This window comes from Schistocerca americana, chromosome 6, assembly GCF_021461395.2.
Source record: "Schistocerca americana isolate TAMUIC-IGC-003095 chromosome 6, iqSchAmer2.1, whole genome shotgun sequence".
Classification (NCBI taxonomy): Eukaryota; Metazoa; Arthropoda; class Insecta; order Orthoptera; family Acrididae; genus Schistocerca; species Schistocerca americana.
Window position 1 is genome coordinate 478,810,417 of NC_060124.1, and position 576,716 is coordinate 479,387,132.

Below are 576,716 nucleotides of genomic sequence, written 5' to 3' on the forward strand. Positions count from 1 at the left end.
AAGTCCATGGAGAAGAAATAAAAACGTTGAGGTTCGCCGATGACATTGTAATTCTGTCAGAGACAGCAAAAGACTTGGAAGAGCAGTTGAACAGAATGGACAGTGTCTTAAAAGGAGGATATAAGATGAACACCAACAAAAGCAAAACGAGGATAATGGAATGTAGTCGAATTAAGTCGAGTGATTCTGAGGGAATTAGATTAGGAAATGAGACACTTAAAGTAGTAAAGGGATTTTGCTATTTGGGGAGCAAAACAACTGATGATGGTCGAAGTAGAGAGGACGTAAAATGTAGACTGGCAATGGCAAGGAAATCGTTTCTGAAGAAGAGAAATTTGTTAACATCGAGTATAGATTTAAGGGTCAGGAAGTCGTTTCTGAAAGTATTTATATGGAGTGTAGCCATGTATGGAAGTGAAACATGGACGATAAATAGTTTGGACAAGAAGAGAATAGAAGCCTTCGAAATGTGGCGCTATAGAAGAATGCTGAAGATTAGATGGGTAGATCACATAACTAATGAGGAGGTATTGAATAGAATTGGGGAGAAGAGGAGTTTGTGGCACAACTTGACAAGAAGAAGGGACCGGTTGGTAGGACATGTTCTGAGGCATCAAGGGATCACAAATTTAGCATTGGAGGGCAGCGTGGAGGGTAAAAATCGTAGAGGGAGAGCAAGAGATGAATACACTAAGCAGATTCAGAAGGATGTAGGTTGCAGTAGGTACTGGAAGATGAAGAAGCTTGCACAGGATAGAGTGGCATGGAGAGCTGCATCAAACCAGTCTCAGGACTGAAGACCACAACAACAACAACATGAGATAATGTGTCTGATATTGGAAAGAGTGCAAACAGTGGGAGCAATGAAAGGAAAAAAATCTGAGGAACTGACAAAAGATTTAATATTTAGGGCAGATTGTGGAATGCATGTCCTCTGTATGTAGAGATTATCACATCCGTACAAGTAAGAGGAAGAGGAGCATGATAACATTTGAACAGTAGTTACTCAAAAAAAAAAAAATTTCTACAAATTACCTTTAAGCGAGAGACAGAGGACATTTAATCAAAACGACATTAAACCGTAGTAACCCCTACTTGCTTACTTCCTTCGATTCCTTTACGATAGTTATACTTTACAAGCTATTCCCAGTCGATGTGGACGATATTTAAATTTTTTCCTTCAGTAAGATGTCGACTGAAATTATAAGTAGTGTGTCAGTTGCCAAGCAAACTGTATAAACATTAACTTGAAAGCACAAGGGAAGAATTAAAATATATTTTGCTCAGATTTAACACAAAGATTTTGATAAATAGGGTTTTAAATTTCGTACGTTACGATCATCCAGTTATATATAGAAGAAATACGTTTCTCCAATAAGACCATACTTGATTATCAGTTACCAACACTCTTCCCACGGTGTAAATAAATTATGAAGAGATGCTTCCAAGATTCACCGTTAAAACTATAGTACACAAATAAGCATCAGTTAAATTTCGTATACAACTGAGATATATCTTTGCTGCCGTGTACTATGCAACAACAATAAAACAGTAGATTAAATTTAGAATGGTCATGGATAATAATGTTTTCAATATTTCCAACATAGCACACACATTTCCTTCATTTATTTCACAGATAACTTTCATTTCTTTTCATCTACAACAACATTTCATTGCTATGGTATAAACAACGGAAATAGCTGACAACGGAAAATGACACAGAACGTCGCTCTGCGGAAGGAAAATGCAACTCGGAATTGATTGGCAACAAATTTTGGCGACCACGTGTATCTAATAATTGTTTGGTCCTCTGACATACGGGCATCCCTGTCCAACTGCATTTTTAACATTTTGTTTCATTTCGGATATATATGAAGTGGCGAAGTTAGGTGGGACACCGGTATATAAGTGAACCGTGAATTTACGTTCAGAAACCTTTTCTTAAGAATTTACTTTATTTACTAGCGATTCATCAAGAACATTAACACATTTAATCACACTCTGTGAGCGTGTAAGTAGTTGCCAATGGGTAACTGATGACACAATTTTTTTTCACATATATGAAAATTTTATTCCTAAAAGCCGTCCCTTTTTTTTTTTTAACAGATTTAAAATTATAATGAGAAAGCAACACAAACACATAAACAATGCACCCCGTAAGAAGGATGGAAATGGTACAAAACACTCACACTACAAATTATTTGCCACCGAAAGTTCAACTTGTTTTTAAAGAACTCTTATGGTGGAAGGGTGGCAACTTTATATACTAAAACGACCATTTAAATAAAATTCATGAAATGCAGTTTTACATAAAATGTACCAACATGCTCTACATTACACATATACCGCCTCTCAAGATGAAAGTCAAGATAAAAACATATTTCAGGAATTCGGCCTTTACACGTTAAGCAATAAATTCGTTAACACCGAATCCGATAAACATGACAGAGGCAGCTATTGACGTACGGCAGACCGACAGACAGACACTAACTGCCTAACGAACAGATAGACGAGCAAGCTGCGGACGGGAGACTGACCAAGAAAACAAGTAGAATTTAACAAGTAAATGAAACAACATATCACAAATCACTTAACTCCTAATAACTACGATGTCTGGCGAAGACCTGGCGCAGCAACCCCAACGCTCACCCGAACCATCCGCTGCCGGCCGCTTCAACGGACGCAGGAAGGGGCGCCGATCTCCCGTCTCAAGGCGTCGCAGCTCGCACCAGCCAGCCCGATGTCGTGGTTTGACTCCTGTTGCTCTCGTGTCGACCGCGAAGCCACTACCCCTTTCTATACGGCGCGGCCCACTGGACTCACGTGGGGACCTCACATGCGCCAACGCTCAAGGTGGACCAGTCATCTTGTGTCTCAAGTGTGCGACCGACCAATCGACCGATCCAACCGCCAATAACCGTGGCCCAAGCAACTCGAGCAGACTGACGGTCTAACGCGCAGACTCAGATACAGGAACACAGCCCCGACCGGGCGACCACTAGCTGAGTTCTGTTACTGGCGGAGTGGCAAGAGTCTCATTTTCTGGCTTTAAAGTTTGATCCAAACGACAGCCATACTAGTACTCCGACGAAAGACAAACACTCACTGCCGCACATATGCGAACGAGACTGACGTGGCGACCTCACATGCTCCGACGCTCAAGACGGACAAGTCATCTTGAGTCCCAGTGCGAGGCCGACCAACCGATCGATCCAACCGCCAATGACCATTGCCTGCACAAACTCGAGCAGACTGGCGGCCTAACACATACTAGCACTCCGGACGACATACAGACACTGACTGCCCCACACTGACCCGGCTGACCAACTGACCAGACTCGCCCCAGACTGCAGAGACTCAGACTGAGCAACTGCAGAGCTCATAGCGCCCCTTAAATGCACGTGAACAGTTAACCTTTCCCCTTTCCCACCAGAGGGAGACACCAAAGCTGCGATTGCCACAGTGGCGCCACCGCCAGAAACGGAGGGCGTCTGCTTCACACTACGCGCTGCGGCGCGCTGTTCAAAACAGCAATTTTTACCACGGCTCAATAAGTACACTTTGCTCGTGGGCTATTTAAAAGACGTCAGCATCCAGCTTAAACTGTAAGTTGCTATGGATCTCGTCCTCAAGTGGAACCAGCTCACCTCGAAAACTGGGTCGTAATTTTGTATTTTTATTTTGCATAAAGAACTTACATGTGTAAACGACGCGGTCATCCAACATTAAATTATAAGTTGCTGTGGATGTCGTCCTGGAACCAGCCCGGTTCGAAAACGGTTCGTAATTTTGTGTTTTCATATTACTTTAAGAATTTATCTTTTACTTTAAACTATCATCATTGTTCCGTTGTGAAGTATACAATTCTGTTAACTTGGCACTGTATGGTGTTCGTCATTTTGTGTTTTATTTGACATTAAGACTGTACGTCGAACTCTCATTGCTGTTCCACTGCGAATTTTCGGAGCTGTCAACATGGTACTGTTGTGACTACTGCTGGGTGTTAAGCCCATAGCTGTTCAAAGCCATAATAAATAAAGAAAAATGTCTGACATGTCACAACTGCAAAGGATACTGTAAATACCCCTCTTACGCAGACCAGATCATCTTTCGTAGCCTCTAAAACGACCCTAATAGCAGATGGTGGTGGAAAAGACACTTCACACCCTGTTTCCGCAGAATATGTAGTTCACTGTAGGAAATGCTACGTGCGTTAGGCAAATTTCATTACTAAATGTGCGCACACGTTAAGGTATGAATAAGGACTCGATAATATTCGCAACAAAGCAGCATGTCTCAAACATCTAGTAAACAACATTGGTGTAGTTACGGAAATGGAAAGTATTGCACCAGTCACACATTTATCAAACATCGTGGAGATATTCCTCTTATTACGGGCACCAAATGATTAAGCACTCAATCATTTCGGGGTCGCGACATAACCCAGGGCGTTGAATGACACGGAATGTGTCAGAGGCCGCTCGTAGCAGCCCATCTAAATTGAGGCCGCCGAATGCCACACCGGGACAGGCGGTGTTCAAAGCCTAACATCCAGGTTCGGCTGACCCCGAAGACATATGACCGCTATACAATGATCAGCTAGTGTGGGAGCCTTCAGAAACCGGTATACAACGAAAACAGAGACGTTGTCACTGCCAGCCTCGGCTCCAACGTGGGTCCCAAGACGTGGTCGCAAGCAGAAGGTAGGGCGAGCTGTGCGAAAGGGTCCAAGTCCTCGGCATTTTCTTTCGTACGTCACGAGAAGGTGCTACTTCTTCGTCGGTACGTGGATTGTATCTGTGATGGTGACTGGAGCTGCTACGCGAGTTGTTCGTGAAACATCCCTGTCAGAAATAGTTCTTTATTCATTTATGGACAGAAACTGGATTAAAGTAGGTGAGAGGTTGCTGCTCCTTAATGACGTCGGTGGCAGCCGGCACGGCGAGTGTTGGGACCAGCAGCTACACTACTGGCCATTAAAATTGCTACACCACGAAGATGCCGTGCTACAGACGCCAAATTTAGCCGACAGGAAGGAGATGTTGAGATACGCAAATGATTAGCTTTTCAGAGCATTCACACAAGGATGGCGCCGGTGGTGACACCTACAACGTGCTGACATGAGGAAAGTTTCCAACCTGCCAGCCGGAGTGGCCAAGCGGTTCTAGGTGCTTCAGTCTGGAACCGCGCGACCGCTACGGTCGCAGGTTCGAATCCTGCCTCGGGTATGGATGTGTGTGATGTCCTCTAAGTTCTAGGGGACTGATGACCTCAGAAGTTAAGTCCCATAGTGCTCCGAGCTATTTGAACATTTTTTTTCCAACCGATTTCTCATACACGAACAGCTGTTGACCGGCGTTCCCTGGTGAAACGTTTTTGTCATGCCTCGTGTAACGAGGAGAAATGCGTACCATCACGCTTCCGACTTTGATAAACGTCGGATTGTATCCTGTCGCGATTGCGGTTCATCGTATCGCGACATTGCTGCTCGCGTTGGTCGAGACCCAATGACTGCTGGCAGAATATGGAATCAGTGGGTTAAGGAGGGTAATACGGAACGCCGTGCTGGATCCCAAAGGCCTCGTATCACTAGCAGTCGAGATGACAGGCATCTTATCCGCATGGCTGTAACGCATCGTGCAGCCACGTCTCGATCCCTGAGTCAACAGATGGGGACGTTTGCAAGACAACAACTATCTGTACGATCAGTTCGACGACGTTTGCAGCAGCATGGACTTTCAGCTCGGAGACCGGAGACCGTGGCTGCGGTTACCCTTGACGCTGCATCACAGACAGGACCGCCTGCGATGGTGTACTCAACGACGAACCTGGGTGCACGAATGGCAAATCTCATTTTTTCTGATGAATCCAGGTTTTGTTTACAGCATCATGATGGTCGCATCCGTGTTTGGAGACATCGCGGTGAACTCACATTGGAAGCGTGTATTCGCCATCTCTATACTGGCGTATCACCCGGCGTGATGGTGGGGTGCTATTGGTGACACGTCTCGGTCACCTCTTGTTCACACTGACGGCACTTTGAACAGTGGACGTTACATTTCAGATGTGTTACGACCCGTGGCTCTACCCTTCATTCGATCCCTGCGAAACCCTATATTTCAGCAGGATAATGCACGACCGCATAATTCACGGGCCTTTCTGGATACAGAAAAATGTTAGACTGCTGCCCTGGCCGGCACATTCTCCAGATCTCTCACCAATTGAAAACGTCTGGTCAATGGTGGCCGGGCAACTGGCTCGTCACAATACGCCAGTCACTACTCTTGATGAACTGTGGTATCGTGTTGAAGCTGCATGGGCAGCTGTACCTGTACACGCCATCCAAGCTCTGTTTGACTCAATGCCCAGGCGTATAAAGGCCGTTATTACGGTCAGAGGTGGTTGTTCTGGGTACTGATTTCTCAGGACCTATGCACCCAAATTGGGTGAACATGTAATCACACGTCAGTTCTAGTGTAATATATTTGTCCAATGAATACCCGTTTATCATCTGCGTTTCTTCTTGGTGTAGCAATTTTATATGGCCAGTAGTGTATTTGTCCAATGAATATGCGTTTATCATCATCTTGGTGTAGCAATCTTCATGGCCAGTAGTGTAGTTCTTTATTCATTTAGAGACAGAAACTGGATAAAAGTAGGTGAGAGGCTGCTGCTCCTTAATGACGTCGGCGGCAGCCGGCACGGTGAGTGTTGGGGCAGCAGCTATATGCGCGGGAGCCACAGCAGCACTTGATAGCGGCGACAGGTAGTGACGTCAGCGAAGTTGCACACGGAATGTCACACGTCGCTGGTAGCAGTTCATCTAAATCGAGGGCGCCGACTGCCACACCGAATTAGACTGTGTTCAAAGCCTGTCACCCAACATGCCCGATTTCGATGATGTATGCCCGCTATGTGCGGTGAACAGCGACTGTGGAAGCGTTTTGAAACCGGTGTACAGCGAAACCAGCTGCGAGTACGAAAGCGCCAAGTCCTCGGCATTTTCTTTTTTTGATGCGGCTCGCCACGAATTCCTCTCCTGTGGCAACCTCTTCATCTCCGAGTAGCACTTGCAAGCCACGTCCTCAATTATCTGCTGGATGTATTCCGATCTCTGTTCCCCTATATAGTTTTTGCCCTCTACAGCTCCCTCTAGTACCATGGAAGTCATCCTCTGATATCTTAACAGATGTGCTATCACCCTCAACCCTCTCCTCGTCAGTATTTTCCACATTTTCCTTTCCTCTCCCGTTTTACGTAAAACCTCCTCATTCCTTACTCTATCAGTCCCCCTAGTTTTTATAATCGTCCAAACTGCACAGAAGTTCTCCTGCAACCATTGCGGGACTGGCACTCCTGGAGGAAAGGACACAGCGGAGATGTGGTTTAGCTACAGCCTGAGGTTTGGCAGGTAGGAGACGAATTAAAGCTGTGAGGGCGGGTTCTGAGTCTTTACCGTCACCGCTGTTAATTTTAGTTTTACTTTCTATGTTTAATTTTAATTCAATTAATGCAGAACTCAACTGGCACGTAAAATACCATTGCATGCTATTTACTTCAATTGTGGCAACGACAAACGTAGTAATTGGGGCTCAAAAATTATCTTTGACTTACACACTGAATAAAATTAGTAAATTATTGAAAAATTTGAAGCATTTCTTTATTATTACTTCCCCAATCACAGCCGCGCGGGATTAGCCGAGCAGTCTGAGGCCCTGCAATCATGGACTGTGTGGCTGGTCCCGGCGGAGGTTCGAGTCCTCCCTCAGGCATGGATGTGTTGTCCTTAGGATAATTTAGGTTACTTAGTGTGTAAGCTTAGGGACTGATGACCTTAGCAGTTAAGTCCCATAAGATTTCACACACATTTGAACATTTTTTTCCCGAATCACAATGTGAAACGTCCCCTTAGAAAAATTATAAATGATTGTGCTTAAACTGACACTATTTTTAGCGCAACGCAGTCTGACTTAGAATAATCCCTACAAAAGAATGGCCCTGACTTACAATAAGCGCAACGCAGTCAGACTTTTAATAATCCCTACAAAAGAATGGCCCTGACTTACAATAACCAATACCTTTCATGAATCACTTTACTGTCTCTGACGGACACGCGTCCAGATCATCCGCTCTCAAAACTCCGCCATCTCTCTCCCCACATCCACCACTGCTAGCGGCTCACCTCCAACTGCGCAACGCTAAGCGCTGTTAACAGCCAACTGCCCAACACTACAATAGCGACTATTTCAACAATGCCCACCAGCCACAGACTGCACACAGCACAGCCAGTGATTTACATACAGAGTGCTAGGTGACGTTACAAACATAAAAACCTAAACAACTTACAAATGGCCCACAGTTTGCCTGGAAATAATTCGTTTGGTTTAATTCTCTGGTGTAATACAGTGTTTAACTGTTTGAATCTTAACATTCGAAAAGACGATCAGATACCTGGAAAAATGACAGCGATTGTATAGTCTATCATATTTAATAAATGAAAATTTATACTGCCGGAATTGGCAACTGGAATTAAACACTTCACGCAAAGGAAAAGCTTCTGTATTTAATTATACTACGTTTTGTAGTGGTTCTATACTTCCATCTTTAAATAACTGGAAAGGAAATTTCGAAGGACAAAATCCTGTTAAAATTAAACTCTTTCACATTAATTGTTCCACACAACTATCTACAAGAAACAGTGCGACAACTCATGTTAAATATCATCAGATCAGCGAATGCGAATGAAAATGGAACGGCCGATTTCGCCGTTGTTTGTTCCTTTTACAACAGAGTACACGTGAGTATCTTTGTCCTTGTTCTTTTATATTATTGATCGTAGTACGACGACAGTCGATCCTTTTTATAGGTGGTGGTGGTGGTTAGTGTTTAACGTCCCGTCGACAACGAGGTCATTAGAGACGGAGCGCAAGCTCGGATGAGGGAAGGATGGGGAAGGAAATCGGCCGTGCCCTGTCAAAGGAACCATCCCGGCATTTGCCTGAAGCGATTTAGGGAAATCACGGAAAACCCAAATCAGGATGGCCGGAGACGGGATTGAACCGTCGTCCTCCCGAATGCGAGTCCAGTGTGCTAACCACTGCGCCACCTCGCTCGGTGATCCTTTTTATACAAACAATAAATATTTCACATATTAATTATTATTTAACTTCATTTTAGATACAGTATTGAGGACTTTGAATAAAAAGAAAGGGGGAAATGTCTTTAAACATGTGACGCCATAATGTACTTGGATAGGTCATCTGCGGAGCACCTGCCGGCGAAAGCGAAACGCCCAGCTTGGGTTCCCCGTCCGGCACACACTCTGAATCTGCCTGGAAGTTTCAAATCAGCGCACACTCCGCTGCAGAGCGAAAATTCATTGTGGAACCAGCTGATTCTTTGGCAGGTTTACGTTGGAAATAGCATGAGTGTTGTAAACACACTGTAGCTGCAACTTCCTGGAACACTCCTCCGTCCGTAATTACCAATTCTTTTCTGAGAGGCTTTGAAGGAACATGAAAGATCGAATTTTATCATCCTGCCTTTTCGTCAGAGACGTAAAACTGAAAATTATGGGTATTGAACTTACCCGTTGCTTAAGGATCTATCAGGGCAGTCATCTTATGGGATTTCGGGAAACCAGTTAAAGTTCCCGGTTCCGAAAAAGAACTTTTTCGGCTTCGGAAACGTCGCAGAAGGGGAAGTTCCAAAAGGGCGGGGCCGAACGCACGCATCGATTTACTCCCACAGGCGCCGAATGAAGATGTGTTAACGGGGGTGACGCAAGCAGCAGGTGGTGATCTGCGTGACGACGGAGGTCTGCAACACTTACATGCCTTACTGTATACTTCGCCCTTGGCTCTTATCATTCCTCCAAAATTCTGTGATTACCTTCCATTTATTGTAAGGGGCAGTCGAACGAAACGAGACGGATGAAAAAGTAAGTAAACTGTTTATCGTAAAGAGGGATCCAAAAATTTCCACTTGAAGCGCTACAATCCAGAATCGGTACGCCAATCAGGCAAAATCACCGTCAGCGTTGAAGCAGTCATCCCATTGACACGACTCACCAAGATGAAGATACCCTTTTACAAAAACGATTGCACTTGTGGTCTGGAGGCAGTGTCTTCGATTACCAATCACGACGACCTCGGTCCCGCGTTCGAACCCCGCCATCACTTACATGTTGAATAAAAATAATCAGCAATGGCGATCGAAGACTTACAGCATAAGAAATCACCCTAATTCTCCCAATTGCCTTGTCAAAGACGGCGTAGGAGTGGACAGAGGTTCAGGGCACTCTTTCTCCGTTGGCATGGGAAACTGCCCCTAAAGGAGGAAGAATCAGCAATGATCGACAGGACATGTAACCTGTAACTGAAAAAAAGGCATGATGATATCTTCACTGACAAAAAATTCCAGACTTATCCTGCATCCTGATCTCCAGCGGGGGCTGCCAAGGGGGAGATGACCATTAGAAAAAGACTGAATATCGAACGAAAAGATAACGTTCTAAGAGTCGGGGCGTGGAATGTCAGAAGTTTGAACTTGGAGGGGAACGCTAAGGCTCAATGTAGATGTAGTGGGCGCCAGTGAAATGAAATGGAAAGAAAACAAGAATTTCTGGTCACATGACCATAGGGTAATATCAACAGCAGCAGAAAATGGTATAATGGGAGTAGGATTCGTTATGAATAGGGAAGTAAGGCAGAAATTGAGTTACTGTGAATAGTTCAGTGACAGGGTTGTTCTCATCAGACTCGACAGAAAACCAACACCTACGACAATACTGAAGTATACACGCCGACGTCGAATGCCGAAGATGAAGAGATAGTTAAAGTATACGAGGATATTCAGCGGGTAATTCAGTGCGTAAAAGGAGATTGGAATACGGTTATGGGGGAAGGAGCAAAAGAGAGGGTTATTGGAGAATGTGGGCTTGGTATTTGGAATGAGAAAAAAAACTAATTGAGTTTTCAATAAATTTCAGCTATTAATATTCTACTCACGAATCACAAGAAGAGGAGTTATACTTGGAAAGTCCCTGGAGACACGGGAACATTTCAGTTATATTACATCATAGTTATAGATCCCGAAATCATAAAACCATGGGTAACACAAGAGATAAATGGTTCAAATGACTCTGAGCACTATGCGACTTAACTTCTCAGGTCATCAGTCGCCTAGAACTTAGAACTAATTAAACCTAACTAACCTAAGGACATCACACACATCCATATCCGAGGCAGGATTCGAACCTGCGACCGTAGCGGTCGCTCGGCTCCAGACTGTAGCGCCTAGAACAGCACGGCCACTCCGGCCGGCCACAAGAGATACTTCAGTTGATCGATGAAAGAAGGAAGTATAAGTTCCGGGAAAATCAGGAATACAGAAATGCAAGTCGCTGAGGAATGAAATAAATAGGAAGTGCAGGGAATCTAAGACGAAATGACAGCAGGAAACTGCAAAGAAATCAAAAAAGAAAATACGATCGTCTAAAGCACTCCTCAGCGTATAGAAAAGTCAAAGCAACCTTCCGTAAAATGAAAACCAAGGGCGGTAGCATTAAGAGTGCAATGGCAATTCCACTGTTAAATGCAGAAGGTAGAGGGGATAGGTGAAAAAAGTAAACTGAAGGCCTATATGAGAGACAATTTGTCTGATGTGGTAGCAAAAGAAACAGTAGTCGACATACAAGAGATAGGGGATCCAGTACTAGAGTCAGAACTTACAAGAGCTTTGAAAGACTTACGATCGAATAAGAGAGCAGGGACAGATAACACTCCATTAGAATTCTAAAATCATTGGCAGAAGTGGAAACAAAAACAAATGAATGTTACTTTGCTCATCTTGTAATTTAGTTTTGCACTCAGGATTAGTTTTACTGCTTTCTGTTCCAGTGGAAACCTTGTGGGCGTTATTGTTTAAATTTTATATACACGAGTCATCTGTTACAGAACTAGCTTGAGTAATTTGGATTCAACTTAAAGAGGACACAGTAAACCAGACTCAAAACCGATAGACGGGAATTACTGTGACATACACAGCTGTATGTATATTTAGAATGTAAGTTAGCCAAATCGCAATACCCGGAGGAATTATCTATACGAAAATCGATAGATGCACATGTACAGACAAATGATTACAATTGCATAAAAACTGGATGATTTATTCAAGAGAAAGAACTTCGCAAGTCAATAAAGCGATGACCCTTATACCCTTATGCAAGCAGTTCTTTGCCTTGGCATTGATTGATAGTGTTGTACGTCCTTCTAAGGGATATTGCGCTAAATTCTGTCCAGATGTTGCGTTAGCTAGTCGAAATTCCGAGCTAGTTGGAGGGCCCTGCCCTTAATGTACCAAATATTCTAATTTGGAGAGAGTTTCAGCGACCTTTGGCAAGTACGAAGACAAGCAGTAGAATCTCTCGCCGTCTGTGGAAAGGCATTATCTTGCTGAAATGTAAGCTCAGGATGGCTTGCCATGAAGAGCGACAAAACGGAGCGTAGAACATCGTCGACGGTCCGCTGCGCTGTAAAGGTGCCGCGGAAGACAACCAAACAGGCACTGCTATAAAAAGCGTGGGAACCCATAACCATCACTTCTGGTTGTGGAGCTACATGACGCGCGACAGTCCGTTTGGTATTCGAATGGTGTCCCACGCGTCTCCAAACACATCTTCGCCGTCATCCGGGCTCAGTTCGAAGCGGGACTCATCGCTGAGGACAATTTTACTCAGGTCAGTGAGATTGAAGGACTAAGATGGATCCAGGACACAGTAAAAAATACAGAAAAGATTTCAGTTTACTCATGTTCCGAAGAAAAATGCATCAATCATCATTAACATTTGGCCAGCACGTCACGCCCAATAAATCGAAACAACAAATGGACAATTACAAGGTAATGTGAAATATGAGACTCAGAGAGTACAGAATTTAATAAGTTTCCTTTAATTTCCGTCTATTGTCACAAACTTTTTGTTAACAGATTACCAGTTTCTGTCTATAATGACTATCATCAGATCTGTTTTATAAAACAAAGTCCTAATGTACTTTGTTTTTATAAAACAGATCTGATGATGGTCATTATAGACCGAAACCTTTAATCTGTTAACAAAAAGTCCTAACGTACTTTGTTTTTATAAAACAGATCTGATGATGGTCATTATAGACCGAAACCGGTAATCTGTTAACAAAAAGTTTTTGACCATAGACGCAAATTAAAGGAAACTTATTATATATTCGGGTCACTGTTTTACTCGCGACAATGTCGCAGCTTGGACACAATTTAAGTTATATCTAGATGACTCATGCTAGTTCTATAAAAATTTATAAATGAAATTTAAACAAAAACACCCACAAGGTTTCCGCTGAAACAGCAAGCAGTAAAAGTAAACATGAATGCAAAAATAAATTACAAAAGGCGAGCACAAGTAACATTCATAAACTGTAAAACGGGCTGAAGCCGATAGACAGGAATTACTGTGCCATACAAAGACAGAAATGTTTAAAATGTAAGACTGCAGAGTTGGAACCGGTAATCTCTTTGAATATAAACGAGCTTAGCTCAAATCTAAAACGTAATACACTGAAGCGCCAAAGGAACTGGTATAGGCATGCGTACTCAAACACAGAGATGTGTAAACAGGCAGAATACGGCGCTGCACTCGGCAACGCCTATGTAAGACAAATGTTTGGAGCAGTTGTTAGATCGGTTAGTGCTGCTACAATGGCAAGTTATCAAGATTTAAGTGAGTTTGAACGAGGTGTTAAAGCCAGCGCATGAGCTATGGGACTCAGGATCTCCGAGGTAGCGATGAAGTGGGGATTTTTCCGTACGACCATTTCACGACTGTACCGTAAATATCAGGAATCCGATAAAACACAAGTCTCCGACATCGCTGCAGCCGGAAAAAGAACCTGCAAGGACGGGACCAACGACGACTGAAGAGAATCATTCAACATGACAGAAGTGCAACCCTTCCGCAAATTGTTGCAGATTTCAATACTAGGCCATCAACAAGTGTCAGCGTGCGAACCAGTCAACGAAACATCATCGATACGGACTTTCGAAGCCGAAGGCCTGCTCGTGTACTCTTGATGGCTGCACGACACAAGGCTTTACGCCGCACCTGGGCCCGTCAACACTGACATTGGACTGTTGATGACTGGAAACATGTTGCCTGCATGCCAGCAGGTGGAGGCTCTGTAAAGGTGTGAGGCTTGTGCAGTTGGAGTGATATGGGACCCTGATACGTTTAGATACGTCTCTGACAGGTGACACATACGTAAACATCCTGTATGATCACCATCCATTCATGTCCATTGTGCATTCCGACGGACTTTGGCAATTCCAGCAGGACAATGCGACACCACATACGTCCAAAATTGCTACAAAGTGGCTCCAGCAACACTCTTCTGAGTTTAAACACTTCCGCTAGCCACCAAACTCCTCAGACATGAACATCGTTGAGCATATCTGGGATGCTTTGAAAAGTGCTGTTTAGAAGAGATCTCCACAACCTTGTACCCTCACGGATTTACAGACAGCCCTGCACGATTCATCATGTCAGTTCCCTCCAACACTACTGGAGACATTAGTCGAGTCCACGCCACGTCGTGTTGCGGCACTTCCGCGTGCTCACGTGGGCCCTACACGGTATTAGGCAGTTGTACCAGTTTCTTTGCCTCTTCAGTGTATAAAGATCCCTGTAGCACAGTGGATAAGTTCAAATAACTGTTCACACAGTCTATGCATTATATGCTCTCCAAATAACTAGCGCCAATTCCGTGACTTCTGTAGCAACAAACAGCAGATCAAGTTCCAGGGCAGTCTTCCTCCAAGTCCGAGAGACGTACTTCTCAAGTATGCAACTTAGTACAATAATCACGCAGCCACTCCAAATGATATTCAGTCTTCGCTAATGCTCACAAAGGTCTGGGTCTCAGAAAACTTCCAGCACTTGCCCGTGGATGGCCAAAATTTGTGCTTGGTATTGAGACGGATTTTTACGTGCGTGCGTGTAATGCACCAATTGCGACGGATTTTACGTTGCTGCCCCAATGCAATTTCTTTTATAATTTTTGTTCACCTACCTCTTTGCAGCGGTAGATCCTCGCACGTAAACTCCTGATTGCAGCTACTTACGAGATCACAGAAAAGCAGTGCTGAGGAAACTGTAACCTCATAGCTACACGCCGGAACCCGCTATAAGTAAAATTTGCTGAAATTTTTTTTATGTACTTTAAAGAAATTATTCGGAAAGGGGATGTCACTCGTACTTTAAACATGAAGTTCAAATTTAAACCTTCAATAGATCTTCATTGCCGTTAAGCAAGATCATCAGCCCACATTTACGAAAATTACTAAAGTTTCTGCTCACAGTTATCACCATACCTAAAACAGCCAGAACTTTTACCTTCCCAAATTCCGAAACCAATTACTTGTAGCACAGTCAATTATCGGCCAATTACTTCTGCACACGATATTCAGTGGTTGTCTTTAGTAAAAGTTTATGCTCGCCATAAATTACTCAGTAAGAATATACTCAGTACCGCCACGCTATATAAATCAAAGTTCACTCGCGATTTTCGTCGGAACGAATTATCACAACACTCTAAAGTTTTCATAAGCAGTTTCTGGTCACTACCACATACCATTAACACTGGACCATAACGCGGAAGGCATCCCAAGACTTCATCTCACACATAATGCGAAAAGTCACATCCAGCATAGCCGCCTCCAATCAAAGCTAGCTCGCGACTCTCCTCTCTCTTATCTCCTCGCTAGGCGGCCAACCGTCTCGCTTCTCATTGGCTGTCAGCACTTACGACCAATGAGAACTCACTTCTAGGGCGCGGCTCGCGCCAAAATCTAGCAAGCACCAACCACTTCTCTAGGCTCATTGACGTCATCAACTTAAGTAACATCAAAATCTCTAATTAAATAAACAAAACAAAATGAACTATAAGCTTTACTCTATATCTGGAAATTTATTATGTAGTTGCGAATGTTCTGGCTGTCTTATACATAAGCATACATACTTGGACATCTGACATTCACTAGTAGGGGAACCACTAGTGGATTCGTTCCCACGTTACAGAGTTGGAACACTTGCCAGTTCCTGTACAGAATTACAAGAATGATTTTTAATAATGCCGAACGTCCCACATACTCTCACGCACGCATTCTCATTCACACGCACCCTAACACACAATGCACATATTTACTTAGAATTCTTGAAATTATTATTATAGAAAAGTCACAGAGGTTTTCTGAAACTAAAAACTTTCCAAATTTATATATGAACACTGAAAGTGTTATCAGATCATCGTACATAGTCACTGAAGGTGAACTATTAGATCACTGTTATTTATTTAAATTCTTGACTGTCGGAAAATTACGTTTTTTATGGAATTTTACTAACTTCCAAAATACCACTATTTTTGATCTCAGACTTTGACATATTGTTTGTTTTCACAACAGGTTATTCCTCAGGTTATTCCTTTATTAGTTATTAATATTTTTAGTTTCGTATAATGTAAGTGGCCTGCCAGCGCTACTCCACTGCTTTGACACGCGCAGCTGCAACAGATGGTCGTAATGTCAGTCTGCAGGACACAACTCGTCCGTTACTGACCGTATAATACTCTACCGGCTTACATTGCAGCCCACATACATTCTGAAGTAAAGCTTTTAATAGACAAATGGGCGATCGCGCACTAGTTGCGACGCCACAGTATTTTCTTTACTGTGAGACCCTACAGAACATACTTGAAGGATAACAATGTGTTTACAAACATCGTAACATGAAATAAAATAAAATAATGATTATTTTATTGGATTCTTTACTACTTAGCTAAAATGCTATATATTATTGAGATGACGCCTCCAAGTAGTGCTTATCTGAGTAGTCTGTTTCTATTGGGGAGTCCTCCTCTTCATCATTTTCAAAGTGAGGGACCTACCTAAGCCGTCCATCGCTTGAGAGCTGTAAATGTATTGTTTCTTTTAAAAAAAGCTTTACTAGTTTACTTTGCCGTCGGTCTCATATTTGTTAGATGTCACTATTAGCCTGTTTGTCATGACCTGATTGAATTCTTTACGTGAGAATTTCCTCTCGAAAGTTTGTCTGTGCAGATGAAAATGCTTATTACGTGCCTCAACTACTTCTTCTGATAAATTGAATATGGGTAAGAGGGCATGGTCAATGACAGTTTGGCCATACAAAAATCTTGTGTACAGTGGGAGACATAGGCTGTCATGGGTATAAGTTAACATATAGTCTTGCTATTTCCCCATTACAAGCAGAAAATTTGATTATGACTATCTTATGTCCACTGGAATCAGCTTCTAGAATACCCCTGAACCTGTTGGTGAGTTGCAAATCTACGCCTGTTATTTCTGCTGGTGTTTCAGAGTCTCAAAAAAATCGTCTATTGGTATTTCCATCATTGCTATTTCCATAGCGTTGTTTGGAAACATCTACAATTAATCCCAATCAATTTCTAACCATTTCTTGTGTGACTTTTTTCCTGTCTTGAACAAGATTGTTTTCTCTTTTGGACGGATTCACGAATTCTCGATGTTTATTTTGTAGGACAAACGCAACAAAACTTCGAAAACTGTAGTTCGAGCATGGACTACAGACAGGCCAAAGTGAAGAGGTTCTGTATCTACTACATAGGTTTCTGAAAGTCACTGGAGTCTCTCGAGGCGGCCTAGCAAATATAGCATCTCATTGTCAATGCTGTCTCTGTTGCTGCACTGCAGACCTTTGCCTCTACCAGTCATCAGCAACGTGCGTTTCATGGAAAAATCGCCCTCTTTTCGTGCAACTTCTGTTTCTTGTAATGTTTCAATTTGTCTGTTGATATAACCAATTTCTTCATTAATAGCATCAGCTGTTTTATGAATAAATTTAATTCTTATTGCTGTGCAATAGCAGAGAGATGATTGTGTAGGATTTTTTCAAACATTACGTCTTTATTTGTGCGACAAAAAGTTGGAGAGGCACTAAAGATAACTGAAATTTGTGGCATCAGGATCACGGTTGTTCCAAATTTTTGTGTAAACTGAATGTACTGTGAACTATCATAAGCCCATTTATAGATAAGTTCCAATGCATTTATGCTGTCGTCATTTATGCTTTCATTTGTAAGACCACTTAACACGTCTTCCCATATAGTATTAATCGTTTACATGTGTGGTTAAGCAAGCCTTTAAATTGAATCTATACACATTGTAATGTACCTACATAATGTGAACTGACGGTTCTAAGGTGAATAGTAATGTGATTACGTTAACTGCGTCGTGCTTATTATGCGAAGTGAATGGGTTGCTCCCTTGTAGGAGATGAAGTAATATCTTGAACCACTTTGGAAGCTTCAACATTTCTCGGAGCTTCATTTGACTGACATACGTTAATTCTGCGGCTCCCAAATTGCTTCTCAATGGATGTGTCTTATGCCTTTTACTGCGTTCTTTTAACTCTAAGAACGCCGATGATGACCTGCCAACTCGAGTTTTGTAACACGGAATTTCAGTAGTACCTTGCAGCCTATTATGATTATTTTTTAAGCTTTGTGTGGAGCAAACTACTGTTACATTAACTGTGATTTTGTATAAGACAGTTTGTGTTTGAAACTTTTTTTCCTTCAGGGAACGTAGGATCCGATAACATATAATTTTCCACAACGTTCAACGTTCATTTTTAGAAAATGCCTTCATAAGCTCATGCAAGCCTTTTCTTGTCGTAATTTTGACTTTCGAAGGAACTAGGATAAAAACAAAATGCTCCCAGAACTCATTTCGGAGATGATATTTTTTGTAGCTGACAACTCATTAATGTAAAACAATCGTACAAAATCAGACTGCGGTATTCAGAAGTTACTTTTTAAATTTCCAGTAGAGGAATGTTTTTTTTATCATACTGTTTTAACAAATGTGTAGGGAAACTCACTGAATTATACCAAAAAGAATGATTACTAAGAAAACTAAAAAATAATGTGAATGAAACTAATTGTAAACAATGATACATGCCCAGATCTTCGGAATCTATATTGCTTTTCACCACACTTCAAGGACAAAACACACTTTAGCACACTTAGAAAAGCAGAGTGATTTCAAGCCAGTAGAGTAGTTTCAGAGGCGCTGCAGGTGAGACGTAAATACAGACTAGCCCCACAGCGTATCAGAGCACAATAAGCAAATAACACTCTGCCCCAGAAATGTCCCAACTATCAGACTATCGCAGGAACTACTGCATTCCGGGAATTACTCGCATTTGAAAAGTGGATTTTTTGGCCACCTTTTAAGGCAAAATACCCCTTTGAGCGCCGTTACATCAGCGCGGTAAAGAGCCGCATACCCCCTGGCGGAAAGCGAAAGAGGCGTTGCTTGCATTTAGCTACACAGGCAAAGAGATTACACCACGCCTTCCATACCATACATATCATATCGAAGCACCGCAGGGGTCAATCTTGAAAAAGAAAGAAATGCTAATGGGATTATAAAAATGGAAATTAATATGAATTAAGAAGAGTGTAATCCACAGTTGTAGATTATCATAAGGATTACCTAGGTTTTAATCGAGAAGTATATGAACAAAAGTGTGAGAAGAGAAATAAGGGTCTAAGAGAAATACACACCGCTGTTAAAGTTCGTAAATAAAAAACCAGTGTAAGAGGGACAGTAAAGAAAAGCCAAATGAAATTGACATTAGTATATGCACAAAATTTGGATAAAGAATTCACTGGAACAAACAAGTTAAAGCGAAACGCATTTTGGAGACGAACCGAGCAGGTAGTTAATGGCATCAGAAAACCCCACATAAAATGAGAATGGCGAGCTTCAGCACAGAAAGGGATAACACCAGAACAATACATAATTCCTTTTAACGTAAATGCGGCCGGGACCGAGGGTAAGTGGCTGCATGGAATTAACAGGGCTAGGCCGCGACCCAGCAAGAAAAATAAAATTCACCTCAAGCGAGACGGCGATTGGCTGAAGCCATACTGGGTGACGCAGACGCAACACAGTCGGAAGATCCCCATTATATAAAAGCATTTTGAGAACTCTCCCATCTTGTGAAGGACCACACAAGTGTGTAGAAAATAACGAGGGTGTTGAGAGCTTTGCTTTTCCGAAGCTTCATGTATCATGGTGACAAATAGCAAAGAGGTAGTTAATTGTTCCTGGAGGAATTTTTGCAGGCAAAGAAATTGTGCACATTGCTCCAACCCTTAACAAGTGTGCAATAGCCATCATTTCGACTAGGGAAAGATTAACATTCTACGGAACACAGGAAAGTTGAGACTGAGTGAATTCAGTCAAGGCCAGAATAGGGAATTAGCGTTTCAGATGCAACGCAGAAACAATGCCATTGCAGATGCCACTTGGTAAAGTACCATTGTTCATTAGGCCACAGTAAATGTTCAGTCGAGATTTTGCTCACTCCAACTTGCGTACGCTTTGACCATTGAATATCAACAGTTTGGATACTTACCTACCCTCACACTGAGCACATGAGAGTTTTTCATTGGTTCAAAAAGTAAATTGATTCTCCACCAACTCAGTGGATTGACCAGCTACGACATTGTACATGTAAATGAGCTGATGAAGATTTTTATCATTCTTTCCTGTGATACAATTTTGTCATATGTAGGGATAACGATTTATAATTGTCAGTTCAATATGTCCAAGAGTTTTTTTTATTTCGTTACTGAGTGTCAAAAGTAACCGAACACGATTGATGTGTATCACTTGACCGTTGAAATCACAGTTTATAAATTACATGTAGAATAAAAAAGGCAATAGCTGTTTTATCTTTCTAGAATAGATCCCAAACTTTCACTTTTATTAATTCATGCATTCTAGTTAAGTGACAGCAGAATTTCTAATGATTTTTGTTACGATCCGCACCTAACATTAGCTCCCTTACAGGACCAGGTTCATATTTATTAGAATGTCGGTTTAACACCTTGGTCTTGAGAAGACAGTTAAGATGTTTTGTCCATTTGCACGCTAAGTGGTAAGCTAAGTTTGCACTCATTCATATGCTCACTGTGCAGACACAAAAGGGCGGCGCTGATAAATTTAACTCGTGTTTGTAACTTTGTGTTTCGTCTCTGAATGGTTACACCTTAGAGTGTCTGTTCTTCCCATTGTCCGTTTCATTTTCAGGTTTTGGCGTTGTACACATTCTACCCCTTCACGATGATACAACATACCAGTCCATGCCAACGATGGTTCTCTTCTATCCTTAGACTCCGTTGTACTATCTTAAACCACTTTCTCGGGCAGCAGGTGTGCTGTGTTGTTGTCAAGTCTTCAACATACACACTCCACAAAAGTATGTTTGCATGTAGATTGTATGGGTTCGATGTTCATCTTGAGTTGTAACTTGAGGCTTGACTGTTTGTGCATCCGTTTTAGAATGCACTTCCTGCCAGGATAGTGGTTGCTCCTTCAGCAAGGTCCGGACAGGCAGGTGGGGGTAGGGGTTTGTTAGTTATTGGGAGCTCCAATGTTAGGCGGGTCTTGGAGCCCCTCAGCAGCATAGCAGCTAGGGCGGGCAAGAAGTCCAGCGTTCACTCGGTGTGCTTGCCCGGGGGGGGGGGGGGGGGGGGGTCTTGTCCAGGATGTGGAAGAGGCTCTTCCGGTGGCTATCGAGCGTGCGGGGTGCAGCCAGCTGCAGATTGTTGCGCATGTCGGCACCAACGATGTCTGTCGTCGGGGTTCCGAGGAAGTCCTTGGGTCCTTTCGACGGCTGGCTAAAGTGGTGAAGGCGACCTCCATCTCTCGAGGAGTGGAAGACAAGCTGATGATCTGCAGCATCCTACCCAGGGTGGACCGGGGTCCTCTGGTTTGGAGTCGAGTGGAGAATCTAAACCAGAGGATACGTCGACTCTGTGGCGAAAATGGTTGTAGATTTCTCGACCTACGCTATGGGGTGGAAGGTTGTAGGACGCCCCTCGATAGATCATGGGTGCACTACACACAGGAAGCAGCTACATGGGTAGCACAGTACTTGTGGCGTGCACATCGGGTTTTTTTAGATTAGGTTCCTCCCCATGGGAAACAAACCGCTGGCCCGAAAAATTACAAGTTCATGACACTGATGTGGGTGTGCCAACTGTAAAAATTGTTAGTTCGCCTAAACACGTCATTCCAAAGGATTTAAATATGCTTAACCTCATGTTAGTAAATTGTCGAAGTGTCTGTAGCAAGATCCCCGAGTTAATCTCCGAAATAAACAGTAGTAATGCCAATATTGTATTAGGTACCGAAAATTGGTTGAAACCAGACATAAAAAGCAGTGAAATTTTGAACTCTGATTAGACAATGTTTAGGAAGGACTGATGCTATAGGAGGTGGTATGTTCATTGCAGTTAAAAGCTATTTAAACGCAGTTGAGATCGATACTGCGTTGGACTGTGAAATAGTCTGCATAAAGCTGTCAATCAGACAAGGATTGACCATTGTATTAGGATGTTTTTATAGACCACCAGCATCCACAACAAACGTCGCAGAACGTTTCAGGGAAAGTCTTGAGTACATCGGAAGTAAATATCCAAATTATCCATTAGTTATGGGTGGAGACTTTAATCTAGCATCCATTGACTGGGAAAATTACAAATTTATCACAGGGGGCAGAAGCAAAGATTCGTGTGAATTTATTCTAGGAGCTCTCTCAACATACAACCTTGAGCAATTGGTTAGAAAACCAACTTGAGATGGGAACATAGTAGATATCTTGGCGAGAAACAGACCTGATCTTTTTGAGGAAGTTAATCTAGAAGAAGGTATTAGCGACCATAATATCATTGTGGCTTCTATGTCAGTGGAAGTCGCAAGGAAAAGAAAGAAACAGCGTAGAGTTTTCTTGTTTGGGAAAGCCAATGAAAGTGTCATTAATGAATACCTTCATAGTCAACAACAAGCATTCACTGCGGGACACAAAGATATTGAGCATCTTTGGTCGGAATTTGAAGGTATTGTTCACCACGTGCTAGAGAAGTATGTGCCTAGCAAAAGTATAGGGGAGGGGAAGGATCGACCTTGGCACGCCGGCCGGTGTGGCCGAGCGGTTCTAGGCACTTCAGACTGGAACCGCGCTACCGCTACGGTCGCAGGTTCGAATCCTGCCTCGGGCATGGATGTGTGTGATGTCCTTAGGTTAGTTAGGTTTAAGTAGTTCTAAGTTCTAGGGGACTGATGACCTCAGATGTTAAGTCCCATAGTGCTCAGAGCCATTTGAAACATTTTTTGACCTTGGCACAACAAACATATTAGGAAGTTGCTGAGAAAGCAGTGAATTTTGCAGTCGTTTAAAACGTAGTCACTGCCCAACTGACAAACAGAAATTGTGCGAAATGAAAGCAGCTGTCAGAAGGACAATGAGAGACTCTTTTAACGAATTTCAAAGCAATATTTTATCTGCAGATTCTAGAAATAACCCCAAAAAATTTTGGTTGTACGTAAAATCTATGAACGCTACAAATAATTCAATACCTTATCTTGCTGACAGCACGGGTAATGTAACTGATAATGATAAACAGAAGGCCGAAATAGATAGAGGACTGCAGCACCATTCCCCCTTTCAATTATCGAACAAAGGAAAGGATGACTGACATAGTGTTTAGTGTATCTGGGACTGTAAAACAGTTAAGATCCTTAGAAGCCAGAAAGGCATCTGGCCCAGACGGTATCCCCGTAAGATTTTATGTCGACTATGCTACAAATATAGCACCATTCTTACCCGTCATCTATCAGAGATCATTGGAGCGGCGGAAAGTTCCACGGGTCTGGAAGAAGGCCCAGGTCATAGTAATCTATAAAAAGGGGAGAAAATCGGATGCACATAATTACCGGCCAATTTCACTGACATCGATTTGTTGTAGAATCATGGAACATATTTTGTGTTCGGACATAATGACCTTTCTAGACTCTGAGAAGCTCCTCTGCAGAAACCAGCACGGTTTCAGGAAACAGTGGTCATGCGAGACACAGCTGGCCCTCTATGTGCATGATATACAACAGGCTCTAGATACCGGCTCCCAGGCTGATGCCATATTTCTTGACTTTCGAAAGGCGTTCGACTCAGTTCCGCACTGTCGCTTGCTACAAAAAGTGCGCGCTTACGGTCTATGTGTAGTATCATTGCCACAGATGGTACTACAACGCCGCGTCAACACAAGGGTTGGCAGCCCGTCGTCTGCCGAGCAAAGCGCACTCTAGCGGGCTGTGCAGCTCGACGGAACTGGAGTGTGCTTCGTTCACTACTTAGCTAGATTTCAAACTAGGCAGACGCACTTTCATAATCGGCACTCCTACAGTTCTGTAATGTTTGCATTGATTCTCTGAGGAGGGCTCATCTGGCTTAGTCCCTGAGAATATGTTGTATTATTTCATGGTATTCCATGTTACGAGATTGTCAGTTCATAGTCGCAGCTGCCGTCCTACAAACCACTGAAGATTAGTAATTTCATTGTACTATGTGTTTCTTGAATAATAATCCTTCTCTCTAACAGTGTGCCGTACCGCATAATATTGCAACCTGGACTCCTTCTGCTCCTATCAACTCGGCCTCTTACTTATTTGCATTTAGTAACGAGCTGAAAACTCCCACGCGTTTTGTGCCTCTAAACAGTGAGACACAATACTAGCCAATGACACATGCGGTTAGACAGAAAGTTTTCTAACAGACAGGGAGCAGTTTGTCGTCCTGAAGCGGATAACTTCAACGGAAACAAGAGTAACTTCAGGTGTGCCCCAGGGCAGCGTAATAGGTCCTCTGCTTTCTACGATTTACATAAACGATCTGGTTGATGGTATTGGCAGCGGCCTTAGACTGTTTGCCGATGATGCTGTAGTCTACAGGCAAGTAGTACCACACGAAAGTTGTGAACAAATCAATGAGGATTTGCAGAAAATAAATGCGTCATGTAATGACTGGCAGTTATCTCTCAATATTAGTAAGTGTAATCCACTGCGTATAACAAGGCGAAAATCCCCATTAATGTACGAGTACAAAATAAATGACCAGTCTTTGGAAGCGGTAACATCAGTCAAGTATCAGGGTGTGACTATTCCAAATGATCTCAAATGGAATGATCAGATTACACAAATAACGGGTAAGGCGGGCTCTAGATTGCGGTTTATTGGTAGAATCCTGAAGCGATGCAGTCCTTCAACAAAGGAAATAGCTTACAGCACTTTAGTTCGCCCAGTCTTAGAGTATAGTTCGTCTGTATGGGACCCTTACTAGATGGGTCTGATTCAAGAGATTGAGAAGGTCCAAAGAAGAGCGGCAAGATTCGTGACTGGTACATTTAGCCATCGCGAGAACGTTACAAATCTCATAGAAAGTTTAAAGTGGGACACACTTGCAGATAGACGACGCGCTAAACAGAAGGGGCTGCTCTCTAAATTCCGAAATCCAATCTTCACCGAGGATGTAGAGCACATATTATTACCACCAACTTTCAAATCGAGTAATGATCATCATTCAAAGACAAGGGAAATAAGAGCTCGTACTGAGGCGTTCAGACAGTCGTTTTTCCCTCGTGCGATCCGCGAGTGGAACAGAGGGGGGTGGGGAATATGACTTTGACGCGAATTGTGCCCTCCGCCACACACCGCTTGGTGGGTAGCGGAGTATATATGTAGATGTAGATGTGAATCCAGATACTGATGGTTCCAGTTATACATGCTTCAATGTATCTGATTCTAGGCGAGTAAATGCTTGTTCTGTGGCAATTGTTGGTATGGCCAACTGTGTAGCGTGATTATTTTATTTACTCTGTACCTGTTTCACCACTGGCGTGTTGCAATTAAGTCGGCGTATCTTACTTACCTTACGATCGTACATTTCATGGCACAGGGGACGATTTCATTTTGAAGTGTTACGTGACAATGGTGTTATTGTAGAGGGGTTACAGTATTTTTACCGATGTCGCTTACCTACTGGTTTTATTGTGAATAGTGTCGAGAATAGCACATATCTTACGATAGTACACTTCTCTTCACAGGGATGTTTTATTTGGAAACGTTCACGTGATAATGACGATTGTGTAGTTTCTGTCAAAAGGATTTGTGTCAAAGCTGAGAAATTAAAGTTAAGTCATCTTTGTCCTCTTCTACTTTTTTGGTGTAAGTCGTAGATTTTGTCATCGTTTAATGATCGTTTACTTTTGATGATTTGATTTCAGTAATAGTTCGGCAACAATAGCGTTTCTTTCATTGCGTACATGGACTACTATAGTATGGTGTGGTTTAGAAATACGGGACACTATTTTGAAGAGTACCTGACCTGAGATCTAGTGGGTTGTCGCATGGCTTTTTACATTTGTTGGTAAACATACGACCTAACCTTGTTAGATTACAGAGTGTTTTCGTCCTTCCTATGATAGGTCTGTAGGTCGGGTGTTCATACCAATAGTCTAAGGGTACTTTGTTTTACGCAGGAGCTTGTTATTTAATAGCTCTCGTTGACTGAATTAACTTTTGACAGTGCGCTGCAGTTTTTACTGTTTTGTTATTCTGTTGTGTTTCTTTGATCATATGTTTTATCGTGGCTTACCTGTATTTGTGTACTTTCTTTTTGACTCGGATTCTGCTGTCTTTGACCAATGTGTTCCCCATATTCTACGCTTTTTTTCTATCTGTAGTTTTCTTGTCTTTGATTCTTAGCAAGCATATGTTATGTTACTCATGCACTGGTTTGTCTGGCTGTGACGTATGGTAGATGGCCTTGTTATGCGTACTGGAATCTCTTATAGACCTTTGATGTCTCTGCAACTCTCCGAATCTCGTTTTATAACGCTCCATACTACTAGTATGTAGCACGTTTTCATTATTGACCATGTTTTGGTCTTTTGTAAGCTTATACGCATCTAAGTTGGGATTTTCCTTGTGACAGTGATGTCTCTTATGAGATTTAGGACGGCGAGGTGGTTGCTGTTACCCTACAATTTGATTTGTAGTAAACAGTTCGTTCGCATACCATATAGCATTTTTAGTCAGTCACATTTTTAGACCCAAATTGACATATTCCACAGGTCACATGTGGGGTATTCGGTGTTTCTTGACTGCATCTCTTGAGTGGCGTATTAGTTGCTTTAGCATAGCTGTAGCTTTGTGACCTTTACTTCACCATAAACGTTATGGAGAATTTAATGATGTTCTTAACACATACGTGAATTTAACGATTTTTAAGGACCTGATGATAGCTGTGAGTTTTGAGTACGTTATGTGCTACTGTTGTGGGTCACAAGTTTCGCGGTGTGGCTCTAGACTCCTGGCAATTGTAGGCTTGTGCTACTACACTGCTTGTTTTATCGATTTGGTTTTCCTCATTACTTAGAAGGCTTTGATTTGTTGTTGCATACAATTCCATGATTGGTTTCGAGTATGAGCTCATTTCATTACTCCTTTCTCGCTCACAAATGTTGCTCCATTTTGCGCCAGAGTGTTCCTTAATTAGCGGTCTTATCCTTTGATGTCTTGTTGGGTTTTGCTCGTTACCTTTTGCGATGCACCTTGCTATTGTCAGTTTTCCTATTTGGGTTCGTTTCGTCATTTTATAAATAGGCAGTAGCACGATACCTTATACTCCCTGCGGAATAATAATCACACAGTCAACTGATATTCTCAGAGGACTCCCATGGTTAACATTGTATCTGAAATCCTTTTATATTGCACCCTAGTATCTGTCGCCGATTAATTAATGTTTAAGGGGCACGAAGCCATGTCTTTTTATTTTTTGATTTGGTACATAACATTATGTCCTCCAGGTATTTTATAAGTATTCCTCGCAAATTCTTTGCTGACCGTTTTCACTTAGTAATTTTTCAGCCGTTGGGTTTTGCCTCTGGTTGCGTTTTCTGATGCTGCGGTTACTGCTTCTGATATATCACTAATGGTGATAATATTTAGGCGATGTATATGCACACTATTATGTACGCCATAGGTTATATCGCGACGTATTAATTTAAATGAGGATAGGTTTTCCTAAGAGCTAGGGTGTTTCTCACCTACAAGAATTATGAAGGGTTTTTTTAAATAAAAATAAAAATATACGTCTAAAAAATGAAAAGAAAGAAATAAAAAGGAAAGAAAAAGGAAAAATAGTAGAGAAGCTTTATTCGTTGTGCTTCCGAATTTATATAACGTCTATTTTTTTGTTTTTTGTATGGTTTCGTATGTTCTGTTGTAAATATGTGATGTCAAAAAAAGTTGGCTTCGATGCTAACCAGTATATTACATATTCTGATTCGTTGTGCTTTATGTGCACAGGTACTCTTTTTAACGCTGCGAATCACATTTTTCAATTCTGAAGGACTTTTGTTACTAATATTCATTTTTTATAATCTCTGCTTTGGTATACCTTTACATATACCACATGTATACTCGATTTTAACACGCAGGGGCTTGAAGATGGCATTAATGAGTTGCCAAAACTGGTTGTCTAAACAAAATAACTTCTAAAAATAAACGGCTGACGAGTTTTCTTAAGCAAAGATAAGGATTTCAGCGTTTTTGCTACGGTATGTGATACCTGTCCTATACATGGGATTCTACACCATTTCCTGCAATCACTGGAGGGAACAATAGAGGAAGCTTAGATTAGGGGAGATTCTTTTTTCTTTTTTCCTATGCAGAATGTAGTCAGCCCAGACGACGTTGTGACCCTTGATTGAGGCAAATTTTTTTTTTTATTTAGTGTTATTTTTCTAGTTAGCTCCATTTATAATTATTTACTGGTTAACTTTTAACTTTTTAATTAGACTACTGCTACATTGTCGATGTTATTTACTCTGTGCACGTCCTCACTCTTGAGGCATAACATCGTTTTCAGTGTTGTTCACAAGAATTGTACCTTCTTTGATGATGATACACTCCTGGAAATGGAAAAAAGAACACATTGACACCGGTGTGTCAGACCCACCATACTTGCTCCGGACACTGCGAGAGGGCTGTACAAGCAATGATCACACGCACGGCACAGCGGACACACCAGGAACCGTGGTGTTGGCCGTCGAATGGCGCTAGCTGCGCAGCATTTGTGCACCGCCGCCGTCAGTGTCAGCCAGTTTGCCGTGGCATACGGAGCTCCATCGCAGTCTTTAACACTGGTAGCATGCCGCGACAGCGTGGACGTGAACCGTATGTGCAGTTGACGGACTTTGAGCGAGGGCGTATAGTGGGCATGCGGGAGGCCGGGTGGACGTACCGCCGAATTGCTCAACACGTGGGGCGTGAGGTCTCCACAGTACATCGATGTTGTCGCCAGTGGCCGGCGGAAGGTGCACGTGCCCGTCGACCTGGGACCGGACCGCAGCGACGCACGGATGCACGCCAAGACCGTAGGATCCTACTCAGTGCCGTAGGGGACCGCACCGCCACTTCCCAGCAAATTAGGGACACTGTTGCTCCTGGGGTATCGGCGAGGACCATTCGCAACCGTCTCCATGAAGCTGGGCTACGGTCCCGCACACCGTTAGGCCGTCTTCCGCTCACGCCCCAACATCGTGCAGCCCGCCTCCAGTGGTGTCGCGACAGGCGTGAATGGAGGGACGAATGGAGACGTGTCGTCTTCAGCGATGAGAGTCGCTTCTGCCTTGGTGCCAATGATGGTCGTATGCGTGTTTGGCGCCGTGCAGGTGCGCGACACAGTCAGGACTGCATACGACCGAGGCACACAGGGCCAACACCCGGCATCATGGTTTGGGGAGTGATCTCCTACACTGGCCGTACACCACTGGTGATCGTCGAGGGGACACTGAATAGTGCACGGTACATCCAAACCGTCATCGAACCCATCGTTCTACCATTCCTAGACCGGCAAGGGAACTTGCTGTTCCAACAGGACAATGCACGTCCGCATGTATCCCGTGCCACCCAACGTGCTCTAGAAGGTGTAAGTCAACTACCCTGGCCAGCAAGATCTCCGGATCTGTCCCCCATTGAGCATGTTTGGGACTGGATGAAGCGTCGTCTCACGCGGTCTGCACGTCCAGCACTTACGCTGGTCCAACTGAGGCGCCAGGTGGAAATGGCATGGCAAGCCGTTCCACAGGACTACATCCAGCATCTCTACGATCGTCTCCATGGGAGAATAGCAGCCTGCATTGCTGCGAAAGGTGGATATACACTGTACTAGTGCCGACATTGTGCATGCTCTGTTGCCTGTGTCTATGTGCCTGTGGTTCTGTCAGTGTGATCATGTGATGTATCTGACCCCAGGAATGTGTCAATAAAGTTTCCCCTTCCTGGGATAATGAATTCACGGTGTTCTTATTTCAATTTCCAGGAGTGTATATACCACATGTATACTCGATTTTAACACGCAGGGGCTTGAAGATGGCATTAATGAGTTGCCAAAACTGGTTGTCTAAACAAAATAACTTCTAAAAATAAACGGCTGACGAGTTTTCTTTAGCAAAGATAAGGATTTCAGCGTTTTTGCTACGGTATGTGATACCTGTCATATACATGGGATTCTACACCATTTCCTGCAAACACTGGAGGGAACAATAGAGGAAGCGTAGATTAGGGGAGATTCTTTTTTCTTTTTTCCTATGCAGAATGTAGTCAGCCCAGACTACGTTGTGACCCTTGATTGAGGCAATATTTTTTTTTTATTTAGTGTTATTTTTCTAGTTAGCTCCATTTATAATTATTTACTGGTTAACTTTTAACTTTTTAATTAGACTACTGCTACATTGTCGATGTTATTTACTCTGTGCACGTCCTCACTCTTGAGGCATAACATCGTTTTCAGTGTTGTTCACAAGTATTGTACCTTCTTTGATGATGATAGTTAAAGTCTGATAATGGCCTTGTAAGTCAAAAACCGGTTAACAAAATAAATTAATTGGACTGAAGTGTGGTCGCAATTTTTGCTCTGTAAACGGCGTGGAACCACCAAGGACAATTCAGAACCATTCAACGAAATCTGAAAATGGTCTGTAGCAGAAACTGAGTTTATTATTTGTCGTCTCCCTTTTTTTTACTCTTCTGTGATCTGTGCACAGGGTGGGTGCGAAGGATCACTCCAAGACCCAATCAGCTGGGCAACATTGTCGGTGTCAACCACGAATCTTTGTTGGACTCAAGAACGTCCTTGTACAGACACACTCATTCACTGATTCCTATGCGTAAGCGAGACAGGCAACCCTTTCGACACCCTTTAGATTACGCTTGTGGCCAGCAAGCTGTAGTGCAACGATGTAGGGACACCCAGCTGTATCGTTTTGTAGTACAATCAAATAATTCTGCAGACAACTTTCGCACGGTATGGAGCGTTTTCTTTTTCTTTTTTTTTCCCTTCCAAGCTATCGCTATTCAAAAAGTGTTCAAATGTGTGTGAATTCCTAAGAGACCAAACTGCTGAGGTCATCGGTCCCTACACTTACACACTACTTAAACTAACTTATGCTAAGAACAACACACATACATCCATGCCCGTGGGAGGGCTCGAACCTCCGGCGGGAGGGGCCACCCAATCCGTGACATGGCGCCTCAAAGCGATTGTGTTCAGTGTAAGCCTCCGTGCATAACAACGTGTGTATTAATCTCTGGCTCATCTCAGCAAGAGGAATGGAAAGTTTGTTTTGTTTTACAGAACTGGTATGGAGACCACCGTCTTCCACTGAGGTTAACCAAGTTGTTGCTCTTTGTGGAGCTGAGAGATCACAACATTACATTCCACACGTGCTAGGCGTGTCACAAACTGTGGTAGGAAGGGTGCTGCAATGAAATTGATAGATAGGCTTTACTGTGGGACGCTAGGTCAGGGCCGTCCTTGTTGCACCATACTGCGAGAGGATAGAGCTATTTGATGCCAGGCTGTCCAAGATGGCCGCTATTTCTACTTGTCAAGTGGCGTCGTTGCTGACAGTTCGGCGATGGTTCCAAGATCTGCCATTTATCTGCACCAGTCAGTGACAGTGTCCAAATTGACAAGTGCACATCTCATGGGCGTCTTACAGCTTGACTGGCAGCACTGGCAGTGGTGTTGGAGCATTGGCATCAAGTTCTCTTTGCAGATGAGTCAAGGTTCTCCAGGCAGGGCTATGACGACAGTATCCATGAGTCTGGTGTTGCGATGTTCAGGTGAGGAATTATGTTGGCGTCACCTGCCTGCAGATCAAATTCGGGGTGGATCTTCTTCGATTTGGAGAGGCATCAGGCTAATCAGGAAAGAGCACCACTTAGTCATGCCAACATTAAACACCCATCGCTACCACGATGACGTAACGGAGGCATACGTATTTCAGGAGGCTACACCAATTGGACCACGCTTCACAATGATGCAGGTCAACGCTCGACCTGACATCGCTCAGGTCATCTGAGATGATTTGAATGCAGCCGGTAGTCCAGTGACGGAACAGCCTGCCAACAACACTGACCGAAACCGAACTGAACATGCATGGGATTTCAAGGGCCTGGGGTCCGCCCCTAAAGGTGAAAGTATCAGCAATGATCAACTGCATGAGGAGGCAGAAGGCAGTGGAAACCACTGCGTTAATGACACATAATGTGTATCCACAGGAAATGTGGCCTACAATTGAAAAAGTGGCATGATGATCTCCACATTCGCAAAATATTCCGGACTTATTCCTCATTCGGATCTGTGGGAGGGGACTGTCAAGCAAGAGGTGACTATGAGGAAAACTTGAATAATCAATTAACGTTTAGCGTTCTATGAATCGGGGCGTGGAATGTCAGATGTTTGAACTTGGAGGGAAAGCTAGAAAAACTGAAAAGGGAATTAAAAGCGTCAATCTAGATATAGTGGGGGCCAGTGAAGTGAAATGTAAAGAGGACAAGGATTCCTGGTCACGTAACTGCAGGGAAGTATCAACAACAGCAGAAAATGGTATGACGGGAGTAGAACTCTTTGTGAATGGGAATGTAGGACTGAGAGTTAGTGTAAACATTTCAGTGATATTGTTGTTCTCATCAGAATCGACAGCAAACCAGCACTGACAGCGACAGTTCAGGTGTACATGTCAACGATGCAAGCAGAAGATGAAGACATACAGGAAGTATATGAGGATACTGAACGAGTCTTTCAGCATGTAAAGAGATGAAAATCTAATGCTCATGGGGGATTGGAATACGCCTGTAGGGTAACGAGCAGAAGAAAGGATTACAGGAGAATATGGACTTTGTAGCAGGAATGAGTCAGGAGAAATATTAACTGATTTATGAAAGAAATTTCAGATGGTAACGGAGAATACTCCGTTCAACAGTCACAAGAGGAGGAGGTATACTTGGAACAGGCCGGGAGATGCAGGAAGATTTCAGTTACATTACATCATGTCAGGCAGAGATTCCGAAATCAGATATTGGATTGTAAGGTGCTCCCAGCGCCAGATATAGATTCAGATCACAATTTGGCAACGATGAAGGGTAGTTTGAAGTTTAAGAGGCTAGTAAGGAAGCGTCAATGCACAAAGAAGTTGGATACAGAAGTACTAATCAATTAAGAAATACGTTTGAAGTTCCTAAGGCTATAGACACTGTGTTGTGGTTTGGCAAGAGGGCCAACCCTCTAATGTAAGAGGAAGCCGAAAGGCCCGCGTTTTAGCTCACGCAGTCTGGCGTGAGGTCTGGAACAGGACAAGGAAGTTAGACTAGAAAAAAAGGATGTAGCTGGTGGAATACTTAACTTTAATCCATTAATGTTGAACGTAGCTCTTGTCTGTACATTATTTACAATATCAATAGCAACTGATAATGGCGCCTTGCTAGGTCGTAGCAAATGACGCAGCTGAAGGCTATGCTAACTATCGTCTCGGCAAATGAGAGCGTATTTTGTCAGTGAACCATCGCTAGCAAAGTCGGTTGTACAACTGGGGCGAGTGCTAGGAAGTCTCTCTAGACCTGCCGTGTGGCGGCGCTCGGTCTGCAATCACTGATAGTGGCGACACGCGGGTCCGACGTATACTAACGGACCGCGGCCGATTTAAAGGCTACCACCCAGCAAGTGTGGTGTCTGGCGGTGACACCACACAATGTGATAATGAATATCTCAGTAGGCAGTTCAGATGAAGAAGAATATCTCTAAAAAGGGCAATTATAGACGATTCAGAGGAAAGCGTAGGTACAAGGAATGCAACTGCGAAGAAACCTTGGGAAACACGAGATATGCTTCAGTTGACCGACGAAAGAAGGAAGTACAAATACGCCCAAGGAAATTCAGAAATACAAGAATACAAGTCCCTTTGGAATGAAATAAATAGGAAGTGCAGGAAGCTACGGTGAAATAACAACATGAGAATTATAAAGAAATCGAAAAAAATTACTGTTTGAAGGACTAAGTCAGTACACAGAAAAATAAAAACAACCTTCGGTGAAATTAAAAACAAAGGTGGAAACATTAAGAGATCAATGGGAACTCCACGTGTTCAATGCAGAGGAGAAAGTGGATAAGTGGAAAGAGTACGTTGATGGCGTCTGTGAGGCGGAAGACTTGTCTAATGACGTGATAGGAGAAGAAGCAGTAGGCGACATGCGAGAGTTAGGGAATCCACTATCAGAATTTAAAAGAGATTTCGAAGATTTGCTATCGAATAAGGCAGAAGGGTTGGATTTCATGGGAATTTCCTAAATCATTAGTGGAGTTGGCAACAAAACGATTATTCACGATGGTGTATAGAATGCATGAAACTTGCGATATACCATCAGACTGTCGGAAAAACATCATCCACACAATTTCGAAGACTGCAAGAGCCGATAAGTGCGAAAATTATAGAACAATCAGCTTCCAAGTTGCTGACAAGACTAATATACAGAAGAATGGAAAATAAAACTGAGGATGTGTTAGATGACGATCAGTTTGGCTTTAGGAAAGGTAAAGGTACCAGAGTTCTGAAGTAGCGGTTGATAATGGAAGCAAGACTAAAGAAAAATCAAGGTACGTTCGTAGAATATGTCGTATTGGAGAGAGCGTACGACAGAGTAAAAAGGTTCAAGATGTTCGAAATCCTGAGAAAAATATGGGTAAGCTATAGGGAAAATGAAGAAGAATTACAGGATCTGCTGAATGGAATGAATACACAATATGAATATGAATACAGAATATGGACTGAGAGTAAATCGAAGAGCCGAAAGGAATGAAAAGTAGCAGAAATGTCAACAGCGATAAACTTAACATCATAATTGGTGTTTAAGATGTAGATATAGTTAAGGAATTCTGCTACCTAGGAAGCAAAATAACCCATGACAGATGAAGCAAGAGAATATATAAAACACAATAGCACTAGTAAAAAGTGGATTTCTGGCCAAGAGATATCTACTAGTATGAAATATAGGCCTTATTTAAGGAAGAAATTTCTGAGAATGTACATTTGGAGCATAGCATTGTATGGCAGTGAAACATGGACTGTGGGAAAAGCGGAGCAGGAGAGAATCGAAGCATTTCAGATGTGGTGCTACAGCCGAATGATGAAAATTAGGTGGAGTTAGGAGGTTCCCCGAAAAACCGAGAGGAAAGGAATATATGGAAAACACTGAGAAGAAGAATGGATAGGGCAGCAGGACATCTGTTAAGAAACCACAGAATAACCTCCATGATACTAGAGGAAGCTGTAGAGGGAAAAAGCTTTCAGTGGAAGGCAGGGATTGAACTACATCCAGCAAATAATTGAGGACGTACGTTGCCAGTATTACGACATGAAAGCAGGAGAGGAATTTGTGGTGAACCGGATCAAACCACACAGAAAGCTGATGACACAAAAAGGCAATAACAGAGAAAAATATTAATAAGACAATGAACAGCGCTCGGATTAAAAAAGGATATGAGACAAAGATACAGTCATCCGCTTCCCTGATCAGTGAAGAAAAACTGTGGGAAGTATTCAACTGAATATACAGTCTAATGAGTAGAGGATATGGATTGAAAGTCAATCGAAGAAATAACGAAAGTAAAATGGAGGATCGGAAATGAGATTAGCGATAAACTTAGTATTAGATAGGGAAACAGGTTGTGTTGCAAAGTTGTTTATTTCAACAACGAATTTCATCCTCCTGGGGTATCGTCAGATTGTCTATAGAACAATAAAACAATCCATTAAGAACAGGATGGAAGAAAATGGTCCTATTTTGCACAACCAAGCGAATAAATGAACTGAAATATATATTAGAATTTACGTAATAGTAACTGGATATAAACTCATCCGTCACAGAGCGCCACAGAACGAGAAGTAGACCTAATAAAAAGAAAGGAAGTACGAAAGTAATCCATCCCGTACATGAACGAGACGGAAAGACTTTTACAAAAAAAGAGCTTATATTGCCTTAACCACACCAGCAAACTTCGCCATATCAGCACAGCGTTGGACCACGTTTACAGAACTATAAATGCCGTTTCAGTTGCGCGCGGCAGAACAAGTCCGTTTAGCGCTCACATAGATGTGGCAAAAGATAACCAGGTGGCGCATAGAATCAGTTGTTAAGACAAATAGAATAAAATGTGTTTATGGAAATCACAAGAAACAAATAAAATAAGAGAAGCATACAAAATCACGTAAAACCAAATATATATTAAGTTGCCTGTACATGAAGAAACCAGTAAAGTGATGTTAACTTCACCAATAGCAAGGCAAGTATGCCATAAAGGTCCAGTAATGCGCGGCACATTGGCTGAAATTTAAATTGCCATCGTGATAAAATTTGCGGATCACAAACGATGACCTACCCTAAGCAGGTAACGCTGCGTACCATTGTACCAACATTCTACAAACTTAGTCGTAACAGATCTGATTTTTACTGATGCTTGTCAACATGCAGGTGCTTAACAATCTCCAACTCCTCAAGCATATTCAGTTTTCCCCTTCTGAACACAGTGTGGGAGACTCATCCCTGCTTGACTTATGATGCTCGGCCAAAGCGAAGTGCTTTAAAAGCCTGGCCTTTCTTGGTGAACAAAAGCTCACTAAACCTCATCTTTAACATTGTGCCAGTCCGGCCTGTATCAGCCATTTCGCAATCACTGCATTCCAATTCGCGCACACCAGCTCATGCATACCTACCTCTGCAGCGGAGCTCTTTATGAATATAAATCTGAATTTTACTACCGGTAGTAAAATTAAAACGCATATCCCGTTTTTTGAAGAACTTAGCCAGCTCGCAGGAGAGATTCCAGTAAATGGGACCCTCACAAATTTGGATTTCGAAAACGACGAGGTCGGGAAGCCTTTACGCTCAGTTGTTGATGTTTTTTGTTTATACTTTATCAACTATTTCAGGACTGTGTAAGAGGTCCATGACTAAGGAATTTGTTGCTAGCGCACTCGAGCAGCTGTAATTTCGATGGATTGATCAAGCGCTGCCTGCGATATGTAAGCTATAAGAGAATCTCTGACCAGAGAGCAGTGCTGACTGCAGTACGAACTGTGTAGCAGTAGGAGTAAGTAGTAGCCGGCAGTCTGGTGTATCGAGTTGGCTGGGCCAGTCATGGGGAGCGATGGCGGTGCCTGAGCGATGTAGTATAAGGTAGAAGCAGCCTCGCGCATATGTACTATTGTTATATCAAGTCCCATCTAAACGTTTTTAAAAAATCTCTTAATAATAAACTTTCTTACAAAAATTAACTTTTGACAATCATTTATCTCAATTTTAAGAATTTACTAATTTCTCCAATCCATGGTCATCCCGATTATTGTAAAGAAAAAAATCTGTTGTTCTTTTTATACATGACAAATCTATCGGCCAGCATTGCACTGGGCTGTGCCAGAAAAATTTCTTATAGGAGCAGATATATACGCGTTATCCGGCGACCTTATTGAGGTAAGAATTTTCAATTTATTCAGAATGATCTTTCAGGTCCATGACGCAGCACTGCTGACGTTCAAATTTACCACTTTAGATTCATAGTCAGTTAAGTATTGAAAGATTATAAGTAAGCCACAATTTTATTGAGAGGTTAGTCACGTTATTATTCTGAGGTTACGGAATAATAAACTGTTGGTAGGTTACGAAATTTATCTGTGGGGAGATTACACTGAATGCGAATCTATACATAAATAAATGTTTTTCTGTTGGGAGGTTACAACTGCAAGCATTGTTTACAGCGATGCGTTTCAGATTCCCTAATTCTTTTTCTGTGGAAGAGAGGATGAGCGGAATCTCACTAATGCGGTTTACCACAGATATGAAAAAGCTCAATTTGTACGGGTAAGAATGGCAGGAGGAGGCATGAATTATAGAGTCGCTAGTGGTAGTTTCACGACAGGTGTCAAAGCGAATTCCACCACGCCGAAGCTGCAAGTCTAAATAGTTACGCTCCCTGTTACAGTCCTTCGCTTTGTGAGGAAATATGTCTGGGTGTATGATCTATGTGAGACAGGACCGATGAAGGTAATAATGATATCATCTACATAAAGGCGGTAGAAGAGGACCTGATGCGAACGACTAGCGTTCTGCCTAAAATAGCTACACTTTTAATGACTGACAAAAATGTCCGCGAGACATCCTGTTAGGCAGTTGCCCATGACCAAACCATTCTTCTGCTTACAATACTGATCTTTGAACGAGAAGTAATGGCAAGATGTAAGTAACATCAGTAAGATGGCCTACTATTTCATCGAAGCTCAGCTGACGATACTCAAAGAAATTTTCTTGTATAATAAGGGCCGTCTCATCCAAAGGAAAAGTTTTGTTACAGATTTTTAATATCCAGAGAGAGCAAACTATGTAAGTTAGGAAAGTTTTATCATTTAAAAGTTGAACCAACTCCTTTCTATTAGAAACTGCAACATTACTTCTAAGAAGTTAAGAATATGTTTTGGAGGCAGTTTCACCTGGGTTCCCAATAAGATTAACTATCGGACATGTCGGAAAGCTATCCGTATGAGTCTCAATTTAGGTACGAAGTGTTAGTGTTCTAGGGTTCATCACTTTCAATTTCGGTACGAGGTCAGGACAAAAAATACTGCAGCAGCCGTCTATATGGGTTTTCAGACCATTCGTGTACATTTCAGTTCACCAGTATCATATTCCATTTCTTGGCTGTTATTCTGCTCAAAAAATCGCAAGGGCTTAGCTTTATAACCTTTCCTACAAATGACGACTGATGTAAGCCCATGTCAGCACGAACAATTAATGCTTCATCAGATCTCAACCTATTATTAATAAAATTTAGAAGCACCTGGCCTTTATTACTGGATTTTTATGGGTAGCCTTTTCAGTAAGATCACTACATACCGTCTTGACTTTTTCGACTTGATGCAAGTGGTAGAGCATTTTTTTAAATCTGTCATCAAAGCCATAACCATCCTTTCATCAAGTCGAGGTTGAATGTTATACTTGAACCTTTTATTTAGTAAGTCACATTCCTGAGTACTGAAATCTGTTTCCTTAAAATTTAATATACTACGGGATGGCTTATTGTCGTACTTTATTCATTTTAATTAAGTCCACTTCTCATTCTGTAGGACCCTATGACGGATGGGTTTTATGTCGACTTACTTTTAAGTAAGTTCTAGTATATATTCCAGCTCATTTAATCGCGTAGTTGTGCAAGATAGGACCACACCCTTCTCCCTATTTTTTCTTAATGGGCTATTTTCATGTTATAGACAATCTGATCATGCTCCAAACAGGTGAAATGCATTACTGAAATAAATAACTTTGCAGTTTTAAATAGTTCAGAAGTGTTGGTGTGACAGCCAGTCAAAATGGAATGGAGTAAGTTCTGCTTAGCATCAAAATTGGGAACCACGAATTAGACGAAGTGCAGGAATTCTCCTAACCAAGAAGCAAACTAACCCATGGCGGACAAAGCAGGCAAGACATACAACGCAGATTAGTACAGGCAGAAAGAGCACTGCTGGTCGGTTAAAGTCTACCAGTAACAAACACCGGTCTTAATCTGAGGAGTAAATTTCTGTGAAAGTGGAGCCCAGCATTGTACGGCAGTGAATCATGGACAGTGCGAAAACCGGCACAGGAGAGGATCGAAGAGTTTGAGATTTAGTGCAGCAGGTGGACGTTGAACATAGAAGGATTGATAGGATAAGAAATGAGAATGTTTTACGCAGAATCGGCGAAGAAAGGAACATATGGAGAAGACTAACCACAAGAAGAGACAGGATGACAAGACATCCGTTCAGGCATCAGGCAACAACATTCGTGGTGCTAGAGAAAGCTGTAGACAGTAAAAGTAATAGGGAAAGAAAGAGACTGGAACATATCCAACAAATAATTAAGGAAACAGGGTGCTAGTGCTATTCTGAGATGAAGAGATTGATTACAAGAGAACAATTCGTAGCCGTCCGCTTACCAAAACAGTCAAAAGACTGATGACTCAAAAATAGAAAAGAAAACAAAATAGCAGGTAGTGTCCTACACGGTTCTTCTTCTGATATCGTTACGTAGCTGTTCGTTCCAGGCAGAGGCAGTCTCCATAGGTCTTTCTTATAAAAGAAAAAAAAATTGTGATAAATACTCATTAAACCCTTGACCAGACGTAAAAAGAATAGAAAGGAATATTCCTCTAACAATTATGTGCATTTACTGCACGTGAAGTATCAGTATACTCAAATAGTTACAATTAAAATCAGTCTTGATCACAAATTTCTTTATTCTGGTAACCAGTTTCGACCACCCCTGTGGTCATCTTCAGACCAAAATGCTGTATGAGCAGGAGCCTCCTTCTGGTGGAGCAGTGATTTACCAGCAGAAGGAGGCTCCTGCTCATACAGCATTTTGGTCTGAAGATGACCACAGTGTAATATTTCTGGGTTAGTCAGCCATCATATTAGGCTCCAAGAAGCTGTTCCCAGAGCAGTGGAGATGCAAGAAGTATATAGATGACGAAATGTGGTGTGAGGTACCTGTGACAGATGTTACATTCGGTACAATTCCCGTGAGAAAGACCGCCTGCATAATGCTACTGCTCTGTGATTGGCTGCTGTGTTCGGAGCAAGGGCGCCAAAACGTTAAAGTGTAGTTATTATTATTATTTGAACTACTACGTATTGGAATGACTTCACTTTTTAATATAAATATCTCTCAACAGCTGACTATCAATCAGTCATTTTAGAATTATTAAAAACAATTTAAAATAGAAACAGAAGACTGACGAAATTGCGTCTTCGGAAGCGTTCGGGTCCCGCCTTTTCTGGTATTCGTCACTCTGGATTAGGCAGTATAACGACTCCTTTTCTTACTAGGCTAATTACTGTTTAGCTCTACAGGGCCATTATACTGAAATGTTTCCCCACACCACCTAGTATTGTCTTTCTATTTGTGTGAGTAACTGTATGTTCACTGTTGTGAGTAAATACATACAGCGTACACAGGGCGGTGTGTGAAACTGATGGCGATGTAGAGCTAAACAGTAATTAGCCTAGTAAGAAAAGGAGTCGTTATAAAATGGCGACCGTGACAGGACACAATCCTGATACAACACTCATAGTGAACCTGCAATATAAATATGTTAGTAATTTAGTAAGTAATGTTTCATTGTGTGTATATATGTCTAGTCTTATAGAGTAACTACATTATGGTCCTTCGTATGTTTCATGGTAACGCCAACGTGCGGGAGTATCTTGTGAAGAGAACGAGTGCGCCGTCCCAGCAGCCGAGCAGAAACTTCAAAAAGGCCAGAACATTTGAAGTACTAGCTTTCTTGAGCATTTATGCATTGTAGTGACCCTTCATGTAGAAATAGAGTTGCTATATTACTTTTACTAGAATTCCAGTATTTCAGTAGATATAGTAAGACAACATTTTATGTGTTATCTATGCACTGTTTTTGTGTCACATTGTAAAGTGTACATTAACAGCATTAGGACATTAACGTTTTTGCGTGTGTAAAAGTTTAATAGTCACTTTTGTAGGACTTATTTAGAGGAGAAACTGTCAATTGCTCATTTACATGGTGATAACGAGATCTATGTTCAAAGCCAATAAGCAAGCACGCATCACAATGCCACAAAATGAATTAAATAGTGTGAATGCATCGTCAACTAGTGCCACAGAATTTAATACCGCCGTAGTTAGCGATATGTCGATTACGGCTGAGCAACCAGCAATAATTAATGCGCTCATGCCGTCGACACAAACGGTTGCTAGTTCCGACATTCATATGTCGAAAGAAGTCCAGAGAAATATGCAGCAACCAACAAACAACATGAATTTCACCTCTGACACAGACGCGTGCGAAAACGAAATGACTGTACCGAAAATTGTGTCGGTACAATCCTCATTAAGCCCAGTGCAATCGCCAATTGCTGAGAATACCGATTTGTTGTCCCAGCTGATGTCAAGTTTGACTGTCATAACACAAGGGATTAAAGCATTGGAAACCACGCAATCCACGTTTACAAATGACATGAATCGTAGATTCCAGGCATTGGAAACCACGCAATCTAATCTTGCAGCGTCACAATCCACGTTTGCAAACGACATGAATCGTAGATTCCAGGCATTGGAAACCACGCAATCTAATCTTGCAGCGTCACAATCCACGTTTGCAAACGACATGAATCGTAGATTCCAGGCATTGGAGAGTGCGCAATTTAATTTGGCCCAGGAGCAATCTAATAAACTAAAAGAAATAAATGATAAGATTACTGAAAAATTCCAGAGTTTGGAAACAAAGCAGAGTCACTTGATTACCAGTCAGGCACAACTCATAGTTACACAAGAACAACAGTATCAGTTACTCACACTAATAGAAAGACAATACTAGGTGGTGTGGGGAAACATTTCAGTATAATGGTCCTGTAGAGCTAAACAGTAATTAGCCTAGTAAGAAAAGGAGTCGTTATAGCAGCCGAGAAGAAGAGACATGTTGTCTGTCGTAGGATGTGTTTCCAATATTTATTTAAGTTCCTGTTCGTCACTCTGCATTAGGCAGTCGAGAAGAACAGTCATGTTGTCTGTGGCAGGATGTGTTTGCCAGTATTCAGTATTAAAAGATTCACTCCGCTAGCCATGAGGCACAGACACGTGCCACAAATAGTGTAAAGATACATTTTCGTAAATATTGTGTTTGATCATGTACTTTGCTGTATCATAAGGTGTTGTATAAAGATCATGTAGTCTTCTCGTGTGGCTATATTAAAATACGCGAGTGGCATCCCAAAGAAGTGATACATTGTTTCAGAACAGGACCTCTGCCTCAAGATACAGAACCTACGACCTGCGTGCTGTTTTCTGCGCTGGGGACATAAACTGGAAGACAGCAGGTTAGTGAACTATAACAGAACCTTCGTATTCCACACAGTGCAGTGGAAACAACTAGGTGCCTCGCGTGTACAGCATGCACAGAACGAATGTGCTCAGCGACACGTCATCTGCAGTAATACAGAGGAGGTAAAGGAGGATGATCGTTATTAACACCAACAATCAATTCATTCTTCCTTTCTTGCCGTAACAGGCGTGGTCGAAACCGGTTACCAGAATAAATAAATTTGTGATAAAGACTGATTTTAATAGTAACTAATTGTAATAACATTGATCACTGTCTGCTCCCACGATATATTCAAAAGTAAATCAGTATACTCGTATGTCGAAAAGTCCAACTAAATTGGCGAAAATAAATTGATGGTTTAGAAAGAAGACATGAATATTAAACTCGTAAAATTTAACAGCAATATAGGTTGTTTTTATGTATTTGTTTATTGTTTTTAGAGAACCTGGCCTCCTGTGGGTTTAAGGCAGGTCGTACAATACCTTTAATTTAATTATTTTCTACAATATAATGGGTCTTTCTTATTCTTAACTGTAATAATGCGGTACATATGAGAGCAATTTATGCAGCATAACTTAACAACAAATATACAAAATAATCATTAATTAGAAATAATTTGAATTGAAAATAACTAAAGAAAAATATACGGAGGTCAATTCTTTTTATTTCTTTATTGTACCCACCAGATACAGCTGCTGAAAGAAAAGAAATGGGAAAGCAAAGATTTTGTTTATTATAAAATAACTTCGACAGCTGTCAGACACTTGCAATACGGAAACATAACTTTTAATGTGAGCTGTCATCTGTGTAAGTGACGTATAATATCTGAGAGTGTATGCATAAGAGGACGACGAAAAATACTAAACACACCAGCAGCCTCTCACACATCGCGAACATTACGTCTGAAAATATCATTATAGACCAATAATACACTTGGTAATAGGAACTACTTCACAAAACACGACGTTCAGGAAGTAAATAAAGGATATTTGTGACTGGAAGCAGCAGTCGTTCTTTTACAACAAACAAAATCATTTCTTTTATTGTCGAACGCTCTCACCAACCATATCCGATGGATAAAACAAAAAATAAGAAACATTCACCTCGGTTTTCGCTTCGTTAGATCATCTCGTTTCAAATTCTTCCTAATTAATAAGGATTATTTTAAGTTACATTACAAATAATTGCATTAAATTGCTTTCCATGTTCCGAACTACGAGGATTTCTTTAAACGTCTTTTCGTTTGCGATTATCTTGAAAAGTCGCGAATTTTGCTTAGGATTAGCGGTTATAGCTGAAACAACCGGTTTACGGTTACACTGATTCTTTTCGTCTACAGCTTAACCTGGCTGTTAAAAATGCTCAGAATTACAGGGTTATGTCAAAACCGATTTTCGGTTTTTTATTGCTATTACGTCCAGCAATAAAAGTAGACCTCGAACAAAGATTGAAACATTATAATCAAAGTGAGGGAGCAGGAGGTCACGATCGGTATTGGTTTGAGACTGCAGCAGAAATAGATCCCATTTTCTCCAGGAACGGTCGCGAAAGTGAAGAAGGTCGCAGCGACTGCAAGAGGGAAAGGTCACACGTTAACGACTTCCCTGTATCGTCACTTTTGGCCGGTATCAATTTTTCACCCTCAAGCAACCACAAAATTAAGTCATCTCAAGTTTACAGCACGTCAATAAAATTATAGGTATTGACACATAGTCAACATGGGTTTAGAAAACGTCGTTCCTGTGAAACACAACTAACTCTTTATTCACATGACGTGCTGAGTGCTATTGACAAGGGATTTCAGATCGATTCCGTATTCTTGGATTTTCGGAAGGCCTTTGACACTGTACCACACAAGTGGCTCGTAGTGAAATTGCGTGTTTATGGAATATCGTCTCAGTTATGTGACTGGATTCGCGATTTCCTGTCAGAGAGGTCACAGTTCGTAGTAATTGACGGAAAGTCAACGAGTAAAACACAAGTGATTTCTGACGCTCCCCAAGGTAGTGTTATAGGCCCTTTGCTGTTCGTTATCTATATAAACGGTTTGGGAGACAATCTGAGCAGCCATCTTCTGTTGTTCGCAGATGACGCTGTCGTTTATCGACTAATAAAGTCATCAGAAGATGAAAACAAACTGCAAAACGATTTAGAAGAAATATCGGAATGGTGCTAAAAGTCTCAGTTGACTTTAAATAACGAAAAGTGTGAAGTCGTCCATATGAGTGTTAAAAGAAACTCGTTAAACTTCGGTTACACGATAAATCGGTCTAATCTAAAAGCCGTAAATTCAACTAAATACCTAAGTATTACAATTGCGAACAACTTAAATTGGAAGGAACACACAGAAAATGTTGTGGAGAAGTCTAACCAAAGACTGCGATTTATTGGCAGGACACTTAGAAAATGTAACAGACCTACTAAGGGGACTGCCTACACTACGCTTGTCCGTCCTCCTTTAGAATATTGTTGCGCGGTGTGGGATCCTTACCAGATAGGACTGACTGTGTACATCGAAAAAGTTCAAAAAAGGCAGCACGTTTTGTATTATCGCGAAATATGGGAGAGAGTGTCACAGAAATGATACAGGATTTGGGTTGGAAATCGTTAAAAGAAAGGCGTTTTTCGTTGCGACGGAATCTTCTCACGAAATTCCAATCACCAACTTTCTCCTCCATATGCGAAAATATTTTGTTGACACCGACCCACATAGGGCGGAACGATCACCACGATAAAATAAGGGAAATCAGAGCTCGTACGGCAAGATATAGGTGTTCATTCTTTCCGCGCGCTATACGGGATTGGAATAATAGAGAATTGTGAAGGTGGTTCAATGAACCCTCTGCCTGGCACTTAAATATGATTTGCAGAGTATCCATGTAGATTTAGATGTAGATGTAGATGTCAACCAAATTTACGCTTATTTCCAAGGAAACAGGTGGATGTTTTCTCCTTGTATGATACCGCATGTCTGTTGTGGCTCTTCCCCTTTTTAATCTTTTACAGCAACTGGAGTATTCAACGTCACTGCTACCGCACTTCGTAAAATACTTCCGAACTAGGGTAGCGTCCTGTATAGACTAGATAGGAACATGTCTTACATGCGTACCGCCTAATAGGCCAATCCAGACAGCACCAGGTACAGTACTGTCTCTACAATTCTATACCGACCTTTAATTCATGTTTATATTAAAAATGAGGAAATTCCTCCAGCTGTATTTAAGGTGTCGATTTTATTTTGACAACTAGTTTCAACGTTATAACAATGTCATCTTCCGGCCCATACACTTGTTGACGTCAACTGCGTGCGGCTGATACTAGAAGTCAGTGGTGAGATACGGACGTGCTCCGTGCTGAAGGTATCAGCCGCACGCAGCTGACGTCAACAAGTGTATGGGCCTGAAGATGACGTTGTTACAACGTTGGAAGTAGTCGCCAAAATAAAATCGACACCTTAAATACAGCTGGAGGAATTTCTTCATTTTTAATATAAATTTCTACCAGCTGACGTCTCACTGCCCTCCATTTCAACTATGGATGTACGAAGATCTTAATTCATGCGTTTGTTGCTGGTTTCTAACTACAGGTGTTGTTATTAATATAGTGCTGATTGCTTTTCCCACTTTCTATGACGATCCAATATTTCAAATCAATGGTTCAAAAATGTTCAAATGTGTCTGAAATCTTATGGGACTTACCTGCCAAGGTCATCAGTCCCTAAGCTTACACACTACTTAACCTAAATTATCCTAAGGACAAACACACACACCCATGCCCGAGGGAGGACTCGAACCTCCGCCGGGAACAGCCGCACAGTCCATGACTGCAGCGCCTTAGACCGCTCGGCTAAACCCACGCGGCAAATCAATGGTAATTTTACGAATAATCATTACTCATTTCTTTAAAAAAAGTGGTATATAAAACCAAAAATTGTAGTACTTTTGCTACAGTAAATTGCCATGCTGCTTTTCTTACCCGGTTATTAGTAAAAAACTAGAAAGAAAAAACCTGTCATAAGATAGACTAAACAAATACCGAAACATAAGGATTATTCAGAGCTAAAATGCTGGTTTCAGTTTTAGCCCTGATTTTGCTTGCAGCGGATGGAAAACTTCACTGCCTTGATGCGTGTGGCTAATGGAAATCAAAGCAAACTTAGCGAGACCAAGGGTAGTGAGGAACACAATGTGTGAGCACTTGCGCCGCCCCACTCGGTGTGCCTACTTGTGGATGGGTACAGTAAACAGAAGTACAGGGAGGTTCCGGGCCGCTCCGCGCGGCGCGGCAGCGCCACGGTCGCGCAGTCTCCGTGCAGTATAGCCCGGCGCGGCGGCTATCGACCGTAGCAGAAAGTAAGCAACGGGTTCTGTCGGCCTGGAAGGGGCAGGGTGGAGGGGAGGGGCAGCGAGGGGAGGGGCTCGGATGCGCTGCACTCGAGCCCGCGGCGCGGCCCACGTGACTGGCGCGTTCGGGGCGCGGCCGCGTCTGCCCCAGCTGCAGTCGAGTCGCGAGTGCACAGTGTTCGGGCGCGGGCGCGGAGAGCCGTCGCAGACGTCAACAAACCGGCAGCTGTCGCCCGCGCGGCCCAGTGGAACATGCTGCGCTCGCCGTCGCACGAGTCCGTCACCACGGACCTGTCGCTCTTCTCCGTGTCGTCTCTGGCGTCCGAGGCCGGGACGGGGCGGCGCCTCGTCACCTTCAAGTCTTACAGCGAGGCGCAGCTGGCGGCGGCGGCGGGCGGCGTCGCGGGGGCTGGGGGCGCCCCTGGAGGCAGTGCGGCCAGGGGGCCCAGCCCCAACCCCGACACCAGGCACTCCAGGTGAGCCGGCCGCTCGTGGCGAACACAGCATATGGCACCGCCACTACCGCAGGGGTCCATCCTACGACCATCATTACTGATTGTTACGATCTTAACAGACGACAGCAATAGAAGGTTGTTTGATTACAGGATTTCACGTGGAATACGCTATTTTGAATCACCTTATAGCAAACCGAGTGCACCACAAATTTTTGGACCACTGCTGCTACTGAACCGTAACTCTACCACCCAAGCAGGAGCTGGGCAAGGTACACACCCCACGGAATGCCTTAGTGCTGTGGCATCAAAGGTGTATTGTCGTGATCACGACAGGAATTCGTCTTTTGTTGTTGTGGTCTTCAGTCCTGAGGCTGGTTTGAAGCAGCTCTCCATGTTACTCTGTCCTGTCCAAGCCTCTTCATCTCCCAGTACCTAATGCAGTCTACATCCTTCTGACTCTGCTTAGTGTATTCATCTCTTGGTCTCCCTCTACGATTTTTACCCACGACGCTGCCCTCCAGTACTAAATTGGTGATCCCTTGATGCCTCAAAACATGTCCTACCAACCGATCCCTTCTAGTCAATTTGTGCCACAAACTCCTCTTCTCCCCAGTTCTATTCAATACCGCCTCATTAGTTATGTGATCTACCAATCTAATCTTCAGCATTCTTCTGTAGCACCACATTTCGAAACCTTCTATTCTCTTCTTGTCCAAACTATGTATTGTCCATGTTTCACTTCCATACATGGCTACACTCCATACAAATACTTCCAGAAACGACTTCCTGACACTTAAATCTAGACTCGACCTCAACAAATTTCTCTTCTTCAGAAACGCTTTCCTTCCCATTGCCAGTCTACATTTTATATCTTCTCTACTTCGACCATCATCAATTATTTTGCTCCCCAAATAGCAAAACTCCTTTACTACTTTAAGTGTCTCATTTCCTAATCTAATTCCCTCAGTATCACCCAACTTAATTCGACTACATTCCATTATCCTCGTTTTGCTGTTCTTGATGTTCATCTTCTATCCTCATTTCAAGACACTGTCCATTCCATTCAACTCCTCTTCCAAGTCCTTTGCTGTCTCTGACAGAATTACAATGTCATCGGCGAACCTCAAAGTTTTTGTTTCTTCTCCATGGATTTTAATACCTAATCCGAATTTTTCTTTTGTTTACTTTACTGCTTGCTCAATATACAGATTGAATAACATTGGGGATAGGCTACAACCCTGTCTCACTCCCTTCCCAACCACTGCTTCTTTTTCATGCCCCTCGACTCATAATTGCCATCTGGTTTCTGTACAAATTGTAAATAGCCTTTCGCTCCCTGTATTTTACCCCTGCCACCTTCAGGATTTCAAAGAGAGCATTCCAGTCAACATTGTCAAAAAGCTTTCTCTAAGTCTACAAATGCTAGAAATGTAATTTCACTTTCCTTAATTTTTCTTCTAAGATAAGTCGTAGGGTCAGTATTTCCACACGTGTTCCAATATTTCTACGGAATCCAAACTGATCTTCCCCAAGGTCGGCTTCTATAAGTTTTTCCATTCGTCTGTAAAGAATTCGCGTTAGTATTTTGCAGCTGTGACTTATTAAACTGATAGTTCGGTAATTTTCACATCTGTCAACACCTGCTTTCTTTGGGATTGGAATTATTATATTCTTCTTGAAGTCTGAGGGAATTTCGCCTGTCTCATACATCTTGCTCACCAGATGGTAGAGTTTTGTCAGGACTGGCTCTCCCAAGGCTTTCAGTAGTTCTAATGGAATGCTGTCTACTCCCGGGACCTTGTTTCGACTCAGGTCTTTCAGTGCTCTGTCAAACTCTTCACGCAGTATCGTATCTCCCATTGCATCTTCATCTAAATCCTCTTCCGTTTCCATAATATTGTCCTCAAGTGCATCGCCTTTGTATAGACCCTCTATATACTCCTTCCACCTTTCTGCTTTCCCTTCTTTGCTTAGAACTGGGTTTCTATCTGAGCTCTTGATGTTCATACAAGTGGTTCTATTTTCGCCAAAGATCTCTTTAATTTTCCCTTAGGCAGTATCTATCTTACCCCTAGTGAGATAAGCCTCTACATGCTTACATTAGCCATCCCTGCTTAGCCATTTTGCACTTCCTGTCGATTCGTCGAAGAATCACTTTTTTGCTTATTATTACGATCTAATGATACAAGGCACTCCAACTGAGCTACCAATGATGACAATGATGTGCACACGCTTTACTATGGTGCGTCTCACTTCTACTGTCGCTCAGTAAGGTAGTTCGCATTTTTGCACATGGTCTGAACCGAGCATTGTCAACAGCACCACAACGATGTATCTTAGGACCACTACTGCTGCATATTGTTACGATCCAAACAGACAGAAGTTTTGGGAGGTCGTTTGATTACAGGATTTCAGTTGGACTGTGTTATTTTGAATATCCTAACGCATAGTTCCAAAAGTAGCACAAATATTTGGACCGCTTCTGCACTGCAGTTCAACTACCCAGCCATAAGGAGTTGAGCGATGTGCACACCAGTTCCTACGAAACGTCCTACATTAGAGCTACAGTCAGCGAGTAAGGCAGTTTTATAGCTTCCCATAAGGCATGAACCGTGCATTGTCGTGACCACAACAGGAATTCGTCTTAGGGTCACTACTGTTACTTGTTTTACGATCTGATGCACAAGATACTCCAAATGATCTCCTAACGAAACAGTGATGTGCACACGCTTTTGTGTGATGCAGATCATTACTGTTGTCGCAGAGCAAGATAGTTCGTCTTTTCGCACATTGAATGAACCTTGCACCGTCAACAGTACCACAAGAATGTGTCTTAGGACCATTATTGCTGCCTATTGTTGCGATCCGAGGGGACCACAGCAATGGTGGGTTGTTTTATTACAGGGTTTAGATCGACTGTGTTATTTTGAATAACCTTATGGTATAGTCCCGACACTACCATAAATATTTGAACCACTGTTGCTACTGCACTGTGGATCTACCACCCAGCTTGCAGGAGTTGGGCAAGGTGCACACCAGTTCCTACAAAACGTCTTAGTGCAACAAAAAATGGTTCAAACGGCTCTAAGCACTATGGGACTTACCATCTGAGGTCATCAGTCCCCTAGACTTAGATCTACTTAAACCTAACTAACCCAAGGACATCTCACACATCCATGCCCGAGGCAGGATTCGAACCTGCGACCGTAGCAGCAGTGCGGTTCCGGACTGAAGTGCCTAGAACCGCTCGGCCACAGCGGCCGGCCTTAGTGCAACAGTCGCCGAAGACAGTTTCATAGCTCCCCATATGGAGGTCGTCGTGAGTGCTACATGAAGTCGTCTTAGGACCACTGTTGTTGCTTATTGTTTCGATCTAATGACACGACTCACCCCAGATGGCGACAGTGATGTGCACCCTCTTTCGTATGATGCGTCTCGCTATTACTGTCGTTGAAAACGACAGTTCTGCATTGTCGCTCATGGCATGAACCGTGGACTGTCAAGAGTACCACACGGATGTGCCTTAGGACAACTTATTGCTGCTCATGTTACCATTCGAGCAGACGTCAGGATTTCATGTGGACTGCATTACTTTGAATATTCTTATGTTATAGTATGACAGTGCTACAAATGAAGGGGACATATTTTGGATTGTTAGGCTGCGTCATATTTCTTCTACGAAATCGACGTTTCGATCCCTCTGCTGGGATTTTTCAGGACCTTTGTCGTCCACAGCTGCCTGAACACACTGCTACAAATACTCGTTCTAGGACCACTGTCGCTACTGAACTGTAGCTCTACCACCAAGCTTTCAAGAGTTGGGCCGCGAGCGTAACATTTCATACGAAATGTCTTATTGCTACAGTCACCTAGTAAATTTCATAGTTCGTCAAGTGTCATGAAACCTGCATTGTCGTGAGCACCACAGGAATTCGTCCTAGGTCCACTGCCGGGTTTAGGCGCTTCGGTCCGGAACCACGCGGCTACTATGGTCGCTGGTTCGTATCCTGCCTCGGGCATGGGCGTGTGTGATGTCCTTAGGTTGGTTAGGTTTAAGTAGTTCTAAATCTAGGGGACTGATGACCTCAGACATCGGCGACAGTGTCTCGTAGACGCTTTTGTATGATGCATCTCACCACTGCTGTCACTGAGCAACATAGTTTCGCATTTTTGTACGTGGAACGAACCGTGTGGTGTCAAGAATACCACAAGGGTGTGTCTCAGGATCACTATTACTGTTTATTTTTACAATGCAAGCAGGCAACAGCAGTGGGAGCTTGTTTTACTACAAGATTTCAGGTAGACCGTAATTATTTTCAATATTGTTGTGATATAGTGCCGATAGTGCTGCAAATATCCGTACTACGGCCACTTTTGCTACTGCACCGTAACTCAGCCATTCAGTTTGCATAGTTGGGTAACGTGTATACCAGTTTTTATAAAATATCTTAATGCTACAGTCACCAGGTAACACAGTTTGGTAATTTCTAATATTTCATGAACCGTGCATTGCCATACGTTCCACGCGAATTCGCCTAAGGATCATGACTGCTGCTTACTGTTACGATCTATTGGCACACGGCACTCCTCATGAGCAGCTATGAGCGACAGGGACTCACATACCTATTGTATGATGCATCTCACTGCTACTGCCACTGAGCAAGATAGTTTTTCATTTTTTCACATGGCATGAACTGTGTGCTGTCAATAGTACCACAAGGATCTGTATTAGCACCACCATTGCTGTTTATTGTTACGATCCGCACAAAGGGCAGCAGTGAGAAGTTATTGTATTACAGGATTTCAGACAGATTGAGTTACCTATAATGTCCCTATCGCACAGTGCCGACAGCACCACAAATATCCGTTCTGGGACCACTGTCGCTACCGCATTATGTATAAACCATCCAGCTTGCAGGAGTTGGACGACGTGCGTACCAGCTCGTAAGAAATGTATTACTGTTACAGTAAGACAATTTCGTAATTTCCTATGTGGTATTAATCGTACATTGTTGTTAGCACCACAGGGATTCATGTTTGGACCACTATCACCGCTTATTGTTACGAATCAAGCAGGCCATACCAACTGGCAGTTGTCAGGTTCCAGGATTTTAAGTCGTCTGTGTGCTTTTGGAAAATATTTGTGGCATAATGCGAACAGTACCATTGAGATACGTTCTAGTGCCATTGTTGCTACTGCAATGTAGCTCTAACGTCCAGTTGCCAGGTGTTGGGCTATGTGCACACCAGAAACAGTTTCACAGCTTCGCATTGTCGTAACTGCTTCAGCACTTTGTATTAGGATGATTATTACTGCTTATTGTTATAATCTTAGGAGAAAACAGGAGCAGAATTTTGTCCTATTCCAGTTGTTTGGTACAGTGCTGTCAGTACCACAAACAGACCTACTTGGAGAGCTATTGCTACTGTACTGTAACTGAAGTTTGGTTATGTGCACACTAGCTCCTGGGAAACATCTTACTGGTACAGTCATCAATCATACTGCATAAGCCACACACTATCGTAACCCCAGAATTTATCTTTTGACAAATACTGCTGTGTATTGTTACGTTGCAATCAGGAGCTAGCTATGGACAGTTGTTCTGTTACAAGTTTTTATGTGGACTGTGTTATTTTTAATATCCTTACGGCATAGTGCCTGCAGTACCACAGAGGTCTGTCCGAGGACCAAAATTACTACTTCACTGTAGTTCTACGTTCAGCTTTCAGATGAATACATTTCATATGAAATGTATTACTGCTACATCTACCGAGAAAGACAGTTCCGTAGTTTGCCTACAGTATGAACCTTGAATTTTCATGAGGACCAGAAATATCCCTCTTTGGACCATTAGTCCTGCAAATTGTTGTTGTCCAAGCAGATCGTAGCAATGGTCAATATTCCTACTCCTGGTTTTTAAGTGGATCGTGTTGTTTTGAATGTCTTTGTGGCACAGTACCGATAATATCAAAAGATCTGTTATTGGACCACTATTGCTTCTGCACAGTAGCTTTACCTTCCAGCTTTCAAGTGTTACTCCACATTGCTGTAATGTGAGTTTGCCCTGGCTGATTGCAGGGTAATTCGACTGTCTGTTGCTCTTAATTTCCATCATTACAACATTGCAGAAGTAAAGATTTGATAAAACATGGAGTGACGATAGCACAAAAAGAAACATGTTAATATCGAACATAAATTTACGAATTTCTTTCTCGGATATTCTTTTTAGTGCAGTCTTACGTGGAAGTGAAATGTGTAACAAAAAGGAAGCATACATATTGGTAGACACCACATTTGACCAGTCATGACAGCAGACGGTACGGTAACTAACACACCGGGGAAAAAGAATACGCACTCCAAGATATATTTCAGTTTTTATATAGATCAAGAGATTGACTGGAATCACTGACAGTCCACAAAGTCAGTCCAGGTATCAAGAAAACGGCATCTTTGGATAACGTTTTAAAGTAAATTTTTAAAGTTGGAGGAAAACTACTGCGAGGGGAACTTGTAAAATTATTAACAAAAGGTCTGCAAAGGAAAATAGTACCACAAAATTGGAACAATACTATAACTGTTCAATTTCAAAAGAAAAGAGTCAGACAAGACGTTAAAAAGACCTATCAGCCTCCTCTCCGTAATGTACGAAATGCTCATTAAAATTATCACAAACTGCGCAGAAAAAAAAATTGATTTTAATCACGTAAAGGACCAAGCTGGTTCTACAAGTGGAGAATTTGCAAATCGGAAACGAAATTATATAATTGAACAAAGCATATGAAGTATTACTTTGTCTCGACAGATTTTCTGAAAGCTTTCGAATTACTTTCAACAAAATCTATCCTAACAGACACTGAGAAACTTGGCATCGATTCAATGTATGTTAGTACAGCCAGGGATAAAAACAGTTTAATGCTACGGTTTTTTTTAACTCGATGAAGATACCCATAAATTTAGAATCAACGGAGGAATACATAAAGGGATTCCATCTTCCTAAAACTATTCTCATAAGTCAGAGATGAATTCTACACATTCGCAAACTGAGAAACGGAGAAATAATACTGATTAATGGATTATATCTACACCGTGACGTGTTTTTTTCTAATAATATTGTACTTAATGCACTTAGTGCAGATGAGCCTCAACAGTGAATCCAAGATGTGAATAGAACATGTTTTGGAAAGCGACTTGAAAACCAGTTATAGCGAGATTAAAACCATGTAAGTCACGCATGGAAAAATGGGTAGTAGCTATGAAGTTGAACGTAGCAATAGAGCTAAATACACTACCTGACAAAACGAGTGAAGCACCCAGAAGGGGAAGATGAAACACCACAGGTTGAGAAGGTATGTTATGTTATTATAGTGATTACAGTTTTGAGTCAAATTTGCAAAGTGCGCGGCAGTAAGAGCCCACTTATCAGTAGGACGGTGCGACCCGTCTGTCTTGGATGAATGCACTGATTCGGTTAGGGAAGGTGGCACAAACTCTTTGTATTCTCTCCTGAGGGAAGCTGGGCCGCAAATGTTAGTAACTGGTCCTTTATATTCTGGATACTGACTAACACTGGGACAGAGTTGACGTTCCAGAAGGTCCCAGAAATGTTCTATCAGGGATGCAACTGGGGCGTCTTTCTGGCCATGAGAGTATCTCAACATCGCGGTGACAGTTCATAGAGACACGTACCATGTGTGGTCGAGCTTTGTCATGTTGGAAGTTGGCACCACGATACTGTCACTAGATAGATAACAGTGACAACTAATGTATCTTTCTAGACAGCATCTGTCTTGAGCTGTTTTATATGTTAACTCTTTTCATAAGTGCTCAACTGACTGTAAAAGAGGCGCATTCGGAAGGTAGTTTTTACTTCGAACCACTGACACAACCTATAACAGTGCGTCTTAACAACTCCGTTTTAAACAGAAGCGCCAATCAAAACTGATTTTATTAAAGACGCTCCACTTCAATAGCGCCTGTCAAATGTCGATATCAAATAAACACACCACGTCACAACCACAGTAAAGACTGGCGACCGATCAGTCTGGCCTACATAGAATGTTTACGGACATAAATCTGCAATAAAACATTCGTGACCGATGGAGTGCTTGCTGTAATCTTGAACAAGCAGTATTCTTGAAAATTACGTATGTCTGACGCGCCCGAACGGGTTGTGGTAGGAATGCGCTCCAAGTTCTCTGTAGATAAAACCACGCGTGTAGTACCCGAACTCCCACACGTATGGTATCACAAGCGTCATGTTTTCCGTGAGATAAGGAAATCGCTGAACGGTATCGACATGAAGTTGTCAGGCGATAGTGAATGGAGCGTCATTCGGTCGTAGATAGCATAATCGAACGAACTTAACGTTCCAGTATGCTGTAACGTGTGTTGATGACCGTGCCGGGTCGAAGTATTTTACGGCACCTATAATTTGTAAAGGAAATGTTCATATGTGGTGTACAGAGACTGCTCCACAACTTCTCTGACAAGCATTCAAAGGTGTTAATATGGAAATAATGAATAGAAAGAGCAGGGAAACTAAGGCGAAATGGCTGCATGAAAATTGTGTAGAAATCGAAAAAGAAATGATTGTCAGAAGGTCTGACTCAACATACAGAAAAGTCAAAACAACCTCCGGTCAAGTTAAAAGAAAGGGCACTGATGTTAAGAGTGCAGTGGGAATTGCACTATTAAATGCAGTGAAGAGAGCGGACAGGTGTAAAGAGTACATTGAAGGCCTCTATGACCGGTGCGACATGTTTGATGATGTGTTGGAAGAAGAAACAGGAATCGACAGGGAAGAGTGAGAGGAAGTATTAGAATCAGAACTTAACAGAGCTTTGAACAAGATCAAGTAAGCCAGCAGATAATATTTCATCGCAATTTCTAAAATCATTGCGGAAAGTCACAACAAAACAGCTGTTCAGGCTTGGTATGTAGAATGTATGAGTCCGGCGATACACCATCGGACATTCGAAACCATCATACACACAATTCCGAAGATTGAAACAGCAGAAAAGCGCGAGAACTACCGCAGAGCTCATGCATCCATGTTGCTGACAAGAAAAATGTACAGTAGACTGCAAACGAAAATTGAGGCTCTGTTAGATGACAATCACATTGACTTTAGTGAAGTTAAAGTCACCAGTCAGGCAGTACTGACCTTGTGGTTGATAATGGGGCGGAGACTGAAGGAAATCAAGGCTGGTTCATAGGATCTGTCGACCGGCGAAAAGCGTTCGGCAGTGTAAAATGTCGCAAGATGTTCTAAATTTTGAGAAAAATGGGGGTAAGCTATAGTGAAAGACGGGTAATATATAGTATGTTACAAGAACCAAGAGCGAACAGTAAGACTAGAATACCAAGAACGAAGTGCTTGGATTAAAAAGGGTTTAAGACAGGCATGCAGACTTTCGTCTCTATTTTTCAATCTGCATATCGAAGAAGCAGTAACGGAAACAAAAAAAAGACTAAAACTGAAGGTAAAAGGACGTCAATTGTAAGAGTTGCTGATGTCATTGCTGTCTTCAGTGAGAATGAAGAATTACAGGATCTGTTGAATGGAAAGAACAATATAATGAATACAGAATATGAATTGAGAGTAAAAAGAAGGGAAACGAAAGTAATGAGGAGTAGCAGAAATAAGAACAGTGAGAAACGTTAGAACTGGGGCTCACGAAGTAGGCGAAGAAAGGAATTCTGCTATCTAGGCAGAAAAGTGACCCATGATGGACGGAGCAAGGAGGAAATAAAAAAGCAGAGTAGCACTGGGAAAAAAGGCATTCCTTGCCACGAGAAGTCTACTAGTGCCAAAATAGGCCTTAATTCGCGGAAGACATTTCTAAAAATGTACGTTTGGAGCACAGCATTGCACAGTATTGAAACATGGACCTTGGGAAAACCAGAACAGAGGAGAATCGAAGCATTTGAAATATGGTGCTACGGAAGAATTTTGAAAGTTAAGTGAACTGGTAAGGTAAGGAATGGGGAGATTCACCGCAGAATCGTCGAGGAAAGAAATAGATGGAAAAAAACTGACAAGAACAAGGGACGGGATGGTAGGACCTGTATTAAGACGTCAGGGATTAACTTCCATGGTCCTAGAGGCAGCTGTACATGGTAAAAACTGTAGGGAAAGACAGATATTGGAATACATCCAGCAAATAATTTAGGAGGTAGGTTGCAACTGCTACTCTGAGATGGAAAATTTGTCACAAAAGAGGATTTAGTGGGGGCCGCATCAAACCAGTCAAAAGACTGACGACTCAGAAAAAGAAAGTATGGACGAAAACTAGAAAAAAGTCTAGGAAGTATGGGGTCAAAAACAAATCTCTTAACAAAAATGGCTCTGAGCGCTATGGGACTTAACATATTAGGTCATCAGTCCCCTAGAACTTATAACTACTTAAACCTAACTAACCTAAGGACATCACACACATCCATGCCCGAGGCAGGATTCGAACCTGCGACCGTAGCGGTCGTGCGGTTCCAGACTGTAGCGCCTTTAACCGCGCGCCCACTCCGGCCGGCCGACCGTAGCAGTCTCGCGGTTCCGGACTGCAGCGGCTAGTATCGCACGGCCACCGCGGCCGGCTTCGACAAGTTCTTCACTTCAAAACCACGTGATTTCTACAGTCGCGGAATCGAAAAGTTACCCCAGCTTTGGTAGTGTGGTAGATTGTTGTGAATGGTGGAGGAGAATATATTGTTGATGACGAAAGTCTCTGTTATGTGTAAATTTGTGTTTATTAAACTTACAGAAAAACGTTACGAAATTAGCCTTCAGCAGCGCACTCATGGCGCGCAAATTACCCGGACTCCGTATCTGAGAACTGAAACACTCCTTACAAAATAATGAAAGCAAAAAAAGTTAAACACTTACTACGTTTTCGCTGTGGATACAGTAAAACTATAGTGTCAGCCTTGACATTTGTATTTATTACTGCTTCACTACTAAAGCAGTTCGCAATATAATTTTCAGACAATATCCACATAGACCACTGAATGTACCTGACAAATTATATCTTTGTACGCTACACAGTTCAGGAGATATTAAGTGATAAACTAGCTTTTCTTAAAGAGGAGCGCAAATCTTCTAGAGTGTACTCATCCATTGTTTGAGAGTCAGAACAACACTTGGCGACTTCCAACAAACTTTACATATAATTTCAAATCTTTTCTGAAAATTCTAAACTTTTCCTCTCTGTTAAGGTTGTCAAACATTATACAAATTAACTCATTTGCAAGATACTCAGACGTTTGAAGCCGTTTTGTACACGAGAGTTCGACACTTGCATCCGCTAACGTCTGAAGTGAGATATGCAAATTGAGTGTAAACAGTCTGTAAATAGAATAGTGTTACGTGAGCCCGACAAATCAGTTTTCAGCGTTATTACACTCACTAAGCAAATAACACGAGGAGGTGAGTGCTTTTGTCCTGCACTCCTGAAGGACGTATCAGCCTGCTCACGCATGCGTACCTCACTCAGGCCTCTTATCACAGCCTTATCAGTCCACTTCCGCGTGGACTCGGCGCAAACGCGCCGGGCTTAGCCTGCGCTAAACTCGCAGTCTTTTGTTTCGAGTACTTTGCGCTTCACGCTCAACGAAAGACGTCATTGCATCGTGGATTTGTGTAATCAACGTGTTAAACAGCCAATACTTTTCAAGCTAAGCGCAAGTACGCCAAAGCAAGATAGGAACAAAAAGAATGAAAAATACACACACAACTCTTACGTCAACCAAGCTGTTCTATTTCACACCTTTTCTTCTGCAGCCATTGGTATGCGCGGCAGGATGAATTGCATTATACCATCGGGTAACGGGGTGAAGTGGCAACTTTCTTGACTCGTCCTGAAACGCCCGCTCTCAGGATTTTAAAACTTTTCAAGTTGTTTACTTGTCTGACGCTCTCGTTTTCGATAAGTAAACTCTTGACGAGTCCTGCGCTTATTTAATTTCTCTCTCTCAATCGCTCTCTCTCCTCTCTCTCTCTCTCTCTCTCTCTCTCTCTCTCTCTCTCTCTCTCTCTCTCTCTCTGTGGCGTTCGCTGTGGTCAAGTTGCTAAAGAACTCCAAGTTAACGTTGTGTTAAAGTGTTGTCTGTAAGTTGTGTAAGTGTCACTAAACCACAGTTCATACAACAGATTCTATACATCTATTGATTATGATGGAAACAGTTATCTTCAGCAAAATTATCATTAAAACCACCGAATATCAGCCGCGCAAAACACTGGCGTATGTTACCTGACACAATATTCTTCGCAACTCGTGCGTAATTAATTTCGGCTCCATACATCAGCAAGAAAAGTTTGTTATATGGATAATGCTATGAGCACTGTTTTTAAAGAACCAATCTGATTCGAATTATTTTCATTAAAATGAGTTCGGGACCACCGGTGCACATTTATTTTTACACATTTTTATTACCTTCGGCATTTATGTCTGCAGAGTTGCGTAATTTGAATTTCCCGCTGAGATAATTGTTAAGATAGCAGCAGACAATTGATAGAGACTTTCTATTGTTAGAGCAAATAGGATAAGTATTTGAAATGCTTATTAAACTTTACTTTCGTATTGTGCACTATTTAGACTACTTCTCATCAAGCAAACCTTTGATTTTTTCGTAAGGAAAACAGATAAAAACGCAATACAAATCGCTATCATCAATGGCTGCGCTCCTTGCAGCGGAAAGAAATAATTAACACAGATAATGCTTATTGAGAGAGGAATTAAAGTGACAAATAATTATTCACTCATATTTATAATAATAATGCACTCTATTCTCAAGTAATAATTAACAAATAATTACAATTTCTTTACAGACCTCAGTTTGATATGCGTCTTGCGTGCGCAACCTAAGAAAGCTAACCAACAAAAGGTAAAAACGAAGGAAGACAAACGCAGATCATAAAAGGAATTTACAATTATCATTGTCTTTGTATGATACACATCGATATGTCCAATTACATATTTATCACCGTTTTCACTGTTTTTTTTTCATATATCGAATAGATAATGTTTATAACTGTTAGAGGCATAATTTCCTCTCGTCGCACTGTAGCTAAAATTTATCTCGTGGATGTTACATCTCTCTCTCTCTCTCTCTCTCTCTCTCTCTCTCTCTCACTCACTCACTCACATATGTCTACCTACCTGTCTATCTCGCTTCTGCTAATTCAAGCTAATAAAAAGAAGAAGGCCCAAGAACAATACGGACAAGAGTTTGTGACGTCCTGTTTCATGGTTAGTCACCTTTCTTTAGGTCCCTTCTGCTGAACGAAGGCGCAGCAACTGTGCCGTCCTGAAAATTAGATTTCAGTCGTACTTCTATCTTGAATCGCTCTAGACGAATATCCTTACAAAATTTACTATTTTTAGTTATTGCATTGATTGATTTGCGATCGATATCGGCGCTGTTCGTCAATGTACGTATGTCGTATAACAGCCAGTTTGCACCAGTCGTTGATAATCTGCACGTCTTCCTGCATTTTGCAACAGCTTTATACTGCTGTGACTTCCCAATACGTGAATGCATCGTCTGTGAACTTTGACCAACAGCTGCAGACATTATCTGACGGTCCACTTCTACAGCGTGTTTCCGCAATAGTTGTGTTAAACCTCGCCTGTACACCGCCCCCGTTAACAATTGGCACACAATGAAGGTGATGCCATATTGTGCGGCCTTGGAAAGATCTGATTCGATCCTATTTGCACGTGTTAGTCAGTCAATGACTGTGAACACTGACTAATCGAAGATATGCATGTAGGTGAACAGGAAGACAGTGATAACAATGGAAAGAGCCCAAGTTCTACACCTTAACTGCGATATATTGTGCACTCAGGATTTTCGAAGCGACAGAAAACTAATGTTAAGCGCGTGGCGCAGGAAACGGCTGGCTGGGGGTTGTGCAGGTGCAGGCGAAATCTTTAACAATTATTAAAAATGACCATTAATCAGACTCAGTAGTTCTGGGCGCATGCATAACGTTACGTAAGGAAAACTACCAAAGCTTAATATCTAACACATAGGACACGCAGTAAAATAATTGGCCAGTTCGCATTTATTCAACTTTATAATGAAAGGGACACCAACAATACACCATCAGTAACAGAAAACAGTAAAACAAAGACAAAAAGATAAGCAATAATCAAATCTTGGCCCAGCACGCAATATTCTAAAACACAACCTATCAAAAGCCGACACCTTAACTAATACTATACGATCAGCTACAAGAGAACAAAATACAATATTAGAACACACCAACCCCTTGTTAACAGCTGCTGACCTCAGCCGCTATAAATGAAAATAGGAAACCAGGATATGCCAGTCGTATGGACAGATCAAACAATTTTGATGAACATACAACTTTATAACATGGGGAGCCACGACCGTTGTAATTCATGGTAAATTGTACTTGATTAAAACCGCAAACAGCTGTCAGTTCATGATTTATTCACGTCCGGTTTCGCTGCGTTAAAGAGCATCTTCAGGTGGTCAGTAGCGTCATATGGATTAGCGCACGGAGACGCTCCCAACGTTCGTTGTCACAGAATCCAACAACGTGAAGAGAGGAAGTGGTCAACAATAATAGGGTACAGGTGTATCCGCACGACAACCAACTGCAAGGTTTGCCACTATAACTGGGATCTCCTATAATCTGAAGTTCACTCTCGATTGCGGTTAGTTTTTGTGCCTCAGCCGCTGCACTATTCGCCCCAATGCTCTGCTGGTTACTATTTGTTGACCACTTCCCCTCCTCATGTTGTTGGATTCTGTGACTACGAACAATGGGAGCGTTTCCGTGCACTAATCTGTGTGACAACTGAAGATGTTGCATTAACGCAGTAAAACCGGTCGTGAATGAAACTGTTTGCGGTTTTATTGAAGTTCAATTTACTACAAATTCACTGAACACCTGAACTCTACAAACGATAAAACACAGGTTCTCAGCTTTAATATAGTACGCCCTGCAGCGACCTCTGAGTAGCCACAGTGTGACCACTTGTACAGTACAAACCAGACAAGTCGTCTGGACTCCAAAAGTTTGCAGCTGATCACGATCAACACAATCTCCTTTAACCAACGTGGGCAAAACAAACCGCAGATAACACAAATTGCATTCTAGGCGCAGTATCCTCCCTAGATGCGCAAAGATAACCATCGACCACTCCTCCAGACCGGACTCAATGCCCCACGTTGACAGCAAGCCATCGAGAGCCCGGACTACTGCTGCACGCACTTTCTCCTTCACCTCATCAAGCCGGCTGCCGTCTTAGGAAGTGGCTAGCTGTGTTGACTTGTTTCTGACCCACTTGATAATGCACGCGGGTCTGCGGCTCCCACTGTTGAAGACAGCGGCCGCCCCATCTTCCATCTACATGGGGCGGCTATCACTGGCCAACTCCCACCCACAGGGGAAGTAAATAAGACCGGCAGACGCGCCGTGCTTGGCCTGCTGCTGTACACAGAATCTTGTCCACAAATGTCTACGGGCTCCGGCGCTGGTTCTAAGTTGATGCTGTTTCAGGTGCGACGCAAGCCCCATTGTCACACATGGTCACACCTCACCTCGGCGTAAGGCTGCAATTAGCAGACACCCGTGCACCCTGGCGCTTCAGGAAGACATAAACAGCACTGGCGCCAGCTGTAACATGTGGCAGGAAGTCAACTGTACCGAGAATTTCTAGCTCACAGGACAAGCAGTCAAATAGGGCGGATAGGGTGCACTAGTGTTCAGTATCAAGTTCTCGTCAAGCATCGCCGGCTGGTGTGGCCAAGCGGTTAAAGGCGCTACAGTCTGGAACCGCGTGACCGCAACGGTCGCAGGTTCGAATCCTGCCTCGGGCATGGATGTGTGTGATGTCCTTAGGTTAGTTAGGTTTAAGTAGTTCTAAGTTCTAGGGGACTGTTGACCTTAGAAGTTAAGTCCCATAGTGCTCAGAGCCATTTCGTCAAGCATAATTTGTAACACACGGTAACACGGATTCTGTGGCATGTGATTTATTAATCAATTTCAGGTAATTTTGCTCTGCTAAATATGAAAATTATTATATTTTTGTTGAAGTGACTCTACTTTTTGAGATAAAGTCAATCTATTTATACTGAAAATTACATTATACAAAAGAGGAGAGTATTTTTTAAAACCTTAAAGTTATCAGATGACTTTAAGCAAAGTGCTATAAATTGTACAAAAGTAAGAAAATTAGTCATAATAACAAAAAAGATCAATAATAATTAAGAAACATGTTTTGTATGGGATTTTTACCTTTTTTTTTGTGTCTGAACAATCTCTCTGCAAGTTCCAGCAGTAGTCACATATGGCGATCCCAACGGCCTTGTTATCTTTCCTTCATATTCTTAATGTTCTGGTGAAACCGTTCCCCTTGTTCTTTGCTGTAATCGCCAAATTGTCAGGATATTTATCTAAATGAATGTGTAGAAATTGCAACTTGACACTCATATTAGCTTTGTCTACTGTTTCGGAACACTCTTCAGCTTTATAGTTACCCAAAAAAATTTAAGAACTGATACAAAGCTTGTCCATGCTCCCAATTCAACTTAAGTCATGCGGTTTGTGAAATAGTCGTTGTTTAAAAAGAGTACGGATTTGTGGCGCATCAAAATTTCCTGTTTTTAACTTTTCCTTATTGAGACCAGGAATTGACTAACAAATATATTTGAAGCAATCGGTATTCCTAACTAAGACATTAACGAACTGTTTTATAAGCCCAAATTTAATATGTAACAGCGGAAGAATGATTTTTTGCAAACTGACCAACGGTCGATAAACGATATTATCTTTTCCTGTAGTCAGGTTCATTCCCGGCGGCCAGACTTTCCTGCTCCGATGTCCATTTTTTGCTTTCTTGACATATTTACCACGTATATAGCAGAAATGGTCGGAGGTATTAATACAAGACTTTCGTGAAGAACTCACACTTCCAATTAAAAAAAAAGAAATCCCAAACAAGACAGTTGCATAAAGTAACTGACACAGTATCACGTTTGTAGAAGAACTGTAGCGAATAAGTAACGCAGGAAGCTTACCTACACAAAATAATAACAACTGAATGGCAAATAACAAAAGCTCATCTGCGAAATGACTGATAGTCATAGCGCTCCCTATGAGAAGCGGAGGTAGTTAACGTGGTTTGCCAAATGCGCAAAAGGTGCCTTCTGTCGGATTCCTGTAATAGTTACCAAATAAGGCACTAGGCTATATTGAGTCACAGTCCTTCGAGAAAACACGTTAATGAGGATAGATTAGTAGAAAACCTGTATTTTTTATAGAACGGTTTATCATGACAACCAGAGTCTATTCAAACAAAATAATTTATAGGCTGGGTACTTCATCATCACGAGTATCTAAACAGTGGCGGCTCATGAGTATACATTCAGCGTATTCACAGATTTTTAGATTCAGATAAATTTGGCAGTGCGAAATTAATAGCATCTGCTGCATAAAAGTTGTGCTTATCAACAAGTTTATACAACTACAGCCACTGCCAATATTAATACTAACAATAATAATAGCAATAAGAAGAAGCAGAAGAAGAATAACAACAATAATAAGATGCATAACTTATCTGACAACAGAAAGAACTGTTTTTGTGGAATTTTGTTGTTTTGTACATAATTAAGTACAGTTTAGGGCAATAACGAAATAATGTGTAGGCTTCCGCAACTCTCTGTTTCACATTTTTGTGTAATTGGGAGTTTTCGTGCTTTTCCATTTTTTCGGACAAATGTACAAGATCGATAACAGATGTATTAGTTAACGAATTTATTTCCGGGCTGAAAATTAGGTAGTCTTACGCTGCACCCACACAACAATTTGTGCTAACTGTACACTTCCTTGTTGAATGTTTGCTTGTAGTGACGCTTATTTGATTTCGTCACTCTCTCAATCAAAGGATCTGTTCTTGGAGGCCTTAGTTCCTTTGCAGCTAACTTTTCCTGAGAATTTATTTTTATGTTCCCAGAATATTTTCACTCTGCAGCGGAGTGTGCTCTAATATGAAAGTACCTGGCATGTTAAAGTTGTGTGCCAGACCGACACTCGAACTCGAGACCTTTGCCTTTTGCGGGCAAGTGCTCTACTGTCTGAGGTACCCAAGCACGACTCGCGACATGTCCTAATAGCTTTACTTTACTGTTAGTGTTTAAAATAGATTCAACATAGTTCATTTTTACACTGCTCACGAAAGCCGATTCACGCACAGTAAACAACCAACTCCTAACATAAACTGTCGCTTGTGAAAATGATTAAACTCAAGTAGTAATGTCTACCGACATCGTCACTTGACTAGAATACAAATGAGGCACTGGATCCATAAGGGCCTAAAGTACACCGCTGTCGACCCCACATTTAAGTGAATATCGGAGAAACCAGTGATGCAGCTTCTCGTGAATCATTATGTATACAATGTGGGCCTACAGCACAGATACACCTGACTCATCAAAGATGAACGGATCTCAGAAGCATGAATAAATGCTACAGTCTCACAATCGACAGTGATACGCTTTAGGCCCTTGTGATTCTCACTGCCTCAGATGGATTATTGTACGATAAAATTCATAACTTAATATTCTGTAACTCATTCAGAAATCCACAAAATAGGTTTACTGTCAGTACAACTTTAGCATACACTGACGTCCGATCTAATTTTACTATATAGTAAATTAATTAGCGTATCTGAGGACTGTGCTATTATCTAGCAAGATTTATGCCGAGTGAACGGGGATAAAGTTTGCCATAGTGTGCTACCACCTGGTGGCCCTGGCGTAAACTTCTAGTGGGTTGGCAAGGGCTAGCTGTGCACGTCTTGAACCGTGCACGTTGTTTATCCAATCGGCGGTAAGTGTTTGGCCTTTAAGTCAATTACGTCACGCGACTTGCGCATGCGCAAAAGCTCCTTAAAAGGTGCACAACTGAAAGTGTGCTCGCGACCCTGATGCCAAGTGGAATCTAGAGGAGCAGTAGACCGGTAGATTTAAGTGCCGTATCTTTCAGATTGCGGCATCTATGTTAGTTTAACATTACCAATGATGTGAGAAATACAACGAATGAGTGCAAGAGACTGGGCTCTTAAACAATATTACAATTCGTTTTATAATACGCAACGAATCAGCGAGTGAATGCCATAAGCAGCACGAAATCCCTACATTGATACGTAACGTAGCTTCTCTGGATTGCAGCTGCTCAAGGCAACGATATCGCTACCGTGTCAACTACTCACTCGTACTTTTTAAAAATAAATTTTAAAGCATACGGTTACATGATATACTACATTGTGCCACCATAAGGGAAACACCGTATATGGGTTCCGAATTGTCATGGTTTCATTACTTATGCTTGTGACTGTGTATTGCCAGTGATTACGACTTATTGGATTCTGTTTGCAAGGAAGTCTTTCCTCTAATTTTATATTTAGCGTGACGTGCTGTAAATGATAATCTCTAAGTTGGGTGGCAGTGTAGAGTTCACCTGAAGGCTTTTAGGAAAACTGCTAGGGAAACTGGTAAAATAAGCACTATAACTTTAAATGCGAACATTTTAGGTTAGGCTTTGCCGTGACTGTTATTGACATTAACCGTTTTATTTATTTCCACGACGCGTTTCAAAGGCTTAAATCCCCATCATTGGCTGGATTTACATTAGTTAGTATGACATTTGTATGTGTGTTGTGTTATGATTTTTTGGAGGAACCTGTGGCGCTGTCTAGTAGAGAAACAAGACACTATTTCAGAACATGGTTTTGGGTTTCTTCTGACAAAAAGTGAACTGATATCTAACGCTAAACATAAAACAAGTAAAATAGAGTACCTCTAGTGGTCACAGGTTCCTTTCGCTGTCGTAACACATCACATGTATACTGTCATATTTGTAAACAAATATGGCGTCTGGAATCTGCTGACTGGTAATAGTAAATTTGTTTCATTTAAATACTATAATTTCATAATAGCTGCAAGTGGCAGCAATTTCTAAGTGCAACGCCAGGAAACTGAAACAATGGCTCACAGCACGTCAAAAAAGACGTACACATAGAAGTATCCAACACAAAGGAGGGTTAACAAACATGAATGGAACGCTCCCTTTTCTGATGACAAATACAAAATTGATATGGACTACCATAGTCATTACTGGTAACTTTTCCATAGAAACTGATAAAGACCTATCGTAGTTATTATTAAGTAATTTCTTTCACAGAATTTGGGGATTTTACTATTACAAATAACACGTGATATGCGGTATTATGTGGAGTAACGTGCGTTACATGCAGACAATGGTGAAAAATCCTTCTCGCGGGAACCGACAAGCTATAACTCTCCGTTACTCGTTCCTTTTTTACTGGCTAATGGGTGGTAATGAAACTGTGGCAGAACGTTCAATTACTCACATGGAATTAACGGCCGGGGGAACATTTATGTGTGTCGTCGAAGGCAGCCGAGAACCGTTAATAGAACCTATGGCAGCCCAGTGCGATGTACTCTCACGTGAGGGTGCGAACACTCAGTCCGAGAGCGTTGATGACTTACTGTAGCCAGGGAGAGTACCACGAAGAAAGACAGAGTAAGGTTGTTTATCGCGGTGTGGACGTTATGCTGAGGGTTGATGCGATACAAGAAATTATTTTGAGCTACACTGATGTCCAAAAGTTATGCATAACTGAAGAAAGAGGATGGAAAAAGTCAAATTTACCAGTTGCTGCCAGTGCCCTTTCAGATACCCCGACAGACAGGCGTTATAGGCGGTGGTGACAAAAGTGGTGGGATAGCGATATGTGCATATACAGATGGCTATAGTATTGTGTACATAAGGTATAAAGGGCACTGCATTAGCGGAACTGTCACATGTACTCAGGTGAGTCATGTGAAAAGATTTCCGACGTGACAATGGCAACTCGTTGGTAATTAAGAGATTTTGACCGCGGAGTGGTAGTTGGAACTAGATGATGATGAAGTCCCATTCTCCTTCACAGAGCGGCAGACACGCGCCGCCGTACTAGGCAAGGTCCTAGTGGAGGTGGTTTGCCATTGCCTTCGTCCGACCGTAATGGGGATGAATGACGATGATGAAGACAACAACAACACCCAGTCATCTCGAAGCAGGTGAAAATCCCTGACCCCGCCGGGAATCGAACCCGGGACCCCGTGCTCGGGAAGCGAGAACGCTATAGCGAGACCACAAGCTGCGGACTTGGAGCTAGAGGCATGGGACATTCCATTTCGGAAATCGCTAGGGAACTCAATATTCCGAGATCCACGGTGTCAAGCCAAATTTCAGGCATTATCTCTCACCATGAACAGCGCAGTGGTCGACGGCATTCACTCAACAATAGGAAGCAGCGGCGTTTGCGAAGAGTTGTCATTTCTAACAGACAAGCAACACTGCATGAAATAACCGCAGCTATGAATGTGGGACGTTCGTCGAACGAATCCGTTAGGGCAATGCGGCGAAATATGGCGTTAATGGGCTATGGCAGCAGACGACCGACGAAATGTCTTGACTAACAGGACGACGTCTCCTGCAGCGCCTCTTCTGGACGCGTGGCCATATTGGTTCGACCCTAAAAGAGACCCTAGACGATTGGAAAACCTTGCCCTGGTCACATGAGTACCGATTTCAGATTTTAGTAGTTCAACTCTAAACGAGACCCTAGACGATAGTAAAACCTTGGCTTGGTCAGATGAGTCCCGATTTCAGATTCTAGTAGGGTTCGAGTGAGGCACAGAGCCCACGAAGCTATGGATCCTGGTTGTCTACAAGGCACTAGTTGGGCTCTGTTTACACGAACTGGACTGGCTGCTCTGGTTCACGTGAATCGATCACTGACTGGAGGTCAGCTACTTGGAGACCAGTCGAAGAACGTTCTGGACAGGTCGAGTGAGTCATTTGGCCTTCTAGGTCTCCCGAAATCAATCCTATCGATCATTTATGGTACACAATCGAGAGGTCAGTTCGTGCACAAAATCCTGCACCGGCGATAGTTTCACCTTATGGATGGCTATAGATGCATCATCGCTCAGTATTTCTGTAGGGGGCTTCGAACGATTTGTTACGTCCATTCCACGTCGAGCTGCTGCCCTACGCCGCGAAAAAAGAGGTCCGACAGGATGTTAAGACGTATGACATTAGTTTTGTCACCTCAGTCGATGTGTATGGAAATACACTACTGGCCATTAAAATTGCTACGCCAAGAAGAAATGCAAATGATAAACGGGTATTCATTGGACAAATATATTATACTATAACTGACATGTGATCACATTTTCACGCAAATTGGGTGCATAGATCCTGAGAAATCAGTACCCAGAACAATCACCTCTGGCCGTAATAACCGCCTTCATACGACCGGGCATTGAGTCAAACAGAGCTTGGATGGCGTGTACAGGTACAGCTGCCCATGCAGCTTCAATACGATACCACAGTTCATCAAGAGTAGTGACAGGAGTATTGTGACGAGCCAGTTGCTCGGCCACCATTGACCAAACGTTTTCAAATGGTGAGAGATCTGGAGAATGTGCTGGCTAGGGCAGCAGTCAAACATTTTCTGTATCCAGAAAGGCCCGTACAGGACCTGCAACATGCGGTCGTGCATTATCCTGCTGAAATGTAGGGTTTCGCAGGGATCGAATGAAGGGTAGAGCCACGGGTCGTAACACAACTGAAATGTAACGTCCACAGTTCAAAGCGCCGCCAATGCGAACAAGAGGTGACTGAGACGTGTGACGAATGGCAGCCCATAACATCACGCCGGCTGATACGCCAGTATGGCGATGACGAATACACGCTTCCAATGTGCGTTCACCGCGATGTCGCCAAACACGGATGCGACCATCGTGATGCTGTAAATAGAACCTGGATTCATCCGAAAAAATGACGTTTTGCCATTCGTGCACCCACGTTCGTCGTTAGTACACCATCGCAGGCGCTCCTGTCTGTGATGCAGCGTCAAGGGTAACCGCTACCACGGTCTCCGAGCTGATAGTCCATGCTGCTGCAAACGTCGTCGAACTGTTCGTGCAGATCGTTGTTGTCTTGCAAACGTCCCCATCTGTTGACTCAGGGATCGAGATGTGGCTGCACGATCCGTTACAGCCATGCGGATAAGATGCCTGTCATCTCGACTGCTAGTGATTCGAGGCCGTTGGGATCCAGCACGGCGTTCCGTATTACCCTCTTGAACCCACCAATTCGATATTCTACTAACAGTCATTGGATCTCGACCGACGCGAGCAGCAGGGTCGCGATACGATATACCGCAGTCGTGATACTGTACAATCCGACCTTTATCAAAGTTGGAAACGTGATGGTACGCATTTCTCCTCCTTACACGAGGCATCACAACGTTTCAGCAGGCAACGCCGGTCAAATGCTGTTTGTGTATGAGAAATCGGTTGGAACCTTTCCTCATGTCAGCACGTTGTTGGTGTCGCCACCGGCGCCAACCTTGTGTGAATACTCTGAAAAGCTAATCATTTGCATATCACGATTAAATTTCGAGTCTGTAGCACGTCATCTTCGTGGTGTAGCAATTTTAATGGCCAGTGGCGTCAATGATGAGCCGAAACATGATGATACCCTTCTTAATAATGTACGGGTCCACCTCTGATGAGTACAGCAGTGATTCTTCGTGGCATGGATTCCACAAGTCCTTCCTACGTTTCCGGAGGTATGTGGTACCAGATGTATAAGTACAGGTCACGCAGTTTACGTAAATTTCGGACGGTGGTTTGCGGGGCGCTGAGTTGGCGCCTGGTAGCGTCCCAGAGGTATTCCATCGGGTTCACATCAGGCGAATTAAATGGTCAACAAGTCCCCGTGAGCTCACTCTCGTCTTCCGCAAACGACTGTAGCACAATTCAAGATCAGTGACACGGACAATTGTCCTGCTGGAAAATTAAGTTGCCTTCGGGGAAGACATCAAGCTTGGAGGGATGCAGGTGGTTCGCCGTAGTGTTCATGTAGTCCACAACTGTCATGGTGCTTCTAATTGCTACCACAAGTCCCATGCAAGTCCACGTGAATGTCCCCCATAGCGTAATGCTACCCCCATTGGCTTGCATCCGAGGCGCCGCATGTTACGAGCAGCCTTTCTCGTGGATAACGGCGTATCCAAATGCGATCATCGATCTAGCTGTAACAAGAAAAGTAATTTATCACACCAAGCGAACATACGCTACTGGCCATTAAAATTGCTACACCACGAAGATGACGGGCTACAGACGCGAAATTTAACCGACAGGAAGAAGATGCTGTGGTATGCAAATGATTAGCTTTTCAGAGCATTCACACAAGGTTGGCGCCGGTGGCGACACCTACAACGTGCTGACATGAGGAAAGGTTCCAACCGATTTCTCATACACAAACAGCAGTTGACCGGCAGTGCCTGGTGAAACGTTGTTGTGATGCCTCGTGTAAGGAGGAGAAATGGGTACCATCACGTTTCCGACTTTGATGAAGGTCGGATTGTAGCCTATCGCGATTGCGGTTTATGGTATCGCGACATTGCTGCTCGCGTTGGTCGAGCTCCAATGACTGTTAGCAGAATATGGAATCGGTGGGTTCAGGAGGGTAATGCGGAACGCCGTGCTGGATCCCAGCGGCTTCGTATCACTAGCAGTCGAGATGACAGGCATCTTATCCGCATGGCTGTAAAGGATCGTGCAGCCACATTAAACCCTGAGTCAACAGATGGGGACGTTTGCAAGACAACAACGAACTGCACGAACAGTTCGGCGACGTTTGCAGCAGCATGGACTATCAGCTCGGAGACCACGGCTGCGGTTACCCTTGACGCTGCATCACAGACAGGAGCGCCTGCGATGGTGTACTCAACGACGAACCTCGGTGCACGAATGGCAACACGTCATTCTTACGGATGAATCCAGGTTCTGTTTACAGCATCGTAATGATCGCATCCATGTTTGGCGACATCACGGTGAAACGCGTATTCGTCATCGACATACTGGCGTATCACCCGGCCTGATGGTAAGGGGTGCCATTGGCTACACGTCTCGCTCACCTCTTGTTCGCATTGACGGCACTTTGAATAGTGGACGTTACATTTCAGATGTGTTACGACCCGTGGCTCTACCCTTCATTCGATCCCTGCGAAGCCCCACATTTCAGCAGGATAATGCACGACCGTACGGTGTAGGTCCTGTATGGGCTTTTCTGGATACAGAAAATGGTTGACTGCTGCCCTGGCCAGCACATTCTCCAGGTATCTCACCAACTGAAAACATCTGGTCAATGGTGGCCGAGCAACTGGCTCGTCACAATACGCCAGTCACTACTCTTGATGAACTGTGGTATCGTGTAGAAGCTGCATGGGCAGCTGTACCTGTACACGCCATCCAAGCTGTGCTTGCCTCAATGCCCAGGCGCATCAAGGCCGTTATTACGGCCAGAGGTGGTTGTTCTGGGTGCTGATTTCTCAGGATCTATGCACCAAATTGCGTGAAAATGGAATGACATGTCAATTCTAGTATACTACATTTGTCCAATGAAGACCCGTTTATCATCTGCATTTCTTCTTGGTGTAGTAATTTTAGTGGCCAGTAGTGTATTTTCATTGTTCGTGATGATGCCGTACTGGCTGCAATCGTAACAATAGTCTGCATTTTAAAACTTTTTGTCAGATGGTTTGTCAGAAGTAGGTAATCTAGAATCAATTTTTATGCTGATTCTAGAAATAATTACCGTTTTGGTCTATCACGTCAGGTTTTTACACAAAAGAAGTCATATTTTGACCATTCTCATTTCTGAGTCTACAAATATATTCTAACACCATCTTACACAAGGTGAGTTCTTAATCAAAACACATTTAAAAAATAAAATACTGTTAAAATACTCCTCAGAACTCCCCTAATTTGTTTCTTGACTACCTTGTATAAAAACAAGAAGTCAACAGTGTTCCATAAAATTTCAAACTTTCTCCTCTGTGACTTTCTTGTAGATCCTTGTATATGATGATTGTATGACTGTCTCTCTTCAACATCCAACAGTAGTCGGCCAAATAGCTCCTGTCCAGTGCCGCTGGTACCTCCTCTTAATATCTCGGCGAGAACGTTTACTTTGCTCTTCAGTATAACGTCTCTAATTTGCGGAAAGCAGTTGATATGCGAGTGTAGAATGTGGACTCTTACACTCATTTAACAACCCATCTTCCTGAAATCTTGCAGCTTTTTTCAACAATAGACTTGTAATTAGGATATTTGTTATTCAATAGAATGTTCTCAGTTACTGATCAGAAGACGGTCATCCACCTTTTCCTCTTTTGTTCATTGTCTTCTCAGAATCTTCATCCTTCGTCAGTTTATTTATTTGAGGACTAGAAAAAATTCCACCTTTCAATTTGTCTCGTGTGGTGAAGGGAAATTTCTTGGAAAGGTATTTGATGCAGCGTCCATCCCTTCTTTTGTCCATAATCTTAACTTTTCCACACAATAGCAACAAACTGTCTCTGGCGCCCATCCCTCGTGCTGGTCACCAAATTTCGTTTAAAAATAAGCATGATAAGCTTTTCGCACAAACTGTGTTTAGCCACTGTATAATTCCCAAAACGTAACAGAAAATATCGAGGTTCTTCACACACTTGCATGTTAACACAGAAGGAACTGTCAACAGTAGAAGAGGTGTAGAAAAACATCCGTTATTGTGACTGGTAGCGGCTGTTTTTTTACACCCTATAAAGGAACAGTCACGGAGTTCGACAGCATCCACTATGGATAAAATTCATAGTAGGAGAAGTGTTTTATAAATACTGTCGTAAATACATAGAATAATCACAATACAGCACTGGTAATTCCAACGCGTGAGACAAGCAACACTTTCAGAGTAACACAACAACAACCAGCATCAACAGGTGTAGCAGCCTAAAAGTATACAGGGCTGTAGTGATAAATTTCCCTCCAACAATACGCATAACCTACTGGCACAACAAAATATATCTTTGAAGTTAAACTGCGACGAAACTACGTGATAGGAAAGAGCTGAAAACAGTATCACATATTAGACGTGCTAAGATATCTCAATAATTTTATTTTTACATGAAAGCCTGTACCTTAATCTACGCACTGACGCCATTACGGTCTGATTCTTCCTTGTTTACGTTGTGTACTGAGTGTTTAAGGAGCCTCCGAAAATCGTGACACCCGCCGACTGAGAAGTACGTTCTGTTAAAAGATTTCTTAGTGCTAAAGGCCTACAAGCGATTGATATTCATCGTGAGATCTGTGCAGTTTACGGAGAAAACATTATGAGTGATGGAATTATAAGAAAGCGGGTGAGAGCATTTAAAGATGGCCGCAGAAATGTCGATGATGAACAACGGAGTGGGCGTCCTTAGGTCGTTAATGAAAGTATGGTGCAGGAAGTGGACAATAAGGTGAGAGAAGACAGACGCTTTACGATTTCCTCCTTGCGGGATGACTTTCCTAATGTTTCTCGTAGTGTTTTGTATGGCATTGTGACCGAGCACTTGAATTACCGAAAATTGTGCGTACGTTGGGTACCGAAAATGTTGACGGGTGTGCACAAAACCAAACGTTTAGACAGTGCATTGACTTTCCTGGAGCGGTACCACAACGACGGTGATGATTTCTTAATCCAAATTGTTACGGGCGATGAAACATGGGCGGCCTACGTCATACCAGAATCAAAGCGACAGTCCAGGGAAGTTGAGCAAGGGCATCGTTTTGCTGCAAGACAATGCCCATGTGGCGAATCAGACCAAAGATATCATCACATCTTTTCGATAGGAAACTCTACATCATCCTCCGCACAGCCCCGATCTTGCGCCCAGTGACTACCATCTGTTCCTGCACTTGAAGAGACACCTGGGCGGTCAGCGTCTTCAAGACGATGACGAGGTCAAAACAGTGGTGATGCAATGGTTAACAAGTCAGGCGGTAGGCTTCTATGAGGAGAGTATGCAATAACTGGTACAACATTATTACAAGTGCCTCAATATTGACGGAAATTATATAGAAAAGTAGATTAAGGTACAGGCTTTCATGCAAAAATAAAATTATTGAGATATCTTAGCACGTCTTTTTTTAAATTTCAAAACGGTACTTCTAAAAAAAAACACGCCTCGTATGTTCACGGAATCGATATTGATTTCTACACAGAAGATTTTCGTTATCTAGAAAGCGTCAGTTTATTACGCAGTTATTCACATCGATATCTGACCATAAATGAATGGAGTAACATGCACGTCATAGATTAATCTAGCTCTTTTTTCATACATAGTTCCCATTGCAGTTTACTGTGGAAAGATAATATACGAGGCCTGTTCAGAAAGTAAGCTCCGATTGATTGCCAAATTGAAACCACAGTGAACATCAGAAATGTTTTACTTGTAACAATGTAACAATTAGCTACACCTTTCAGCTACTTCTCTACGTAGTCGCCGTTCTGACTGAGACTTTTGTCATAGCGTTGTACCAACTTTTCAATAGCCTCATCATAGAAGGCAGCCGCCAGTGCTTTCCGCCAATTCTCCACGCTGGCCTACACCTCGTTGTCTGTGTCAAAATGTTGTCTTCAAAGACAGCAGTTCATGTGACCAGAGATGAAACTCAGGGGGAGACAATTGCGGACTGTATTGTGGGTAATCTCACATTTCCATTTGAAAACGATGCAGGAGCATCTTCATTGCCCCTGCAGAATGCGGCTGAGAATTGTCTTGAAGAAGAAACAGCACGACAGTTAGCTGCATAGCTTCAGGCGAAATTTCTCACCAGGCCCTCGTACTTGGCGGCAGACACTATTTTCTAGACATCTTTACGCACTCACTGCGAGCTCAGAAATGAGAAGAGCGACGTGATGCTAACTGGGGTTATACTAGAGACACTACCCAACACATCTGTGCAAAGCTTTATCGGATTTTCATAGTCGTTTCCATTTCGCGACCGATCGGAGCTTACTTTCTGAACGCCCCTCGTAGTTCCTACTATAAGACGAATATCGCATAAAGATTCATTTATAAACAAACTCATTCCTCTTTTGCTACAGTATTGGCATTTAAACATAAATAGTGGATGTGGAATCGATATATCGAAAATCACCTTGGTGTACGGCTGTATGGAGCTTCGTATCTACCTTGGAGTTACGACAGTGCTAGGGAAATCATACACTACAGCCACATATCCGTCATTTCAGAGTTTTTCTTGGTCCAGACTCCCTCTTCATTGACGGTAATGCCTGTCTACGTTGAACTGTTCTGGCGGATAAATTTCATGGAGCACTATGGAGACAAATGGCAGGTCACACGTCCAATTGTAGGCTTTTCCAGACGGCAGCAAACTACATTCTCAGTAATGGAATCAACAGTCAACAGAATTCTAGGCCTTCTTGTAATGACGTTACTCATTGTTGCTGGGAAACAGGCTTTAATATAACGGAAGTTACTGGAACGAAAGTCGAATGGTGTTCAACTATTTTGCCCGAGTCGAAGTCAGAGTTGTGGTCGTATTTGCGTATTTACCATTTCTGAATAATATCAGCACTGTGTACAAATGTCAGTTAATTTATTTATGTAAAGAAATAAGTTTACGGTGAAATACATAATATTTAAAGATTACAAGATATAATGCAAAAACCTATATCGAAAATATGAGAAAAACTAATAATTTGAGAAACAAATTGCATTAATCGTTAAATTCCGAGGTTTCCATGGTCATTTTTTTAAAATTCCTTATTCTTCAACATATATAATACTTGAACAACCCACCACCTTACACAATTAGTAGGTCCTAATTGATACGATACAATTATTATTACTACAACATATTTCTAGGAATGTTACTTCTTCTACTCATGCACTATGGGTACTACTGCTGTCTTAGGTTACCAGTGTTTGATTATTTACTACTTATGCTAATCTACTTTACCTGCAGCGTTACAGGTGTGCCAGCGTTTATATAAACCTGCATTGTTGGCCGTGTTCACCGAGCTAATGCCGGTCAACATGCCCCTGACACCGGGCTGGCCCGAAGTGGTTCATCGCTGCAGTGCTAGACTAGTTTTGCTATCCTAGCTTGTCCTACATCTATCCTAATATTTAATCTTATGTCAAATCCGGTGAGTATCAGAATCGGTAAGAAAGGTGCACCCTCCCCCTAATCCCAGACGTGGCGGATTCCAGCCCTTGAAGCGGCTGGCCAAGTCCACGCCTCGGCGGAACGGGACAAGTGCACGAAGTCAGGTCGGTATCAAATGTGAGATCTTAGTTGTTGTTCCGCAGGAATTCCTTTAGGACTTTGTGTGAAATTTCATTTGCTAATTTATTCGAGATTGGGAAGTGATCCTCATGCCTGAGCAGGTGATATGTTTCATAGTTGGGTAACTGTTGACGTACTTGTGCCGCTACGTCGTCGAAGAGGTGGCACTCATACACCACATGTTCTGGGGTGCCTGGTGCGCCCCCAGAGTCACACGTTGGTGTAGCCCGTTTCCCGAACCGGCATAAGTATTGCGGGTAGGGTCCATGTCCCGTAAGGAAGTGCAGCAGTCCTCTTGAAGGCCTGAAATGTTTTAATTGTAGTCGCTCCCTGATGTTGAGCAGTAGTTCGTGTGTTCTGCGACCGGTTTCTTCATTCTCCCACTGTTCTTGCCAAAGCTCCTTCCCCCTACGTCTGATTTCTGGTTTGTTCCCCACGTGAATCCCCATTAGTTCAATTATTTTGTCCCTGTTTCCCTTTTTGACCCAGTACCATGCTGCTTGTTCTCAAATCTTTATGTCGAGTGGACAAAGCCCCATTAGCGCTCCCCCCGGAGTTGTATTCTGTACGCCCCTACTGATCTCAGGAGCATATTTCGCTGCACTCTTCTTACAGCCATGGCAGGCATGACCCTCGAGAGCCTGTGAGCCCACACTCCTGACCCGTATCCTACAACTGATGTCAAAATACTGTTGTGATATAGTTTTATTAGTCCTGGTGGCAGGTGGAATCGTTTGTGTCCAATCGCTATTAGATTGTTGAGTGTTTCTAAAGATCTTTGCGTTACGGTGTCAATGTGTGATGTATAACTCCACCCCTCATCGACGGCTACACCCAAGTATCGTGCCTCGTGGCGCCGAAGAACTGATGAGCTGTCTATTCTCACGGTCGAATTTCTAGCTAGTTGTCCCTTCAGTAGTAAGTATTTGGACTTACTTGGTGAGATCTTCATTTTGGCCGTGTGGCACCCTGTACTCAAGATTGATATGGCCCTCTCAATTTTTGGTTCTAGGTCTTCGCGGCTACGACCGTCAACCAGCTGGAGGAGGTCGTCTGCGTAGGCTATGCCCTCTAGCACATCATCGGTGTTCTGCAGGTTGTCCAAAAGGGGTTCCATGTCGATATCCCAGAACAGTGGCCCCAGGACAGATCCCTGTGGACACCCCTTGGTAATCTTTTTACTTATTCTCCCGCTAGGGGACGATTCTTCAACATGTCCTACTTTTGAGTCCTCATCAAAGATTTTTTTTAAAGTTTCACCTATTTCTTAGTTTTTTGTAGTGCGGCTGATGGGTCGTGAAGTGCAGGGTCTTTCATGTTAGCTTCTTGCGTCCTTCATATTCAGCAATGTGTAAAGAACGTGATATTTGGGTCGGCTTCACGACGTTAACATCAAAACACACCTCTTACCCTACATTGCGATTATTTTTCTTGGTTAGGAGAGCCGGATAAACGCAAACCGCTTCACACATGGAGTTGCTCTACACCACATTAAAGACTAGACTTAGTACATACAGGGTGTTTCAAAAATTACCGGTATATTTGAAACGGCAATACAAACTAAACGAGCAGCGATAGAAATACACCGTTTGTTGCAATATGCTTGGGACAACAGTACATTTTCAGGCAGACAAACTTTCGAAATTAGAGTAGTTACAATTGTCAACAACAGATGGCGCTGCGGTCTGGGAAACTCTATAGTACGATATTTTCCACATATCCACCATGCGTAGCAATAATATGGCGTAGTCTCTGAATGAAATTACCCGAAACCTTTGACAACGTGTCTGGCGGAATGGCTTCACATGCAGATGAGATGTACTGCTTCAGCTGTTCAATTGTTTCTGGATTCTGGCGGTACACCTGGTCTTTCAAGTGTCCCCACAGAAAGAAGTCACAGGGGTTCATGTCTGGCGAATAGGGAGGCCAATCCACGCCGCCTCCTGTATGTTTCGGATAGCCCAAAGCAATCACACGATCATCGAAATATTCATTCAGGAAATTAAAGACGTCGGCCGTGCGATGTGGCCGGGCACCATCTGGCATAAACCACGAGGTGTTCGCAGTGTCGTCTAAGGCAGTTTGTACCGCCACAAATTCACGAAGAATGTCCAGATAGCGTGATGCAGTAATCGTTTCGGATCTGAAAAATGGGCCAATGATTCCTTTGGAAGAAATGGCGGCCCAGACCAGTACTTTTTGAGGATGCAGGGACGATGGGACTGCAACATGGGGCTTTTCGGTTCCCCATATGCGCCAGTTCTGTTCATTGACGAAGCCATCCAGCTAAAAATAAGCTTCGTCAGTAAACCAAATGCTGCCCACATGCATATCGCCGTCATCAATCCTGTGCACTATATCGTTAGCGAATGTCTCTCGTGCAGCAATGGTAGCGGCGCTGAGGGGTTGCCGCGTTTGAATTTTGTATGGATAGGAGTGTAAACTCTGGCGCATGAGACGATACGTGGACGTTGGCGTCATTTGGACCGCAGCTGCAACACAGCAAACGGAAACCCGAGGCCGCTGTTGGATCACCTGCTGCACTAGCTGCGCGTTGCCCTCTGTGGTTGCCGTACGCGGTCGCCCTACCTTTCCAGCACGTTCATCCGTCAGGTTCCTAGTCCGTTGAAATTTGTCAAACAGATCCTTTATTGTATCGCTTTTCGGTCCTTTGGTTACATTAAACCTCCGTTGAAAACTTCGTCTTGTTGCAACAACACTGTGTTCTAGGCGGTGGAATTCCAACACCAGGAAAATCCTCTGTTCTAAGGAATAAACCATGTTTTCCACAGCACACTTGCACGTTGTGAACAGCACACGCTTACAGCAGAAAGACGACGTACAGAATGGCGCACCCACAGACTGCGTTGTCTTCTTTATCTTTCACATCACTTGCAGCGCCATCTGTTGTTGAAAATTGTAACTACTGTAATTTCGAAAGTTTGTCCGCCTGAAAATGTACTGTTGTCCCAAGCATATTGCAACAAACGGTGTATTTCTATCGCTGCTCGTTTAGTTTTTATTGCCGTTTCAAATATACCGGTCATTTTTGAAACACCCTGTATTATCTGCATACTGAATACCCTTCTCTATGGCATAAAGTTCTTAGGAAACTGCACTAAGCCTCCTCACAGTGGACGTCTTGAGAAGATGTTGAAACATCGGCATTGCTTTGTGGTGCGTTCTTGCAGGTAGGGAAAAATAACGTACCTCGAACTGCCGGTGCATAATGCTGTAAACTTTGGTGCTACTGTTCGACGTTTTGAATTCTGACAATTAATGTTCACACTTACAGCCTACATCTTCGGTAAAACATTCGTTTCGGAACAATCGGGGCCAGTATTTCAATTTCAGTGCGAATTCTCGACGTTTTGAAGAAGGAGGCGAGACGTATTTTACTTCTGAGTACTTGTCTATGAGGTCAGTGGACAGTCTGAGTCGATGACATAAAATGTAACTATCATCCTGTACATTAAAATATGGAATTAGTCGTTTCAACCTCTTTAAGCCAAAAGCGCTACTGTTTAACAATCATCACGCTCATAATTGAACCCCTGCTGGTTCTCAAGTGAACATGAGCTCCTTACTGAACTGTTGTACCTACGTAAAAGCATCCACGCTGCGGATATTGCACTACGTGGCACAAACAGCCTTTTTGCCCGTGCGTAGTTGTAGAACAACACCTCATTAAGGACAGAACTAAACCGACTATAAAATGTGGCGGTTGCCCTGTTCTCGCCGCAGTGCGGCAGAGGGAAATGTCAGAATAAGAGGACACAGGTATGTTAAATGCATTCCTCTCAGAGAGCGGTGAAAGGTACAGGTAACATTATTTCAGTTGCCAAGAGAGAGAGAGAGAGAGAGAGAGAGTCTATTGGTTTACATCTATCTACTTCTACATTTGTACTCTGAAGATCACACTAAAGTGAATGGCAGGAGATAGTTTTATATATGTAGGTTTCATCGTGGCAATGACTCCTTATACAAAGTATGCATCTCAGCAAACTTTTATTAGTTTCATTTCATCTTCATTGGCTTTACGAGCTTGGCATATAAGAGGCTGGAAGTCAGTTTTTCTAAATTCGTTTTGCAGCAGGTCTGTCACACTCGCCTGCAAACGAAAAAGACGTGTAAAAATATTCTCACTAGTGTAGTTTCGACAACTTCTTTTCACCCACTCCATATGAATTCTACTTACTTAAATAATATTTTGCTGAAGGTTATGATTTTGTTAACAACCTCTTTGTCAGGCATAAAATGCGTTTCTAAATGTACTTACACTGAACAAATGCTCGTCATTAATCTACGAGCGAACCAACGAAATCGTTCAACGTCAGACACCCGTGGATTGTTATGCATCTACGTATGTACTCCGAAAGACACTCTAAAGCGCACGACAGAGAGTGCTTTGTACCAACATTATCGATTTTACGTTTCATTGTATTCGCACTCTGAGCAACGGGAAAAAAACTGTGTGTTTCTGTACGCGTCCTAATGTTACTTATCGTTTTCTCATAAATTCTACGCGAGACACACGATCGTGACAGTTTAATGGCCACATGGATTCTAGAATACAGATTCTCTAAATATACCAAAAAGGATTTTGATGCAACTACGTAGTCTTTCTTCCAAGGATTCCCATATAAGTACATTACACTATCGTATGGGATATACAGTCCTGTCACGAGCCTAACAGTGCTTATCTGAATTCGGTCGATCTCTGTTATCACGCTACTTGATAAGTGTGCCAGTCACTGAAACAGTACTCTAGGATTCGTAGCAAGTGTCTTTGTGCAATTTCCTCCACCGATGCACCGCACATGTCCACACTTATCGAACAAGGAGACGGCACGACCGTGGGGGGTCGGGGATTTGTCCGCAATTTTGCGTGGTGAAAGAGGACCCCTAACACCTCACGTGGGTAAAATATTAGGAGGCACTATTCGGAAAATTCCGGGAAAAATCGATCCAAAGTTTCTTAGGTGCCTTATGAGTATAAAATGTTAGTACACTGCCGAGCCGCCGTCTGGCCTAGGTGTTTAGGGCTTGGAGTCTTACGCCATGTTCGATTCCTCCTCTGACAATTTTTTTTCCCTTCTGTTTCATTTTCTTTGGTTATTCGACCAACTATTCAGAAAGTTTAAAAAACCTACATTATCTTTAACAATTGGATTGAATAAAAATTATTTTCTTTTTGTCCAACAACACAATTCATGGCGGTGGGGTTTTCCATTTTTCATTGTAAAGTATACGAGGAGAAACAGTGCCTTTTTAATCAGAATAACAAAGTCGATTGGAAAACATTCAATTTTTATACATATAATAATTATAAACAAGAACCGCAGTGGTAATTATCGTTAAAACAAACAAAGCAATAATTTTTGCAACATCTTGCGCAACATATAAAGGCGGATTTTTTACAATCACAGGGCGTTTGTAATAAATCTGTACAAAAACATGCCCCATTAACATTTACGAAAATGTTTCGAGTTTCTGACAGTCTTGAGGCAAACCAGGCATATTGAATAATGCCTCGGAATACTGGTGACGATAATTGATGGTGAATTATAGAATGAATTTTTATACAAACTTCCCGGAAATTAATTTCACGATTCTCCTGTAACAATGCGCTGCAATTTTGCAAGCAATAGAAGAAAAAAAAAAAGTTCCAGAGGAGGAATCTAACCCGAGACCTTTGGCGTAAGGGTCCGACCGCTAACCATGTAGGCCAGACGGCGGCTCGGCAAGGGACTAACTTTTTATATTCATAAGTCACCTAAGAAACTTTGGATCGATTTTTCTCGGGATTTTCCGAGTAGTGCCTCCTAATATTTTAACCACGTGAGGTGTTAAGGGTCCTCTTTCACCACACAAAATTGCGAACAAATCCCCGACCCCATGGTCGTGCCGTCTCCTTGTAAGACTTTTATTCGCCTTCCCTAATACTGTTTTTATGTGGTCGTCCCATTTCAAATCGCTTATTAGTGATACCCCTGAATACTAATGTGACGTGGCGTGCTCAACATGTTGACCACTGGTCTAGTAATGCAATAGTCTCGGGTTTTTTTCTTTGTTATAAATGTTTATCCTCATTGGAAGAGAGCTTTCATTCACTACACCAACTGTAAATTTTGTCCAAGACTTGGCGCTTTTTCCTTTAGATCGCTTGATGGTGTTTCCCTGAAGTCAGTGACAGCGCCAGCGAATGACGCTACAGAGATGCTGATCCTATCTGACAAATCGTTAATGTATACTGAGCAAACGTTATATTATACTTCGGCACACCGAAGTTGTATACCACGTCGCTGACTATATTTCTGACTTCTTACTCTCGTAGTAGAGCCTAATACAGAGATGAGACAGAAAAAAGTATGGAAACACCACACACATTACACATTACCGTGCCTAATACGGTGTAGGATAACCCTTGTTATTCAAAAAACTTCCAGTTGTCTCGGAACGAATAACTACGGTTACCTTATGGTTTTAAAGACAATATTATACCATTGTAAGTGAGTTGTACAGAACTGCAACCAGTCACGTTTTTGAATAATTATGTTTTATTCCACAAACTCATTTTCGAACCTTTTCAGGTTCATCTTCAGATGGTTTCAGGAAGTTACATCATTACTGCTAGCATAATGCTGGGTGCTGGCTCTATGACAAAAAGATGGGTCACACTTTAATGTATCGCCGTGATTATAGCTTATCTGCCGATATGTATGTAAATTTAGTTTTTTACTTACTGCGACAGTGTAGGTGGCTTTTTTCGGTTAGTGTCCATCTGTCTGCCTCCATTTTGATGTCCAGTAGTTATATCAGTACACACACTTGCACACAAACTATATTAATTTACACTCTGACAGCGAGACTTTTCCAGCAACCACCATGCGCTTTATAACTGTTCCTTGTAACAATGATCTTGACAGAAAGATATGGCATAGGCCTACTTTGTACAGAGATGTAATATGTTGTTCTTTACATGTATTAAAGTCGACATAAGGGCAAGTATTTTAATCAGAATGGCGATAACATGAGAGCACGAGATAAATAAATAAATTACTAAAAAAACAAACTTCAGGTGATCTGATATCTTATTTCTACTTGTATATTACAGGCAATTTATAGAATTTTTTTTTTTATCATGATTGGCATTAACATGAATACCCAGGAGTCAATAATACAGAGTTATTGTATCTGCAGTGAAATGCAGCTGTCCGTATGACTAGGACCTTTATATTTAAATTAATAACAAATCTTCAGATGAACTGTTGACGTATTTCTGTTGTTATGTTAACATGATCTGGGGTATCATCAAGAGTAGATTCTGTTTATTTTAGCTAAAGGTATATGTATAAAAGTTATAGTGATTGTAATGGACTAAAGCTGTTTGTATGGCTGTACACTTTATGTTTACAAAATCACGAACATAAGTTCTTTAACTGTTGACTTAATTTTATTCTTACATTATTAGAGTGATCTGGAATATTGGTAAAGGCAGCTACTGTTTGTTCCATCTAGAATTAATACATATAAAAGTACTGATTTATGGTAGCAGTAGAAGGCTTTAACATTTAGAAATATAGTACAGGTTTTATTCTGTGGTAGGATATTACATTGACACCAGTATAGTTTGTAGTTAGGATGTAAGGAGAGGGAGGGGGGGAGGTCGTTGGAAGGGGGGGGGAGGGAAGGGGAGCCGGTGTTCGTTGAGTGGTTACTTCAAAGTTCTGAAGGAAAATTTGTTTCTCAGTTCAATTTGATCATTGAGTAGGTAGTCAGGTGCTGTATTTTAGATAAATACACAACTGGACATTAAAATTGCTACACCACGAAGATGACGTGCTACAGACGCGAAATTTAACCGACAGGAAGAAGATGCTGTGATATGCAAATGATTAGCTTTTCAGAGCATTCACACAAGGTTGGCGACGGTGGCGACATCTACAACGTGCTGACACGAGGAACGTTTCCAACCGATTTCTCATACACAAACAGCAGTTGACCGGCGTTGCCTGCTGAAACGTTTTTGTGATGCCTCGTGTAAGGAGGAGAAATGCGTACCATCACGTTTCCGACTTTGATAAAGGTCGGATTGTAGCCTATCGCGATTGCGGTTTATCGTATCGCGACATTGCTGCTCGCGTTGGTCGAGACCCAATGACTGTTAGCAGAATATGGAATCGGTGGGTTCAGGAGGGTAATACGGAATGCCATGCTGTTTCCTAACGGCCTCGTATCACTAGCAGTCGAGATGACAGGCATCTTATCCGCATGGCTGTAACGGATCCTGCAGCCACGTCTCGATCTCTGAGTCAGCAGATGGGGACGTTTGCAAGACAACAACCATCTGCACGAACAGTTCGACGACGTTTGCAGCAGCATGGACTCGGAGACCGTGGCTGCGGTTACCATTGAGGCTACATCACAGACAGGAGCGCCTGCGATGGTGTACTCGACGACGAACCTGGGTGCACGAATGGCAGAACGTCATTTTTTCGGATGAATCCAGGTTCTGTTTACAGCATTGCGATGATAGCATCCGTGTTTAGCGACATCGCGGTGAACGCACATTGGAAGCGAGTATTCACCACTGGCGTATCACCCGACGTGATGGTATGGGGTGCCATTGGTTACACGTCTCGGTCACCTCTTGTTCGCATTGACGATACTTTGAACAGTGGACGTTACATTTCAGATGTGTTACGACCCGTGGCCCTACCCTTCATTCGATCCCTGCGAAACCCTACATTTCAGCAAGATAATGCACGACCGCATGTTGCAGGTCCTGCTCAGGCCTTTCTGGATACAGAAAATGTTCGACTGCTGCCCTGGCCAGCACATTCTCCAGATGTCTCACCAATTGAAAACGTCTGGTCAATGATGGCCGAGCAACTGGCTCGTCACAATTCGCCAGTCACTACTCTTGGCCGGCCGTGGTGGCCGAGCGGTTCTAGGCACTTCAGTCCGTAACCGCGCGACTGCTACGGTAGCAGGTTCGAATCCTGCCTCGGGCATGGATGTGTGTGATGTCCTTAGGTTAGTTAGGTTTAAGTAGTTCCAAGTTCTACGGGACTGATGACCTCAGATGTTAAGTCCCATAGTGCTCAGAGCCATTTGAACCGTTTGAACTACTCTTGATGAACTGTGGTATTGTGTTGACGCTGCATGGGCATGTATACCTGTACACGCCATCCAAGCTCTGTTTGACTCAATGCCCAGGCGTATCAAGGCCGCTATAACGGCCAGAGGCGGTTGTTCTGGGTACTGATTTTTCAGGATCTAGTCACCCAAATTGCGTGAAAATGTAATCACATATCAGTTCTAGTACAATATATTTGTCCAATGAATACCCGTTTATCATCTGCATTTCTTCTTGGTGAAGCATTTTAATGGCCAGTAGTGTAGAATGTCTGAAAAGAGAAACGCTGAGGCTCAATCTAGAAATTGTGGGGGTCAGTGAAGCGAAATGTAAAGAAGACAAGGATTTCTGGTCAGATGAGTTTAGCGTAATATCAACAGCTGTAGAAAATGGTATAACGGTAGTAGGATTCGTTATGAATAGGGAGGTAGGACAGAGTATGTGTTACTGTGAACGGTTCAGTGATAGGATTGTTTTCATCAGAATCGACAGCAAAAGCAACACCAACAAGGATAGTTCAGGTATTCTTGCCGACGTCACAAGCTGACGATGAAGAGAGAGAAAAAAGAACTGAAATGCGGTTATAGGGGAAGGAGTAGAAGAAAGTGTTAGCGGAGAATATGGGCTTGGGACAAGGAATGAGAGAGGAGAAAGACTAACTAAGTTCTGTAATAAATTTCAGGTAGTAATAGCGAATGCTCTGCTCAAGAAACACAAGAGGGGGAGATATACTGGGAAAAGGGCAGGTGATATGGGATGATTTGAGTTAGACATAGATTTCGAAAACACGTACTGGATTGCAAGGCGCACCCAGAAGAACATATAGACTCAGATCACAATGCAGTAGTAACGAAGAGTAGGCTGAGGTTTAAGAGATTAGTCAGGGAGAATCAATACGCAAAGAAATGAGATACAGAAGTAGAAGAGGCACGCTTGAACTTCTCTAAGGCTGTTGATACTGCAATAAGGAATAACTCAATAGGCAGACAGTTGAAGAGGAATCGATATCTCTATAAAGGGCAACTATAGAAGTTAGAAGGAAAACCACATGTGCAAAGAAGGTAACTGCGAAGAAACCATGGGTAACAGGAGAAACACTTCAGCTGGTCGATGAAAAAAGGAAGAACAAAAAACGTTCAGGGAAATTCAAGAACACAAGGCGCTGAGAAATGAAATAAACAGGAAGTGCAGGGAGGCTAAGACTAAATGGCTGCATGAAAAATGTGAAGAAATAGAAAAAGAAATGATTGTTGGGAGGTCTAAGTCACTATATAGGAAAGTCAAAACAACCTCCGGTGAAATTGAAAGCAGGAGTGGTAACATTAAGAGTGCAACGGGAATTCCAGTGTTAAATGAAGAGGAGAGAGCGTATAGGTGGAAAGAGCACATTAAAGACCTCTATGAGGGAGAAGGTTTGTCTGATAGGATAGAACAAGAAACCGGTCTCGATTTAGAAGAGATACGGGATCCAGTATTAGAATCGTAATTTAAAACAACTCTGGTAGTCTTAAGATCAAATAAGGCAGAAGGGATGGATAACACTACGTCAGAATTTCTAAAGTAATTGAAGGAAGTGGTAACAATTGTGTATAATGTTTGAGTCTGGCGATATTTCGGACGGTTCTAGGCGCTTCAGTCTGGAACCGCGTGACCGCTACGGTCGCAGGTTCGAATCCTGCCTCGGGCATGGATGTGTGTGATGTCCTTAGGTTAGTTAGGTTTAAGTAGTTCTAAGTTCTAGGGGACTGATGACCACAGATGTTAAGTCCCATAGTACTCAGAGCCATTTGAACCATTTGATATTTCGGAAAAATATCATCCACACAATTCCGAAGACTGCAAGAGCTGAGAAGTGTGCAAATTATCGTACTATCAGTATAACACATCATGCATGCAAGCTGCTGACAAGTATAACATTTAGAAGAATGGAAAAGAGAACTGGGGATATGTAATGTGACGATCACTTCGGCTTTAGGACAGGTAAAGCCACCAGAGAGACAAATCTGACGTTGGACTGATAATGAAATCAAGACTAAAGAATAATCAAGACATGACATTGAAAAAGCGTTCGACAACGTCAAATGGTGCAAGATGTTCAAAATTCTTAGGAAAATAGGGATAAGCTATAGGGAGAGACTGGTAATGTACAACATGTACGAGAGCCAAGAGGGAATAATAAGAGTGGGAGACCAACGACGAAGTGCTCGGATTAAAAAGGGCGTAAGACAGAGATTTAGTGTCTCGCCACTACTGTTCAATCCATACATCGAAGAAGCAATGATGGAAATAAAAGAAATGTACAAGGGTGCGATTAGAATTCAAGGTGAAGGGACAACAGTGGTATGATTCGCTGATATCGCTATCCTCAGTGAAAGTGAAGAAGAATTACATTATCTGGCGAATGGAATGAACAGTCCAATGAGCACAGAATGTGGATTGAGAGTGAATCGAAGAAGGAAGTGATGAGAAGTAGCAGAAATGAAATCAGCGAGAAAATTAACATCAGGATTGGTGGTCAAGCAGTAGATGAATTTAGGGAATTGTACAATCTAGGCAGCAAATTAACCAATGTCGGAAGGAGCAAGGAGGATATCAAAAGCAGAGCAGCACTAGAAAAAAGGGTATTCCTGGGCAAGAGAAGTCTACTAGAATCAGAGGTAGGCCTTAATTTGAGGAAGAAATTTCTGAGAATGTACGTCTGGAGCACAGCATTGTATGATTGGTGAAACATGGACTGTGGGAAAAGCCGGAACAGAAGAGAATCAAAGCATTTGACAGGTGGTGCTTCAGACGAATGTCTAAAATTTGTTGGCATGATGAGGTAACGAATGAAGAGGTTGTGCGCGGAATCGGAAAGGAATAAATCCAAAACACTGACAAATTGAAGGGAATAGGATGATAGGACATGTGTTAAGACGTATTGGAATAACTTCCATGGTACCAGAGGGGGCTGTAAATGGTAATGGATTGGATTGTTTAGGGGAAGAGACCAAACAGCAAGGTCATCGGTCTCATCGGATTAGGGAAGGATGGGGAAGGAAGTCGGCCGTGCCCTTTCAAAGGAACCATCCCGGCATTTGCCTGGAGTGATTTAGGGAAATCACGGAAAACCTAAATCAGGATGGCCACACGCGGGATTGAACCGTCGTCCTTCCGAATGCGAGTCCAGCGTGCTAACCACTGCGCCACCTCGCTCGCTGTAAATGGTAAGAGCTGCAGAGGAGTACAGAGATTGGAAGACATCCAGCAAATAACTGAGGACGTAAGTTGCAAGCGCTACCCTGAGATGAAGAGGTTGGCACAGGAGAGGAATTCGTGACGGACCGCATGAAACGAGTCAAGAAGACTTATGACTCAGAAATAAATAAATAAAGTGCCTCTTTCCAGTTGGGCTATGTGGGGTACAGAAGCACCCACTATTCGAGCACCAACAATTTCCCCCATTTTGAATTCACTTGGCTCCCACATAATGCACTCGTAACTACACAGAAGACTGATCTGACCAAGACTGATACTTGCAATCTATTGAGGACTTTGCATAGGTGCTGTCTGTGGTCAGATACAGTAGCGCGGCCAGTATGCTTGAACAGCATTTGTATTTATGTTCAGATGATTGACTTATTTATCTGCATTTATGTTCAAGCATGCATTTCTCGCCGTGCTTACATATCCTTTTCCAATCTCTGTATTTAGGTGCTATGAAGATCGGAATATGGAATTTCTACACGTTAAACGGTGTTTTCCATAATTCCCCGGAACAGAATGGGTAGAGATAAAAATGCGCCGAGACGCTTATCCCAAGGATGAGAGTGACGCATCTGCAGTAATTGGTCTGAGACTCTGTTCCCTACATCTGGGCAACTACTCGCCTGAATTAATATGACCGCCGCTCGCCTCCAATGTCTCACAAGCAGACTAGGGAGTTGTTTACTCGCATTTCGTCGTCCATCCTTTGCTGGTTCCTTGCTGTTTACTCTTTTATTGAGCTCTCCCCTTTTTTCCTTTATTATTAAACTGAGTGAATTTCATAATGGTATAATGGGAGTAGGATTCGATATGAATAGGAAGGTAGGACAGAGCACGTGTTACTGTGAACAGTTCACTGATAGGATTGTTTTCGTCAGAATCAACAGCAAATCAACACCAACAACAATAGTTCAGGTATTTATGCCGGCGTCGCAAGTTGAAGAGATAGAGAAAGGGACTGGAATGCGGCTAAGGGAAAGGTTCAAATGGTTCTGAGCACTATGGGACATAACATCTGAGGTCATCTGTCCACTAGAACTTGGAACTACTTAAACCGAACTAACCTAAGGACATCACACACATCCATGCCCGAGGCAGGATTCGAACCTGCGACCGTAGCGGTCGCGCGGTTCCAGTCTGAAGCGTCTAGAGCCACTCGGCCACACGGGCCGGCCAAAATTCTACAACTGATCGACGTTATAGATATAGGTCCATAGTTCTGCACATCTGTTTGACGTCCCTTCTTGAAAACGGGGATGACCTGTGCCCTTTTCCAATCTTTTAAAATGCTACGCTCTTCTAGAGACCTGCGGTACACCGCTGCAGGAAGTGGGGCGCGTACTCTGCGTAAAATCGAACTGGTATCCCAAAAGGTCCAGCGGCCTTTGATATCCTCCCTCATAATGCAATTATCATCTCTGAAGCTTATTGTACTACACTCAGGAAACTGAAGAAACGACTTCAGCGCGTTTTTTCTCACAAAAATGTAAACGAACTTCTCCCTCTCCGTGACAACGCAAGACCTCACACAAGTCTGCACACCCGAGAGGAGCCCACAAAACTTCACTGGACTTTTCTTCCTCATCCACTCTACACCACGGAGTTAGCACCTCCCGACCTAATGAAGACTGCACTCCCCGGGACGCAGTATGTTGTGGATGACGCGGAGGCTACTGACGTAGCAAGACGATGGCTCCGACATCGACCAGTAGAATGGTACCATGCGGGCATACAAGATCCTCCCAGTACAGTGTCGGAAGGCCGTCACATTGAACGGAGATCATGTTTAATACATAGGGTTTTGTAGCCGAAAGAGTGGTTAGTAATAAACGTATTGCGTTACTTATTTAAAGCTCTCATACTACAATATGTCATATTGGAATGAAATGGTGTCCTTTCCAGGAATTCACATTCCAAAATCATAAATTCGCAGCCTGAATAGCCTTGTCGTCTGCTGCTCTAACGTGCACACTTTATCCAACTTTCGGTGGATTTGCAGGTAGGATGAATCTTGCAATTCGCCACATTCACAGCGTTCATTAGTGTAGCCCCATTTCGTGATAATTTTCTTTACAAGGGGATACACCAGTCCGTAGGTGATTCAGCACTTTCCAAATGGTATACCGGAGTTCGAAAAAAGCACTCCATCTTCAGGCCACGAGTGGCCTACCGGTACCATCCGACCGCCGTGTCATCCTCAGTGGAGAATGCGGATAGGAGGGGCGTGGAGTTAGCACCCCGCTCTCCCGGTCGTTATGATGGTATTCTTGTCCGAAGCCGCTACTAATCGGTCGAGTAGCTCCTCAATTGGCATCAGGAGGCTGAGTGCACCCCGAAAAATGGCAACAGCGCATGGCGGCCTGGATGGTCACCCATCCAAGTGCCGACCACGCCCGACAGCGCGTAACTTCGGTGATCTCACGGGAACCGGTGTATCCACTGCGGCAAGGCCGTTGCCTCGGAGTTCGAAACGTACAGAAAAATTCCTGCTTTGGATTATTATGTGGATCTGTTGGAGACGAGTTCCGCCGCAGTGTTACTCAGCGTCTATCGGATGATTCTGGGGTTGATGTCAGAGGCTGAGGAATGTGTCCAAACACAGGGTGATTCAAAAAGAATACCACAGCTTTAAAAATGTGTATTTAATGAAAGAAACATAATATAATCTTCTGTTATACATCATTACAAAGAGTATTTAAAAAGGTTTTTTTTCACTCAAAAACAAGTTCAAAAACAAGTTCAGGCGTAACAGTTTGGATAGCTGCTGTTATTTCTCGTTTCAAATCATCAATGGTGGCTGGGAGAGGTGGCCGAAACACCATATCCTTAACATACTCCCATAAGAAAAACCGCAGGCTGTAAGATCAGGGCTTCTTGGAGACCAGTGATGAAGTGCTCTGTCACGGGCTGCCTCGGGTAGTTTGGTTTTCAGCCTAGTCAACAGCGCCTCAAGCGAACAAATGTACAACTAAATGAAACTTTATAGCTCCCTTAATTCGCCGATAGATAGTGCTTAGCTCTGCCTTTTGTCGTTGCAGAGTTTTAAATTCCTAAATTTGTGGTATTCTTTTTGAATCACCCTGTATATTGTGTATAAGATCTGCCTCTTGCTTTTCTTTTTCGATCTCTGCAGCCGTTCTCCTTCCTTCTGGACAAGCTACAGTCATAAGTTGGTAGATTTTCCTCAGGTATGACGAAAACATACCGTACTGATACATCCTTTCTCATCCAGGGCTACATCTGCTTATTTTTTATGAGCAGTGTTTCTCCGGACTGAGGATACATACTGGAGTGTGAAAAAACACAAAGACAAAGCACACGTACAAAGAACTGTGGGTTATGGTCCCCATCTACTTTTGGACAGCTTTTGTAATATGTGCATAATTCCTTTTTTTCCCCCTCTCACAGTGTTGCATATTCGTAAGTGTGCGGTCAAGTTTCACTCCCTAATATTTCAGGTTAGCACGTTTTGAAAAGTTATATCCATTCCATCTATATCTATGTGTATACTAATAGTAAAAATGTAAAACCGGCAGATCCGAACATTGAAAATATTTGCCAAAAACTGATTGCAGCAGAATACAATAAGACTGTGTCTCTGTTTGAAAACGCTAATCTCCAAAAGTACTAGACCAATTTTCATGGGGGTTTCACAGGTAACTTGAGTGTAGCTTTGGCTAACAAATAGGCTTTATTTTATCAAAATCGCGTAATGGAAAAAGCAAGTATATTAATTTAAAGTTTTAGGAGTCTGCTCAGCTTAGCAGTTCTGATGTTTCCCTCTGTGACATGATCATCATGGCATACTACATTAAAGAACCAATAGAAGTCGCAGTTAGTTTCATAGAACACCAAAGAACCAATAGACGGTACTGTTGTTTTTTTTTTTTTTACCTCGGTGACAGAAATATTTTCGGAAGTTCACGTCAGTGATGGAACTAAGTGCCGCAATCTTATCTTTAAGAAACATAAACTAGCACTGAATTTACTTGGCTAGGATATATGGATATACCGATTTCGCTTTCTGAATTAAAAGCTTAACGAAATCACTTTGCTTCTTCCGATAGGTTTCATCTGTATTTGACTTCTTCGCTAGGAGAAACGAATTTGTTGTGTTGGCTTTGTGATCTAGGCGCCAACTTATTACATTTTGATTTCGTTTTGTCTGTGAATAAAAATGCCTAGAAAATGGTCGACTCCTTCTCAAAGACTAGAACAGTTAAAGGACTGAAGACGATATGCATTCAAGAATCCAGTGGAGGTCCTTCTGAAAGCCAGGTGTGCCTTAACCCTGATCGAGAGCGTCATGCATTATCTCGCTCCTCAGTACATTTTATAATGAACTCGTCCTGCTATAGACACTCGGTGCTACCTGTGCGAATCTGGTGCAGGTCGCTACTGTTACATAAATTTCTCTTTTTGCCTCTCTGCTGCGCAAATGGAAGGTGCGGACTTATGCTTTTTCAGCTAAATTGTTTGTAAGAATTTTTCGTGACAAAACTGTCTCATAAGTTTGTAATTTCTGATACTATCTAGTATCTACACTGTTAGGCGCACATTATACACACCACAACCGCTTGAAGTTCATGGGACGGCAGATTAATTAGCGTTACTGTTCGAAACGGTCTATTCACTTACGCAGCCGCCTGAGAAATAACGCTGTGAAATCTTCAGTGCTAGCAGCGTATCTCATTTTGTAAAGCCCCTTCGTGAAAGATATACAAGCTCTAAATGGATGTTCACCAAGTGGGGTCGTGGTGCAATGTTCTGCACGTAACACTATCAATCAGCGACGCGAAAACGCACACACACACACACACACACACACACACACATACACATACACATACACATACACGAAGGATGGAGTCCATACACGCCGTACGCCGACAGCATGGGTGGGGGTGTAGGGGGGGAGGGGTGGTGACGCAGGAAGGGGGGAAGGAGCAAGGGTGGGGGCCGGCGAATGAGTCGCTGTGCTAATGAACGGGCGGTGTTTCACGTCACGTCCATTCTGCTAATCCACTAATTGGAAACTGAAATCCCACACACTGCCGCGTCTCTACCAAGCTCTTTCATTTATCAACGTGTGAGTCGTAACCGAGAGTTCAGGAATATTTTCTGCCGACTCTGATCTTGCCGGCCTCTCAATCCAATAGACTCTGCTTATGATATTTCGCGTAATTTCTTTTTGCAGAGCTTGAAACAGGCGGAAATCTAAAGCCGTTTTCGTGTACGACTTGCCATAATTCTCAGTTCGTTGCAAAATTGCTACCCGATTCCTGGTAGCGAAAGGCAGAGAACTACAAGATGAAATCGATAATTTTTACATGACCGAGACACGTGTAACAGAAAAACATACATCACAACGCCAGAAAAAAATATCAGACCACCATCACATCATCTCCGACATAACTTGTCTATCGTAGTGCTCAAATATTTATCCACACCAGGTCCTTATCATGTACAGCGCCGACATTGTTACGTGGCAGTTCGCGGCATATTGTTTAAGATTGGAAGAATTTTGAGGAGTTTAACATCAAGGGTGTGCTCCGTCCACCTTCCAAGATTAGGGCACTACTCGGCTCTGTGAAAGATGATTCTGGGCTTAGGAAGCCTGGCATATATAAAATTCCGTAGCGACATCTCAGTTTTTGTAAAATAAGACTGACATTAATTTTACAAAAGCTGAGATGTCGCTACTGGAGAAAGGCTTAAAGTATAATGTCATGCCTCAGGTATCCAGGTATCTTGTTGATTTAAAATCAGGCCTAGACAGTGTAAAAATAGACAGTTCCCGTCAGACTAGAGTAGCACGTGATGTTTGCAATATTGTCAGCAAAAACCTAAACAATTCTCGTAATATTGTTAATTCTGGTAACAAACTAATTAAAACTATAAATACCAAGCTTGTAGAAGAAGACGCTTTGGTAACGAAGACAGATAAGGGTAATACCATTGTCATTGCTAGCAAACAAGAATATGTTGCAAAACTTCTACAGTTCTTTCAGGGAAACGTTATTTCCAAGCTACGTTAGGACCCCACACCAACTTTGCAGAAAGAAGTCAGAACCACTATTATCGATGCCAAAGCTGTTCTTAAACCTTTCCATAAAAAGCAGTTAATCAACATGAATCCGCTACCGCCTAAGTTACGAGCTTAGTTTAAAGTCCATAAAAAAAGGCCATCCGATCCGCCCAATTTCCAATAGTACGAACAGTGGATATCACAACTTAGCCAAATTCTTGCAAGATATATTGAAAAAATCTTTCGTTTTCCATAGCAATTTTTCTGTTTCTAATAGTCAAGATTTAGTTAGTAAAATTAAAGACGTTCACTGTGATAGAAATACGAAATTAATTTCATTTGACATTAAAAATCTTTACACAAATGTGCGAGTACTTGAAGCCTTCGGCATAGTAGAAAATAATTTACGTTCTTTCAAAAAATATTTATCTGATGGACAAATCACCGACTTTATGAACTTACTTCGTATTATAGTAAAATACAATTATTTTGAATTTAATTGGAAAATATATCAGCAATTAGACGGCGTTTCAAAGAGGAACACCTTAGCAGGAATCATTGCAGATGTGTTCATTAATTCTTTAGAAATAAAATTTTTCAGTAATTTTTCAGCGTCAGCTGTAGGCATTCTTTCATGCGCTAGATACGTAGATGATGTGAGCTTCAACATCTTCCGCAAAGAAACGACTTCTGATCAAATTATTCCACTCACGTCAGTACACCCGCATTCTCATATGATGGCCTTTTTTCATTCAGCTATTCACAGAGCCATTTCCACACCCCTTTATTCTGAAAATCTCGATTCTGAAACCAATCTGATTAAAACTGTGGCTACCAATAATGGCTACGATCCTTCTAAAGTAGATAATATTTTTAGTAGGAAAACCAATAAGAGAATCACTACCCAAGGCCTTTCTAATGACGAACCTAATGAAAAGAAAAATAATTTTCTCCATACCATTTCTGGGTCCAATTTCTTACAGACTACAGTGTTTACATCAAAATAAATATAACTGTAGAGCAGCCTTCTCCACGAATAATTCTTTAAAAAGTAATATCATACATAACTTGAAACCTTCGCTTTCTCCTCTGCACAATTCTGGTGTCTATAAAATTATTTGCGGCAGTTGTCCTGCCTATTACATAGGCCAAACAGATCGAGTTATTGCGACGAGATTCAAGGAACACCTTCTCGGCAAAAAAGAAACCAATATTCACAGTTCAAATTTCGCTGACCATTTGTTAATCACAGGGCATAATCGTAAAGATGTAAAAGGCGTCCAGATCTTGCACTCGGAGAAAAAAGGTTTGAAGCTTAACATCCTAGAAGAGCTAGAGATTTTTAAGCACCTATCTCTGAGAGACGGTCTCATTCTAAACGAACAGCTGCAATTACACAACAAAAACATTTTTCAAGGTATAGAGCCGCTAATTAAAAATGGTCTGAATGGCGATACTCTCCTCAATGTAGACTCTTAAACGTCGTTTTCCTTTCCAGTTGCACATTTTTATGTACATTTGAGCTATATATCATTTAAAAAATAAGACCGTTACGGTGTGCTGTAATTTTCATGCACTGATTCCTGTTATTGCCTGTAATGTTAAATTGTCTATACAGTGCCTCAGTTGCTTTTGTCTGTAATTCCATCACTTCTTGCTAGATGGCGCGAATCTGTTTTCGTGTCCAACTCGTGGCTGCCTTTGCCTGTTAGCCGTCTAGTCTGACAGGAGCGGCGGTTTGATGCAGTTGTTTGGCTTGTTTGGCTCTAGGCGACCTTGTGACTGCCATTGTATTTCGCTGGAACATTTTGTTTAAATTGACAAACATATTACATTTTTACAGTTTAATTTTTATTCTTGCGATTATTTCAATTTGACAAGAGCTTTTTTGCTCAGACGTTTTTCACCTATGTGTGATTACATGTTAAGTAGACTGCTTGTACAGTATTAATCCTATTAATTATATTGTATTATTGAGCCACGTCATTATATTTTCTAGGTAATCCTATGTAATTTTTATTCTAATGAAGACCGCCTTACAGCTGTCGAAACCATGGTCAATTTGTCAACAATTTTATGCAGCCGAGGTGGCTGTACGTACATTCTGTAATTACGTTAACGTACGGTTGCTGGACTTCAGCCTATAACAATGTTTAAAATTTCAAGAGCCATTAATGTTCGACTAAGGTATTGACGATAGGTAACTGGTAGTAGTAACAACCGTAAAATACGCAGCACAGACCTTCCGGAGCGACCTAAAGTGCAACGACCACATAAAACCAGGCTGAGATTCATTGAGTAAATGGTCAGTTATTTTTGAAAAATGAGTGGTAGCTAGTTTTCTGAATATTACTGCAGGCCGTTGGAGTTTTAAATTATCAAGGAACCCTGATCTGAATTAAGCGGAACGGAAATGCTCCCTTTGATCGAAACTGACTACACATGGGGATGGTTTGGATTATCTGAACATAAAACCGTTTTACAACCTCTTCTGTTAGTCTTTTCATGAGGAGCCACTGTTTGAAGGCGGAGATGAAGTGACTAGAGGTAGAACTGTTCTTGCCAAAAGGATTTTATGAATTGGCAAAATTTATTGTTGGGCACGACATAACACTTTGTATGAACAATGTAACACATAATAAGATCACAGTCCCTCATTGAGACAAATTACTGGAAGGAAATTAATTGCAAAGGAGGAACAAGCTTATGAGAGGACGAGGAAGACGGTGGTCAGATAAGGGGGAAGCGGAAGACAATCTTGCATTAATATTTTGTCTGATTCACACACGACTCAAAACAGGCAAGAGACGTTATATTCCCCTAGCATAGGAACTACATGAGTGGACAGGGGAGCCCACCAGTTCCGAAGCTTCGATATGTGGCAGTGAAACTGCACGTGTAACGGTGCTTCAGGTATAAAATACACTCCCATGATGCACAAGTTAAATCGCACAATAGTAGCTTTTACATTCAATTGCCTGCTGAGAGCAATGTGTTGGTGTGGCACATTCATGTAATTTATGTAATGAATGTGCCACAAGTGGTCCACAGGCACGAATTTAAGATTATTCAGAGACACTGAAAATGAATCCAATCGAGATGGCACTTCTAGCAGAATTAACATAATACACTGCTAACTGCACACGACCACCTCAACCGCGAAAAAAGCCAACAGTTTTTCCACATGTTTCTCTCGTAAATTAATTTCATCGATTCTCTACAACGAAATTCTCCTATTACGGAACACTTGACCGCACTAAGAGAATTATAACACCTTAATCTCTGTTCCAGAGGAACAACAGGTCTTACCATTTTAGCGCCAGGATCCCTCGTGTTATGACGTTTTTTTAAAAATTTCTTCACAGGATTTGGGGCCCCATACACCAACTGTTAAAGAAGCGGGAAGGGCACTGATCTGTCAAGAAGAGAATTTGCTCGAATGTTCTAGAGAGAGCTACCAATGTCACAAAGTGAGAAACGCTCTGATTCATGGGTAAGAAAAAAATTAGGAGACTCCTTTGGAAAAGCTAACATATTTGACATTACAGCACAGACTACCTAAGACAACCTTTGTTTCCCTCTCTAGTCAGTTTCAGGCGCACAAGTTTGCAGACATTAACTAACCAGAGATTATCTGTGGGACTGGACAGCAGCGGAATGGAAGCTGCTCGATACATGAAATACTGTACATAGCCAATCACATACTGCGCATTCCCTTCACGGTACGTAAAAACACGAAAAAAAATCATTTGTGGTGTTTACATATAAACCACTAAATATAGATATAAACCATTTCGATTGTAAGCGGCTTTTAATTTTTCAATATCACGACCGGTTTTGCGCTAATGGACCCCCATCGTCAGGTGCAGTATTAATGAAAACAAAAAACAAATGACACTACGAATTTTTATTCAAATGGTTCAAATGGCTCTGAGCACTCTGGGACTTAACTTCTGAGGTCATCAGTCCCGTAGAATTTAGAACTACTTAAACCTAACTATCCTAAGGACATCACACACATCCATGCCCGAGGCAAGATTCGAACCTGCGACCGTAGCGGTCGCGTGGTTCCAGACTGTAGCGCCTAGAACCGCTCGGTCACTCCGGCCGGCGAATTTTTATTACAAATGCTTACAAGCATAAGGAAGTAGGTACTAACAAGAACTATCTTAGCTAAAATTCTATCTGCGGTCGGACTAGTTGCCGTGAAAAATATAAGAAGCGCCGCAAAACAGTGACGATTGGGGAACCAAGAACTAAAATAGAGCCTGTATAGATGGAAAGGCATAATACTGAATAACAGATTGAAACTTACATGTTGCTACCCCGAATACGAATCAGCCTTTCAGTTGTAAGAATCTTAAAGAAATATAAGTCATCCACTCTTTGGCTTATAAAAGACTCGCTCGATTAAATTTGAGTATTACTTATCAGTGCGAAGTCTGATCAAGAGAAGACACAGAGATCGAATGAAGAGCGGCGCGTTTCGTCGCTTTAATAGTTTAGCAGGCTTGAGAGGTTTATGAAGATGTCCAGAAAACTCCAGTGACAGTCGCTAAGGGAGAGGCGTGTATCACGTAGTGTGTTACTGTTGAAATTCCGAGAGCGTACGTTCGAAGAAGAGGAGACAGCGACGAAAAAATTAGAGAAATTAGAGCTCATAAAGAAAGTTATCAACGGTCGCCCTTCCCACACGACTTCTCGAGTAGATCAGGAAATGGGGAAAATGATGCTAGTACCAGAATTACTCTCTGCCACACCTCGTTAAGGTGAAATACAGATAAAGATGTACAGGTCTATCTCAAAAAATCATTTTCCAAAGAGTTACTGTTAGCGTCAGTCTCGGTAAGCATATCCACTACAGACTGTACCGAGGTTTGTCCATCGGCTTTAGTTACTGAAGAACTAGAAATAAAGACATGGATTCTGAGGTAAGATTTTGTGCACTGTCGATCGTGGCATTTCCTTTCCTTTGGCCACAATAAGCAGCGATTTCCTCTGTCTCGTCTGTCATAACTTTGGAGTCTTAAACAGATGGACGACCCGTCCCCTGTTTATGAAGTCCAGTACCCGTTTCCGCAAAGGAAGTGTGCCAAGTCCAAATGATTGATAGGGATCGTGTTTCCCTTCTATACCGTTTGATAAGTTTTCCTTGCACTTGGGTGTCAGATAAAGTTTTCTCCCGTGGCGTTCACATTTTCATCACATCGGTGGCACCTGTATATTTTTGAAGTTGTTAGTACAAAGTTCAACTGATGCACACCCTATATTTCTATTCAAACCAGTGTAAAACAACTGCTGCAAAGTCAGTTGGCACTATAACGACATCAATCTCATGGACAGTTAACTGTCAGTAACATAGTTAATTAAGTGCACTACTTTTGAATCTTGGTTCTGTCGTATAAGGCCTGTTCCTTGATGTTTATGACCCTGTAATTCACAGTTTTATTTCCGCAACGATTTTAATTTTTGGTTCATCTGATTTGACTAAATGTGTCTTGATTCGCCTTCTACACTTAAAGATAAGGTTTCCAGAGCATGCCAATAATGTGCAATGTTTCACCTTCAAGATGGAGACGAACCCCAGTTGAATTGTCGCTCCTTGTGGGAAAATGGTTAAATGAAAGAAGACGCCCAAAAGCTAGTTCTGATACATCACTTGGGTTAATCAAGTCAGACACATTGGCAAATACAACTGTTTCATTATTTTACTTGCCGTAATTGCGTCTTCTTGCACCCTCGATATTCTGTCCCAAATTTTCTTTTCTCAATGTTTCGCACACACTCCCACAACGTCATTCGTCGACCCCTTCAACACTACCACCGTTTGACCCACACTAAGTTGGCGTCGCTTCGCTTGGCTGCGTCCACCAGCGTCGTAAGCAGTAGTCGCGTGAAGAGCCCGCAGACGTCGACAGTAGCAAAGCAACAAATCTCACACCTTTCACGTGAGCGTAATACTCTGGAAAATTTGTTTTCCTTACGGTACTTTTATAATAAACGACTGCATCAAAAGGGCACTGAGTTCAGGAGCAAACTTATTTATACAAGGTGATTCAAAAGTTATTGTACACGCGTTTTGCGAGTAACGTATGGATTCTAAAAAGAGTTCAATGTTAAGTAAAGATTTGTCTGAAAAAAGTTTTGTCATTTGTGGTAGGCATGACATCATGTTCCAGTACAGGTTTTTAGCGTGTCGTGTTCGCCTGCATATCGACTGATTGCTGTTGCTTTGTACACGTCTTCACGCTGCTCCGCTGATTCTGGCACAAAATGACTTTGTTCAATAGACTCCGGTGTGACCTGTTACACTCTATGGCGCTGTTGTAGTGTAGCGGCACCAGTCGTAATACTTACATTCATTCTGTGGGTAGTTCATAGACTGCAGTCGTTGTGTACGGTACGATGGCCTACTCGAACGATGAATACGCGGACATCCACCTCCTTTACGGAGCAGGAGAAGGTACCGCACGAACACCAAGACGACGGTATACGGAAATGTTTCCAAACAGAAGAATACCAAATCAGGAGACTTCCACAGCTGTGGATGGGCATGCAACGGATTAGGTCAGCCTCAAATGGATGGTGTGGGTGTTGAGAAGATCATGGAAATAGTACATCAACATCCGACCATAAGCACCCGCCAACTGCTCCGGAGACAGCAATTCCACCCACTTTCCCTGTAGATGGTGCAGAAGCTGACAGCCGTAGACTACCCTAGACGTCACGGTTTCTGTCTATGGTTACTCAAGCCCCATGCTGCTGACCCGCTGTCAGGTGATGAGAGCTTCTTTACCCATGCGGGTATCGTCAAGCTCAATACATCCATGCGTGAGCGCGCGGAATTCCTCGCGTAATTACAGACGAGGATATCAAAATCGCTTCGCAGTTCATCTGGTGTGGTATATTGAACAATCAGTTACTCGGACCGCATGTTATTCCACAGCGCCATAGTGGCTCAGTGTATCGACAGTTTTTGGAACATGAATTGGATGCTCTGCTTCATGATATCCCACTCGCTACACGAACCAACTTACGATTTATGAAAGACAGTGCCGCTGCACATTTCACTTGGGAGGCAAGAGTTTATCTCGGCGTTCCGCATCCTGGTAACTTGATAGGTCGTGCAGGACCAGTTGGTTGGCCCATCAGATCTCTGGATCTTAACCCCATGTACTTCTACCTTTGGGGCCGCCTCAAGGAGATCGTGTATGGTGACTCGTGTATAGTGTTACAACTGAGAATGTAGCACAACTACACCAGAGAATGGAAAACGGCTGTTCAAATGTGTAGAATAGGATGAATGGAACCGAGAGTGGTAAGTTGTTGAGGACGTCCCTATCGTCGTCTATGTGAATATCATTTTGAACATGCTCTGTGGTAAACTTACAGTATGCAGTTGTGTTGAATTTTGAGTCCCTTATCATGTCGTTGCTTTCTGAGCAGAATTGATTTTCGTTCCCAGAATGAGATTTTCACTCTGCAGCGTAGTGTGCGCTGATATGAAACTTCCTGGCAGATTAAAACTGTGTGCCGTACCGAGACTCGAACTCGGGACCTTCGCCTTTCGCGAGTCGTCTGTCGTGCTTGGGTAGCTCAGTTGGTAGAGCACTTGCCCGCGAAAGGCAAAGGTCCCGAGTTCGAGTCTCGGTCCGGCACACAGTTTTAATCTGCGAGGAAGTCTCATATCAGCGCACACTCCGCTACAAAGTGAAAATCTTATTCTCGAAACATCCCCCAGGCTGTGGATAAGCAATGTCTCCGCAATATCCTTTCTTCCAGGAATGCTAGTTCTGCGAGGTATGCAGGAGAGCTTCTGTGAAGTTTGCAAGGTAGGAGACGAAGTACTGGCGGAATTAAAGTTTCAATTTTTATTGCTTGTGTCGCACTAATATATTGAGTAACTCAGAAATAAAGCAATTTCGCACAATTCTTTATTTAACACTAACGCTTATTTTGATGCATATGTTACATCCGTGAAGTATGTACAGTTACTTTTAATTCACCCTGCCTAAAGATTTTAATCATTTACGCGTTAATGAAAAGGAAGGGTGACATCTGAGGTTTCCGAGTACATGGTCACCTTCCACCAGCTGAGGCGACAACTCCTCTCGAAACCCGGCACTAAGCATTGGGTTCGTGCGGAGATGCGCCTGAGCTTGCTGACCTGCGACCGTTTCTCTTCATCCTGTCGAGGTAACTTGTAACACCTCCCCTCTTTGTGGTACAGCGAGCTAGATGCACGCGCTGTTTTGTGGCTTCGCTGCATGATCGGGCCTGGCATTGCGCCGCTTGCGTCACTGCTCCAGTATTACCGGTAAGTGCAGAGATTGGACAAAAATATGGAAACACTAAAAACACTACACATTACTGTGGTGTCCCCGCCAGACACCACACTTGCTAGGTGGTAGCCTTTAAATCGGCCGCGGTCCATTAGTATACGCCGGACCCGCGTGTCGCCACTGTCAGTGATAGCAGACCGAGCGCCACCACACGGCAGGTCTAGAGAGACTTCCTAGCACTCGCCCCAGTTGTACAGACGACTTTGCCAGGAGGGGATCACTGACAATTACGCTCTCAATTGCCGAGACGATAGTTAGCCTAGCCTTCAGCTATATTTGCTACGACCTAGCAAGGCGCCGTATTCAATTGCTAATTAATATTATGAAGCATGTATCATCAAGAGCGATGTTCTACAATTATGGATTAAAGTTAAGTATTCCAGAAGCTACGTACTTTTCTTTATAGCATTCATTACGTGTCCTGTTTCAGACCTCACGCCAGCCTGCGTGAGTTTAAGCGCGTGCCTTTCGGCTTCCTCCCATTGTGTCTAGGCTGTCTTGCCTAGACACAACAATTACAGTGCCTAGTCAGGTTCAGGAAACCCGTCGACGTTCAAAACAGCTTCAACTCGTCTCAGAATGGGCAAATACAAGTTTTCAAGTGACTCTTGTACCCTTCTTCTTGCAAAATAGCGCTAAGTTCAGGTAACGATAATAGAGGTGAATAGGGACCACTAATTTCTGTCTCCAAAGTAGACCCCAAAGGCTCAATAGTATTCAGATCTGGTGACGGTGTTGGCCGGGGAAGATGAGACAGTTCATCCCAGTGTTTATGTAAACAGGTCTGGACGGCTCGGAATGTGTGAACAGGGCCCCTCTCATCTTGGAGCACATCGCCCTTGCAGAACATACAGTGTGTCATGAGATGGACTCGATCAGCCATAATTGTCACATATTCCTTGAACAGTAGTACACCTTGCCTAAATCGTCGCCGCACTCCCCCTCATGCTTCACTTTTGGAACGTAAACACGCCCGGGTGTTGGAAACAATATGAAATGAGACTCATCCGGCCAACTGAGTCTCTTCCATTGCTCCATGGCTTTGGCACCGTGTTTTCCTGTTAAGGGCATTCGCACCATTGATGAGAGGTTTAGGAATTCCACCTCGCCCGGCAGTTCCGTGGTTACGGAACTCCGTCCGTATTGTTTTGGTGCTGACTGGGTTCGAGAATGAGACATTGAAACTTCCCCTCTGAATGAAAAGAATGACTGTGCTGGTAAACTTGTACGTTATTTGATACTGAAACAGCTGAGTAAAACTGAACGTACTCAGACAGTTTTCTCTTTGCTTATTCTGATCATTACTAAACTGACACACAATATTTTAGCGCAACGCAATCTCACTTTCAATAATCCCTACAAAAAAACAGCCCTGACTAACAATAACCTGTACCCATCATGATTCATTTACCTCGCAAAAATCTTCATTACTCGAACTACTGCAATACAGCGAACGCCAATACTGCCAGCTAAATAAAAGATTCTAAATGCTGAAGGCACTAACAACTGATAGGCATGTAGTTAGCAAATGAAAGATTTAGACAGAGAACAAACAATGTATTTACCCTAATAGTGTTCAAAAGTCATTATATATATATATATACTTAGAGAAAGCTTTTGACAATGTTGACTGGAATACTCTCAAATTCTGAAGGTGGCAGGGGTAAAACACAGGGAGCGAAAGGCTATTTACAATTTGTACAGAAAGCAGATGGCAGTTATAAGAGTCGAGGGACATGAAAGGGAAGCAGTGGTTGGGAAGGGAGTGAGACAGGGTTGTAGCCTCTCCCCGATGTTATTCAATCTGTATATTGATCAAGCAGTAAACGAAACAAAAGAAAAATTCGGAGTAGGTATTAAAACCCATGGAGAAGAAATAAAAACTTTAAGGCTCGCCGATGACATTGTAATTCTGTTCAAATGGTACAAATGGCTCTGAGCACTATGGGACTCAACTGCTGAGGTCATCAGTCCCCTAGAACTTAACTCCGTAAACCTAACTAACCTAAGGACATCACAAACATCCATGCCCGAGGCAGGATTCGAACCTGCGACCGTAGCGGTCTTGCGGTTCCAGACTGCAGCGCCTTTAACCGCACGGCCACTTCGGCCGGCTGTAATTCTGTCACAGACAGCAAAAGACTTAGGAAGAGCAGTTGAACGGAATGGACAGTGTCTTGAAAGGAGGATATAAGAAGAACTTCAACAAAAGCAAAACGAGGATAATGGAATGTAGTCGAATTAAACCGGGTGATGCTGCCGGAATTAGATTAGGAAATGAGACACTTAAAGTAGTAAAGGAGTTTTGCTGTTTAGGGAGAAAAATAACTGATGATGGTTGAAATAGAGAGGATATGAAATGTAGACTGGCAATGGCAAGGAAAGCGTTTCTGAAGAAGAGAAATTTGTTAACATCGAGTATAGATTTAAGTGTCAGGAATTCCTTTCTGAAAGTATTTGTATGGAGTGTAGCCATGTATGGAAGTGAAACATGGACGATAAATAGTTGGGACCAGAAGAGAATAGAAGCTTGTGGTGCTACAGAAGAATGCTGAAGATTAGATGGGTAGATTACATAACTAATGAAAAGGTATTGACTAGAATTGGGGAGAAGAGGAGTTTGTGGCACAACTTGACTAGAAGAAGGGATCGGTTGGTAGGACATGTTCTGAGGCATCAAGGGATCACCAGTTTATTATTCGAGGGCAGCGTGGAGGATAAAAATCGTAGAGGGAGACCAAGAAATGAATACACTAAGGAGATTCAGAAGGATGTAGGGTGCAGTAGGTACTGGGAGATGAAGCAGCTTGCACAGGATAGAGTAGCATGGAGAGCTGCATCAAACCAGTCTCAGGACTGAAGACCACAACAACAACATATACATAAATTCGTGACATCCAGTTTAACAAATTTCCTTTTTCTGTCGAACAGATGTCCAGATCGCTCCCTCATATTAACATCTCAGAACTCCGTCATCTCTCTCTCCACATCCACCACTGCTGGCGGCTCACCTCCAACTGCCCAACGCTACGGGCTGTTCACATCCAACTGCTCAACACTAGACTGGCGAATAACTTCGAACAACGAGTCCAACCAGCCACAGACTGCACACAGCGCAGTCAGCGATTTTAATACAGAGCGCAACGTGGCGTTACCAACATAAAACCTAAACATCCTACTTACAACGTTAACTTCTGCCGTGACTTTTTCAGCTGTTATCCTCTTATTTTTCGCCACAATCCTCTCCAATGACCGTTTGTCATGATCACTCAACATACACCTTCGTCCTCATTGTGGCTTAGCGGATGGTGTTTTTCCGCTTTCCCTGCAGGCAGTATAAATATTTGATGCCTCTTGAAACAGCAGACAGTTCGTTTCCCTTTGTTACGGAAGCACCCTCCATACTGTCAGCAACAGTTTGCGAACTTCGAATTCACTTAGCTGCGACGCAATGCATCCACAACTACGCAGAGCACTTTTCTGACCACGACTGACAATTAAAACGTGTTGAGTGACATCGCACAGTTGGCATTCGTGGTCAAATACAACAGCCCAAGCCGCAGGCTTGGCCAGCATCCGCATTCATATTCAGGCACGCGTTTCTTGTGGTGTTTCCGTACTTCTGTCTAACCCTTGGAGAAGGCCTGCGTGGGTGACACTGGGTTACACCACAGGCATAACCTAAAAACAAGTGATGGCATGTGACGGAATGGCAAACCCGTCGTCTTTCGGCGTATGCTGATGCATTAGCTCCATACTTAACAATCATATACAACCGTTCGCTCGACGAAAGATCCGTACCCAAAGATTGGAAAGTTGCACAGGTCACACCAATATTCAAGAAAGGTAGTATGAGTAACCCCTAAATTACAGGCCCATATCGTTAACGTCGATATGTAGCAGGATTTTGGAACATATGTTGTGTTCGAACATTACGAATTACCTCGAAGAAAACTGTCTATTCACACACAGTCAACATAGGTTTAGAAAACATCGTCCCTGTGAAACACAACCAGCTCTTTATTCACATGAACTGTTGAGTGCTACTGACAAGGGATTTCACATCGATTCCGTATTTCTGGACTTCCGGAAGGCTTTTGACACTGTACCACACACGCGGCTTGTACTGAAACTGCGTGCTTATGGAATATCGTCTCAGTTATGTGACTGGATTTGTGATTTCATGTCGGAGAGGTCACAGTTCATAGTAATCGACGGAAAGTCATCGTGTAAAACAGAAGTGATTTATGGCGTTCCCCAAGGTAGTGTTATAGGCCCTTTGCTGTTGCTTATGTATATAAACGATTTGGGACACAATCTGAGCAGCCGTCTTCGGTTGTTTGCAGATGACGATGCCGTTTATCGACTAATAAAGTCATCAGAAGATCAAAACAAACTGCAAAACGATATGGAATATCTTAATGGTGTGAAAAGTGGCACTAGACGCTGAATAACGAAAAGTGTGAGGTCATCCACATGAGTGCTAGAAGGAACTCGTTAAACTTCGGTAAGACGATAAATCAGTCTAATCTAAAAGCGGTAAATTCAACTAAATACCTAGGATTACAATTACGAACAACTTAAACTGGAAGGAACACACAGAAAATGTTGTGGGGAAGGTTAACCAAAGACTACGTTTTGTTGGCAGGACAATTCGAAAATGTAAAAGACCTACTAAGGAGACTGCCTCCACTACGCTTGTTCGTCCTCTTTCAGAATACTGCTGCGCGGTATGGGATCCTTACCAGATAGGACTGACGGAGTACATCGAAAAAGTTCAAAGAAAGGCAGTACGTTTTGTATTATTGCGAAATTTGGGCTGGAAATCATTAAAACAAATGCGTTTTTCGTTGCGACGGAATCTTCTCACGAAATTCCAATCACCAACTTTCTCCTCCGAATGCGAAAATACAGGGTGATTCAAAAAGAATACCACAACTTTAAAAATGTGTATTTAATGAAAGAAACATAATATAACCTTCTGTTATACATCATTACAAAGAGTATTTAAAAAGGTTTTTTTTTTTCACTCAAAAATAAGTTCAGAGATGTTCAATATGGCCCCCTCCAGACGCTCGAGCAATATCAACCCGATACTCCAACTCGTTCCACACTCTCTGTAGCATATCAGGCGTAACAGTTTGGATAGCTGCTGTTATTTCTCGTTTCAAATCATCAGTGGTGGCTGGGAGAGGTGGCCGAAACACCATATCCTTAACATACCCCCATAAGAAAAAATCGCAGGGGGTAAGATCAGGGCTTCTTGGAGGCCAGTGATGAAGTGCTCTGTCACGGGCTGCCTGGCGGCCGATCCATCGCCTCGGGTAGTTGACGTTCAGGTTTCATAACTAACCTTTTTCGTAGGACTCTCCATACAGTTGATTGTGGAATTTGCAGCTCTCTGCTAGCTCTGCGAGTCGATTTTCCTGGGCTGCGAACAAATGCTTGCTGGATGCGTGCTACATTTTCATCACTCGTTCTCGGCCGTCCAGAACTTTTCCCTTTGCACAAACACCCATTCTCTGTAAACTGTTTATACCAACGTTTAATGCACCACCTATCAGGAGGTTTAACACCATACTTCGTTCGAAATGCACGCTGAACAACTGTCGTCGATTCACTTCTGCCGTACTCAATAACACAAAAAGTTTTATGTTGTGAGGTCGCCATCTTAGCATCAACTGACGCTGACGCCTAGTCAACAGCGCCTCAAGCGAACAAATGTACAACTAAATGAAACTTTATAGCTCCCTTAATTCGCCAACAGATAGTGCTTAGCTCTGCCTTTTGTCGTTGCAGAGTTTTAAATTCCTAAAGTTGTGGTATTCTTTTTGAATCACCCTGTATTTTGTTGACACCGACCTACATAGGGAGGAATGATCACCACGATAGAATAAGGGAAATCAGAGCTCGTACGGAAAGACATAGGTGTTAATTCTTTCCGCGCGCTATACAACATTGGAATAATAGAGAATTTTGCAGGTGGTTCGATGAACCATATGCCAGGCACGTAAATGTGATTTGCAGAGTATCCATGTAGATGTAGATGTAGATTCTACAACTGTACTCTGCAAAAGCACAGCGAAGTGCATGCGAGACGGTAGTTCACAAAGTATCAGTTATTAGGGCTCCTTCGCGTTCAGTTGACGTATGGATGGAGATCGGATAGAATGATTGCTTAACACACCTCTGCGCACTCTGTACGTGGTGTAATCTTGTCTCTTTGCGATCACTACTGGACGATATACGGCGTGTTCGGAAATTAGCGATACAAAAGGAACAGGAACCCACGTCCGGAAAAGTACCGTTTTCGTTTACAACCCTTTGAAATCATGTTGATAACGCGACCACTTTTACAAGTAATTGATTAGGCGCGACCAAGTACATCACTTGGCCTTCAATTGCACTCATTAATAACCAAAGAAATTACTCGTGTACTAGTTGACGGCTTCTCTTCAGCATGATGCACTACAGCCTCTTCCACTTCGAGTATTCGGTCGCCTTCGTGGAGCGCCACAGCCACGGTTGCTGGCGATGAAGGTATCTCTTTTTCGAAGTCGATGCGTAATTGTGGTGAAAAGGGTATGCGATGGTGTCATGCGTTGTGGATAACGATCGTGACAAAGGGTACGAGCAGCTCTTCCTAAACCGTGAGCTTCGCCACCCGGAAGGATCATGTCGGTGTATTCTGCGAATGTGCACTCAACCATGTTTTTCTGACGCTCAGAGACATGTGAATGAGGCTCGAACAAGGTTAGAGAGGTAGGACCGATTTCGACTGACATCAGCCAGTCTGACGTAAGCGCCCCCGCCCCCCGCCTTTCATGACCATCCTGTTGCATTCCTACCTAGCAAACATGTTTTCAAGTAGCTGTAACACGGAGACGGTATTTTCCACTCAATACAAATCCTAGAAATTTGTAACGAGAGGGGAGAGGGGGCTGGTGGGGCAGCCGAGGACATTTGAAAACCACTAACCTAACCCAGGAATGAAATTACTTTGCCGTGTTAAAAAAAAGTGTCCTACCTTGCAATCTCCACCGAAATGTAATAGTTGTAATTTACCCTACTCACAAGGGGAGGCCGCGAATTGTGAAATTCAGATTCGATTCATACTGCGCATAATAAAAGCTCATGACCAGAGGTGTAATGTGGCAAAGCACCAAGATGCACTTCTCAGCCGTTGTCGAGAAAATCGACAGTTAAAACAAACCGTTACGGTGAAATACTCTGTACGATTAACGATTTTCTACAGCGTCGTGGCGCAGCGGTAAGCGCTCGGGTTCGTAATCCGAAGGTCGCCGGATCGAATCTCGCGCCATGCAATTTTTTTATTATTAGTTTTTTGTAATTCAAATATATATATATATATATATATATATATATATATATATATATATATATATATATATATATATTAATGAATTGCTTATGCATGTTGGTGAAGGCGGATCGCTCTCCAATTGTTCCGCCTCCATTTTTCCGTTTTTTTTTTAGCTGGGTGTACCAAAGCTCTCCCGTCTGCACTGATTTTCGACGATGTTATAAGTTGCGCTAGGGACCGCATCTACCTTCTTTCGAAGTTAGCAGGCAACTACGCTGTTATGCGGCGGCTCGTTTCGGCCCATTCAACATCTGTCCTCCAAGTGTAACGAGCGAGTAACGGAGTTTATATTTCATACCTGCCACAGCAAATTTGTGTTCGTGGGGTCTCTATTCTAATTCGATCGTTTGACTTACGCTATACGTATTCGTTTCGGAATATCGTTTCTACGTCTTCCGTTAACTATACGTGGTTAACATTATGAAGACAATTAATAACATTTGTGAAATATATATATATATATATATATATATATATATATATATATATATATATATATATTTGAATTACAGAAAACAAATACTAAAAAATTAAAAGGTTGCATGGCGCGAGATTCGATCCGGCGACCTTCGGATTACGAACCCGAGCGCTTACCGGTGCTCCACGACGCTGTAGAAAATCGTTAATCGTAGAGAGTATTTCACCGCAACGGTTTCTTTTAACTCGATTTTCTCGACAACGGCTGAGAAGTGCATCTTGGTGCTTTGCCACATTACACCTCTGGCCATGGGCTTTTATTATGCGCAGTATGAATCGGATCTGAGTTTCACAATTGGCGGCCTCCCCTTGTCAGTCTCTTCCTGCGACTATTGGATTGGTGCGTAAGTTCGTAGTGCTTTCCCATAAGTTTAGTAAACGCAACAGATACACGTAACACAGACTTCTACAACAGTCTGCCGACGCTGGGTAGCTTTTCGATTCCGCAACTGTAGAAATCACACGGTTTTGTGGCGAAGAACTCGTCGAACCATGTTCGGAGTGCATTTTCGTCGTGAAAAGAAGTTCGTTGACGGTTGCTCCACAGACAGTGGAAAATGTGAAAAACTGAGGGCGCAAGATCAGGTGAATAAGGTGCGCGCGGAATAACCTCCCGACCCAACTCCTGTCTTAGCGTTTTCCTATCAGACTAGCAGAACGTGGGTGGGTATTATCGTGGAGTAGCATTACTTCATGCGGTCTTCCTGGTCGTTGTTCTTGGACTGTGTCTGCAAAGTGTCTCAGCTGTTGACAGCAAACGTCAGCAGTGGTGGTTATACCTGAGGAAAGCAATTCGCCGCACACCTCCACCAGATGCATAAAATTATCTTTTGTGGATGCGCGCAGATCTTCGTGTGAGGAGTTGCTGGTTTGTTCATGCTCAAACATTCCTTGCTTTTCCGTATGCTAGTAAAGGCACCTTTTCTCGTCGCCAGTAACGATACAGGATGGGAATGGTCGGTCTTATTCAGGAGTCAATTGGAGACGAGGAAGCAGAGGTGCACACACGTGGATCAGTGCATTTAAATGGCCTTCATCAAGCTTTAAGGGGCTCAAAATCATGAAAAGTTCAATTTTTACTTTTTTGCGTTTTCTGAATCTGCAGACTATTACCTTTTAATAGATATATAATTTATTCAATTCCGAAGACTACAACTATTTTTAATTTTTTTTTTTAAATGTGTTCTACATGGGCGTGACCCACTGTGGCGCTGTTAAACTGCTGTCAAATGGTGTTATTATTAACGTCCGTGTTCATCAGGTACATTTTAGTGATGTGAGATAAAGTATGTGTTGTGGCTAACCTGTGATGGTTCAATATATATCGCTGGTGTGATTGTCGATTGTTTCGTGTTTATTTACTCTGTCGTTATCTCGAAAATATTCGTAATTAATTCTGTTTCTTGAGTCTCTGTTTTGTTGAAGTATAATAATGAGTAAAAATAAAGTTATTAGAAATCCTCTGAAGGCTTTTAAGAAAAGGAGAAATGTTGGAAAGCCAAAGGTATGTGTTATTACTGTAAACAATAAAGGCGATAACCAAGTGAGTGAACCTAACCTCTCAAGTACACCTGCCCATAGCAGTCAAAGTGGGAAAGAAAATACTTCACAGAAGAAGCTTGGTTCAATGAGTGAAAACTATGAATGTTTTATGGGCGAATCGAATGTGAATGAAATATTTGATAAGTCGGTTCTCAAAGGAATTTTTTCAAACCGTGTAAGATGTATTCATTGTAGTGAAGTTGGTCTGGAACTCTCCATAATAAAGCACGTAGGACTTGCTAGTGAAATGCAACTGAAATGTGATAAGTGTTCATACATGACCACCTTTTGGAACAGTGTTGCAGTAACTGCAACTGAAGAAAATGGTAGCAAAATCTACGAACACAACAACGAGCGATGCTTGCTTTAGACAAGGAACGCCTTCGGGCTGCAGACAGAGCTGTAAAGAGTCTAGAAATACAAGCAAGAGTAAACAGGAGGAGGAACAAGAGGAAGCTGGAGGAGAAGTTTGCAGAGGATGAAGATAATCCATACTATGGACCTGGAATGCACTAAAAAGTTAATCCAATCTTTGTCGCTCGATTCCCAAATCTTTAATTTTCTCATACGAATTACATGTTTTCTAAGGATCTTCCAAACATATTTGTTTCAAACTTTCAGTAAATGTTACACAGTACCTTCTGCATAATTTAACACAGCCTTTTTCCAAAAAACTGTATATTTTTGAATATATAAAGAAAAAATTGCAAAAAAATGTTGTGAATTTTCATTACAATTGAAAAAAAATCATCTTTAATAACTGAACTAAAATTTTGTAAAATCCCTGTGTTAAGTTTTAGCCCATATTCCAATAAATAATCTGTAAAAAGTTCAACTTCCTACCTCAAATACTTTGTGAGGAAAGATGTAATTTATAAGCGTTATTTTAACATTGCAAGTATAGGGCGTTCCGGAGCCCCTTAAGCGATGCTCATCAAACCGCGAAGGTTTTTCTGAACGTGGAGAATCACTGACTTCAAAATGGTCCTCCATAAAACGAAAGACTCCTTTTCTTGCCTTGCTCTTTCCAATCACATTATCCACATGCACGCCGCAAATGTTTCTGGCTGCCTGCGCTACTGTCACCCATCTGTCCAACTCAAACAGATGAATATGTCGGAAACTTTCCTATTTCTCCATTTGCCACTCCCTTTTCTTGCGTCCACAGCTCCAGTCTCTAAAGGTCAACACGTAGACTCAATTAGCGACTGTGTACTACAAATAAAAACTGACAACATGCAAATATCAACATGAAGAATAAAAACGCTACGAATTTACGCACCAACCTAATATAATGCGAAACCTCCTCCCAAAAAATAGGAAATTACTGTTCACAACAACACACCTGTCCATCGAAGCAATCCTCCTCTAACCCTGGAGATATGATTCGCTTTGAGACAACTGTCTTCCAGATTATCCACATTGTTCAGCAACCCCGTATCCTGCAACACCGCTGGTTGCTCTTTCCGTACTTCACCTGAATCCGACTGCCACAATCTAGATTATATTAGATTAGATCAGTTTTTCGTTCCATATATCCGTGCTGAGGAGATCCTCGTGGATGTGGAACATGTCAATTTTTTTTCTTGTTTCTTTTTTTTTAAAAAGCTGAAATAACAACACTAATAGTATGAATATATACAATACATCATTTGTTTCTATGAAAAAATTCGTCAATGGAGTAGAAGGAGATGGCCACTAGTAAGTCTTTCAGGCTCCTTTTAAACTGATCTTTATTTGTAATTAAATTTTTTATGTTTGCTGGCAAATTATTGAAGATGAGTGTTCCTGTGTAGTGGACCCATTTTTGAACTAAAGTAAGTGCTTTTAAGTCCTTGTGCAGATCATTTTTGTTCCTGGTATTGTATGTACGAACTGAGCTGTTTGTTGGAAAAAGAGATATATTATTTAGGACAAATTTCATTAAGGAGTAAATATACTGAGAGGCAGTAGTTAGTATACCCAGTTCTTTGAAGACGTTTCTACATGACGTCCGTGAATTTACTCCACAAATAATACGTATTACACGCTTTTGGACTCTGAAAACTTTAGTTTGACTTGAAGAGTTACCCCAAAATATTATAACATATGACATTATGCAATGAAAGTAGGCAAAGTATGCAAGCTTTCCCATTTTTATGTCGCCTATGTCAGCTAACACTCGAACTGCAAATACAGATTTGTTAAGGCGTTTCTGCAGTTCTGTGTTGTGCTCCTCCCTCTCATAGAACTAGTCCCGTTTCACTTTCTCCCGCAGATATCTTTGTTTAGTTATAGAACGCGTACCTTCTAACGCTACTACTCGCAGTACCCAACATCACACAGCCAAATCCAGTTCTTTTATTCCAATCCTCGGACCAACACTTCACATGCTAATTTATTTCACCCTCAATGACAGCTCCTACCTCTATCTCATTTCCTCTTTCATTCTTACAACCCAGGTGCATCCACCTGCCAAACAGGAAGCTGTCAGTAGGCCTCTCAACATCATACACACCAATACACACAAGCACTAACGTCTCTATCCAGCATAATAACGACGCACAATGTCCATGGAAATCATTATCGCCACATCGAAGCTACTTTACTAGAAATATCATCTGTAGGTCTTTCAATTTTCAGGGATTGTTTTTAACCACAATGCATCCTAAAAACCTGAAGAGCATTCACATTCTCTCCGCCACCCACAAGAGAAGGTGTGGTTGGTAAAGAAATACCGCGGTTCGATTGCGTCCGCATTGTTACTTTGTGCCAAGAAGGGCTCTCAACAAGGGAAGTGTCCAGGCGTCTCGGAGTGAACCAAAGCGATGTTGTTCGGAGATAGAGGAGATAGAGGAGATACAGAGAGACAGGGACTGTCGATGACATACCTCGCTCAGGTCGCCCAAGGGCCGACCGCTACCTACGGATTATGGTGCGGAGGAACACTGACAGCATCGCCACCATGTTGACTAATGCTTTTCGTGCAGCAAAATGGTTCAAATGGTTCTGAGCACAATGGGACTTAACATCTGAGGTCATCAGTCCCCTAGAACTTAGAACTACTTAAACCTAACTAACCTAAGGACATCACACACATCCATGCCCGAGGCAGGATTCGAACCTGCGACCGTACAGTTGCGCGGTTCCGGACTGAAACGCGTAGAACCGCTCGGTCACAGCGGCCGGCCCCTCGTGCAGCCACAGGATGTTGTGTTACGACTAAAACCCTACGCAATAGGCTGCATGATGGGCAAAAAAATGGTTAAATGGCTCTGAGCACTATGGGACTTAAAATCTGTGGCCATCAGCCCCCTAGAACTTAGAACTACTTAAACCTAACTAACCTAAGGACGTCACACACATCCATGCCCGAGGCAGGATTCGAACCTGCGACTGTAGCAGTCGCGCGGTTCCGGACTGAGCGCCTAGAAGCTCTAGACCACCGCGGCCGGCGATGATGGGCAACTTCACTCCCGACGTCCATGGCGAGGTTCATCTTTGCAACTACGACGCCATGCAGCGCGGTACAGATGGGTCCAACAAAATGCCGAATGGACTGCTCAGGACTGGCATCACGTTCTCTTCACCGATGAGTGTCGCATATGCCTTCAACCAGAAAATCATCGGAGACCTTTTTGGAGGCAATCTGTTAGTTACTTAGTATGTTTTGGAAGGATAAATCATTATTGTTATAGACACAAAATGTTTTTGCACGTGGTCTGCGTTATAAGTGTTTAAAGGTTACACACTCTTTAAGATCAGAAAGTTTAATACCTCGTCTATAAACGTGAAAGTAATTGCGTGAGTTCTTGTTGGTACACTTTTTTATTACACGAAGGCCACAGAAATAATATCTATCCACTTTTGTACTCAGTATTTTATACACTGAAAGTAATTGGAACTTAAGACTTTAAAAGTAATCCGGTACAAGTGCAAATAATAAGGTTGTTCATGCAAAAATAACAATCTCGCAACATTAAGCGGCTGTATCTACGTGCGCATAAGTATGAATTAGACACCACAAAAGCGCAGTTTCAATACCACAAAATATCCCCCTTGAATCAGTAATGTTGTTACGGCTTTCACTTTTACAACAGCATAAGCAGAGAATTCATTATTTTACCTTAAGCCTTGAGACCCACTACTATCGATTCTGGACCTTTTACTTACATCACCTCTATACCTTATTCAGAAAAATATCTGTGATAGATCTCAGAACTCCTGTGGAATGTCTGTGCGCTTTAAACTGCGCTATTTCATAAACAATTACTGAAAATTAAAATTTCCCCGTAATGGCGGACAACAAGGAGATCAGAGATGTTACGTTCGTCTCTGCAGCAGCGTGTGCTATAAATGAAGAAAACTCCAGAATGTGGCAAATGGGAATTACATTTCTATAAATGAAAAATGTAAACACATTTACTGCTATGTCTCTGCTTCCGCATAAAGCAAGTTAAACAGAATAACATACCTGAGTACAGCAATTCACTGTTACTCATTTCGATTAATTAGATCAATAGCATGCGAACAAGAAGACCAGACAATAGCAAGGAACAGAATCCAGAGCGATCCTATTGCACGATTACATACATTAAATGATAGCATGTTGGCTTCTTCTATACATATTCTTGTCATAGTCTTCAGCAATCATAAACGAAATACACTGAAGAGTCAAAGAAACTGGTAGACCTGCAAAATATCGTGTAGGGCCACCGCGAGCACGCAGAACTGTCGCAACACGACGTGGCATGGACTCGAATAATGTCTGAAGTGGTGCTGGAGGGAACTGACACCATGAATCTTGAAGGGCTGTCCGTAAATCCGTAAGACTACGAGGGGGTCGAGATCTCTTATGAACACACGTTGCGAGGCATCCCGAATATGTTCATGTCTGGGGAGTTTGGTGGCCAGCGGAAATGTTTAAACTCAGAACAGTGTTCCTGGAGCCACTCTGTAGCAATTCTGCACGTGTGGGGTGTCGCATTGTCCTGCTGGAATTGGCCAAGTCCGTCGCAATGCACAGTGGACATGAATGGATACAGGTGACCAGACAGGGTGCCTACGTACGTGTCACCTGTCAGAGTCGTATCTAGACGTATCAGGGGTCCCATATCACTCCAACTGCAAACGCCCCACACCATTACAGAGCCTACACCAGCTTGAACATTCCCCTGCTGACACGTAGGGTCCATGGATTCATGAAGTTGTCTCCATATCCGTACACGTCCATCCGCTCGAAGCAATTTGAAACGAGACTTGTCCGTTCAGGCAACATATTTCGAGACATCAACAGTCCAATGTTCAAGGGTACACGAGTGAGCCTTCGGCTCCGAAAGCCCATATCGATGGTGTTATATTGTTCGCACGCTGACACGAGGTGATGGCCCACCATTGAAATCTGCAGCAGTTTGCGGAAGGGTTGCACTTCTGTCATGTTGAACGATTCTCCTCAGTCGTCGTTGGTCGCGTTCTTGTAGGATCTTTTGCCGGCCGCTGCGATGTCGGAGATTTGATGTTTTACCGGATTCCTGATATTCACGGTACACCCATGAAATGGTCAGAAGGGAAAATCCGCACTTCATCGCTACCTCGGATATGCTGTGTCCCATCGCTCGTGCACCGACTATAACACCACGTTCAGACTCACTTAAATCTTGATAACCGGCCATTGCAACAGCAGTAACCGATCCAGCAACTGCACCAGACACTTTTTGTCTTATATAGGCGTCGCCGACCGCAGCGCCGTATTCTGCCTGTTTACGTATCTCTGTATTTGAATACGCATGCCTATACCAGTTTCTTTGGCGCTTCGGTGTATTTACTAAATGTACATAATTACAGATTTCATCACTGTTTCTACTAGCAGAATAATATTTCACTTTTATTTTAACAAAAATCCTTATTGTTTGAATGTTTTATATTTAGTTGTCAAGAGTATCCATGGGGACGCTATACCTGCATTGCTAGTAGCAGTTTGGAACTCATGAGTGATTCCTTCCGCTGATTTCATTCGGATTTTTTACAACAACCTTCCTCCGTCAGTCCACAATGCGTGTACCGTACGTGGTGTTGGTTTAACTGTGGTTGATCCTTCACGTTTCCACTTCACAATCCACAGTCGACTTGGGCAGCCTGAGAAAGGTTGAGATGACCCTGTTGAAACTGTTACTCAGGTATCATTTGCTCCACGTTCGAAGTCACTGAGTTCTTATGACCGGCCCATTCCGCTATTGCTGTTTCTCTAATGACAACAGAATATTCCCTTCTTCCTTCAGTAGTGGTGGGTTCGTCACTGGTGACATCCGTTGGTCAATTCCGCTTTACACTGTATGTGACTACTTGACCTTTCCTTTGTGATGAAACTGGTCTCTGTTTTAATCTATGAAATTTTATTAGCTGAGCCAATGGGTTGTTTAACTTGTAGTTTTTTCTTAATGGCTCTGAGCACTATGGGACTTAACATCTGTGGTCATCAGTCCCCTAGAACTTAGAACTACTTAAACCTAACTAACCTAAGGACATCACACACATCCATGCCCGAGGCAGGATTCGAACCTGCGACCGTATCAGTCGCGCGGTTCCGGACTGAGCGCCTAGAACCGCTAGACCACTTGTAGTTTTGCAGGCATTCCCTTGTGTTGATGTTCTTAACATACAGGGGGAAAAATTGGCTACTGTTAAAATTAAATAAAATGTTATTTAACGTGTACCAGCACCTTAGCGCTCCCAACCCAACCGCTGCCCTAACGTGTCAAGTGGATATCAGATTCATAGTGTTCGTTCAAGGTGCTCATGGGGTGAGTTTCCATTCCCGTCAACGAAAAGGAGTAGAGCCATGTCGACAAATTTTCCATGCGTTGTGTCCATACAAAATGTCTGTATGAAAAACTATCTTCTTCAAAATCTATTTCAGTAAGCTAATTACCAAGAATAGAGTACTGTAAAAATTTCTTAAAAGACATCACAGTCACCGTTGACTGTATTAAATATTTATTATTACGATTGCAATTTCGGCCTTAGGGCCATTTTCAAATAACACTGCAAAAGTTACCTAACAAACAAAACAAAAATACAAAAATGAAGCACAGGATATACATACATAATGAAGCAAACATTTCATTAAAATAGTAGCGTAATTATAAAAACTGGTGAGAAATGTACACAACTTAGATTCTGTCAGAATATAAGACTATCTGACATGAGTACACGTCGTCGTCAAAATGCAGCCTTTTTACTGTGAGAGACCCACAAAATCCGATGAGTACGACACTTATTACATCGTAAAATGTTGTTAAATATGTACTGAACTGTCAATATTACTATCGTTCTAATAATCTATCACACACACATACAATCTCAGGTGCACTGACAACAAGCTACGGTCGCAGGTTCGAATCCTGCCTCGGGCATGGATGTGTGTGATGTTCTTAGGTTAGTTAGGTTTAAGTAGTTCTACGTTCTAGGGGACTGATGACCTTAGAAGTTAAGTCCCATAGTGCTCAGAGCCATTTGAACCATTTTTGCACTGACAACATGAGGAGCGAAAATATATTTACTAAAGATACTGCCTGTGCACCTAGCAAAGATAGCGCATACCAAGGATACAACTTATAAGCTTTATATCGTCAAGTCTTTTGATCTGTCGACATCATACAGCTTTCTAAATAGTGCTATGATTGTAGGGGCAATAGGATAGGATGGGAATACTTATTCATAACATAATAGAGGATAATACATGTGTTACCTGTTAATAAATACAGGATGCATACTTCAACCAGGTTCTATTACAGCAAACACGGCTAAATAAATACGTATACTGTTCCATCGAAATTGCTTAAAACGTTTTCGGCAAGTGTCCAAAATAACTGTACAGTTCTATGAATCACTTTTGAAGTAGATTGATACAATAAATCACATTCTTCGGATACAATGAAATGTCAAGGCTACTTTTCATTTATATTTGCTTAATTATGTATATATACCCTGTGCTTCATTTTTGTATTTTTTTGTGTTTAGATAACTTTTGCAGTTTGCCCTAAGGCCGAAAATGCAATCGTAATAATAAATATTTTATGCAGTCAAAGGCGACTATGCTGTCTTTTCAGAAATATTATATGACTGCGAATCCCAACCATGAGAAGTTAATCTATTGTAAAAATATTCTAACGAATGACAGTGCCGGTTGAAGATCGTTTTCTATTATGCTTTTACATTATCCTCCTTTGTACCGCGGTAATCCTTTTACCCTAGAGCTTATACCGCGTCTCGAAAATGTCATAATGGCCGGCATCTCCGTTTCAGCCAGACGGTGGAGATGAGTTCCCCTACATTTCTTCCCCTTCATCCTCTTTCCTCATTTAGCGAAGAGGTGAACCCTGCCGCCGTTTACCGACACGTCTCAGTGCAGGGCTTTTACAGGGAAAGGGCTCCTGTGCATTAATCCCTGCTTCCGGACGGCTCGAAAAACAATCAGCGAAGCGATCTCCGGTGGCGGAGCCTTCTCGACATCCGAGGAGCGCTGGAACAATGGCGGCAGGAGGCGAGGGGGCGGAAGAGGCGCCGTGCCGTCTGCTAAGCCTTTCTGGAGCGGAACCCGGCCGGAAAACCGGCTCAGAAAATCTTTGCGATGTCACGAGCCCCCGGTCCTCGAAGACGAGAGCACCTCCAATTTACGTCTTTTCATAAACCTAAAATGGGCTTTGTAATCGATTTTCTGCAACGTTAACTTCAAAATTTTCCTGTGCTGCAATCCACTTGCAAGACGACAAGTAAACATGGTTTAGCTTACGCTCCTCTATGAAATTCTCTAATTGAGGCTTGACCACGAATTTACTTTCAAAACCTTTTCTTAAGAACTTACTTTAATCACACTGTGTGAGCGTGGAAGTAGTTGCCAGGGAGTAACTGATGAAATCAAAATGAAATTGCTTTTAACAAATGGGAATTTTATTTCTAAAGGCTTTTTTTAAGAAACAGATTTATAATTATAAGTAGAAAACAAACTCTAAATATCAAATTAAAATTTATTCAGAGGTAGAAAGCAACAAATTTTTGAGTGTATGAGCTTTCGGGCTGAGAACCTTGCCGCTCCCTTTTGACACGGCCGTAGTCACGACCGCTCACAACAACCTCTGTAAGATAAGACTACACAGGTGCAAATCTGCAACACACCAGATGACCTTAAAGTAGAAGCTTTAACAATTGACACAAGCACACAAACTACGCACCCCGTAGGAGGGATGGAAATGGTGCAAACACTAAAATTAAAAGATTAACTTCTAAGAAAAGTGTTACGGTGGAAGGGTGGCAACCTTATATACTAAAATGACCATTTAAATAAAAGCCCATGAAATGCAATCTCACATAAAATTATACAAGGTTGGCCAAACGTGCTCTACATTACACATATACCGCCTCTCAAGATGATAGGCAAGATAAAAACATATTTCACGAATTAGGCCGTTACACTCCAAGCAATAAATTCGTTAACACACCAAATCCGATAAACCTGACAAAGGCAGCTATTAACGTATTGATAGGGCGATTACCGAACAACCCGAACTGCAGGTTGCTCTAACCCGCCCCTACTCACAAGGGAAAACCGGACCACCCAATTCATAAATAACCACCTTCCTGCGGGTGGGCAAACGGAAAAGAATGGTGGGACGACCCCAAAACAAAGCGGCTGGTGACCTCACCAAGAAAACAAGTAGAATTTAACAAGTAAATGAAACAACATATCACCAATCACTTAACTTCTAATAAACAGCGATTTCTGGCGAAGACCTGGCGCAGCACCCCCAAAACGCTCTCCCGAACCGTCCGCTGCCAGCCGCTTCAACGGACGCAGGAAGGCGCGCCGATCTCCCGTCTCACGGCGTCGCAGCTCGCACCGGCCAGACCGATGTCGTCGGTTTACTCCTGTTGCTCTCGTGTTGGCCGCGAAGCCACTACGCCTCGCTATATGGCGCGGCCCACTGGACTCAAGTGGCGACCTCACATGCGCCGACGCTCAAGGCGGACAAGTCATCTTGTGTCTCAGTGCGCGACCGACCAACCCACCGATCCAACCTCCAACCCGCGACCGGGCGCGAGTTCTCTCACTGCGCCACAAATTCGGACGAGAGACAGACTAGCAAGCTGGGGACGAGAGACTGACCCCCGACTGACTCCAGACTCACCCAGTCTGACCAACTGGCGAGCTCATAGCGCCCCTTAAATGCACGTGAGCAGACAACCTTTCCCCTTTCCCAGCAGAGGGAGGCACCAAAGCTGCGATTGCCACAGCGTCGCCACCGCCAGAAACGGAGGGCGACTGCTTCACATTACGCGCTGCGGCGCGCTCTTCAAAACAGCAATCTTTACCACGGTTCAGAGGCGCCGAGATATTCTTCCTGTGTAACGCTCCCAAAAAATCTCGCAGTCGCGTAGGTGCAGGCAAAACAAATTGCTGTCCTGTAAAGGAATCGTCAGAAAAATCTCATTTCAGTGGTTCGCATGCGGAGTAGGGGTGTATTTATTCAGGTACTTTCAGAAAATCTGCTCCCTTAACCACAAGAGCAACTCGAGCTAGGTCAAAAATTACATTACACTGAAGGTGAAATGACGGTCATAGCAACAGGCCACAATGGTCAGCACACGAGGCTGTGGAATGAGAGGGTTATCCCAGAAACAGCAACATCCTTCACAGTTTACTTGATGGCAATTTATTAGTACAAGATTAGCCAGTGAGTGCACGGACACAGTCAAGCAAATTTCTCCCTGTATGAAATACTCGAATGAAATGGTGATTACACACTAAACGATACGTAGTTAAGAAAAATACGTCACAACACTCAGTAAAACAGATGTCCGTAAGAATTTAAATAAATTTTCGGTTTTAGAGAATATGTACCTAGTGCTTACTAAACTATCTGTCAATAAGAATTTATCTTTTCAAAACAATTTGAATAATATTTGCAATATCAGAAAAATGCGCTCCTGGAACTTCTCTGTTAATAACCTGTCATTTGACAACTTGTAATGCCACTTCCTCGGACGAAAAATGAAAAAAGAAAAAATAGCAACCAATACCCCAAGAATTTCCCCAAAACAAGTTCAAAATTTCATAGAAAGTGAACAAGTAACCAAAGTTCCATTTAACACTATTATTTGGACAATAACCAGTAACTGAAACAAGAACCTTATACTTAGTAGTTTATCAACTTACAAAAGAAAGATAGAATCTCAGTAAACTCAAACTCAAAATCATAGTAAATCGCAAAATCATTATAATTAAAATTAGCAAGGTAGAACCAACGGTCTCAAAGAATACTTTGTGTGAGTACTCTTTGAGAATCGTGAGTAATGGCTAAGGAAGATTTGATCCATTGTCACTACGTTACGAGAGTTAGCCGAAGCTGGTCAGACTTGTTTGAATACTCGTACATGTAGGCGCGGTTAGATTGTTTTTCGAGGATTGATAATTGCAGTCTACTATGACGCAGTGAAACGAAGCATTGACTTCAACTATAACATCGTTTAGAATTCAGATAGAGGACTACCTTATATTAGACTGAAGTGAACATTTTAATTAGATAACTCGAACTCAACTCTAGTTAGCCATTGAACAGTGATAGACAATTAACTGCATTCGTAAATGCAAATAGACTCTGGAACTTGGCAATAGTTTTAAAGCAGATAATTTATAAATTCCCCCCCCCCCCCCACCACTTCCTTGTTAGGAAGTGGTTGTTATTGTGAAATAAACCACCTTTTGGTGCCAATTTACGCATTTGTGATTCCAAATTACAAAATTGTTTAGAGACATAACTGTGATCTTTTGCGTGCAGCGATAATATTTGACTGAAGCCCTCGGCGCATATAGAGAAACTCTTTGACGTTAGGAAGCAATCGCATTGTTACGACTTATTAGAGATTTGAAATTACAACCAAACTATGGGGAAGTTGGTGTCGGTGGAACTGAATTGAATTGAATTTATCATTAATATTTTTAATAGCAACTGTTAAACCATCGAATATAAACTAGTTAATTACGACGAGTAGCGTAATATTGGTCACAACTGGTGAAGTAAATATCACGCACACGTCGAGAGTTCAGTTCAGCACTGTTTTTTGTATCGTCGTCATCGCTCTGCCGACTATCGCCGAGTTTTAGCCAGGGCGGATCAATACTAATCTATCAACTATCAACTAGAAAAACCGGTGACGTTACAAACTGTAATTAAAAAACATGAACCATTGCGCTTACTAAGTCTTTAACTGATAGCAGTTCACATTACATTAAGATCAAAACGGGCCACGGTGCTCGACAGAGGATTGATTAAATATCAAAAGGTCAGTGCGGAGTAAGTTCCGAACTTAAATGTTATCAGCCATCAGAATAAAGCGAGGTGTGTTTCAGAAAGTAAGATACATACAACGAAGTTGTTATTGTTTTACAGCTCCGGCCTCGAACCGTCGGCAGAGCCATATGACATGGCTCGGCCTTTTCTAACACCGGCGCATAGGTCTGTCGGTCATTAAGAGAGGTGCGCCAGACCTGTGGCAGACCAGGGCAGCGAAAACCTCCCCTAAGCTTTCGCCAGTTACCTTGGGAGATGATACATGCCCTTGGATAACTACAACAGACTAAAACTCTAAATCAATAAATAGGTAAAAACGAGGATGAACCATTACATATGGGGAATAAACCAATGCCACATAAGGATAGTGAGAGTGACCAACTTCGGCAAATTGTAGTAAGGAGAAGTTAGAGGAGAGTTGCTTCCGAGACGGCGAGGTGAGCGGAGCTGTGCTGCCCGCCGCCCCCTGACGAATACTGAAAAGGTAATGAACCCACACGATGCCGCATTTTTGAGCGCATAAGGCTTCACTCAGAACTGCAGAAGTCTCATCTGTTACATCCCCTTTTTACGTAATACTAGTCTCGATCGTCAATTGAAGCTCATGGTATTCACATTTGCTACGTAAGTTAAAATCTGAAACGCGATGACTTTTCTGTTATATAATTATTGAGAAGCCACATCAGCCACTGTAATTTACGACAAATTACGCAAGTAATTAAAGATAAGTGAGGGTCACTGTAGACCATTTTGATAGTTTTCTCTTTTGTGAAACTTAATTTAAACCTAGATTATAGATGTGATATGGCATAGGTCATCCTTCGATCCATTGTAGAACTTGGAAACCTATTCAGGGAATATTCGTTCACATTTTTGTTGAACGCAGTTGATTTTTATCATCCTGTATTAAAACATTTCCTTTTATCAATAGTGCAATTTATAAACAATGTTTTGTGAGTAGAATAAAATTTCCAATGGGAAACTTAACTGCTTTATCGACGTTATTTTACCAGCTAACTACAAATAGGAAAGCCTTGAACCCCTTCCACTAAATTTAGTTAGTATTAAGATTCTTTTACAGGGAGTGCAGTGGAGCTGACGCTGAAATCATTAAGTATTTGGTTATATCATCGCTAGTCTTACTGAACTCTTCTGAACTTTACATGTCATGTGTGGTCTGGCGTCTCCTTACCAGCAACAGGTCCCAGGTTCAAACTAGTCAATTCCCTAAAAAACACGCTCAGAGCGTCGTTGCGCGAAAGTGGTATGGAGACACGACTTAGAACAGACAGACACCACGCAGAATGTTAGACTCGTTTTGTATTATCGCGAAATAGGGGAGGTAGTGTCACAGACATGATACATGAACTGGAGTGGCAATCATTAAAACAAAGGCGTTTTTCGTTGCGACGCGACGGGATCTTCTCATGAAATTTCAATCACCAGTTTTCTCCTCCGATTGCGAAAAGATTCTGTTGGCACCCACCTACATAGGGAGAAATGATCATCACGATAAAATAAGACAAATCAGGGCTCGCCCAGAAAAATTTAAGTGCTCGCTTTTCCCGCGTGCCGTTCGAGAGTGGAACCGTAGAGAGACAGCATGAAGGTGGTTCATTGAACTCTCTGCCAGGCTCTTTATTGTGAATAGCAGAGTAATCATGTAAATGTAGATGTAGATGTAGATGTAGATGTGGACAACGTGTTGTGTACCAATTTGCCCACGACGGTAAGGAGAAGTGGGCTTCAGAGTGGTGCGTCGTAGCAAATCTGGTTCAAAATGGTTCAAATGGCTCTGAGCACTATGGAACTTAACATCTGAGGTCAGCAGTCCCCTAGAACTTAGAACTACTTAAACCTAACTAACCTAAGGACAACACACACATCCATGCCCGAGGCAGGATTCGAACCTACGACCGTAGCAGTCGCGCGGTTCCAGACTGGAGCGCCTAGAACCGCTCGGCCACCACGGCCGGCAGCAAATCTGAACGGGAGCAGAAATGATTAGTGAACAAGTAACTTACATTTCTCCAAATGTATGAAGACTCATTACAGCTGATGTAACAAGAAATAGAGTCCAGCTACCACTGTCAGCAGAAAGAAGTTCCAAGAGCGAGTGGGCAGGGTGGATGCTGCCAGCAGTCCTATATTGCGGTGCCAGGGACGCTAGTGCTACTGAGCGGCTGGAGGCGTAGCTCAGAGGGCGGGCTTCATTGGATCCTCTGGGCCCCGCACGACTGCTATCGGCATCTCACGGAAACTTGCAACTCTGTTGCTATGACGCCCGTGATGTGGTGCTGACACATGATACCACATAATGCTTTACTACGACTTCAGAATGAGAAATACGTTTCCTTACATAGAGACTGTAGGCGGTATTACTCCTACCTGCCTTGGGCAGATGCAATGAAATGCTAATCATTTGCCTATCCAAGCATTTAGCGCACATGACACCAGTTTGACGTTTGGAGCACGCTGTTAGAATTTTAGTGGCCAGCAGTGTTTATGAACAATAAGACATTTATCTTCTTCGTACTGCTATAGGGGATTGGGGCTCGTTCATTCTCTGGACAGTTTCCATATTTCCACTGTAACAGCACCTGCTATCTCAGTGAAACAGTCTTGGTTTGCAAGGAGAAAGCAGCCTTCCCGACTTCCCAGGACTACACTAAGTATAAAAATCCAGACTACTGGTGGAAGACAACACCACATCTTTCTATCCATGTGTATGCTGCATGATATAGGCTATCAGTTTTTCGCAAATGACGAAATACACTACTGGCCATTAAAATTGCTACACCAAAAAGAAATGCAGATGATAAACGGGTATTCATTGGACAAATATATTATACTACAACTGACATGTCATTACATTTTCACGCAATTTGGGTGCGTAGATCCTGAGAAATCAGTACCCAGAACAACCACCTCTGGCCGTAATAACGGCCTTGATACGCCTGGGCATTGAGCCAAACAGAGCTTGGATGGCGTGTACAGGTACAGCTGTCCATGCAGCTTCAACACGATACCACAGTTCATCAACAATAGTGACTGGCGTATTGTGACGAGCCAGTTGCTCGGCCACCATTGACCAGACGATTTCAATTGGTGGCAGATCTGGAGAATGTGCTGGCCAGGGCAGCAGTCGAACATTTTCTGTATCCAGAAAGGCCCGTACGGGACCTGCAAAATGCGGTCGTGCATTATCCTGCAGAAATGTAGGGTTTCGCAGGGATCGAATGAAGGCTAGAATCACGGGTCGTAACACATCTGAAATGTCCACTGTTCAAAGTGCCATCAACACGAACAAGAGGTGACCGAGACGTGTAACCAATGGCACCCCATACCATAACGCCGGGTGATACGCCAGTATGGCGATGACGAATACACGTTTCCAATGTGCGTTCACCGCGATGTCGCCAAACACGGATGCGACCATCATAATCCTGTAAACAGAACCTGGATTGATCCGAAAAAATGACGTTTTGCCATTCGTGCACCCAGGTTCGTCATTGAGTAAACCATCGCAGGCGCTCCTGTCTGTGACGCAGCGTCAAGGGTAACCGCAGCCGTGGTCTCCCAGCTGATAGTCCATGCTGCTGCAAACGTCGTCGAACTGTTCCTCCAGATGGTTGTTATCTTGCAAACGTCCCCATCTGTTGACTCAGGGATCGAGACGTGGCTGCACGATCCGTTATAGCCATGCGGATAAGATGCCTGTCATCTCGACTGCTAGTGATACGAGGCCGTAGGGATCCAGCACGGCGTTCCGTATTACCCGCCTGAACCCACCGATTCCATATTCTGCTAACAGTCATTGGATCTCGACCAACGCGAGCAGCAATGTCGCGATACGATAAACGGCAATCGCGATAGGCTACAATCCCACCTTTATCAAAGTCGGAAACGTGATGGTACGCATTTATTCTCCTTACACGAGGCATCACAACAACGTTTCACCAGGCAACTGCTGTTTGTGTGTGAGAAATCGGTTGGAAACGTTCCCCATGGCAGCACGTTGTAGGTGTCGCTACCAGCGCCAACCTTGTGTGAATGCTCTGAAAAGCTAATCATTTGCATATCACAACATCTTCTTCCTGTCGGTTAAATTTCGCGTCTGCAGCACGTCATCTTCGTGGTGTAGCATTTTAATGGCCAGTAGTGTACTTTCTCGGGTAGTACTGCAGACACTACGTTCGAGAAACATACAGAATCCATGTAAACGTCGCTTCAGGTGTTTTCACACCTCTTACATTAAAAGCCGCGTTGACAAAGCGACTGGTTCCGGCGCTGCGGCCGCCCGCTGGGAGATCGGCGTCGCGGGTTGCCGCTATTCCAGCTCGCAGGGGCTATTACGCAACAGGACCCACGGCTGCAGATGGGTTCGGGGCGGCGAGGACATAGCAGCGTTCGCTGTGCCTACCGCACGCCGGCGTTACGTAAACGCGACCGGAGCACCGCGGCGAGCGAACGAAAACAGTTACGTAATTCCAGTTTCCGGTAATTGTGCTGAAGCGGATTTACGTAAGCGCGTTGCCAATCCGCTAGACATCCCATTCTAGGGCAGCTCGAAAGCTATGTCCCATCGAGCAAATCACTGAAGGCGTTGTTATGCGATTGCTAAAGTCCTGCTGTCGTGTGTCAGTCCCATCACCTGTGCCTACATACGCTAACCACTTTCACCTATACTGAGGAGCGCCAGGACGATGCCATCGGCTGCTGGAGTACTGGATACTCTTCGTGGTTTACTGTTCCTGTTAATATATCGATAAAACGAATATCGCGCGGCTCGCCGTTGTGACCGAGCGGTTCTAGGCGCTTCAGTCCGGAACCGTGCTGCTGCTACGGTCACAGGTTCGAATCCTGCCATGGGCATGGATGTGTGTGATGTTCTTAGTTTAAAGTAGTTCTAAGTCTAGGGGACTGATGGCCTCAGATGTTAAGTCCTATAGTGCTTAGAGCCATTTGAAACATTTGAATGTCGCACTAGACCACGCTTTCCCAAACTGTATTTCGAGTAACACTGGCGTCCTGATGGAAGTGAATGAGTTCTCTGCCAGAAGCTATTAACAGCATGACGTTTTTCTTTGCTTCATATTGACTATACTAATATTTTGAAAATTTCATTAGGATTTCTGTGTTTTTGGTTTGATTTAAAATTGAAGTCATCAATCAATGAAACAAGTTGTTCTCATTCTTTTAAAATTTTTTTATTAACATTCCAAATATACGAGGAATTCCATCACACTACCAGGATTCTCAACGTGTTCTGTCAGAGGGAAAGTTTGGGAACCCCTGCACTAGACTATTGGAGCGCTCTGTCAAATGAGCACATAAAATTACGCTTTAAAAACAGTTTTGATACGCCCGCTAAATCCGATGGGCAAAACAGGTAGTTAGGGTTGTGGAAAGAGCCAAATAAGGTTCGGGTCAGTTCATCTTCTAATTGTAATTTATTGTAATTTAATAACAATTTTACAACCAAAGCGGCACATAGCCAGACCTTTACCGAATGCAACTTTTTCACAGCTGAAGGCCTCCAAACTAGAAATCTTAACATATCAACAAGATAAAAAATCCAATTAAGATAGCAATGAAATAATTAAAAAAACATCACAGCAAAGTAGATAGAACAAATATATGCAAGGTGCAATACCAATGGCTGAAGGCCACAATTAAGTTTCAAAATTTTAAAATATATTTCCATAATATTTTAAAGGCAGAAGGCCGCAATGTTTAAGCTTGAAAGATAAATAAAAGAATTAATATTGCAAAACTTTTCAGAAAAAAGAAAAAAAATAACCATATGCCTTAAATTTTAATCAGCTGAAAACAGATAATTAAACACTGGTGGCACTCAGAAGCCTCCAGGGAGGTCGGTCTGCCCTCGTTCACTTAGGCGAGACACAACGACTTGCTTTCTATCTATCAGTACATGAGAACTCAAACAGAAAAGGTTACAATCGTGATAATCCACAATGGAGTATGTATTAGCTGTCAAAATTACACACTACGTTGGAGAGCGACAACAGGTGAGGAAAGGACGCTGTCTGAAATTACGTTAGTGGCCAGGGCAGGTAACCGGAATACTAAAATTCCGCTGGCACTCAAATTGTAGTCAACCAAAATAGTAAATTGCACCGCATGGCTGCTAAATTTCAGCAGTAAAAACACTCGGTGTTGCTCACAGGAGAATCTCCCCAACAGCAAACCACCGAAACAAACCACCACAACATGAATGGACGTGGCTTGGGTCGTTGAAACCGCTACTCAACTTTGACGTCCTGAGTCGGCGAACCACGAAGCTCGTAGCGATCGGAGAGCTCCGCACACGCTCCGACACTGAGCAGGGGCTGCCAGCGGACCCAGCTGACTGCACCGAGCGGAGATAACTTCCCTCGTCCGCAACAACCGACCGACTCCTCTCAGGATGCCGATCACTTCAAATAGTCATCAGTGGAAATAACACCAACTACACACACAGCCTGACAAACACTTGCACGAAGACCTGAACGATACGCAACAGTAACTAAACACGCACGATGACAAGTCGGGAGTCGATGCACACACACACACACACACACACACACACACACACACACACACAGCCGACTCATGAACGATCGGCGAGTCAAAACGCGTCGTCCGGTAGGACAACCGACCGACGATCCACCAGGACCGTGGCCCGGCTCGAGTGATTCGGGGCGGCAATGGTCGGGCGAGCCATGTGGACGCAGACCTCACTGCTGCTCCAACCCGACTGCACTAGTGCCGCATTGCAAATGCCCGACTGGCAGGACCGGACTGCGCTCCAGACGCGTTCCAACTGACTGGCAGACCCGAACTCGCGACCCCGAACTCCCATACGACAGACAACGCCCGGGAAGTAATAGCACTCGAGCAAAGATACTACGAGAGGAGATATATCGATACGCGCTACTAACGCCGCTGACGGTCAGGCAAAGCAGCAACTCAGTGACAGTAATAATTTAAATTGACGTAGTGAGGTGGAAGTACGTTAAAAACAGGCTGTAAAATACATGATGGTGGGAACACGAGCCACGCACGGCTCAAGTTTGTTTGTAACTACTGTAACTAAGTAGCCTTTACTCGGGTGTGTGAAAACGTAAATACAAACCTGGGAATGTGAGCTGACAACCTAAATGTGTTACTGAGCTCAAAACCACACCACTTACATGAAATTGGAAATAATCCTGCGTGTGTGAAAACTTATCACATTCATAAGCAAATAAATAAGCAAACCAATAATTTCACTCTTCATAGGCTTCGTCAGGGCGAACTGTTTGGAAAAAGACATAACTGTGTAGAAAACAAAGCAAACTGTAAATTCGACCTGTCAGAAGGTAACCTGAAACGCACGAAAATTTCTAGAGTGACATATGACAAAGGTAAAATTAAGACACTGACAGAAGCTCCATTGCGCAAGGAAACGAAACAATCACATAGCATGAATCTCAACTGCAAAATGAAGTACTGGCACAAGCAGCAACACAGCAAGACTCCGCAACAGCTAAAAGAAAAAAATTCTGCTAAAAAACTAACTACAGTTGGTCCAGGGAAATTGGGTTCATAATCTTGACACAGAATGCCAATAAAACACTCGACTCAATCTTTAAGTTATGAAATTTCTGTCTGTAAGGAACTTATCAAAGAATACAATTAGAGACTCTAATATGAAAATTCATTTAATCTAAGAACTTCCGTGGTACAGTAAATTAACTCAGAAGATCAATCAATAGAATAATTATCAAAAACTTGGCTGTGACCAACGACACAGGTCCAAGAAAATAAAAATAAACTTCTTACCTCATCAAATAATATCTTGTTATCAATTTCGAAATCTTTTCTATGTCCGAATGCTATGCAACCAATGTTCTGAGTCATTATTCCTCCTCGTAATAAATCTGCAACTCAGACAGTTCCAAAAGTCCGTCCATGCATTACACAGTACACTCAACGAATCCCCACCTGCTGCACACCACAGCTACCCACTACTGACTGTCAAAGATTCTACGACTCCACAGTGGTGCCATCGGAGATACAGATACTGTTGCCTAGGAACTGTTCCTCTGACCACAGTTCTTCAAATATATAATTTTCCTTTACAAATATTAAAACATCCAATAACATCATCAAAAAAATCAAATAGCCATCTTACACTACAAAAAAGCGAACCTTTCCTTCCATTCTGAGCGTCGCATGAAACACATGACGAGCAGTATTTGTTTGGGCTAACTCCAGCTACGCGTTGCAAAAATTAAATTGAATTATCTGCCTAAAACCTCAGAAATTTTAGGAGGGACATCTTGTTGAATCTCTGCCTTTCTGTTACGTTTGTTGCCTTCTGCCTGTCCCTTAATCTACAACATTTTGCAGCTGAAACACCTGCAGTAGATTCTATCTGAAATGCCACCAGTCCAACGGCCACCGAGCGGGGTGGCGCAGTGGTTAGACGTTGGACTCGCATTCGGGAGGACGACGGTTCAATCCCGCGTCCGGCCATCCTGATTTAGGTTTTCCGTGATTTCCCTAACTCACTCCAGGCAAATGCCGGGATGGTTCCTCTGAAAGGGCACGGCCGACTTCCTTCCCAATCCTTCCCTAATCCGATGAGACCGATGACCACGCTGTCTGGTCTCCTTCCCCAAACCAACCAACCAACGCCCACAAACGTGGTGATACTGCGTCGGCACCTATCAAGCTACCCTGCGCCATTCGAGTTTATATATTCCTCGGTAAGTGCTTTAATCTGTCTTATCTTATTCTCATGGTCCCCTATGACGGATGTCCAAAGAAGGCATCAGAATTATTACATAGTCTTCCTGGAATACATATTTGCTCAATTTAAACAACAGGATCTCGCCTAGGCAGTCGCCTTTCCATGACAGTTTCCATTACACTTTTATGAAGACGATACCAGCATGTAAAACAGACTCTTTCCTGAGATGAAAAACTAAATTACAAATGAAGGCCCAACGGTACCGACCGGCCGCCGTGTCATCCTCAGCCGACAGGCGTCACTGGATGCGGATATGGAGGGCCATGTTGTCAGCACAATCCTCTCCCGGCCGTATGTCAGTTTCCGAAACCGGAGCCGCTACTTCTCAATCGAGTAGCCTCTCAGTTTGCCTCACAAGGGCTGAGTGCACCCCGCTTCCCAACAGCTCTCGACTGACCGGATGGTCCTCAGATGAAAATTGCAACACTTTTGTTTTCTGGGAACAATTCTCTATCACCTCAGACACATTGGTGCGCTCAAGGGACGACACAAAACTACCATACTTCATCCACTGTCTTCCATCCTTCTAAACTATAGAGAAACTCTTTAACATTCCCAGCTTGATTCGCATCGTCGACAAAAAGGGCCTCATGAAAAATAGGCTCAGCGCCCAATGAAAAGAGTTTTAGATTTAAAAGTCCTATCAACGTCGATAACATTAGATACACAATAGTATCTTACATCTACTCTGTCGAATGGATTCACAACAGCACGTATTCTGCTACAGAATTAAAGTTTCATTCCAATTTTCCAATGCTGAAAGCTATCAGGTCCAGGTGGTATTCTGTTTCTCATTCGGAGCGGCCTTCCGATTGTACATCACGTTTATTATTGTGTATTTTCGACTGCGGTATTGGAAAGCGGAGGATTTCATGAATGTTAAATGAGATCGGATATATTCGCGTAATATGTTTGGCTGCCGCATCGCGGGGCAGTCAGTTCGAATACCAATTCTCGTCTTCGCAACTAGAGCGGAACGACGGAAATGATTTAAATATACGCATTTCATTGGCTTTCAAACGACAGATACAGTTCTCTGTTCCAAGAAGTAAGTGCAATGGGAGGTGTAGATATGGGCAGCCGGAAGTCAAACTTAACAAGGATTATTGAAGTGATATGAAGTAGTCAGGTATAAGGCTTAGAAATCCTGTTGATTGCAGTGGAAATCACCATTAGAACAATATGCCTTAAAGATAAATACGATAAAGATGATGAAGAGTAATAGAAAGGAGAATAAAAATTTATTTAAAATCAAAATTAAGAACAACGCAGAAGTGGAAAAATTCTTGTTTTAGGAACTAAGACAATACAAGGATGAAAAGAAATTTAATGCACAACTTGAACAAAAGAAAGGGTCGGTTGATAGGAGACATCGTAAAACATCAAGGTGTCGTCAGTTTGGTAATGGAAAGAAGTGTAATTGTGAGGAGGTGGGAGGGAGTGGAAGGAAGACTTGATTGAATGCAGTCAGATTCAAAACGATGTAAGCTGTAGTAGTTGTGGAGAGATGAGGATTGCACGGAACAGAACAGCTTGGAGAGCTGCACCAAACCAGTCTTTTGTTTGAAGCCCACATCAACAACAACAACACAATAGCTACAACAAGGTAACACATGATGACTGTACGAAGGAAGATATCAGAAGTACTTTGGCACTAGCGAAGAAAACTTTCAAAACTGTTCTATTAGTGTAAGATGGTCATATCCTCGGAGACCTGAAATGTGACCTCATGACCTCACATTTTTATTACGAACAGATAATAAAAATTCACTATGTGTAAATTCTTCCCTGAACTCAGTGCCCCTTTGATGTAGCTATTTGTTTATAAAAGCACTGCCACCTGGAAAAGAAGTCGTCCGAAAGGGTATTGCACTTTTCTGACGAGAACTTAAAAGCGCATGTTTTGTTGATGACAAGTCGTGTGCCTTTTCACATGACCACAGCGTGCGACGCAAGTAGAAGAACCCGGCGGAAGGGACGTGAAATCAGTTTGGTTCAAATGGCTCTGAGCACTATGGGACTTAACTTCTGAGGTCATCAGTCCCCTAGAACTTAGAATTAATTAAACCTAACTAATCTAAGGACATCACATACATTCATGCCGACGTCAGTTTGAGTCTGGCGGTAGTAGTGAAGAGATCGACGGCCGACGACCATTGAAAGTGCGCGTAAAGTATTGATAAAACTGACATTTGGAATGGAATGGCGAGCGTGCAAGAAAGATGCGAGTTTTACAAATAAAATAATCAAGCAAATATAGCAGTAATTTTAAGGCTCCAGAGAATTCCTAACATAATGAATCAAGCTCCCTGGCACTTTAAAACTGCGTACCGGACCGAGACTCAACTCGGGACCTTTGCCTTTCCCTGGAAAGTGCTTTTTACCGACAACCCAAGCACGACTCACGACCCAGTAGAATATTTGCCCTCGAAAGGTAAAGGTCCTGAGTTCGAGTCTCGGACCGGTACCCTGTTTCAGTCTGCCAGGAAGATTCATATAAGTGCACACTCCGCTGCAGAGTGAAAATTGGATTATGATTAATCAGTGTTGTCCAATCGGTACTGCTTTTATATATTAAAAATTGGTGCCGAAAAAGCAAACGGTAACAATTTAAAATTCAACGTGACTAATTGTCGGCGTCTTCTTTAATTTAATTATCTTCCCACCAAACGTCACCATGAAAGGAGCAACACACTCAACTTGAACTCGCTACCATTTTGCAGTTGAAACAGAATACACTATTACCTTGTCCGGTAACCATGTCTTCATGCAGAGAGGGTGGAGCATGCCACAGTTCTTAACAAAAAAAATTAAGATTCAGTGCTTAAGAATAAATAACGCATGTCGCAGGTGCTCTCACTCAGATTATATCATACAAAAATATAGCCATTGCTCAAATAAAAAGGGAAAAATTGACAGTTAAAGGGCATAAACATTAATAACTAGTTCACATGGAATACCACGGTATGGCTGCCCAAATCATCACCGAACACCCCTGCCGTGTTTCACTTTTGCGACATACGCTCGGCCGGATTTTGGAAATAGTGCGGAAGGAGACTCATCCAACCAAATGACGCTCTCCTATTCCTCCAGTCCAGTTTCTGTGGCTGCGGCTTTTCCTACTACGTGTATTGCATCTTCAGATCGCCCTGCATTTCCTGCTTGTGGAGCTTCTTTCGGTTGTTTCGGTGCTGACACGATTCTCGAGTGGGAAATTCAGTTCTGCAGTTTTTATTTTTGTCACAACCTCTCACGACCACTAAACACACACTTAAGTCCGCGTTGTAATTTAGAGGATGATGTTTTTCCGCTTTTCCCGTGTGCGATATAAATCTTCGATACGGTGCGTCTTGAAACACCAAAGTGAGCCGTGGTAAAAATTTGCTGTTTTGAAGAGCGCGCCGTAGCGCGTTGTGTGAAGCAGTCACCCTCCGTTTCTGGCGGTGGCGCCGCTGTGGTAATCGCAGCTTTGGTGCCTCCCTCTGGTGGGAAAGCGGAAAAGTTATCTGTTCACGTGCATTTAAGGTGTTATATCCTAGCCAGTAATGCCACCCGAGTCCGCTGCCAAAAGGTTGGCAGCATCAAAGTCCGAACGCCGTCCGCATAAGCAGCGCCAGCGAGACAGGAAATGGCCGCAAGTCTGCGCGCGCCACCGCTGGCTTCTGGTTTCTTAAGCGCTGGAGTCGCGAGCGCTAGGACAGTTCTGTATTCGCCGCTCAGTTGTATACTCGCCACCGAATTGTGTACTTGCTAGTCAGTTGTGTGTTCATCGCAGCAGAGTTGTTGTTTGTCGTCAGCCGACGCTGACCTAGCCGCTCCGACTCGAACTAGACAGATCTCTGTAGACGGAGTTCACTACTGTGTTTCTGTATCTTCGTTAATAAAGATAAGTACCGCCTTTTATTTAATCAGAGTGTTTGGGTTTTCATCTTTCTGTTCACTGTTCCAGCGGACCGGTCGGCCCGCTATTGAAAGTGTGGCGGTGACTTCGTAAGCCGTTTCTACAGCGAATTGTTTGTCGCTACGAACGCCGCCACAAAATAAGGGACGCTATGAGCTCCGTAGGGGAGCAGTCAGTCAGTCTGAGAAGTGTCAGTCTGTCAGTCTCGGCGAGTCTGGTGAGTTGGTCAGCGGGATCAGTGTGGGACAGTCAGTGTCTGTCTGTCTGTTGTCCGGAGTGCTAGTATGTGTTAGGCCGCCAGTCTGGTCGAGTTGTTCAGGGCAATGGTCATTGGCGGTCGGATCGATCGGTTGGTCGGTCGCGCACTGGGACACAGGATGACTTGTCCGTCTTGAGCGTCGGCGCATGTGAGGTCGCCACGTCAGTGGGCCGCGCCGTATGGCGAGGGGTAGTGGCTTCGCGGCCGAGGACAGCAACAGGAGTCAACCGACGACATCGGCCTGGCCGGTGCGAGCTGCGACGCCGTGAGACGGGAGATCGGCGCGCCTTCCTGCGTCCGTTGAAGCGGGTGGCAGCGGACGGTTCGGGAGAGCGTTTTGGGGGTGCTGCGCGAGGTCTTCACCAGAAATCGCAGTTATTAGAAGTTAAGTGATCCGTGATATGTTGTTTCAGTTACTTGTTAAATTCTACTTGTTTTCTCGGTCAGTCTCTCGTTCCAAGCTTGCTCGTTCTTGTTAGGCAGTTTGTCTGTCTGTCGGTCTGCCATACGTTAATAGCTGCCTCTGTCATGTTTGTCGGATTCGGTGTTAACGAATTTATAGAATTAAGGTAAGGGCCGAATTCCTGAAATATGTTTTTATCTTGCCTATCATCTTGCGAGGCGGTATATGTGTAATGTAGAGCATGTTGTACACCTTCTGTAAGTCTGAATTTCATGGGTTTTATTTAAATGGTCATTTTTATACAGTTGCCACCCTTCCATTGCATGAGCCCTTTTAAAAACAAATTGCACTTTTGGTGGAAAATAAATTCTTTGTGTGAGTGTTTGTACCATTTCCACCCCTCTTACGGGGTTGCATAGTTAATTGTGTTAGTTGTTAAAATTTTAGTTTAAAGTATTAGGGTGTGTTGCAGATTTGCACCAGTGTAGTTTTTCAGAGGTCGTTGTGAGCGGTCGTGACTACGGCCGTGTTTAAAGGGAGCGGAAGCTTCGTGGCCCGAAGGCTCCTACTGTAACAAAAAAAAAAAAAAAAAAAAAACAAAAAAAAAAAAAATTATTCTGCCTCCGAATAATTGTAACTTGATATTTCGAGGGTGCTTTTCTGCTTATAATTTTAAAACTGGTTTGCTAAATCTTTTAGGAATAAAATTCACATTTGTTAAATTGTAACTTGATATTTCGAGGGTGCTTTTCTACTTATAAATTTTAAATCTTTTTGAGAAGGCTTTTATGAATAATATTTCCAATGGTTGAAGTTTAATTTGTTTTTATCAGTTTCTCCGTGGCAACTACTTCCACCCTCACACATTGTGTTAATGTTCTTGATAAATCGCTATAAAATAAAGTAAATTCTTTAAGAAAAGATTTTGAAAGTAAATTTTCACGGTTCACAAACACGACGACTTTTGGTTTCAGACATACCCATCATGCAAGAACCAACAATTTGCGCATGTTCCAATTCACGGAGCTCCGACATAATACACTCACAGCTACACGGAACAGTGATCTGACCCCGAGTAACACTCGAAGCGTATTGAGGACATTGCACAGCTGCCGTTCTGGGGCAAATGCAACAGCGCCTCCTGCAGTCTTGGTTAGGGTCTGGATTTACGTTCAAGCGTGCATTTCTCCCGGTGTTTCTGTATTTTTGTTCAACCCTGCATATTGCAACAGGTGTATCTTTGTAAATACGACACACGTTGTACGGAATGTTTCATTATACTTTATACCATCACCTGTTGGAACATTTGCTATTCCTCCTGAAACACCGCGTATACGCTTCGGAAACTGCTGTTGTTGAAATAGCAAGAATATTGTACGAAGTGGAGGTTTGGCCGGATACGCGAAGTGTTATGAAAATCTCATTGTATATACGAGGAGTGTTTTTTTAAGTAAGTACCGTTTTGAAATTAAAAAAAGACGTGCTAAGATATCTCAATTTTATTTTCACATGAAAGCCTGTATCTTAGTCTACTTTTCTTCATAATTTCCGTCAATATTGAGGCACTTGTCATAACGTTGTACCAGTTTTTGAGTACCCTCCTCATAGAAGTCTGCCGCCTGACTTGTTACCCACTGCATTACCACTGTTTTGACTTCGTCATCGTCTTGAATACGATGACCGCCCAGGTGTTTCTTCAAGTGCAGGAACAGATGGTAGTCACTGGGCGCAAGATCGGGGCTGCACGGAGGCTAATCTAGAGATTCCCATCGAAAAGATGTGATGAGATCTTTGGTCTGATTCGCCACATGCGGACGGGCATTGTCTTGCAGCAAAACGATGCCCTTGCTCAACTTCCATGGACTGTTGCTTTGATTCTGGTGCGACGTAGGCCACCCATTTTTCATCGCCCGTAACAGTTTGGCTTAAGAAATCATCATCGTCGTTGTGGTACCGCTGAAGGAGAGTCAATGCACTGTCTAAACGTTTGGTTTTGTGCACATCCGTCAACATTTTCGGTACCCAACGTGCGCACAATTACCGGTAATTCAAGTGCTCGGTCACAATGCCATACAAAACACTGCGAGAAACAATAGGAAAGTCATCAAGCAAAGAGGAAATCGTAAAGCGTCTGTTTTCTCTCACGTTATTGTCCACTTCCTGCACCAAACTTTCATTAACGACCGAAGGTCGCCCACTCCGTTGTCCATCATGGACAGTTGTGCGGCTATCTTTAAATGCTCTCACCCACATTTTTACCGTTCCATCACTCATAATGTTTTCTCCGTAAACTGCACAGATCTCACGATGAATATCGATCGCTTTTAGGCCTTTACCACTAAGAAATCTTATAACAGCGCGTACTTCACAGTCGGCTGGACTCACGATTATCGGAGGCATCTTAAGGGGGGTAGGAGGTCAAACGGGCCGTCTTGGAGCAGGAGAGACACCACAGGACATTTTAATTTCCAGTGTCTATACTTTTACGAATAAATTCATAAAACCTTGTCAGCATGACCAGGAAGGATTCAGATTCTTTATCATAGCACTGGAAGTTCAAAAACATAACAAAATAATTTTTTTTTACATGTGAAAGTTCATAATTTTTTCATCTCTATTGGCTGCATTTGTTGCAATAGGTAGACGTTTCTTCATAAGTAAGGGAGATGCTTCGATGAATTTTGTACAGCATACAAACCATACTTACAGGTGTATAAAACTCTAGAAATTATTTAATTTATGAAAAAATGAATGTGCTGTTATATTTTAAATTTCGTGTTTAGAAAAAAACTCAAGTTTTGTAGTTACTTATATCAATTTTTACCACAGTTTAAATAGATTTGGAAAAGAGTTTCGTACACCTGTAAGTATGGTTTGTATGCTGTGCAAAATTCATCGAAGAATTTCCCTTACTTACGAAGAAAAGTGTACCTATAGCAACAAATGCAGCCAATGGTAAGTGGAAAAAAAGGTGAAATACAAATATCAAAAAAATAAATTATTTTCTTATATTTTTGAACTTCCGCTACTATAAGTGCAAATCCTGAATCCTTTCTCGTCATTCTGACAAGGTTTTATGAATTTATTTTTAAAAGTATAGACAGTGGAAATTAAAATGTCCTGTGGTGTCTCTCCTGCTCCAAGTCGTCCCGTTTGACGTCCTACCCCCCTTAAACACTCAGTACACAACGTAAACAAGGAAGAATCAGATTGTAAAGGCGTCAGTGCATAGATTAAGGTACAGGCTTTCATGTAAAAATAAAATTATTGAGATATCTTAGCACGTCTTTTTTTAAATTTCAAAACGGTACTTACTTAAAAAAACACACCTCGTAGGAATGCAGACACCGTCCACGAATTTCAGTGATGATCGTCGTCTGAAGGTGATGGGAAGGAAACCCGTCGAAACGTTGCTACAACACGACTCGGCTGGTAACCCACGAAGGTTTCGTAAATCCCACTGTGAGTGGGAAGTGAAGTGAATCGAGAGCTCAGTAAGCTCGGATGGTGGAACGCCTGGGAACTGGTGACGCGCCGCCGGCCACCAGCAGCCAAGGTCATAGCCAGATCCGGCCCCCTGACCTCGACCTTGTGGGCCGTGACTCAACGCTGCACTGGACGCAGCAGACATCAAAGGCGGCGCTCCCAGACTGCAAGGCCGCCTGTTAGGGAACCACGCGGCCGCCCGTCTCGCAGGATCCACAAAGGACACGAGTACGGAGACTGTACTAACACGAGTCAGATCCCCATAATGTTGTTGTTGTTGTTGTTCCAGTCAGTCTCAAAACAAATCTGATGCAGCTCTATGTGATTGGTATCCTTCACCTTTGCGTAACCGCGGGAACCTGCATCCGCTTCAACCTGTCTACTGTATGCAAGCGTAAGCCTTCTATTACAATTCCTAGCACTTAACACTTCCTGAGGCATTACTTCTCTGTAGCTCGGGTTGGGTTCCCAGTGAGCTCAGGTGGATTCTGTTACAGCCTTCCTATACCCCCTTCACCCAACACACACACACACACACACACACACACACACACACACACACACACACACACACACATACACATACATACATACATATATATATATAGTGGTACATTAATAGTGACCAGGCCAAATATCTCACGAAATAAGCATCAAACGAGAAAACTACAAAGAACGAAACTTGTCTAGCTTGAAGGGGGAAAACAGATGGCGCTATGGTTGGCCCGCTAGATGGCGCTGCCGTAGGTCACACGGACATCAACTGCGCTTTTTTAAATAGGAACCCACATTTTTTATTCCATATTCGTGTAGTACGTAAAGAAATATGAATTTTTTAGTTGGACCACTTTTTTCGCTTTGTGATAGATGACGCTGTAATAGTCACAAACGTATAAGTACGTGGTATCACGTAACATCCCGCCAGTGCGGACGGTATTTGCTTCGTGATACATTACCCGCGTTAAAATCGACCGTTTACCAATTGCGGAAAAGGTCGATATCGTGTTGATGTATGGCTATTCTGATCATAATGTACAACGGGCGTATGCTATGTACGCTGCTCGGTATCCTGGACGACATCATCCAAGTGTCCGGACCGTTCGCCGGATAGTTACATTATTTGAGGAAACAGAAAGTGTTCAGCCACATGTGAAACGTCAACCACGGCCTGCAACAAATGATGATGACCAAGTAGGTGTTTTAGCCGCTGTCGCGGTTAATCCGGACATCAGTAGTAGACAAATTGCGCGAGAATCGGGAATCTCAAAAACGTCGGTGTTGAGAATGCTACATCCACATCGATTGCACCCGTACCATATTTCTGTGCACCAGGAATTGCATGGCGACGACTTTGAACGTCGTGTATAGTTCCGCCACTGGGCACAAGAGAAATTACGGGACGATGGCTGATTCTTTGCACGCGTTCTATTTAGCGACGAAGCGTCATTGACCAATATCGGTAACGTAAACCGGCATAATATGCCATTCGCAGGTTCGCAGGAGAGCTTCTGTAAAGTTTGGAAGGTAGGAGACGAGATACTCGCAGAAGTAAAGCTGTGAGTACCGGGCGTGAGTCGTGCTTCGGTAGCTCAGATGGTAGAGCACTTGCCCGCGAAAGGCAAAGGTCCCGAGTTCGAGCCTCGGTCGGGCACACAGTTTTAATCTGCCAGGAAGTTTCATAATATGCACTATTGGACAACGGAAAATCCACGATGCCTGAGACAAGTGGAACATCAGCGACTTTGGCCGGTTAATGTATGGTGAGGCATTATGGGAGGAAGGATAATTGGCCCCCATTTTATCGATGGCAATCTAAATGGTGCAGTGTATGCTGATTTCCTACGCAATGTTCTACCGATGTTACTACAAGATCTTTCACAGCATGACAGAATGGCGATGTACTTCCAACGTGATGGATGTCCGCCACATAGCTCGCGTGCGGTTGAAGCGGTATTGAATAGCATATTTCATGACAGGTGGATTGATCGTTGAAGCACCCATGGCCCGCACGTTCACCGGATCTGACGTCCCCAGATTTCTTTCTGTGGGGAAAGTTGAAGGATATTTGCTATCGTGATCCACCGACAACGTCTGACAACATGCGTCAGCGCATTGTCACTGCATGTGCGAACATTACGGAAGGCGAACTACTCGCTGTCGAGAGGAATGTCGTTACAGGTATTGCCAAATGCATTGAGGTTGACGGACATCATTTTCAGCATTTATTGCATTAATGTTGTATAACAACATGCGTTCTCAGAAATGATAAGTTTACAAAGGTACATTTATCACATTGGAACTACCGAAATAAAATGTTCAAACGTACCTACGTTCTGTATTTTAATTTAAAAAACCTACTGTTACCAACTGTTCGCTATTACAGCGCCATATATCACAAAGCGAAAAAAGTGGTCCAACTAAAACATTCGTATTTCTTCACGTACTACACGAATATGAAATAAAAATTGGGAGTTCCTGTTCAAAAAAACGCAGTTGATGTCCGCTTGACCTATGGCAGCGCCATCTAGCGGGCCAACCATAGCGTCATCTGGATTTCCCCTTCAAGCTAGACGAGTTTCGTTCTTTGTAGTTTTTTCGTTTGACGCTTATTTCGTGAGATTTTTGGGCCGGTCACGATCAATGGTCCACCCTGTACACACACACACACACACACACACACACACACACACACACACACAAAATAGGGTGGTCGTACCCTGGACATATCGGTACTATATGTAGGAGCTCTGTTCTCTTGTTGTAATTGTTGTTGTTGTTGTTGTTGTTGTCGCTATGGTGGTAGAAATGCGCTGGCGAGCGAGCAGCTGGAAGTGGTAATATGAAAAAAGAAATTCCATTGAATTTTCTCATTTTGATAAGACACAAGAAGCTGTCTCACTTGCTAAAAACCTTCTATAGCTAAGATAACATAAACATTTCTTTATTTAAAATAATCGGTTTCGAAAGACTTTGCTGTCATCTTCAGATCTTAAGAACTTTTGTTATGAAACGCATTCATTTTAAGCTGCATCTCATGCCAAGTTGACACGTGCTGGTTTTCATACACTGACTTCTTGGCGTTAGGCCCAACTTAAAATGAATAAGTTTCATAACAAAAAGACTTTTCAAGATCCGCAGATGACAGCAAAGTCTGCCGGAACCGGTTGTTTTAAATAAAGAAATATTTAAGCGATCTTGCCTTTAGAAATGTTCTAGCAAAAAGCAATTCATCCAGTAAGAGCAGTTTATTTTTTAAAGAAACTTCAGTATGTTATGCATTTGCTTTAAAAGGTGAGACTTGACAAGCACAAGTACATGTAAAAATGAATAGCTCAATAGGTAGTTCAGTTGAAGACGAATGGATATCTCTAAAATGGGAACCACAGAAGTTGGAATGCCGTTGATACGGGGTGTCTCAAAAGATAGCTCTGTGTGCATGCGCAACAAACTGGATGAGAGAGGGGGTTACGTTCATCACTTGCTTGGCCCTTAGGAATTTAGTCGATACGGAGCAAAAAATTGTACGAAAACATGTTACAAAAACGGAGGTTCGTGTAGCATGCAGCAAATTTCGCAGTAATCGTGGGCTGCATAATGTAAATGATGCTCCAAGTTTCCCCTTTACTCGGAAATTGTTCAAAACGTTTGAGGTGACCGGTTCAACACTGTCCAAACCGAAAACAGGACCACCGAGGTCATCAAGAACGGATGAATCCGTGGAGAGTGTAAGTCTGTCTGTTTGTGACGATCCTAACCTCTCCATTTGTAAGTGTGCAAGTTCTTTACAGGTGGGTGGATCATCACTGCATCTAATTGTGTAACAATACCTTAAACTGCACCCTTAGGAAATCCAGTTCGAGCAAGTATTAAAGCTTCAGTATGGCAGACACAGGCTGTGGTTTATTAATGATGTGACTGATTGCCCTTCATTTAAAAACATCAAGGTTTTGACGACGCTCATTTTCACCTGAACGGTCACGTCAATAAGCATAATTGCCATGCCATTACTGGAATGCAACGAATCCTAGACAGAAGCATGAGAAACCCCTTCATTCAAGAAAAGTTACTGTATGGGCTGCGATGCCGGCTCGAGGAATAATTGGCCCGTACTTTTTCGAGGACGAGAACTGTCGTGCAGTTACAGTGAATTCGGAACGTCATGCGACGATGTTGAATGACTTTTTGGTGCCTGAATTGCAAAACTTTCCTGGCTGCAATCAAAGAATGTGGTTTCAGTAAGACGGAGTCACAGCACACACATCCAAAACCTCTACACTGCGAGTTCGTGATTTTTCCCTGGCAGAATGATCTCCAGGAAGTGTGACATAAATTGGCCCCCAGGCAGTCCAAATTTGAGCCCCATAGATTTTTTTTCTTATGGGAATATGTCAAATGTAACTTTATGTCAATAATCTGACTTACCTAGAGCAAGTAAAGGAAAACATTCTTAGCGAAGTGGCAGCCATCCTAGAGTCTACACGTCGAACCATCATTTTGTTAATTGTTTAAAGGAGTGCCGCAGTCCTGCTGGACAACATTCATGTGACATTATTTTTAAGAAATAAATTTCTAAACTGTGTATTTCAATAATAAATAAAGATTTTGTAGACAGACTTCACCCTCTACTTTATTTTGATAAATATGTCAAATATTTCAAATTTAAGCAATTTTCATTTAAGGTTCGCCACATGGCATTACGTGCAGCTTCTGCTTCATATAAATTCAATAAAGCACAATATGAATACAGGTCATACTAATTCAAATAATAAAACACTTCAGTTAACACAAGATGCAAATAAAAAAACCGTCAAGCATGACTAAACACGTAGTCAACACGTCAATTAACATCTGTAAGCAGAGCAGGGAGGTTAACTTGGAAAACGCCAGAGACGGAGCGATACAGGAAGATTTCAGTTAGATTAGATGGTCAGTCAGGGATTCAGGAATGAGATATTCAAGAAATCATATATTAGATTATAAGGCGCACGCAGCCCCAAGTAGATATAGAGTCAGATCATAAATTACTAGTGATGAACGGTTGAAGTTTAAGAAACTTAGTCAGGAAGAATCAATGCGCAAAGAAGTTGGATACGGAAGTATTCAGGAATAAAGAGATACGCTTGGATTTCTTTGAGGTTATAGATACTCTGATAACGAATAGCTCAATAGGTAGCTCAGTTGAAGAGAAATGGATATCTCTGAAATGCACGCTCACAGAAGTTGGAAAGAAAACCGTAGGTACAAGGAACGTAACAGCGAAAAAACCATGGATAACAGAAAAAAAGGTTGAGCGACGAAAGAAGGAAATATAAAAATTTCCAGGGAAATTCAGGAATACAGAAATACAAGTAACTTAGGAAGAAAATAAACAGGAAATGCAGGGAAGCTGAAGTGAGATGGCTACGTGAAAAATGTGAAGAAATCGGAACAGAAATATTGTCGGAAGGACGGACTTAGCAAAAAACCTTCGCTGAAATTAAAAGCAAGGGCGGTAACATTTCAAAGTTGGATGTTAATATTTCTTTGGAAAGTTGTCCATTGATTCTGCTGTGGTGTGCATAATCTCTGAGTCTCAGATATTATCATCAAGACTGGTTGTTGAGGGCAATCGGACGCGGGTCGCAGCCTGCCGTGACCGTGCTAGCAGCGCAGGAGGAGACTTCGGTATTAATTGAGGATTTTTGGTAATTTGACTTTTTGCTGCACATAGCTGTTGCTCCCTTCCGCACTGGAGGGATTTTATCAGATTTGTGTATGTATACTTTGAGAGTAATATTCATATCTTTGTTGTGACCAGATACGTGATTATTGATTATACACATAAAGTTGTTGGTAATCAGCCTGTCGAAGAAAAGGAAAGGTCCGAATAACGTTTGTCTGTGTTTAAATGTCAGTTTTCAGTATAGAGTAAATTAAAAGTTTTTATTGGTTTCTTTCATTCGTTTTACACCGCTTAAGGCTTGTTGACCAAACCCCTCCTGATTATTCGAAAAAAAAATTCAAATGGCTCTGAGTACTATGGGACTTAACATCTGTGATCATCAGTCCCCTAGAACTTAGAACTGCTTAAACCTAACTAACCTAAGGACATCACACACATCCATGCCCGAGGCAAGATTCGAACCTGCGACCGTAGCAGTCGCGCGGTTCCGGACTGAGCGCCTAGAACCGCGAGACCACCGCGACCTGCCTTGATTATTCAATTTCTATGCAAAACAAAATGGCAGTAGTTGTGACCATGCGTTGCACTCTACATGGATCGCAGTATTTCTTTTGACTATTTAAGCATGTTGCTGGATACAGAATATTCATGCAGTTGCAGAGGCAAGACGAGGTAAGTTGTCTGTTGCGTGCAGGAGCGTTGTTGTGTTAATTGTTAGGAAATGTTAGAAAAATATTTTATAGTCGCAGTCAGATACAAGAAAATGTGATTCTTCGTGATTGACAGGAAGAGTAATAAATTTCGATTTCTTTCTTTTTTTGTTTTGAATCATAATATTAATATTGTCAGAGATGGAGCTTTACACATTTCCAAACGTCTTTCACCAGAACAACAATAATTACAAACAGTGAGCTAAACAATTGCCACATTCAGGGTGCAATGCGCATTCCACTGTCCAGTACAGAGGAGAGAGCGAATAGATGGAAAGGACACTGAAGGCCTCCACGAGGGAAAGACTTGACTGATGGGGTGACAGATGAAGAAACAGGAGTCGGCAGGGAAGGGAAGGGGTTTCAGTATTAGAATCTGAATTCAAAAGAGCTTTGTACGACTTAAGATCGAATAAGGCAGAAGCGATAATAACATTCGATCGAAATTTCTAAAACCATTTGGGGAAGTGGCAACAAGATGACTATTTGTGTAGGTGTGTAGAATGTATAAAACTGACGATATACCATATGTCTTTCGAAATAACATTATCCACATAATTACGAAGGTATCAAGAGCCAACAAGTGCGAGAATTATCTAACAATCAGCTCAATAGCTCATGCAGAATATGGCTACTTTTGAATTGCAATTAAGAGTGATTTGAAAATGACATGAAATACAGATGTTACAAATGTATTTGATAATGATACTTAGTCGAAATTAGCTAATCGCACGATTAAATGGTTCAAATGGCTCTGAGCACTAGTGGCCGTAACTTCTCAGATCATCAGTCCCCTAGAATTTAGAACTACTTAAACCTAACTAACCTAAGGACATCACACACATCCATGCCCGAGGCAGGATTCGAACCTGCGACCGTAGGTGTTCTTACGATGGTTGTGCATGCGGCTTTAGTAGTCCTTCTGCCGCAACTGTTGACCTCAGCTGCCTTTGCTGCATTCCTTCTCGATCTTCTGTCGCAGCCTCTCGTAGCGCTGTAAACGGGGGCTGATTGATAAGGTAACGAGCTACCCGAACCTTTTTTGAAGCAGCGTCGGCAAATGTTGTCCAAGTTATGCCATTCTGTCTCGCAACGCAGTACCTCCTTGGGTTGATCCTGAGCGGTTCTAGGCGCTTCAGTCCGGAACCGCGTTGTTGCTACGGTCGCAGGTTCGAATCCTGCCACGGACATGGATGTGTGTGATATCCTTAGGTTAGTTAGGTTTAAATACACTCCTGGAAATTGAAATAAGAACACCGTGAATTCATTGTCCCAGGAAGGGGAAACTTTATTGACACATTCCTGGGGTCAGATACAGCACATGATCACACTGACAGAACCACAGGCACATAGACACAGGCAACAGAGCATGCACAATGTCGGCACTAGTACAGTGTATATCCACCTTTCGCAGCAATGCAGGCTGCTATTCTCCCATGGACACGATCGTAGAGATGCTGGATGTAGTCCTGTGGAACGGCTTGCCATGCCATTTCCACCTGGCGCCTCAGTTGGACCAGCATTCGTGCTGGACGTGCAGACCGCGTGAGACGACGCTTCATCCAGTCCCAAACATGCTCAATGGGGGACAGATCCGGAGATCTTGCTGGCCAGGGTAGTTGACTTACACCTTCTAGAGCACGTTGGGTGGCACGGGATACATGCGGACGTGCATTGTCCTGTTGGAACAGCAAGGTCCCTTGCCGGTCTAGGAATGGTAGAACGATGGGTTCGCTGACGGTTTGGATGTACCGTGCACTATTCAGTGTCCCCTCGACGATCACCAGTGGTGTACGGCCAGTGTAGGAGATCGCTCCCCACACCATGATGCCGGGTGTTGGCCCAGTGTGCCTCGGTCGTATGCAGTCCTGATTGTGGCGCTCACCTGCACGGCGCCAAACACGCATACGACCATCATTGGCACCAAGGCAGAAGCGACTCTCATCGCTGAAGACGACACGTCTCCATTCGTCCCTCCATTCACGCCTGTCGCGACACCACTGGAGGCGGGCTGCACGATGTTGGGGCGTGAGCGGAAGACGGCCTAACGGTGTGCGGGACCGTAGCCCAGCTTCATGGAGACGGTTGCGAATGGTCCTCGCCGATACCCCAGGAGCAACAATGTCCCTAATTTGCTGGGAAGTGGCGGTGCGGTCCCCTACGGCACTGCGTAGGATCCTACGGTCTTGGCGTGCATCCGTGCGTCGCTGCGGTCCGGTCCCAGGTCGACGGGCACGTGCACCTTCCGCCGACCACTGGCGACAACATCGATGTACTGTGGAGACCTCACGCCCCACGTGTTGAGCAATTCGGCGGTACGTCCACCCAGCCTCCCGCATGCCCACTATACGCCCTCGCTCAAAGTCCGTCAACTGCACATACGGTTCACGTCCACGCTGTCGCGGCATGCTACCAGTGTTAAAGGCTGCGATGGAGCTCCGTATGCCACTGCAAACTGGCTGACACTGACGGCGGCGGTGCACAAATGCTGCGCAGCTAACGCCATTCGACGGCCAACACCGCGGTTCCTGGTGTGTCCGCTGTGCCGTGCGTGTGATCATTGCTTGTACAGCCCTCTCGCAGTGTCCGGAGCAAGTATGGTGGGCCTGACACACCGGTGTCAATGTGTTCTTTTTTCCATTTCCAGGAGTGTAGTTCTAAGTCTAGGGGACTGGTGGCCACAGATGTTAAGTCCCATAGTACTTAGAGCCATTTGATCCAGTTGCTGTCAGTTAGTATCATCAACATCGACATACAGCGGAGAGATCCAGATAGTATTTTCCGGAGTACCTTCTCCTCCACTTGCACACTCGGATGTCTATCTTCTCCCAATTCGATGCCAGTAGATGGTGTAGGGCCCATGACCAGTTAAGAAGTGTATCGGGCCTCTTGAGGGATTCTGTCTCTGTTTTATATTTGGCAGAAGCCCATAGGTACGCCTCGCTATTTGGGTATCATAGCATCGTTTCTGCCATAGATGGTTGATCTGATTCTGAATTTGCTGCTTCTTGTGGTCAGTATTCCTATTAAATTTAGCACGTCATGATTTTGTTCCTTCTTAAGCCAATACATCGCCAATGTACATTGGTACATTCTCTGTTGGCTGAAAATTGTGTTGTACCTACTTCCACGTTTGACTGCTTATCTCGACGTCTTTAATAAAACAACCGCTGCCTATCTGTCAGAGCACAAGTAATCTTGCTATGATTTACATAAATGTTGTATTTCACATTGTTTTTATATTTGCAGGTTGCTTGTTGTAATTTGGTGCTTACAGGTGTTAACTAATTGTAGTCAAACTCTGCGCAGTGTCACGATTTAAATTACTAAATGTTTATTGCTGATTTTCTTCGACTATTATAAATAGCTGCATCCAACTGAGTTTGTCAAATTTCATGTATTAAAAGAAAAGTCGTAAGAACAGTTGCTCAACTTGTCAAATAAAATATCTTTGCTGGGTGCCGCGTTATGTTTTTGTGACTTAATCTAACCTAACTTTACCTAACCTAACCGGCGCCTTACCACTGCCAGCTCCTCACTAGCTACCGTTTTCATAGTTGTGAGAGATTGGGTTGTTTTTCATTCGAGTCCACATCAGCAAATATCGATCATCGGCTCTTTGCAACTAAGCACTCTCCCAATGAATCTCAACCTGGTACCCGCCTTACCAACAATTAAAACATATAAAATTAGTTGTTGGTAAGGCGGGTACCAGGTTGAGATTCATTGGGAGAGTGCTTAGAAAATGTAGTCCATCAACAAAGGAGGTGGCTTACAAAACACTCGTTCGACCTATACTTGAGTATTGCTCATCAGTGTGGGATCCGTACCAGATCGGTCTGACGGAGGGGAGAGAGAAGGTCCAAAGAAGAGCGGCGCGTTTCGTCACAGGGTTATTTGGTAACCGTGATAGCGTTACGGAGATGTTTAATAAACTCATGTGGCAGACTCTGCAAGGGAGGCGCTCTGCATCGCGGTGTAGCTGGCTCGCCAGGTTTCGAGAGGGTGCGTTTCTGGATGAGGTATCGAATATATTGCTTCCCCCTACTTATACCTCCCGAGGAGATCACGAATGTAAAATTAGAGAGATTAGGGCGCGCACGAAGGCTTTCAGACAGTCGTTCTTCCCGCGAACCATACGCGACTGGAACAGGAAAGGGAGGTAATGACAGTGGCACGTAAAGTGCCCTCCGCCACACACCGTTGGGTGACTTGCGGAGTATAAATGTAGATGTAGATGTAGATGTTAGACTTCTAAAACTACGTTCTACACTCTTCAGTGGTGCCTTTGTCTCGCCTCCGGTTTGCCATTTCGTCCGATATTCGCAACATCGAAGTAATCTGACTGCTTTGGCTGCCCCAGTTGTACGATCTGATTCTCACAGCAGCAACTGGCGCCCTGTTTACAATATTCAACTGTATGTTGTGAGTATATGTCGTAAACAGACTAGCACGGAGTTTCGTGCCACACATTATGGTATGAATATACTCCAATTTCCTATCAACTGTTCCACTTTTCTGAGTTATTTCTGTATATTAGATTTTTCTCGAATTTTTAGAGACCAGTGAACTTAAGTGAAACGCGTGAAGGAAGTGAAAGACGGCCGGTAGATTGTGCGAGGTAAATTTCGCCTGTCTTCTAGATTCGACCTGTAGACATGTTATTATTCTCCGAGTTGATATCTATCTGGCCTTGTGTAAATGGTCCTTTTCACTGTCTATAGAATGTGAACAGTTACGAGCAAAGTCGTTTAATCAAATTGATGGAACTAGGCTGTCGTCCATTATGCATTCCGTGGCCGGAGTTTTTAATTTCATACAGTGACCACTGCGCTGAATTCTGATTTGAGAAGCTAATATGCTTACAGAACAGTGACCGGAACGGTGAGTCCACACATTGCTTATTTAAAAGCAATATAAATCTTTTGAATTACAGTAGCACTCCGTATACCAGGGATATTTGTTCTCTCCGCGGATATTTTTAATTACTGTTATAATTTTAATGTTGCGCGTTGTAATTATCGGCTGAGATATCCAAAGTCTGAAGTGTGAGAGATGGATGCTGAGTGTAGTTTATACAATAGTCTCTACACACTGTCTTTGCTACAGAGTAATGTTGCATTTAATTCATGGATGTGTGGTAGCGCAAACGCCAATAAAATCTCGTGAATATTAAACTGGAGAGTGATGGGTGTAGGTGAATAGCGAATGTCCAGAATATAAATTTGAGGGGAAACAGCTACTTTCTGTTGAACAATAATCTGCTGGGCGTATACATTAACCTAAAACTGACAAAGCATTATCGGGACGCACTATACTCACACCGGGAATTGAAATTATCGACAAGCGTATACTGTACCATACTTGGATATCAGCACGCAAGAATATGTGGCTTTAAAAAATATTTTATATTAAAAAACAAATTATTCGCCTGCGAGAAAGTATTTTTCATATCTTACTCACATAGAATATCTCCAGAGGAAGTTCCTTCCTAGATAGAATTCTTGTTTCTTTTGCTGTATTGCCACCTGTTTTAATAAAAACCAACTCGCTGTTCTTTCTACTGCTATCAGTTTTATCGTAGTATTTCTGCTTACCCGAAGATCTATATAAGCGTACTACTTACTCATTTCATTGTTCAAGTAATTACGACGGTAATGATAAGAAGTGGAAGTAGGATAACGTAGGTAGGACCTTTGATCAACTTGGTTACACTATCTGATCAAAAGTTTGCGAACACGTCTCCGTAATGGCCACTAGACGTCACGAGAGGCATTATAACATACCCCGCATAAGCTATACGCGGGCCGCCAAATGTGCCGACTTCTGCGTTCTGGTAACAATTTGGCATATAATACTTGTCCACTTCAAAAACGGTCGACTGCGTGAAAAGTTCCGAAGTAAGAGTCTGAACGCGTAAATAGCGTAACCAACAAAGTATATTGTCCGCAGAGTAAGTCCCATTCAGCCGAAAAACTGATGGAACGTCTCAGCGCGTGCTCGAACTGCAAGTTTCGAAAACGAAAAGAACAGTTTCACTTTCTGCCTTCCTCTCACGTACTGAGTGGCCGCGACTTCGCTGAACCGCGCCTCGCGTCACTCCACTTGTTCGTTGCTTTCGTTTGTACTGAGAAACAGAACACTGGAAAAAGGTGACTTAAGTGTCTGGACAACACCTGTCGACACACTCAATCCAATCAGTCAGACGAAATACGATTCGTAAGTAGATTGTAGAATACGTATCTATATCGAAATTCATTAAATACCAGCAATTTGAATGAAGCTACATTTAACTAGGTGTATTAAAGGCCCATTCTCCTTAGTCAGCCTATAAAATAAATGATTTTTACAATTTTTTTGGAGAAACTAATGAAGCAATCAACGTAAATCTTTTTGCTCATTATTTATTGACTAGCTTAGCGCTCTCTGCTTTGCTCACGTAAACTGCATGGCCTGCAAAGATTTTTTGCTTTTATGTAATCGAATTTTAAATTTTTCACAAACTGAAACACCTTCTAAGCTTTTAATGCTAACTGAGGCCTTATGGTCTTTTCCCAATGTACTTCTGACCAAAAAGTAGCGGGAGTCCAAAGTTTTTGTTAATCATGCCTTCTGCATTCTTGTGGAGATATTTTCATAGTAACTTTCATCCCATAACAAATATTTCTTTATATCTAACCGAGAACCGAAACACCAATTTTTATAAATTTAGCTTTACATTTTTTTTAACATAACGAAATACTTTCTTAAAAATTTTCATCTCCTTAGCTGTTGGATTTCCAGAAACACTGAGACACCGTTTTTTTGTTTTTTTTTGGGGGGGGGGGGGGGGGGGGGAGTGAGACAGGGTTGTCGCCTACACCCGATGTTATTCAATATGTATATTGAGCAAGCAGTAAAGGAAACAAAATAAAAATTCGTAATAGGAGAAGAAATAAAAACTTTGAGGTTCGCCGATGACATTGTAATTCTGTCAGACAGCAAAGGACCTGGAAGAGCAGCTGAACAGAATGGACAGTGTCTTCAAAGGAGGATATAACATGAACATCAACAAAAGCAAAACGAGGATATGGAATGTAGTCAAATTAAATCGGGTGATGCTGGGGGAATTAGATTAGGAAATGAGACACTTAAAGTAGTAAATGAGTTTTGCTAATTGGGGAGAAAAATTACTAATGATGGTCGAAGTAGAGAGGATATAAAATGTAGACTGGCAATGGCAAGGAAAGCGTTTCTGAAGAAGAGAAATTTGTTAAGATCGAGTATAGATTTAAGTGTCAGGAAGTCGTTTCTGAAAGTATTTGTATGGAGTGCAGCCATGTATGGAAGTGAAATGTGGACGATAAATAGTTTAAACAAGAAGAGAATAGAAGCTTTCGAAATGTGGTGCTACAGAATAATGCTGAAGATTAGATGGGTAGATCACATAACTAAAGAGGAGGTATTGACGAGAATTGGAGAGAAGAGAAATTTGCGGCACAACTTGACTAGAAGAAGGGATCGGTTGGTAGGGCATATTATGAGGCATCAAGGGACCATCAGTTTAGTATTGGAGGTCAGCGTGGAGGGTAAAAATCGTAGAGGCAGACCAAGAGATGAATACACTAAACAGATTCAGAAGGATGTAGATTGCAGTAGGTACTGGGAGATGAAGAAGCTTGCACACGATAGAGTAGCATGGAGAGCTGTATCAAATCAGTCTCTGGACTGAAGACTACAACAACAACAACAACAACAACAACCAAGAAGTCAAATACCAGTTGTCATAGACGCAGCCTTAAAAATCCGTTAGTGGTTCTTTAGTAGTTATTTATTTTCAAATTCTTTCATTCTTTCTTTTACCCCCTTGTTGGTTAATTTCAAAAATGCTAAAATACAAAGGTATTTTTCATTTTCTTACTGAGAAAGCAAATTATTATGCTTTCTGAAGCCTTTCATCCCCTATTTCACCCCCGCAGGAGTTGAATTTCGGATAATCCCCTCTTAAACAATGCGTACACTGTAAGATACACACCCTCTCCAAACTTTAAGTTTCTATCGTTAGCGGTTTGGACTAGGCCATGATAAGTCAGTGAATCAGTCTGACTGTATTTCATCTTCTTCGAGGTTTAATTTCCAAAATCAGTGAAACACATATTTTTTTCATATCCAAGAGAGAAGCCAGACACCAGTGTTCAAAGATGTAACTTTAAAAATACTTTCATAATTAAATTTTTCATAAAAATCTCATCCTCTGTTTCACCCCCCTACGGGTTCAGTTTCCAAAAGGAATGAAACACGTATTTTTTATTTGTAACCGAGAAGACATATACCAGTATTCATAGATGTGACTTTAAAAGCACTTTATTACTTCTTTAATAATGATATATTTTCAAGAAAAGCTTCCACCCACTATTTCATACCCACAGCGTTAAATTTCCAAAAATCCAGAAACAAGTATTTCTTTATTTCTGACAGAGACACCAAATATCAATATTCCAGACTGTAGCGCCTAGAACGGCTCGGCTACCCCGGCCCTTCCAATTTTGGTAGGTCTAGCTTCAAAAATGCTTTAATAGCGAAATTTTTCAAGTAAACCCTGCATCCCTTATTTCACCTCCAAGGGTTGGAATTTCGAAAAATCCCTTTTTGGGCAACGCCTACAATGTAAGATCCACACCTTCTGCAAATTTCAAGTTTCGGTCCTTAGTGGTTTGGTTTGGGCGGTGGTGGTCAGTCAGTCAGCAGTCAGGATATTGCCTTTTATAAACAGGGATTCTTGGACAACATTGTCTGATTTTTTTTTTAAAGAAAATCAGTCACCACTAAGCCCCCCATCCGATAAGTTGCTCTGTCCAAAATGAGGTTTATCCATTATGGAAGTCTTGCAATCTTCAGACCTTATATCAAATAAAAAAAGAAACAATTTCATTAATCTGCAGGATATTGTACACGAAGTAAAAGCAGAGTTTTTGGAAATTTGCAAAAATATTAAAATGGTGAGGGTTTGAAACAAATATGTAGTTTTGGTCATCTTTTTTGCAGTAACTAAAGAAAAAATTACAATTTAAAAAGTTAGCCTTGTGGAGTAATTCAGCCAAATTTTAGAAAGATATCTTTACTAATGTGCCCACAATCCATTCTGTCAGCTTGAAATACACTGTATCGCTTACGTTATAGGCTGCTTGAGAAGAATAGATCCTTAAGTACCTCGACTAGCGAGCCTAAACATCGGTTCATGATACGTTTCGCAGTATGATTTTATTTTTTATTTTTATTTTTTTAAGAAACGGAAAGCATACAATTCTTTATTGTGTGCATGTTTCTTCATATTTGACCCATAATGCTTGATTTTATTATATTAAGGATTTTTTCTAGAAGAAAGTTTCATGGATGTCAGAACGATTTCATTTTTTTGCACAATATCGCAATCTTTGTTTATGCTGCATATGTACAGCGATGCGTATAACAATGCATGTCCTTGCTCCGTTACAAGTAAGAGTGATTAATGGCATGGATCTCACAGCTCCTATCAATTCTCCAATGTGTTACCCATTAGCACACTTGAGATTAGCGATTCCATGATATACTGATCGATTCTGACCGTCGCACCTTCAGAATACTTGACTTGGCGTCTACAGCCGTCTGAACAACAGCTACCTTGCAGCTCGTGCGCGCAGAGATATATCTTGAAGACTGTTTTATTTCCGTTATGCTTGTGTTCAGTCAAGACACCTGCAAAACGTGTGAGGCTACACGGCGAGAGCAACTCTCGTCCGCGCCGCGCATATTTACCTGTTGATTCCGCATGTTAGGAGTTTATTAAAGTTTAAACACCTTATTGGCTTGTGCTCAAGCGAGTAAGGAATTTGTATTGCCACGTTATGGGTGGTACTATTGACGCACAGCTCAGTATTTTTGAGTAATGACGTTTTAGTTTATTACTACTACTAACGCTATTCCCAACACATTTTTCTCACAGTATCCACTAGAAAAATGGGCTACGGGAAGACATGGGCTTGTTAGTTTGAATGAGAGAGGCGACAGAGTGAGTTCTGCAATTAATTTCAGCTAGAAGTAGAATATACTCTGTGCAAGAATCACAAGAGGAGGAGGTATATTTCAAAAAGACCTGGAGATACGGTAAGATTCCAGTTAGATTACATCATGGGCTGAAGTTTAAGAAGCTAGTCAGGAGGTATCAGTGCGCAGAGAGGTGAGACACGGAAGTACTAAGAAATGAAGATCTCTTGGGCTATAGACACAGCTAATGAATAGCTCAGCAGGAGGTTCAATTAAAGAGGAATGGACATCTCCAAAAATGACAGTCTCAGAAGCAGGAAAGAAAAACAGATGTATAAGACAGGTAACAGCGAAGGAACAATGGGGAGCAGAAGAAAGAAAGAAGTATAAAAATGTTTGGGGAATTTCAGGAATACAGAAATACAGCACAAGTCACTTCAGAATGAAATAAATAAAAAGTGCGGGGAAGCCGAGACGAAATGGCTGCATGAAAAATATGAAGATATCGAAGAGGAAGTGAATGTCGGAAAAGTCAAAACAACCAAAGTTGAAATTGAATGTAAGGGCGGTATCATTATTCGTGCAATAAGATTTTCACTGTTACATTCAGAGGAGAGAGCCTATAGGTGGAAGTAGTACACTGAAGGCCTCTATGAGGGAGAAGATTTGTCTGATGTGATAGAAGAAGAAACAGGAGCCGATTTAGAAGAGATAAGGGATCCTGTATTAGAATCAGAATTTAAGAGAACTTCGGAGGACTTAAGATCAAATAAGGCAGAAGGGTTAGATAGCATTCAATCAGAATTTCTAAAATTACTGGGGGTGGGGGGCAGTGGCATCAAAGCGACTACTCACATTGGTGTGTAGAGTGTATGAGTCTGGCGACATGTTATCTGACTTTCGGAAAAGCATCACCCACACAATTTCGAAGACGCCAAGATCTGACAAGTGCGAGAATTACCGCGCAATCGGCTTAACAGCTCGTGCATCCAAGTTCATGACAAAAATAATGTACAGAAGAACAAAAAAGAGAATTGAGGATCAGTTAGACGACGATCAGTTTGGCTTTAGGAAAGATAAAGTGGCAATTCTGACTTTGCGGCTGATAATGGAAGCAAGACTGGAGAACAATCAACACACGTTCACAGGATTTGTCGACGTGGAGAAAGCGTTCCACAGTGTAAAACAGTACAATACGTTAAAATTTTGAGGAAAATAGGGGTAGACTCCAGAGAAAGACAGGTAGTATACAATATGTACAAGTGCCAAGAGGGAATAATAAGAGTGGATGACCAAGGAGGAATTACTCTAATTAAAAAGGGTGCAAAGAAGGGATGTAGTCTTTTGCGGTTACTGTTCAATCTATACATCGGGGTTTGAGACACGGAGACAGACGTTTGCCCCTATTCTTCAGTCTATACATCGAAGAAGCAATGACGGAAATAAAAGAAAGCTTCAAGAGCGGGATTAAAATTCAAGGTGAAAGGATAAGGATAAGACTCGCTGATGAAATTGCTGTCCACAGTGAAAGTGAAGAGGAATTAGAGGCTCTGTTGAATGAAATGAACAGCCTAATGAGTACAGAAAATGAATTGAGAGTAAATCGAACAAAGACGAAAGTAATGGGAAATTACAGAAATAAGGAAGCGAGAATCTTGACATCAGGATTGATGGTCACAAAGTAGATGATGTTACGGACTCCTGCTGTGTGTGCAGCAATGTAACCCATGACGGTCGGAGCAAGGAAGACATAAAAAAAAGCAGACTAGCACTGGCAGAAAGGGCATTCGTGGCCAAGAGAAGTCTACTAATGTTAAATATAGGCATTATTTGAGGAAGAAATTTCTGAGATTGTACAGCATTGTTTGGCAGTGATACAAGGACTGCGGGAAAAACGAAACAGAAGAGACTCGAAGCACTTAAGATGTGTCGCTACAGAAGAATGTAGAAAATTAGGTGAACTGATAAGCTAAGGAATGAGGAGGTTCGCAGAATTGGAAAACACTGGCAAGAAGAAGGGACAGAATGGGCGGTCACCTGTCAAGACATCAGTGAATAACTTCCATGGTACTAGAGGAGCAGTAGAGGGTGAAAACTGTAGAGGAAGACGGGAGATTGGAATACATTCAGCAAATAATTGTGGACGTAGGTTGCAAGTGCTACTCTGAGATGAGAAGTTTGGCACAGGAGAAGAGTTCGTGGCGAGGCGCAACCAAAAAATCTGCAAAACTATATCGTTGTTCGACATAGGTTAGGAGATGTGGCACCATGAACATGTGTGAAAATACACTACTGGACAATAAAATTGCTACAGCACAAAGATGACGTGTTACAGACGCGAAATTTAGCCGACAGGAAGAAGATGCTGTAATATGCAAATGATTAGCTTTTCAGAGCATTCACACTAGGTTGGCGCCGGTGGCGACACCTACAACGTGCTGACATGAGCGAAGTTTCCAACCGATTTCACATACACTACCAGCAGTTGACCGGCGTTGCTTGGTGAAACGTTGTGATGCCTTGTGTAAGGAGGAGAAATGCGTACCATCACGTTTCCGACTTTGATAAAGGTCGGATTGTAGCCTATCGCGATTGCGGTTTATCGTATCGCGACATTGCTGCTCGCGTTGGTCGAGATCCAATGACTGTTAGCAAACTATGGAATCGGTGGGTTCAGGAGGGTAATACGGAACGCCGTGCTGGATCCCAACGGCCTCGTGTCACTAGCAGTCGAGATGACAGGCATCTTATCCGCATGGCTGTAACGGATCGTGCAGCCACGTCTCGATCCCTGAGTCAACAGATGGGGACGTTTGAAATACAACAACCATCTGCACGAGCAGTTCGACGACGTTTGCAGCAGCATGGACTATCAGCTCAGAGACCATGGTTGCGGTTACCCTTGACGCTGCATCAGAGGAAGGAGCGCCTGCGATTGTGTACTCAACGACGAACCTGGGTGCACGAATGGCAAAACGTCATTTTTTCGGATCAATCCTGGTTCTGTTTACAGCATCATGATGGTCGCATCCGTGTTTGGCATCGCGATGAACGCACATTGGAAGCGTGTATTCGTCATCGCCATACTGGCGTATCACCCGGTGTGGTGGTACGAAGTGCCATTGGTTACACGTCTCGGTCACCTCTTGTTCGCATTGACGGCACTTTGAACAGTGGACGTTGCATTTCAGATGTGTTACGCCCCGTGGCTCTACCCTTCATTCGATCCCTGCGAAACCCTACATTACAGCAGGATAATGCACGACGGCATGTTGCAGGTCCTGTACGGGCCTTTCTGGATACAGAAAATGTTCGACTGCTGCCCTGGCCAGCACATTCTCCAGATCTCTCGCCAATTGAAAACGTCTGGTCAATGGTGGCCGAGCAACTGGCTCGTCACAATACGCCAGTCACTAGTCTTGATGAACTGTGGTATCGTGTTGAAGCTGTATGGGCAGCTGTACCTGTACACGCCATCCAAGCTCTGTTTGACTCAATGCCCAGGAGCGTCAATGCCATTATTGCGGCCAGAGGTTGTTGTTCTGGGTACTGATTTCTCAGGATCTATGCACCCAAATTGCGTGAAAATGCAATGACATGTCAGTTCTAGTATAATATATTTGTCCAATGAATACCAGTTTATCATCTGCATTTCTTCTTTGTGTAGCAATTTTAATGGCCAGCAGCGTAGCTTTATTTAATACGTAGCTGTTTTATATATTGGAGTTTCATTCTGTAAATAATCAATTCGGGACGTGTAGGGGGGGAGGGGGAGGGGGGGTTAATGGTACTTACCTAAAGATTGAAATCATTTTTTGTCCCGACGTTTAGGTCGTGGTGCCTCGACTTTTTAAACCAGTTGTCCCGATTCTCTGTAAATTGTATCTGGCAACACTTGCCCTTGGCGCCAGCTATCCTAGTATATTGCGTACAGATCTAGACGCACATCGCGACCCTCCCTGCAGCTCGTTTTTGTGGGTTCTCGTGTAGACTATCTTAACGAGGGTAGTCTGCGGGCTACGCGTATAATCTCCAGCTAGGGATGGCGGTCGCAGTGCGGCGTGCCTCGGCCCGGCCGGACCCGTGACGTCACAGCTGTCCCGACGTCACCGCTGTCCCACGGGCCCCGGTACGGCGGCGCGTATGAACGTACCGGCCTCGCAGTTAGCCTCCACAGCAAGCGCTTCCTCGTGCCAGAGTTTAAGCGGTAATATCACTGAAACGACCTTAAAAAATGGGTTTTCTTGTCAGTTTTTTTGGGCAGAAGAAAAGGTGATAGAGAAGTGATGCATGGAAGTAGTTTTTGAGCATATATTTAACTATATTGCAAAAAATTTTTGTCGGATAATATTACAAAACTCCTAGACTTCAGCAATTCACTCGAGGCATATTGAATTGAGGCAAACTGCGGCACGCACTATAAGTGATAGTCAACCCGAATCTGTACAAAAGAAGAGAGATACCTAATCTACATCAGTGTAGGTAGTGAACCAGTTCGAGGATTTTTAGAAATATTGACTTTTTTGTAAAAAAAATCTCTTTGAATTAAATCGTTTGATTTTAACCAAAATAAAGAACAGTCATTTGTTAATAAACATTGTTTAAATTAACTAATCGAAAATCTGCTGTGTGCTTTTCAACTTTTCGCGGCGTAATGAATAGTCCAATAGATTTCGGGCATGCAGAATGAAATCGATGAAGCCTTTTCTTTACTCCGTCAACGTCGTTAAAAGTTGAAAACCAAGGTAAGTGAAGCTTGAAACTTGCTTTGATAGCTATGATCTGTGCTCTAATAGGGTACTTTCCTTGCTATGCCATAACTTTTGTTTTTGTTCTAGATAATCATAAAGTATAACTTTTCCGAATAGTATTTACCATGTGTAATGATTTCTGAGGTTTAACCTTCATCGTCCTACAGGATGAAATGATCATCTCTGGAAAGTATAGTAATTCTGTAGACATTGTTATTCAATTTTATTCCAGGGTACAGATGTTCCTTTCGAGATCCTAATTATGTCACCGATACATGTGTACTGAAGAGGATGCAACCTTGGAGTTCTCGTTGATTTATTAGAATTTCTTCCGTTAAAATGTATCCCACATCTAAAACAATTTTTATCTTTGCGTACATGCCTTCAATAACTTTAGTCAGGTATTTCGTGTATCCATTCCTTCTTTATCATGCTCCACAACTCCTCCATGTCTACCGTATCAAAAGCTTTTGTGTAATCAATAAAGGCGAAATAGGTTTTTAAGTTAAATTTTCTGTACAGTACCTGTTTTGCGCTAAACATACACTCTAAGACATAAAAACTACGTACCACAAAGGAATTATCCGAATGGGACGGAAATCGGTAGATGTCATGTACTTGTACAGACAAAGGAATGATTACAATTACAGAAAAATTGGATGATTTATTCAAGAGAAAGGGCTTCAAAAATTGAGCAAGTCAATAACGCTTGGGTCCATCTCTAGCCCTTGTGCAACCAGTTATTCTGCTTGGCACTGGTTGAGAGTACCGTTTGATGTACTCCTGAGGGATGGTTCAAATGGCTTTGTGCACTATAGGACTTAACTTGTGAAGTCATCAGTCCCCTAAAACTTAGAACTACTTAAACCTAATTAACCTAAGGACATCACACACATCCACGCCCGAGGCAGGATTCGAAGCTGCGACGGTAGCGGTCGCGCGGTTCCAGACTGTAGCGCCTAGAACCGTTCGGCCACTTCGGCCGGCTCTTGAGGGATATCGTACAAAATTCAAACGTTCTCCATTGTGGCGAGATCCGGTGACCGCACTGGCTAAGGTAGGGTTTGGCAAGCCCGAAGACAAGCAGTAGAAACTCTTGCCGTGTGCGGACGGGTCTTTATGAAGTTTAATTTCAGAATGGCTTGACATGAAGGGCAACAAAACGGGTCGTAGAATGTCGTCGATGGACCGCTGCGGTGTAAGGGAGGTGCAGATGGCAGCCAAAGTGGTCCTGGTCTGAAAAGACATGGCATCCCAGACCATGAACCCTGGTTATCGGACCGTATGACAGGTGACACTCGGTTTGGTATACCACCGCTGTCTGGGGCGCCTCCATACACGTCTTCTGCCTGGAATCTCATTTACGGCCACAGTTGTCTTTAGTGATGAGCCCTGCTACGAACTGAGCCCCGATGACCACCGAAGACGTTGTCTCGAGACGCCCGGAAAGTGTTGGGATACCAACCTCACCCGCCATACAGCCCGACAGCCAGGAGTAATGTCTGGATAGCCATTTCTTTGTATAGCAAGGCACCTTTGTTGTCATCGGCGGCACCCTTGCAGCACAGCGGTAGGTCGACGATTTTCTACGCTCCATTTTGTTATCCTTCGTGACAAGCCATGCTGGGTTGACATTTTATCAAGATAATGCCAGCCCGCACCCGGCGAGAGAGTCTACCGCTTGTCTCCGTGCTCACCAAACCCTACGCTGACCAACAAGGTCCTCTGATCTCTCCCGAATTGAGAACCCTAGGAGCATTACGGACAGGTCCCTTCAACCACCTCGAGAGTTTGACGATCTAACGCGTCGATTGGATAGAATTTGGCACGACAACCCCTAACAACAACTCTGTCAATCAATGACAAGTCGAATAAATGCTTGCTCAAATGACAGAAGTGGACCAACATGTTAGTACTTGCTCAGTTTGTGAAGCTATTTCTCTTGAATAAATTATCCAGTTTTTCCGAAATTGTAATCATTTGTTCGTCTGTACAGTAGCATTACATCTATCAATTTCTGTCCCATTCCGATAATTCCGTGGTGCGTCTTTCTTTGTCTTAGAGTGTATTATCTATACAAGGTCTCCTTGTTTTGAATCCACATTGGTCTTCCAGTAAAAGAAAATATGCTACAATCTTAAGGCTGTTGATTATTACCTTAACATATATTCAGAGAAGGATAGCAAATAACGAAATTTCGCTTGTTGTGCGTATGCTGGCAAAACACACATTATATGTGGTAAAAAAAAAAGAAAAAAATAATTGAACTGGATGATTGGAATTTTATTTCTATATGGACAATGATTGTGTGAACTTTATGTAATAAAGTCATGTTTTATACTTGTATAGAATTATGTATCGATTTTTTAAAGATAATATCTCTGTCGGCGCGTACTGGAACCGCCACAGACGATACTTACTAAATATCAAACAAAGATGTAAATGTATTAAACGAGTATAAACAGTAGTGACCGAGCATCAATTTCTCTGTCGTCTTTTGGAGTTACGTGAGTAGGAAGAGCCTGTGACGCTATATTGTACGCTTGTGTAGCCTTCTTTCGTCAAGACTCAGAGAAAGACGCCATTAGGCATTGATTTGTAAATGTGTGTAAGAATTTAATCTGTCTAAATGTTTTGAATAGAGTTACTTAGTGGAAACTTGCATTATGATTTGTAATAAACTTGACTGGTATTTTATCCCATCCTTTTAAGACATTTTCAGCTATTTAAATATTATCCGCGGTGCAGAGCTGCGCTACGAACGAACGAGCCGCTGCCGCGGTGCATCCAAACTGCATTAAATGAAACCAACCATAGCGCAAAGAAGCGGACAGGTAATAGTGAACTAAAATTATTTCCTTCAGCTTTCGGGATTGCAGGGCTGAGCAGCTGATTTTATGATTTGTTTTTACAGGTGAACGCGGGCTGCGGATCCCTTCGTAACATAAATGAAATCTTGCTGTACGTAGTTCTGGTCTGGCAAACATTATAGTAAAACATTTTCTCTCTGATAATAGTTTCATGTTCTCGTGTTAGTCGTGGTACTTATTGGTGTTTTAATGTTAACAAAAATCCACTGCAAAATTTTGATGTTGAACAAACGTTGCTTACTGTAACATCAGTATTGATGACGAAATAATTTTCAGTAACCTTTTCAATAACTGTAAAGAAAGAAAGATATATTGAACTTTATAGCGAGTTACAGTAACGAAACAATGTTCCTTTTAATAATAAGAACATAATATATTTTGTTTTGTTGAAGATTAATGATCCAAAGAAAGTCACAGCACAGCATCCTTAAAAAGTATTTCAGAGCTCTTTTCATAGCAACATATTTTATCTCATCCCTTTATCAATATATTAGTTGTTATGCGAGCAATAACAAAGAGAGCGAAACAACACAGTAGAAAGAACACGTGATTAAATGAGTAGGCGATTGGAGGGTACTGTAGCAAAAACACAGAGCTGCCCACCTTTGACATTACCAATTGCTCTGAAGTTCGATGAAACAGACACATCAGTCGATCTATTCCGCTTAAAATGCATGGAGTATATTTTATGTCTAATCGACAATTGCTTTGAGGTTCGATGAAACACACACATCAGTCGATCTATGTAGCTTAAAATGTATGGAGTACATTTTATGTCTTGTCGATTTCTGCTGCATGCCGTAAACACCGTGTTATAATCTCTTGAAATAGTCTTGGTTACAGAATCTTTTTTACTTAAAGGAAATGACGCGTTTCGCTCTTTTGGCGCATCATCAGATTGTTTCATTTCAAGAAATTCATAACCTGTTGTTGTGCCAGGCGCCCAGCATGGAATGGGAACCATTTTTCCAGTATTACAATTTTAGTGACCAGCAGTGTAACATTTCCATTGTCACAAATCTCCCGTAAGTGTTTAAACGCTCACAGCCGCAGCGACTTAAGGTGAATTAACAGTGGCCGTCGCGCCGCGTCGCATCACATCACGTCACGGCACCGGCAAGGTTTCTCGGGAAGAAACTTTCGACAGCTGACGTCATCGTCTGTCGTTGATCACGTGACTCCCAAGCTCATTTCCTCCCGCTACAGAGCCGTGCGCTCGTTCTCCATACTTCGTTTCGTCGTACTTTTTGTAGCTGATGTTAGTTGTTATTCTAAGTCGTCGTTACTCGTTATTTTTGCTATTTGTTGTAAATTATTACGTATCATTATTTTTTTCGTTAAAATTTATGATTTTATAATGAATGGCGAAAGTAGTGAGCAGTAGTCTGAATTGTATGACATGAATGACTGTGCTGGTAAACTTCTACTTTATTTGATACAAAGACAGCTCACTAAAACTGCATGTACTCAGACAGTTCTCTCTTTACTTATTCTGATCATCACCAAATTGACACACAATATTTTTTTTAGCGCAACGCAATCTGACTTTCAATAATCCCTACAAAAAAATGGCCCTGACTAACAATAACCTATACCTTTCATGAATCACTTACCTCACAAAAATTTTCGTTACTCGAACTACTGCAATACAGTGAGCGCCAGTACTGCCAGCTAAATAAAAGATTCTAGCTACCGAAGGCACTAACTACAGATAGGCATAGCTAGCAAATGAAAGATTTTGATAGAGAACAAACAATGTATTTACCTTAATAGTGTTCAAAAGTCATCATATATATATCTATCTGTCAATTCACAACATCCATCTTTAAAAATTTCCTTTTTCTGGCGGACACACGTCCAGATCGTCCGCTTATAGCAATCTCTCAAAACTCTGGCAACTCTCTCCCCACGTCCACCACTGCTTGCGGCTCACCTCCCACTGCTCAACGTACGCGCTGTTCACATCCAACTGCCCAACACTACACTAGTGAGTATTTCAACAATGAGTCCAACCAGCCACAGACTGCACACAGCACAGTCAGTGATTTTCATACAGAGCGCTACGTGGCGTTACCAACATAAAAACCTAAACAGTATACTTACAAGGTCTAATTTCTAAACATCTTAAACATTCTCACATATGTGCTGTAATTATCATGTGCCAAAAATGTATTTTCAATAGCACTTCTGAATTACGTGCCTCTACTACACTTATAAAATTGATTTTCCAGAGGCCGGTAGATATTATTTTGCAATGAAATGGACAGTAGTCTGGCTGAAAGTACTGCGGATAGAATCAGATTGATGTAAGTGGAATTTATTTGCACGTTGTCAGGTGTTTGTAATGATTGATAAAGAAATGGACTGAAACCTTCAGACAATGCAGCAGTGACGAAATGCTTTTCTTTTGTGAAGTTTGTATAAATATGTATTTGTGGCAGACTCATATTATGTTACGTAACTCTGTGGATTGTGTATGAAAAAATTCTGCATATATCAGTGGTTAGTAGCTAACCCCAGTACAGATAAGGCACTTGAACTATTATAAGCCCAATACAAAATGTAAAGAAAACCTATAATTCTTGAAGGGAAAGGTATTGAGGGAGATATTGCTAGCCATCACGGGGTGTGATGGCAGGACGTAACACTGTGCTCCATTTAGTAATTCTGGGTGCAATTTGACGTAGCAAATAAAAAAATTGGTGCTTCTATATTCTAAAATATTTAAGACACCGAAGCGCCAAAGAAACTAGTGTAGGGATGCGTATTCAAATACAGAGATATGTAAGCAAGCTAATACGGCGCTGCGATCGGCAACGCGTATTTAAGACAAGTGCCTCGCGCAGTTAGATCGGTTACTGCTGCTATAATGCCAGGTTAACAAGATTTAAGTGAGTTTGAACATGATTTAACAGTCGGCGCACGAGCTGTGGGACACAGCATTTCCGAGGCAGCGATGAAGTGGCGATTTTCCTGTACGACCATTTCACGAGTGTACCGTGAATATCAAGAATCCGGTAAAACATCAAATCTCCGACATCGCTGCGACCCGAAAAAGATCCTGCAAGAACGGGATCAACGATGACTGAACAGAATCGTTGAACGTGACACAAGTACAACCCTTATGCAAACTGCTGCAGATTGCAATGCCGGGCCATCAACAAGCGTCAACGTGAGTACCATTCAACGAAATTTCGCCGATATGGGCTTGCGGAGCCAAAGGTCCACTTGTGTACCCGTGATGACTGCACGACACAAAGCTTTACGCCTCGCCTGGACCCGTCAACGCCGGCCGGTGTGGTCGAGCGGTTCTAGGCGCTTCAGTCTGGAACCACGCGACAGCTACAGTCGTACGCTCGAATCCTGCCTCGGGCATGGATGTGTGTGATGTCCTTAGGTTAGTTAGGTTTAACTAGTTCTAAGTCCTAGGGGACTGATGACCTCAGCAGTTGAGTTCCATAGTGCTCAGAGCCATTTGAACCATTTTTTGACTGCCGTGCGAGTTGAGATCACGTGACCTGAATTGACGTGACGGACTGTGTGAACACGATGCCGTGACGCCGAGTGTGAATTCGACTTTATACGATTACCCCTATCTCGACAATCTTGAGTCATCATCATCATCATCATGAGTTATCTGTTATATTAGCAGGTCCTTTGCCTCTCCATTTCCTGCGATCCATTGCTTCCTTCTTAAGGCTGCTGTATGTTGTACGTCCATCATGTCATCCAGTATCTGGAATCTCTTCCTTCCTCGCTTCCTTTTCCCTTCTACATAACCTAAAACTGTTTTTATCAGTCCGTCATTCTTTCTTAATATATGCCCAATCCAGTTTCTTTTTCTTCTCTTTGTTACATCTAGTAACTGTCTTTTCTCTCCCACTCTTCTCAGTACCTCTTCATTTTTTACTGTGTCCATCCAACCCATTCTTTCCATCCTCCGCCATGTCCAAATCTCAGCAGCCTCCAGCCTTTCTCTGTCTTTCTTCCTCATAGTCCATGTTTCAGCGCCAGATAGAAGAATACTCCATACAAGACATTTTATGAGTCTCTTCCTGAATTTTCTGTCCAGACCGCTGCAGAAAATTCTCCTTTTCTTATAAAACGCCTCTTTTGCCATTGCTATCCTTGTTTTAATTTCTGTGGTGCACTTCCAGTCGGTGTCTATCCTACTTCCAAGATACTGAAAATTTTGCACCTGTTCTAGTATTTCTCCATTCAGAATAATTTTTATTTCCTTATTTCCTCCTAGTGCTAATACTTTTGTTTTATTTGTGTTAATTTTTTCCGTTAGTTTCAATGGTGTCCACCAAATCCTGTAATTCTTTTTCCCCTGTGGCTAGAAGGACCACGTCATCAGAAAACCTCAAACACCGTACTCTTCTTCCTCCAATTTCTACGCCTTTGTCATCTAATGAGCATTGCTCAATCATATTTTCCAAGTAGAGGTTGAAAAGGGTAGGTGACAGATAGCATTCCTGTCTTACTCCTTTTCCTAGTCTGATCCAGTTTGTAGTTTCTCTCTCACTTTAATTGAAACTTTTTGATTAAGATATAAGGAGTTTACAAGTCTTCTGGTTTTCCAGTCCACTCTCTTTTTCCTCATTATAGTCGCCAGCTTGTCCCAAACCACATTGTCGAATGCCTTTTCTAGATCGATGAAGCACATATATAGGTCTCTCCCTTTTTCAATAAACCTATCTCTCAAGATTCGTAGGAGCCCTATTGCATCTCTGGTGCCCGTATTCCGTCTAACGCCAAACTGTTCCTCGCCAAGATTCTCCTCCATTACTTTTTCTAGTCTTTTATTAACTATTCTTAACATCACTTTGGCTGCATATGAAATGAGGCTGATTGTCGTCTGCTTGCTACGTTTCTTGGTTCCTTGTTTTTTCGGTAATGGAATCATTACTGTTGTCAGAAAGTCGTCAGGCCATTCACCACTGTCATATATTTTATTACATAACCTGAATATTTATCTTATTCCATCTTGGTTCAAGCATTTTAATATTTCTCCCCGTATCGTATCTGTACCTACCGCTTTGCCATTTTTCATTGCTGCTATGGCAGACTTTACTTCTTCCATTATGATGGTTAGTCCTTTCTCGTCATCACTTACACTGTTGTGTGATTCTAGTTCCAGAGTTTCTGGTTTGCTATTTGTGTCATACAGCTCTTTTACATATTCTTCCCATCTCTGGAGGACATCGGCACGATCTTTGTACACTACCTCTTCGTCTTTACTCAAAATTTCCATAGTAGCACTTCCTGCTCTGTTTTATGCCCATGTCATAGTCTTTACTCTGTAGTATAGTAAGTCGTATCGTCCCTTCCTGTCCAATTCTTCAATTGCATCACATTCCTAGCCTGCTCTGTTTCTCTTCACAGTTCATCATTGAACCTTCGGTATATCTTTCTTGCATCTTCATTGCTCTTGTTTTTCAATTTTCGTCTCTCCTCCATGTTGTTGTTGTTGTGCTCTTCAGTCCTGAGACTGGTTTCTCTTCTTCAGAAACGCTTTTCTTGCCATTGCCAGTCTACATTTTATATCCTCTCTACTTCGACCATCATCAGTTATTTTGCTCCCCAAATATCAAAACTCCTTTACTACTTTCAGGGTCTCATTTCCTAATCTAATTCCCTCAGCATCACCCGACTTAATTCGACTACATTCCATTATCCTCGTTTTGCTTTTGTTCATGTTCATCTTATACCCTCCTTTCAAGACATTGTCCATTCCGTTCAACTGCTCTTCCACGTCCTTCGCTGTCTCTGGCAGAATTGCAGAGTCATCGGTAAACCTCAAAGTTTTTATTTCTTCTCGATGGATTTTAATACCTACTCCAAACTTTTCTTTTGTTACCTTTACTGCTTGCTCAATATACAGATTGAATAGCACCGGGGAGAGGCTACAACCCTGTCTCACTCCCTTCCCAACCACTGCTTCCATTTCATGTCCCTCGACTGTTATAACTGCCATCTGGTTTCTGTACAAATTGTAAATAGCCTTCCGCTCCCTGTATTTTAGCCCTGCCACCTTCAGAATTTGAAAGAGGGTATTCCAGTCAACATTGTAAAAAGCTTTCTCTACGAATGATAGAAACGTAGGTTTGCCTTTCCTTAATCTTTCTTCTAAGATAAGTCGTAGTGTCAGTATTGCCTCACGTGTTCCAACATTTCTACGGAATCCAAACCGATCTTCCCCGTGGTCAGCTTCCACCAGTTTTTCCATTCGAATAATTTCTAGACATATCCCATATTTTGCTGTCCTGCTTTAATGATTCCTGTTTTCAGCATATTCCATTAATCTTGAGTATATGGCCCGATTCAGCAGATCAAATTGCACTCTGCGAAAGCGATTATGATGCCACAAGGAGGGTAGTTAGCAGGATGGCGATACGCCCAGCGTTCCTGAGCTGTTTTGCCCGCCTTTCGAAAGCCCGGGCTGCAACGCCGGGAACGGACCGGCGCCGGAAGCGCCTCTGGTTCGATCCCGGCCGTGTTGTGGCTATTGACAGCGCGCGGCTGCCATTGATCGCGCGGTGTGACGTCAAGCGACAGCCTGGGGGCGTGAAACGGGCTCACACCCACACACACACACACACACAGACACACACACACACACACACACAGACACACACAGACACACACAGACACACAGGGCCCACGGGCGAGTGACTTGCGGAGTCAGATCGGCTGCCTGGTAGGCCACAAAGCGGCGGCGGCCGCTGCAGCCGGCGGGCGGCGAGTAGCAGCTTCGCCGGGGCCGACAGTGCACTCGAAATTAATTGCCCGCCGGCTGAACCGGAGCCTCAAAGGCCGGGCAGGTGTGCCTTTGAGCGAATATCCGCAGCGCGGCGCTCGATCGCAAAGGCTGCAGCCGCCGCACGCCGCGAGGCGGAGCCGATTAATAGCCTGTCACGCTCGCTCGTAGCGGAAATTAAAGCTCCGCTCTTTGTAATAAAGAAGCAAACCTAACTGTGCGATAATTTCACACAGACGTGATGCTAGTATTTACGTCAACGGCACTCGGTTCATCTCTGTTAACATGGGTAGTCGTAAAGTTTCAATTATCGTCTCGAAAACTACAAGTAAGGCAACGAATTTTTGTGTGTGTGTGTGTGTGTCCTTACAGCAGTGTTTTCACTCTTTGAGCTTCAGGCGCATTTAAAAGGCCGCAAATAATTGTGGGTGCACTATATACACATTCTTGAGGAATATTTTACAACAGTCAATACAGGAAAATATATTAAAAAAAGATGCTGTGACTTACCAAACGGGAAAGCGCTGGTAGACAGACACAATAAAAAAACACACAAACACACACACAAATATTAAGCTTTCGCAATCCACGGTTGCTTATCACCAAAGAGGGAAGGAGAGGGAAGACGAAAGGATATGGGTTTTAAGGGAGAGGGTAAGGAGTCATTCCAATCCTGGAAGCAGAAAGACTTACCTTAGGGGGAAAAAGGTACAGGTATACACTCGCGCGCGCACACACACACACACAAATCCATCCGCACATATACAGACATAAGCAAACACATCTAAAGGCCTTCTTGTGTCTGTATATGTGCGGATGGATATGTGTGTGTGTGTGTGTGTGTGTGTGTGTGTGTGTGTGTGTGTGTGCGAGTGTATACCTGTCCCTTCTTTCCGATTCCAGGGTTGGAATGACTCCTTACCCCCTCCCTTAAAACCCACATCCTCTCGTCTTTCCCTCTCCTTCCCTCTTTCCTGATGAAGCAACCGTGGGTTGCGAAAGCTTGATATTTATGTGTGTGTGTGTGTGTGTGTGTGTGTGTGTGTGTGTGTGTGCTTGTGTGTTTTTTATTGTGTCTATCTACCAGCGCTTTCCCGTTTGGTAAGTCACAGCATCTTTTTTAATATATATATATATATATATATATATATATAAAAGAAAGTCGTGTTAGTTACGCTATTTATAACCCAAGAACGGCTGGGCCGATTTGGCTGAAAATTGGAGGAGAGGTAGCTTAGAACCAGGAGACGGACATAGGATACTTTTTATCCCGTTCGACAGCTATAAAACGTGGTATAACAAAAACGCATCTGGCATCGAGTAACAAAACGCAAATGTCAGCTAAACGACGGCTGGACCCGTTTGGCTGAAAATTGGTGGAGAGGTAGCTTAGAACCAGGAGGCGGACATAGGATACTTTTTATCCCGTTCGACCACTATAAAACGTGGTACAACAAAAACGCATCTGGCATGGAGTAACAAAACGCAAATGTCAGCTAAACGTCACTATAAAACGTGGTATAACAAAAACGCATCTGACATGGAATAACAAAACGCAAATGAGAGCTAAACGTCTATGGTTAAGTATCAGTATATATCATTAATTAAGAATTTAAAGAAATAATTTGTATTTTCTTTGAATCATCATTAACAATGCCGGTACCAAGACGATCGAATATTTCTCGACAAAGCCGTAATGCAAGAAGGATACAAAACATTGCGAATGAAAGGACTGAAGAAGAACAACAAATTGCCCGTGAAGAGCGCCGCGTTAGTATGGCTCGACTTCGTGCTTCTCAATCGCAGCCGAAGTGGCCGAGCGGTTCTAGGCGCTACAGTCGGGAACAACGCGACCGCTACGGTCGCAGGTTCGAATCCTGCCTCGGGAATGGATGTGTGTGATGTCCTTAGGTTAGTTAGGTTTAAGTAGTTTTAAGTTCTAGGGGACTGATGACCTCAGAAGTTGAAGTCCCATAGTGCTCAGAGCCATTTGAACCATTTTTTTTCTCAATCACAAGAGCAAAGTGAGGCAGCCCGTGAAACAGCTCGGTTGGCAATGCGAAATCGTCGAGCGAACAACAGAGATCAACATGTAGATAATTTTCCACGCACAAGAAGAGATTTATCACGTGATGATTTGAATCGAGCAGCGTTTAGAAACGATTGCAGCACTGATTACTGCTTGCATCCTTGCGTTTGCATTGGGCCGATGGACGTTGTTTACGAGTATTGTGGCGCATTGAAGTTTTCCTGAGAAACGTACGGATTGTGCTGCCTTAGTGGGAAAGTGAAATTGACATTATTGACTCCGCCACCTGAGTTTAAAAGACTTCAATTTCCGATCCGTCTTGCATTCGCCATGACCATTAACAAATCAGAAGGCCAATCCTTGAAAGTTTGTGGTTTAAATCTGGAATATCCATGTTTTTCACATGATCAGTTATATGTGGCATGATCAGGGGTCGGAAGACCATCTGCGTTGTTTGTTCTTGCTTCTGATAATAAAACAAAAAATGTCGTGTATTTCAAGGTACTTAATTGAAGAGTGGAAGCTATGCACCAAAAAACATAAAGAATAAAGAATCATTGAAATACTTCATTTTTTATTTGTATTTCCTAACAAAAAATTGAACTTAACATCCAAAATCTGATTATTTATTGGCTTTAAGGCGGAACAGAGTTCGCCGCGTCAGCTAGTACCGTGATAAAATAACAATTAAGTCAGTTTATTTTTAATTTTGCATCCAGACTACAACATATATTAATAAAAAAAGCATACATTATCTCAATATGAACGAATAATTTTTGTATAAAAATTTGAGAGATTCATGTAGCACGATTGTCACTCAAATCCGACGGCCGAGCGCCGTGTTGCATCCTATCCTGCCGAGACGAAAGGCAGCACAAACAATAAGTCAAACGTATTGAAATTAAATAATGCAATAAGACTATCGATTTATTCAAATTATATAGAAAAGTCACAATTCACAACTGAAACGTACCTTACGCCTATTCTTTCTAGTATTTATGAGAAACATGAGCCTGATGTGTCCTCGCGATTTCTTCGGTGTTTGCCGGCCGAGCGGTTCTAGGCGCTACAGTCTGGTACCGCGTGACCACTACGGTCGCAGGTTCGAATCCTGTCTCGCGCATGGATGTGTGTGATGTCCTTACGTTAGTTAGGTTTAAGTAGTTTTAAGTTCTAGGGGACTTATGACCACAGCAGTTAAGTCCCATAGTTCTGAGAGCTATTTGAACCATTTTTTTCTTCGGTGTTTGTGGATATAAAGACAGACTCTCATTTCCTCGTCAATACCGTTAACAGTTCCTCTCTTTTTACATTTAATTGTGGTGAGGGCAGAAAACCTTGATACACATAATTATGACGTCGAAAATTGAAGTAAAACGTTCAAAGCCTTTTTAGATATCTACACATATTCTTCTTTTGTAGAAATCAAGGAGGATTCAAGAGACAACTCGTTATGCTTAATCATCAGTCTATGATCAGCAGATATAGCTGCCAGTTCTTCCTCTTCTGTTAAATGTTAAGCCGAAATCACCTGAAGTTTTCATGAATGGGTTTCGAATCCAGTCGGTCTGTTCAGTGTTGATGGATGGAAAATATGAACTCCGTGTCTCTCCTAAACTTATTAAATCATCTACTACTATTGAAAGTATTTCATTTAGGCATGTGGCTTCTTACCAACGGGAACATTTCCAAGTTAACTTGAACAGTTTTTCTTTTAACTTTTAAAAACCAACAGCCTCAGTTGCAAAGTTTACCTAGATTTACCCAGGTTTCAGTCGGGATAACACAACCTTCTTCAGAATAAAAGTAACTACCGTGTGTCCATAGTGGACATCGTCAAGCTAAAACTATAAATCCATAAATTATCGTCAGACTGTAAAAACGTATCTGAAACTGCCTCGGCCCCACTTCGCGACCGCAATGCGGCAGCCACGAGTGCTGTACTGGAACTATGAACAAACAGTAGTTACTTTTATTCTGAAGAAGGTTGGGTTATCCCGACTGAAACCTAAATCTAGATAAACTTAGCAACAGAGGCTGTTGGTTTTTAAAAGTTAAAATTAATATTTCTACAGTTGCTGACAGGGCCGCGAAATGTTGAAAATATTTAAGCTTTTCTTTTCCATATTTGTAGTTTTCTGTGTAACACTTCAACTTTGTCGGTAGATGTGAGGATATTTACTTCTTTACCTTGCATGCTAGTGTTCAAAATACTGAACTGCTGAAATATATCAGCCAAATATTGCAATCTGGCAATCCAAAATTCACTCCGAAGGAGGTTTCAAATATGTAAATGTTTCATTTATTCGAAAAACACGAGAAGTTCTTGTCATGCTCATGCACACGGGTAAGTACTTTCCCCCTCGACAACCGCCTGACTTCCATGTGTAAAAGCAATAGTCTGTGTTCTGACTCCATATCGATACAAAGTTTTTCGAATAAACGGGTTTTGACAGGTCTTGTTTTAATAAAATTTACCATCTGAACAATTTGCTCTAAGACTTCTCTCAGTTTTTGTCCCAATGTTTTTGCTATTACGTCCTCCCTACGATGAAAGCAGTGAGTTACGATAACATCATTTTGTTTTTTTCACGTAGCGTTTGTTCACTTCCAGAATCGGATTCTTCTGTGGCTTGCTTGTTTTTCAGAAATCTGTCCATTTTATTTGATTGTATTTTGCATATATGATTCACTTCTATGCCGGCCGGAGTGGCTGTGCGGTTCTAGGCGCTACAGTCTGGAGCCGAGCGACCGCTACGGTCGCAGGTTCGAATCCTGCCTCGGGCATGGATGTGTGTGATGTCCTTAGGTTAGTTAGGTTTAATTAGTTCTAAGATGGTTCAAATGGCTCTGTGCACTATGGGACTTAACATCTGTGGTCATCAGTCCCCTAGAACTTAGAACTACTTAAACCTAACTAACCTAAGGACGTCACACACATCCATGCCCGAGGCAGGATTCGAACCTGCGACCGTAGCTGCCGCGCGATTCCGGACTGAGCGCCTAGAACCGCGAGACCACCGCGGCCGGCAATTAGTTCTAAGCTCTAGGCGACTGATGACCTCAGAAGTAAAGTCGCATAGTGCTCAGAGCCATTTGAACCATTTGATTCACTTCTAGCCCTTTGAAAATAATCAGTACGCTGTACACAAAACACGAGCCCCACGTACGCTAATAACACCTCACTGACATGTCACTTGAAATCTCTGCGATAACGTCAAGCGCACAACAATGGAAACGAGTTTTCCTTCTGGGCCTGGATTCTTGTGCCACCATGGGTTAACAGTGCTGCCAACGATAATTTTCAAGTTCCGTTAACCCTGATCGAAGTTTCTGTAATGGATCCGCTGGATCACTAAACTGCAGTGGAAGTGACTCTCAGAAGTAGCAAGGCTTCATGAACAATGACGATCATATTCACATGTGCTATTCATCTATAGCAAAGAACATGAAATGAAATTCTTTTAGTCTCGGGCAGCTCCAGGTTAAATAACAAGCAACTTTCATAGATAATTTCCTCTCCCAGTTTCTTTTTTCAGTAATATTCTATTGACAACAGAAATGCATACATTTTCAATAAAATATTATTGCAAGGTGACTGGTTGCGGATGTTATTTATAATTTTTGGTACACTGTCACGTTGCCTAAGTAGGTCATAATGGCCAATAATAACAATAATAGGGAATTCACTTCTTACGCGCTGTTACAGCGCCACTCGGAGTTAGGCGGAATAGGTTCGCAATCGTTGATAACGACACGGAACCCTCCGAACTATGGGCACGTTGTGATCACATGCATAGCGCACAAGGCTGAATTTCAGCGTGGCTACCATCATCAAAGGAAAACGTCTATAGGCAAATCAACTGCGAAACAAAAGCACGACACGACCAGATAATATCTGTAAGAGTTTCCGTCGGAAAAATCCGTCAGTCATCAAATATCCCTTTTCTCCTGATTCTGAACGTTTGGATCTGACCAGATTTCCATTAACGCTTGACAACACTGTGAATTATTCACTGTTTATTTACAAACTTTAAGAGCGACACAAGTGTCGTATAGTTTTGTTATGGAAAGAAGGCACGGAACGAAGCGTTCGAAAATAATTTTCACGGCGCCTACAGGAAAATTTCACGACCAGTGCTGGTCATCCACGGATGCCTCTGCGCCTTGTACCGACTAGCGACTAAGATAGTTACATTTTCCACACAAAAGTAAAAACGGTTCGCTAAAAGTGCATTATTTCTATCAAAAATTGTGAAATTAAGGTAAGGCTGCTATGCAGTTGTAGTGCAAGGAGTTGAAGAAAATGACATTTGAGGTATTTATTAATTATCAATGACCATGAAGCATTATGTTGTAAGCAACTTGCAGTCGATTGGTTGCGGTCTTGGACTGCAAATATTTTACAGCGTATTAAATAAGTTACTGTATTGGCCACACCAAACTTTACTATGGATAAAGTGTTACATTTATAAATACAGTTACATTCATTATTAAACGAATTAATCACTCCCACCACTGCAATTGTTATGATTGCAGCAATGTGACAATTATCTGACCATTCTGCTCCTCCAGACCGCAGCATTCTGCCAACAGAATAATTATTTTTCTCGCCCCACTGCGAATTACACTTTCCCTAGAATTCCTCACACTTCTCGGTGGTGTAAGTGATGACGTCGGTGGGCCAGCAATGGCTTTATCGTCACTCATTATTTTGAAATACCTTTGCCCAGTTCCCAAACAGCCGCTATTGTTAGATAGCTAAGATTAGCAGCAATGGAAGAGAGAAGGCAGTCGGCATGAAACATTCCGAATACTGTCGACACTAAAAGGAGAATAAGCCACGTTATTTCCTTAAACAAACTGAACTATTCGACAAAACTTAAGGACTCGTTCCGTGTTATACCTGTCATGAAATGGATAAAATTGAGTAGCTGTACGTTCTTTTATATTTGGTCATATGTTTCCCTAAAATATTACAGGGCGCACCCGTAAATGTTCTAGGGCGCACCAGTGCGCCCTGGAGCACACTTTGAGAACCACTGCCTTAAGAGTCTTTCGCAGTGGCGCGCCTGAATAAAAGGTGCTCGGTTTTCAAGCCGCGTCACTTCGAATAAAACATTCGAACTTCCTTTTTTTTCATGCTGCATTTTGACTACTATAGCCCGCCATCTAATATGTTTTGTGCAGGCCACAGTGTTCCACTCAGCTCGCTTAGCAAGAACCAACGATCCCCACCTAGGAATGGGGAAAACCAACAGGTTAAAGACCGATACCGGTATTTTAGTTCTGAATAATTGTTAGTTTTCCGTATTTTTTTGGTCTCTGTTATAACAAATACTTTCTATTTTTTTACTAATAACCGAGTAAAAAATTGAAATATTATTTAGCAATAGCAGCAGAGCTAAAATTTTTGTTTTCAAGTAAACATTTTTTAGAGAAGGAGTAATTCTTATTCGTAAAATTTGCATTGGTTTGAAATAATGCTTTACTGTAGGAAATGGGAAAAGCGGTCAGTGATCATTTTGCTATTTTAATAACAATGCCAACAGAAGCGAGCAACAAACGCATGGGATAAGAATTAGTACACCATTGCTGAGACAATACTGTCCCCGTTGCCGTGTGTTGTGTCTTACTGTTTACGTGTATGTGCAGTGTACAGGACTTGCTCTCACCTTTGTAAGAAAATGAAACAACTACAGCACTCCTCATGATGTCATTTATTGTGCAGCTACCAGTTTCGGCGCTTAAGTGCACCATCTTCAGGTCTTAGTTGATGCTGAAGGGGTTATCGAGATCCATATATACGATACCATCGTGATAAGCACTTCAACATCAACCAAGGCCTGAAGATGGTGCAGTGAAGGGTCGAAACTGGCAGCTACACAATAAATGACATCATAAGGACGGCTGTAGGTTTTCATTTTTTTTGCAGTAGTGAATGGCCGTAGTCCCCCAGACCTCCATTCAAAAGGATGGAGATACAAAAACTTGCTCCACCCTGGCCTAAACGGTAGTTTCTAACTGTCGTCGCTGGACATACGTTTAATTGGAGAATGGCACCAACCCTAATCTAGAAATATTTTTACGAAGTGACGTAGCAGTAAAGTACAATCCTTCATTTTCTTTAAAAGATTAAAGATTTGTCTGCCGTTTCTATGAAATCATAAAAAAGGAAGGAAATTATGGAAACAGTAATAAATTAAAAACTTAACAGCAATTCGTTCATAGTGTACAATAAAAATAGGAAGTAGTTGATCTGCTATCTTCGTAATGCGTCTTCATCAGCTTGTAACCTTTGAAAACGGACAAATGAACGAAAAACAGAGTTCGTCAACTTCAGTATTCACTCTGTAGCACTTACTACTGGTAATACCCAAATAGTGATATTATTCCCGATTGCACAATTTTTGAGCAGAGATCCAAAAAATTAGGATCAATAGGATAATACTGGTGATTTTTTGTAGTATTCAAACAGTTTTCATTTTTCTAGAAAATAAGTGAACGGTGGACGGACAAAGTTTTCTTTTAGTTTCCTATTTACATAATACGTGTAGATTCTATGTATTTTCAAACTGCGGAACCGCGCTGCTGCTACGGTCGCAGGTTCGAATCCTGCCTCGGGCATGGATGTGTGTGATGTCCTTAGGTTAGTTAGGTTTAAGTAGTTCTAAGTTCTTGGGGACTGATGGCCTCAGATGTTAAGTCCCATAGTGCTCAGAGCCATTTGAACCATTTGAAAAAATTTTAAACTTCGTTCGATTTCTACGTTTATTACGGGAAATAATAGGAATAAACAACCGAAAATCGGTTATTTCAGAAACTGGATACTTTCAGCGATTTTAACAGTCAGGTTCAACTGGCGTGGAAAAAACGATATAACCGGAAACGGGTTGTTTGATCCGTACCAGCACAGCTCTCATGCTAAGCAGCTAAGTCCGCGGGCTTCGAAGACCATGCAGTACCAAGTGGGGGTGGGGTCTCGAGGAGATCTTTTATCCTCTTGCCAGCTTAATTATGCTTATAAAACTATTATACGTCATATTCTAAATACGAAATCATAAAAAAGGAACATTTTGATTTAAGAAGAGCGACAAAACAGGGAGAAGGTCTCGGAATGTGACCTCGAGCGCGACATCCCTGTGCAGTTCCTTCCAAGGTTGCTCACTAAGTTGATATGATAGCCTACTTAATGCTGGGGTAGTGTTTTACAGGTTTACCGTCGCACCTGGTACAACAACCGGCCACAGTAGGTTATACGTCATACGTCATGTCTGTATACTATTTGATAACGGAGTGCTATTGATATGTGTAGTGTATGCTATGTATTATGTCTCTCCGTGTTTTATCGTATGTTTGCTCTTATTCTAATTTACGCTTTTAAGAAATCTATGTTACTTTAATAAGAGGTTTAATGTGGGGCCTGGTACAATAACCGGCAAAGATTATAGGATAAAATAAGACTTGTTTGATGTATGTTTATTGTTCCTATGTATGTGTGTCTACATGTTCTTATCCGGGTAGTTATGTCCTCTGCGTAGGTGATGGAAGAGTACACAGTGCGATGTCGTCACCTGAACTAATCTACAGTCTGTTAACTGTAAGCCGGCAGATTTGTGAGGGGAGCGCGGGGAGAGGAGGAAGCAAACATTGGCTGGTGAGGGGCGAGGAGCCGGGGGGGGGGGGGGGGAGGGGGGATGACAAGGCACGCCTACCAGTTGCAGTGCTGGCACTACAAATTGCGCGTCATGCTTAACACGAAAGCAGACGAAAGGCTTGGAAGTAAAACTCGCTTTAAATGTTGTTCGTAAACGAAACTGAAATCGTCATATATATATATATATATATATATATATATATATATATATATATATATATATATATATGTTTGTCTACTATGCGCTCACAAACCATTCTTCGATTGCAATGAAACTTTGGTGAGTTGTTCTCTGAACGCCCGAAAAGAGTAATGGAAGCAATTTTTTCTGCTCCCTTTCCCTTTCGCAGCATTCAATCACACGCAATATAATTTTGCGAGCATCGCTACGTAATATTGGTTTCCTTCTAACCATAGGCCTACCGGTAGAGGTTGTTGGTGACTCCCGAGATGGGCCAGCAACTGCCTCTTCACTCATTTTGATAATGTTTAGCACAACTGTACGATAAAAACACGCAGAACAGTACAGCGCAAAACAATAACGAAGCAGACGACAATGGCTACCTTGTGCAACACAGTCAGCTACGTAATGTTGGCAGCAGTCGCAACTGCGTGCCTACCGAAGCATCCCGACGTTTACCGACTTCTACCGATTCAGGACTAGGGAGAGGTCTGCCATCTAAAAGCTTACACACTGTAGTCGTCTCTGCTACGATGCCTGTAACGTGGTAGATTGTGTGTTCTGTCTTGGAGATGTGGCCTGCTACTCATTTAGTTGCCCCCGTTTGGGTGAGTCCCTGAGGCTGTGTAGTAGTGTTTCTCTTGTGGTTCCTGTTATGTTTCGCCGTACGCGTGAGTAATGCTCGTAGTCAGCACGATGTGTTCAGGGGATCCATGTTAACCCCATCGGCAGGTGCCGTCTGCAGAAAGTCACCCACAACCAGACAAGGTTCAAATGTATCTGAAAACTATGGGACTTAACATCTAAGGTCATCAGTCCCCTAGAACTTAGAACTACTTAAACCTAACTGACCTAAGGACATCGCACACATCCATGCCCGAGGCAGGATTCGAACCTGCGACAGTAGCGGTCGCGCGGTTCCAGACTGAAACGCCTGGAACCGCCCGGCCACATCAGCCGGCTCAACCAGACACCGACGTTGTCACTTTCGTCCCACTCCCACTGCCAGAGATCAAACCGCCAAGTTGTCGTTTATGTTCGATGTTTTCCCATTTTATTTCCCTGATCTTACCATGTTTTCCCCTCTGCCAGTAGCATGCATCCCAATCTTGATCTTTTTGTCAATTGGAAGACATCCAACACCACAAATCACGTCTCCATCGAGGCAGAGTCAGATGCTACCGAGAACCTCAGGAGTACACTCCTCTGTTACCGCTTTCTACATTTCACTTCTTTTCCTTCATTGCATATTTAGAGACCTGTGCCTGATATTTTAAAAGGCAGGTCGTACATAATACACATTACTAGCAAAATTTCTTTTGAGTCATAAAATAAGGATAACAACAAAGATTTACAAAGAAAATTAAATTAGTTATAGGAAACTAAATGTTAAAATAATAAGTGTCAGTTGTTGTTGGTGTTGTGGTCTTCAGTTCTGAGGCTGGTTTGTTGCAGCTCTCCATGCTACTCCATCCTGTGCAAGCTTCATCATCTCCAAGTACCTACTGCAACCTACATCCTTCTGAATCTGCTTACTGTATTCATCTCTTGGTCTCCCTATACGATTTTTACCCTCCACGCTGCCTTCCAATACTAAATTTGTGATCCCTTGATGCCCAGACCATGTCCTACCAACCGATCCCTTCTTCTAGTCAAGTTGTGCCACAAACTCCTCTTTTCCCCAATTCTATTCAGTACCTCCTCATTAGTTATGTGATCTACCCATTTAATCTTCAGCATTCTTCTGTAGCACCACATTTCGAAAGCTTCTATTCTCTTCTTGTCCAAACTATTTATCGTCCATGTTTCACTTCCATTCATGGCTACACTCCATACAAATACTTTCAGAAACGACTTCCTGACACTTAAAACTATACTCGATGTTAAGAAATTTCTCTTCTTCAGAAACGCTTTCCTTGCCATTGCCAGTCTACATTTTATATCCTCTCTACTTCGACTACCATCAGTTATTTTGCTCCCCAAATAGTAGAACTCCTTTACTACTTTAAGGGTCTCATTTCGTAATCTAATTCCCTCAGCATCACCTGACTTAATTCGACTACATCGCATTATCCTCGTCTTGCTTTGGTGATGTTCATCTTATATCCTCCTTTGAAGACACTGTCCATTCCGTTCAACTGCTGTTCCAAGTCCTTTGCTGTCTCTGACAGAATTAGAATGTCATCGGCAAACCTCAAAGTTTTTATTTCTTCTCCATGGATTTTAATACCTACTCCAAATTTTTATTTTGTTTCCTTTACTGCTTGCTCAATATACAGATTGAATAACATCGGGGAGAGGGTAAGTTAGAAGGAAATAATAGAAACATAGGAAATGGATGAGCAGCAATTTTTTATTTTTATTTTCTTTTTTACTATTAAAACAAAGTATAACATTATGCTTCACGTTGCCATTCCAGGTGGGAATCATCGAGCCTGTCACACCTGAAGTAGTGTACAAAATTATGTTTTCTTACATTACTGAATGAAATACATCAAGAGCGACTCTGTGTATTTGTTTCTGCTGTCCAAGAAACTACAAACATTTTCAGGACAAACAAAACAACTTGAACGACTAGAGATAGGGCATTCATATTCACAGGACATGTGCTAACTTATGCAGAAATGATTGGCGTTTGAACAATATCAACCCCCTGGGTTCAAGGTCAACATCGTTAACGCGGCTCAACACCACTTATCGGTATGATTTGCCTGCGGCTCTCTTTGTCACTATAAACCGAAGGTAATGGATCATTGCGACTTGAGCAGACGTGTAGGACGCCTCGCAAACGTATGTGCGAACCGTATCGTCAAATCATGTGAGTCTGAAATAGGACGCATTATTGGGATGAGAGAATGTGATACATCCACCCAGGAAATTGCTGCTCGTGTGGAACGAAGTTTTTCCGCAGTGCCACGGGTGTGTGAAGGATGCTTCGCGGAAGGCCGTGGAACACGACGAGATGGGTCAGGTCGCACCACCCAGACCCCCTCCCCCTCCCCGAGAAGATCAACACCTCAACCGAACTGCATTGCAGGACAGATCTATGCCCTCCTCGGCTCTGGCGCAAGAGCGGAACACTGTAACACTACGAGGTGCATTCAAGTTCTAAGGCCTCCGATTTTTTTTTTCTGGACTGGAAAGAGATAGAAACATGCGCATTGTTTTAAAATGAGGCTGCGTTCATTGTCAATACGTCCCAGAGATGGCAGCACCGTACGACAGATGGAATTTTACCGCCAGCGGCGAGAATGAGAACTGTTTTAAATACTTAAAATGGCGACGTTTTCCTTACTTGAACAGCGCGCAATCATTCGTTTTCTGAATTTGCGTGGTGTGAAACCAATTGAAATTCATCGACAGATGAAGGAGACATGTGGTGATGGAGTTATGGATGTGTCGAAAGTGCGTTCGTGGGTGCGACAGTTTAATGAAGGCAGAACATCGTGTGACAACAAGCCGAAACAACCTCGGGCTCGCATAAGCCGGTCTGACGAAATGATCGAGAAAGAGGAGAGAATTGTTTTGGGGGATCGCCGAATGACTGTTGAACAGATCGCCTCCAGAGTTGGCATTTCTGTGGGTTCTATGCACACAATCCTGCATGACGACCTGAAAATGCGAAAAGTGTCATCCAGGTGGGTGCCACTAATGCTGACGGACGACCACATGGCTGCCCGTGTGGCATGTTGCCAAGCAATGTTGACGTGCAACGACACCATGAATGGGACTTTCTTATCGTCAGTTGTGGTTGGCTCTGAGCACTATGGGACTCAACTTCTGAGGTCATTAGTCCCCTAGAACTTAGAACTAGTTAAACCTAACTAACCTAAGGACATCACAAACATCCATGCCCGAGGCAGGATTCGAACCTGCGACCGTAGCGGTCTTGCGGTTCCAGACTGCAGCGCCTTTAACCGCACAGCCATCGTCGGTTGTGACAGTGGATGAGACGTGGATGCCATTTTTCAATCCAGAAACAAAGCGCCAGTCAGCTCAATGGAAGCACACAGATTCACCGTCACCAAAAAAATTTCGGGTAACCGCCAGTGCTGAAAAAATGATAGTGTCCATGTTCTGGGACAACGAGGGCGTAATCCTTACCCATTGCATTCCAAAGGGCACTACGGTAACAGGTGCATCCTACGAAAATGTTTTGAAGAACAAATTCCTTCCTGTACTGCAACAAAAACGTCCGGAAAGGGCTGCGCGTGTGCTGTTTCACCAAGACAACGCACCCGCACATCGAGCTAACGTTACGCAACAGTTTCTTCGTGATAACAACTTTGAAGTGATTCCTCATGCTCCCTACTCACCTGACCTGGCTCCTAGTGACTTTTGGCTTTTTCCAACAATGAAAGACACTCTCCGTGGCCGCACATTCACCAGCCGTGCTGCTATTGCCTCAGTGATTTTCCAGTGGTCAAAACAGACTCCTAAAGAAGCCTTCGCCGCTGCCATGGAATCATGGCGTCAGCGTTGTGAAAAATGTGTACGTCTGCAGGGCGATTACGTCGAGAAATAACGCCAGTTTCATCGATTTCGGGTGAGTAGTTAATTAGAAAAAAAATCGGAGGCCTTAGAACTTGAATGCACCTCGTACTAGACGGCAATTTCGTATGGAACGACATCACTGGGGACAGGAATGTCGTCAGATAGTGTTTTCGGACGAATAGAGGTTCTGTTTATTTGAAAATGATGAGCACATTTTGGTTCGCCACTGACAGGGGGAGCGGCATCACGGTGACAGCATTCACACAAGACATACAGCGCCAAATCAAGGGCTAATGGTTTAGGTTGCTACTGGGTACAACCAGAAATCACAGTTGGTGCGTGTCCAGAACACTGTGACCCGTGTGACCTACGTGAATTACATCCTGCGACCCGTACCTATACCGTTTCTGCACAAAAAATCAAATGGTTCAAATCGCTCTGAGCACTATGGGACTTAACATCTGAGGTCATCACCTAGGACTTAGAACTACTTAAACCTAACTAACCTAAGGACATCACACACATCCATGCCCGAGGCAGGATTCGAACCTGCGACCGCAGCGGTCGCGCGGTTCCAGACTGTAGCGCCTAGTACCGCTCGGTCACACCAGCCGGCTATTTCTGCACAACACTCCAGACTCCATTTTTCCCAAGATAATGCACGACCACATGTTGCCGCACGAACATGCGCCTCCTTGGTGTCACAGGATGTCAGTCTTTTGCCCTGGCCCGCCAGATCACCAGACTTGACACCAATCGAAAATGTGTGGCATATGGTTAAACGGATGCAGCACATTGACCACCACACATTGACCACCACAGATGAACTTTGCAACCAGGTGAATGTAACATGGACGGCTATACCACAGGACGCTATTCGCGCCTTATACGCGTCGATCTCATCACACATGAAACAAGTTATCAGGACCAATGGCGGACCCTGTGCCTACTAGGCAATAGGACACATTCCGAACCGAGGTGACTGAAATGCTAATCATTTCAGCAGAACATACTAATGTACATATCTGTGAATATAAATGTCCTATCTTTAATCGTTCAAGGTGTTCTGTATTTTTTCTGAATATGAGCGGAGTACTGCAGGGTGTTTATAAATAAATATCGGGGTTTTAACGCTTTATAATATTTATTATATTAAACTTAGTTATAAATGATATGTCAAATGAAAGAGCAACTCGAACAGTTTTACCAAGTACCTTATAAATGTTCAATGTGAGCACCATTTGTCACACGGCACACATCAAGTCTATAGCCGAGCTCTTCCCAAACGTTGATAAGTGTGTCTTCAGTGATTGTAGCAACAGCTGCATCAGTCCGGTTTCTTAATTCATGGAGGTCTGCTGGTAGCGGAGGCACGTACACACGATTCTTGATGAAGCGCCAAAGGAAAAAATCGCATGGCGTTAGGTCGGGTGAACGTGGAGGCCATGCAAAGCAAGCCCTGTCATTGGGCCCCTTGCGGCCTATCCAGCACTTGGGTGCAGTGAAGTTCAACCAAACGCGTACTTCGCCATGCCAGTGAGGTGGTGCACCATCTTGCTGAAAATGAAGTTATCTGGCTCATCTTCTTCCAATGGAGGGAAGAGCCATTTCTCTAGTGTATCAAGTGCCAGTTCCAGTAGTTTCACCAAAAAAGAAAGGCCCATAAACTTTCTGCCAGGATACGTCACAAAAACAGTCACTTTGTACCACCTTGTGAGGATTTTCTGAGCCCCAGATGCGCACATTGTGTGCGTGAACATGTCTGCTAAGGTGAAAGGTCGATTCATCACTGAAGACAACATGATCCAGAAAATCTTCATCGTCATGAAACAACATTTTGCTGCGAAGTTGGCACGTAATCCATGATCTGCCGGCTTTGGAGCCTGTAATAACTGTAAACCGTAAGGACGTAGTTATAAGTGTTTTCTTAAAACTTTCCAAACAGTCGAAACAGGAACTTGTAGTTCACGACTAGCCTTCTGGACTGATTTCTTTGCGCTTCGAATGAGCGACTCTCTCACTCGCTCAACAGTCTCTTCACTAACTCTTGGTCATCCTGTTCTCTTCCCTTTACAAAGGCAGCCGGTATCTTCAAATTGATGATACCATCTATTATCAATTGGAGGATCACAACCAAACTTCAGCCGGAATGTACGTTGCACAATAACTACAGATTCGGTCTTTGCAAACTGCAAAACACAAAACACCTTATGTTCACTAGTCGCCATCTTCGCTATTATTGCTGTCTAGCGTAAACAATGCGCGCTGCGCATGCGCACTGGTGCCAGACACATGTTTGAGTTGCCCTTTCGTCTGACTAATCATTTATACCTGTAAGTTTAATGTTATAAATATTATAAAGCGTTAAAACCCCGATATTCATTTATAAACACCCTGTACTTATCACATTTTTGAATGCGTACGTGGGCTATACCCATTGAGTTATTTGTGTTACTATAACTACATGAAGTTCTACGTTTGTATGTGTGCTGTTGTGTTGTATTTGTGTTTGTGTGCATGACCAGTGCCTTAGGTGGGAGGGGAGCCGCGGAACTTATACTTCGAACCTCACCTCGCCGTATGGCGTATTCTTTACATTTAATGATTGTCTCGTTCCTTATATTAGTCGTTCTCCTTTACATTATTTGGTTATCATATTTAAACTGCAGTTTATATACATGAACCCATCACATGCTATGTTTGCTTTTCTTATAATTGTGTTGTTTATCCATTTTAGGAGCTATACTCCTTGTGTCAAGAGTCTGTATCTAATGTTGTTGTTGTGTTTGTGTCATTTTCCGTGTTGACAGCTGATTGAGCCACCAGTCGTCTTTCCTTATGTTGACGAAGGCAGAGAGAGCTGTCGAAACCTCGAGTGTATTATTCGAGGTGACGCAGCTTGAGAAACGAGAAGATTTTAATTTTTAGGGTTTCCGTAACTCAGTCAGTAAAAACTGAACCCTTATTGATCACACTATGCGTCTGTGTGTCTGATTATCAAGACCACTTTTGCATAAGAGCGGGTATAGTTGTCAAGTTGAAAGACACTGACACGCACATGAGTACAATGAGAAACAGTCCCAGTAAGACTCCCCAGTTCGGCAACTCCCTCGGTGCCACACGCGCATGTTTGTTGAGTACTTTAAAAATGTTTCAGTACAGAGACAAGCCACTCATCGACCGATCCCCTACCGGTCCGTGGGACACGCAGCCAGCTCTATCCTGGTACCTGATGGCCACATACAGGTCTGAGGGGTTTCAAGGGGTTGCCTGCCTGCAGGCGCCTAGTAATCGGTCTGTGTTTGTCTCTCCTGTAGAGATCTTCAAAACTCTGTGATATGATATATAGCATCAAAATTACTAATGAAGTCGCCCCGTGTTCGAAGCCAAAATCCTTAAAAACTATGTGGAATGATATAGTAGGCAAATTACTAACGAGATCATCGTGCATTGGGCGCCAAAATGCAATGAACCATTCAAAACTCTGTGATACAGTGTGCAAATTACTAATGAGTGCCAATAATTAATTGACATCAACAATTAAATGAAGCAGGTCAGCGAAAGGCTATGAGATCAAGGGATTGATAAGCGAATGGCCGGCCGGAGTGGCCGCGCTGTTCTAGGCGCTACAGTCTGGAACCGAGCGACCACTACGGTCGCAGGTTCGAATCCTGCCTCGGGCAAGGATGTGTATGATGTCCTTAGGTTAGCTAGGTTTAATTAGTTCTAAGATCTAGGCGACTGATGACCTCAGAAGTTAAGTCGCATAGTGCTCAGAGCCATTTGAACCATGAGCGAATGGAACAGATTGTTTAGATCATTGAAACACGAAATATCAGCTTTTATTAGGGTACTTTATCTACATAAAATTACAAATCTCAGCTCCGATTTCACCGGGCGTCGACATGACTCAGGTAGGAGGGGAGATGGAATGAATCACCTCGCCATTCTTCATGGTCATTCGCCGTGTGATGTCCGTAGCAGACGTTGGATCGGTACAGCACATCGTCTCGTAGCGGCGGCGGCGGCAAGACGGCAATCCTCATTGGGAAGGCCCCTGGACTGGTCTCCACGTTGGCTGCTATTCCAGTAAAGCAATTACGTAGCTGAGATGGTTTTCGGATCCTATAATGGTCTGATCCTAGACCGAAATCGGTCGTCTCTAATAACATATGCAGTTGCAACTGTGTGTTACATAATGTAGTTCTCAGCACTGTAATCGCTCTGCAAATAGAGGTAAAGGTGGATAAATGGGCCCCCACTCTGTTTTTTTTATATAACACGTTTTATTTTTAGTATAAACGCCTGAAATTAGCATAAAACTTTTCTCTGGTATGTCCTGCAATAGTTACGACATGTTTTGGTCCAGCTTTTTAATATTTAAAACAAAATTTTATTTTTTTCCTGATACTCTGCATTTTGTTGCTTCAAGAATTTGTGCTGGTAATATGGGCCTCAAGGTAGTTTGAAATAAAAAGAAACAAATTTGAAAAATATAATTTTATTTAATTTTTCTGTATAATGAAAGAAATATTCACTCTGAACATTGTTAATTAGTCTACTGGTGGGATGATTTTCACAGCCTACGCCTAGCCTATTTGCAATAGTCACACACATAAGCATCTTTTTCGCATCCAGCGCATTCGTTTTGAGCCCACATCACACAACCTATACACTGGACCCAAAGTTCACCTTTTGTGTCCTTTGAAAAAATCCCTTCACAAAACAGACATACAGCGTCGTCAACATCAGGGACAGAAACACCAACTTTTTTTTCTTGTGCAAAGCTGGTAGGCCATGCGCCTGACGTCATTTCTGGTAAGGCCTTTGAATTTGGATTCCATGATGAGAAGATATTTAACCAGTCCGTCCTCAAGTCCCTGTGGTAAAACCGGTGGAAAGCCTTTGGAGCGTAGAACGAGGGACAGAGTACACTGTAGCCGCTTTTTTCAACCCCATTTTTTTCTCTTTAATAGCTACAATAGCATTTGCCATATTTGCTTTGTCCCACGATTGCCGTTTCGATTTTTTTGGGGGTACAAGATGTGTTCGAGGCATCTGAAACATAAAGAGTACCAATATGTGATTGATTTTACGGGGCCCATAATACCAGCAGCAAAAGGGGCCCATATATCCACCCTCGCCATCTTGGGAAAAACGATTTTGCCTACGGTTAGTTTGGTTCGCAACCGACGTTAATTAACGTAAAACGGTATCCCAACAGCAAGCCAAATACGTACCTTACCTTAGTTTTACTAATAACATGTTAGAAATTTGAGTTTTATTCAAGTAAACACTAACCTTTCAAACTTTTGATGACAGGGAAAAAACTCACAGCACAACTACTCACAAACCATGACAGCTACTACGTCTGCGCACTCTACAGTGAAGTTTGGCAACTAGTTTTAGTAGTTCATGTGCTCTCCGCTAGAATTCGTGGCCTGTACTTCCAAATATGTAGGGGGCCCATAATACCAGCAGGTGCCCATTTTTCCACCTTTGCCTCTATTTTTCGAATAAAAATTGTTCCATTACATCTTGGCGTGGTGTTACAGCAACGTTATTATTGCAACTACTTGAAAAACAGGCGTAGGTTGCACAGAGTTCTTTACTAACTCAAGAACGGCGCGTTTCGTCCGGACAGGGAGTCACCGGTTATCAGAAAATATAAGGGAGAGGGCGACGTTACTATTAATCGGTAGTGATCCTATTCTGTACTGTTATAAAAGCAAAAAAACCTTCAAACACCAATCAAAAATGGTTCAAATGGCTCTCAGCACTCTGGGACTTAACTGCTGTGGTCATCAGTCCGCTAGTCTTAGAACTACTTAAACCTAACTAACCTAAGGACATTACACACATCCATGCCCGAGGCAGGATTCGAACCTGCGACCGTAGCGGTCGCGCGGTTCCAGACTGTAGCGCGGTTCCGGACTGTAGCGCCTAGAACCGCTCGGCCACTCCGGCCGGCTGGACACCAATCGAATAGAGTCACAAAGAGAAACGAAATGTAACTCACGTTAAAGCATCAGAAAGTTTCTGCCAAAATGGATCCGTCAGAAAAGATATAACACAGAATTAAACCTTCTAAAAGGCATCCTATACAGAAAAAATTTTAAAAATTAATAAATAAAAGCAGCGGGGTGAGGCATGAGTAGGACACGAAGGAGAAACTGAAAAATGCGTATTACCTTGTGGAAGAGACGCCGAAGAATACCACGCTCGTAAATTGTAAACACAACCGTAAACTAGAACGGCGCCGGAGGCCCTTCCTTATTCACGTAGAGGCTACATAGGAATGACAGGGACTCAAGCAAAATAATGGGCTAGTAGTACTGACAGATGGCATGTGGCACAGCCATCGGGTGCACAGTGTGATAACAGCATAAAATTCAAATAGTAATGGAGAGAAATAACTAAAAACATGGGAATATACACAGTGCAGGACATGCTACATCCAGAGTTATGCACCGAGACATAGAAAACTCTTATGCACAAAGGCAGTATGAAAGAACAAAGAAGTAAAATGGATAGTTCTCTTTTTAGAATTGTTACCTTTTAGCCATATATTTGTAGTGTAATCTTTGCTCTACTTATTTTACTTCTTTATTCTTTTACAGTTCATTTGAGCATGGGGTTGTTTTGGAGGAGGGTCAAATGGTTCAAATGGCTCTGAGCACTATGGGACTCAACTGCTGTGGTCATCAGTCCCCTAGAACTTAGAACTACTTAAACCTAACTAACCTAAGGACATCACACACATCCATGCCCGAGGCAGGATTCGAACCTGCGACCGTAGCAGTCGCACGGTTCCGGACTGCGCGCATAGAACCGCGAGACTACCGCGTCCGGCTTTGGAGGAGGAGATCAGACAGCGAGGTCATCGGTCTCATCGGATTAGGGAAGGACAGGTAAGGAAGTCGGCCGTATCCTTTCAAAGGAATCATCCCCGGCATTTGCCTGGAGCGATTTAGGGAAATCAGGGAAAACCTAAATCAGGATGGCCGGACGCGGGATTGAACCGTCGTCCTCCCGAGTGCGAGTCCAGTGTCATTTGAGCATAAGTGTTTTCTATGTCTTTGTACATAGTTTTAGATCTAGTACGTCCTGCATGTCTATATTCCCAAATGTCCTATTACGTTTTTATTTATTTCTCAAATTGTTTATTACTATTTCAATTTTACGGTTTCATTACGCTGTGCAGTGGACGACAGTGCCACATTGCGCTTGTCTTTACCAGTAGCCCAATCTTTTGCTTGACCCATCATTCATATGTATGCAGTTTGTGAATACGCACGGGTTTTCGACGCAGTTATAGTGTACAGTTGTGTTTACAGTTTGCAAGCGTGGTGCGGATCTGTGATGCTACGCCTGTCGTCACGTCCCTAATGTAATACGCACTTTTCGGATTCTCTTTTGTTCTCTTCTGGCCGGCCGGAGTGGCCGAGCGGTTCTAGGCGCTTCAGTCTGGAACCGCAAGACCGCTACGGTCGCAGGTTCGAATCCTGCCTCGGGCATGGATGTTTGTGATGTCCTTAGGTTAGTTAGGTTTAACTAGTTCTAAGTTCTAGGGGACTAATGACCTCAGCAGTTGAGTCCCATAGTGCTCAGAGCCATTTGGTTCTAGGCGCTTCAGTCTGGAACCGTGCGAACGCTAGGGTCGCAGGTTCGAATCCTTCCTCGGGCATGGATGTGTGTGATGTCCTTAGCTTAGTTAGGTTTAAGTAGTTCTAAGTTCTAGGGGACTGATGACCTCAGCAGTTAAGTCCCATAGTGCTCAGAGTCATTTGTTCTCTACTGATGCCTCATCCCTGTACTTCTATTTATTAATTTTTAATATTTTTCTGTATAGGATGCCTTTTAGAATGTTTTATTCTGACTGATGCTAATTTGGCAGAAAATATTTTATTTTTAACGTGAGTTGCATTATGTTTCGCTTTATAATTTTATTCGGTTCATGTTTTACTTTTATAACAGTCCAGGACAGGATCACGCCGGATTAATTGTAATGTCGTTCTCCCCTTACATTTTTTTTTTTTTCAGACAACCTGATGATGCCCCACCCGTGCCAAAAGCGTCGTTCTTGATATAAAAAAGAACATTGTGCCAACTAAGACTGTTTTTCAAATAGTAGCAATAATGAGGTTGCTGAACCATCAGGCCAAGATGGATTTCAGTAATTTTTATTCGAGAAGTATTTGCACAGTGGGAGAGATTAGAGTGCTGGGAACTATACTATGCAACACACAGACCTAGCGGTGTATTTTATTGGAGACGATCGATTTCGTTCTAGGATCAGACCATCACCGTGTCCAAAAACCATCTCAGCTATGCGTATGTGTAATTGGAATAACAGTCATCAAATGTGCATTGTTCCATCATTGATATGTACGTAACATTAAGTCCAGTTAACCTCATAGATATTTTTGGGTCAAATAGTGTGTTGTGTCAAACAGTGCGTTGTCTTGAAATGGTCCGCTAACTACGAATTAGCGAAAATTATGTGAGAGAAATGCCACTCACGAAATTCGTCATAACGAGATTCTGGATCCAGGTTTTGGGACAGTAGATGGATGTCTGCTGCAGCGTGCGATGGTACTCAGAGAAAACAGTGCCACCGGCCGCTCTTTCCGGGCGACCCTAATATCGGACGAGGCGATCCGGCAAATTGCTGCCAGTCCGCTGCGGGGGCAATTACCCCTCCCTGCGCCCCTCTGACCCAAGTCAGCCTGCTTATCTCTTGCTGGCCGCGTATCTTCCGAGGCCGCCATTAATTTCAGCGGCTACCAACAGCTGTTCTTATTTGCTGCTTCCACCTCCTCTTCGTCCTTCGGCCAGTAGAGCATCAATTAACTCTCCAGATGCGAGTGTTGGTGGATACGGCTGCAGCGTCGTAACGTTGCGGTGAGTCAGTACAGCCGAGGAAAAATAAACTCCGGAACGAAAGTAATTGGCGCACCAGAGAGCAACCGTCAAAACAAACAATTCAAATCGTATATGCCCAGTCCAACGGAACTTATGCCGTCGGCTTTTACACGTGACGTGATGATTTTGTGACACGGGACGCTCTAAGCGAGCAAACGGATGTAGGCAGACACTGACAATATTTATTCATTTTGGTTCTGTATTTTATTCACCACTTTTTTGTTAGGTAGCTTTCTTGTCTGCTTGTCTGTTCGACACAAATTTTGCAGCTGCTTTTAAGCTAACTTCCCGTTGAACAAGAGACGAAATTTTAAACATCGTTTGGGCAGTGTCAAATGGTTCAAATGGCTCTGAGCACTATGAGACTTAAGTTCTGAGCTCATCAGTCCCCTAGAACTTAGAACTACTTAAGCCTAATTAACCTAAGGACATCACTCACATCCATGTCCGAGGCAGGATTCGAACCTGCGACCGTAGCGGTTGCGCGGTTCCAGACTGTAGCGCCTAGAACCACTCGGCCACTCCTGCTGGCCTGGACAGTGTCAATGCAGCATTAATTTTCCCTCTTGTCTGGTGTGTGACGAAGGATACGCTGTCGTTTCCCGGTGAGCTAGAGACTTTGAACTTTCAGCATAGCTCAGAAGTGGATGACAGTGTAAAATTAACTCGCATACTTACTATGGTTTGTGGTGCAGGGTACAGTGTGTGCCACTGTGCCACATCTGTTTTCCCCTCTTTCGCTGGAAGAACGATTGCTACGAAGTCTCCGGCTGAAATCGAATCTGTCTAAATTTTATCTTCACGCTCTATTCGGGGGACGTACATAGGAAGACTCAATATATTGGTTGAGTCACGTGAAGAGAAACTGAAATCTCTGAAACTTACGACATATCCCTGTTGAAATGTTTCAGAGCGATTGAAAAAATTTACACACACAAGATTAAAAAGGATAAAATTATTATTGAATTAAAAATTACTTTTTTCAAAGACAAGCAATTCCTAAATCGGACTAAAAGTATAAAATAATTTCTCCTAGTCCCATACAGATTCCTAACCCGACATAGATAGTGCTGAAAATTTGTGATTGTGAATTTTCAGCAGCTATGAAAATTCTGATTCAAAACGAAAAGCGTGTGAAACTTCCCCTTAGAAAAAATTATACATGACTGTGTTTAAAGTGACACACAATATTTTTAGCGCAACGCAATCTGACTTTCAATAATCCCTACAAAAGAATGGCCCTGACTAACATTAACCTATACCTTTCACAAATCACTTACCTCACAAAAATCTTCGTTACTCGAACTACTGCAATACAGCGAGCGCCACTACTGCCAGCTAAATAAAAGATTCAAACTACGGAAGGCACTAACTACTGATAGGCATAGTTAGCAAATGAAAGATTTTAATAGAGAACAAACAATGTATTTACCTTAATAGTGTTGAAAAATTATAATATACATAGCAGTTCATGATATCCAGTCTTACAAATTTCAAAACTCCGCCATTTCTCTACCCACATCCACCACTGCTCTCGGCTTACCTCCAACTGCGCAACGCTACGCTCTGTTCACATCCAGCTGCCCAACACTACAATGGCAGACAACAATGCAAACTAGCCACAGACTGCACACAGCACAGCCAGTGATTTTCATACAGAGCGCTACGTATCGTTGCCAATAAGAAAACATAAACAGCCTACTTACACGTGGAGCGCATGTAATTCATAACTGATGCATGAATAGGTCACCTCCTCACTATTACCTACCGCATGTGTCTCAGGTTTTTTGTTTCAAATCTTTTTTAATATTTGCGTACCTATTACAAACTTTCAGGGCTAGATGTATGAGATTAGCAATCTGTATGGGACTAGGAACCGTCAACTAGCAACAGATCATGGTTGTTACAGATAGTCTGCGAAAACCAGTTCACAGATGTTGGACACTAATGGAATCTCGTATACGATCTGTGTTAACCCCCTCAGCGTCAGTTAAGGCCTGAAGATTGTGTACTGAAGCTCCGAAACTGGTAGCCATATAATAAATAACATCGAAAGTGAGCCGGTACGGCTCGCTATTTAATTTTTGTTTTTTTTTTTGTTTTTTTTGAAACCACCCGCCTTCTCAGTACTCGCCGCGATGTCAATATCGAGATCGGATTGGAGTCTCTGGTCGCTGCATATCTTTGGCGAGTTGGCTTCCCGCGCGCGGCGAGGCGACAGAACGAGGGAGAAGTGGGGTTGCTGGGAGTTAGCTCTGGACTGTGCGTGAGGAGCGACGTGGGTGTCGGAGGGCAAGGAAGCTTGGTCGGTGGGCCCCGTGGAAGCAGTCGGTTGGGGACGGAGCGCCGTGGGCACGAATATCCAAGTGTGGAGGGCCAGTGTTGCCCCGATGCCGATCATCGTGTAGTCTTTCAAGGGCTGTCCTTGGATTCCGACGAAGAATTGCGGCGAGTTTGGTGCATGAGGTGAACATAAGAATTCTATTTGGTGGCACGTACATCAGACTTGTGAATGGTGTAAGCTTTGCTTCGGTACTGCTGTCTCCAGTTAGAGCGCTGCATGGGAGCGGCATTGTCATCTACTTTAGCTGCTTTACGGTGAATGGCTGTTTTGGATCGAAGGTGGGTCCAAGAGAGGGATCGAACCATTGCTTATCTTATTAAGAAACCTAAGTCGGTCCCCCAGCGTGTTGAACTGTTACCTACAGTTATAACGAGTAACTCGACACTCTTGTAGTGCCCACGAGTGAACTTTGGAGGTACTAAATGGGTCTGAGCACTATGGGACTCAACTTCTGAGGTCATCAGTCCCCTAGAACTTACAACTACTTCAACCTAACTAACGTAAGGACATCACACACATCCATGCCCGAGGCAGGATTCGAACCTGCGACCGTAGCGGTCGCGCGGTTCCAGACTGTAGCGCCTAGAGCCGATCGGTTGGAGGTACTGTTAAGTGTTTGATTGACTGTGGAGCTTTTCAGTCGGACGTTTCTGAATCGTGTTAATTGCTATTCACTTATTATGGTATTTTACAGTTCTACTTGTGGTGAAATCGCCCATAGTATTTTCCTAATTTAGCTCGGAACGTCATTCTGTGGTTTTGTGTGGCCCTGCCAAGAGTTTAAAGCCCCAAATATTCTCTTACTGCCTTTGCTAGGGTTGCTTTGCAACAGTTGTTGATTTGTCTCTTGTTTGCCCCACCGTACTGCTGTTTGGTGCGGTGTGCTTTAGTCGAAGTGTTCAGTAGTACCGCATCTACTCCTTCGCCCGTTTTAAGATTTGCGAGTCGCATCCATGTCGACGTATAATCCCAGTGTGCAACTTGTGTAAGTTGGTTGCGCCGTGTAAACGTTTTGTACGTCGTGGAAAATCTTTCCCGTGCCGTATGTGATCCTGAAGGAGAGCACAACAGCGCATGACCACGACGAAATCAAAAGATATGTATAGTGTATACCTAACGGATGTAACCACAGAGCTTAAGATTTGATTTTTATGTTTTTTTTTTATTTATTCTGAAAGGAAAAGATTTACATACATGGTTCATTATAACACATATGTTTAATTATTTGTCATAATTCGTTGGGTGTAGCATGCATCACATATAGGGAGGTTATGGTATAAAGTGTTTGAAAAATATTTTGCGATACTGTGCGAATCGTAGAGGCTACGGGGTTTGAGTGTACGTTGATAGTAATCAGATTTTACTGCATTTAAATTGTTGTTTTAATTAAAATTTTGTGTTAAGTATTTTATAGCCCTTAGAGATCTCGGGAGATATCTAGGAAAATTTGGTATTGCCATGTGGCGTTAGAATCTTTGTGGACTGTGGAGCTTTGTATTTTTTCCCTTTGCTTGAAAAGGGATTTTGAGTTTTAAGCGTTGTAAATTGATTCTGAAAGTTGTTCTTTGATCTTTTAGAATAACACTTCAGGAACTTTCATTAAGAAACCATATTGAGGATCTTGTTGCTCATGATAACGAATGTTCACTTACTATTCAAAAATAAAGTTAATAAAGTTGTAAAATTTTAAAAGTAAAAAAAAAAATTTTATTGTAGAAAGTCCACTCAACTTTCACGTATTCAATGTATTGGCCTTCGGGCGTTGTCTGATGTTTTCTCCGGTATTTATCCCAGCTAACGCCTGCGGGGCTATGTCAGAAAAGACGGCTGTAGTGTTCCATTTCATAACTGAACGGCTGGAGTCCCTCAAACCATCCATTCAGAAGGATGGACACACAAAAATAGATATGAGTGCTGTCGAAGGGCTCCATAACTGAGAGGTGGATTTCTATCGTCGGGGATTTAAATGATTGGTAGAACGTTCCTACCCTTTGTTTGCAGATTCGCGGTGACTGTGTTAAAAAGTAGCGTCACATGTTTGAGACGCTTTCACGTTCAGTACAGCAGTCACAAGTTACTTGGCCTGCCATATTAATGTGTAATCTTCGGATGTTGGACAGAAATGTAGAAACACGGCGAGAAGTGCATGTTTCAATAGAAATACGCATGCTAAACGAGCCTGCAAGTTGTGCTGTTGTGTTAGACAATGGATTGAGCCTGTGCAACGTCCTTAATGCGTTGCAAGTGTCAGTCGTGATCAGAAAACTGTTCTGTGTCAGAACGGTGTTCTGTGCAGCTGTGAGTGTATTATGACGGAGCTAAGTGAATTCGAACGTGGGCGAATGGTGCTCTTCTCGCGGGTGCTTCCGTAACTAAGGTAGCAGAAATGTTTGGTGTTTGAAGAGGCACCCATCGAAGATTTGTACCGCATACGAAGAAATCGGGAAGACATCATGATTTAAGTCACAGTGCGGACGAAAGTGCGCGTTGAGTGATCCTGACCTACGGTCACTGAAGAAAAAAGAAACGGCTCTGAGCACTATGGGACTTAACATCTGAGGTCATCAGTCCCCTAGAACTTAGAACTACTTAAACCTAACTAACCTAAGGACATTACACACATCCATGGCCGATGCAGGATTCGAACCTGCGACCCTACCAGTCGCGCGGTTCCAAAGTGAAGCGCCTAGAACCGCTCGGCCACCGCGGCCGGCCAGGTCATTGAAGAGGATTGAGAGGAAAAATATGAGCAGGACAGCTGCAAAAGTTTCTACAGAACTGAATATCTCGCTTGCCAGTGCTCTCAGTACCAAAACGGCACTAAGATAGCTTGTAACCTCCCCACAAAATGAAATAAATATTATAAACAATATCATCATTTAGTGTAACCTCAAAACAGAAAAATTCCTAAACCTCTCAACAGTAAAAAATATAATTATGTCGTTCACATTCAGTGTAACGTCCCAACAAAAAATCAATTCAGTAACCCGGTAATAATACAATGTAACTAACCTCTCAATTAAATAGTCGCTCACTTATAACTTTTCAATAATTGACTGTGAATTTAACCTGGTAAATTTTGGACGTCAGCAGTGCTGCGTCATGGCCCTTAAAGTTCATTCTGAATAAAAAAAAAAAAAAAAAAATTCTTACCTCAATGAAGTCGCCGGATAACGCATATATATCTGCTCTTACAATAAATTTTTCTGGCACAGCCCTGTGCAATGCTGGCCGATAGATTTGTCATTTATGAAAGGAAACAACTGATTTTTCTTTTGCAATAATCGGGATGATCATGGATTGGAGAAATTAGTAAATTGTTTAAATTGAAATGAATGGTTGTTAAAAGTTATTTTTATGAGAAAGATTATTATTAGGACTTTTTTAAAACATTTACATGGGACTTGAGATAACAATACTACATATGCGCGAGGCTGCTTTTTTACCTTATACAATAATGCTCAGACTCCGGCATAGCTGCACCACGACCGGCCCAACCAACACGATACACCAGATTGCTCGCTAGCAACAAGTTACTGCTACAACTACACAGTTCCTACTGCAGTCAACACTGCTCTCTGGTCTGAGATTCTCTTATACCTTGCGTATCGCAGGCAGCGCGCGAAATTACATCTGCTCGGACCTCTTACAAGCTTCATAAGTTGAGAACTGCAGGGAGTGCTGGAACTGCAAAGCCACTATTCAGTGATGCAAATGCCCGTAACAGGGAAACACTTTGCCGAAGCCAGAAAACCTGAACGACAGAAGAATGTCATTTCTTCTGATGAGCACACTGTTTCCAGGTTTTGATCGACTTTTCATCCCAGCCGTGAAAGATGTAAAGGGTTCGGCGATGTTTTGGGTAGCCATATCGTGATATTTAATGGGTACCATATTTACTCTGAAAAGGCGTATTACTGCCAAAGATGCAAATATTTTGGCTAAGCAGGTCCGTTCCATGGTGCAATGTTTATTTTTCCCCAACGGTGATGCTACGTTCCTGTTCACACAGCCCGCTTCATCCAGGACTCGTTTTGTGGGCACCAGAATGAATTGTGGCATTTCCCCTGGGCACCACTGTTGCCAGGGCTCAACATTATTGAGTCTTTGTGGTCTCCTTTGTAGAAAAGACGCGTTATCTCTATACACCTTCGTTATCTCTACCTGAACTAGCCACAATTTTCAAGGAAGAAACGTATAAGATTCCCTTGGAAACCATTTAGACCCTGCACTTGTTCAAATTTAAATGGTTCAAATGGCTCTAAGCACTATGGGACTTCACATCTGAGGTCATCAGTCCCCTATATTTAGGACTACTTAAACCCTTACTAACCTAACGCCATCATACACATTCATGCCCGAGGAAGGATTCGAACCTGCGACCGTAGCAGCAGCGCGGTCCACGCATTTGTCTATTCCGATAAGACTGGTTACAGTTGTGAATTCCATTGTGTTTTTTACACCGTATTACAACGGAATATGTTATGTTTTTGGTATTTCCAACCCCTGTACTTATTGAAGTCCTCTCGTAGATATGTACTTCCGAAATGTGCCATGTCACGATTTTTCGGTGGTAGGTGGTCGTAGATGGAACGATTACAAGGAATCGTAATACTCGAAAATCGACAGTATTTCATTCTGATATGCCTTTCACATCGAGACTTCAACATTTATCTGAGAGGAAATGCTCTTCGAAGTGGCAACGAACGTTTAAATTCTATGAAGCCTGGGACTCCTGTCTGTGATCTTTCGCCCGACACGACAGAGCAGGTGAGAAAGACGGCGAGATGAAAGGAGAGAAAAGTCAAAAAGGCGTGACAGCGGCAGCGTTAAAAGGACGGCCAGCTACAAAGGCTGGCTCCCGTAAAGGCGGTAACTCTGGACGTCGGCCCAAAATAGCCGCGTTAAGTCTGCGTGTGCAGTGGCGCGGCGTGACTGTTCTCGCACGGCTAAGGTGCGAACCGAACCATTTTCCGCAGTTCAAAAGGTCAGGTACCACTGCCACCACGCCGATCCGTCCTGCAGGCACGCACACACACACACACACACACACACACACACACACACACACACACACCACCACCACCACCACCACCACCAGTACCAAGCGCCGTGATACAGCTACTACATGTACAGCAATCGCGTTGTGTAGAGGCTCAGTCTACTCCCATGCAGCCTGATTTCTGTCTTCTGTTGTTTTCGAGAATACTGAAATTTTTAGCGAATTCAGGATGCTTCATCGCTTCTGTTGGTTTCTTTCAGCTGAGAAAGTGTTTAGTCTCTAATGACTTCAAATGTTTTGTAAAATTCATAGTAGGAGGCTGTAACATAATTACATGCGTGGAACAGTATACTAAATGTTATCGAGTAGTGCGGTGTCCTGTTGGTCACAAAGGGTGTCGATGTTCTGGCAACATACACCGGAGGTTTATGTCAGTCGACCCGTAACTTACATACAGGATTTAGATTCTACATTGTACTTCGGACATACTATAGTGAATTTTATATAACGCGTATGGTCGTGCGGTAGCGTTCTCGCTTCCCACGCCCGGGTTCCCGGGTTCGATTCCCGGCGGGGTCAGGGATTTTCTCTGCCTCGTGATGACTGGATGTTCTGTGATGTCCTTAGGTTAGTTAGGTTTAAGTAGCTCTAAGTTCTAGGGGACTGATGACCATAGATGTTAAGTCCCATAGTGCTCAGAACCACTTGAACCATTTTTATAACGCGTACGAAAGTCTGACCAATCAGAGCTTTCATGAATGAAATTTAACGTTTTACAGAGAATGGGAGTTAGAAATCTAGTTTCCTTATTTGTTAATCAAAAGGAATGGACTAATCTGTTTAATAAAATCAAACATTGCAACTAATATACTGAAATTTGAAATAATAGATAGGTCTTTAAAATTAAAGGTTATTAAATTATAAAATGTTAAAACTCAGCCTTAAATTTTTGCTGTAAAGCAATACATTGAAAATTATTGTACTTTCAACATTGCAGCACAGTCAGCAATCGTGATAATCTAATATATAAGAAAGTATCAGCCTCGATTGTGGTAATGAAACCAACCTTTACCTAGGTTTCAGCCCAAATAATTGAGCATTCTTCAGAAGATATACCTGAATCTATAATTTGTCAAAGAGGGCGTAGTCACATTTTAAAGTACTAAGTCAACACCAAGACATAAGCTCTGGTGTGCGCCTCGTCTCCACGGACGCCGTGCGGTGGGCCTTGGGAGCCTATTCAGGCTGTTTTAGTTTTAATTCCAGACCATGCCCTCTGAGACAAATTATAGATTCAGGTATATCTCCTGAAGAAGGCTCAATTATTTTAGCTGAAACCTGGGTAAAGGTTGGTTTCATTACCGCAATCGAGGCTGATAGTTTCTTATATATTAAACTGAAAATTAATTTCTGTTAAATCAAATGTATTATGACACTAGAAGTATGTAAATTACTATAATTGAGTAGCCCAGATGGAAAAGCCGCTGAATGCATTTTTTGTCGACTTTGAGTTGAACACACTACCGAATAGATTTTTTTCAGCGCCTACACGATGGAATAGGAAATTTGTGGTAAGGTCTTATGGGACCAAAGTCCGCGGCTCGTGGTCTTGCGGTAGCGTTCTCGCTTCCCGCGCACGGGGTCCCGGGTTCGATTCCCGGCGGGGGTAGGATTTTCTCTGTCTTGAGATGACTTGAGTGTTGTGTGTCTTTCATCGTCATTCACTCGCAAGTCGCCGTAGTGGCGTTAAAGAACTTGTGGAGCGGCGGCCGAACCGCCCCGCGAGCGGTCTCCCGGCCACCAATGCCATACGCTCGTTATTATTATTATGGGACCAAACAGTTGAGGACGACACACACACCCATGCCCGAGGGAGGACTCGAACCGCCGACGGGGGGAGCCACGGGGACCGTAAGAAGACACCCAAGACCGCTCGGCTACCCCGCGCGGCTACGATGGAATATGTTTCAGGGTGCAATACCCACTATAAACCGTTGAAAATGGCTGTAGAAAATCGTGCTCGTTTGCAGAAGCCGTTAACTGCACGTTGTCCTCGGGTGCAAAGCCGGCTACATACACAACGTTTGCAAAACCAGCCCAGTTCAACAGGCATGGCAGTCGCCGCGCCATGTCCAGATGCAAAGAACGTCAACAGATATTAGACTTACCAATCCACACATTCAAAGTTATCTTTCAGTTTGTTACGATTGGAAGGTGTATTCTTCTTATTCAGAGTTAGGTTGGCTGCGCTGTAGCGAACGCTTTCGCAACAATGAAGCTCTCGCTGCCGATGCGTTGTCGAAATATTTGCCGGTAAGCACAGTCTAACTGATCATTAGGATGTTTGTTCGCGTATTTGAATTAGTTGTTTTGAAAAAAATAAGTGATTTTGTGGACAGTTTAAATGCGTAAGATGGTACAAACGGAGTGGGAGTCATTGAAATAGTAGGAATTCTGAAAGAAGTTGAACCCATCGTGGTAGTTGCAAATGACTAGAACGAGACCGAGGGCGACCGACGAACTTTAGATCCAGGTAGTTGCAGTCGGCGCCAGCCGACACAGCGGGTCGCTGTTTCCCCAGGGGAGCAAGCGCTCCCTCGATCTGTGCTGCTTGCAGCGTGGCGTAGTGTTCGGCGTGGTGATCCAAAAGCGCAGAATGCAGGTATTTGTTATTTAGAATTTATGGCTCTGAAAGGTTCTAGAAATGTCTTCGTATCGTGTATTCTGGATTACGTCTATATGGATACCTGCATTCTGGAATATTCGATGTTTTATAAATAGCTGTTCTCTCCGGCAAGGAGAACAGTTCTGTTCTGGTTGTTCGCTGGTGTCAGTAATAAACGTGCATTCAGTGCTAAGTGTCATATTTCGCGCCTTCAGTTTTTGTGAATGGCTATGACGCGACTATTTCATCATATCTAACTAGGTATCCTCGGAGTAGTGAAGCAACTTAAATCACTTAACAAAAGCAACTCTTCTGGTCCGGACTGTATACCATTAAGGTTTCTTTCACAATGTGCTCACGCAATAGCTCCATACTGAACAATCAAATACAACCGGTCGCTAGACGAACGATCCGTACCTAAAGACTGGAAAGTTGCACAGGTCACTCCAGCATTCAAGAATGGTAGTAGGAGTTGAAACGTCCCCTTAGAAAAATTATACCTGACTGTGCTTAAACTGACACACAATATATTTAGCGCAACGCAATCTGACTTTCAAAAATCCATACAAAAGAATGGCCCTGACTAACATTAACCTATACGTTTCACAGATCACTTACCTCACAAAAATCTTGGTTACTCGAGCTACTGCAATAAAGCCAGCGCCACTACTGCCAGTTAAATAAAAGATTCTAACTACTGAAGGCACTAACTACTGATAGGCATAGTTAGAAAATGAAATATTTTAATAGAGAACAAACAATGTATTTACCTTAATAGTGTTGAAAGGTCATAATATATACAGCAGTTCATGACAACCAGTGTTACAAATTTCAGAACTCCGCCATCTCTCTCCCCACATCCACCACTGCTGGCGGCTCACCTCCAACTGCGCAATGCTACGCGCTGTTAACATCCAGCTGCCCAATACTACAATGGCAGACAACAATGCAAACTAGCCACAGACTGCACACAGCACAGCCAGTGATTTTCATACAGAGCACTACGTGGCGTTACCAATAAGAAAACCTAAACAGCCTACTTACAGAGTAATCTACTAAGTTACGGGCCCGTATCATTAACGTCTATATGCAGTAGGATTTTGGAACATACACTCCTGGAAATTGAAATAAGAACACCGTGAATTCATTGTCCCAGGAAGGGGAAACTTTATTGACGCATTCCTGGGGTCAGATACATCACATGATCACACTGACAGAACCACAGGCACATAGACACAGGCAACAGAGCATGCACAATGTCGGCACTAGTACAGTGTATATCCACCTTTCGCAGCAATGCAGGCTGCTATTCTCCCATGGAGACGATCGTAGAGATGCTGGATGTAGTCCTGTGGAACGGCTTGCCATGCCATTTCCACCTGGCGCCTCAGTTGGACCAGCGTTCGTGCTGGACGTGCAGACCGCGTGAGACGACGCTTCATCTAGTCCCAAACATGCTCAATGGGGGACAGATCCGGAGATCTTGCTGGCCAGGGTAGTTGACTTACACCTTCAAGAGCACGTTGGGTGGCACGGGATACATGCGGACGTGCATTGTCCTGTTGGAACAGCAAGTTCCCTTGCCGGTCTAGGTATGGTAGAACGATGGGTTCGATGACGGTTTGGATGTACCGTGCACTATTCAGTGTCCCCTCGACGATCACCAGTGGTGTACGGCCAGTGTAGGAGATCGCTCCCCACACCATGATGCCGGGTGTTGGCCCTGTGTGCCTCGGTCGTATGCAGTCCTGATTGTGGCGCTCACCTGCACGGTGCCAAACACGCATACGACCATCATTGGCACCAAGGCAGAAGCGACTCTCATCGCTGAAGACGACACGTCTCCATTCGTCCCTCCATTCACGCCTGTCGCGACACCACTGGAGGCGGGCTGCACGATGTTGGGGCGTGAGCGGAAGACGGCCTAACGGTGTGCGGGACCGTAGCCCAGCTTCATGGAGACGGTTGCGAATGGTCCTCGCCGATACCCCAGGAGCAACAGTGTCCCTAATTTGCTGGGAAGTGGCGATGCGGTCCCCTACGGCACTGCGTAGGACCCTACGGTCTTGGCGTGCATCCGTGCGTCGCTGCGGTCCGGTCCCAGGTCGACGGGCACGTGCACCTTCCGCCGACCACTGGCGACAACATCGATGTACTGTGGAGACCTCACGACCCACGTGTTGAGCAGTTCGGCGGTACGTCCACCCGGCCTCCCGCATGCCCACTATACGCCCTCGCTCAAAGTCCGTCAACAGCACATACGGTTCACGTCCACGCTGTCGCGGGATGCTACCAGTGTTAAAGACTGCGATGGAGCTCCGTATGCCACGGCAAACTGGCTGACACTGACGGCGGCGGTGCACAAATGCTGCGCAGCTAGCGCCATTCGACGGCCAACACCGCGGTTCCTGGTGTGTCCGCTGTGCCGTGCGTGTGATCATTGCTTGTACAGCCCTCTCGCAGTGTCCGGAGCAAGTATGGTGGGTCTGACACACCGGTGTCAATGTGTTCTTTTTTCCATTTCCAGGAGTGTATATTCCGAATGACCTCGAAGGGATCGGTTTAAAGCACACAGTCAACATGGTTTTTGAAAACAGCGTTCTTGTGAAAGACAACGCGCTCTTTACTGGCACGAAGCGTTGAGTGCTATTGACAACGAATTTCAGATCGATTTCGTATTTTTATATTTCGCGAAGGCTTTTGACACTACCACACATGCAGCTTGTAGTGAAATTGCGTGCTTATGGAATACCGTCTCAGTCCTGTGACTGGATTCCTGAATTCCTGTCAGAGAGGTCACAGTTCGTAGTAAATGACGGAAAGTCATCTAGGAAAACGAAAGTGGTTTCTAGCATTCCCCAACGTGGTGTTAATGGCCCTATGCTGTTCTTTATCTACGTAAACGATTTAGGAGACAATTTGACCAGCCGTCTTAAGTTGTTTGGAGATGATGCTGTCATTTATCGTCTTGCAAAGTCGTAAGAAGATCAAAACAAATTGCAAAACGATTTAGTAAAGATATCTGTATGGTGAGAAAATTGGCAATTGACCCTAATTACTGTATAGTGTGAGGTCATCCACATGAGTGCTACAAGGAACTCGTTAAATTTGGGCTACACGATAAATCAGTGATATCCGAAAATTCAACTACGTACCTAGGAATTACAATTACTAACAAGTTTAATTGGAGAGAACACATAAAGCATGTTGTGAGGAAGGCGAACCAAAGACTGCGTTTCACTGGCAAAACACCTAGAAGATGCAACAGATCTACTAAAGAGACTGCCTACACTACACTTGTCCGTCCTCTTTTGGAGTACTGCTACGCGATCTGGGATCCTTACCAGATGGGATCAATGGAGTACATCGAGAAAGTTCAAAGAAGAGCAGCACTTCTCGTATTATCCCGGAATAGGGGACAGAGTATCACGGACATGAAAAGGATTTCGGGTAAACATCATTAAAACAAAGGCGTTTTTCGTTGCGGCGGAATCTTCGTGCGTGATTTCAATCACCTTCGCCCCCAAATGCGAAAATATTTTGTTGACGCCGACCTACACATTGATAAGCGATCATCACAATACTATAAGGGAAATCAGAGCGTGCATGGAAATATATAGGACAATTGAAAGAAAATCAGCCCTCGGTCACTATTTTTAACAAATTAACCTGGTTTCGACACTGCTAGCAGGTTAATTTGTTAAAAATAGTGACCAAGGGCTGATTTTCTTTCAATTGTAACTATTCACGGTCTCTAAATGTGCAGCCATCTACAAGATTTTGAAATATATAGGAGTTTGTTTTTTCCGCGCACTGTTCGAGATTGGAATAACAGAGAATTATTGTGGAGGTGGTTCGATGAACCTTCTGCCAGGCATTGTACAGTATCCATGTAGATGCAGAAGTAGATGCAGATATTTCGGACCCGCATCCGGGGCAGCGATACTTTTCGTGGGAAATGTTTCTTCCAAAACTGCAAGAATTAGGAAGCATAAAATGGATATCTTCCGTCCACCGATCAAGACACAACACGTCTTGGTTTGTGGAAGATGACCTGCTTCTATGAAATCCAGGTATGAATGAAATTCGTTGTCACTTTGGTATAAGGTATCTACGATAAATATCACGTACGCTCAAGAACAGTACATCGGAAACTCCAGCCTTCTGCAGCCCAACAAATCTGCGGTGACTGAACATTGTATTTCCATTGACCAACGCAGGGATCACAGAAAGGTCAAAATTCTGGCCCGAGTCTCATCGTATTGGGATTCGGTGGTCAAGGAAGCTGTGGGAATACGACAGACTGAAAATCTTCTCAACCGAGAAAAGGGCTTCCATCTCGACAGTTGTTGGAAACAACTTCTTTCACGTCTGGACTTTCAATGCAATTTTTATTCCGATTCCTCCCTCCATGACATTACAATATCTGCCGTCTACTGCCACAAATAACCACCTACCTGATAATCACTGCGCTTGCACCATTACCTTTATCTTTTGTTAGACGCATAGTTATTACTATGACTTGCGCTGTGTGGTGATTGTATTATCAGTGACGCAAGAGCAATACTCCACAGCACAGCTTCGCATTACGTGGTTTTAGCATGTCAGAGAATAAGCAGGCACTCTTGTACGCTCACCGATTCATCTTGGAGGTTAAGGTCGTAAGGCTAACAGCCGAAATATCGCGAAAGAAATATTTCTGTCACAGATGCAACAAAAAATAAATAAATAAAAATGATGGGATATTTAGCATAATGGTTGAAAGACAAAATAAATATACAGGATGTCTCTCCTAAGAGTCGTTAGGCGCATTATCTCTGGCGTTTCAGGTGAGGGGCGTAATAAAGTCCGTGCAAAGTTCGAGAGATGGCACCGCCGTTTCATATCGAGGTCATATTTAGTTAGTAGCATCTTCGGAAAGAACACACACCAAGTTTCAGTCATATTGGTCTATTTCTTTGTGTTTGGCATTCGTGTGAATCAAGGAAGTCGAGTGATTGTCAAAGAATGGACGAAAAAGAATTTAGTGTGGTGATTAAACATTAGTTTATGAAAGGCAAAACGCCTCAGGAGAGTAAAGAGAAGCTTGATAAACATTACGGTGACTCTGTACCTTCGATTAGAACAGTTTGTAAGTGGTTTCAAATATTTCGGAGTGGCCATATGATCACAAGTGATGCTGAACGTTCTGGACGCCCTGTGGAGGTTACGACTCCAGAAATCATTGATAAAATCCATGATGTGGTAATGGATGACACAAGAGTTAAGGTGCGTGAGATTGCTAGTGCTGTGGGCATCTCGAATGAACGGGTAAATAATATTTTGCATAAACATTTGGACATGAGAAAGCTATCCGCAAGATGGGTTCCGCGAGTGCTCACGCTTGACCAAAAACGGAATCGTGTGAAGTGTTGCAAGGATGGTTTGCAGCTGTCCAGGAAGAATCCGCAGGTCTTAAAGCATCGTTTCGTCACTGTGGATGAAACATGGGTACCTTGCTGTACTCCTGAGGGAAACAACAATCTAAACAATGGGTTGCCAAGGGAGAATCTGCACCAAAAAAGGTGAAGACCATTCCTTCGGCCGAAAAGGTTATGGTGACTGTCTTTCGGAATTCGCAAGGGTAATCCTCATAGACTATCTGGAAAAGGGTAAAACTATTACAGGTGAATATTATTTATCGTTATTGGACCGTTTGAAAACCGAGCTGCAAGAAAAACACCAGCGATTGGACCGCAAAAAAGTCCTTTTCCATCACGAAATGCAACATCACACACCTCAGCAGCTGTGGTCGCAAAATTAATGGAAATAGGATTCCAACTCGTTTCACATCCCCCCTATTCTCCAGACTTGGCCCCCTCGGACTACTATTTGTTATCCAATTTGAAGAAATGGCTGGCGGGACAAAGATTTTATTTAAACGAGGAGGTGATTGCAGCAACTAATAGCTATTTTGCAGACTTGGACAGTTCCTATTATTCGGAATTCATCAAGAAATTGCAAGAACGTTGGACGAAGTGTATAAGTCTAAAAGCAGACTATGTCGAAAAATAAAAAAAGGTTTACCCCAAACACGTAAGTAGTTTTTTATTTTTGCACGGACTTTTCAAACGCCCCTCGTATTTGCAATTTCTCCTGCGCGTTATGTAGCTGCAGTCAGCCGAAAAAGACATTGCTCGTCATAACTTTCATGCGACGCCCATTGTCGACGGAAAGCGTCGGTTTCTTTCACGTCACAAACAAAACCATTTTTGATGCTGAATTTTACGTGCTCAGTAGATGGAGGAGTTCCAGATTACTGCTACATTCTTTTCGCCTGTGTATATTAACAGGGACACTAAGACACGAATAATAACCAGTACTGCAGCAGCACTGCCCTGGCCCACGTCGACTGCTACCGACAAGCAAGCAAGAGCTACTGAGTCCCTGCCGGACTGCTGTTTGTTCTTTGGTTTTTACTGTCCCTGTTAATACATATGGATAAAACGAATATCGCACTAGATTAATGTGGGAGCGCTCTATCGAATGGGATCGTAAAAGTCCGATTTAAAAAGTTTTATTTGTAATGGGAAACACACCGACGCTTTCTGTTGACACTGGGCATCGCATGAGAGACGGGGCGAGCAGTATTTGTTTGGAGCTATTCCAGCTACGCAGTGCAAAAACGAAATTGCAAACATCTGTCGAAACACCATTGAAAACGTGCTTGACGACTCTTATGAGAGACAACCTGTGTATATTGGGTGCTACGATACTTTGCTGGTAGTATCTGTAGAACCACCTTCTCGGATGATGTTGATATTTTTCACTGCTGTCTCTGTTGATACTTCGTCTGTTGTTTCAGACGCGGATGATAATACCGAATCTTCGTTCGTATCTACGGCGATTCGTTCTTCAAAATATCTCTACTCCAATAGCCGTCATACACTTATTGTGAGACACGTAATTTCAAGCATTTTAATGCCACAACAGTAAAAGCTTCTAGTGCTAAATAATTTTAGTTTCTGTCGTCGAGGTCCCGGATCACAACCCTGTGACCACCCGAATTTCTTCGCTGGTGGAAAGTTCTACAATCAGGTGCACTCAACCTTGTAGGTCCAACTGAAAACCATCTTGAATATAAAAAAACAGCGAAATTGAAGCGTATGTAGCCGGAGTAGTGTTACGCCGAAAGCCTTTATCCAGGCTAGGTGGCATACGACGTATTTTTATTAGCAGTGAAAGCATCAGGCATTATTTTGTCGGGCTAGAGATTGAAATGCTTGAAGTATTACGACCACAGATTTTATTTTTTGCAACATTGCAGAACAGTTCTATATGATGAAACTTCCCCTTTGTATGTAAAGAATGACAGTGCTGGAAGAACTCTTACGTTATTTGATTTTCAAACAGCTGAGCAAAACTGAACTTCAGACAGTTCTCTCTTTACTTATTCTTATCATCACTAATATTTTTAGCGTAACGCAGTCTGACTTTCAATAATCCCTACAAAAGAATGGCCCTGACTAACAATAACATATACCTTTCATGAATCACTTACCTCACAAGAATCTTCGTTACTCGAACTACTGCAATAAAGCGAGCGCCAATACTGTCAGCTAAATAAAAGATTCTAACTACTGAAGGCACTAGCTACTGATAGGCATAGTTAGCAAATGAATGATTTTGATAGAGAACAAACAATGTATTTACCTTAATAGTGTTCAAAAGTTATACCAGTTCATAACATCCAGTCTTACAAATTTCCTTTTTCTGACGGACACACGTCCAGATCGTCCGCTCATAGTACCCTCTCAGAACTGGCATTTCTCTCCCCACATCCACCACTACTGGCGGCTCACATCCAACTGCGCAACGCTACGCTGGCAAATATTCCAACGATGAGTCTAACCAGCCAGAGACTGCACACAGCGCAGTCAGAGATTTTCATACAGAGCGCTACGTGGCGTTACCAACATAAAAACCTAAACAGCCTATTTACAATGATTTAGGCTTTGATGGTACGGCGGCAGTAGGAACTGAGCCAGTTACTTGGAAACTTTAGTGAATGGAACGCATAGAGAAACGTTTGTGCTCCTTAATTGGTATCGAAAGTTTCGCTTTGCTTGTCTCTTTTCTGTCCGTTTCTATGAGATAGGGCGAAATTTTCCTGTTACGGTTACGGAGGAAAGGTGAACACGAAACGGGAAGTGGCAATCGCAACAAAATAAAACTTTGCGTGGCACTACTCCTCGCGCATTATCACCTTCGATAATTTATTTACAGCATGTACGAATCCATGGTTCATCTAAAGCAGTAGTTTCGAACCTGCCTGTAATTACCGGCCAAGGAGGAAAATGAAATTCTCTGAGAGGTAAAAAAAAAAAAAACCAAAAGGGTTCAATAGTGTTTAGGCCATAGATCTAAATTATTTTCAAAAGATCATTATTATTATTATTATTACTTTTCGTAAGACTGTAATACTGATTACACAATTTACCAATTTCTATATTTCTTAAATACTAGAATTACTACATGACACAATGTGGTGTGAAACGAAACTATGATCACCTTCTTCATCACTATTTTGTACGCCGGCCGCTGTAGCCGAGCAGTTCTAGGCGCTTCAGTCCAGAACTGCGCTGTTGCTACGGTCGCTGGTTCGAATCCTGCCTCGGGCATGGATGTGTGTGATGTCCTTAGGTTAGTTAGGTTTAAGTAGTTCTAAGTCTAGGGGACTGATGACCTCAGATGTTGAGTCCTATAGTGCTTAGAGCCATTTGACCCATATTTCGTACGACTTCATTCACAATGGTAAGCAGAGGTGGGGTACAGATTGGTGCAGCAGCTGTTATCATAGGAAAGTTGGACAGGAACAAAAATGATTAACGAAGAAGTTGATACAACAAACAGAAGATTTAGTTAAATTGTGTTTCTCCAAGTGTACGAAGATTCATTACAAATAATGCAGCAAGAGTTAGTGTTCAGCTCATATAAGAGCAAGGAGGTTGAGGTTTGCTGTACTAAGCACAGACGATGATGCCATAGAGATGAGGCTCCAAGTGAGAGTGGGCTGTACCACTGCCTCTGGCTGTCCTGCATCATGGCGGCAGAGATGACTCGTGGTACGGAGCCGCTGGAGGCGTGGCTCATCCTGCACGCACCATTGGGTCCGCCAGATCCCATGTGATTGCTATGCGCCTCAGATGGGTAACTTGCTGTTCCATTGCCAACTATGATGCCTCTGTGGTGGTATCAATACGTGATACCACAATCACATACTCTCCTCACTATACAGAGACTTTGCACTTCATACCATGAGAGATGAATACACTAAGCAGATTCAGAAGGATGTAGGTTGCAGTAGGTACTGGGAGATGAAGAAGCTTGCACAGGATAGAGTAGCATGGAGAGCTGCATCAAACCAGTCTCAGGACTGAAGACCACAACAACAACAACCATGCTTCTATGAGATTAAAATTGAGACATTATACAACACATATGCTTAAATATTTAATGAAAATGCCGTTTCCGAGTTGCAGGTAGTTCCCATAACGGATCATAAATCGCTTCGTTATTCACTTTGCAAAAAATAAGTGCACTAATTGACAGCACAACAGTAACTATGTGATGGTTACCGCACTGCTGTGGGACCTACACAATATTTTTATTATTACTGAAAGTCATGAGCTACAAAGCACTGACAGCCTAAAGTCTTCCAAGTTTTGCTTCCTCCGAAGTAAGGACTCCGGTAGTCAAGTAATTTACGGACTTAGTATTGTGCACACGTTTTAACTTGGTTGGTTTTAAATGGAGGTGCAGGGTGTAGCTGGAGCACGTATAACTATGGATAGGTGTGATGCAGAGGAAGCATGTTCTGTAACAAGTACGTAACCTCAATGTGGAAACTTGACGATCTTTTCCGAGAAGTAGTTGTAAGTAGCACTAGTGACACGCTGGAAATAGTTTTATCATTCTATAAACCGGCAGTACCTGTTGTCTAAATGACTCATTAGATCGTGGTTTAGTAAAACATCCAAAAAACTAAATATCATTTATCTTTCGTCATTTTAAAGGCAAAAGCGTTCAGACAAAACTGTTTTTCATTTTTAAGTTCAGTCATTATGGCTGGAGGGGGGGGGAGGAGGAGAGATACCAGCTAATACTTGGTTGTACTCAGGGATAATTGTCTCAGAAAGATTTGGAACCACTGGCGTAAATAAACTAGTTTTTGTCAGAATATCCTTGGTAGCCTGGAAGCCCAGGTTTGTGTGACAAAAGCTGTGCAGGTTTTGCAAATACGATATCTCCTTCTGTTGTTCATAGTATCACAGAAATTACTGTCTAATAACATATTTTCTGTGTCATAAATGAAATATGTGATGTGTGCGTTTTGCGTATTCTGTTTTGGCCCTTCGCATCAAAAATGGTTCAAATGGCTCTGAGCACTATGGGACTCAACTGCTGAGGTCATTAGTCCCCTAGAACTTAGAACTAGTTAAACCTAACTAACCTAAGGACATCACACACATCCATGCCCGAGGCAGGATTCGAACCTGCGATCGTAGCGGTCTCGCGGTTCCAGACTGCAGCGCCAGAACCGCGCCGCCATTTCGGCCGGCCCTTCGCATCCCTTCTTCCTTTGCACACTACTGACTTACTTAACTTTTGCTCGTCGACATTTACTTGCATCTTACGGCGCCTTCTCTGTCACCACTAGTCACATCTTTCCCGTTGTCAGTAAATTTAAAAACTTAAACAGCAAGTGGCCTCGGTATTTTCCACTATCTATTTTCGTGATCACTTTTCGCGGCCACTTTTCGCTCTCGTGCTGCGAAGTGACAGCGCACGTTGCTTTGAACTGGAACGTGACTGTACTGTCACATGACTGTTACTTTCTGCTGCAGACGGGTAACCAGTTCGCCTTTCTGAGTAATACCACATATCGCTTGATAACGAGGATGCGATCGTACTGAGTGTGTTGACAGAGAGACATGACTGGCTCGAAGGAGTTTATACTAGTAGAATCTAGTATCATTAATAAAAAGTTACAACAATCAATCGCAAATATTGTTTGTTGCATATCTAGTTCGAACCTCAAGACATCAACAGTCCAGTTGAGATTGTGTTCATATTCAAGTGGTTTTAATGTTTGACTTTTACTGCACTGAACATGGCCACACAGTGACTGAAATTTAGATATGCAGTAAACATCATTTGAGACTGATTGCTGTACCTTTTACTACATGAAATGAATACAGTCGATGGACACAACTGCTTCCCCATGGAACCAAATCTGACAGAAAAAGCCAGTATCTTACATTGCATGTCGAATGTTGAAAAGATTGAAAGTCAACTTGAATGTGTCCCAAAGAAGCGCACGTAAGAGGACCATGGTGTTATCAGTACACATAAACAATATATCACGGAGGGTCAGCTGTATTGGAGATCCTCACTAAGGACGTCAATGTTTACGGGCAAGTTTTGTCATTGGACGATGATAAAGAAATGGAGGAATACTTGGAAAAATTTCCACTTGCTGTAAGGAACGGCACTTGTCTCTAAATGTAAATAAATGGAAGACACAGCCTATTACAGACGAGGAATTCAATAGTATTCCATTAGAAGATTAATGGCGAACATCTGGAGTCCGTGGAATCTAAATAATTAGGGGCAATACTAGGAACCTATATGTTCTGGGGCGAACAAGCGGGATTAGGAAACATAATGGAATATTTAGATTTGTTGGAAGGGTTTTGGGAAAGTGCAACGAGCGGAAATCGCAAACAGGATGCTCTTTCAATAAACTGTAGACTATTTCTCAAGATTTTGGAGTCGTTATTTAGTAGGTATGACAGAAGACGTCGAACGTATGCGGAGACGTGCTTTTTGGATCGTGACACTTTAGCTGATTACACACGAAAGGATTTCTGCGACGAGCCACAACGGCGTCCCAGTTCCGCGGATATTTTTGACGAATCCGACCTGCCGATCTCAGACCCTTCATTTACCTTTAACGTGCGGACACCGCCCGTCGGATGTAGTCTCTCAGATCTGCCCGGAGAGCGGGTCCCTTCGCGTGTGGCGTATGTCGCCGGATTTTTCGTAATTTATCCCCAGACCCAGGACTGCGGCGGATGCTCAACAGACAAGATGCCGCAGGCGGCGCATTTCTTTAGCTGCGACTGTGTCTCACCGATAGCGCGCTGTACAATGAATTTCAGGACATTATTTTATAGTAGTCCACTTTTGGATTTTGAACCGTTTATCGTCCAAAGGAAGTTAGTATGGACGATATGAGGAAGAGATATGAGATTTGTACGCTGTATGCTCGAAAGAAAAATCGCACAAAATCGGCGAAAAAAAAGGACTGCCGAAAGGCAACATTCCAGCCAGATAGATCTGATTCGGAATCACGGATATTCTTCTGAGAATCATGAAGGTTCGATATGCTAGGAAGAAGGCGCTCTAGATACCTTGATAAGCAGAGTAACTCGTAACAATCTGTAAAGTAATGGACGTAATACAGTTACGGGTAACACAATGAGGAACCTAATAAAGGCAACTTTTTACTGTTACTCGCCCTACTACTGGTTTATACTATTCATCCCCATTTTCCGCTACTTTCAGAAGCCGACACGTTTCTAAGATCTTTTCTGAAACTTTGCTTAAAATTTTGAAGCTTAAGTTTAACAAAACATCGTGACTAGGAACATCGTCTAGAAATGTATCAATTCGATGATTATGTGACCGTGTTGGCTGTCTAGAAATGTTTCAGTTCAAAGATTTTGTGACCATTTTGGCTGATTATACCATCTCGTGATGCAACATTTGTTCCCCAATAGTGATGCTATTCTCCAGAACGACACACAGTTCTCGACGTTCAGAACTGGTTTTGCCAACACGAAGATGAATTATCGAATCTACCCTGGCCATCCAATCAACAGATCTCGATATTATTGGGCCTTTGTGGTCTACTTTTGAGAGAAGAGTGTTTGATAGCTATCCACCTCCACCAACGTTTCCTGAACCTGCCACTGTTTTTCGGGAAGGATGGTACATAATTCCCTTGAAAACCGTACAGGACCTGTATTTACCCATTTCGAGACGACACGAAGCTGTTTTACGCCAGTGCTCTTCTATACAGTATTATCCATGTTGTGTTTTTGGTGTTCCTGTACCTCTCCTCCCAGTTCCTCTGGCGTAAATCTGACGGTGTTGCCACTGTCACCAGGTAACTTGTTGGCCTTGCGGAGTAATACAGTGTACAAGCCCTGCGAAAAGCTGCAGATGAACTCTACTCGAGTACTTCGAACTACTACACTACTGGCCATTAAAATTGCTACACCACGAAGATGACGTGCTACAGACGCGAAATTTAACCGACAGTAAGTAGATGCTGTGATACGCAAATGATTAGCTTCTCAGAGCGTTCACACAAAGTTGGCGCCGGTGGCGACACCTACAACGTGCTGACATGAGGAAAGTTTCCAACCGGTTTCTGATACACAAACAGCAGTTGACTGGCGTTGCCTGATGAAACGTTGTTGTGATGCGTCGTGTAAGGAGGAGAAATGCGTACCATCATGTTTCCGATTGCGGCTTATCGTATCGCGACAATGCTGCTCGCGTTGGTCGAGATCCAATGACTGTTAGCAGAATATGGAATCGGTGGGTTCAGGAGGGTAATACGGAACGCCGTGCTGGACGCCAACGACCTCGTATCACTAGCAGTCGAGATGACAGGCATCTTATCCGCATGGCTGTAACGGATGTTGTAGCCACATGTCGATCCCTGAGTCAACAGATGGGGACGTTCGCAAGACAACAACCATCGGCACGAACAGTTCGACAACGTTTGCAGCAGCATGGAATATCAGCTCGGAGACCGTGGCTGTAGTTACCCTTGACGCTGCACCACAGACAGGAGCGCCTGCTATGGTGTACCTGGGTGCACGAATGGCAAAACGTCATTTTTTAGGATGATTTCAGGTTCTGTTTATAGCATCAAAATGGTTCAAATGGCTCTGAGCACTATGGGACTCAACTGCTGAGGTCATTAGTCCCCTAGAACTTAGAACTAGTTAAACCTAACTAACCTAAGGATATCACGCACATCCATACCCGAGGCAGGATTCGAACCTGCGACCGTAGCGGTCTCGCGGTTCCAGACTGCAGCGCCAGAACCGCGCCGCCTTATAGCATCATTATGGTCGCATCCGTGTTTGGCGACATCGCGGTGAATGCATATTGGAAGCGTATATTCGTCATCGCCATGCAGGCGTATCACCCGGCGTGATGGTATGGGGTGCTACTGGTTACACGTCTCGGTCACTTCTTGTTCGCATTGACGGTACTTCGAACAGTGGACGTTACATTTCAGATGTGTTACGACCCGTGCCTCTACCATTCATCGATCCCTGCGAAACCCTACATTTCAGCAGGATAATGCACGACCGCGTGTTGCAGGTCCTGTTCGGGCCTTTCTGGATACAGAAAATGATCGACTGCTGCCCTGGCCAGCACTTTCTCCCGATCTCTCATCAACTGGAAACGTCTGGTCAATGGTGGCAGAGCAACTGGCCCGTCACAATACGCCAGTCACTTGATGAACTGTGGTATCCTGTTGAAGCTGCATGGGCAGCTGTGCCTCTAAACGCCATCCAAGCTCCCAGGCGTATCAAGGCCGTTATTACGGCCAGAGGTGGTTATTCTGGGTACGGATTTCTCAGGATCTATGCACCCATATTACATGAAAATGTAGTCACATGTCAGTTCTAGTATAATATATTTGTCCAATGAATACCCGTATATCATCTGCATTTCTTCTTGGTGTAGCAATTTTAATGACCGGTAGTGTACATCGAACTACTAGTTGCAAGATACGGTGTGCAATTGAAGCTAGTTATGCCTCACACGATTGTTCTATCCCGAAGCATTGTTGACTGTTTGAGAGCTTTTTTCTTGTTCCAGGAATGTCATTTTGTGACATAGGAACCATGGTTAAAACAGACGGCAAATAAATAAATTAGAAGTATGGATGTGCTAGTAAAACTGCGACGGCTGAGGAGATAGGTCATGGGTGTCGTGGCAAGTTCAGATGGAATGGCACCGCTGCGACGTTTGTATAGAAAAACCGTCCCACTGTGAGTACGGGTCCCCGGACGCGTCGCTGCGAGATGCTGCAGAGTTAGAACACACCCGCCCCAGCACCAGGAGATAGGGCGGGAAGAGCAAAGAAACGAGCGAAGGAAGGCGGGAAGGAAGAAAGGAAGGAAGGAAGGAAGGAAAAAGGGGGCGGTAAAAGTCCGGAGCACGAAGAGAGTGGTACTCGGCCAGAATCAGCGGAGGGGCGGCGCGGAAGAGGTCGAGGGGTCCCGCGAGGCGAGAAAGGTCAAGGACCCCGGGCTCACTCGCCGAGCAGACGTCACGGCGCCGCTTTCTCCCTCCGCTGCCGGTTCGGAAACGCATTATCCCCTGAAACTTTACGCCGGCAGGGGTAAAGAGATGCTTGCCGAAGGATCACCGGCCGTTCAGGTAACCGCGTGCAGGGAGCGGAGTGGGAAGACGACGCTCGGCGACGAGAATTTCTCTGGCCTCCAGTTCTCGAGATCCTGATCATGAGTGGCAGCGAAACTACACTAGCGCGGAACTTCGCTGTGATAGTGGTGTGACTGCACGCTGTCCACTGCACAGCTTATGTGAACTCCGCCAGAATAACATTCCTTACAACAGTATCAGTGATTTACAATTAGAATCAGCCAACTTATGTAAATACCTGGATGTATAAATTCGTAGGTACATCTACATCTGCATGATTATTCTGCAGTTTAGCGCCGTCCGGAGTGGCCGAGCGGTTCTAGGCGCTACAGTCCGGAACCGCGCGACCGCTACGGTCGCAGGTTCGAATTCTGCCTCGGGCATGGATGTGTGTGCTGCCCTTAGTTTAGTTAGGTTTAAGTAGTTCTAAGTTCTACGGGAGTGATTACCTTAGCAGTTAAGTCCCATAGTGCCCAGAGTCATTTGAACCATTTATTTGCAGTTTAGCAGAGGGTTGATAGAAACAATTTCGGTCTTCTCGACCGTTCCATTCTCGAATACACATAGGAAAAAAGAAACCTAAATCATGGCACTGGTATGTAATGATTCCTTTTGAGGATCGTCAAATATGGCTGCTCCTCTTTCTTTAAATTTAGTGAGTGAATTAACGTTAATTCCGTCCGAACAGGCCTTGGAAGGCCCAACGGTACCGACCGGCCGCCTTGTCATCCTCAACCCAAAGGCATCACTGGATGCGGATGTTGAGGGGCACGTGGTCAGCACACGCATTCCCGGAGCCGCTTCTTCTCAATCAAGTAGCTCCTCAGTTTGCCTCACCCCGCTTGCCAACATGCTTGCATACCGGATGGTCACCCATCCAAGTGCTAGCCCAGCCCGACAGCGCTTAACTTCGATGATCTGACGGGAACCGGTGTTACCACTGCGGCAACGCCGTGGGCAGTAGGTGAATTAAGATTGTTGAATTTAATTATGTCTTGATATTCTTATATATATATATTCGTCGTTTCTCCCTGTGTAGGAGAGACTAAAAAATATTGGCATTCGGAGGATGAAGTTGGCGACTGAATTTCGTGAAAAGATCTCGCCGCATCGAAAACGTCTTTGGTTTAATTGCTGGCACCCCAACGTGCTTGTCAACACACTGTCTTCTACTTCGTGATACTACAAAACGAGCTACTCTTCTGTGTGCTCCACCTAACCTGTCTGGTAAGGATCCCATACGCGAAGCCACGGACAGGCCTAGTGTAGGCAGTCTCTTAAGCATATTTTTGCATCTACTAAGTGTTCAGCCAGTAAAAGGCAGTCTTTGTTTCGCTACCCCAACATTTCCCATGTCATGGTTCCAGTTTAATTGTATGGCACCCATGCCAAATAGGATTACTGTAAGGTGTCGAAATCGAGCCGGCCGCTGTGGTCGAGCGGTTCTAAGCGCTTCAGTCGGGAACCGTGCTGCTGCTGCTACGGTCGCAGGTTCGAATCCTGCCTTGGGCATGGATGTGTGTGATGTCCTTAGGTTAGTTAGGTGTAAGTAGTTCTAAGTCTAGGCGACTGATGACATCAGATGTCTAGTCCCATAGCGCTTAGAGCCATTTTTTTCGAAATCGAACATAAGCCCTGTTCTAGGTAAGGCAGTACGCGTATTTCGGTTCATTTGGAGGTTACTGGCAAAATGCACTCAGGCTACGAAAGACACTGCTTACAAGTTGCTTGTGCGTCTCAGAACATAGCTCAAATATGTGAGACCAGTAGGAAATAAGACCAATATAAAATACTGAAAGTATACAATGCAGGGCGGCACAAATGGTCACAAGTTTGTTTGATTCACGGGACAGCGCACGAAAATGTTGAAAAACCCTTGAAGATAGATCCCAATACTCTCGCGAAAGCCTTCTTGATACGCGAAAAGGACGTTTGAATTTGTATTTGAAAAAGGATGGAGAGAACGATTCTTGGAATATTTATTGTAAAATGTTTCTATTTACTATAATGTAAAGGGATTGAAATGCAGTAAACAGCACAAACAGCTTTATTTCAAAGCATCTTGTTTTTCTCGGCCTCTAGCTTTGATAACTTTCGTCAGTATGCACACTTCGGTCGCTCTTATCTGATGTATACCTTTTTTGCAATATTTTTAACTCTTGTCTGCTGAAGAGCACACTCCAACCAAATGATTTACGAAACTGCGCTATAGTGACGAGCTTCAAAGAATTTCCCATTTTCCTGCAATGCACTTTCACAAGGACTACCCGGTTTATAGTTTTAGGAATACATTTGTCTCCTCCGGAAATGATGTCTCCTAAAGGCCGAAGCTGTTTCGTCTGATCAATTCGGAATATTCTGAGTGTAATATCTGCTAAAATGTTTGCGTTATCAGCGTTCACATTATATGTGTAATTACTGTTTCAGTGCAGCTTATAGAAGATTCAGAATTAGTTTTCTTTCCTGAATCTGTTAATGAAGCAATATAATCAACAAATAGTTTGCGATGTGGTCTTCCCCTGTTTAATCAAATTACTTTCGTCAATTCTCTTAATACGTTAATCCTTCTGAACAACTACGGTGAAAGCGCGCAGTCCTGGCATTCACCCTTATTGGTTTGAGCTGTTCTTTCGTCTCTATTAGTGGTTATTTGTGTACAGTGCTTCCTAAACAGTTTCTACAGTAACTGTCTATCTTACCAGTAGGTTGACAGTGAACTCACAGGATAATGCATAACTTTGGACCTTTGAAGTGAGAGACCTTTCGCAAACTAATAACAGCTCCAAAAATCTTGCTGTTCTGTCGCAGTCTCTTCTTCGCTTTCATTATCATGACTGGCTAAATTTTTAGATTCTGGAAGTGCGAGGGGTAAATTTTTATTTATGACACCGAAGGAATCAAGCCCTCAAACTTGATGTTAGCCCTTCTCTGCGTATTCATACCTCAACGCAACATATTTCCCGAAACATTACTGACTTGGCGAAGAATGTCACGTAGGGGCTTGACTAGAGGTATTACACTTCTGCATGACAATGCAAGACCCCATACCGCCAATGTCACACGAAATGTGTTTAATCAGTTTGGATGGGAGATTTTCGAGCATCCACTCTACAGCCCCGACCTCTCCCCAAGTGACTTTCATCTCTTCTGTCTCATGAAGCCTTCTGTGGGGAAAAAGTTCCACAACGATGCTGTGGTGCAGAATGAAGTGACTTCGTGGCTCCAGACGCTGGCTTCGCACTCCTGTAACCTGGACATACAACTGATGGTGCACCAATTTAGTATACGAGGTGCGACAATAAAGTAATGAGACTGATGTGAAAAAAATGTTGCTTACCGTTTTAGTCAAGTTTAATGTTGCATCCTTCAAAGTGGTTCCCTTCTGATGGCACACACTTTTTCCAGCGCTTCTACCATTCATGGTAACATTTCTGGAACTCATCTTCTGTAATATCCTCCAAGATGTTCGTCACAACTTTTTGGAAATCTTGTGTTGTTTGTAAATGGTATCCCTTGGCCGCCGTTTTGACTCTTGGAAATAGAAAAAAGTTGCACGGAACGATATCTGGTGAATAAGATGCCTGTGGTAGTACTGAAATTTGTTTTGAGGTTACAAATTGCTGTACTGACAGAGCAGTATGGGATGGCGCATTATCGTGATGCAGAATAGAATTATCAGCAATGTTGGCACGGACACAAAGAACTCTTTTATGAAGTCTTTCTAAAATTTCTATGTAGTAATATTGGTCAACTGTTTGTCCAGGAGGCACCCACTCTTTATGAACAATTCCCCTGGAATCAAAGAAGTACACAAGCATTCATTTCACTTTTGACTTTGACATGCGAGCTTTTTTTGGTCTGGGTGCCCCCTTTGAGCACCATTGAAAACGATGGCGTTTTATCTCTGGATAATACTGAAAAAGCAGCTTTCATCACCAGTGATAACACAGCTCCACAATTCTGGATTGATTTCCGTTTTCTCTAACAGATCGGCTACCACAGTTTTCTTTGTTTCTCGCTGTTGTGGTGTGAGATTTCTGGGGACCATTTTTGCACAAATCTTTCTCATATCAAGATCTTCAATTATTATTAGACGAACCGTTTCTCGATTGATGTTCAGTTCTTCTGCAATCATTTTCATGGATAATCTTCGATCTGATCGTGCGAGTTCGCACATCCTGGCCAAGTTGACATCCATCCGTGAGGTTGATGGTCGTCCACTGCTGTCTTCATCTTCAACATTCGTTCTGCCTTGACTAAACATTTTATGTCAACGAAAAACTTGAGCCCTTGATATAACCTCCTCTCCAAAAGCCTTCTGAAGCTTACCGTAAGTTGTCGTCGCGTTTTCACCCAATTTAACGCAAAAAGAAATGGCATACTGTTGCACAGTATTATGTGGTTTCATTTCTGTGACGAGAGACACACATGTGTTAACTGATTACAGCACAACTCACACGTGAGCAGTTGCATCGATGTGCCGCTTGGACTAGAAGCAGCTTAATGACCAAGGTCAAAGATATTGTGCCTTTGCAAGCCTGCAGGGTTGCCACGTCTTGCAAAGAAAATAAGTCTCATTACTTTATTGTCACACCTCGTAGGTCTCAACAATTGTGGCGGCTATGGTGAGAATTAGCCAGTGAATCTATGTAAATATTTCGTACTTAGCGGTTTTTGTTTTCTTTATCGGTCATCAGAACTTACTTTCTGGATGCACCTTGTTTAGACTGCTGGGGAAATAAAATAGTGAACCTGGAAAGACGACGTCGATTTTTATCCGATGACGGCGTTTGTCGCCTGGTGGATTGTGGATATAATGATAATGGTTTCACTGTCGTCCGCAAACAGCGTAGTGGCATAGCCACTGGAGCGCCATCTTACACGTTTATACGGAATGCTCACACCGAGAAGGCTCAGCGTGGTGCAGAAGTGTGAAGCAAGCAAGCAACGATGCCATGGAAACGCACTCGTGCTTCCTACAGCCAACAGATAGAAATTGAAAGGTGTCAAATAGTGACCCTCTGAGCGGCGGGATGGCCCTTTCGTAGAATTGCCACACGAGCTGGACATGCTGCGTCAGTTGTGCTACGAGTGGTCACGTGAACGTTCTCACAACCGTAGACGAGGTCTGAACGTCCATGCAACACAGACGCTCCCCCCCCCCCCCCTGCCCGCCCCCACGATCGTCGTATTGTAAGGACAGCTACCACAGCCCAGACATGTCAACAAGAACTGTAGCGAAATGGTTGTTAGCAACGGGACTTCGGGCATGCACACCTCTAGCCCGCCTTCCACTCACTTCACAGCATCGACATGCACGACTAAACTGCTGCCGTCAGAGGATCACATAGAAGATGGAATGGCGCGCCGTGATCTTCAACGATGAAAGCAGATTCTGCCTGCACGAAAGTGGTGGCCTTTTGCGGTTACGACGTAGACCTGGTAAGCACTGTCTCCTGGAGGGCATTCGTCCAACGCACTCCAGGCCCAATACGGTCTGGGGTGCGATAAATTACAACTCTCGTTCAGCTTTTGTGTTTGTGGAGGGGACGTTAACCAACACTCGGTACGTGTAGAATTCTTTTAGACTCATTCTTTTGCTCGTCTTACAACAGGAAGGTGACAGGTTGTTTCAACAGGATAATGCTCGCAAACACTGCCCCTTATACTGAACGTCCCTAGCCAACACGATGTACGGACTTGCCTCCGATCGAGCAGGTGTTGGACTCGTTCTTTTGCCGTTTTTGCAACAGGAAGGTGATCTGTTGTTCCAACTCCGCTGCAGAGTGAAAATCTCATCCTGAAACATCCCCCAGGCTGTGGCTAAGCCATGTCTCCGCAATATCATTTCTTCCAGGAGTGCTAGTTCTGCAAGGTTCGCAGAAAAGCTTCTGTGAAGTTTGGAAGGTATGAGACGAGGTACTGGTAGAATTGAAGCTATGAGGACGGGTCGTGAGTCGTACTTGGGTAGACGGAATGATGGTACAGTACTTGCCCGCGAAAGCAAAGGTCCTGAGATCGAGTCTCGGTCCGGCACACAGTTTTAATCTGCCATATCAGCGCACACGCCGCTACAGAGTGAAAATCTCATTCAGGATAATGGTCGCCAACACATTGCCCGTGATACTGAACGTTCTGTGCAAGACTTATAGCAACATCCCTGGCCGTCACGATCTCCGGACGTGTCGCCGATCGAGCAGGTGTGGGATATGATAGGACGAGAAGTGACTCATGCGACTCATCAACCAAGAACCCTTGCAGAACAGGTCGGGTAGGTGTGGCATAATGTATCCCAGGACAGTACTCGCCATCAGTACGGTCGACTGGACGCCAGAGTTAGCACCTGCATTGTCGCCCGTGGAGGCTACACCGCGTGCTAATATGGGTGTTTCAGCATGGGTCGCCGCGCGAGGTAGCCGCGCGGTCTGAGGCGCCTTACCACGGTCCGCGCGGCTTCTCCCGTAGGAGGTTCGAGTCCTCACTCAGCCATAGATGTGTGTTTGTCCTTAGCGTAAGTTGGGTTAAGTTAGATTAAGCAGTGTGTAATCCAAGGGACCGATGACCTCAACAGTTTGGTCCCATAGCAACTTAGCACAAATTTCCAAAATTTCAGCATGGTTCGATACTTGGTACCTCAGAACCGCTTGCGCTGTTGCTCTGTAAATGTAATCATTTCATGTGCTCAATATGCACTATTGCAACAATGAATCTTGAGCTAATTGGAAACCTCTAAAAGGATGTACTAATTTTTTCCAGCAGTTTATATGGGGAAATATATAATGACACTAACATCATGCCATACATATGACATTTATATTACGAAAAAGTGCCAAAAATAATACATTACTGTACTTTAGTGCATGTCAAAATCTAAAAATCTTCTGACACATGTACGAGTTAGCGTCGTGTATATATGCTGGGTCCTTTAACTATAAGAATGGAACTATATTAAACAAGCAAGGATCAACGTATATAGTGAAGATGGAATAAATTATATAAGGTGTTACCATTGTTCACTTCCTTAACATTGTAAGGTTATAAATGCGCTTGGTGGTCAGTGGGAGTCGGTGATATTCATCCTTACTGCTGAGCTGAGATTGCGAGGTGTATTCCTGGGATCTGAGTTGCGGAAGACTCGGTATAAATAATAATAGGTGCAGGGTAAATAAAATTAGATTATGTTTGGATTGATGTGAATATTTATTGATAAAAGGAATACAAATAAAAAGTAAATTGCAAGAAGTACTCTCAAAATGAGACAATTCCGTCAGTGGTGAATTACGTTAGAGTTATTCCGAGGAAGTCGGACGGCTGCTCGTGACGTCAGAGCAGGCAGGCTCTCAGGATCTGTAGAGGGGTGCGGCGTGCCATAGATCTGCCTCACGGCGAAATTCCATGATCGTGGGACTCGATGCCTAGGGAGATCTATGTATCGAACTGAACTTTTTTTTTTACCCGTAACAGTACAGAGTCAATACATGTTATTGTCAGGTTCTATGAATTCGTTATCGGTCGGAAGTTAAACCGATTTGTAATTAGGATAACAAACCATGTTTGTGAACCAACATAACAGCGGTCATTTCATAGCAAAAGCAGACGGCAGGGTAGAAGGCTGGCTCCCACCAAAACGAGCAAGAAGATAACGTCAAGAAGGAGAGAACCCTCGGAACATGAATCCCATCAAACCAAATTTGTGTACACTGCTCACATGAAATCTGAGATAACTGGCGGGAAACCGTATTCAGAGGTCATATTTTTGCTCTCCTCAGAGATCTTACTTTCCTACCTCAGTAGCATTTCTAAATTAGTTTCCAAAATTCGGGATTATACAGGGTGATTCAAAAAGAATACCACAACTTTAAAAATGTGTATTTAATGAAAGAAACATAATATAACCTTCTGTTACACATCATTACAAAGAGTATTTGAAAAGGTTTTTTTTCACTCAAAAACAAGTTCAGAGATGTTCAATATGGCCCCCTCCAGACACACGAGCAATATCAACCCGATACTCCTCGTTCCACACTCTCTGTAGCATATCAGGCGTAACAGTTTGGATAGCTGCTGTTATTTCTCGTTTCAAATCATCAATGGTGGCTGGGAGAGGTGGCCGAAACACTATATCCTTAACATACCCCCATAAGAAAAAATCGCAGGGGGCAAGATCAGGGCTTCTTGGAGGCCAGTGATGAAGTGCTCTGTCACGGGCTGCCTGGCGGCCGATCCATCGCCTCGGGTAGTTGACGTTCAGGTAGTTAGGGACAGATAAGTGCCAATGTGGTGGCGCTCCATCCTGCTGAAATATGAATTGTTGTGCTTCTTATTCGAGCTGAGGGAACAGCCAATTCTCTAACATCTCCAGATACTGTAGTCCAGTTACAGTAGCACCTTCGAAGAAAAAGGGACCAAAAACTTTATTGGCTGAAATGGCGAACAAATGTACAACTAAATGAAACTTTATAGCTCCCTTAATTCGCCGACAGATGGTGCTTAGCTCTGCCTTTTGTCGTTGCAGAGTTTTAAATTCCTAAAGTTGTGGTATTCTTTTTGAATCACCCTGTATATTAGAGTATAGTAATATGATACAAAGTGTGGAATGAAAAAAGTATTTATTATGACAGTACACAGATATGACGATGACTTTTATAGATATATCAGAAGATTTTTAGATTCTGACACGTGCTAAAGCACAGTGTAAGTAACGTGTTATTTTTGACAATTTTTCGTGAGAACTGCCATACGTATTGCCTGCTGTTAGTGCTGCGAGGGCTGTTCGAAAAGTAAGGTCCGATCGGTCGCGAAATGAAAATCACACTAAAAATGAAAAATTTGTTATTCGCAGCAGTTAGCCACACCTTCCAGCTACGTCTCTACATAGTCGTTGCTCCGACTTACATTTGTCGTCGCGTTATACAAACTTTCCAGTACCCTCGTCACGGGAAGCAGCCACCTGTGCTTTTTGCCAATTCTCTACGCTGGTCTGCCTTTAGTTGTTTGTGCCAAAATGTTGTCTTCGTAGCCAGCGGTTCATGTGAGCAGAGATGAACAACGGAGGGAGCCAATTAAGGGCTGTATTGTGGGTGATCAAACACCTCCCATCGAAAACTCCGCAATGCGGCTGAAAATTGTCTCGAAAAAAGAAATGCATGACATTTATGTTATGTGGGCTGCATAGCTTCAGGCGAAATCTCTCACCAGATCTACATGCTTTGTGGGAGGCGCTGTTGTTTTAGACATTTATAGGTGACCACTTTGCGCTTTGACCTGAAAAGAGCTACGTGAAGCGGTCGACAGGCACACTAAAGACACTGCCCAACACATCTGCGCAAAGTTCCGTCGGATTTTGAAAGTGGTTTCCATTTCGCACCTAATCGGACCTCACTTTCCGAATACGCCTGGTATTATAGAAGCTGACTCTTTGATGGTGTTACACACTTTCAGGGACGATGGAGAAGGGTAAATGTATCAATCTGAGATAAGGGACCGGGAACGACCGAGTCGAAAGTTAAAATGGAAAACCGTTCCAATATATCTGACAGTGCAATACAAGAACCGGTTCTGTTGTTGCTAAGACTGTACGGTGGACATCTTTCAGAGGTGGTAGTATGGACCAAAAAAAGAAAAAAATCTATAAATATGGGTCTGAAATGTACCAGTACGTGTATTCCACCACTGGACTCTGATTTGGGAGGACAGGTAGCTTTGCTGGGATGGTTCCTTTGAAAAGAGCACGGCCGATTTCCTTCTCTATCTTTTTATGCTCGGAACTTCTTCTCCTTCTCTAATGACCTAGCTGTCGACGGGAAGTTAGAATCTGATTTCCTCCTCCTGCATTTCGCTGTCGAAACGACCAAAGTGATTTTCGCTTATAATTTAAACTAGACCATTTCCAGACCAGGTTCTCTTACTTCAGATTGATGCATTTAACCTTCTCCATCATCCCTTAAAGTAACGTCATTACGGAATCACCCTGTATGTATACACACTGCTTTTTATTAGGTTTTCCAGCATACCACTTGATAAAGGCATACGGCCGAAATTACAATTGTGAAAATAAATATTTTTTTCCATCTGGAATGTGTGTTCTTATAGGACAACTATCCAAGGATGTCCACCCAATAATATCCAAACAGTAGACTCTGTACACAATTTATTAAATTGCCAATACTAAACTCTTTTAAATAACAACAAATTCATATAACTTTCAGAACTTAATAAATGGTTAAAAGAATCAGCTTTAAGAAACAATGACGGCGGCTTGCCACCATAAAATCAAAGAATTTTTACAATAGTGCTTTTAGAGTTTACCCAAGAAACAAAATCCAATAATAAGTTAACTTGGCAATAAAATTTAAAATCATTTATATAAAAAAACCTAGAGAAAGATAATGGCACTTGGCACCATGAAACGCAACGCACAACCAATAAATATAATAACAAAATAATAATTTAATGCAACCAAAGGGCAAGGGCAAATCCCAACGCAATCACAGGCGATCGAGCTCTCAACACTTCGTAGACTTCCCACCAAAAACGGTCCCCGAAATAAACCGCTGAGAGCTCCCCGACATGCCTCCCACAGCTGCCCACCACTTACGCACCTAGGTTATGTTCTGTAACACACGACAGATAGTATCAACACAAGATAAAATTAAAAAATCAAATAACAATATAACTTCCCGACAGCACATCATAACCACGGCGTCGTTAACTCGGGCGCTCTTAACAAGTGCCGGAAGCCAACACACACAAATCTTAATAAACAATTCTCGCTTCTTAAAACAAAACAATAAAAGCCAAGCGCAGATGAATAGTCAAACCACAGTCTTAGAAGTGCCTTAACGACAGCAGATGCGACTATTCCACCAAGTTAATAATAACACAGTGAGATAAAAATACAGAACATACCACTAAATGCTGTTACAAGAAATGGTTCAAATGGCTCTGAGCACTATGCGACTTAACTTCTGAGGTCATCAGTCGCCTAGAACTTAGAACTAATTAAACCTAAATAACCTAAGGACATCACATACATCCATGCCCGAGACAGGATTCGAACCTGCTACGGTAGCGGTCGCTCGGTTCCAGACTGCAGCGCCTAGAACCGCACGGCCACTCCGGCCGGCAAATGCTGTTACACAAACCAAATTGACGATATCGTGTTGTTCAGGTCTCAGAAGACCACATATACCAAGCAGCAGTAATTCACTTTGCATATACTGTCCAAAACCGCCTTTCTTGGGCAGACTTTACCTAACACATCAAATGCCAAATATACCATACATGAACACAACTCCGTGAATTCCTTCAAAAAGGAACAAACAGGCACCACCAAAGTAACGCTGAGCAAACCGGGTGGGCAACGACCCACTCAGCGGGATAACCAAAAGATGCTCCAGTTGAGGAAACAAATTAGTACCAACAAATTTCGTAACGTGCCACACACACACAGCCAAACTTCCAACAACGCCGTCCCGCATCAGAATGAAGTTCAGAAACCGCTGCTGGAGCTTCCAACGGAAAATCTGACGAGCCAACCGAGCCCACACCCTAACCTGGCAGACGACTCCAAAATTCAGCAACTAGTTGTCACCGGGCCAGAGTATCACAGGACCTCCACATCAGACAGGCAGGCAGAACAAGCACACCAATTAATCACCACCGCATGGCTAGCGGGTCGCCTCCGCCCCAGACCACTCTGCTCATATTGCGAGGTACAACAACCTTAACGCTAGTCACCAGCAGATCAGGCAGGGCGAACTTCACCGACTACCATCTCTCTTTCCGCCGGCCACCGCAAACACACGCCAGCGACGTAACAACAAATCACCACCGGAGCGCCACCCGCACCAGAACAGCAAACTATAATGGATTATAGCGCGCGCTCTAAACAAGATCACAGGACAGCGGCGCGCGCCATATCACCATCTCTTACGAAATTTTATTTGAGTGTGGACCCCAACCACAAGAAATTTATAAACTGTCACATGACTTTACATTGTTATAATACACTTTCACCAATCAACATGGTTTGTTGCAGTGTTGTTCCGCAGTAAATGCAGAATACTAACTGGAGTACGGTAGTCCATAACTTACCTGCACCGTTTCATTCTGGCTTCTCTAGAGACGACCTACTTCACTCAGGCCCGGGACTTCAGCGTGTGCAAACACTGCAGACGTGTATCTGAACAGAGACAAAAAATTAATTACGTTACTCTATTTTTGAGGTGTTAAATAACACTTGATGATTACCTCTTATACTGCAAGTATCGTAGGACTTGACTTACATGCGCATGCTTCAGACAACATGCTTGAATGATGATCGTGTAGGGTCTCCGCTTGTCACATCTACTCTGTAGGAATCAGCATGGGTTTCGGAAAAGACGATCTTGTGATACCCAGCTCGCGCTATTCGTCCACGAGACTCAGAGGGCCATAGACACGAGTTCCCAGGTAGATGCCGTGTTTCTTGACTTGCACAAGCCGTTTGATACAGTTCCCCACAGTCGTTTAATGAACAAAGTAAGAGCATATGGACTATCAGACCAACTGTGTAATTGGATTGAAGAGTTCCTAGATAACAGAACACAGCATGTCATTCTCAATGGAGAGAAGTCTCCCGAAGTAAGAGTGATTTCAGGTGTGCCTCAAGGGAGTGTCGTAGGACCATTGTTATTCACAGTATATATAAATGCCCTTGTGGATAACATCGGAAGTCCACTGAGGCTTTCTGCGGATGATGCTGTAGTATATCGAGAGTTTGTAACAATGGAAAATTGTACTGAAATGCAGGAGGGTCTGCAGCGAACAGACGCATGGTGCAGGGAATGACAATTGAATCTCAATGTAGACAAGTGTAATGCGCTGCGAATACATAGAAAGATAGATCCTTTATCATTTAGCTACAATATAGCATGTCAGCAACTGGAAGCAGTTAATTCCATAAACTATCTGGGAGTAGGCATTAGGAGTGATTTAAAATGGAATGACCATATAAAATTAGTCGTCGGCAAAGCAGATGCCAGGCTAAGATTCATTTGAAGAATCCTAGGGAAATGCAGTCCGGAGGTTACAGTATACTTGTTCGCCCACTGCTTGAATACTGCTCACCGGTATGGGATCCGTACCAGACAGGGTTGATAGAAGAGATAAAGAAGATCCAACGGAGAGCAGCGCGCTTCGTTACAGGATCATTTAGCAATCGCGAAAGCGTAACGGAGACGATAGATAGATTCCAGGGGAAGACTCTGCAAGAGAGACTCTCAGTAGCTCGGTACGGGCTTTTGTTGAAGTTTCCAGAACATACCTTCACCGAGGAGTCAAGCATTGTATGCTCCCTCCTACGTATATCTCGCGAAGAGACCATGAGGATAAAATCTGAGAGATTAGAGCCCACACAGAGGCATACCGACTATCTTTCTTTCCACGAACAATACGAGACTGGAATAGGAGGGAGAACTGATAGAGTTACTCAAGTTACCCTACGCCACACACCGTCAGGTGGCTTGCGGAGTATAGATGTAGATGCTGATGTAGATCAGTCGAATCCACCGGCTGCACCAAAGCAACGAAACAGGGAACGAGAGGTAGTCCTGAAAATTCCACCGCACGTTCTCACGTGCCGGCAAACAAGTGCAAATACGTAGAGTCCAACCAGGGACGTGCGCGGGCGTACTCGCCGAGTACTGTGGAGCCCCGGGGGCGGATTTTCGTTAATTATTCACCCGCGCCCCGCTGCCCGGAAGGTCTGCACGCTCCTTAATTAATCACCGCGCCGAGGGTCGATGGCGAAACTGCTCGCTGGGTATTACTGGAAGGAGGGGAGGACCACACTGCTCCAGCTCTCACGGCCGGAGCGAGCGCGGAAGCCCTGCGGCGAATACACAGAGCGCCAGCTCACACCCAGTGTAGGCGCCGACAAACTGTGTCATACAGGGGAGCGGCAGGTGTATGGAGGTCACCGGATGTGGGGTGGGGACAGGAAAGCCAACGAGACTAAGTACTGGGGGTATCCATTAAACAGCAACTGTCACCTCGTAAAAATAAAGCTAACTGAACACCATATACTCTTGACTGTTGGATGAATATTAATCTGGCTTTCGAAATAGAAGGTCCTGCTCAAAACGGATTTTCACCGGGTATATGTAATTCGTCACAGATTAATAAACTCCACAGCCGTAATTGAGACAGTAACAGATTAATAAAAGAGCTTTCGATGCTGCTGAGAAGGAAACCCTGCATTAAGCATCAATAAATTCGCCATTAAAACTAAGTTGGCAACCTTGCGAGGTATGCATATTACACTACTGGCCATTAAAATTGCTACACCACAAAGAAATGCAGATGATGAACGGGTATTCATTGAACAAATATATTATACTAGAAGTGATATGTGATTACATTTTCACGCAATTTGAGTGCATAGATCCTGAGAAATCAGCACCCAGAACAACCACCTCTGGCCGTAGCAACGTCCTTGATACGCCTGGGCATTGAGTCAAACAGAGCTTGGATGGCGTGTACAGGTACAACTGCCCATGCAGCTTCAACAGGATACCACAGTACGTCAGGAGTAGTGACTGGCGTATTGTGGCGAGCCAGTTGCTCAGCCACCATTGACCAGACGTTTTCACTTGGTGAGGGATCTGGAGAATGTGCTGGCCATGGCAGCAGTCGATCATTTTTCTGTATCCAGAAAGGGCCGTACAGGACCTGCAACATGCGGTCGTGCATTATCCTGCTGAAATCTAGGGTTTCGCAGGGATCGAAAGAAGGGTAGAGCCACGGGTCGTAACACATCTGAAATGTAACGTCCACTGTTCAAAGTGCCGTCAATGCGAACAAGAGGTGACTGAGACGTGTAACCAATGGCACCCCATACCTTCACGCCGGGTGATACGCCACTATGGCGATGACGAATACACGCTTCCAATGTGCGTTCACCGCGATGTCGGCAAACACAGATGCGACCATCATGATGCTGTAAACAGAACCTGGATTCATCCGAAAAAATGACGTTTTGCCATTCGTGCACCCAGGTTCGTCGTTGAGTACACCATCGCAGGCGCTCCTGCCTGTGATGCAGCGTCAAGGGTAACCGCAGCCATGGTCTCCTAGCTGTTAGTCCATGCTGCTGCAAACGTCATCGAACTGTTGGTGCAGATGGTTGTTGTCTTGCAAACGTCCCCATCTGTTGACTCAGGAACCCAGCACGACGTTCCGTTTTACTCTCCTGAACCTACCGATTCCATATTCTGCTAACATTCATTGGATCTCGACCAACGCGAGTAGCAATGTCGCGATATGATGAACCGCAACCGCGATAGGCTACAATCCGACCTTTATCAAAGTCGGAAACGTGATGGTAAGCACTTCGCCTTACACGAGGTATCGCAACAACGTTTGACCAGGCAACGCCGGTCAAGTGCTGATTGAGTATGGGAAATCGGTTGGAAACTTTCCTCATGTCAGCACGTTGTAGGTGTCGCCACCGGCGCCAACCTTGTGTGAATGCTCTGAAAAGCTAATTATTTGCGTACCACAGCATCTTCTTCCTGACGGCTAAATTTCGCGTCTGTAGCACGTTATCTTCGTGGTGTAGCTATTTTAATGGCCAGTAGTGTATTAATGCCTTCATGGAAGAATGTCTGCTTTTATCTCTGCCCTAGGAACCTTGACTCTATCAAGGCGCGAATCACTTCGTTCAATGCAAATCGACGGCCACGAATGTGTTTCTTCAGGGCTCAAGAAAATATGGAAATCGCATGGGGAGGGATCGGGACTTTATGGAGGACGTGTAAGGACTTCCCACGAAAATTTCTGCAGAGTACTCTAAACAATCTCGGCAACATGTGGATGCAACACAATGATGCAGTCTGTCAACGTTCTTGGGTATTTTCAATTTTTGTGAAGTGTTCACGAGGCCCAAACATTGCGTTTGAGACTTCATGTAAACGTAAATGGCAGTGAGGTATGTTGAAACTCAACCATTTATTTCAAACAATAACAATAAATCCAAATACTATATTAAATTTTACATCGTAACGCAGAATTTTCTCGCAGTCCAATGTTTCGCCCCACTCTTTAAGTTCGGTAATCAGTTCTAACGTTTTCAGTTCTAATGTAGTACCCAGGCTCTGTGATGTTGCTTTCTGTTATATTTGAACTTAGGGCGTAGTAACACGTTAATCTGGGCCAGTTTACGTCGACGTGTATTGGGTAATCGGAAGACAGTTCGGTATAACAGCTTATTCACTGTATTTGCTTTAAGTAAATCTTCATCCAACCTGGAAGGTTGCTAAAGTAATCTCAATCCCAAAACCAAATAAAGATCACATATTGCCCCAAAACTATCGACCTATCTCCCTGCTCAACCACCTGTCTAAGTTACTTGAAATCCTCATCCAAAACTCCCTGCTACAATTCCTATCTGCCAACAATATCCTTATCCCTGAACAATTTGGATTTCGTGCTGGGCATAGCACAACAAGCCATTCGTCTGGTGGAGCACATCTGCACAGAGAAGAGCCAGGGTAATAGCACCGCTGTCATTTTCCTGGACATTGAAAAAGCGTTCGACCGGGTTTGGCGTGGCGGTCTGCTATACAAATTGTCGAAGATGAATTGCCCACTTCATCTGCTTAAAATAGTACATTCATTCCTGGTAGAAAGGAAATTTTGCTCTACAGTAGATGGAGCAAACAGCGATCTAAAACAAATAGAAGCGGGTGTCCCACAGGGATCTGTGCTTGGCCCCCTCCTATATCTACTATACACCAACGATCTTCCAAAGGAGCCGGGCAGTAACATTTCCCTGTATGCAGATGACACTGCATTATACCACAGTGCCAGAAACATCAACTATCTAGCCTACCGCCTACAACGTCACCTAGACAAAGTGACAAAGTGGTGCAATCTGTGGAAAATAAAAATCAATGCAGACAAATGCCAGACAATCTTATTCAGCTACAAAATCGAACGCCCCATAGTGAACATCACTCACAACGACCAGGTACTACCCTGGAAAGAAGTAGTTACCTACCTAGGGCTAAAGCTGGATAAAAACCTAACATTCACCCACCACATCAGAGAGGCTAGAAACAAGGGCTCCGCCTGGCTCTATCAGTTATATCCACTCCTAAAAGGCAGGGGACTCACAGTACCTGCCAAACTCAAAATTTGGAAACCATCATCCTGCCAGCCATGCTCTACGCATCAGAAGCGTGGAGCATGGCAGCAGACACCAACCTCAAACAGTTGGAAATTATCCAAAACAAGGCCTTCCGAATCGTTGCAGACGCTCCGTGGTTCTCGAGCAATGAGGAGATTAGAGCAATGTTAGGACAGCCCTCATTCTATCACCTCATAAAACAAAAATCATTAAAATTCTATGAATCATCAAATGCATCACCGCACTAACTCATCAACTCTCTGGGAAGGGATGATAACCCTGACCAGAGAGCACCAATCACCGCCATCCATCGCCAATTCAGGCGATAGTCATATGCTTTCATATACAAACATAAAGTTACATCATCATTGCCGCCGCCTCCACTAACATTATCTACCCAGGGGAAAACTGACCCCTAGCCAATACCGTATAACCCCCGAATTCGCACCATCAAGGAACATTTCGAAAGACAGAGCGTCTTCAAGGGCGCTGGTTCTCCAAGCACATCATGGGTGTAGACCCAGCCATTTCATGTCATCTTCTCTTCAGATATTAAGCAGGAAATGCCTGTTACGGTACCCATCTCTGTTGGGGTCTTCCTCTGTCTCTTCTCCCATGGCACTTGTATTTTGTTGCCTTTAAGGGAAGTCTCTCACTCTCCATTCTTTGTAGATGTTCGTTCCATTTTCTTCTGCAATCTCGAATTTTATCATTGACGATAAAGATTGCAGTTCTTCTCTAATATCTTGATTTCTTATCCTGTCTTCTCTTCTGTAATCTTTAACACATCTAAAGAATTTCATTTCTTGTGCCTGAATCCGGCTTTCTTGGTTCTTGGTTATCACCCATGTCTCACTTCCATAGAACAATGTGGGAACTGCAACAGTTTTGTAAAATTTCATTTGAGTGTGTTTCCTGGTTTTGGTTTTAGGCTTCTGTTAATTGTTCCACATACCCGGCTGAATTTACTAAGCTTAATTTCAATATCTCTGCTGTGCCACATGTCATTCCACATCTGAGATCATTGAAATGCTTTACTTGCGCTAAAATCTTCTGATCTGTCACTATTTTGGTTCTGATTGGTTCTTTCCCCATGAAGGTCAATGTCTCAGTACTTTCTTTTGAAATTTCCGTGTTAAATTTTGCACTTATTTGTTTTAGCAAGTAGATTCCGTTCTGAAGGTCATCTTCATTAACTGCTAGGATCACTGCATCATCGGCATATAGTTGTTGTTGTTATTGTGGTCTTGAGTCCTGAGACTGGTTTGATGCAGCTCTCCATGCTACTCTATCCTGTGCAAGCTTCTTCATCTCCCAGTACCTACTGCAACCTACATCCTTCTGAATATGCTTAGTGTATTCATCTCTTGGTCTCCCCCTACGATTTGTACCCTCCACACTGCCCTCCAATACTAAATTGGTGATCCCTTGATGCCTCAGAACATGTCCTACCAACCGATCCCTTCTTCTGGTCAAGTTGTGCCACAAACTCCTCTTCTCCCCAATCCTATTCAGTACCTCCTCATTAGTTATGTGATCTACCCATCTAATCTTCAGCATTCTTCTGTAGCACCACATTTCGAAAGCTTCTATTCTCTTCTTGTCCAAACTATTTACCGTCCATGTTTCACTTCCATACATGGCTACACTCCATACAAATACTTTCAGAAATGACTTCCTGACACTTAAATCTATACTCGATGTTAACAAATTTCTCTTCTTCAGAAACGCTTTCCTTGTCATTGCCAGTCTACATTTTATATCCTCTCTACTTCGACCATCATCAGTTATTTTGCTCCTCAAATAGCAAAACTCCTTTACTACTTTAAGTGTCTCATTTCCTAATCTAATACCCTCAACATCACCCGACTTAATTCGACTACATTCCATTATCCTCGTTTTGCTTTTGTTGATGTTCATCTTATATCCTCCCTTCAAGACACCATCCATTCCGTTCAACTACTCTTCCAAGTCCTTTGCTGTCTCTGACAGCATTACAATGTCATCGGCGAACCTCAAAGGTTTTATTTCTTCTCCATGGATTTTAATACCTACTCCGAATTTTTCTTTTGTTTCCTTTACTGCTTGCTCAATATACAGATTGAATAACATCGGGGAAAGGCTACAACCCTGTCTCACTCCCTTCCCAACCACTGCTTCCCTTTCATGCCCCTCCACTCTTATAACTGCCATCTGGTTTCTGTACAAATTGTAAATAGCCTTTCGCTCCCTTTATTTTACCCCTGCCACCTCTAGAATTTGAAAGAGAGTATTCCAGTCAACATTGTCAAAAGCTTTCTCTAAGTCTACAAATGCTAGAAACATAGGTTTGCCTTTCCTTAATCTTTCTTCTAAGATAAGTCGTAAGGTCAGTATTGCCTCACATGTTCCAGTATTTCTACGGAATCCAAACTGATCTTCCCCGAGGTCGGCTTCTACTAGTTTTTCCATTCGTCTGTAAAGAATTCGAGTTAGTATTTTGCAGCTGTGACTTATTAAACTGATAGTTTGGTAATTTTCACATCTGTCAACACCTGCTTTCTTTGGGATTGGAATTATTATATTCTTCTTGAAGTCTGAGGGTATTTCGCCTGTTTCATACATCTTGCTCACCAGATGGTAGAGTTTTGTCAGGACTGGCTATCCCAAGGCCGTCAGTAGTTCCAATGAAATGTTGTCTGCTCCGGGGGCCTTGTTTCGACTCAGGTCTTTCAGTGCTCTGTCAAACTCTTCGCACAGTATCGTATCTCCCATTTCATCTTCATCTACATCCTCTTCCATTTCCATAATATTGTCCTCAAGTACATCGCCCTTGTATAGACCCTCTATATACTCCTTCCAGCTTTCTGCTTTCCCTTCTTTGCTTAGAACTGGGTTTCCATCTGAGCTCTTGATGTTTATGCAAGCAGTTCTCTTATCTCCAAAGGTCTCTTTAATTTTCCTGTAGGCAGTATCTATCTTACCCCTAGTGAGACAAGCCTCTACATCCTTACATTTGTCCTCTTGTCATCCCTGCTTAGCCATTTTGCACTTCCTGCCGATCTCATTTTTGAGACGTTTGTATTCCTTTTTGCCTGCTTCATTTACTGCATTTTTATATTTTCTCCTTTCATCAATTAAATTCAATATTTCTTCTGTTACCCAAGGATTTCTACTAGCCCTCGTCTTTTTACCTACTTGATCCTCTGCTGCCTTCACTACTTCATCCCTCAAAGCTGCCCATTCTTCTTCTACTGTATTTGTTTCCCCCATTCCTGTCAACTGTTCCCTTATGCTCTCCCTGAAACTCTGTACAACCTCTGGTTCTTTCAGTTTATCCAGGTCCCACCTCCTTAAATTCCCACCTTTTTGCAGTTTCTTCAGTTTTAATCTACAGGTCATAACCAATAGATTGTGGTCAGAGTCCACATCTGCTCCTGGAAATGTCTTACAATTTAAAACCTGGTTCCTAAATCTCTGTCTTACCATTATATAATCTATCTGATACCTTTTAGTATCTCCAGGGTTCCTCCATGTATACAACCTTGTATCATGATTCTTAAACCAAGTGTTAGCTATGATTAAGTTGTGCTCTGTGCAAAATTTTACCAGGCGGCTTCCTCTTTCATTTCTTAGCCCCAATCCATATTCACCTACTACGTTTCCCTCTCTCCCTTTTCCTACACTCGAATTCCAGTCACCCATGACTATTAAATTTTCGTCTCCCTTCACTATCTGAATAATTTCTTTTATTTCATCATACATTTCTTCAATTTCTTCGTCATCTGCAGAGCTAGTTGGCATATAAACTTGTACTACTGTAGTAGGTGTGGGCTTCGTATCTATCTTGGCCACAATAATGCGTTCACTAAGCTGTTTGTAGTAGCTTACCCGCGTTCTTATTTTCATATTCATTATTAAACCTACTCCTGCATTACCCCTATTTGATTTTGTGTTTATAACCCTGTAGTCACCTGACCAGAAGTCTTGTTCCTCCTGCCACCGAACTTCACTAATTCCCACTATATCTAACTTTAACCTATCCATTTCCCTTTTCAAATTTTCTAACCTACCTGCCCGATTAAGGGACCTGACATTCCACGCTCTGATCCGTAGATCGCCAGTTTTCTTTCTCCTGATAACGACATCCTCTTGAGTAGTGCCCGCCCGGAGATCCGAATGGGGGACTATTTTACCTCCGGAATATTTTACCCAAGAGGACGCCATCATCATTTAATCATACAGTAAAGCTGCATGCCCTCGGGAAAAATTACGGCCGTAGTTTCCCCTTGCTTTCAGCCGTTCGCAGTACCAGCACAGCAAGGCCGCTTTGGTTATTGTTACAAGGCCAGATCAGTCAATCATGCAGACTGTTGCCCTTGCAACTACTGAAAAGGCTGCTGCCCCTCCTCAGGAACCACACGTATGTCTGGCCTCTCAACAAATACCCCTCCGTTGTGGTTGTACCTACGGTACGGCTATCTGTATCGCTGAGGCACGCAAGCCTCCCTACCAACGGCAAGGTCCATGGTTCATGGGGGGGCGGCATATAGTAAATTATTTAAAAGAATGTTCCTGTCTAGGTAGATGCCGTTCTGAAATTCTGATTTCCATATATGTATTATTTCATTAATGTAGATGTTGAACAAAGTTGGAGAGATGAAGCAGTCTTGTCGTACCCCTTTGTTAGTTGGTATCTCATTAGTTGCTTTACCATTGAGATCTAGAATGATATTCGTGTCTTGATATAAACTTTTTATGGCATTTACTAGATGTTTTGAATATCCACGATTCGTCTATATTTCCCAAAGTTTCTGTCTATTGACACTGTCAAAAGCTTTTTTGGAGTCAATAAACATTATACTCTCTCCGTTTTTCTACTATTTGCTGTAGAATAAAAATTGCATCTATTGTGGAGCGTCCTTTCCTAAAACCCATTTCTTCCTCATACAGCACTGCTTCAGCTATGTTTTTAAGTCCTCTATTTAAAATCTTAGCATACACATTGTATGCTGATGTCGTTATCCTGAAGGAAGTCATTCATAAGATGTGCACGAATGGGACGCCTGGACGCTTCCAGTGCTGCGAGCCCTTCCTGGCACAAAGTAACAATGCGGACGCGATCGAAGCGCGGTATTCACCATATAGGTATGGTTGAACTACAGACAACACGAGCCGTGTACCTCATTCCTGGTGGAATGAGTGGAACTGATCGGCTGTGGATCCCCTCCGTCTAATAGGCGCTGCTCATGCATGGTTGTTTACATCTTTGGGCGGGTTTAGCGACATCTCTGAACAGTCAAAGGGACTGTGTCTGTAATACAATATCCACAGTCAACGTCTATCTTCAGTAGTTCTGGGAACCGGGGTGACGCAAAACTTTTATTTGATGTGTGAATTTTATTTTCAACAGTTAGCTACATCTTCAAGTTACTTCTCTACGTAGTCGTTGCCCCAGCTTAGACATTTGTCGTGCGTTGTACCAACTTTCAAATACCCTCGTCATAGAAGGCAGCCGTCAGTGCTTTCCGCCAATTCTCTATGCTCGTCTAAGCTCGTTGTCTGTGCCAAAATGTTGTCTTCATAGCCAGCGGTTAATGTGAGCAGAGATGATACCCAGAGGGAGACAAATACAGGCTGTATTGTGGGTGATCAAACGTTCCTATCGAAAACGCTGCAGTAACTTCTTCATCGCCCCTGCAGAGTACGGCCGAGAAATGGTATAAAGAAGGAAATGCATTACAGTTTTTTTGTGTGGGTTGCATAACATCAGGCGAAATCTCCCACCAGGCGGGAGACACTGTTTTCTAGGCATCTTTACGTGCTAACTGTGCGCTCAGAACTGAGAAGAGCGACGCAACGCGATCGACAGATATACTAGAGACACTGCCCAACACATGTGTGCAAAGCTTCATAGGATTGTCCTTGTGGTTTCCATTTCGCGCCCGATCGGACCTTGCTTTCCGAATAGCCTTGATAATATACATCAGTTCAATCCAGTAAGAGAAATAGATTGTCTGTCTAAGCAGTTACTTTGTGATTCTGTATTAGCAGCTATTGTATATAAGTGTCATGTTGCGTATGGGTCTGTGGAATTAAGTTGTCTGACATAGACAAGAGCAAGTGCGGCTTGCCACGTGCAATTTAGGCGAAAATATTTGTTTAGTACTGCACTACTGTGGCGAAACAGTAGAAAGCAAAGACATCATTTTGAGTGTGTTCATTGACAGCCAACTTTCCCTCAGGGTATTCATCTGTGCATAACTAGTTGTTGTTGTTGTGGTCTTCTGTCCAGAGACTGGTTTGATGCAGCTCTCCTTGCTACTCTCTCCTGTGCAAGATTCTTCATCTCCGAGTAACAACTGCAACCTACATCCTTCTGAATCTGCTTAGTGTATTCATCTCTTGGTCTCCCTCTACGATTTTTACCCTCCACGCTTCCCTTCAGCACTAAATTGGTGATCCCTTGATGCCTCAGAATGTGTCCTACCAACCGATCCCTTCTTCCAGTCAAGTTGTGCCACAAATTCCTCTACTCCCCAGTTCTATTCAGTATCTCCTCATTAGTTACATGATCTACCCATCTAATTTACAGCGTTCTTCTGTAGCACACATTTCGAAAGCTTCTATTCTTTTCTTGTCTAAACTATTTATCTTCCACGTTCACTTCCGTACATGACTAAACTCCATACGAATACTTTCAGAAAAGGTTTCCTGCCACTTAAATCTATACTCGATGTTAATAAATTTCTCTTCTTCAGAAACGCTTTCCTTGCCATTTTATATCCTCTCTACTTCGACAATCATCAGTTATTTTGTTCCCCAAATACTAAAACTTAGCCGCGCGGTCTGGGGCGCTGCAGTCATGGACTGTGCGGCTGGTCCCGGCGGAGGTTCGAGTCCTCCCTCGGGCATGGGTGTGTGTGTGTGTGTGTGTGTGTGTGTGTGTGTGTGTGTGTGTGTGTGTGTGTGTGTGTTTGTCCTTAGGATAATTTAGGTTACGTAGTGTGTGAGCTTAGGGACTGATGACCTTAGCAGTTAAGTCCCATAAGATTTCACACAAATTTTTTTTGGTCGTCAGTCTACTGACTGGTTTGATGCGGCCCGCCACGAATTCCTTTCCTGTCCTAACCTCTTCATCTCAGAGTATGCACTTGCAACTTACGTCCTCAATTATTTGCTTGACGTATTCCAATCTCTGTCTTCCTGTACAGTTTTTGCCCTCTACAGCTCCCTCTAGTACCATAGAATCCATTCCCTCATGTCTTAGCAGATGTCCTATCATCCTGTCCCTTCTCCTTATCAGTGTTTTCCACATATTCCTTTCCTCTCCGATTCTGCGTAGAACCTCCTCATTCCTTACCTTATCAGTCCATCTAATTTTCAACATTCGTCTATAGCACCACATTTCAAATGCGTCGATTCTCTTCTGTTCCGGTTTTCCCACAGTCCATGTTTCACGACCATACAATGCTGTACTCCAGACGTACATCCTCAGAAATTTCTTCCTCAAATTAAGGCCGGTATTTGATATTAGTAGACTTCTCTTGTCCAGAAATCCCTTTTTTGCCATAGCGAGTCTGCTTTTGAAGTCCTCCTTGCTCCGTCCGTCATTGGTTATTTTACTTCCTAGGTAGCAGAATTCCTTAACTTCATTGACTTCGTGACCATCAATCCTGATGTTAAGTTTCTCGCTGTTCTCATTTCTACTACTTCTCATTACCTTCGTCTTTCTCCGATTTACTCTCAAACCATACTGTGTACTCATTAGACTGTTCATTCCGTTCAGCAGATCATTTAATTCTTCTTCACTTTCACTCAGGATAGCAATGTCATCAGCGAATCGTATCATTGATATCCTTTCACCTTGTATTTTAATTCCACTCCTGAACCTTTCTTTTATTTCCATCATTGCTTCCTCGATGTATAGATTGAAGAGTAGGGGCGAAAGGCTACAGCCTTGTCTTACACCCTTCTTAATACGAGCACTTCGTTCTTGATCGTCCACTCTTATTATTCCCTCTTGGTTGTTGTACATATTGTATATGACCCGTCTCTCCCTATAGCTTACCCCTACTTTTTTCAGAATCTCGAACAGCTTGCACCATTTTTTATTGTCGAACGCTTTTTCCAGGTCGACAAATCCTATGAAAGTGTCTTGATTTTTCTTTAGCCTTGCTTCCATTATTAGCCGTAACGTCAGAATTGCCTCTCTCGTCCCTTTACTTTTCCTAAAGCCAAACTGATCGTCACCTAGCGCATTTTTCTTTTCCATTCTTCTGTATATTATTTTTGTAAGCAGCTTCGATGCATGAGCTGTTAAGCTGATTGTGCGATAATTCTCGCACTTGTCAGCTCTTGCCGTCTTCGGAATTGTGTGGATGATGCTTTTCCGAAAGTGAGATGGTATATCGCCAGACTCATATATTCTACACACCAACGTGAATAGTCGTTTTGTTGCCACTTCCCCCAATGATTTTAGAAATTCTGATGGAATGTTATCTATCCCTTCTGCCTTATTTGACCGTAAGTCCTCCAAAGCTCTTTTAAATTCCGATTCTAATACTGGATCCCCTATCTCTTCTAAATCGACTCCTGTTTCTTCTTCTATCACATCAGACAAATCTTCACCCTCATAGAGGCTTTCAATGTATTCTTTCCACCTATCTGCTCTCTCCTTTGCATTTAACAGTGGAATTCCCGTTGCACTCTTAATGTTACCACCGTTGCTTTTAATGTCACCAAAGGTTGTTTTGACTTTTCTGTATGCTGAGTCTGTCCTTCCGACAATCATATCTTTTTCGATGTCTTCACATTTTTTCTGCAGCCATTTCGTCTTAGCTTCATAGCACTTCCTATTTATTTCATTCCTCAGCGACTTGTATTTCTGTATTCCTGATTTTCCCGGAACATGTTTGTACTTCCTCCTTTCGTCAATCAACTTAAGTATTTCTTCTGTTACCCATGGTTTCTTCGCAGCTACCTTCTTTGTACCTATGTTTTCGTTCCCAAATTCTGTGATGGCCCTTTTTAGAGATGTCCATTCCTCTTCAACTGTACTGCCTACTGCGCTATTCCTTATTGCTGTATCTATAGCGTTAGAGAACTTCAAACGTATCTCGTCATTCCTTAGTACTTCCGTATCCCACTTCTTTACGTATTGATTCTTCCTGACTAATGTCTTGAACTTCAGCCTACTCTTCATCACTACTATATTGTGATCTGAGTCTATATCTGCTCCTGGGTACGCCTTACAATCCAGTATCTGATTTCGGAATCTCTGTCTGACCATGATGTAATCTAATTGAAATCTTCCCGTATCTCCCGGCCTTTTCCAAGTATACCTTCTCCTCTTGTGATTCTTGAACAGGGTATTCGCTATTACTAGCTGAAACTTGTTACAGAACTCAATTAGTGTTTCTCCTCTTTCATTCCTTGTCCCAAGCCCATATTCTCCTGTAACCTTTACTTCTACTCCTTCCCCTACAACTGCATTCCAGTCGCCCATGACTATTAGATTTTCGTCCCCCTTTACATACTGCATTACCCTTTCAACATCCTCATACACTTTCTGTATCTGTTCATCTTCAGCTTGCGACGTCGGCATATATACCTGAACTATCGTTGTCGGTGTTGGTCTGCTGTCGATTCTGATTAGGACAACCCGGTCACTGAACTGTTCACAGTAACAGACCCTCTGCCCTACCTTCCTATTCATAACGAATCCTACACCTGTTATACCATTTTCTGCTGCTGTTGATATTACCCGATACTCATCTGACCAGAAATCCTTGTCTTCCTTCCACTTCACTTCACTGACCTCTACTATATCTAGATTGAGCCTTTGCATTTCCCTTTTCAGATTTTCTAGTTTCCCTGCCACGTTCAAGCTTCTGACATTCCACGCCCCGTCTCGTAGAACGTTATCCTTTCGTTGATTATTCAATCTTTTTCTCATGGTAACCTCCCCCTTGGCAGTCCCCTCCCGGAGATCCGAATGGGGGACTATTCCGGAATCTTTTGCCAATGGAGAGATCATCATGACACTTCTTCAATTACAGGCCACATGTCCTGTGGATACACGTTACGTGTCTTTAATGCAGTGGTTTCCATTGCCTTGTGCATCCTCATGTCGTTGATCATTGCTGATTCTTCCGCCTTTAGGGGCAATTTTCCACCCCTAGGACAAGTGAGTGCCCTGAACTTCTATCCGCTCCTCCGCCCTCTTTGACAAGGGCGTTGGCAGAATGAGGCAGACTTCTTATGCCGGAAGTCTTCGGCCGCCAATGCTGATTATTTATCAAAAATTAGACAGTGGCGGGGATCGAACCCGGGACCGGAGACTCACAATTAAAATTTGAACATTTGAACTAAAACTTATCTACTACTTTAAGTGTCTCATTTCCTAATCTGATTCCCTCAGCATCACCTGATTTAATTCGACTACATTCCATTATCCTTGTTTTGCTTTTTTTGATGTTCATCGTATATCCTCCTTTCAAGAGATTGTCCATTCCGTTCAGCTGCTCTTCCAGATCCTTTGCTGTCTCTGAGAGAATTACAGTGTCATCGGAAAACAACAAAGTTTTTATTTCTTCTCCATGGATTTAACTCCTACTCCAAATTTTTCTTTTGTTTCCTTTACTGCTTGCTCAATATACAGATTGAATAACACCAGGGATAGGCTACAACACTGTCTCACCCCCTTCTCAACCATTGCTTCCCTTTCATGACCCTCGACTCTTAAAATTGCCATCTGGTTTCTATAGAAATTTATATAGCTTTTCGCTCCCTGTATTTCACCCCTGCCATCTTCAGAATTTGAGACTATTCCAGTCTACAAAAGCTTTCTCTAAGTCTACAAATGCTAGAAATGTAGGTTTGTCTTTCCTTAATCTATCTTGTATGATAATAGGGTTAGTATTGCCTCGTGTGTTCCAACGTTTGTACGGAATCCAAGCTGATCTTCCCCGAGGTCGGCTTCTAACAGTTTTTCCATTCGTTTGCAAAGAATTCGTGTTAGTATTTTGCAGCCTTAAATTATTAAAGTGATAGTTCTGTAATTTTCACACCTGTCGACACCTGCTTTCTTTGGGATTGGTGTTATTATATTCTTCTTGAAGTCTGGGGGTATTTCGCCTCTCTTATGCATCGTACTCACCAGATGGTAGAGTTTTGTCATAGCTGGCTCTCCCAATGCTATCACTAGTCTTAATGGAATGTTGTCTACTCCAGGGATCTTTTTTTACATAGGTCTTTCAGTGCTCTGTTAAATTCTTCACTAAATATATATGTCCCATTTCATCTTCGATCTCTTCCAGTTCCATAATATAGCCCTCAAGTACATCGCACTTGTATACAAGCTCTATACCCTCCTTCCATCTTTCTGCTTTCCCATGCTTAGGACTGGTTTTCGATCTGAGCTCTTCATATTCATACACATGGTTCTCTATTCTCCAAAGGTCTTTTAATTATCCTTTAGGCAGTATCTATCTTACCCCTAGTTATATAAGCATCTACGTCCTTGAATTTTTCCTGTAGCTATCCTAGCTTAGCCATTTCGCACTTCCTGTCGATCTCATTTTTGAGACATTTGTATTCCTTTTCGCTTGGTTCATTTTCTTCATTTTTGTATTTTATCTTTCCATCAATTAAACTCAATATCTCTTCTGTTACCTAAGGATTCCTAGTAGAGCTCGTCTTTTTACCTACTTGATCCTCTGCTGCCTTCAATATTTCATCTCTCAAAGCTACCCATTTTTCTTCTACTGTATTTATTTCACCTGTAGTTGTCAGTTGTTTTCTAATGCTCTCTCTGAAACTCTGTCCATCCTCTGGTTCTTTCAGTTTATGCATATCCCATCTCCTTAAATTCCTACCTTCTTGCAGTTTCTTCAGTTTAAATATACAGTTCAGAACTAATACATTGTGGTCAGAGTCTACATCTGTCCCTTCATATTTCTTTCTTACTACAAGAATATTTTTAAAAAATGGAGGTTCCTATTTAAAAAAACGCGGATGGTATTCGTTCGACCTGTGGCAGCGCCATCTAGCGGGCCAACCATAGCGCCTTCTGGTTTCCCCCTTCAAGCTAGACGAGTTTCGTTCTTTGTAGCTTTTTCGTTTGATGCTTATTTCGTGGGATATTTGGCCCGGTCACTATCAATGGACCACCCTGTATCTCCCTTCTGCCTTATTTGTTCACGAGTCTTATTTGTTCACACTGTGTCAAACGCTGTTAGAATATCCAGGAATATGGAGCTCTCCTGACGAGAGATTTGTGAGGAAGATTTGAAAGGTGGCTGCACTGAGCCACAGCGCCAGAGAGTTTTTGTTTCGCCGCCTCCACTGGCAGTGATTATTGAGAAGTAGCGGAGGGCAGTGCTTGTTGAGAACTCGTAGTAGTGAGTGCTTGCTGAGATGTCGTAGTGAAGACTGCTTGTCGAGATGTGGCAGTAGTCAGTTCTTGTTGAGATGTGGTAGTAGCGAGTCGGTGTGGAGATATTGTAATGATTAGAGTGCTTTTCATCAATATAAATGAAGGCAAAAAAAATTTTCTTTTCTCTCTCATTACTTCAGTGTCCTGAATAATGCGTCATTACAGGTTCAGTCAACAAAGCATCTGGCGTGTGTTCTTGTATTAAGCAAGCACTCTACTACCACATCTCGACAAGCACTGCAATAACTGGATTGGCAGGGGAAGAATATGAGCAGCCAATTGAGAGCTTGGCCCCGACCAGCGACATAGTTCTGTAGGACGCAAGGAGATCACCTTGCACTGACACCTTTTGGCAAGACAAGAAGGAAAACATTTGTGATCGTGACGGCTCTGCCCGCCTCATACCAACACCACCTAGACTACAGGCCTGCGCGCACACTTGTGACGTCACATACTAATGGCCAGGTCTGTATCGGAACGCTCCTGTTAAGCACTCTGCAGCTATACGAACTTTACGAGTTTTAGAACTGAGACTGCATAGGGATTCTCGTGCTTTCCTCTCCTACATGTCCTGGTAATAAAAGTATGGAAATTTATATTATTGTGTAAGGTAACGGAACAAAACTGCCCTATGTTATTTCAAGATGTAAAATTGTTTTGACGATTTGTCTTAAATACGCGTTTCTAGGCTTGAATACAAACTGTAATTTTAAATCCTGTCTTTTTACTTCAGGAGCTACGCCTTCTCGCAGTAAAAAATCGGCAATATGCAACAACAAGCAGACGTTTTCGGTTTTAAATAAAGAAGCTGGAGCTCCTACAGAATTCAGGAATTTGTTTCCCTGGTTAGTTTCGTATATTTTCCTCTCCACTTCAAAATCTGCTGATCTCACACGAAACTCAAATCATTCGACGAATTGGAGCACCTCCTGACATAATGTTTAATAAATCAAAAAACCCGAAAAATATTTTATTTCCTTGTTTCTCCAGAACTTTAGAACCTTAAACATGAAAAGATTGTTTCTCCTATATGCTTGATTGAAATTCGTGTCACAGAATGCTGTCAATTTAATCATAATGCACCTACCTCGAAATTCTGCTTTCTATACTGCTTAATCTGTCGAAAACTGAATTCATTAAAGCAATTTTCTAAGGTAGTTTACTCAAATTGAAATTATTTCCGAATAGCTGAAACTGAACAAAATCATTCTGTAGTTCTTCCAAATAAAAGTACTGGAAACTCATTAATCTGGTAGGAATGATAAGGAAGACTAAACATATCTGTGTGACAATAGTTGCATTAATGAGAGACATTTCAGAGCCAACTTCGTATTAACCTCGCAGCAATGGTCCAGAATTAAGAAACAAATGATACTTGGACATGATACATAACTGCTTTTAAAAACTATTGGCAAATGTGGTGCAATGGAAACAAATAACACGTTACAATTTTTTTGTCATTTACTTACCCTTGAATGATGCGTAGACACAAATTCCTGTCTGGGAATAGCTGCAATTCAGCGATTTCTCAACTTCATACATTTGGGAAATCGAAACATGTGCACTTTCATGCCTTTTTGGGATTTATAATTTCCCTGGTAAATGGGAACGCAGCACTTGTATCCCATACTTCGAAGAACTGTAGGCGAATACTGTACGAAATATATGCCACTTCCACGTGTCACACACTTTCAACACAACATACACGCCAACAGGACTGCCGACTGGTGATGAAGATGGCCAATAGTTTGTGGCGTCACGTGCCAATATGGGCGCTGTGCGTAGGCCTTGTATCTAGAAGGCTTTGCTCATACGCACCGCAGGGAGGTGTGGCCAGCCGTCTGCAGCACGGCCGTCTGCCACTTTCGCGGTGCCACTACATGTTGCCAGCTGGCTGCAGTACTTCTTTCGCCATGCCGATGGCAGCTTGAACACTGCCTGTAAAATGCACTACTGCTCTCATCCAAGTCAGCCTGACAGTTCCGTTCGTCTCATAACAACCAAGATTTAAATACCCTGGTAACGACCCCGAGATTCCTGTAATTGATTATGGACAAATTATTACACTCTAAGAAAAAGCAGCAGTTATTCCGCTTGGCATTGATTGACAGATTCTGTCCAATTGGCGCGTTAGATGGTCAAAATACCGAATTAGTTGGACGGCCCGCCCATAAATCTCCAAACGCTCTCAGTTGGGTTGAGATCCTGCCACCTTGCTGGCAAAGGTATGGTTTTGCAGGCCCGAAGATAAAACGCAACGATTCTTAGGTTAAACATTTATATTGGGGTTTGTGCACTCGTCCTTTCTGACGATCTGCCGCAGCTAAAGTCCTAAGTTTTCGGTAACTGTAACATTTAACTTCGAAAAAGTTAAATTAAAAACTAATTTTGTATTATGTTTCAATATATTTATTATACTTTCAAAACAAAATTAAAACTCCATTACAAAGGCAAGCAATACTTACAAACACAAAAGAAGCAGCTATAGGCTCACTGCTCAAAAACCAAAGCGAGACTGACTTTCCTACGCCAATATGGCTACCCCTAAATATATAATCCAAACAATCCCGAACAATCCTCAGCATTGTTTAGAATCATTTTTTGATTAATTAACAATTAAAATTGACATATAAAAACTGAAAATACATATATAAACGTATGTCTGCACCAGAACAGTATGTACGCTACGACATTAGTACATGTCTGTTATTTTATTCGAGAATAACTTCTCGAATACGTAATTACAATAATGCATTTATATTTTTTATTAACTACTAGAGGCTCCCCTCATGGAAAATGTTCCCTATCATTTACAGAACTTCTACACTTTAAGGTAAATATAATGTAGTAATTATTTTTGTTGGTATAAATTTATTAAGGCATATATTACATATTACGACCTTTTTTTATTTACATGAGTGATCCCGAATTAATTTGGAAAATGTATGTGTTAAGTCGGTCTTAGTGGGTTGTTACGTTTCAAAGACAAGCAGTAAAAACTCTCGCCGTATACTGGCAGGCATTGCTTATTGCAACTGGTTGACTGTCTAATTCACTTCCCATGAAGGGCAACAAAACAGGGCGCAGAATATCGTCGATGTACCACTGTGCTGTAAGGACGCCGCAGCTGGCAACCAGAGAGGTCCTGGTACGAAAAGGAATGGTACCCCAAACCGTGGTTATCAGACCGTATGTATCGTTGTCTGGGGCGTCTCCAGAAACGTCTTCGGCCACAATTGTCTTCAGTGATAAGCCCCGCTTCCCCCCGATGACGGCATCCTGGGTAACAGTGGGGTATCAACCATGTCGCTCATCATAGAGCACGACAACCAGGAGTGATGGTATGGGCTGGTATTTAATTTCATAGCAGGACCCTTTGGTTGTTATACACGGCACCCTTACAGCATAGCGATACGTCTACGATATTCTATGCCCCGTTTTGTTGCTCTTCATGTTAATCCGTCCTGCGGTTACATTTCAGAAAGATAATGCTCGCCCGCGGACGGCGAGAGTTTCTACTTCTGGTCCGCCGCCGGTAGCTGACGCAATGTCAATCCTAAGGGCCCGGGTTCGATTCCCGGCTCGGTCGGAGACTTTCTTCGCTCAGGGACTGGGTGTTGTGTTGTCCTAATCATCATTATTTCATCCCCATCGACGCGCAAGTCGCCGAAGTGGCGTCAGATCGAAAGACATGCACCAGGCGAGCGGTCTACCCGACTGGAGGCCGTCGTCACACGACATCATCATCATCTACTTCTGGTCTTAGTGCTTGTGAAGACCTACCTTGGCCAACAAGATAGCCAGATCTCTCCCCAGTTGAGAACGTTTGGAGCATTACGGGCCCCGCCACAACCTCGGGATTTGGACGCACTAACGTGGCAATTGGACAGAATTTGGCACGATAACCCTCAGGAGGACATCTAACAACTCTGTCGGTCAGTGCCAAACCGAATAACTGCTTGTCTAAGGGCTAAAGATGCACCAACGCGTTATTGACTTGCTCAGTTTGCTAAACATTTCTCTTATCGGACATTCCCTGTTGCTCCTGAGGTGGTAGAACTGTACGTGTGAATATTTGCACTGCTGCAAACAAGTCCATTTCGTCATTCGTGACATAGCTGCACCATGACTGCGCGGCCCAGCGACCGGTACACATCGCCCACCCAGGTGCCAGCCGCATTCAGGCCCTCATTGTGTCTAGTGTGAACTCCTGAGGAGAAACAGAGAAATACTGTAGCTGACACGAGAGAACAGCAAGAGTACTGATATTTAAAACAAGTTAATATATAGTTTATTTTTCAGCCGCAGTTACAGCTTTTTTTAATACGTGGCTCGTATCGATCTGACTGGATCATCTTCAGAACTACACAGATGCGTCAGAAACCTCCTCCCCCCCCCTTTCGTGTTTGTATCAGAACCACACAGATAATATAGTGTTTAGATAGAGAAATGGTCGTCGGAAGGACAGATTTAGGGTAAGAAAGGTAAAAAACCACTTTCGGTGCCGGCCGCTGTGGCCGAGCGGTTCTAGGGGCTTCAGTCTGGAACCGCGCGCCCGAAACGGTCGCAGGTTCGAATCCTGCCTCGGACATGGATGTGTATGATGTCCTTAGGTTAGTTAGGTTTAAGTAGTTCTAAGTTCTAGGGGACTGATGACCTCAGATGTTAAGTCCCCTAGTGCTCAGAGCCATTTGAACCACTTTCGGTGACATTAAAAGAAAAACAGTCAGTATTAAAAGAGGAACTCTACTGTTAATGCAGATGACAGAGCGGATAGGTGGAAAGGATGACATACAGAGGACGGACTAAAATAGAGAAACACCAAGAACACAACACGTTGATATTCAAAATAGCTTCCGTCGTCTCGGAATCGATAAATACACGTCCTTAGCCCTACATCACTCTTTTTCCAAAATAGTGGCAAGTTCAGGTAGCAATCATGCACCCTTCTCTCCGAAGTAGATCACAAAGGCTCAGTAATGATGAGATCTGGTGACTCTGATCGCCAGGGGAAATGTGACAATTTATCTACGTAAAAGTAGTGAAAAAACATTCTAGATCGCGATGGTTATTTTATTTAAAATGACCCGTTGCGGCCTAGTCTTAGACCATCTACAGAATAGCACCATCAACTGAAGTTGACGATGTTCAGAACAGTAGGTAGACCTTCGTCGCTGGAACTGCCGGTCTATTCTGTAGACTAGGCCGAAACTGGTCATTTTAAATAAAATAACCATCGCAATCCATACTGTTTTTTCACTAATTTTATATAGCTTTCAAGATCGCTGTTTCCCAAAAATGTTACCCAAATTGTTGAATTCATCTTCGTGCTAGCAAAACCGGCCCTGGACGATGCGAGCTGTGTCAACAACGTCTTGGACGCGCATCGCCATTGAGTAATAAACATGGAATGGACCTGATGAGCCAAAATTTTCACATAAACATTGAGAGTAATGCGGTCTTGCAGAGTAACCATTGTGGCCGTACAGCACCACGATGTTGCTGCCGCATCATCACAAACCAAGTTGGAAACGGTGCCAAACAAGACTCATCCGAACCAAATGACCTTCTTCCATTGCTCTATAGTCCAGGCTTTATGGATTCGGTACCACGTTTTCCTATTGTGGACATTTTCAGTGGAGTTAAGTAGATTTGGAATTGCAGCTCGCTCTGACACGATTCGCTAGTGGGAAATTCAGCTCTACAGTTACTTTTGCAGCTGTTGTCATCTTTAGTTTTTGTCACAATCTCATCTGTCACGAGCACTCAACAAACGCTGACGTAACCGTTCTGATATCTTCTCTTTCCCTGAATGCGGTATAGATCTTCGATACGGTGCGTCTTGAAACGCCAAACACTGTGGCTAGCTCTGTTACGGAAGGCCTCACCATAAGAGTACCAACTATTTGCCGATTCTTCGTGTTGACGTTGCTCCGAAGTAATGCACTGTTAACTACCCAAAACACTGTCTAGAGACGATTGGCATCTGCAACATACTGAGGACATTGCAAGGGTACCGTTGCTAGTCAAATACTCGTACAACAGCGCAACCTGCAGGCTTACATTTAAGTATGCATTTCCCGCGGTGTTTCCATTTTTTTGTCCAACCCCTGTGAGTGAACCAGTATTACAGTCAGAGTTTAACAGACCTTTAGCCTTACAATCAAATAAGGTAGAAGTCATAGATAAGAACCCTTTGGAATTTCTGTCATGGTTGGGGGGAAGTGGAAACCAAACTACTGTTCAAGTTGGGGTGTAGTGTACACGAGACATACCATCCGACTTTCGGAAAAAATCATCCTCACAATTCCGAAGAAAGATACAGCGGATAATTCAAAAGCTACCGCATAGCCTGTTACGATGCGAGTCGATAACAGTTATGTTCTGAGGAGCCAAATGTTACATTCTCACTGATAGTGATAAATGGGTGGAAGGTGGCCAAAGGGTCTGTCGCCGTAGGAAATCGGACAGGCAAGCAAAAGATTAGTCGACAGAAGTGCACTTTAAATAAATATATGCCTGTTGGTCGGGCTTCATCCACAGTTCACTGAGTATTCAATGAACTGTGGATGAAGCCCGACCAACAGACATTACATGCATTGATCAAAAATGATAGTGCATCGAAAATGGCTAGTTTCTAGCTAAAATCTACACTCCTGGAAATGGAAAAAAGAACACATTGACACCGGTGTGTCAGACCCACCATACTTGCTCCGGACACTGCGAGAGGGCTGTACAAGCAATGATCACACGCACGGCACAGCGGACACACCAGGAACCGCGGTGTTGGCCGTCGAATGGCGCTAGCTGCGCAGCATTTGTGCACCGCCGCCGTCAGTGTCAGCCAGTTTGCCGTGGCATACGGAGCTCCATCGCAGTCTTTAACACTGGTAGCATGCCGCGACAGCGTGGACGTGAACCGTATGTGCAGTTGACGGACTTTGAGCGAGGGCGTATAGTGGGCATGCGGGAGGCCGGGTGGACGTACCGCCGAATTGCTCAACACGTGGGGCGTGAGGTCTCCACAGTACATCGATGTTGTCGCCAGTGGTCGGCGGAAGGTGCACGTGCCCGTCGACCTGGGACCGGACCGCAGCGACGCACGGATGCACGCCAAGAGCGTAGGATCCTACGCAGTGCCGTAGGGGACCGCACCGCCACTTCCCAGCAAATTAGGGACACTGTTGCTCCTGGGGTATCGGCGAGGACCATTCGCAACCGTCTCCATGAAGCTGGGCTACGGTCCCGCACACCGTTAGGCCGTCTTCCGCTCACGCCCCAACATCGTGCAGCCCGCCTCCAGTGGTGTCGCGACAGGCGTGAATGGAGGGACGAATGGAGACGTGTCGTCTTCAGCGATGAGAGTCGCTTCTGCCTTGGTGCCAATGATGGTCGTATGCGTGTTTGGCGCCGTGCAGGTGAGCGCCACAATCAGGACTGCATACGACCGAGGCACACAGGGCCAACACCCGGCATCATGGTGTGGGGAGCGATCTCCTACACTGGCCGTACACCACTGGTGATCGTCGAGGGGACACTGAATAGTGCACGGTACATCCAAACCGTCATCGAACCCATCGTTCTACCATTCCTAGACCGGCAAGGGAACTTGCTGTTCCAACAGGACAATGCACGTCCGCATGTATCCCGTGCCACCCAACGTGCTCTAGAAGGTGTAAGTCAACTACCCTGGCCAGCAAGATCTCCGGATCTGTCCCCCATTGAGCATGTTTGGGACTGGATGAAGCGTCGTCTCACGCGGTCTGCACGTCCAGCACGAACGCTGGTCCAACTGAGGCGCCAGGTGGAAATGGCATGGCAAGCCGTTCCACAGGACTACATCCAGCATCTCTACGATCGTCTCCATGCGAGAATAGCAGCCTGCATTGCTGCGAAAGGTGGATATACACTGTACTAGTGCCGACATTGTGCATGCTCTGTTGCCTGTGTCTATGTGCCTGTGGTTCTGTCAGTGTGATCATGTGATGTATCTGACCCCAGGAATGTGTCAATAAAGTTTCCCCTTCCTGGGACAATGAATTCACGGTTTCACGGTGTTCTTATTTCAATTTCCAATAAAATTTAAAAAGGACGACTTATAGCTGAAATCTATTATTTACAAGTCAATATAACAGTCGCTACGTGCAACAGCCTTCTGAATGGAAGGTAACCTGAAAAATAGAGTGTACTCAACTTTTTGGTGAAGAGATGCTAGACTGTTGACCACTTCCTGAAAACAAGCTTCGGGCCTTGAAACCTCTCCCCACGGCTAGGACGACCTCTTCACGCCCTTCTCGGCGGGAGGAGGTCGTCTTGACCCGGTTACGGATTGGGCACTGCCGGTTCAGCCACCGCCATCTGCTGACAGCTGCGCCGGCGCCGTTCTGCCCATGTGGGCAATTGCTGACGATATGCCACATTTTAACGTCCCGTCCGAATTTTAATACAATGCGCATAGATCTTGGCCTGCCATGTACTCTGGATGAAATTTTAGCGGATGACCCAGGAGCAGCTGCTCGCGTTCTTCGTTTTATCCACTTGACAAACCTGTCTAAGGACATTTGATTAAGCTGTTTTCTTTTAATCCCTTGCCTGTTAATGTGCCTTTTATAGTGTTGTCCTTTTTGGTTGCTGTTTAACATTATGCCTCGCAGTGCATTCATAATTTAGTCTGGGCGCTAATGACCACTGTAACTGTGCGCCCTAAAACCACAAAAAAAAGACTGTTGACAAGTAGTGGCAGACGTCAGTGTCTATATGCACACTGAATGTTTGTCGGGAGAGCTAGCCGGCCAGAGTGGCCGAGCGGTTCTAGGCGCTACAGTCAGGAACCGCGTGACCGCTACAGTCGCACGTTCGAATCCTGCCTCGGGCATGGATGTGTGTGATGTCCTTAGGTTAGTTAGGTTTAAGTAGTTCTAAGTTCTAGAGGACTGATGACCTCAGAAGTCCCACAGTGCTCAGAGCCATTTGAACCATTTTTTCGGTAGAGCTATCTGTTAAGAACTCGGTGTAACGTTCGGCACCATTTAGCGACACGGAAGTAATCTCGAAAGGTTCAAATGGCTCTAAGCACTATGGGACTTAACATCTCAGGTCATCAGTCCCCTAGAACTTAGAACTATTTAAACCTAACCAACCTAAGGACATCACACACATCCATGCCCGAGGCAGGATTCGAACCTGCGACCGTAGCGGTCGCGCGGTTCCAGACTGAAGCGCCTAGAACCGCTCGGCCACGCCGGCCGGCTAGTAATCTCGACTTGAAGACTGGTGTCCAGGTGCCCCCCGCTTATGACACCGTCCTGGCGGTCTTCACTGGTCGGCGGCCTGCACGTTCTTCATTGGTGGCGATGTTAAAAGCGCCGCCCACAGAGCCCGCAGGTTTATTCGAGGCGCCAGCTCAAGCAGTTTCCGAAAGCTACGGTATTACATAGTTAGCTTTAACCACTCATGCACCCAATAATATTGCGAAGAAATGAACAGAAAATTGAGGAACCTGTTAACGACGATCAGAGATCGAAATAGGTACTTACGTAGTATCAACGAGAGCTGATTCATTTGGCATCCGCGCCGCGCAGTTTAACCTGGTTACAGTGGTTCCCGCTCCGGGATGAGAGATCGGTCAGGAGAGTGCAGAAATACGAGCGGCGACGAGGGGCCGGCAGGCGTAACGACACCGCCCCCGCCCCCGCCTCCTCTCGTGTCGCCGCGTCCTGCGGCTATCCAATTTGCCCCGCGCGGCGGAAGCCATTAACGGGTCGCGACGACAGCGGACGCCTTCCCTGAGAGGGACAGCCATTTCCCCGGCCCATTACAGGTGCGCCCAGCGGAAGAACCAGCGGAGCCCGAAATTCACTGTTTCCTCGACCTTCGGGCGAAATAACTTGCATTTCAGCGCTCGCGTCCTTGCCATTTTGCTACTCTTTTCCGTTCATCGGAAAAACAAGCAATGTGTACACAACTCATTTTGCACTTAGGTGGACAGCGATTTGCACATATGCAGATGGCGGTAGCATCACGTACACAAGGTATAAAAGGACAATGTATTGGCAGAGCTGTAATTTGAACTCAGCTGATTCATCTTGAAAGGCTTCCGTCGTGACTACGGCCCACGACGGGAATTAATACACCACTGCCCATTAAAATTGCTGCACCAAGAAGAAATGGACAAATATATTATACTAGAACTGACATGTGATTACATTTTCACGCAATTTGAATGCATAGATCCTGAGAAACCAGTACCCAGAACAACCACCTCTGGCCGTAATGGCCTTATTCGCCTGGACATTGAGTGAAACAGAGCTTGGATGGCGAGTACAGGTACAGCTGCCCATGCAGCTTCAACACCATACCACAGTTCATCAAGAGTAGTGACTGGCGTATTCTGACGAGACAGTTTCTCGGCCACCATTGACCAGACGTTTTCACTTGGTGAGAGATCTGGAGAATGTGCTGGCCAGGGCAGCAGTCGAACATTTTCTGTATCCAGAAAGGCCCGTACAGGACCTGCAACATGCGGTTGTGCATTATCCTGCTGAAATGTAGGGTTTCGCAGGGTTCGAATGAAGGATAGAGCCACGGGTCGTAACACATCTGAAATGTAACGTCCACTGTTCAAAGTTCCGTCAATGCGAACGAGAGGTGACCTAGACGTGTAACCAGTGGCACCCCATACCATCACGGCGGGTGATACGCCTGCATGGCGATGACGAATACACGCATCCAATGTGCGTTCACCGCGATGTCGCCAAACACGGATGCGATCATCATGATGCTGTAAACAGAATCTGGATTTACCCGAAAAAATGACGTTTTGACATTCGTGCACCCAGGTTCGTCGTTGAGTACCCCTGTCTGCGATGCAACGTCAAGGGTAAGCGCAGCCATGGTCTCCGAGCTGATAGTCCATGCTGCTGCAAACGTTGTCGAACTGTTCGTGCGGATGGTTGTTGCCTTGCAAACGTCGCCATCTGTTGACTCAGGGATCGCGACGTGGGTGCACGATCCGTTACAGCCATGCGGATAAGATGCCTGTCATCTCGACTGCTAGTGATACGAGGCCGTTGGGATCCAGCACGGCGTTCCGTATTACCCTCCTGAACCCACCGATTCCATATTCTGCTAACAGTCATTGGATCTCGACCAACGCGAGCAGCAATGTCGCGATACGATAAACCGCAGTCGCGATAGGCTACAATCCGACCTTTATCAAAGTCGGAAACATGATGGTACGCATTTCTCCTCCTTACACGAGGCATCACAACAACGTTTCACCAGGCAACGCCGGTCGACTGCTGTTTGTGTATGAGATATCGGTTGGAAACTTTCCTCGTGTCAGCACGTTGTAGATGTCGCCACCGGCGCCTACCTTGCGTGAATACTCTGAAAAGCTATTCATTTGCATCTCACAGCATCTTCTTCCTGTCGGTTAAATTTCGCGTCTGTAGCACGTCATCTTCGTGGTGTAGCAATTTTAATGGCCGGTAGTGTAGACTAAACGTGGACTGGTAGTTGGGGCTAGACACATGGTTTATAAATGTTAAGCTACATTCAGTTCCTATGATGGCACCTGTAGTGTGTTGAAACCGGTTATCCAGTAAACAGTATTTAAGCGATCATGGCTTTTGAATTATTTCTACAACAGAGTGATCGCCCCACTACACACTATGTGTTCACTGCACAATATGGGAGAGCTCAACGGGACACATTCCCAGAATGGCGAGATAACCCTCTGGCGGTAGTACTGTATGCTCCCGTCGTCCTTAGAAGAACCATATCCAACTTAGATTTAGGGTGGCTCTGTGTCCTTCCAGGTTCAAATGGCTCTGAGCACTACGCGACTTAACTTCTGAGGTCATCAGTCGCCTAGAACTTAGATCTAATTAAACCTAACTAACCTAAAGACATCACACACATCCATGCCCGAGGCAGGATTCGAACCTGCGGCCGTAGCGGGCGCTCGGTTCCAGACTGTAGCGCCTAGAACCGCACGGCCACTCCGGCCGGCGTGTCCTTCCAGGGGGAGCTGAAATGCCCAAGCACTTGCTGCAAGACTCGCAATCCACAGTGGCAATCAGTATCGTTGTGGTACAGTTTAACAGCGGTAAGTGAGCGGTACCGGCGTCAGTTTTGTGCATGGTTTCGGCAGTCTTTAGGCGGACCGTATCTACATGAGCCGACTTCTGTCGTCGAGGAAATACCTGAGTACAGTGCTTCCCTTAGTTGGACTGTTATCTAGCCTAATTAAAAGAATTACCAAAGGCTGTCCTCAAGGGTCGATCTGCGGCTCCATCTTCTGGGACATAACAATCGAACCCCTCCTACAACTTCTGGGTGGGGATATCAGGTGAGACGGGATTGTCGCCTATGCAGATGACATATTAGTTGCAGTCACTGCAAACAACAGGGGCCAGTTAGAAGATAAAGCCAGTGGAATACTACAAACAATTACCCAGTGGTGTCTCAACAACAAACTCAGGATAGCCGAATACACTTTATTGAAGGATCACTCCAAAGGAATCCTTCGGTTAAAATTGCGGACACAAGCATCAAACGAGCACACGTTACACGCTACCTTGGGCTACACGTAGATGAAAAATTGAATTTCCACGAACACATGAGGGTAACAACAGAAGAAGCAGAAAAAATGCTACACAAACTGGTGAGGCTAAATTCAAAACAGTACAGACTACCTCTACCACTCATACGGACATATCACTGTGCGCTCTTCGAATCAGTACTAGCACGTGGGCACGTAGACTGAACGTGGTCACCAACAAAGCATCGGTCAGACGAGGGCAGAGAAGTGTCCTACTTAGGCTATCTGGAGCCTTCGGTACCACCTCAGCGGATGCACTGTGTGTGGTGCTCGGAATATGCGTTATAGATATCACGATCAAATACAGAACTGCAAGTTACTGGTTAAAGGTGGGGAGACTAGATAAGGTACACACAATAACCGATCTGCCGATAGAGACGATACGTCACCTTAAAAGTTGACGTTTGGATACATGGCAAGGTGAGTGGGATGTAAGTGATAAGGGACGTAGACTGCACGACTTCCTCCCTGACGTAAGGGAGCGGTTGAGAATGAGACATATCGATCCCAGCCGCGGTATGGTACATTTCTTAACCGTACACGGACCTTATCCCACGCACTTAAACCGCGTGAGTCTGAGGCAGACACCTACATGCACATGCGGGGAAGAAAGCTCCCCAGAACACAGTCCTTTTCTGCGGGCAATACGCCAACAGTAGACATACAATTAGACTACACACATACAGACATAGTTATATACACAGCAATAAGAGACGAAGAACAATGGGCACATTTAAACGCGCTGACAAACAGTATTTCAAAAACACATGAAGAGTACGTGCGGACACGACATTACAGACATGCCCATGTGCAGCGTAACAACAATCTCCTGAGGGCGGACAGCGATACCCACAGTGACAGCGAAAATAGTGACAATGAGGAGGAACAGGAGCAGGAAGCTGAGATATGACAGTAAATAAGCATAAGGTGCTGCCGATCTAGCCAAGAAATCATCAAATGCTGTACATGGATGGACACCTAAAGTAGTTAATTCATAGGATTAGTAATAAATAGGATAAGCAACATTATTTCTCTACTAATAACCATTTGTGTGTGTGTGTGTGTGTGTGTGTGTGTGTGTGTGTGTGTGTGTGACTGGCGGTCAACGGCTCGAAGAAACCATTCAGAGGTATTCACCGTCAGTCACCTTCGGTGATGGTACTAACAAATCTCTCCTCTATCCTATCATCTTTTTATATTCTTCTTAAAAAAACAACAAAATTTTATATATATTTTAACCTTAAATTATTGTTATTTTAAGAAGTGTCATTCTTTGTAAATGTTGTAGATAAAACAAAAGAAAAGAAAACTGTAAAATGATGGAAAACGAAAATTGTAAGATGTATGACCAGTTTTAAACATCAGGTAACAGGTCTACAGGGTGTTACAAAAAGGTACGGCCAAACTTTCAGGAAACATTCCTCACACACAAAGAAAGAAAATATGTTATGTGGACATGTGTTCGGAAACGCTTACTTTCCATGTTAGAGCTCATTTTATTACTTCTCTTCAAATCACATTAATCATGGAATGGAAACACACAGCAACAGAACGTACCAGCGTGACTTCAAACACTTTGTTACAAGAAATGTTCAAAATGTCCTCCGTTAGCGAGAATACATGTATCCACCCTCCGTCGCATGGAATCTCCGATGCGCTGGTGCAGCCCTGGAGAATGGCGTACTGTATCACAGCCGTCCACAATACGAGCACGAAGAGTCTCTACATTTGGTACCGGGGTTGCGTAGACAAGAGCTTTCAAATGCCCCCATAAATGAAAGTCAAGAGGGTTGAGGTCAGGAGAGCGTGGAGGCCATGGAATTGGTCCGCCTCTACCAATCCATCCGTCACCGAATCTGTTGTTGAGAAGCGTACGAACACTTCGACTGAAATGTGCAGGAGCTCCATCGTGCATGAACCACATGTTGTGTCGTACTTGTAAAGGCACATGTACTAGCAGCACAGGTATGAAATCATGATAACGTGCTCCATTGAGCGTAGGTGCACGAAACTAAAATGAGCTCTAACAGCCGGCCGCGGTGGTCTCGCGGTTCTAGGCGCGCAGTCCGGAACCGTGCGACTGCTACGGTCGCAGGTTCGAATCCTGCCTCGGGCATGGATGTGTGTGATGTCCTTAGGTTAGTTAGGTTTAAGTAGTTCTAAGTTCTAGGGGACTAATGACCACAGCAGTTGAGTCCCATAGTGCTCAGAGCCATTTTTTGAGCTCTGACATGGAAATTAAGCGTTTCCGGACACATGTCCACATAACATCTTTTCTTTATTTGTGTGAGGAATGTTTCCTGAAAGTTTGGCCGTACCGTTTTGCAACATCCTGTATAACTGGGCAATAAATAATAAAATAAAAAATATCTAACCTAAAGGTTGCATTCCTGTTTAGTCAGAGTTTGCCCTTAAGCACCTTGTACGCAGATTTATTTGCTGCTTCTGCAGCACCCGTATATGTTTGAGAGCACGTGGTTTGCGTTATCTTCAACCATACGCACATTAATTAAACTTACGCCATTTGCTGTCGCGGCGGTGGTGGAGATCTAACGACCGACGGCGCAGCCAGGGCACGTGCAACCACTTGGCTGCGACCAGACGCCTGCTGGGGCCGTGACGTCACGGCTGGACGCCGGCCGCGCCTCCCACGGGCAGGAAATTGCCGCCCCCGGGGTGTGACGCGAGGCGGCCGGCAGGATGGCGATTTGCCTCGCCCCAGTCGCGTGCGGCCTGCGATGTTCATTTCCCCTCAGTTCCGCGCGCGGGAAGTTGCGTCCGAAATTTTTCAGTTACCGGTGATGTGGAGAGACAGCCATCGTTTCTAAACATCAGTCACCCATCATCGAGGGGTGATTTTCAAGATTACATATTTCCGACACACTGTCAGTTGCAACAGCAATAAACACAATCAGCAAAACTATTTATTTTAGTCTGGAGCCGAACTCTTTCGCTACTAGCTATTCGCTTCGGTACAACGCGCCATCATCATGCCATCCCCTGGTGCGCAGTCGTCCACCTAAGCAATAATGACACCCGCCATTCTACACTACTGGCCATTAAAATTGCTACACCAAGAAGAAATGCAGATGATAAATATATCATACTAGAATATATCATACTAGAACTGACATGTGATTACATTTTCACGCAATTTGGGTGCAGAGATCCTGAGAAATCAGTACCCAGAACAACCACTTCTGGCCGTAATAACGGCCACCGGCGCCAACCTTGTGTGAATGCTCTGAAAACCTGATCATACGCATATCACAGCATCTTCTTCTTGTCGGTTAAATTTCGCGTGTGTAGCAAGTTATCTACGTGGTGTAGCAATTTTAATGGCCAGTTGTATATTATAACCCTAATGGAAGCAGTGAGCTTTGTAACTCGGTGGACCATAATATGAAAATTATTTGGTGTCTGTACCACTAAACATTTTTCCTGGGAAATATGAGGAAAATATAACCACCCCGTAGTACATTTGAAGCAATTTGGGAACTGAAGGAGGCATCTAAGGATGATTATCGCCACGCATTAGGGCCTCGGAAGACACAAAACTAATTAAGGAGTGTTACAGTGCAGGTGTAACACGAAGGCGTAAGGTTCCACTTGAAATGTCCCCAGCCACGACAGTGATATTATTAAAGACAGTTACTGAATGAAGGAGTTTTAGAGCAGACATCTTCCATTCTGCACCTTGAATTAGTTGTGGGAGGAGTACATTCAATTAATGAATGCAGATACTTTACTTCTGGAGCGAAGTATAGAAGACGATTATTTCTATTGTCCTGGTGTTAATAGTGGCCCGGATTTTTGTCAGTTTCTTGAATAAAAGGCAAGCCGGCCGCGGTGGTCTCGCGGTTCAGGCGCTCAGTCCGGAACCGCTTGACTGCTACGGTCGCTGGTTCGAATCCTGCCTCGGGCATGGATGTGTGTGATGTCCTTAGGTTAGTTAGGTTTAAGTAGTTCTAAGTTCTAGGGGACTGATGACCACAGATGTTAAGTCCCATAGTGCTCAGAGCCAATAAAAGGCAAGATTCCTTTTTGGCTGCTAATTCAATACAACAAAAAACTATCCGTGTCATTTTGACATAGACGAAATAGGGGGGGGGGGGGAGGTGGTAAAGCTATGAGGGCAGGATGAGTCGTGCTTGGATAGGTCAGTCGGTAGAGCACTTGCCGCAAAAGGCAAAGGTCCGAGGTTCGAATCCCGCTCCGGTATACAGTTAACCTGCTAAAAAGTTTCAAATCAGTGCACACGGTTCTGCAGATTCGTTCTGCAGGCTGTGACAAAGGATACTGTCAGACAGTTCCCAGAACGTGTGGTAGTGTAATGAAGACCTTAATGGGTGACGTTTCCCGACCTGCGCGCAGACACCTCGTAACGCCACGTCCGCTGCTTGCTGTTTGGAAAGCAGCCGGATTTAGCTCTACGGCAGACCACTTCCCGGAGACGCAGGGAGCGTCAAGATAAACGCCCACTGCCGGCCTCACCAGCAGTCCTGCAATCTGCACGACTGTTTGTTTACGTACGCTGACTGCCCGTGTCACGCAGTACGACAGCTACAAAATTCCCCATTTACTCGCTACCTGCAGGCAGGTGTGTATCGCTTCTGACGCCATCACTGTGTTAGAAGACACTTCATTCGCACAGTCACGGAAACCTGTTATTTATAATTGTTATTCTCTGCTTCAAGGTGAGGATTGAGCTATTTGAAGTCAGAGCCTTTTAGGGCCTCGGCTGTGGCAGCCGGGCAAGGATTCCAATTTCGGAATGTGTGGGAGGTCGTAATATGGATTACAAAAAAAAAAAAAATGGCTCTGAGCACTATGGGACTTAACATCTCTGGTCATCAGTCCCCTAGAACTTAGAACTACTTAAACCTAACTAATCTAACGACATCACACACATCCATGCCCGAGGCAGGATTCGAACCTGCGACCGTAGCGGTCACGCGGTTCCAGACTGAAGCGCCTACAACCGCACGGCCACACCGGCCGGCTATGAATTACAGATTTTGCCTTAGAAACACGGGCAAACTCGCGGAAACCTCGGTCGCAACCCTAGTGATTTGAACTACTTTTAATAATACTGGGAAAATGTTCTACAGTGACCAAACAACAATAAAAAAATTGTGTGTGCGTGTGTGAGTGTATAATCTAAATCTACATGTACGTGTGTGATGTATGAATGAGTATCTGTTGTATTAGTGCTGCTACCACTGCTCGTTTCTGTCTCAGGTTTGTTTTTCGGGCACTGTCGGATGTACGTCAACGGTGACACAAAAGCAGGAATGGGTTTACTGATGAAGCGCTGGCCGACTTTCCTCTTGCGTAATGGTGCTCTGAATGCCTTGGAAGAGCGACAAAACAACGCTATGGTGAGCTCTTCCTGCAGCGACGACAAATCAGTCACAATGCTTCCGCATTTTAGTTTGGATCCATACAGCGCAAGCCATCTTGCGGTGTGTGGCGGAGGGTACTTATCCAACCATTATGGTTTCCGTCTTTCCTGTTCCTGCCGCGAACGGTGCGCTTACGGAAACAACTGGCTATAAACTTCCGTATGAGTTCTAATGACTATACTCTATACGCCGAAGGACACCTTGTGGTGTATGGCGGAGAGCACTTTGAGTACAACTGTCACTGGTTCGCGGGAAGAACAATTGCGGGAAAGATTCTGCATGAGCTAGAATATTTCTGACTTTAACTTCATGGTCTTTTCGTGATATATATAGAGGAGGAAACAATATACAGGCTGTCCTAGGAGGAATGCTGAAGAGTGAGGGATGTGAAAGGAACGATCATTTGAAGAAAACAAATCTTCTGAACATGCACTCTAAAATTCCGACTTATCAACACTTCTTCATCTTCAATACCGTCAAACAAATCTCTTGTACTGCAAACTCTTCCTTTCCATATTTTGAGAGCTGGTAGTAGGGATCAGAAAAAGGAAAAAAAGTCCAGTAAACAGGGGCTCTCAAGTCCACACTTGAAGAGCTATAAGCACTTGTTCATCTTCGTTGTTGTAAAACACATCGCTTCTACTGAACAAATTCTCGTAGCTATTAATGTAAGCATTTTAGAGTCCATTGTTACTGAGCTTTTTTGTTTCGAATGATTGTTCCTGCCATATTCCTCAATATTGACTATTCCCCATTAGACGTCCTGTATTTGATTCTTCTAGGAGCGTACGGTCTCGGAACTTAAACAGTAAACCACAAACGACGCAGAACGTCTCTACTGCAGTGTCTGCCACTGGAATTGGCGATCTCTCCATGACACTTTAGTGCTTACTAAATGTACCTGTAAGGAAACGCGCCACTCTTCTTTGGAGCTTTTCTTTTTCCTCTATCAACCCTATCTGCTATGCAACCTGACAATCTAAACTTCCCGAGAATTCTTCAATGAATGTCAGTCTTGCAACTGTCCTTCCTGCAGTTAGAAAGTCGTTCCACTTCAAATCGATCTGTATGCATGCTCCTAAATATTTTATGGAGGTAACTGCTTAACTGCTTCCAGTGATTGTTCTGCAGTCATGAAATAATACAAATCATGCCTACAGCTATCTGTCTACATACATCTACACACACATACTCTGCAAGCCACCGTACGGTCCTTGGCGTAGGGTACCCTGTACTACTGCTAGTCACTTGCTTTAGTGTTCCACTCGTAAACAGAGCGAGGAAAAAATGACTATGTGCCTTCGCATGAGCCCTAATTTCTCGTATCTTGCGGGTCCTTACGCGAGATACAATCAAAAAAAGTTTGGCATCACCTCGGTTCCGAGAGTTCCGGAACCTGTACATAAAATTATTTGAATAGAGATCAACATAAACATCATTTCCGCCCTTTTTATTGCTCATGAAAATCATACATTAAATGTTGTACCACAATACAGCGAGACCTCCAGAGGTGACGGTCCAGATTGCTGTTCACACCGGTACATCTAATACCCAGTAGCACGTCCTATTGCATAGATGCATGCCTGTATTCGTCGTGGCACACTATCCGCAAGTTCATCAAGGTACTGTTGGTCCAGATTGTCCCACTCCTCAACGGCGATTCGGTGTAGGCCCCTCAGAGTGGTTGGTGGGTCACGTCATCCATAAACAGCCCTTTTCAATCGATACAGGCGTGTTCAATAGGGTTCATGTCTGGAGAACATGCTGGCCACTCTAGTGCAGCGATGTCGTTATCCTGAAGGAAGTCATTCACAAGATGTGCACGATGGGGGCGCGAATTGTCGTCCATGAAGACGAATGCCTCGCCAATATGCTGCCGAAATGGTTGCACTATCGCTCGGAAGATGGCATTCACGTACCGTACAGCAGTTAAGGCGCCTTCCATGACCACCAGCGGCGTGCATAGTGCCACGCGAAAGCAGCAACTTGCTGCACTCGCTGGACAGTGTGTGTAAGGCGTTCAGCGTGACCGGGTTGCCTCCAGTCACGCCTACGACGATTGTCTGGTTGAAGGCAAATGCGACATACATCGGTGAAGAGGACGTGATGCCAATCCTGAGCGGTTCATTCGGCGTGTTGTTGGACCCATCTGTACCGCGCTGCATGGTATCGTGGTTGCAAAGATGGATCTCGCCATGGACATCGGAAGTGAAGATGCGCATAATGTAGTGTATTGCGCACAGTTTGAGTCGTAACACGACGTCCTGTGGCTGCACGAAAAGCATTATTCAACATGGTGGCGTTGCTGTCAGGGTTTCTCCGAGCCACAATCCGTAGGTAGCGGTCATCCACTGCAGTAGTAGCCCTTGAGCGGCCTGAGCGAGGCATGTCATCGACAGTTCCTGTCTCACTGTATCTCCTCCATGTCCGAACAACATCGCTTTGGTTCACTCCGGGACGCCTGGACACTTCCCTTGTTGAGAACCCTTCCTAGCACAAAGTAAAAATGCGGACGCGCTCGAACCGCGGTATTGACCGTCTAGGCATGGTTGAACTACAGATAACACGAGCCGTGTACCTCCTTCCTGGTGGAGTGACTGGAACTGATCCACTGGTGGACCCCCTCGCCGGCCGCGGTGGCCGAGCGGTTCTGGCGCTGCAGTCCGGAACCGCGGGACCGCTACGGTCGCAGGTTCGGATCCTGCCTCGGGCATGGGTGCGTGTGACGTCCTTAGGTTAGTTAGGTTTAAGTAGTTCTAAGTTCTAGGGGATTTATGACCTAAGATGTTGAGTCCCATAGTGCTCAGAGCTATTTGAACCATTTGAAGAGCGGACCCCCTCCGTCTAATAGGCGCTGCTCATGCATGGTTGTTTACACCTTTGGGCGGGTTTAGTGACATCTCTGAACAGTCAAAGGGACTGATACAATATCCACAGTCAATACAGTCAATCTTCAGGAGTTCTGGAAACTGGGGTGAAGCAAACCTTTTTTTGATGTGTCGATTCTCTAAATTTTCTCAGTATTGTTGGTCGAAAAGAATTTCGCCTTCCTTCCAGTGATTCCTTTTTGAGTTCCCGAAGCATCTCTGTAACATTTGTGTGTTGATCGAACTTATCGGTAATAAATCTAATAGCTATACTCTGAATTGCTTCGACGTCTTCATTCAGACCGACCTGAAAAGGACCACAAACACTTGAGCAGTGCTGTATGCGGTCTCCTTTACAGATGAACCACACATTCCCAAAATTCTCCCAAGAACCCGAGGTCGACCATTCACCCTCTCTACCACAATCCTCACGTGCTCGTTCCGTTTCGTAGCGCTTTGCAGCGATACGCCCAGATATTTAAAGGACGTAACTGTGTCAAGTAGGAGACTACTAATGGTGTATCCGAACATGACGGGTTTGTTTCTCCTGCTCATCCACATTTACGTACATTTTTGTTCATTTAGAGCTGGCTACCATTCTTCACACCTACTAGAAAATATTTTTAAGTCATCTGTATACAGTCACACTTCTTCAACACTTTCCCGTCGATCACAGCATCTTCAGCAAATAACCGCAGATCGCTACCCAAGCTGTCCGCAAGATGATTTATCTATACAGTGAATAATAGTGGTCCTATCGTACTTACCTGGGGCACTCCTGGTGTTGCCCTAGTCTCTGATGAACACTTGCCTTCGAGGACAAAATATTGGGCTCTGTTACTGACGAAGCCTTCGAGCAGTTCTCAACTTTGGAAACCTATCCCATATGCTTGTATATATTGTATATATGTATTGGTTTCGCAACTTCGTGTAAACTAACCTTTGGGTGCATCGTGACAGAATGGCAGGATATCACAAGTTGTTGTAATCGACATAGAATGTGTTTATGCTACGATATCTTTCCGAGGTCAGTATTTTACAATGAAGAGCCAGAAAAACTGATACACCTGCCTAATATCGTCTAGCTTGTATATATTGTATATATATGCTTCTGGTCTCACAGATGAACAGAGCGAGCTAGATTTCAAACGATCGTTGTTTTAGAAATCCACGTTGATTCCTGCACTGGATATATTCCGTCTCCGGAAATGTTGTACGTTCTCGCTTCCCACGCCCTGGCTCCCAGGTTCGATTCCCGGCGGGGTCAGGGATTTTCTCTGCCTCGTGATGACTGGGTGTTGTGTGATGTCCTTAGGTTAGTTAGGTTTAAGTAGTTCTAAGTTCTAGGGGACTGATGACCATAGATGTTAAGTCCCAAAGTGCTCAGAGCCATTTGAACCATTTTTTTGTTGTAATAAGAACTGAAGGCCGATCCGTGTACCCTTGATGACTGCAGATCGCAAAACTTTACGCCTCGCCTGGGCCCGTCAACAACGACATTGGACCGTTAATGACTGAAAATATGTTGCCTTGTTGCGCGAGTCTCGTTTCAAATTGTATCGAGTGGATGGACGTGCACGGTCGTGGAGACAACCTCATGAATCCATGGACCCTGCATGTCAGCAGGGGACTGTAAGCTGGTGGAGGCTCTGTAATGGTGTGGGGAGTTTGCATTTGGAGTGATATATGACCCCTGATATGTCTAGATACGACTCTGACAGGTGACACGTAGTAAGCATCCTGTCTGATCACCTGTATCCATTCATGTCCATTGTGCATTGGGCAATTCCAATAGGACAATGTGACACCCCACACGTCCAGAATTGCTACGGAGTGGCTCCAGGAACACTCTTCTGAGGTAATCATTTCCGCTGGCCACCAAACTCCCCAGACATGAACATCTGGGATGCCTTGCAACTTGCTGTTCAGAAGAGACCTTCACCCCTTTGTACTCCTACGGATTTATGGAGAGCCCTGTAGGATTCACAGTCTCAATTCTCTCCAGCAGTACTTCAGACATTAGTCCAGTCCATGCCACGTCTTGTTGCAGCACTTCTGTGTACTCGCGAGAGCCCTAGACGATATTAGGCAGGTATATCAGTTTTTCTGGCTCTTCATTGTAAAATACCGACCTCGGAAAGATATCGTAGCATAAACACATTCTATGTCGATTACAACAACTTGTGATATCCTGCCATTCTGTCACGATGCACCCAAAGGTTAGTTTTCACGAAGTTGCGAAACCAAGTTTCGGAACTGCACTACTGTTCATTGCGCATGCACGACGCGCATTTGCACAACTCGCTGTCGAAACTAAAAAGTTCCGGGTTGCCAGGAACTTTCAAGTTCCGGGTTGTTCCAACTTTGGCGACACGAAACTAATAATGGCGCCTAGTTTAAGGTTAAGTATTGCGTCAGTAGCATGTCAGAAAAGTTAAATATAAAACCGGAAACAGACCTGATTGTTCGTCTTGGTGGCAGAACGGTTCTAGGCGCTTCAGTCCGGAACCGCGCTGCTGCTACGGTCGCAGGTTCGAATCCTGCTTCGGACATGGATGTGAATGATGTCCTTAGGTTAGTTAGGTTTAAGTAGTTCTGAGTGTAGGGGACTGCTGACCTCAGATGTTAAGTCCCATAGTGCTTAGAGCCAGTTGAACCATTTGTTCGTCTTGGACATCTACGCCATGCGTAGATATTTATGGATTTTAATGACATTGACTGTAAAGAGAAGCAGAGACATGTTGCTGCACTTGAAGCGGTCGTTTTTTTGTTTGTTTAGTCTTCTGACTGGTTAAATGCCACCTGCCACGAATCCCTCTGCTGTGCCAACCTCTTCATTTCAGAGTAGCACTTGTTACCTATTTCCTCATTTATTTGCTGGATATATTCCAATCTCTATCTTCCTCTACAATAGTATCCCTCTGCAGCGCCCTCTAGTACCATGGAAGTCATTCCCTCATGTCTTAGCACATGTTCCATCATCCTGTCAGTTCTCCTTAACAGTGTTTGCCACATATTCCTGTCCTCTCCTATTCTGCGCAGAACCTTCTCATTCCTTACCTTATCAATCCATGTAATTTTCTGCATTCGTCTGTAGCACCACATCTGAAATGCTTCGATTTCTTCTGTTCCGGTCTTACCACTGTCCATGTTGCACTACCGTACAATGCTGTGCTCCAAGCGAACATTCTCAGAAATTTCTTCCTCAATTTAAGGTCCATATTTGATACGAGTAGACTTCTCTTGGCCAGGAATGCCCTTTTTGGCATTGCTAGTCTGCTTTTGATGTCCTCCTTGCTCCGTCCGTCACTGGTTATTTTGCTGCCTAGGTAGCAGAATTCCTTAACTTCATTGACTTCGTGACCATCAATCCTGATGTTAAGTTTCTCGCTGTTCTCATTTCTACTACTTATCATTACCTTCGTCTTTCTCCGATTTACTCTCAAACCATACTGTGTACTCATCAGACTGTACATTTCATTCAGCAGATCATGTAATTCTTCACTTTCACTCAGGATAGCAATGTCATCAGCGACTCGTTTCATTGACATCCTTTCACCTCGAATTTTAATCCCACTCCTGAATCTTTCTCTTATATCCATCATTGCTCCTTCGATGCGCAGATTGAACAGTAGGGGCAAAAGACTACCTCCCTTTCTTACATTCTTTTTATTTCGAACACTTCGTTCTTGGTCGTCCACTCTTATTATTCCCTCTTGGCTTTTGTACATATTGCATATTACCCTTCTCTCCCTAGAGCTTACCGCTATTTTTCTGGGAATGTCGAACATCTTGCACCATTTTACATTGTCGAACGCTTTTCCCAGGTCGACAATTCCTATGAACGTGTCTTGATTTTTCTTTAGTCTTGCTTCCATTACCAACCGCAACGTCAGAATTGCCTCTCTGACGCAGTCGTACGCGACCTGAACATGGATGGACGGATGATATCAGAGCTGCTCCGTGAAATTCATTCACTTAGAAACGCATAAGCGAGAATAATATCTGGCTGTGGAACAGAAGAAACATTTACTGTAAAGATGAATACGAATCCTCTCTAGCCAAAAAAAGACAGTATTCTGGCGACAATATTTCGCACATCATAGTACGTTTATTTCTTGTCGTGTCATTAATACTTTTTAAAAAACAACGTGAGCTGTTCTGGTGACATTCTCAGATAACTGAAATATCTTCTCGAGTGTCCCACAACAATTCCTTTTAGTAACTCGCTGAGCAAACGGGGTGACATTTTTTGTACCTAATCAAGAATCCAAACACGTCTGTTCTTTCTTTTCTTCTGTATCTATCTGATTCCGACAAGTATTAACTTCGCCACTATTCGTTCAGCTGCCAAAGTTTTCGTTTCAGAGATGACTCCGGTATTGAGAAAATGACGAAACTGAAGCGCACACTGCCGCCGCCGGCGTCTGCTCTCATACATGAAACCAGTTTCGTGAAATTTGCGCTACATGGCTTTGGCACGTGATTCGCAACGTAATGCGTCAAATTCATCTCCCACGGCGACTGCCGCAACTGCTATATCCGCCACGTTTAGCTATGCGAGATAAGATAGGTGGAAAGTGGCGCACGCACGCAACAAAGCGTCGCGTGTGATTTCAGCTGCGTGATGCCTTTGTTTTCTAACCTGTGGCTCTGTGTCGCTGACCGACCGCTGCCGCATTGTGTGACAAACACGACGGAAAGCAGTGACGCCTGGCTAGCGTGATGCACGAACCTTGCCCAATCGACCGCGACCCGCCAGCTAGCTATCGCCCCTCATGCAGCTTGCACTACATCGCTTTGACACATCGTTCCTACTCGAAGCACCGACGCTCAAGTGAGATTATCCAACTTGTTGCTGGATTCACACGTTGGCAGAATTCACGTTGCTCTGTTGCTGCCAAAATGAGCGTCATCAATGTTTACGGCTGCTTGTAAATCTATGAGAACGGGGTAGCGGAGAAAAACGCTGCGTTTGAGAATGCGTTTTGGCAGCCATGTCTAGTTGCCAACACTATACACTATGTGATCAACAGTATCCGGACACCTGGCTCAAAATGACTTACAAGTTCGTGGCGCCCTCCATCGGTAATGCTGGAATTCAATATGGTGTTGTCCCACTATTAGCCTTGATGACAGCTTCCATTCTCGCAGGCATACGTTCAATCAGGTGCTGGAAGGTTTCTTGGGGAATGGCAGCCCATTCTTCACGGAGTGCTGCATTGAGGATCTAACAACCCTACCACGCTGCTAAATATTGCATTTTCGGGCAGCAATAAAGTTATATGATGTGGCAGGTGTCATTAGAGCACAGTTAATAAAGTCATTTCATGAAACAATGGATAAACTAGGCACTCATCTTTTGGTGTTTCCCAAGCTGGTCTCGTTGTGAACTCATGGCTCAATCATCGAAAATCTAGGTAGTGATGATTCCAAGCTTGGATGCAAAGAGGCCTAGGTGTTATTCTGCGATGTTCAAAAGTTTTATAGATGTGTTTCACAAGCCATTCTTGAAGATTAAACCTTTGAAAGTTAGGACAATGGTGATGTAAAAAAAGTAATCAGCACTCCGAATTTAAGTTACACTTCTTTTTTATTACTTTTGTTTCAATATCACGTAAGTCACAAAACATCACTTCAAAATATAAAATATACTTGAAAATATCTTCCTCAGTGTTAAAGTTCACATTTTATAATCTGTCTACAATTTGCGTCTTTTCAACATGACGACCAAGATTTGACTCCCTAATAACCGCTTACACGCCCAAAAATCAGAGTTACAAGTACGACAAAGATAATAGTGACGAAAGAAAGAATACACATAAGAATAATATCACTGCAATATAAGCATATCGATGTATCAAAGTACCTCTACATTAATGAAATCAAATCTGAATGTTGTCTCAGAAATATATTAACTACTTTACAGAAACACAGTAGAATATTGCTGGTATCGAGAGGTTGAGGTGAGATGCCGTAATGGTTACGTAATTCAAGTACCATTACAAGGAGAGGTATCGATGTCGGTCGATGAGGCCTGGCACTAAGTCGGTGTTCCAAAGCATCCCAAAGGTATTCTATAGGGTTCAGTTCAGGACACTATGCAGGCCAGTCCATTACAGGCATGTTTTTGTCGCGTAACCACTCCGCCACAGGTGCCCGATCGTGTTGAAAGATGTCACACCCTCGAATTGCTCTTCTGCAGTGGGAAGCAAGAAGGTGGCCTGTGCTGTGATAGTGCCACGCAAAGCAACAAGAGGTGCAAGCCCCCTCCGAGAGAAAGACTACCATACCATAACACCACCGCCTCCGAATCTTACTGTTGCCATTAGACACGCTGGCAGATGACGTTCACCGGGCATTCGCCTTAGCCAGACCCTGCCATCGGATCGCCACATTGTATATCGTGATTCGTCACACCACACAACGTTTTTCCACTGTTCAATCGTCCAATATTCACGCTCCTTGCACCATGCGATACGTCGTTTCCATTTACCAGCTTTATGTGTGGCTTATGAGCAGCCGCTCGACCATTAAATCCAAGCTTTCTCATCTCCCGCCTAACTGTCATAGTACTTGCAGTGGACCCTGATGCAATTTGGAATTCCTGTGTGATGGTCTGGGTAGATGTCTTCCCATTACACATTACGACCCTCTTCAACTGTGTGCGGTCTCTGACAGTCAACAGACGAGGTCTGCCTGTACGCTTTTGTGCTGTACGTGTCCCTTCAAGTTTACACTTTACCAACACATCGGAAACAGCGGACCTAGGTATGTTTAGGAGTGTGAAAATCTCGCATACAGACGTATGACACCCAATCATCTGACCACGTTCAAAGTCCGTGAGTTCTGCGGAACGCCCCGTTCTGCTCTCTCACGATGTCTAATGACTACAGAGGTCGCTGATATGGAGTACCTGGCAGTAGGTGGCAGCACAATGCACCTAATATGAAAAACGTATGTTTTTATGGGTATCCGGATACTTTTGATCACATAGCATAGAACGGCGAGCCTGAGCGACCGTCCTCGTTATGTAGCAATCATTGAGCTGTCGCGTCCAGCGAGTGGTCTAGACGCTCAGTGGCATTAGAGACTGGAGAAGGTCCGCCCAGCCACCTAATGTGGAGATAGTTAACCGGAAGTTTGAAAGATTTATGGTACTCGGTTGGGAAATAATCGAACAAAGACAAGACGTGAATAATTACAATCTTTAATTGCTCATCTGAACAAGAATTGGATAATAACTTGATTGAAAGTATACTATACCTGATTGCAAAATCAGTGGAGCGAGGTACGTGGCTGAGTATGAGCGCGAGTAAAGCCAAAGCGAATACTACAAGTCGAGGCTCCGGGCCTACCCTACACAGACTGGAATCTTGGATCGCTGTCTGTCCTGAAATCCCCCACGGGCTGCGCCGCCACCGCCTTTATACTGTGCGGCAGCTCACGCTCCGCATTCCACGTTGTCACTTTCGGACACTGCTGTGCTGGGCCTCGTGTATGACCATGTATGGTCACCGTCAAAGCACTACCGCGCCTCACGGTTCTTCACATGAGCTCACGTGATGCCCCGCGGGTCAGTGTAACATTTCCGTCCAAGATTCTGCTCCAGGCGGGTGTAAAATGAATGTTCAAATGGTTCAAATGGCCCTAAGTACTACGGGACTTATCATCTGAGGTCATCAGTCCACTAGACTTAGAACTACTTAAACTTAACTTACCTAAGGACACCACACACATCCATGCCCGAGGCAGGATTCGAACCTGCGACCGTAGCAGCAGCGCGGATCCGGGCTGAAGCGCCTAAAAACGCTCAGCCACAGTGACCGGCAAAATGAATGTGCGCAACGGAAAATAATAAACGCTAAAATGAAGATTTGGCCCTGCCTGACTACCCCCTGAAGCAGATCTCTTAATTCTATAAATTACAATCTAAACATAAATGAATGATGAAGGCACTAATCCTATTAAATGATAAACGTTGTTCCTGTTTATATACTTATTGTAGGTCAAAAAACGTTTATATTACAAAGTTTACACTTTCTCAGTAAATTACTGATCAATCGCCCAACTCTGCCCCTTATTATGACTGCGCGGTCTAATATCAATAACGCGAAATGGCTGACATCATCTACGTACCAACCACTAGAAGACACTACTTTCAAAGATGATCTGCGCTGGTGCGGAACCTCAGTGGAAATAAACTAACGTGATTACAGCTGTTTAGCTTTTATAGCCCTAATAAGCCGAAGCAATTTGCGATATCACCTAATGTACTGCGTCCGGTGCGTTGAAGTTCAAATGGCTCTGAGCACTATGGCTCTGACCACTATGGGACTTAACTTCTGAGGTCATCAGTCCCCTAGAACTTAGAACTACTTAAACCTAACTAACCTAAGGACATCAGACACATCCATGCCTGAGGCAGGATTCAAACCTGCGACCGTAGCGGTCGCGCGGTTCCAGACGGTAGCTCTATGTACATTTACATATGCATACATACACTGCAAGCCACCGTACGGTGCATGGCGGAGGGTACCTTGTATCACTATTAGTCATATCGTTTGCTGTTACATTCGCAGTCTGGAACCGCGCGACCGCTACGGCATGGATGTGTGTGATGTCCTTAGATTAGTTAGGTTTAAGTAGTTCTAAGTTGTAGGGGACTGATGACCTCAGATGTTAAGTCCCATAGTGCTCAGAGCCATCTGAGCACTGTATTTATATCGAAACTGTATACTCAATATTGCAATTACGCTCTCAACATGGTAGTGTAGATTGTGGGGAAATAATTATTAGCCCTATATTGACTATAAACCTACAGGTGCCGATTTTGTCTCATTTATCATGTATTTTGGTGCATGGTTTTGAAGGCCTGAATGTTGATAAAAATAAAATCGGAACCCTAGTGACAGTTTTCTGTTTTCTTTTTCAGGCCTGCTGACATACCGGAGATACTATGGTTCGAGGAGGAGACGGAACTGATTCGCAGCTGTGGCGCCCTCAGCTCTGCCCTCGGACTGCAGAAGAGGTGAGTAAATGTGGCGCAGCCGAGGCGTTTGTTAGTCTAAACAGCAAGGCCCGTCAGCTGAACACAGGAACGCTTGTTGTAAAGTTTTATCACCGAGGGGGGGGGGGGGGGAGGAGGGTCTAGCTGAGGGTAGCTCACATCACGCTAGCGCTCTACGGAGCTGTTGCCCTGGGCCAGCACGGACCTGGTAGAGGGGCCGCGTCGGACAGTGGCAGGTGTGTCGACGAATGAGGGGTGCGGCACGCCAGCGGACAGAAGCTCACAAGCAGACGGCACCTGCTCATCATCATAGATTTGGTTCAGATTTATGGTGCATTCAGGGCTTGGCCAGGAATCAATGTGATAGAAGCGAGAGCTCCAGATGGCCAAGCGAGGCACGAGCCGTATGTGCTAGCGTCGTTTCCAGGCAACTGTCGGTGCAGCGGTAAGAGCGCAAAACGATAATCCAAGGGTCGTGAGGTCGAGTTCTTCTGCGGAAAACTTTTTCCTTTTTTTCAATTATTGCGTTACTTACACGGCAAATAATGTGAAATAACGCTCAGTATATTGTGTTTATTAATATTTTCATAAATGGTATGAAAAGGAAAGGCAAAAATAATATGGGATTGGAAATAAATTTCCAGAAAAGGATTGAAAGGCGTACAGGAGAACGTCATATACAAAATTAGATACTGGTGTTATTTTTAGGCGGCCGGTTTGGCCGTTCGGTTCTAGGCGCTTCAGTCTGGAACCGCGTGACCGATACGGTCGCAGGTTCGAATCCTGCCTCGGGCATGGATGTGTGTGATGTCCTTAGGTTAGTTAGGTTTGAGTAGTTCTAAGTGACTGATGACCACAGATGTTAAGTCCCATAGTGCTCAGAGCCATTTGAACCATTTTTTATTTTTTTATTTTTACAGTTGATGATTTACACATGCTGCGATAATATTCATCGTAAAGAGAGGGGGAGAACTAATTTTTCGGCATACTACACACGTTATGAAGCCTTATTTTTACAATTACATGGGTGTTTCAAAGTTTCTGTACAAAAACCAACTGGTTTTACATTCACAAAACGCATAATTTCGCCAATTATTGGCGAGGATAGCTGATGGTTTACAGTGGAATATTATTTTTATACAGTCTTCTCGGAATGTTATTTCTTTTCTTCGCTCGACGAGATAAGAGCAATTTTGAAACTTTTTGATTGGATTCTTTAGCTGACGATAAAATTGGATATGACAAGTTGCACTTGTGCATTTGGGAGGAGCAGCCTTTCAGCTGTCTGGAAAGTACGCTAAGTTACACTGATGAGCCAAAACATTATGTCCACTGCCCACCGTGTCCGCGGCTCGTGGCCTTGCGGTAGCGTTCTCGCTTCCCGCCCGCGGGGTCCCGGCTTCGATTCCCGGCGGTGTCAGGGATTTTCCCTGCCTCGAGACGACTGGCTGTTGTGTGTCTTTCATCAGCATTTCATCCTTATTCACTCGCAAGTCGCCATAGTGGCGTTAAAGAGCTTGTGGAGCGGCGGCCGAACCGGCCCGCGAGGGGTCTCCCGGCCACCAATGCCATACGCTCAATATTATTATTATTATTACGAGGTGCATTCAAGTTCTAAGGCCTCCGATTTTTTTTCTCCGGACTGGAAAGAGATAGAAACGTGCGCATTGTTTTAAAATGAGGCTGCGTTCATTGTCAATACGTCCCAGAGATGGCAGCACCGTACGGCAGATGGAATTTTACCGCCAGCGGCGAGAATGAGAACTGTTTTAAATACTTAAAGTGGCGACGTTTTCCTTACGTGAACAGCATGCAATCATTCGTTTTCTGAATTTGTGTGGTGTGAAACCAATTGAAATGCATCGACGGTTGAAGGAGACACATGGTGACGGAGTTATGGAAGTGTCGAAAGTGCGTTCGTGGGTGCGACAGTTTAATGAAGGCAGAACATCGTGTGACAACAAACCGAAACAACCTCGGGCTCGCACAAGCCGGTCTGACGACATGATCGAGAAAGTGGAGAGAATTGTTTTGGGGGATCGCCGAATGACTGTTGAACAGATTGCCTCCAGAGTTGGCATTTCTGTGGGTTCTGTGCACACAATCCTGCATGACGACCTGAAAATGCGAAAAGTGTCATCCAGGTGGGTGCCACGAATGCTGACGGACGACCACACAGCTGCTCGTGTGGCATGTTGCCAAGCAATGTTGACGCGCAGCGACAGCACGAATGGGACTTTCTTTTCGTCGGTTGTGACAATGGATGAGACGTGGATGCTATTTTTCAATCCAGAAACAAAGCGCCAGTCAGGTCAATGGAAGCACACAGATTCACCGCCACCAAAAAAATTTCGGGTAACCGCCAGTGCTGAAAAAATGATGTTGTCCATGTTCTGGGACAGCGAGGGCGTAATCCTTACCCATTGCGTTCCAAAGGGCACTACGGTAACAGGTGCATCCTACGAAAATGTTTTGAAGAACAAATTCCTTCCTACACTGCAACAAAAACGTCCGGGATGGGCTGCGCGTGTGCTGTTTCACCAAGACAATGCACCCGCATATCGAGCTAACGTTACGCAACAGTTTCTTCGTGATAACAACTTTGAAGTGATTCCTCATGCTCCCTACTTACCTGACCTGGCTCCTAGTGACTTTTGGCTTTTTCCAACAATGAAAGACACTCTCCGTGGCCGCACATTCACCAGCCGTGCTGCTATTGCCTCAAAGATTTTCCAGTGGTCAAAACAGACTCCTAAAGAAGCCTTCGCCGCTGCCATGGAATCATGGCGTCAGCGTTGTGAAAAATGTGTACGTCTGCAGGGCGATTACGTCGAGAAGTAACGCCAGTTTCATCGATTTCGGGTGAGTAGTTAATTAGAAAAAAATCGTTGGCCTTAGAACTTGAATGCACCTCGTACTGCCCATCGTAAAGTTGACTGCCTCCTGGTGGTATTGTGAGCACGTGACGCAGTAACGAAAGAATGTAAGCGGTAGATAGTCATTATAGCGAAGATACGGGCCACAAATGCAGAAAATCACTGATATAAGCGATTCTGACAAAGGGAACGTTCTTGTGGCGATGCGGCTGGACACGAGAAGCTTTGAAACGGCGAAGCTGATGACCTGTTGGCGTACTACTGTCGTGAACACCTATGGAAAGTAGTTGAAGGACGGTGAAATAACGGTTTGGCCCTACGGTATTGGACGACCATGGCTCATCACAAAATGTAGAGCCAATTATTCAAAATGACAGTCACAATCGCATTATTTGTTTAGTCGCCAACCGGTTTCAACCCGCGATGGGGTCATCTTCAGGGCAATTTACACCATTTGATCGCTCGCTGGAGTCGTCACCCTGCCTGTGTGCGGTTGATAGTTGCATTGTAGTCGCACTGAATTTCCTTTTCGATGCGGCCACAACTCTCTTCCATGGTAATTATTGTCTTTGACTGCATTACTATCTGGGATTTAACCTTCATTCATATGATTTTGAATTTATTCTATAGATATTTGATAAAGAATCTGTGATAATCGTTTCCTTTTATCTCCCCTTTTTGTATACTATTCTCAGTATTTGATTGATATTGGTGTTAATCATAATATTACCAGTGTAGATTTTATCGTCAATAGTTGCCGTCACTGCCAAGATGGCTCACTTCCATACTTTAAGTTACCACAAACTTTGTTAATTGGGGTTTTCTGTCCTTGGGGCGTTACAATAGGCAACGACCTGTGGCATATGTGGCGACACAATAAAATGCTGGTGCAGTCACAAGTGTTTCGGAGCACACCGTTGATTGTTGACCACGGAGCTCCACGTCACACGACCCCTGCGTGTTCCTGTGTTGATCCAACGACATCGTCACTTATGATTACAGCGGACTCAGCAGCACTGAGTCTTCGAACTGGCCGTGCGGTTCTAGGCGCTACAGCTTGGAACTGCGGGACCGCTACGGTCGCAGGTTCGAATCCTGCCTCGGGCATGGATGTGTGTGATGTCCTTAGGTTAGTTAGGTTTAAGTGGTTCTAAGTTCTATGGGACTCATGACCAAAGAAGTTAAGTCCCATAGTGCTCAGAGCCATTTGAACTATCACTGAGTGTTCACCGTGTATCAGTAGAAACGCGTCGCCTGTCGAATGAATCGCACATCGGTGGTTGGGTCGCTGCACGTCATCATCTAGAGAATGTCTGCACGAACCACGCACGGCACCACAGGCGCAGGCATGTGAGGGCAGAATTATGTTATTAGGTACAGTGAGTATGGCCTCCGCGGGATCTGTGGTAGTAATCGAAGGCATCATGACAGCATTGAACTATGTGAACATTATTGCGTACCACCTGCGTCGCTTCATGCTTGAAGTCTACATCTACATCTACATCCACACTCCGACAGCCACCTGACGGTGTGTGGCGGAGGGTACTTTGAGTACCTCTACCGGTTCTCCCTTCTATTCCAGTCTCGTATTGTTCGTGGAAAGAAATATTGTCGGTATGCCTCTGTGTGGGCTCTAGTCTCTCTGATTTTATCCTCATGGTCTCTTCGCGAGATATACGTAGGAGGGAGCAATATACTGCTTGACTCCTCGGTGAAGGTATGTTCTCGAAACTTCAACAAAAGCCCGTACCGAGCTACTGAGCGTCTCTCCTGCAGAGTCTTCCACTGGAGTTTATCTATCACATCCGTAAAGCTTTCGCGATTACTAAATGATCCTGTAACGAAGCGCGCTGTTCTCCGTTGGATCTTCTCTATCTCTTCTATCAACCCTACCTGGAACGGATCCCACTCCGGTGAGCAGTATTCAAGCAGTGGGCGAACATGTGTACTGTAACCTACTTCCTTTGTTTTCGGATTGCATTTCCTTAGGATTCTTCCAATGAATCTCAGTCTGGCATCTGCTCTACCTACTATTAATTTTATATGCTCATTCCATTTTAGATCACTCCTAATGCCTACTCCCAGATAATTTATAGACTTAACTGCTTCCAGTTGCTGACATGCTATATTGTAGCTAAATGATAAAGAATCTATCTTTCTATGTATTCGCAGCATATTACACTTGTCTACATTGAGATTCAATTTCCATTCCCTGCACCATGCGCCAATTCGTTACAGATCCTCCTGCATTTCAGCACAATTTTCCATTGTTACAACCTCTCGATATACTGCAGTATAATCCGCAAAAAGCCTCAGTGAACTTCCGATGTTATCCACAAGGTCGTTTATACATATTGTGAATAGCAACGGTCTTACGACACTCCCCTGCGGCACATCTGCAATCACTCTTACTTCGTAAGACTTCTTTCCATTGAGAATGACATGCTGCGTTCTTTTATGTAGGAACTCTTCAATCCAATCACACAATTGGTCAGATAGTCCATATGCTCTTACTTTGTTCATTATCGACTGTGGGGAACTGTATCAAACGCCTTGCGGGAGTCAAGAAACACAGCATCTACCTGGGAACCTGTGACTATGGCTCGTGGACGAATAGCGCGAGCTGAGTTTCACACGATCGTCTTTTTCGAAACCCATGCTGATTCCTATAGATCTCCCCCAACGGCGATGACATCTTCCTACAGTTGTAAGGTCAGAATCGTGTTACTGTGGTTTGAGGGACATTATAGTGAACTCACATTGATGTCTTGGCCAGCAAATGTGCCTGATATGTACCTAATGGAACACTTCTCGAGCGCCAGCTGCTTGCCCGTACACCACCATGCCGTAATTTGTGGGAGTTGCTTGACCTGTGCGTAGACCTCTGGAGCCATATACTTCTGGATTCGTGTTAAGGTCTTGTAGAATCCATGCTGTATAGGGTTATACCAAACATTTGGATGAAATCGGAGATCATGAGTAGACGCGGTCCACTTGTCACTGTATGGGCTACAGCGATGCAGTAAAACAGCCGCAAGACAGCAGTTCCGATCTAATTTGCAGCCAGTAAATCCCCGATTCATTAAATGGTCGACCAACCATATGTAATAATGCCTGACAAATGTCAGATTACTTTAAAAATCACGTAATGTAATTAATATTTGTCTTTAGACACGTAAGCGAGAAAAAGTTCACGAAAGGATTGACATTGTGCTTAAAATTTGTTAGAAGTCACTAGGTGGTCTCATTACTAAACACTGGATAAATACAGTCTCGCTAATTTGCGCTCCATTTTAAGGGCAAATTAGTTTTTGACGCATCCCAATATTTATGACGTCATATCTCATTATGAGAGGTACAGTTATATAATTTTGCAGCTAATTTAGTGATATACGTCAAAACTGTCTGCAAAGTGTGTTAAGGACAGAGTTTATAGGAAAGAAGTGATAAATTAAAACGTCCTGCTTGATGGTGAAGTTTCGCTGCGCGAAATTTTAAGTAACAGCTACTTTCCTTCGCATATCTCCTGAACTAAATACGAGGGTCACTCCAAAATAAATTCACACTATTTTTGTAAAAATACAGTTTTCATGCTGCATGTGTGAAAGTTTTACAGTGTGTAAATACATCCTTCCCGCTTGTTTTCAAACTTAGTTCAACCTGTTCCCGTGAGTGACGCCGTCACAGCATGTCTTCAAAATGGCTGCTACATTTGACGTTCGTCAGAAGCAAGGTGCTGTCATAGAATTCCTGTGCTGTGGAAACGAGACAGTGGGAAACATCCACAAGAAGTTGAAAAAGGTGTATGGAGATGCTGCTGTCGATCGCAGTAGAGTTAGTCGGTGGGGAAGCAGGTTTCGTGATGAAAGCGGGCACGGCAATATTGAGGATTGTACTCGCAGTGGCAGTCCTCATACTGTACACACTCCAGAAAATGTGCAGAGAGTTAACGAATTGGCGACTGCTGATAGACGCATCACAGTGAAAGAATTGTCACGCTACGTTGGGATAGGGGAAGGAAGTGCTTGCAGAATACTGAAAGTGTTGGCGTTAAAAAAGGTTTGTGCCAGGTGGGTTCCCAAGATGTTGACAGTGGCTCACAAAGAAACAAGAAAAATGGTGTGCAGCGAACTTTTCGAACAGTACGAGAATGGTGGAGATGAATTTCGTGGAAGAATTGTGACACGGCTCCATGATTTTTCACCAGAGACGAAGAGGCAATCAATGGAGTGGCATCATTCAAATTCACCCAAGAAAAAAAATTCAAAACCACACCTTCTGCTATAAAAGTTATTGCTACGGTGTTTTTCGATTCCGAAGGACTCTTGCTTGTGGACACCATGACAAGTGGAACCACCACAAATTCTGATACATATGTGACGACACTGAAGAAACTTCAAACGTGACAGAGTCGTGTTCGACCACATTGGCAAAAGCAGGATGTTTTGCTGTTGTACGACAATTCATGGCCACACGTCAGTCAAAAAACCATGGAAGCGATCACAAAACTCGGATGGACAACACTGAAAAACCCGCCTTACAGTCCTGACCTGGCTCCATGTTACTATCATCTCTTTGGGAAACTGAAAGACTCTCTTCCTGGAACAAGGTTTGAAGATGATGACTCCCTTGTGCACACTGCCAAACAGTAGCTCCAACAGGTTGGTCCAGAATTTTACCTTGCGGGTATGCAGGCGCTGGTTCCAAGATGGTATAAGGCAGTTGAGAGGGCTCGAAATTGTGTGGAGAAAAGAAAATATTGTTCCTAAAGGATCTGTCTACACACCGTAAAACTTTCAAACATGTAGAATAAAAGATGGATTTAAAAAAAAATAGTGTGTATTTCTTTTTGAGTGACCCTCGTATATTTACAAAAATATAGGGACAAAAATATGGAAACAGCAAAAGCACATTACCATGCTTAATACGGTGTAGGATAAATACAGGTCCTACATGGTTTTCAAGGGAACCTTACACCATTCTTCCTGAAAAATAGTGGCAAGTACCGGTAACGATGATGATGGATAGCAATCAGGCACCATTCTCTCCAAATTAGACCACAAAGACTCAATAATAGTGAGGTATGGCGACTATGGTGGCCAGGGGAGATGTGACAATTCGTCCTCGTGCTCACAGAGCCAGCCCTGAATGATACAAGGTGTGTGAACAGCGGACCTGTCGTCTCGGAACACAGCATCACCTCTCGGGAACAAACACTGTACCATGGGACGGACCGGATCAGCCAAAATCGCCGCATAATCCTTGACTGTAGTGCGACCACGCAGAGTAACCATGGGGCGCATGGAATACCGCCATATCGCTGCCAAAATCATCACGAAATCTCCGTCATGTTTCACTCTTGGGAAGTAAACTGGGCCCGAAGTTGGAAACAGTGTGTAAGAAGAGTTGTTCGACCAAATGGCTGTATTCCATTTCTCAGTAGTAAAGGAATTATGGCTTCGAAACCACGTTTTCCTGTCACAGGAATTTGAATTACTGATGAGTTGTTTTGGAATTCCAGCTGGCCCAGCAATTACCAGCTTATGGAGCTACCTTCGTGTAGATTTGGCATTGACGGTTTGCGAGCGCGACATTCAGTTCTGCTATGACTTCAAGAGGAATATAATAATTCCAATCCCAAAGAAAGGAGGTGTTACAGATGTGAAAATTACCGAACTATCAGTTTAATAAGTCACAGCTGCAAAATGCTAACGCGAATTCTTTACAGACGAATGGAAAAGCTGGTAGAAGCGGACCTCGGGGAAGATCAGTTTGGATTCCGTAGAAACATTGGAACACGTGAGGCAATACTGACCTTACGACTTATCTTAGAAGAATGATTAGGGAAGGGCAAACCAACGTTTCTAGCATTTGTAGACTTAGAGAAAGCTTTCGACAATGTTGGCTGGAATACTCTCTTCCAAATTCTAAAGGTGGCAGGTGTAAAATACAGGGAGTGAAAGGCTATTTTCAATTTGTACAGAAACCAGATGGCAGTTATAATAGTCGAGGGGCATGAAAGGGAAGCAGTGGTTGGGAAGGGAGTGAGACAGGGTTGTAGCCTCTCCCCGATGTTATTCAATCTGTATACTGAGCAAGCAGTAAAGGAAACAAAAGAAAAATTCGGAGTAGGTATTAAAATCCATGGAGAAGAAAGAAAAACTTTAAGGTTCGCCGATGACAGAATTACAATGTCAGAGACAGCAAAGGACTTGGAAGAGCAGTTGAACGGAATGGACAGTGTCTTGAAAGGAGGATATAAGATGAACATCAACAAAAGCAAAACGAGGATAATGGAATATAGTCGAATTAAGTCGGGTGACGCTGAGGGAATTAGATTAGGAAATGAGACACTTAAAGTGGTAAAGGAGTTTTACTATCTGGGGAGCAAAATAACTGATGATGGTCGAAGTAGAGAAGATATAAAGTGTAGACTGGCAATGGCAAGGAAAGCGTTTCTGAAGAAGAGAAATTTGTTAACATCGAGTATAGATTTAAGTGTCAGGAAGTCGTTTCTGAAAGTATTTGTATGGAGTGTAGCCATGTATGGAAGTGGAACATGGACGATAACCAGTTTGGACAAGAAGAGAATAGAAGCTTTCGAAATGTGGTGCTACAGAAGAATGCTGAAGATAAGGTGGGTAGATCACGTAACTAATGAGGAGGTATTGAATAGGATTGGGGAGAAGAGAAGTTTGTGGCACAACTTGACTAGAAGAAGGGATCGGTTGGTAGGACATGTTTTGAGGCATCAAGGGATCACAAATTTAGCATAGGAGGGCAGCGTGGAGGGTAAAAATCGTAGAGGGAGAGCGATAGATGAATACACTAAGCAGATTCAGAAAGATGTGGGTTGCAGGAAGTACTGGGAGATGAAGAAGCTTGCACAGGATAGGGTAGCATGGAGAGCTGCATCAAACCAGTCTCAGGACTGAAGACCACAACAACAATGACTGCTGCAGCTGCCTTCCTGTTATGTTTCGTTGCAGTCCTCTCCAATGACCGTCTACCACGATCACTCAATGTACTCCTTCGTCCGGGCTGTGACTTAGCGGATGACTCTTTTCTGCTTTCCCTGTATGCGGCATAAATCATCGACATAGTGCATCTTAAAACGCGAAGTACTTGGGTTACGTTGATTGCGGAAGCACACACCGTAGCAGCATCGATAATTTGCCGACGTTCCGATTCACTTAAAAACACTCCGTCTCCAGGTCACAAGCGGCCCATCGGGACCACCCGACCGCCGTGTCATTCTCAGATGAGAATGTGGATAGGAGGGGCGTGTGGTCAGCACACTGCTCTCCCGGTCGTTATGATGGTTTTCTTTGACCGGAGCCGCTACTATTCGGTCGAGTAGCTCCTCAATTGGCATCACAGGGCTGAGTGCACCCCGAAAAATGGCAACAGCACATGGCGGCCCGGTCGGTCACCCATCTAAGTGCCAGCCACGCCCGACAGCGCTCAACTTCGGTGACCTGACGGGAACCGGTGTTTCCACTGCGGCAACGCCGATGCCGGTCCAATTCACTTAGCTGCGACATAATGCATCGACAACTACACATAACACTGTTCTGATCTTGACTGACAGTTGTAACGCATTGACGACATGGCATAAGTGTCGTGGTGATCAATCAAGACAGCATAGCACGCAGAGTACGCCAGTGTCTGCATTATTTTCGAATACACATTTCTCACTGTGTTTCCACACTTTTGTCCGACCCCAGTACGCGTCGAACAATGACATAATTTTTCAGATGCACACAGTAATAAATGTAGATACTGTCTGCAAAATACATTGCGAATAGGGTTACCAGTTAAGAAGAAATAGTTGTGGCCGAGCGGTTCTAGGCGCTTCAGTATGGAACCGCGCAACCGCTACGGTCGCAGGTTCGAATCCTGCCTTGGGCATGGATGATGATGATGATGATGATGATGATGATGATGATGATGTTTGGTTTGTGGGGCGCTCAACTGCGCGGTTATCCTCACCCGTACAAATTCCCAATGTTTTCTCAGCCCAGTCTCGTCACTCTTCATGAATGATGATGAAATGATGACAACACAAACACCCAGTCATCTCGAGGCAGGTTCGGGGATGGATGTGTGTGATGTCCTTAGGTTAGTTAGGTTTAAGTAGATCTAAGTTCTAGGGGACTGATGACCCCAGATGTTAAGTCCCATAGTGCTCAGAGCCATTTGAGCCAAAGAAGAAATAAATTAAAGGGATATGCCTGACACTGTACTTTTATTGCGTGTCGTTTTAAGTAAAAGGTAGTTTTTCACACTTTTCGATGTTTATGATGTCATATGGCCTGAACAATGTGTTGTACAATAATATAACTTTGCAGGTACATTTTGCGATATATGTAGATACTGGCCAGCCGAAGTGGCCGTGCGGTTAAAGGCGCTGCAGTCTGGAACCGCAAGACGGCTACGGTCGCAGGTTCGAATCCTGCCTCGGGCATGGATGTTTGTGATGTCCTTAGGTTAGTTAGGTTTAACTAGTTATTAGTTCTAGGAGACTAATGACCTCAGCAGTTGAGTCCCATAGTGCTCAGTGCCCATGTAGATACTGCCTGCAATGTGTGTTGCCAGTAAAGTTAGTAGTAAAGAAGTAATAAATTAAAACGTCATGCCTAATGTTGAAGTCTGAATGTATGACTAACGAAAATGTAGTAAAGAGATTAACTTTTTTTTTCCTTTCATCATTTTGTCTGGGGGGTGAGCGAGAAGAAGTTTCGTGGAGGTTTGAATTCACGTGTGAAGTTTGCTGGCATACGCTAAATACTCTCATTCTCAAGTACTGGACGAATATGGCCCGGGTATTTGCGCGCCGTCAGTTTCCCTGTCTCAACACACACTGTTTCTAACTGCTATACTTGTCTTCTTGTGTTAAGCTTATAACACATGATATGCTTCTCAATGAGTAGATTGTGATAACTCTTTATATTTTGAAATTCGCACAGTAATTATGCGAAATGTTGAAAATCAAATTTTCGTTGGCTCTGGAACCTATTATACACGCAGCATCCAACTGGCAATAGGTTCCGGGACAACGATTTAATTATACACATTGACAAATAAATGTTTTGATGATCGTTCGATACATGAAAATTGGAAATGGAAAACGTTCTACGTTCCCTTTTTTTTCTTTGCAAAACGCATTTTCAGTGTTACTGCGTTTTCGGTGCTCTGTTGCATGTCCCTAGGCTTGGCCCAGGAGCCGGAACCATGGCGAAAGTCTTTGAAACCTGCGTAAGTAGACGACTCATGGTCTTTGTGTAAAGCTGTGCTTCCCTATGGAGTTCCGTGATTTAAAATGTATGGGAAGTGGTTTATTGTTTGCTACAGCTCTACTGCTTGTAAACCTAATGCAGTATGTATGAACTTGTATTATAACAAAAAAGTTGTGCCTCAATATTAACGGCCCTAGCAAAGAAATATTGCTTCCCGCCATTTTCTTAAAAAGTCATTATTTTCATCATGGCAACGACAACAGCAACCGTTACGAAATTGTCTCGAATGAAAAACAGCACAAAGTTGCGCTAAAATGTGTTTATTTTAAACCTTGACCATGGTTTCTGCTATAATAATATAGCCTTCTTCAGAAGTCTCAGTCCAGCGGCTGCATCACGACCAAGAAAATAACTTCAACAGGCATAAGCCTGTTTCGAACGTAAGTAAAATTACATGTGGCACCGTATGTCCTCCGCCACTACCTCTGTTATACTGGGCTCACGGTTGTCAAATGTACTGCACCCCGCGCACTATAGGTGAGCGCCACCATCTCTTCGCAGCTACTAGGACCCGATGATGATAAACATATGTATCTGTTATCTACAAGATAAACATATTGTAGTAGCAACTTAGGAAGAATGGCTGCAAATATTAACAATATTTTCCTCTTTATTTGATTTGCTCTCAATACAAAATCCTTAATCAGTAGACAGTGCATCTTGCACAATCTTGGCTTCATAGAAGAAGAAACTGTAGCCTATAAGGGAGACGTATGGGACCTAGTATTAGAGTCAGAATGTGAAAGAGCTCTTGAAGACTTAAAATAAAATAAAACAGAAGGGCTAGATAACATTTCTCAGGTTACCTTCCATTAGGAAAGTGGGTGCACTCAGCAACTGTGATATGATTTATAAATTATAGGGCGCAGCAATCAATCGTCCTATTTTTGCAGGTTTTATTTGGCAACTCCACATTTCGGCTCGTGCCTAGCCATTATCAATGTTGCCAAATAAAACCTGCAAAAAAAAAAAAAAAAGGACGACTGATTGCTGCGCTCTATAATTTATAAAAGATAACATTCCGTTGGTATTTCTAAAATCGCTGGGGGAATGGCAACCAAACGAATATTGAAACTGGTGTGTAGAATCCATGAGACTGGTGACGTAGCACCAAACTTCCGGAAATATGTCATCCACGCAGTTCCGAAGGTAACAAGGGCAGATAAGTGAAGAAACTATCGCGCAATCAGCTTAACATCTTATCCACACAAACTATTGGAAAGAATAATTCGCAGAAGAATTTAAAAGAAAACTGCGGATCTGTTAAGTGACAATCGGTTTGCTTTCAGGAAATGCAAAGGCCCCAGAGAGGCTATTCTGGCCTTGCACTTGATAATGGAAACAAAACCTATAAAAAGTACGCTCAAAGGATTTGTAGACCTAGAAAAAGCGTTCGACAATGTGAAATTTTGCAAGTTGTTTGAAATTCTGAGAAGCTGCAGGGAAAGACACGTGATATATAATATGCACTAAAATCAAGAGGGAAGAGATAGATTGGAAGATCAAGAACGAAGTGCTTGCTTTGGAAAAAGTGTAAGACAGGGATTCAGTATTTCGCCCCTAATGTTCAGTCTGTACATCGAAGAAACAACGACGGAAAGTAAAGGAAGGTTCAAGTGTGGGATAAAATCAAGAGGAAAAGATATCAATGACAAGATTCGCGGATGAGATTGCTGTCCTCGGTGAACATGAAGACGAATGAAGGGGTATGTTGAGTGGAATGAGCGGTCCAACGAGTACAGAATATGAACTGAGACTAATGACAAGTTGCAGAAAAGGGGAATAGCCAGAAACTTAACGTCAAAGCCGCTGGTCATGATGGGGACGAAGTCATGGAATTCTGCTTCGTTGGAAGCAAAATAAACCACGACGGATGAACGATGGGGGATATAAAAAGCAGACTAACATAGGCAAAGAGAGCATTCTTGACCAAGAAAAGCCGACTGGCATCAAACATAGGCCTTAATTTGGGGGGAAAATTTCTGGGAAATGAACGTCTGGAGCACAGCATTGTGTGGTAGTGAAACATGGACTGCGTGAAAACCGGTGGAGAAGAGAATCGAAGCGTCTGAAATTGGTGCTACAGAAGAATGTTGAAAATCAGGTGGACTGAAAAGATAAGAATCGGTGAAGAAAGGAACGTATTGAAAACAGTGAGAAGAGGAAGGTACAGGATGACAAGATATCATGAAAAAACCTCCATGGTACTAGAGGAAACTGTAGAGCATAAAAACTGTAGTGGAATACAGAGATTGGAATACATCCCGCAGATAAACGAGGACGTAGGGAGCAAGTGCTACTCAGAAATGCATACGTTGGCACAGGAGAGGAATTCTTGGCTGGCCGCATAAAAAGAACCTGTTAGGGGACTGATGACTCAGAACAAAAGAATGGAAGAAAATGAAATTGCCGGAAATTCAGTAAACTCTTACGTCATGAAATTCCTCGCGACATATAACCTTCCTATCAGCCTACAAAGCTCCACCCAAGCCTTGTACTACATCGTCGCAGCCAACCATTTCTCCATCATTCTGCCTCCCTTCTACTCAATAACATATACCTCCAGCAGTTCTTCATGGTCCCCATTCCTGCAAACCTCTTTTCGTCTCCATCGGATTTGTGAGTTTCTTCATAAATCACCAGCAACACCATTATATCGTAAGAGCATCAATATCCTCAACCCTATGTATTTAAACTCTCATGTGAATCATTTATCTACACTCAAAATTAGTCAAATTGTCATCTATGTATGGTTTTTAAAGCTAAATGATTGTCGTATTTTTTTATTATATATTTGTTAAACATGCAACTGAAAAACAGTTTTGTCCGCCACCAGGCTGTGCTCTTGAGGAGAGCTGAAATGACAATGAAGGAAAAAGAGCTAAGTGACCGTTCCTGTGACCTAGAGGAATAGCTGTGCAGATGTGTCTCTTGAAACACCTTGTAGATAGTACCATATATGTGGCGTTATTTCTATCATAAATAGTAAAAAGTGTTGGGAAACAGTGCGGAGATACTAAGAAAGCACTTGTGCTTCAAAATAGACATGCGAAATATGAATATAAAACCAAGTTTTTGGTATCATAATATATTTATTGCAAATATTTTCGCTTTGGTTAGCAGCCGTTGACTCGGGATAACTTCCCGCTCCCCACCGGTGTTTGTACCAATTGCCTGCCCCACCCTACCAGAAGGTACGACCCAAAGCTCGCTCTTCACATTCCATGTCTCAGTCATTAGACCCATTTATTTATTCATTCATTCTTTACGCATCCCTACTCGTACGTTTACTCGATTCGCTCGAGTTTGATTGTCAATCACTTTCCCAGTACTTCTGACGCATGTTGCTCCTGTATGTCGACTTTATTGCACGACTTCTGTTGATAGTATGCGCTCAGAGGCATGATTATAGGCAGTACAAACTTTCTTTTTTTCTTTTCTTAGTAGTTTTTAATATTTTGTTGTTAACAACTTCTTAACTTTCCTTACAGTTTAATTAGTTATTTATAGATTAAAATAGCATTTTTTTACAAAGCACATGAGGGCATAACCTCGCCAAAGGCTACATCCTACTATGGACCACATGTTTCTGATTACATAACTAAGTATTTATAGAAGGCGATTATTTTGTACACTATCTGATCGAAAGTCTCCGGACATTAATGTGGGCTGTGTCCGCCTTCGTCTTTATGATGGGTTGAATTCTGCTGGGGACACTTTCAGTGAGGCATCTAAATGCTTACGGAGGAATGGCAGCCCCTTTGTCCTGGGCCGAAGTCGACTTTCTAACTCATCCCAGAGGTATTCCATTTGGCTTAAGTACGGATTCAGGACAGACCAATCCGTTTCAGGGATGTTATTGTCCACAGACCATTGCCTCACAGATACTACTTATAACACAGTACATTGTCACACTGACACCATCAACGTCTCAGAATAGTCCGTCTACTATACGCAGTGCATGATGCTATAAAATGTGCTTACATTCTTCCGCTCTAGCGTTTCCTTAAACACAATAAGGGGACCACATCCCAACCCCGAAAAACCACTTTGTTGGCACAACGCATTAAGAGAGGTAATGTTCTCCAGGTACTCACAAAACCCAAACGCTTCCATCGGAATTCCTCATCGTACAGCGTGATTCATCACTCCAAATCACTGGATTCCAGTGATCCACTGTACAGTGGCGTCACCCTTGGCACCACCTCAAGCGTCGATTACCATTGACTACAGAGATGTGTGGCTTATGAGGAGCTGCTCGACCATCGTATCCTTTTTAATTCCATACTCGCGGTAATTGCACTAGCTGGACTGGTGGTAGCTGTTTGGAATTCTCGAGTTTTTCCTTCCGCTGATTTCAAGCGATTTTTTACTGTCACCCTCCGCATTGCCCCAGTATCCCTGTCCGCCAGTGCCTCATGTCCGCCTAATCTTGGTTTATTTGTGAGTGCACCTTTAGAAGGGTTGAAATGTCACTGATGGATTTTCTAGATAACATCCAATGACTTCTCCACGTTCTAAGACACTGAGCTCTCCTGACCGAACCACTCTGCTCTTACCGATTCTCTACTGACACTATAATACTCGCCGCCTCCTTTTCTACTGGGGCTGCGCCTTTCTTGACATCAGTGGTCAATTCCGCATTACAGTGGGGTGTACTGTAGGGAATAGAGATGGGTCGTTCGCGAGCTAACAGGTCCAAAGGAACGGTTCACCAAGATGAACGGAACGAGCGAGTAACGAATTGTAAGGAACGGTCTTTAATAGTTTACTTCGGTCGTGGCTTTCTACTTCTTGTTCCCGGGAATGAGAAATGGTCAGTCTCGTTCCCTCAACGGCACTTCGGTCGATCTCGTTCAGCCTCAGTCCCGATCCCGTCTGTCTCGGTCTCGGTCGCGGCTTTCTACTTCTAGTTCCCGGGAACGGGAAACGGTCGGTCTCGTTCTGTCGGCCGGTCTCGTTCCAGGCTCGGTCCCGTTCCCATCTGTCTCGGTCTCGGTCTCGCTCGGCCAGACTCATCCTTCTTCGCTTGGCGATTCATCGCAGTTCCACTGCCGACTGCTCATAGTTAGTTCAGTATCGAGTCGTTGTTGTTTGTTTCGTTCGCTTCGCAATCCCATTCTAAATCTGTTTCAAACCTTTTTTGAACTCCGAACTTCTGGTCCTTTTCGTATCCTTTTCAGCGTCCACGACCGGTAATTAAAATGTATAGTATAATAACGTAAATTACATAAAAATTACGTGGTATGTAATACATACATCTTTTCAGGTAACAAAACGGCGTGTCAGCTTACTTCACTATTTCGATAAACAGCAGAAGAAATACTCGAAAAAAGGCAAGATTTTTTTGTTATTACGCATGCAAAGGACGTCGGCACTGCACACAGGAGTGGCCATTTTTCGTCTCTTTTTGATCCAAGGTAAAAGAGCATGTTCATTGTTATGAAAGGCAGACCGACTTACAACCGAATGAAGTCTGCGGTCCATAATCGAGTGCCTGGTGTCACATTTTGTAAAGAGAATACGATAACTCCTACAATATTATTTCAGTGGTACAGGGTGGCGCACGAAAAAATCGACCCCGAGTACTAGACTGCTCATTGTCGCCCACCAATCGTCATCTATTGTTTCTAAGTTGTTGTTTGCATTGACTTATTTGTTATTTCTTCACTGCCTAATTATTAGATGTTTATCTGTTCTGCTCATAGCGGTCAACAGATCGTGTGTAACTAGCGAGCAGTCTGTACTCGTGGCCGGCTTTTCGTGCGCCACCTTAATATTATTTCACTGCGCTCAGCCGTATAACGCTACAGTTGGCTAAACGAGAGGTTTTGCACACTCACGAAAATTACAAGTGTGTGAGAATTCTGTTATGAACAAAAACTCTGTACTGCAGAGGAGGGGGGGGGGGGGAGGCAAGTGCCCCCTCTTGGCGCCTTCCCTCTTCAGTCACCTGTGCTACTAACTTTCAGTTTTTCATAAGAACCATATACCAAGCACAAATGAACAGTGAACGAGTAAAAATGAACGGTTGCCCAATAAGAGCGATCACCAATGAACTAGTTCCCAAGGATGAACGAGTTTGCCCATCTCTAGTACTAGGGAAGCAGCCTCCTCACGCCATATAGAATTCATATATTTTCCATTGTGTGCCAGCCTAGGCCGCTGTAACTAGCTATGACGTCACGAATGTTGCACAATACCTTAAAATTAAAGTAAATAATCTGAAAAGTTAATAGCATGTCAGGAATGATGCCAAAATGATAATGTGTTAAGTTTCAGTTTAGTAACTTTAACAGTTTTCGAAATTTGAACATTTTACGTAAAAATCATTGGTGCAACAGGAAGGAGCTAGAAACTTCAAAATTTTTATTCGGATTCATTTTTCATTGTAATTTAATGGAAACAGCATGCTGGATCTCACAAAGTAATATTTTGGTTGAAATTCATGATTTTCTGTTTTTTGTAACCTAAAAGTTCGAAAGTAAGATAGATTAAGTAAGTGATTAGATAAAGTTAGGATGTTTAGATTTAGGTAGAATGGTGGTACGCTATAATAACAAAGATTTGAGAAGTTTCCAAAAGGCAGCTACAAAACTAGAGCTCTAGCGTCTCTCCAAAGGCAAGTTCAAAGCTCATCTATTGCGTGCAGTGCAACTAAAATAATTCTCTCCCCAAAAGTATTTAACCTAGCCACATCAGAATTTTATTACAGATACTTACCTGTGTGATGACTGCACAATTAAATTGAGAGCTCCATTGGCCTTCATCGAATGAAGCAATTAATTATTTAGTAACTTGAAGTGGTGCTCTACTAGCCCCAGCAGCTAGTCAGGAAGGCAAATTCTGTCGGCTGCACTTTCGGCGGTCCGCACCGCGGCTATATAAATAAGAGCGCTGCGAGCTAGAGGCAAGCCCCGAGTTCTCTTCTAGATTCCTATCAGCACGCACTCCATGTCGGAAGCCGCATTGCGGCTGTGCAGTTGCAAGGAACAGCCTTGGATGCTGCATTATGTAACTCAGTATGCACGTGACAATGAGTTCGCATTAGGGTAAAGTGTTAATTGCGAAATGACTTCAGCGATTTATTCTCAGTTTTCGTATGTCGTATTTTCATGTGTCGCCGGAGAACAGACCTTCTATCATTACTAGCGTGGCGTTTGATGAGTGTTAACATCAAATTTGGGCAAGCATTCACTTTGAACATTTAAATCGATAACGATTATTGAACAGTTTCGTTATCTAGGAATAATAGGATCCACGCAATAGACTGAACTGCTCTGATAGTACAAGAGCTGATAGTAGCATTGCTTGGGTAAACTTTTGTCTGGAACTTTATGCTTTGTCGTTTTCAGAATACAGTGAAAATTGTTATAGTAAACTGCATTTTCTAAGAATCCCAGACATCATCCTAAATCCTCAGCGTAATGAACTTCAATGATCAATAATTTCATTTCTCCATCAGAGTAGACACAGTGAACTTTAATTACAGGCATCACCTTTTTGCTAATCACTTTCTGTTTGCCAACATAGTAGTTAGAGAGCCCGTGTTGAGAACAGCAACAATAAGAAATTTCCACCCACCGCCCCACAGTACAGATCCTACAGATCCCTTTGATCATAGTGTACATTCACACCGAATGATATAACACAGTAAAAGCGCAATTTAAAGTTCAGTGCAACGAAATACTAGCAAAAGTTGCAAATTTCACTTCTTTCATTTTATGACTAGTTTCGGTCTGGTATCATTTTTCTTGATGTGTGTATTATTCTTAACAAATGTCAGCTTGTTAGCAAATAATGTAAATGCGCGTAAAAAATTTCTCTATTCTGTACTTAATACTACCCAAAAAATTGTACGAGGCGTGATTTTTAAGTAAGGTCCGTTTGAACATAAGTACACAACGAAAAATTATTTCAAAAAACTAAATTTGTTTTAAGAAAGTACATACTTTATTTTTTGACATAGGTGCCAAGTTTGCTCAAATACGTATCATACCTCTCAACCAGTTCTGAAATACCCTCTCCATAAAAACTTGCCGCCTGCTCTGATAACCAAGAGTTCACTGCCGTTTTCACGTCGTCGTCATCATTGTTACCGGTTGCCACTGAGGTGTTGTTTGAGGTGGAGGAACAGATGGTAATCGCTCGGCGCAAGGTCAGGACTGTAGGGTGGATAGTCTAAAACTTCCCAGCCAAAACTGCCCAATAAATCATGGGTCTGACCTGCAGTGTGAGGTCTTGCATTGTCATGGAGAAGGACAGTTCCTTTTGTAAGCATGCCGCGTCTTTTGTTTTTAATCGCTCTGCGTAGCTTACTCACGGTTTGGCAGTATGATTCTGCATTGATAGTGGTTCCTCGTTGCATGAAGTCGACCAAAAAAGCACCATGCGTATCCCAAAACACCGACGCCATGAATTTGCGCTGGGACAGAGTCTGTTTGGCCTTCACCTTTACAGGCAAGTGTGTGTGTCTCCATTTCATGCTCTGTTGCTTCGATTCGGGCGTGATATGAGAAACCCATGTTTCGTCTCCAGTTACGATCTGACATCAGAAGCCGTCAGCTACTTTGTGATAACGGGTCAGGAACTTCATCACACACTCAAAAAAATGGTGCAAATGGCTCTGAGCACTATGGGACTTAATATCTATGGTCATCAGTCCCCTAGAACTTAGAACTACTTAAACCTAACTAACCTAAGGACATCACACAACACTCAGTCATCACGAGGCAGAGAAAATCCCTGACCCCGTCGGGAATCGAAGCCGGGAACCCGGGCGCGGGAAGCGAGAACGCTACCGCACGACCACGAGCTGTGGACATCACACACTCAAATCTTTGGTTTTTGTGGTCCTCTGTTAGGAGTTTCGGGACCCAACGGGAGCACAGTTTCCTAAACTTCAGCTGTTCAGAAACAATGTTGTAAAGCACTGATCTCTACACGTCGGGAAATTCGTTTGAGAGACCTGCTATTGTGAAGCGCCTGTTGTCACGAATCCTCGCCTCGAACTGAAGCTCCAAATCGTCTGTAATCAAAGAAGGGCGACCGGAGCGGTCCTCATCATGGACAATGTTACGGCCATCTTTGAATTCTCGTATCCATTTACGCACTTTGCTTTCACTCATAACAGTATCACCGTATACTTCGCAGATCTATCGATGAATTTCTGCAACAGACAGGTTCCTTGCTGACAAAAACCGTATCACTGAGCGAACCTCACATGCTGCGGGCGAGTTGATGGTCTTAAAACATTTTGAAAGCACAGAACAGAACCGTACAGATTAGCTACAGAGCTGAAACTGAGCACAGTTATTCCCGAAGTATGTCGGTACTAGAGAGCCTGTATACAGAGAGAGTGGCCATAGGTTAAGTTGCCCGTGATTGGTTGATTAGCTTTGGCAGAAAAATGGCGCCAAACGTCTCTCGCGCTTCATATGTTCGCCGTGCTTTTGAGTTGAAGTTCAGAGGACTTTTGGAAACGATTAAAAGGTATTTGAATTATTAAGAGACTTGTTATGCGTTGTGCATGCATGTTCGATTTAGTTGTATATCGTTTTTAGTACATAATTAGCGTTTGCGATCTTAAATACGAGTTGAAATAATGAAGCGTTTTGTGATGAAGTCGGTAGGACTACATGTTTGAAGTAAACACGTTAGTAATTGTATAGTATTGTCTTTGACATCTGTAATTCGTTCTGCAGACGTTGGTAAACGATGCCAGGTCGTGCTGCATTTGGTTGTTCCAATAGAGACGAAGGTGGATTTCGCATGTTAGCATTACCACGCAATGAAGAAAGACGGAAGCAGTGGGCAGTCGCAGTCAACAGGGCTGACATAAATCAAACAGGAGCCTTGTGGAAACCAACCAAGTACTCTTATCTATGCGAAGGAAGTCGTTTTCCCTTTTTACTACATGTAAAACAACTTGCAATATACATAGTTAAATTTGAAAACAGACCTGTAAATTGGCTGTGTGAAAATTATTATAACACATTATTCTTATAAACATTGAATTAAAATGGGATTGTGTATCTAATGTGTAACAATTTTGCTAAGTTGCAGTCGTCATAATTACGTCCTTCAGTGTCATAAGATGCTTTTTTTTATATACAGTACTGTATTGAAGATTTCCACGAGTGTAATTTGATTTCTAGGCCACTGTTAGTAATTCCAGGTAATCTGATTGTATTTTTATAACTATTTCATTAATGCTGTTGGGGCAGGAAGTTTCCCAGATTTCTGTCTTCATTTTGTCGTGGATGCTGAAACATTATTCGTAGTAAATAATTGTAGGTACTCATGAAGACAGTTTTTAGTAGGCCTACTTACTGTGGGGTAGAAGGGATACGGTAGTTTTCTTGTTATATTTGGTCGTTATTACAGTAGCCTACATTTAACATTACCTGATTTTTGTAATCTTTTTCGTTTGTTATCTACGAGAGGTATTAGAAAGTCATAAGCAGTTGTTTACTTGTGACGTGCAAAAAGTTTGAAGACGTGACAAGAAGTACTAATACGTCTCACACTTTTTGCATCCATGGCGAAGAAATAAGAACTTTGAGGTTCGCCGATGACATTGTAATTCTGTCAGAGACAGCAAAGGACTTGGAAGAGCGGTTGAACGGAATGGACAGTGTCTTGAAAGGAGGATATAAGATGAACATCAACAAAAGCAAAACGAGGATAATGCAATGTAGTCTAATTAAGTCAGGTGATGCTGAGGGAATTAGATTAGGAAATGAGACACTTAAAGTAGTAAAGGAGTTTTGCTATTTGGGGAGCAAAATAACTGATGATGGTCAAAGTAGAGAGGATATAAAATGTAGACTGGCAATGGCAAGGAAAGCGTTTCTGAAGAAGAGAAGTCTGTTAACACCGAGTATTGATTTAAGTGTCAGGAAGTCGTTTCTGAAAGTATTTGTATTGAGTGTAGCCATGTATGGAAGTGAAACATGGACGATAAATAGTTTAGACAAGAAAAGAATTGAAGCTTTTGAAATGTGGTGCTACAGAAGAATGCTGAAGATTAGATGGGTAGATCACATAACTAATGAGAAGGTATTGAATAGAATTGGGGAGAAGAGGAGTGTGTGGCACAACTTGACTAGAAGAAGGGATCGGTTGGTAGGACATGTTCTGAGGCATCAAGGGATCACCAATTTAGTATTGGAGGGCAGTGTGGAGGGTAAAAACCACAGAGGGAGACCAAGAGATGAATACACTATGCAGATTCAGAAGGATGTAGGCTGCAGTAGGTACTGGGAGATGAAGAAGGTTGCACAAGATAGAGTAGCATAGAGAGCTGCATCAAACCAGTCTCAGGACTGAAGACCACAACAACATCAACAACTTTTTGCATGTCACCAGTAAACAACTGCTTACGACTTTCATTCATCTGACGTAATACAGGTACGTTAGATCTTCAGCATTATGCACTTCCGATACAAAACAAATTCTATACACTATATTTTTTTTTACGTTACTTTCATTGCAATATGACTAGTAAACAAACTTTAAAGGAGATAAATGCAAGTAACGAATAATTTTTGCAGCCACTGTATCAAATTTTCATGTGCTGTACGTAGTAGGCTACTATGAGTATATTATAGCTGTAAAGAAAGGCGTTTAACGAATAATTTCGCCATATTGTCTTGTGCTTTTGATTCGGTGAGTGTGTACTCCACTATTACCCATTCAAAAGTCTCGCCCGCAGTTTGGCAGAAAAATGGCCGCTGCATCGTCCGGTTGGCCACTCTCTCCCTATACAGGCTCTCTAGTCGGTACCATAGACTCACAAAATAAAAACTAGACCGCACATTGGCGCTAGGGTCGCGTCCCCACATTGAACGTGATAGAAGCCGCCATTTGCAGGGAAACAGTGCATAAACAGGGTTCGTTGTGTGCTGCTTTTAATTGTAACAGTATAATGGAAGCAAAGACGAAGACAGAAACAATGTTACATTTCACAGGTCAGTCATTTCTGGTCGTTTGTTACTTTCTGTTACTTGTATATAGTATTTTCATGGAGAAAAAATACATTATGAGCGTTTGTTTTTGTTTAGGTTTCCCCTTACAAATTATTTTCTAAATCGGAATGGATAGTCGCTACTCAGAGAGAGAACTTCCAACCGACAGCAAATCATTTGCTGCGCACTCTTCATTTTGAAGAGAATTGTTACATGGAAAATTATGTAAATAGACGTCACCTGAAGGACGATGCTATACCGACAGTATTTGGATTTCCAACTCATTTGAAAAAGGTATAGTGTCCTGGAAGTCGTGCAGTATGGGCCTAGGTTAAATAGTGTGGAAATACTGTCAGTGTGTATAATTTTGAATGTTCCTTTTCCAGGTTACCAAGGCAATCAAATATATATTTCAGTATGAATCAGAGGTAGGTCGAGTAATTGCGTTTAGATACTTAACATGTGTTGTCAGGTGGTGATTATACTTCGTAAATGGTCAAATATTTGATTAAATGTTGCAAACTCAACCACTTTCAGAGGTGCTATCAGTGTTACAAACTAATGTGCGAATGAAATTCCTACGGTATTTAAAGTGATATGGGTTATTACAATTAGTCTCACCAAAATTCGAGTGTAGACGATACTGTGCTAAACAAAAGTAAGCGCGCAAAATGTACACAGTAGTCGGCAAAAAGCAAACAGGACCTGACAGGAAAATTACGTGAATTAAACAATAATCGCACAGTCTGCTACTTTAAAAGTTTCATGTAATTATCTAAGGCGAATAACTCGATGTAAACTCGCTCCACCTTGTCAGGAAAGAGCCTTACATTCTTAAATTTCGCGTCTCTATGCAGACGTATTTCGGATATTAGGAAACTTCAATCATTTAAGTATACTTTTAAAATAGACTCGAATACTCAGTACTTTTTTTAAACAAACATGTGTTTAATTTGTGCTTCAATTTGCTCTTGTTGCGTCTCATATACGTGAAATGACAACCCTGGTACTAGGATTCATCCCTGCAAATGGCGGCGATCAGCTGCTTCAATTGGGGGACAGTTGCCTCGCTTCCCCGCTACGGCGTGGTAGGGGCTTGGTCGGTACTAGAGAGGCTGTATAGGGAGAGGGTGGCCAACCGGACGATACGGCGGCCATTTTCCTGCCAAACTGCGGGCGGGACTTTTGAATGGCCAGTAGTGGAGTAGTGGAGTACGCACTCACCGAATCAAAAGCACAAGACAATATGGTGAAATCATTCGTTAAATGCCTTTCTTTACAGCTATAATATACTCATAGTAGCCTAATACGTACAGCACAGGAAAATCTGATACAGGGGCTGTAAAAATTATTCGTTACTTGCATTTATCTCCTTTATAGTTCGTTTACTAGACATATTGCAATGAAAGTAACGTAAATAAAAAAATATATAGTGTAGAGCATTTGTTTTGTATCGGAAGTGTATAACGCTAAAGATTTAACGTACCTGTATTAGGCAGATGAATGAAAGTCGTAAGCAGTTGTTTACTTGTGAGACGTATTAGTACTTCTTGTCGGGTCTTCAAACTTTTTGCACCTCACAAGTAAACAACTGCTTACGACTTTCTTTCATATATATATATACTGAATACCTCTCGTAGATAACAAACGAAAAAGATTACAAAAATCAGGTAATGCTAAACGTAGGCTACTGTAATAACGACCAAATATAACGAAAACAACCGTATCCCTTCTACCCCACACTAAGTAGGCCTATTAAAAACTGTCTTCAAGAATACCTACAGTTATTTACTACGAATAATGTTTCAGCAACCACAACTGCGGAAAACGTGCTTACAGCTTGCCTGCGTCAACAGTCAGGCAATAATACTGAAACCGAAATAATGCGTAGTGTTCTGATTCGGAACGAAATAAAGTTCGACGCTATAAAGTCGAATGAGCATGGCACAACAATTACAGGAACTTTACGTTTCCAGCAAGGACTGTCAGATATTGGCTTCAGAAAAGCTTGTGATGCTACCAGTATGCACGCAAACGCTAATTTCGTACTAGAAACGATATATAACTAACTCGAACATGCATGCACAACGCATAACAAGTCTCTCAATAATTCAAATACCTTTTAATCGTTTCCAAAAGTCCTCTGAACTTCAATTCCACTCAACAGCACGGCGAACATAGGCAACACCGACTCAAAGGAAGGCCTCGGCGCTTGTTCGTGACGTCACGTCAGCTAGGCACGGCCAACTCCAGGTCTGTTGCAGGCATACTCATAATGGTGGTGTCTCCTTCTCTGACACAGGAAACTGTGAAGCTATTGGCGGTAGTTGACCAACACACATTGTTCTGAGAGGTTTCTGCAATCAATTAATTGTGCAATTCATTACACTTCTAAACAAATAGTGTACTCCTGAACTTAAATTTCCACCTGTTTTAAGGATTGACATACAAAAACAACTTCATGGTCCAGCACCAACAGAATTCGTGCTTCTTTACCTTATTTGTAAATCTGAGGAAGTTACGTTTGTACTGGCTTGCTTTTACAAGAAACTGTGAACGTATTGGCGCTCTTCTTTAGGTATCTTGGTTGACTATGGGGTGAAGAGCACTGAATGTTAATGAAATATCTTGCGATTGTACACGTTTGGGGATGGCGTGGGGGACAGAAGAAGAGGCAAAAGAGAGATACTTGTTTTATCAAATAAATTTTTTTATCCTATAAAGTTTCTCCTTTCAGTTGTAAGAGGGGAATATTTATGTGCATGTTTAAAAAAGTTTAAGCTCAGCAGTATTTTCGATGTATGAAGCTATTTTGTTTCCTGTTTAGAATTCCTTTCGTTGAAAACGACTGTAATCTAATGACTGCCAACAGTTGGACATTTACACATGTAAATTAGTTCACATTTCCAGTGACGATGTCAAATGAAAACAAATAAAAGAAACGAGTTCATTGTAAGGGGGTTGAGGTAAGTTTCGATAACAAAATGGATCAAGTAAATATAGTTACTTGAATGTAAAATTTCCGAAGCTTGCAATGGGACAAAGCATCTTCTCATATTGATCTACGTTTGTTTCGACAGGATTCAGTAATACAGAACTATGATCTTCATTTGTAGCTTTACGACAGTAAGAAAGTCTTTCACCTAAATAAAACTGCAGAATCCAAAACAATACCAAACATTTTGTCCAAAAATAAGAGATTTATAGTGATAAGCACGCCCAGGCGTTTCTGCCTGCAACAGACTTGGCGTTCGCCGTGCCTAGCTGACGCGACGTCACCAATAAGCGCCGAGGCCTTCCTTTGAGTCGGTCTTGACACAGGAAGCGCGAGAGACGTTTGGCAGAAAAATGGGGCCAAAGCTAATCAACCAATCACGGGCAACTTCACCTATGGCCACTCTCTCTGTATACAGGCCCTCTAGCCGGTACACGACGCACGCGCTCGTTGCGGTATGCGCGTGACTACTGTCTACAACAAAACAGCCCTTACTTTTAAAAAAACACGCCTCGTAGCTTGGAAACGGCAGTTTAACATGGCGAAGATAGAAGGCACCTTTATCCATTACAATAGGCACGAATATTAGTATGGAAAACAACGCTGTCTGTTTCTGACAAGGCAACCTCCCCATCTCACCCCCCTCAGATTTAGTTATAAGTTGGCACAGTGGATAGGCCTTGAAAAACTAAACACAGATCAATCGAGAAAACAGGAAGAAGTTCTGTGGAACTATGAAAAAATAAGCAAAATATACAAACTGAGTAGTCCATGTGCAAGATAGGCAACATCAAGGACAGTGTCAGTTCAGGAGCGTTGTGGTCCCGTGGTTAGCGTGAGCAGCTGTGGAATGAGAGGTCCTTGGTTCAAGTCTTCCCTCGAGTGAAAAGTTTACTTTCTTTATTTTCGCAGTTATGATCTGTCCGTTCGTACATTGACATCACTGTTAACTGTAATAAGTATAGTGTCTGTTTTTTGCGACCGCACCGCAAAACCGTGCGATTGGTAGACGAAAGGATGTACCTCTCCAATGGGAACCGAAAACATTTGATCGTAAGGTCATAGGTCAACCGATTCCTCAACAGGAAAACACGTCTGATATATTCTATACGACACTGGTGACGGCATGTGGGTCACATGACAGGAATATGTTGTCGACCCACCTAACTTGTACACTTGGCGAATTAGTAAAAAGATTTTTCTACCTTGCCCGATTTAGGTTTTCTTGTGGATGTGATAATCACTCCCAAAAAAGTGAAAATAAAAAGATAAACTTTTCACCGGAGGGAAGGCTTGAACCAAGGCCCTCTCGGTCTGCAGCTGCTCACGCTAACCACAGGACCACGGCACTCCTGAGCTTGCTCGTTCCTTGTTGTTGCATATCTTTCGCATGGACTACTCAGTGTGTACATTTTGTTTATATTTTCATAGTTCCACACAACTTCTTCCTGTTTTCTCGATTGATCTGTGTTCAGTTTTTCAAGGCCTATCCACTGTGCCAACTTATAACTAAATCTGAGGGGGGTGCCATGGGGAGGTTCCGTTGTGAGTGGGGAAGCTTTGTTGACCCCGGCCCCCTGGCCCGCTCTGCCGGCAGCTTCAGCACGAGCGACATCAGCCAGCTGCCGTCGCCGCAGGGCACGGCGGCCGCGCGCTGCGCCGTGTCGGAGCTGGCGCTGTGGGGCGACGCGACGCACGCGCGCCTCGAGCCGGCGTCGCGCTCCTGCTCCACGTGGGTGGCCGTCGGCGACGTCGCCTCCACGTCGCAGCTGCCCTCGCCGCACGGCGGACACGCCGCCGCCCCCGCGCCCGGCGCCGCCGCCGCCTCCGCCGGCCCCGCCTCCACCGCCTCCGCCTCTGCGTCCACCGCCGCTGCCGCCCCGCAGCAGCCGGCGCCGCCGCCCCCGCCGCCTCCCGTTCCCGCCTTCACTGCCGCAGATCTCATCCGCTCCGTCAACAAGAAGGTACGTAATCCCTCCAGCCCCTGTCTGCGTCACTCGGCTTAGGAGGAAAGCACTCCACCTCTCGTACACGACGGCGTCTGAAATTTTCCTTCTTTACTCTTCTTCTCATAATGTTCCTCCCAAACTACACATACAGGGGTTAAAAAAAGTGACACGTATTCCAACCAAGAGATAGTATTGCTCAAAAGTACAAGAAAAGTTCGTATAACATGTCCGAAAAACAAGTACCTGTTCAGATATTGGCCCATCTGTCCTCTCATTCTCATCTGCCTCTTACGTAAAACTACACTCACGCTCATAAATTAAGGATAATGCTGATACATGGTGAAACAACGCTCTGGTGGGCGGTTTGCGGGTTTAAATCATTCGTGGTATCACCATGCGGTGCATCTGACCTGCGGTCTTCCCACGGTGGCGCTGGCAGCAGTACACATACGCTTGGTCCATGTCAGAGTACAGTGCAGCGAGTACGTGTGCAGAAGTCTTAAGACGTGCTAATGGTGACTGTGTTGAAAATGGCTCGAAGAACACTTATTGATGACGTTATGAGAGGTGGAATACTAGGGCGACTGGAGGCAGGTCGTAGCACGGGCCCTCCGCGTGCCACAAAGTGTGATCTCAAGATTATGGCAACGATTCCAGCAGACAGGAAACGTGTCCAGGCGCTACACTACGGGACGTCCACAGTGTACAACACCACAAGAGGACCGATTTATCACCATCGGTGCCCGCAGACAACCATGGAGTACTGCAGCTAGCCTTGCTTGGGACCTTTCCGCAGCCAGTGGAACAGCTGTCTCCAGACACACAGCCTACAGACGACTGAACGGACATGGTTTATTCGCCCGGAGACCTGCAAGGTGTATTCCACTGACCCCTGGTCACAGGAGAGTCCGTAAAGCCTGGTGTCAAGAACACGGTACATGTTCATTGGAACAGTCGTCCCAGGTTATGTTCACGGACGAGTCCAGATATAGTCTAAACAGTGATTCTCACTGGGTTTTCATCTGGCGTGAACCAGGAGCCAGATACCATCCCCTTAATGTCCTGGAAAGGGACCTGTTTGGAGGTCTTGGTTTGATGGTCTGGGGTGGGATTATGATTGGTGCACGTACACCACTGCATGTCTTTGACACAGGAAATGCAACAGGTCAGCTGTATTGGGACGTCATTTTGCACCAGTATTTCCGCCTTTTCAGGGGTGCAGTGGGTCCCACCTTCCTCCTGATGGATAACACACGGCCCCACCCAGCTGCCATCGTGGAGGAGTACCTTGAAATAGAAGATATCAGGCGAATGGAGTGGCCTGCCTGTTCTCCAGACCTAAACCCCATCGAGAACGTCTGGGATGCTCTCGGTCGACGTATCGCTGCACGTCTTCAAACCGATACGACACTTCAGAAGCTCCGACAGGTACTGGTGCATGAATGGGAGACTACACTCCAGCAGCTGGTCGACCACCCTATCCAGAGTATGCCAACCCGTTGTGCGGCCTGTGGACGTGTGCATGGTGATCATATCCCATACTGATGTCGGAGCACATGCGCAGGAAACAGTGGCGTTTTGTAGCACATGTGTTTCGGGACGGTGTTCTCAACTTATCACCAATACTGTGGACTTACAGATCTGCGTCGTGTGTGTTCCCTATGTGCCTATGCTATTAGCGCCAGTTTTGTGTAGTGCCACGTTGAGTGGCATCACATTCTGCAATTATCCTTAATTTATGAGCATAAGTGTAGTTTACATAGGCAGTGCAGCATGTAGTTACCACACATCGTGCTACACCCTTCAGCGTCTCTTCACACTGAATGGCTCACTCTTTCAGGTACACTTGGCTCCTTCGGATCGTGTCCAAGTGTTCCTTAGAGGCCTCCGTAAGATATAACAAATGTCAATGCATTGGGTATACACCAAACACTTTAAATGCCCCCAAGGGCCGAAATCCAACAGATTCACTTCCACACAATGCTGTGCTCCAACAGTTAAATCTCAGAAATTTCTGCGTCAGATTAAGGCCAGTATTTGATGCTAGGAGATTTCTCCTGGCCAGTAATGCTATTTGTTACTCTCGCTTGCTTCGTCCACCGACTGTTACTTTGCATTAGAGATAGCAGAATTCCTTAACTTCGTCTACTTCGTGATCATCAATTCTGATGTTACGCTTATCGCTATTCTCATTTCTGCTACTTCTCATTACTTTCGCCTATGTTTTATTTACTCTCATTCAGTATTCTGTATTCATTAGACTTTTCTTTCAGTTCATCGCATCCTGCACTTCTTCCCTTTCACTGATGATAACAATGTTATCAGCGATTCCGTCATTGCTTCTTCGATGGTCCATTGATCGTGACCGGGCCAAATATCTCACGAAATAAGCGTCAAACGAAAAAACTACAAAGAACGAAGGGGGAAACCAGATGGCGCTATGGTTGGCCCGCTAGATACCGCTGCCATAGGTCAAACGGATATCAACTGCGTTTATTTTAAATAGGAACCCTAATTTTTTATTACATATTCGTGTAGTACGTAAAGAAATATGAATGTTTTAGTTGGACCACTTTTTTCGCTTTGTGATACATGGCGCTGTAATAGTCACAAACATATGGCTCACAATTTTAGACGAACAGTTGGTAACAGGTAGGTTTTTAAATTAAAATACAGAACGTAGGTACGTTTGAACATTTTATTTCGGTTGTTCCAATGTGATACATGTACCTTTGTGAACTTATCATTTCTGAGAACGCATGCTGTTACAGTGCGATTACCTGTAAATACCACATTAATGCAATAAATGCTCAAAATGATGTCCGTCAACCTCAATGCATTTGGCAATACGTGTAACGACATTTCTCTCATCAGCGAGTAGTTCGCCTTCGTAATGTTCGCACATGCATTAACAATGCGTTGACGCATGTTGTCAGGCGTTGTCGGTGGATCACGATAGAAAATATCTTTCAACTTTCCCCACAGAAAGAAACTCTGAACGTCAGATCCGGTGAACGTGCGGGCCATGGTGTGGTGCTCCGACGACCAATCCACCTGTCGTGAAATATGCTATCCAATACCGCTTCAACCGCATGCGAGCTATGTGCCGGACATCCATCATGTTGGAAGTACATCGCCATTCTGTCATGCAGTGAAACATCTTGTACTAACATCAGTAGAACATTACGTAGGAAATCATCATGCATTGCACCATTTAGATTGCCATCGATAAAATGGGGGCCAATTATCGTTCCTCCCATAATGCCGCTCCAACCACTAACCCGCCAAGGTCGCTGATGTTCCACTTGTCGTAGCCATCGTGGATTTTACATTGCCCAATAGCGCATATTATGCCGGTTTACGTTACCGCTGTTGGTGAATGACACTTCGTCGCTAAATAGGACGCGTGCAAAAAATCTGTCATCGTCCCGTAATTTCTCTTGTGCCCAGTGGCGGAACTGTACACGACATTCAAAGTCGTCGCCATGCAATTCCTGGTGCATAGAAATACGGTACGGGTACAATCGATGTTGATGTAGCATTCTCAACACCGACGTTTTTGATATTCCCGATTCGTTACACATGTGGCTGAACACTTCCTGTTTCCTTAAATAACGTAACTATCCGGCGAACGGTCCGGACACTTGGATGATGTCGTCCAGGATACCGAGCAGCATAGCTCACGCCCGTTGGGCATTTTGATCACAATAGCCATACATCAACACGATATCGACCTTTTCCGCAATTGGTAAACGGTCCATTTTAACACGGGTAATGTATCACGAAGCAAATACCGTCCGCACTGGCGGATGTTACGTGATACCACGTACTTATACGTTTGTGATATTACAGCGCCATCCATCGCGAAGCGAAAAAAGTGGTCCACCTTAAATATCCATATTTCTTTACGTACTACGCGAATATGTAATAAAAAATGGGGTTTCCTATTTTTAAAAAAACGCAGTTGATATCCGTTTGTCCTATGGCAGTGCCATCTAGCGGGCCAACCATAGCGCCATCTGGTTTCCCCCTTCAAGCTAGACGAATTTCGTTCTTTGTAGTTTTTTCGTTTGATCACTATTTCGTGAGATATTTGGCCCGGTCACTATCGATGGACTGCCCTGTATAATTGACCAATAAGTCTGAAACACCACACCTTTGTCTTGCACCTTTTTTAATCCGAAACTTCCTTCTTGATCTCCTAACCTCATTTCGATACTTGCAGTGCCAGTGTTGTTCAGAAATAAGATGCAAAGATCCTTCGGTCATGCATGCAAGTCCGAAGAAGCAGCCACTGCGGCGACTACAGCCGTTATGAAATACATGACATGTATTCGCAGTTGCGAATATGGACAACCAGAAGCTGTATAATGCAAAGACTACAGTGAAAATTTCTGCCGCACCAGGAGTCAAACCCGGATTTCCCGCTTATCGCAAGCGGTCGCCTTACCATTAGGCCAGTTCGAAACTTCGATACGTCGTCAACCATGTGTTAACAATCCGTACTGGTACATTCAATGTGTATATTCCTATACAGGGGAGGCATTTTAATAGAAATCTCTGTTGCTCCATCATGGACAGGGGACATCGGCTGGTTAAGTAACGCTCAATGTCAATAATTCTCCAACAGCCGTGTAACTGAAGATGTTATTTTATTTTATTTTGAAGGCTACCAGTTTCATCATTTCACTGTGCCATCTTCAGGCCCCATATGCATCTCTCCAAATAAATGAAAATGTCATATAGTGGATGTCGTGAATTCAATCGTTTCACTAGTGCTTCATTCGAAGACTTGATAGCAAGTCATTTTAACAGAAGGGCCTTCAGCGCAATATACAGGGTGAAAAGTATTTAAACCGACAAACTCTGGGAGGTTGTAGGGGACATCAAAACAAATATTTTACCCTAATGTCATTTTTACCTATGAGGAGTATTGAAACCGGTAGAGGAAGATTTATCTGGCGGCAAATTAATTAAACCAACAACCACTTTTCCATTTTTTATGACCAAGAGACAACACATTAACACAACCCAATTTCAATTACAGTAGATTTTCAAAAATGTCTCCATTGACACGTAAACAAAGGTTACACCGTCGGATCATGTTCTGTCTGACATGGGCAAAAACCACAGGAGTATCCTGAATTGTTCCCGCTGCTGCTACTATCCGGGCAACCAGATCCTCTTCTGATTCAACAGGAGTTGCGTGAACAAGGTTGCGCATCTCTCCCCACACAAAAAAATCCAGAGGGGACATATCTGGGGATCGAGCAGGCCATGGTTCAGGACCACCTCTGCCAATCCACGTTTCTTGGAACCGTCGGTCCAGGAATAGACGCACACGACGACTGAAATGTGCCGGCGCCCCGTCATGTTGGAACCATATGCGTTATCTTGTAGGGAGCGGGACGTCTTCCAGCAATTCTGGCAATGCTCTGGCGAGAAAATTGTGATAGTGCCTGCCATTTAATGGCCTAGGTAGCAGATACGGCCCAATTAAACAGTCCCCAACAACACCGACCCACACATTAACGAAGAACCGCACTTGAGCGCTAGTAACTGTGGCATGTGGGCTATCCTCACTCCAAACATGCATGCGAATTGTGCATGCTGAAGACTCCATCACACCCGAACGTTGATTCATCGGTAGATAACATAGAGGATGAAAATGTAGGATGCATTTCACACTGTTCCAGGTAACACTGCGAAAACTGTGCTCTGGGTGGATAATCAACTGGTTGCAGGTAGCGGACACGCTGCAAGTGAAATGGACGTAACACCTGATCTCGAAGGACTGTTCTTACATTCGTCTGATTCGTCCCCATGTTACGTGCAATTGCACAAGTGCTGATTGAAGGATCCCGCTCGGCATGCTGCAAGACAGCTTCCTCAAATTGCAGCGTTCGTACTGTGTGACGGCGTCCCTGTCCAGGTAATCTGCTAAATAACCCGGTCTCACGCACACGTTGGTACACAGCAGCAAAGGTCGTATAATGCGAAATAAGGCGATTAGGATATTGTTGTTGATAAACCCGCTGTGCAGCTCGTCCGTTGTGTGCGTTACGTAGTACGCACCAACCATATCAGTGTACTCACTCCAGGTATATCGCTCCATTAGTAAACAGAGACAATGCACTACTACACTGGTGGACAGCAGTTGCCTACAACTGAAGAGCGTAATACGCCCTCTAACAACTGAAGATCGGAATACGGCCTCTAACAACTGTAGAGCTTAATATGGCCTCCACTGGCTTAAAAAATCCTCATAGGAAAATACACTCCTGGAAATGGAAAAAAGAACACATTGACACCGGTGTGTCAGACCCACCATACTTGCTCCGGACACTGCGAGAGGGCTGTACAAGCAATGATCACACGCACGGCACAGCAGACACACCAGGAACCGCGGTGTTGGCCGTCGAATGGCGCTAGCTGCGCAGCATTTGTGCACCGCCGCCGTCAGTGTCAGCCAGTTTGCCGTGGCATACGGAGCTCCATCGCAGTCTTTAACACTGGTAGCATGCCGCGACAGCGTGGACGTGAACCGTATGTGCAGTTGACGGACTTTGAGCGAGGGCGTATAGTGGGCATGCGGGAGGCCGGGTGGACGTACCGCCGAATTGCTCAACACGTGGGGCGTGAGGTCTCCACAGTACATCGATGTTGTCGCCAGTGGTCGGCGGAAGGTGCACGTGCCCGTCGACCTGGGACCGGACCCCAGCGACGCACGGATGCACGCCAAGACCGTAGGATCCTACGCAGTGCCGTAGGGGACCGCACCGCCACTTCCCAGCAAATTAGGGACACTGTTGCTCCTGGGGTATCGGCGAGGACCATTCGCAACCGTCTCCATGAAGCTGGGCTACGGTCCCGCACACCGTTAGGCCGTCTTCCGCTCACGCCCCAACATCGTGCAGCCCGCCTCCAGTGGTGTCGCGACAGGCGTGAATGGAGGACGAATGGAGACGTGTCGTCTTCAGCGATGAGAGTCGCTTCTGCCTTGGTGCCAATGATGGTCGTATGCGTGTTTGGCGCCGTGCAGGTGAGCGCCACAATCAGGACTGCATACGACCGAGGCACACAGGGCCAACACCCGGCATCATGGTGTGGGGAGCGATCTCCTACACTGGCCGTACACCACTGGTGATCGTCGAGGGGACACTGAATAGTGCACGGTACATCCAAACCGTCATCGAACCCATCGTTCTACCATTCCTAGACCGGCAAGGGAACTTGCTGTTCCAACAGGACAATGCACGTCCGCATGTATCCCGTGCCACCCAACGTGCTCTAGAAGGTGTAAGTCAACTACCCTGGCCAGCAAGATCTCCGGATCTGTCCCCCATTGAGCATGTTTGGGACTGGATGAAGCGTCGTCTCACGCGGTCTGCACGTCCAGCACGAACGCTGGTCCAACTGAGGCGCCAGGTGGAAATGGCATGGCAAACCGTTCCACAGGACTACATCCAGCAACTCTACGATCGTCTCCATGGGAGAATAGCAGCCTGCATTGCTGCGAAAGGTGGATATACACTGTACTAGTGCCGACATTGTGCATGCTCTGTTGCCTGTGTCTATGTGCCTGTGGTTCTGTCAGTGTGATCATGTGATGTATCTGACCCCAGGAATGTGTCAATAAAGTTTCCCCTTCCTGGGACAATGAATTCACGGTGTTCTTATTTCAATTTCCAGGAGTGTATGACACTAGGGAAAAATATTTGTTTTGATGTCCCCTACAACCTCCCAGAGTTTGCCGGTTTAAATACTTTTCACCCTGTATAACGTCAGAAAGTTGTGGATTCGGTGTGTGGCTACAATGAAGCCGTCGTTATTATATCTGCGCAACTGGTTACGAAGTTGACAACAGACAGTTAAAACCTTAAAAGACGCAACTAAAACACAATATTTACAATGTAAAGCAGCAACCAGTCTTAAATTACCTTTAATTCACTTTATGTGTAATCCATTATTAGCAGTTCAATATGAACTAATTCGTGATGAGACAACTCACATTCATGGTTTATTCAAAAACTAGAAAACAACAGAATGATGAGCTATAGAAGGATGTTGAAAATTGTATGATCTGATTAGACGAGAAGCGAGGAAGTTATCCAGAGAATCAATGAAGAAACGAATATATGAAAAAAAAACTAGGCAACATGCATCAATGGCGAAATTTCTCTACTCACAAGCATAATATAAAAGACAGAACTCGAATACGTATCCTTGCGTTTCGTGAGTAGTATGCAATTAGTTACGCTACCCTTTTTGTTTTATCTCAGAGCAAGCCTTTCCTTCCTCTCGCCTGGTTTGCCCTGATCGTCCGGGCTTCTGTCACTGATATTTCGACCTTTTTATGCCTTCTTCACTTCATGCAACCACGCTGTACTATTAAATGATGGACGTACTACATTGGAAAACCAAAATTTATTTTCCTGTAAACAGCCCTCCTTAACTGCCACAGTCAAGTGTTCCCTGACCTTGGGTATATGTTCACATAAAAGAATAGTTAAATCTTTACATTAGACGTGAGTCAGAAAGCTCGCCGTTGAGTCGGAAAAGTAAAGGACGGCGTTTATCTCTGCCAGGAGAAGCGTAATTCATTGTCTTGTATAATGCTGTCTGTGATCATGAAGTTCACCCACAAAAGTCCTCAAGTATTCTAAACTTAACAGCTAAACGCCGGACGGAGTGGCCAAGCGGTTCTAGACGCTACAGTCTGGAACCGCGAGACCGCAACGGTTGCAGGTTCGAATCCTGCCTCGGGCATGGATGTGTGTGATGTTCTTAGGTTAGTTAGGTTTAAGTAGTTCTAAGTTCTAGGGAACTGATGACCGCAGAAGTTAAGTCCCATAGTGCTCAGAGCCTTTTTTTTTTTTTTTTTTGAACAGCTAAATTACTCCTTCGTTGGTGAACTGAAAATGGTTTTTTTTAAGATTCTTTATAGATTCTTTAAAGCGTTAATAAGAATTTTCATTGCCATTGTTTATATGTCGGAAGCTATGTTATATTAATATTACACAGGAAAACACTTCGTGATGTTCCGCAAAATTATATTTACTTCCTCACGAACCGCTTTCGGCTTCGTAGACGATCGTCAGGTGACAACTGATTGTCAAGAACACAGACAAACGTGAGCTGCGACTTACACAAATATTATTTGCACAGAAGATAGAAAAAATTTCAAAGAGTGTCCGTATAGGAAAAACATTACATTTTTTGTCACGTACAAGTAAATTATTTAAAAAAGTGGAGATACATTTAACAACTGAAGAGAAATAAATGAACTTACAATTGTATCTACTATTTATAAGGAGAAATTAATTTAACAAAGTGGAAAAAGGAAACTGAGTCTGACCATTTAATAGTACTCTGGTATTCTGTGTTATGTGTTTGCTGATTTCCGATATTTCCATACCTATCTTTTTTTTTTTTTTTTGTTAACAAAATATAGAACTTTACAGTCGAAATTATATGAATGGTTTTCTGTTAAAAGATTATCAGCAAATGTAAAATCTTTCTTCCTTAATCTCCATCTTCTCTCAGGTTCCAATACTCTAATTGTCACAGCTCTGTGTGACTGGCCACTAAATACTCTTTCACACTGCTTGCGCATAATTTTATACACACCACTCTGTGCTAGTGGCTGCAGTTTGTCTTTACTATTGACAAAATTTTTTGAAATGATGCTGGTATTATAAAATGCAGGTGTGTAGTTGCGAGATTTTAAATTTTTTGCAGGGTTATCTGAAATGTTAACTTTTTTGAAAGTTTATCCTAATTGTTAGCAACATAGGGGATTTTGCACAAGGTTTTGTAACCACTGTTGATTATTTATCACCAGTTAAATGTATCCCTCCTTCTTCCGTTAATGTAATCATATCTATGTGACAACAACAAAATTAATGTTTGTCCTTTATAAACACTATACACAATTTTTGTACCTTTTGCACTAATAATAGCTATGTAAATCGTACGTCATTTTTATCTGAGTTTTTGACGTCCAGTTGTCACGTGAAGGTGGCCTAAGAAGCCGAAAGCCCGCTTGTGGCCAAATAAATATAATTTTGCAGTAAATTAGGAAATGCTTTCCTATTTGTTATTATTGTTATGTTCTGTCAAGCACCTACGGAAACTCCGGTTATGCTGTATTATATTAGTAAAATCTGACGTCTTGCTGTTGCCACGTGCTTCCACAGTAAATGTTCCAGAAATTGTACCTTGTCAAGGCGTGGGAGCGTATTACAGCACGTTACGGCACTCTACAAGTGAGACACTATTAGACTACACTACGAAACATCAAATTCATTTAAAACAACGAAGTATCTTCTCTTTCAGACTTCCTGGGAATAGGCTACCAATGTCTATTCACCTCCAGCAACATCTGCCTAAATTGCTTTTGTTTATTACTGAAAGTAGTATGCTCTTCCATTGGTAGATTCTCTGACACAGAGACGGCCATTGAAAGTCACTGAAAGTTTGTTTAGTAAACCTTTCGTTCAAAAATGTTCAAATGTGTGTGAATTCCTGAGGGACGAAACTGCTGGGTTCATCGGTCGCTAGACTTACACACTACTTAAACTAACTTATGCTAAGAACAACACACACACCCATGCCCGAGGGAGGACTCGAACCTCCGGTGGGAGGGGCCATGCTATGCGTGACATCACGCCTCAAACCGAGCGGCCATTTCGCGCGGCTAAATGTTTTGTTGCCAAAAGGAGTAGCGTGACAGGCAAGAAACTTTTTAATCAAATTGTGTCTTACTTCTTTGAAAAGGAAAAATGATGAAGATGTCGTCTACAATCGAAGAGAGACGATAGTTGGAGTTCAGCATCCTGGCGAACTCAAAAACCATTGGAGATGCAGAACTACTTCATATGAACAAGGGTGGAAAAGCAAATCTGCATGGAACAACCTCAGGTTTCATTTACAGCGATTTAGGGACACCACAAAAAATCTTGATCTTCTTGCCAGTGTTGACTACTTAACTCGCCACGCCCGCCCCCCCCCCCCCCCCCCACTAATTCGAAATAAAAGCCGAGCGTCTTACTCACCGGATAGATTTTTCTCTTGTGAGATAACCACACTGGACAAAAAATTACTAACCCCTTGATAGATAGTTACTTGATTGCTACATTATAGTCACTGCTTCAAATAGACACTTTCCGTATGACGTTAAGGTCGCTTAATTTAGCGGAGCAGTCGAGAAGCGATTCAGTGCTTGAGTGTTCGTCCAACCAGGAACTTATGGAGGTAGCTGTGCGAACACGACTGTTGTCATCTTGCTCGGGTTGGAGCTCTCGACATTGTCTCTGTACTTGCGAATTAAATTTGGGTCTTTCAAACTTCGCATTATGCAAAGCAGAATGTATTTCTTTATTTACTTACCCAAACATGTTTCGGCACCTATGTGACATCTTCTGTGGGTCAAATTTATTCCTCTTAAATATCACTCAAATTTCATGAAGAACTATAACACGTCCATGTTGTTTAGTTTAATTCGATTGCTCACCTGCAAATTACACTGCTAGTGAATATTCATTTACACAGGTGAGCTCTTTTGTGATTTTTTTGTCTTCATGGCAGCATGTCATCTGCAAAATAGCTTTGAAGAACTTTGTTTGTTTTCAAATACATTTTCGTGGGTAGGGGTTGTGTATATCATATACTTATCCTTCCCGTCCTGTTGTGCATCTCTAGTGGATATCTCTTTCTACTGTTACTGTGTACACTGCTTTCAACACCTTTTTTTTATACTTCATTCACCTTTTTATACTTCACTGTCATCTACTTTCTCTTCACACATATTTTACACAAAAGGAGATTTGAGCACTTAAGACTCCAAACACAGTGAGAAGCGTTACATTATCCTCGCCGATCACTTGTTCATCGTTTTGCTTCTGTTCAGTGTGCATTAAATTTTGAACGTTTCGTAAGAACTACTGTGTTGTGTTGTCGTATTGGAAGACGGGATTGTATGCAGCTCACCATGAAGGAAATACAGCACCCTTTTATCTCTGTCTGCATCTACATATACATGGACCCTGTAAATAACATTTATGTGGCTGGCACAGGGTTCATCGAACCACGGACCCTGTAAATAACATTTATGTCCCTGGCAGAGGGTTCATCGAACCACATTCACAATCATTTTCTATTATTCAAATCTCGTACAGCGCGCGGAAAGAACGAAGAGCTCTAATTTCCCTTATTTTATCATGGTGATCGTTTCTTCCTATGTAGATCGGCGTCAACAAAGTATTTTCGCAGTCGGAGGAGAAAGTTTGTGATTGGAGATTTGTGAGAAAATTCTTCCGCATCGAAAAACGCCTTTATTTTAATGATGTCCAGCCCAAATCCTGTATCGTTCCAGTGACACTCTCTCCCGTATTTCGCGATAATAAAAAACGTGCTGCCCTTCTTTGAACTTTTTCGATGTACTCAGTCAGTCCTATCTGGTAAGGATCCCACACCGCGCAGCAGTATTCTAAAAGAGGACGGACAAGTGTAGTGTAGGCCGTGTATTTAGTAAATCTGTTACATTTTCGGCGTCCTGCCAATAAAACGCAGTCTTTCGTTAGCCTTCCCCATAACATGTTCTATGTATTCCTTCCAATTTAAGTTGTTCGTAATTGTAATTCCTAGGTATTTAGTTGAATTAACGGCCTCTTTTGATGACTTTACTAGTCTATAAACGACAGCGTCATCTGCAAACAACCGAAGAAGGGTGCTCAGATTGTCTCCTAAATCGTTCATGTAGATAAGGAACAGCGAAGGATCTATAATACTACCTTGGAGAACGCCAGAAATCATTTCTGTTTTACTCGATGACTTTTCGTTAGTTACTACGAACTGTGACCTCTCTGACAGGAAATCACAAATCCAGTCATATAACTGAGACGATATTCGATAAGGACGCAATTTCGCTACAAGCCACTTGTGTGGGTACAGTATCAAAAGCCTTCCGGAAATCCAGAAATACGGAATCAAGTTGAAATCCCTTGTCAATAGCGCTCAACACTTCGTGCGAGTAAAGAGCTAGTTGTGTTTCACAAGGACGATGTTCTTGACGCTGCACCCCCTCTGACCCGGATGCATGCACTGATTTGGTTGGGAAGGTTGTCAAAAAGCCGGTGTATCTGAAATGCCTGGGCTAGCAGGACAGAGCGGATTAGATTGTGGAAAGGGGCCAAAATATGTTGCTGTCAGTTGCAGTCAACATACAAACTTTATTTATAAACACACAATATTACAACAAGGATGCAAAACACTCAAAACTTTAATCGACCTCCTTTGATTAACCTTAGATCGGCTGTAGGCCACACGCAAAATGCAAGACACAACACCTAAGCAAGAAATTGAAATACAAGACTCTTCTGGAGGTTTCATCCAAAAATATTTTCTAAAACTTCAATCTAAACAGGCTGAAGGCCTTAGCAATTTAATTTTAATGGAACTTGGCCACATATTAAGCAATTTAAGCAATAAGAAGAGTTTCAATCAAAAAGCAGAAGGCCATATCTAAAAACATTTCATGCAAAATTCCGCTCAAGGGCGCATACAAAAGCGTAACAATATTCTGCCTTAAGGGCAAGAGAAGAACATTATTTTAAGAGATATTAAAACTTGTCTGAAGCCTGCACATCACCAAATAATTTAACGGCTTAAGTCCCAGAAAGAAGAGTTTCAATTTTAAAAGGCAGAGGGCCGTATCTTAAAACATTTCATATAAAATTCGGCGGAACGCCCCTACAAAGAATAACAATCTCTTGCCTTAAGGGCAAGACAAGAACATTCATTTAAGAGATAGTAATACTCGGCTGAATGCCACATATCAACAAAATATGTTTAACGGCTTAAGGCCTAGAAAAAGAGTTTCAATTTGAAAGGCAGAAGGCCTTATCTTAAAAAATCTCTTGTAAAATTCTGCTGAAGGCCCAATGTAAAAGAATAACAATCTCATGCCTTAAGGGCAAGACAAGAACATTAATTTAAGGGATATTGATACTCGGCTGAAGGCCACACATCAACCAAATAACTAAAACCCAGATAGGGTTCAAATTCAAATGGCTCTGAAGACTATGGGACTTAACTTCTGAGGTCATCAGTCCCCTAGAACTTAGAACTACTTAAACCTAACTAACCTAAGGACATCACACACATCCATACCCAAGGCAGGATTCGAACCTGCGACGTAGCGGTCGCGCGGTTCCATACTGTAGAGCCTAGAATCGCTCGGCCACTCCGGCCGGCCCCAGACAGGGAAATTACTATGTAACACACAAGGGACGGCGCTCAGAAGTTTCAAAGGGTCGGCCTGGGATTGCAACACTAACGCCCATTTAGGTGAGACAAGCAGCCTGTCCAACGACTTCTTAATCTGAAGGCAACACAACTGACAGACAGCTGACCGACCAATCAACAAAATGAGTTCCGTTCCACGCAACCAGCAAAAGGACCACAAGATTTCACTACAACGACACACAGAATATAGGCGCCCACAACTACCAACAACACCCCAGCTGTCGAACTACACGCCGCGCTGGACAGCAACAACACGACAAGCAAAATGCAGTACCGAAAATTACGCCAACGACCAGGGCAGGTAACCGGAACGTCAACGACCACAAGGCAGAAGATACCGCTGGTAAACTTCAATAACAGGGAATAAATTGAGTTAAGCTAAACTCCACAGGAAGAAAGCTGGACTCTTAGCCGACATGAATACACACACGTTGTTGCTTGCGGGAATGTCCCAAAAGCGACAACCAGGATCAAACGAAGAAATGAAAACAGTTGAGGCTCGATAGTAGGTCAAGTGAGGACTCAACTTTCATATCCATGATCGGTGGGCGACGAACTTCGTAGCACTCGCAAGCAGCACCTCACACTCCAACCGCGCGTGCACACCGCCAGTGGCCCCGGCCAGAGGACGCGTGATGGGGACTTCCTTGCTGCTTCACGCCAGCCGACCGACTGCTCACACACCGACAACTGACCGACTGATCACACACCACCCAGCCGGAAACTATATCTGCCACACCAAAGATAGTGAAGCAGTACTAGTATCCCTAGACGCTGCTGCTGCCACTCACGGAGAGGCCAATATCATTATCACGATAACAGCAGGAGAAACAAAACCACAGGACTGCAACCAAGGTTAAACCCAAGACAAGCATGACTCGAGCCAGCCACGGCTGAGTATCCTCTGCTGACGCCCCACAATTTATGTAATCAGTCCTCGATATTCTGGGTACCGGGATTGGGATGCAGTTGACATCCGAGACGATCCCACATGCGTTCTGTTGAGCCAGATGTGGGAATCGTGTGGCCACGGAAGTACGTGAACATCGCACACACAGTTCGTAGAGACACGTGGCATATGTGGACGTGCACAGTTCCCTCAGCCACTACCAGGTATGACGTGAAGTCATACCCCATGGTCCCCACCCATGACGCCAGGTGTGACTGCACTGTGCCTCCCCAAAACACTGGTAGAATGGGCCCTCTCCCGAGTTCACCGCCATACTCGCCCACAATGGTCATACGGGGCAGTGCAGAACACACTGCGACGCCATTCACCAGCAGCCCACGCTTCCCCGGTCGCGGCTCCACTCTAGACGGAGCCGTTTGTGTTGGAGTGTTAACGGCAGTCTACACACGGGAGGTTAATTCCCTAGTCTGGCTACTCCTAGCCTCTGACCAAGATGTGAAGGGATCACAATGTGCTTGGCATACAGTATGGCGATTCTCCATTCTGGTGGTCAGACGTGGTACCAGAGTCCTAATGACGAGTATGGCTACCATCACATTCCCATGCAGTCTATAGTCGGTCCATTGTCACATGCGAATACTACACAAATCTGGATATTGCAGGGGTCGACCAGCTGGCAAAATGGGCACCGACAATAAGGCCCTTTAAAACTCTGTCAGGCGCTGATAACACCGTTTCAGGCGAGTATGTGGACATCTCCATGTCCTTCTCAGTGATCAGTCAACATACCACGTCTCTACCAGGGCTGGTAACATCAACAAACACGAATATCACTAATATACTGCCTGTCCTACCTGTCGCAGAGAACTGCAATCATTCACATACTTCCCAGTAGTGCTCAAGTATACGAAGTTACACTGTCATCTGACTGTGTCTTCTAGGTGCTTCACATATTTTTAGGGAGTGTAATTTATTGACCAGTAATTTCAAATGAAATGACTAGTTTCGGCTGGCATTTGTTTTCACGATCTGAGGATGGTGTGACATTCCTCTCATGTTGGACCACCTTTTATATGCTAACTGGAACATTGTGTTGGAATGCAACTGTTAATACGCATAACTCGCTTTCTTGATCAACAGTGGAGAGATGGACGCGTCATATGGCACCAACGTATGTCAGAGGATTCTGTATAAGCCGGGAAACAGAATCCTACTTGGAGATCCTGAACAACGGGGGCCAACCGACCTTTAGGCGCGAAGCTGGAACATTTTCTTTAGCAAATATAATTATTAAAAACCACCTTGTACATATTAAATGCTGAGGGGGACCCTATCACTAAAGATTCGCTGCTACCTTACCAATATGCACTCAACTATTCACGTCAGGAAACCAACATCAGTTGGTAATACCTCGAGAACGTCCGAACGGGTCCACAGTTATACGAGGTGTACTAAACACTTCCGTTGCGCGCCAACCTAGTAAATCGATATTAGGATCCAATCCAGACGTGATCTCTGTACAAGCCATAACTTTGAATTGCTAAGAGCTTTATGATGTTGGTAATGAATGCACCGTAACGGCATCCAGTAATTTGTTGAAAGTTCATTAGCTACCCACAAATCCACTTACAGCCACGTAGCTGAACTGTTTGCGTCTCCAAAATAATCCAGCAGCGTTACAAGATTACTTCAGTGGACTAGAACGGAAAGAAAACTGGACGGAACGGATTGGAAGGAGTTCTCAGTGTCGATCCGCTAAGTTGATCCAGAAAAGAGTTACCTTTGCAGTCTCGAGTGGGAAGGAACGACCATTAACTTTGGTCGGGTAAAAAATAGTGGCAACACGGTTATACACTGAAGCGCCAAAGAAGCTGGTATAGGCATGCGTATTCAAATACAGAGATATACGGTCTACGCTCGGTCGGCAACGCCTATGTAAGACAACTGTTGGCGCCGTTGTTAGATCGCTTACTGCTGCTACAATGGCCGGTTATCAAGATTTCAGTGAGTCTGAACGTGGTGCTATAGTCGGCGCTCAACCGATGGGACACAGCATCTCCGAGATAGTGATGAAGCGCGGATTTTCCCATGCGACCGTTTCACGATTGTACCGTGAATATCAGGAATCTGATAAACATCGAATCTCCGACCTAGCTGCAACCGGAGAAAGATCCTGCAAGAACGGCACAGACGGCGACTGAAGAAAATCGTTGAACGTGACAGGAGTGCAACCCTTCCGCAAATTGCTGCAGATCAATGTAGGGCCATCAACAAGTGTCAGCGTGCGAACGATTCAACGAAACATCATCGATATCGACTTTCGGAGCCGAAGGCCCACTCGTGCACCCTTGACGACCGCACGACACAAAACTTTACGCTTCGCCTAGCCCCGTCAACACCGACATTGGACTGTTGATGACTGGAATCACGTCGTCTGGGCGGACGAGTCTCGTTTCAAATTGTATGGAGCGGATGGACGTGTGTGGGTATGGAGACAAGCTCATGAATCCATCGACCCTGGATGCCGACAGGGCGCCGTTCAAGCTGGTGGAAGCTCTGTAATGGTGTGGGGCGTGTGCAAGTGGAGTGATATAGAACCCCTGATACGTGTAGATACGAATGTGACGGGTGACATGTACGTAAGCATCCTGTCCGATCATCTGCATCCATTCATATCCATTGTGCATTCCGATGGACTTGGGCAATTCCAGCACGTCAGTGCATCACCCAACACACCCAGAATTGCTCCGGGAACTATCTTCCGAGTTTAAACACTTCCGCTGGTCACCAAACTCCCCAGACACGAACATTATTGAGCATATCTAGGATGCCAAGCAACGTGCTGTTCAGAAGATATCTCCACCCCTCGTATTCTTACGGATTTATGGACAGCCCTGCATGATTCATGGTGTCAATTCCCTCCAGCTCAACTTCAGACATCACTGCTTCAGACATTAGCCGAGTCCATGCCACTTCGTGTTGCGGCACTTCTGCGGGCACTATGCGATATTAGGCAGGTGTACCAGTTTCTTTGGCTCTTTAGTGTAATTCATACCAAACTTTGTTGACTGAAGTTCACCATACTACATGCCCCCAGTATAGTAGGCCCGAATCTCGCTCACCTCCCCCCACACAGATGGAAGGCGACAGTGCATGCATCTCTATCAATTTCTCGCAAGAGCCGCCATTGGCACGGATGATGTCCCCTCTTGCTCTCTTGCATTGCGGCGCATGCCAGATGAGGTTCGTTCATTTTGGCGAAAAGGTCGTAATCGCACCGACTCAAATCGGATGTACGAAGGACCAGTATCTTCCTACCCACACGTACGCAGGAGCTCCTGCGCGGGATTCGCTTTGTGGCATCGTCTAATGTCATGAAGAATGATAGGAATCAGCGCTTGATCCACACACATGGTTAGAATTTCCTAAACACGATTCTACGCTTGAAATGGCCTCGAATGACCTTCTGCTACCAGCTACAGTCAGCGGGTATGCCATGTGACGCACATCTTTCATGTTACAGCAGTACTCCCACTACTTTTTTCCCAACGCATGTACACTACTGGCCATTAAAATTGCTACACCACGAAGATGACGTGCTACAGACGCGAAATTTAACCGACAGCAAGAAGACGCTGTGATATGCAAATGATTAGCTTTTCAGAGCATTCACACAAGGTTGGCGCCGGTGGCGACACCTACAACGTGCTGACATGAGGAAAGTTTCCAACCGATTTCTCATACACAAAAAGCAGTTGACCGGCGTTGCCTGGTGAAACGCTGTTGTGATGCCTCGTGTAAGGAGGAGAAATGCGTACCATCACGTTTCCGATTTTGATAAAGGTCGGATTGTAGCCTACCGCGATTGCGGTTTATCCTATTGCGACATTGCTGCTCTCGTTGGTAGAGATCCACTACTGTTAGCAGAATATAAAATCGGTGTGTTCAGGAGGGTAATACGGAACGCCGTGCTGGATCCCAACGGCCTGGTATCACTAGCAGTCGAGATGGCAGGCATCTCATCCGCATGGCTGTAACGGATCGTGCAGCCACGTCTCGACCCCTGAGTCCACAGATGGGGACGTTTGCAAGACAACAATCTGCAGGAACAGTTCGACGACGTTTGCCGCAGCATGGACTATCAGCTCGGAGACCATGTCTGCGGTTACTCTTGACGCTGCATGACAGACAGGAGCGCCTGCGATGGTTTACTCAATGACGAACCTGGGTGCACGAATAGCAAAACGTCATTTTTTCGGACGAATCCAGGTTCTGTTTACAGATTATGATGGACGCATCTGTGTTAGGTGACATCGCGGTGAACGCACATTGGAAGCGTGTATTCGCCATCGACATACTTGCGTATCACCCGGCGTGATGGTATGGGGTGCCATTGGTTACACGTCTCAGTCACCTCTTGTTCGCATTAACGGCACTTTGAACAGTGGACGTTAGATTTCAGATGTGTTACGACCCGTGGCTCTACCCTTCATTCGATCCCTGCGAAACCCCACATTTCAGCAGGATAATGCACGACCGCATGTTGCAGGTCCTGTACGGGCCCTTCTGGATACAGAAAATGTTCGACTGCTGCCCTGGCCAGCACATTCTCCAGATCTCTCACCAACTGAAACGTCTGGTCAATGGCGGCCGAGCAACTGGCTCGTCACAATACGCCAGTCACTACTCTTGATGAACTGTGGTATCGTGTTGAAGCTGCATGGGCAGCTGTACCTGTACACGCTATCCAAGCTCTGCTTGACTCAATGCAGAGGTGTATGAAGGCCATTATTACGGCCAGAGGTGGTTGTTCTGGGTACTGATTTCTCAGAATCTATGCACCCAAATTGCGTGAAAATGTAATCAAGTTCTAGTATAATATATTTGACCAATGAATACCCGTTTATCATCTGCATTTCTTCTTGGTGTAGCAATATTAATGGCCAGTAGTGTATATTGTACGTCGCCTATACGACTTTCGACGGACTCGTGGTTAGACTTTGGAAGTTTTTCGTACCATCGTGGTTCTCGCAATGGCCGATGTGATTGTGCAGAGCAGTCAATTATTTCCACGTGTACAACTTCATACCGTGATTTGCGCCAGAGACAAAGTGCCTGCTGCATTCTACTGTGCTCTTTTAAGCTGGCAAATAAAATTTGTTTTCCGGTGAGCTCATCTAGTTGAGTCGCTAAGCGACTCTGAGAGTCTCTCTGTGGCGGTGAGGCCTGGAGGCCAGGGAAACAAACAGCCCGCCCGCCGGCTGGCTGTGGGTGTGTTTACAGCGGCCGCGTCCCGGTCAGCAGGCGGCCGGCCGATCGATGGGGAGCCGCGCTGCCGCCCCGCCTGCAGGCCCGGCCTTGTCCCTGCCGAACAACGGACTCTGTCACGTGGTTCTCCCAGCCGCCCGCGCCCGCCACGGTCGCTCTCGTCTCCTCCCACAGCCGCCGAGGACCAGGAATAGACGCCCACAGGGCTTTCTCTGACTGCTCGCCTGTTACAGAGAGGGCTAGCGCATGGTCAGCACAGTGGATTCGCATTCGGGGGGTGGGAGTGTGGGAGGGGGTGAAATCCGCGTCTGGCCGTCGTGATTTAAGTTTTCCGCGATTTCCCTAAATTGCTCTAGGCAAAAGCCGGTATGACACTTCCTGGCAGATTAAAACTGTGTGCCGGACCGAGACTCGAACTCGGGACCTTTACCTTCCGCGGGCAAGTGCTCTACCATCTGAGCTTCCAGGAGTACTAGTTCTGGAAGGTTCTCAGAAGAGCTACTGTGAAGTTTGTAAGGGGTACTGGCAGAATTGAAGCTGTGAAGACGGGTCATCAGTCGTTCTTGGGTAGCTCAGATGGTAGAGCACTTGCCCGCGGAAGGCAAAGGTCCTGAGTTCGAGTCTCGGTCTGGCGCACAGTTTTAATTTGCAAGGAAGTTTCATATCAGCGTACACTCTGCTACAGAGTGAAAATCTCATCCTGACAAGCCGGTATGGTTCCTTTGAAAGAATATGGCGGTTTTCTTCTCCATCCTTGAAACTGTCAGAGCTTGTGTTCCATCTCTAAAAGACCGCGTTGCCAACTAGATGTTAACCCCTAATCTTCCTTTCTTTTCTTTCGTGCCCTGGCGTATAACGACACTTCTCAAGACCGAAAACCTGCTCTGTGGGAATCAACGTGCAAACAACGATCGAGTAAAGCCCAGCTCGCTCTATTCGTCCACGAGACAAAAAACGGTTCAAATGGCTCTGAGCACTATGGGACTTAACTTCTGAGGTCATCAGTCCCCTAGAACTTAGAACTGCTTAAACCTAACTAACCTAAGGACAACACACACACATCCATGCCCGAGGCAGGATTCGAACCTGCGACCGTAGCGGTCGCGCGGTTCCAGACTGTAGCGCCTAGAACCGCTCGGTCACCCCGGCCGGCCGTCCACGAGACCCAGAACACAGGAGGTACCGGTGCCCGGTTTGATGTCGTGTTCCTTGACTGTTTTCCACACACTTATAGTGGATGGAGGCGGTTTGTAGGTACATGAATGGGAAGGGTGGTTTAAAATTGATATATAATGTAATTTATTCATTAATTACATTCTAAAACATAAATGCATAAAATCTTACTATCAAAGTATTCAGATATGCTTGGAATAATGGTCGTGGCACCTAATACGCAATCTGACCTTAAATTAGAATTAATGGCTTCTCATATACAATCTAATTTTGAAAGGTTAAAGATCCCCGAAGTGCAATCTGACTTAAAAGTAAATCAAACACTCAAAAAGTCTATCTGGGCACCTGTGGGAAACAACTTACTAAATCTAAAGTGCAGCTCAAAGATGAAACTGCATCGAACAACTGTAGCTGAAATCAAGTCGTTGGTAAATGCAAGCGTTTATCTGGATTCTAGACTGGAATAAGTGGAGCTTTGCCGTCCAGTAAAATTCCCTACGCCCTAATTGCTGCTGGTTCGGTCTCATCATGTTACCTGTGGAGATGCCAAAGCGTGAGACGGCTGCAAGTTGTGAGATATTACGTCGCATGGTGTGAACTTAAAATCTCGCGAGTAATGCACTGGATCCGGACGGTAGACAGCTACGGCAGGTGTCGCGGAGCGCATTGGAAAGTGTTATTCACAGTTGAATCAAACTTCGAGATTTTTGGAACCAGAAGGAGAAGACCTTTATTCTTCGATTTGAAGTAAAAAGGGTGACCCAGCAGTGCATTGTACCTACTGTTAAAGCGGTGGGGGGTCATTATGATTGGGGCTGTTTTGCTGGAGAGAGAACTGCTGACATTGTGAAAACAGAAGAGTGTATGAGTCAGAAGCACTACCACCCCACACTTCAGTATAATGCGATACCACTTGGATCGCACTTAAGAGGGAAACGGTTCGCATTACCATAGAATAATGACCCAAAACATCAGTCGGTATTTTATGAGAAGTGCACTGTATCAGAGGAGAAACAGAAGGTACTGATAGATATGGTGTGGCTGTCCCAAAGCCTTGATTATAATTCCATTGAAATGGACAGATGTAAGTTGAAATTTCAAATAATAATCGAGGAACATCTCTGGAATGTTGTTAAGGGCGTGTGGAATCATGTAGACTCGCAGTACCCACAAAAACATATTGACCGTATGCTTCGAGTTTGTGCGGCAGTCGTTAAATCTAAGTGAGGATAATTTGGTGAAAATAAATCCAATTTTTCTGTCTGTATTACATATGTTTAAGAGTATATAAGTATATTTTTGCAGAAATAAAGTTTTGTTTGTGTTCATAGTTGAAATATCACACAATAGTGTTGGTTCCAAAATAAAATTTTCGCTCTGCAGCGGAGTGCCCGTCCGAGACACAAACTCGGGACCTTTGCCTTTCGGTGGCAGTTGCTCTACCATCTGACCTACTCAAGAACGAATCACCACCCGTCTTCACAGCTTTAATTCCACCAGTGCCTCCTACCTTTCACACTTCACAGAAGCTCTCCTGAAAACCTTGCAGGTCTCGAGTTCGAGTCTCGGCCCGGCTCACAGTTTTAATCTGTCAGGAAATTTCATATCAGGGCACACTCCGCTGCAGAGTGAAAATTTCATTCCGGAAATATTCCCATTCTGTGGCTAAGCCATGTCTCCGCAATATCCTTTCATCCACAAGTGCTAGTTCTGCAAGGTCTGGAGGAGAGCTTCTGTGACATTTAGAAAGGTAGGAGACGAGGTACTGGGGGAACTAAAGCTGTGTCGGCGGATCGTGAGTCGGGCTTGGGTAGCTCAGATGGTAAAGCACTTGCCCGCGAAAGGTAAAGGTCCCGAGACCGAGTCTCGGTCCAGCACACAGTTTTAAACTGGCAGTAAGTTTCATAGTCTTGGATTATTGAAATTAATGAACAATGCTGTAAATAACTGCAAAACTTATCAATGTGTAGATGCTAGACACACATACTAATTTAGAAAGAGCGGCAACTTCAGTGAAAGCTGATAATTAGCGGTTACGTCAGGTGGACATGAAAGTTGCTAGCAATCAAACTGGTGCTAATAGACTGAAAGGAAGCTAGAGCGGAAACTGGATTTGAGTATAGTGCCAAATGATAGAATTAGACAACGCAATCTGCACGGTTGCAAGGAAACTAACTAGCACAAAATTAGCAGGGGTAGATCAAGAAGGAGATGTGTGGTGATGGCTTTTTTTTAATTTTCGTAGGTGGTTTGTAGGTGAAGAACAGGGAAACAATGCTGACGATGAACCAGAAAGCATGAAAGGAAGTAGTGCGTGGAAAAGAAGAGAATAAACATTAAAGAGCAAAATACTTCCCGAAAACTGGAATAATAAAAAATGGTTACACGATTGCCGAACACACACTGGACGCCGTCACGTCCGTTAAGAGGTAGTCCTCTATGAACGCATGAGAAAAAGGTGATTTTCGTGATTTTTCAAGTAAAGTAAAAAGTAATACTAAGTTTGATTATGTAGTTTTATTACTTACACTTTTGTCTTTCAGAAATGATTTTTGTGTCTCATTTCTGTGTTCGTAACAAATAAGTGCACATGTTTTCTATAACTATTGCCGTAATTCTAGTACAACGATAGGGAAGCCAAATACCGTACAACGCAGACCAGAAACTAAAAAATACATTGCTCGAAAGAATTAGGAGAACATGACTTTGGGTGTGTATCGTATTCTATTGAACAATAATTGAGGACTGGGTATGTTACTAAATTATACCTTTATCTTTCACAAATTAAATGCGCAACAAAACATTATAACATCCTTGATCGTTTACATTAAAAAAAACTGAAATGTCCGACAGGTGCCGAAAACAAAGCGGAAGCAGTCATTTATCCCGTCATCCTGGGAACTTTTCGTTGGACTTCGAAAGCTTCAATAACGTATATGCCCTCCGTGAGCGATTATCTCTGCCTATCACGTAAGCGGAACGCTCCTTGTAAGTCTACGAGGTCAGCCTGTTGTATCCGTACCCATTCTTCGAATAGACCCCATGAGAGTACTTGCAGAGTCTGTGGTGCAACAGGATGGCCAGGAACACCTCTGTCAAGCATGTCCCACATACGCAAGATGAAGTTTAGGTCGGGACTCACGGCCGGCGATTCCATTACTTCAGTGTCTAGGCCTCGCAAGACACCCCTGCTGACGCCCGCCACATAGTCCCTTGCATTAGAAGTAAGTCAGTGTCAGAAATATATGCAGAAGCCATCACACAGCCCAAGAACACCTGTTAGATGTACTGCCTGGCGGTAAGGCGAACGCGGACAACGGCAAGAACCGTATAGCTGCCAGCACTGAAGCCTTCCCACAACTTGGGAATCTGTCGATTTCCTGGACAACAATTGGCAAGTATCGCTGACCACGGGTCCCCGCACACGTACAGGACCACCACCATGTATCAGAGGACATCTGGAACTTTTCTGCGAATAACACGTGTAACCAGTGACGAAGTTGCCAGGAACGAGGGCGAGCTGCAAGTTATTGTCATGTCAAGCGGGTACTCCAGCAGGGTGTCTGGGACGTAAAGTACTTTCTCGTCACCTTTTCATTAAAGTCTGATCTGACACATTGGCTCCAGCGGCCCTCCTGTCATCGTCTCGCAATGCTCTGGCGGTATCAGAACAAAGATGCAGTGCAGAGATGGCCAGATATCAGTCTTCACGTTGGGTTGTAATGCTTCGGCGACTTTGTTCCACTAGCGTTATACCTGTCTGCCTGTAGCGTGTCCACAACTTATGGATAACACTTGGACAGACATTAGCATCTGCAGCAACACGACTGAAAGTCCATTTTTTTTTATCAAACAGACTACCCTAGCAACTTATACTACGTTAAAATGTCGCATTGCATCTGCTCGGTTGAATAAAGCTTCCACAAATGAGAACAACCGTCTGTGTACCTCACTAGAAAACACCGGGTCACCGATGCTCACCCACTCTGAGCGGTTACTGACGCCATAATGCGTAACTCAGCCAGTAGATGGCGAATGATTTTAAATTTTGGATACATTGAAAGCGAAGGTCTCAAGCCATGCAATAAGACTATAGTTACAACATGTATCAAAACAGATTTAGCATACCTGACATTGATGCACGTGTTCAGAATGGTTCAAACGGCTCTGAGCACTATGGGAGTTAACATCTGAGGTCATCAGTCCAATAGAACTTAGAACTACTTAAACCTAACTAACCTAAGGACATCACACACATCCATGCCCGAGACACGATTCGAACCTGCGACCGTAGCGGCCGCGCGGTTCCGGACTGAAGCGCCTAGAACCGCTCGGCCATGGCGGACGGCATATACGTGTTCCCCTAATTCTTTTGAACAGTGTATAAAGCCTAGGCTCGAAAAAGACTACGCTCTGTACTAACTGTGCAGCAAAGATAAACATTCTTAAATGAAGATACTTGTATCACTTGTGTTTACAATATTGCTAAGTTGCCTTTTTGTGCGTACGCCCACATTCTACACAAACTATACATGGGCCGAAATTTTGTTACATATTTGTACTGTTAGTATCGCCGCTGTGGCGTGCGAATCCGTGGATTTTGGTTCAACATACAAATGATCCGCCTTTGTGTCTCAGTGGTCAGCCTCTGTGTTCAGGACTCAGGATCGATTTCCCGATACTGACCTGGATTTCCCTTCCTGGGAGGAATGGAATGAGGTGCACTCAGCCTCGTGATGCCGTTTCGGAAACTACGTGATTGAGAAGTGGGGGTAGACAACCTCCGGGAGAGCGGTCGTTGACCCCACGCACCTCCATACTGCATCCAAATTACGCCATCGGCAGTGGATGGCATGGCGGTCGGTCCACCCCAGTGGCTCGTCTGAGCTATGCACGAATCACCTAACAGATAACAGAAAGTTAAGCTGTTCGCTGATGATAGTGTTGTGCGAGAAGTCGCAACGCTCGAAAATTGTAGCGAAATGCAGGAAGACTTGCAAGAAATCGTCGGTGGGTGCAGGGGTTGGCAATTGACGCTCAACGTAAACACAACGTTTTGTGCACAAATAAGCGGAGAGACCCATTATTGAAATGGATGCACGATTGCCGAACACACACTGGACCCAGTCACGTTCGTTAAGGGGTAGTCCTCTATGAATACATGGAAAAGAGGTGATTTTCGTGATTTTTCAGGTAAAATAAGAAGTAGTACTGATTATATAGTTTTATTACTTACACTTTTGTCTTTCAGAAATAATTTTTGTGTTCACATTATACGCTCTCTGCAACCGCTGCACCACGTGGAAGGACCCCTTGCAGCAAACATCCTCCATCGGTGGGAATTCCCGAAGCCCTCCTATTGTACCCCCCCCCCCCCCCCAATGAACCGTGGACCTTGCCGTTGGTGGGGAGGCTTGCGTGCCTCAGCGATACAGATAGCCGTACCGTAGGTGCAACCACAACGGAGGGGTATCTGTTGAGAGGCCAGACAAACGTGTGGTTCCTGAAGAGGGGCAGCAGCCTTTTCAGTAGTTGCAAGGGCAACAGTCTGGATGATTGACTGATCTGGCCTTGTAACAATAACCAAAACGGCCTTGCTGTGCTGATACTGCGAACGGCTGAAAGCAAGGGGAAACTACAGCCGTAATTTTTCCCGAGGGCATGCAGCTTTACTGTATGATTAAATGATGATGGCGTCCTCTTGGGTAAAATATTCCGGAGGTAAAATGGTCTCCCATTCGGATCTCCGGGCGGGGACTACTCAAGAGGATGTCGTTATCAGGAGAAAGAAAACTGGCGTTCTACGGATCGGAGCGTGGAATGTCAGATCCCTTAAACGGGCAGGTAGGTTAGAAAATTTAAAAAGGGAAATGAATAGGTTAAAGTTAGATATAGTGGGAATTAGTGAAGTTCGGTGGCAGGAGGAACAAAACTACTGGTCAGGTGACTACAGGGTTATAAACACAAAATCAAATAGGGGTAAAGCAGGAGTAGGTTTAATAATGAGTAGGAAAATAGGAATGCGGGTAAGCTACTACAAACAACATAGTGAACGAATTATTGTGGCCAAGATAGATACGAAGCCCACACCTACTACAGTAGCACAAGTTTATATGCCAACTAGCTCTGCAGATGACGAAGAAATTGAAGAAACGTATGATGAAATAAAAGAAATTATTCAGGTAGTGAAGGGAGACGAAAATTTAATAGTCATGGGTGATTGGAATTCGAGTGTAGGAAAAGGGAGAGAAGGAAACGTAGTAGGTGAATATGGATTGGGGCTAAGAAATGAAAGAGGAAGCCGCCTGGTAGAATTTTGCACAGAGCACAACATAATCATAGCTAACACTTGGTTTAAGAATCATGAAAGAAGGTTGTATACATGGAAGAATCCTGGAGATACTAAAAGCTATCAGATAGATTATATAATGGTAAGACAGAGATTTAGGAACCACGTTTTAAATTGTAAGACATTTCCAGGGGCAGATGTGGACTCTGATCACAATCTATTGGTTATGACCTGTAGATTAAAACTGAAGAAACTGCAAAAAGGTGGGAATTTAAGAAGATGGGACCTGGATAAACTGAAAGAACCAGAGGTTGTACAGAGTTTCACTGAGAGCATAAGGGAACAATTGACAGGAATGGGGGAAAGAAATACAGTAGAAGAAGAGTGGGTAGCTTTGAGGGATCAAGTAGTGAAGGCAGCAGAGGATCAAGTAGGTAAAAAGACGAGGGCTAGTAGAAATCCTTGGGTAACAGAAGAAATATCGAATTTAATTGATGAAAGGAGAAAATATAAAAATGCAGTAAATGAAGCAGGCAAAAAGGAATACAAACGTCTCAAAAATGAGATCGACAGGAAGTGCAAAATGGCTAAGCAGGGATGGCTAGAGGACAAATGTAAGGATGTAGAGGCTTATCTCACTAGGGGTAGGATAAATTCTGCCTACAGGAAAATTAAAGAGACCTTTGGAGATAAGAGAACCACTTGTATGAATATCAAGAGCTCAGATGGAAACCCAGTTCTAAGCAAAGAAGGGAAAGCAGAAAGGTGGAAGGAATATAGAGAGGGTTTATACAAGGGCGATGTACTTGAGGACAATATTATGGAAATGGAAGAGGATGTAGATGAAGATGAAATGGGAGATACGGTACTGCGTGAAGAGTTTGACAGAGCACAGAAAGACCTGAGTCGATACAAGGCCCCCGGAGTAGACAACATTCCATTGGAACTACTGATGGCCCTGGGAGAGCCAGTCCTGTCAAAACTCTACCATCTGGTGAGCAAGATGTATGAGACAGGCGCGCGAAATACCCTCAGACTTCAAGAAGAATATAATAATTCCAATCCCAGAAAGCAGGTGTTGACAGATGTGAAAATTACCGAACTATCAGTTTAATAAGTCACAGCTGCAAAATACGAGGGCAGTTCAATAAGTAATGCAACACATTTTTTTTCTGAAACAGGGGTTGTTTTATTCAGCATTGAAATACACCAGGTTATTCCCCAATCTTTTAGCTACACAACACTATTTTTCAACGTAATCTCCATCCAATGCTACTGTCTTACGCCACCTTGAAATGAGGGCCTGTAGGCCTGCACGGTACCATTCCACTGGTCGATGTCGGAGCCAACGTCGTACTGCATCAATAACTTCTTCATCATCCGCATGGTGCCTCCCACGGATTGCGTCCTTCATTGGGCCAAACATATGGAAATCCGACGGTGCGAGATCGGGGCTGTAGGGTGCATGAGGAAGAACAGTCCACTGAAGTTTTGTGAGCTCCTCTCGGGTGCGAAGACTTGTGTGAGGTCTTGCGTTGTCATGAAGAAGGAGGAGTTCGTTCAGATTTTTGTGCCTACGAACACGCTGAAGTCGTTTCTTCAATTTCTGAAGGGTAGCACTATACACTTCAGAGTTGATCGTTTGACCATGGGGAAGGACATCGAACAGAATAACCTCTTCAGCGTCCCAGAAGACTGTAACCATGACTTTACCGGCTGAGGGTATGGCTTTAAGCTTTTTCTTGGTAGGGGAGTGGGTGTGGCGCCACTCCATTGATTGCCGTTTTGTTTCAGGTTCGAAGTGATGAACCCATGTTTCATTGCCTGTAACAATCTTTGACAAGAAATTGTCACCCTCAGCCACATGATGAGCAAGCAGTTCCGCACAGATGGTTCTCCTTTGCTCTTTATGGTGTTCGGTTAGACAACGAGGGACCCAGCGGGAACAAACCTTTGAATATCCCAACTGGTGAACAATTGTGACAGCACTACCAACAGAGATGTCAAGTTGAGCACTGAGTTGTTTGATGGTGATCCGTCGATCATCTCGAACGAGTGTGTTCGCACGCTCCGCCATTGCAGGAGTCACAGCTGTGCACGGCCGGCCCGACGCGGGAGATCAGACAGTCTTGCTTGACCTTGCAGCGATGATGACACATGCTTTGCCCAACGACTCACCGTGCATTTGCCCACTGCCAGATCACCGTAGACATTCTGCAAGCGCCTATGAATATCTGAGATGCCCTGGTTTTCCGCCAAAAGAAACTCGATCACTGCCCGTTGTTTGCAACGCACATCCGTTACAGACGCCATTTTAACAGCTCCGTACAGCGCTGCCACCTGTCGGAAGTCAATGACACTATACGAGACAAAGCGGGAATGTTTGAAAATATTCCACAAGATATTTTCGGTTTTTTCAACCAAAATTGCCGAGAAAAAAAATGTGTTGCATTACTTATTGAACTGCCCTCGTACTAACACGAATTCTTTACAGACGAATGGAAAAACTAGTAGAAGCCAACCTCGGGGAAGATCAGTTTGGATTCCGTAGAAACACTGGAACACGTGAGGCAATACTGACCTTACGACTTATCTTAGAAGAAAGATTACGGAAAGGCAAACCTACGTTTCTAGCATTTGTAGACTTAGAGAAAGCTTTTGACAATGTTGACTGGAATACTCTTTTTCAAATTCTAAAGGTGGCAGGGGTAAAACACAGGGAGCGAAAGGCTATTTACAATTTGAACAGAAACCAGATGACAGTTGTATGAGTCGAGGGACATGAAAGGGAAGCAGTGGTTGGGAAGGGAGTAAGACAGGGTTGTAGCCTCTCCCCGATGTTGTTCAATCTGTATATTGAGCAAGCAGTAAAGGAAACAAAAGAAAAATTCGGAGTAGGTATTAAAATCCATGGAGAAGAAATAAAAACTTTGAGGTTCGCCGATGACATTGTAATTCTGTCAGAGACAGCAAAGGACTTGGAAGAGCAATTGAATGGAATGGACAGTGTCTTGAAAGGAGGATATAAGATGAACATCAACAAAAACAAAACGAGGATAATGGAATGTAGTCGAATTAAATCGGGTGATGCTGAGGGGATTAGATTAGGAAATGAGACACTTAAAGTAGTAAAGGAGTTTTACTATTTGGGGAGCAAAATAACTGATGATGGTCGAAGTAGAGAGGATATAAAATGTAGACTGGCAATGGCAAGGAAAGCGTTTCCGAAGAAGAGAAATTTGTTAACATCGAGTATAGATTTAAGTGTCAAGGAGTCATTTCTGAAAGTATTTGTATGGAGTGTAGCCATGTATGGAAGTGAAACATGGACGATAAATAGTTTGGACAAGAAGAGAATAGAAGCTTTCGAAATGTGGTGCTACAGAAGAATGCTGAAGATTAGATGGGTAGATCACATAACTAATGAGGAAGTATTGAATAGGATTGGGGAGAAGAGAAGTTTGTGGCACAACTTGACCAGAAGAAGGGATCGGTTGGTAGGACATGTTCTGAGGCATCAAGGGATCACCAATTTAGTATTGGAGGGCAGCGTGGAGGGTAAAAATCGTAGAGGGAGACCAAGAGATGAATACACTAAGCAGATTCAGAAGGATGTAGATTGCAGTAGGTACTGGGAGATGAAGAAGCTTGCACAGGTTAGAGTAGCATGGAGAGCTAAATCAAACCAGTCTTAGGACTGAAGACCACAACAACAACAGCAACCTATTGTACATGTACCAAAATAATATTGTATAACTGATTTTTAATACATTTTCTATCAGCATACAAAGGATAACTGAAAAATATTAAGTTCCAAGAAAATGGCGACATGTTGACAAAATGTCTCGATTTTCGCCCGAAAACAGATTTTTAAAGACATCGCAGAAAGCCTACGTATACTGACAAGGAAATCATTTTAGAATGTTGGCATCAAACTCCGACCAAAATTGTATGTACTGTTCTAAAGTTAAGTTTCCAACCAATCTGAAAAATACGGTTTCGAGAAAAACGCGTTTAATATTTTGGGTTACATTTTTTGTAGTTACTTTAAATGGACCATACTGCAATCCCTTCACATTCAAAAGGAAGTCCTCGTCCATCTTCTTCGCGGCCATAATGGTCCTGCGGGCCTCTTTGGCAGTTTGCCATCCGCTCGATACGCTTCTCTTTCGCTTTGGTGGGGAAGTTGTAAGAGGCTGGTGCGATCACATGTTCGAGCACTTTCGTAGTTTCCATAATGCCCGTTGAGCCGTCGTTGAAATTACATCCTGCCACATTGGCCGTGATGTCGCCTTTTCCCGCTGTGAATAGTTTTCGGAGAAACTTTTTGCAAATCGCCTTGTAACTCGATAACAGAGTTTCTGGCGAACTTGGGATGAACGCTACAATAAAGAAGACATCCCAGAGAACATTTTAAGCAAAACAAAACTCGATTTTTTTGAAATTTTCAAACATCAGTACCCTATCAGTTCATGGTCTTATGTGTACGGAACGACATAAGAGAGACAGATGCCAGACTGAACATTCGGAATTAGGGTTGTCTGGTTTTCTATCGGGGCATTTTACGAGCCTCATGCCTTTAAAATTATAATTAACGTACGCAGTTCCAAAATATTAGTATACAGTATGTATTATAAATAACAGCGAAAACAGTCCCGGCGGAGGTTCGAATTCTGCCTCGCGCATGGATGTGTGTGATGTACTTAGGTTAGTTAGATTTAAGCAGTTCTAAGTTCTAGGGGACTGATGACCTCAGAAGTTAAGTCCCTTAGTGCTCAGAGCCATTTGAACCATCTTTTGAAGTGGGGATCTTCCCGTACGCCCATTTCACGGGTGTATCGTGAATATCAGGAATTCGGTAAAACATCAAGTCTCCGATATCGATGCGGCCGGAAAAAGTCCATGCAAGAACGGGATCAACGACGACTGAAGAGAATCGTTCATCGTGACAGAAGTGCAATCCTTCCGCAAATTGTTGCAGGTTTCAGTGCTTGGCAATTGATAAGTGTCAGCGTGCGAGCCATTCAATGAAACATCATCGATATGGGCTTTCGGAGCGGAAGGCCCACTTGTGTACCGTTGAAGACTGAACGACACAGAGCTTTGCGCCTCACCTGGGCCCGTCAGCACCGACATTGGACTGTTGGCTAGAAACGTGTTGCTTGGCCGCACGAGTCTCGTTTCAAATTGTATCGAGCGGGTGGACCTGTACGGGTATGGAGACAATCTCATGGTTCCATGTATTCTGCATATCAGTATGGGAATGTTCGAGCTGGTGGAGGCTCCGTAAAGGTGTGGGGCGTGTGCAGTTGGAGTGATATGGAACCCTGATAAGTCTAGATACGACTCTGAGAGATGACACGTATTTAAGCATCCTGTCTGATCACCTGCATCCATTCATGCCCATTGCGCATTCCGACGGACTTGTATAACTCCAGCAGGACAATGCGACACCCAACACGTCCAGAATTGCTACAGAGTGGCTCCAGGAACACTCTTCTGAATTTACACACTTCTGCTGGCCACCAAATTCCCCAGACAGGAACGTTATTGAGCATATTTGGGAGGCCTTGCAAAGTGCTGTTCAGAAGAGATCCGCAACCGTCTCGTAGTGTTACGGATTTATGGACAGTCCTGCACGATTCATGGCGTCAGTTCGCTCAAGCAGTGCTTCAGGCATTAGTCGAATGCATGGCACGTCGATTTGCGGCACTTCTGCTTGTTCGCTGGGACCCTACACGATATTAGGCAGGTGTACCAGTTTCTTTGGCTCTTCAGTGTATTTGCGTCATTTCTTGTAGATACAGAGACTGAACAGTAGAAGAGAAAGACTGCATCCTTGTATAACTCTCGTCTTAATGCGACACTTCGATGGTGGTCTTCCAATGCAATTAGTCCTCCTCCATTCTTACACGTATTGTATTCCGTATGTTGTTATTGTTGTGGTCTTCAGTCCTGAGACTGGTTTGATGCATCTCTCCAAGCTACTCTATCCTGTGCAAGCTTCTTCATCTCCGAGTACCTACTGCAGCCTACATCCTTCTGAATCTGCTTTATATTCATCTCTTGGTCTCCCTCTACGATTTTTACCCCCCACGCTGCCCTCCAATACTAAATTGGTGATCCCTTGATGCCTCAGAACACGTCCTACCAACCGATCCCTTCTTCTAATCAAATTGTGCCACAAACTCCTCTTCTCCCCAATTCTATTCAGCACCTCCTCATTAGTTATGTGATCTACCCATCTAATCTTCAACATTCTTCTGTAGCACCACATTTCGAAAGCTTCTATTCTCTTCTTGTCCAAACTATTTATCGTCCATGTTTCACTTCCATACATGGCTACACTCCACAGAAATACTTTCAGAAACGACTTCCTGACACTTAAATCTATACTCGATGTTAACAAATTTCTCTTCTTCAGAAACGCTTTCCTTGCCATTGCGAGTCTACATTTTATATCCTCTCTACTTCGTCCATGATCAGCTATTTTGCTCCCCAAATAGCAAAACTCCTTTACTACTTTAAGTGTCTCATTTCCTAATCTAATTCCCTCAGCATCACCCGACTTAATTCGACTACATTCCATTATCCTCGTTTTGCTTTTGTTGATGTTCGTCTTATATCCTCCTTTCAAGACACTGTCCATTCCGTTCAACTGCTCTTCCAAGTCCTTTGCTGCCTCTGACAGAACTACAATGTCATCGGCGAAGCTTAAAGTTTTTATTTCTTCTCCATATAACGTACTCAAATTTTTCTGAGTATTTTGCACCATTTTACATTTTCGAACGCTTTCCCAAGTCGACAAAGCTTATTAAGACGTCGGAAGTACCTCTCCAGCGTCTCTGTCTTTTCGAATGCCAAACTGATGGTCATCTTACAGTTTCTGAATTTTCGTTTCTTCAGTTATAACCTGTCTTTACTCAGGTGTGACCTGTATCAGTAAAGTAGTGACTCCACGAACCGTAAAGGCGACACTGGCACCCTTGGTCGCACCTGCGCAGTGCCGGGACGCCGAAGCGGAAACGCTGCGCACTGCTCGAGAGTCGTGAGTAGTGCACAGGTCGGCTCTACGCAGAGGGCCCCGGGTCGACTCCGCGCTGGGGCAGGCAGAGGTGCGAGTGGCGGCGGCGGCGTCGTGGGTGTGTGGGAACGCGTCGCCCCCGACGTGGGGCGTGCGGCAAGTGCAGACAGCGAGCGGTGAGCGGCGGGGGTGGCGGACTCGGGGGCGCTCGCCGGCGGTCGATACGGCGCGGAGCGGGCACGCGGGTCGCACGCACCTCCACACGCACACACGCACACGCACGCGCCACGCCTTGCGTAGCCGCTCGATGCGGGCGCGACTAACGGCCGGCAGACGGCGCTCGCGTCGCCGACTACTCACGTGTCCGCCCCGCGCCTCGGCTCACCGGGTCACTGGCCCAAGACACAGCGCTGGCCGTCCACCTGGCCTGACCCTATAGTCCGGCACGCATCCAAGATTTTCCTCCCTTTTTACACTACTGGTCATTACAATTACGAAGATGACCTGCTACAGACGCAAAATTTAACCGACAGGAAGAAGATGCTGTGTTATGCAAATGATTAGCTTTCCAGAGCATTCACACAAGGTTGGCGCCGGTGGAGACACCCACAACGTGCTGACACGAGGAAAGTTTCCAACCGATTTCCCATACACAAAAAGCAGTTGACCGGCGTTGCCTGGTGAAACATTGTTGTGATGCCTCGTGTAAGGAGGAGAAATGCGTACCATCACGTTTCCGACTTTGATAAAGGTCCGATTGTAGCCTATCGCGATTGCGGTTTATCGTATCGCGACATTGCTGCTCGCGTTGGTCGAGATCCCATGACTGTTAGCAGAATATGCAGTTGGTGGGTTCAGGAGGGTATTACGGAACGCCGTGCTGGATCTCAACGGCCTCGTGTCACTAGCAGTCGAGATGACAGGCGTCTTATCCGCAGGGCTGTAACGGAACGTGCAGCCACGTCTCGATCCCTGAGTAACAGATGGGGACGTTTGCAACACAACAGCCGGCCGAAGTGGCCGTGCGGCTAAAGGCGCTGCAGTCTGGAACCGCAAGACCGCTACGGTCGCAGGTTCGAATCCTGCCTCGGGCATGGATGTTTGTGATGTCCTTAGGTTAGTTAGGTTTAACTAGTTCTAAGTTCTAGGGGACTATAGTTCAATTCTTTTATCTTGGCGGCTCGCGCATGCCCGCCCAGACGCTGGAGATTGCTGCGTTGCCAGTTGCACACGACGCACGCGCCAATAGAAGCAGCGCCATAGTATAGCATAGTTCGCAAGCTTACGTGTAGGGGGGAGCGCGCAGTTCATGAAGTAAAGCCACCACGGCCGCATTAACCCCTTTCGCTGCTACAAAGACGTGCTCCCTGCATTCCGCGCTGTGGGCGATTTTGTCACTGCACTGCTCGCCTGTGCAGACACATTGCGTTCCGACTGCTTTGACACTCTTTATCATTCGATTCCACAAAAACTATTTGGCTCAAAAATTAGATTTTTACCTATCTTCTTGACTGATACCTTCCCCCCATAAATGACTTAATTTTGTTTCGATGTTCAACGCAGTTATTATGCAGCATTAAATATAGTAAACCTTTGCACGAAATTTTGAAGAGTTTGCAGAGGTGAAAGTCCATAGAGTATACTTTCCGTATGGTCGATTTTAGTTGCCACAATGTTGAGAATGAAATGTGAACAAGATACCTATATATTTCATTTAATTTAAGTACCACATAAGTGTCGTATGTAATATTGAGAAATATTCCGCCTTTCGCGACTGTAACAAAAGTTTTACTTACACTGGGCACGTTTGGCTTTATTTTAAAGCACTTCAATCAATCAAAAGGAAGTAGACAAAATACATTAAACGAAACTGTGGACTTACAAAAACATTAGGACTTGAATATACCGTCTGTCAGTGAAGTGCTCAGAGCTATGTCAAATATAATTTTGTGTGTGGCACACACAACAGCATTTGTTTGCTAAAACACTGATGAGCCAAAACAAACGTTGAATATTGTGCTACCGCAGCACAAAACTACGAAAGGTTACTTGGCAATGGAGGACACAAAATACAGTCCTCTTATGATGCTTCAAAAGAGAGAAACGCGTCTGGTCTAAATAAGTCGCTTATTACAGTAGCAGAAGAGGGATATATTTCAATACCATTGGTAAAACTGCGACTGTGGAACAAAAACAGGAAATAGAACATGAATACCATTGTGTATGTGCCATACCTTTCACCGATGGAAGTGCTTTAATATAAAGCCAAACGCTTTCGGTGTAAATAAAACTTTTATTACAGTCGCGAAAGACGGAATATTTCTCAATATTACATACGACACCTATGTGGTACTTAAATTAAATGAGATATTGTTATACAGTAAATATTATATGAAATTTAGGTATCTTGTCCACATTTCATTCTCAACATTGTGGCAACTAAAATCGACCATACGGAAAGTATACGCTATGGACTTTTACCTCTGCAAACTCTTCAAAATTTCGTGCAATGGTTTACTATATTTAGTGCTGCACAACAAAACAAAATTAAGTCATTTATGGGGGGAAGGTATCAGGCAAGAAGACGTGTAAAAATCAAATTTTTTGTCCAAATAGTTTTTGTGAAATCGAATGATAAGTGTGTCAAAGCAGTGGGAACACCATGTGTCTGCACAGGCGAGAAGTGCAGTGATGACAAAATCGCGCACAGCGCGGAATGCGGGGAGCACGTGTCTGCAGCAGCGAAAAAGTTAATGAAGAGGCAAAGCACTAGAAATTTCATTCAAAAGAATAAAATTCGTGAAGTAAGGCACTCCAATATTGTTTTTAAATAAAGAAAATATTATGCACCACACAAGGTTTGAACTCATAACCTTTCACTTGGCAGCCCAACACCTTAACCGTTCCGCTACCTCAGCTCACCGAACAGTGCAGCTCCATAAGGACTCTAACACCTCATGCAACTACTTATAAACACTGTTGGTATGACTATGAATTACTCACGCTTCGTCGAAGTACAATAGGAAATAAACAATTACCGCTGTTCTTTATTGCGAAAAAGCAGTTCGTGAGATTGAAACAAACACCTTTCCTTGCTATCGCCTGAATTGGGACTCTTATTGCTTGTTTGGTTTAATTAATTAATAGAATATGAAGCAATTGGAATAAAGAATGCTTTTTCCAAACTTTCTGTAAAAGTAAGTCTGCTATCAAGACATTGCTTTTGTTCTATTACTTAATTTATGACTGAACGTTTCTAAAACTGAAGACACTCGTCCATGCTCTGCACTGCTGTCGAGATCTGGCAACGTCGTTCTCTGTTCATTGGCTGACTGTGTTTTGTGACGTCAGATGCGCAGAACGAACCTAAACTCGGCCGCCAAGATATATGACGCGCACTTTAATGACCTCAGCAGTTGAGTCCCATGGTGCTCAGAGCCATTTTTGTTTGCAACACAACAACCATCTGCACGAACAGTTCGACATGGACTGCTTGGAGACCATGGTTGCGGTTACCCTTGACGCTGCATCACAGACAGGAGCGCCTGCGATGGTGTACTCAACGACGAACCTGGGTGCACGAATGGCAAATTGTCATGTTTACAGCACCATTAAGGTCGCATCCGTGTTTGGCGACATCGCGGAGAACGCACATTGGAAGCGTGTATTCGTCATCGCCATACTGGCATATCCCCTGGCGTGATGGTATGGGGTGCCATTGGTTACACGCGTCGGTCAACTCTTGATCGCATTTACGGCACTTTGAACAGTGGACGTTACATTTCAGATGTGTTACGACCCGTGGCTCTACCCTTCATTCGATCCCTGTGAAACCCTGCATTGCAGCAGGATAATGGCCGACCGCATGTTGCAGGTCCTGTACGGGTCTTTCTGGATACAGAAAATGTTCGACTACTGCCCTCGCCAGCACATTCTCCAGATCTCTCACCAATTGAAAACGTCTGGTCAATGGCGGCCGAGCAACTGGCTCGTTACGATACGCCAGTCACTACTCTTGATGAACTGTGGTATCGTGTTGAAGCTGCATGGGCATCTGTACCTGTACACACCATTCAAGCTCTGTTTGACTCAATGGCCAGGCGTATCAAGGCCGTTATTACGGCCAGAGGTGGTTGTTCTGCTTACTGATTTCTCAGGATCTATGCACCCAAATTGCGTGAAAATGTAATCACATGTCAGTTCTAGTATAATATATTTGCCCAATGAATACCCGTTTATCATCTGCATTTCTTCTTGGTGTAGCAATTTTAATGGCCAGTAGTGTAGTACCGCGCTTGATCAGACTGGCCCGTTATGGCAGTGCTCACCAAATTTAACCCTAGCGGGAGCTGAGGGGTCCAGCGCAAAGAATTTTAAAAAGAGTACGTAACTTACAAGAGAAACTCCCCGTCGCACCCCACTCGTATTTAGTGATAAGGTGGCCCAGTGAATAGCCCGTCAAACAGTGAACACAGATCAAACATCAAAACAGGAAGAAGTTGTACTGAACTGTGAACAAAAAGCAAAATAGAAACAGTGAACGGTTCAAGAACAAGGAGTGCAATAAAGAGCAGCCTGAAATTACAACGGCGTCTTGGGTAAGTGATCATGGCGTAGGACTGCCAAACAGGCGAACCGTGTTCGAAGCTCCCTCGTGCCGTTTATATGGTGTCTCACTGTTTAGAGGCTCAGAACGCGTGGGTGTTTTCAGCTCGTTACTAAATGCAAATAAGTAGGAGGCCGAGTTGATATGTGCTGAAGGAGTCCAGGTTGCAATAATATGCGGTACGACACACTGTTAGAGAGAAGGATTATTATTCAAGAAACACATAGTACAATGAAATTACGTATCTTCAGTAGTTTGTAGGACTGCAGCTGCGGCTATGAACTGACAATCTCGTAACATGGAATACCATGAACTAATACAACATATTCTCATGGACTAAGCCTGATGGGCTCTCCTCAGAGAATCAACGCAAACATTACAGAACTGGCTGAGGGCCGATTATGAAAGTGCGTCTGCCTAGGTTGAAATCTAGCTAAGTAGTGAACGAGGCACACTCCAGTTCCGTCGAACTGCACAGCCCGCTAGAGTGCGCTGTGCTCGGCAGACGACGAGCTGCCAACCTTACGTTGGCGCGGCGTTGTAGTAGTATCTGTGGCAATGATACTACAGTTTATTTATTTTTTCTCCACAACATTTTTTTAAAGAGATGGGGCCTTTCCACGCCCGCTCCAACGTGATGACCAAACCAAAAGTTTAGGCTCTGAAATGGTTCAAATGGCTCTGAGCACTATGGGACTTAACTTCTGAGGTCATCAGTCCCCTAGATCTTAGAACTACGTAAACCTAACTAACCTAAGGACATCACACACACCAAGTTCGTCGCGTCATAATATCCACAAGTTCATCAAGGCACTGTTGGTCCAGATTGTTCCACTCCTCAACGGCGATTCGGCGTAGATCCCTCAGAGCGGTTGGTGGGTCACGTCGTCAATAAGCAGCTCTTTTCAATCTATCCCAGTTATGTTCGATAGGGTTCATGTTTGGACAACATGCTGGCCACTCTTGTCGAGCGATGTCGTTATCCTGAAGGAAGTCATTCACAAGATGTGCACGATGGTGGCGCGAATTGTCGTCCATGAAGACGAATATCTCGTCAATATTCTGTCGAAATGGTTGCACTATCGATCGGAGGATGGCATTCACGTATCGTACAGCCGTTATAGCGCCTTCCATGACTACCAGCGTTGTACGTCGGCCCCACGTAATGCCACCCCAAAACACCATCTAACTTCCACCTTGCTGCAGTCGCTGGACAGTGTTGTGTCTAAGGCGTTCAGCCTGATCGGGTTGCCTCCAAAACACGTCTCCGACGATTGTGTGGTTGAAGGCATATCTCACCGGTGAAGAGAACGCGATGCCAATTCTGAGCGGTCCACTCGCCATGTTGTTGGGCCCATCTGTACCGCAACACATTTTGCAAAGATGGACCTCGCCATGGACGTGGGAAGTGAAGTTGCACATCATGCAACCTATGGCGTATAGTTTGAGTCGTATCACGACGTCCTGTGGCTCCACGAAGAGTATTATTCAATATGGTGGCGTTGCTGTCAGTGTTCCTCCGAGCCATAATCCGTAGGTAGCGGTCATCCACTGCAGTAGTAGCCCTTGGGCGCCCTGAGCGAGGTATGTCATCGACAATTCCTGTCTCTCTGTATCTCTTCCATGTCAGAACAACATCGCTTTGGTTCATTCCGAGACACCTGGACACTTGCCTTGTTGAGAGTCCATCCTGGCACAAAGTAAAAATGCGGACGCGATCGAAACGCGGTATTGACCGTCTAGGCATGGTTGAACTACAGACAACACAAGCCGTGTACCTCCTTCCTGGTGGAATGACTGGAACTGATTGGCTGTCGGACTCCCTCCGTCTAATAGGCGCTGCTCATGCATGGTTGTTAACATCTTTGGGCGGGTTTAGTAACATCTCTGAACAGTCAAAGGGACTGTGTCTGTGATACAATATCCACAGGCATGTTGTCAGTAGTGCTACTGTTTTAAACAGTAGTACTACTGACAACATGACTCGTGCATGTGATGTTATCTGTATGTATTTGACGATGCTGGTGCTGATTCCGCATTTAACATCTGACGATGCCACTATGGCAGCAGTACATTAGGACTTTGTTTTTATGAAACAGATCTGATGATGGTCATTAAAGACCGAAACCGGTAATCTGTTATCACACAGTTCGTGACCATAGACGTAAATTAAAGGAAACTTATTACACATACGGGTCACTGTTTTTTCGCGACGATGTCGCAGCTTGTGCAACTCCATGACAGACTGAAACCATGTTCCCAGCGGGACTCGGCTCGTGGTTTCAAAACTGGGAAAAGCTGCGACGCACGACCTGCGCAGAGTGTGTTCACCAGACTTTATTGTCCGCAGCTCGTGGTCAAGTGGCTAGCTTTGCTGCCTCTGGATCATGGGGCCCCGGGTTCGATTCCAGGCCGGGTTGGGGATTTTCTCTGCCCGGGGACTGGGTGTTTGTGTTGTTTTCATCATAATCATCATCATCATTCGTGACATTTGCTAGACTGGATTGAGTCAAACATTGGACTGTGTAAAAATTGGGACTTTGTACGGGCGCTGATGACCGCGCGGTTGAGCGCCCCAATAAATCAAACATCATCATAATCACCAAACTTTATTGGATGCTCAGTGGTGTCGGAAGAAGTGCTTTAGGTCTTTATCACTGTTGATGCTTACAGCCGCGTATTTGTAAATGTGCTACTGAAGCGGTAATCACAGAGAACACAGCAAAGGATCGCTTTCTGCGAGCTTCCACTGGTTCAACTGAAAGAGGTGATAGGTGATACTAACACGTTTTTATTAGGTCGCTTCCTTGTATGTCTGTTCGGTAAGAAATTTTGCATTTGATTTTAAACTATTTTCCCGATGAGTTAGGGACTTTAAATTTTAAACTTACCTCAGAATTAGATGACAGTGCAAGAGTGTGGGGGGAGGACCACCTACCTGCAATAGAAGAGGGGGGGAGCGGGGGGGGCGGGGCGGATGACAAAGAAGCATAACGCAGGTCACCGCCTGCCGACTTGGAGCTCCTGCAGAAGGGATGTGCTTTGCAGGTTGCGTCACAGCTCCTACAGCGCAGTGTGCATAAATTACTTAAATTACTTAAATTACTTGCTGCAGAAAGAGTCTGAGCCAACTAACTCGTTTTGTAGGTGCACCTCTGTAACGCCTGTAGCAATTTCCACGAAAATGGGCGGACGTATCAGTTGCAACTTGGGAAAAAATGACCGTGACGGTAAGAACCCCCGGCACTCCTAGGACCGACTGTGGACGTGGAAGGGGTGATATAAAACCATAACTCAGGGACGCCTGGAGATTTGGTTCTTTACTCATTTTACTACGTTTTCATTAACTCGCGCTCTCTTGTCTGTCTGCCTGCTCGGTACAAATTTTGCAGTTGATATTACCCTAACCCCCCACATGAACCATGGACCTTGCCGTTGGTGGGGAGGCTTGCGTGCCTCAGCGATACAGATAGCCGTACCGTAGGTGCAACCACAACGGAGGGGTATCTGTTGAGAGGCCAGACAAACGTGTGGTTCCTGAAGAGGGGCAGCAGCCTTTTCAGTAGTTGCAAGGGCAACAGTCTGGATGATTGACTGATCTGGCCTTGTAACAATAACCAAAACGGCCTTGCTGTGCTGGTACTGCGAACGGCTGAAAGCAAGGGGAAACTACAGCCGTAATTTTTCCCGAGGGCATGCAGCTTTACTGTATGATTACATGATGATGGCGTCCTCTTGGGTAAAATATTCCGGAGGTAAAATAGTCCCCCATTCGGATCTCCGGGCGGGGACTACTCAAGAGGATGTCGTTATCAGGAGAAAGAAAACCGGCGTTCTACGGATCGGAGCGTGGAATGTCAGATCCCTTAATCGGGCAGGTAGGTTAGAAAATTTAAAAAGGGAAATGGATAGGTTGAAGTTAGATATAGTGGGAATTAGTGAAGTTCGGTGGCAGGAGGAACAAGACTTCTGGTCAGGTGACTACAGGGTTATAAACACAAAATCAAATAGGGGTAATGCAGGAGTAGGTTTAATAATGAATAGGAAAATAGGAATGCGGGTAAGCTACTACAAACAGCATAGTGAACGCATTATTGTGGCCAAGATAGATACGAAGCCCATACCTAATACAGTAGTACAAGTTTATATGCCAACTAGCTCTGCAGATGACGAAGAAATTGAAGAAATGTATGATGAAATAAAAGAAATTATTCAGATTGTGAAGGGAGACGAAAATTTAATAGTCATGGGTGACTGGAATTCGAGTGTAGGAAAAGGGAGAGAAGGAAACGTAGTAGGTGAATATGGATTGGGGCTAAGAAATGAAAGAGGAAGCCGCCTGATAGAATTTTGCACAGAGCACAACTTAATCATAGCTAACACTTGGTTTAAGAATCATGATAGAAGGTTGTATACATGGAAGAACCCTGGAGATACTAAAAGGTATCAGATAGATTATATAATGGTAAGACAGAGATTTAGGAACCAGGTTTTAAATTGTAAGACATTTCCAGGGGCAGATGTGGACTCTGACCACAATCTATTGGTTATGACCTGTAGATTAAAACTGAAGAAGCTGCAAAAAGGTGGGAATTTAAGGAGATGGGACCTGGATAAACTAAAAGAACCGGAGGTTGTACAGAGATTCAGGGAGAGCATAAGGGAGCAGTTGACAGGAATGGGGGAAATAAATACAGTAGAAGAAGAATGGGTAGCTTTGAGGGATGAAGTAGTGAAGGCAGCAGAGGATCAAGTAGGTAAAAAGACGAGGGCTAGTAGAAATCCTTGGGTAACAGAAGAAATATTGAATTTAATTGATGAAAGGAGGAAATATAAAAATGCAGTAAGGGAAACAGGCAAAAAGGAATACAAACGTCTCAAAAATGAGATCGACAGGAAGTGCAAAATGGCTAAGCAGGGATGGCTAGAGGACAAATGTAAGGATGTAGAGGCCTATCTCACTAGGGGTAAGATAGATACCGCCTACAGGAAAATTAAAGAGACCTTTGGAGATAAGAGAACGACTTGTATGAATATCAAGAGCTCAGATGGAAACCCAGTTCTAAGCAAAGAAGGGAAAGCAGAAAGGTGGAAGGAGTATATAGAGGGTCTATACAAGGGCGATGTACTTGAGGACAATATTATGGAAATGGAAGAGGATGTAGATGAAGATGAAATGGGAGATATGATACTGCGTGAAGAGTTTGACAGAGCACTGAAAGACCTGAGTCGAAACAAGGCCCCGGGAGTAGACAATATTCCATTGGAACTACTGACGGCCGTGGGAGAGCCAGTCCTGACAAAACTCTACCATCTGGTGAGCAAGATGTATGAAACAGGCGAAATACCCTCAGACTTCAAGAAGAATATAATAATTCCAATCCCAAAGAAAGCAGGTGTTGACAGATGTGAAAATTACCGAACTATCAGCTTAATAAGTCACAGCTGCAAAATACTAACACGAATTCTTTACAGACGAATGGAAAAACTAGTAGAAGCCAACCTCGGGGAAGATCAGTTTGGATTCCGTAGAAACACTGGAACACGTGAGGCAATACTGACCTTACGACTTATCTTAGAAGAAAGATTAAGGAAAGGCAAACCTACGTTTCTAGCATTTGTAGACTTAGAGAAAGCTTTTGACAATGTTGACTGGAATACTCTCTTTCAAATTCTAAAGGTGGCAGGGGTAAAATACAGGGAGCGAAAGGCTATTTACAATTTGTACAGAAACCAGATGGCAGTTATAAGAGTCGAGGGACATGAAAGGGAAGCAGTGGTTGGGAAGGGAGTAAGACAGGGTTGTAGCCTCTCCCCGATGTTGTTCAATCTGTATATTGAGCAAGCAGTAAAGGAAACAAAAGAAAAATTCGGAGTAGGTATTAAAATTCATGGAGAAGAAATAAAAACTTTGAGGTTCGCCGATGACATTGTAATTCTGTCAGAGACAGCAAAGGACTTGGAAGAGCAGTTGAATGGAATGGACAGTGTCTTGAAAGGAGGATATAAGATGAACATCAACAAAAGCAAAACAAGGATAATGGAATGTAGTCTAATTAAGTCGGGTGATGCTGAGGGAATTAGATTAGGAAATGAGGCACTTAAAGTAGTAAAGAAGTTTTCCTATTTGGGGAGCAAAATAACTGACGATGGTCGATGTAGAGAGGATATAAAATGTAGGCTGGCAATGGCAAGGAAAGCGTTTCTGAAGAAGAGAAATTTGTTAACATCGAGTATAGATTTAAGTGTCAGGAAGTCATTTCTGAAAGTATTTGTATGGAGTGTAGCCATGTATGGAAGTGAAACATGGACGGTAAATAGTTTGGACAAGAAGAGAATAGAAGCTTTCGAAATGTGGTGCTACAGAAGAATGCTGAAGATTAGATGGGTAGATCACATAACTAATGAGGAAGTATTGAATAGGATTGGGGAGAAGAGAAGTTTGTGGCACAACTTGACCAGAAGAAGGGATCGGTTGGTAGGACATGTTCTGAGGCATCAAGGGATCACCAATTTAGTATTGGAGGGCAGCGTGGAGGGTAAAAATCGTAGAGGGAGACCAAGAGATGAATACACTAAGCAGATTCAGAAGGATGTAGGTTGCAGTAGGTACTGGGAGATGAAAAAGCTTGCACAGGATAGAGTAGCATGGAGAGCTGCAGCAAACCAGTCTCAGGACTGAAGACCACAACAAACAACAATTACCCTAACTTTCCGATGATCTAGAGACTTGAAAGTTTCAACGTACCTCAGAACTGAATGACAGTAGAGTAGTAACTCGCTTTCTTGTGGCGGAGGGTACTTCGTGCACCACTGCCATTTCATTCTTCTCCTGTTACAGTGGTGAACAGTTCACGGGAAGAGCGGTTGTTCGTAAGCCTCCGTGTGACCTCCAATCTCTGTAATTTTTACCTTCGTGATCTTTACGCGAGATATATGTAGGAGGGAGCAATATATTGGTTGACTCAGTTGGAGAGAAATTCAAATAAACCTGAAATTTACCAGATGTCTTTGCTGTAATCTCGTCAACATGTTTGAAATCGGCTGAAAATGTCACACATACAAGACTAAAGCGCAGAAAACAATTATTTAAATAACAATAATTTTTTAATATAACGCCTTTTTATATTGGTCTAAAAAGCATAAAATAATTTCTCCTAGCTCCATGCAGATTGCTAACAGCATATAGGTAGTTCTCAAAATTTGTTAGTGCGAATTTTTAATAGACATCAAAATACTTGTAAGATTTGTAACTAAAAATGTGGTGCATATGCAATACGTAACTCATGCATGAATAATTCACCTCCTAATATCTCTTTTAAGCGCTCCACGTTATTCGTTATAAATCTTACAAGTGTTTTCACAGCTATCAAAAAATTCACTATTAAAAATTTTCAGAACTCTGTATGGCGTAGTTTTGGCACAGTTGCCTAATATCGTGTAGGGCCCCCGAAAGCACGCAGAAGCGCCGCAACACGACGTGGCATTGACTCGACTAATGTCTGAAGTGGTGCTGAAGGGAACTGACATCATGAATCCCGTAGAACTGACCACAAATCCGTGAGTGTACGAGGGGCTGGGAATCTCTTTGGAACAGCACGTTGCAATACATCCAAGATGTGCAAGATACCTCGTGTGGGAGGGAGAAAGAAGTGTTAATTTTATTTAAATTCTATAAATGAAATGCAAGGAGTGCTGTTCAACATATAAGTGGGTTATTCAGTGAAACTGCATTAAACTGCACATGCAATAATTATTGAATTTTTTTCAAATTCATCTAATAATCACACACAAATTATTCAAATAATGATAAACAAAACTAAAACAATTTGGGTCACCAGATACTGTAGAAAGTATCATAAAAAAGAAACAACAAATAAAACTGAATTGGCACCAACAGCTCACAACAAGTGAATTATATAAGGTGCCTGCCCTGGTATTTGCCTTTTAACATGAGCATTGTATGACTTCATTCTAATTTAACATATAAATAAATTACACGAGACTGGTTGACCTGGTGTAATAAATGAGAAGGAATAAAAAAAGCAGCTGAACAGATGACTCTCTTAACGGGCAAACGGTGAATACTGTGCCTTGCGTCTGTATGAGCATCTAATACATTGCAAAGAAATTGAAGAAAGCGAAAGAAGAATGCGCAGCTAGGAAAGCGGGCGTTTTCTGTATTACCATATGATGTGTCGACAGAAGTGCCGACACAGTGTGGTTTGAGGAGACCGAAATACACGCTATAAGCTCACGCAGGATGGCGTGAGGTCTGAAACAGGATACGTAATGAATGCTATAAAGAAAAGTACGTAGCTTCTGGAATACTTAACTTTAATCCATCTTTTGTATACATCGTTCTTGATGAGACATGCTTCATACGATAACTATCAATTGCTATGGCGCCTTGCTAGGTCGTAGCCATTGACTTAGCTGAAGGCTATTCTATCTTCTCTGCAAATAAACGAGGCTTCGTCAGTGTGCATCGCTAGCTAAGTCGTCCGTACAACTGGGGCGAGTGCTAGTAAGTCTCTGGAGACCTGCCGTGTGGTGGCGCTCGGTCTGCGATCACTGACAGTGGCGACACGCGGGTCCGAGATGTACTAATGGACCGCGGCCGATTTAAAGCTACCACCTAGCAAGTGTGGTGTCTGGCGGTGACACCACACCATATTCATAGCGTGGTCGGCGTGGCGGTAGAGTTGGCTGATTGCGTGCGGCTGCATCAAGACTCTGCCAGCGACGTAGTTGATAGCGTGTAACGTGCCCTACGCTGAAAATAGTGACCGAAACCTGCTGCTGGAAGTTATCATTACTGGACGACGGTATGCGTCCATCTGCAAGCGCTAACCTACGTGAAACTGCATTAAGCAAAGCTCAAAACTGTTCTAACAGTACTACCATCATCGGATGTAAATCAAAATGTGATCCTGAGTTAAGCTCTTGATAACGCGCACAGTGAGTGAAGCTTGCCTACTTGGACCTAACAAACTTTGCTCTCTACGATGTTTGCGACGAATCCAAAGTGCATTGTCTCATGACAAGCGATAAGAGAATCCTTGCGACTTATCGGAAGCAGTCAAGAGTGAACTCCTGCCTCCTCGGAATGGGAATACTTGTGCACTCCTCGCACCTGGAGAGAGAGAGAGCCGCTCCCCTCCAGCGTCTTGTCTCCGCCCTTCGGCAAATTGCGTAGCTCGTACTATTTTTCAAAGCGAACATTAGATTCTTGCCAATGAAGAAGTCCCTTTCAAAATTTCCTCCCTCCTTGCCGTCGCATTCCGCGAATAAAAGAGAGCGATACTCTGTGTGAGACAGAGTATACAAATAAACCAAGACTTCTCCCTTTGAGTATTGCCGCTACGTTCCCACGTGTTCTGCTCGCGGGAAACGGCCAAAATTCCCCGGGCCACTTGAGATTCTTGGACACCCAAGTCGTGTTGTTGCTATTCAACTCGCCGCTCTGTCCGCGTTACCTAGAATCGTGACAAAAATGTTTTTCGATCGAAGTTTGTAATTTCCGCTGCCTCGGGCACACGTGCGACTGTCCACGGCTTCCCTTGGCAGCGTGTTGATGTTATCGGCGTCTTCGCTTGTCGCTAATCCTCTGGGGGGCTGCCTTCTGTGAAGTGTGCCGACGTAGGCGCGCGACCGCCTCTCACCCGTGGTCACTGCCTGTGTCCACCCGGTCGTTGGGCTTCCAAGCTAGGAACGCATCAGAAGAATACATTTCATGCAAAAAGTGTACCAAGTTTGCAAAGAGAAGAATCATAGCCCTTTACTGATGCTTAATGACACAATAATTCACCTCCATCACACTTCATACACTCCTGGAAATGGAAAAAAGAACACATTGACACCGGTGTGTCAGACCCACCATACTTGCTCCGGACACTGCGAGAGGGCTGTACAAGCAATGATCACACGCACGGCACAGCGGACACACCAGGAACCGCGGTGTTGGCCGTCGAATGGCACTAGCTGCGCAGCATTTGTGCACCGCCGCCGTCAGTGTCAGCCAGTTTGCCGTGGCATACGGAGCTCCATCGCAGTCTTTAACACTGGTAGCATGCCGCGACAGCGTGGACGTGAACCGTATGTGCAGTTGACGGACTTTGAGCGAGGGCGTACAGTGGGCATGCGGGAGGCCGGGTGGACGTACCGCCGAATTGCTCAACACGTGGGGCGTGAGGTCTCCACAGTACATCGATGTTGTCGCCAGTGGTCGGCGGAAGGTGCACGTGCCCGTCGACCTGGGACCGCACCGCAGCGACGCACGGATGCACGCCAAGACCGTAGGATCCTACGCAGTGCCGTAGGGGACCGCACCGCCACTTCCCAGCAAATTAGGGACACTGTTGCTCCTGGGGTATCGGCGAGGACCATTCGCAACCGTCTCCATGAAGCTGGGCTACGGTCCCGCACACCGTTAGGTCGTCTTCCGCTCACGCCCCAACATCGTGCAGCCCGCCTCCAGTGGTGTCGCGACAGGCGTGAATGGATGGACGAATGGAGACGTGTCGTCTTCAGCGATGAGAGTCGCTTCTGCCTTGGTGCCAATGATGGTCGTATGCGTGTTTGGCGCCGTGCAGGTGAGCGCCACAATCAGGACTGCATACGACCGAGGCACACAGGGCCAACACCCGGCATCATGGTGTGGGGAGCGATCTCCTACACTGGCCGTACACCACTGGTGATCGTCGAGGGGACACTGAATAGTGCACGGTACATCCAAACCGTCATCGAACCCATCGTTCTACCATTCCTAGACCGGCAAAGGAACTTTCTGTTCCAACAGGACAATGCACGTCCGCATGTATCCCGTGCCACCCAACGTGCTCTAGAAGGTGTAAGTCAACTACCCTGGCCAGCAAGATCTCCGGATCTGTGCCCCATTGTGCATGTTTGGGACTGGATGAAGCGTCGTCTCACACGGTCTGCACGTCTAGCACGAACGCTGGTCCAACTGAGGCGCCAGGTGGAAATGGCATGGCAAGCCGTTCCACAGGACTACATCCAGCATCTCTACGATCGTCTCCATGGGAGAATAGCAGCCTGCATTGCTGCGAAAGGTGGATATACACTGTACTAGTGCCGACATTGTGCATGCTCTGTTGCCTGTGTCTATGTGCCTGTGGTTCTGTCAGTGTGATCATGTGATGTATCTGACCCCAGGGATGTGTCAATAAAGTTTCCCCTTCCTGGGACAATGTATTCACGGTGTTCTTATTTCAATTTCCAGGAGTGTATATTGCAATAAACTAATGACTGATTTTGAAAGCAATTATCTTCTTTAATTATAAACATGAGAAGCTTTGACACTTTTCAGATATGCTCAATAATGTTCGTGTCTGGGGAGTTTGGTGGCCAGCGGAAGTGTTTAAATTCAGAAGCGTGTTCCTGAAACCACTCTGTAACGATTCTGGACGTGTGCGGTGTCGCACTGTCCTGTTGGAATTGCCCAAGTCCGTCGGCATGCACAATGGACGTGAATGGATGCAGGTGATTATACAGGAGGCTTACGTACGTGTCACCTGTCAGCGTCGTATTTAGACGTATCAGGGGTCCCGTATAAATCCGACTGCACACCAATACAGAGCCTCCACTAGCTTGAACAGTGTAGCGTCCATGTATTCATGGGGTTGTCTCCATACCCGTACACGTCCATCCGCTCGATACAATTTGAAACTAGACTCGTCCCATTCACTTTAATTCGGTGAAATATAATCATTGTCTTCTTAACTAAAAACATATGATTCCTAAAGAAGTCGCAACATCGCTTCAAAATATCTTTTGTCGCGTTTATGATTAATGCGAAAAATCATGCCACTGTAAATATGTAATATCTAACATCCTACAGATTTCAACAGACTTGCTCATTACGGAGCAAGACTTTACCCAAACATAAAAATTAACGACTAAAGGACATGGAGTCTCACAAAGAGCAGTGTATTGCTTTAGGATTGTCTTAACTTCTGAAGCTGTAGCTCTGAGTGCTGTCTTCGATTCGCCTCGAAAGGATATGAAGAGGAAAGTGCGTTTACTAAAACCGACGATTTTAATAAACAAGTGGTATAGAAGACATTGTTAGAATACTGTAATAAAGGACAGTATTCTGTTGCCAGCAACGTTCCTGTCCAACTACAACACAAAATTTAGCATGAGGGCTCGCCTTCTAAGAAACATCGGGTTTAAATTCAGGAAATGTAACAACAGAAAAACTTCATGTGCAGCGATGGGATATTGTCTCTCCAATAGGGACAGCTTTGCGCATTGTGCACTTATAGTATACGGAGGACAAATGCCAGTGGTTTATCTGAACTGGAGTCTCGCGAAATCATACAAGCAAAAATATTTGGGAAGGTTCCGAGGGAAATAGTAGTCTGAAACTACCTACACATAGGCTCTGCATCTGTATAGTGTAGTTGGTGTTTGAGCGGTGTAAGGCGCTGCAGTCATGGACTGTGCGGCTGGTCCCGGCGGAGGTTCGAGTCCTCCCTCGGGCATGAGTATGTGTGTTTGTGCTTAGGATAATTTAGGTTAAGTAGTGTGTAAGCTTAGGGACTGATGACCTTAGCAGTTAAGTCCCATAAGATTTCACACACATCTGAACATTTTAATTGGTGTTTAGGGTGATGGATGCAGTGACGGAGATTCTGTTACAGTTGCATATATAATCTCTTCTGGAGTTAGGGAATTTTCTAGCTGCTATTAAGGCGAGCCGATGGAACCAGAATCCTGGAGGCGGTTAGGACTTGCTCGCTACGTTGGGTCACGTGTTTACTCTGTCATAAATAAATCGCGTTCGTAAGTGACATGATATGGTAATGAAGTCTCAGATGTTACCAAAATTAATTTTATACTTTTCTTAACAGTTTTCTCGCTGGAAAGTTCTACAACTTCAAACAGAACGCAAATTAATCAGCGACGAAGATATTCGTTACACAGGCGACAGTATTTCACTTTTTATCCCTGAATAGTTCTACGTTTTCACGGTAAAATACCTATCTTCCGCATTTAGAATGTTTCTACATTTTCTGACTGCGAATATGTGTTTCTGACTTTCCTCTGGGACTGAAGTAAAAAAATGTATTTCTTTAAAAGCTCTTTTTTACTTTTTTCGCAAAAAAAGAATTTTCTTTTGGAAAGTACTTCATCATATTCTTGATTAAAAGTAAAGATATCTGATATTTTTTAGAAATTTTTCCTAATATTTGAAATTATTACCAATTGGCAATAATGCAGGTGCCAGAGATGACCTGCCTTCTTTCGTGGCGACTACTGTAGCGCTTTTGATCCAACAGTCGTGAATGATCTCTGTGATTCGCTCAGGCTGAACGGAGTAGGCCTACTACAAAATGCAGCAGCGCTCCGATTCTGCAGTGCTGGCCGTGGTGGTGCGGTGTTGCAGGGTGGCTACGCCAAATGGGGAGTGCTCGACGTCTGAGTTCTTCCGAGCCCTACAGTGCGCTGAGAGGGGAAGGGGAATGGCACGAAGGGCGGGAGACGTGGACTCACGTGTAGTCCGTGGCAGGCGAACGGCTGCAACCCTCGAGGCGAACTATTTCGTTCCGAGAAAATCTGCAACACTTTAGGAGCCGATAAGGTACATAGCTTGCTTTCCCCATAGTAAAGAGTCACTTGGACTCCACCTCTGAAGATACCGTCATATTTCGAAGAGCAGAAGTGCTAAGAAAACCATCGGAACGGATGAACTGCCAGCTAGATACAGCTGCAGAGCAGTAGTAATGATAAAATAGGTTTAGGTGTGCGCTGGAATATTTGATTTTTCCACTTTCCGCATCAATAGTGTCCGCGAGATATGTAGCGGGCTGCCTATGAGTGGGATTACCATATCTAGCTGGGACCTCGTCGGCACACTCTGAGATGGGGGGTGTAGAAATGAGTGTGGCGCGAGAATATTTAAGCAATCGCTGTGGCTTTGGACCTAGCTGTGGACTGCTTTGCGGCGACTTTGGAGTCAGGATACGTTGCGGTATTCAGTTTTACGGTACAGTCAAGAGAACTGAAGGATTGATGATGTTTGACAACTTCATAATCTGTCATTATAATAGTTCTACAGCAGCACCGGGCAATTCTTCCTGGGTATTTTACCACTTTCCGTGCCAACAGTGTCCGCGAGATATGTAGTGGGCTGCCTATGATTAGGATTACCATATCTAGCTGATACCTCGTCGGGACGCTCTGAGATGATTTGAACCATCTAACCACAGCATTTCTCCTTTCACCAGCTATAGACGGCCCTTAAGAATTACATCCTTTAATCGGAAAAGGCTGTAGTTAGTGGAATAACATTGTAGATAAAAAAAATTCGGTAATAACCATATGGAAAAATACTCTCTTCTTTGTATACTACCATTTCCCAAAATTTCGTTTCGACATCTCAAATCGTTTATTAAATATGGGGAAAAAAGTAAAATCATATAATCATGGATGTAGGAATAGGCTTTCATGCCGATGCTACGGTGAATCTATTTTTATGATTCATCTGGCTTGCGTCTGTGAGTTGCTGAGATGATTCAAAATGGTTCAAATGGCTCTAAGCACTAAGGGACTTAACATCTGAATTCATCAGTCCCCTAGACTTAGAACTACTTAAACCTAACTAACCTAAAGACATCACACATATCCATGCCCGAGGCAGGATTCGAACCTGCGACCGTAGCAGCTGCGTGGTTCCGGACTGAAGCGCCTAGAACCGCTCGGCCACAAACGCCGGCTGCTGAGATGGAACAGCTACAAATCTCACAACGCTTCCTGATCCGTACGTCCTTTCTTGATAAAAAAAAACACAAAAAAACAAAAAAAACACCTCTTGTGTAATCATCCGAAAAGTGACACTTTCTCTTTCCATCCTCGGGAATTTTCACCGACCGAGGTGGCGCAATGGTTAGCACACTGGACTCGCATTCGGGAGGACGACGTTTCAAACCCGCGTCCAGCCATCCTGATTTAGATTATCCGTGATTTCTCTAAATCGCTTCATGCAAGTGCCGTAATGGTTCCTTTGAAAGGGCACGGCCGATTTCCTTCCCCATTCTTCCACAATCCGAGCTTGTGCTCCGTCTCTAATGACCTCGTTGTAAACGGGAAGTTAAACACTAATCTCCTCCTCCTCCTTGGGCATTTTGGTAAGCTAAGTTTATGAGATGGTAAACAGTGGACAATAACACTATAGTCATCGAAGTACATGTCACTATGTAGTTCACGCCCTATATACCGCAGGCCGGTGTGGCCGTGCGGTTCTAGGAGCTTCAGTCCGGAACCGCGTGACCGCTACGGTCGCAGGTTCGAATCCTGCGTCGGGCATGGTTGTGTGTGATGTCCTTAGGTTAGTTAGGTTTAAGTAGTTCTAAGTTCTATGGGACTGATGACCACAGATGTTAAGTCCCATAGTGCTCAGAGCCATTTGAACCCTATATACCCGCAGTGCTGTGTGCTAGTAAAAAGCCTGCTGCCCCTCTTCAGGAACCAAACGTTTGTCTGGCCTCTCAACAGATAACCCTTCGTTGTGGTTGCACCTGCGGTATCGCTGAGGCACGCAAGCCTCCCCACCAACGGCAAGGTCCATGGTTCATGGGGGAGAGCATGGGGGAGAGCATGGAAGAGCAGCTGAAAAGAATGGACAATATCTTGAAAGGAGGATATAAGATGAACATCAACAAAAGCAAAACGAGGATAATGGAATGTCGTCGAATTAAGTCGGGTGATGCTGAGGGAATTAGATTAGGAAATGAGACACTTAAAGTAGTAAAGGAGTTTCGCTATTTGGGGAGCAAAATAACTGATGATGGTCGAAGTAGAGAGGATATCAAATGTAGACTGGCAATGGCAAGGAAAGCGTTTCTGAAGAAGAGAAATTTGTTAACATCGAGTATAGATTTAAGTGTCAGGAAGTCGTTTCTGAAAGTATTTGTATGGACTGTAGCCATGTATGGATGTGAAAGCATGGATGATAACTAGTTTGGTCAAGAAGAGAATAGAAGCTTTCGAAATGTGGTGCTGCAGAAAAATGCTGAAGATTAGATGGATAGATCATATAACTAATGAGGAGGTATTGAATGGAATTGGGGAGAAGAGGAGTTTGTGGCACAACTTGACTAGAAGAAGGGATCGGTTGGTACGACGTGTTCTGAGGCATCAAGGGATCCAATTTAGTATTGGAGGGTAAAAATCGTAGAGGGAGACCAAGAGATGAACACATTAAGTAGATTCAGAAGGATGTAGGTTTCAGTAGGTACTGGGAGATGAAGAAGCTTGCACAGGGTAGAGTAGCATGGAGAGCTGCATCAAACCAGTCTCAGGACTGAAGACCACAACAACAACAACTGATACATCATCTTTTATGTGAAACTAGTTGTCAGAAACGAAGTATTTTGATCTCCTGCTTCGATTGCTTCAACGGCTTTTCCTAAAAGCGTCGCAATTAAGATGAGCTGTGTTCTCATATCAGGTTTTGATGAATGTCATTTCCCACAATATCTGTTATGTCGGTGCGAATAAGAGGTGGTTCTGACTTCCATTACATGTTAGTGAACCTGGGGTTGATTTCTAAAAGAGAAACCAAATTCGATAACCTCAACCTCACGAAGAAATCTGGTAAAGTAAATATAAGTAAAAGGATTGGTACGAAAAACGACGGATACTTTCAAAACAATTTTCAGTAGTGGCCGAAAGTGTGTGTTACGTTACATCAGAACCAAATGTTATTACGTAGAACTTAGATTATGACGAACAAAACCTTTTTCATTTGCAACAGCCGATGTGGAACAGAAGAGCGCGGCGAGTTTATTATACCGGGTGATCAAAAAGTCAGTATAAATTTGAAAACGTAATAAACCACGGAATAGTGTAGATAAAGAGGTAAAAATTGACACACATGCTTGGAATGACATGGGGTTTTATTAGAACAAAAAAAAAATAATCAAAGGTCACAAAATGTCCGACAGATGGCGCTGGACAGCAAAACTGCTACCGTGACGGGTGAGAGGTACGCCGATATGTTAAAGAATCGCATCATCCCCAGCTTGGCTGATAAACACCTGCTAGAACGTACGATGTTTATGCAGGATGGCGCTCCACCCCATATTGCTAGACCCGTCAAAGATCTCTTGCGCGCGTCGTTTGGTGATGATCGTGTGCTCAGCCGCCACTTTCGTCATGCTTGGCCTCCCAGGTCCCCAGACCTCAGTTCGTGCGATTACTGGCTTTGGGGTTACCTGAAGTCGCAAGTGTATCGTGATCGACCGACATCTCTAGGTATGCTGAAAGACAACATCCGACGCCAATGCCTCACCATAACTCCGGACATGCTTTACAGTGCTGTTCACAACATTATTTCTCGACTACAGCTATTGTTGAGGAATAATGGTGGACATATTGAGCATTTCCTCTAAAGAACATCATCTTTGCTTTGTCTTACTTTGTTATGGTAATTATTGCTATTCTGAGCAGGTGAAGCGCCATCTGTCGGACAATTTTGAAACTTTTAAATTTTTTTGGTTCTAATAAAACCCCATGGCATTCCAAGCATGTGTGTCAATTTGTACCTCTCTATTGACATGATTCCGTGATTTATCCAGTTTTCAAATTTATACTGGCTTTTTGATCACCCGGTAATTACACCACACCGGCCGTATCATCGTATTCAGTAAACATTGTACACACGTTATGTGGAATGTTTTATTCGAAATAGCCTTTACCACCAACTCAGAAAATATTTACTGCTCTCCCTGATCTGCATACGTCATTCAATAGCCGTGGGAAGCGATGAGCGTTGGTTCTTCACAGTATTCAATATTGCCCCTTTCTTTTCGGTTGAAACACTGTGTCTACACCGCTGATGCTAGGCATAGAAACATGCCTTAAATCATGGCTTAGTGCCAGTTATACGGATAGCTCCAAAAACGCATTAGGATCGTCTCCGGCGAATTCGCACTTGCGCAGAATAACAAATCTGCCGCATTGCTGTGGCAGGAACGTCACTAAGTCATTAATCCAGCCTCCACTTTCATATGTGGGCATTGGTATCAACTATTTTACAAGCTCATCGCCGCTTTCACTTTTTGCGTGCGAACTGCCACAACCGTTTAAGGAGACCGGCAAGGGTAAAACTTGCGTGGGGTGGTTGTGGGCGTTAAACGGCCGATGATTACAAATTAGCGCTCGGCTCGCGGCCGATATTGCGCGCGTAATTCTGTCACCGCTGATTACAGGGCGTGCGGCCAGCGGCCAGCGTGCCGCAGTAAAAAAGACCGACCCCAGCGCCGATATTGCGCACATAATGCGGCCCGGTTGGCACCCGAGGGCGTTAGTTTCACACCTTCCTGGTCAATAAGGACAGCGATTAGCTGGCGCAACGCAAGCCAACACACGCACGCACGCACTAACAAGTGGGCGAGTGCGGTATTCGCTTCCTGTACTATGCGAAGGTCAATACCTGACAAAAGAAGTGAAGGAGCTAAAGACATAGTCATGCTTCAGTGTCTAACAACCCTACCACAACAAATGTCAAAAATTAATTATGATTGTAGCGTTACTCACGCTGCTAAATATTGCATTTTCGGGCAACAACAAAGTTTATTATGTGGCAGATGTCATTAGAGCACAGTTAATAAAGTCATTTCTTGAAATAATGGAGAAACTAGGCACTCATCTTTTCGTGTTTCCCAAGCTGGTCTCGTTGTGGACTCATGGCTCAATCGCCGAAAATCTAGGTAGAGATGATTCCAAGCTCGGATGCAAAGAGGCCTCATTGTTATTCTGCGATATTCAAAAAGTTTTATAGATGTGTTTCATAAACCGTTCTTGAAGATTAAACTTTTGCAATTTAGGACAATGCTGACGTAAAAAAGTAATCAGCACTCCGAATTTAAGTTACACTTCTTTTTTATTACTTTTGTTGCAATATCACGTAACTCGTTCCTAAACATCACTTCACAATATAAAACATACTTGAAAATATTTTCCTCATTGTTAAAGCTCACATTTCATAAACTGACTACAATTTGCGTCTTTTTAACATGACGATCAAAGCTTGACTCTCTAATAACCGCTTACGCGCCCCAAAAATCAGAGTTACAAGTACGTCAAAGATCATAGTGAGAAAAGAAAGAATACACATAAGAATAATAGCATTGCAATATATACATATCGATGTATCGTGGTACTTCTACACTAATGAAATCACATCCGAATGTTGTCACAGAAATATGTTAACTATTTTACAGAAACACAGTAGAATATTGCTGGTATCGAGAGGTTGAGGTGAGGTGCCGTAATGGTTACGTAATTCAAGTACGATTACAAATGTAACTTCGTAGCCGCACACACCATCGGCGAGTATGTAAGTAATTAGAATTGCAGTTCTCCGTAACTGGTAGACCGACCAACAGAGTACAGTACCGCTGTTGGTTGGTGCCGTTACCAGTTGTGACAGCATATGTAGGAGGCTTTAACAGCTTCAGGTGTTGAGTGATAACTATGAAGGAGAGATGCCAAGTACATTTACATCTACATCCATACTCCGCAAGCCACCTGACGGTGTGTGGCGGAGGGTACCTTGGGTTCTCCCTTCAATTCCAGTCTCGCATTGTTCGTGAAAAGAAAGATTGTCTGTATGCCTCTGTGTGGGCTCTAATAATCTCTCTGATTTTATCCTCATGGTCTCTTCGCAAGATATACGTAGGAGGGAGCCATATACTGCTTGACTCCTCGGTGAAGGTATGTTCTCGAGCTACTGAACGTCTCTCCTGCAGAGTCTTCCACTGGAGTTTATCTATCATTTCCGTAACGCTTTCCCGATTACTAAATGATCCTGTAACGAAGCTCTCCGTTGGATCTTCTCTATCTCTTCTCTCAATCCTATCTGGTACGGATCCCACACCGCTGAGCAGTATTCAAGCAGTGGGCGAACAAGCGTACTGTAACCTACTTCCTTTGTTTTCGGATCGCATTTCCTTAGGATTCTTCCAATGAATCTAAGTCTGGCATCTGCTTTACCGACGATAAACTTTATATGATCATTCCATTTTAAATCACTCCTAATGCGTACTCCCAGGTAATTTATGGATCGACGCGCAGGTCGCCGAAGTGGCGTCAATTCGAAAGACCTGCACCAGGCGAACGGTCTACCCGACGGGAGGGCCTAGCCACACGACTGTTATTTATGGAATTAACTGCTTCCTGTTGCTGACGTGCTATATTGTAGCTAAATGATAAGGGATCTTTCTTTCTATTTATTCGCAGCACATTACACTTGTCTACATTGAAATTCAATTGCCATTCCCTGCACCAGGCGTCAATACGTTGCAGATCCTCCTCCATTTCAATACAATTTTCCATTGTTACAACCTCTCGATATACCACAGCATCATCCGCAAAAAGCCTCAGTGGACTTCCGATGTTATCCACAAGGTCATTTATGTATATCCTGAATAGCAACGGTCCTACGACACTCCCCTGCGGCACACCTGAAATCACTCTTACTTCGGAAGACTTCTCTCCATTGAGAATGACATGCTGCGTTCTGTTATCTAGGAACTCTTCAATCCAATCACACAATTGGTCTGATAGTCCATATGCTCTTACTTTGTTCATTAAACGACTGTGGGGAACTGTATCGAACGCCTTGCGGAAGTCAAGAAACACAGCATCTACCTGGGAACCCGTGTCTATGGCCCTGAGTCTCGTGGACGAATAGCGCGAGCTGAGTTCCACACGATCGTCTTTTTCGAAATCCATGCTGATTTCCACAGAGTAGATTTCTAGTCTCCAGAAATGTCATTATACTTGAGCATAGTACGTGTTCCAAAATTCTACAACTGATCGACTTCAGAGATAGGTCTATAGTTCTTCACATCTGTTCGACGTCCCTTCTTAAAAAGAGAGAGCAGTATCAGCACTTGACATGGTTTGAAAGGTGCCACATCGTGGGTTCTGTTTGCCCGGGTGGTCAACTCGAGCAGTAAACAGATTTGTGAGGCATACTCGCTGTCAGGATTACGGGCGACCACGTCAGACTACTAAAAGGGAGGATCGCCATATTGCACACGAAGCGTATCGTAACCCCTTCACATTTGCGTCTGCTGCCAGAGACAAGTAATGCACTAAGGTGACATGTATTGGGATACCTCCAATAACGTGTCGGACCTCCTTTTGCCCAGAGTAGCCCAGCAACTCGACGTGGTATGGATTCAACGAGTTGTCAAAAGTTCCCTGCAGAAATACTCTGCCTCGCCGCCTCTACAGCTGTCCATAACAGCGAAAGAGTTGGCGGTGCAGGATGTTGTGGACCAATTTACCTCTCGATTTTTTTGAGTCATCAATCTTCTGACAGGTTTGATGCAGCCCGCCACGAATTTCCTATGCCAACCTCTTCATCTCAGAATAGCACTTGCAACCTACGTCCTCAATAACTTGCTGAATGTATTCCAATCTCTGTCTTCCTCTACAGTTTTTGCCCTCTACAGCTCCCTCTAGTACCATGCAAGTTATTTCCTGATGTCTTAACAGATGTTCTATCATCCTGTCCCTTCTCCTTATCAAAGTTTTCCACATATTCCTTTCCTCTCCGATTCTGCACAGAACCTCCTCATTCCTTACCTTATCGGTCCACCTAATTTTCAACATTCGTCTGTAGCACCACATCTCAAATGCTTCGATTCTCTTCTGTTCCGGTTTTCCCACAGCCCGTGTTTCCCTGTCATAGAATACTGTGCTCCAATCTATATTCTCAGAAATTTCCTCCTCAAATTGTGGCCTATGTTTGCTACTAGTAGACTTTTCTTGTCCAGTAATGCCCTTTTTGACAATGCTATATAAGATGAACATCAACAAAAGCAAAACGAGTATAATGGAATGTAGTCGAATTAAGTTCGGTGATAGTGAGGGAATTAGATTAGGAAATGATACACTTGAAGTAGTAAAGGAGTTTTCGTATTTCGGGAGCAAAATAACTGATGATGGTCGAAGTAGAGAGGATATAAAATGTTGACTGGAAATGGCAAGGAAAGCGTTTCTGAAGAAGAGAAATTTGTTAACATCGATTATAGATTTAAGTGTCAAGAAATCGTTTCTGAAAGTATTTGTATGGAGTGTAGCCATGTATGGAAATGAAACATGGACGATAAATAGTTTGAACAAGAAGAGAATAGAAGCTTTCGAAATGTGGTGTTACAGAAGAATGCTGAAGATTAGATGGGTAGTTTACACAACTAAAGAGGAGGTATTGAGTAGAATTGGGGAGAAGAGGAGTTTGTGGCACAACTTGACTAGGAGAAGGTATCGGCTGGTAGGACATGTTCTGAGGCATCAAGGGATCACTAATTTGGTACTGGTGGGCAGCGTGGAGGGTAAAAATCGTAGAGGGAGACCAAGAGATGAATACACTAAGCAGATCCAGAAGGATGTAGGTTGCAGTAGGTACTGGGAGATGAAGAAGCTTGCACACGATAGAGTAGCATGGAGAGCTGCATGAAATCAGTCTGAGGACTGAAGACCACAGCAACAACAACAGTCTGCTTTTGATGTCCTTGTTCCATCCGTCATTGGTTATTTTGCTGCCTGGGTAGTAGAATTCCTTAAATTCATCTACTTCGTGACTATCAAACCTAATGTCAAGTTTCTCGCTGTTCTCATTTCTGCTACTTCTCAATACTTTCGTCTTTCTTCGATTTACTCTCAATCCATATTCTGTACTCATTCCATTCAGCTGACCATGTAGTTCTTCTTCACTTACATTCAGGATAGCAATGTCTTACGCTCATCGTATCATTGATACCCTTTCACCCTGAACTTTAAATCCACTCCTAAATCTTTCATTTACTTCCATTTTTGCTTTTTCGATGTACAGATTGAACAGTAGGGGCGAAGACTACGTCCCTGTCTTACACCCTTTTTAATCCGAGCATTTCGTTTTTGGTCGTCCATTCTTATACTCCCTCTTGGTTCTTATACATATTTTATATCACCCGTCTCTCCCTATAGATTACCCCTATTTTTCTCCTAATTTCGAACATCTTGCACGGTTTTACATTGTCAGACGCTTTTTCTTTAGTCTTGCTTCCATTATCAACCGCGTCGGAATTGCCTCTCTGGTGCCTTTACCTTTCCTAAAGTCAAACTCACCGTCATCTAACATATCCTCAATCTCCTCTTCCATTCTTCTGTGTATTATTCCTGTCAGCAACTTGAATTCATGAGCTGTTAAGCTGACTGTGCGATAATTCTCGCACTTGTCAGCTCTTGTAGTCTTCGGAATTGTTTGGATGATATTTTTCCGGAAGTCAGACGGAATATTGCAATACTCATAGATTCTCTCACCAACGTGAATAGTCGTTTTGGTGCCACTTCCTCTAGAGATTTTAGAAATTATGACGAAATCTTATCTATCCCTTTTGCCTTATTTGATCTTAAATCCTCCAAAGCTCTCTGAAATTCTAATACTGGACCCCCTATCTCTTCTAAATCGACTCCTGTTTCTTCTTCTATCACATCAGACAAATCTGCCCCTCACAGAGACCTTCAATGTACTCTTCTACCCATCCGCTCTCTCCTCTGTATTAAACAGCGGAATTCCGGTTGACACCTTAATTTACCACCATTGCTTTTAATTTCACCGAAGGTTGTTTTGTCTTTCGTATATGCTGAGTTCGTCCTTCCGACTATCATTTCTTTTTCGATTCCTTCACTTTTTTTCATGCAGCCATTTTGTCTTAGCTTCCTTGCACCTATATAGTTTATTCCTCAGCGACAAGTATTTCTGTATTGCTGAATTTCCCTGAACATTTTTGCACGCCCTTCTTTCACCGATCAGCCTAAGTATTTCTTCTGTTACCCACGATTTCTTCACAGTTACCTTCTTTGTACCTACACTCCTGGAAATGGAAAGAAGAACACATTGACACCGGTGTGTCAGACCCACCATACTTGCTCCGGACACTGCGAGAGGGCTGTACAAGCAATGATCACACGCACGGCACAGCGGACACACCAGGAACCGCGGTGTTGGCCGTCGAATGGCGCTAGCTGCGCAGCATTTGTGCACCGCCGCCGTCAGTGTCAGCCAGTTTGCCGTGGCATACGGAGCTCCATCGCAGTCTTTAACACTGGTAGCATGCCGCGACAGCGTGGACGTGAACCGTATGTGCAGTTGACGGACTTTGAGCGAGGGCGTATAGTGGGCATGCGGGAGGCCGGGTGGACGTACCGCCGAATTGCTCAACACGTGGGGCGTGAGGTCTCCACAGTACATCGATGTTGTCGCCAGTGGTCGGCGGAAGGTGCACGTGCCCGTCGACCTGGGACCGGACCGCAGCGACGCACGGATGCACGCCAAGACCGTAGGATCCTACGCAGTGCCGTAGGGGACCGCACCGCCACTTCCCAGCAAATTAGGGACACTGTTGCTCCTGGGGTATCGGCGAGGACCATTCGCAACCGTCTCCATGAGGCTGGGCTACGGTCCCGCACACCGTTAGGCCGTCACGCCCCAACATCGTGCAGCCCGCCTCCAGTTGTGTCGCGACAGGCAAGGGAACTTGCTGTTCCAACAGGACAATGCACGTCCGCATGTATCCCGTGCCACCCAACGTGCTCTAGAAGGTGTAAGTCAACTACCCTGGCCAGCAAGATCTCCGGATCTGTCCCCCATTGAGCATGTTTGGGACTGGATGAAGCGTCGTCTCACGCGGTCTGCACGTCCAGCACGAACGCTGGTCCAACTGAGGCGCCAGGTGGAAATGGCATGGCAAGCCGTTCCACAGGACTACATCCAGCATCTCTACGATCGTCTCCATGGGAGAATAGCAGCCTGCATTGCTGCGAAAGGTGTATATACACTGTACTAGTGCCGACATTGTGCATGCTCTGTTGCCTGTGTCTATGTGCCTGTGGTTCTGTCAGTGTGATCATGTGATGTATCTGACCCCAGGAATGTGTCAATAAAGTTTCCCCTTCCTGGGACAATGAATTCACGGTGTTCTTATTTCAATTTCCAGGAGTGTATATTTTTCTTTCCTACTTCTGTGATGGCCCTTTATTTCTACTGCCTACTGTAGTATTCTTTATTGCTGTACCTACAGCCTTAGAGAACTTCAAGCGTATCTGGTCATTCCTTAGTACTTCCGCATACCAGTTCTTTGCGTATTGATTCTTCGTGACTAATCTCTTTAACTTCACCCTACTCTTCATCACTGCTACATTGTGATCTGAGTCTATATCTGCTCCTGGATGTGCCTTACAATCGATATGTAATCTAACTGAAGTCTCCCCTTGTCACCCAGTCTTGTCCGAGTATACCTCCTCCTCTCGTGATTCTTGAGCAGAGGAGGCGCTATTACTAGCTGAAATTTATTACAGAACTCAGTTAGTCTTTCTCCTCTTTCATTCCTTATCCCAAGCCTATATTCACTTTTCATTTCCCTTTATGTATTATATTACCCTTTCAGTAGCCTCATACACTTTCTCTAAAAAAAATGTTCAAATGTGTGTGAAATCTTATGGGACTTACCTGCGAAGGTCATCAGTCCCTAAGCTTACACACTACTTAACCTAAATTATCCTAAGGACAAACACACACACACACACACACGCCCGAGGGAGGACTCGAACCTCTGCCGGGACCAGCCGCACTATTTTCTCTATCTCCTCATCTTCAGCTTGCGAGTCGGCATGTATACCTCAGCTATCGTTGTGGGCGTTGGTTTGCTTTCGATTCTGAGAAGAACAACTGTATCACTGAACTGTTCACAGTAACACACTGTATGCCCTACTTTCCTGTTCGTAACGAATCCTACACCTGCTGGTGTTGGTATTACCCAATACTCATCTGACCAGAAATACGTGTCTTCTTTTCATTTCACTTCCATGACTGAGCCTTTGCATTTCCGTTACCAGATTTTCTAGCTTCCCCACCACATTCAAGTTCCTGACATCCACGCCCCGAGTCGTAGAACTTTATCCTTTCCTCTCGATTATATCCCATAAATGTTAGATGGAATTCATGTCGGGTGATCTGGGTGGCGAAATCATTCGCTCGAATAGTCGAGAATGTTCTTCAGACCAATGCCGTATGGCTAGGACCTCCCGTCGGGTAGACCGGTCGCCTGGTGCAAGTCTTTTGAGTTGATGCTACTTCGGCGACTTGCGTGTCGATGGGGATGAGATGATGATGATAAGGACAACACAACCACCCAGTCCCTGAACAGAGAAAATCTCCTACCCAGCCGGGAATCGAACCCGAGCCCTTTGGTACGACAGTCCGTCGCGCTGACCACTCAGCTACTGGGGGCAGACCTTCAAACCAATACCAAACAATTGTTGACCGGTGACACGGCACTCGTCATCCATCAAAATTCCATCGGTGTTTGGGAACATGAAGTCCATGAACAGCTGCAAATGGTGTCCATGTAGCCGAACATAGCATTCTCAGTAAATGATGGATTCACTGGATGAGAGGACCCAATCCATTCCACGTAAACACAGCCCACACCATTATGGAGGTACCACCAACTTGCACAGTGCAGTGTTGACAACTTGGGTCCACGGCTTTGTAGAGTTTGCGCCACACTCGAACCCTAGCGTCAGCTCTTACCAACTGAAGTCGGGACTCATCTGACCAGGTGACGGTTTTCCAGCCGTCTAGGGCCAAACTGATATGGTCATGAACCCAGGAGAGGCTCTGCAGCCGATATCGTGCTGTTAGCAAAGGCACTCGCGTCGGTCGTCTGCTGCCACAACCTATTAACGCCACATTTCACCGCACTTTCGTAACGGATACACAATTATTTATGCGGTTATTTCACGCAGCGTTTGTTCTCGGTTAGCGCTGACAACTCTCCGCAAACGCCGCTTCTCTCGGTCGTTAAGTGAAGGTCGTCGGCCACCATGTTGTCAGTGGTGAGAAGCAGTGCCTGAAATTTGGTATTCTCGGCACATTCCTGACGCTGTGGATCCTGGAATATAGAATTACCTAACGATTTCCGAACTGGAATTTCCCATACGTCTAGCTCCAACTATATTCCGCGTTCAAAGTCTGTTACTTCTCGTCGTCTGGCCATAATTACGCCAGAAACCTTTTCACATGAACCAACTGATTACAAATGACAGATCCGCGTTGCAACGCTCTTTTATACCCTGGTGTACGCGATACTAGAGCCATATACAGGGTGTTACAAAAAGGTACGGCCAAACTTTCAGGAAACATTCCTCACACACAAAGAAAGAAAATATGTTATGTGGAAATGTGTCCGGAAACGCTTACTTTCCATGTTAGAGCTCATTTTATTACTTCTCTTCAAATCACATTAATCATGGAATGGAAACACACAGCAACAGAACGTACCAGCGTGACTTCAAACACTTTGTTACAGGAAATGTTCAAAATGTTCTCCGTTAGCGAGGATACATGCATCCACCCTCCGTCGCATGGAATCCCTGATGGGCTGATGCAGCCCTGGAGAATGGCGTATTGTATCACAGCCGTCCACAATACGAGCACGAAGAGTCTCTACATTTGGTACCGGGGTTGCGTAGACAAGAGCTTTCAAATGCCCCCATAAATGAAAGTCAAGAGGGTTGAGGTCGGGAGAGCGTGGAGGCCACGGAATTGGTCCGCCTCTACCAATCCAGCGGTCACGGAATCTGTTGTTGAGAGGCATACGAACACTTTGACTGAAATGTGCAGGAGCTCCATTGTGCATGAACCACATGTTGTGTCGTACTTGTAAAGGCACATGTTCTAGCAGCACAGGTAGAGTATCCCGTATGAAATCATGATAACGTGCTCCATTGAGCGTAGGTGGAAGAACAGACTGACGAAACTAAAATGAGCTCTAACATCGAAATTAAGCGTTTCCGGACACATGTCCACATAACATCTTATGTTTCCTGAAAGTTTGGCCGTACCGTTTTGTAATACACTGTATACAGGGTCGTCCGTTGATAGTGACTGGGACAAATATCTCACGAAATAAGCATCAAACGAAAAAACTACAAAGAACGAAACTCGTCTAGCTTGAAGAGGGAAACCAGATGGCGCTATGGTTCGCCCGCTAGATGGCGCTGCCATAGGTCAAACGGATTCAACTGCGTTTTTTAAAATAGGAACCCCCATTTTTTATTTCGTATTTGTGTAGTACGTAAAGAAATATGAATGTTTTAGTTGGACCACTTTTTTCGCTTTGTGATAGACGGCGCTGTAATAGTCACAAACGTAAAAGTACGTGGTATCACGTAACATTCCGCCAGTGCGGACGGTATTTGCTTCGTGATACATTACCCGTGTTAAAATGGACCGTTTACCAATTGCGGAAAAGGTCCTCGATGGTGAGTGTTCATCGGAGGCGAGGGTATCATCTGGAGTGCCCCAGGGAAGTGTGGTAGGTCCGCTGTTGTTTTCTATCTACACAAATGATCTTTTGGATAGGGTGGATAGCAATGTGCGGCTGTTTGCTGATGATGCTGTGGTGTACGTGAAAGTGTCGTCGTTTAGTGACTGTAGGAGGATACAAGATGACTTGGACAGGATTTGTGATTGGTGTAAATAATGGCAGCTAACTCTAAATATAGATAAACGTAAATTAATGCAGATAAATAGGAAAAAGAATCCTGTAATGTTTGAATACTCCATTAGTAGTGTAGCGCTTGATACAGTCACGTCGATTAAATATTTGGGCGTAACACTGCAGAGCGATATGAAGTGGGACAAGCATGTAATGGCAGTTGTGGGGAAGGCGGATAGTCGTCTTCGGTTCATTAGTAGAATTTTGGGAAGATGTGTGATTCATCTGTATGGGAGACCGCTTATAAAACACTAATACAACCTATTCTTGAGGACTGCTCGAGCGTTTGGGATCCCTATCAGGTCGGATTGAGGGAGGACACTAGAAGCAATTCAGAGGCAGGCTGCTAGATTTGTTACTGGTAGGTTTGATCATCACGCGAGTGTTACGGAAATGCTTCAGGAACTCGGGTGGCAGTCTCTAGAGGAAAGGAGGCGTTCTTTTCGTGAATCGCTACTGAGAAAATTTAGAGAACCAGCATTTGAGGCTGACTACAGTACAATTTTACTGCTGCCAACTTACATTTCGCGGAAAGACCACAAAGATAAGAGAGATTAGGGCTCGTATAGAGGCATATAGGCAGTCATTTTTCCCTCGTTCAGAACCAGGGACCCTTACTTCAGATTGATACATTTATCCGTCTTCATCATTCTTGAAAGTTTGTAACATCATCATGGTTCAAATGGCTCTGAGCATTATGGGACTCAACATCTGAGGTCATCAGTCCCCTAGAACTTAGAACTACTTAAACCTAACTAACCTAAAGACATCACACACATCCATGCCCGAGGCAGGATTCGAACCTGCGACCGTAGCGGTAACCCGTTTCCAGACTGAAGCGCCTAGAACCGCTCGGCCACTCCGGCCGACAACATCATCAGGGAATCACCCTGTACATACATACATTTATACGCGCCGGCGCCTATAACTTTGATGCTCCGTTTCTGGACATGGGGTTCCTACACTAAAGCGCCAAAGAAACTGGTATACGCATGCGTATTCAAATACAGAGATATGTAAACACGCAGAGTACCGCCTACGGTCGGTTAACACCTATATAAGACAACAAGTGTCTGGCACAGTTGTTAGCTCGGTTACTGCTGCACGAATGGTAGGTTATCAAGATTTAAATGAGTTTCAACGTGGTGTCATAGTCGGCGCACGAGCGATGGGCCACAGTATCTCCGAGGTAGCGATGTAGGGGGGATTTTCCCGTACAACCATTTCACGAGAGTACCGTAAATATCACGACTCTAAATATCAGGAAACCAGTAAGACATCATTCCTCCGACATCGCTGCGGCTGGAAAAAGATCCTGCAAGACCGGGACCAACGACGACTGAAGAGAATCGTTCAACGTACAACCCTTCCGCAAACTGGTGCAGATTTCAGTGCTGGGCCATCAACAAGTGTCATTGTGCGAACCATTCCACGAAACATCATCGATATGAGCTTTCGGAGCCGAATGCACACTCGTGTACCCTTGATGACTGCACGAAACAAAGCTTAACGCCTCCCCTGGACCCGTCAACACCGACATAGACTGTTGCTGACTGGAAACATGTTGCCTGGTAGGACGAGTCTCGTTTCAAATTGTATCGAACGGATGAATGTGCACGGGCGCGGAGACAACCTCATGGACCCTGCATGTCGGTAGGAGACTGTTCAAGCTGGTGGAGGCTCGGTAGTGGTGTGGGGCATGTGCAGTTGGAGTAATATGGAACCTCTGATACCTCTGTATATGACTGACAGGCAACACGTACTTACGCAACGTGTCTCATCATCTGCGTCCATTCGTGTCCATTGTGGATTCCGACGGACTTGGGCAATTTCAGCAGGACAATGCGACACCCCAGAGGTCTAGAATCACTCTTCTGAGTTTAAACATTTTCGCTGGCCACAAAACTCCACAGAAATGAACACTATTGAGCATATCTGGGATGCCTTGCAACGTGCTCTTCAGAAGAGACCTCCACTCTCTCGTATTCTTGCAGATTTATGGACGTCGCTGCAGGGTTCATGGTGTCAGTTGCCTCCAACACTACTTCAGACATTAGTCGACTATATGCCACATCGTGTTGCGGTACTTCTGCGTGTTCGCGGGGGTCCTATACTATATTAGGCCGGTGTACCAGTTTCTTTGGCTCTTCAGTGTATGTAAAAGTTGATCTACTAAGTCTCCTGTATAGCCTATTAAAATGTGTTAACATGAATTGTGAAACATTCTATGAGGATAAAGGAGAAAAAATATAAAATTGCGTCACTGTGGAGGATCGAATATAGCGTACACCATATTGCATGAAACAGTAGCTCACACATGAAGTGCAAGAATTACAAGTAAAAAACCAATGACGTTAAGAACTGGAAATTTTACAAATACAACAAACCCTTTAGCTTCAATTTTTTTTTTTTCAAATTCTAACCAAGGCTGTTACCTGCTGGGACGTTTGCATGCGCGGCATCCTATGAGCTTAACACCATAATTTGCAAGTAAGTTCTTTTATTGTTTGTTGCTAGTCAAATTTTGCTAAATCGGGATCATGCTATTTATATGAAAGGCTGTATTTTTTTCTCCTAGACCAATCCGAAAATGTTTTGTATGAGATGAAACGTTCACTGGAGCATAAATACAATAAAAATCCAGTTTTCTAACCACCACTGTTTGTTCTTTCATATTGTTAATACTCGTTGCTGTAACACACAGTCATGGATTGGAAAAAGTTTTAAAATTCAAGTAAGTCGCATTATGCCGCTGGTTAACTCGTTGTGAGAAGTCTTTGTTCCTTGCTCGATCAATCCACATAATCGTCACTATTGCCGACATCTCGTCGTGAGAGGTTTATCAATTTTTTGATATTTAAAACGTATTGTTTATTTTGCCGTCTCGGTTGCACATAACCTATTTTTGAGATGTCTAGTTTCGGTCGAAGCTGATGATCTACAGATCTATTTAGTTGCGTAAGCAACCCGTCGTACCCATACAGGAACTATGTGTGCTTTGATCTGAAGATGATTACCTTCGATCGAAACAAGTTAAACAAAAAATAAATTTTTAAGGATGTGCTGCCCCACAGCTCGTAAATATTTAAAAAATGTCGTGATCACCGCTTTGAGTTGCTTTCGACCGACTGATCGTCATCAGGTTCTCACTAGAAAGCATTTGCAGCATCATATTAGACGAATATGACATCGTTGACATAAGATAATGAAAGCATGAATTTGTCACTGTTCTCAGATCGTAATATAACCTAGTCGCCAATACATAAACCGCACCAGGAGTGGACTCTTTCATGTTTCATCATTGCTTTTTCACCGATGGAGTGTGCAATACCGCAAGCTGTGGTTCGTGTCGTCACCTGACGTGCTATCGTAATATCTCTTCCTTTTTGTCCCCTTGATCATATCCCTTCCACGTAGACTGCTGTAATATGATGACGATGATGCTGTTTAAAATGGCTGGCCATCTTGTGCAACTTCACATTCCTCAATAATTAAAAAATCCTCACTAACATCATTGGGAGACCCTGGGATCTCACTGATAAGACAGTCATCCTGCAAAATAATAACAATTGTACACAGCTTGCAGTGTGTGCTTTATACTTTTTGTCCACGAACTCAGTTTCACAACGTATTTAATTTTAAGTTACAAAGGAAAAAAATATGAACGCCAGTGGCGTTCAAACCCACAATGTTGGAATTGTAATCTAAACGCATCAGACAACTGAGTTATTCATATACATTGCATGTTTGTAGAATGTATCTTGCGAAATTCGCCAAGACAAACCAGTTATCAGTTAATTTTTTTCACGTACTGTACGAACTGCAGAGGAAACTGAAGGGTAAAAAGTTACTTAATGTGACGTTACGGTTTTAGTGTAGCCCGTGCAAGTTCCTTTCCTTACAAAAAAAAAAAAAAAAAAAAAAAAAAAAAAAAAAAAAAAAAAAAAAAAAAAAAAAAGTTTCACAATACCACACCGTTGTTTCATACACGTCAGCAGATCCCACACCACTCTTTGCCGAAGCTTTTATTTTATTCATTTCTGACACAAACGTCGTGCGTAAACTTCGCTATAATTTCAGCATGAGACGAAAGCCTAACCTCCTTCAATGAATGAACTATTTTGTCGAGTGTTTCCTGACGTGTTTGTTATGGTACGTGGGTGATTTTGTGTCATAAAGACATGTTTCGTGTCTGTATGACTAAATAAGAATTTCTATAGCTCCCTTAGACCACTCCATTATCACAAAGTGCACCACTGACATCAAGAACAAACAGACGCACGCACTCAAATGGCAGGCTAATGCCGTGGAATATAGCTTCGTTCGACTGCATGCCATTTACTACCAATGCGGTGGCACGCCACCAGATGGCACGCAAGTTAACTGTTCACACGAAGCAATTTACTCGCTACGTTAGTCATGGCGCAAGAAATGTCTTCGTCTGTACAGGGCTTCACAGGTGAACCACACTTTCCTAAAATTCTCCCAATAAACCGAAATCGGTCATTCGCCTGCGGTACTAAAATCATTACACACTCATTGCATTTCTTATTGTTCTGCAAAGTTAAGCCTAGATATTTCATCGACGTGATCGTGTCAAGCAGCTCACTGCTTATACTGTATTCGAATATTATGGTTTGTTTTCCCTACTCAACTGCATTAATTTACATTTATCTACATTTTGCGTCAGCAGCCATTCATCACACCAACTAGAAATTTTGTCTTAAGTCGTCTTGTACCCCCCTACAGTCACTCAACGACGACTTCTTCCCGTACACCCCCGTATCATCAGCAAACAGCCGCAGATTACTGCTTACCTTGTCAGCCAGATCGTATTTCTATACAGAAAATAACAGCAGGCCTATCATCACACTACACTGGGGCACTCCTGGCCATACCCTTGTCTCTGATGAACACTCGCGTCGAGGACAACGTATTGGGTTCTGTTATTTAAGAGGCCTTCGAACCACTCACGTATGTGGAAGCTATTCCGTACGCTCGTACCTTCTTTAACAGTCTGCAGTGGGACACACTGTCAAATGCTTTTCGGAAATCTAGGAATATAGACTCTACCTGTTGCAGCATATCATGTGAGAAAAGGGTAAACTGGGCTTCGCACTCGTCGAATTCGCTCACCCGGTTCATCAAGAGTTTTTGGTTTTGTGCGATAAACTCCCTCTTTTGTCCACCCACAGAGAAATAAATTGCAGGGCGTTAGGTAAGGACTCCTTGCTGGTTAATCAAGGGAGTAACGACGTTCCAACCAACGTCGTGGAAAATGGCTGTCGAGCCACGCACAGGGCCCCATCATGCATTAAGATCAGCACATTGTAATTGTCCCATGTGGATAAAATACCGTGTGCATAATTTTCAAGCATATCAAGGAGACGTTCTGCATTCACTGTGTTGCGAATACGATACAGACCCAAAACTTGTTCAGTAACTAACCACGGATCCTCTGTTTCCCAGTAGTAACAGCTGCGTCGGTTTACAACCCGCCACGCCGCAGCACAGAACACAACTTCATCTGACCGCAGGATATCACCGAAAATATCGGACCAGTCTTCATAACAAGCAAGCATCATAAATTCTACAATTGTAAGTAAAAAAATTTCATGAAAATTAGTTAAGTATTAACAAGTTACAAACAATTTTCAATAAGGAGTTAATTCTCGTTTGTCCCGTATATGTTGGTTACCAGCAAGGAGTGTTGTTATCAAATAATTTCGTTAGTTAAAGTTACAGGCGTACGACTCTATTTCTTCTAACCATATTCTCAACATATTCATCAGTACAGAGGTTAAAAAGTATCGGCGACGAACTGCATACTTGTCGTAAGCCTAAATTTGTTGTTATTTTAACATTCTTTCTTCCCCGCAATGTCTGTTTTGGATTCTCAGTAGATTTGTTGCATTACTCTTAGAAAATGTTGTAGTATACCTCCCCTATCTATTGTTCCCCAAGATTAACCTATATACATTGTGAAAGGCTTTCACGTAGCCAATAAACATAAACTTCACAAGTATGATGTATTGACAACGATTTCCTGCAATAAATAAAGGCACCTTTTCTTCTCCAAAACCAGCCTTTCCCGAAGGATGGCCGCTGTAATACGGTCGAAACGTCGGTTTTAAAGTTTAAAGTTAAAGGGTTTCATACCATGGCACGGTATAACACGCAGAAGAACTTTACTCATCAAGCATCAGATGTGTTTCTCTATTAAATTCTACATGCTTTTCAATTATTTGTCTGATGAACAGAACCTATGCTTCCTGAACACAGTTTGCTGCTCCAACTAGATATTTTCTAAAATTACTGCGAGTTTTTATATTATCTTCGAATATATATTATATCCAATGTTGAACAAAGAAATGCCATGTATAATTCTCATCCTGTCTCCTGCCTTATTTCTTAAATATTTGTGTTGCTATGACTAGTTTCCAGCTCTTCGGAATTTCTTTCCTTGTGTAATATTACTGTTGATGTGCAGAAGGAACCAAGATTTCATTAGAAGAGAAGCTTACTCTATCAGTTGGGTGTGTATATTGTCGCTTCTTGGTGTTTTCGTGTTTTTCGTTTTTCGTAGCATATCCTCTAAATCAGTCATTTCTATTCTGTCTGCACTTAGTTCTTTCTTCTCTTCAGACGTTAATGTTTCTTCTTCAAAAGTCTCCACTTGCTTTATAATTCTGTTTTATTATACCACATTTTATGCATTACAAGTTGAAACAAGCGTTCTGTTTACATTTTCTGTTTCATTCTGGTCTGTTGTGTCCTGTTAGGAACTTACGTCACAGTTGTTTTTTACGTAATTAACAAAAGTCACCCAAAAATCGATTTCGATACACCTTCGCATCAAAACACATAGCCCAGAAAGCGAAACACTCGGAGACCAGAAAACATCCGATACCTGATGGTTTGTATTGCGGTCACGGATAACCTAGCTCACTTAATGTTGTTTGGATAGTTGTATTTTACGTTCGTTTCGGTACTTTTAGTTAGGTATCTGCGTGTCTTTGTAGGATGTTCGTCTATTATGTTTCAAAACATTCTGATACAGTTTTCGCATGTGATTTAGTATTTAACCCATTCTGTCCCCTCGAATGTTCCAGAGTTAGGTTTTCTACGTCCACTGTTAAGCAATACGTAAATCAGGCTTTTCCATTTGGTCTCAAGGCATTTTACAGTGCGTCATTTATGCACTGTGTTGCAAAATTTTGTTTCAGTCGAAGATTAAAGCTTCATGAGTTTATGAAGTGACTGATTTCACTTTTAACCTGAGGTGTAATAAGTCATGATCAGTTTCATGTCTGTACAAAGTAAAGCGTGCAACAGTTTTACTTCCGTGGCCACACCGAAGATGCTCGATGCCCGATATACTTGTGGATATGTATGACATTGACCACCAAGCTAATGTGCATAAAGGGCTTCGAAATCAATTGCAAACAGACAAAAAGTAATAAACAAATCTGAAGACCTCGAGAGTAGACAACATTCCTTTAGAACTACTGACAGCCTTTGAATAGCCATCATGACAAAACTCTTCCATCTATTGATCAAGATGTATGAGACAGGCGAACTACCGACAGAGTTCAATACGAATGTAATAATCCATTTCCAAGAAAACAAATGCTGACAGGTGTGAAAATTACCGAACTAACAGTTTAATAAATCATTGTGGCAAAATGCTACCACGAATTCTTTACAGAAGCATGAGGAACTAGTAGAAGCCGACCTCGGGGAACATCAGTTTTGATTCCGGAGAAATGAAGGAACGCGCGAGGCAATACTGATCCTACGACTTCTCACAGAAGACGAGTTAAGGAAAGGCAAACGTTCGTAGACTTAGAGAAAGTTTTTGAAAATGTTGCCTGGCATACTCTGAAACTCTGAAGGTAGCAGGGGTAAAATACAGGGAGCGAAAGGCTATTTACACCTCGTACAGAAACCAGATGCCAGTTGAAAGCGTTGAGGAGCATGAAAGAGAAGCAGTGGTTGAGAAGTGAATGAGACCGGGTTGCAGCACATCACCCATGTTCTTCAATCTGTACACTGAGCAAGCAGTAAAGGAAACAAGAGAAAAATTTGGCTTAGAAATTGAAGTCTCGGGAGAAAAAAATAAAAACTTTGAAGTTTGCTGATTACATTGTAATTCTGTCAAGAACAGCAAAGGACCTGGAAGTGCAGTTGGACGAAATGGACGGTGTTTTGAAAGAAGGGTATAAGATGAACATCAACAAAAGTAAAACAAGGATGATGGAATGCAGTAGAATTAAATTAGGTGATCCTGAGGGAACAGTCCTCACAACAAGAGGCATACTAGAACTAAAATACTACACTCTGAAAGTAGTACATGAGTTTTATTATTTGGGTAGCAAAATAACTGACGATGGCCGAAGTAGAGAGGATATAAAATGTAGAATGACAATAGGAAGAAAAACTTTCTGAAGAAGAGAAACTTGTTAATATCAAATGTAGAAGAAATTTGTTGATAACAAATGTAGATTCAACTGTTTTCACAAGTTGTTTCTATGGAGTGTAGCTACATATGGAAGTGAAACATAGACAGCTTAGGTAAGATGAGAATAGAAGCTTTTGAAATGTGGTGCTACAGAAGAATGCTGAAGATTAGATGGGTGGATCACATAAGGAAGTACTGAACAGAATTGGGGAGAAAAGAAATTTGTGGCTCAACCTGACTACAAAAGGGATCAGTTGGTAGGCCACATTCTAAGACATCAGGGGATAACCAATTTAGTTCTGGAGGGAAGCGTGGGTGGCGGGAGGGGGGGGAGGGAAAATCATAGAGGGAGACCAAGAGATGAATACAGCAAAGAGAGTCAGAAGGATGTGGGTGGCAGTATTTACTCGGAGATGAAGACGCTTGCACAGGAGAGAGTAGCTTGGTGTTGTTGTTGTTGTCTTCAGTCCTGGGACTGGTTTGATGCAGCTCTCCATGCTACTCTATCCTGTGCAAGCTTCTTCATCTCCCAGTACTTACTGCAACCTATATACTTCTGAATCTGCTTAGTGTATTCATCTCTCGGTCTCCCTCTACCATTTTTACCCTACACGCTGCCCTCCAATGCTAAATTTGTGATCCCTTGATGCCTCAGAACATGTCCTACCAACCGGTCCCTTCTTCTTGTCAGGTTGTGCCACAAACTCCTCTTCTCCCCAATTCTATTCAATACCTTCTCTTTAGTTATGTGATCTAGCCATCTAATATTCAGCATTCTTATGTAGCACCACATTTCGAAAGCTTCTATTCTCTTCTTGTCCAAACTATTTATCGTCCATGTTTCACTTCCATACATGGCTACACTCCATACAAATACTTTCAGAAACGACTTCCTGACACTTAAATCTATACTCGATGTTAACAAATTTCTCTTCTTCAGAAACGCTTTCCTTGCCATTGCCAGTCTACATTTTATATCCTCTCTACTTCGACCATCATCAGTTATTTTGCTCCCCAAATAGCAAAACTCCTTTACTGTTTTAAGTGTCTCATTTCCTAATCTAATTCCCTCAGCATCACCCGACTTAATTCGACTACATTCCATTATCCTCGTTTTGCTTTTGTTGATGTTCATCTTATATCCTCCTTTCAAGACACTGTCCATTCCGTTCAACTGCTCTGTCAAGTCTTTTGCTGTCTCTGACAGAATTACAATGTCATCGGCGAACCTCAACGTTTTTATTTCTTCTCCATGGACTTTAATACCTACTCCGAATTTTTCTTTTGTTTCCTTTAAAGCTTGCTCAATGTACAGATTAAATAACATCGGGGACAGGCTACAACCCTGTCTCACTCCCTTCCCAACCGCAGCTTCCCTCTCATGCCCCTCGACTCTTATAACTGCCATCTTGTTTCTGTACAAATTGTAAATAGCCTTTCGCTCCCTGTATTTTACCCCTGCCACCTTTAAAATTTGAAAGAGAGTATTCCAGTCAACGTTGTCAAAAGCTTTCTCTAAGTCCACAAATGCTAGAAATGTGGGTTTGCCTTTCCTTAATCTGTTGTCTAAGATAAGTCTTAGGGTCAGTATTGCCTCACGTGTTCCAACATTTCTGCAGAATCCAAACTGATCTTCGCCGAGGTCAGCTTCTATCAGTTTTTCCATTCTTCTGTAAAGAATTCGCGATAGTATTTTGCAGCTCTGACTTATTAAACTGATTGTTCGGTAATTTTCACATCTGTCAACACCTGCTTTATTTGGGATTGGAATTATTATACTCTTCTTGAAGTCTGAGGGTATTTCGCCTGTCTCATACATCTTGCTCACCAGATTGTAGAGTTTTGTCAGGACTGGCTCTCACAAGGCCGTCGGCAGTTCCAATGGAATGTTGTCTAATCCCGGGGCCTTGTTTCGACTCACGTCTTTCAGTGCTCTGTCACACTCTTCACGCAGTATCGTATCTCCTATTTCATCTTCATCTACATCCTCTTCCATTTCCATAATATTGTCCTCAAGTACATCGCCCTTGTATAGACCCTCTATATACTCCTTCCACCTTTCTGCTTTCCCTTCTTTGCTTAGAACTGGGTTTCCATCTGAGCTCTTGATATTCATACAAGTGGCTCTCTTTTATCCAAAGGTCTCTTTAATTTTCCTGTAGGCAGTATTTATCTTACCCCTAGTGAGATAAGCCTCTACATCCTGTAGCTTGGTGAGCTGCATCAAATCAGTCTTTGGACTGAAGACCAAAATAACACCGTCGCGTATTATAAAGAAATAAAGTAATACATTTAAAAATGTGAACACATACTGGTGAATAGGGGCTCTGCAGTTCATCGACACCTTGTCATGACCTTTCACCGTCCCTGATCCGGATTTCACCTTTTTGCAGTCCTTACCTGTTTGTCACTTTCGTCTTCGTGTTATACTCTGCTACCAGTGCAAGTTTCTCATTCGATCCACACCATTCGTGTTATACTTACCGGCCTAATTTTTGCTTTTACGCAATACATTGATGGATCATAACATTGTTCATCTGTTTCGCAGCGTCTGATACACATTTGGAACGCAATACAGCATCGATTCTGCATGGCATGGATTCGACAGTCCTTGATAGGTTTCTAGATGTATGTGGAATCAGTTTTCTTCCCATATGCCACGCAATTCCCCTAGATTACCAGACGATGGTTGTGGGCACGGAGCTGGCTCCGATAACGTCCCAGATGTATTCAATCAGGTTAGGAACAGGAGAGTTTGGAGTCGAAGATCACCGTGAGTTCACTATAGCGCTGTAATGTGATTCTGCCTTTGTGACACGGACATTTACCATCCTGAATGATGCCATCGCCGTCGCGGGAGACGTCGAGCATGAAGGGCTGAAGGTGGTCTGCAGTAGGGTAAATGTATTAAAGAGTGCGCAGTCGCAAAGAGAGAACGGCTTGTGTTCCTGACAGTTGGCTAAACTGATCAGCTCGCCACTGACGTAGTTGTGTTCAGATTGGCATCAGAAACATTTCGCAGGAATTGTGTGAAGAAGCCCCATGTTTCCAAAGTGAAACAGGTAATCACTTTCAGCTTTCTTGATGTAATTCTGGCGTAAGTTATTCGCAGAACTGACGATCAGTGGGCTTTAATCTTCACTGCATTTGAAAGGCTAGCTTTCAGTTTACCATACTGCATTCACATCTTACGCAAATCTAACGTGTGCTGCCATCTGTTGACTTTGCTTGGAATCACTGTTACTGTACGAAAGAGCGCGCGTATAATGTCCCCAGAGCGTGCGTGCGTACTCTTTAGAGCACAACCGCAAATTTGTACCACCTAGCGTCTGTTGTGGAGTCTGAAGGATAAGATTTGTTTCAAATTATGTACGAAAATTGGACATGAAGCTCATCTTTACTGAAGATCTGCCAGACAATGAATAAAAAATGGAGAAAGCCAACGAAAGGTTGCCGCTGCTCTTGGTACAAAGAAGTCTACCTTAAAGAAAAGACTAAAAGCTTTGAGTAGAGAACATAGTTTTTGGCGTTTCCTTGTTAAGCGTTCAATATACAAATACATAGACTATGTTCAAAATATTTCGATTATAGATTGCGTTTTCTTTTGGGGCACTGTATCAACGTCACTGGCTAACAGCACTGGGACCTTTAAAAAGGGTCTTCTTAGATGAGATGGAAAAAGATTTAGAAAACTACTTCAGGGATCTTTATGCTAGGTTCTACGGTACTATCAGAAAGCAGCTCATGCAACTGGCACACGAGAACGTAGATGCTAACAAGTTGGATCACCGCTTCAATATGGACACAAAGGCAGCTGGTAAGGACTGGGTCCAAGATGTCTCCAGAAGGTACCATTTCACGTTTCGAACTCCAAAGAAATGCAACGTAGGCAGGGTACAGGTTTCAGTAAACCACAAACTGAGATATTTTTTAGAAATTTAAAGCAGGTACTACAAGAAAAAAAATTCCTTGCTCATCGCATCTATAACATGAATGAGACAGGAATATCTTCTGTTCCTAAATAGATCCCAAACGTCGTAAGTCCAAAAGGAAAACGTTTGGTTGGAAAGGTTGTGTCAGCAGAAAGAGGCCAAACCGTCACAGATGTCTGTACAATGAATCCAGCCGGTTTCTTCATGACACCAGCCACAATTTTTCCACGAAAGAGGATAAAGCCTGAGTGCTCCAGAGATGCACCCGAAGTGACTCTCCCAATGATCTCATACAGTGGCTTCACAAACTCTGATCTCTTCGTCCACTGACTACAGCACTTCAGTGACTATCCCAAACCAACTGAAGATGATTCAGCCCTCTTGATTCTCGACAATCACGTGTCACACTGCAGTCTTCAGAGCGTCTTATAGATCTAACACTGAGAAGGCATCCTGTTCCATAAAGAACCGAGAGAGGTGGCGCAGTGGTTAGCACACTGGATTCGCATTCGTGAGGACGACTGTTCAAATCCACGTCCGGCTATCCTTAGGTTTTCCGTGATTTCCCTAAATCGCTTCAGGCAAATGCCGGGATGGTTCCTTTGAAAGGACATGGGGGCCTTCCTTCCCCATCCTTCGCTAATCCGATGGTACTGATAACCTTGCGCCGGCCGGGGTGGCCGAGCGGTTCTAGGCGCTACAGTCTGGAACTGCGCGACCGCTACGGTCGCAGGTTCGAATCCTGCCTCGGGCGTGGATGTGTGTGATATTCTTAGGTTAGTTAGGTTTAAGTAGTTCTAAGTTCTAGGGGACTGATGACCTCAGAAGTTAAGTCCCATAGTGCTCAGAGCCATTTGAACCATTTGATAACCTTGCTATTTGGACCTCTCCCCCCAAAGTCAACGAACCAAGCATTCCAGACGGAATAGACCTGCTGTACATGAAGACACAGCAGAGAGGTGGGCTATTTTCTGTCCAGGATGTGACGAGCAGTATGGTGGGCCAATTTTAGAGGACTGGATCCAGTGCATTAAGTGTGAGATACGGTGGCTCGAACAGTGCTCTTCATTTGAGGGTGTTATTGCGTTAATTCTTGACATTTGCTAAATGCGTATCGTTTTGGCATGTTTTACATACTCTTAAGCGCAGGTGAACGAAAGAGTGCGCATTTCCCATTTTCTGTATTTCTGAAAAGTTAAATGAAAATACTATCTCTCTGCTGCTGTTGTTTTCTGAACATGTATGTATTACGTTAATAAAAATAAACCTAAAATGATTTTTCGCTACTGATAATAGTTCAAACACTAAAGGTTATTCCTTAGCAGCACACTCATTGGTGTGGTTCCCCTAACGTTCACGTACTCCACAGCTGTCACGGTGGCTTAGTCTAGTATCACAGTTCCACTGAAGCTCAGGTGAATGTTCTCCGTAGCGTGATACTGTCTCTACCGATTTGCGTCGCACTGAATATACAGGGTGGTCCATTGATAGTGACCGGGCCAAATATCTCACGAAATAAGCATCAAGCGAAAAAAATACAAAGAACGAAACTCGTCTAGCTTGAAGGGGGAAACCAGATGGCGCTATGGTTGGCCCGTTAGACGGCGCTGCCACAGGTCAAACGGATATCAACTGCGTTTTTTTAATAGGAACCCCCATTTTTTATTACATATTCATGTAGTAGGTAAAGGAATATGAATGTTTTAGTTGGACCACTTTTTTCGCTTTGTGATAGATGGCGCTGTAATAGTCACAAACGTGTAAGTACGTGGTATCACGTAACATTCCCCCAGTGCGGACGGTATTTTCTACGTGATACATTACCCGTGTTAAAATGGACCGTTTACCAATTGCGGAAAAGGTCTATATCGTGTTGATGTATGGCTGTTGTGATCAAAATGCCCAACGGGCGTGTGCTATGTATGCTGCTCGGTATCCTGGACGACATCATCCCAGTGTCCGGACCGTTCGCCGGATAGTTACGTTAATTAAGGAAACAGGAAGTGTTCAGCCACATGTGAAACGTCAACCACCACCTGCAACAGATGGTGACGCCCAAGTAGGTGTTTTAGCTGCTGTCGCGACTAATCCGCACATCGGTAGCAGACAAATTACGCGAAAATCGGGAATCTCAAAAACGTCGGTGTTGAGAATGCTACATCAACATCGATTGCACCCTCGCCATATTTCTATGCACCAGGAATTGCATGGCGACGACTTTGAACGTCGTGTACAGTTCTGCCACTGGGCTCAAGAGAAATTACGGGACGATGACAGATTTTTTGCACGCGTTCTACTTAGCGACGAAGCGTCATTCACCAACAGCGGTAACGGAAATCGGCATAATATGCACTATTGGGCAACGGAAAATCCACGATGGCTGCGACAAGTGGAACATCAGCGATCTTGGTGGGTTACTGTATGGTGCGGTATTATGGGAGGAAGGATAACTGGTTCCCATTTTATCGATGGCAATCGAAATGGTGCAATGTATGCTGATTTCCTATGTAACGTTCTACCGATGTTACTACCAGATGCTTCACTGCATGGCAGAATGGCGATTTACTTCCGAACATGATGGATGTCCGGCACATAGCTCGCGTGCGTTTGAAGCGGTATTGAATAGCGTAGTCCGCAGCTCGTGGTCGTGCGGTAGCGTTCTCGCTTCCCACGCCCGGGTTCCCGGGTTCGATTCACGGCGGGGTCAGGGATTTTCTCTGCCTCGTGATGACTGGGTGTTGTGTGATGTCCTTAGGTTAGTTAGGTTTAAGTAGTTCTAAGTTCTAGGGGACTGATGACCATAGATGTTAAGTCCCATAGTGCTCAGAGCCATTTGAACCATTTTGAACAGCATATTTCTTGACAGGTGGATTGGTCGTCGAAGCACCAAACCGTGGCCCGCACGTTCACCGGATCTGACGACCCCGGATTTCTTTCTGTGGGGAAAGCTGAAGGATATTTGCTATCGTGATCCACCGACAACACCAGACAACATGGGTCAGCGCATTGTCAATGCATGTGCGAACATTATGGAAGGCGAACTACTCGCTGTTGAGAGGAATGTCGTTACACGTATTGGCAAATGCATTGAGGTTGACGGACATCATTTTGAGCATTTATTGCATTAGTATGGTATTTACAGGTAATCACTCTGTAACAGCATGCGTTCTCAGAAATGATAAGTTCACAAAGGTACATGTGTCACATTGGAACAACCGAAATAAAATGTCCAAACGTACCCACGTTCTGTATTTTAATTTAGAAAACCTACCTGTTACCAACTGTTCGTCTAAAATTGTGAGCCATATGGTAGTGACTATTACAGCGCCATCTATCACAAAGCGTAAAAAGTGGTTCAACTAAAACATTGATATTTCTTTACGTACTACACGAATATGTAATCAAAAATGGGGGTTCACATTTAAAAAGCGCAGTTGATATCCGTTTGACCTATGGCAGCGCCATCTAGCGGGTCAACCGTAGCGCCATTTCGTTTCCCCCTTCGAGCTAGAAAAGTTTCGTTCTTTGTAGTTTTTTCGTTTGACGCTTATTTCGTGAGATATATGGCCCGGTCACGATCAATGGACCACGCTGTATATGTTTTCAGCAGCCGTTCAGCTGCATAAGGGTGTATCCGGACACGATTATCGACCTAGTGTAACAAGAAACGTGATTCATCTCACCAGGCCCATTTCCCCGCTGAGCCAAGGTCCACTCTCGATATTCCCCTGCGCGCTACAATCGTAATCGACGATGTCGTTGGGCCGACATGGGATCACATAAGCGGGATGTCTACTGCAGTGGTCCATGCTCAACAGTGTCCGAAACACTTATACCTGCACCAGCGTTGTACTCTGTTGTCGTATCTGCCACTTACTGCAGCCTATCGTGCTTCACCAAGCGGTTAGTCATCCGTACTCCACCTTCTGTGGTGAGGTTTGGACATCCAACTCCTTGTCGCCTACTAGTGGTTTCACCGTCCAGTCGCTTTCCACAGATACTCACGCGAACATGCTACCAGCTTCATCATTTCCGAGATGCTCGTTCCCAGGCGTCGGTTCACAACAATCTACCCTTTGTCGAAGTCGCTTACGTCAGTGGATTTCCGCATTTGCGGCCCGTACCGTCGCTAGAACAATTTCCCATTCGTCGTTTGTATACTTTCCTGGCGAAGTCACGTCTCCACAGCGGCACGAGGTGACATTTTTGCCCATCGGTGTATGTACCACAGTTTCATTTCACATTCATGTCTCGGTCATGGTCCACAGGTTTTTATAATTACCTCAGTTTTTACAATATTTGCATTATGGAAATCGTACGGAGGTTTCACAGTGTCAAAAAAGGTATTTCACTCGGCCTAAAATAAGCATGTGATGTAAAATCACGTTTTACGAGTATCTGTAACAAGATAATGTCTCAAAGGCCTTTGTCATACTTTGAAGTCCACAGATTACTCGAATATAGTTGTCAATACTTGATGGCGATACACCGAAGAGTCTACACACAACTGACAGTTTTTGCAAATAACACATATCCAAAGGCTGTCAATTAAATACCTAGGAATAATAATTACAAAGGACTTAAATTGGATCGATACATACATAACGTGGGAAAGGTATTGGCAGAACAATTAGAACGTGCGGCTGGTCTACTAAAGAGACTGCAGTTGTCCGTCCTCTGCTGCAATATTGCAGAGCGGTATGGATCCTTACCAGATAGGGTTGACAGAGGACATCGAAAAGGTTCAAAAAAGGGCACCTCGTTTTCTATTATCGCAAAATAGGGGAGAGAGTGTCACGGATATAATACGCGAGTTTGGGTGGCAGCCGCTAAAACAAAGGTGGTTTTCGTTGCGGCGAGATCTTTTCACGAAATTGCAATCTCAAACTTTCTTCTACGACTGCGAAATAAATTTGTTGACGCTCACTTATATAGGGAGAAATGATCTAGTAAAATAAGAGAAATCAGAGCTCGCACGGGAAGATTTAAGTGTTCATTTTTGTCGAGCGCTACTCGAGAGTGTAACGGTAGAGAAATGAGCGAGAGTGGTTCGATCAACCCTCTGCCGGGCACTGAAGTGTGAACTGCAGGGTAGTCACGTAAATGTGGATGAAGTGACGAGGAACTGACAAGGTACATACTAATTCCTGTATAATGATCAGTTAGTTAAACATTATTTGGAGAAACGCAGTTAGAACAATCGAAATAATTCGGCTACTTATATCGCAGAATTATACGGGAAACATGGGACATAACACCAGCAAACGGACGCAGACGAATAAAAACTTTCTTCCAGAAAGTAGATCTTCTTGTATCAAGTAGGACGTGGAATTAAGAAAGCTGTATGAAAATTGTGCGTTTAGACTATAACATTATGTGGTAGTAGATTGCTAACACTACGATAACCATGTAAGAGAAACTGGAAGTGTTGAAATGCGGCAGTACAGAATGTTGTCAAGACTTCACAGATAACTTACGAAATGAGGATGGGCTAAAAACAGACGAGGGAGAAATATCATGGAAAACTTTTACCGGAAGAAGGACTGGTTTTGTGGAGCCATGTTAAGACATTCAGAAGTAGTTAAATCGGCAGTGAAGAAAGTAGGCCTGGGTAACATTGAAGGGGAAACCAATATAATGGCATTTATGGCAGATGAGGCATAATTAGCTGGTATATATGTGACGCCACTAAGACGAATTGCCCGCATCTCGTGGTCGTGCGGTAGCGTTCTCTCTTCCCACGCCCGGGTTCCCGGGTTCGATTCCCGGCGGGGTCAGGGATTTTCTCTGCCTCGTGATGGCTGGGTGTTGTGTGCTGTCCTTAGGTTAGTTAGGTTTAAGTAGTTCTAAGTTCTAGGGGACTGATGACCATAGCTGTTAAGTCCCATAGTGCTCAGAGCCATTTGAACCATTTTTTAAGACGTATTGACTTTGGTGTTGAAAGTAAGACATGTTAGGGTTTAATGACCCGTCAGAAAATATGTTATTAGGGATGGGGAACAATAAAGGATTATACACCAAAGGGGGCAAGGATATCTGTCATTCACTTTACAGAAGAAAAATACCATCATTATGCTCAAGTGATATTTAGTGTTATCTGCGTACAGGGATCTTGCTTTGTCTTCGTAAAACTTGTGAGTGAATTAACGAAGTAATGGAAGTTTTTACACAACATTCCTGTTACAAACGCGGTACACATTGTTTCTGGAGGTTCGCAGCTATTTTGCTGTGGATTGCAAACCTAATTAACTTGGTTCAGCAACTGATAAGCGAATATCTCGTGCCTTTGACGAATTGCTCTGTTCGGAAAGTGACTAATTAACGTAGTTGCTGGCTAAACACTGTTATTAACGCACAAACTTAAACTGCCTGAGGCGCACGAGAAAATTAACAAATATATTAATTTGCTGACATCTGTCATTACTTCATTTTCGACGAAAAGCCAATTGTGCACTAATAGTCCTGAAATGCTCTTCCGAAACAGTTGCTCGTTAATCGACGGTTCTCTGACTTGTAAATTAATTTTTCCTGCGTCAATACAATGAATTACCTGTCAGAATTGATGTGGTATTATTGTAGACAGATTGAGTAGCAATTTGTTAATGATCGAGTTATGTGGTCTCAGAATTTTATTGCCGTATGTATCCATTAGATCCCTGAAATTACCTAATATTGATAGCTGATGGTTAGTAACGGTGATGTAGATAAGTGACGCCGTAGAAAATTTGGCATCTCCTCAAATATTCTACTGTTGCTGACATGCAATCCAAAATGAACTAATTCTTCTGCTGAGGAAATAAGAATATACGAGATTCCCACAGTAAGGCAGACATCGGGAGATAAAGGCATGCGAAGAAAGATGTCTTCAACCACATGTCTCATCCTGTACCAGATACTGATAAGGAACATGAACCTTTTTGAAATCGCTCTTCTCGAAGGCAGTATTGTACGAAATGAAACGTTATCTTGTGGGAAAGCTGGAGAAGGAGAAACAGAAGTCACTTCTTCAACTTCTGTAGTTCTGTCGTCTTCTGCTGCGTGTAATATTACGATAGTTGTTGAGTTCCTAGTGCTGTCAAGTCTGGAAAATAGAAATCCTAATGGCAATTACAAGAAGAAGAACAGCGGCAAAAACGGAACAAAAACACAACATGAGTAACAACACCAATGGAACCTACCACTGAAGATGCCTTACAAAGAATGAAGACGAAACGCGTATGGCACAAAAATTGGGAAACTTGTCCAGCTAATGGGGGTCGTCGTAACGATTTGATTAGCACCTCGAAAAAATTAAGCTACGATGGTTTTCTTTAGGTTGTGTCTGCAGTCTTGGTACACAGTATCGCAGCACACCACTACTACAGAATTAAAAAAAAAAAAAAAGTGTAGACCATCTGTCAATGCGCAGAAAGGACCTCACAAACGTAGCTGCAAACAAACCAAAAATTAATTACGCAAATTTATTATTTCGATCTGATAATTAAAATTTTATGACTACCCCTCCTGTAATGAACGCTTGTCTGGTGTATTGTTACGTTAGTATAATTGTATGTGACCGTGAATGAGAGTATCGGACAGAACAAAGCAAGGTGCTGTCAATCTGCTCCTGATTCTAACAGATTGCTCCCGTCTGGTGGGAAGATTACGACGAATCTGGTGAAAAGATTACCACGAGCATCATCTAACTCTCCTACACCATAAAACACTGTGGGCAATTCCGAAATGGACGCAAGAAATAAGTGTTCCCGACACGATCAGGAAATGTAAGCAGTGATTTCCCGTACCGTTTACGGCCAGTTACTGTGTGTTTCCAACCTCTGCCGCAGAACCGCATGAAGGCAGAATAGCGTGTCGAATAGGGGTATTAGGGGGCTCAACAACGCAGTTCTGATATCTGAAGTAAACGACTCTATCCGAAAACCGTCCGGAAATTGCTTCTAAATCTTCAAATCAGCATTTCCGTCTCCCGGGGATGGCTTTGGTCGCTAATGCCTTCCGAAGCACCAATATACAATCAAAGCATTTGTATTAGAGATAGCTGTATTGTTGAAGAGAAAGCGCTCCTCGCGGCAAATGGAATATTTTGGTCTGTTACGTGACTGGGATGACGTCATCGGCGTGACAGGCGCCGCGCGGTGAGCAAGTCGTGCTATATCAGTACATTCAACTGCGGCCATGTTGTTTGTGTTCGATGCTTTGCACACATCATATCTGAGGATGTTCGGTCACTATGTTTTCCCTTGCTCCGTGTCAACAGAAGTCATTTTCCTGTGTAGGTTTTTTTCGTATTCGCTATAAATACTTTATCTCATTATATGCAACCAGCTAATTTCGTCTCCTTGGGCATTATCACACTACCATGGTGTTTCATTTTGGGTGCCACAGCCACAATTTCGTTGAAAGACAAGTCGATTTTCCTCCTTGGCTGATACATAACCACAGTCAACTGATCTTGGCTGTTTGCCATTTTCAATTGCATTCTCCTATACTTGCGAATCTACACGGCCATCCTTTGTGAGTCTATAGAGATATACTCACAAATGGTGACGGTGTAAATCTATGAGTATAGGAGCATGTACTGAAAAATGGCAAAAAGCCAAAATCATCTGATCGTGGTATAAATGACAGTGGTTATCTTGCAGGATGGAAAATGGGATCGTCTTTCAATTATGAAACTGCACCACAGCGAAAATTGTATTTTTACAGCATCTTATGATACACCCAGCGGTGTGAGAAAAACTGCATGTGATGGAATTCAGCACAACAATACTCTACAGTAGGTATGGCCACAACTATCACAAATGTGAGATACCAAATTGACAGAAAATCCTGAGAAGTTCTGATCGAAGCCATGTGTCCAGACACTGTGTGATCATAATAGCTCTGGAACAGAGAAAGACACAGAAAAGGCCGAAATACCAAATGACTTTTTCCGAAACTGTTTCACAGAGGAAGATCGCACAGTAGTTTCTGTTTTACATTTTCGCACGAACGACAAATTGACAGATATCGAAATTAGTGACCAAAGGATGTAAAAGCAACTGAAATCGCTCAACAAAGGAAAGGCCACTGGACCTGACGTAATACCAGTTCGATGCTACACAGAGTACGCGAAAGAACTAGCCCCTCTTCTAGCAGCAGTATACCGTAGGTCTCTTGACGAGCGAAGCGTTCCTAATGATTGGAAAAAAGCGCAGGTCAATCCCGTTTTCGAGACGGTTCGTCGAACAGGCGCACGAAACTATGGGTTGTATATCTGAAGTCAGTCTGTTGCAGGATTTTGGAACTTGTATTATACTCGCCTATTATGTGTTCCGAAAACAACGATCGTGTGACACCCAGGTAGCTCTGTTCGTCCACGAGGCCAAGAAAGCAGTAGATACAGACATATATGTAGATAGCGCGTTCGTTGACTTCCGAAAGGTATTCGATACAGTCCCGCACTGCCGCCAAATTAACAAAATACGACCGTGTGGAATATTAGATCAACAGTGTGAGTGGATTGGACAGTTTCTATCAAACAGAACACATCATGTCATTCTGAACGGACAAGAACTCTTCAGACGTACACGTAACAGGCCCTGGGGAAGTATATTAAAAAACTAGAAACCCGCCTCGATTGCAAAAAAACACCTAGTGTTAACCTAGGTTTCGGCGTAGATAACTACACTTTCTTCAGAACAATAAAACCCACAAGTGCCTAAGAAGACCTTTGTCAATGATTAAAAGAACACCATAGCTATACATTTATAAACGAAAAAAAGGAAAACACAAGCAGTACATACGTACAAAGTCTAAACCGTTACTTACTTTAATGGATAGTGTAACCTCCACCTCACACCGACGGGAGGCCCTAGCCACACGACATTTCCATTTCATCGGCCTATGTTCGATGGGCCATGACCCGCCATAAACTGCACAGGTGTTTTTTTTGCAATCGAGGCGGCTTTCTAGTTTTTTAATATATTAACCAACGATTGCTGAAGCGCTGCGATGTTGAAGGTTCCCTGGGGAAGTGTTATAGCACCTTTACTTTGCGCAATGTATGTAAATGACATAGTAGATAATGTTGGAAGTTCTATGCGCCTTTTTGCAAAAAAATCAAACATTAAAATGTGTGTGAAATCTTATGGGACTTAACTGCTAAGGTCATCAGTCCCTAAGCTTACACACTACTTAACCTAAATTATCCTAAGGACAAACACAAACACCCATGCCCGAGGGAGGACTCGAACCTCCGCCGAGATCAGCCGCACAGTCCATGACTGCAGCGCCTAGACCGCTCGGCTAATCCCACGCGGCGCCTTTTTGCAGGTGATACTGTTGTATACAGAGGAGGCGCTTCGCCAGAAAATTTTAGTGAAATGCAGGAAGACCTGTTGCGGATCGACGCTTGGTGCAGGGAATGGCAGTTCTCTCTCGACTTAAACAAATGCAGCGTATTGCGAATACATAAAGACCCTTTATTGCAAATTGCAGAGCAGTCGCTGGAAGCAGTTACATCCAAAAAATATCTAGGATTATGCATACGGAGCGACCTGAAGTGGAACGACTAAATAAAATTAATTGCGAAAGGCATATGCCAGACTTAAAGTCACTGGAAAATTATTAAGAAATACAGTCCAGCTACAAAGGAAGTAGCTTACAAAACATTCGTTCGACCAACACTCAAATATTAGTCGTCAGTATGGAACTCGTGCTAGATAGGACTGGTAGATGAAACAGAGAAGGTCCGAAGAAGAGCAGTAGACTCATTTAGTAAGCGTGAAAGCTTCACGTACATGCTCAGCTAACTCCAGTGGCAGGCATTGCAAGAGAGGCGTTCTACTTCACGTTATGGTCTACTGTTAAAGTTCCGAGAGCGTACTTCCTAGAAGAGCCAACAAACATATTGCTTCCTTCTACATATACCTCGCGAAAAGGGTACGAATATAACATCAGAGATGTAGGCTTATCAGCAATCGCTGTTCCCGCGAACCATAAAGCGAATGGAGAAAAGGGGGATGCGACACTCATACACAAAATACCCTCCACCACACACCGCAAGGTGGCTTGCGTAGTAAGGACATAGATGTGGATGTAGGTAACAGTTAAGTTCAGTTTGGAGACAGTCAGAAAACGCCATGAATATTGACTAACAGCAGGCTTACCCAGCCCCAAGTCGTAAAGTCTCCAAAACTATTCCGCAGTTCACAGTTATTCTTGTTCCAACTGAAAATGCCAGATGTTCTGGATTCTAAAAGCTCCAGTAGCGTTGTATCCTCATTTCGAGATATATTTCCCGTGTTACTAATGAATGGTAAAATCTACTAAAATTACGAAAACAGAAAGTTTTCGCATTTAGCACATCTGAATGCTATCTGCGTGACAATAAAATAGCCGGCCGGAGTGGCCGAGCGGTTCTAGGCGCTACCTTCTGGAACCGCGCGACCTGTATGATCGCAGGTTCGAATCCTGCCTCGGGCATGGATGTGTGTGATGTCCTTAGGTTAGTTGCGTTTAAATAGTTCTAAGTTCTAGGGGACTGATGACCTCAGAAGTTAAGTCCCACAGTGCTCAGAGCCATTTTGACAGTAAAATAATACGTACAAATAACATACAAATTATACGCTCTCAGTAGTTACCTATACAATGTGGTAGTATTAGACTGTCTGGATATTAAAAGTTTTTAAATACGACAAATAGATGACACTGTTGAGATATGACATCGCTCACGCCGGAGGTTCGAGTCCTTCGGGCATGGGTGTGTGACCCTCAGGCATCCATTCAGTCATCATAACGAAAACAATTGATCAGCATTACCTTCAGTTTTGATTTGTTCATTCGTGGAGTTTACATTTTTTTTCCATTCTTAGCGATGTTGGAGTCCTACATTGCATCATTAACGCTGGGGCTGGGTGACCGTTTCTTCCGTTTAGTAACATAGGTGTAACATTTATATTTTATGACACGTTCATCACGTACATTGAATACGTGCATTTAAAACTGTGGCACAGTAAAGCTGTCTGTCCTCAGCAAAAGTCCCCAACCCAGGAAAGGGCAATTACAGTATCACATGCACTCACTGTGAGCCGCTATGTCTCCAGCTGTCGCCCAACTTCTGGTTTATTCCAGTATTACGCTGAAATTGTCACCTCACACAGCGAGACGGTACAGGCCAGTTACAGGGATTGGACAAAAATAATGAAGCACCAATAACACAACACATCACGATGCCCAATAGTTTGCAGGAAATTGGTTGGGATCCAAGAGAGCCTCCAGTGGTCTTGGAATGGATAAATACAGGTCTTGTACGATTTTCAAGATAATCTAATACCATTCCACCCGCAAAATAGCGTCAAGTTCAGTTAATGATGATGGAGGCGTATAGGGATCACGAGCCTTTCTCTGCGAAGTAGACCACATAGGCTCAATAATATTGAGATCTTGTAACTGTCGTGTCCAGGGGGGATCTAACACTTCATCCTCGTGCTCACGAAACCAGTCTTGGACTTTGCGAGCTGTGTGAACACAGGTCCTGACCTCCTGGAACAGAGCATCAGCGTTGGGGAACAAACACTATACCATGGGCTGAATCTGATCAGACAAAATGATCGCATAATCCTTGTCAGTAATGCTGTAATGTTCTTTTAAAAAATTTGTTTGCCAATGAATGTGCAGTGCCTAATGTTTGTCTTACGCAAATTTACTGTGTGATGTGTTGTTGAGCAAATGACTTCATCTGCAAAACCAATACGCAATTTTCATAATGAAATCAATCCGTCTGAAATTTAACTCGTCTCGTGAGCACCGAGTTCTATGGCCCTTGAAACTTCCCCTTTGAATGTAAAGAATGACAGTGCTGGAGAAACTGTTACGTTATTAAATTTTCAAATAGCTGAGCAAAACTCAACGTACTCAGTTTTCTCTTTACTTATTCTGATCATCACTAAACTGACACACAATATTTTTAGCGAAACGCAATCTGACTTTCAATAATCCCTACAAAAGAATGGCCCTGACTAACAATAACCTATACCTTTCACGAATCACTTACCTCACAAAAATCTTCGTTACTCGAACTACTGCAATACAGCGAGCGCCGATACTGCCAGCTAAATAAAAGATTCTAACTACTGAACGCACTAACTATTGATAGGCATAGTTACCAAATGAAAGATTTTGATGGAGAACAAACAATGTATTTACATTAAAAATGTTCAAAAGTCATCATATATATATCTATTAATTCATGACATCCATCTTTACAAATTTCCTTTCTCTGGCGGACACACGCCCAGATCGTCCGTTCTCAAAACTCTGGCATCTCTCTCTTCACATCCACCACTGCTGGCGGCTCACATCCAACTGTGCAGCGCTACGCGCTGTTCACATCCAACTGCCCAACAGTACAATAGCGAATAGTCCAACAATGCCAACCAGCCTCAGATTACACACAGCACAGTCAGTGATTTTCATACAGAGCGCTACGTGGCGTTACCAACATAAAAACCTAAACAGCCTACTTACACCCTGTGCAATAAACTGATCAAATTCCCGAGCCAAATAAACAATGAAATAAATTTTCCTTAGCTCTAAAGTCGCAACGGATGTAATCTTGGTATTCTGATCTCTTCACAGTAGGCATAGAAAATATTCAGTCTTGGCACAGCGAAGTGAAATGTCGGCCGTAAAATAGCTTCATACAATTAATATCAGTAGATTGGTTGATAAATGAATAGCCTTGTAAATGTTCAGTGAAAATAATGGATAATGGCTCAGCGCTGTGCAATGCTGCCCGCATTGAAGCTGTTCAAACGTTAATACACTACTGGCCATTAAAACTGCTAAACCAAGAAGAAATGCAGATGATAAACGGGTATTCATTGGACAAATATATTATACTAAAACTAACATGTGTGTTGGAACGAAATGCGGTTGGCATCCCTGCACACGCCTGTGTTTAATATTTAACCGCCGGAAGTTTCATTGTTGTATGTGTCTTAGCTATTGTTCAGTGCTGTATTGAGTAGACCGTTGTGTCGCACAGTTTGCGAGTTTCGAGATGGCAGAGTTAGAGGAGCAACGTATCTGCATTAAATTTTGCGTGAAACTTAAGAAAACGTTTGCAGAGACACACCAAACGATGCAGGAAGCCTACGTTGATGAGCGTTTAAGCCGTACTCGGTGTTACGAATGGTTCACTCACTCCGTCTTCAGGCCACCAGTGGCCTACCGGGACCATCCGACCGCCGTGTCATCCTCGTGTGGATTCTTGACCGAAGCCGGTACTATTCGGTCGAGTAGCTCCTCAATTGGCATCGCGAGGCTGAGTGCACCCCGAAAAACGGCAACAGCGCATGGCGGCCTGGATGGTCACCCATCCAAGTGCCGACCGCGCTTAACTTCGGTGATCTCACGGGAACCGGTGTATCCACTGCGGCAAGCCCGTTGCGGTACGAATAGTTCACACGGTTTAAAAATGGTCGGACGGAAGTTAAGGATGAGTCTCGTTCAGGAGGCCCTTCGACATCTGCGGACGACGCTCATGTCAGTAATGTCAACGAAATTTTGCGTGCTAATCGAAAACTGACTGTCCGAGAGATTGCAGAAGACTGTAACATTTCATTTGGATCATGTCAGGAAATACTGACACAGAATCTTGGAATGCATTGTGTTGCCGCCAAGTTCGTCCCATGGCTCATGAGTCAAGACCAGAAAGACCTTCGTCCTGCAATATGAAGCGCTTTTGGATAGTGCAAATGAGAACGAGATGTTTATTACGAGAATCGAAACTGGTGATGAGACGTGGGTCTACGGTTATGATGTTGAGACCCAGGTTCCATCTTCACAATGGGCCAGGAAAGGTTTTCCAAGACCAAAAAAGTTTGTCAGGTCAGGTCAAATGCCAAAGCCATGCTGATAGTTTTCTTTGACTTTGAAGGATTCGTTCATCGTGAATTCGTGCCACAGGGACAAACTGTTAATTGATGGTACTATCGGGGCGTGTTGCGACGCCTGCGACAAATTGTGAGAAGGAAACGGCCTTTCAATGTGGCGAGGCAATTCATGGCTTATGCATCACGATAACGCACGTGCACGTTCAACGTGTTGGTGCGTGTCTACTGCACAAAAAACGAAATCACTGTGTTGCCTAATTCTCCGTGCTCTCTAGACCTGGCCGCTGCGGACCGCTTTTCATTTCCGAAGTTAAAAACTCCGTTGAAAGGACGAATATTTTCAAAGATAGACAAGATAAAAGTAAATTCGCAGACGGCGCTTCGCGCGATCCAGCAAGAGGCGTACTAAGACTGCTTCCGAAGTGGAAACGGCTGTGTATCAATTGTGGAGGAGAGTATTTCGAAGGAGACCAACACAATAACAAAAGGAAAGCCTAGAAAAATTCTGGGGACAAAATTCCGGAATTTTTTGAACAGAGCTCGTATTCTATGAATTACATTATAAGACGTTTAGAATATACAAGACACTAGAATATTCAAACTGTCTATCCATGTCAGCGGTAGAAATCGAGACGTGACCTCCACTGTTCGAGACACCTTCACGAACTCGATGGGACGGAAGTTGGGAAACATTCAAGTTCGGCAGCGGGAGTACAAAATATTAGATCTCCGTTACCAGCTCCTCGAAAATTTCGTCGATCTCTTCGTTAGTCTGCAGAACTCATAGGTCACTGTCGCTGGGCTGCCAGTTAACCGTCCTTGACTAGCGGAAGCGTCTTTATTGCCGTGCCGCGTCCTGACTCTCCCGTCCTGTAACAAAGACTTGAATGCATGACGTCGTAAGCCAGCTTTCTCTGCGAGAGTAATATTCTGGTGCGCTAGCCGCTATGAAAACGTTTTATAGCGCACTTCCACGCAGGACGCAGCCGTAAACTTCGTAAGCGAACAACGAGAACAAGGCTGCCAACCTCGGAACATGTAAACACTGCAGCGTGCACATGGTACGTCGGGCACCTTCTAACTGCTCCTTGCTGAATGTGGACCATCCTCCTCTTACCGTGCATGTACAGGGTTATTACAAATGATTGAAGCGATTTCACAGCTCTACAATAACTTTATTATTTGAGATATTTTCACAATGCTTTCCACACACATACAAAAACTCAAAATGTTTTTTTAGGCATTCACAAATGTTCGATATGTGCCCCTTTAGTGATTCGGCAGACATCAAGCCGATAATCAAGTTCCTCCCACACTCGGCGCAGCATGTCCCCATCAATGAGTTCGAAAGCATCGTTGATGCGAGCTCGCAGTTCTGGCACGTTTCTTGGTAGAGGACGTTTAAACACTGAATCTTTCACATAACCCCATAGAAAGAAATCACATGGGGTTAAGTCGGGAGAGCATGGAGGCCATGACATGAATTGCTGATCATGATCTCCACCACCACCGATCCATCGGTTTTCCAATCTCCTGTTTAAGAAATGCCGAACATCATGATGGTAGTGCAGTGGAGCACCATCCTGTTGAAAGATGAAGTCGGCGCTGTCGGTCTCCAGTTGTGGCATGAGCCAATTTTCCAGCATGTCCAGATACACGTGTCCTGTAACGTTTTTTTCGCAGAAGAAAAAGGGGCCATAAACTTTAAACCGTGAGATTGCACAAAACACGTTAACTTTTGGTGAATTGCGAATTTGCTGCACGAATGAGTGAGGATTCTCTACCGCCCAGATTCGCACATTGTGTCTGTTGACTTCACCATTAAGAAAAAAATGTTGCTTCATCACTGAAAACAAGTTTCGCACTGAAAGCATCCTCTTCCATGAGCTGTTGCAACCGCGCCGAAAATTCAAAGCGTTTGACTTTGTCATCGGGTGTCAGGGCTTGTAGCAATTGTAAAGGGTAAGGCTTCTGCTTTAGCCTTTTCCGTAAGATTTTCCAAACCGTTGGCTGTGGTGCGTTTAGCTCCCTGCTTGCTTTATTCGTCGACTTCCGCGGGCTACGCGTGAAACTTGCCCGCACGCGTTCAACCGTTTCTTCGCTCACTGCAGGCCGACCCGCTGATTTCACCCGTTGATTTCCCCTTACAGAAGCATCCAGAAGCTTTAAACTGCGCATACCATCGCCGAATGGAGTTAGCAGTTGGTGGATCTTTGTTGAACTTCGTCCTGAAGTGTCGTTGCACTGTTATGACTGACTGATGTGAGTGCATTTCAAGCACGACATACGCTTTCTCGGCTCCTGTCGCCATTTTGTCTCACTGCGCTCTCGAGCGCTCTGGCGGCAGAAACCTGAAGTGCGACTTCAGCCGAACAAAACTTAATGAGTTTTTCTACGTATCTGTAGTGTGTCCTGACCATATGTCAATGAATGGAGCTACAGTGAATTTATGAAATCGCTTCAATCATTTGTAATAGCCCTATATTTGTCTCCATAGCTCTGGTTGTTAACGGACGCCTTACATTGTGAAATCAGGAGAATAAATGCAGAACGCAAATTAAATTTGGAAAACGAGAAGCTGATTTACTAGATCTACATCTACACACTGCAAGTCCCTGTGAAGTGCATGGCGAAGGGTACTTCCCGTTTCACCAGTTATTTGGCTCCTTCCCTTTCCATTCGCGTAGGTAGCATGTGAAGAATAATTGCTTAAACGACTCTGTGCGCGCTGTAATCAACTAATTAGCCTGATCTTGTCTTCATGGCCCCTTCGGCAGAGATACGTTCTGGTACATCTCTAGATTCCTCACTTAACGTTGGTCCTTCAAAATTAGTGATTAGGCTTTCGCGGGATAGGTTGCGTCTATGTTTAAGCAGTTGCCTATTCACTTTCCTCACGTCAAACTTCCCGTCACTCCCACCTCAGATTTAGTTGTAAGATGGCCCAGTCGATAGCCCCGTTTCTTAAGACGTCGACGTTGACGAGAGGTAAAACGCATTCATACTGCCCTCGACGGTGCACTAGAATAAGCAATAATCAAAGTATTTGTTTAATTTCTGTGCTTGTGATGGTGTTGAAAGACTTGCAGTTAGCGTGTTCATCAGACAAGACGCGGTCACCCTTGTAAAAATGGTGGTGAGCGAATCTCTCGTGGGGTAACATCACCCCGGATTCGTCTGAAACCGTTTAAGGCAATCACAGAATACCTGTAAGGCAGTCGCAGGACAGCTTTTAATTATGTTCGACAGCCTACTTCAGTTTTTCGAGAAAGTGGATTAGGTTGTTCGCTTAGGGCGCTAAATCCACGAGCGGTGGATCAAAATACAACCCTCTCGATTATGAGACCTGAAATGCAAAAGCATTAAAACCTTAGGTCTGGATATTCCGAATGTAACGTTGACAGATTAAATCTTGATAAGATGCCATACACAGATCACACACACAGTGTCCATATTTTGCGAACGCAAATTTAATTATTAATTATTAATTATTTATATCTGTCCGTCTATTTCCGTTTGTTTGTTGATTTTGTATACATTTTCCCAAAAAGACGCTTGTGACATTTAACTAATTTTAATAATCCAAAGTTAAGAATATCCTCCTCCACAGTAGCCAACAAGAATTCCGATACATGGATAATGAGAAACTACGGCAAGTGCAACAGGGAGGGAGGGAGAGAGAGAGAGAGAGAGAGAGAGAGAGAGAGAGAGAGAGAGAGAAATTAGGCGAGAAGGATTTACGTGTGTGTGATAAACCCCTTCCCAAGAAAATTTTAAACCCCTTCTCTCGAAAATTTCCTCACTTCACATCTCATCTGTGTTACCACAGATCACGAGGCACTGATCTCATTTGTACTATGATTTCAGTGTACGAGGTGCCCAGTTGCTTCCACCGCCCTGAATGCGTTAAATTCTGAATAATGTTTACCATCCTGCAGTCTTCTACAGTTGTTCCCTGCGCAAAGAACAGAAAGTAGGTCGTGAGTTCGTTAGCGAGGAACTGGGTCAGTAAAAATAATTAAATATTGAACTGGTTTCTTTAAAAGGGACGCAACTCGCTTTTAATTAGCAAAATACGAGAAACTGCACAGTTGACCTCAGATGTTAAGCCCCATAGTGCTTAGAGACATTTGAACCATTTTGTTCTTAACTGATACCGATCGCGGCAGACAATATCTCTGTCCTCCAAGACTGCCGAACGCGCTATTACATTTACAAACCACTTTATTACTCACAAATAATTTCCAAAGAACATAAATGTCCAAAAAACCAGAGATTTATAAAATTCTTAACTGATGCCGGCCGCTGTGGCCGAGCGGTTCTAGGCGCTTCAGTCCGGAACCGCGCTGCTGCTACGTCGTAGGTCCGAATCCTGCCTCGGGCATGGATGGATGTGGTGTCCGTAGGTTAGTTATGTTTAACTAGTTCTAAGTCTAGGGGACTGATGAACTCAGATGTTAAGTCCCATAGTGCTTAGAGACATTTGAACCATTTTTTTCTTAACTGATACCGACCGCGGCAGACAATATCTCTGTCCTCCTAGACTGCCGAACGCGCTATTACATTTACAAACTACAGATTTCCAATTAAATATTAATTGTTACCGACCGCGGCAGACAACATGTATGCCCTCCGAGACTGCCGGTCCAGCTCTGATCTTACAGCAGAACCACTTCGCCCCCCACCCGATGACCTCCGAAGTGCTACGTCAGCCTTTTTGTTTAACAATCGTTTATTATTCTGCTGGTAGTTAATACTTTTGAAATAATGGAATGATAGTCTGATTTTGAGAGAAGATTTTACATGAAAGGCAGGTAAATTGACTGTTTAGTTTTCCTAATATTAATAACAAAAGTTTATCATTTTGGCGCGCCACTTCCGAACATAGCAGCTAATCACGGAGAAGGTCGACCATCTACGATACACTTACCGAATAAACCATCTGTCAACGGTACCTCACACCACATTACGTCATCTTCCCACTGCTGCCTTCTCAGCTGCTCTAAGAAGAGCTTCTTGTTGCTGAATATGATATCTGTGAAGTCAGAAATATTACAAAACCCAAGTTGCGCTTTTCGCACATGACATCCTGGAAGACATGGATGAAGACGGTCAGGTAGATGCAGCATTTCGTGACTTCCGAAAACCATTTGACTCAATACTACTGTTACGCTTATTATCGAAAGTACAAACGTAGTGAAATTTGTGACTGGATTGAGGATTTCTTGGTAAGGACGAGGCAACATGATATCTTGGATGGAGAGTCATCTACAGATGTAGAAGTAACATCAGGCGTGCCACGAGGAAGTATGCTGCGACCCTTGCTGTTCATAATGTACATTAATGAAGTTGCAGGAAGTACTATTAGTAACTTCAAACTTTTTACACGTGATGCTGTTGTCTATAATGAAGTACTGTTTGAAAAAAGCTGCAAAAATAGTTAGATCTCGTCAAGCTTCCAAAGCGTTGCGACAAGCTTGCAAAGCGTTGCAAAGACTTGCAACTAGCTTTAAACGTTCATAAATGTAAAACTGTGCCCTTCACAAAAAACACGTAGTATCCTTCGATTACAATGACAATCAACACAGTTGGAATCAACCAACTGGTACAAGTATCTACGTGTAACACTTCATAGAGATATGATTTGTAACGATGATGTAGGCTCAGTCGCAGGTAGAGCAGGTAGTAGACTTCGATTTGTCGGTAGAAGACTAGGAAAATGCCTTCCGTATTCAAAAGAGATTGCTTACACAACTATCGTAGAATCCATCCTACATTATGACTCAAGTGTACGAGACTAACAGTGGACATTGAACGTATACAGAGAAGGTCAGCACGACTGGTCACAGGTTTGGCTGATCCATCGGAGAATGTCACGGAAGCGCAGCAGAAAATCGAAGCAAAAACTGCAGTGGTAGACGCTTGGAGATACACGCAAAATATCCTGTGCGTGCCTACTTGTAAGGATTCAGGATCCTGCTTTAACTGATGACTCTAGGAATGTAATAGAAACCCCGTTCCTGTAGGATCGCGAGGGCAATATTAGACTAATTACAGTCCTCATAGGGGCGTTTCGGGTATCATTTTTCACAAGCCACTCGCGCAAATGGAAAGGGAAGTAGCGTTAGTAAGTGATAGAATAGTAAATACTCTCTGCCACACATTTTCTATTTGTTTATAGAGATTCAGATGTAGGCAAGATGTGGCCGGGACCAAGTAAAGTGGAATCGGTGATTACATTTATTGCCGGATGGAATTTCACCCAGTTTTGAATGGAAAAAGATGAAGAATTAAGGTGATTTTGACGCCTAATACCTCGAGACCTCCGGCAAACAGGAAACGACCGTGCAGCCGTTTCCATTGTCTCTGGCTTGTACGTTGTGTGTCGCCTGTAACGTGCCGGGCATAATTACAACGCTTGCTACGTGACGCCTCTAACCATTCACGCCTGGCGGCCCTCCTGTTTGTGCCTGACTCCAGTTACGTTCACAAACTGTCTATAACGTTTTGTTTGATCTCTCTCTCTCTCTCTCTCTCTCTTTCTCTCTGTCTTTCTCAGCGCTTCCCAATAGTGACCGACTTCCATGCTAAAGTCCCGACAATATACACTATACTCCGCGCCACATATCTGAAAGCTTCGCGATCGTTACAATGTAACTGCTGAGTGACCACTGCGCATGCGTAGAGAGATAATGTTCAGCGCTAATACATTTGGTTGCCTTCAGTTTGGCACGTGTGTCCGTTGTGAGTACAGTATAAGATATGCCGCATATTAGTACAGTAGAGTCTCGATTATCCTACCGAAACCGGCCACGGCAAGGTCGAATAAGCGGGAAGGTCGTATAACATGGAAAATAATAAAAAAAACACAAAAATTAAACTAAAGTGGCCCAGATGAGTTAAACATTTAATACAATACAAATCAAATTAGACAGAATAGTTATTTACTGTGTGAAGAAGTTAGTAATTGTCTTTTTTTGCCTGCTGTTTGCGGTTTTTTTGCCGCTAAACCACGTAGTCTGTTAAGGAGTAAAACCTCGGTAGACGATGTTTCTTCCAGTTGCTCTACATATTTTAAAGCAGTTTCTAAGGCCTTGTGTCCTTCGGTGTGAGATATCTTTGGCGCAGTTTCTTCCACTACACCCGCTTCTTCATCTTCTTTTTCGTTTACCATGTTGACTATTTATTCATCTGTCTCTTCAAATTCTTCATCTTGGACAATCCATTCATTTATGTCATCTTCTGTGGCGTCAGCACATCCCGGAACTTTTCGTAACAATGAAAGCAGAGTAATATTTTCTGGTTCGGTCTGCTGCTGTAGATTTTCATCATCTTGAGAATTGTCTTGATTTTCCTGTAGCAAAATTTTCCACGATTTTGAAATTGTATTTGTTCCAACACTCTCCCAAGATTGGGCCACGTCATAAGCTACGTCTTTCACATTAATACGGCGCAATTGCTCTAGCATGTCTTCTCCCTTGTCCATAGCATTAATTAAAGAGGAAAGCAAGTTTCTGCGGTAGTTTCTCTTCAGTGTCTCTAAGGTCCCTTAGTCCATAGGCTGACATTAGGATGTGACATTTGGAGGCAAAAACATGGCTTTTATATCTTGATCTTGAAGTTCATCTTCATTAGGATGACAAGTGGCATTGTCTAGAAGCAACAGTACTTTGCGGAACAAGTTATTGGCTTTCAAAAATTTGACTTCGCTTTTTATCATTGGTTCTGCACGAAAGAGCGCGCATATAATGTCCCCAAAGAGTGTGTGCGTCATCTTTATGGCACAACTGCAAATTTGTACCTCTTGAGTGTGTTGAGAAGTCTGAAGGATAGATTTTGTTTCTGAATGACTTAAAATTACGTGTGAAAATCGTACAGGAAGCTCATCTAAACTGAAGAGCTGCTCAAAGAGGCCAGACAAGGAATTGACAATGAAGAAACCTCTTAGTACGAACGAGTGTGCTTTAAGGAAAAGACTGAAAGCTGTGGTTAGAGAATTTGGCGTTTCCATAGGACTGTGCATTAAGTGCGGGAGATGGTGGTACCAACAGTGGTCTTCATTTGAGGTTGATATGGCGTTCATTTGTGACGTCTTCTAAATGCGTAATCTTTGAGCGTGGTTTGCGCACTCTTAAGCGCAGGTGAACGAAAGAGTGCGCATTTCCCGTTTTTTGTATTTTTGAAAAGTTCAATAAAAGTATTACCTCTCTGCTGCAATAGTTTTCTGAACATGTAAATTTTATGAAACTTCCTGGCAGATTAAAACTGTGTGCCCGACCGAGACTCGAACTCGAGACCTTTGCCTTTCGCGGGCAAATGCTCTACTATCTGAGCTGCCGAAGCACGACTCACGCCCGGTCCTCACAGCTTTGTAAATTTTATGTTAATAGATACAAATCTAAAATTATTTCGTTTTTCTATTTCATTCCCAGATATTTACGGCTATTCATTAACAGCGCACTCTTAGGTATGGTTCCCCTATACTGTAAGTGGCCATGGTTCTTTTTGGACAGAAAAAGTATGTTTTTGCCGCAAGTGTATCTTCTTTCCGTCGCAAGCTGGATATCTTTGAAAAAGACATTTCATTTTCCAACAATTTTTGATTATAAAAGTAATTCAGAGATAGACATTTCAGTATTCTCAAACTTTATGTCAGATCTTAAGAAGGCATTTGAAGCAAGAGTCCAAGACTTTTCAGAGATAGACAAGCTGTCGCTATTCTTAAAATCACCTTTTGAAGTTTCTCCAGCGGCAGAATGGATGGATGTGACATGTGACCAGGGGCGGTGGCAACAAGGGGGGGGGGGGGGGGGGAGGCTATGGGGGCTATAGCCCCCCGCCCCCCATGGAGTATCATATTATACTAGATAAAATGACTTCAGATATCAGCGAATATATTACTCCAACAAACTCAATCACTTTTTTTATTAATTATGTAGCAATATAGGTTACAATGTATTTCAAAACACATTTTAACCAAAGAATAAGAGTGGAAAATAGCGTACTATCTAAACCAATAAATATCTTTTAACTTAAAATAGGCGTCAAATTTTACCAATTTGTCGGTAGAGGACCCAAACTCTCCTTTTGTTAAGCGATATTCCATTCCCCCAAACCCCCTCCCCTCCTCCCCCCATTAGACCCGCCCCCCTCGACCGACTTCTACAATCGCCACAGGATGTGGCTGCGAAGTCATAATGCCTTTCCAAGCCTTTACTCCAAATGGAGACAACAGACTTGCAGGAACACATTTCCTTGCAAATATGTAAAAGTGCATCCGCTGAAGAATTTTGGAGCAAACATATCGCAGAAAAATATGAACACAGCAAAAAATTAGCCGCATACCTGGCAACTGTGTGTGGTTCCCCATATTCTTGTGAAATTTCATTTTAAAAAATGAATTTTTTGAAGAACAAGTATCGCTCGTCATTAATGGCCACCATCTTGAAGACACATTCGCATCATCTGCTACTCACGTGAATCTAACTTTAAGAAACTGACTCAAGACCCCAAATGTAATTTCTCCCATCGACTTTTTATTACGAATATGCCTATCTGTTGAATCTCACATTTTGTGAGTAATGATCAAAATAAAAGCTAGTACTGAACATGTTTTTTTTCTGGATTCTTCAATACAAAGGTATCACTCTATTGTATTTCATATTCGTTTGAAAGTGAAAATTAAAATAAAAAATTAGTAAGGAATACGAGCTCTTTTCTGGATTTCTGTATAATAATATGCCTATCTATTGCATTACATATTATTATGTGAGATAAAATTAAAATAAAAAAATTAGAAAAGTTTATGAGGTTTTTCTTCTGGACCTCGATAAAAGTTTTCAAAAGTATCAGGATCCCTTCTTAAATTACTTGCCAATCCCTGGTTGTTAGGAGCCTGTTTACAACATTTTTACTTCGATGAAAAATTCATTTATCGTCACACGTAAATGGGAAATCATGGACTGCAAATAAAACTCAAACCAGTGTCAGAGGGACAACAGCTAATAATAACTCATGCAGGAGGTGAGAATGGCGTTATACTTAATACGTTTTTCATGTGTAAGTAAAATCAAGCAGCGGGAGATTATCACACCCATATGAACCAACATAATTATGAAGGGTCGTTAACAGAAAATGTGATTCCCAGTTTAAAACCTAACTCAGTACCAATTTCGACAACGCTCCATATTACAAAGTTAAAATAAACAAAGCTGCAACGTCTAATTCTACGAAAGACGATATCAGAAAGTGACTGATGACATGCAGGAACCTGTTCTATATGAGCTAGTTCGAAGAACAAAGCAAGGAACCGTCGAGTATTCCGTCGACAGTGGTCACATTGTTTTACGCCATCATTCTTACCACCCGGAATTAAACCCAACAGATATATGTGATCTGTTCGAAAATGTTGGGTAGCTTCGAGGAATGTTCCCTGCAACGTAGCAACTGTGAAACATTTGTGCTAGGAGGTATTTAATTCAATTTCGAAAGAATGTGCTGATTCTGTTTTGCAAACACGTTAAAAAATTGAGCGAGAATACGTGCAGCAAGAAATCTTCTTCGACTATGAATAGTAATACGTTTAGGTGGCGTAGATAGTGGTAGCGAAAATGATTATGGTGATTCTCACTCTCTAGATCACAGACAAATGGAAGGAGTGAGTGTGCTGCCTGATAGTGACTGAAGGTCAATGTTTTCTGTTTAGTGCGCTTACGCAAGCCGAGCTCCACGGCAGTGACGTCACCCATGGTTACAAATATCTGGCGCGGAGTGTACCTGGCATCCAGTACAAAAGGAGGCGGGAGTAGGGAATTGTCATTACAGAAGCAGCGACAGCTGCAAGCGTCAGTTAAGACAGCTCACTGACTATGAACGTGGCCTTGAAGTGCTGTCACCCGTGTAGCAAATCAGTCAGGGACATTTCAACCTTTCGAAAGCAGCCCAAGTCGACAGTGACTTGTGTTGACAGGTGTCCCGATTTTCGAGGGCCGTCCCAATTTTCAGGGGACTGTTGACACGTCCCGATTCACCCTCTATCGGGACGCCGAATGTCCCGATTTTGAGTCAATCGAAAATCATGAAAGTTCCAACGATAAAACAATGGTGCGATACAGATATCTCATTGTCTCGTTCTTTTCGCTGACGCGCCGCTGCAGCCATTGTCGTGTGCCGCTCTGCATTTCATTCACGAGACAGGCACAAGTTATGTTCGTTTTTTTACGCCTTCCAGTTTTTTTATGCGGAAACTAACGTATATTGTACGCACGCAATACATTTTTGTATATTTTAGAAGCTGTATTGTTGCCGTCAACTCGTATATCTTCCTGTTATGCTTTTACCAGTAGATTTAAGGTTATCAGTAAAGCGACCGCCGCACGGGATTAGCCGAGCGGTCTTCGGCGCTGCAGTCACGGACTGTGCGGCTGATCCCGGCGGAGGTTCGAGTCCTCCCTTGGGCATGGGTGTGTGTGTTTGTCCTTAGGATAATTTAGGTTAATTAGTGTGTAAGCTTTGGGACTGATGACCTTAGCAGTTAAGTCCCATAGGATTTCACACACATTTCAACATTTTTGAACAGTAAAGCGACCAATTTTATGAAAAAAAAGGAAGGAAAGGAAAAGCTAACACGGGACATTCCTGAGGTTGTATATTGTGATGGAGGATAACTGATGATTGCACGGAAAGTAGGTAAGAAACTAAGTAGGCCTAACAGATGTATTCATTTATTTCTGGAAACATACTTGTCAAATGAGTGGCATTCTTTATTCTTTTGGTTTGGTTTAGAATTTCAGAAAAGTTTACACAAATGCCCACATCAAATTTTACAATAAACACTACGCGTAGCGTTTCAACTTTAGGTGTCGATTTTCCGGTCACATGGATAGGAAGTCATCAAATGCAATACTCCGTCGGTAGGTGCGTTCGTCTCTGACAAACAGAGAAGGTACTAAGCGATGACAGGCAGCTTTTGACTGGTGTTTTCCGTTCATTAAGTTTCCCGAACACATCTCATCATCGTGTGTCGGAACAACTCTTCGTCTCCACCCATCACTTCAGAAAATCTTGCTGCAAGAAGTTTTTAAATGGATAGATATTGATCAGAAAGGAACTGTAAAGGCAGAAATAATAGATTAACTAATAACTTAATGCTTACTTAGTCCAGAACAAAAATAGAGGTCAAATCTGATGGTGAGGCAACAATCTCAAGAGCTGAGCGAAGCAGGTTACGTTAAGGAAACGTTAACTAAGAATCTTCTGAATGCAGCTACGTTCTACAAAACCATCGAGCTTATAAAATTGCATACTACATATCACGAGATTTTAAAGAAAAAAATATTCTCTTCCAAAAATGTTTTCGGTACTTCGTCCAGATTTTAATTTGTCTTAAAAAATAAATTGAGAACTTCTTACTCGCACTGCACTTGTTAATATATTTTCATATTACCGACGGTACCACACTTGTGAGATACGAAAGTGTGCCCAGCACTAGTTTCACTTGACTGCGCCTTGTTTCTATCTGTTGGGGTTTTTATTACGCTACTATTGTTTGTTTTGCCCAGTACCTAAAGTAACCATATTTCAGGACAATAGAATAAACATTATTGCGTTTCAAAAAAAAAAAGAACACCTTATTTAAATACTGAAAATTTTTAGGTGCAAAGCCAAGACAAGATGATTTTGGCTGTTTTTTTCCAATCTGTTATTTTAAAATATAAAATAACCGGCTACAAGTAAAAGAAAAAATAACCGAAAAACCCGATGGTCAATTATAAAAAACTGGTTTTCGGTTTTAATTGATAGGTTTTTACCCCATAACTAGTTCGAAGATATAGTTGACTAAAAGTTAAACTGATGCACACAGAAATATTCATTTCCAATTTGCCGCAAGCTTGAGCAGTGCATGAAACTAGGTGTTTCACAAATAAATTTGATTAAATCATGTTTCAGCAACGCACCATGTTAATTTCAATAGAGTATTATACTTGATTCTTAAAGCGGTATGTGTCTGCTTTGAATCTGAATAGAATTCAATGGTTCTGCGAGGCTTTAAGCGACTCGTAATTGCAACACACGTATAGCTATTTTTCCAGGCTGAAATGTATACTTATTAACTTCTTTTCTGACAATCGAGCTAAGATTTCATCCTCTTATAAATGTATCATCTAACAAGTGTATTGTCCGTTTCTTTTGCAACTAGCGACGGCTGATTGCGGGATTAGAATTGTTTACACCCGAACTAAACGAAAGCAGCCGACCATACACTGCTTACGCGAAAAGAAGTCCCCCGACTCAGGGATGAAGATAGGGGAGGGGAAAGGTGACGTGAGAGGAGAAATGTTTTATCACGATAGTATCAACTCCCCCCCCCCCCCCCAAGAACCATGGACCTTGCCGTTGGTGGGGAGGCTTGCGTGCCTCAGCGATACAGATAGCCGTACCGTAGGTGCAATCACGACGGAGGGGTATCTGTTGAGAGGCCAGACAAACGTGTGGTTCCTGAAGAGGGGCAGCAGCCTTTTCAGTAGTTGCAGGGGCAACAGTCTGGATGATTGACTGATCTGGCCTTGTAACACTATCCAAAACGGCCTTGCTGTGCTGGTACTGCGAACGGCTGAAAGCAAGGGGAAACTACGGCCGTAATTTTTCCCGAGGGCATGCAGCTTAACTGTATGGTTAAATTATGATGGCGTCCTCTTGGGTAAAATATTCCGGAGGTAAAATAGTCCCCCATTCGGATCTCCGGGCGGGGACTACTCAGGAGGACGTCGTTATCAGGAGAAAGAAAACTGGCGTTCTACGGATCGGAGCGTGGACTGTCAGATCCCTTATCGAGCAGGTAGGTTAGAAAATTTAAAAAGGGAAATGGATAGATTAAAGTTAGATATAGTAGGAGTTAGTGAAGTTCGCTGGCAGGAGGAACAAGACTTTTGGTCAGACGGATACAGGGTTATAAATACAAAATCAAATAGGGGTAATGCAGGAGTAGGTTTAATAATGAATAAAAAAATAGGACTGTGGGTAAGCTACTACAAACAGCATAGTGAACGCATTATTGTGGCCAAGATAGACATGAAGCCCACGCCTACCACAGCAGTACAAGTTTATATGCCAACTAGCTCCGCAGATGACGAAGAGATTGATGAAATGTATGATGAGATAAAAGAAATTTTCAGATAGTGAAGGGAGACGAAAATTTAATAGTCATGGGTGACCGCAATTCGATAGTAGGAAAAGGAAGAGAAAGAAACGTAGTAGGTGAATATGGAATGGGGGCAAGAAATGAAAGAGGTAGCCGCCTGGTAGAATTTTGCACAGAGCGTAACTTAATCATAGCTAACACTTGGTTCAAGAACCATAAAAGAAGGTTGTATACATGGAAGAAGCCGGGAGATACTGACAGGTTTCAGATAGATTATATAATGGTAAGACAGAGATTTAGGAACCAGGTTTTAATTTGTAAGACATTTCCAGGGTCAGATGTGGACTCTGACCACAATCTATTGGTTATGACCTGTAGATAAAAATTGAAGAAACTGCAAAAAGGTGGGAATTTAAGGAGATGGGACCTGGATAAACTGAAAGAATCAGAGGTTGTACAGGGTTTCAGGGAGAGCATGAGGGAACAATTGAGAGGAATGGGGGAAATAAATACAGTAGAAGAAGAATGGGTAGCTTTGAGAGATGAAGTAGTGAAGGCAGCAGAGGATCAAATAGGTAAAAAGACGAGGGCTAGTAGAAATCCTTGGGTAACAAGAGATACTGAATTTAATTGATGAAAGGAGAAAATATAAAAATGCAGTAAATGAAGCAGGCAAAAAGGAATACAAACGTCTCAAAAATGAGATTAACAGGAAGTGCAAAATGGCTAAGCAGGGATGGCTAGAGGACAAATGTAAGGATGTAGAGGCTTATCTCACTAGGGGGTAAGATAGATACTGCCTACAGGAAAATTAAAGAGACCCTTGGAGAAAAGAGAACCACTTGTATGAATATCAAGAGCTCAGATGGAAACCCAGTTCTAAGCAAAGAAGGGAAAGCAGAAAGGTGGAAGGAGTATATAGACAGTCTATACAAGGGCAATGTACTTGAGGACAATATTATGGAAATGGAAGAGGATGTAGATGAAGATGAAATGGGAGATACGACACTGCGTGAAGAGTTTGACAGAGCACTGAAAGACCTGAGTCGAAACAAGGCCCCGGGAGTAGACAACATTCCATTAGAACTACTGACAGCCTTGGGAGAACCTGTCCAGACAAAACTCTACCATCTTGTGAACAAGATGTATGAGACAGCCGAAATACCCTCATACTTCAAGAAGAGTATAATAATTCCAATCCCAAAGAAAGCAGGTGCTGACAGATGTGAAAATTACCAAACTATCAGTTTAATAGGTCACGGATGCAAAATACTAACGCGAATTCTTTACAGACGAATGGAAAAACTGGTAGAAGCCAACCTCGGGGAAGATCAGTTTGGATTCCGTAGAAATATTGGAACACGTGAGGCAATACTGACCCTACGACGTATCTTAGAAGCTAGATTAAGAAAAGGCAAACCTACGTTTCTAGCATTTGTTGACTTAGAGAAAGGTTTTGACAATGATGACTGGAATACTCTCTTTCAAATTCTGAAGGTGGCAGGGGTAAAATACAGGAAGCGAAAGGCTATTTACAATTTGCACAGAAACCAGATGGCAGTTATAAGAGTCGAGGGACATGAAAGGGAAGCAGTGGTTGGGAAGGGAGTGAGACAGGGTTGTAGCCTCTCCCCGATGTTATCCAATCTGTATATTGAGCAAGCAGTGAAGGAAACAAAAGAAAAATTTGTAGTAGGTATTAAAATCCATGGAGAAGAAATAATAACTTTGAGGTTCGCCGTTGACATTGTAATTCTGTCAGAGACAGCAAAGGACTTGGAAGAGCAGTTGAACGGAATGGACAGTGACATGAAAGGAGGGTATAAGATGAACATCAGCAAAGGCAAAACGAGAATGGAATGTAGTCGAATTATGTCGGGTGATGCTGAGGGAATTAGATTAGGAAATGAGACACTTAAAGTAGTAAAGGCGTTTCGCTGTTTGGGGAGCAAAATAACTGATGATGGTCAAAGTAGAGAGGATATCAAATGTACACTGGCAATGGCAAGGAAAGCGTTTCTGAAGAAGAGAAATTTGTTAACATCGAGTGTAGATTTAAGTGTCAGGAAGTCGTTTCTGAAAGTATTTGTATGGAGCGTAGCCATGTATGGAAGTGAAACATGGACGATAACTAGTTTGGACAGTAAGTGAATAGAAGCTTTTGAAATGTGATGCTACAGAAGAACGCTGAAGATTAGATGGGTAGATCATATAACTAATGAGGAGGTATTGAACAGGATTGGGGAGAAGAGAAGTTTGTGGCACAACTTGACTAGAAGAGGGGATCGGTTGGTAGGCCATGTTCTGAGGCATCAAGGGATCACCAATTTATTACTGGAAGGCAGCGTGTAGGGTAAAAATCGTAGAGGGAGACCAATAGATGAATACACTAAACAGATTCAGGAGGATGTAGGTTGCAGTAGGTACTGGGAGATGAAGAAGCTGGCACAGCATAGAGTAGCATGGAGAGCTGCATCAAACCAGTCTCAGGACTGAAGACCACAACAACAAACAACTATTAACTTATGAGAGCGTGCGCTGCATACCGGTTACCAGCTGTGGTATATGTTACGTGCAAATAGCAGTGTTATGGAGACGGTTGTCTTCAAGATCATAGTTAGGCTGTTGTTATACTACCAAAAGATCGTTGGAATTGGCACAGATAAAAAACAAAAGACAGTCGACACAACATGTCCCGAATCATGCCGACCAGCTCGAAACAAACTAGGGGGCAAGGGGATGTGTTTCCGCGTCAGCGCTATCCACGAAAGAAAAAAATGCCCTCGGGAAGTTTTGGTCTGTATAGTAGCGTTAATATTCGTAGTGTATTTTATCTCGCACATATTCACCTCAATTATTTGATCGGCAAATAACAGCCTTACATTCCCACACTTTTCTATAGAAGGAGAATTAACAACGAATGTAGTTTTATGTGTATGTTTATCTCCTGCACGTCCATCATTCGCTGTGTAGGAATTGTGCGTAATTTGAAATGAGAACGATTATTGCGCTGTTGCGTCATTCGAAACAACCAATAGCAGAGCGCGCAAACAGTTCGCAACGCTCCCAGCTAAATGGCAATTGTAAAACAGATGGGTAATACATAAATATTTCTGTCCATCTGCTATATGCTTGCGGTGTGTAATCACCAACTTTTTCTTTTCAGCACTTGATGAAAATGAGTAATTACGTAACAGATTTTGATACGAAGACACTTCAAAAAAGAAAAAGCGACGTATCTGCTATTTTCAAGATATTTGGTCAGAAAATTATCCATTTTTTTTATCGTACCAGTCCCTGATAACAGAGAACTCACTGCACATTGTGGTCAAATGATTTCAGTATATGTCATGGTAGCAAAAATGACACAGAATAGCACAAAAGTAGCACTGAAAAAAGAAAGAAGTGCAAATATGACGAAATCTTTAAAACCTTTTCTGAATACGGTACTGATAAAATAAGCACTCAAGAAGAAAAACTTAACAGCTACCGAAGTAACTAAAACCTACCATTGCGTTAAGCATACGCTGTCATATAATTCTCTGGACTGTGAAGCTAAGCTTGATACACTCCTGGAAATGGAAAAAAGAACACATTGACACCGGTGTGTCAGACCCACCATACTTGCTCCGGACACTGCGAGAGGGCTGTACAAGCAATGATCACACGCACGGCACAGCGGACACACCAGGAACCGCGGTGTTGGCCGTCGAATGGCGCTAGCTGCGCAGCATTTGTGCACCGTCGCCGTCAGTGTCAGCCAGTTTGCCGTGGCATACGGAGCTCCATCGCAGTCTTTAACACTGGTAGCATGCCGCGACAGCGTGGACGTGAACCGTATGTGCAGTTGACGGACTTTGAGCGAGGGCGTATAGTGGGCATGCGGGAGGCCGAGTGGACGTACCGCCGAATTGCTCAACACGTGGGGCGTGAGGTCTCCACAGTACATCGATGTTGTCGCCAGTGGTCGGCGGAAGGTGCACGTGCCCGTCGACCTGGGACCGGACCGCAGCGACGCACGGATGCACGCCAAGACCGTAGGATCCTACGCAGTGCCGTAGGGGACCGCACCGCCACTTCCCAGCAAATTAGGGACACTGTTGCTCCTGGGGTATCGGCGAGGACCATTCGCAACCGTCTCCATGAAGCTGGGCTACGGTCCCGCACACAGTTAGGCCGTCTTCCGCTCACGCCCCAACATCGTGCAGCCCGCCTCCAGTGCTGTCGCGACAGGCGTGAATGGAGGGACGAATGGAGGCGTGTCGTCTTCAGCGATGAGAGTCGCTTCTGCCTTGGTGCCAATGATGGTCGTATGCGTGTTTGGCGCCGTGCAGGTGAGCGCCACAATCAGGACTGCATACGACCGAGGCACACAGGGCCAACACCCGGCATCATGGTGTGGGGAGCGATCTCCTACACTGGCCGTACACCACTGGTGATCGTCGAGGGGACACTGAATAGTGCACGGTACATCCAAACCGTCATCGAACCCAACGTTCTACCATTCCTAGACCGGCAAGGGAACTTGCTGTTCCAACAGGACAATGCACGTCCGCATGTATCCCGTGCCACCCAACGTGCTCTAGAAGGTGTAAGTCAACTACCCTGGCCAGCAAGATCTCCGGATCTGTCCTCCATTGAGCATGTTTGGGACTGGATGAAGCGTCGTCTCACGCGGTCTGCACGTCCAGCACGAACGCTGGTCCAACTGAGGCGCCAGGTGGAAATGGCATGGCAAGCCGTTCCACAGGACTACATCCAGCATCTCTACGATCGTCTCCATGGGAGAATAGCAGCCTGTATTGCTGCGAAAGGTGGATATACACTGTACTAGTGCCGACATTGTGCATGCTCTGTTGCCTGTGTCTATGTGCCTGTGGTTCTGTCAGTGTGATCATGTGATGTATCTGACCCCAGGAATGTGTCAATAAAGTTTCCCCTTCCTGGGACAATGAATTCACGGTGTTCTTATTTCAATTTCCAGGAGTGTAGATCTTCTTCAGCGATTCAACAACTGTAGAAAAACGTAAACTTGGGAGCACAAGGGTCAGCGCAATTTCACATACTTCAAGAAACGGCAGAGGTTCTTCATTGCGGCGCATTGTTTAGTGTTGCTGCAGATACTTCTGATCACGGTACAACAAAACTATTTCCATTGATTTTATAGCTCAAAAACGAATTAAAAACGTGCGTGCTTGGCATTTACGAAGACGCAGATGAAACTGCATTAGCCATTTATACAAATTGACAAGCACGTCTCAAGGAACGCGGTATTGATATCAAATCACTTACCAGTTTTTGTGCAGACAACGCAAATTTAATTTCGGGTGCCATAATTCAGTTTTTCAGATGCTATCTAATGAAAACAATAATATTAATCCAATGGTATGTCCAGCACGCCGGCCGGAGTGGCCGAGCGGTTCTAGGCGCTACAGTCTGGAACCGCGCGACCGCTACGGTCGCAGGTTCGAATCCTGCCTCGGACATGGATGTGTGTGATGTCCTTAGGTTAGTTAGGTTTAAGTAGTTCAAGTTCTAGGGGACTGATGACCTCAGAAGTTAAGTCCCATAGTGCTCGGAGCCATTTGAATTTTGTCCAGCACGTATTTTACACGAGAGTATGAATTTTGCTTTGAGTTTAAGTAAATCTGATTTGCAGAGTTTTATTCTTAAGCTTCAGAGTCATTTTTCATACTATGCAAAAAGAGAAAAAGTTTTAAAAGATTTTTACGATATGCATGAATCTGAATTTGCTCCGGTCCTGCGAAATCTAAAAACGCGATGGCTATCACTGCTTCCCGCTGTAGAGCTTACACGGAAATCTTACGAAATACTGAAGAAATACTTCATCTCTCTAGGCGAAGACGAGTGTTCTTTTGTTCTCTGTAACTTCTTTAGTAACGAGCAAACAGAACCTTACCTCGCTTTCTACTAAAATGCACTTAAAGTCCTACAAGGTGAAGTATTGAGCCTTGAAAATGAAACACTGCTGTGTCACGGAGGCTATGATACAATCGTCAGTCACTAACAAATTCAGGCAACGGACTGACGAATTTTTAGGTACCTCTTGCAGCAATTTAATAAAAATGTCATCTATAGAAACTGCCTCAGGAATAAAAACAGCTTGCTGTTCCTGGTATAAAAATGTTATACATTATATAGAGGTAAGGTATGAGATTAATGACAACAAATTAGAATTATTTAAGCCTCTTTCTCCACGTGATGACCCTTTAACTTACGTATCAATTGTTAATATTACTGCAAAACATACTATTGAAACACATTTCCAGATGGACGATCTTTATAGGATGTTTCTAATGTCAAAGATCTGCAGAATGCAATAGTGCACAACAAAAACTTAACAACACTGTAAAAACGGCATACTTTACTTGAAAACTATAATCTTCCTAATTTGCTGAAGTTTTTTTTTTTTCACGGCATCCGTACCTGTTTCAAATGCTGCAACAGAGAGAATTTAGGGGTTTGGCGCAAGAAGGAGGCAGCCTCACTTTTTGGCTCTATTGAGTTGAACATTCTATCACATACCAAAAATAAGCCCCTTCGTTTGGTGCAAGAAAGAGGCAGCTCCAGCTCCGCCCACTAGTTTCAGAGAAATCCAACAGTTGGAGCTGCCTGTACTCCGAGTTTGCATGAAAACAGAGGCAGCTCCGGGAACTGCCTCGTTCTTTCCCCAAACAATAGCAGGAAGGAGGTTGTGTTACGTATTGTTCAGCAGACCGGTGTAAACATCGCGCGTTACATGTCACTGAAGTGGACCAGAGATTTATTTTCCACTTTGTTGACACGTTGAAGAAATTTTTGTAAAGAACGCTTACGTATCATTATCGAACAAGGAAAGAGGCAAATATTTAATCACTAAGTACAAAATATTCCCCTGTGAACAGCCATACAACGGTAAAGGGATTATTCAATGCAGTACTACCGTAGGGATGACTGTCTTCGATAATGCGCAGATTTGCAACCAAGGACTTACGAGTCTCATAACAATGGACCACCTTCATGAAGCTTATGATTGTCTCCTCCCGCTTGAAGGCCAAAAGTTTAAAGATGTCAAAGAGATGGCCAGAAAGTATGTTGGGCAAAACGAAATGTGGTTGTACGACCAGTTGACGTCAGATGCTTCACACGATCCTGAGGTGACTGAAGGGGAGCTAGAAGGCTGAAGAAGAACTGTAGAATTAATGTATTATGCCAATAATGTTGTACTTCCTTTATTAATAAATGTTTTTTAAACCGAAATATGGTTAATTATGAAGAAAATGGCCCTACAAACAGTTTTTCATTCACTTTGGAGCACAATGGAGGCAGCTCCAAAATTCAAAACTCTATTGCACGTACCTGAGTGCATGCCTTTGTGTGTATTCTCGTCAGTAGTATTAGATGCCCCATAGCCTAAAATAAGGCTGACGACTTTTTCGTTTTGGTGAAAACTGAATTTTTAAAACGATTTTTTTAAAAATTTGCCACAAACTGTAGAAAGTGGAGCTGCCTCCTTCTTGCACCAAACCCTTCAATTATTTCTCAGCCAAATATAGTTTGATCTGAGAAACGAAATAGTCTCTTGTCATACACAGAATTTTGTAATTGTGCTATAAAAAACAAAGAGCTGTTTAAACCTGTAAAATCTAATTCAAAATATAATTTTAATAAAATATAATTATTTCATAATCAGATATCGTAGATTTTAATAAGACAAATGAATAATACATATTAATAGATTAGATGACAATCATTCAAATTACTTAATTTATGAATACATTTAGGTATGTTGTGATTTGATGTGATATCTTGAAAAACATACTAGGAATATAGAAAAATTGTGGTGACTTTGTTACGTTCGATAGTAAAAGTATATTTTAAAGATATTTAAAATTAGTTGTAGCAATTTAATAGTTAGCATTTGTTGTGTTGAAAAAAGTTGACGAGGTTCATTACTAAACAGGTACTATTAGATTTACTACCGTAACTTAATTGTCACTGGTTAATAACAAAAATAAACACGGATTTATAAAGACTATTTATTTTAATTGCCCCGATCTGGGAAACAAAGTTCCGATTTTTGTAACCTACTATACCGACAATTAACATACTCGACCTGGAACCACTAACTGTAACTCATATGCTTGTAAAGTGGAAACGTGAAGGAACAACCACATCTGAACTAAGAGAAGGAAAACCTCATGTACTGAGAAACGGGGACCGTCGACCACAGCAGAGGGTGACTGAAAAATTACGTGAAATCAGCAGAAGAAACCAGTCGTGAGTTCTAAAGCACTACCAGCAGACCAGCTAGCTCAGTGACTGTGCATAGGGAGTTAAAATGAATGGGGCACGGTAGTCGAGCAGATACTCACAGTCCACACATTCTGTAGTCAGTGCTTAACTGTGTAGTGCCAACACTGAAATGCAGAGGAGGCGGTGTTACTGTACTCCGTTCATCGTAAGAAGAAACCTGATGTAAATAAACACAAACGCGATAATTGGTCAGAAGCCGTAGCACACGTACACTGGTGTTGTTACGCTCTTGGAAGTAAGCGCTAGTTATGTATCGGATATATTATTACTAAGTTACGTCAAATGAAACTTTCAGACATTGAAATAGTGTTGTGCTCCGATTGTCGCGCTGCTAATACGCAATATGGAAATGGCTGATGTTGCTTACTGTTCCGCAGTGAAACACGTGTATGGAACACGGCTAAAAAGTGCCGGAAAATAGGTTGTTTTTAATGTTTTTCCTAAATTCACAGAGACAACCGGCTTTGAAGGTTTTCGAGGGAGTATTACATACAATTGACACAACGTCCAACATTGTATGCATAGCGGCATCGGTATTGTCGTAGATCCGTAACTTAACTGCAATTCACATTTAGCTGGTTAAAGTCTTGCCTGACACAGCCTTTTTTTCTCGTTCAATTTGAAATACCTGCATCTCGTAATTGTAAAATTCATCACCTTTTTTTATGAATAATGCATTTATTCTTGTTTCTAATTACATAATGCACGCGAAATTCCTGTTTTTATTTCAAATATAAATTCTTAATCATCGATTTTTATGAAGACTGTTAATAAAGGTCGCTTAAATTAAGAAACCATAACAGTTTAATTTTTGAAGGAGAAAATGAAAAGCAAATACTCTGTATTTGGACTATGTCCGTCCGTTGTTTTATCCCACAGATGTAGATGAGTGTCGTAGAAAGAAGGAAAACAGTCCTTTTTACGTCATCGAGCACAACATACAAATGCTGCACTTTTACATTTGCCACCGTACGATTACAATATGAACCCAACAGAACTGATCTGGAGCCAAGTTAAGGGATTTGGCCCGAGAACTAACAAGACTGTTCAGCTTCCAGACATACTGGAACCAACGCACGCAGCTTTTTCACGCGTCACTGCCGAACACTGGCGGATATGGAACAGAGAAGAAATTGTGGCGCCTTGTGGGGCGGCGGATAAGATTATGTTAATTTTATAAATACACTCCTGGAAATTGAAATAAGAACACCGTGAATTCATTGTCCCAGGAAGGGGAAACTTTATTGACACATTCCTGGGGTCAGATACATCACATGATCACACTGACAGAACCACAGGCACATAGACACAGGCAACAGAGCATGCACAATGTCGGCACTAGTACAGTGTATATCCACCTTTCGCAGCAATGCAGGCTGCTATTCTCCCATGGAGACGATCGTAGAGATGCTGGATGTAGTCCTGTGGAACGGCTTGCCATGCCATTTCCACCTGGCGCCTCAGTTGGACCAGCGTTCGTGCTGGACGTGCAGACCGCGTGAGACGACGCTTCATCCAGTCCCAAACATGCTCAATGGGGGACAGATCCGGAGATTTTGCTGGCCAGGGTAGTTGACTTACACCTTCTAGAGCACGTTGGGTGGCACGGGATACATGCGGACGTGCATTGTCCTGTTGGAACAGCAAGTTCCCTTACCGGTCTAGGAATGGTAGAACGATGGGTTCGATGACGGTTTGGATGTACCGTGCACTATTCAGTGTCCCTTTGACGATCACCAGTGATGTACGGCCAGTGTAGGAGATCGCTCCCCACACCATGATGCCAGGTGTTGGCCCTGTGTGCCTCGGTCGTATGCAGTCCTGATTGTGGCGCTCACCTGCACGGCGCCAAACACGCATACGACCATCATTGGCACCAAGGCAGAAGCGACTCTCATCGCTGAAGACGACACGTCTCCATTCGTCCCTCCATTCACGCCTGTCGCGACACCACTGGAGGCGGGCTGCACGATGTTGGGGCGTGAGCGGAAGACGGCCTAACGGTGTGCGGGACCGTAAGACGTCAGAGCTAGTTACAGCGGACTGGCTGGCACACAATGGAAAGACTGATGTGAATTTACTACGGCGTGAGTAGGCTGCTTCCCTACGTGGCTTCATGGATTCTGTTGTGAAATGGTTCAAATGGCTCTGAGCACTATGGGGCTTAGCTTCTGAGGTCATCAATTCCCCAGAACTTAGAACTACTTAAACCTAACGAACCTAAGGACATCACACACACCCATGTCCGAGGCAGCATTTGAACATGCGACCGTAAGGGTCACACGGTTCCAGACTGTAGCGCCTAGAACCGCTCGGCCACCCCGGCCGGCTCTGTTGTTGATCGACTCGTTATCAACGTAGCAGACGACAGTTCAAGAACTGAAACATATTTCTCGGATTCGGATAAGGAAGGAGCTAAGACATTACCTGACGACTGACTATAATTAATAACTTCATTGGGTTCAGTATTCAACAGTACGGTGAAATCCCTTTTGCATCATACATAGCTCACTCAGAAAAATCACCCTGTGTTTAAGTCAGGAATTTTCATCACTCTTGCTTGTAATTAGATTACTATGTGAGGTGAGAACGAGAGCATTTTATGCTTCTCGTCTGTTCACCTAAGAACCGCTCGGTAGTGCTGGAGCTTTGCCAAATTTTATTTCATTCTTTTAAAAATTAAATGATATTCGTAGTTATATTGTGTGTTTGCTAGCCTCCTTTTACGTCTGAACTGCAGCTGGTCACATCACTGCAGATTAGATGGACCAGCTGCCTGCCCAGAGCTGTCCAAGTTAAATCTGCCGGCAAAGCTGTTGTCTCGCATTATCGCTCAGTCCATGTGCGTGTAACACAGCATAAAAAGTACCCTTATGTTCGTCCTTGACTGTACTGGTCACAGCTTGGCTTCCGCTCCAAGTGAAACGAAATCCATTTAGATTGAAGCAAACGCGGAAGAATACATGACGTAATGTTTACATCATATTTATTCTTGTGATGAATAGAGTATATATGGTGTAGTCCCTTCACAGCTCTTAAGAAAACACTATAGTTCAATTCTTTTATCTTGGCGGCTCGCGCGTGCCCGCCCAGACGCTGGAGATTGCTGCGTTGCCAGTTGCACACGACGCACGCGCCAATAGGAGCAGCGCCATAGTATAGCATAGTTCGCAAGCTTACGTGTAGGGGGGAGCGCGCAGTTCATGAAGTAAAGCCGCCACGGCCGCATCAACCCTTTCGCTGCTACAAAGACGTGCTCCCTGCATCCCGCGCTGTGGGCGATTTTGTCACTGCACTGCTCGCCTGTGCAGACACATTGTGTTCCGACTGCTTTGACACTCTTCATCATTCGATTCCACAAAAACTGTTTGGCTCAAAAATTAGATTTTTACCTATCTTCTTGACTGATACCTTCCCCCCATAAATGAATTAATTTTGTTTCGGTGTTCAACGCAGTTATTATGCAGCATTAAATATAGTAAACCGTTCCACGAAATTTTGAAGAGTTTGCAGAGGTGAAAGTCCATAGAGTATACTTTCCGTATGGTCGATTTTAGTTGCCACAATGTTGAGAATGAAATGTGGACAAGATACCTATATATTTCATTTAATTTAAGTACCACATAAGTGTCGTATGTAATATTGAGAAATATTCCACCTTTCGCGACTGTAACAAAAGTTTTACTTACACTGGGCACGTTTGGTTTTATTTTAAAGCACTTCAATCAATCAAAAGGAAGTAGACAAAATACATTAAACAAAACTGTGGACTTACAAAAACATTAGGACTTGAATATACCGTCTGTCAGTGAAGTGCTCAGAGCTATGTCAAATATAATTTTGTGTGTGGCACACACAAACAGCATTTATTTGCTAAAACACTGATGAGCCAACACAAACGTTGAATATTGTGCTACCGCAGCACAAAACTACGAAAGGTGACTTGGCAATGGAGGACACAAAATACAGTCCTCTTATGATGCTTCAAAAGAGAGAAACGCGTCTGGTCTAAATAAGTCGCTTATTACAGTTGCAGAAGAGGGATATATTTCAATACCATTGGTAAAACTGCGATTGTGGAACAAAAACAAGAAATAGAACATGAATACCATTGTGTATGTGCCATACCTTTCACCGATGGAAGTGCTTTAAAATAAAGCCAAACGCGCCGTGTGTATATAAAACTTTTATTACAGTCGCGAAAGATGGAATATTTCTCAATATTACATACGACACCTATGTGGTTCTTAAATTAAATGAGATATTGTTATACAGTAAATATTATATGAAATTTAGGTATCTTGTCCACATTTCATTCTCAACATTGTGGCAACTAAAATCGACCATACGGAAAGTATACGCTATGGACTTTTACCTCTGCAAACTCTTCAAAATTTCCTGCAATGGTTTACTACATTTAATGCTGCACATCAAAACAAAATTAAGTCATTTATGGGGGGAAGGTATCAGGCAAGAAGACGTGTAAAAATCAAATTTTTTGGCCAAATAGTTTTTGTGAAATCGAATGATAAGTGTGTCAAAGCAGTGGGAACACCAAGTGTCTGCACAGGCGAGAAGTGCAGTGATGACAAAATCGCGCACATCGCGGAATGCGGGGAGCACGTGTCTGCAGCAGCGAAAAAGTTAATGAAGAGGCAAAGCACTAGAAATATCATTCAAACGAATAAAATTCGTAAAGTAAGGCACTCCAATATTGTTTTTAAATAAAGAAAATATTAAGCACCACACAAGGTTTGAACTCATAACCTTTCATTAAGCAGCCCAACGCCTTCACCGTTCTGCTACCGCAGCTCATTGAACAGTGTAACTCTACAAGGACTCTAACACCTCACGCAACTACTTATAAACACTGTTGGTATGACTATGAATTACTCACGCTTCGTAGAAGTACAATAGGAAATAAACAATTACCGCTGTTGTTTATTGCGAAAAAGCAGTTTGTGAGATTGAAACAAACATCTTTCCTTGCTATCGCCTGAATTAGGAGTCTTATTGCTTGTTTAGTTTAATTAATTAATAGAATATGAAGCAATTGGTATAAAGAATGCTTTTTCCAAACTTTCTGTAAAAGAAAGTCTGCTATCAAGACATTGCTTTTGTTCTATTACTTTATTTATGACTGAACGTTTCTAAAACTGAAGACACTCGTCCGTGCTCTGCACTGCTGTCGAGATCTGGCAACGTCGTTCTCTGTTCATTGGCTGACTGTGTTTTGTGACGTCAGATGCGCAGAACGAACCTAAACTCGGCCGCCAAGATATATGACGCGCACTTTAGATGCAGAAGAATCCGAACGCTAATTGTAGTTCTGAAATGCTGACTGCATCAGCATGACAATGAAACCTGTCTTAAAGCGGGGTGCCTGGACAATTACATTACTGAAATGGACTGGCCTACCCAGAATCCTTACTTGAACCGAATGGAGCGCCTTAGAAAGTGTTAGAGCGTCCAATTCGTTCCAGGTCTCTGTATCCAATATTACTACCCTCTCTGGTTTCGGCTCCTGGGAAAGAACTAACTGTCATTCCTCCACAAACATTCGGACACCTCAAAGCCCCAGCAGAACTCAAGACGTAATAAGGATGAATGGTGGACACTACATATTATTGTCCACTATTTTGTGTCCACATACTTTTGATCAGATGCAAGGTGTACAACTTTACTTCCGCCGTTTTATCCCCAACATTTGAGGCTTTAATGAAGCAAATGGGTTACACATGTATCATTGAAAGTATTTTCCATCGCTGGCCAATATTTTCTCCCATCTTTCAGACAGTGTACGAATCCCGCGTCGAAAAAATTGTTCATCTTTCGAAGTGATCCACGGATAAATCCAATTTGTGACTTCTTCGTGAGATCGGAAGTGTTGGTCAGCCAGGCCATGTGCCATTGATCTAAACAGGTGATAGTCAGAGGGAGCAATGTCTGGAGAATACGGCGGGTGGGGTAGGACTTCCCATTTTAACGTTTCCAAGTACATTTTGACCTCTTTTGCAACGTGGGACCGAGGGTTGTCGTCCTTCAAAATCACTTTATCGTGCCTCTCGCTGTATTGCGGCCGTTTGTCTTTTAATGCTCTGCTCAAACGCATTAACTGCGTTCGATAACGAGCACCTGCGATTGTTTCACTCGATTTTAACACCTCATAGTGCAGGACGCCGAGCTGGTCCCACCAAATGCAGAGCATGATCTTGGGGCCGTGAATATTCGGTTTGGCCGTAGACGTGGAAGCATGGCCGGGATATCCCCATGATTTTTTGAGCTTAGGGTTATCGTAATGAACACATTTTTCGTCCCCGGTAACAATGAGATGCAGAAATCCCTTCCGTTTTTGCCTCTGAAGCAACTCTTCACAAACATACAAACGCCGTTCAACGTCTCTTGGTTTCAGCTCACACGGGACCCAAGTTCCTCCTTTCTGAATCATGCCCATAGCCTTGAGACGTTTTGAAATGGCTTGCTGTGTCACTCCCACTAACCGTGCCAGTTCTTCTTGAGTTCGACGCGAGTCCTCACTCAGCAATGTCTCCAATTCTGCATCTTCGAAAACATTCTCTCTTCCACCACTATGTCGGTCTACGACGTTAAAATCACCGTTCTTCAAGCGTTGAAACAACTCACGACACATTCTTCCTTAATAGCGTCCTTACCATACGTACTTGAGAGCATTCGATGAGACTCAGCCGCTGTTTTCTTCATATTGAAACAAAACAGTAATACCCCCGCAAATGGAGAGAATTAGGCTCGTAAACTGACATTTTCAGTTAAGAACAACTTTATGACGCAGACACAAATAGACTAATGTTTGAATGAGGTTATGTTGACCGAGGTCCAAGATAACTACCTGACGTCTGCGAACTGTTTCTTTCGACCACTACTGACCGTTGTCGCCACCTATCGGCAAACGGCGGAAACAAAGTTGTACACCTTCGTATTTGTGACCTGTTTTGCTAATAAATTCGGATTTAATAATTCAGTGTAGAATGAATATTGCACTCTGCATCGGAGCATGCACTGTTTTGAAAGTACCTGGGAGATTAAAACTATGTGCCGGGCCCTGGTTTGTGAAACACCCAGGTATTTACAAAAAAAGCCCAAGTCTTTGGGTTAAGTTGTCTTTTTATGGGTTTGTCTGATGACGTGGCAAAAAAATGACGTGGCAAAAGAAGGAACAGGTGTCGACAGGGAAGAGGTAGGGGATCCAGTATTAGAATCAGAATTTAAAAGAGATTTGGATAACTTACGATCAATTAAGGCAGAAGGGATAGATAAGATTCTGTCTGGATTTCTAAAATCGTTGGGGGAAGTGGCAACAAAACGACAGTTCACCTTGATGTGTAGAATATATGGGACTGGCGAAATACCATCATATTTTTGGAAGAAACATCATTCACACAAATCTGAAGATATAAAGAGCCGGCAAGCGCAAGAATTTTGGCACAGTCAGCTTAACAGCTTATGCATCCAAATTGCTGTCAAAGATAATATACAAATGGTTCAAATGGCTCTGAGCACTATGGGACTTAACATCTGTGGTCATCAGTCCCCTAGAACTTAGAACAACTTAAACCTAACTAAGGGCATCACACACATCCATGCCCGAAGCAGGATTCGAACCTGCGACCGTAGCGGTCGCTCGGTTCCGGACGGAGCGCCTAGAACCGCTAGACCACCGCTGCCGGCGATAATATACAGAAGAATGGAAAAGAAAATAGAGGATCTCTTAGAGGACGATCAGTCTGGCTTTAGGAAAGGTAGTTCTGACCCAGTTGAGAGTGGAAACAAGATTGAAGAAAAATCAACGCACGTTCATAGGATTTGTCAACATGAAAAAAGCGTTCGAAGCTCTATAATGGTGCAAGATTTTCGAAATTCTGAGAAAAATAGGGGTAAGCTATAGAGAAAGACGGGTAATATACAATATGTATAAGAACCTAGAGGGAACAAGAAGAGTGGAAGACCAAGAACGAAGTGCACGGATTAAAAAGGATATAAAAACATGGATGTAGCCTTTCTCCCCTACTGTTCAGTCTGTACATGGAAGAAGCAATGACGGAAATAAAAGAAAGGTTCAAGAGTAGGACTGAAATTCATGGTGAATAGGTATCAATGATAAGATTTGCTGATGACATTGCTATCTTCGGTGAAAGTGAAGCAGAATTACTGTATCAGTTCGCTGCGAACACTACAGTGCTGACGTCACACAAACGCGTGTTCAGGCGTGTATTTATCTTTGCCACGGGTTTCAATATAATGACGTCATATGCAGTGTATGTCATCTTTGGTCTAAGATACGAGCAACAACTGCACGAATCGTCTCTCGATTGTTTGAATCATATGAGAGAACCACCGAAATACTCATGGAGGTATAAGGAGGGGAGATGGCACTATGGCCGTCTGCTGTACGTCTGTTTGAAGCCGGTGGGCCACCATGTTTGATTGGTCAAAACAGTGACAGAGCTCTTGTTAGAATTGCGTATTCTTCATATTTAACGTTATGTCTGCGAAATAATTTCAGATGATGAGTGTTACAATGTTTACATGCATAACACAACGTCAGAATACCTTTTTCAGGTGTTTTCGTTTTGTTTTTAATGCGTTTTTGCCCCAGCAATACAACTGATTTGGTCTCGTTAACTTAAGTGTTTCTTTTGGATAGGAACTTCGAATGATGAAAATTAACAGTGTACAAAGCTCTTTTCAAACTCAAATCACCTTTTACTGTACTTGTGTCGATGTAAACTGAAAGTAGAACCCGAAAGCTATGCTAGTTTACATACCGGATGATATTTCTTACTCGTTTACACACTTATACAAAATTTCATTTGTAAATACAAACATCGTTTGTGCTTTGTCAAGAAAAATAAGCATATGAACCCACAGAGCCCTACGAGCTTCATTGATCGGAAAGCTGAAATAAAATAAGAAGAAAACAGTTTCACAAAACGTAAACAAGGCCGCACATCTCACGAATATAAACGACAATATTTTACGAACGGGGCCACTTACGCATGGGACGTGATTCCTTTTAACTTGGTAGCACTATTCCAACGGTTAGTACACCCGTAAACATCGCAAACCGGCATTTTAAAATGAAAAAACCTTCAGCAGCTCTAGACAGTAGCATAATCGGAAGCGAGTCTTCTGACCAAACTGCAATGGCGGAGCTCGGTTTCTGTCGGCTTCAAGTTTGTGACGTCATGGCATCTCCCCTCCTTATACCTCCATGGAAATACTGCTTGAAAGGTGAAGAAAGGCGTCGAAAACCTCGCAAAAATAGCTCACTTACTTTCAAGAACTGGCTTTCAGCGAGCAACTCGGAAATATTTCGGGGCTCCATAACATAATCGCTGTAAGGTCAATAAAAAATAGTAATGTTCATAGTGATCCGTGCTGTGGAAGTGGAAGTAACTATTGCATCTTATTAACGATCGCCTTCCAGTCATCTAGATTTCAGTTTGATGCCCTTTTCCTAAAACGGTTAGGGCGGAAAACGCTATTTTCTTTGTTCAGTCTCACTGTCCAATCTTGGGCACCGTCTGTAATGGCATTAGCGATGACTGGACGTTACACATAGATCTTCCTTCTCTTCATTTGTGAATGAAATGCCGGTGCACTTGGTTAATGGTCTACTACCACATATTTGACCTGCAACACATTAATTACTGATTGGAAAAAGACTATAAATTATTGTTCTCATCTCTTTCTCGAGCTGTTAAATAGCCCTATACCTACTATTAACACTCAATGTCACTATTATAATATGAAATGCTAGCGCATCTTTTTAATCCAGACGATCTCTCTAGTTGCACGTGGGCTGGTACACATTGACCTGTGTCAGAACGTGACGCTAACTAGGTGGCAGATTTAGCATTTTTGGTAGATTTGGCTGCTCATTTAGGTGACTTAAAACAGGCGTCTTCAATGTAGCAACCTACTTATCGGTACACTGTTTCAAAGAAAAAACGCTTTTTAAGCGAAACCGAAACTGTGGAAAGCACAAGTAAATGCCAACATTTTTTTTTTCATTTCAACACGTTGGATAAAACAATCCTAAAGAAGGGATGAAATACGTAGCCATACTTTTCTAATTGTAAGAATCTGAAAATCGATTTCATTTTTGAAAAAATGTTCAAAATTTTTCTATTTATGTGACACATTTTACAGACAGTAAAGATACATTGCAAGAAAATTTTCATCTAGAATGCATAGAGTTGCAGTCTGACATCCAACTAAAAGAAAAATTTGATAATATATCCTTCTTGGACTTCTACAAATCATACCCGCCTAGAGACAGATACCTCTTTTTGTAGTTATTTTCAAGAGTAAAGCCTACAAAGAGTAAAAATAGAACCAAAATCTCAGATGAACACCTTGAGAACACCCTGAGAACTACAGTCACTTCGATATAACCTGATGCTGATATGTTAGTTTCCCAAATCCAAATTCAAACTTCACATTAATTCTATCGTTTTTAACTACTTGTAGGTCCTATATAAAATTATTAATGAAATCTCATATATAAAATGTCAAATTAATTGTCTTGCGTTTTAGAATAAATAATCATAAATTAATACATTGTAAATTACAACAAAAGTACCTCCGACCCCCTCCCCCCCCCCTCCTCTCTCTCTCTCTCTCTCTCTCTCTCTCTCTCTCTCTCTCTCTCTGTACTCAGCGATTACTGTTAGTGTTGAGTGTATTATGTCCGGCCCAAAATTACTCGTCTCCTCCCAATGTGGCCTAGGTAAACTAAAAGGTTGGACACCCTTGGTCTAGACCTCCCCTTACCCTGCGTTCCTTTCTGAACACTCTCGTGATTCGGTGACTTTGTTTATGTAGAGTAAACATTTAATTTCATGTAGATGGCATTAATGGTGAGCCGTATATGTTCTGATACTGTCATTCACATGTCCATATACACGTTATTCTCTCAGATGTTAAGAAAGCTGGAACCGAGTACTTCAGCTGCGCGGAAATCACAGGTAGTTTCTGTGGAAGTATGAATTTTCAGTCAGTGCGCCCTTTGGAAACAGATGCCCTTAGTGTACTGATAACGAATTACTGTGATTACCGTGAATACTCAGTAACTGGTTAGTTACTTTAGTTAAGTTATTGTTTTGCCACCTATCTTTGAAAGTTGCTGATGGCAAAGATTTCTCTCATAGCGCCCCAAGCTATATTTCAAAGAGGAATCATGTCCCTTTATCAGTAACTTTAACAAATATACGAAGACGTGCTGAAACATAGTGCCTCCGAACGTTTTACTGAAAACTCTTAGTGCTTTCTTCATCTCTGCATATTTATTCCTTCATATAGTCACTGTAGAATGTTAATAACAGTTATTTTATTTAAAAAATCTTTAAAAGTTGTCACCTAAAACATTTAGAACATTACATTTCAGCACGCTCTCGTAATGTAGTAGCTGAAATGCTCAGATTTGATGAGCTATTCGAACAGAATAACCCCCTCCGCGCCAGCCAACGGAAACATCGGTTATGCGAAAACCAGATCACACTTTCCTCTGACATCCCGAAAGCCATGGATCAAGGCAATCAGGAGGGTGCAGCATTTCCTGACTCCCGCACAGTATCTTACTTGCACCTTACCAACCGTTCATTAACAACATTATGACCGTATGAAGTATCAGACAAAATGTGTGACTGGATTTAAGATTTCTTTAGAGGGAAGACGAATCATCTTGGATGAAGTGTCGTCGACAGAAGTAGAAGTAACTTCAGGCGTGTTCGAATCCTTGCTGCTCATACTATACCTTAATGACCTTGCAAACAATATTAATAGTGACCTCAGGCTTTTCGCAAATGACGCAGTTATCTAGCGTCATCAACAAAAATTTTGCATCGCTTGAGCTTTATTTCGGGATTCGTAGCACAGAAAACAAAAATTGACTCCGAGACATGCGTGTATATTCATTTGCAATGTTTCCAGTAGAGTGCTGCAAAGCTCAGTGTTTGACCGGTCACGGCTCGCCTGTTGACGGGGGGACCGAGCCGCTCGTGTCCGGCCCCACACGACTCGGCTCGGCCACGTACTCGCCCCATGTCTGTTGTCCGGATTCCGGACACGCGGATAACCGAGCATGACCGGTCACCGCTGACGTCTCACCTCGCCTCGCCCCGGCTCGCTGCACTGTACTGTACAAATCCAACGCCTCTCTCTCTCTCTCTCTCCCTCTTTTAATAATACAAAAGTAACATTTCCAAGAACGGGTACGTTGTTGTTGTTGTGGTTGTTGTGGTCTTCAGTCTGGTTTGATGCAGCTCTCCATGCTACTCTATCCTGTGCAAGCTTCTTCATCTCCCAGTACCTACTGCAACCTACATCCTTCTGAATCTGCTTAGTGTATTCATCTCTTGGCCTCCCTCTACGATTTTTACCCTCCACGCTGCCCTCCAATGCTAAATTTGTGATCCCTTGATGCCTCAAAACATGTCCTACCAACCGATCCCTTCTTCTAGTCAAGTTGTGCCACAAACTTCTCTTCTCCCCAATCCTATTCAATACCTCCTCAGTAGTTACGTGATCTACCCACCTTATTTTCAGCATTCTTCTGTAGCACCACATTTCGAAAGCTTCTATTCTCTTCTTGTCCAAACTAGTTATCGTCCATGTTTCACTTCCATACATGGCTACACTCCATACAAATACTTTCAGAAACGACTTCCTGACACATCTATACTCGATATTAACAAATTTCTCTTCTTCAGAAACGATTTCCTTGCCATTGCCAGTCTACATTTTATATCCTCTCTACTTCGACCATCATCAGTTATTTTACTCCCTAAATAGCAAAACTCCTTTACTACTTTAAGTGTCTCATTTCCTAATCTAATCCCCTCAGCATCACCCGATTTAATTTGACTACATTCCATTATCCTCGTTTTGCTTTTGTTGATGTTCATCTTATATCCTCCTTTCAAGACACTGTCCATTCCGTTCAACTGCTCTTCCAAGTCCTTTGCTGTCTCTGACAGAATTACAATGTCATCGGCGAACCTCAAAGTTTTTACTTCTTCTCCATGAATTTTAATACCTACTCCGAATTTTTCTTTTGTTTCCTTTACTGCTTGCTCAATATACAGATTGAATAACATCGGGGAGAGGCTACAACCCTGTCTCACTCCCTTCCCAACCACTGCTTCCCTTTCATGCCCCTCGACTCTTATAACTGCCATCTGGTTTCTGTACAAATTGTATATAGCCTTTCGCTCCCTGTGTTTTACCCCTGCCACCTTCAGAATTTGAAAGAGAGTATTCCAGTTAACGTTGTCAAAAGCTTTCTCTAAGTCTACAAATGCTAGAAACGTAGGTTTGCCTTTCCTTAATCTTTCTTCTAAGATAAGTCGTACGGTTAGTATTGCCTCACGTGTTCCAACATTTCTACGGAGTCCAAACTGATCTTCCCCGAGGTCGGCTTCTACCAGTTTTTCCATTCGTCTGTAAAGAATTCGCGTTAGTACTTTGCAGCTGTGACTTATTAAACTGATAGTTCGGTAATTTTCACATCTGTCAACACCTGCTTTCTTTGGGATTGGAATTATTATATTCTTCTTGAAGTCTGTGGGTATTTCGCCTGTCTCATACATCTTGCTCACCAGATGGTAGAGTTTTGTCATGACTGGCTCTCCCAAGGCCATCAGTAGTTCTAATGGAATGTTGTCTACTCTCGAGGCCTTGTACGGGTACGTGACACAGCTAAATTCATAAAGCACCTGGAAAGTAAAATGATATTTCAATACAATCGCAGATAGAAGACGAGTCTCATTTCCAAACAAAGGAGGTGTTTTTCCATTCATTTATAGGAAACATTAAATAAGTGCTTTCCCTGTAATCTAGAAGACAACCATCTTCATAAAGAAAGCATACAAAGAACATTAAACATTTACAGACGTAACTTGTCATACGTTTCAATTGTTTGCAACATAAACAAAATTATAGTTATTGTTGATCAGCAGGAAATCACTAACGCGTTCCGGATTTAATTGGCTGCGGCAATTTGTTAGTAACATGCCGGCTTTACTAAAGCACCTTTCACTAGGTGCGCTTGTTGCTGGGATACATAAAATACGTCTTGCAACAGCAGCCAAACCTGGCAGATCTGTTTCATGTCTGCTCCACCACTTTAAGATGTCATCATCTCCGGGGTGCATTAAAATGTACAGATCTACTTCATCTGCTGCGGATGATCTGTTGTTCCTCCATTCCTTGAAACGAGCTCTCTTTCTGGGTGATGACACAGTACTTGAAGGATCTATGATAATAAACAAAAGAGACAAGTAATACAGAACTGATATGGAAATCATCGAAACATTCCCGTAAGAAAATGGTTCAAATGGCTCTGAGCACTATGGGACTCAGCTGCTGAGGTCATTAGTCCCCTAGAACTTAGAACTAGTTAAACCTAACTAACCTAAGGACATCACAAACAGCCATGCCCGAGGCAGGATTCGAACCTGCGACCGTAGCGGTCTTGCGGTTCCAGACTGCAGCACCTTTAACCGCACGGCCACTTCGGCCGGCTTCCCGTAAGAGACCGATGACCTCGCTGTTTGGTCTCTCCCCCCAAACAACCCGACCCCCGTTCCCATAAAAACGAGATGTTTTACGTTAATGAAATATTATACGAGTCACAACATTCCCGTTTCTCTATAATACACTTTCCACTAACTATACAAAACCGATTATGTTAATGATTGAATGTTGTACCTGCGTACGTAGCACACATTTGTCGCACATTGTTAAGAACTTCCTGCTTTTCACTTATTTCAAGCATATTAAGATAACGGAAGGACGGCCAAAGAAACGATCTTTGAGAGGTTTCTTGCAACTGTGTTTCTTTAAATGAGTGGTTCCCGACTGGAAAAACAATAAAGTAGAGCAGTTTATGCACGACACGTACCCAGTAGACGCAGTGTTTTCATCTACAACCAACAGAAATGTACTCCATACTTGGCTTTTTAGACCTTCCCGTTTCTTTAATGTGTAAACATTGGTTTCAATCTTACGTCTTACTGCAACTGGCTTCCTCGCGCTGCATGATTACGGAGAGAGACACACCACAAATAAGAAGCCCGTACTGGCTGCAGTGTCACACGGATAGTAACACGTGTAATGTGTTTGAAGTTATGTGCTACGTATTCGGTCACGGCTTCTATGCTCGGTCACAAGAACTAGTGCGGGTAGCCTATCCAGTTAGGGTGTGCTCGCCCCACCTCGTATTTTGTGCTCGCTTACTCGGTCATGCAGGACTCTAGTTTCCAGATCACACACACAAACACACACACACACACACACACACACACACACACACACACACACACACACAAACCCAAGATTTTTTTTCCTTTCTCTCACAGCACTCTCGAACAACGCTACTACGTGGTGGAACGTCCCCTTGGTCGGATGCAGGCTTCAGTCCGTCTTGGCGTACTATTGATGACATCATGGTACTCAAACTGCCCCACTCTTCAAAGGCAGTTCATTGTCCACGTCGGAAAACAGCTCGTTTCGATCTATTCCACATATGTTCGATTGCATGCTGAAGGACAGCACGATGAGCACGCAAGTTATCATCCATCAAGATGAAATTGTCACCAAAATATTGGCAATTCGGGCCCACTATGGTTGCACAATTTCCTTCCATACTGTAGAGCAGTGAGATATCCCTCAACATCCACGAGAGGTGTATGGTGGTCCCATGTAATGGCAACCCAGAACATCACCCACCTGCTTGCACATATTGGAAGCAGTGTTGGAGTCATTTGAGATTACCGGTTGTCTCCAAATACGTTCTCTGCAATTACCAGGGTACAAACAGATCCGAGTTTCGTCCGTAAACAACACCCGACGCCAATCATCGGGCATCCATTCTGCATGATTTCTTGCCCGTCTGTAGGCTAGGCGCAAATTGAGACGCGTATAGCGCGTGTGGCGCGGCGCAGCGCAGCGCGTTTTTGTAACTTAACACGTTCAAATGGGACCGCGCAAACTGCGACGCGACGCGACTTGGACGCGACACGCGCCTGCGCCAGGTCGCGCGGCGTTGTGGTTGAGGCACAGTTTCTCGCACCGCGCGCCACGCGAGCACAGCGGGAGGGGTGAGGCGGGGAGCGGGAAGGCACTCCCGTCATATGCTCACTTCAGCATGGCCATATGGTTAGTGGATGTATATGTATTGCCCTTGCGAATAATTAGCATTACGGTATACTTGAACTGTGAATTTACTTTCAAAACTTTTTCATAAGAATTTACTTTATTTACTAGCGACTCATCAAGAACATTAACACATTTAATCACACTATGTGAGCGTGGAACTAGTTGCCAGGGAGTAACTGATGAAATCAAAATAAAATTGCTTTTAACAAATGGGAATTTTATTCCTAAAAGTTTTTTTTTTTCTTTTAAGAAAGAGATTTAAAATTATAAGCAGAAAGCATCCTCTAAATATCAAGTTACAATTTATTTAGAGGCAGAAAGAAACAAATTTTTGAGTGTATGAGGTTTCGGGCTCAGAACCTTGTCGCTCCCTTTGGACACGGCCGTAGTCACGACCGCTCACAACAATCTCTGAAAGACTACACAGGTGCAAATCTGCAACACACCAGATTACCTTAAGTAAAAGTTTTAACAATTCACACAAGCACACAAACTATGCACCCCGTAGGAGGGATGGAAATGGTACAAAACACTAAAATTAAAAGATCAACTTGCCACCGAACGAGCAACTTGATCTTAACTTCTAAGAAAGGCTTACGGTGAAAGGGTGGCAAGTTTATATACTAAAAAGATCATTTAAATGAAAGCCCATGAAATGCAATCTTATATAAAATTCTATAGAGTTGGCCAAACATGCTCTTCTTCTTCATGTGCCGTCTCCTCTAAGAAGGTTGGCTGTCATCATGGCAATTTCTGATCTTGATTTGGCTGATCTAAGGAGTTCTGACGTTGAACAGTTGTACCAATTTTTTAAATTGTCAATCCAGGATGTCCGTCTTCTACCCCTCGTTCTCTTCCCACAAATTTTCCCTTCTAGTATTATTTGCAATATTTTGTAATTTACTCCCCTAATAACATGGCCTAAATATTGTAGCTTCCTTACTTTAATAGTTTTAATTAATTCTTTTTCCTTTCCCATTCTTCTTAGGACATCTTGATTAGTAATCCTCGACACCCAACTAATTCTAAGTATTCTTCTATATGCCCACATTTCAAAAGCTTCTAAACTGTTCAGGTCCTTCTTTTTCAGTGTCCACGCTTCCATTCCGTATAATAATTTTGAGAATACATAGCATCTTAGCAACCTCATTTTTGTGTTTAAACAAATGTCTCTCGAACAGAATGCATTTTTCATCTTATTAAAGATACTTCTGGCCTGTCCTATTCTCGATTTAATTTCTTCTGAGCTTTCAATCTCCTCATTTACAATTGTTCCGAGATATTTAAATTTACGTACTTGATCGACTCTTTCCCTATTGATTGTAAGATTTTCTTGTTGGTGTGTTTTAGATATCACCATGAACTTAGTCTTGCTTACGTTAAGAGTCAAGCCAAATTCTTCACTTTTTTCTGCGACTTTGTCAAGAAGTAATTGTAGATCTTTGAGGTTTCCAGCTAGTAGTGCAGTGTCATCAGCAAACCTAACATTGTTAATGTTTAGCCCATTCACTTTAATGCCAGCTATTTCATCTGATAGAGCTGCCTGGAATATGTCTTCTGAATACATATTAAACAATAAGGGTGAGAGAACGCAACCTTGTCTCACACCCCTCTTTATTTCTATATCATTCGATAACTCATTTTCTACCTTCACGGTTGCGATTTGATTGTAGTAGAGGTTATATATAATGCGGATGTCTTTCTTATCAAGTGTTTTCTTTTCTAACAATTCTATGAGATGATCATGACGCACTTTGTCAAATGCTTTATTATAATCCAGGAAGCACACATATAGTGGCTGGTTAACCTCCATACATCGTTGCGCTAATATGTTAAAAGCAAACAATGCTTCTCTTGTACCGAGGGAACTTCTAAAACCGAATTGTGTTTCACTTATACCTTCTTCTACTTTTTTGTATATTCGTTGGTGTATAACTTTTAGAAATATCTTTAAGGTGTGACTCATTAAGCTTATTGTACGGTGATCATTACAAGTTTTGGCATTAGCCTTTTTGGGTAATGTAACAAAGTTAGGTGTCAACCAATCCCTAGGAATAATTCCCGAATTATAAATATCATTAAACAATTGTACAAATATATCTATATGGTCTATTCCTATGAGTTTCAGGATGTCATTTGGTATCTTATCCGGTCCAGGGGCTTTTCCTGTCTTTGATTTGTTGATAACATGTAATATTTCTTCTTTCGATATGCTTGGTCCTCGTTCTCCGATCATGTTATCATAAAATTTTTGATCTTTTCTTGTATCTTCAAATAGTTGGTTGGTTGGTTTGGGGAAGGAGACCAGACAGCGAGGTCATCGGTCTCATCGGATTGGGGAAGGACGGGGAAGGAAGTCGGCCGTGCCCTTTGAAAGGAACCATCCCGGCATTTGCCTGGAGCGATTTAGGGAAATCACGGAAAACCTAAATCAGGATGGCCGGACGCGGGATTGAACCGTCGTCCTCCCGAATGCGAGTCCAGTGTCTAACCACTGCGCCACCTCGCTCGGTTTCAAATAGTTCTTTGACATATTCTGTCCACCTGTCCAGTTTACCTTTAACATCAGGAATTATTTTGTCATTTTTATCTAACAATAAACTTGTACTTTTCTTTTTATTAAGTCCAGCTAAATCTTTAACTTTTTTGTGTAAGTTGAAACTATCATGTCTTGTTTCATAACTCTCAATTTCAGAGCATTGTTCCTTGTACCATTCTTCTTTTGCTCGCCGTGTTTCTTTTCGTATTTCTGCATGTAATCTTTTATACCCACTTTCATCTCTATTTTTAAGTATTCTTCTTTGTTCCATCAATTGTAATATCTTCTCTGTCATCCACTTCTTTTTCATGTTGTCGTGTTTGGTCGCCATTGTGTTTTTACATGCATTATTTAATGTGTCTTTTATAAGTTCCCATTTGCCATCAATGTCTTCTGTTTGATTATTCTTTATCCTAACTAATTCCTTATTAATCTCTTCAGAAGTCTTTTGTTTAGTCAAGGGGTCTCTTAGAATAGTTGTATTTATATAGTCCTTCTTTTGTTTCTTTTGTATGGCTTTCAGTTTCACATGGAACTTTGCTACTAAAGGGTTATGATCAGAAAATATATCAGCTCCTGGATATGTTTTCACACCATGAATAGAATTTTTGTACCTCTTGTTTATAAGTATGAAATCGATTTGATTTCTGCAAACTTCTTCATTACAGTCTCTTGGTGATTTCCAAGTATAAAGTCTTCGTTTAGGGAGTTTAAAAAATGTGTTTGTAATAGACAGATTGTTTTCCTGGCAAAATTGTGACAGCAAATCTCCTCTTTCATTTCTTGTTCCTAAACCAAAAGGTCCAATAAGATCACCTTCACTTCCTTCACCTATTTTGGCATTAAAATCTCCCATGATGATAATAATGTCTCTGCTTTTTGAGGTTCCTATTGCTTGTGTTAATTCTTCATAAAATTTTCCTATTTCTTCTTGGTCTTTGTCGGCTGTTGGAGCATAGATTTGGATTAAATTAATATTTGTTTGTTTCGTTTGTAAATGTAGACTGATTACTCTATCTGAGATTGGTAAAATGCTTTTGACAGATTTACTAGCATACTCATCTAAAATTATTCCTACCCCATTCCTGTGCTGGCTATCAGAATTTCCCGAGTAATATACTTTCATGTTGTCAATGGTCATTTCTCCTGAGTCAGGCCATCTTGTTTCACTTACACCCAAAATGCTAATTTTTAGGCGTTTCATTTCTTGTATAACATTATTTACTTTGCCTGGTTGGTATAATGATCTTACATTCCAAGTTGCTATTGTTGCATTATTTTTGTATTTACTTGTGGCATTGTTCAAGGCTCTCCCCCCCCGGAGATCCGAGTGGGGGAGTTGAAACTCCGGATAATTTGACATTGAACCCTGCCATGATGAGTTTTCCTGGGGATATCCATTGGATCTTTAATGCTGTGGTTTCCCGTTGCCTTCAGCATCCTATGCCGTTGACCACCCTTGGTGATTCTTCCGTCTTTAGGAGTGATTTCTCACTCCAAGGACAAGAGGGTGCCCTTGCTCTACCAGCTCATCCGCCCTCTAGAAGGTCGTTGACTTAGTAGAGGGTTCTCCTTATCCCGGGAGAAACTCGGTCGCCAGAGCCTCGTTAGCGTAGCAGGGGATACCACGTGCCGGAGAGGTTGACATTTGTGTGGGAGAGGCTATTGGTGACGCATCCCACACCTTACCCCCTTACATGCTCTACACTACACATATACCGCCTCTCAAGATGATAGGCAAGATAAAAACATATTTCAGGTATTAGGCCGTTACACTTCTAGCAATAAATTCGTTATCACACCGAATCCGACAAACATGACAGAGGCAGCTATTAGCGTATGGCAGATTGATAGGGAGATTACCGAACAATTCGAACCGCAGGTTGCTGTAACCCGCCCCTACTCCACAAGGGAAAAACGGACCACCCAATTCATAAATAACCACCTTCCCGTAGGTGGGCAAACGGAGAATGGTGGGACGACCCCAAAACAAAGCGGCTGGTGACCTCACCAAGAAAACAAGTAGAATTTAACAAGTAAATGAAACAACATATCACCAATCACTTAACTTCTAATAAACTGCGATTTCTGACGAAGACCTGGCGCAGCACCCCCAAAACGCTCTCCCGATCCGTCCGCTGCCAGCCGCTTCAACGGACGCAGGAAGGCGCGCCGATCTCCCGTCTCACGGCGTCGCAGCTCGCACCGGCCAGACCGATGTCGTGGTTTGACTCCTGTTGCCCTCGTGTCGGCCGCGAAGCCACTACCCCTCACTATACGGCGCGGCCGACTGGACTCACGTGGCGACCTCACATGCGTCGACGCTCAAGGCGGACAAGTCATCTTGTGTCTCAGTGCGCGACCGACCAACCGATCGATCCAACCGACAATGACCGTTGCCAGAGCAACTCGAGCAGACTGGCGCCCTAACGCGCAGACTCAGATGCAGGAACTAAGCCCCCGACCGGCCGACCACTCGTTGAGTTCTCTCACTGCGCCACAGATTCGGACGAGAGACAGATTAGCAAGCTGGGGACGAGAGACTGACCCCCGACTGACTCCAGACTCACCCAGAGTGACCCGACTGACCAACTGGCGAGCTCATAGCGTCCCTTAAATGCACGTGAACAGACAGCCTTTCCCCTTTCCCACCAGAGGGAGACACCAAAGCTGCGATTGCCACAGCGGCGCCACCGGAGGGTCACTGCTTCACACAACGCGCTGCGGCGCGCTCTTCAAAACAGCAATTTTTACCACGGTTCAATACTGAGTTTTATTGTCAGTGAGTAGTGTTTCGTTGAAGCGCTCCATTTCTTTTCGTTAATTCATAATAGTTACCAGTTACACATATCAGTATACTTTTTGTTTGTTTATTCTTTTGTCAAGAACAATGCACAGGTCAATAACTGGAAATAACTGGAAATATATCTTTTGCCTGCACAATGTTTTCAGAACGTAAGGAGGGACAGACGACTAATCGTGAGGGTAGTGAATAAGAAAGTAAGGAATGTTATAAAATTCTGTGATCTAGAAGCAAGACAGGAAAGTAAAACAAGGTTATACACGTGCTGCCTGTTACGCTGGAATATCTCTACAATCTGTTACAAAAAGTCGAAAAGGCGTAATTTCCACAGGTATGACCCCTTTGTGCTCTTGGTAAAAAGCGTCCGAGATATGAAGTACATAAGTTTCACTATCATTATTGGGTCAGGGATGTAATAAGAGACATTATACTACGTACATGTGGACACCACATTTCCACTGGAAGCTAGAAACAGTCGAGAAGCCCTCAAGAATAAGAATGTTTTAATCTGATCGTCGCGTCAAGATAAAGCATTTCAGTGGTCGCTACACACTATGAGCATTAATAAACTTATTATACAACAGGCTACACAAATGAAGCAGTGGTTGGTATTATTACGAAAGTGTGAGTATCGTGAAAGAGTGTGGTGATTTGATATATTTAATTTGTTGAAATGTATTGCTGACAAAGGCAGATCTACTTTCATGACAATGTTTTTCGAACGACGTGAACTCTTCCTCTCACAAAGCACACTCGGCTAGCTTCCGCATTCTTGTCGCGCGCATTATTCTCAGCTGCTGACGATACACTGACCATTGTGTTGCGCCACGTATCAATTGTTTACTTCTATCAATAACTCTATTTTATCCACGAATCACGCATCGTCAGTTTGGCAAGGCGTAGATGAGTATCCAGCAGGAGGCAGGCATGTGCGTGTCATCCCGCCTGAAGGGTACGCTCATGATGACTTTGAAATTGCTCAGATGAAGAAAAGGAATAAAATCTCTTTGGTAAGTTCCCATTACAAAATACGATGGGTTGTGGGATTCAACCAAAATTCTAGCAGCTGGCCGGAGTGGCCGTGCGGTTCTAGGCGCTACAGTCTGGAACCGAGCGACCGCTACGGTCGCAGGTTCGAATCCTGCCTCGGGCATGGATGTGTGTGATGTCCTTAGGTTAGTTAGGTTTAATTAGTTCTAAGTTCTAGGCGACTGATGACCTCAGAAGTTAAGTCGCATAGTGCTCAGAGCCATTTGAACCATTTTGAAAATTCTAACAATGTTGGCGATTTTTGTTTGTGCGAATTGTTAACCGTTTTTCATTCCAAGAAGCATCACCATTTACGAGTAACGGCCATATTTCTCTTGTTGACAGGTTTGATAGTACTTCTTTTGCCAAAACACAATACAATTTGCACGAACTCTTTTTTGCAGCAGCTATTGTGACAGAATTCTGAAACAGAGTGTCCAATTAAACAAGTAACTGGAGACTAAAAACCTCATAGTGTCTGTTTGTGGTACCATAAGAGAAGAAATTTCGTGTTTATTTTCATACTAGGAAACTCTTGTCTCAATAGCAGTCGATAACTCTTACAGAATTACAGTTACTGGAATGAAAAAATAAAATAGAAAATACTTCTGATATATCGTCGTAGATAAGAAAGTTTAGTGTGTTTACGAACTGGCAAAGTACTTTCCTCCTCGTGTACCATCACTCGCCAAAATCTCGTTTCGATGTCTCGAGCGGTTTAGGAGATACGAGGGATGTAAGAATATTTCATTGCCGTGGGCGTGAGATCGTGAGTGAATGCGCTACATAGGATCCATTTTCTTGAGATCGGGGACAGATAGAAACCTCCTCCCAAGTCTAAAGAAAAATTCAGTATATTAGCTAAATTTCGTACGCAGCAACATCTGGTGTAATATGCACCAAACGCAAAATCATAGCGACCCCTAATTTTCGTTGCAAACTTTTTGAGTTTTGCGTAGTGTCTTACTAAAATGTGTACATCTCAATAAGCATGACCATTAGCGAGATGATGGGCACTTCGCCGCGAAGCTGACATATAACGCTACAAGTAAGGCGAAAATCAAATATTTTCAGTGAATAGTTTCTGTAAAATCGTTTGAGAATGATAGCAGGGTGCGCGCGCCTCGGTTCTGTCAGCGCAGAGCGTCGCCAGTCGAGTATGGTGTACGCGTCGCAATATGCGCTGCACCCGCGCGACTCGTGCGGCACGTGCGTGTCGCGCTGTAGTGTCGTGTCACGTCGCACGTGCTGTACGCGTCTCAATTTGCGGTTAGCCAGGCTGCCAGTATACTAGGCAGCGAAGAGAGAACCTTGTTCCACTTTCTTCCCTTGCTTCTTAACCACATGAGTTTATAATACGAGGTGTGGCTAGAAAAAAACTGGACTAGTACTGGTGGAAACAATAAAACGAATGCAATAAGGCTGAAAGTCGCGTTGCCTGTGAATTGACTCTCGCTCCGCCTACTGCTCGAGTTTCATCTGCCTCCTGCTCTCAGTCTGCCCGTGGCGTCTGTTTTAAGTAGTTGACGTTTTGTCTGTGCGTCGGAAAATGTTGAGTGTACAGAAAGAACAGCGTGTTAACATCAAATTTTGTTTCAAACTAGAAAAATCTGCAAGTGAAACGTTTGTAATGTTACAACAAGTGTACGGCGATGATTGTTTATCGCGAACACAAGTGTTTGAGTGGTTTAAACGATTTAAAGATGGCCGCGAAGACACCAGTGATGACACTCGCTCTGGCAGACCATTGTCAGCAAAAACTGATGCAAACATTGAAAAAATCGGTATACTTGTTCGACAAGATCGCCGTTTAACAATCAGAGCAGTGTCTGAGTTAACAGGAGTTGACAAGGAAAGTGTTAGGCAGATTCTTCATGAAAGTTTCAACATGAACAAAGTGTGTTCAAAAATGGTTCCAAAGTGTCTCACAATTGCACAGAAGGAACGCCGAAGAATGATTTGTTCTGACATCCTGTAAAACATTGAAAGTGATCCCACCTTCTTACAAAATGTTATTACTTGCGATGAATCGTGGTTTTTTACTTACGATCCCGAAACTAAACGCCAATCGATGCATTGGAAAACTTGGTTATCCACGACAAAAAAAAAGCACGAATGTCAAAATGAAATTCAAGGCAATGATGATTGTTTTTTTTTTTTTGACATCAAAGGGATTGTGCACATTGATTGGGTACCAGAGGGACAAACAGTGAATCAGCATTACTACATTAGCGTCCTGGCTACCCTACGTGAGCGAGTACGGAGAAAACGGAACGATTTGTGGAGAAAAAAGTCACGGATCCTTCACCAAGACAATGCCTCAGCTCACAGTGCGTTGTCAGTGAAGACGTTTTTGGCAAAACACAACATTCCCATCTTAGATCATCCACCCTACTCACCTGATTTGGCCCCCTGTGACTTTTTTCTTTTCCCTAAAGTCAAGTCAGCTTTGAAAGGAACTAGATTTGAGACTGTTGAAGCAGTAAAAGAAAAAGCGACGGAAGTAATGTATGGACTTACCGAAAATGATCTGCAGCATTGCTATGAACAGTGGAAAATTCATATGGAGCGGTGTAGAGACCGAGGAGGAGAGTACATTGAAGGAGATAACATGAAATTGTAAATAATTGTAAATAAATGTTTTTTCCAGCATCAGTCCGGTTTTTTTCTAGCCGCACCTCGTATTGCTTGCTTCCTTATTCACTACCCTCCGTCCCTTCTTGCGATCTGAAAACTTCGTGGAGGCATATGATACAATTCCAGCGGCCAATGGCTCATCAGTTACTGAAGTATGCAATTTTCTTGACAGAACATAAACAAAACTATACAGATATAAATAACAGAAAAGTAAATGTAATAACGAAGAAAGCTGGAGCGTTAAAATGGGGAAAATCGAAACACTACCCAAAGGCAATAAAATTTAGAAACTGTGCCTCAACCACATCGCCGCGCGACCTGGCGCAGGCGCGTGTTGCGTCCCAGTCGCGTCGCGTCGCAATTTGTGCGGTCCGATTTGAACCTGCAATGTTACAAAAATGCGCGCTGCGCTGCGTCGCGCCACCCGCGCTAAATGCGCCTCAATTTGCGCCTAGCCTAAAAAGCGAAGGTCGGCAACGTCTTCGGGAATGGCGATTTTGCATCATGTAATCACCTCCTAACAGTTCGATGCGATACCGTCCTGCAGCCTCTTCGAAAGCTGAATTCAGCTCTGGAGGAGCACTTAGCTCACGGTTCGTATATATCGATCATCCTGTGCAGCTGTTGTACACGGATGGCCTGTGTGGCTTATCTTCAACGTTACCTGTTAATTGAAACCGATTCCACGTCCACACTGCTGTGTCTAGACAAGACAGCCTAGACACAATGAGAGGAAGCTGAAAGGCACGCGCTACGCTCACGCAGATGGGCGTGAGGTCTGAAAGAGGATACGTAATGAATGCTATAAAGAAAAGTACGTAGCTTCTGGAATACTTAACTTTAATCCATCCTTGGTACATCGCTATTGACGATATAAGTGAGACTCCATAGATACATGCAATGTTACTAATGGCGCCTTGCTAGGTCGTAGCCATTGACTTAGCTGAAGGCTATTCTAACTATTGGCTCGGCAAATGAGCGAGGCTTCGTCAGTGTAGTCGCTAGCAAAGTCGTCCGTACAACTGGGGCGAGTGCTAGTTCGTATCTCGAGACCTGCCTTGTGGTGGCGCTCGGTCTGCGATCACACAGTGGCGACACGCGGGTCCGACATGTACTAATGGACCGCGGCCGATTTAAAGCTACCACCTAGCAAGTGTGGTGTCTGGCGGTGACACCAGACACACCACATCACTCTAACTCCGAGCAACTTCCTTCGTGCGCGTAAGGTGATGATGCGAACCCGATCACTGGTGGCAACTGTCCTTCCTTGCGTGATGAATGTCCACTCTACTGTTCTACAGACGTCTCTAATGCGTCACTACTGGAGCTTTGCTTCCAGCTGAAATGCTGCAGTCCGTCCGAGTGCGGGACTTTACCAGTAGGTAGCGGTCATGGTAATTGTGTGTACGTTTATAAACAAATTCAGGGGTAATCTTGGAAGAGCAACGATAACAATAGCAACATGCCTGCACGAGATATCAGGGTCATGTAACACTTTTGTTGATGTATACTTAATGAAGTACTGTCTGAGGAAAGCTGCGCAAATACTCAACCAGACCTTGGTAAGACTTCAAAGTGGTGCAAAGATCTTCAACTTACTTTAAATGTACATAAACGTAAAATTGTGCACTTCATTAAGCGAAGATAAATGGTATCCTATGACCGCAGTATCGGTGATTCACAGCAGGTCAGCTCATACAAGTACCACATCATCATCTTGAACAATTTCCAGTCGCAGGCTTGGACTGTTTGAACATAACCCCCGCCTTCTAGTCCTGTTTTTCCAGGATATTTTTGTGTTCACTCAGGTCCAGTCTTCGCCTCTTTCTTCAACTACACTCCTCCACACCTTTCACCCATCTATCCGCCGGTCTTCCTCTCTGTCGTTTTCCGTCGCATCTCAGTTGTTTGCTGGAACCAATCCGTCCTTTCATCTACCTCTTTCATACAACTCGGACTTCCACAGTACATCTCCTCCACTCTGCTTGTTGCCTGTTTTTTCATTCCCTTCATTTCTAGTGCTTCCCAGACTTCTCTTCTACAGACGCTGTCAGATGCCTTTTCTGTATCGAGAAAGGCCATCACAAGCTCGTCGCCAAATTCGTAGTGATGCTCCTGGAGCTGCCTCACTGCAAATATGAGGTCAACAGTTGATCTCCCAGGTCTGAACCCATGCTGTTCCTCTCTCAATTTGTTCTCGACCCATGTTCAAATTCTGCTCTCCAGGATGTTTTCGTATACGTTTGCACAGCGTGGTATCAGTGTGGCACCGCTGTAGTTTCTGCCATCCTTCCTATTCCCTTTCTTGAATATAGGGACAATTAGTGCCTTCTACCGATTTTCTGGCGTCTTCCTCTCATTCCGCAACAAGGCAACAATTTGCAGCATTATCAAATGGGAAGGTTGCCTAAGTTCAGCCATAGGTAAAACAGGGGCAGAGTTCAATTTACTGTCAGATTACTGGGAAAGTATAGGCCGTCTCCAAAGGGACTCCTTACAGAACTCTTGTACGTCCTATCTTAGAATGTTGTTGTTGTTGTAATCTTCAGTCCAGAAACTGGTTTGATGCAGCTCTCCATGCTACTCTATCCTGTGCATGCTTCTTCATCTCCCAGTACCTACTGCAACGTACATCCTTCTGAATCTGTTTAGTGTACTCATCCCTTGGTCTCCCTCTACGATTTTTACCCACCACGCTGCCCTCCAATACTAAATTGGTGATACCTTGATACCTCGGAATATGCCCTACCAACCGATCCCTTCTTCTAGTCAAGTTGTGCCACAAATTTCTCTTCTCTCCAATTCTATTCAATACCTCCTCATTAGTTATGTGATCTACACATCTAATCTTCAGCATTCTTCTCTAGCACCACATTTCGAAAACTTCTATTCTCTTCTTGTCTAAACCTCCTGACATTTAAATCTAAACTCGATGTTAACAAATTTCTTTTCTTCAGAAACGCTTTCCTTGCCATTGCCAGTCTACATTTTATATCCTCTCTACTTCGACCATCATCAGTTATTTTGCTCCCCAAATAGCAAAACTCCTTTACTACTTTAAGTGTCTCATTTCCTAATATAATTCCCTCAGCATCACCCGATTTAATTCGACTACATTCCATTATCCTCGTTTTGCTTTTGTTGATGTTCATCTTATATCCTCCTTTCAAGACACTGTCCATTCCATTCAACTGCTCTTCCAGGTCCTTTGCTGTGTCTGACAGAATTACAATGTCATCGGCGAACCTCAAAGTTTTTATTTCTTGTCCACGGATTTTAATACCTACTCCGTATTTTTCTTTTGTTTCCTTTACTTCTTGCTCAATATACAGATTGAATAACATCGGGGAGAGGCTACAACCCTGTCTCACTCCCTTCCCAACCACTGCTTCCCTTTCATGCCCCTCGACTCTTATAACTGCCATCTGGTTTCTGTACAAATTGTAAATAGCCTTTCGCTCCCTGTATTTTACCCCTGCCACCTTCAGAATTTGAAAGAGAGTATTCCACTCAACATTGTCAAAAGCTTCAGGCATTAAGGGGCCGTAGATTTGCCTCGGACGAAGCAGTGAAAGAAGCGGTGCATTCTTGGCTCACAGCTCAACCAAGAACCTTCTTCTATGAGGGCATCAGGAAGCTTGCACAACGATGGACCAAGTGCGTTGAAACGCAAGGAGACTGTCTAAAAATTATGTTCCTGCAAGTTCCCCATTTGATTACAATAAAATTTTATAACTACTTTGCGGATAATAATTGACTTACCCTCGTATATGTTAATTAGCATATATTTGATGAATTTTGTATTTGAATGACGTAGATATTCGAACTGAATAAATAATAATAAAATAATAATAATAATAATGACGAAAACGTGACTCAATCCAGCGAATATCAAGTCTCGAGCGCAACTGATTTTCTTTTCCATCTTCATGTATTTTACACTTCAGCGAAATCTTCGTAGAACTTACACTTTTGGTTAAAAATATGCGTTACTAAGTAGTCGAAGCCAGGACTCCTACATGGGAAGCGGACGTTCTTCCATATAGCAACACTGCCTATCCAAAAATAAACCAATTAATGAATAAAACTGATCTTACGTGAGGGTTAAGGGCGCTCGAAAAACGTCTCGAAAATTTTTGAGAGCTGCATCGATCTGCTTCAGTAGATTGATATTTGAGCTCTGAACTACATATACCAGAATATAAAAAATTTCAAAAATCCGATTGCTGTACAGCGCACACTCCGCTGCAGAGTGCAAATCTCATTCTGGAAACATCCCCCAGATTGTGGCTAAGCCATGTCTCCGCAATATCCTTTCTTTCAGGAGTGCTAGTTCTGCAAGGTTCGCAGGAGAGCTTCTGTAAAGTTTGGAATGTAGGAGACGAGGTACTGGCAGAAGTAAAGCTGTGAGGACGGGGCGTGAGTCGTGCTTGGGTAACACAGTTGGTAGAGCACTTGCCCGCGAAAGTCAAAGGTCCCGAGTTCGAGTCTCGATCCGGCACACAGTTTTAATCTGCCAGGAAGTTTCATCCGATTGCCGTGTTGTTTCCTTTTGCGTATACTGGAACGGTATGTAGTCAGTCTCGTGTGGACTCAGGGGAAGTAGCGCCTCTGGTAAGGAAAGCTCACCATTTACCGCCGGCAAAGTGGCATGCCAACTACAAGTCACCACATCCGCACATGCAACACTCTTTTAAGAAGTTCTGAATAAAATGATGTGTTCTTTACCGAGCGAAGTATCACATTTGAATCTGATTCGGTAGGAGCAAGACTCGAATACTCCTCCGGCCATCCACTTAGGGTTGCCCCCGGTTTATATCAATCATTTCAGACACAAGGGAATTACAGACATTGGCTGTGAGAGCGCATTGATTTAAATTAATGGGGATAGATGAAAATTTGTGCAGGACTGGGATTCGAAGCCTGGTCTCTTGCTTACTAGGCATACGTTCTGACTACAAAGCCTCCTGAAAACGATAATCTTCGCAACAGGATGGACTACACTAGCACGCTTCCTGTCAGACCCAGACTGTCAACTTATCCACACACTACTTACTACTGTGAAGAAATCATTGGCCGACCTTGCCATAATTATATACATGTTTTGTCTGTTCTTTCAGATATGTCTGAAAAATCGGACACCAGAAAACGGCATCGTCGTCGACGAAACGTTAAACAAGAATCTTCCTTCCCTTTAGTTCATTCTTTGTTATATACAACGTATAACGATATGTTTTGAACTAACAACAGCAACTGACATAAGTTCTGTTGATACCCATTTAACGAGCATTCAGTATTAGGAAATCTATGCTCGTTATTTTCTCAAACCAGTATGTAATATTTGCTTACGTAAACATACATATTATCAGATTAATGGTTTACTAAGGGTGGACTCGCACCGAATATTACAATGCGCAACACATTTTATTTGAAAATACGTTAATGGATGTTATAGAGTGTTAATGAAGCTTCCGTTCATTACCAGATAAATTGTAATGGCTCTACAGGCGGTATCTATGCGCGTGGGTGGAAGTATTGATAGGTACGTGGGCGAGTGGATGAGCGCGTGGGTGTGTTTTTTCATTTGAAGGTGCGGTGTAACGATTATCCAGACATTCATTAAATATTCACAGTATTGTGAACATACACGACGTCAGTAATCACACAGTTCGTCTACCGACTAAACAGCAAGCTGTAAACAGCCACTCGTTCTGAATGAATTTATTTCGGAATAATTAGTTCCGACTAAGGTCCATCGTCAGAGCAGCGAGGATTTCTCGTACAAATATCACATTTTCCTTATGAGGAAAAGTTTTACTTAGTACATTACAACATGGGGGTCTGCTTTATTGACATGTGACATGCTGAACGGCGAGCAGAGTCGTATTCGCGACTCAGATCTCTATGTTGTAATATGTAAAGTGGAACATTTCCTCAAGAGGAAACTGAGAAGTTTTCACAAGAAATTCTCGCTGCTGTCTGACAATGAGCCTATGCCCAGAAAGTTGTTGAGGTGTTCTCAAGCCATCATTCATAAAATAATATTATTTTCCGATTTTAGAATGATAAACAGAATTCCAGTTCTGAGAAAGACACAAAGTGCCAGAATACTCACTACGGCTGTCATTTCTGCACCACAGTAACATCGGATAAGTTAAAAATATGGCTTTCTTTGTGAGAATGGTAATAATTCAACATTTTCCAAATCTTTTTTATTTCGGATGAACGTATTTATTCTTTTTTCCCAGCTAGATTCAATATAGATTATCATACGTTGAAAAATAATGGTTTTGTATTCCTATTTTACAATAGTACTGAAATGTATGTTCAGTAATTCATTAATGCAAAATCGAAACGTGTCATGAACAGGAAGGACAACAGAAGATTCTAGTGTGTTACTAGGACTGAAGGTGTCACCGGTTGAATACTCTTTCCTTCCTGTGAACTGAGAAATGAATCGTCTTGCCAGTCACAGACCTCACTACAATTAAACACACTATCCGAAGCTCGGTCCAGCTTGTCAGTGCATACGCAAGTGTACATAGTGTAGGTGAATGTAAATATTAAAGTGCCGTAATCAGTCGTAGGTTCATATTAAGGTGGAAGAAAACAATTACGGTTAGCATCCTTTGACACTACCTTACTACAGACGTTGCGTTGTTCTTCTTTGTCGTGATTTGAACGGGGAATTGGCAGCCATGTTTTTAAGGAAAAATTCCAGTATTCATTGTAAATGTTTGGAGAAATAGTAGAAAACATAAATCTCATTGTCTAATAGAGCCTTGGACCACTTTACCCCAGTACACCTGTCCAGATTAGCCACTGCCCTACCTTGTTCGAACAACAGTCCGAAATCAGGGTCTCCGAATTGTTCTCATGAACATTTGCGTAAGAGGTAGCTCCAGGAGAGAGTGTCATCACACTTTTTTCTGACCGTCGCCGTGATGATGGAGCGTTGGATGAGCAACACGCACCCTTGTGGTTTGTCGATCGGCCGGCCGGAGTGGCCGAGCGGTTCTAGGCGCTACAGTCTGGAACCGCGCTGCTACTACGGTCGCAGGTTCGAATCCTGCCGCGGGCATGGATGTGTGTGTTGTCCTTAGGTTAGTTAGGTTTGAGCAGTTCTAAGTTCTAGAGGACTGATGACCTCAGCATTTAAGTCCCATAGTGCTCAGGGCCATTTGAACCATATTTTTTCCTCGATCCACAGAGCACTCCAGCCAGCTCCGTGGTCGTGCAGCGACTAAAGTTTAGGTTGGTCAGTATGCCAAGGGTGTACGGTCGGTTCCTCGACACGTGAAAAATCAGCATCGCCAGAGGTAACTGCCGAGGGCAGCAGAAAATTGATGATGGTCGCCGTCGACTTTCTTCGATAATAACAGTGAATAGACGGGTCAGATTGTTATCAAGTCATTTAGTAAAACTGGACAGCATTTATCGGTGAAAAACCATACGATTCCCGACCTCTTCCTCCTCATCCCATACAGAAGCAACCACCCCACAAGCATACCTCTGCTGAGCAAACGCTAAAAGGTACAGGAATCAGCACGAATTCCGGGACACAACGCTTGAAGGATTGGAAACTTTGGGAGCACAGATGAATTGCGATGCATGGCGACGATCAGGTGGATGTACTCTCATGTGGGGTATGTTTCAGGGGCAAAAATGAGGCCCTTGACACTACTTCAGTTGTCTCTCAACACCGAGCGGTACAAGAATCACACTGGACTCGTATTTGAGCGGACGGTGGTTCAAATTCTCGTCCCGCCATCCAGGTGTAGGTTTTCCTGATTTTCCCAAATAGCTCAAAGCAAATACTGGGACGATTTCTTTGAAAAGGACGTGACCGATTTCCTTCCTTATCTTTCTCCGAACTGTGCCGGATATCCGCGTCTGCTGACTTCCTAAACGACGGAACCTTAAATCCTAATCTTCCTTCCCTTTTTTCATGCAGGAACCTGCTGTCCGATCGTGTTTGATCGTTTGTCCGTCTCTAGCGTCCCTCAGAACTCAGCGAACTAACCATCGCTCTTAAATTGTGTCAGAATGTTTGAAGAGCAGTGCGCGGACATGGGACGCTTGTATGGCCTCCTAGACCATTTGACCACAGCCCCACTGACGATCTCTGTGGCGCCATTGAACGAACCTTAGTCTATACAGTGTGTATCATAATTAACAGCGAAATCTGACACGTCTGAAAGTGTACGAATACAGAACCAAAAGCGTTACCGTAAACAGGGCACCACAGCCAAGCCATTTACAAGACAACTGCTAGCCGCCACTGACTTCAGCAGGAAATATTGTCCTAGATGGTTTAAATTTACTTGAAAAGTAAACTTTTTGATTAAGTTTCCATATAATTGAGCTAAACTTTCACTAACGGCCTACATTACCAAGAAATACGGTACTACTTCAACACCTCACCTGATACAATTTTCTCTACATCTACATCTACATTTATACTCCGCAAGCCACCCAGCTGTGCGTGGCGGAGGGCACTTTACGTGCCACTGTCATTACCTCCCTTTCCTGTTCCAGTCGCGTATGGTTCACGGGAAGAACGACTGCCAGAAAGCCTCCGTGCGCGCTCGAATCTCTCTAATTTTACATTCGTGATCCCCTCGGGAGGTATAAGTAGCGGGAAGCAATATATTCGATACCTCATCCAGAAACGCACCCTCTCGAAACCTGGACAGCAAGCTACACCGCGATGCAGAGCGCCTCTCTTGCAGGGTCTGCCACTTGAGTTTGCTAAACATCTCCGTAACGCTATCACGCTTACCAAATAACCCTTTGACGAAACGCGCCGCTTTTCTTTTGATCTTCTCTATCTCCTCTGTCAACCCGACCTGGTACGGATCCCACACTGATCAGCAATACTCAAGTATAGGTCGAATGAGTGTTTTGTAAGCCACCTCCTTTGTTGATGGACTACATTTTCTAAGGACTCTCCCAATGAATCTCAACCTGGCACCCGCCTTACCAACAATTAATTTTATATGATCATTACACTTCAAATCGTTCCGTACGCATACTCCCAGATATTTTACAGAAGTAACTGCTACCAGTGTTTGTTCCGTTATCATATAATCATACAATAAAGAATCCTTCTTTCTATGTTTTCGCAATACATTACATTTGTCTATGTTAAGGGTCAGTTAGTTGCCACTCTACATTGGCATCTGTTAAATACGATGTTCCACATGTAGTCGTCGCATTTAGGACAATTGTGAGGTAGTCCTTCAAACGCCCATGGTTCATTTCGTAAATCTTGACATGACTGCACAATTCGTTGCTCCAGTTCTGCAGCTATATCGACGGGAGTGCAGTACACATCATTTCTGATATAACCGGAGCCTGATAAGTCGAGAGAGATTGAGGTTAGGTAATCCAGGAGGCCAAGGCAGAAGCCCTGCTCGGTTTCTCCAACTTGGACCATGTTGTCGAGCTAAATATCGTCCACGATCAGCAACAAATTGTGCCCGCGCCCCGTCATGAATGTATCACATTCGCCAACCATTGGTGATGGGTATTGTGTTTCAGTTAGACGAGATTTATTTGGAAAGTTTACATTTCAAATACATTTGCACTATCTAGGAAAATACAGGGTGGTCCATTGATAGTGACCGGGCCAAATATCTCAAGAAATAAGCATCAAATGAAAAATCTACAAAGAACGAAACTCGTCTAGCTTGAATGGGGAAACCAGATGGCGCTATGGTTGCCCTGCTACATGGCGCTGCCATAGGTCAAACGAATATCAACTGCGTTTTTTAAAATAGGACACCCCCATTTTTGATTACATATTCGTGTAGTACGTAAAGAAGTATGAATGTTTTAGTTGGACCACTTTTTTCGCTTTGTGATAGATGGCGCTGTAATAGTCACAAACGTATAAGTACGTGGCATCGAGTAACATTCTGCCAGTGCGGACGGTATTTGCTTCGTGATACATTACCCGTGTTAAAATGGACCGTTTAGCAATTGCGGAAACATGTCGATATCGTGTTGATGTATGGCTATTGTGATCAAAATGCCAAACGAGCGGTGCTATGTGTGCTGTTCTGTATCCTGGACGACATCATCCAAGTGTCCGGACCGTTCGCCGGACGTTACTTAAGGAAACAGGAAGTGAACAGCCACATGTGAAACGTCAACCACGACCTGCAACAAATGATGATGCCCAAGTAGGTGTTTTAGCTGTTGTCGCGGCTAATCCGCACATCAGTAGCAGACAAATTGCGCGAGAATCGGGAATCTCAAAAACGTCGGCGTTGAGAATGGTACATCAACATCGATTGCACCCGTACCATATTTCTATGCACCAGGAATTGCATGGCGACGACTTTGAACCTCGTGTACAGTTCTGCCACTAGGCACAAGAGAAATTACGGGAGGATGACAGAGTTTTTGCACGCGTTCTATTTAGCGACGAAGCGTCATTCACCAACAGCGGTAACGTAAACCGGCATAACATGCACTATTGGGCAACGGAAAATCCACGACGGCTGCGACAAGTGGAACATCAGCGACCTTGGCGGGTTAATGTACGGCGCGGTATTATGGGAGGAAGGATTTTATCGATGGCAATGTAAATGGTGCAGTGTATGCCGATTTCCTACGTAATGTTCTACCGATGTTACTACAAGATGTTTCACTACATGACAGAATGGCGATGTACTTCCAACATGATGGATGACCGGCACATAGCTCGCGTGCGTTTGAAGCGGTATTGAATAGCGTATTTCATGACAGGTGGATTGGTTGTCGAAGCACGTTCACCGGTTCTGACGTCCCCGGATTTCTTTCTGTGGGGAAAGTTGAAGGATATTTGCTATCGTGATCCACCGACAACGCCTGACAACATGCGTCAGCGCATTGTCAATGCATGTGTGAACAGTACGGATGGCGAACTACTCGCTGTTGAGAGGAATGTCGTTACACGTTGCATGGGGGCTTAATTAAATATAAAATGAATGCAAATACTTTTTAATTTTAGTCGCTGTTTGTCCGATTACGAAGTCTCGTAAACGGTTGGCCGTAATTAGTATTTGTACGCAATCTGACTGCATAGAACAACAACAAAGAATGAAACGAAATTTCCGTTAACACAATTAATTAATTAAGTCCCCAGCAACTATAAAACCTAGGAAACAACAAAACACAAGTGTAGCTGTTCTGTGTGTGGAAGTGTGATTCAACGTACACATCTGGCACGGTTCTTCCTCAATAAGACCAGATATTTTAAACACCATTTATACTGAAGTAATTTAAAAAAACCTGAAATACTATAATTGCACATAGAAACCAGAAATACAGTCTAATACAAGAACACGAGAGAGATGCTTTGTTGACTGAACCTGTGACGAAGAGGCATTATTGTTTAAGACATTGAAATAATAAAAAAAGGCATTTTTTTACCTTCATATATATTGACGAAAAGCACACTCTGATCATTACAGCATCCCCAATCCAACAATATCTGGTGTCTAGCCCATCAAAACAATATGACAACATCTGAACAAGCACTCTCCATGGGAACTTCTCAACAAGGACTCGCCACTGCTACATCTCAACAAGCACTGCCTACTGCTACTTCTCGATATGCACTGCCTACTACGACTTCTCGACAAGAACTGCCAGTGGAGGCGGCGGAATAATACTCTTTGGCGCAATCTCTGGCGCTGTGGCTCAGTGTAGCCACCTTTCAACGTATTGCCAAATACACTGAGGTTGACGGACATCATTTTGAGCATTTATTGCATTTATGTGGTATTTACAGGTAATCACACTGTAACAGCATGCGTTCTCAGAAATGATAAGTTGACAAATGTGCATGTATCACATTGGAACAACCGAAATAAAATGTTCAAACGCACCTATGTTCTGTATTTTAATTTAAGAAACCTACCTGTTACCAACTGTTCGTCTAAAATTGTGAGCCATATGTTTGTGACTATTACAGCGCCATCTATCTCAAAGCGAAAAAAGTGGTCCAACTAAACCATTCATATTCCTTTACGTACTACACGAATATGTAATAAAAATGGGGGTTACTATTTAAAAAAAACGCAGTTGATATCCGTTTGATCTATGGCAGCGCCATCTAGCGGGCCAACCCTAGCGCCGTCTGGTTTCCGCCTTCGAGCTAGACATGTTTCGTTCTTTGTAGTTTTCTCGTTTGACGCTTATTTCGTGAGATATTTGGCCTGGTCACGATGAATGGACCATCCTGTATATCATGCTGAAATCAGTAGTGGCTCACACCCGCATATTTACTGGAACGTTTTTTGCTTCTGTTATCGTATACTTCCACCCGAGTCATTTTTCGCTATTTGTTGCGACGCATCATGTCTGTTAACAAGCGTTACACTAAAAGCTATGTTTGTGAGACTGCATCACACTACTTCCGTGACACCGTAGCAACAGAGGTCAGAGAGTAGATGGCCTAACAGGAAATTGTGACGCTTAGTCAGCTGAGTTCCACTACACCTCCTGCCTTTGGTGCCAGTTAAAAATTTCACAGACGCTTTCTTAAATGTATTACTCGTCACGAACGATATGATAAGAGCATTCCCCTTTCCTTTTCAGTCAGCGACCTATAAAAAAGAGAACTACGCGGCCTCCCCTCGTCCTGCCTTTTCTTCCACGCTGCCGGCGACATGAGTCAGGATGTCACGGGACATCGGCGCCAACCAACATGGCTTCCACCCTGTGGGGCTTCCGTCCTGACGCAGGCGGAGGCGATAGCAGCAGGGGCTGCGCCCACATCACGGAAAGCCATGACACGACAATTTCCGACGAAACCAGCACAGACGGTACTAGGGAAGTTTTACAATATAGCCCTATTTACACTACTGGCCATTAAAATTGCTACACCACGAAGATGACGTGCTACAGACGCGAAATTTAACCGACAGGAAGAAGATGCTGTGATATGCAAAAGATTAGCTTTTCAGAGCATTCACACAAGGTTGGCGCCGGTGGCTACACCTACAACGTGCTGACATGAGGAAAGTTTCCAACCGATTTCTCATACACAAACAGCAGTTGACCGGCGTTGCCTGGTGAAACGTTGTTGTGATGCCTCGTGTAAGGAGGATAAATGCGTACCATCACGTTCCCGACTTTGATAAAGGTCTGATTGTAGCCTATCGTGATTGCGGTTTATCTTATCGCGGCATTGCTGCTCCCGTTGGTCAAGATCCATTAGCAGAATATGGAATCGGTGGGTTCAGGAGGGTAATACGGAACGCCGTGCTGTATCCCAACGGCATCGTATCACTAGCAGTCGAAATGACAGGCATCTTATCGGCATGGCTGTAACGGATCGTGCAGCCACGTCTCGATCGCTGACTGAACAGACGGGGACGTTTGCAAGACAACAAATATCTGCACGAACAGTTCGACGACGTTTGCAGCAGCATGAACTATCAGCTCGGAGACCATAGTTGCGGTTACCCTTGACGCTGCATCACAGACAGGAGCGCCTGCGATGGTGTACTCAACGACGAACCTGGGTGCACGAATGGCAAAACGTCATTTTTTTTTTGATGAATCCAGGTTCTGTTTACAGCATCGTGATGGTCGCATCCGTAATTGGCGACATCGCGGTGAACGCACATTTGAAGCGTGTATTCGTCATCGCCATACCGGTGTATCACCCGGCATGATGGTATGGGGTGCCATTGGTTACACGTCTCGGTCACCACTTGTTCGCATTGACGGCACTTTGAACAGTGGACGATACATTTAAGATTTGTGGCTCTATCCTATATTCGATCCCTGCGAAACCCTACATTTCAGCAGGATAATGCACGACCGCATGTTGCAGCTCCTGTACGGGGCTTTCTGGATACAGAAAATGTTCGACTGCTGCCCTGGCCAGCACATTCTCCAGATCTCTCACCAACTGAAAACGTCCGGTCAATGGTGGCCGAGCAACTGGCTCGTCACAATACGCCACTCACTACTCTTGATGAACTGTGGAATCGCGTTGAAGATGCATGGGTAGGCGTACCTGTACACGCCATTGAAGCTCTATTTGACTCAATGCCCAGGCGTATCAAGGCCGTTATTACGGCCACAGGTGGTTGTTCTGGATACTGATTTCTCAGGATCTATGCACCCAAATTGCGTTAAAATGTAATCACATGTCAGTTCTAGTATAATATATTTCTCCAATGAATACCCGTTTATCATCTGCATTTCTTCTTGGTATAGCAATTTTAATGGCTAGTAATATATTTTCGCGACTTATTTCCTCTTCATTCAAAGCTTCTGTGCATCCTGCACCATAGCTTATGATACGATTTCTCCCATTGTTTTCTGGCGTATTAGCACATTCGCCATCTCTCGCCGGATCGAGCTCCTCGTCCGCAGGTATTGTCACCCTTTCAGTGCCGTCTTCGCCTTTGCGGATAGGGGAAAACGCTCAAGCTTACTCTGCAAGCCACATTACGGAGCGTGGCGTAGGGTACATCTGGCAGTACTGTCTTGTGACCTTCTTCTGATGGCGCTTCGGAGGAACGATTGTCGGTGAAGCTCCAGATGAGATCCAATTCCTTTGATTTTATCGCCATAATCACATGGCTACATGTGTTTGGGAGGAAGTACAATGTTGCCCAACTCTTTCCGGAACGCACCCTTTGAAATTTCGCTTGCAGAGCTCTCTTCAGTTAACAAAGATTCTTTTGTAGCGTCTGCCAGTGAGGTTTGTTCAGTCTCTCTGTAACTTTTCCGAGCCGAGTAAACGACCTTTTAACGAAACGCGCTGATCTTCATTGTATCTTCTGTTATAGCTACTTGGCAAAGGTCCCAGAATGTTGAAAAATACTTAAGAGGAGGAGGTTAGTGTTCAACGTCCCGTCAGCAACGAGGTCATTGGAGAGGGAGCACAAGCTCGGATTAGGAAAGGATGCGAAGGAAATCGGCAGTGCCCCTTCAAAGGGACCATCCTGGCATTTGCTTGATGCGATTTAGGGAAATCGCGGAGAAACTAAATCTGGATACCCGGACGCATGTTTGAACTGGCGTTCTGCCGAATGCGAGTCCATTGTGCTAACCATTGCGCCGCCGGCCGCTGTGGCCGAGCAGTTCTAGGTGCTTCAGTCCGAAACTGCGCGACCGCTACGATCGCAGGTTCGAATCCTGCCTCGGGCATGGATGTGTGTGATGTCCTTAGGTTAGTTAGATTTAAGTAGTTCTAGGTTCTAGGAGACTGATGACCTCCGATGTTAAGTCCCATAGTGCTCAGAGCCATTTGAACCACGGCGCCGCCTCTCTCGGTGATGAAAGAACTCGGTGATGAAAGATACTCAAGAATCGTTTAACGAGTATTGTAAAGACAACTTTTTTCATGGATGAATTAATTCTTTCTAAAGAATCTGTCAATGAATCTCAGCCTGGCTTTGCCTATTCTACAGTGTTTTTCACAATGGTGTGACGATTTCAAAGTTGAATAACACAGGAACTAATCGCGAAACATAGTTGAACATTTACACTTGGTACATCATTTATTCAAATTTATTTATGAAATACTATATCGGACAAATGACGACCATGCGCGGCTACACAATGCTCGAGGCGTTTCACTCAATTTTTGAACGCATCATTCGTAAGCGCTGGAGGAATTCTGGAAATTTCATCGCGAATTAGATCTTTTTACTGTTGCAAGCTTCTCGGCCTTTCGTTTGAGCACGTTTTCGCAACGAACGAGTGATTACCTGTAAACTGTTAACGCACAAGTTAGATGTTGAAACTTTCTGGCAGATTAAAACTGTGTGCCGGTCCGAGACTCGAACTCGGGACCTTTGCCTTCCGTTGGCAAGTGCTCTACCATCTGAGCTACCCAAGCACGACTCACGTCCCGTCCTCACAGCTTTACTTCTGCCAGTAGTTCGTCTCCTACCTTCCAAACTTTACAGAAGCTCTCCTGCGAACCTGTTCGAGTCTCGGACCGGTACACAGTTTTAATCTGCCAGGAAGTTTCATATCAGCGCACACTCCGCTGCAGAGTGAAAATCTCATTTTGGAAACATCCCCCAGTCTGTGGCTAAGCCATGTCTCCGCAATATCTTTTCTTTCAGGAGTGCTAGTTCTACAAGGTTCACAGGAGATCTTCTGTAAAGCTTGGAAGGAAGGAGGCGAGGTACTGGCAGAAATAAAGCTGTGAGGACGGGTCGTGAGTCGTGCTTAGGTAGCTCATTTGGTAGAGCACTTGCCCGCGAAAGGCAAAGGTCCCGAGTCTGAGTCTCGGCCCGGCAAACAGTTTTAATCTGCCAGGAAGTTTCATATCAGCGCACACTCCGCTGCAGAGTGAAAATCTCATTCTGAATGTTAGATGTTCTCGGGAGTTGAGATGGTTTTCCAAGGACTGGTTAACTTTCGATTCGATTCACTGGCAGTTGCGCGGAAGTATCTTACAGAATTCAATATTTGTATCACGACCAGGAATGGATATCGCTGCTGAATCTTGAAATGCTTAGGGAAAGACACTTTGTATGTAAATTGAAGGTGGAGGGGGAGAAAGTAAAGGAAAGGGAAGGGATTACTGATGACAGGTGCATCGGGACATTACGCGGAGTTAGCGGTGATCAGTGAAAACGTGTGCCAGACTGGGAGTCGAACACGGGATCTCCTGCTTACAACACAGATGCGTTAAACCCTGAGCCACCGGGGACCTAGCGTCTGTCAATCGCAACTTTGCGAACTATCGCGCACGCCTCACGGCGGCCGACCCATATTCCCACCGAGCGTCAACTGTTCGCAGTCCCTGTACACTTCCTCCATACTCGCTACTCTGTGATTCCCGCCGCAGGTCAGACGTAATTCCTGCAGAAGGTCGGACGTACTGGTGTATTCGCATGAAGAAGGTGGTTCCGTTGCCCATCTAGGCGAATTTTTTCTGTCGATGTGTGGTGTCTGTTCTTTCGGAATTGACCGAAAGAACAGATACCACACATTCATATAAAGACACCTAGCACAAGCACGACAGATTCGCCCTAGCGAAAATATAACTCCAGTGCGAACACACGATGTTGCTGCGACCAGTATGACATGATTACTGATTTGTATATGAGATGAAACTTGACACTCAGCACTACTAATAGACGGCACCACCATCGCTGTATCTCGTTTTTAGCGTGCGTTATTCTGCATCTGCATACATTTCCGCAATCCACCATACGGTGCGTGGCGGAGGGTACCTCGTACCACTACTAGCATCTTCTCTCCCTGTTCCACTCCGAAACAGAACGAGGAAAAAATGACTAGCTATATGCCTCTGTACGAGCCCTAATCTCTCTTATCTTATCTGTATGGTCTTTCCGCGAAATTTAAGTTGGCTGCAGTAAAATTGTACTGCAGTCAGCCTCAAATGGTGGTTCTCTGAATTTCCTCAGTAGCGATTCACGAAAAGAACGCCTCCTTTCCTCTAGAGACTCCCAACCGAGTTCCTGAAGCATTTCTGTAACACTCGCGTGATGAGCAAACCTATCAGTAACAAATCTAGCAGCCCGCCTCTGAATTGCTTCTATGTCCTCCCTCAATCCGACTTGATAGGGATCCCAAACGCTCGAGCAGTACTCAAGAATAGGTCGTATTAGTGTTTTATAAGCGGTCTCGAGTATAGATTTAAGTGTCAGGAAGTCATTTCTGAAAGTATTTGTATGGAGTGTAGCCATGTATGGAAGTGAAACATGGACGATAAACAGTTTGGACAAGAAGAGAATAGAAGCTTTCGAAATGTGGTGCTACAGAAGAATGCTGAAGATTAGATGGGTAGATCACATAACTAATGAGGAAGTATTGAATAGGATTGGGGAGAAGAGGAGTTTGTGGCACAACTTGACCAGAAGAAGGGATCGGTTGGTAGGACATGTTCTGAGGCATCAAGGAATCAACAATTTAGTATTGGAGGGCAGCGTGGAGGGTAAAAATCGTAGAGGGAGACCAAGAGATGAATATACTAAGCAGATTCAGAAGGATGTAGGCTGCAGTAGGTACTGGAAGATGAAGAAGCTGGCACAGGATAGAATAGCATGGAGAGCTGCATCAAACCAGTCTCGGGACTGAAGACCACAACAACAACAACAAGCAGTCTCCTTTACAGATGAACCACATCATCCCAAAATTCTACCAATGAACCGAAGACGAAAGTCCGCCTTCCCCACAACTGCCATTACATGCTTGTCCCACTTCATATCGCTTTGAAATGTTACGCCCAAATATTTAATCGACGTGACTGTGTCAAGCGCTTCACTACTAATGGAGTTTTAAAACATTTCAGGATTCTTTTGCATTAATTTACATTTATCTATATTTAGAGTTAGCTGTCATTCTTTACACAAATCACAAATCCTGTCCAAGTTATCTTGTATCCTCCTAAAGTCACTCAACAACGACACCTTCCCGTACACCACAGCATCATCAGCAAACAGCCGCACATTGCTATCCACCCTATCCAAAAAATCGTTTATGTAGATAGAAAACAACAGCGGACCTACCACACATCCCTGGGGCACACCAGATGATACCCTCGCCTCCGATGAACACTCACCATCGAGGACAAATCTGTAATCGTGGAAATATTGTAAGACACCCTGTACCATTAGTTTTAGTGGCCATGTCACATAAGGTCGCATCGGATGATTACTCCTAGGTATTTTACGATTATTGCTGTTTGCAGTGCTTTGTCTGCAGTAGTGTAGTCGAACAGCAGTGGAACTCTTCGCCTGTTTATGCTCAGTACGTTCGATGTCACTTGTCAGTCCCCATACATCAGTCGATCCTCAGCAGTTCTTCCTTCACTTCACTACAGTTCTCCGACGTTGCAAACTTCCTATAGATAGCAGCTTCGTCCGCGAATCGCCTCATGTAGCCTCCTACGCTATTCAATAAATCATTAATGTAAATTGTAAACAATAAGTGCCTTGTAACACTGCCATAGGTACTGTAGAAATTATTTTGGTTAAAGAACACCGCATCTGCTCTCGTAAATTACACTGCAGGAAATACTGCAACCAGCCACAAGTTTTTTGAAATGAATTTACTGTATCGTTACAAGTTCGGACCTGAGCCAATAGTCAGATGGTAGCGTTGACTTCTTTGCAAATTTTACATTTGTGTCCTAAAATACAACAAAGTTTTTGGGATTGTATAGTTTACAAAAGGCCATGCATTCGCTTCCTAAAATATATCGTAATTTTCCAGATTACGCAGTTTACACTTATACATTGTGTATACATTGTACTTACTTTCTGAAAAGCACTCCTTTACGTATTATAGGACGGAGGTTTGATTTTCTTTTACAGTGCATGCTAAGCAATGAACTGAAGTACGGGCAGATACAGGGTGTTTCAGAAATGACCGGTATATTTGAAACGGCAATAAAAACTAAACGAGCAGCGATAGAAATACACCGTTTGTTGCAATATGCTTGGGACAACAGTACATTTTCAGGCAGACAAACTTTCGAAATTACAGTAGTTACAATTTTCAACAACAGATGGCGCTGCGGCCTGGGAAACTCTATAGTACGATATTTTCCACATATCCACCATGCGTAGCAATAATATGGCGTAGTCTCTGAATGAAGTTACCCGAAACCTTTGACAACGTGTCTGGCGGAATGGCTTCACATGCAGATGAGATGTACTGCTTCAGCTGTTCAATTGTTTCTGGATTCTGGCGGTACACCTGGTCTTTCAAGTGTCCCCACAGAAAGAAGTCACAGGGGTTCATGTCTGGCGAATAGGGAGGCCAATCCACGCCGCCTCCTGTATGTTTCGGATAGCCCAAAGCAATCACACGATCATCGAAATACTCATTCAGGAAATTAAAGACGTCGGCCGTGCGATGTGGCCGGGCACCATCTTGCATAAACCACGAGGTGTTCGCAGTGTCGTCTAAGGCAGTTTGTACCGCCACAAATTCACGAAGAATGTCCAGATTGCGTGATGCAGTAATCGTTTCGGATCTGAAAAATGGGCCAATGATTCCTTTTGAAGAAATGGCGGCCCAGACCAGTACTTTTTGAGGATGCAGGGACGATGGGACTGCAACATGGGGCTTTTCGGTTCCCCATATGCGCCAGTTCTGTTTATTGACGAAGCCGTCCAGGTAAAAATAAGCTTCGTCAGTAAACCAAATGCTGCCCACATGCATATCGCCGTCATCAATCCTGTGCACTATATCGTTAGCGAATGTCTCTCGTGCAGCAATGGTAGCGGCGCTGAGGGGTTGCCGCATTTGAATTTTGTATGGATAGAGGTGTAAACTCTGGCGCATGAGACGATACGTGGACGTTGGCGTGATTTGGACCGCAGCTGCAACACGGCGAACGGAAACCCGAGGCCGCTGTTGGATCACCTGCTGCACTAGCTGCGCGTTGCCCTCTGTGGTTGCCGTACGCGGTCGCCCTACCTTTCCAGCACGTTCATCCGTCAGGTTCCCAGTCCGTTGAAATTTGTCAAACAGATCCTTTATTGTATCGCTTTTCGGTCCTTTGGTTACATTAAACCTCCGTTGAAAACTTCGTCTTGTTGCAACAACACTGTGTTCTAGGCGGTGGAATTCCAACACCAGAAAAATCCTCTGTTCTAAGGAATAAACCATGTTGTCTACAGCACACTTGCACGTTGTGAACAGCACACGCTTACAGCAGAAAGACGACGTACAGAATGGCGCACCCACAGACTGCGTTGCCTTCTATATCTTTCACATCACTTGCAGCGCCATCTGTTCTTGAAAATTGTAACTACTGTAATTTCGAAAGTTTGTCCGCCTGAAAATGTACTGTTGTCCCAAGCATATTGCAACAAACGATGTATTTCTATCGCTGCTCGTTTAGTTTTTATTGCCGTTTCAAATATACCGGTCATTTCTTTAAACACCCTGTACATTTGTTTATACCGGCTGCTGATTTGATTGTCAAGGAACATGAAATGTGTACAGATGTGACACACTTCCTACGAAGACACTTCTTCGTAGTACTTTGAACAGATTATTTTACGGAGTTACACATTTTAATTATTTAGGTTTGTATGATGCTGCCCGCAGCTCGTGGTCGTGCGGTAGCGTTCTCGCTTCCCACGCCCCTGTTCCCGGGTTCGAATCCCGGTGGGGTCAGGGATTTTCTCTGCCTCGTGATGGCTGGGTGTTGTGTGATGTCCTTAGGTTAGTTCGGTTTAAGTAGTTCTAAGTTCTAGGGGACTGATGACCATAGATGTTAAGTCCCATAGTGCTCAGAACCATTTGACCCATTTTTTTATGATGCTGGTAATGGCCAATGAAAAATTTTCTCTCTGTCAGTTATTATTTCTATCATTTCAGATTATAGGAGTTGTATGAAATTTTGGAGGTAAATTTGTTTTTTTATGCTATTTTATTGTCCAGTATGCAGTCAGGTTTATTGAGAACGTGGTTGTACATTTCTTCTAACAAATTCATCGGGACTCGTTTTTCAGCAAAATGTAATATCTGTAAGTTTTCTCCGATGCTTATCTCTGTGTTTCCGTCTTGGGCCAAGTGAGTAGCGAAGGTTTACTTACTCAGGTTGTCGAGCCTGAGAGCATCCATGTGTTCACAGTATCGTACGTTGAAACTCCTACTAGTTTGGCCAATGTAAAATTTGAGGCACGCAATACAATTGGGTTTATGAATATCAAACCTGTGGAGTGCTTCAGTTTTTTTTACTCTAAGTTGAACAATTTTGTCTTTCATTTAACTTTTTGAAAAAAACTACTTTGACATTTTTGGCATGGAATAACTTTGCAGTGTAATGCGTGTCACTTTACCAATAGATGATATGCAGACATATTTCAAAGACGTTTGAGGAACTACACTACTGGCCATTAAAATTGCTACACCAAGAAGAAATGCAAATGATAAACGGGTATTCATTGGGCAAATATATTATACTAGAACTGACATGTGATCACATTTTCACACAATTTGGGTGCATAGATCCTGAGAAATCAGTACCCAGAACAACCACCTCTGGCCGTAATAACGGCCTTGATACGCCTGGGTATTGAGTCAAACAGATCTTCGAAGGCGTGTACAGGTACAGCTGCCCAAGCAGCTTCAACACGATACCACAGTTCATCAAGAGTAGTGAGTGGCGTATTGTGACGAGCCAGTTGCTCGGCCACCATTGACCGGACGTTTTCAGTTGGTGAGAGATCTGGAGAATGTTCTGGCCAGGGCAGCAGTCGAAATATTCTTTATCCAGAAAGGCCCGCACAGGACCTGCAAAATGCGGTCGTGCATTATCCTGCTGTAATGTAGGGTTTCGCAGAGATCGAATGAAGGGAAGAGCCACGTGTCGTAACACATCTGAAATGTAACATCCACTGTTCAAATTGCCGTCAATGCGAACAAGAGGTGACCGAGACGTGTAACCAATAGCACCCCATACCATCACGCCGGGTGATACGCCAGTATGGTGATGACAAATACACGCTTCCAATGTGCGTTCACCGCGATGTCGCCAAACACGGATGCGACCATCATGATTCTGTAAACAGAACCTGTATTCATCCGAAAAAATAACGTTTTGCCATTCGTGCACCCAGGTTCGTCGTTGAGTACACCATCGCAGGCGCCCCTGTCTGTGATGCAGCGTCAAGGGTAACTGCAGCCATGGTCTCTGAGCTGATAGTCCATGCTGCTGCACACATTGTCGAACTGTTCGTGCAGATGGTTGTTGTCTTGCAAAAGTCCCCATCTGTTGACTCAGGGATCGAGACGTGGCTGCACGGTGTCTGTCATCTCGACTGCTAGTGATACTAGGCCGTTGAGATCCAGCACGGTCTTCCGTATTACCCTTCTGGACCCACCGATTCCATATTCTGCTAACAATCATTGGATCTCGACCAACGCGAGTAGCAATGTCGCGATACGATAAACCGCCATCGCAATATGCTACAATCCTACCTTTATCAGAGTCGGAAACGTGATGGTACGCATTTCTCCTCCTTACACGAGGCATCACAACAACGTTTCACCAGGCAACGCCGGTCAACTGCTGTTTGTGTATGAGAAATCGGTTGGAAACTTTCCTCATGCCCGCACGTTGTAGGTGTCGCCACCGGCGCCAACCTTGTGTGAATATTCTGAAAAGCTAATCATTTGCAAATCGCAGCATCTTCTTCCTGTCGGTTAAATTTCGCGTCTGTAGCACGTCATCTTCGTGGTGTAGCAATTTTAATGGCCAGTAGTGTGTATTATTATGCTCATACGCAGCTGCTGACACACGTCGTGTCGTTAACTCGGGTGGCAGGACTGCATGTAGACGCAACTCCAGCATGTTTTCACTTTGCTTCACGTTTGGCGGTCGAAGTGGCGTCCTCAAGACGCAGAGCAGTACGGCTGCGTGCTAGCTGACGCGTCTGTTATCAGTGCTGAGCGCATGTTTACGTGCCGTACTTCCCTCAGTTTCTCGCTCGCCCCACAGTGCAACGCTCGCGCAGCTGCGGATAAGCCGAGGCAGTCATCGACCGCAGGTGCGTCCTTGCAGACTCAACGTGCGCGGCGCTATGCTCCTCTCCGTTCTGCTAACGCTGATAAAATTCTCTCAAAGGCACTGTTACTGTCGCACACAAATACACTTCCCCGACTATGTTTTGGCCGTATAACACAGACGGAAAAGATTGTAACACCAAGAAGGATGTAAGCGACATAAACGAAGGTTGGTAGGCGTATTATCTGGAGGATAATGTCTACATCTACATCTAAATCCATACTGTGCAAGCCACTTGACGGTGTGTGGCGGAGAGTACCTTGAGTACCTCTATCGGTTCTCCCTTCTATTCCAGTCTCGTATTGTTTGTGGAAAGAAAGATTGTCGGTATGCCTCTGTGTGGGCTCTAATCGCTCTGATTTTATCCTCATGATCTCTTCGCGAGATATACGTAGGAGGGAGCAATATACTGCTTGACTCCTCGGTGAAGGTATGTTCTCGAAACTTCAACAAAATCCCGTACCGAGCTACTGAGTGTCTCTCTTGCAGAGTCTTCCACCGGAGTTTATCTGTCATCTCTGTCACGCTTTCCCGATGACTAAATGATCCTGTAACGAAGCGCGCTGCTCTCCGCTGGATCTTCTCTCTCTTCTATCAACCCTATCTGGTACGGATCCCACACCGGTGAGCAGTATTCAAGCAGTGGGCGAACAAGCCTACGTAACCTACTTCCTTTGTATTCGGATTGCATTTCCTTAGGATTCTTCCAATGAATCTCAGTCTGGCATCCGCTTTACCGACTATTAATGTTATATGGTCATTCCATTTTAAATCACTCCTAATGCCTACTCCCAGATAATTTATGGAATTATCTGCTTCCAGTTGCTGACCTGCTATATTGTAGCAAAATGATAAAGGACCTTTTTTCCTATGTATTCGCAGCACATTACACTCCTCTTTATTGAGATTCAATTGCCATTCCCTGCACCATGCGTCAATTCGTTGCAGATCCTCCTGCATTTCAGTACAATTTTCCATTGTTACAACCCCTCGATATAGTACAGCATCATCCGCAAAAAGCCTCAGTGAACTTCCGATGTTATCCACAATGTTATTTATGTATATTCTGAATAGCAACGGTCCTACGCCCCCCCCCTCCCCCCCTGCGGCACACCTGAACTCACTCTTACTTCGGAAGACTTGTGTCCATTGAGAATGACATGCTGCGTTCTGTTATCTAGGAACTCATCAATCCAATCACACAATTGGTCTGATAGTCTATATGTTCTTACTTTGTTCATTAAACGACTGTGGGGAACTGTATTAAACGCCTTGCGGAAGTCAAGAAACACGACATCTACCTGGCATCTACCTGAGCCAGTCGCGTAAATGTGGTGCTAGTAAAGCCATTATGAGGATACAAATCATGTTCGCTTCAAATACACGCTGTAACGGTCGTGAGCGTTAGTTACATTTGAGACTGGAAGTGGTGAGTCGACGTTAGTAACGGATACTAAAGGTATTCGTTTGAACGAGCTCGTGTAATAGTGGCCGGCCGCGGCGGCGGAGCGGTTCTAGGCGCTACAGTCTGGAACCGCACGACCACTACGGTCGCAGGTTCGAATCCTGTGTCGGCCATGGATGTGTGTGATGTCCTTAGGTTAGCTAGGTTTAAGTAGTTCTAAGTTCCAGGGGACTGATGACCTCAGATGTTAAGTCCCATAGTGCTCAGAGCCATTTTTTTTAAAGATGGCCGCCCCACTTGCGACTTGCACCAGGGAAGAACAGCGTTCTGTTATTCGGTTTTTGCGTAGTGAAGGTGTGAAACCTATTGAAATTCATCGACGAACGAAGGTTCAGTACGGTGATGCATGTTTGTCACAGCTGCAAGTCTACGAATGGAGTAGGAAGTTCGCAAATGGTGTGACTTCAGAGGAAGATGCTCCTCGTCCAGGTCAGGCACAACGAGTTGTGACTCCACAGAACATTATTGCAGCAGTTGAAGCCATAATGAAGGAAAACCGCCAAGTGACACTGAATGACATTGCAGCATGTTTACACAGTAGTCAGGGTCAGCACAACACATTGTCCATGATGCGCTCCAGTTTCACAAAGTGTCTGCAAGATGGGTGCCACGGCAGCTGACTCCTGAAATGAGAGAACGACATGATGATGCTTGTGAAGAACTTCTTCGGCGCTTTGAACGAGAAGGTGATGGCTTCCTTGCAAGAATCGTTACTAGGTCGAAACCTGGGTTCACTTCCACCAACCGGAAACGAAGAGAGCGAGCAAGGAATGGCGCCATGCCTCATCACCAAAACCAAAGAAATTTCGAACAGAATCATCAGCAGGGAAGCTTATGCTGACTCTCTTTTGGGACGAAAAAGGTGTCATTTTGGAGCATTACATGCCTAGAGGGACCACTGTCACCAGTGCATCATACACAGATCTCCTAAAAAATCATCTACGGCCTGCAACCAAATCAAAGCGACGTGGATTGCTGTCAGCAGGTGTCCTTTTGCAACATGACAATGCAAGGCCCCACACTGCCCGTACAACAGTTGCAACAATCACAGATCTGCATTTTGAGTGTCTTTCTCATCCACCATACTCACCAGACCTTACCCCAAGTGATTTCCATATGTTTGGACCACTCAAAGACGCAATGGGAGGAAAGAAGTTCCGTTCTGATGAAGAGGTACGCCACGCGGTGCATGAGTGGTTGCGCGGACTACCAAAAGAATTTTTTTCGGAAGGAATTGCACTTTGTAAGCACTGGAGGACTTGCATTGAGCGTGGGGGAGATTATGTTGAAATGTGATACAGCTTTGTACCACTACCGCACAATAAATAATATTTTAAAAAATATTTAAGGTTTTCGTTTGACTCATCTCGTATATTGTTCCAGAGACGTTTTCAAGTCTCAGACATCTATGATGTATATATGCAGGGTCCCCCAGTTCGTTTGATGCTGAGATGAAATTAGATGATCGTATGGCATTAGTGCCTGGGAGTCCCGAAACGGGGAAGCGCGGCCGCCAAGTTGCAAGTTCAGCTGAGGACGCAATGGGCGACTTGCCCGTCGATGATGGTGAAATGTTGATGAGGATAGCACAACACCAAGTTCATAGTCACATGGTGAATAAGTTTTACCTGTTAGTGGTTCAAATGGTTCAAATGGCTCTGAGCACTATGGGACTTAACATCTGAGGTCATCAGTCCCCTAGAACTTAGAACGACTTAAACCTAACTAACCTAAGGACATCACACACATCCATGGCCGTGGCAGGATTCGAACCTGCGACCGTAGCGGTCACGCGGTTCCAGACTGTAGCGCCTAGAACCGCACGGCCACCCCGACCGGCACCTGTTAGTGAAGCCAGTATCAAAATACCTACAGTGGTTTCTGAGGTTAGCCTTCTCTTACAGAAAGAAAAACTTGGGGAGGGACTTATAATTTTTATACGTACACAACTATGAATTTGACGTTTTCCTCATGTATTAAAAAGATAATGGTAGATATTTTTCCAATTTCTTTTTCCGTGCGTATATAATTCATCTAAAGCTCATACAAATATGATAATTTCTGGCGATTTTTGTATCCAAATGTATTTAAAAAACTTTTGAAGCAAACAAAAGGCAGTGAGCTCGATCCACCTGTCTGAACTAAAGATACATAATGTGCCACGATGTGCTGTTAGCTGCCACGTTTTGCATAGGCATTCTGCAGTCGGGAGACGATCTATACGAAGTGTTAGTGCGCTGTACTCACAGGTAATATTGTTTCTGGCTTTAATTCTAAACGCTAACTGCTGAAATTTATTTCGTAATTTCCTTATTCCCTATCGTGAACCACGCCCTTTCTTTCTGCCCTCACAAAACATGGCGAGGCATTGATCAATTTTCTTCACTCTGAACGCGTTGTTGCCTCTCCGTGGTATTCTGTGTCTTTGGCCAGGACCTTGCGCGCTTCGTGGCTAACCGGAGCAAGTCGGAGTTTCCGAGTGAAATGGCACGGAAACTCGAGTTCCGGAAACATCCGCTCCATAGGCAACGCAAAGCAGCGAGCTTCTCTAGAACAACAGTTCTATTCTTTCTTTCCTCAATTTACGCAGAGCCACTTTTTCTTCGCGGATCGATATTGTGCTAGGTACGAGTAGGCTGTAACAAATCAGCTTCTAGAACTTGTTTCTGGTAAATGTGTGGACTGTAGTTCACAATTGGAGCGGCGAGTAATTTCCGGGAAGAGAGGGATGGGGTTGCTCAGGTTGTAGTACGCTGGATATATGAGGCGTGGTGTGTCGGTGTCCTGTGGTCGCTGAGGGATGTGCGTGTGCCGTACGAGAGGCACTACACATGCTCGAAAAACTTTTAGCATGATTCAGCGGAAGGTGTTTTCGAACATTTATTATCTGACTTGAGCACCTGTTGCTGGATCATGGCTCCATGGGTCTGAGCAGTCGCCGACAAATTATGCTTGATGTATGCGGTGACTGTTCTTTCGGACATTTTTGGAGTGACTTTTTTGGAGAGTACAATAAGCTGTTGTCTTAACTTCCAAACTTAGCGTTCGCCAATATTTTTAGTAGCTGTGTCCGTTTCTAGGTGTTACGAGCGTATGAGGTCTTCTTCTACTTCTGCATCTATCTGTTGGGTTCCAAAACAGTCACGATCTAGGGATTCTTCCATCTTTCGTGAATAGAACATATCCGGCAAGCCTGAGTCTTCTTTCAGCAAAGATTTTATTTAGTCTGTGTAGATCACTTCTGTGTAGATGAAACTGCAAAAAGGTTGGAATTTAAGGAGATGGGACCTGGATAAACTAAAAGAACCAGAGGTTGTACAGAGATTCAGGGAGAGCACTGAAAGACCTGAGTCGAAACAAGGCCCCCGGAGTAGACAATATTCCATTGGAACTACTGACGGCCGTGGGAGAGCCAGTCCTGACAAAACTCTACCATCTGGTGAGCAAGATGTATGAAACAGGCGAAATACCCTCAGACTTCAAGAAGAATATAATAATTCCAATCCCAAAGAAAGCAGGTGTTGACAGATGTGAAAATTACCGAACTATCAGTTTAATAAGTCACAGCTGCAAAATACTAACACGAATTCTTTACAGACGAATGGAAAAACTAGTAGAAGCCAACCTCGGGGAAGATCAGTTTGGATTCCATAGAAACACTGGAACACGTGAGGCAATACTGACCTTACGACTTATCTTAGAAGAAAGATTAAGGAAAGGCAAACCTACGTTTCTAGCATTTGTAGACTTAGAGAAAGCTTTTGACAATGTTAACTAGAATACTCTCTTTCAAATTCTAAGGGTGGCAGGGGTAAAATACAAGGAGCGAAAGGCTATTTACAATTTGCACAGAAACCAGATGGCAGTTATAAGAGTCGAGGGACATGAGAGGGAAGCAGTGGTTGGGAAGGGAGTAAGACAGGGTTGTAGCCTCTCCCCGATGTTGTTCAATCTGTATATTGAGCAAGCAGTAAAGGAAACAAAAGAAAAATTCGGGGTAGGTATTAAAATTCATGGAGAAGAAATAAAAACTTTGAGGTTCGCCGATGACATTGTAATTCTGTCAGAGACAGCAAAGGACTTGGAAGAGCAGTTGAATGGAATGGACAGTGTCTTGAAAGGAGGATATAAGATGAACATCAACAAAAGCAAAACAAGGATAATGGAATGTAGTCTAATTAAGTCGGGTGATGCTGAGGGAATTAGATTAGGAAGTGAGGCACTTAAAGTAGTAAAGGAGTTTTGCTATTTGGGGAGCAAAATAACTGATGATGGTCGAAGTAGAGAGGATATAAAATGTAGGCTGGCAATGGCAAGGAAAGCGTTTCTGAAGAAGAGAAATTTGTTAACATCCAGTATTGATTTAAGTGTCAGGAAGTCATTTCTGAAAGTATTCGTATGGAGTGTAGCCATGTATGGAAGTGAAACATGGACGATAAATAGTTTGGAAAAGAAGAGAATAGAAGCTTTCGAAATGTGGTGCTAAAGAAGAATGCTGAAGATTAGATGGGTAGATCACATAACTAATGAGGAGGTATTGAATAGGATTGGGGAGGAGAGAAGTTTGTGGCACAACTTGACCAGAAGAAGGGATCGGTTGGTAGGACATGTTCTGAGGCATCAAGGGATCACCAATTTAGTATTGGAGGGCAGCGTGGAGGGTAAAAATCGTAGAGGGAGACCAACAGATGAATACACTAAGCAGATTCAGAAGGATGTAGGTTGCAGTAGGTACTGGGAGATGAAAAAGCTTGCACAGGATAGAGTAGCATGGAGAGCTGCATCAAACCAGCCTCAGGACTGAAGACCACAACAACAACAGATCACTTCTTGCCAGCATTCGGCCATTCTTTCAGTAACGATTTTGTTTAGGCTGCGTAGATCATTTCTTCTCAGCATTCAGTCATCTGAAACGTGTTCGTCATAACTGATGTTCAAAATTCCCCTCAAACGTCGTTGGTAAAAGATATTGCGCTTATGTGCTGATTTTACTGTCATTTTCCAGGTCACTCATCCGTGGGTGGCTATCGGTAGGATGACAGAGGAGTACATACAAAGCTTTGTGGACATACTTATAGAGTCTAACTGCCATATTGATCGTATTCTTTGGGTGACTGGAATAGCTTTCCCAGTTCTGATGCTGATGTCTTCATCTACGTCCCCTTTGTCAGAGATAAGGCTGCCGAGATATGTAAATCGATCAGCGTCTTGTAATACCTTCAGTTGCAATAGAATCTGAGGTGATATATTTCCACTTTTTATGCACATTGTTTGTCGTATCACCATTTATACTTACGCCTACAGAACTGGCCATTGAATTTAGCTTGGCAATCATTCAAAAAATGTGCTGGTCCTGTCAGAGGAACGGTGTTATCGTCAAAATCCAGATTCGCAGGCCTAGATCGCTCAGCCCAACGTATGTCTATGTTCGCACTGTCCATAGATTTTCTTATTATGAAATCTATGATTAATATTAAGATGAATGGTGACAAAATCTATCTCTATTGACGCCTGTGAGAATGCTAAACAAATGGGTGTTCCCATTTTCTGTTCCTATAGAACAACTCGGGTCTAATACATATTTCTGAAAACATCAGCGAGGTAGTAAGTAATTCCACATCGATTTACAATATTTTAGAATGATTGCTTTTTTAGAATCAACGAAGTTGTGGTGCAGAGGACAGTTCAAGTCTATACACAATTCTATTACGTTTCGCAGAATAAACATTTGTTTCGAGCAGAATCTCCCATTTCGATACCCAGATTATTCTTCTCGTAGTTGAAGGACTACAGTAAAATAGACCGTGAATAATCGTTGAATAGAGTGACGAACTTCATGGGAGGATTTGTGCTAACATCTAGAAGGCAGGATTCTTTTCTATGCGGTAGAATCGGGCTTTGAGTTCTAATTCGACTGTCATGATTTATGTTTCCTCTTCTTCTTTCCTAGCGGGTGTCCCACGCTGATACAAGGCCCGCTTGCTTGGTAGCGTTCTGTCGAGCTTTCCCTGGGATCTGAGGCATGACACTTGCACGTCCTTCTTGAATTCGTCTGACTTTCGTTCTTGGGACGGCCAATGGGTTGACTTCCTCGTCGGTCGTCACGATGGACGATTTTTTACTGTCCAGCTTCTAATGGTGCCTCCGTACCACCTAAGGCGTGTTTTCGTAATTTGTTAATGATAGTTGTCAACTCTATCCGTTCCCTTCCACGTTCATTTTTTTCAAATTATTTTCAAAAAATGGTTCAAATGGCTCTGAGTACTATGGGACTTAACAGCTGTGGTCATCAGTCCCCTAGAACTTAGAACTACTTAAACCTAACTAACCTAAGGACATCACACAACACCCAGTCACCACGAGGCAGAGAAAATCCCTGACCCCGCCGGGAATCGAACCCGGGAATCCGGGCGCGGGAAGAGAGAATGCTACCGCGCGACCACGAGCTGCGGATAAATTATTTTCTTTATATTTTTCGTTGAACCAACTGTGCTCTTCTTCCTTTTGTTTATCTCCATCTTCCTCTGTCTCCATCTTCAGATTATTAATTCCACTAACCATCATGCACTAATTGAAAGATGTTGGAACAAATGATCAGCTCTCCCGTAATATCCGTACAGTTGTTTTTGAAAATTGTCGACTAGTTGCAAATCGCTGTTAACAGTGACACAAATAGTTGTTAAATTTTTTGCAATCTGCAAATATTAGCGGATCAGCGGTCTTGAAAACGACACGAATTACTACAGACATTGGTGACTGCTACGAAGTGCGAGTACTCGAAGCAGAAACTGCTGCCTCAGCTCATATGTAAAAAGCGGAGTCAAATTTTTCTTAAGCTCAGTCGTGATTATTAACTCAACAACACAACCATTACACCAAGAAAGGAAATGATCGTAAGACGTTACTGCCCGGAAGAGCCCGTCTAGGGTAGTTCGGGTACCTAGTGCAAGTCTTTCTAATTGATGCTCTTCCGGCGACTTTCGCGTAAGTGAAAATGACATGGAATGATTAGGAAAACACAAACATTGAGTGCCCCAGCGAAGTAAACCTCCGACTCTGATGGGAATCTAACCTGAGAGGTTTCCATAATATTCAGCGACTCTTAACTATTAGGCTACAAGCTGCGGACGTTACACCAGGAGATTAATAACGTTGAAGTCTGCATCTAAATGTGTGCTGTGCAAGCCACTGTATAATTTTTCCTCTTCCTGTTGCATTTGCGGATGGTACGGGGTACGAAAGTGTGTCGGTACTGTTCTGTATGGGCTAGACTTCCTCTAATTTTTACCGTCGTGTAGTAAGTAGTTCATTCGTTTCGGAACTTTAAAGAATTTCGTATAAAACAGTTATTCCGTTCTGTGCAGTTGTGCCTACGCTTTCGTTCGAATATGAGCTTTGTGGCAGTATTCAGGAGTGTTTGTGAAATGTACTGAGGAAAAACGAGAAAGGAAGATCAAGGATTTGCCGTTCCGTCGACGACGATGTCACTAGGGACATGCAAGCTCGGACTGGGGAAAGGAATCGGTAATGTCCTCTTCGAACCAAACATTCCCGACACATGCCTAAGCAATTTATAGAAATCACTGAGAAACTCAGTCCTAAGAGAATCTGAACTTCGAATCCTGATCTTAACCACATTGTTTGGTGACATGTTGAGTTAGTCAAATAGGGCCTCTCGTCCTTCATCCCCGAGATGTTTCGAGTGTGCGTTTGTGTTGTCTGGATGACTATTTTGAGTGTTTTTGTAGTGCGTATTTGTTGCTATGTTATTACTAGCTGACAAGGACTACATTGTTCGGATATTCATTTTGCCAATTTTCCATTAGAAACGAAAACAATAAACGAACTGTGTGAAGCGAAGTATCGAAAGAATTGCTTTCTCATGTGCTCGTGAAAACATATTTGAAATTATGAATCAGTCGTACAAAGAAATACACATAATGTACAGATCTACACTCCTGGAAATTGAAATAAGAACACCGTGAATTCATTGTCCCAGGAAGGGGAAACTTTGGTGACACATTCCTGGGGTCAGATACATCACATGATCACACTGACAGAACCACAGGCACATAGACACAGGCAACAGAGCATGCAAAATGTCGGCACTAGTACAGTGCATATCCACCTTTCGCAGCAGTGCAGGCTGCTATTCTCCCATGGAGACGATCGTAGAGATGCTGGATGTAGTCCTGTGGAACGGCTTGCCATGCCATTTCCACCTGGCGCCTCAGTTGGACCAGCGTTCGTGCTGGATGTGGAGACCGCGTGAGACGATGCTTCATCCAGTCCCAAACAAGCTCAATGGCGGACAGATCCGGAGATCTTGCTGGCCAGGGTAGTTGACTTACACCTTCTAGAGCACGTTGGGTGGCACGGGATACATGCGGACGTGCATTGTCCTGTTGGAACAGCAAGTTCCCTTGCCGGTCTAGGAATGGTAGAACGATGGGTTCGATGACGGTTTGGATGTACCGTGCACTATTCAGTGTCCCCTCGACGATCACCAGTGGTGTACGGCCAGTGTAGGAGATCGCTCCCCACACCATGATGCCGGGTGTTGGCCCTGTGTGCCTCGGTCGTATGCAGTCCTGATTGTGGCGCTCACCTGCACGGCGCCAAACACGCATACGACCATCATTGGCACCAAGGCAGAAGCGACTCTCATCGCTGAAGACGACACGTCTCCATTCATCCCTCCATTCACGCCTGTCGCGACACCACTGGAGGCGGGCTGCACGATGTTGGGGCGTGAGCGGAAGACGGCCTAACGGTGTGCGGGACCGTAGCCCAGCTTCATGGAGACGGTTGCGAATGGTCCTCGCCGATACCCCAGGAGCAACAGTGTCCCTAATTTGCTGGGAAGTGGCGGTGCGGTCCCCTACGGCACTGCGTAGGATCCTACGGTCTTGGCGTGCATCCGTGCGTCGCTGCGGTCCGGTCCCAGGTCGACGGGCACGTGCACCTTCCGCCGACCACTGGCGACAACATCGATGTACTGTGGAGACCTCACGCCCCACGTGTTGAGCAATTCGGCGGTACGTCCACCCGGCCTCCCGCATACCCACTATACGCCCTCGCTCAAAGTCCGTCAACTGCACATACGGTTCACGTCCACGCTGTCGCGGCATGCTACCAGTGTTAAAGACTGCGATGGAGCTCCGTATGCCACGGCAAACTGGCTGACACTGACGGCGGCGGTGCACAAATGCTGCGCAGCTAGCGCCATTCGACGACCAACACCGCGGTTCCTGGTGTGTCCGCTGTGCCGTGCATGTGATCATTGCTTGTACAGCCCTCTCGCAGTGTCCGGAGCAAGTATGGTGGGTGTGACACACCGGTGTCAATGTGTTCTTTTTTCCATTTCCAGGAGTGTATATCTACAGTATCCAAATTAAGAAACATGATCCCGGACAGTTTCTGTACGCCGGGCGCAGCTGCTCCTCGTGTCTACAACGCAGTTCTGCAAACTTCTCTATGGCAAAACTTTTCATAGCTCTATAGAAGGCTGTCGTTTCCGCATATAGCCATTTGCGCTTCGCAATTGAAAGCACTCTAAAGCACATCCAGGTGTCTGGGATTTGCATATTTTGATTCGAATGTAGGAGTGCTTTAGGAGTAAAGAATAAATGTATTAACGCGTCATGCAAGATGCAGCAGTTTTTCGGGCATCTCAGTTTTACGACGTCATACTCTTGAACTATGATGCTAGATTGTTCTTACCCCTACATCGATTGTTGCCTAATAGGAAAGAGTTATGTGTACCAAGTTTGGTTTGGTTGGAATCGGTCCAGTGGTTTAGGAGGAGATGTGGAACACACACACACACACATAATATGTTTGCATTATGTAATGGAAGTAAAAGTATGGATCATTTTAATCCAAAACCTTCGCACTTAACTTTTTGGCCATGAACTGAGCATCACCACTTCTCTTACACTTGCTCTCTGGTTGTGAAATTTTATTTTACGCTTGCAGTATCAGAAACTTCTGTCTCCCGGGTGAGTGTCAAGTCAGTACCATGCATTACAGTTTTGGATACGTTAAAAAGTGAAGTTGCCAAGTAACGTAACATTTAGAACATCATATGTGTAGAAGTAGAAGAGACATCTTGCCGCATGTGTTCATTGTGGCACATTTCGCTGACTGGTCACATATAGCTAAATGCCACTTCGCAACTGGGCTTAAGTATTTCAGTGCCAATAAAGGCGGACTTTCATCGTAGTAGTCTCGTAAGGCAAGCAGTTCGTCAGAGACGTTTCGTACACCTCTGTGCTGTGATGTGTAATTCCTTTGTTTCGGGAAGAAAGATAAGGGTTCAACGACTTAGCTGCTATATTTACATGTTACGCAACTTACGGAATACGAAAGCCTGTGTTGGAAACCAATTTTCGTTGAAGAGTAGTTTACATTTTAAGGCCGTAATCGATTGTGCTAGCCCGGTGAAATATCGGTTTCCAACCGTTAGTTGTTTTACACGAATAACCGCCCGAAATCCGTCGTTTTGATTGCTAATTTAGTAGACACGGTGGCTTTATCGTTCAGTTAAACGCAGGAGGTAGGCAACCTCATGGCCAGTCCAGTATTTATCCTTCTTCTTCGCTACACAGAAGTCACACCGTCTACATTAATCAACAGTTTTAAAAGCAGATAGGAAATTTGAGTAGGAAATTGAGCAACCAAGCACGTCTCAAAAGCGGTTGAACATTTACATGGGAGGGAATATCGATTGTGGAGTAGGAAATGCGGCAGGTAGAAATACTTTTCCAGAATCGATAGTGGAGTGTTCACACGATCAGCCAGATGATTGTTGGGAAATTAATTTAAGAAAAGAGGATTTGGGAGCCGCATGTAAAAATGTAGTGGTCGACGATGAAGTCGTAAGAGACTGAGAAGTAGCGTGTATTCAGAAATTTAGGGCAGGAATTGTACCGTCTCCTTGCCAAAAGAATCATTCCGTGGTTTTCTTGAGGGGATTTGAGGAAATCACGGAAGGTTAGTCGTAATGATGGGAGTGGTTGAACTGCGGGGGCGGGGGGGGGGGGCGGGGGGAGGGGGGCGAGCTTAAACTCACTCCTCCCGAATGTGAGCCAAGTGTTTTTACTACTTCGCCCCGACTCGCTCGGTTTCTGTTAAACCTTAGGTAGCTTCAAAAATTGCTGTTTCTCGACAGTAGCCCTTTACATTCACCATCAAAAGTCGCTGAAGAAGAGAAATTTGTTAACATCGAGTATAGATTTAAGTGTCAGGAAGTCGTTTCTGAAAGTATTTGTATGGAGTGTAGCCATGTATGGAAGTGAAACGTGGACGATAAATAGTTTGGACAAGAAGAGAATAGAAGCTTTCGAAATGTGGTGCTACAGAAGAATGCTGAAGATTAGATGGGTAGATCACATAACTAATGAGGAAGTATTGAATAGTATTGGGGAGAAGAGAAGTTTGTGGCACAACTTGACCAGAAGAAGGGATCGGTTGGTAGGACATGTTCTGAGGCATCAAGGGATCACCAATTTAGTATTGGAGGGCAGCGTGGAGGGTAAAAATCGTAGAGGAGACCAAGAGATGAATACACTATGCAGATTCAGAAGGATGTGTGTTGCAGTAGGAACTGGGAGATGAAAAGGCTTGCACAGGATAGAGTAGCATGGAAGGCTGCATCAAACCAGTCTCAGGACTGAAGACCACAACAACAACAACATCAAAAGTCGCATGCGGCATTAAAAGCGTTTCGATTATTTTTCCGTGCTGCTTTAATCTGGTTGTCTAGCCGCGTAGAATGGAACGTTACAAAGTCATGTTTTTCTTCCCAAGATCTCTTCCTTTGGGAGAGCAGTCGACTTTTCAATATTTTAGCTCTGCACCACATTCTACCTTGACAGAGAAACGACCCGATAGGTTTTTACGATGTTCTTCAACGGGCACTCAGCCGTATTGGTAACAGCAGCTGTTTGGTAGCCTCGTGAAAGAGAGATGAGATGTGCTGGTCACCAGCAGAGCTCAGATGGCCCCACTGCCCCCAATAAGACGAGCGCCAATGCAAGAAATAACACAGCAGGAGCCTCTGGGTCTGCGCCAAACGTGATACCTGTTCCACAACCGTAGCGTGTGATTACTCTAAATCAAGGAGCTTATTTTATACTTTTGTACTAGAATCGTAGAATTTTCAGTTCCCTTAAGAATTACGCTCCGTGGTAGGGAGTATGTCGTACCGAGCGAGGAAGGATAAGGATTCAAGTCTCTGTCCGCCCATCCGTATTCAGGTTTTCCATAGCGTGACGCGATCAACGACATGTATCTATATAACTAATGACTAAAAACGGCACCCGGTTGCTTGGTACTAGTTGCAAGCTCTCTAAGAGAAGACTTCCAGGAGCAACAAAAATTTGATTTTTACAGTTTCAGATAATTATTGATGAATTTGAAAATTTAAAATGTTTTCATAATCTGCTCATGAAGAGGTATGCCAGCTGTACCGGTATGAAATGAGCGTTAAGATACAAATGTGTCGATAGGGAACATTTGTTGTGAACGAGCCTTAATTTTTGTTTGTTTGGTTGGTATGACATCTGTCAAAGATATTTAGTATACATCAAGTCATGGAACAAACAACATCATATGTTTTCATCCTGTTAACAATGTCGAATTTCGTACCAGAAAGTGATGATTTGCGGAAAGCATTAATTTTTTGTTTTCATTTGAAAAAAAAAGTGCTGCAGTCGCATCGAATGCTTGTCGAGGCATATGGTGATCATGCTCTATCAGAGCAACATGCAAAAGATGGTTTCAATGGTTCAGAAATAATGATTTTGATGTAAGAAATGAAGAACGTGAAAGACCACCAAAAAAGTTCGAAGACGCCGAATTGCAAGCAATATTGGATGAAGATGATACTTTGAGTCAGAAGCAAATGGCAGCAATGCTAAATGTTGCACAACAAACCATTTCTGACCGTTTGAAAGCTATGGAAAAGATCCAGAAGTGTGGAAAATAGTTGCCACATGAATTGAATGAAAGACAGATGGAAAACCGAAAAACTATTTGTCAAATTTTGCTTCAAAGACATGAAAGAAAATTAATTTTGCATCGAATTGTTACTTGCGATGAAAAATGGATTTATTTTAAGAATCCTAAAAGGGGAGAAATCATGGGTTAATCCGGGACAACCATCAACATCGACTGCAAAACCAGATCGATTCGGCAAGAAGACAATGCTCTGTGTTTGGTGGGATCAGAAAGGTGTGGTGTATCATGAGCTTCTAAAACCCGGTGAAACTGTGAATACTAATCGCTGCAGACAACAAATGATCAATTTGAACTATGCATTGATCGAAAAAAGACCAGAATGGGCCAGAAGACATGGCAAAGTAATTTTTTTTTACACGACAATGCACCTGCACACAAAGCAAAACTGGTTCAGGATACAATCAAAACACTTGGCTAGGGGCTGTTACCCCACCCGCGTATTCACCAGACTTGGCCCCTTCCGACTACCATTTGTTTTCATCAATGGGACACGCATTGGCTGAGGAACACTTCGATTCCTACGAAGAAGTCGAAAATTGGGTGTCTGATTGGTTTGCTTCAAAAGACGAACATTTCTATTGGCTCGGTGTCCATAAATTGCCAGAAAGGTGGTCAAAATGTATAGAAAGCAATGGTCAGTACTTTGAACAAAATGTTTTTACTATTCAATTCAAAATTAGTGTTTCATTTTCACAAAAAAAAAAACGCTCATTTCATACCGGTACACCTGGTACTCTTACGTTAAAGGTTTAGACTCGCATTCAGGAGGACGACGGTTCAAACTCCTCGTCCACCCATCCTGATTTAGGTTTTCCTTGATTTCTCTAAATCTCTTCAGGCAAAAGCTGGTATGGTTCCTTTGAAAGAGCACGGCCACTTCCTTCCCCGTCCTTCCCTAATCCGATAGAACCGATGTCCTCGCCGTTTGGACCCCGCTCCCCCAACCAACCAACAATAAATCAATTCTTACAGATAGAAACTGTGTATATGACTTAGGCAGCGTAAATCACGCCACGCAAATTACCCAATATCCACTATTTGAGAATGAGAGCACTTAACGACTCCCAACAACCTTTGCACATAATTTCAAACATTTTCGAAAGTTTTTCTCGTCGACTCAAAATAATAAAAGGAAAGTAACTTGTCGCTTACTACATTCCTTATGACTTACTCCGTTTCCGCTGTTGTTGCAATAAAACTATAGCTCAGGCATGACAAATTAATTTATTACTTCTTTACTACTAATTTTATTTTCAGCGGGTTTTTCAGATAGTATCCACGTATATCACTGAATGTATTAGCAAAATTATATCGTTGCACGACATACAATTCAGGAGATACGACCTAAAACATTAACTCATTTGTAAAGTAATCAGGCGTTTGACGCTGTTTGCTAGATGGGAGCTCGATTCTTTAAAGAGTCAGTGTGTTGAGCGGGGAGAGGTTACTGGTTCTTCATAAAGGCTTTGGATGATTTCCTGTCGCATCCTTGTTCAAGCTGAGCCGTTGCTTCGTCTCTAATGATTTTGACATCTATGGGAGGTTACACCATGAATTTCCTTTTCTTCTGCGCAGACTACAGCGAGAGGAAAACTACGCCAACGATAACATATGTTTTTTTTTTCCAGTTCAGCTTGATTTGGGATCGTACAAAGGATACTGGGTAATTGGTTCCCTTAGTGGTTGGTTACCACAGGTATAAAGACGTGTATAGAGATAGTAGATAAAACCGAAGCACTTTATAGTTCTGATCTTTCATTTCAGTTGCCATTAATTCCTCTTATATGAAGAGGGGTACCAAGGAGACCACAGACTGTATATTGTCCCTTCCTTTGATGTGGTTATTAATTATTATTATTATTATTAAGTGAAACACAAGGAAGGGTATACATATATACAGGGTGTTGCAAAAAGGTACGGCCAAACTTTCAGGAAACATTCCTCACACACAAATAAAGAAAATATGTTATGTGGGGATGTGTCCGGAAACGCTTAATTTCCATGTTAGACCTCATTTTAGTTTCTTCCACCTACGCTCAATGGAGCACGTTATCATGATTTCATACGGGATACTCTACCTGTGCTGCTAGAACATGTGCCTTTACAAGTACGACACAACATGTGGTTCATGCCCGATGGAGCTCCTGCACATTTCAGTCGAAGTGTTCGTACGCTTCTCAACTACAGATTCGGTGACCGATGGATTGGTAGAGGCGGACCAATTCCATGGCCTCCACGCTCTTCTGACCTCAACCCTCTTGACTTTCATTTATGAGCGCATTTGAAAGCTCTTGTGTACGCAACCCCGGTACCAAATGTAAAGACTCTTCGTGCTCGTATTGTGGACGGCTGTGATACAATACGCCATTCTCCAGGGCTGCATCAGCGCATCAGGAATTCCATGCGACGGAGGGTTGATGCATGTATCCTCGCTAACGGAGGACATTTTGAACATTTCCTGTAACAAAGTGTTTGAAGTCACGCTGGTACGTTCTGTTGCTGTGTGTTTCCATTCCATGATTAATGTGATTTGAAGAGAAGTAATAAAATGAGCTCTAACATGGAAAGTAAGCGTTTCCGAACACATGTCCACATAACATATTTTCTTTCTTTGTGTGTGAGGAATGTTTCCTGAAAGTTTGGCCTATCTTTTTGTAACACCCTATATATATGTTGATTTGTGGGTGGCCAAAGATAAATATTAAATTATGTTTCAAATGAGCGCCAGGCTCCCTACAAATTATTTCAAATGCGTTCGTCGAAATGTAATGCAGGCTAAGTTCACTGACCTAGAATAAATCGTATCTTTGAAAGTAGGCATTTTTTGACGATATAAAATTAGTGAAGCTTTGCACTGTGGCTAATTGAATAACTTGAAATGATTCTTTCTGCTCCGACTGTGTTGATATGTTACACAGAAAAATAAATTTAAATACGCCGCGTAATGGCGGCCAATTGTTGCCAGTCAAAGATCACCGCCGCTCGCTTCGCAGGGACTGACAAAATGCTACATAACTTCTTGCAATTATTAATTCAGGAAGAATTGTTTGCATAGGTTATTTAAGTAACACAATGCACTCACTTTTTGTAAATATATTTCCACAAAGCACAGAATACACACTTGAATTATTCGCTACGTACGAGAACAAATAGAACAAAAGCTACCGCAAGCGTACCTTACATACGGCAGCAGAAATGATCTGACTCGAAGTGATTTTAAATATCTTTTTTCTCTTATATATAATGACAAAGATAATAATGTTGGTTCGAGAACGTCATGCACTACGACCTCATCTAATATAAATAATGTCTTTTTATAACATTGCAATCGGTATAGTCTTTCTTTGAAGCTAATTTAATACATTTTCATAATTAATTTGTCGTTTATGTCCATGTAATATTATTCAGAGTCCTTTTAATATCTACCTCAATATATCAGCGTGAATATTTCAAAAAGGACACTATAACTGGAAAACCGATTTTGGGGAGCGGGCGGGGAGGGAATGGCATAAGGGAGGCACATGGCTCTTGTAAGCGTTAATTAATTATTGTTGGAAGCTGCCTAGTTATTTTTGGCAGTGGCGGAAGTTTTTGGTACAGCGTTGGCATGGAAAGTAAAATTTGTATGGCCCACAGGAACCAATGAGCAGACAGCTAGGCCGGGCATCCCCTAGCCCAGACTCGTACACGAGACCCACCAGAAAGGTGGCCACCATCAGAAGATAGTCACTCCGCAGGTGACCCAGCAGTGCGAAGTCGGCTAATTGACTGCATACAGTCCCCAACTGACGCCGACATCTGCGGCTACTGGGGTCGAAGTCCTTCGAAGGTGACTGGATGCTTCATCAGCCACTCCGGTGGTTTCCTCCTCGAAGCTAACAACTGATGAAGACGGTGGTGTTTGGCATCACGTACACACCTCGATATCGTCGTATACAGAGAAATTCGGTAAGCATCTGAGAACATCTCAGAGTGAAGCTCTGATTTTGAGGGAGAGTTGGTGGGTGTTATCTATGAGAGCCTGCTGGTCAGTACTTTTCCAACAAAAGAAGACCCCACGCCGAAAGGAACGACAGGCTTTATTAGCTGGGTATCGCCAATGGGTGAAGATGACTTCCTTTCTCGTTTAGCCAGCACCTACAGGAGCCTGGCTGGAGCTGTAATATTGTCCAGCTGCACCCTCCAGAGGTGCTGGCTAGCTTCTCCCGCTTGGTCAGCGCCCTGTGTAAGTGCTGTTTCACTCTGAATACACTTTCTTGTGGAACGGCGTCTGGACCTCAGGCAGCCGCTCGCTTCCCTCTGTATGAGCGTCACAGATCATCGCACCTAGCGGAGTCTTGGTGCAACATCTGCCAATAATGGAAGGCAGGAGGAGTTCATGATGGTTTTTAACTGTGTATCTTCGTTATCTGTCATCGCTTTTGTATTCTACTTCCTCTACTCGATTTGTATTTTTAATCATGTGGTATTATACATCCACAAATTTAGCAAGACAACCTTAATTGACCGAGTGAGGTGGCGCAGTGGTTAGCACACTGGACTCGCATTCGTGAGGACGACTGTTCAATTCCGCGTCCGGCCATCCTGATTTAGGTTTTCCGTGATTTCCCTAAATCGCTGAAGGCAAATGCCGGGATGGTTCCTTTCAAAGGGCACAGCCGACTTCCTTCTCCGTCCTTCCCTAATCCGATGAGACCGATGACCTCGCTGTTTGGTCTCTTCCCCCAAACAACCCCCAACAACCTTAATTATTTGTGAAAGTTTTATGTTCAAAAGATGTAAGTTCTAACAATTTTCCTCGAGTAATTACATGTTTCGATTATCGTGCAATAAATATTATGGTGTAAAATGTTTTTATCTGCTACAGTCTTGAACGCGCGTTTAAAATTTAGACAGCGATTTATGCTGATAATTTATGGAAATGTAACAAATGATTAGTGGTTTAGAGGAAGTCTGATAGCAAGGAAAGATATTTCGCTTGACTCCATTGGGGCTCAGGTTACTTTCGGATACTTAAAAGGGGCCTTCATTGCTAGCAGTGATTTGTTTATGGAAAAATACGGCAATGTTTAAATGTGCAGGGTGTAAACAACATCTTTTGACAATGTATCCCAGTGTTGCAGTGATGCAAGGGAAATCGAGACGAACAATTTGATACAGGAGACTTGTTGTCTATCAAGCCAGGAAACAACCTCAAATTTTCTACAAAAGCCACGTAAGCTACAGAGCGTGTATGCCGTGCGAGATACTGAATATCCTCTCGCTCTCTTACGGCACTGCCTTCTATTAACATTAGTAAACGGACCTTTCCTGTGAGGATGATGAAAGAAACAAGACTTTTGAACACGTTGTGCAAAAACGAATTACATTTCCAGTCCCATCTAAACTTAAGAAGAGACATAGGCCAAAATGCATTCTTGTACATAAACATATAGAAGGGGAATTCAATTGAAACTTGGTCACTAGTGTAAAGTAATGGTAACGATTTTATTAACTCAAAAATGTAGTTATACACATTACACATACTCAAAAATTGTCGCCAAAACTGTTGCGGAAGCTAGTAGGCTGCTGTCGGGTCCAGGCCTGGACCCAGTCAGACACTTCGTCGTCCGTTGCGAATCGACGTCCGCGAACAGCTTGTTTTAGAGGTCCAAACACATAAAGTCGTCACACGGTGAAAGGTCGGGACTGTACGGTGGATGTTACAGCGTTTCCCACCGAAACTGCTGCAATGCCCGTCTTCATCGCGTTGGCTGTGTGTGGGCGGGCATTATCATGCAGGAGGATAACGTTATTGGACAACATGCCTCGGCGTTTCGACTTGATGGCTCGTCTAAAGTTCTGTAAAGTGGGTGATAGCGCTGGGTATTGATGGTGGTTCCCCGTTCCAGGAACTCGACAAGCCCTTGTGGTCAAAAAAGAAAGACATCATGACCTTACTAGAGCAGGTGTGCAGGGCCTTTGATTTCTTTGGAGGTGGTGGAGTCGCATGTTTCCACTGCTTGCTCTGACGCTTGCTTTGCGGTTCAAAATGGTGACACCATGTTTCGTCACAAAAAAATGTTCAAATGTGTGTGAAATCTTATGGGACTGCTAAGGTCATCAGTCCCTAAGCTTACACACTACTTAACCTAAATTACCCTAAGGACAAACAAAATGGCTCTGAGCACTATGGGACTCAACTGCTGAGGTCATTAGTCCCCTAGAAATTAGAACTAGTTAAACCTAACTAACCTAAGGACATCACAAACATCCATGCCCGAGGCAGGATTCGAACCTGCGACCCTAGCGGTCTTGCGGTTCCAGACTGCAGCGCCTTTAACCGCACGGCCACTTCGGCCGGCTAAGGACAAACACATACACACCCATGCCCGAGGGGGGACTCGAACCTCCGCCGGGACCAGCCGCACAGTCCATGACTACAGCGCCTAGACCGCTCGGCTAATCCAGCGCGGCGTGTCGTCACCTGTAACAATACGCGACAGAAAGCCGTATTCCTCCTCATGATAACGTTGGAGATGACTCATAGACAGCGCCATTCGATTATTGCGCTGTTCGGCGGTCAGTTGGCGGGGAACCCACTGCGCACAGATTTTGCGAAAGTTCAATTGTTGATGCATTATGGTGTGGGCAGTGCCCACGCTAATAACCAGTAACCGATGGATCTCGTCCACGGTGTTTCTGCAGTTGTCCAAGACTAAAGCATTCACTTCTGCAACCATTTCCGGTGTGATGACACGATGAGGCTGTCCAGGACGAGCATCGTCTTCCAGTGACTCGCGCCCCTCAAGCGATCGTTTGCGCCTTTCCATAACACTTGAACGACTCAGACTGTACTCACCGTGCACAGCCTTCGTCTATCGATACATTACATTCCTCCCACTCCCTCCGCCGCCAGAAATCGCACCATTCCTCGTTGTTCCTGCTTACTCGCCTGCGTGTTAGGTAGTAGACGATAACTTGTGTGACCACCTTCTCTTCGGCGTGAAACCACACTGACGCTAAGCAACATCAAACGGTGCGCACGCGTCAGTCTCTCTGCCAATAGATGGCGCCACCATACCCGCAGTTACGTGGTGACACCTTACTTGTAAGGCAAAGGTAGACGCACTGACCAAGTCTCTCCAAAAATATTGTAGCTAAAATAGTAAAACTTGAGACTATTACGTACAGCAAAATATACTCTGCAACTTCTTTTTTTAAAATGCGCATCGACATACATTTTACAAGGATATGAATTTTTAACAACTTTGTTTGTGTGGCCTTCCTCCGCAGCAAGCATATAAATGCTTGTTTTGCAAATCAAACTGCTCGCCTGTTTTTCTTGTTCGCCTGTTTTTCTTCCGTTTTTAAAAATGTCTGTAGGCTGTAGAGCAGCGTGCTAAGCTGCTGCCAGCCCGCCCCCTTCGGGTGGGGGGGGGGGAAATTGAAAATCAATAAAGGAAAAAAAAGTCAAACTGCCTTTTCCTGCTGCTAGTTACTTTATTTATCCCATACGAGTTTCGCCTTCTCCTGTTCTAAGGCATCATCAGTGGGATCTATACGGATACAGTTTTGTTGTTTATAGATTATCAAATAGATCACTTCGCGATTGTTTGTAAAAAAAAGTAATTACTTAACGATTTGCTGATCTGCGTTTCCTGCAAATCGTAAGTAATTACTTTTTTTACAAAATATCGCGAAATGAACTGTTTGATAATCTATAAACAACAAAACTGTATCGTTACAGATCCCACTGATGATGCCTTAGAACAGGAGAAGGCGAAACACGTGTGGGATAAATAAAGTAACTAGAGGCAGGAAAAGGCAGTTTGATTTGCAAAACAAGTATTTGAATTTTTAATTACTATTGTTTGTATAAGCTACATTTTCTCTTAAACTAATCAAGCAAATTTCGCAGTTTACGTCTGCATAAGAGGCTAATAAAACGTGTGGAACCGATTTTTGTTTAAGGTCGTAGTTGCTTTGAGATTAATTTTTCAGTTCTGTGTTACCTGGGATTTTATTTATTTATTTATTTATTTATTCTTCCGTAGGACCAAATTAAGGAGAAGTCTCCATGGTCATGGAACGAGTCAATACATGAAATTATAACACGATATTAGAAACAGATAAAATGAAATATAAAAAAACATATTCAGATGACAAGTCGTAAGTTTAAATGAAGAAAATCAACAATGTAACACTGGAATTTGCTTAATTTTTTAGCTCTTCCAGGAGCTCCTCGACAGAATAGAAGGAGTGAGCCATGAGGAAACTCTTCAGTTTAGACTTAAAAGAGTTTGGGCTACTGCTAAGATTTCTGAGCTCTTGTGGTAGCTTATTGAAAATGGATGCAGCAGAATACTGCACTCCTTTCTGCAGAAGAGTCAAGGAAGTGCATTCTACATGCAGATTTGATTTCTGCCTAGTATTAACTGAGTGAAAGCTGCTAACACTTGGGAATAGGCTAATATTGCTAACAACAAACGACATTAAAGAAAATATATACTGTGAGGGCAATGTCAGAATTCCCAGATTTTTGAATAGGGGTCGACAAGAGGTTCTCGAACTTACACCACATATAGCTCGAACAGCACGTTTTTGAGCCAAAAATACCCTTTTTGAATCAGAAGAATTACCCCAAAAAATAATACCATACGACATAAGCGTATGAAAATATGACTACTTTTCGTGTTGAAGTGTCACTTATTTCAGATATTGTTCTAATGGTAAATAAAACAACATTTAGCTTCTGAACAAGATCCTGGACATGGGCTTTCCACAACAGCTTACCATCTATCCGAACGCCTAGGAACTTGAACTGTTCCGTCTCGCTTATAATATGCCTATTCTGTCTGATCAAAATATCGGTTCTTGTTGAATTGTGAGTTAGAAACTGTAAAAACTCAGTCTTATTGTGATTTAGCATCAAATTATTTTCCACAAGCTACGAACTTATTTCATGAACTACATTATTTGTTACTGTTTCAATATTACACGCAAGATCCTTCACTATCAAGCTGGTGTCATCAGCAAACAGAAATATTTTTGAATCACCTGTAATACTAGAAGACATATCATTTATATAATGCTCTAGTTTTCTCAAGTTTTAAAGGAGAACTTTTCGCAGCACGGAAAAGTGCTGCATGTGATTATTCAGTAAGTAATTCTTAAGAACTATGCCAAATTTCAGAATGTTAGCTTTCATAGTTCCTCAGAAAAGGCAAATTATAGCTCAAGAAAGTCAGTTTACGGCAGTTTGCGTTTAAAGTATTTATTTCAATTTTTGACATCATTGTTATAACTCTAGTGACTAATGCTGTCCTTATCCATAATCATTATTCTGTTACTCGTCTTCGTGGAGTAGTCTCTTCCACTGAGTCCTTTGCATAACCAATTTTTGCATTTTTTCTTCTGCTACTTGAGCTTTGTTCAGTCGCGATTCATCGATGCTTCTTCTGAGTATCTTCACTGTGAATGCACCTGAATGGAATCCTAGTCTCTGCAGGCACTTAACCCCAACTACATTTCCACTACTGAATGCTAGACAGGCATCACATGCAGCTATTTTCACAACTCTTTTTGAACAACGCATCGATATAAGGTGATTGTAACTCTCATTTGTATTCTGTGTTTTCCCATGTACGCATTTTTTTCAGCAGTTCAGGATTGGCTAGGTACCTGAAAGTTGGTTTTATAACATCTAGATCCACTGGAAAACTCGACTTTGGCACTGTACACAGCATCTTCAATTCCTTAACTAATTTTCTTCTTCGATGAACTCAGTGACTTCGTCAGAAATTGTTCTTCACACTTAGGAGCACCATCTACAGAACTGTTATTTAAATTTCCCGTACCTTCTACACGTGAAATTTGACATTTCCTCACTTTTTTGAACATGCATCCACTGTTACTACCCATTTCGAGCTAAATAGGTTGATACACGCAAAATTAAAAACTGAAATACTGTTTGTATCATGTATTATTAAAAAAAACCACGTTGCAGAAAAAGGAACAAGCGAAGATAATCTTTCTCACAGCCTTCTAAATTCATCTGCAGTTTGTTTCGATTGTGTGAAATAAAAATTAACGCACAAAAAATTTCTGACGCAGAGAAGGGGTGGATCACAGCATCGAAAGATGGGGCGTGGCAGGCGCAGGTGCCCAAACAAAGTTTTTAAAAATATTTTTCTATCCAGAATTCTATTATGAAACTTTGCGATGTTATTCTTAAAGAATTTATCTAATGAATTACGCAGTAAAGGAAAAATCGAATTTTTTTGCAATTTTACCCTTCATCTGCCCTTAACCTTCAAAAGTACAATCGTCTCGTAGTAAGAAGGCCAGAGAAACTAAACGATATAACCATTATTTATATGCTGTTGAAATTCACAAAATTTTCGATAAAATTTACAAAAACATCAATTTTACGATCTGAAAGTGAAAGACTAGACCGATGGCGTAATAGAACGAGAGGATATTCTCAACATTGCACGGCGTGCATGCGCTGCAGTTTAGGTGGTTTTTATTGGCCAATTTGAGCCTGTTTCCCGGCTTACTGAAAAACAAGAAGTGTTGTAGCAAACTGTTCGTCTCAGCTTCCCCTAAACCGCTGCTGTATGTTGTAAATAGTGATGGCTTACACCAGGGATCCCCAAACTATTTTGGACAAGTGTCCCCTTTTCCAAAATGAACTGTTACCTCAGACCCCCATGACCAAATTATCTACTTTTAAGATCAACCCCCTTATTCATAATGGTCCGCTAACTTAAAACAGCTGCTACAGAGTGTTATTTTTCATTCTGACTTAGGTCAATAGAAGAAGACAGAGTGAGGATTAGCAATGCTTTAAGTTAGCAGACTATTATGAATAAGGGGGACTATCTTTAGTTTTTTCCTATTAATACAAAATACCTAGGTACTAAGGTACCAATTGGAAAACTTTGCACTTGGTTAAGTGAGTAAAGTTGACTTCATTTTCTCATCAAAATTTAAAAAAATAAAAAGACGTACGCTCCAACTCTTTATCTTGCACAAACTTGTCCACGCAGACTTGCCGAGTTCTTCATCTTGTACGAACTTGAGACTTTACATTACTACAGCAATGCTATTTCCTACAAAAATATTAATTATTCTTAGTACACGTAACACAACATAAACAATACAGTACCTACCTATCTTGAAAGTTTTAAATAAGAACTTGTGTTAATTTAATAGGGGTAGATTTTTCGACCTCGTCGACCCCGAAAATCAGTTTTCGTTTATGTCGACCCCTAGGAACCCGACATCGACCCAAGGGGTCGATATCGACCACTTTGGGAATCCCTGGCTTACACTCTGCATGTTAAACTATGTTTCCAGGGGTGCTCATTGGGATCACTCACAGGTAGTGAAACACGAGAGATACCGCCTTCAAACTATTCACCGAGACATTGGATTCGGGAGGAGGGGTGTGAAAGGTCGTGGCCGACCAGAAAGATTTAGGCTTTCTATCTGTGACCTAAATCATATTAGGCGAATGCTGGAATGGTTCCTTTGAAAACGACACTTCCAGTTCTCTGCCCCATCATTGTCCGATCTGAACATGTGCTTCGTTTCTAACGACCTAGTCGTCGTCAGGACGGTAACCCAATTTTCCTACTTTTCAAAACGAAGCAACTATTAAAAATTACGGATTGGAATGCTCAAATGATATAACACTGTATACGACGCTTACAGGGGATCACGTAATATTTCCGTGCCCTGAGAGAGAGTGACTTTATCACAGGCAAATTACATTCATTTGCATGCTTTTTTTCACTAACGAAACTATCACAGTCTGTTAATGATAAGTCAGATATTTTAGTCTGACGCAAATACTCTAAAATTCTGCAGTAAAACTGGCTTTCGAAGGTGTTAAAATTGTATTTTGACTATTACGCGGGAAAAGTCGCTAAGTTAGCGAGCTGAAGAGTGAGTTATTTAACTCACTTCATTTGCGTCCCTCTCTTTTAGCAGAGCGCGGTACATTGAAAAAAAGAGACGAGTACAGAGACTGCAGAGAGGCAGAATCAATTTCCCGAAATAATGAAGTTAGGCGCGCGTCGGGTGGCGGCGAATGGCCGCGCTAATGCAGTGAATGGGGAGCGTGGCTCGCTTCCTCATTCACCCAGGCCAGCCTCGACAAGTTCCCCCGCTCCGCTCTCATGCGCTTTTAACCTAATAGCCACGCCTGGCACAGGCCGCGCCGGTGCGAAATGCAGTCCGGAAAGGTCCACCTGCAAGCAGGGCCGAACTGTCACTTAGGCCTGCGGAGATGCTTCTCTCTCTATTCACGCCAGTAACACACCCTGATTTAAAGAGTGATTACATCGACAGAGTAGCTAATTGCATCTTATACGGCTCACAGTAACGGAAAGTAAAATTATATCTTTAAGACAACGATTTTATATCTACACATAAACACTTGTCAACAAAATTTGAGCAGAAAGAATTGTAACACTAGTAAACAAAATTTTCTACAACGACAAGCTTACTATTTAAATGTGTTGTGTTGTTGTCTTCAGTCCTGAGACTGGTTTGATGCAGCTCTCCATGCTTCTCTATACTGTGCAAGCTTCTTCATCTCCCAGTACTTACTGCAACCTACATTCTTCTGAATCTGCTTAGTGTATTCATCTCTTGGTCTCCCTCTACGATTTTTACCCTCCAACGCTAAATTTGTGATCCCTTGATGCCTCAGAACATGTCCTACCAACCAGTCCCTTCTTCTTGTCAAGTTGTGCCACAAACTCCTCTTCTCTCCAATTCTATTCAATACCTCCTCATTAGTTATGTGATCTACCTATCTAATCTTCGGCATTCTTCTGTAACACCACATTTCGAAAGCTTCTATTCTCTTCTTGTCCAAACTATTTATCGTCCATGTTTCACTTCCATACATGGCTACACTCCATACAAATACTTTCAGAAACGACTTCCTGACACTTAAATCTATACTCGATGTTAACAAATTTCTCTTCTTCAGAAACGCTTTCCTTGCCATTGCCAGTCTACATTTTATATCCTCTCTACTTCGACCATCATCAGTTATTTTGCTCCCCAAATAGCAAAACTCCTTTACTACTTTAAGTGTCTCATTTCCTAATCTAATTCCCTCACCATCACCCGACTTAATTCGACTACATTCCATTATCCTCGTTTTGCTTTTGTTGATGTTCATCTTATATCCTCCTTTCAAGACACTGTCCATTCCGTTCAACTGCTCTTCCAAGTCCTTTGCTGTCTCTGACAGAATTACAATGTCGTCGGCAAACCTCAACGTTTTTATTTCTTCTCCATGGACTTTAATACCTACACCGGATTTTTCTTTTAGAGCAATGTAAATCAAACAGAAGCTTTCGGTAATGTATTGATTACACAGGCCAACGATAGAAAAACTTTTTTACTGTAAATACCTTATTCTTATGTTTTTTAGGGTGGGAAATCCAAATTTGATACTTAAAAACTGTATCGCCCACCATTGCTTCGCATTTTACAGTTAAATTTATTAAATTAATCAATTTTTTAAAGAAATTAACAGCTTTTATGTAGTTAAAATAATTTTAAAAGGAGGTGTAATGAATGTAGATGCCGGGCTGGAGTGGCCGGACGGTTCTAGGCGCTACAGTCTGGAACCGCGCGACCGCAGGTTCGAATCCTGCCTCGGACATGGGTGTGTGTGATGTCCTTAGGTTAGTTAGGTTTAAGTAGTTCTAAGTTCTAGGGGACTGATGACCTCAGAAGTTAAGTCCCATAGTGCTCAGAGCCATTTGAACCATTTTTTTAAATGTAGATGACGTTGGTAGCACTGCTGAAAAACGTTTGTTGTCAAAAAAGGTCGATTTTATTTTTGTGCTAACAGATGGTGTTTTGTTTACTGCCAACCTAATCTCACTTTCCCATTACCTGTACATGTGCTCAGTACAATGTTTAATCGTGGTTGTAAAAACTCTGCTGACAGTTATTGTTCTATTTGTGGTGAATTTGGGATTAAAAAAGGCCGAAGAAACATTACAGACTTTGTGAAAAGGGTTTATCTCTCATACTTTGGATCTAAACTTGGTGTTCAAGGTAAATTTTGGGCGCCGCATATGGTATGTTATGTGTGTGTTGAAGATCTGAGAAAATGGTGCAAAAAGGAGATTTGCTGTTCCTATGATATGGAGGGAGCCAAGAAATCATTCCGATGATTGCTACTTTTGCAGTGTTGATATTACTGGTCATAATTCGAAAAACAAGAAGGTAATAAGCTACCTTAGCCTTCCATCTGCCATCCGACCAGTAGGGCATGGTGTTGATTTGCTGGTTCCTGAACCACCAGATGATTTAAATTCTATTCCAACAGAAGTATTTTCTGATGTACAATGTCATTTAGACGACCAAAAGATGATGAATTCTATTGTAATACAGAAAGTCTAGAGCCCAAATTGTTGACTCAGACCGAGCTTAACGATTTGGTTAGGAATCTGGGCTTAACGAAAGAAAAAGCTGAATTGCTTGGCTCTAGATTAAAAGAAAAGAACTTATTGGCAGTTGTAACCAGAATACACATGTATAGAAAGAGAGAGCAGCAATTTTCCAAGTTTTTTCAGCTAGAAGTTGATTTAGTGTACTGCTCAGACAACCCCAGTTTGATGAATGAGTTTGGTATTGAATACAAAAAGGAAGACTGGAGGCTGTTTATTGATTCATCCAAAACTAGTTTGAAGGCTGTTTTATTACACAATGGTAACATGTTTGCATCTATACCAGTTGGACATTCTGTACATACGGAAGAAGCTATGAAAACTTAGAAATAGTGCTAAATAAAATAGGCTATTCTGCTCACGGTTGGATGATATTTGACGATGTAAAAGTGCATGCATGCATGCTGCTTGGTCAGCAAGGTGGCTTTACCAAATTTCCATGTTTCTTGTGTGAATGTGACAGTAGGGCTAGGGACCAACACTGGTGCAGAAAGAACTGGCATGTGAGCGAGTCTTCAAAACCTGGTGAGAAGAACATTCTACGCAAAAACTTTGTAGATCCAAAAACGTACTCCTACCACCTCTACATATAAAGTTAGACCTAATGAAACAGTCTGTAAAGGCTTTGCCTAAAGATGGACCATGTTTTAAGTATCTCTGCCAAAAGTTTCCACACCTTTCAGAAGCTAAACTAAAAGAAGGCGTCTTTGTCGGACCTGACATTAGAAAATTGACGTTTGATGTTAACTTTGAATCCACAATGACCTTAAATGAGACAGAAACATGGGTACCATTCAAGCAAGTCGTTAAAAAGTTCTTAGGACATGAAAAAGACCCAGAATATCTTTCTATATTAGCTACAATGTTAAAGAAGTTTAAAACTTTAGGATGCTTAATGAGCCTGAAAGTTCACTTTTTGAGCAGTCACCTTCATTACTTCCCTGACAATATAGGAGATGTTAGTGAGGAGCAAGGGAAGCGTTTTCACCAGGATATTAAAGTGATGGAAAAACGCTACCAAGGCCGCTGGAACACCAACATGATGGGGGACTACTGTTGGTCACTTCACCGAGCAGTACAGCAAGCGACTCATCGTAGAAAAAGCTACACAAGAAGCTTCAAAGAAAAAAGAGAAAGAAAATACAAACCAATTCCAGCTGACAAGTGATACCTCTATTAACACGTATCATTGTTTTAAGAAGTTTACTGTAAATACAAACAATGCTTATGTTGTAACAAAGCGTTTCATTAATTTCCCCGTTTACCGTATAGCATAGGATTTTTATACTATAAAAGGTGGTCCATTGATCGAGACCGGGCCAAATATCGCACGAAATAAGCGTCAAACGAAAAAACTACAAAGAACGAAACATGTCTAGCTCGAAGGGGGAAACCAGACGGCGCTAGGGTTGGCCCGCTAGATGGCGTTGCCATAGGTCAAACGGATATCAACTGCGGTTGTTTTTTTTTAAAGGAACCCCCATTTTTATTACATATTCGTGTAGTACGTAAAGAAATAGGAATGTTTTAGTTGGACCACTTTTTACCCTTTGTGATAGATGGCGCTGTAATAGTCACAAACATATGGCTCACAATTTTAGACGAACAATTGGTAGCAGGTAGGTTTCTTAAATTAAAATACAGAACGTAGGTGCGTTTGAACATTTTATTTCGGTTGTTCCAATGTGATACATGTACCGTTGTGAACTTACCATTTCTGAGAACGTATGCTGTTACAGTGTGATTACCTGTAAATACCACATTAATGCAATAAATGCACAAAATGATGTCCGTCAACCTCAATGCATTTGCCAATACGTGTAACGACATTTCTCTCAACAGCGAGTAGTTCACCTTCCGTAATGTTCACACATGCATTGACAATGCGCTGACGCATGTTGTCAGGCGTTGTCGGTGGATCACGATGGCAAATATCCTTCAACTTTCCCCACAGAAAGAAATCCGGGGACGTCAAATCCAGTGAACGTGCGGGCCATGGTATGGTGCTTCGACGACCAATCCACCTGTCATGAAATATGCTATTCAGTACCGCTTCAACAGCACGCGAGATATGTGCCGGACAACCATCAAGTTGGAAATACATCGCCATTCTGAGATGCAGTGAAACATCTTGTAGTAACATCGGTAGAACATTACGTAGGAAATCAGCATACATTGCACCATTTCGATTGCCATCGATAAAATGGGGGCCAATTATCCTTCCTCCCATAATACCGCACCATACATTAACCCACCAAGGTCGCTGATGTTCCACTTGTCGCAGCCAACGTGGATTTGCCGTTGCCCAATAGTGCATATTATGCCGATTTCCGTTACCGCTGTTGGTGAATGACGCTTCGTCGCTAAATAGAACGCGTGCAAAAAATCTGTCAACGTCCCGTAATTTCTCTTATCCCCAGTGGCAGAAGTGTACACGACGTTCAAAGTCGTCGCCATGCAATTCCTGATGCGTAGAAATATGGTACGGGTGCAATCGATGTTGACGTACCATTCTCAGCACCGACGTTTTTGAGATTCCCGATTCTCGCGCAGTTTGTCTGCTACTGATATTAGCCGCTACAGCAGCTAAAAGACCTATTTGGGCATCCTCATTTGTTGCAGGTCGTGATTGACGTTTCACATGTGGCTGAGCACTTCCTGTTTCCTTAAATAACGTAACTATCCGGCGAACGGTCCGGACACTTGGATGATGTCGTCCAGGATACCGAGCAGCATACATAGCACACGCCCGTTGGGTATTTTGATCACAATAGCCATACAGCAACACGATATCAACCTTTTCCGCAATTGGTAAACCGTCCATTTTAACACGGGTAATGTATCATGAAGCAAATACCGTCCGCACTGGCGGAATGTTACGTGATACCACGTACTTATACGTTTGTGACTATTACAGCACCATATATCACAAAGCGAAAAAAGTGGTCTAACTAAAACATTCATATTTCTTTACGTCCTACACGAATATGTAATCAAAATGGGGGTTCCTATCTAAAACAAACGCAGTTGACATCCGTTTGACCTATGGGAGCGCCATCTAGCGGGCCAACCATAGCGCCATCTGGTTTCCCCCTTCAAGCTGGACAAGTTTTGTTCTTTTTAGTTTTTTCGTTTGACGCTTATTTCATGAGATATTTGGCGCAGTCACTATCAATGGACCGCCCTGTATAATAAAAAGCATATTGCTCGAAAACTATAGGAGATACAAAAAAAAACTAAGCCAAGATTTCAGTTCATAAAAATCTATAAAGATCAGCTTTCAAAGTAAAAAAAAGTTTTTAAAAAAAATTCGTTGGCCTGTGTTATCACGTAATGTAATATTTACGTATTTGTGGAGGCCAACCATTGAGAAATGTTGTGTTCAGCCTCTGCCACTGTAAAATACAATGAGGTGACAAAACTCAAGGGATACCTCCTAACATCGTGTCGGACCTCCTTTGCCCAGTGCAATGCAGCAACTCTACATGGCAGGGGCTCAACAAACCGGTGAAAGTCCCTTGCAGAGATAGTGAACCATGATGTCTCTATAGCCATCCATAATTGCGAAAGTGTTGCCGGTGCAGGATTTTGTGCACGAACTGACCCCTCTTATCATGTCCCACAAATGTTCGACGGGATTCATATCAAGCGGTCTGAGTGGCCAAATCGCTCGTTCGACTTGTCCAGAATGTTCTTCAAACCAATCGTGAACAACTGCGACCCAGTGAATGCCGCACTGTCATTCATAAAAATTCCATCCCCGTTTGGGAACGTGAAGTCCATGAATGGCTGCAAATGGCCTTCAATTAGGCAAACATAAACATTTCAGTTAATGACCGGTTCAGTTTGACCAGAAGAGCCAGTCCATTACATGTAAATACAGCCCACAGCATAATGGATCCGCCTCCAGCTTGTACAGTTTCTTGTTGATAACTTGGGCCCATGAAGTCGTGGGGTCTGCGACAGACTCGAACCCTACCATTAGTTCTTACCAACTGAAATCGGGACTCGTTTGCCAGGCTACGTTTTACCAGTCGCCTACGGTCCAATTGATGTGATCACGAGTCAGGACAGGCGCTACAGGCGATGTCGTGCTGTCAGCAAAGGCACTCGTGTCGGTCGTCTGCTGCCATAGTCCATTAACCCCAAATTTCGTCGCACTGTCCTAACGGTTATGTCCGTCGTACGTCCCGCATTGATTTCTGCGGTTACTTCGCGCAGTGTTCCTCGTGTGTTAGCACCAACAACTGTACGCAAACGTCCGCAGCTCGTGGTCTCGCGGTCGTGTTCTCGCTTCCCGAGCACGGGGTCCCGGGTTCTATTCCCGGCGGGGTCAGGGATTTCACCTGCCTCGAGATGACTGGGTGATTGTGTTATCCTCATCATTTCATCAGCATTCATGAAATGGCGAGATTGGGCTGTGTACAGGTTGGGAATTTGTATGGGCGCTGATAACCGCGCAGTTGAGCGCCCACAAACCAAACATCATCATCATCATGTACGCAAACGTCGTTGCTCTCGGTCGTTAAGTGAAGGCCATCAGCCACTGCATTGTCCGTGGTGAGAGGTAGTCCCTGAAATTTGGTATTCTCGGCACACTCTTGACACTGTGGATCTCGCGAATACTGAATTCACTGACGATTTCCGAAATGGAATGTCCCACACGGCTAGCTCCAACTATCATTCCGCGTTCAAAGTCTATTAATTCCCGTTTTGATCCCACTATCACATCGGTAACCGTTTCACATTAATCATCTACGAACAGATGGCGGCTCCGTCAATACACTGGCGTTTTCTACCTTGTGTACGAGATACTACCGCCAGCTGTACATATGCATATTGCTGTCCCATGACTTTTGTCACCTCAGTGTAATTTATTCACCACACTCGACGTTTTATAAAGTTAGGTTCCATCTTCAGGTGTTTACTGACAAAAAGGAAACATGTAATTATTTCGCATTATGCATAAATCGCATAGAATATAAATAACTCACTTGTGGTAAGGCGAATAGTTTAAATATTCCCATAAACACACCGCCATCAAAAAATACAACCCCCTCAAGGAGTGTGTTCAATGGCACCAGGTTATACGAGGGTCACTCCAAAAGAAATGCAAACTATTTTTTTTAATCCATCTTTTATTTTACATGTTTTAAAGTTTTACATAGATACATCCTTTAGGAACAATATTTTCATTTCTCGACATAATTTCCATCCCTCTCAACTGCCTTACGCCATCTTGGAACCATCACCTGTATATCCGCACGGTAAAATTCTGGACCAACCTGCTGGAGCCACTGTTTGGCAGCTTGCACAAGGGAGTCATCATCTTCAAACCTTGTTCCACGAAGAGAGTTTCTCAGTTTCCCAAAGAGATGATAGCCACATGGAGCAAGGTCAGGACTGTAAGGTGGGTGTTTCAGTGTTCTCCATCCGAGTTTTGTGATTGCTTCCTTGGTTTTTTGATTGACATGTGGCCGTGCATTTCGTGCAACAGCAAAACATCCTGCTTTTACCGATGTGGTCAAACACGACTCAGTCGAGCTTGAAGTTTCTTGTGTCGTCACATATGCATCAGAATTTATGGTGGTTCCACTTGGCATGATGTCCACAAGCAAGAGTCCTTCGGAATCCAAAAACACTGTAGCCATAACTTTTTCAGCAGAAGGTGTGGTTTTGAATTTTTTTTCGTGGGTGAATTTGCATGATGCCACTCCATTGATTGCCTCTTCGTCTCTGGTGAAAAATGATGGAGCCATGTTTCATCACCTGTCACAATTGTTACATGAAATTCATTTCTACCATTCTCGTACTGTTCCAAAAGCTCGCTGCATACCGTTTTTCTTGTTTCTTTGTGAGCCACTGTCAACATCCTGGGAACCCACCTGGCACAAACCTTTTTTAACGCCAACGCTTTCAGTATTCTGCAAACACTTCCTTCCCCTATCCCAACGTAGCGTGAAATTCGTTCACTGTGATGCGTCTGTCAACAGTCACCAATTCGTTAACTCTCTGCGCATTGTCTGGAGTGTGTGCAGTACGAGGCCTGCCGCTGCGAGGACAATCCTCTATATTGCCGTGCCCGCTTTCATCACGTAACCTGCTTGCCCACCGACTAACTGTACTGCGATCGACAGCAGCATCTCCATACACCTTTTTTCAACCTCATGTGGATGTTTCCCACTGTCTCGTTTTCACAGCACAGGAATTCTATGACAGCACGTTGCTTCTGACGAACGTCAAGTGTAGCAGCCATCTTGAAGACATGCTGTGACGGCGCCACTCACGGGAACAGGTTGAACTAAGTTTGAAAACAAGCGGGAAGGATGTATCTACACACTGTAAAACTTTCACACATGCAGAATGAAAACTGTATTTTTACAAAAATGGTGTGCATTTCTTTTGGAGGGACCCTCGTACCATGTGCATACAGATGGATTGTAGTGTTAGTGATTCATTTGTCACTGTCATCGGCGATCAGATGATCCTCAGAAGGCCTGTCTGACTCTGTGCTGACTCTGCAGGCAGTAAATGTGTTGAGTTTAAAGGGGAAAAGAGTTTGCAACATTCGTTCTAGCGTACAACCATGCCCCACAAACGAACAGATGTTGAACAACTTCACCTATTTGAACGCGTTCGCATTGTGGGAAGCTGGGATGGACGTATCGACGGATTGCTGCACATGTTAGGCACAATGTATGGGTGGTGTATCGCTACTTTCAACAAAGGTCGGTGCAACATCCCCATACCTGTAGACCAGGCTCTCAGCGTCTGCGGTGGCCGACCGAACATAATCGAGGGTCGAAATCTGGGCACGTACTGCACCTGCTGTGCCATCAGTGGTCATTGGGAAACGCCTACTTGCAGCAGGATTACGATCACGTGTGCCTCTGTCCAGGCTGTCACTGTCACCACGACACCACCAAGCACGACTACTCTAGTGTCGTGTAAGAGTTGACTGGAGAGTGGACTGGCGCACTGTTGATGAGCGTAGGTTTTGTCGCACGCGAGAGACCGACATACACGTATACGGCGGAGACCTGGTGAACGGCCTATTCTTGAGTGCATTCGCCCCCGACACGCAGATCCCTCACCAGGGTTCCTTGTGTGGTTGACCAGCAATTTCAACATGCGATCACATTTTATGTTCCTGCAGGGTAAAGCAACCACTGCCCGCTACAGTGCATGTGTTGTTATCCCCACGGTACTGCCATATCTTCAAAAGGGATGTGATGTGGTTTTCCAGCAGAATAATGCAGGTCTACATATCTACATCTACATCTACATCCACACTCCGCAAGCCACCTGACGGTGTGTGGCGGAGGATACCTTGAATACCTCTATCGATTCTCCCTTCTATTCCAGTCTCGCAATGTTCGTGGAAAGAAGGATTGTCGGTATGCCTCTGTGTGGGCTCTAATCTCTCTGATTTTATCCTCATGGACTCTTCGCGAGATATGCGTAGGAGGGAGCAATGTACTGCTTGACTCCTCGGTGAAGATATGTTCTCGAAACTTCAACAAAAGCCCATACCGAGCTACTGAGCGTCTCTCCTGCAGAGTCTTCCACTGGAGTTTATCTATCATCTCCGTAACGCTTTCGTGATTACTAAATGATCCTGTAACGAAGCGCGCTGCTCTCCGTTGAACCTTCTCTATCTCTTCTATCAGCCCTATCTGGTACGGATCCCACACTGGTGAGCAATATTGAAGCAGTGGGCGAACAAGTGTACTGTCGCCTACTTCCTTTGTTTACGGACTGCATTTCCTTAGGGTTCTCCCAATGAATATCAGTCTGGCATCTGCTTTACCGACGATCAACTTTATATGATCATTCCATTTTAAATCACTTCTAATGTCTACTCCCAGATAATTTATGGAATTAACTGCTTCCAGTTGCTGACCTGCTATATTGTAGCTAAATGATAAGGGACTTTCTTTCTACGTATTCGCAGCACATTACACCTGTCTATATTGTGATTCAACTGCCATTCCCTGCTCCATGCGTCAATTCGTTGCAGATCCTCCTGCATTTCAATACAATTTTCCATTCTTACAACCTCTCGATATACTACAGCTTCATCCACAAGAAGCCTCAGTGAACTTCCGATGTTATCCACAAGGTCATTTATATATATTGTGAATAGCAACGGTCCTACGACACTCCCCTGCGGCACACCTGAAATCATTCTTACTTCGGAAGACTTCTCTCCATTGAGAATGACATGCTGCGTTCTGTTATCTAGGAACTCTTCAATCCAATCACACAATTGGTCTGATAGTCCATATGCTCTTACTTTGTTCATTAAACGACTGTGGGGAACTTGCGGAAGTCAAGAAACACGGAATCTCCCTGAGAACCCGTGTCTATGGCCCTCTGAGTCTCGTGGACGAATAGCGCGAGCGGCGTTTCACACGATCGTCTTTTTCGAAACCCATGCTGATTCCTACAGAGTAGATTTCTAGTCTCGAGAAAAGTCATTATACTCGAACATAATACGTGTTCCAAAATTCTACAACAGATCGACGTTAGAGATATAGGTCTGCACATCTGTTCGACGTTCCTTCTTGAAAACGGGGATGACCTATGCCCTTTTCCAACCCTTTGGAACGCTCTTCTAGAGACCTACGGTACACCGCTGCAAGAAGGGGGGCAAGTTCCTTCGCGTACTCTGTGTAAAATCGAACTGGTATCCCATCAGGTCCAGCGGCCTTTCCTCTGTTGAGCGATTTTAACTGTTTCTTTATCCCTCTGTCGTCTATTTCGATATCTACCATTTTGTCATCTGTGCGACAATCTAGAGAGGGAACTACAGTGCAGTCTTCCTCTGTGAAATAGATTTGGAAAAAGACATTTAGTATTTCGGCCTTTAGTCTGTCATTCTCTGTTTGAGTACCATTTTGGTCACAGAGTATCTGGACATTTTGTTTTGATCCACCTACCGCTTTGACATAAAACCAAAATTTCTTAGGATTATTCTGCCAAGTCAGTACATAGAACTTTACTTTCGCATCCATTGAAGGCCTCTCGCATATCCCTCCTCACACTACATTTCGCTTCGCGTAATTTTTGTTTGTCTGCAAGGCTTTGGCTATGTTTATGTTTGCTGTGAAATTCCCTTTGCTTCCGCAGCAGTTTTCCAACTCTGTTGTTGTGCCACGGTGGCTCTTTTCCATCTCATACGGCTACTGCGCAGCAAGATCACCAGATCTCTCACCAATTGAACACGTATGGGGCATAACAAAGTGGGAACATGCTCGTTCTTCATGGCATGCGAGAGCCATTGCCGAATTACAACAAAAGGCGCAAGGTGTTTGGGACAATCTACACTCCTGGAAATGGAAAAAAGAACACATTGACACCGGTGTGTCAGACCCACCATACTTGCTCCGGACACTGTGAGAGGGCTGTACAAGCAATGATCACACGCACGGCACAGCGGACACACCAGGAACCGCGGTGTTGGCCGTCGAATGGCGCTAGCTGCGCAGCATTTGTGCACCGCCGCCGTCAGTGTCAGCCAGTTTTCCGTGGCATACGGAGCTCCATCGCAGTCTTTAACACTGGTAGCATGCCGCGACAGCGTGGACATGAACCGTATGTGCAGTTGACGGACTTTGAGCGAGGGCGTATAGTGGGCATGCGGGAGGCCGGGTGGACGTACCGCCGAATTGCTCAACACGTGGGGCGTGAGGTCTCCACAGTACATCGATGTTGTCGCCAGTGGTCGGCGGAAGGTGCACGTGCCCGTCGACCTGGGACCGGACCGCAGCGACGCACGGATGCACGCCAAGACCGTAGGATCCTACGCAGTGCCGTAGGGGACCGCACCGCCACTTCCCAGCAAATTAGGGACACTGTTGCTCCTGGGGTGTCAGCGAGGACCATTCGCAACCGTCTCCATGAAGCTGGGCTACGGTCCCGCACACCGTTAGGCCGTCTTCCGCTCACGCCCCAACATCGTGCAGCCCGCCTCCAGTGGTGTCGCGACAGGCGTGAATGGAGGGACGAATGGAGACGTGTCGTCTTCAGCGATGAGAGTCGCTTCTGCCTTGGTGCCAATGATGGTCGTATGCGTGTTTGGCGCCGTGCAGGTGAGCGCCACAATCAGGACTGCATACGACCGAGGCACACAGGGCCAACACCCGGCATCATGGTGTGGGGAGCGATCTCCTACACTGGCCGTACACCACTGGTGATCGTCGAGGGGACACTGAATAGTGCACGGTACATCCAAACCGTCATCGAACCCATCGTTCTACCATTCCTAGACCGGCAAGGGAACTTGCTGTTCCAACAGGACAATGCACGTCCGCATGTATCCCGTGCCACCCAACGTGCTCTAGAAGGTGTAAGTCAACTACCCTGGCCAGCAAGATCTCCGGATCTGTCCCCCATTGAGCATGTTTGGGACTGGATGAAGCGTCGTCTCACGCGGTCTGCACGTCCAGCACGAACGCTGGTCCAACTGAGGCGCCAGGTGGAAATGGCATGGCAAGCCGTTCCACAGGACTACATCCAGCATCTCTACAATCGTCTCCATGGGAGAATAGCAGCCTGCATTGCTGCGAAAGGTGGATATACACTGTACTAGTGCATGCTCTGTTGCCTGCGTCTATGTGCCTGTGGTTCTGTCAGTGTGATCATGTGATGTATCTGACCCCAGGAATGTGTCAATAAAGTTTCCCCTTCCTGGGACAATGAATTCATGGTGTTCTTATTTCAATTTCCAGGAGTGTATCACACGATGTCACACGGCGCCTTTATGATCGTTTGCATGCTAGAATACATGCCTCCGTCGCCAGCCTCAAATGCCCCCATATGCCCCATATGTATTCGATTGGCGAGAGATCTGGCGGTTTTGCTGGCCAGGGCAGTCGTTGTACACTGTGTATTGCAGCAACTGTTGACAACCTTTCATTTGGTCTGAGTTTGTTACCATTTAATCCTACAGTCCTACCTGTTACGTCACTTGTCAATAATACGACCTTGTCCTTGAGGGTGCTGCATTTCTTTTCTGGCAGTGTACACAACCAAGGAAGGTCACCAGTAACAGTTTTCGAACCTCGCTTCTATGTGCCAATCGTTATTCTATTTTCCCCGCTACGTTATGACGGGTCGTCCACATGAGTCCATTTCGCGTACTTTATATCCTCATTTCGTTGGGAACGTGCACTGCACAAAATCCGACGTCCCCATACAAAGATTATGTGTTTCTCCCTTCTGTTGCGTTTCCAAAAATTGTCACTGGTGGTGCACCATCTGCACAATAGTGTGTTGGTCCACCTTTGGAACGCAGCAAAGCAGCGATACAGCATGGCATGGATTCCACAAGTCCTTGGTAGGTTTCCGGAAATGTAGAGCACCAGATGTCTACTCACAGGTCACGCACTTTCCGTAAATTACGGCTGATGGTTTTGGAGGCGGATCTGGCACCCGATAGCGTGTCACATGTGTTCCGTCAGTTCAGATTTGGCGAATTTGGTGGCCAAGACATTGGCGTGAGTTTACCATCACATTTCTCTACCCACTGTAGCACGGTTCTGACCTTGTGACACGGACAGTTATTCTTCAAGTACACACATCAAAAAAAGTTTTGCATCACCTCGGTTCCGAGAAACTTGTACAGAAAATTGGAATAGAGATCAACATAAACATTATTTCCGCCCTTTTTATTGCTCATGAAAACCGCACATTGCATGTTGTGCCACCATGCAGTGAGACCTTCAGAGATGGTGGTCCAGACTGCTGTACACACCGGTACCTCTAATACCCAGTAGCACGTCCTCTTGCATTGATGCATACATGCATTCGTCCACAAGTTCATCAAGGCGCTGTTTGTCCGGATTGTCGCACTCCTCAACGGCGATTCGGCGCCGATCCTTCAGAGTGGTTGGTTGGTCACGTCTTTCCAATCCATCCCAGGCATGTGCGATAGGGTTCATGTCTGGAGAACATGCTGGCGGCTCTAGTCGAGCGATATCGTTTTCCTGAAGGGAGTCACTCACAAGATGTGTACGATGGGAGCGCGAATTGTCGTCCATGAAGACGAATGCTTCGCCAATATACTGCCGATGTCGTTGCACTATCGGTCGGAGGATGGCATTCACGTATCGTACAGCCCTTACGGCATCTTCCATGACCACCAGCGGCGTAGCGGCGTACGCCGGCCCCACATAATGCCACCCCAAAACATCTTGCTGCACTCGTTGGACAGCGTGTATCTAAGGCGTTCAGCCTGACCGGGTTGCCTCCAAACACGTCTCCGACGATTGTGTGGTTGAAGGTATATGCGCCGCTCATCGGTGAAGAGAACGTAATGCCACTCCTGGCCGTTCCATTCGGCATGTTGTTGGGCCCATCTGTTCTGCGCTGCATGGTGTTGTGGTTGCAAAGATGGACCTCGCCATGGACGTCGGGAGTGAAGTTGCGCATCAGCAGCCTATTGCGCACAGTTTGAGTCGTAACACGACGTCCTGTGGATGCACGAAAAGCATTATTCAACATGGTGGCGTTGCTGTCAGGGTTGCTCCGAGCCATAATCCGTAGGCAGTGGTCATCCACTGCAGCAGTAGCCCTTGAGCGGCCTGAGGGAGGCATGTCATCGACAGTTCCTGTCTCTCCGTATCTCCTCCATGTCCGAACAACATCGCTTTGGTTCACTCCGAGACGCCTGGACACTTCCCTTGTTGAGAGCCCTTCCTGGCACAAAATAACAATGCTGACGCGATAGAACCGCGGTATTGACCGTCTAGAGGAACTGTGCGACACACAAATATACACTTTTTTTGCGCTGAGATATTTAACTAAAGTTGTACAGCAACTTGTTGAATGTGCTTGCGGACAGATGCAACTAAGCAATGGCATGCCAGGGCGTTCGTTACTGAATACAATGTCAAAATTGGAAATTTGTGGTAAGTTCTATAGGACCAAACTACTGACGTCATCGATCCCTAGGCTTACACAGCTTAATCTAACTTACGCTAAGAACAAAACACAGACCCATGCTCAAGGGAGGACTCGAACCTCCGACGGGGGGAGCTGCGCGAACCGTGGTAAGGCGCCCGAGACTGCACGTCTACCACGCGCGGCTACAATGTCAACAAGACTGGGCACCACACTGTCAATCACTGTGGTAAACACACAGTGTCATGCACTTTAGTCGACACTTGTCCCTATTCGTATGCTATAAGCGACTTCACTACGAACTGTAGCTACGAACAGCCACCCTGGAAATCCGTACTAGAACTATTGTACGCCAGCGCCCAACATGAACCCCCGTTGCTGCCACAGTCGCTGCCTGTTGTTGCTGCTTACCGCAACATGGAAGTCCATTCCATTGGCGGCGGCGCGGAGATTGCCAATTGGGGCGCGCTTGTGGTTGGCGGCGAGCTTCAAAGCGCCTCCCGTGGCGCCAGTCGGAAATTGTCTCAGCGCGGCAGCTCCGGTTACGTCCAATGGCAAGAACTCAATGTAAGTGATGCAGGCGGACCGCAATAATGTTCGCGTAGTTCACGTCTGTCACATTGCATTCGATTACTACCATCACTCCCATGGAAGCCCAGGTGAATATTATCCATAACATAATACAGCGCATATTCCACTACAGACTGGAAATTCGTTCTGTAAACAATCCCCAGGCTATGGCTAAGCCCTGTCTCTGCAATATCCTTTCTTCCAGGAGTGCTGGTCCGGCGACGTTGCGGGTCTATTTTTGTAAAGTTTGGAAGATAGGCGATGAGGTACTGGCGGAAGTAAGGCTGCGAGGGCGTGTCCTCAGTCGTGATTGGATAACTCTGTCGGTAGATCCGCGAAAGGCAAAGATCATAGGTTCGAGTCACGCTCCAGCACACAGTTTTAATTTACCCGGAAGTTTCTTGTGAATTCTAGCCTATAATCACTGCAGAAAGGTTTAAACTAGCACACGTGCAAATTGTGCTTCACTGTGAGCAACAGAAAGTGCGGAAGGTAGCAAAAGATAACGTTTTTCAATACGTGAGTTTAGTGCCCACAGTGATTTAGAAAATCAAAATAATTCTACATGCTGTAGGACTTTCCCACTTTGTAGGATATAATAATGTTAATATGGAAGTTTCTTTAAAGCCTTTACTATTAAACGCAATAACTAGAGGAGAAAGTAATTTAAATATAACAGTTATGCACTAGTGTGTTGAGCTTGTCAGTTACTTACATTTATTGATACCAGATGTCAGTTTTAACGTCATATACGCGTTCCAACATTTCCTCACACTGTTCATTTGAAACCTCCCCTTACCAAAATTTATGAATGAATGTGACTAGAAACTTCTATGTTATTTTATTTTCAAACAGCTGAGCAGTAACTGGCGTGTTAGAAAATGTGCTGGTAATTAATGGTTCGTACACAATAGATAAGCGAACAACACTTGATCCAAAGAAGAGCGGCGCGTTTCGTCACAGGGTTATTTGGTAAGCGTGATAGCGTTACGGAGATATTTAGCAAACTCAAGTGGCAGACTCTGTAAGAGAGGCGCTCTGCATCGCGGTGTAGCTTGCTGTCCAGGTTTCGAGAGGGTGCGTTTCTGGATGAAGTATCGAATATATTGCTTCTCCTTACTTATACCTCCCGAGGAGATCACGAATGTAATATTAGAGAGATTCGAGCGCGCATGGAGGCTTTCCGGCAGTCGTTCTTCCTGCGAACCATACGTGACTGGAACAGGAAAGGGAGGTAATGAAAGTGGCACGTAAAGTGCCCTCCGCTATACACCGTTGGGTGTTGCGGAGTATAAATGTAGATGTAGATGCACTTTCCTTTGGTCGTTCGTTGTGGAATGTTACACTGTAAACTGGTTGTTTTGAAACCAAGCAATGAAAACTGTTCTGTTCTACAGTATAAACCAAATACACGTCATCTGTCATATGCAACTTTGTGTGCTTGAGAAAGCTGAATCTGCATAGATTACGACGTATTTACAGTCATGAACAACATTTCTTAATCCCGCTGAATGCCAAATTATGTCGCGGATGGATGGGAGGGATATGACAGTTAAATTAGTCATTTTAAGTGGAACTAATCTGTGTTTTGGCACCGTAGTTTTTGATATGAGGAATTTGGCGACGTAACTATTTCGCAGCCGCGCGGAGTGGCCGCGCGGTCTCGGGCGCTACGTCACGGATTGCGCGGCACCTCCTGCCGGAGGTTCGAGTCCTCCTTCGGGCATGGGTGTCTGTGTTGTTCTTAGCATAAGTTAGTTTAAGTAGTGTGTAAGTCTAGGGACCGATGACCTTAGCAGTTTAGTGCCTTAGGAATTCACAAACTTCTGAACATTTGAACTATTCCGCAGGTCTAAATAGAAATGAATTTAATTTTTTTTTAGATTAGATTTCCTTTCATTCCAATTTATCCGTAGTGAGGAGGTCCTCCAGTATGTATAACATGTCAGAAAAACAATAATACATGACAAATATTTACAACTCAAACAAATAAGCTAATGTACCATTCCACAGGTCTCAAGTGGAATGATCGTCATATTTTAATGAACGCTATATGAAAGAATCATTATTCATACACTAATGCACTGAATTTAAAATAAAAACAGTTTTTAATTTATTTATAAGGTAAAAAACGTGTAATACAACTACTGTAATACTTATTTACAATGAACACATTACTGCAAATCAGTTAGTTCTACTGAGAAATACATCAATGGAGTTGGCCACCAATAAATCCTTTAGGCTTCTCTTAAACTGAATTTCATTGGTTGTTAAGCTTTTTATGGCTGCTGGCAAGTTATTGAAATTTGTTTTCCTGAATAATGCACACCTTTTTGTACAAGACTTTAAATCCTTGCGAAGATTATTCTTATTTCTAGTATTGATTCAATGAACTGAGCTGTTGGTTTGAAAAAGTGATATATTTTTGTGATTCTTCTATAGACTGTCAGCTGGATGTTTGTGCCATTTTCAGTGGTAATATTCGTCGCCGAGGTAAAAAAAAGTTGTTGATGAGTCGTGTAAATCTCTTGTGAGGATTTTACCGAAGTGCGCTGGGACAATCACACTATCGTATCAAAAGTATCCGGCTACATCTATGTAATGCGAAACTGATCACTCGATGTCAGTAGATGCGGGCTAGCCTGTATTAGAAGAGGCGGGGAGTATTGTGTTGTCACTAGAGAAGCAGCAGCAGCAGCGGAATGCGTCTGTCAGGAGGGTCAGCAACTTCTACTGTGGACTACTCATTGGGTGGCACCCCACTAACAAATCCATCAGAGACATTTCAAACCTGAAAGCTGCCCAAGTCGACTGTTGGTGATATGATTGTACAGTGAAAATGCGAAGGAACAACGAACGACAGATAAACCAAGACCAGATAGACCTCATGTATTGAAGGCCAGGGCCATGGGGAGGGACCGTCAAGCATTGTGAAGGGTGATTGTAAAAAAAAAAAATGTTAAATCAGAGGAAGGAATCACTCGTGCTAAGTGCTACCAGCAGTTCGGCTACCAAAAGGACTGTATTGGAGGAGGTGCGGGGGGAGGGGGGGGGGGGAGCGTTAAAAGAATGGATCCAGTGGTCGAACAACTCTTCATAACCCACGCATTTCGGAACTCAGTGCTAAGCGCCGTTTGATATGGTGTAAAGAGCGATGCCACTGGACAGTTGATGACTGGAAACGAGTGATCCGGAGTGATGAATCACGCTGTACCCTGCGGGTATCCGACTGAAGAATTTGTGTCTGGCGCAATGCCTTTGAGAACTTTACCTGCCATCATGCGTAGTGCCAATATTTAAGTACATAGAAGGTGGTATTACGGTATGGGGATGTTTTTCGTGGTTAATGATTTAGTCCCTTTATTGTACTTAAGAAAACGCTAAATTCGAAAGCACGAGGGACATTCCAAAAGAAATGTACACTATTTTTTTTCAAATCCATCTTTTACTCTACATGTTCGAAAGTTTTACAGTGTGTAGATACATCCTTTAGGAACAATATTTTTATTTCTCCACATAATTTCCATCCCTCTCACCTGCCTTACCTCATCTTGGAACCAGCGCCTGTATACCCGCATGGTAAAATTCTGGACCAACCTGTTGGAGCCACTGTTTGGCAGCGTGCACAAGGGAGTCATCATCTTCAAACCTTGCCCCACGAAGAGAGTATTTCAGTTTCCCAAAGAGATGATAGTCACATGGAGCCAGGTCAGGACTGTAAGGCGGGTGTTTCAGTGTTACCCATCCGAGTTTTGTGATCTCTTCCATGGTTTTTTGACTGACATGTGGCCGTGCATTGTCGTGCAACAGCAAAACATCCTGCTTTTGCTGATGTGGTCAAACACGACTCAGTCGAGCTTGAAGTTTCTTGTGTCGTCACATATGCATCAGAATTTATGGTGGTTCCACTTGGCATGATGTCCACAAGCAAGAGTCCTTCGGAATCCAAAAACACTGTAGCCATAACTTTTTCAGCAGAAGGTGTGGTTTTGAATTTTTTTTCTTGGGTGAATTTGCATGATGCCACTCCATTGATTGCCTCTTCGTCTCTGGTGAAAAATGATGGAGCCATGTTTCATCACCTGTCAGAATTGTTACAAGAAATTCATTTCCACCATTCTCGTACTGTTCCAAAAGTTCGCTGGATACCGTTTTTCTTGTTTCTTTGTGAGCCACTGTCAACATCCTGGGAACCCACATGGCACAAACCTTTTCTAACGCCAACACTTTCAGTATTCTGCAAACACTTCATTTCCCTATCCCAACGTAGCGTGACAATTCGTTCACTGTGATGCGTCTGTCAGCAGTCACCAATTCGTTAACTCGCTGCACATCGTCTGGAGTGTGTGCAGTACGAGGCCTGCCGCTGCGAGAACAATCCTCTATATTGCCATGCGCGCTTTCATCACGTAACCTGCTTGCCCACCGACTAACTGTACTGCGATCGACAGCAGCATGGCCAACACCTTTTTCAACCTCTTGTGGATGTTTCCCACTGTCTCGTTTCACAGCACAGGAATTATATGACAGCACGTTTGCTTCTGACGAACGTCAAGTGTAGCAGCCATCTTGAAGACATGCTGTGACGGCGCCACTCACGGGAACAAGTTGAACTAAGTTTGAAAACAAGTTTAAGTCCCATAAGATTTCACACACATTTGAACATTTTTTTTTTTTTGAAAACAAGTGGATGTATCTACACACTGTAAAACTTTCACACATGCAGAATGAAAACTGTATTTTTACAAAAATAGTGTGCATTTCTTTTGGAGTGACCTTCATATGTTAACATGTTTTACAGTACTGCATACTGTGAATAGTCGAGAAACAGTTCGGGACAATGACTATCAGCATGACAATGCGCCCTGTTATAAATCATAATCTATGACATAGTGGTTTGTTTTCAGTAACTTTCCTGATGTGGTTATCACTGCGCAGTCTCGAAATGAATCCAGTGGAATAATTCTGGGATGCATTAAAATGATGACTTCGCTTCAGACCCCAGTGTCCAATATCACTTACCTTCTCTAGTTTCGGCAGTTGAAGTGTAATGTGTTGCCATTCCTCACAGACATTCTGACACGTCACTGAAAGTGTTTGTACCAGAATTCAAGCCGTCATAAAGACGAAGGGTGAACATATCTCATATTAATATCCAATAATAGGCGTCCAGATACTTTTGGTCAGATAGAGTACAAGATGTGACAGTGAAGTAATGAGACTGATTTTCTTTGCAGGATGAGGCAACCCTGCAGGCTTGCATAGGCACAATGTCTTTGGCCTTGGTTTATAAGCTGCTTCTAGCCCAAGCAGCACATCGATGCAACTCCTCAGTCACAGAAATGGAACCGCATAATATTGCGCAACGGCACGGCATTTCTTTTTGTGTTAAATTGGGTGAAAATGCGACGACAACTTACGGTAAGCTTCAGAAGGCTTTAGGAGAGGAGGTTGTGTCAAGAGTTCAAGTTTTTCATTGGCATACATGTTTAGTGAAGGCACAACGAATGTTGAAGATGAAGACTGCAGTGGACGACCATCAACCTCACTGACAGATGTCAACTTGGACAGGGTTGGTGAACTCGTATGATCTGATCGAAGATTGTCCGTGAAAATGATTGCAGCAGAACTGAACATCATTAGACGGTTCGTCTAATAATAACTGAAGATCTTGGTATGAGAAAGATTTGTGCAAAAATGGACCCCAGAAATCTTACACCACAACAGCGAGAAACACGGAAAAATGTAGCAGCCGATCTGTTAGAGCAAACGGAAATCAATCCCAAATTTTTGAACCGTATTATCACTGGTGATGAAAGTTGGTTTTTTCAGTACGATCCAGAGACAAAACGCCAAAGTTCGCAATCGTGCTCAACGGGATTACCCAGACCAAAAAAAGCTCCCATGTCAAAGTCAAAAGTGAAATGCATGCTTGTGTGCTTCTTTGATTCCAAGGTAATTGTTAATAAAGAGTGGATGCCTCCTGGACAGACAGTTAACCAATATTACTACAAAAAAATTTTAGAAAGAATTCGTAAAAGAGTTCTTCGTGTCTGTGCCAACATTGCTGATAATTGGACTCTGCATCACGATAATGCGCCATCCCATACTGCTCTGTCAGTACAGCAATTTTTAACCTCAAAACAAATTTATTCACCAGATATCACTCCGTGCGACTTTTTTCCATTTCCAAGAGTCAAAATGGCAGTCAAGGGACACCATTTTCAAATTTATTTATAGATACCGTTCCCCACAAAATAACTGACGTGCTGCAGAGTCCATTGATAACAGTCCACACGTTGTTGAAAATGTATGTATAGCCGTATAGAGAAAGGTTTGTATTTATGCCACTAAAGGATGCTCAAAATTTTCTATAGTGTAAGTTTGTAGACTTCCACGGCCAGTGTCATTTTGGATAAAATAATTTTGAGTATTTGGCTGCTTCATTGTAACACTAAAACAGCTAAATGGCTAACGGTTCGACCGACATGATGCAGTCCTCTTCAGGACGATTCATAATGACGCGCCCCAAATTATAGAACATGCTTCTCTTTGCATTGTAGCGATAATTGCAGAAGTGCTTCATTCAAGCGCTGTTATAACGCTTACTAGCCAAGACCTGCAAAACTTCGCACCAATATTCAAGAGAGGCAATACGAGTCATCCACTGAATTACAGGCCCATATCATTAACGTCGTTATGCAGCAGGATTTTAGAACACATTGTCTTCGAACATTATGAATCACCTCGAAGAGAACGGTCTAGTGACACACAGTAACACGGATTTAGAAAACATCGTTCTTGTGAAACACAACTAGCTCTTTACTCACACGAAGTACTGAGTGCTATTGACAAGGAATTTATTTTGACACTATACCTCACAAGTGGCTTGTAATCAAATTGCGGGCTTCCGGGTTATCGTCTCAGCTATGCGACTGGATTCGTGATTTGCAGTTAGAGGGGTCACAGTTCGTAGTAACTGACGGTAAGTCATCGAGTAAAACAGAAGTGATTTTTAGCGTTGCCCACGGTAGTGTTATTGGCTCTCTGCTCTTTCTTACCTATATAAACGATTTAGGAGAGCACCTAAGCAGCCGTATTAGGTTGCTTGTAGATGAGGCTGTCGTTTATCGTCTAGTAAAGCCATCAGAAGATCAAAACAAATTGCAAAACAATTTAGAAAATTTGTCAATATGGAGCGAAAATTGGCAATTCCCTAAATAATCAAAAGTGTGATGTTGGTTGGATGGTTGATTTGGGGGAGGTGACCAAACAGCGAGGTCATCCGTCCCATCGGATTAGGGAGGGAGGGGGAAGGAAGTCGGCCGAACCTTTTCAAACGAACCATCCCGGTATTTGCCTGAAGCGATTTAGGGAATCACAGATAACCTAAATCAAGATGCCAGGACACAGGTTTGAACCGTCGTCCTTCTGAATGCGAGTCCATTGTGTTAACCACTGCCCCACCTCGCTCTGTGAAAAGTGAGAGGTCATCCACGTGAGTTCCAAAAGTAATCCATTAAACTTCGGTTAAACGATAAATCAGTCACATCTAAAGGCCATAAATTCAAATAAATATGTAGGAATTACGACTGCAAACAACCGAAACTGGAAAAAACTCATAGAAAATATTGTGGGGAAGGCGAACCAAAGACTGCGATTTATTGGCAGAACACTTACAAGATGCATCATATCTACTAAAGAGACAGCCTACACTACGGTTGTCCGTCCTCTTTTGGAGTACTGATGCACGGTGTGGGATAGGATTAACGGAATATATTGGGAAAGTTCAAAAAAGAGTAGCACGTTTCGTATTATCGAGAAATAGGGGAGAGAGTGACACGGACGTGATACGTGATTTAGGGTGGACATTATTACAACAGAGATGTTTCTCGCTGCAGTTGGATCGTCTCACCAAATTTCAACCACCAACATTCTTCTCCGACTGCAAAGAGATTTTGTTGAGGCCGCCCTACATAGGGAGGAACGATCATCACAATAAAATAAGGGAAATCAGAGCTCGCACGAAAAGATATAGGTGTTTTTTTTCCGCGCGCTTTTAGAGAGTGGAGTAATAGAGAATTAATGTGAAGGTGGTTCGATGAACCCTCTCCCAGGCACTTAAGTGTGATATGCAGAGTAGCCATGTAGATGTAGATGTAGATCACCACGTCTACCCCACAGTGTATTTGTAACACGCTTACATTGAACATCCTATAAGGGGTTGTATTCGGGAGAACTGGGTTCAAATTCCCAATTGGCATCTTGATTTAGGTTTTCAATGTTTCCCTAAATCGCTTAAAGATAAGTCTGGAACGCTATGTTTGAAAAGGACACGATCAGTTTCTTTCCCCATCCTCTGCCAATCCAAATTTGCGCTCTATTTCCAACATATTTTTGTTGGTATTTTCTCTTGAAATTTTGGCTGTAGATGTAGCAATTTCTTTCAATAAAACTTTTATTTAGTTTAGTGAATGTGGTTGAACGTAATTGGTGCAGAGATACTTGGCGGAGTATACTAATATAGAATTTTGTTGAATTGTGTGGGTAGAGAGTTCTTTAATTTATACTTCCTAGTCAGTAGCAGCGAATTTGTTTTATACGTGGATTAGGCGTAGTTCTTCTCTTTCTGTGGATGAGGTTGTGGTTTGTTTTTTGATCCTGAAATGGTTCAAATGGCTCTGAGCACTATGGGACTTAACTTCTGGGGTCATCAGTCCCTGGAACTTGGAACCACTTAAACCTAACTAACCTAAGGACATCACACACATCCATGCCCGAGGCAGGATTCGAACCTGCGACCTTAGCGGTCGCGCGGTTCCAGACTGTAGCGCCTAGAGCCGCTCGGCTACTTCGGCCGGCTTTTATCCTGAATGCACATCCTTTGTAGAAAAGTGATCCGGAAGCTGGTGTGATTGTTTTTGCTGCTGGTTCTGTTAGCTACTGGAAATATCTGACCAAAGTACCAAACGTTCGACAGGATGTAAGTGCTTAAAGGTTTTGTCGCATTGGTCAGGCTTTCTTATTTCTCACTTCATTGAATTCTGCCCGCCGTCAGTGGTGAGGGCAGACCTTTATGCTACGATCCCTTTCCGGCCGTTGTGGGGTCAGGCACGTGCCCCACTTGATGCGGCCTTCCTGCTTACGAGAGTAAGTTTTTCCTGCCTTCATGCATACCCTCAGCTTCATTCGGTTTTTTCCATTTTTGTTTCCGTCGATTTTACCATTTTACGTAAGTCACACTACTCTGCTACAAATTCATTAGCTTCTTGTTCTCGTTCCTTCCCGCGTGTGCCTTACTGCACTCGAACAGTGCCCCATTGAAGGACACGGTAATATAGAAATACTTCAGTTACACAACTAAAAGCATAGATATCAAAATGGTGGAAATACTTGAATATGGTTCAAATGGCTCTGAGCACTATGGGACTTAGCATCTGAGGTCATCAGTCCCCTAGAACTTAGAACTACTTAAACCTAACTAACCTAAGGACATCACACACATCCATGCCCGAGGCGGGATTCGAACCTGCGACCGTAGCGGTCGCGCGGTTCCAGACTGAAGCGCCTAGAACCGCTCGGCCACACAGGCCGGCATACTTGAACAGACTTGAGTAATGCGATGTTAGTCTGCCGTTAACCTGACGTTCAGTGGCATACCACGGGTAGTTTGCAGTTCGTGTTTCGTTTCCAGAGGTATTACGATGCAGTGCGTCGCACGGTTTCATCAGCGGTATTGTATCGCTTGTCTGTTGTAAGACTCCGCACAGCACTACTGTTAGATTCCGGTAGTTGGACGAAATGGAATAAGTGCTAACTTGAATCAACAACGCAACTGTTAGGGCAATGCCATCTCAGAGACGACGTCCATTTTGCAAATAACATACGAGTATATACCATGGGACGCGGTTTGTTATGCTGAAGTACGAACGAAAATGTTTGTTCGAAGTCGCTAAATGCTCTTCTTTTGGCGAGAGCAGCGTAGCTCTTCTCACCTGATGATGGCGGCCAGGTGGACCGCTGGAATATTGTGCTCAGATGACAGTTCGATCCGGCTGGAAACCCGACAGGAATTTGATAAACTAATACACCGGGAAAGTCTACATAGTCATTGCTGACATTCTGTTGGTTCGAGATTCGAATTCCCGATGATCTTTATAGGGCTGTGTATTAATTTTAATAATTGGTGTTTCTTCGATTTACCCCTGACCGCGGATGCCGGTATAGAGGAATCTTTGAAACTATCTCCCCAAAAGAACCGCACAAACCAGTTTCATTTTACGTTTACACAAATGACCAATCAACCACGGGAATTACAGACGTAACTTATATGCATGTGAGCTAGAGTTGCCATCTTAGGGTTCAAAATTCAAACTACCTAACTGAAGCACTCATAACTCTCACAGTATAATACAAGTTGAACTGTTTTATCCAAGTTAACGGAGGTAGAAATTTCAGAGCCTTAGCCCGTTTGGGAGTCATTAAACAGGCTGCGTGTTAGAGCTGGTTGTTCCAAGGGTAATCTGTGAAAGTGGGGGCTAATTTACCCAAGAGCAGAGACGCTGAGGAAACAATGACCCGTCTGATATATTGCTGGGGTTGTTTTTATGCCACCGCACGCTAAGAGCTCGTTTTCTTGCCATCCAAACGCAACACAGCCTGAGAAACGTCTAATTTATTTATGCCCGGGTTTATTGTCGAGTCGATATAGTAAGACGAAGAACTTAGCACCATCTCTTATAGCCAACTACTCGACTGCCGTAGATGCTGTCTCGTGTAGCGTGACCGTATTCGCCTTTGCTTTGTTAGGTGTCCTCGCACGTGGCAAGGACAATGGGCACGTGTTCTGCGCGACACCGCTTCTCAGCCTCGTGGCGTCTGCATTTGATGGACGTCACATCGTTTATCCAGAGACAGCTCGGCTGCCTGCCGGTCAGCGAACTTGGGCACATGTCTGACACGTGCACGTATTATCATGTGTGTTTGCGACTTCTAGACACAGCAGCTGCCGTGTCCTATGCGATTGGGTGGTTTTTACGCAGATTACACTTCTCTGTCCCCAGTTCCCGGCTGCTGGTAATAGTGCTACTTACATAAACATGAGTAATGGAAACGTCTGTAGGAATGGGAGTAATTATCTTCACCTTCTTGACCAGGTGCGATTCGTCACGGAATGGATGTACACGGAACTCGGATTGTGTGTACCGTCCATTGGTACAGAGTTGCGCCAGAGGCATTAAGAGACTAATCTCCACAACATTATCTTCATAGTAAGAGCTGACATTTTCAACTGATGAATACAAGCAATCTGATGTATTTATAAAACTTTTACAAATAAAATTGTTATAAAAAATTTTAATTGCCTTAATCATAATAATACGTTGCAATTGAGTACTAGTTTCCCTTGCTGGACAACCGTCTTTAGATGCATAAAAATAACAATAAACAGGAAACTGCCTTTCAGTCAGCATGAAGTTTACGATCCTGTAGAAAATACATACATTATTTCAGTGAAAACGTACCGCTTATGCTAGAAGTTGTGTCATTATGTATCTGTAGGCTACAAGCTACAGCCAATAACGCAAACCTCTATAAGTGTATCTTAGGGAAATAAATGGCAAATATCCATCACATAATGTGCACAAATAACAATTTTTAACGCGAACAATATTTAAATAGTTGTTAGAGCACAAAAATATTTTTAAAAGATATAAAAACATAATATTTAAATAGTTGTTAGAGCACAAAAATATTTTTAAAAGATATAAAAACATGCCATGTCCACCAATGAGCCAAGCTTTGGTTATACCAACGAGGTTGCAAAGTGCAATTGTGAACCTATGGAGACAAGCGAAAAACTAGTTTTCAGTGACAGTCAAACACTAAACTAACTTAAAAAAAAGATTATTTTTAAAAGCATTAAAACATGAAAATATAAGAACATACCATGCTTATTAAATGTGTACCTGAATACAGTGTTGAGATGTCCTTGATATGAAGTGTAACATGTCAGTGATAACAATGTAGAAGTTAAAAGTCTGACAAAGCACGTTTGGCATTGTTTGAAACCATCAGAACATTAACTGCAGCGCGTGATTGTTGGTGACAACGAGGCTTGGCCAGTAACAACTAACAGGTGGCGCGCAAGTACGCACAGTTACAATTTCAAGAAACAAATAGAATTATTAACAACAACATGATAATAAATATAATTTCTGAAATAAGAACTATAATACACATGAAAAATACGACTAGCAATATAAATATCAAATTCTCAGTAGCCGTGTCAGGAATACATAAAAAAAAACACAATTCAACTTTCAAGACATTATGTTCTCTAAACCCATCACAAATCCCGGAAATAACCCCTTTATTATTGACGAAGTTATGCATAAAACAGACGAAGAGATCGCAAGAGCAGTGTGTGATGATGGGGACATCAGCTAACACAACATTCGTATCTACCCAGAGATTGGTGATCATTGTATAAATTAAAAAAATAATAGTTATACAAAGAAAACAAATATTGACAGATAATACAGATAAAATATTTCAGTTATTACACACAAGACTTAAAACGTATTGAAAAGTAACTTGCCAACTTCATTTTCACCTTTCCCTTCTTTAAATGCTTTCACGTGCATCGGGCTGTTCATCTTCTATTTGCGAAGTTTACGCACCGAAATATACATTCAGAAACGGATTGTATACTTAGCATAGGAGGTTTTTCTGCCATCACGGGTCAGTATCATCCCATACTAAAGAAACTATCATTGAATTTGGATGCGGGAACCCTGTACTTGCCGGCCGGTGTGGCCGTGCGGTTCTAGGCGCGTCAGTCTGGAACCGCGCGACCGCTACGGTCGCAGGTTCGAATCCTGCCTCCGGCATGGATGTGTGTGATGTCCTTAGGTTAGTTAGGTTTAAGTAGCTCTAAGTTCTAGGGGACTAATGACCTCAGATGTTTAGTGCTCAGAGCCATTTGAACCCTGTACTGCTATCCGACGAAAAGTCCTAATGGGAGAGGTTTATCGTTCCTTCCTCCCCCAGTTACGAACTGTCAAGTGCATATCTTTGTCGTTTGGATTAATGCAAACAGTACTACAGCGAAGACTAGTGATTGGTTTGATGAGGCCCTCCGCGGCTTTTCATCTCAGAGTAGCACGATACGTAGATCTACATTTTTTATTTGTTGGGTGTATTCCAAGCTTTGTTTTCACCCATAGTTTTTTCCTTCCACAGCTCCCACCCGTTTCACTGGAATTGTTCCACACATGTCCTGTCATTCGTCCGTTCTTCTAGGCAGTGTTTGCTCCACATCCCTTTCCTTGTCGAGTCTGTGGAGGACTTCCTGATTTCTTATATTAAGGGTCTGCTTGTGTTGCAATGACGAAATAGGAAAGAGAGGGTGGAACCCGATGTTAGCACATAGACTGGGCCTCTCTAATAAACAGCACTAAGGGGACGCCGGGGTAACGACCTCAATTGGCCGACGCATCACCATCAACACATCCCATCAGTTCTCTCTTTCTCTCTCTCTCATTCACACACAACACACACATACATACGCGCGCGCTCTCTCACATATACACACGACAATTTGCAAGACCCCATGGTCTTGTCTTAGGTACGGTACAAGTAGTGTGTGCTGCTCTTGCAGACACAACGGGCTGTATTGTTAGCATTCCTTTTTTGCTGATATCTTATTGCTCTTCTCTTGTTGCGTGGCTTGCAGGAAATCCAGGTACCTCGTGGTTGTCACTTCCCAGAGGAGCTGCGGAGAAGTTTGTTATTTAACCCTGAACATTGGCGCAAGTTCCGGTGGTCAGTAACTCTACGTCACCAATTTCTTTCCCTTGTTGACCAAATATTGGCGCTGAAAATTTATTGTCCTACCTTGATTCTAATCGGCTTTATTCCGAGTCCAATACTGGTGCGCAAGCACGTCTTAGTGAGTTTGGCTACGGAAGCTTTTTTCTGCAGTCGAGTAGATTAGTCTTGCTACCAAACAGAGCAAAGAGCAAAGTATTGTTGGGCTCTTTTAAATATTAATTTCTTCTGCATGAAAAGTAACGTCATTGAGATTCTTCTTTCTCTGAGATTCTTCGTCTATTTATGACCTGCAGGCACTGCTGCCATTGAATGTAGTTGAAGCTCAAATTTTGAAAAATGCAGTCTTTCATCCAAAATATTCTTTTGCTTGAACATCTATCAAGATTCCTTCCGTAGATACCGTAATATTGGAGTATATTCCCTGCAGGCAAGGCTAGTTCTGGAACCAAAATTTTTACAAAACTGAACACCCCAGATCACGTAAGAAACGATCTGGGATTAACACCCCAATAGTAGTTGCTGTGGTGTTGGAACAACGATAGCCTCTTTCCCTATGCAAATTCTGTGCGTCAAACAGCTGTGACCTAGTCGCAGTCATTGGTAGCCAGTTTCGGAGTGACTAACACGAAAAAAAAAGAAAGAAAAAGAGAAACACCTCGGGAGTTATAAAGTTTCACTCGTAATTACAATCCACAGCTTCTGACTTCTCTCATCGGCTCGGAACTGAATCCCTCCTAACGCATTTCGGCCAGAATTTCGTTTCTGCTTGGAGTTTCAAAGGAGACATGTTAAATTTAAGTTGCCTTACTTTGTTTATGAGTTATTCAGTAGCGGACTCTTTTTCGACAAAATTATTTCCATAAGCTCTTGTCGAAAGCAGTTCTGTTTGCTTTTTTCATTAAGTTCGTCTATATTTTCTTATATAAATGACGGCTTATGGATATCTGAACAAAAATACGGATAGGAAACAAGAAAACAAATTGACAAGAGGTTTATTATCAGCGCTTTAAACTATCAAAAGGAATCATGGAATCTTAGAAAATGGGAAAGAAAGAAATTGGAGACAGGGAGCGAGTGCATAAGCAGAATAACAAGATAAACCTTCTGGAGAAGAGTAAATATAGAAGTGACGAAGAAGAACTCTGCTTCACATCACAGGAAGGAAACCACTCCGCTTCACACCATAGGGAGAAAACAGCCACACCATAGGGAGAAAACAGCCAAGTTATTTCGTCGTAACAGTTTCTTCAACGTAAATAGGCAAAATATTAAGTGCATGTCCACAACACCACTACTACGAATTGAGATGAGCAGAATGAGTTGGGGCAATTACGGTGAACTGAAAATATGGCAAGAGCGAATTCGAGTCGCTAACATGGTACTGCGTATAAAAAGTGATAGCAGTAAATGCTACGTGATATTGTTCACAGAGATACGTGATGTACGTTAAGAAAGTAGTGTGTAATATCGGATATGAGTGAAACTGTTTCTTCTCCCTAACTTGAGGCATAACGTTCAAATTTTAGGATCCAGATTCAGTTCTTTGTTGGAATTCATCGGTGAGTTCGTAAGCCCCTCCACCCCCCCCCCTCCCCCCCGAAAAAAAACAGACAGCACTGTGAATGAACTGGAGCACTGCCGTCTTGAACACAGTAGTCCACTCCGGAGAACTCGCAGTATTTTCCGTGTTTAATAGCAATCAGTCGATATTCTGACGCATACAAAAGCCCGAAATGTTGGAGCCCTTACGTGAGACGACTCATTCTTCTCTCTTCGCTTATGGCGAGTGCGTCAGCACCATTGGTAGTGTCTCACTAAAGTGTTATTTGTTACTAACAGATGGACGTTCAGTTATCGCTGAAACTGATTATTTGAAACACTGATTGAATTCTTGCATAACGTTTGCAGATTTTCTTATACGTTTTGTGATATAATTCCAGTTATAGGCTCACTTTTATGCATGATAGGTTGGTTACATTTAAAAGACAGGTAATTGAAAGGCTTTGCAGACTCGAATGTCTTTGGTTCATCACTTTGTGATATACGGGGTGATTCAAAAAGAATACCACAACTTTAAAAATGTGTATTTAATGAAAGAAACATAATATAACCTTCTGTTATACATCATTACAAAGAGTATTTAAAAAGGTTTTTTTTCACTCAAAAACAAGTTCAGAGATGTTCAATATGGCCCCCTCCAGACACTCGACCAATATCAACCCGATACTCCAACTCGTTCCACACTCTCTGTAGCATATCAGGCGTAACAGTTTGGATAGCTGCTGCTATTTCTCGTTTCAAATCATCAATGGTGGCTGGGAGAGGTGGCCGAAACACCATATCCTTAACATACCCCCATAAGAAAAAATCGCAGGGCTTCTTGGAGGCCAGTGATGAAGTGCTCTGTCACGGGCTGCCTGGCGGACGATCCATCGCCTCGGGTAGTTGACGTTCAGGTAGTTACGGACAGGTAAGTGCCAATGTGGTGGCGCTCCATCCTGCTGAAATATGAATTGTTGTGCTTCTTGTTCGATCTGAGGGAACAGCCAATTCTCTAACATCTCCAGATACTGTAGTCCAGTTACAGTAGCACCTTCGAAGAAAAAGGGACCAAAAACTTTATTGGCTGAAATGGCACAGAAAACGTTCACCTTAGGCAAGTCACGTTCATACTGAGTTGTTTCCCGCGGATTCTTAGTGCCCCATATACAGACACTGTGATGGTTGACTTTCTCGTTAGTGTGGAAAGTTGATTCATCACTAAACACAATCTTTGAAACGAAAGATTCATCTGTTTCCATTTGAGCAAGGATAAAATCACAGAAATCGATTCTTTTAATCTTATCAGCTGCAGACAGTGCGTGAACCAATTTCAGACTATAAGGTTTCATAACTAATCTTTTTCGTAGGACTCTCCATACAGTTGATTGTGGAATTTGCAGCTCTCTGCTAGCTCTGCGAGTCGATTTTCCTGTGCTGCGAACAAATGCTTGCTGGATGCGTGCTACATTTTCATCACTCGTTCTCGGCCGTCCAGAACTTTTCCTTTTGCACAAACACCCATTCTCTGTAAACTGTTTATGCCAACGTTTAATACACCACCTATCAGGAGGTTTAACACCATACTTCGTTCGAAATGCACGCTGAACAACTGCCGTCGATTCACTTCTGCCGTACTCAATAACACAAAAAGCTTTCTGTTGAGCGGTCGCCATCTTAGCATCAACTGACGCTGACGCCTAGTCAACAGCGCCTCAAGCGAACAAATGTACAACTAAATGAAACTTTATAGCTCCCTTAATTCGCTGACAGATAGTGCTTAGCTCTGCCTTTTGTCGTTGCAGAGTTTTAAATTCCTAAAGTTGTGGTATTCTTTTTGAATCACCCTGTAGTTCAGTTAAAGTAATTCCTCCACGAGTGACACGGCTGATTTCTTACTCCATGTTGTTCCAATTTGTATTTGCACTCTGCGCCTGATATCTCATTGCGGATTGTAATTTCCCTTCTTTCCTGCAGACTAAGTGTAGACAAAGAAGGAGAATGCATGGATCGATGTCAGAAAATCATCCTCTCTTCGAAAGCACGATATACGTTGGTGCCAACCAGTGTCTCTACTTCTGCCCCCTCAGATTGCAGTCTTAATTACTGGGGTTTGCGTTTAGGAGGAGAGCAGGAGCGCGGTTCAGTTCGCCATCTGACCATTAAGATAATTTTCATGTTTTCCCTAAAACACTTAAGACCAACGACAGATGTCTTATTTCCTGTTTCATCGTTACTCAATCTGAATCATCACTCTGCACCTAATGATCTCATCATGGGGAGGCGCTAATATATAAATTTTCCTTCTTCTCTGCAGCCTAAATGTAGCTAGCCATTCTGGTAGTTTTATTGGGATAGTTTTAGTGGTTTTCCTAAATCACTTAAGTCTAAGGACGAAGTGGTTCCGCCGGAAAAACAACGACCAATTTCTTACCTCACTCATGTTCAGTCCGAATCTGCACTCTGCACCAGATGATCACGTCGTTATCGGAGATATTTGCTCCAGTTTTTCTTCCTACTTCCCAGATTAAATGTAGATTTGGACATTGACTGTCTGGGTCGGTGTCTGGGATTTGGAAATTTGTGGTAAGATCTTATGAGACCAAACTGCTGACATCGTCCCCTAAGCTTTTACACTATTATTTTAACTTAAACTAACTTACGCTAAGGACAACACACACACCATGCCCGAGGGAGGACTCGAACCTCCGACGGAGAGAGCCGCGCGGACCGTGACAAGGCGCCCTAGACAGTGCTGCTGTCGGGTTCAGCTAAACTGGTGGCTGTCCGACCTTTGCTTAACGTGATTCAGAAGCATGAAGACCTTCAGTTGAGCAACAATATCTTTATTGCGAGCGCGTATCTGACGACGCCCGGCATGCATGGACAGATCGGAGCTATAAAATTTGCTTCCGGCCTATACAGAGGATCCTTAATCCTCGGAAACTTCCGTGGTTAGGAGAGGAAACAGTACTCGTCCACACAAGTCAGGAGGCACGGAACTACTCACTAACTCAAAAAACAAGGAATAATAACAATAATAGTAATAATAAACAGAACGTATATAAAAGCTAGAAAACACAGCGCCTCTAGAGGCTGAGCGCGGAACTACACTGACGTCGTGTACAGTAATTACGACCGCACAGCACTGCACTGACACACGCGCACGGCACACAAACACACACACACACACCGGCGAGCTTGAATTAGCGCGCGGGAGCGTCGCTACACTGCTATCCCGCGCGGCAGTCTGGGAAAGAACTCTGTTAGGTAACAAGAATGTGGGCAGAGGTGTTTCTCCAGAAACAGCTGAATGGGCACGTAATTCCTCCCGCTCGCGAAGGCTCAAAAAGAGGAAGCTTTTTAAACGGACAGCGTAACCGTGGCGTACAATCGCAAGGCCTTAAGCTGCAAGCAATTAGTACAGTGAGTGAGCTGATTTAATAAATAAAAAATAAAAAAGGACAGATAAGGAGACGTACATATCAAGTGAAAAATAATAAAACCGTATTGTTTTGCGACAAGAGGAAGAGGCCTGACTTGTGTGTGCGTGAGGGGGGGATATTTGGCGATCGTCTATTGGCTCATTTCGAAATCGAGGACTTCGATGCAATATGGACGCCAACCTGCTAAAAACAGCGAGACAGGACCTATCTCCTAGCTGCATCTTGGAGAACGACGGATGTGTCCCAGAAGCGGCACAGTTCTGGGTGAGCATTGTATTCCATGGAATTGCGGTTGCACTCGTGGACGAGTAACTAGGCCTAAAAATTACTTAAGGCATGTTTTTGCCAATATACAAGATGTCCCAGGAGAAATGGACAGTATTCAGCGTGTGACGGGAACGATCAATCGAAGCAAAGAAGTCTAGTAAAAATGGGCTGTAAAATGCAAACCTTAAGAGCTATGAGCACTTGTTCTGTAGAAGAGATGTGTTTTACCGTAATGAGGATGAAGAAATGCTCATAGCTTATAAGATATGTATTTCAGAGGCCATGTTTACTACACGTTTTCTTCTTGTTTTGGTCCATATTACCATCTCGCAGAATATACAGGGTGTTACAAAAATGTACGGCCAAACTTTCAGGAAACATTCCTCACACATAAATAAAGAAAAGATGTTATGTGGACATGTGTCCGGAAACGCTTAATTTCCATGTTAGAGCTTATTTTAGTTTCGTCAGTATGTACTGTACTTCCTCGATTCACCGCCAGTTGGCCCAATGGAAGGAAGATAATGTTGACACGTCTTCAACACAGATTTTCTGTGAACGTTTGGGCAGGCATTGTTGGTGCTGTCTTGATTGGGCCCCATGTTTTTCACCTACGCTCAATGGAGCATGTTATCATGATTTCATACGGGATACTCTACCTGTGCTGCTAGAACATGTGCCTTTACAAATACGACACAACATGTGGTTCATGCACGATGGAGCTCCTGCACATTTCAGTCGAAGTGTTCGTACGCTTCTCAACAACAGATTCGGTGACCGATGGGTTGGTAGAGGCGGACCAATTCCATGGCCTCCACGCTCTCCTGACCTCAACCTTCTTGACTTTCATTTATGGGGGCATTTGAAAGCTCTTGCCTGCACAACCCCGGTACCAAATGTAGAGACTCTTCGTGCTCGTATTGTGGACGGCTGTGATACAATACGCCATTCTCCAGGGCTGCATCAGCGCATCAGGGATTCCATGCGACGGAGGGTGAATTCACGTATCCTCGCTAACGGAGGACTTTTTGAACATTTCCTGTAACAAAGTGTTTGAAGTCACGCTGGTACGTAATAAAATGAGCTCTAACATGGAAAGTAAGCATTTCCGGACACACGTCCACATAACATATTTTCTTTCTTTGTGTGTGAGGAATGTTTCCTGAAAGTTTGGCCGTACCTTTTTGTAACACCCTGTAGAATGCAAAGAGCTTGTAGTAGAAGAGATCTGTTTCACGGTAAGAAAGATGAAGAAGTGGTCATAGCATTTGAGATATGCAATTTAGAGCCCGTTTTTGCTTCACATTTTCCCTTCAAATGATCGTTACCGTTATATCCCTGCATAATGACCGTTGCTCCTGGACCAGCCTGTAGGTTTTTAGTTATGTTTAGTAGCATGTCTTACGATAATCGTAGCCAGAAGCTTGTGGTGGTATTACTTGCTCTTAACCAATAAATGTGCTGTTGTTCTCTATTAACAAATGTTTTACTTTGTCTCACACACAACAGTCATAACAACACAACGAGCGAGGTGGCGCAGTGGTAGTACACTGGACTCGCATTCAAGAGGACGACGGCTCAAACCCGCGTCCGGCCATCCAGATTTATGTTTTCCGTGATTTCCCTAAATCGCTCCAGGCAAATGCTGTGATGGTTCCTTTCAGAGAGCTCGGCCGACTTCCTTCCCCACGCTTCTCTAATACGATGGGACCGACGACCTCGCTGTTTGGTCCCCTCCCCCAAATCAACCAACCATCATAATAACTCGTTGAAGGAAGTCCAGCTTCACTACTCGAAGTTGGACTTGAAAGTCATCCGAATGTCTTTCATCCTTTTCCTAATAAAGCCTAGTGGCGACCCCTTTGTTCAACAGTTACTTTGTTTCTACACTGAAGAGCCAAAGAAACTGATACACCACCTAATATCGTGTAGGGCCCCCGCAAGCACGCAGAAGTGGTCCAACACGACGTGCCATGGGTTCAAGTAATGTCTGAACTTCTGCTGGAGGGAATACGCACCGTGAATCTCGCAGGGCTGTCCATAAATCGGTGAGAGTACGAGAGGATGGAGATCTTTTCTGAACAGCACGTTGCAAGGCTTCCCAGGTATGCTCAATAATGTTCATGTCTGGAGAGTTTGGTGGGCAGCGGAAGAGTTTAAACTCAGAAGAGTGTTCCTGGAGCCACTCTGTAGCAATTCTGGACGTGTGGGGTGTCGCATTGTGCTGCTGGAATTACCCAAGTCCGTCGGAATCCACAATCGACATGAGTGGATGCAGATGATCAGACAGGATGCTTACGTACGTGTTACCTTTCACACCATTGCAGAGCCTCCACCAGCTTGAACAGTCCCCTGCGGACATACAGGGTGCATGCATTCATGAGGTTGCCTGCATACCCGTACACGTCCATCTGCTCTATGTAGTCTGAAACGAGACTCGTCCGACCAGGCAACATGTTTTCGGTCATCAACAGTCCACTGTCCAGGCGAGGCGTAAAGCTTTGTGTCGTGCAGTTCAAAAATGGTTCAAATGGCTCTGAGCACTATGGGACTCAACATCTTAGGTCATAAGTCCCCTAGAACTTAGAACTACTTAAACCTAACTAACCTAAGGACATCACACACACCCATGCCCGAGGCAGGAATCGAACCTGTGACCGTAGCAGTCCCGCGGTTCCGGACTGCAGCGCCAGAACCGCACGGCCACCGCGGCCGGCTGTGTCGTGCAGTCATCAAGGGTACACCAGTGGGCCTTCGGCTCCGAAAGCCCACATCGATGATGTTTCGTTGAACGGTTCGGATGCTGACACTTGTTGATAGCTCAGCACTGAAATCTGCAGCAATTTGCAGAAGGGTCGCACTTCTGTCACGCTGAACGATCCTCTTCAGTCGTCGTTGGTCCCGTTCTTGCAGGATCTTTCTCCGGCCGTAGCGATGTCGGAGATTTGGTATTTTACCGGATTCCTGATATTCACGGTACACTCGTGAAATGGTCGTACGGGAAAATCCGCACTTCAACGCTACCTCGGAGGTGCTGTGTCCCATCACGCGTGCTCCGATTGTTACACCACGTTCAACTCACTTAAATCTTGATAACCTGTCATTGTAGCAACAGTGACCGATCCAACATCTGCGCCAGACGCTTGTTGTCTTATATAGGCATTTTCCTTAGTTTGATGTTGTTTCTCTTTCTTTGGGGGTGTTTTGATTCCTCGTTTGTTCACTTCAGTAAAATACTGAAGAAACGAGGAATCAAAAACACCCTCAAAGAAAGAGAAACAACATCAAACTAAAGAAAAAGACAATATATGGGAACCTCTAAATGAAGAAGATGTAAAAGAAGTAATAAAAGCACTGTAGAACAAGAAAGCACCAACACCCGATAACGTATATAATGAACATATAAAAGAGGCGAAAGAGGCCCTCCAACACGTATGGATCAAACTATTTAACAAATGCCTGGAACTTGGAAGAATTCCAACACAATGGAGACACTCGACAATAAAAGTTCTTTACAAAGGTAGAGGAGACCCAACGGACCCAAACAAGTACAGAGGCATGGCCCTGGAAAATACTCAGTTCAAGATGTTTTCAAAGATAATTACACAAAAAATCAAAGCTTCTGTGGACAGTCATCTCCCAGAACAATTGGGTTTCAGATCTAGAAGATCAACACTTACGGCAGTCAGGCTTCTTCTAAACAACATCGATGATGCGCTACAAAGGAAACATGTGTTCTACACAGTGTTCATAGACTTTACGAAAGCCTTTGACCTACTGGAAAGAGATCTCATAGTCCGAAAACTGGAAAAAACAATGGGAGAAGATAGAGTATGGGCAAGAATAATCAAGTAAATCCTCAAATACAACTTAATCACAATAACAGACAACCTCTCTTTTTCGAACCTCATTCTGCAATCGAACGGAGTCTTTCAGGGACCCAATGAGCCCTTTGCTGTACATTCTTGCCACCGAAGAAGTACTCCGAATTGGAGAAAATGAAGAAGATGTATATGTATATGCATACGCTGACGACAGAGCCGTAGGTTCAACAGATATACAGAAGGTGCAGAAAATCATTGAGAAAATAGACAAATGGTGCAGTGAACACAAACTACACATAAACATAACAAAGAAATGATGATTTTCAGAAAAGGAGGCAAAACACCCAAGAATGCGGAAATCAACATCAGAGGACAAAAACTGGAAATCTCATCACACTTTAAATACCTAGGGGTGACATTGCAACCAACAGCCAAATGCTTCACAAAACATACAACAGAACGTGCAGCCCAAGCAATAATAGCAATACAGGACATCAAAAACATCCGCCTGCTCAGTCTAGAAACAGCCATGAAATTATTCAACGCAAAAATCTTGCCAGTCCTGGTCTATGGGATGGAGGTTATATGGGACCACCTGACAGAAAAAATCTAGAAACACTAGATGAGGTAAAATCGACTTATCTATAAAGAGCACCAGGTCTCTCAAAGACAGCAAGATCTAGACTAGTGTACCTGCTAGCGAGAGAGACACTCCTAATTGAAGACATCAAACTTCGATATATGACGCCACACACCAGGGCTTCCAGAAAGCAACTGAAGATCATGGAGGACAAACGAGAAAAAATATAGCCAGAGTTCTATGGCACCGAAGCAATGACGAACCGCTCATGGACAGCACCAAACTTCCAACTGCGACACGTCGTAAGTAGACTTTCTGTTCACGGCGTTCATCATCTAATCTGCAAAAACAAAACTTATCACGACCCAATCACAACATGTATATGTGAACTGTGTAACGAAGCCTGTGAACGATATCACATATAACTGTGCAGTAAAAGAGTGAAATCGATAAATGAATATGCAAAAATGTAAAATGTAAATGTAAAATGTTAAGCAAAGTAACTGTATATGGCTATTTGGCTGCAATTTTATTAAATAAATTATATAGGCGTTGCCGCCTGCAGCGCCGCATTCGGCCTGTTTAAATGTCTGTGCATTTGAATACGCATGCCTATACCAGTTTCTTTGGCACTTCAGTGTAGTAACTCGTTGAAGGAAGTCCAGCTTCACTGTTCGAAGTTCGACATGAAAGTCATCCGAATGTCCTTCATTCTTTTCGTGATAAAGCCTAATGGCGACCCTTTTGTTCGACAGTTAATTTGTTTATGGAATATTCCAGCATCACCAGCTGTCTTGTATCAGATCTGACCGGCAAGCTGTGGAGCATTGTGCGAGGGAAATAAAGGAGCTCGGATAGCGAGGAGATACCTGTTCCAACCACGTAAGCTGGGTTTACACTAGCAAGTCGCTTGCGTAAGTTATTGCGAGCCGCTTGCAGCTGTGTTTACACAGTAGCGCAAGAATGAAGCAAGGTTTTTCCGCAAGTTCTTTGGCAAGAAACTTGCGTCAACAACTTGCTGATACTGTTTACATATGCTTTCAGTACCACTACGAGTGTCAGCCGAAGTATAAAATGACAAGTAGGCGGGTGAGATACGGTGCAGCTCTTGTAATTGCAATGAAAAACGGGAAAAAGATAAAGAGAAGTATTTGAGTTAGAGAGTGGATAATGAGAAGATCGCAAAATTGTGCCTATAATAACCTTTTGCAAGAACTTAGTATCGAGAGCATGGATACTTTTGAAAACTTTTGCAGAATGTTCTCAAATGATTTGGAGTGTTTGTTGACGTTAACAGTGCCCGTCATATCAAAATGAGACACAGACTTCCGTACCGCTATTTCATCAAAGGAACGTTTGCTAGTCACTCTACGATTTATAGCTACAGGTGAACTACGAATAAAATAGGCCTTTTCATTTATTTATGTGAAACATAAAAGCTGCAAGTTACTTGCAGATACTTCTTGCGTGGTGTTCACACTGGAAGCGGAAAACCTGCAGCAAGTCACTTCCGCAATAAATTGCTACGGTCGACCGGTCGCAAGTCGACTTGGCGATGTGTTTAGACGCGCAGCTCGCGCGGCAAGTTCCTCCGCGCAAGTGAATTGCTGAAATGCAGGGTTTCGCAGGGATCGAATGAAGGGTAGCACCACGGGTCGTAACACATCTGAAATGAAAACGTCCACTGTTCAAAGTGCCGTCAATGCGAACAAGAGGTGACTGGGACGTGTAACCATTGGCACCCCATACCATCACGCCGGGTGATACGCCAGTATGGCGATGTCGAATACACGCTTCCAATGTGCGTTCACCGCGATGTCGCCATACACGGATGCGACCATCACGATGCTGTAAGCTGTAACCTCCCCGCAAGAATATGACAATGATAATGAGCCAAAATCTAAACTCCCCACAAAATATCGTTAAGATGATTGCTCATTAAACATACAATAATATTGATTAAATAATGAAGCATGAATGAACCGTATCTAACATCTCAACAGAAATAATTAAACCTGATAAATTTTATAAGGGCAGCAGCGCTGACCTTCGGCCCTGTGAAATAATTAAACCTGAATAGAGAAACCAAAATTCTTACCTCAGTAAAACTGCATCTATATCTGCTCTTATTTTTCGGCACAGCTCCGTGCAATGCTGGCCCATATTTAATTTTGATTCTTGGAGGGAATGCATGCGAAATATTATTTAACTTGAAATGAATATTTCTCTTTAAAACAGTTACTTTATAAAAAAAAATTATTATTGGGGCAATTCTTGAACAAATTAATTACAATTACCATACATTATTAGCTGAGCGCAATGCTGCTTCATTACCTTCTATAACAATATACCTCGTCCCGAACCGTGACCAGAGATGCAAGGAGAGCACGCCGCCGACGCATACCGACACCCGCCCAGTACAACCGTCCAGTCGCTAAAACTACTGCCGACTGACTACTACTGCAGACAGAGTGCAACTCGCAACTGAAGACAGAACGCAACTGAACTCTCACGCGGTCAAGCGCAGACTAGCAACGATAAATAACTCTCTGGTCAGAGATTCTGTCATGCCTCGCCATCGCTGGTAATGAATACATATGAAACGTACGCGTTTCAAAGCATAACCTGGATTCATCCGAAGAAGTGACGTTTTGCCATTCGTGCACCCAGGTTCGTCGTTGAGTACACCATTGCAGGCGCTCCTGTCTGTGATGCAGCGTCAAGGGTAAGCGCAGCCATGGTATCCGAGCTGATTGTCCATGCTGCTGCAAACGTCGTCAAACTGTTCGTGCAGATGGTGTTGTTGTCTTGCAAACGTCCCCATCTATTGACTCAGGGATCGAGACATGGCTGCACTATCCGTTACAGCCTTGCGGTTAAGATGCATGTCATCTCGACTGCTAGTGGTACGAGGGCGTTGAGATCCAGCACGGCGTTCCGTATTACCCTCCTGAACCCACCGATTCCACATTCTGCTAACAGTCATTGGATCTCGACCAACGCGAGCAGCAATGTCGTGATACTATAAACCGCAATCGCGATAGGCTACAATGCGACCTTTGTCGAAGTCGGAATCGTGATGGTACGCATTTCTCTTCCTTACACGAGGCACCACAACAACGTTTCACCAGGCAACGCCGGTCAACTGCTGTTTGTGCATGAGAAATCGGTTGGAAACTTTCCTCATGTCAGCACGTCGTAGGTGTCGCCACCGGCTCCAACCTTGTGTGAATGCTCTGAAAAGCTAATCATTTGCACATGACAGCATCTTCTTCCTGTCGGTTAAATTTCGCGTCTGTAGCACGTCATCTTCGTGGTGTAGCAATTTTAATGGGCAGTAGTGTAATTAAGCCTAATGGCGACTCTTTTGTTCGACAGTTAATTTGTTTATGCAGTATTGCAGCATCACCAGTTGTAACAGATCTGGCTGGCAAGCTGTGGAGCATTGTGCGAGGGAAATAAAGGAGCTCGGATAGCGGAGGAGATTCCTGTTCCAGCCACCTATGCAAGGCGAGTAACGGCGCAACTCTTTGTGTGCAGGTGCGACAGAACTACATCCGGCGGCGCCTGCTGACGACGTACAAGGCGCTGGAGCGGCTGTCGCAGAGCGAGTTCAACCTGGACCGGCTGGAGGTGACGCCGGCGACGGCGGCGGCGGCGCAGGCCCAGGCGCAGTCGTCGGCGGAGGGCGGCGCGGCGCAGGAGCTGCAGCCGGGCCAGCAGGCGGCGGGGGCGGGGGCGGGCGCGGGCGCGGGGGCGGCGCCGCAGCACGCGGCGCAGCAGCACCTCACCGTGCCGGGCGCCAGCACCAGCGCCGCCGTGCTGCGCGTCGTCAAGCAGCGCGCCACCACCAACCTGCCGCTCACCATCCGCGACGTGGAGCGCGAGCGCGGCAAGCCGCTCTCCAAGTACGAGCGCAACATGATGATCTTCAACTGGCTGCACACGCTCGACGACTCCGCCTTCGAGGGCCTCCAGTAGGAGCCGCAGCGCGCGACGTCTCTCCGCTCCGAAGTAACCACGGACACGCGCGACATCCTTTGAGTGGACGTGCCTCGTTACAGCGCTCTCGCCGTCGTGAACTATTCCGAAGGAAATTATTGAGCATTCGGAGGAATCCGGCGGTAAAGCGACTGGGAAGGTTCTGCTGTACACTCTGGACTCCCAGCAACATCATCTCGCACACAACTGAGCTGAGTCCAGCTTCTGTTTCTCCAGACTCAGTCCTTGACCCCTAGGATTCCTCAGAAATCAGGTACACTATGATCAAAGAAAGATCTCCAATTTGACGAACGGCGATGTAAAGAAATGGTGCTTCAGCCAACAACTAGACACTACTTTGGTTCAAACAGAGCCCCATAGTAACGTGACAAGTGCTGTATTGGGTTGTTGTCTTCAGTGGTAAAAGAAGAGAGAATTTTCGTTGCATTCAGAAATGGAGAAGGAGAGGCACGCACGTCTGTGCAACATCAACATGACAGTCTTAGAATCCATCCAGTTTGAGCCACCTGGTCCATAGTAACCCACAAGCAAACAGATGACATACGTGACAGAGTTTCGGTGGACTATCCTTACAACAGTACTCACACAGTCATGGACTGCTCCAAATGGTGGTATTGCGCCATCATCTTCAGAGAAACTTAGTGGTGAAACAAATGGGCTGGTTCGTTTCTAGATGTGTCTGCTGAACAACCTAGACTTCCAAAGCAACAAGTGCATCACACAGTAAAGTTTGCATCCAACACATCAAAGCCCAGCTTGTTTTTCTTCAGGCTTAGTCCTCAACCCCTAGTAATCGAAACTGTGACTCAAAGAAGCAGCAGCTTCGTTAAAAGGGTGCTTACAGAAAGGGAACTGACGGAACCAAACACGAACAACTTACGACTATGCTTCTGTCTCTCACTTTGGCTGTGACTGAATGTATAGAGGCGAACACAGACCATTGTAGTAATGCGACATAGCCTCTGGAAATCTCTTGGGTGTTATCTTTAATGGTGAAAGAAATGAGAAACTTCAGTGCATTAAAAAAGTGACGAGGACTTCAATGAATGCATAACATCAAGTATCTGCTGTCCATTATTCGAACATAGCAAGATAATTCTATTGTATAGCTTGCAGTGAATGTCAGTAACAAAGTCCAGCCTATTTTTGACGATATGCGCCCTTGTGTTCCAAAAATTTGTGCATTAGACTTCATTATCAATATGAACCCAGAAGTCATTGTAACTGGAAATCTTTAACTTTGATGAGAGCTGGCTGATCAATAACATGCTTGAGCCAATGATTAAAATTATATATGGGTCTCAGACGGTTATTTTTCAATCCAGTCATTGGTTTTAGAGTGTCAGAATAGAATGTTTAATATCATGTCAGGATGAACACAAGATGCCACAGTTATGTACTTTCAATGTAAATGAATACTGAAGCCCCCCTAGTGTATAAGATTTAATTTTCATCAGGTAGCTCACAACAATAGTAACTTAATTGTTAACTTCATGTTATTTTTCTCCAAAAATTGACTTGGAAATTTACCTTCAGAATAGGCGAATGATAAACTGGATTTCAAATAAGGAACCGTAAAGCTGAATAGAACATCAGGTATCACCTGTCCAGTCTCCAGTTGTAGCAGTAGCTTTGTTTTGCATTAACATCAGTGAGCAGTGCTGATGGTATCTAGCGTGATTTTGTGCTGACTGAGACCTTGTGCTAGAGACTGTCCTCTACATGAACTCAGAGAACTGTGACTCAAAAATGAAGCACCTTCAACTTTGATTAAAGGTGAGGTATTTAACGTGAACTTAAATCATTGGTTAAGACCAGACACATGTGACTGTCCACCATACTGATTATTCAGTTTATCATGATGTTTCCTGAATTGGAACTGGAAATATGATGTAATTCTGAAAATGAACTTATAGTTTATGAGTGCTGCGACACAAGAGCTGAGAAATTTTTACATGAGCTGGGAGTGACCTTTCTGATAATGTAGCTGGAATTGTGAAAACATATAGTACAGAAATTCTGCTATATAAATATGACATACACACAACCATTTTGTCATGTCTCCATCTGTTTTGAATGAGAATGCGTTTGGTCTTTTCCTAGTGCAGCGTCATACTGGATACTACATTACATCTCAGCAGAGTGAGTCAAAGAGTGAGCCACTTCTACTGAAACAAAACCTTACAGTGATGGAAGGGGAAGCGCCCTGTGCACTTGTGTTAAGAATACCAGACACAGATAATCGTTTATTACTATAGACAGTTCATTCTTTCAGTATCCCCTCTGTCATATATGTAAGAAGCAGAAAACAAAAACCTCATGGTATTTGGTTGTAATGGCTCACTATCATACAGTCTGGTGACATTTCATAATGATATGGAACATGAAGGTTCATTGATATTTAATGTTATTCACTTTTATAAATAGGTGCTCATTGCCCATTTAAAAATGAATGTCTGTAATAAAATAGTTTCATAACAGCATTAGAAATCTCATTCTTTCACATTTTATAAGTTATGCAAAATATATTCATCCATGAAACAGACAAAATTTAAAGAAAAATTTTGTCCTATTGTCAAAAAGTTAACCTTGTTAAATGGTAGTTTTTCAAATAATTGGGAAATTAATTGAAAAAAGATGTCATTGCTTCATTACCCTCTATTTCAAAAAAGCTAACTTTAATGAAAAGTTATAAAGAACTTTTCCAGTCAGTATTCTATAATCATTATGATTCTTCATCGAGAATTTGTATCTAATGCTATTACAGAATACATCTGCTGTGCAATTGTACCTAATGCCTGCCTAACGACTTTTCAACAAAATGATCATGGGTCAGATCGATATATTAATCTTATAGCAGATATTCCTGCTATGTAATTTGTCTTAAAGATGAATTGCCCACAAGTGTGTTCTGCAACAATTAAGTGAATCCAGTATAGGCAAAATTTGAAACTCATAATTTTCTTTTCCATCTAAGTCATGCAACGACTCAAAGAGCAGAACCTATTGAATATAGCAATCCACATTTTTATTTGTTTTTAAGTAGCTGGCTTACTAACTCCTGACCATGTGTTACATTCATTATTGGTGCTGTATGCATTGGTATGGAGAACATAATAAATGACAGTTTTCAAAATTAAAGATGAGGTCATGTTCAGAAAATCATATTATAATTCATTTAAAGTCACATGTACTAGGCCAAAGGCCTATGTTACACGTTGATCTCCACACTGTTCTGCCTAGTGTGACATCATTTGCACATCTCATAATCTTCTGTGTTTGTGTCATGAAAATACCAAACAGTTGCTTAGGACAGAATGTGACCCCTTCTCACTGAAACAACAAAATTTTGATATAATTGTTCTCTTTCACCAGATTATTAGGATGTGCTTGATAGATGTTTGCTCATACCTTTTGTTGTTTCGGTCACTTAATTCGGATATTATGAAACTAAAGTGTATAGAAATAATGAGAAAAAACTACATGTTTTGCTTAAAAAATGGTCGTGAAGAGCAGAGACTTTCTTTGCTGCAGGAAACACTATGTGTACAGCTTCTTTAATTTTTTATACACTGGACTTCATGTGAAAGTAATAATTTGCTGTTACTGACACTTTTGTATCATCTTGAATGACAAACTGCTGTGTAATGTAGCATTTATTTCCAATGAAGCCCCCAATCTTTTTTTTCCTGAATTTACATTCAGCTTGATATACATAACATCTAATGGCAAGTCTTCTTATTGTTGATGCCTTTGTAAGTTATAATCAGCATAAAAATGTTTACGTTTCCTTCATATTAAACTATATACCTGTATCAGGCACTCAGCTCAGTATGCACTTTTTTGAGTGATTACATTACCTATCTCTTACAATCACTTCCAAAATTTTTATAATTGTTTCATACTTACAGCGGTTTCCTTCTTCTGCTAATTGAACATCATCAAATGATGTATTTATTGTCTTCCAACTATAATTCTGTTGCTGTCTAATGTGTAAAATCACACAGTTAAAGCTCTCACCTGAGAAACCTAGTAAGAACTACATGTTATCTTCATCATCATAATCAACAGCTTAACAATAGAATTAGTAGTTATCAACAGCACACTGCTGATTTGATGACTGAGTAATAGAATCTGATTAAGAGTAAAAACTGCATTTATTTTGGAGATTTTACCCTTTACAAACCCCAAAGGGTTGCACAAATGGTTTCAATATTCACCATTTTTTACAGAAGAAACGGCAAAGAATTCTGTATTGATACTGATTGTAAATCCAATGAAACTTTCTAGAATATCTGTACCAGTTACAGGTTTCTCCTTATACAATTAATTTTATAAATCTTGCGTTACTGTCTTAATAAACCAATGAAAATATTTCTGGAATCTCTTTACCATTTACAGGTTTCTCTTGATCAATTAATTTTGCAAATCTTGTGTTACAGTGTTAATAAATCAATGAAAATATTCTTTTCATACAGACAATTCTCACAAAGTGAGGGACTGTGAGTAATGGCACAGCCAACGATATTCTGAAATTTTCAAAACCTTCAGTGTCATGTACAAGTCGAAAAACGATAAAAAAACTTCCATTCACTTTCTGTTATTTTTCATTGTAGAACTATTCTAAGTTGTTTTGTAGTCATATGGAGTAGATATCCACTTCAAGATCTTTAACAAAGATCAAGACAGCCATTGCACTTCTGCAACTTGCCTTGATGAAAATCAAATACATTCAGATTTAGATCTCTTCTTAATTCAGATCTCCTGTCATTTCCATATTATTCTTCAAAGTACTTAACATTTACTATACTAACTAAACTGATGAAAATTTCCACTATATGATATAATCCATATGAATGTGCTTGTTACTGCCATCTAGATTTCATCCTCAAGGACATCAAGAATATGAATGTTGTTTGAAAACACGTTAATGTATTTGGCAGCTGACTCTGAAAACAAGACTTACCCCCAATAAATCAATTTACATGACCGTTACAAGTGGTTCAAACTTTACTAAGTACACAGCAAACTTGCACGTCATGGTTTCAACATTCTTGAATGAAACCAGTTCAGTATTATGAGTTCCGATTTTTAAGATCATCAGCATTTAAGCAGACTGTAGCAAAACCCAGAACAACTCTATACAATAGATTTACTAGCTGTGCTGGCAATTGCCAATCTCCTATTTCTAGTTACCATACAAATATGTATAAGAGAAATCAGTACACAGGGAGAATCAGACATCATATTTATGGTAAAATATCCAGCTTCATGTATTATAGCAAGAATCAACTTAAAGTATTGATACATAAAAATACTCCCAAAGTATTTCTCTTAAACAAAGCTTTACAGCAGGCAATAAGCAGAAGTTTCCAGAAAAATGAGAACATTTTCTAACATAGATACTTGCTAGCATTTGGTAACTGGTGCCAATACTTTGCAGAGGCATCAATATGCAATGCATTTCTCCCAGAAAAAGCTTCCAGCTAAACTCAAATTGTCTGTAAGCTGAACATAACTCTCAGATATTCCTTTTAAACATGTGAATGTTACCAATGTTACACTGTTTTGATTGATAGTCATATTATGAAGTCACACTTATGTATGAATATAGAATACCACATTATGCAAGTGTGGTACTGAATTGTTGTCTGACTGTGTAATGTATTTATGTCAAGTCTCTAACGTGATAAACAGATGAAGACTGATGTAGTGACAAGTGATGTTTATTGTCTTCATTTGATAGCACATTATTGCGGCTTGTACTACTATAAATTTATGTAGTTAACTGTGCGTCTCAAATTAGATAAGAATTATTTGTGCATTGTTAAATTCATTTGTCATTGTAAATGCATGTTATGAGTCATAAGCATGTAATTAAACATAAATGCATTATATGTGTTGAAAAATTGAAAATCAACAAAACTATTATTGTCAAAGCTGTGTGTTTTTCAGTGTTGTGATGATGTTTTCAAACATTCCCACATATATTCCGCTTTTAAACAATTTTCATCAATGTTTTTATTCTGACTATTCTTGTCAAGAAGCCAATTTAAATTTTATATTTTGTAAGGAATGCATCGTTTTGTTCTTTAACACTTTCTCATTGAAACATATTATGAGCCATGTCTTTCTCTACAGCTTCCAAACATGCATTGGGTTTTGCAAAGAGATGTATTATATTTATATGCACCCACAAAACACCTTATTATATTCCTGCTGTTGAGAAGAAAGAAGAGATTAAAAGACTTATATTTCCAAAGCAATTTTGTGATACATAATGTGAATAACACGTATTTTTAAATCCATCATGTCAAAGCATACGTTTTATTTTACCTAAACTTAAGTTGAAACCACTGTCCAAATCTGTATTTTAAGCACATGCTGTCAATAAATGTACTGGAGATAAACTTTCTTCATACTCTTCCTCATTAAACTTTCTTCAAGCTTTTCCTCATTAGACTTTAATGCTCTGCACTTAAGAAGAATCATACTAAAACCGATATCCCAGATCACGTAAGAAACAGATTGACCGTCCTTACGGCGGAACAGGCAACCGTAAAAATAGTTTTCCCGTCGGTCAACAGATGTCGCAGGCGACGCTACAATGCTAACTGACCTGTACATGTCGCGGAATTGGCAACGCTGTATCTTTGGTGACGTGAATGACGCTGATTTGCGTTCGGCTAGAGCGCTGCGCGCGAAATGCATTCGTCACACTGCTGAACCAAGTTTATTTCTCACAATCATATGCGAAATGAAATAAACGAAAAGTAACACACAAACATTTCTCGCGAGTTACTGTTTAAATGCAGACTGTATTGCAGTAGCAAGGGTTTTACACTCACCTTCCATGCCGTCTATTTCCTCTCTGCTACACAGCTCTTATGATACGGATTATGGTGGTAAAAAAGATCTCCATGTGCAGGTTAACACTAGAAAGTTTTCAAAATGCGCACTCGGTTATGATGCGAATTAAGGCTGGACATATTTCAGTGACAGTCGTTTCAAATTTAAATTCTTTTACTTTGCATGTAACTTATCGTAAATGATATAAGAGTGCCACAAAACGATGAATTTTGGATTGTTGTTGAAAGGGGGCTGCAAACGCAGTAATATACAAGTGAAAGCGTGTTTTTCGAGCATATTTTGGCGGTGTCAACTTTGAAGAGCCACAGACGGCAAACCATAATTATGTTGAAAATTTACTTTGTACAGTTTAAAGATAACCCGCAAATATTCGCAACAGACATACGCTTTTATCTGCAACACAGTTATTACTGGGGATATCCGCACTCGCGCAGACCTGTTATTGTAAGTAGTGCTGTTTTCAAGTGAAAGCTGTGTGAGGATTATTAGCGCACAGATAAAAAAAATTAAAATAGGCAGCTTCTATAGTTTGCATGTTATGCTCGTTCTCATCTATTCTCCTCCCTTCATTCCAGTATAAACGCTTGTTCACAAGTATAAGCGAATGGCAGTGAACATTGGCGAATTATCTATGAATACTCGTTTGCAGCAGTGTAAACGAGGTTTTACCCTCGTTCACTTCGTTCGCTCTAGTATATACCAGGATTTAGAGGGACCGATGATCCAGCAGTTAGATGACGACTATTATTCATTTATTTCACTGTTGCGATTTCAGCTCTAGAGCCATTTTCGAGTACCACGGGAAAGGTCTTGTAAGGTAATGCTTCTTAAATTGTTTACCAAATGTTACCACACTATGCTTTGTATTTTGTTATACATATGTTATATTGGTTTCAGTTTTCACATTGCACACAAAAATGCCTCTACACCCAAAATTACGATAATGAAGTGAATAAACAGTTTTAAAAAGTTCAAATCGCAGCAAAGATTTCATTTAAAAATTATATGATATGATTCTTGTACAGGAAGGGCTGCCACATTATATCGAGTATAACATCGACAAAATTTAAATAGGATCGAATGCTTATGGGTCTTTATTAATTCTTACTCGTAACTAATTTATTGATTTACCTGAATTTAAAATCCACTCGCGTAACCTTTCTTTATCTTTGACGGGAAATCTGAACATTTTTAGTTCAGGATTTGTTCGTCTACTCCTTCCACAGTTGATATACTCGCAGGTCCTCGGTATGACGACTCGATCCTCTACCACCGGTATGTCAGAAACAGCTGTACTTCACAAACGAGAAATAGTGGAAAGCTGCACGCGTTCGGCCGATGTTGCCACATATTTCACAGAACGGAGTGCCATCTAGTGGTTGATTCCAGAAGTAAGGGTGTGACGCTGTTGCCGCCTGGTGGCCGTTCCCTGACAAGGGTTGCCTGCTAGACCAAGCGATCGGGCAATCTGTTTCTTACGTGATCTGGGCTGATATTTCCAGTAACAATTATATCACATTGTACCCTCAGTATTGCAAGTTTTGAACCTTTAATTTGTTTTGTGTACTATACAACTTGCTTGGACATTGTTTGCTTATCAGTTATCCATTCAAGAATTGTTGTGCAGCTGTGATGTAATATACATAGATATATTCGTATGTAATACAATATAATTTCCACAGAGTTTCATGTTGAAAGGCGTGCCAGTCCCCAGCACGAATCTGCTCAGCAGATTAGTGTCAAGGTCTAGTTTGCCGCCCAGTCTGTGGATGGTTTTTAAGGTGGTTTTCCATCTGCTTCAGTGAATGCAGGCTGGTTCCCCTTATTCCACCTCAGTTACACTGTGTCGGCGTTACAAACACTTTCACCATGTATCCATACACCATAATTACTCTACCACGCAAACATTGAGGTTACACTATTCTGGTGAGAGACGTTGCCGGGGAGGTTCACTGGGAGCCGAACTGCACAATAACCCTAGGTTCGGTCTGGGGTGCCGGTGGGGTGAGTGGACTGCTGTAAACTGTGCAGAAAAGGCAACAACACTAGTACATATAAACAGTTACATAAAGACCAAAATGTGTAGGATGATGAGAAAAATAAATATGTACCCAGTACCCTGTTAAGAATGTAACAAATAAAGTAGCCACAAAACGCATTTTGGTCACTCTAAAGCTACTGGAGTGTCTGCTCATGTGTTGAACTTCAAAACTGGAACAGTAATGTTGGTAGGGGGCACATGAGCATCCTTGGCTTACATGTGTGAGCAGTACAATTAAAAAGTTATGTATGTTTGGAAGAACTGTAATTTAATCATTATTTTTCAGTTCTGATGGTGATGACTCTCTAGAATCGAAACTGGTAAGTGCAATAAATCCACCAAATGCGATCAAGATATTTTATTATATCGGGTGCACTACAAAATTCATCAACATTCTGTACAGTAGCTCTACACCTCAGTTGTTTGAGCAAAGGCGAGAACATTATTTCATCTGATCCAATATTAACGTCCTTATGTGACTGACTTTTAACTTCGATGCATAATGTTACCATTATAAGTACGTGAAATCCACATAAGCCACAAAATATGTGTACATATTCCAGGAAAATATGTAACTGTTAAAGATAATAATAACTATGTACACACATAAGAAGGAAGCTGTTAGTTACAATAGGCTTCAATAAATACTGCAGTAACTCAGAAGGGCAATCAGCAGCATTCACACGCCGTTTTTGTTGGGAACTGCTGCTCTACTTCTGTGGCATTAGTCATACTGATACATTAAAACTTTGTTCTAGGCCACAATTCTGTCCCAGGCCTTCCTTTCAAAGGTATTTCTCACACCGTCTCTAGGTGCCCATTATCAGCCTTATATTTTTCTCGAAAGGTATGCAAGAGATCCTCTTTGGAATATGGAATGTAGCACAGAGGTCCCGACATACTAAAAAGCTGTGGAATAGGCTGTGAGTCGTGCCTGGGTAGATTGGTCAGTAACGTTAGTGTCCTTGGAAAAAAAGAATCCACGTGAGAGATCTGGTATAGCAAACACTTTCACAACAGTATACACTTTTCTGCATCATGTAGGATACGTTCTGTAATTATTCAGCGCTACTGCCTCACATGCTGTGTGAATCAGTTTTCCCCAGACATCTGCCAGTGTCCTAAAAGACAGTTCTCAAGACAACCTCCTACTCTCGGAGTTACGGGACACATTGCTCAATTTGCCATATTCTGAGAATACGAAAATGCTGCATCTGCTAATGGCAGTCGTGTTTACACAGTTTATTTGTCCTTCGTGATGAGAGTGCAAAATCTTCCTGCATTGCCAAAAAGACTGGACTTACAGCAGAGTTTTCACAGTCTGAATCACAATAGTTGTTTTTATCTATTATGGCTGGTTTTGCTTCTCCTCGAAAACTGGTAATAATAAATAAACAGAATCTTTGTGATCCATGAAAAGACTTGTTACGAATTTTAAGGACTGTAAAGCCCAAGACAGCAAATCATAGCTCTTTTCTAAAAAAAAAGGAAAAAAATTCTATTTTCTGTACAGGATGTTCCCAGATACGACGAGCTCCAAAATTATAATGAATACATTATTACTATTAGTCCTTTTGTTGTTCCATTTTATACTCATTCCTTCACTGTATTTGTGACAACAGTCCCAGTTTGCTGCTATCACTTCAAAATTATACCTCAAGTAAGATTGTGACGCTATTTTACTTCCTCATTTATTCATGTCTCGTCAGTGATAGCATATCAGATTGCATCGTAAGAACACATGACAAGAGAATAACGTTTTCCGTTTCTAATTCGGAAGATATTATAGAGATCTCGTATATTATGATGAATAATATGTATTTTCGGCACTCTTGAAGTGATGGAATACTGTTTTCGTTTGCAGAAGACTGAAAAATCGAAAAATGTTTTTCAGAGAGGGCGAATAAATAACTGAACATTGTTGATAAAATAACAGAAAAGTGATAACATAACAGCAAAAGAGGGTGCATACAGTATTTTTGTGACCAGTTGTCGATTCTGGTTGTATATCTCCATGTGACTTTGTGATACATCCCATAAAAATTTAAACGATTTTGTATAGTCGAGGAATGTACTACCCTCTCTTACCTCCGCCAGATATCTACTTAAAACAATGACTGCAGTTGCAAAACACAGTAGTCTGACATGAGTTCCTGAGTAGACAAAACGGGATGCTTTTTCAACTGCTGTTTGTATGTGTAATTTTTTTTTCTACATTTTGTAAAATATGTTAGAGGGTACATATTTAATTTTACTGTATTTTAGACCTGAAGATAACGCACAGTGAGCGAAACACTCATCTAATTAAAAAAATATGCAACTGAGACTGAACAATAAATCAGAGTTATTTTAAGTTAACGGCATTCCTCCCAAGTCCAATGAAGATGTGAATTTCCATACGTCCATTAAACAAAATAGTTGCCCTAAAAGTGGCCACATGGTTCCGTCGTTGAGCCCTTGCCTTTTCTTTTTAAAGATCTTTCGTCAGTTATGTTACATCGTAAATTTCACCACGAGGTTACACACGGGCCGCAACTGAAGTGAAAATACGTGGGGGCATAAAGAATGTAATGCACTGCTTTTCGTTATCCCTGAGTCACATATATATTCTGAGTAATGAAGTCAATGGAACTGGAAAAATGTTGGTGGTTATTTTATAGGAGTAGTGTCGTGGGATTATTGTCACTCTTCCCGTTCATAAGTAACTGATGTTCACAAAGTAAATAATAAATCATTGATCGTTGCACTGTCTGCAAATAATGTAGCAAACAAGAACATATAACAAACAATTTGCAAACGTTAATCTCACTTAGTGAGAGCAGTCATCAACGGAAAACTTAAATCATCCATAAAGATCTATAAAATTATGCTTAGTATAGTTTTTGGATAAACGTCGATGACACTGTAATTCTGTCAGAGACGGCAAAAGATTTGGAAGATCAGTTGAACGGAATGGATAGTGCCTTGTAAAGAGATTATAAGATTAATGTCGACCACACTAAAACTAGGCTACCTAATGAAATGTATTCGAATTAAATCATGCGATACCAACAGTAGCCGATTTGAAAATGAGACCTATTTGGGTAGCAAAATAACTGGCAATGGCCGAATAATTAGTGCGGTTCTGTAACAATGTAAGTGAAGAAACTACACATTTATTTTTATGCTGTCAATGGGCTTTATCATAAGATATTGATCTATCTTTTAATAATATCGTGTTTCAGGATGCCATCGCAATTGTAACTGCATTAACATGTTATTGAGGTGAAGAGAACAGAAGCAAGTTTTAACATGGAAATGACGGAAGTGTAGATGTTACTCAAAACTCGTCGTTGATGAAGCTTCACCGAAAAAATAAAAAATAATTTGCCACTACTGTTGCAATTTCGGCAGAATGCTTTAAGTCAAATCAGTGCATTTTTAATTATAAATGGCTGTAACTGATATTTACTAAAGGATTTTATTTCTGCACTTCAGTCGTCTGACAAATATGAAAACTATTCACAGCATGTAGTGACCATCTTTTTCTTCCTTTCCCCATTTACAGTGAATCCCCAAACTTTTTCATAACAGATATCTTCTACAACTTTTTTCCCAAATAGAATTATGGTACTTTGTGAATCCAGAACAATAGCTCTACTTGGGACAGTCAAACTATTTTGGAGCTCCGAAGCTGTGATCACTCTGACCACTTGCAGAACCCTGTAGACCACCCATGAAAGGGAAAATAGATTATCAATGTCCTTGACGAATTAAAAGACTTTTGAGGGAGAAAGTTCAGTTCTTCACTCTGTACAGGGATAGGAACAAAACGATGTTACCCTGTTCGGCGTGATTCTCTTTTACGTTCCTCAGTCGGTTGAGATGTAGACAGCAAATGCTATTTTTACGTTTTGCCGAAACACAGCGGAGTTTACAAAGCTTCATCTCACTCACATGTCAATGTAGTTGCAATTGCGAGAAATACTGAAACGGAGGTGTTATTCAACTAACGACTGAGAACAAGAGTAGCCAAACAGATTATTGAAAAGCTCATTTTCACTATAAAAATAAATGTGTAATTTCTTCACATGTTTTGTTGTAAACCAACAGAATTTCTCATATCACCAGCTGTTGGTGGCTCTTTAAAACTAGGTTTTTCTCTTGAAACAATTTGTAGTTACTCTTATATCACAGTCAAAAGGGAAGTTTCACATATCAACAATATGCGGAAATACTCTGCTCTTTGGGTGCTGTCCTTTCCCAAAGCCTAGTTTCAATATCTTGCACCATTTATGAGATATGAAGAAAGTTATGAATAGTTCATTCTCGCCGTATCGTTTGCATGTGTGGGCGGAAGTGAATGCCAGACATACAATCTATTTTCTTGAGATTAGAGATATCCAAAGATCTGACCCACCAGGATAACAGAATGCACTAATACGTTGTTCCTGTGATTCAGCGGGGATGCCAGCCTTGAATCGAATATGCCTGGCGGTGTAATGATGAGGATAGGTGTGCTGTCCAGTCTAGATGTGGTTTTTAAGCGTTTCCGGCTACGAAAAAATTGGGCTGGTTCCCACGTCTCACCTCAGATACGTGATGCACAAGCGTTTAGAAAACGTCCTCACTTGAATATGTGCTTTACTCTAGACAAAGACAGATGGGACATGCGAATTCTATCTCAGAGGGAGGGTTGGCGTCAGAAGGGGCCTCCAGCCACACATTGTCACTAACATTGCTTCAACCAGTATAACACATGCCGACGCCGTAGTTGAACAGGAGAAGGCAAGGACAAAGAAAAAGAAGAAGAAGAAGTTGGGAAGGACATAGACCTCCAGTCAATTTTGAAGAAGAATTTAATATCTTATCTACAGTTCACATGGAGCAGTGGATGACCTAATATGCACCAAACATAAATTCATAGCGACTATTATTTTTGATTGCTAACTATTCGAGCTTCATGCAGTGGGTTACTTAATTTCGAAATATCACTTGTGAGAAACAAAAGAAATATCTCTTGTGAGATAATTTGACAAAGATGGTAGTACACACCACTAGTTTTCAAACTTTTTGGCTACACAGTCCCCTTGACCTGAACATGAACACCTGCATCTCCATTTGAGCATGATACCTGACTCGAAGTGAATGTTAAATGATCTTAAGTTTTGAAAACAATTTATATGAGCAGTTATTTATTATCTGTTGGCATAAAATATTTTGATAAACTTTTAATATTATTGGATCTAATCGTTGCAATGATATCGATGGGAAAGATGAGTTTGCTTCTTTATTATGAGTTTTTCAAATCTCAACGAAAGATGATGAATGATGACTCCCATCTGTTTTCCCACTTTCATAAGCAATCTACCTCACATAAACAAGATACTGCAAAAGGTGTCAAAACCCATATGGGTTTGTTACCTACTTGCAGATACTAGTAGCTCAACAAGTTGCAAACCTCAAGCAGTGATAAGGAAAGGAACATCGATATTAACAAGGAGTCCAAAAAAAATTGTCAATAAATTTCTCTTGTTCTTCAGTGGTAAGTGTTGATGGAAGATCTGTAGAAAGGATCTTATGTCAAGTTGTGTTGGTCAATTTCTCCTGGAAATCACTTCAGAAAGTAATTACTGAGTTTAGCTACATAATCCACAAACACAGACTTCAGTTCTTCATTCAGCTGAAGGTCATTGTCTTCTAAAACAGTGTGAAAAACATGGAAAACGAAATATATATATATATATATATATATATATATATATATATATATATGTATATATCATCCATCTCTTTCTTCCACATTAGCACTTTCTTTCTGAAGGGTAAAAGATATTAACAAGGAGTCCAAAAAAAAAAGGTCAATAAATTTCTCTTGTTCTTCAGTGGTAAGTGTTGATGGAAGATCTGTAGAAAGGATCTTATATCAAGTTGTGTTGGTCAATTTCTCCTGGAAAGCACTTCAGAAAGTAATTACTGAGTTGAGTTACATAATCCACAAACACAGACTTCAGTTCTTCATTCAACTGAAGGTCATTTTCTTCTAAAACAGTGTGAAAAACATGGAAAACGTAATATATATATATATATATATATATATATATATATATATATATATCATCCAGCTCTTTCTTCCACATTAGCAGTTTCTTTCTGAAGGGTATAAGTTCGTCAGTTGCAGAATGCAGAATGTTGGTCTCATTATCTTCAAGGGATAAATTTAGTTTTTGAAAGATGGCAGAAAGATACGCCAACTTCAAAAGAAAGTCTCTGTCTACGAATTTCTCGGCTTTCAAATATTTCTGATAAACAGGTTAAAATTAGAGTTCAATCCTGAATTTGTACACACGTTTCAGTACATTTCTACCGAAGGTTACAGTGATAAATTAGGGATATGCTCTCAGCCCCAATGTCAATGTACATTTGTGGAAACATCACGACTTAAGTGAACGCCTTTTAATGAAGTTTACTACTTCGATCACTGACTGAAGAACCTCACGAAGTACAAGGCTTGTGCTTTTTGATAATGTTGCTTCCAACTGAATAAAAAAATGTATTCAAGTAGAATGGGAAGGTTCTTTACATATCAAAGCTTGCAATCCAGAGTAATAGCCAAGCGTACTATGCCCTCCATATGTACACATGCCTACACAGTTTTCTTAATTCATGCAATCTTTTTCGATGAAAGAGTGTAGAATTTCAGCTAGGTTGGTTGGTTGATTCGGGCGAGAGGACCAAACAACGAGGTCATCAGCCCACTGGATTAGGGATGGATGGGGAAGGAAGTCGGCCGTGCTCTTTCAAAGGAACCATCCCGGCATTTGCCTGAAGCTATTTAGGAAAATCACAGAAAAACTAAATCAGGATGGCCGGACGCGGGTTTGAACCGCCATCCTCGAGAATGCGAGTCCAGTGTGCTAACCACTGCGCCACTTCTCTCGGTTTTCAGCGAGGTATGTTGCTTTTCTCCTGCAGAAAATATCTTCATGAAATTTGTTGTCATTATATGCCACACGTAACAGATTAGATGTGCATCATTGTGGTTGTCTATCGTTTCACTCAACTGAATAGCAAAATCACCATTACCTTTGAGTTTTTCAACCAACTGATCATTAATACCGTCAACCATATCGAGTGTTATTGTCTGACAAAGGCACACTTGCTAGTTGCTCGGAAGCTGACTTTCTTATCATAATAGATACCGTGTATAGGTCAACTGGTAAAATAAGTTCTTCCGCTACGGTTTGAAGTTTTTTTGCTCTTTACTACAAGTTTTTTTGTTCTGTTATAGCCTTAACATGTAGGAAAAGCATTCTATTGGTTTGTTTATCAAACTACCGTGATTTCACTCCAGTTGTCGTTTCATTTTATTACGAATCATACTATTAGTACTAGGACTTTGAAAGAAATTACGCGCTGTGATCGTGCTTCATTTCCAACAGTATTATACGTAATACCGCAATTCACTAACTGTCTTCATACATCCTGTATTTTCGTCTATTCATGTCTTCAGAACTGCATGACACACTTGTAACATCACGTTCTGTACCCACATTTTAAAATAATTGCCCATGCTAACAGAGAATCACAAATCACAGATGACAAACAACCATTAAAAACTGTCTGCATTCGACAAAACTAACCTTCAAATCGATTATTACCGAATAAAACAAATGAGCGCGTTGTACGATTCGACTGCCTTTTACCAAACTGCCATACAAACAACACTTACTTGTCGGCCCTCTAGATATCACACGTTGTTTCTTTATTCAGAAAGGAAATAAACCAAATCACTATTTTTATGAAACCACTGTGACAGCCCTACTATGGGGCTGCGTCGCCCCTAAGAGCCATGGTGCACAGTTTGAAAACTTTTGGTATAGATGATATTCTCTCGATTCCTTCCATGGAGACCGAAATCTGTCCAACGAAATCGGCAAGTACCTCCAACAACCCAGCAAAGTAAATATCTGACCGATGACAAGGCTTATATTTTACAGCCAAACATAAATGGGCTCAGTCACATGTGGAGGAAGTCAAACTTCTAAAACAGAGCTGACCAAGCAACAAATTTTGAGATGTCTGACATCTCTGTGCTATGGGCTTATAGTTTCAGAGAAAGGACAGCCAAAGTAAAGAGAGGGATAAAAAAGAAGTAGCCATCTCTGTAGATGCTGCATACCATTCCTCGCCTTTTCCGTCAAAATCAGCCTACAAGCAGTTGGTATCACGGTGTGCTGTGCGGGAGCTGTCATTTGCCAGGCGAACCCATAGTACTGATCGGTAGCAGTCGGCGGCAGTGTGGGGAATTCGTGCCGTAGTGATGTTCGTTTTCAACTGCGCAAACGTGGCATTAGCAGGTGTTGGCTGAATTGTCGCCTGCTTTGTTGATGAGCTGCGCTGTCGATGTCTATTTTTGTGGCGCTATTTTCTCAATGATTTTTTTCCGAAAATGAGTGATGATGCCGTTGTTGGCACGTCGCAGGAATTACCTTCGCCTCCAGTTTGGAGATGGAAACCAGCTATCAGGAAATCGTGGAAGCTCAATGCACAAGCCTCTGTTGGCTGCACTGCGCACTTACAGGACGTGGACCGAAGTTTGTTCCCTTCTGCATTGTGGAGATTTTTAAGCACATCACGGTCTATGTGGCTTTGATGCCAAATTCCCCCAGGGTCGAACTACTGAGAGCCTCGTTTTATTAAAAGTTTGGTGTCTTGTGATCATGAAATAGGACATGTACTACATTGTTGCCATAGAGTCCATCAAGGGTGCCTATGCGGTAGTTTGCAGGGGGAGGGGGGCTAAAAAATGGGGAATGTGGTGTATTTTTAAATTTTGCAAAGCGGATAGTGACCTGCAAGTAGCCATACAGAAGTTTCAATTCTAGCCCTGTTAACAACCGACTTTTAAATTATTGTCTTGAAAGAAAAACACCTGATTACGTTTTTTCCTTTCTCTGAGAGCTAGGGGGGGGGGGGGGGGGGGGTGGCTTGGCCTCTGGTATGTGCGCCATTGACCACAGCAAAGCACACTGGACATTATACAGCCAGCTTCCAGGAATGGATGAGTGACATCATCAGCATGACCCACCCCTCCAGTCATGCTATACCAACCTCTTCAGGACAAATGAGAAGACAGTCGATTACATGGTGGAATTACGAGTGCCAATACATAAGCCGGCCGCTGTGGCCGAGCGGTTCTAGGTGATTCAGTCCGGAACCGCGCTGCTGCTACGGTCGCAGGTTCGAATCCTACCTCGGGCAAGTATGTGTGTGATGTCCTGAGGTTAGTTAGGTTTAAGTAGTTCTAAGTCTAAGGGACTGATGACCTCAGGTATTAAGTCCCATAGTACTCAGAACCATTTGAGCCAATACATCATCAGCGACAGGTGTGTGGCACTGTGGGGATTCAAATGCAGGGCACCAGCTGAGAATCTCACAGTCCAAAACGTCATTATATTACAAAAGAGTGCTGAAATACAATATGCCTAGAATTCTTGAAATCTTTAAATGCGAACATTTTAGATTAGGCTTTACCGTGACTGTTATTGACATTAAACGAAACAAAAAGTTTACTGTTACCAGTGACCGTTTTATTTATTTCCACGACGCGTTTCAAAGATTTAAACCTTCATCATCGGGTGGATTTACATTACTTAGTATGCATTTGTGTGTGTGTTATGTTACGATATACAAACACCAAACAAAACAACCTGAATCCATCTTAAATGACAAAAATGACAATATTTTTAATAGATCATCTCAGGTTTCAGGAACTGCCTACATCATTAAAAATACACACACACACACACACCTTAATATTTACCATAAATATTAACATTCGTCAAGAGTACAAGAGATTGACGTTATTTACAGATAATTCATCACACCAACAGCTTGTACCCCTTGTCAGCTTGAAACTATATGTACATCAACTACTGGCACAAATTATATATCGATCTACATATTTTAAAGCATTAACCGGTGTATTACCCCAACCTTTAGGCAGATAATATATGTAACATGTAAGCTTAAGACCCCTTGCCATGTAAAGTTTGCTCTCATACAATCACTCTTTCCACACCCTCTGTCTCTCTCTCTCTCTCTCTCTCTCTCTCTCTCTCTCTCTCACACACACACACACACACACACACACACTTTCTCTCTCACTTCCTCTCCTTCTGCCTCCAGCCTCTCACATCTGTCTATGAATCCCAATCAAATATTTATATATATATATATAATTTTACTGCTGTTGCCAATATGATTATTGTACTTAAAGTCCGTAACATTTCACCTGATTGTAATCAACAAGTATGAAGTTTAAGCCATTTTAACATTTCACCTGACTGTATAAACGAGCATGAAGTTTAAGCTGATTTAACTTGTCAAATCGGATTTATATGTCACCTGAAGTATACACACATGTATTCGATACCTCAAAACAAACACCTCCAAATCCTTTAAATAATTATTCTGTAATAATGTTGTTACGATGTATATTCTTTGTACTTTGCGCTAATATCTTCTTTTCTGCTGTACGAACCTTGCACCCAGCTGATTCCAGACGCCGTATTTGTTTACAAATATGACAGTGTACATGTGATGTGTTACGACAGTGTAAGGAACCTGTGACCACTGTAGGTACTCTAATTTACTTATTCTATGTTTACCGTTAGATATCAGTTTAATTTTATGTAAGAAGAAACCCAAAACTATGTTCTGAAATAGTGTCTTATTTCTCCACTAGACAGAGCCACAAGTTCCTCCAAAAAATCGTAACACAACACATATACAAATGTCATACTAAGTTATGTAAATCCACCCGATGATGGAGGTTGAAACCTTTGAAACGCGTCGTGGAAATAAATAAAACGGCGACTGGTAACAGTAAACTTATTGTTTCATTACTTCTTGAAATCCATAAATCATTAGACTAAACCAACACTACAGTCGAAGACCATAAGGAGGATGTCAAAGACTCCGATTGACTGCTGTATCAAGGAATGATATTCTCCACACCAAGAAAGGATACAGTGAGACTGTGGTGAGGCATCAACTCGCCTAACCTCTACCATAAGCCAGGATCCATCTTTCCTTCAACATTGATCGTTATGAGGGTCACTTCTGACTTCAGATGTCAACGACGAAGTTTGCATCAGCACTTTCTCAATATGGAACCTACGATTAGCATGTCTATTGCATGTGATACATCAACAGGCCACGACAGTATCCATTACTGCATGCTGCTGCATCTCAATGGAAACGCTAACAGAATGATCTAGGATCTGTGTAATCTCATAAACGGAACACGATAGTTCCGCATCTTTTGGGAAGAAGATGTGTTAATTTCTCTTCTCAAACATGAGAAGGGCCCTATTTGCTGAGGGGGTTATCGTAGTGTTGCCCTCACTAGCTTGATGGAAAAGATCTTGGAGCATACACAGTGTGTCCCAGTTCCACTAGGACAGCTTGTGTGAAATTCCAAATTGCAGTGATTTCTTGGAGCGAATTGCCGCGTTACTGTCCTTGAAGTCTCAACAACAACTTTGTAGAAGGTCAAAGCACTAGCATCACTGCTGCAGGAGTCCTTGCTGCGAATGTAACAGTATGCCTCTGACACTCGTTGGAAAATGTTGACAGAGCAACGAGGCAACATCATGTTCTTTTGTTAAGCAGGCACATCAGCCAGTGAATTTGTCGAATTGGACTCAAATACCCAGAGGCAGGGTCCTAGTAACTCCTCCACGACGACGCCCCAGCCCACAAAGTGAAGATAGTGCACCACTGTTTTGCTAGCAACCGGATCACAGTCACGCATCACCTGACATATTCGCCGAATTTGGCCCCAGCCGACTCTTGCTTGTTCCCCAAACTGAAGTTTGCAATGAAAGGACACTGTTAAAATGGACGTCCAAGAAAATTCTTCTGCAGTACTAAATGCAGCTCCAAAAAAAGAGTACAGTGACTATTTCAAAAAAATTTAAAACGAGTTCAGCTGTATATTGATTCAGGGGGAGACTATTTTGAATAAGTATAGCGATTTTATGAATATAATCCACCCCTTTTATTTTTCATGGACACAGTCCTAACGGAACTGGGGCACATTATGTATGCTCAACCACCATCTCGTCTGTATCTCAGCACTCAAACAGCTCTCTAGTCGCTTTCAAAGTAGGTTTAGGAGATATCAATCTACTACAAACAATCTGACACTGCTGGAGGCGGCTATGCACTAGGCTTCCCCGTGCAGGCATCACCTAATTGGTATCCTTTCCGATATTGAGAAGGTCGAGACGCTAGTTGTGAAAGTAATAAAACGGTGACTGGTAACAGTAAACTTGTTGTTTCATTTAATAGAATTAATATTCTTGAACACTCAGGTTTATGGCGATTTAATCTAGAATTTCGACTTTCCTATGGTACTTTTGTCCCATATTATTTTAAGTATAGAGTCAGTAACATCCAGTCAGGTCGTTTTATACGAGGGATAGGTGACCCCCTTTTAGTAGCCATTGGAAATGAAAATGATCGTATGGCATTGTTGGCCGGGAGGCCCCCTTAATAGCATAGCACTCACGCTAAAGAGAGCCATTAATAGCATAGCGCACACGCTAAAGAATTCTTGGGCGAATTTGCAGTTTTCTACTTTTCTTCAAGCCTCCAAAAAACCACGTGACAGTTGCAAGTAAATGTTACAAACCTGGATAAATGGGTGGGCAATTCTGGTTTTAAAGTTCCTTCTGGGTATTATGTGTGTATTTTCTAATCATTCACATCTTATTTTTAGTCTTCCATAACTTAAAATGAGGGGTGTCACGTTAAATTTTTAAGATTCGGTAAGGAGACAGGCACACCGAGAAAAATGTTTCCCAACAATATTAGAGGAAGGATAGATTACCATCAACAATGTAGCATTCAGGTTGGAATGTCAACAATATGAGGGACAGGACAGATTGCTACTCACCCAAAAGATGACCTATCAAATTGCAGACAGGCACAAGGAGAAGACTGCTATTCATATTATCCCCAAATTGGGAATAAAATGGAGGGGCTGTTCAAATTTGTTGACAGGCTTTTTTTTTTTTTTTGCCAATCTTGAAACATCTGAAAATGTAGACAGACACTCAAAGTAGTTAATATTTCTAAGGGTTTTTAAATTACAAGACGAGGGCAATGAACGTGCCATGTCTGATTCAGTTTTATAAAGCAGATTATGTTTGTAGAGTGTATAGATGTGCAAAATTGTTAAGGCTTTAGTGGCCACTTGTTGACAAACTGCCTATTGGCTGCTGTCTCGGGTTTTTCGGCCGACGTCCATCTAATGATTTTACTGTCGTTTCGCCAGCACGAGTGGCTGGCATTGTCAAAGCTTCACCCTCCATTGCCGATTCTCATTAAAGAATCGATAGAAATACGGGTCCACGAGAATCTCGTGAACAGGGACGAAGGTTATCAACTTAGCGCCGCCTGGAATCCAGCATTAGCCGCAAGACGCCGTGAACGCACCAAGAACCGTCCAGCTCGCGAGACGCGACCGGAGTGCTCTGACGGAGACACGAACGGACTACCCGCTTCCCCCTCCACCCCGCCCGCCGGCTCCTCTGGATCCAGCCTCCCGCCGCCAGGTGGTGGGGGGCACGCCGCAGGTATAAAGGGACCGGCATCCGCAAAGTCTCAGTACTTCGCCGGAAGATGATGAGAATGTCACTCGTCGAAACGTCGCAGTTTGAAGACACCGCCACCAAGCTGGAAGTCCGAAAAATCTTCACCAAGTGATAACATTGTGTACGGATGCAGCCTCTAGTAAGTGGGCTGTGCCTACTGCACGAGTGCTAGTAAATGCTGGTAGAGCGCATGAAGGTTGTATAAGACTGTAGTACCTTAATTTTCGAAGATTGGGAGTCGTTTTACAAATTAAATTGACAACTGAAGATAAATTATACAGTAGCGAAATTATTTTTAAAAGATTTTCTGCAGACTGTCCGAACTTAATGTTTCTCATTACTTCTTTATGTCTTTCTCACCTGGTCATAGTGTATTTACTTCTCATAGGGCCGACTGTATTAACATCGCTGACTGGGGATCGAATTTTACGTTAGATCAGATCTTCAACTCAGTTCTATTATGTAACACTAAACTTGTATCCACCAAATCGGGCCCAGAGTGTATACACGATAATATAATACAAAACGTTCTTGGCAACGCAGCTGAAATCGTCTATCGACACGATTATTGCGTTTCGACCATGCGTTCACGCATCATACCTGTAGATACATATTTCCATTACGGAAGGTGTCAAACTGAGTGAAAAAAGAAAAAGGAAAAAGAAACGGATTGAAGTCGCTGCGGCCAACAAGGTAAAGGCATAGAGAGAAGCTGCTGTTGACTTTAATTCTCGTAACATCGTGACAGATCGTGATTGGAAGTTTGAAAATGTGTTATGAAATCCTTAAGAAAAGGACCAAGAAAGTATTCCCAGATGACAAGGTATAATTTTAAGACGTATTGTATAATTATTACATTTCATTTTTTATGAATGTTATATGTAAACCAGAGCTAAAACAGCGTCGAAACTTCTGAAGGTTGAAATGCTTAAAATTGGAGTCGGTAATTTCGTCAGGTCTGATGACGATGCAGATTTTGATCCCTACGTTATGTACAGTCGTTAGTAAACACTTTAATGCGATCACATAAATGTTTTGAAGCAAATTTACTGCGTGAAAGGTAGTTTATAGCGTTGTTTGTTATGTCCTTGTTCTGATACAGATTTCAGTTCATTCACAACATCAGTAAATGAGGACACAGCTGCAACTGCATGCGAAAATACTGGTCTCGTTGATGAAAATGAAAACGTAGAGAATGTTTACATTGAGTTGGTAAGAACGGTAATGCACTGAAATTATGTACTAACTTTATTGTGTCAGGACAGCATCACGTATTTTGCACTGAAACTAGGATTCTGTTATAGTGTAGGAATCTCGTTCCAGAAACGAAAGAACAGAAAATGTTGTCGATAACAAATACCAGTTTTACAAGAGAAGATTAGATTGACTTAAGCGTGAACATAAGATCAAAGTACAGCACTTGCTTGCAGAACAGGAAATAAGAATGAAAACCCTCAAAATAAATAAAGAAATTAAAGAACTTGAACTTAAGGAAATCAAGAGACAATCAGACTTTTTAAACTGACACTTAGTACGTTTCTTTCATTCTTGATCATTTTTGTATAAATACCTTGTCAAAAAATTTCGCACTCCTTGCATTGTGACTGCTCTTACCTCCACTTTAGGTTGCTATACAACCTACTGGAATTTCTTCGTAGACAGATTTTCATCCCGAAGTTATAAGCGTTGTTTGTATATGTCTTGAGACGAATATGTTGCGTAAAAAGTAGTTTATAATATTTTTGTAGTGTTCTTATTTTCATACAGAATTCAATAACGAGCAGATATAGAAGTTATTAGAGCTGAAAGACAGGTAAAGAAAATCTAGCTTTCAAACTGACACTTTGTCCATTTATTTCAATTATTTAACTTTTTCCATAAGTACATTTTTAACAAATGCCGTCCTCACTGCATTATAACTCCTGCTGGCTTCATGTTCAGCAGGTATTGGGATTTCTTCGTACACTCTTCACCCAGCAAATACATTGTCATCAGTTTCAGGCTCCTCCTCTTATTGCATTGATAGCAATATTGTCCAAGACAAATGTTGCAACTGTTAACTGCTGCACGATTTACTTTTACTCTGAGTGCTAAATTCAAACAGGCAAATCGTCTTTTTACTGCTCCAAACGTTCTTTCAACTGCTGACCTGGTTTTCTTGCGGCCACGATAATACATAGGTTCGCTCAGCCGCCTTTCTTCATGAAGTACTGGTATCAATAAATACCTGTAACACCCATAGCACTGACTCCCAGAAGTATGTCTTCCAGATACTCTCTGAACCTTATTTTCAACTGCTCTACAGTACTTTTTTCAAGCGAAATCTTACCTTAAATGACTTGTTATTTAACTCCAAGAGTGGTTTCACCCTGTCATGGAATGTGCTGAGAGCTCGTTGGATCTTGTTGTCGTCGTCCTCAGTAGACACAACCGAATACTCACGTATCTGTAAAGTAAATGAGAGGAAATAACATAATTCATATTGTGTTGGGTTGTTGCACACATAATTTTGCCCAATGGTGGTCCAAAACACTTGGAAAACCGACAGTCTGGTTTTGTTTCACTGGCGTGGAGTGGAATGGTCTGGCAGTGTTGTTATAATTATCTTTATGATCAGTACAGTAGTGAAATAATTTGGCCCAATAGTGGTCCAAAACACTTGAAAAACGGACAGTATGGTTTTGTTTCAGTGGTATGGAATGGAATGGTCTGGCATTGTTGTTACGTATAATTATCATTACGATCAGTACAGTAGGGAAAGTAAAAACAAGTGGAAAAAATTCCAAGAACTGATGTGAGTTAAACATGAGATCTTTTACACTGCAGTCCACAAAGCAACCTCTTTTTTGTCATTAATTAATTAATCAATTATTTTTTCATTTATTTAATTAATCAATTTGTTTCTAAGGAATCCAAACGATGGGGTAGAGGCAAACTGGGCAGGGCTTGGAACACGAAGCCTGGGCTCCACGTCCTGTTCCCTCCCCCAGGAACCAAGGAAACCTTAGGAAACGTGAAGTAAAGGTAAAAAGCACATCAATTATTTTTTCATTTATTTTCTGTTTTGTTGATTTTTGTTTTCTTTTTAATTTATTTATTTCATTTTTAGATTATGTTTGTTTGTTTATTTATTTTTATACCATCAATCATAGCAGGACACCGACATTGCGACGAGGAGGGAGCGATAAATCACCACACTTGGAGCTATTGCTGCATAAATTTTCGGAGTAGAACATTCCAGCGACCAGAGAATAATGGGTACTAAGAGTGGAAAAGTCGTCGATCAACTCCTCATTGCAATAACACCTCAACTACAGGGTAGGTTAAGAAAGACACTGCAAAGAAAACTGGAGAAAAATTGTCTTTGTTTGGGATTGTGGACAACTGCACAATGTCGTGCATTAAGTGAGTGCCATATATCATCGACATTTTTCTCGCCATCAGCAAACAAGTGGGGAACTGCATGTCCACGAATCCACTTCATGGAGTCGTCTTCATTTGTGGGAAGTATCCCGAGTCCGGAAAGAGGAGCAGATAAGGAGGTATTTCATGAGTCATGACCTTATTATCGATCCACACATGAGGCGATACTTGCCTGTGTCGAGTACGCCAGAGGCGACACACAACAGGGAGTCTGCAAGGCGAATTCCATGGACGTGTGACTGCACCCCTTGCTTCTCATTGACCGCACCAGTAGCAAGGTAAGGAGCACACACCGGTCGCCAGTCAACGTGAGGATGCTTCCCCTCAATCATATTTGGTGACTTGTTCTGCTGAAGAAGGCCATGGATCGCCTTCGTGAACACCAAACGTATTGGCAGTATCACACTAGGGACTTACCTCAGTTTCAGGAAAAAGTGGCGGAGACGAAAGAATAGCGGCGGGACATCCGAGAGCTGTATAGGGGCTGAGAGATTGTGTGGAGCAAGGGCCCAAAGCAACAAGCTGGTAAGGCAGATGAGACAACGACGCCACAGCAGCATTTGAACGCGCATGATACGGGCCTAAACCATCCCGCACCTTGGGAAGGTGAGGATTTCATACCGGATCTTGAACAGCATGCCATGGCAAACATATGTACCCAACGCTGCCACGGACAGCGGAATGAGGAGTTTCTTTGACACGTATGGTATACATGACGCCAAATAGACATTTACATATTGTGTTTGATGTGGAAGGGCTAGAACTCATATATAATGATCTAGGATACCAGCTCATAGTTGGGACAGTTGGTGCTGGTAGTTGAAGGAATCGTGCACCCAAAATAACTTGCAAAATCGAGTCCTAAGCGTTGGATAGTAACAGCTACACGCAATGGAGCACCGCTGTCTATAGGAAGGCCCACACTTACAGCCACAGCACTCGATTTGTCGACGATGAGGCAGCTACCACAAGCTTTGCCTTAGATGGTAGCCCATGCCAATGACTCCCTGACCTCAGCTCCACAATGAAGAACGAGGATGAGACCATTCGCACAAGCGGTGCAACAGAATACGTGGCCACCAAGAGATATCCCAGAGAGGCGTTCTCGAGAGAAAGGTTTAATTTTTTACATTCAGACAATTATCAAAGTTCAGGCACTCACACATAATCAACTTCGCTCTCCAAAATTCCAGGACATGTTCAGATTTGTTTGGACATATGCAGGATTTGACGGTCTACACACGGAAACATTTGAAAACGTAAAAAAAAACATGTGTTTTGACAGAGCACAGGGAAAACTGTGCGACTGTGAAACTACTGCATTCATTTGTTGCAGTTTATGTGATAAACTCTTATGTTTTCATCACTTTTTTGGGAGTGATTACCACATCCACAAGAAAACCTAAATCGGGCAAGGTAGAAGAATCTTTTTACCCATTCGCCAAGTGTGCAAGTTAGGTGGGTCGACAACATATTCCTGTCATGTGACGCACATGCCGTCACCAGTGTCGTATAGAATGTATCAGACGTGTTTTCCTGTGGAGGAATCGGTTGACCTATGACCTTGCGATCAAATTTTTCGGTTCCTATTGGAGAGGCACGCCCTTTCGTCTACTAATCGCACGGTTTTGCGGTGCGATCGCAAAACACAGACATTAAACTTATTACAGTGAACAGAGACGTCAATGAATGAACGGACAGATCGTAACTTTGCGAAAATAAGGAAAGTAAAATTTTCACTCGAAGGAAGATTCGAACCAAGGACCTCTCGCTCCAGAGCTGCTCACTCTACCCACGGGACCACGGCACTGCTCAGCTCATGTTCTCCTTGTTGTTGCCTGTCTAGCGAATGGACTACTCAATTTGTATATTTTGCTTAATTTTTCATAGTTCCAGACAACTTCTTCCTGTCTTCTCGATTGATCTGTGTTCAGTTTTTCAAGGCCTACCCACTGTGTCAATTTATAACTAAATCTGAGGGGGGGTGCGATGGGGAGGTTCCCTTGTGAGGAGAGCATCGAGGAAACCATCTGGGATCTGCACGACGGGTGATATAAGGAACCGATAAATTTCTGTCCACACCGGCACCACTGGGGCACGAAATGTCCGATAAAACTCCGGTTGGAGTCCTTCAGGGTCAGGGCAGGCGACTCGTTCAGTAGAACCGCCTGGACAGCATCATGGACTTCGTCCTCCATTTCATCGGCAAGCAGATCCATCGTAGCATCCTTAGGAACCGAGCCGCAAGGAAGTTCGGGAGACCGCTGTAATGTAGGCAGGGTGGCGATGTTGTGCAGAGTACAATATAACACAGCGTAAGAACGGAAAGAAAGCCGGTAGTCCACGTGCTGTCCAGCGCAGCCACACATGCCTACAAATGCACACAGAGGACGCTGGCTGGCTGCTAGCCAAGGTGCATCATTCACGTTATACATACGATGTCACGCGAGCTCCGTTAGCTCTGAAGTC

At 43.2% G+C, this 576,716-nt stretch overlaps 1 protein-coding gene and 2 pseudogenes across 1 annotated transcript; 1 reads left to right on the forward strand and 2 right to left on the reverse strand.

The window, feature by feature from the left end:
- Window positions 1-47,738: 47,738 nt before the first annotated feature.
- Window positions 47,739-311,781, forward strand: LOC124620219. The gene is made up of 4 exons (XM_047146887.1): window positions 47,739-48,035; window positions 282,562-282,657; window positions 311,373-311,563; window positions 311,678-311,781. The coding sequence occupies exons 1-4, from the start codon at window positions 47,812-47,814 to the stop codon at window positions 311,779-311,781; spliced, it is 615 nt and encodes a 204-aa protein (XP_047002843.1). The 5' UTR covers window positions 47,739-47,811.
- On the reverse strand, window positions 92,981-93,098 carry LOC124620617 (annotated as a pseudogene).
- Window positions 292,914-293,031, reverse strand: LOC124621100 (annotated as a pseudogene).
- Window positions 311,782-576,716: the final 264,935 nt, after the last annotated feature.

What these genes read in the sequence shown, in the direction of transcription:
- LOC124620219 (XM_047146887.1), top strand. Translation starts at nt 47,812, where the DNA reads ATGCTGCGCTCGCCGTCGCACGAGTCCGTCACCACGGACCTGTCGCTC. An exon ending in GCCCTCGGACTGCAGAAGAG is followed by an intron (nt 282,658 to 311,372) that starts GTGAGTAAATGT and finishes CTCTGCCGGCAG; the next exon opens with CTTCAGCACGAGCGACATCA. An exon ending in GCTGCCCTCGCCGCACGGCG is followed by an intron (nt 311,564 to 311,677) that starts GACACGCCGCCG and finishes CGGCGCCGCCGC; the next exon opens with CCCCGCCGCCTCCCGTTCCC.